This window comes from Cygnus atratus, chromosome 19, assembly GCF_013377495.2.
Source record: "Cygnus atratus isolate AKBS03 ecotype Queensland, Australia chromosome 19, CAtr_DNAZoo_HiC_assembly, whole genome shotgun sequence".
Classification (NCBI taxonomy): Eukaryota; Metazoa; Chordata; class Aves; order Anseriformes; family Anatidae; genus Cygnus; species Cygnus atratus.
Genome location: NC_066380.1, coordinates 3,972,400 through 4,512,887, shown reverse-complemented (window position 1 = coordinate 4,512,887; position 540,488 = coordinate 3,972,400). Strand labels below are relative to the sequence as shown.

General features: G+C 50.5%; 22 protein-coding genes, 1 long non-coding RNA gene and 5 other non-coding genes across 57 annotated transcripts; 13 read left to right on the top strand and 15 right to left on the bottom strand.

The window, feature by feature from the left end:
- Positions 1-8,190: 8,190 nt before the first annotated feature.
- Positions 8,191-17,023, bottom strand: GBGT1 (globoside alpha-1,3-N-acetylgalactosaminyltransferase 1 (FORS blood group)). 3 transcript variants are annotated; one of them, XM_035555243.2, is made up of 7 exons: positions 16,613-17,023; positions 14,473-14,585; positions 13,439-13,501; positions 12,102-12,152; positions 11,968-12,003; positions 9,761-9,895; positions 8,191-9,318 (listed from the first exon to the last, which is right to left on the bottom strand). In XM_035555243.2, exons 2-7 carry the CDS (start codon positions 14,532-14,534, stop codon positions 8,640-8,642), a joined length of 1,026 nt encoding a protein of 341 aa, XP_035411136.1. In that variant the 5' UTR covers positions 14,535-14,585; positions 16,613-17,023; the 3' UTR covers positions 8,191-8,639. The 3 variants fall into 3 exon arrangements, with proteins under 3 accessions (XP_035411136.1, XP_050570445.1, XP_035411138.1); XM_050714488.1 differs by having other exon boundaries at positions 13,439-13,504; positions 14,527-14,585; positions 16,613-16,988; XM_035555245.2 differs by lacking the exons at positions 13,439-13,501; positions 14,473-14,585; positions 16,613-17,023 and having other exon boundaries at positions 11,968-12,026; positions 12,102-12,146.
- Positions 17,024-17,179: 156 nt separating this feature from the next.
- CCDC180 (coiled-coil domain containing 180) lies at positions 17,180-40,582 on the bottom strand. Its single transcript, XM_035555241.1, has 36 exons — positions 40,407-40,582; positions 39,345-39,427; positions 38,699-38,808; positions 38,474-38,602; positions 38,195-38,305; positions 37,105-37,200; positions 36,685-36,848; positions 36,373-36,492; positions 35,617-35,696; positions 34,844-34,932; positions 34,018-34,140; positions 33,594-33,767; positions 33,224-33,339; positions 32,358-32,484; positions 32,081-32,120; positions 31,742-31,977; positions 30,968-31,185; positions 30,162-30,337; positions 28,988-29,168; positions 28,318-28,464; positions 27,899-28,043; positions 27,562-27,678; positions 27,055-27,153; positions 26,296-26,409; positions 25,550-25,749; positions 25,265-25,344; positions 24,328-24,457; positions 23,688-23,762; positions 23,332-23,398; positions 22,426-22,567; positions 21,893-22,053; positions 20,948-21,085; positions 19,764-19,875; positions 19,415-19,520; positions 18,778-18,916; positions 17,180-17,616 (listed from the first exon to the last, which is right to left on the bottom strand). The coding sequence occupies exons 1-36, from the start codon at positions 40,445-40,447 to the stop codon at positions 17,485-17,487; spliced, it is 4,518 nt and encodes a 1,505-aa protein (XP_035411134.1). The 5' UTR covers positions 40,448-40,582; the 3' UTR covers positions 17,180-17,484.
- Positions 40,583-41,569: 987 nt separating this feature from the next.
- On the bottom strand, positions 41,570-44,432 carry SURF6 (surfeit 6). Of its 2 annotated transcripts, none has more exons than XM_035555228.2 (4): positions 44,271-44,432; positions 43,611-43,823; positions 42,913-43,004; positions 41,570-42,473 (listed from the first exon to the last, which is right to left on the bottom strand). In XM_035555228.2, the coding sequence occupies exons 1-4, from the start codon at positions 44,362-44,364 to the stop codon at positions 41,805-41,807; spliced, it is 1,068 nt and encodes a 355-aa protein (XP_035411121.1). In that variant the 5' UTR covers positions 44,365-44,432; the 3' UTR covers positions 41,570-41,804. The 2 variants fall into 2 exon arrangements, with proteins under 2 accessions (XP_035411121.1, XP_035411123.1); XM_035555230.2 differs by having other exon boundaries at positions 43,617-43,823.
- A 386-nt stretch (positions 44,433-44,818) lies between these two features.
- On the bottom strand, positions 44,819-51,383 carry MED22 (mediator complex subunit 22). 3 transcript variants are annotated; one of them, XM_035555236.2, is made up of 4 exons: positions 51,206-51,383; positions 50,766-50,846; positions 50,224-50,432; positions 44,819-46,196 (listed from the first exon to the last, which is right to left on the bottom strand). In XM_035555236.2, exons 1-4 carry the CDS (start codon positions 51,326-51,328, stop codon positions 45,998-46,000), a joined length of 612 nt encoding a protein of 203 aa, XP_035411129.1. In that variant the 5' UTR covers positions 51,329-51,383; the 3' UTR covers positions 44,819-45,997. The 3 variants fall into 3 exon arrangements, with proteins under 3 accessions (XP_035411129.1, XP_035411131.1, XP_035411132.1); XM_035555238.2 differs by having other exon boundaries at positions 44,819-46,190; positions 51,206-51,381; XM_035555239.2 differs by lacking the exon at positions 44,819-46,196 and adding an exon at positions 47,051-47,869 and having other exon boundaries at positions 51,206-51,379.
- RPL7A (ribosomal protein L7a) lies at positions 51,373-55,594 on the top strand. The gene is made up of 8 exons (XM_035555235.2): positions 51,373-51,459; positions 51,877-51,997; positions 52,434-52,583; positions 53,429-53,569; positions 53,891-53,970; positions 54,302-54,432; positions 54,870-54,939; positions 55,425-55,594. Exons 1-8 carry the CDS (start codon positions 51,457-51,459, stop codon positions 55,527-55,529), a joined length of 801 nt encoding a protein of 266 aa, XP_035411128.1. The 5' UTR covers positions 51,373-51,456; the 3' UTR covers positions 55,530-55,594.
- On the top strand, positions 52,292-52,366 carry LOC118252350 (small nucleolar RNA SNORD24). Its single transcript, XR_004780118.1, has one exon. It is a non-coding gene; the product is annotated as a small nucleolar RNA SNORD24 (small nucleolar RNA).
- On the top strand, positions 53,296-53,358 carry LOC118252351 (small nucleolar RNA SNORD24). The gene has a single exon (XR_004780119.1). It is a non-coding gene; the product is annotated as a small nucleolar RNA SNORD24 (small nucleolar RNA).
- LOC118252349 (small nucleolar RNA SNORD36) lies at positions 53,651-53,727 on the top strand. The gene has a single exon (XR_004780117.1). It is a non-coding gene; the product is annotated as a small nucleolar RNA SNORD36 (small nucleolar RNA).
- Positions 54,156-54,229, top strand: LOC118252344 (small nucleolar RNA SNORD36). Its single transcript, XR_004780112.1, has one exon. It is a non-coding gene; the product is annotated as a small nucleolar RNA SNORD36 (small nucleolar RNA).
- Positions 55,595-56,242: 648 nt separating the features above from the next.
- Positions 56,243-61,155, bottom strand: LOC118252202 (surfeit locus protein 1). The gene is made up of 9 exons (XM_035555231.2): positions 61,028-61,155; positions 60,109-60,190; positions 59,858-59,985; positions 59,398-59,480; positions 58,444-58,635; positions 57,898-57,970; positions 57,554-57,716; positions 57,072-57,153; positions 56,243-56,805 (listed from the first exon to the last, which is right to left on the bottom strand). Exons 1-9 carry the CDS (start codon positions 61,088-61,090, stop codon positions 56,739-56,741), a joined length of 933 nt encoding a protein of 310 aa, XP_035411124.1. The 5' UTR covers positions 61,091-61,155; the 3' UTR covers positions 56,243-56,738.
- Positions 61,156-61,166: 11 nt separating this feature from the next.
- On the top strand, positions 61,167-64,263 carry SURF2 (surfeit 2). The gene is made up of 6 exons (XM_035555233.2): positions 61,167-61,300; positions 61,533-61,687; positions 61,846-61,949; positions 62,396-62,614; positions 63,223-63,395; positions 64,164-64,263. Exons 1-6 carry the CDS (start codon positions 61,226-61,228, stop codon positions 64,245-64,247), a joined length of 810 nt encoding a protein of 269 aa, XP_035411126.1. The 5' UTR covers positions 61,167-61,225; the 3' UTR covers positions 64,248-64,263.
- A 314-nt stretch (positions 64,264-64,577) lies between these two features.
- Positions 64,578-78,693, bottom strand: SURF4 (surfeit 4). The gene is made up of 6 exons (XM_035555232.1): positions 78,357-78,693; positions 70,797-70,983; positions 69,561-69,637; positions 68,894-68,937; positions 67,767-67,953; positions 64,578-67,478 (listed from the first exon to the last, which is right to left on the bottom strand). The coding sequence occupies exons 1-6, from the start codon at positions 78,402-78,404 to the stop codon at positions 67,212-67,214; spliced, it is 810 nt and encodes a 269-aa protein (XP_035411125.1). The 5' UTR covers positions 78,405-78,693; the 3' UTR covers positions 64,578-67,211.
- Positions 78,694-79,004: 311 nt separating this feature from the next.
- Positions 79,005-92,968, top strand: STKLD1 (serine/threonine kinase like domain containing 1). Of its 3 annotated transcripts, XM_035555174.2 has the most exons (20): positions 79,005-79,142; positions 79,566-79,661; positions 80,122-80,166; positions 81,477-81,551; positions 82,001-82,105; positions 82,547-82,617; positions 83,181-83,296; positions 83,790-83,902; positions 84,004-84,164; positions 84,692-84,822; positions 85,433-85,516; positions 86,327-86,443; positions 87,024-87,158; positions 87,899-88,027; positions 88,724-88,852; positions 89,257-89,385; positions 89,888-90,025; positions 90,358-90,437; positions 91,517-91,560; positions 92,411-92,968. In XM_035555174.2, exons 1-20 carry the CDS (start codon positions 79,128-79,130, stop codon positions 92,487-92,489), a joined length of 1,992 nt encoding a protein of 663 aa, XP_035411067.1. In that variant the 5' UTR covers positions 79,005-79,127; the 3' UTR covers positions 92,490-92,968. The 3 variants fall into 3 exon arrangements, with proteins under 3 accessions (XP_035411067.1, XP_035411069.1, XP_035411070.1); XM_035555176.2 differs by lacking the exon at positions 92,411-92,968 and having other exon boundaries at positions 79,006-79,142; positions 91,517-91,657; XM_035555177.2 differs by lacking the exons at positions 79,005-79,142; positions 79,566-79,661; positions 80,122-80,166; positions 81,477-81,551 and having other exon boundaries at positions 82,001-82,112.
- Positions 91,415-96,547, bottom strand: REXO4 (REX4 homolog, 3'-5' exonuclease). The gene is made up of 8 exons (XM_035555178.1): positions 96,234-96,547; positions 95,506-95,960; positions 95,057-95,212; positions 94,651-94,844; positions 94,148-94,236; positions 93,706-93,780; positions 92,999-93,073; positions 91,415-92,277 (listed from the first exon to the last, which is right to left on the bottom strand). The coding sequence occupies exons 1-8, from the start codon at positions 96,417-96,419 to the stop codon at positions 92,185-92,187; spliced, it is 1,323 nt and encodes a 440-aa protein (XP_035411071.1). The 5' UTR covers positions 96,420-96,547; the 3' UTR covers positions 91,415-92,184.
- Positions 96,548-97,261: 714 nt separating this feature from the next.
- On the top strand, positions 97,262-117,654 carry ADAMTS13 (ADAM metallopeptidase with thrombospondin type 1 motif 13). Its single transcript, XM_050714535.1, has 30 exons — positions 97,262-97,336; positions 97,657-97,723; positions 98,551-98,831; positions 99,038-99,179; positions 99,551-99,690; positions 100,309-100,392; positions 100,478-100,602; positions 101,373-101,519; positions 101,846-101,980; positions 102,518-102,668; positions 102,981-103,085; positions 103,561-103,712; positions 103,840-103,903; positions 104,467-104,593; positions 104,817-104,965; positions 106,345-106,465; positions 107,154-107,234; positions 107,503-107,684; positions 108,144-108,279; positions 110,015-110,144; positions 110,833-111,022; positions 111,713-111,830; positions 112,193-112,322; positions 112,920-113,099; positions 113,684-113,888; positions 114,422-114,731; positions 115,080-115,226; positions 115,720-115,896; positions 116,242-116,426; positions 116,704-117,654. Exons 1-30 carry the CDS (start codon positions 97,262-97,264, stop codon positions 116,860-116,862), a joined length of 4,395 nt encoding a protein of 1,464 aa, XP_050570492.1. The 3' UTR covers positions 116,863-117,654.
- Positions 117,655-119,314: 1,660 nt separating this feature from the next.
- On the top strand, positions 119,315-130,586 carry CACFD1 (calcium channel flower domain containing 1). 8 transcript variants are annotated; one of them, XR_004780068.2, is made up of 6 exons: positions 119,337-119,728; positions 124,570-124,642; positions 125,092-125,217; positions 125,303-125,410; positions 125,519-126,320; positions 129,529-130,586. XR_004780068.2 is itself a non-coding variant. In XM_035555173.2 (6 exons), exons 1-5 carry the CDS (start codon positions 119,605-119,607, stop codon positions 125,610-125,612), a joined length of 525 nt encoding a protein of 174 aa, XP_035411066.1. In that variant the 5' UTR covers positions 119,337-119,604; the 3' UTR covers positions 125,613-125,652; positions 129,529-130,586. The 8 variants fall into 8 exon arrangements, 3 of the variants coding, with proteins under 3 accessions (XP_050570491.1, XP_035411066.1, XP_035411065.1); XR_004780067.2 differs by having other exon boundaries at positions 125,519-127,443; positions 128,344-130,586; XR_007709020.1 differs by having other exon boundaries at positions 125,519-128,546.
- Positions 130,587-131,097: 511 nt separating this feature from the next.
- SLC2A6 (solute carrier family 2 member 6) lies at positions 131,098-135,089 on the bottom strand. The gene is made up of 10 exons (XM_050714533.1): positions 134,989-135,089; positions 134,241-134,403; positions 133,954-134,160; positions 133,275-133,374; positions 132,763-132,974; positions 132,454-132,606; positions 132,259-132,367; positions 131,867-132,040; positions 131,436-131,581; positions 131,098-131,349 (listed from the first exon to the last, which is right to left on the bottom strand). Exons 1-10 carry the CDS (start codon positions 135,087-135,089, stop codon positions 131,194-131,196), a joined length of 1,521 nt encoding a protein of 506 aa, XP_050570490.1. The 3' UTR covers positions 131,098-131,193.
- A 21,197-nt stretch (positions 135,090-156,286) lies between these two features.
- MYMK (myomaker, myoblast fusion factor) lies at positions 156,287-162,548 on the bottom strand. Its single transcript, XM_035554936.1, has 5 exons — positions 162,414-162,548; positions 159,998-160,112; positions 157,915-158,063; positions 157,437-157,553; positions 156,287-156,433 (listed from the first exon to the last, which is right to left on the bottom strand). The coding sequence occupies exons 1-5, from the start codon at positions 162,546-162,548 to the stop codon at positions 156,287-156,289; spliced, it is 663 nt and encodes a 220-aa protein (XP_035410829.1).
- A 3,929-nt stretch (positions 162,549-166,477) lies between these two features.
- LOC118252106 (uncharacterized) lies at positions 166,478-170,849 on the bottom strand. Its single transcript, XR_004780046.2, has 3 exons — positions 170,776-170,849; positions 167,062-167,169; positions 166,478-166,602 (listed from the first exon to the last, which is right to left on the bottom strand). It is a non-coding gene; the product is annotated as an uncharacterized LOC118252106 (long non-coding RNA).
- On the top strand, positions 170,395-195,469 carry ADAMTSL2 (ADAMTS like 2). Of its 5 annotated transcripts, none has more exons than XM_035554928.2 (19): positions 170,574-170,716; positions 172,217-172,328; positions 172,962-173,104; positions 173,668-173,743; positions 174,152-174,254; positions 175,875-176,020; positions 176,116-176,239; positions 177,187-177,267; positions 178,217-178,392; positions 179,317-179,659; positions 180,349-180,730; positions 185,331-185,488; positions 187,022-187,148; positions 189,209-189,422; positions 190,737-190,892; positions 191,820-191,990; positions 192,099-192,275; positions 193,281-193,425; positions 194,672-195,469. In XM_035554928.2, exons 2-19 carry the CDS (start codon positions 172,218-172,220, stop codon positions 194,788-194,790), a joined length of 2,952 nt encoding a protein of 983 aa, XP_035410821.1. In that variant the 5' UTR covers positions 170,574-170,716; position 172,217; the 3' UTR covers positions 194,791-195,469. The 5 variants fall into 5 exon arrangements, with proteins under 5 accessions (XP_035410823.1, XP_035410821.1, XP_050570426.1 ...); XM_035554929.2 differs by having other exon boundaries at positions 170,583-170,716; positions 185,331-185,434; XM_050714469.1 differs by lacking the exon at positions 194,672-195,469 and having other exon boundaries at positions 191,825-191,990; positions 193,281-193,423.
- A 2,573-nt stretch (positions 195,470-198,042) lies between these two features.
- On the bottom strand, positions 198,043-198,810 carry FAM163B (family with sequence similarity 163 member B). Its single transcript, XM_035555337.1, has 2 exons — positions 198,718-198,810; positions 198,043-198,432 (listed from the first exon to the last, which is right to left on the bottom strand). Exons 1-2 carry the CDS (start codon positions 198,808-198,810, stop codon positions 198,043-198,045), a joined length of 483 nt encoding a protein of 160 aa, XP_035411230.1.
- A 26,251-nt stretch (positions 198,811-225,061) lies between these two features.
- Positions 225,062-235,800, top strand: DBH (dopamine beta-hydroxylase). The gene is given in 12 exon segments (XM_035555291.1): positions 225,062-225,403; positions 227,527-227,673; positions 229,016-229,273; positions 230,613-230,789; positions 231,085-231,187; positions 232,442-232,608; positions 233,222-233,365; positions 233,479-233,517; positions 234,043-234,102; positions 234,746-234,873; positions 235,471-235,670; positions 235,673-235,800. Coding segments are annotated over 12 exon segments (1,893 nt in total).
- Positions 235,801-240,931: 5,131 nt separating this feature from the next.
- Positions 240,932-263,146, bottom strand: SARDH (sarcosine dehydrogenase). 2 transcript variants are annotated; one of them, XM_035555346.2, is made up of 22 exons: positions 262,884-263,146; positions 262,706-262,805; positions 261,678-261,999; positions 260,887-261,065; positions 260,304-260,483; positions 259,606-259,729; positions 259,377-259,477; positions 258,483-258,587; positions 257,711-257,840; positions 255,947-256,033; positions 255,767-255,857; positions 253,360-253,501; positions 252,178-252,261; positions 251,945-252,058; positions 251,200-251,338; positions 250,664-250,777; positions 248,614-248,761; positions 248,294-248,387; positions 244,337-244,499; positions 243,900-244,068; positions 243,329-243,464; positions 240,932-241,448 (listed from the first exon to the last, which is right to left on the bottom strand). In XM_035555346.2, exons 3-22 carry the CDS (start codon positions 261,991-261,993, stop codon positions 241,323-241,325), a joined length of 2,742 nt encoding a protein of 913 aa, XP_035411239.1. In that variant the 5' UTR covers positions 261,994-261,999; positions 262,706-262,805; positions 262,884-263,146; the 3' UTR covers positions 240,932-241,322. The 2 variants fall into 2 exon arrangements, with proteins under 2 accessions (XP_035411239.1, XP_035411242.1); XM_035555349.2 differs by having other exon boundaries at positions 255,785-255,857.
- Positions 263,147-266,173: 3,027 nt separating this feature from the next.
- VAV2 (vav guanine nucleotide exchange factor 2) lies at positions 266,174-391,929 on the bottom strand. 2 transcript variants are annotated; one of them, XM_035555204.2, is made up of 27 exons: positions 391,255-391,929; positions 361,856-361,972; positions 312,470-312,528; positions 300,594-300,662; positions 293,517-293,619; positions 291,081-291,179; positions 289,589-289,657; positions 288,809-288,909; positions 285,495-285,594; positions 284,071-284,166; positions 283,578-283,646; positions 280,739-280,825; positions 278,904-278,989; positions 278,245-278,377; positions 277,086-277,195; positions 276,708-276,809; positions 276,505-276,593; positions 275,757-275,773; positions 275,454-275,475; positions 274,103-274,230; positions 273,825-273,899; positions 273,396-273,448; positions 272,504-272,620; positions 272,338-272,425; positions 272,126-272,249; positions 269,305-269,459; positions 266,174-268,870 (listed from the first exon to the last, which is right to left on the bottom strand). In XM_035555204.2, exons 1-27 carry the CDS (start codon positions 391,456-391,458, stop codon positions 268,823-268,825), a joined length of 2,520 nt encoding a protein of 839 aa, XP_035411097.1. In that variant the 5' UTR covers positions 391,459-391,929; the 3' UTR covers positions 266,174-268,822. The 2 variants fall into 2 exon arrangements, with proteins under 2 accessions (XP_035411097.1, XP_035411098.1); XM_035555205.2 differs by lacking the exons at positions 266,174-268,870; positions 269,305-269,459 and adding an exon at positions 270,338-270,455.
- A 4,474-nt stretch (positions 391,930-396,403) lies between these two features.
- On the top strand, positions 396,404-396,967 carry BRD3OS (BRD3 opposite strand). The gene has a single exon (XM_035555340.2). It carries the CDS (start codon positions 396,555-396,557, stop codon positions 396,822-396,824), a length of 270 nt encoding a protein of 89 aa, XP_035411233.1. The 5' UTR covers positions 396,404-396,554; the 3' UTR covers positions 396,825-396,967.
- Positions 396,968-400,577: 3,610 nt separating this feature from the next.
- Positions 400,578-441,775, bottom strand: BRD3 (bromodomain containing 3). 9 transcript variants are annotated; one of them, XM_050714500.1, is made up of 14 exons: positions 441,614-441,742; positions 426,143-426,969; positions 425,972-426,026; positions 424,627-424,943; positions 422,347-422,484; positions 421,222-421,369; positions 419,474-419,688; positions 417,420-417,791; positions 411,260-411,388; positions 410,103-410,294; positions 409,046-409,281; positions 408,229-408,521; positions 406,232-406,360; positions 400,578-405,847 (listed from the first exon to the last, which is right to left on the bottom strand). In XM_050714500.1, exons 4-14 carry the CDS (start codon positions 424,825-424,827, stop codon positions 405,732-405,734), a joined length of 2,169 nt encoding a protein of 722 aa, XP_050570457.1. In that variant the 5' UTR covers positions 424,828-424,943; positions 425,972-426,026; positions 426,143-426,969; positions 441,614-441,742; the 3' UTR covers positions 400,578-405,731. The 9 variants fall into 9 exon arrangements, with proteins under 9 accessions (XP_050570457.1, XP_050570456.1, XP_050570458.1 ...); XM_050714499.1 differs by having other exon boundaries at positions 426,790-426,969; XM_050714501.1 differs by lacking the exon at positions 422,347-422,484 and having other exon boundaries at positions 426,790-426,969; positions 441,614-441,743.
- Positions 441,776-448,758: 6,983 nt separating this feature from the next.
- Positions 448,759-462,310, top strand: WDR5 (WD repeat domain 5). Of its 2 annotated transcripts, none has more exons than XM_050714513.1 (14): positions 448,759-449,006; positions 450,897-451,336; positions 452,163-452,271; positions 453,598-453,671; positions 454,610-454,699; positions 455,372-455,461; positions 455,837-455,920; positions 457,023-457,078; positions 457,200-457,246; positions 458,041-458,116; positions 458,803-458,836; positions 459,330-459,404; positions 460,153-460,240; positions 461,236-462,310. In XM_050714513.1, exons 2-14 carry the CDS (start codon positions 451,256-451,258, stop codon positions 461,334-461,336), a joined length of 1,005 nt encoding a protein of 334 aa, XP_050570470.1. In that variant the 5' UTR covers positions 448,759-449,006; positions 450,897-451,255; the 3' UTR covers positions 461,337-462,310. The 2 variants fall into 2 exon arrangements, with proteins under 2 accessions (XP_050570470.1, XP_035411091.1); XM_035555198.1 differs by having other exon boundaries at positions 448,795-449,006; positions 451,146-451,336.
- Positions 462,311-463,551: 1,241 nt separating this feature from the next.
- LOC118252348 (U6atac minor spliceosomal RNA) lies at positions 463,552-463,679 on the bottom strand. The gene has a single exon (XR_004780116.1). It is a non-coding gene; the product is annotated as a U6atac minor spliceosomal RNA (small nuclear RNA).
- Between the last annotated feature and the right edge of the window lie 76,809 nt (positions 463,680-540,488).

The following is a 540,488-nucleotide window of genomic DNA, read 5'->3' as shown; positions in this document are numbered from 1 at the left end:
AAACAACCCCCAACACCCAGCCGGCCTTGGGAGCTCGCTGGCACCATCCCGAGCTCCTCTGGAGAGGAGCCCCAGATCCTGGCACCGGGTACCGTGCCCTCCCACCCCTGCTTTGTCACCCTGCTGTCCCAGGGAGGCTGGGGAGGGGTGGGAAGAGCGGGGTCAGCCTGAGCGAGCCAGCATCAGCTTCTCTGCACCCCAGCAGCTGCGGGCAGTTATCAGTCAGCCCCCCTGCTCCTGAGTGGTCGCAGTTTGGGGGCAGGTGAAGCAGTTTCTCTGCGTCTGCTGCCTGGAAAGCACGCTGGCATCCTCCGAGAGGCGCGCGTTGCTATAGCAATGGGAAGGTATCAAGCGAAGCCAGCCGTGACGGATAGGGCAGGTTGCTTTTAAATCACCAGGCAAGCTCAGGACCCCTGCTTCCCAAGGTGCAGCAGGCAGGCACCGTACAGGGGATGGCATGGCAAAAACATCGCAAGAAACGGAGAAACAGAATCCCCAAAATGCCCAGAATAAACAGTCCTGAACCTTTCCCCCACCCCGCTCACGTCAACAGCCCTTGCAAAGCAAACCGACCCCAAAGACGACAAACTGCACCGAGCTGCAGGGTGTCGGATCGGGCGCTGGAGCACCCCAGCCCAGGGGTTTCTTCTGGAGCCTGCAGCAGTCGCTGCACACCCTGCTCGTGCTGCCCGGCCCTGTCTGCAGGCGCACGCACACACACACGCGCACGCACACACACACGCATGAGTGGGAGCTCCAGATGGAGCCGCGGATCCCCGCTGCGGAGGGACTCAGCGTCTCCCCTCCTGCGGCCCCCCGGGCCCCGCTGCCAGCAGGACCCCCGCTCGCTGTCACCAGTTGCCAGCTCGCCCTCCTGCCCGCAGCAAAGCACGGCCGCCGGCGAGCTGCTGGCTGTCAGAGGTGGCCGAGCACGGCTCCCTGCCCGGCCTCGGGTCGGATGAGCGAGGGAGGCACCGAAGCCAATTTGGCCCCAGCCCCGCTCCCTGCACTCAGGCTCCGCGTCCCGCAGAGGCTCGGCCAGCCCCAGCCCCGCTCGCGTGCCGTCTGCTCCCTTCTCCGGCCCAAGCAGGCAGCGAGAGAGAGAAGGGACAAGCCTGTAGCTCCAGGAGCCTGGCCCAGGATGGGAGCCACCTTCTGACCCCGTTCACGTGCAGGTTTCGGCGTTAAAGGCTGAAATTCCCCACTGCACACCAACCTTTGCTTTCCCGCGTCACGACGCGCCGAGCACACCTGCAGCAATTAGAGCAGAGGCGAAAACCCCTCCCTGTTTGCTCAGCTTATTTACTTTGCAGCACCGAGTTTTCCCCGTTGTTTGTGTGGGTCTTTCCCTTGGCAACCCGGCAGAGAAACGTTGACGAGGCACGAGCAATGGGGCCGTGCAGCCAGCGGAGCCGGCGGGGTGCGGCCGCGGGCGCAGCTGGAAATTCCTCCTCACCGGTAGTCATAAAAAGGACGGGGCTTTGATGACCTGCACCCCTTACGCAGCAAAAGGGCTCATCCTCCTCGAGCAGGACATGCAATGGGAGCCAGGAGGGCTCAGCTGTGCCCTACGCCGTTCCACCCCCTCCATACAGGATCTCAGGCTGGGGACAAATACCTCCGCGTGCCTCAGTTTACCCCGACGTAAAACGGGGTAAATACAAACAGCGAAGGGAAGGCTGAAGCCCAGACTTGGGTGCAAAGTGCTCCGTAGGAATGCAGCCTGCATTCTGCACCACGAGCAGGGGACTGAGCTCTCAACGTCTTTTTCTAGATGACTTTACACCTGTAATTTTCTGGGTCTCGCAGCAGAATTATCCCCTCCAGCCCGCAGCCACGGTGACAGAGTGCTCTTGTTCTTAACCCTGGGCAGGCTCAGGATGCAAACCCCGGTATTTGGGCTGCCAGTCCCCTTTGCCAGAGGTGCACTACACATGCCGGTGCCAGCTCCTGCCTCACACGCTGCCCCCCAACAGAGCTGGTTCAGTTTTTGTCTGCACGCAGGGTCAATGCAAACGAGGCCCAGACCAAACAGACCCACTCGCTGCGCACATTTTCCCAGTCAAAAACCAGATCCCAACCACCTTCCCATCACGGCATCAGCCCTCTCCCTTCCCCGCTCCAGGGGCCGTCGGTGCCCGCCTGCTTCCCACCGCCCCCATCCCTCACCAGGGCTGGAGAGGACGGGACGTCCGAAGGGCCCCAGAAAGGATAAAGTCAGAGAAGCAGCAGGACCAAAGAGCCGCGTTCTGTCGAGACCCCCAAATATTCCTCCTTTGGTTCATCCTCCCCTGCCCCAAAAGCACCAGGAGCGGTTGTGAGCGAGGAGCTTGTGCCCCTCCAGGCCCAATTTAGCTTCGTTTAGCCTCATAAATGCTCCGGGCAGGGACAAGGGCCCTCCTAGTGCCACCTGCCCGAGAGAGCAGCAGCCCTGGCTGGTGGGCACAGCCTGCAGCACCCCACAGCAGCCTGCAACATGCCTCAGCACCCCACAGCACCACTCCAGCAGCCGGACCCGTCCCAGCCGGGCTGCCTTTCACTCCCGTCCTTCGGCCCCACTCCTCCGGGCTCCACTTGGCCCCCGCGCCCCCAGAACAGGAGGAACCAGGAGGAACCCCCCGGGCTGCTGCTGCTCCCCTGCGGGGTGCCGGAGGGCTGGCACCCGGGGCAGGCACCTGCACCTGCAGCCCCCCCCCCCCCCCCGCGCTCCGTCTCACCCCAAAACCCCCCCAGGAGGGCTCAGAAGGGGACAGACCCCCCCCAGAAAGGGGGGGGGGGTGTAAAAAACCCCAAAGGAGGGCAGCGCGCCGCTCACCTGGCTGTCGATCATCATCGTGCCCCGCACACCATAGCCCCCGCGGAGCCGCGCTGGAAGAGCCGCCGGCCTCCGCTCCGGGACCCCGCGGGGCCTGGGGTCCCCCCCCGGGGGGGCTCGCTGGGGCCGGGGGCTCAGCGCCCCCCCGCGCTGCCCGGCGGCCGGGGCCGCGCCGCGCCGGCCATGGGGGCCCCCCCCGCCCCGGGAGCCGCCGTCGCCGGGAGCGCGGAGCGCGGCCGGGAGCGCGCAGCGCGGGGGCGGGCGCGCGGAACGGGGGTTGGAGGGGGGGGGGGGAAGGGGGGGCGGGGGCCGAGCCCGGCTCCGCCCGGCCGCGCGCAACGGGCCCCGCTGGGCGCGCACCCGCGGCCCCGAGGCGCGCGCGGGAGGGGGACCCCAAAAGCGCCCCGCTTGTGTCCCCTCCTCCCCTGGGGACCCCAAATTTTTTTTGGGGGGGGGGGGGGGGGCAGCAAGGAGCCTTGGGGGCTCTCCGGGGAGCGAGCGGAGGGTTGGGGCAGCGCTGCTGTGCGCCTATAAATAGGAGAGCCGCAGGGCAGGGAGGGGGGCACTCAGCGGGACCCGCTGCCAGGCTCTTCCCAGCTCCATCCGCCCAAGGAGGGGAGCCCAGCACCGTGCTGGGACCACCAGGCCAGAGCACAACCAACGGCCACCCCCGGCTGCTGCGCCTCTGCTCGGCCCGGCGCCCGAAATGGGGGCCCGGAGGAACCCAAGGAAAAAGGTGCTGGAAGGCTCCATGCGCAGCCGGGGTGCTGGAGCGTGAGCTGGTGAGCCGGCGAGGCTGAGCGGAGTTGCCCTGGAAACAGAGAGCTGCGTTCGAGAGGCTCCAGTGCTCATGGCTCGTATTTATGAGGCCGATGACATGTGGCATGGCCGGGTGATGTCAGGAGAAGCGGCGGTGAAGGCTGTGCGGAGGCGACACGGAGCCAGGCGTCGCTCCTGGCTTGGGGGTGCAGAGCCGGCCACCCCCTCCTGGGGACCGCTGGGTGCCACCGCCTCCAGGAGCCCCCTGGCCTGGAGCCTCCGAGCAGGAGGCAGCAGCGCTGCCAGGGGCACGGCGGGAGCTGGGGACGCGGCACAGCCCATCGCGCCCGACCGTCTCACTCCTGCGTGGCTTCGTGCCAGCAGAGCCGGCCTCTGGGCCAGGAGTGCAGCCAGGAAAGGAAAAGGTGCTGCGAGGGCCCTCTCCCTGGCACTAGATGCTGCTACAGAGCAACATCACTCTAATTATAGTAACAGTGTCAGCGCTGAACGGAGGGGAAAATACATATTTCAAAAGGCCTATAACTGTAATTTGCCGCAGGCAAAACTCACTTAAAAAAAAAAAAAAAAAAGCCCTTTTAGAAAGTCATTTGTACTCATCTGGCTTACTCTAAATTGGCCCAAGGTTCAGCAAAGGGACAAGGTGGGCAGACGCACAGAGATTTCTGGTTCAAACTGCCTTTCTACTCGTATGGCTATATACCAGCTTTACTTGAAACAGCAACATTTGGTGGATCTATGCTTAATCTAAATATAGCCCAAGAAAAGTCAAGCGAGTACAGCAGCACGCTTGCATGTAGATAAAGGAGGGAGTTGGGTGGGTAGGCAGACCTTTAAAAGTCACTCTGATGAATTTTGCTAGCGATGTTTTCCTAAATTATGTGATGGTGCGGATCAGAACCGCAGGGCTGGGGATTTAGCGTGAGCAGAGTGCAACCCACTCACAGATTCTGCTCCGGTTTCTGCTGTCCCCGAGGGTGCCCGTCACCGACCCTGTCACTCCACCTGCAGGGCAGCCGTTGCTCTCTGCGTGCTGGGGATCCCACGGGGACTCGCTGGGGCAGTGAGGTGGAGCAGAGCGAGGGGAATTCAAGGGAGAAACTAACAACCCCGGTGCCTGGAACTACCCTGGGAGATCAGAGCAAATCCTCGCAGGGAAGGAAACTCGCTTGGTGTCTCATTCGCTAGTGAGGGACCGAGACCCTGTGCGGACACGGACAGGGGACAGGACCTTCCTGGAAAAGCCACAAGGGGAACGGGTAAAACAAAGGGTAGCAGAGTAAAACCAGGCACTGTCGCAGAGCTTGCAGCCTTCCAGCTCCTTTCCACCACCGTGCTGCATTAAGCTTGCTGGGTGCATCTGCTGTTTTTCTGCTGGTTTTGCGCAGGGGTTGTACCTGCTGTTCTTAGCCTTCCTCGGCCCTGTCTGCCAAAGATCATCCCAGTCCCTGTCCCCCAGCCAGAGGAGGTTTGCCCAGATCTGTCCTTTTTTAACTGCCTATCAAAGTGGGCATTTCTGCTCAGTGCTGCCGGGTAACATCACCTGTGGGACAGCGAAGGAAAACCAAGTCTGAGTTCAGTGCAAATGATTCTTGTTCTGCTAGGGGGGAGAGCAAGATGCCCGACCCCACGTCAGATCCTTTTCTGGAAGTTTCTGTTTCTTGCCCCCCCAGAGCAGTTTTTCCTTTGTGGCTGAATGCACCATGCAAGTCATCGGCTAGGGCAAGGAAAGAAAAAGCCTGTCAGATGGGTTCTTAAATTAGATGGACAATGAATGATGGGTCTGTTCCAGTCAAACAGAAAGGGACCGACGGAACAAGGGGCCCTTGGGAAAGCAACAAGCTTCTGATGGGAGACTTGGTTACGGACAAACAGGGCTTGAGTCAGAAATACCTTGAAAGCATGACCAGGTCCCCGGGCAGCATAAATCAGCTGGTGATTTATTTACATGTGCCGATTCATTTCTGTGCAGTACCGTATGTGTGTGCCTAAGTCCAAATTCCCCTGGCATGGGGATGTGTGAGGTGGCACTGTCCCCTGCGGTGAGTGAAGGCAGATCCCACACACACAGAACCAGTCTGTTGCTTTATTACTCTGTGCCTCAGTTTCCCCACGGAGCAGTGGAGGTTGGTGGGAAACTCAGACCAGAACGTAGGTCTCTGCTTGTGCCACGGGTGTCAGGCTGCACAGCCCAACTGAGAGAAGGAAAGCTTCCTGCTGGTGCTGGGGGAAGGGGATTAATCAGCAGGAGATGATGATGACAGAAGTCCAGACTTTCATTAATTAGAGGACATGAGCTGATTCAGGAAGCATCCCCCACGCTGCACCGGGGAGCGTGTTCCTGCTGTCACATTCTTCTGCTCCCTGGAGACAGAGGCACTCTCTAGGTAGCGCTCCAAATCGCAGCCCTGTCGAGCAGAACTGTGTCATGCGACAGAAGACCTTCCCCTGGGGAGAAGCTGCGGGCCTGCCAAGAAGATGAACGTGTTTGGCACTGCACAGATGAGTCCATTGCTCTGCCAGTAACAGGGGGAAGGTCTGGGTCTTAAATCCAGCCGAAAGGACACATAGGAAGCAGAGCAGGAGACCAAGCCTTTCATGAAAGATTTTTCAGAACACATAATCCAGAAACACCTTCTATCGCACATTTTTTTGTGGTGGGGAATTTCCTCTCATGGTGGATTTGGTATAGACTATGAATATCTACAGGAATCCGAATCATCCAGCATGGCAGAAGGAAGTTCAGTGGCTGAAAACACAGACCAATTTAGAACAGAATTAAGGCACAGGAGGAATTAACCATCGGCACAGCTGATCTACAGGCTTGTGGTTTCTGTATCACTTGAAGTTTTTATTGGGTCTGAATGCTTTTCTAAGAGATCTAGCACAGCTCAGCCACGTATCGTGAGCTCGATACTGACATCAGGAGATAAAATTATCTGGCCTGGCCTGTGCAGGAGATCGGACCAGACAGTTCCTTCTGGCTTGAAAAGGAATCCATATGCATATATATAGTAACTGGCATAATGAAACCCTAGTTTCAGTCATGGGCTTTGGACGCTATTGTTTTACAAACAGAAAATATTCAGTATTAATCGTGGGTTTGGCAGGAATACATCTTTTTGGAAAGATTAGGATAAGGATCTTTCTTAACCCTTTTGGTCTAGATGAGGTTCCGTGGTTACCAAACACAGACATCTTCGCAGCAGAATCCCTTCTGGTTTGGTTATGTCGGAGGGGTGTCGTCCTCCAGCACCACAGCGCTCAGAAAACACGATAGGACAGACCCTCTGATGGAGAAAGCATGAAGCAACAGACCAGGCTGCCTCTAGGGGTCTGGGGCTGGAGGTGCTTTGTGTACCTTATCCCTATTGTGGGTGCTGTGAAAGGTTTTCTAATGAGCCTTCTGCAAGAGGAAATGCCTGCAGCGACATGGGCCATTCTCCGCCTGCTCACATAGGACTGAAATGGGTAGTTCAGTCATCTGCAATCAATGGTGGGGTCCTAAAGCTTTCAATACGTGATGCACTGCCACACAACAACTTTCTCATGTGAAGAGAAGCAAGTACAGTCAGGCACCTCTTCCCCATTTTCCCTCTCTCTCTGCCAAATGAGCCTTTTTTTTTTTTTTTTTAACTGTTCCCTTAGAAACAGCCAGCCTAGCCCTTTCACCCCTGCTTCTCCTCCCTGTACTGTGCAGCATGGCAGCAACACCCAGCTCTGCTCCTCTTGGCTGTTCCCTGGGCTCTGGCTGCCTGCTCGCATTAAATGACCACAGCACGGACGTGCACCACCCTTCGGTAGCATGCCTAGGAGCTAATAGGAGAGATATTTACAGGCAATGCACTGCAGCAGGGGAGGCGGCACACAAACCTCCATGCCGTGACCTCAGCTGATAGCTCAGTTGTGCAGCTGTTGGTGGCCGTTCCCCTGTGTTTGGTCATCACCCACGCCTCTTCACCTGAGTGAGCTCTCAGGCTTTTAAGGCTGCAAACCACCTGGTTCGACTTCTCATCGTATTCATGCAAAGGAAATGTTAACCCCAGCCTATTTCCAGCTCTAGGCTGAACCCACGGTTTAACTAGCTCATTTCATTATGAAATGAAATCACCCTGCTTGCTGGAAATGCACCAGCTGTTACTGTTGGTTCCAACGACTTCTAGCCAATTTATTTCGCAGAGCTTAGAAAAGCTGGAAAGGACTGAAGCAACGGATAAGAACATGGACCTCCCATACCAGATTTTCTGTGTTGGAAAAGATTACATAATCCCCAGAGACATGCGAACCAGGGAAAAGGTTCAGAGCACATCTGTGATTGGAACAAACCCAAAGGAGTTCAGCCTGGGTCTGAACTGTGCCAGTTCTGTCTAAATTCAGGTCTGCAAAACACAGACTGGAATTTGGAAGATGGCTGCTATGTGAATCCACACGATTTGTCCTGTCAGGCCAGGATTCTTACTGGCAATGGCTGGCACCAGCCCACTGCTAAGAAGGCCCAAGAAATCTTGCTGCACACTAATCAGGTGTAACCTGCTCTGAGGGCAAGTTTCTTCCTGATCCTGACAAATATTGTGAATTTAAACCACGGTACATGAAAATTTATTACCCTGCACATTTTGTTATTATTTTATTAAGTGGAAAGTTCTTTATGTAACTATGTCTTTCTTTCTCCACAGCAATGTAAAACACTGTTTTGATCCTGCCTAAGTTTCTGTAAGAAAAATACTCAGGCAATGACATCTGCAGCCCTGCTATAAGGACAGCCTTACATTTGATAGCTGGCCTTTTTGATAGCTTTTTGTGTGCTGCAGCCTCAAGTGGAACACCTGTATTTACAAAGATTAGGAACCCAGAAACCTTTCCATTCTCATCTTCACTTTGGCTGCTGCTTCTGAAACGCTTTAAGACTCCCAATCTCCAGAGAAAATATCCACATGTTCCTTTCTCAGTTTGTTCACAGTGCGACCAAATATTCACAGTGGGGCCTATTCTCTGGGAGCTAATATTCAGTGGGTTTGATCATGTGGAGAACATCTGTGAAAGGATCTCATATCTCTTTATAGTTCTTATCCACTGTGGAAAAGCGTATGAGGTGAATTTCAGGGGGCTTTGGCTTCCTGTCATCCCATAAATACTCTGGAGAGAGTACTTTGGAGGGTTTGTGGGAGAGAAAGTGTCTGTTGAGGTGGCTTTCTTCCTTCCAGGCCGCCATGATTCCGTTGGCTTTGTCTGTCAGGATCATCATGTGGCAAGTCTTGGTGAACTCATAGACCTTCCTGACCAGCCCTCCAAACACGGCTCCTCCGTAGTAGAAGTCCCCTTCTCCATCAGGGATGTAGGCTGCTGAAGAGCTCCTTCTCTCATACGGGAACTGGCTTCGAGGGACATTGAAATAGCCAGGGTGTATGGTTGCTACCATGTCACCCAGGGTCTCAGGCCCCCAGGCGTTGCAGAACACCATGTCAATGTGCAGGCAGAAGAGGTAGTCCACCTCCTGGTGGCTCGTCTCTGCTATGTGCTTATTTATGGCCTCCATCCTGCGCATGGAGAACTCCTGCCAGCTGGGGTACTTCTTGACAGGGACAGTGACAAATCTTCGACCAGGTTGCAGCTGGACATTGGGGATTGTCTCAGCGTTGTCAGTGAAGATATAATAGTTCACCCGGTAGCCTTTCATGAAATGTTTCTCTGCTGACTCCAAGAAGCGGCCCACAAACCTTGTGTATCTGTAGGGACACATAGGAATAGCACAGCAGAGACATGGGGCTGCATGGTGGATTATAAAGGGTACTTTAATGAGTGAAGACAAGAGATGAAGAGTGTTGACTAGCTATTGCTGCAAGGATACATACGCTACACATGCAGTAAAGTTCCGTGGACAAGGAACGAGTGGATTATCCCTGCTTTAAACAACCAACCGCCTATCTACATATCTTTAATTCCCAAGGCACCTGCCAGTTCTTTATAAATCTTGACCACACTTCAGGTATCTTGGGTGCTGAATCGTCTTATAGGCTTGTATGATTATGGCCACAACACACAGGCATTAAAATTTACTACAGATTGGAACAGACTTCAGCTCTGCTGAGGACAAGAAAAGCCAAAACAAGCTTTCCACAGACGAAGAACATCAACCCCAGAGCTGTGTCCCCTGAACGGTTCACTTACTTCCCAACAGCAAAGGCTGTTACCCCTATGGTGAGATTCAGTGGCAGGTAGGCACTGTCCAGGATCTCGGGACTGAAGGTACCATCCCAAATGATGGGGGCCAGCCATGGTGTGACTGTTAGCACATCCTGACGCCTGAAAGAAAAGAAAGGGAATGTTAACGAAATGTAGCAGCTCCCTTTGGTTTCAAGCCCAGTCAATTGGAAAGAAGCACCGAAGAGTGTATCAGCATTAACTTATTATGGACGGTATTTTGTTCAGGTATTTTCCTGCACTCTTATTTAATTTCATAGAGCATAGACATTTCAGTTCCTGGGATGAAATTCAGCACTGTTTACAGAATTGGCAAAAGAAAAAAAAAGTGATTATACACTAAAATCTCATTTAAGTTTATAGGACTTCTCTGCTGAAGAGAGTTTAATGACCACTGAACACACAGAATGGAAAGCTACACGTTTGCTATCACTGATGAAGATAGCTACTTACGAATTAATGCGGAAGTAATAATATAAAAATTACTATAGAAATATACCCCATTGTCATTGCATTATTAAAACACAGCTTGTGGCATGACAGTCTATTTTTCCAGTATTTATATATAGCTTTAATACATTCAGATACAATTTACAATTCTGTGTGTGAGCCATCAGTCAAATGTGCAACAATTATAGAAAATCCTTAATATTCTTTGTGTGTGGGTGGTGGAAATTTTGAATATACATGCAGCAGAGTCCGACTATGCCCAATTACAGTTATGCAATGCTATTTCAGCTTTCTTCCTTGTTTCCAGAGTTTCCTACCTTTTTGATTTTTTAAACAGGATGTTATTTACAACGTCCATTTTACCCTAGCCTGTTCACATTTCCACTAGACCTGTATCACCCTGCTAATGAAATTTGTCATGGCCACGTGGTGGAGGACCACACTCGGAGGCCAAAGCAGCCTCCCACCTGGCGCGCTCCCAATAACAGCGCAGGGACCTGTGCGGAGCAGTTTGATGCCTGAGGTAGCGGTACGCCTTCAACCCACATCTAATACTTTAATTCTGAGAGAATGTGAGAATAACAAGTTCACTCCCTCCTATAGTAAGGCATACGATTAGAAGATGAAATCACATGAGAAGAATTTGGTTTGTATAAAATGTATTAACTCAGCTGTTCTCCTTCTGGGTTAACTGGGGAGGGGGTGAGGACACGGCATAGAGAGAGAAAAGAGAGGGGGAAGAAGGAAATCTATGTTGTTTTTTCTCTAAATAGGGCTCTTTTTTCATCGGATCTTACAGAGCTGCCCTGGGTTTCCCGATGACTCATTTCCATGGTATGCACCCACTCAGTGCACACGAGTCAACTCCCTTCAGAAAACACAGCACTAACAGCTACATGATACTCTCCGCGTTTACTTCAGTCCCTACACGAGCTGATTTTGCACATTAATTATTCCAACGTGGGGGAGAGAAATATTCGGGCCTCGCACATCCCATCAAAACAACAAGGTAAAAACCTTGCTACAGGGAGCGTTTATTAATGTGTGTCAGAATGGTGGCTGTTGAAGGGGAGCTGCTAGAGGTAAGAGTTGGGTCATATGAGCTGGCCCAAAGGAGGCTGCTAACAAACACGAGCTGACAAGGAACATTTGCCTAAGTCACATCTTGGCTGCTGCTGCCTGAAGCCTTCCATGTCTGTTTAAAATCACTGGTTCGACTGCCTCTCAGACAGACTGGCCTTTACGAGTGCCTGTAATTTGTTCCAGGGTAAGATCCAGCAGGTTAGCCGAAACCATTGCTGAAGGTCATACAAGGCACTTGCTTGATTTTGCCCTGAAATGGATTCAAAGCTCACCCACAGCTGGTTAAAGCTATAGAACAGTTCCAGAAGTTATTTCTTACTGTCTTCTAGCCACTACATCTCCAATCTCAGAAAGAGTCCTTGGCAGCAGCTGTGTAGGCAGGCTGAATGTGTGCTAATGTATTAACTGGGAATTTACGGTAGGTATGGTAGCAAGTATACAATGACTGTGCTCAATCTTAGAGCAGCATAGACAGCTGTAAACATATACATGCAGTTAGGCTTCTCATGGAACAACGTACTGTTCAGTGTATATCAGAACTTTGAAATTTTGAGTGCTACAAAGCACCCAGACCAAAGTCAGCAGCTCTCTAACTTGCAAGAGTAAGAAACAAACAGCAAAGTTCAAAAAAAGAAACTTACTTTGGGGCCAGTACTCTTGGCTGCTGATAAAATAATCTGCAAAAAGGAAGAAATATCCACTGAATAATACATTAATATGCCTGGAAGAAAGGAACAGCAGCTTAAAGGTCAGGGAATGAAAAGCCATCACTTACTGGGGGAAAAGTTGGATTGGCTTCTCTTCTGTGTATTGGAGTTTCATGGAGCTGCATGATGGGGTGGGAAAAGAAGGAGATTGTAATGTTTTTTCTTTAAACAGAAACCAGGTTTAGCTTCAGGATCTGCTGGTGTACTGACATCTGACCAAGTTCCCACTCCAGCTGCTGCGTGCGCTTCTCTGCCCGGTGCAGAGAATTAGGCACTGCCTGCACACACCTTAAAGGGCTGCCAGACAAGTAACAGCTTTGATGCAGAACCAAACAGCGATGGGGAGATGCTGGCAGCTCTCCAAGTCTGTGAGTAAATCAGAGTTTAGGGGTCAAAAGCCACATGCTTGCTGGGGACTGCCAGTGATGGTCATGTAAGCATTTCATTCCCCACACACCTTTTCCTGTTCACCTGGAGGGCTGAACTATCTGAAATATGTCACACTTTGAACAGAATTCAGAGAAATAACCATCTTACAAGACACCGTATTTTTAATGGCTTGGAATAATTTAAATACCTCTATAAAAGATCATATTTTCTATTTGCATATCTCTGTTGTGTTTACAAGGTCAATAGATCCTTATAAAGGATGGGTAAACCTGCTGAATGCCATGTTATGGCTATGGTCCAATATGGCAGTGAAGTCACTTAGCCTAAATATCTTGCTCCTTCACAGTACAAATTCCTTTTATGCAGCTTTGAGATAGCTGTTAGGATTCATGCTAGGTCAGTTAACTTTAAATTAGTTTGCATCACGCAGTGAAACTGACTCCTTAGAGTTTTCTGGATAAGCAGCCACCCTTTCATTTTGTTCACCACATAGTCTCAACTGCTGCCATAAGTAAGTTCTTAAACGGAATTGAAAGCACAGATCATACGCTAAAGAACATGGTTAGGAGACTAATGCGTTATTCCTAACTCTGCCAGAACTCCTTATGTCCTTATGGGATCTTTCACTTCACCTCTCTTACTTAAGTTTCTCCATCCAGCAAGGTGAGAGACTTAATCCACATCTCAAAGCACAGTGAGATCCTGTGTGTACATGTGTACGTGTGTGATTACACCCTGATAACGAACCCAACATTAACCTGTTAGTCACAGTCCGTGACACACAACAAACAAGACCTCATCCAAGCTGTACAAACAGAGAGCTGTACTGAAGGGGAAGCAGACTAAAGCAAAACAAGTTGAATTGTCACCATTTTATTTGAAGAAAGTGACTAATTATAGATTCATCTTCGCATAAAATAAAGGACAAGTGACTACTTGGTAATAACCGTCAGAGAAGTACAGCTCTTGTAACAATGATCTATATTACTCGTTACATATAAACCGTGAGACTTACAAGATTTCAGGGCAAGGAAGGTAATAGGGGAGGTAGTGCACTTTCCCATTGCCAACTGTAATCCTGTAAGTGATAACAAAGAAATATTTTAAGACAGGCAGCATTGAAATATATCTTTCAGGTATTTTCCAAAATACTTTCAGAATCTGGCATAGATTTTGCGAAGTAACCCTAGTTAACTGCTTGCCTCCTTTAAAAAAAGGTTAAAAGGAATCCAGAAGCATCCAGCTTGAAATGTCAGGACTAAATATTACTATTTACATCAAGTGATCTACAAAATGTAAAACTATATGTTTTCAAAAATTGTACACAAATGGAGATTCACAAGGCAATATTCAAACTGGATAAGTATGCAATATATACTGACGTGACATATAGACACTTTCTGAAACTGTTAAATGCTGTCTTAATTTACATAACAGACGAACAGGTTACATAGGCTTTTTTCTACTTTCAGTTTTGATCACAACCTCTATGGCTTCTTATATAGGATCACTTAGCTAGTGGTGAAATACAACTGCCCACAATGTGAAATAACAACAAATTGCAACATCAGAAATACAGTATGATTAATAATAATTTAATTTGATTTTTTTCAGAAGAATTTACAAAGCATACTCAGGAGTCAATATTCTCCATGTTACAAACATCTTCCGTGTTTGAAAGGTACAAGCTATCCCTAGTTACCTTGGAGTGAGTTTAGACCTTTTGAAGAGACAGATCTTAAGGTCTGAAGTGAAAAGTAACTGGAATATTCTGTACTTGAACAGTTGTTTGTTAGTCAGACATGGTGTTTGCTGCCCCATTTGGACAGAATTAGTCTTTTCCTCTCTCCCTTCAGAGGCTTATCCCCCTACTACTGTTACTTTATCTGTTATACTAATCATTGCTCTTTCTTACAAGCTGTAACAGGCACTTCCCATAAAATGCACTGCCTGTATTTGTTATTCTGCTGTTATGCTTTTTACTACGGTATACGTATAGCCAGGAAGCTCATGATTTAAACATGATAAAGCTTGTTAGCAAATGCTTACCAGATAAGTGTGATAACAACAGATAGACAGACAAGAGATCCCACCACTTTCCTGGAAAACATCTCTTCTAGAGTAGAAGGAAAGGCGACTTCTTACTTCCAGCAGCTTTCAGTCTGCAAAGAACAAAATAACAAGGGAAAATCAGTTACAAATACCTCAAAATGAGAGAAACGTTGATTTTTTTCTTTCGTAGGAGCATAAAGTTCTTCAAACAGCTTCAAATTAATTCAATCTTTCTGAAATCAGATAGCTGGAACGAGCTAGACAGCTAGAGCCATGCTGCTTAGTCACTGAGGTGGATTATATAAAATGCTTGAGAGGACTCTCATTTCAGCAAGAAACGATCACAGTTATAACTGAAGTGGGAACCTTTCTGATCTGATTCTAGTTTCTGTATGTACATTATGAATACATGTTCTCTATGTATTCATCTAAATCACACACCTTTGCAATTTAATAAATTCACCTGACTGAATCATATCAGGTGATATGCAGAGCTAATACAGCTGTCATTTTAGCTGATAAACTCCATCTTTCACTGCCAGAGACAGGTCCTACAGAAGCTGCATGTTGGAGGAAGGTAAACTGAGGTCTGATACCAGCAAAGAAACTTTAGATGACAATAACACGTATTAGGTAATGATATTTACTTACTGAAAAAAAATAAATTAACTACTCCTCTGTTTTCAGCAGCCGTAAAAATCAACTTCCCCCAGCTCAGCTGTCTAACCTTAAAAGCTCAGTTTAATCCCTTTCCTGCTCACAAGTGTGCAGAGCAGAGTTCAAACAGCTGTTTTTCAATTTGACATTAAAAGCTGGCAAGACATGGGTATGCAGTCTATGCCAGCACTTTACTGCACTTCCCATCAGGCTTCTTAACATCTTCCTATTCAGGATCTCCCTTGCTGCATTTTGGGTCTGTGTTTTTTTATGACAATGATCATGCACCTGGGGACTCCTTTTACTTATCTGAAGACTATGATGTTTCCTTCCCTCTTCTCTCCCTTGAATCAGTCCATTCTCATAAAATGTGAGAGTATTCCTGCAGAGGCCTCACCAGTACTGAGTAGAGCAGGATTACCCCACTTAACTGAAATACTGTGACAGTCCATCCATTCTTCTACACTTGCCTCCTTTGCCAGAGCACAGCACCAGTGGTGATGTTCAGCCTGTATCCAAATGCACTCCACACATCTTTTCTGTGGAATCTCTCCTAGCCAGGTTTATGACATGTAAAGCCTTGTAATAGCCTGAAAATGGAGCACAATTCCATGTAGTCCATTTGTTTTTCTAAATCATCAAGCCCTGAATTAATTCTTCTTTCCATGGTGCTTGCTGCCCCTCCCAGCTGGACACCACTTAACAAATTTCATAAGCATCTTCTCAAGTTTTCTTCCAAAGCATAAATGAAAATATAAACCAGAACCACTTTGCAGATAGGCTCAGGAAATAAGGATACCCAGGAGACTGACCATCCTCCTGCACTCATTGTACAGACTGAGAGCAGAGAACTTGGGTAATGGCAAAGGACAGACAGAAGAAAAAAAAATTATCCTCAAACCGAATGGTAAGATTAACACAGAAAAAAAAAAAAGAAAAAAGATGTGCATTCTGATTATTTTAGTGTGATTTCAGCTATTTTTAAAAGGCTTTGTGTATGTCCATATGCCTTTGCAGAGTAGACATCTAATTGCTCAGGAAATGCAACGCATATACTTTGAAATATTGCATCATTAGGAGTGCAGCTGATGCATTCTCCTTTTGCTTCATTTTCTCTTCTGCAAATCTTCACGAACACCGGAGCCAGATGAGTTCAGAACATTTCCTTGCATCTAAAACCATCTGTGACATTTGCCATATTGTCCTAAACTGATCCACAGCTCTAGGATTCATAATGAATACAAACAAAAATGAAATACACAGGGTTGCAGTTAATAACAGGATTTCCTAACAGAAAAATGGCTAAATGTTTTTTAAATAGTTACTCAGGTTTCTCAAAGCTGCTCAAATAGTTTTTAAAAGAAATATAGTTGAAAGTTACTATATTATGCATAAATGAACTTGCTTGACCTCCCAGAACAAAGCAGTATATTATTTTCAAGCCCTGCTACAGAAAGTACTAAAAATTGCAGATAAATACCTCATTTGTAGACCATTCCATGGAAAATTTTCTTTGCAGATCTACTCAAGTTTCTAAACCTGTACTTCAGATTTCTAGAAATGAAGTAAGGAGCTCTGAGTACAGAATGTAAAAAACAGTGTCATTCAGAACGTGGAGAAAAGACATCCACAGGAAGGCCATCTTCTGTGCTGAAGAAAGTTTCCTTGCTGGATTCCATCTTAACACAGGCTGCCTTTAACAATTATAACCTTAGGTTGTGCCATGACAGACCCAATCAACCTTGCCTGAGTCTTGAACGTGAACTTTAGTCCAAACGCACTGCTGGGCTTCTAGCTGTGCAGGTTCTCACATTCCAGCTAGCACCACAATGAGTTAACTTCACTCCGACTGAGAACTGACTGTACGGAGTCTACGTTTCATTTACAGCACATTCGTCAGTTTTTATTTCAGGAGGGAAAAAAAAAAAAAAAGATCCTTTCACCACTGCACTTGCTCAGCACAACAGAAATAATAAAGATACAAAATTCTGTTGAACCATATCCGTAACATCACTGACGTTAGAACAAACTTGTCTGTTTACACCAACAATGACTTTGAACATAAGCGTACGTGCCAGAAACACTGTTGCAGGACTACAGTAAAATGCAGCTGTAAGTACATACAACTTTGATCTGTTTAGAGCAGTATTCTTCAATAACAGAAAATTAGTAAACAAAAAACAAGTTAAAAAGAGAATAGGGAGAGCTTGAATAACGATAATAATGTAATTCACCATTCAGAAAGCAACTTACATTCCTCAGTTACTCCAGCAAAGATACAGTATGATAACTTTTTCTCTGTTAAAGAGTACTTTTATTTGTCGAATAAGAACATTAACACGATTTGACTGATCACATATAGAACTGCTTAATCTTCTGGATGGACTGTTTCCACCAGTTTTCCCAATGCTGAACTGTCACCAGCTGAGATGTACTTTCTTTCTTGATCTGGGCAAAGTGCTGCTCAAGTTTACGTATGTATTTCTGTAGAAATAACAACAACAAAAGAAAAAATTAGTAGTAATAAGACATAATTTTACTTTGCCTAATTCCAAGTCCTATTCAATATCAGATGATTGCATGCAGGACATTTATTTTCTGCCTTAGACAATAGAAATATATGAACAATGACTTATTCATTGCCTTCTTCTGTGTTCATTTTAAATACTTCTGAAATTCCACTATCTACAATATTTAAATTTTTATAAAATGCAAGATCTTCATCTCATTAGGCTCCTATGATTAAAGAGGTACCTTCTTTAGAGAAGAGAGAGGAAGAGGCACGCATCTCAAAAAGAATGTACTCTGACTCTTCCTAGGACTTTCTAAGTCATCATTATGAACTGAATTATTACAAAGCTGATAAAAAGGTACTTTACCTAAACAAAAACTTGTGAACTACCACAAGAAACTCAAAGTACCTTTATTACAGAGTCTGCACTACACATTCAGGAAAACATTACTGTGGCATGTATTTACTATATGCACACAATCAGTACTCTACCTTCACTTCAGAAGTGTACTGTAACCCATAACTATATACATAAAACACTCATGCAAACGTATAGTTTTAATGGTGTTCGCTTGTTGACTGTGTATTTTATGTTTCCCTATTAAAAATATATGTTTTTAAAATGAATTCTCTTCACTAGGAATAAGATTAATTCCAGGACAGATGTGTAAACACCAGTAATTTATTCCAAAATGATTTATCATAAGAATACTCCCCTAATTGCTGGATACTACTGTTTCACAAGCTAGAGCCAGTGCAAATCAGAGTCTCAGCTGTATTGAAATGGCATTGTGTAGATATGGTGACAGTAACTACTTTCTGAATTGTGATGCTGGTGAAATACATTAAATTTCTGACACTATCCATGCTTCTCTGCTAAAACAATTCCTCAATGTAATGTATCTGAACGAGAGGGCTCCCTGAAAAACCAACTGTCTGCTTTTTGACATCACAAAGAAACGGACAACAGAGTGGATTTCTACACATGGTGAATATGACTTTAATGTCTGAAACTGTTACGTGTATTAAAAACATACCTAGCTATAATTTTAATCTTAAAACAAACAAACCCACAACAGTAACAGCCTCCCCCCTACCCTGCACTTCATAACAGTCCTTTCCCACAGACCAACCTTATATACAGCATCTCTTGCTTCTACTGCTGCTATGTGACCCAGCGTAGTCTTCGCTGTTGTAACTGATGCAGTTTCTTTGCAGATAATATAGTCTGAATTGTCTGTAAGAGTGGTCATGGGTATTCCTGGCCAAGTCCTTAAAAAAAACAGATCAAACCAAAATAAAAACCCATGAGAGAGAACGTTAGAAGAGAGCAGATCATATTAGTTCATACAACATATTTTAAATGTTAAAGATTTTTTTTAGTACAACTTTTTTCTTTTAAAGCCTCCAAAGCTCTGCACAGTAAATAGAATCCATGTCTTCTGAGTGAAAATACACAGTATATTCCACAAGTTTGAAAATGGTCAAGTGGTAAATAGTGGTAAGCAAAGTGACACAGCAATAAAATTTATATTAAATTGCTTTACAATATAATACATAATTCACATTAATCTGGATCGATTGCTATTCTTTCTTTAAAATCATTACCCATCCAACCTGCCCCATTACTGGCTAAATGACCTCGCTAAAGACAAGCATATTATTCAGCAGTTTTAACAAGCGGAGCAAAAGACTTACAAGGACAGTGTCTGATGTCAGTTTAGGGAAGAAAAATTGAATACAACACTGTTCAGCATCTTCAAATATTACCTGCTCCCACGTTCAATTAACTGTTCAGCTTTGCAGATTTCTAGAGGAAGTCCAGCTTCTTTACGACGGATTAACATGGATGTCTTTTCCCTTGGTGTTTCACTATCTGAGAGATAATATAAGATACACTCAGCAGCAACAAAACATGGGCAGTCATAATATTGTTTTGAAGTATTTATATACAGCTAGATGCTCGTCACTTTCAAGAAATAGCTTTGCATTTGCGTTCATGCAAATTTTTCCATTGAAAGAACTATAGAATACAAAAGTCTCCTCTTTCTAGGGAAAGTCTTCTGCAGTCTTTGAGAATGGAGTAGTACTTTCAACAAGCAATTTCATCTTTACTTACTCGGTACTTGTATGTCATCAGTCGTGATACTTTCATCCAATTCCAGAAGCAGCTTTTCTGTGAAGGCAGCTAGTGCAGAAACAAAGTTCTGAGCACACTCAATAGCACAGTCCTGTTGGGACATTGGATACAAGTGAGAGGAATTCCTTTGATAATTTGATCTCATCTCCATTTAGTTTAGCTCCAGAAGAACTACACAACTCTCCAACCTTGATGCTTTGCAACAGCTGCAGATCACAGACATAAGGCTCTCAATTGCACATAAAAGGATCTAAAAGTGTTTTTCTGCAGTGTTCTCAACATTACTTGATTACCTAAGATAATGTATAAAAAGTTATAGAGTTCTGGGTATAGTTGTCCTGTAATTGTATATTTGGGTTGAGCATTTAAACCTGATAGAAACAGCAATCTGTAAATGCACCCTCCTGCCTGAGCAAAGGCCATTTTGGAATTCAGGTACTTTGAGCAGAAGTGCTTTCACCAGATATTATTCTGAAAAAGGTTATGTTTGTTTCTGTGTGTGTTTCAGAGCTAAGAGGAGGAAGTATTACTTAGGAATTAAAAAAAAAAATAAAAATCTGCAGACAGTATAGAATTTTCAGTAGGTGGCCTGAGAGAACTTAAAGAGCTTTACTGCTGGAAAACTGACTTTCAATAACCCTAGATGATGGAGCAGGAAATGTGTGTGGAGCAGGAGTGTTTTGATTCTTGAGTCTCTCCTGTAAAGTTTTGCTTATTCGAGTTCTTCATCTTATATGGAGAAATGCCAATTACTTATGCTAATGAAACGCACACAGAAAAAAACCTTCCAGGCATCTGTCTTCTGCAAGTGAAATAACTAACCAGAGGATGTCACTGTTATGCTAAATGTAGACTCATATCCAACAACTCTACCAGTAAAAGAGGTCATCACTTGCTCAGTATGTTCTATGAGTGATACAAAAGATCAGTTAGATCCACAACAAATCGATGTGCTTGTACATGCACATATGCATTTATGCATACATTGAACTATGTTTAATATACATGTGCTGCTGACACATAACTTAAAGATACCGTGTGAACACTAAAACTGAAAACATTTTTCAGTTTACTTTTGATGCAGAGAAAAAACCTATCCAAAATCTGTTCTTTCCAAATGCAACATCTATCAAGCTCATATTAAGCCATGGCTTTATAGTTACCCTAAGCATCTCTGTGTTGAGATGAATAGCATCAGCTTGGTCTTTTTGCCTTTTTGATTCCTCTTGGCACAAAACTTCCAGCTGAAGTAAGTTGTCTGGATGCCCCAGGGAGGGACATAATTGATTCTTGTGCACCACCTTTAAGTAAACACATAAGAATGCTTTCTATAATGAACGTGCAATTGAGTCATAATGAAAAAGTAGTAAAATCAAGCATTTTATGTCACAACATTCAGAAAGAAAGAAAATTTGGTCTATTCCTAGGCTGACTAAATAAACCTTGCAGTACAGTATATAACAAATTGTCTATCCGTTGAAGAACAGGGCCTGATCTCACCTTGTTTATCATTTTCAAGTCATCACAATTAGTAATGCCTTTACCAAGAGGTGAACATGAAATTTTTATAACTTGATATCTGTATTTTTTTTCTGAATTTAACTTAATACTCAGAAGGACAAAATCTGAAAATACTAACTTTGTAACGTTTTCTGCATGCTCTCCATTATGATTCTGTTATCAGAGCTGATATTACTGAACAAAATATACCTTTTTAAAAAATACAATAATGATATTTCATTGTCCATATGCAATAGTACCTACAAATGAGATAGGCATCAGTGCCTATACTGTACGAACTGTATAGCCATACCACAACGTTACCAGCTCTTAAAAAATTTAAGACCTAAGAGTGAAACCACAGAGTTGTAAAAGATTACAGAGAGGAAGCCTAACGTTGGAAGCAGTCAGAGAAAGGACTGAGTTACTAGAAATACAAAGTTTACAGTAGAGCTGCAGACTAACTGCAAACACAGAAACAAAATCTGTGATGAGGTCAGCAGTGAGTGATAAAGCAAACAGTGAGAGTAATAAAATGAAATTTTATAATTCTGATGCGTTTAGCATTGTTTACACTGGAAGCATTCCAGTATGTCCAGGATACGTACCTTCATGCACTCCCACTCTTCTAGTTGCTTATTGAAGAGGTGCTGAATGTTACCAGTGGAATTGCTGAGCTTCTGCTCATGTTCTTTTAAAAGACTATCAACCGCCAACTGAGAGACGTAAGGGAGTTCCTCTTCAAACAACTTCAACTGATCCTGAAATTCTTTTTGGAAAAGGTAGGGGTGTTTATGCAACACAGAAGCAGTCATTGTAAGAAAAGAAAACCCAGCCAAGTTGAATGTATACTGCCAGGATCAAACAAGTTGGAATTTTCTCTTTCTGCCCCTAACAGCCCTTTTTCTAGGTCCCATGATTACAGAAACACACTTGCCAAAAGATGTTACCCTGTATAGATCTTTCAACTTAGTCCAGGGCTCTTTTGCCACACTCCTTGTAGTCAATAATATATTAAAGAGGTTACTGGCCCAATTTCCAGTATTTTACTGGAATTTAACAGGAGTTTTTCCACTGGGCTACATAATTCTTGATTCATTGCAATTTTCAGTGAAATTAAGTCTTAACTGAATTAATTTACCTTTAAGACAGGAGTTGTAGTAATCATCTGTCTGACTTTGGTATGACAATAGTTTCTGTCTGAACATTTCTGCACAGCGTTCAAATGTCTCTGGAAGATCTTCAGGCATTGTCATTTGATGCTTCTCTTTTCGGTAGAACTCCTTTCAGGAGGTAAAGGTAAAACAGAAAAGGGGTTGATAACACATTCAAATAAATCACACCTACACATATAACAGTAGCAGGGATATATAAGGCTGTCAACCAGCTTCTTGAGATCAGTTGCCTTCCTTTGCCTGCACTGTATCAGGAGCTTTAGTTTTCTTGCCTATCTGCTCTTTGAATGGGTAGGGTTTTTGAGACTGCAGTGCAGCTTAATTGCCAATTCTGAAAAGATATCAGTCCTCTTACTACTGTACTGCTCTTAACTTGGGTATACGTATTCAAATATTAGTTATTAAGATGGCATTATAATCTAGCAAGTCCTAATAAGGAATGTTCTGATTATAGATACTTTTAATGATGCTTCAGTATACTTATGGCTATTTGGAAAATCTATTGAAAGGTGGGTATGTGTCACAGCTTCATGTTTCAGTCTGATACTTTCTCTTGATGCCATTAGAATGAATAATATTGGAATTGTCTTGCCTTTGCAATTGTTCTTCTATGCAACTAGATATGGGTGTTTCTGCTTGTCCCTGTGTATTACACTGCCCCAGATTCTGGAATGCTTAGTTGATGTTTATAAAGAACCCTGTAATTAAAAACACTCCGTGTCAAACACTATTTAAAAATTAAATGCACTGGTGAAGAAAGTAAAGTTTTTGGATGGCCATCCAAACATCATAATATAGTTATAAGTTATTTATCTGACACAGTAGATCTACAACAGCAAAAATGACTGAAGAATATTGTTTTTTTTTCTTACCTCAGCAAGACAGAGCAAGTTGTTATTACCTGTCCAGAGAATATTCATAATAATCCCCTTAAAAGTACTGAAAATAAAAAAGTAATAATAAAAAAAGACAATCATAGTGTATAAAGATCACATTGGCAATATTTACAGTTTTTCGAATCTTTTGTTCAGGTGCATTTTAGTACATTTTTTGGGGCATACGCAAACAAATACTCTGAATCATAGAATCATTTGGGTTGGAAGGAACCTTAAAGATCATCTAGTTCCACCCCCTCCCCTGTCAAGGGCAGAGATAGGTAGGGTTGGTTGGTTCCCCCCTCTCCCCAGCACAAGTGATGAATTTCTTTCTGAAGATATACTTGACTTACTCAGATTCAGGAGGCTTCTCTCCAAATATTTGGTATCTCTTATCATTGAGAACTGGTCTAGTGTATTTCTGTATGCTAAGAAGGCAAAAAATTAATTTGAAACTATCCACAAGTCATTTGCTTCTCTCTACAATTTTTTGAGTCAGTCATGTGATGGATAAGAAATAGAAGAAAAATGTGAGAAAATGTAACTCCAAAACTAGTATTACATGAAAATATTTTTTGATGAAAGAAAAACATGATTCGCTCCTCAGTGGCTTTTCAGAAGCTTTCTGTTGTTTTCACTATTACACTGGCTCATTTCATCGATCTGTGGACCAAGCTGAAGATATACTATTTAGACACTGGACCCCCAAATTAAGCCATATTCATTTAAAAGTCTATATTTTAACAAATTCACAATACAAATCAACAGCCAATGAAACAGGAGAAAAATGTTTTTCCATCCGAAGTCTGAAATAAAATGCAGAGCTGATCACGAGGACATAAGTAGGGAAGAGATTCCAAATTATAATCACAAGTGGAAAGAAGGCCAATACAAATAAGCATTAAGAATTTCTCAAAGAACAGGCAGCATACAAAGTTCAGGTAAATTTCTGCACAGGAGTAATTTTAAGTGAAATTTCTTTTCACATCTCACCTTCCTCTTGGCATCCTTTTGCTAACAGATGACTTCTTGGGGACACGAGCTGCATACCTGTAAGTAGCAGAGTTCTGAGGACCTCCATCAGGTACATTTAAGTGAGAATTCTTCGGTGTGGGAAGAATTGCTTTATATTTAATAAAAAAAGATGAAGAATGTTGTATAAATGACAACTGAAGTCTTTCTTACACAGATATGCAGTTTGCATTCTCATTTAAAATGCTTCCTCACAACATTAAGAGGACAACTGTAGGAACAATCATTTCTTACAGACAAAACTGAAGTACCCTAGCAGCTGTAACAGTGATAAAAGACTGTCCTTTGAGGCATGAGCAATACAACTGTGATATAAAATATGTGGTAGGTGGGATGGGACTTAAAACAAGACTAATTCAAGGAATAAAAAGGAAAATGAGTGGGCTACATCCATAGTCTTGGCTGTGAGGGCAATTTTGGAATGCAGAAGGGAAAGTATTTTTGGAAGTAGCTGGTGGAATCAAGCTCTGGGGAAGAGAGATGAAGAAACGGGAACGTTAGGACAGGAGCAATTGGGGTTACCTCTGCACCCATCTTTAAGTCAATGATAATATATGACAGAAAGGACTCCTGATCCCCTACATATTTTCATGACATCTAATTCTTTTCTCTGCCTTTTTACTTTTGCTATAACAAATACGGGTACTTTGCTACTTCATTAAAAAAAAAAAAAGAAAGAAAAAAAACCACTATCTCTTTCTGCAGCTTTCATTGGTTAAGATCCAAAAATCATCATCTTATTGCAAAGTAAAAACAGCCAAGATGAAAGTTAGGATGCACAGTCCTCCCACAGCTAGCATGTAAGCCAGTGGCCTGGAACAAGCTGGACCCGCTCAGTAACATGTTAGAAACTACAGTTTAGATTAATGTAAATAAATTAAAAGAACTGCTAGCATACCTGGTCCTAATGAATGTGAGAAAATATTTCTGTCCTGATTTCGGTCTGAAGATTTTCTCCAGGATGACTTAATTCTGAAACTAAACGAAGAGCTAAGTGGCTTTTGAATACCCTGCTACAAGTTCTCTACTCCCACCAGGTAATAAGTGCAGCTAAATTTCAGAGATAATATTCAACTGCTAGGATTACATTTACAACCAACGGTGCAAATATAAGTACCTTCATGGGGTAACTAATTGCTTAACTGGAATTTAGGAAAATATAATTAGGCAAATAAATACTCACTCCAGTAAATTTTGGATAACGCTTACTGCTAAATCATCAACTGCAGACTTTCCCATTCTGCTTGGATTTAACAAAGGAAACTTGACAGGATCCAGCCCCATCATCGTCAATATTTTCTCATCTCTGAGACACTCTGTTCGAATGGCAACAGCAATTGGACCTTGTAATGTAACCTCTGCTGCAGGAGGGGTAAAGTGCTCCTGAAATGGGCAGAAAATGAAAGCCTATTGATTGTAGCAGGCAAGTAGTATTAGCATTACATGTAGTTGCTGGTTACGAAAGCAGATCCTGCAAACAGACACTATTTTGCTCAACAGGCAAAATAATTTTAGAAGAAATATTACAGCTACGCAACTCTGTGACATTTAGAAGCAAAAACATTCGATACAGAAACATCCTATTCCATCAAAATTTTTAGGACACATTTGAATTTTTTTCTTTTGGACCCATGAAATATGTAGCTATGAAAAGTGCTACACCTTGAAAATAAACTCTTGCAAAGGACTGACCAACTCTTTGTTTTTGCTGTTTTTGACGTTTAGTAATCTCAGTGGTGGTGACTGATCCAATCAGCTCTGTAGAAGGACTGACCTAAGGTTACTGTGTCTCAGACATCCTGACATAATGTTATACTTTTCTTCATTTGAAAATTCAAAGCACAGATTCTGAAAAGCCTTTAAAACATATACAGATTAAAAATCACTCAAAGTTAAATAAAATGTAGAGAACTGAAAATACTATCCTACATTATCATACGGCCTTCTTGTATCGACTAGCAGGCAATTGAGATACTGGCTCCTCTTTTTCAGTTCCTTCAACAGTACTTTGGTAAAGTCACACAACTCTTCAGAAGCCAAAGCCTGAAAGATATGTTAATACAGGTGGTATTTACTAAATCTGAGATTTGAGATATGCTGACTCAGTCGCATACAAGTTCATTTGAATCTGTTCTGTCACCAATTTGTTTCTGCATATGTGGAAGCAATGAGAGCGTATAGAAACTGAGGCTTTTGTTTTGCAAGCAGGAAAGTAAGTACAGGACCTCCCTGAGCAAAAATTCTACGGTAAAGTACTCTTTTCCTCACAGCCCCCCCGATGCGTACAAACATAAGTCTGCCTCAAGAATATAGTTGCTTATTTAAAGTATCATATAGGAAGACTGCCTGCTAAATGCAGGTGACCGGCTACTATTATAAAAGTTTTTGGTTAGCTACCAAAAGGTGGTACATAAATTCTGTGCCATTGTATTTTATCTTTGATTTAAATTTTATATACATGTATACACACAAACACTTTTTAAAATACACACGCATGTATATAACTCTACATACTTCTGACTCTGTACCATTTTTACCATTTGGGGTTTGGAGATAGTCACAAAGTTGTTCTGTGATTATAACACATCATGTCAATTTGACTACATGGTCTCTGGTGAGTACTTCCAAAAATATATAAAAATGCATGGTGAATCAAATTAATACTATTTCATGCTGTTTAGAACTTACTTCTTTATCTGCAGTAGAGTGAGCACAAATATCTATCTTCTGATGGAGTTTCTCCAGGTAGGATTTTAATGTCACTGCCTGCAAATTGGAATTTGCTACCTAAAACCAGAAACACATTGGTGACATAAAATCCCATTCAGGGGAATTTCAGAGCCTCCACTTTGAAACCACTAGACTTGTTAGTAAAAACACTCAGTCACTAGTACTCAGAGGAGGAGCTGAAAACAATAATTCACAAAAACAACACTTCATGTCCTTTACTGCACCACACAAAAATGCTGGTCTATTCAAATATACATGCTCAATGTGCTGCAAGACCACAATGTGCTAGTGTAGCTGCAGCTGTAGTAAAGCCATAGTTTAGGATGATAACGACAGAAAATGGATTTGAATTGACACAAAAAGTTACATAAGTCCACTCTGAACTCAGCCAAAAATCTCCTAAATGTAATAAAAGACGAACAAATAAATTTCATTTGAACAAAGCTGTGATGTTTCAGGTTGTACCTCTGATTTGATTTGCAGCTGTAGATTTGTCAGAAGCTGCTTGATCTTCTCCATAAAGACTCGATTTGTAAAGAGATAACGGAACTTCGTTTCAGCCTGGTTGATAAGTTCAGTAGCCTTAAAAAATGTCAGAAACAAGAGATGGGATAATTTGTTTTCACTTTTTTCAATGTAAGTAATAGAACTTACCATTTCTACTTATTTTTTCCGTCATGTAATTGTCACAGATTTAACTAGAACAGTATTTATAGTTCCAGTCTGGGAGCAGGCAGATCATAAATCACATTAAATATGCCAATATAATCCATAACTTGAAAGAGTGAAGCTCTGCACGCACCTGCTCCAAGCAGCTCGATTCCATTTTCTCCATATCAGCCATGATTAACCTTTCAAATGAGTTAATACGCTTACTTTCTTTCTGAAGATGCTTGCTGAAAGACTGTACCTCCTCAGAAGAAAAATTACCTCCTTCGCAAAATAATCTGAAAGCAACCAGCAAAGTCAAAAAAAATGACTATGAGTCTTCCTTTACTTAACGAGTATTTTAGCTGAGCAGTACTTAGATATCGAAACAAATGTGATGAAAACAGTGGCTTAACATGTGGCTTAACAATTAAGTTTTTTTTTTTGTACAAACATATAGCAAAACAGATGAGTAACAAAAACATTAATTTTACTGTTCTGCCTATATAACAAATGCTAATACCCAGAAATAGATGACTATTTATAAACATTCCTCCAGAGAAATCTCTATACCTGCAAGCTTTGAGAAAATCCACATTTGAATCTCTTAATTTTCCTAAAGCTTCCTCCAAATAGTTCCGATAACTCCTCAGGGAAACCTGGATGACTTCCAGATGATTAAGGAGCTCTGAGTGCAGACTGTTGCTGAAAGAAACTAACCTAACAGCCAGTAATAAAAGAAAGGGAAAATGCATTGAAAAAGGAGTGCACGTTATGGTTCAGAAGCTGCTGGTTACAAAGACATCAATCAAATCTGAGAACTCGGGAATATTTTAGTATTCTGAAAATAACTCACTGAACGCTGATTGTTTTGATGAACATGCAGACAACAGCAAGCAGCTGAAGACTGCCCTTCAAAACCAATTAGTCAATTACTATTACTGTACAAGTTCAATAAAACAGATAAAATCTAAATAGATCAAATATTTTCTACTTTAAGACTGCCATCACCTTGAAAATATTTGAAAATTGTCATACATTCAGCAGCGATTTTAATTTCTTCATAGAGAAAGAAAACAGAAATTATTTTCATTTTTATAAAGTTTCACGAGGCTGAAGAGTAATAATCACACAGATAAGAGAGACTCAGAACACAAGCCAGGAACCGGGAACATCCCAGAGAGCAATCAGGAGTGTTTAACTCTGGAAAATTCACAGCCAGCAAGACCTGAGGCACACTTACTTCTCAGTCATAGGAGCACTGAGGAAGACTGATTCCATGTCATGGATCTGAGAATTTAAGTTTTTGATGATGTCATTTTGCTGATCGCAAAGTTTGAGGAATTCAGCTCTCTCCTTGTTCAGAGCTTCCAGCACACCTTCACAGTGGCACTCTAGACGCTTTTCATGAAGTAATAGTTCCGCTGATAAGGAAAGAAATTTTACAATATGGTCATTATTCCCTGTTTACTATGGCGTACCACAACCACTATTATCAGAAGCAGCAGTAAAATAAAATGAACCAGATCTCAAAGCAGCTTAAAAATACTAGTAAAATAGACCAGATTCTGTTTCTTTGACTTTTCTCCTGTTTTTGACTTATGTCCCTGGCAGCTCCTAATCAATTCAATTCAAATCACAAATGCCTTTTGTTTGCTCTAAGCTCTTGTCTTCTTCCTTTACTTTTGGTCACTGCTGACATCTCCTTTATCTTTCCATTTTCAGTCTTGTAACGAAAGTAAAGGCAAAGGGTGGTTTGTTTGGTTTTAATAGAAATTGCTGTTCTTACTATTTTTGTGGGAAAAAAAAATCACTTTTGGTCTCCCTTCTGGAAAAATATTTGAGTAAACCAAGAGTGAGCAAATCAACCTCAAAAAAACAGCCAGGATTTTTCATAGTTTATATACTAAAGACCAACAAACCTGCCTTAAATCAATTCTCCCCCCAGATCCTCATACAAGACAGATTTCTCATTAGGGGCCAATCTGTGCCTGCTCAGCAATATTTCACACCGGTAATTCTTTCCTCTCCTGTATTCAGAAGCCCACCCTCAGCATTTCATTTGTTTTCTGTAACACTTTTTTTTCTTTTTTTTGGTACAGTGTAAACACCTGCTAAATGAAATGAACGAGCAGTCACAAGTATTGACAATGTAAACAATGTTCTACAACTACAATCAATTCATTGATCAAGCTATTGCTGAATATTTACAATAGCACAATTGCACAAATATGCATGAGCTATAGATAAGAAACATCTTTTTAAAAAAATGAGTAACATTATACCGAGAATTAGTACAAACTCAGTTGTTTCCTATTGTCATCTACTACAGACACCTAACACTGAAACAGATTTTTGTCCACTTATGATCATCTCTGAATGAAGGCAGGTAGTGCTCAGAGTAAAAAAGTAGGTACCAGCTCTAACATTGTAGATATTTGTCTCTATATTCTCCTGCCTTTGCTGATGCAAGAGAAGATGCTGCTGAAGTTCTGAATTCAGCTCCTCTTTCTTGGCAGCTACAGTAGCACAGGAGTTGGATAGGGACTCTGCAAACCATTTCTCCAAGTGTTCAAAAAAGCAGCAGCGAATCCTATGATTAAAAAATATATGTTACAGTGAAGAACAGTGAGTAATAAACAAAAATGCATTAAATATATGAACTCTAAGAATTTAACTTCCAGCTACAGGAAGATATGGTTTCGTTACTATTTGCACAATACTGGTACTACTCATTTTGTCAACAGAAACTGTAAATAATATTAATATGACTGAGTCAGAAATCTTGTAATGTTTTTTGAAGTTCTATTCCTATTCTACATTAATGAAGGCTGAGATAAAAAAATAAAAATGAAGAACTAGGACAAAAGAACGGGAGGGTTTTTGAGCTGGAATCATACCACTGAGTGCCAGATATTTGAACTTCATGGCTCTGTAGGGAGTTGGGGCAAATTACCTGCCTTTCTGTACCATGTTTACTCACTAAATAAATTTCTGTACAATAGGAATGTTCTGTAAGAGGTAAATACTTGTACAGTATATCTAAGAGCAATGTATAAAGAGCATTGTCAAAAGTGTCTTTTATTTTTAATCAGTTAAAAAAAGAATGACATGAAAATATTTAGATAATTTTTGCATGTTTAGTCTAACATTTCTTCCAAACAGCTGAAATTTGTTTACTACCTAAAGGGAAAGAAAGAACATACACGAGTTTTGTACTAACCGTTTCTTCAGCTCTACAAGTATGGTTTCTTTGATAAGTACATGTTCCAGGTACACAGGAAGTGATTCTTTTTCCTCATACTTCATAAAATAAATCTCTCGGATGTCAGTCTTTTCTGCTTCTTCAGCTGCAAGAACTGTGTAAATGTTTCCACTAGAAGTGGAAAAAGTCTCAGTAGCAATTTCAGAGATTTTCACCTCGCTGCTCTTGAACACACCCTAGGAAACAACTGGGAATCATCAACTGTTACCTCTAAAACAACTATTTTAAAATAAGTGCATAATCACAGTGTTCAAGCTAATGTAAGATTCCTAAAGACACTAGAAACAATGTTGTTTCCAAATGTGGACAAACTCATACAGAGAATATTTTTGCAAGTCTCAATAGGCAGAATCATCAGTATTTTAAAAGGTTTCTGTTATGGTAATAAATTGCATTCATGTAACTAGAGACCTGAAGAACTAATACTTAGATACAAAGATAGACACATATACTAAAGCTGCTGAACATGTGGTTAATTTTTTTTTTTTTAAAGGATAAAAGTGGTGTATAAGGAATGTTTGTGAACTGTTTTATAGACCCATTAGTAGGATCTAAAATCCTGATGGTCCAGAAATAAATGAAAACAATAAAGACTAATGGGTGCTCTGTGTACAAACTAAACCTATTCTACTTTATTTTTTTTCCCTCAGCAACTAGACAACTTCTTATTTGCCATGATGTTGTGCAAAACTTCCATCACTTTCAAAAGTACTCATTTTCTTGTTCCCTTACCTGTGAAAAGATCACCCCCTGTTCTGTATCATCAGTTTCATCACTCTCTTGAAAAATACTCTCCCCATCTTCTTGTTTCTCTGTTTCTTTAGTTTCCCATGCAAAGATCTCGTTCTCAGCTATGTTTGTTTCTTCATTTTGTCGTTGAGAGCTATCCATCTTCTGATTTTCTTCATTTTCTTGCACAATACTCTCAGCTTGTTGCTCCACCAGACTTTCAGCTTCCAGAACCTCAGCTAATTATTTCCAGTTAAAGCAAAGTTTTACTGGTCATAATCCAAAGAAACACAGATTAAAAACAACCCAAAAAAAGAGTTATTTGTACCATCGAGGAATTACCTTGACCTTGAAACGTGGAGTCTATCTTTCCTTCCAAGTTCTAAAAGCAACGAGAACAATAAAAGAAAAAAATTAAGGATTTGCTTGCTTGCAAGGAATTCAGATTCCTTCTCAAAATATATCTATTTCATTGATATAAAAGCAGTTTGGTCCTATGGCCAAAGCAATGTTTCAGTTTATGTAACACATATTTTAAAGCTGATGTAAAATTTCCCCATAGTGAAAAATTAATACACTTGGAAGATTTTAAACCAAAAGAAGTTTGTCTTCTTTTTACCTGTTTGAATATTTCTTTTACATTAAAATATTTGCTGACAGATACACTGTAAGAAATCAATTCCTGCAAAATAGCTTCTGGGTAAGCTGTTACATTATCCACCAGAACTTTGTTGAATGTCTCATACCTGTGAAATTCAAAGTCATTGTTTAATACACTTGAGCATGTATAGAAATAAAATGAAATATGACTACTATGTCTTTAAATCCAAATCTAACTTTTTAATTGATATGATCGATCCTTCAGGCTAGGATAAACTATTCTACCGTATTTATTCAGCCTGAACACAATCACAACCTGGCTTGTTAGTAGGGATTAGTTCATTATAAATACATAAATGAGCAAAAGTTAAGAAATATTTACAATAAAGTCTTTCAGAACCTTCATTTTGGATGGGAAACCATTCAAGAAACATAACATAAAGATTACCAAAAGACTTCGGCTGAGAATTATTAGTAACTTCTATTCCTTACCTTTTGAAAGAGGTCAAATCTGTGAGCCCAAAGCACAGCTGATGGCACGGATTAACTTTGTGATCCCCACAATTCAAGAATCTGAACTACTGCTTCTACCTTCTGAATGAATAATGATCATATTGGCATGAATGACATGGTATACTACATACCAATACTGATCCAGCATATTTTTAAAACAGGATCAGTATTTGTTGGGTTTTCCTTACTCCTGCTTCTAAAGTGTAGTTATTGTTTGCCTTAACCTTGTTCAATATAGAAATTATTTTATTTTACATCCTTACAAGAAGTAAGGAGCAGTGTTTTCCTTCACACTAGAGCATGAATATGACCTAAATACAACCAAATTTCAAATACGCTTTACTTGCTAAGTTTGCACTACAAAATTCATACCTAGCTCTAATGTCATCCAAAGAAGAAAGGGCATTCTCCAAAGATTTCTTCAGCTTTTTTTCAGAGCTCGCTGTTCTCATTTTATCCAGAATTATATCCAGATTATTTTCCATCATCTAAGACCACATAAAAAGAACACAGTAGAAATGATTCAGTAATTATTAAAAAGCTTCATAACTATTTAGGATTCAAATAATTAATTTCAACCATGTATCCAAAAATGTACTGGACAGAATTAAACTAACGTAGAAAATCCAGCATAAATATTAATGATTATGTTTTTATACCAGGTGTTTTGAATTCCAAAGGCTTCTCTGCATTAAGAAGTCCTTTCCTTAAATCATACTACATTCTTATTTTATGTTTATACCTGTATTAATTTATTCTGTTTCTGTCTGCATTCATCTAGTTTCTTCTGAAGTTCACCTTCCTGCTTGGACAGTTTGAGTTGATGGACATCCCAGAGACTACTGGCCTCTTGAAAATAGCTGTACAGGTCTCTACAGTTCTGCTCATTCTGTTTAGCCAGCTCCTCAAACTCTCCCTTAAAAAAAAAAAAAAAAAAAGATTTAAGTGAACTGGTTACTGTTAAACTGTTTGCTGGAAGTTGCACTTACGAACTCTTCTTGAATCACATCAAACTTGTTTTATGTATGGGATAGGTATTCAATCACACTACAGACCTCTTTCTAGTATGACATCAATAGCCTAAGATGCACATAGCATTTCAGGCAGTAGCACATGAAGAACAGAATATTCCCAAACAGCAATAAAAATAGACGTAATAAACATACATCCATATTCTTCAGTTCTTCTTCAAACTGACGTTGTAGTTTCTCAGTCCACTGAAGTAAGTCAGAATTCACAGTTTCTTCAGCCTCCTTTTGTGTGCAAACATTCAGATTCAACAGTTTATTCTGAATGAGAAAAAAGTTAAGCTATTGACATGCATATAATCTAACATAAAATATTGTGTGACTTTTAGAGAGTATGGTTAAACTTAGTATTTCTTCATTTCTTGTGAATAGATAGCTCCAGAAATAGCATCCAATAACGTTACTTTAAGTTGAACCTATACTATCCACGTGTAATCTGAGGAGTTGCTATATTCATCTTGTTAGCAGGTTGATGGTTCCCTATTGTACTTTATTAAATCAGCTTTAGAAAATGAATGCGTACTAAAATTGTTTGTACCTCAGGTAGCTTCACTAACCAGGTTTCACAAAATGTTTCACAGAGAAAGATTCAACCCTCAGATATCATATTCTGGTAGTAAGCAGTACCATTTTATTTGGACAAAGATAAACTTAGCAGAGAGGAGAAATTTCTTCCAAGTTAAGACAGATTCAGGAAAAGGGTGAGGGTTCTGACCCTGAGTCCTCTGCCTAAACGAGGGACAGCATTTCTTTCATTACTGGCAGTTGTTATTGCTTTTACACATGTCCAGTACAAATACCACAAGCTACTGTGAAACAAAACGGACAATAGGTTTTCTAGAGGGTAGAACTAATTTAACTTATCTCAACATTTGCTGGATCCTCAAGCCCATAGTACTGCAACAACACATTGTATACTATTACCAAGAATCCTTCCAAGAATTCACAAAGCTGTGATACCGACCTTGTATAACTGCACTTCTGCCAAACATTTTTGCTGGACTGTCTCATGCTGGGTACGAATTTTCATCATACACTGCCTATTGTGGGCATCTGAAGGATATGGAAAAGAAACCACTGTAAAAATGTCATTATTTCTCAGTGCAGTGTGAAATGGAAACATGAAGGAGGACCTGTGCTGAGCCTCAGCACAGCCAGTGTGCCCCAGTAGTGTCTTCAGACTGGTATGATATTATCAGTCAGTAAAATGAGACATTATTTCTACAAATCTTTTTATCATTATGCTTAAAATCAGTGAGTTATTTATAGCCACTACCGACATCTTTGCTACAATACAGATTACAAACATTAAGAGGGCACGTGCTCTGGCGAAGCAGAAGGTAGACACAGAGGGAAGGCATACTACAAGACAAAGGAGTAATCTCATATACTTCACCTTTTATTCTACAAGAGATAAGAAGTATTTTTCCATGACTGAGTACTGATCTGGACTAGAATAACCTCCTTTTTTTCCACAGATTTATTCTAACCAAGTCAATTCCTACGAGACCTTGCCAAGCAAACATGCGTGTGGTGGCAAAAGGGAGGCAATGCAACAGACATCTTACTGGGGTCATATTGCTAGCTCAAAGCAACTTAGGTACATGGGCAAACAGGGAACAAAAAATATTCCAAAGATACTTTCAAACCACCAGTCTGACTCATTACTGTTGGAGAAAAAAGAAAGAACTGCTTGAATTCCAGACTGTTTTTGTGATTTGTGATTTCCCAACTTACCCATACTTTTGTTTAAATTCACCAAAGAATTGTACCATTCATTAACTTCAGCTTGTGTGCACGCTGGAGGCAACAAATCGCTATTGAAAGAGGAAACAAGAATCAGATCTCTTCAAATATAATCTAGTCAGTTAAAACTATGAATCAGAGTAACCAGACTACTCTATTTCCTTTGCAGCCATATCAGCAATGAAAATAAAACAAGATGGCTACTGGTTTTCAAGACCACTGTTTACTGACAAGGAACTGGATGTACCTAGTTGCTACATACATTATAATAGAAAAACTGTTTGAAAATAGTAATATTGCAATGTGTTGCACCCAAACCATCTTATTTTTGTCAGAATAGATAGAATTCAAAAGTAGCAGTGTGAGATTTCTTTCAACGCTCCTTTCTTCATAATTGTACAATCTAAACTCTCACTGAGAAATTATGTGACAATGCCACCACTTTTTACGTATCCACCCATCCTTCTTTGTCACTTTCTACTAGGTTTCAAGTGTCAGTAAGGTTTACTTGTGTTTCTGCATTTCAAGCCCTTGATAGCCCTCTATTATTGTAACAGGTGCACTGGAAACCAAACATACATTTTTTTTCCATTAAAAAGAGCTTTACAGAAGTTTAGGCCCTGCCTTACTGCTGTGTTGTACAATTGTGCACTAAAATGGAGCAAAGTTCATTCTGTAGTGGAGCTCCCTTATTAACTCTACCAAGAACTCTACTTTTCTTTGTTACTGTACTCTCTTCTGTCATACACAAGGTGCTGCAGAATTTCCAGTCTCTTTTCATTAAGTAAAATCTGTCCATTTATCATAGTTTCCATTTCTGTTTTCACAGCTGGGGGATTCTGTATTTCTTCATTTACCATAAATTCTCTGTAGGGTGGAAGAACACAGTTAAGTAAGTATCTGTTTGGAAAAATTAAAAAAAAAAAAAAAAACTAACTTCTTTTTATTTTTTATAAGAGAAAAATAGTAAAATACTACTTTTTATAGAAAACACAAATGAACACTACCCATTTTGTGTTGTTTATACTAAAAAATATAATCTGTTGTAAAATTTCATACCTGAAACTCTGAACTATATAGTTCTTTTGTGTGAGCTTCCAGTTCTTGACTCTGTCTTGCCATTTCAATCGAAGTGATAATTCCCTTTTCATCTCTGATTTCATTAGATTAAAGAACAGCTTGGAAATTGCCCTCTGGTTAGCCAACAGTGCTCTGTTAATCAGCTGTGTATTAAAAAAAAAAATTAAAAAGCAGCATGTGACAGGAAAAAAATTGCCAGCTCAATGTCAAACTAAGGAAAAAAATACAAATGACAAAGAATACCCTGCAAAATAGAAAACACTCTCCTATAAGGCAGTAATTGATTGGTAGAAATGATGAATTTCAGTTTGAAAATGAGGAAATAAAAGGACTCTCAGGTATATTTCAGATTGCTGTCTTCTTACAGGTAAAACTGACTCTCAATGTAAAAAGACTTACCATGGCCTCATTGTTCATGAACCTGTAAATATCAGCTGATAAGAAGAAGGAAATTTCCTCCAGCATCACAGTGTACTTCCTTAGTACATCTGTTATCTGCACAATAAAAGAATAAAGAACACACACACAGTCTGTAATTGCTTACCTTAGGGAACTGACATTTCAATTATACCAGTGAAATTTTTTTCCTGGAAATAACTTCAATTGGCTGATATTTTGAGAAGTGAATATTAACATTGATTTTAATTTATTAGACACTGATTCATAAAAATAATTTTTAAAAATACATTTTTTTTTTTTTACTACTTGACTGATTTCTCTATTATCTCTGATTCTTGAGAGCTCTGCAGATAGGCTGCAAACTGAATTCGAAACAAATAAATAAAACGACTTCCCTTCTGAAATCTGTAGTGAATTCACCAATGCTTATTTTAAGCAGACAAGAAATTTATGAAACCTGATCATCTCCAGTATTTTTCACAGCTAATCAAACACAAACGTTACTGTTGGACCTATTCAACATATCTACATTAGAAGAGAGGACAAACTGACAAAGGTAGAGCAGACAACTTTTGTTTGCCTACAAGGACAAAGCAGTAAGGACTTTCTTATGGACTAGCCATTAATGTATCCAGATGTGTACTGTAACGTCCAGTTACTTTTATTGCTTAGGCTGAAGCTTACCTAACTCTATCATCTCTGTTACTGAAACCCAGCTTACCCAAACTAAAATTAACTAAGGCACGTGCACATTCTCGCCTTCAGAATAGAATCCCAGCAAAATAACATTAAGCCTGATGACAATTCAACCTAAATAACCCTGCAGAAGCACAAAAGCAACTCAGACATTCCTTGCATCTTTACTGCAGGTATTTGTGGAAGAAAAACACTTTGTAACTGGAAAAGAATGATTTTTTCCTGAATATTGAGAGAATGATATATTGTTAAAAAGGCAGTAATCACGGATACATCAGAACCTGGCAGACATCCTTGACTCCTGTGGAAATAAGCTACTCTTCGCTTTGTGTCCAGTATTATAAACAAATAATAATCTTATGCTTAGTTCACAGCTATTAAAACTACACCTCACTTTGTCAGTTCGACTCCATTCAACCTTTTTTAGGGTTTCATCCAATTCCCTTACGCACTTCTTTCTGGCCAAGGATTCCTGCTGAATGGTAATCCACAGTTCCTCCAAACCCTGCAAGAAGGATTTACTCTCAATCTCACTGAAAAACTAAATGTGAAAAAATGCTTTCTTTTCTTAAAACTACAGCAAGACATAGGAAGGCGTGTTACACTGACCATGCAGACAGCAGACAACAGGTATAATTAACTGAAGATGAGATAATGGCAAGAGCTGCCTTACTTCAATCGGGAAGCCTTCCACAGTAGCATCAAGCTCCATCTTTGTAAACAGAATTTCAATTTTTCTATCAGATTCCCTCAGTTTTGTCAAAAACAATTTTCCGGGCTCCAAAATCATGGGTTCTATTTCCTAAAAAAGTAAGGAAGTCAGTCTCATCTTTTGAACATTACCCCTGGACTTTAGTATAGTATTCTAGACAGTCTGGATCGCAAAATCTCGTCTTACCCTGGCAATGCAAGCAAGCTCATGATACATTAAGGTTACTGCTTCATCATGACGGCCTTTCCTGCGTTCTGACAGGAGTTCCAAGATATTGCTCCTGGTTTCCTCGGGAACTGTCAAGAAAGAAATTACGAAGATGAAGTTGAAAGCTGTTGCTGCAAAAAACTCAATGCATACACAATAAATCACTAAATCAACACTTTGACCTCTACAGTTTGTGCAGCAATTACCATGTCTGAAAGCTCTTCATAGGAAGGGAAATCTATGCAAATCTAGGTTAAAAGTAATATAGCATATTCCTAAGTTTCCTTTGACTTTATTGATTTGTGGGTTTCAGAAGGGTAAAAGCATGGAAGCTATGAACCAAGTTCAGGTATGATGCAAAAATTTGCAATTGCCAAGAAATAAATCTGCTTATATCATAACTACAATGTACCTTCTAAACATAACTGTGATTGATTGACAGTTTCACTTATTTTTTTTCTTCTGTGAGTAGACTCTGTCTTCAAAATTACATACAAATCATTGAAAAGATGTCAGGTCATTTCTGAGATTGATTTTTTACCTTATTCAGCTCAAATCACTATACGAATAGTGGCTCCTAAAAATGCAAATTAAAATATCTGACATTAAGGAAAATAAATTTTACCAACAAAATCAGGTAGGGCTCTGACTTCCTCAGCTGCAGTTACATCTTCACTTTTCCAAGCCTTTTGAAATGTCGTAGCTTCCCTGAAACAGAGAATAAAACTTGGAGTTGTACTAAGTAAGAGTACAGATTTGCAATTCGTATAATATTCTATTCCATTATCTTAATGTAACATTCCTAAATGCTCCATTCAAACTTTGAAGAACACGGTTCGAAGAATTAATGTTGCTGCTTCTCAAATGATTTGGACCAAGTAATCATTAATCCTCGGTTCATCACAACATCAGGTCTCATATGTTGGCATAAAAGCAATAAATGGTAGATTTGTAAACTACAAAGACATATATGTTATCTCTAAAAGGTATAATATATACAAACTGTTATGTAAGAAACAGCAAGAAATGTAGAAACAGACTTTATCTTCCCACTGATCTTCCTATCGGTTAGGGCACTGCGCCTCTTGACAGAAGTGGGAATAAAGGTGTCATTATTCAGCAGAAGAGTTAGGGTGAAAAGGAAGGAGGCACTAATTCATTTTTTTGCTTATAAATGCAGCTCAGAGCAGAGCATTATTAAATGGCAGTAGGAATTCCACTAAAGTGCGATTCAGGCCAACTAAATTTAGGAAAACTATTCAAACATACAGGAAAAGAATCTACTTAACAGTAAGAATATCATTACATAATCTTTACAGTGTAATCATGTAAGCCATTAACATAGCTTAAAAATAGAGTTCAATAATATGTAATTGGCTGTATCAGATATACAGCATAATAATATATATGGGCTTATATCTAGATTGATTTGAACAAAAAACCTGTAAAATAGCTTTTAAAAAGAAAAGCCATACAATATGTAGGCCATTACAAATATTAGCGTGCTAATTTGCATTTTAACAGGCAGCATCTCAGAAAATTCATTTTACAACTGGCAAAAGGAGAAAAGATATTATAAGCAGTTAGTGCTGTGACCAAGAATTAGGAAGCATCTAGTTCCCAGGACGAATCTTAAAACTTCATGCCTACAGTCACACAGTCAGGTGTGTCTGCTTCTGTTCTATACCTGCATGGCGATGGCTTTTCTGTGAAGTCTTTGTAGGGCATTCCTCCAGCCCCCTTCTGCTGGTTACACGGTAACGGCCCTGCATCAGAAGTTTCTGAATCCCTAACCAGAGAGACGCTTTTGCTCTTTATAGAACCCCCAGACTTCCTCCTTGCTTCATCCAAAGAGCGTACTAATTGAACCTTCAAAAAACCATAATCAAAACGGTTAGAATTCCTTCCAAACCTACTGAACAGAGAATAATAAGAAAATAATTGATAAAAGCAGTGGAGCAAAGGTGGCAGGTTAGAATGTTAAAATAATAAATGCTATTTAGCACATGCATAAAATTTTTCATCCAATACTATTTTCAAAATGAGAAAAAAAAAATCCTGTCCCTCTCAGGGGAAAATTGGAGCAAACTGAATCGTGTGGCTGGAGAATGGTTAAAAGGAAAGTCAATAACTGAGTCAGAAAAACCCGTCTGGCTTACTAGGCCTTGTCTTTTAATGTTGTGCTATGATTATGATTCTGCCTTTAGTTAATATGTCCTGATATCCAGTGGAGACACACGAACACTCAGATGCACCAGGAAGGACGTGCTGAAGACGACAACTATTTTCTGCTAAAGCAAACAAAACCAGCAAGGCTGACATTCACCTCTGGTTCCCCACCAACACTTTAGAAACCAACAAACCAAGCAAGAGAACGCTCAGATTTTGCCTGTCTCTTTCTTTTGCTATTCTTTACCTGATCTTCAAAGATCTGTGTGTAGACTTCACCGTGGGGAACGAGGCGCGCAGCCCCCACCGGCTGCATGGGGCCAGCGCTCGGATTTAGCAGGGAGGAGAGCGACCCTCTGGGCCCCAGCGCTCCCGGCAGCAGATCCACCCGCCTGTCCCGCAGCTCCAGCCTCCGCTCACGGAGCAGCCTGGCAGCTCCTTGCTCCTTCCCTGGCTGCTCCGTGCGCTGGCAGTAGGAGGGAAGGAGCAGCAGGCCCCGTTGCCATGGCAGCGCAGCAACATGGCCGCCAGCCCAGTCAGGAGCGGGCCGCAGCCCCTCACAGGGCGCCTCTCCCCAGAGGGAAGGGAGGCCGACGTGCTTTTTCAGGAAAATAATTAAATCAAACCCCATCTGAAAGTGTCTCCACAGGACAGGACAACTAATTAACAGACACACACGAGTTTGTTTGTTTGTTTTTATTTGACTCGGGTAGCCACGGCACTGACTGGCACGCAGGCTGGTTCCTCAGACACCGCCTCCTCCAAACCCCAGCTCCGGTTTGGGCACCCGCAGCGCAACCAGCGTCAGGCAGACACACCGAAACCATTCTGCAAAAGCTCGTTATGAAAACCCCACAAGCAGCCCTTCACCACAACTCCCATGGCCAGGCTGCAAGCGCTAGCTGCCTCTCACCCACTACAGGCCGGCTTTTTTCAAGTCCTCTGGCAGAACGCGACCTTTCTTCCGGGCCTTGGCTTTTTTGTGCTCTATCTTCTCTTTCTTCTTCTTCTGAATGTTCTTGCGGCGCTTTTCCTGCCGCTGTTGCATTCTTTCTACCACTTTTTCTGTCCGCTTCTCCCACTGCTTTTGGCGTTGTGCTTTGCGCTTCTCCTTATGCTTCAGAGCTTCCTTCAGACGCTCCTCATCGTCACGAATCTTGACTCCTTCTGCCTTATAGAGAAGGTTTGTCCATTTCATCTTGTTCTCTAGCTCCTGAGCTTTCTTCTGGTCCTTATCCTTGAGCTCCTCCAACTTATTCTTCCTAGCCTCCAGCCTGGTCAGCAGCTGCTTATAGTTTCTGCCTGTCAGGGGAGTGATTTTACCTTTCACTCCTTTCCTCTTCTCTTTCTTCTTCTGGATCTTGTTCAAATCATTCTCTTCATGGACTTCAACCCTGTTAAAGACAATCTCAGCTGTACTCTCTTCCTTTTTGCTCTGTGGCTCTACAGGCACATCCTCAGTTTGCTTCTTCTCCATTTTTGCCTTCATCTTCAACTCCTTTCTTCGGCGCTTCTTTCTCTCCTTCTCATACTTTCTTCGCCGCCTCTTCTCCAGAACAGAAGGGGGTAATTCTTTGGCATCATCCTAAGAAGAAGGATGGACATGAATCAGGAGCCTTACAGGGACAATACGAAGCTGGAAGTGGGATGTATTTCAAACCTCTTGTTAAAAAAGCAGTACTTAAGATGCTGTGGGCTCAGCTTTTAGAGATAATAAACATAGTACATGCATTTCAAAACCTTTACTCCCTCTGAGCATCCTATAGCTGTGTTCCTTGCAGACTTAGTGCCTTTTCTTCTTCAAATATAACCAGAGGCATGCGCTGCTCCAAGCTAAGTGCTACCTTTTCATGTGTTTTTCAGGACCCCAGAATACAAGCAGGACTCCCAGCAACACTTACAGGCACTTCCTTAAGGAACGGAATTACCTCAAACCCTAAACCTCATCCCCAAGTGCCATGGTAGCCCAGGGAGAATTCATACTGCACACACACACATAAGGGTACATATTAGAGTTCTCATACTCGTCCAGAAGCTTCTTTAATCTTCTCATGAAGTCTCTGACGCAAGAGATTTATTGCAGAAAAAGAAGTGGAATCGAGTTCACTTTTTCCACCTGAAAATAAGAGGCAGAAAATAAAAATACTGGAAAAACAACGCAAGCTAAACAAAACTATTTTCTATGGCTAGGGAAAAAACCTGTGAGAACTCTCTGGAATTTCCTTTCTTCCATTCATAGAGTCTAATGAAAACAAGAGTGTCCACCTTATTGGTTTATTTAGAATTCTCCTTTTTCCATCTACATCATCACTCAACGCTGCCAGCCCTGAGTAGCTTGGCATGCCCTGTAGCTCCCAAACAAGAAGGGATAAAAATACCAGGCTCGTGGAAATAAAGATGCCGACTGCATCTCTCCATTCAGCTGTTTCAGATTCATAATGGGAAGCAGGCATAGGATGATACAGACTGTATCCATGCGATAATACCCAGAAGCTACCAAGTACATAAAACCCCCCTGCAATTCCTACGAAGTGCTTGTAATTCTAGAGAGCCACCCAGTGGCCACATTACAAGTTTCTGCACACAGAATAAGCTAAAACGCTTTCAAGGCAGCTGGATTTCTTAAATGCTTTCCAAGCTATACACGTGTGAAGCAAGCGAAATGCAGCCACTTCAGCTCAGGCAACTTTAACCTGACCACAGACAGCTCTGCTATTCTTACCTGTACCTGAACTCTCATTTTTGTTGTGCGTAACACCTGGTGAAGATGATTTGTTGGCTCGAGGGGCTGCTTTCTGTCCTGTAGCAAGTTTACTGGCGTTAGAGGCTCCCTGTTTAGCTGAAGGAGCATTTGTCTTCTCAGGTTGCTTCTTGGACTTCCTTCTCTTTTTTTTGGGCGGTCTGCTACCATTCTCTGCCTGACCTGGCTTAGATACTAGAAGGCAAAGAAAAAAAAGAAAGAAAAGACTGATGGTTGGAGCAGATGATCTTGAAGGTCTTTTCCAGCCTTAATGATTCTATAATTAAGGAAGACTGTAGTTGCAATCCCGGTGTCCAACGTTGTAATGGTGTAACTCAATCATGAAAAATGGCGTATTTTAGGATTTATTTACACGGAGCCATCCGCGTCGACCACTTTAGGAGTAACCCCGTTTTCCCACATCCAAGCACCACGCGTGAGGGTGAAGGGAGACCAACGACTCGCAGAGCGGCGCGCGCCACAGGTGCTCAGAACCCCCCCCCGCTCCACCACACGGGCCCTGCTCAGGGACCAGCCCCAAGCCAGCTCCCCCGGCCCGCGCAGCGCCTGACGGCCGAGCCCCGCTCCCCGCAACCCGCCCCGCGGCGCCGCCACGTCCCTCCCAAACCACCCGTCCCTCACCCAACTTCCTCTTCCGCGGCTCGGGGCCGTGGCGCACGCCGACCTTCCTGGCCAGGCCCTGCAGGTAGCAGTCCTGGGCGGCCAGGCTGGCCATGCCACCTCCGGCAGCGTGCCCCTCCCGCTGCCGCCCCGCCGGAAGCGACGCCACCACGCACAGCAGGAAGTGCCGGCAGCAAGGAGCGGTTGCCATGGCAACGGCGGCACTTCCGGGTTGTGGCTTCCTCTCAGGGCCTACCCGCAGCCCCCCCCGTCCCCGTCCCCCTTAGGCCCAGGGCTGGCGGCCCCCTCACGGAGCTTGGGGTGGCTGGGGCGCGGGGGGCACCGCTGGGCCCCTTCTGGCTCCGAGTTTTGGCACACACAGAGCACAACGCCCGCAGAAAGCTGCTCCTCCATTAGCTCGCCCAAGTTTCTGTCAGGGACGGGGCTGCAGCTGGAGGGGTTTGCTGCACAACGCGTCCGGGAACGCTCGTCCTAAAGAACGCCCGCGCTTAATGGTGTCATGTTGTCACAGAAGGTTGTGGCTGAAAACACACGCTTGAAAAAAAAAATTATACAAAAGAGTTATTTTATTAAACCACCCAGTTACAAAAAATAAATGGAATGGAAGGAAGAGAACATGAAGTAAACCAAAACTCGCACCCGAAGAAACAGGACGGTACAGCGCAATGCTGGGGAAGCTCTGCTACGCTGTTCTGAATGCACCAGCTCCGCGGCCGTCATGGCGGTATTCCAGCTCAACTCCATCCCCCTTTGACCGCGCAGTCAGAGCCACCTCTCAACAACCACAGCGGGCACAAGCGCCCAGCTGCCCAACAAAGCACCAAAACTGTTTCTTTGGAAGGAAACTGTAACGGAGTCACCCACCCTCTAGGCTCCACAGGCCTCACTTGGCTCAAGATTTAAGTAAAGAAACTATCACCAACATAAATGCTAGCTTTGTGCTAGCTCACGCTACATTAATTGAAAGCTGCTGTGTAAATAGCAGAACAAGGAATCAGACTAACAGGAGCGTGCTCCTGCTTCTATCTACAGCCTCAAGCGAGTCACATCATTTAATACCTCAGTCTCATTCTCAGTTTGCCCTTTTCTTTCCAAAAGGCAGAATACTGCTCGTCAACACAGGCCTCCTAGAGAGCCTCCTCCTAAAGGATTCCTAGCAAAAAGTTCAAGTTTGTGAAGCATTTTGACGGTGAAGAATGCTGAGTAAAAACACTAGAAGATTCTTAAGACTCTGTTCTAAGTAGAACAGAAGTTGTGTGATGGCATCCTGAGAAAGCTTTGAAGCAGCCAGAATGTCAGTAACCTTGGGAACAGCGTAAAGCCCCCGAAACACTCCCTACTGCCAGACTTGGCTCGAGTTTCCTAGCCCTAACAAGTTCAGCTCCCAGCACTCTAACATGTACTTACTGTGAGATTCACATGGAAATAAATTCTGGATTTCTAACAAACTCTACACGTAACTGTCACGGAAAAGCACACCTAACTCTAATTTGTTAGAACAATCAGCCTGGTATTTACTTATCACTTTCTCTTAAGCGCGAGGAACACTCGTGGCAGTGTCCCAGGCATGGAGAAAGCACTGTGGCTGTCCAGTGCGCAGAATCCTGCAGTCACAGCCCCAGTGCATTCTCCTGACAGCAGGAGATGCTCGCTCAGTACAGCAGGTGGAAGACTTCCAGCAGCTCAGCGCCACCAGGAAGAACGTGGTCAGCAGCAGGGAATCCTCTTCAGGAGTGCTCCGTCGGGCCCGCCCCATGCCCGTTCACGTGAGGGTGCGATGGGGTCGAGCTCTGAGAGGTAGCAACGCTCTGCTCTGCTGTGGCAGTTGTCAGAGGCATGGAGAGGCTTTCGGGGGACAGCGTGGCAAAATCTTGTCTCCAGTAGGCTTCGCACAGCGGTAGATCATTGCTGTCACAGAGACTGTAGCTTTCCAGAACAAACAACCCCAGTAAGGAGAGGCAGCAGGTGCAATAAGAAAGGAGGGGAGGGAGGGAAGGGGAGGGAGGAAAAGCAAGACAGAAGCAAAGCATTAAGAAAATGGCAAAAAAATGTTCATGGATGTAAGGTCTGTGTTCACAAATTCATCACAAGTCTCGTGGCAGTGGCCTTTCCTAACACACCCCTCAGGGGCTGGTGTTGAATCTCATGGGCCTGGGAAGGATCAGGGAAATTTCAGAGACAAAGCTGTTGCTACAAACTGAAGCGGAGGCTCAGTTCTCATCCAGACACTACGAGTCCCTAGAAAGATCTGGGCAGAAGTTCTGACGCCCCAAAGATGGGAGTTCTTGAGCGAGGCAAAGCCCTCATCCATACCCATTTCTCTTGGAGTCTGATTGCAGCCTATGTGAGGGAGAAAAATCTCAACCATGCTCTAAACTCCAGTCTATTTGCCTCCTTGCCCCTCCAGTAAAACGCTCCACAGCAGGTCTCTGTCTTCTTTTGACACTCCCCAGCCTATAAAGTGCTGTCAGCTTCTACAGGTTTCAGCAGTACCAGAGTTAACAGTTCTTACAAAGCAGCTTGCTGGATTTAACTGCTAGGCTACAGTCAGATGAATCAGCAGCATGGGAAAGTAAACGACCGGCTAATTCTTGCCTGAGCTACAAGGAAGACACGACGTGGAAGGGCAAAACTAAAAAATAAAGTGATGGAAAAAACTGGAACAAAAACAGAAAAAATTCCAAAGAGAGGAAGGAGCTGCACACACAAGAGACACCCAAGACAAAGTGAGTGCTGGAGCAAAAAGCAGCTTGCGATCAGAGTAAAACAAACCCAGTGGGTCCAGTGATTTTGTCGTTGTAGCTTTATTTACATTTTTAATGTATGGACTTGAATAGATGCTTTGGGAAATAGTTTAAGTGCAGAAATACGAGACACTTCAAATTGCACAAACACGAAACATGTTGAGGGCTAAGTCCACCCTCAAGACAGCTCCTGTGATCTCAGCGGAGGGAGCAATGGAACATAAACACAAGTTTTGGGTTTAGGATGACAGAAGGCAAGCTGGACTTGGAGTTACTGCTTTGGAGAATAAGCGCACAAAGCACTAGCTGCAAGCACCTAACATTTGAGCTTTTTTCTGGCAGCATCACCCAGCTGGTGTTGCAGAAGGAGTGGGAAGGCAGTGGATCCAGGTTTGATACCCAGGGCCTTTGTTAAACCCCTCGGCAGATTCCTATTGCTGGAGCAGCATCACCCTGCCCTCGAGTCCCCAACACCAAGCAGCTCTGGGTTCACTTAGTGAAAACCTTTGGGACCGACCCAGAGCGACGGTCCCTTTTCTGTCAGTCTTAAACCTCAAGCCGTGGTTTCCAAGGAGAACCTGACCACGGCATCCACCACACCTGTCCTGGTAGGTCAGTTACTAAGAAAATGTTAGCTGCATCAACGTGTAGCTGCTCCTGCTGCTGCCCCAGTCAGAACAGTTCCAAAAGCCTAACGTTTACCTCTCACGTCCCGCTCCTTGAAAGGCCGAGTGGATGAGCAGCAGCTGCACGGCCCACAGCAGCACCACCCAAAGTCCTATCCTGTCCTTTGGCTGAAGGCTTCTTAGTGCATGAAAGAGACTTCGCTGCTCCCCCCGGGGCACACAGCCAGGTCTGTGCACAAAGGAACAGCTCCAGGAAACTGCCCAAACACAGGGACTGAAAGCAGAGCCCCCCCTCAGAGCTCCCTTCTCAGCTTCAGTCTCATCGACCTGCTTTCAGGTCCCCTCATCAAATCCCCTACGTGCACACGAAAAGCTTCGCAAGGAAGCCCAACCCTACAGCCGAGGCACATCCTACTGGGTACCGGCTGTGGTGCAAGGGGCTGCCTCCCAGCGCTGTTAGCACAAAAGAAAGGCAGCGACAGTTCCTGGGCGGGACATGCTCCCTCTAACAGGCTTTTCACAGCTGTCAGGAAGCTCACTTTTCTACAGCCTCCCTGGAGGGACAACCTAAAACTAACTCGCCCCTGAACTTCAGGGTAACCGGGGCGCTGGAGAACAGTTTGGCAGGACAGCTGTCTGGAACCCACGTCCTGTCCTCAGAGGACTGTGCGCCTCTTTATAAATCCTGTGGGATCAAGCCCCAGGAGAAAGTAACGGAGTACAGACGGGAAACCCCAGCTGGGCTCCCAGGTCAGCACAGAACGTCCTGTTGGTGGGCAGGCCACCTTTTACATTCACAGCCATTTAAACATGAGTATAACGCTCTAAGGCTATGTGACATAACAGAAATGCTTTCCCACATTAGACAATAAAATTTCATTAAAAATATCTTAATATTATAATTATAAAAGGACTTTGAATAAATCACTGCTTCTGTATTTACACACACAATTTCTTTGGTGCAGAAAAAGGCAGGAAAGAGCACAAGAAGGGAGTTAAGTGCTAAAAGCAATGATTAAGTGCTATATGAGATGAGGTTTCGGTGGAGGGATCATAGCTCTGTACCCTAGCTGAGCTTCCTCACCTCATGACCACTCTTACAAGAAAGAACGTGAAGGCAGATCCATTTAGTGTACCAGGAAAGAAAACCATTTGTGTTTAGATGTTAGCTCTGTTACAAAGGGTTGCTTTACACGGCATCTTGTACCAGGCAGGTAAGAGACCACGCCAGCATGGTCAGAGCCCCCTAGCCCAAGAGGGAAAACCACTGACACACAGCCACGGCAGCCTGGTGGCAGTGGGAGAGAAGCTCCTCTGGCACACGAGGCGCTGCCGCCCCACACTGGGTCACCCTGGTGCAGCCCACGCTGTGCTGCGTGCAGTCTATGCAGTGGATACATCCCTGACCCATTAGGGCCAGGAGTAGTGCTTAGGTCTGTGATCATCGCTCTTCCTTTCCGAGACGTTTCTAGGACCCCTTGCCACCCCTCCCAAAAACTGAGTAAAGTTTAAAAAAACGACTCCAAACTTTACCTCAAGTTTTCTTAAAGCATCGTAGCAGTTTCTAAACTATGTCGCATCATTTTAGTGTTAAAATATTTATATTACCCATAAACAATGGCCTAACTTCCAAAGATACTGAGCAATTATGGTTTTAGTTAACTTATCTGGGGTTACAGACACTCAGAAATTTTAGAAAGAGGGAAGAGACAAAAATGGAAAACCTGGTCATGAAAATTTTGTGTAAGATTTAGAAAAGTTTTTGTTTAGAATTCGCACCACTATTGCACTGATTTCACTTGGTTTGGACAGTGCAGCCAACATAATCAGGTTCTCATTTGTTTTCTCCTGCTTTCATTTACAAGTGCTGGAGTGCATGACACAAAAAAATTAAAAAAATAAAGTGCCTAAATTCTCTAAAACCTGTTTTCTAAGTAAAAGTGTTTTTAAAATCTTAAAAATTCCACAAACAAATGAGTTATAAATCTTTCATAAAAAATCCTATCACAATACTTCATAATCCAATGAAACTGAGCATGTCTTTTTTGCTCATTTCAAATGTTCACCTCAACAGGACTCCAGGCAACTGGAGCAGTGGACTACAAGAGAAAAGGCACACTGTGTTACCAGGTCACTTGTGAAAGAACTCACCACAAGGATGGGGGACGTGTTAATCTCATCTAACATTAGGACCCAGCTCAGCAAGCTATGCTCTCTAAGGAGAGATAAAAGTTCCTACAGAGGGATATTGAGACAGAAGCCTATGTCCCCCAAGGAAATTCATCTCCTTTTACAATGATTGCAAAGGATCCTATGCAAATTATCTGTCAAATCTAGCCAACTGAAGCAGGCACCTAGATGCTGTGAATATCTCCTTCACCAAGACATTTATACCCTGTAGGATATCCGCAAGGAAATGGCAGTTGTTTTAAGTTGCTGAAAGTCTGACCGAATTATAAATAGGAATAAAATTTTGTTGGGAACATTCTCAAGACCTATACGCTAAGGACTACTTGTTTGTCTGGACTAACTCCCCCAGAAGGGGTGGAGTCACTAAGGAGAAGTCCACTGCCCTATTTGTACCTGGAAGAGTAATATTCTTCTTCTAGCTCGTACAGGTCAATGGAGATCTCATCCCGTAGTGCAATCAGCTTCTTGTCACACTCCTCCTGCAAGCTCCTCAGCTGCTGGTTGCGCTGGTTGATAGCTTCATTCACAGAGGGGAAATCATTGAGGATCAAGAACTGCTTCAAGTCAGACACAAGTTTCATCAGGGACTCACCAGCTCGGACCTCGTAGCAGGGAGAAAAATCGTGTAGCATTAGTATATTAAAAAAGTGCTCGCTCCAATTCTAGAACAAGGTCTCCCAAGCTGCTCCTGCAGCCCAAGCCCCAATTAAGATGAAGCTCCCGCATTAGGTGAGGATTCTGACAGAAGTCTGTAGCTGGCAACCATGCTTTATCCCCAGAGGAGGACTTTACCCCACAGCCACCCCAAATACCAGGTTACTCTTTCAGCAGCAGTCCTTGCAAGTGCTATAAAGGCTGCTCTGAATACACTAATGAACCAAACCACTCCTGAAGGACGCGCTGCCCAACGATTTGAGTATGAGAGTGCTACTTACAATGTTTGCAGCTCTGACATGCATCTCATAGTTATCTTGTTCACCCTGCGTTGCTCGAGAGACTTGAGTTTCATCCTCAATCTAAGCAAAAAAAAGCACACAATTCCACCTTCACACACCAAAACCCTGACACAACCGCCACACTGGACGGAATTTCGTTTCAGCCCAGTTCAGCCTACACCTGCAACCCCTAGGGCTGCCTTTGGGTCGCCCACTGCCCACCTCTGTCAGCCCGCCCCATCCCCTCAGCGGCTGCCCTCACTCAGCAGCCCCTTTAGGCTGCCCCAGGGCAGGAGGGGGAACTGAGAGCCACCCACCCCGAGAGGGGACCCTGCTCCCTCGGGGGGAAAAGGGGTTCCTCGGGGGGGAAAGGGGTCCCTCGGGGGGGGGAAAGGGGTCCCCCGGGGCCACCCCCCGGGCTCTCCCCTCTCTCCTCCCACCTTAGCAGTCTTGATGATCTCGGTGAAGTTGTCCATGATGGATTTGACATCGTCCTTGAGGCGCTTGTTGTACGACTGCAGCAGGGTCTCCTTGCTCTGCGGCAGCACCCGCTGCTGCGCCATGACAGAAACCCGCTCCTGCCCCCTGCCCCCTGCCGCCCCTCCCAGCCCCTCCCGTCCTCTCGCGAGACTTCGCAGGGCGCAGAAATCCCGCGGCGCGCCCCACCCTCCCCTCTCCTCCTGCCTCCAAGATGGTGAGCGGCGGCCGGCGCGGGGATGGCGGGGGGGGGACCGTTATCCGCTGCCATCCACCACCATCCACCCGCTGAGGAGGCGCCGCGGGTGCTCGGCAGCCCGGGGGGGATGCGGAAAGGGTTCGGCATGGGCTTGTGGCGGCGGATGGCGGGCTGCGGGGCCGAGGAGCCGAGCGGCGGAGCGGGGCGGCCCGGGCAGGCCGCAGCGTTTCCCGGCTGGAGGCCGCTCCCGGCAGGGGGGAGCCTCGTTAACGTTTTTAAGCTTTATCGAAGGGTTTGGGCTTGTGAAGAGCGAGGCGTCTTGCCTGGCTGGATAAATGCCTGGAAATAGGTATTTCTGAGGTGGGCTGTAAGCTCTTAAAGTGCACCAGGTAGTTCAGGCAAAAAAAAAAAAACTTGCTTATTTTCTATTTGTAGCCGAAGGGAAAAAAGGCCAAGGGTAAGAAGGTGGCACCTGCCCCTGCTGTAGTCAAGAAGCAGGAGGCCAAGAAGGTCGTCAATCCCCTCTTTGAGAAGAGGCCCAAGAACTTTGGCATCGGTGAGTAAGGGGATATTTTTTGGCTACTTCAAAAAATGTTTATTAACAGGCATGTAAATAACGCTGAATTGTTTTGCAATAAAACTGTAGAGTGGAGAAGGAAATACAGGCAGTTGCTCTACTATCAGTGGTAGAGCTGTATTTTACTGGATATTTGCAGGTGTCTATGGATACCTTGCTAGATTTTCCATGCTGCAAAGATGCATTACATCTTCCTGTTGTGGTGAATCTTGCCCTTTTACATGGGATGCAGTCATCTAAGTCAGGTTTACGTAGTACCATTTTTATGCTGTGTGCAGATGATGTAAAAAAGTATTTGTTGTCTGAATGGTTGTGCTGACGTACATAACCACCAAGATCGCTGATGCACTCCTGCCTGTTCCGTACTGCTGCTGTGTGGTCTGGAATGGCTGTGAGTTAAAGCCTCTATTTCTAGGACAGGATATCCAGCCTAAGCGTGATCTCACACGCTTTGTGAAATGGCCCCGCTACATCAGACTCCAGCGCCAGAGGTCCATTCTGTACAAGCGCTTGAAGGTGCCTCCTGCAATTAACCAGTTCACTCAGGCTTTGGACCGCCAAACAGGTAAGGGTATGCCCCACAAAATTCTCTTGACTTGGGTCTTCAGGGGGTTGTGTGTCAGGAAAGAAACCAAAATAAGACTTAAAGGTAAGCTGCAGTATTGCTGGAAGCACTTTAGGGAGGCTTTAATAATGACTGTGATAAGAGGAACAACAAGGTGTCTTATGAATTTGCTGACCAAAATTTTGTGGCTGCTATGTGCTTTGAAAAGGGAGTAGAAAATACTGGAGCTCCTACTTAGGGATGCAAACTCAGAGTTGTCCTAACTGTGTTTCCATCGGAGACTATTCTTCTAGCTTGATGGAGAACATGTAGGGTTCTTTGACTGCATCAGATAGGTTGAGAAATCTTTCTCAGTGCAGGCTTTGGAGGGAAAGCTAACATCCTGCAAGCTGACCCTGATATATATATATATATATCTATATCTATATAGGGGGAAAAAAAAAATACTTCAGGGGCTTCTGTGCATGAGTGAATAGTCTTTTTCAGGTGATGGTGTCTATGTAAGAAATTTTAAACCTAAACAAGTAACCCTTGTAGATGTTGTCAAACAAGTTGCTTGCTTTAGAGGAAAAAGTGCACCACCTTTAACTGTAGTTGCTGTGAGTTGCAGGCGCTTTCCCACTCGAGCATTAAAGGAGCTCACGTTGCCAATAAAGGTGCACAGAGGTAAATATGGGCTCTGGAGGCACTCTGCTAGCTCTGCCCCGCATTGTGCAAATGATGCTAACTTGCTGTCTAAATACACTTGATGACAACCACCAAGATCGCTGATGCACTTGAGTCCCTTAAAAAGTAATGCTGAGATTTTCAGGTTGCACAGCTAACTAGTCCATGCTCTCTTCCAGCTACGCAGCTTCTGAAGCTGGCGCACAAATACAGGCCAGAAACTAAGCAAGAGAAGAAGCAGAGGCTGCTGGCTCGGGCTGAGCAGAAAGCTGCAGGAAAGGGAGATACTCCAACTAAGAGGCCACCGGTTCTCCGGGCGGGTAAGCGTACATGAACTTGCTTATTTGCATATGTGGGAATGGGGTGCCTTCTGCTCCAGCCATACAGAATTGGACATGCTATGGCAATGATGTGTGAATTTCTTCACCTGAACTTAAAGTGAAGAGCAAAATAGACGAGCTTTTTAACCCTGAGCTTTAGCAAATTGTCCATGGAACTGCTTCTCTGTGTTACTGAAAGGATGTGGAAGTTTTCACAATTTTCTTAATGGTGTGCTATGGAAACAGCGGGTTGTATGAAGCTTATGTGAAAGCCCTGAAAAAAGACTGACCTAAACCAAATGTTTTTGACTTGTTTTTCAGGTGTTAACACTGTCACAACTCTGGTGGAGAACAAGAAGGCGCAGCTTGTAGTGATTGCCCATGATGTGGACCCCATAGAGGTAAGCATTCTCAGTAGCACAAGGTAGAGCCTGTGTAACTTGAGCTGAGGTTAGAACTGGATTTGGGGTGAGAGTGCATTTTGGGACAAACATCCTTTGTGTTAAACACATCAAAACTTGTTTACCGCAAGTGGAGTGCTTATGCATGTTCTTAGTTGTTGTTTTATTAAGCTGAGGCTTGGCCCTTGCGATGATGTATGAATTTCTTCACCTGAATCAACGCTGAAGAGCAAAAACGAGCTTTTTAACACTGAGCAATTGCCACAGCCCAGGCCAACTGAGAGGATAAAAAGCTGTTCCCCCTCAGTGATAAAGCGCTCTCTCTTTTCAGCTGGTGGTCTTCTTGCCAGCTCTGTGCCGCAAGATGGGAGTGCCATACTGCATAATCAAGAGCAAGGCCAGACTGGGGCGACTGGTCCACAGGAAAACTTGTACCTGTGTTGCTTTCACCCAGGTTAACCCGTAAGTATTCTGCGTGCTGACTTGATGCACTGTAGTGGAGAAAAGAAACCGCCCATAAGCACAGACTATAGGGCTGATAGATACCAAACTTGAGCTTCTCTAGTTTAAAGAAGGAAAACTGAAAAAACAGCTTGCATGGACTACCTCTCTAACATAGAGGACATCTTGTATGTAGCAGTCTGTCAGATGCTGAAGCTGTACGTTACTTTGGTTTACTAAAACGGATGGCTTACTCTTAACTGAGATCTGGAAACAGAATTACAGTCTAAGCATTGAGAGTTCTTACAGCTTTGATGGTTTGAGTGATTAACCTTTTGTAAATGATGCTATGCTTAACCTGAAAAACGTTGGTATTCCAAGCTGTTTAATTCTGAGACAAAAGACTTAGAGAGGACATTAAATGGATGCTGCATAGGAATTTAACCTGTCACCAACAGGGAGGATAAGGGAGCCCTTGCAAAGCTGGTTGAAGCTGTCAAGACCAACTACAATGACAGATACGATGAGGTAAGATTCTCTGTTGCTAGCCTCGTCTTTCAGTTCATACTGTTAACATCCCCAACAGCTTCCCAGTGAAATGCGGATGACTGTTTCTGAGTGAGATCAGCATAAAGCCTGTTTTGTGTGTTGTATCTAGATTTTTTTATGATGTATCAAGATTCTTACTTGAGGGTGGGGCAGAAGGTGAACACTGTCACCAAGTTAAAAGCAAATGCAACTAACACAGGGTGAGGAGTATCAAGAGGTCAACAACTTCAGCTAGACTCGATTCCATTCCTGAAGTCCAGAAGTTACGTGATGGTGGGGAAAGATTTTTAAACTGTCACATCTCTGTGCTGCCCCATGGTGTAGTTCACTGCTTTAGATTTGTAAGAGTTCCTAATCATGGGAGCTCTTCCCCTTGTGCATAAAGGAGTGGAATTGAGCAAGTCAGTTGAGTGATGAAGTATGAGACTGTAAGAGGTATCTAACTTGTTCTCACTTCTTTGCAGATCCGTCGTCACTGGGGTGGTAACGTCTTGGGTCCAAAGTCAGTGGCTCGCATTGCCAAGCTTGAAAAGGCAAAGGCCAAAGAACTGGCTACTAAGCTGGGCTGAAGATGTACTGGACTGCTACCATGGTTTCTGTACATAAAAAGAATAAACCCCCAGATGAAGTTTCAGTGGTCTCTGTTAATGAGAGGGTTCGAGACTGGGTTGCACATAATCACTGCCTGACTTCTCCATTTGCCTTCAAGCAGATGATTGAATAGCACTGCACAGAGTGGTACGGCGCAGGTTATTTCCTTAGAACTACTGCCCTGAACTGCTAGTCCCATGTAGTAATTCCTCTCCTTTAAACAGTGTATCAACAGCCCCTCAGCTGCATGTGCTGTGGTGATCAGAAAAGTTAAATGGGCCGGGCTAGTTCTGGCTTAAGCCTAGTTTAATTATGTAAGCATCTCAGTTGGAAATAGATCTAGATCGTCACTACTGCCTAGACTGAGTTACTGCATGGATTTTGTAAGGGCATGTTTATGCAGGGAGTTAGAGCATTTTACCTTCCAAAGCAGATCATTAAGACCTTCTCTTTAGGAGGTCTGTAATGCCTCTTGCAGTGCAACACTGGTCAGTGAAGGCGTGCCTAAGCGGTGGGGGCAAGCATCTGAACAAACTCGTATTTCTGTTCTTTCCTGACTGACCTGGTCCTGTGGCTTTCTTGGAGGCTAACAAGCTTGGCAAGGCTCCAGCCCAATCTGAGGGAGCTTCTTGTTATTTCTGCTAGCTCTCACGTTCCTGGTGCTGTTAAGATGTAAGGTACACAATGCAAGTCAAAAGAGAAACACCTGTAGGCCCTTTTATTTATACTGATGCAGCTGCAGTGCATCAGTTCTGACTTCATCCATGACTACTCAGTGCAAAGAAAGCATAAACAAAGAAATTATAAAATCCCTTGCCATCATTTGTTTGCACTGAACATGGCAAATATGGCAGTGGAGAAGAAAGTTTTGTAGCTTGTGACCAACCACTGCCCAACCCCAATAGAAAAGTAAATCCTTGAGATTTCTAGAAAGCTGATTCAAGCAGGAGACTCAACAGCCACTTCCAAGTCTGAAGTTCAATGTTTCTGATCTGCAGCCAGAATCATGGTGGTAGGAGCACAGAACTTGCATCAGCTGCTTAAAGGCTATTTGTAGCTTGATAGCTGCACAAGCTTACTGAACATGGTGTCCTGAGATTGGCTTCTTCAGGACTGATCAGGCTGCAGTCTTCTGTAAAAGTCTGGTTTTGACTGTAGTACAGGGGAGTAGTAGTTAGCCCTTCCCCTCAGAGAGGTATTTTTTGTATAAATTTTCTGTACCACAAGAATGAAGTTGCAGCACATAACCCGTACCTGTGACAAAATAAAAAACACACACTGTATTTTGAAGATTGATGACACCTCCCTAAAAGTCAGCTGCAGTTCAATAAAGAGCAGTCACTTCAAACCACCTTGCAAATATTACTTAGGTTAAATCTAGGTTTGCAGCTGAAGGGCTCACCCAGCTTCACTGATGCAGAAGCAAGAACACCAAACAAAAATTACTCCCTTGCTTTCAACAGAAAGCAGTTGAAAGCTTTACATTAAGAAAAGGTCAAACTGCTGGCTGAGTAACTTACCAAGTAACGATGTACTGCATGTGTTCGTTTCTTAGGCTCACTCTTGTCTGGCCTCCAATGGGTCCCCCTGGGACTGTGCTTTCTGTAGGTGTAAGAGCGCACGGGTCAGATCTTTAGTTTGCGTGGTGTAGAGCGGCCCTTGCTGTGAGAAACTCAGAGTGGTAAGTCACACGGATACCCTACTTCCTCCAGCCCTGGTGCTCCCAAGGTCCCAGCAAAGCCCGAGCTGTGAGGCACTCGGCCCCCGAGCACGTGGCTGCTTGTCTCAGGGCATCAACCACCACCTCCTTTCAACTGGGGCCTGCAACCGCTTCTCCTCAGAGGGTGCTGCTGCTCACCTGTGCTGGCTGGCTACCACCTTCAAAACAGTAACCTGGGAAGGTGCAATACCTCTGGAAATGCCTTGGGGAAATATCTGCCTGAACCGAAAAGGGGGAGACTGGTGTAAATTGGACATGGGGTTGGGTTCCTCCGTGACTTACTGAAATCTGCGTCAATAAAGATGGGCTCAGCACCGGTCACTTTTGCCATAGCCTCCAGGTCACGGTAGTGCCAGCGGTTCTTCTCAATGTTATTTTCAGGCACAAAAGGTTTCCGGGTTTCTGATAACCTCACTACCCCAGTGAGATCAATTTCATCTTCAATCTGAAGAAAAGTGCAGGGGAGAAAAAAGGAATCTTTCAAGAGTTATTTCACGTTTCAGCATGCTAGGTCCTGGTAGAAAAGTCACTTTTCTGGTGACTGGGGTCTGGTCATAAATCAGCAGGTTGTGCTATACAGTGGGGAGTAGAAGGTGTCATGCAAGACTTCCCTGTATCACTCTTACCTGTCCCTTCAGCCTGGTCTCTGGCTTCAACTTCTTTTTGGGCACAAATCCTCGGTTGACTAAAATCGTGACCCTAGAGAATTAAAGCAAATTCATTCTTGCTGCTGTCTACAACTAAGTACCAAAGAAAGAAACATCTGAGGGATTCCAAGGGAATTTAAATACAATCTGGAATCGAGCCTCAAGCATCTAACAGACTGAGAGGCATGCCTTTTAAGGGAGAGGGAGAACTTTATATAAATCCAGTCACTAACATCACTCTCTGCAACTACCTGAAAGGACATTGCAGCAATGAGGGTGTCAGTCTCTTTTCTCAGGTGACAAGTGATAAGACACAAGAAAACAGTCTCAAATTGCACCAGGGGAAGTTTAGAGGGGATGTTAGGAAGAATTTCTTCATGGAGAGGGTGATCGAGCATTGGAACAGGCTGCCCAGGGAAGTGATGGAGTCCCCATCCCCAGAGGTATTTAAGAAAGGTGATGATTCTACGATTCAGCTTTTCAAAACAGAAACGAGTTGTTCACAAGAACCACTGCTTAACTTACCCTAGTTCTGTGCAGTAGAAAGGAGTAATGACATTTGCTCCATTTTCTGGGTGGGATGTCAGCTGCCTGGCTTCTCTGGCTTCTCGCTCAGGGTCCACAAGTGATCGTGGCAAAATATAGAGCTCCTTGGAGTGGTCAAAATGCCCTCGGACCTTTACAGGCCTGTACTCTAATTCCTTCAACTCCATAGGGCTGCGCAGAACGAGATAAAAACAAAATCACAGCTGTGATAGGCAAAGCACATTTTGGGGATTTTACCCCTAGGACCAGCTGCCAATTAGAAGACAGACGCCTCATGGAATAAGCAGCTGACTATTTTATTACTATCACAGTGAATCAAATCAAGATGATCATGAGTATCCAAAGAGCAGTTCTCTTCCGTGGGATCTGTAACCCAATACCACTTCAATGACACACACAGCTGATCAGCAGGTGGATATACTACATGTACATCAAGCCAACAGGGAGAGCTTCTTTCCCATCCCAGGCCATGAAATTGAACAACTGAACTATTTTGACTGTTATGCTATATGGCCAAGTGACCCAAAAATTCTCTCATGTCTAACATAACCGCTCCACCCGTGGGGAAGGGCCTGCTATTGATCTAAGAATCCTTCCTGCAGGATTAATCCCTGCTCTGGAACATCACAGGCACCAGCTACCAAGCCCTCCTTCTTCAGCCTGAATTACATACCACATTCTCCCAGTGATTCAACCTTTTAACACGGCTTTAGAGTATCCCATAAGGAAGAGTTCACTTACTCTGTTATCTAAAATAAGAGAATGAACATGTTGCCTGTCTTTCTCATTTGCTTGCACATCCCAATTCCCACTGCATTCCTTCGTTTTCATGCAGTTTAGTTTAGCATGAACCCATCAGTGCAGAGACCTTATCTGATGTCCCCAGCACGCTGTCAGTGCTTGGTAGATAATAAACTATCTTGGCTTCCTTACTCTAATGTCAGAGGGATGGGCTCTGATGAAATTCTTGATGCCAGCTGTGCAATCAAATCTAATTTCCATTTTCGCCGCTGAACCTGAAAGTACATAAATACAAAAGTAACTCCCATTGGCAGAACAGAGCAATGTAATGACCCCAGCAAGCTTTCAAATCTGTTTCTTTGTCATAATTTTCTCCTCAGACCTGACCTGAAACAGCATAATTTGAGATATGAAAATGGAGGCTACTGTCTTCATTTGGGGGAAATACTTATACTGGAAGTGTGAAAAACATGAATCGCTCTTTTAAAGACTTACATTAACCTCACTAGTAGACATTCAGAAAACAGGAAAGTAAAATATCAGCAAATCTTTATCCTGCCTATGGTTTGAACTTGATTAAACAGTCAAAGATGGAAAATCCTGACAGACCTAAAGTGCTTAATTCTTGAAAAAATGAAACGTTTATTTGTACCTGCCATGTACCAAGACAGAATGTAGTCAGAGGCACAAGGAGAAGGCCCCATTTGAGTATGACGTCCTCTCCAGATGCATCAGCAGCTGTTGTAGAACTACGTGGCCTGGTGAACCTCAAGCAAACATCTGAAGAAAGCCAGAATGAGGAATTAGACATGTACAGGAGAAGAGATACTAAATTCCTGAGGAAATGTCACCTCTTGATATCAGGCTGAAAAATGACAGAGTCCCAAACAAATCCCTCCTTACCTTTAGTTTGTCGAATCTGACTGGAACCCGCTTTAGTCAGAGTATATCCAAAAAATGTTCTTCTGATCAAGCAATTTGATACCTACATGAAATAAAAAAGATCCATGGTAGCATTTCTACTTTGGAAATGTTATATCTAGATGATACCAGTTGTCCCAATGACAGCAGGGGATTTGGTTTGCTATTTGAGCAACAGCCAGTGGAACACTACAGTTACACGTTAAAAAGAAAATAAATATTTCAGTAACAGAGCAAAATAAGTGATGGTTCCCTTCCCATCTGTGCCATCAGCAAACGTACACAGACGGCGTCGTGGTTTGTTTTTTACATACATGCTGCCATGCTCAAATGGCACAAGGACAGCCTCACAGCCCAGCGTTTTGCAGTCGATTCCAGCCTTTTACCCCACTTCGCCCCGTGCCGCGGAGCCCGTCCCCACACCGGGGGTCGCACCGGGGGCCACCCACCCACCCACCGACCACCAGAAGGGCGGCGGGGTCCGTACAGCACCAAGCACCGCCGGGGCCGGGCCTCGCCTTGCCCGGTCCGGCTCCTCTCGGCGCCCCTGGGCTCCCCTCAGAGACCCCCCGGCTCCCTTCAGCGCCCTCCCCGTTCCCCTCAGCGACCCCCCAGGCTCCCCTCAGAGACCCCCCGGGCCCTCCCCGTTCCTCTCAGCACCCACTCGGCTCCCCTCAACAACCCTCGCGGTTCCCCCCGGCTCCCCTCAGCGCCCTCCCCGTTCCCCTCAGCGACCCCCCCAGGCTCCCCTCAGCGCCCCCCGGACCCTCCCCGTTCCCCTCAGCGACCCCTCCCCCCCGTTCCCCTCATTACTCCCCCGGGCCCTCAGGACTCCCCTCAGCGCCCCCCGGAGGCCCTCCCCGCTCCCCCCGTTCCCCTCAGCACCCTCCCGGCCGCCCACCGGTGCCCGCCGCTCCCCCAGCAGCCGCCGCCCGGCTCGCAGCAGCACCCCTCCCGCCGCCATGGCGGCGCCGCCTCCGGCCCGGCCCGTCCTCGTCCCCCCCGCTCTGTAATGGGAGCCACCTCCTCCCCCGGCTTGGCCGGCCCCGGAAGAGAAGCGGGCTCCCGCTTGGCAGCGCCTCTCTGTGGCGGCGCGGCCATGGCGGAGGTGCCGGAGGAGGTGCGGCTGTTCCTGAGGCAGCACCCGCTGCTCGGCGTGGCCGCGCCGGGCAAGGTGGGCAGGGCAGGACCCCGAGGGCCAGGGGGTGGTGGTGAGGAGGAGAAGGGGGTCGTGAGGGGGCAGCAGGGCGGTGAGGGGCCCGGAGCCTGGCTGCGGCCTCAGGGGTTTCTGCCGCGGGGTGAGAGGGGGAGAGATGAGGTATGGGGGCGAGGACCGGCAGGAGCTGGAGTTTTCTCCTCTCCCCAGCCCTGCGGAGCTGCCCTGACCAGCCCTTGCTTTCCGCCAGGTGAGGTGCAGGCTGACCGGCCACGAGCTGCCGTGCCGGCTGGCGGAGCTGCAGGCGTACACTGACGGCAAGAAGTACCGGCGGCTGGCGAGGACCGCCGGGGAGTTTGACTATGAGAAGTTTGAGCCCCACATAGTGCCCAGCACAAAGAACCTGTGCGTATTCTTCTTCTTGCATGTTATGCGTCGCGCTTTCTTCAGTCTCAGACCAAGTGGCTGAGCTTTAGGAAGGTCTCGAGCATTTTTAATTTTTGGGAAGCTGGGAAAGTCTTTTTAAAGTATTCCTTCCTTTGTTCCTTGCTTCTTTCTCTCAGACATCAGCTGTTCTGCAAGCTCACCCTCAGACACATCAACAAGTTTCCAGAGCACGTGCTCTGTCACGTCCAAGGGAAACGCTATCAGAGGGCCCTGAAAGCATGTAAGTTGGCTGACTCCATCTTCAGAAAAGCTACTTGTTTCCTTGAGCTGGTAAGATTCCAGTAGCTCTCTGTGAAGAGAGGGTGTAAATTTTGTCTAGATTGACGGTAATTTACTGCAGGCGCTCCTCAGCTGGGAAAGAAGAGCCCAGCTGTAGGGAGCAGTTGGTCTCTTTACCAATACTTTGAAACATCTTTACTTGAAAGGAGTGGTTCTAAAGATTCCCCCCGGAGTGGGGGTGCACATGTCCAGCAGAGACTCTGTGTTAACATCTTTCCCATCTTTAATGCTCCATGGTATCACTGTCAATTGTATGAATGTGTCTTAGAGCTGGAGCTTAACTTACTTTTGAGTTGTTTTTAATAACAAAAAGTGGAGCTGGAAATAAACAGGACGCAGGTGGCTGGGTAGCCTTGCTAAGTGCTGCTCAATCCCTTGCACCATTAGACGAGGAGTGCCAGAAGAAAGGGGTGGAATATGTCCCTGCCTGCTTGCGACAGAAGCAGCAACGGAGGCAGCACCCTGACGACCAAATGAACGGGAGCAGGCAGCCTCAGAGAGAGGAAGAATTCTGGGAGCCAAAGTCTCCCAGGACAGATGAGGATGGAGAGGGGACAGATGAGGATGGAGAGGAGACGGATGACAGCATGAGTGATCTGTACCCACGTGAGTAAGAACATCGGTACCACCTATGTCCTAAAGGGAGCTTGCCAGCTCATCTTCTCACACCTTTATTCTGCTCCTGTCTTCTGGAGACGTGACTTTCATCCAGTTTGGGGGTCTTAGGTTTGAGAAAAGCTTGCCACCACTGAACATGAAACAGTGGTTCTCACCAAGTAATACCAGAGCTGGTCACATAAGGTGCGAGGGGAGGGATACAAGATCTGCTGGGCTTTGCTTTAGGTCTCTCTGCTTGCCATGTTTTTCAGCAAGTCTCCTGCAGCCTGGCAGGAGTTGGTAAGGATGTCCCACTGACTTATGGCTGGAAGATGCTGCCTTGCCATAGGAGAGCAGAGCTGTAAGACCCCAAAACTGCCTGTGTGGCCCAGTTTCAAGAAACGGGCTAGTGAGAGCTCTAAGCTCGTTCCTAATAGAACATCAGTGTGTTTATTTCTGAAGTATTTCAGTAGTGACACATAAATGACAGGGGTTAATCCTTGGAGGCTGGAATCAGCTTGTCAAATCACCTTTGAGATGTGCTGAAAGTAAAGCTAGGGGTAGGCAGAGCCTACGTGCACAAGGAACTGATCCCAACCTAAATCTTTGTATTTTAGCTGAGCTCTTCCCTGAAAAAAGCCCAGCAGCTCCACAAAACACAGAGGCCAGCGATGACTTTGCAATAGACAGCAAAGAAGATGAGGCCAAGCTGACTGGGGAGAACGGTGTTGTGAACGGTGAGGATGGTGGAAGAACGGATGTGAACAGAGCAGCTGGCAAGAGGGGAAAGGTGGGAGTCACTTTGCTGTGTGCCGCAGTTGGGGAGTGTGAACAGGCATTCTGTCCTGTAGGTGTCTGTCTGAGCTATTCCTGTCTAAGAACCAGCAGAAGGTGTAAAGCTATTTGGGAGAATACTTTCCCTGAGTGCCAGCCACTGGCTTGCGTTCTGAGGTGTGAATTACTAGCAGGAAATGTTTATCCTGCCTGCTCTAAATGGGGATGTTACTGCCTGCATAAATATCTCATCTGTGATTGAATCCTGCTGCACAGTCGCAACAGGGAGACTGAAGTGGGTCCTGTAATCTTCCTTTCCACACACACGCACGCTATCTAAATGCTTTTGAAATCACAGGGTGATTTCAAAACTTTTTCTGCCTCCTTTGAGGAGCTGGCCACATCTTGCCTTTGGGTGTGCTTACAGGGCAACATACCCTGATCCTTCAGTGTGGGAGGCAGAAAGAAGTCACGTAAGATGGATAAAGGCTCTAAGGGAACCCTGAGAGAGGTGCTGGAGCCCTTGTAATGGTATCAAGCTGGGAAGCTCAGGCTGGGGGAAGGATAGGCTCATTTCTGTGGGGAGAGTGTCACTTTAATGGACTTTGCCTGTCAGGGATGCTAACTTGCAGAATATGGCCATAAACCATCCTGGCTAGCCCTGTGTTCACAGGGACTCAGACTGTGCTTGTTCAAGGAGCACACCTGATTTCTCTCTAAGCTATGTTGCAGACGTCTGGGTTTAATGTTTAGAAAAAAAACGATCAACTTCTTCTCTCTACAGAAACAGTCAGGCCCTTCAAGGAAAAAATTCAAGCGTTGTCATCAGAAACCCAAGAACTTCAGGAAAGCAACCAATGGCAAATAAACTTTAATGATAAAAACTGTGGCTTGAAGCCTCTTGTGTAACAATTCCAGAGGGTGCAGAAGACTGAAGTGTTTGCCCTTACACCTTGCTGCCCATTCCAGTTAACCGATACAACAGGGAGAAATAGTGGGGTGGAATTACGTTACATTCTAACCATCGCTAGCCATCCCCTGCTACCAAACCAAGAATTATTACTACAGTAGAGTGCAAGCAGACCACTGCTTGGACCTCTTTATGAAAGGATAACTTCCAGTAGATGGGAGAAAAGCACGCAAGGCTGCTAACCAGCATTTTCAGATAGCTTAAGTGTCACCAGTCATACACTCTAAGTGGATACAAAGATGCCATTGTTTTTATTTTGATTGTTTCAAAAAAAATCAAAACATTTTCAAACACAACTAAGGTACAAAATACAGCATAAAATGAGAATTTATACTTTTTTTTTCCACATAGAAAGCAAAAATATATTCAGAATTAATTCCAGAACATTTTACAGAGCCAATTGATAGCTGACATCCTGTTTCTCAGCTACTGGGGGAGGTCACTGTATTTCTGGGAGATGCACAAATACAGCAGTGTATGTAAGAAACCAGAATCTTCTACACCAGGACTCACAGTAAGTCCAGATGTTGCGCTGCTTAGAAATACGTTATAATGCCCTCCGCCTAACTGTGCCCCCTTAGTACTAAAATATTTCTGCTGCAAGGGACAGTATCAATTCCCTTCTCTGGGGTCTTTTGTTGGAAAGGGAACTCTTATTTTCACAGACAGAGGAAACTGGTTCATATTTCAGATAGTCCATCATCCAGCTCCTTAGTTAGACGGGACACAAAGAACAAGCTGAGGAAGCTAACTAAGGGCTACGTACAGAAATTGTTTTCTACCATTCAATTTATAAATACTATGAACATCAACAGCAGTTAAGATATCTGAGAATGGCTGCCTTGATGTCTAAGACAGAGGACCTGCAGTGAAGTTGAGCAAGAACATCCTGTGCTGAACATCAGGAATTGAAAGGAACAGTTTGGTTTGCTATGAAGAGACAGGCACAATTAACACTCGAGGCAAAAACCTCTCCTGCAAAATCTGTTTAGAAGAAAGCCTTCAGAGTGACCAGAAGGTAAATGCAGGCTTCCTCTCATCTACCCTGCATACTGATCAGTTTTCTTCAGCAGCAGCAGCACATCTCACTATTACATGGGCTACTTTTCCCTTGAAGATGAAATCACTAGTTTAACATTAGGCAGTGCTCTTCTATTTGCCATCAGTCCTCAGCCTAGTTTTCTCACCTAAAAAGCAACCATTTAACAGAACTGTCCAGGCTAACGTCCTTGCCAGGAAACCCTGGTAAATAGTTCCTGCTGGAGAACTTCAGCTGAATTACTTTTTGAACAAATAGTTGAGCAGCCTTCTCAAAGGGATACAACAGTGCAAGAAATCCATGTAGCGTTAGCAAGTTGGTAGGGCTCGTGCTTGCTAGAAGTCTAGAATGCTCTCATGATCTCGTGAGACAGGTTCACCTAGTTTACAGCAGAGGACAAAACACCTCCTCTGAGCAGCACTAACTAAACGTGTTCATGGCACAGAGGCTGTGGCACTGAGAGGTGAAAACAGGACCTTCCCCTCTCCTCGCTATTAAGCTGAGGAGTTCCTTCCTCTGAATATGCAAGTTACATCCCTGACTGCTTATTCACTGCACAGGCTTTGCGCTTGCATTCTTCAGCTATAACTGTTTGTAATACAGTGCTGAGAACTGGGACTGTATGCAGCACACAGCTGCCTTCCACACTCCTTCCCTGCACATCTCAAGTGTGGTCCAAGATGTCAGAGAGAAGAGTTTCACTCACTTCAACATCCCAGCTCTTCCACTGTTCAGTCAACTTGGGCTTTTGCAGCTGAGACTGACAGAAGTGAATCTAGGAAGCAAAGACTATAGTTTAGAAGACTGACTGCTCTCATTTTGCATGTACTGAGTACAGGGAAAAGGGGAATTTCCATGATTCTAGAGACACTTTCACCAGTAACCTGCAATTCAGATATGAGTTTGGAGCACATACGGATGGAAGCTGGTTTAATAGCAGAAAGGAGCTTTTATTATGGAACCTGCAGCATAACTTAGTTCCTTTTCTTGGAAATTCAGAAAGGGGCAACTCTGGGGAAAGAATGCTGAATTAACAAGTTCTTTTGGCACAGAATTTTATCAGAATCTAACATTTGCTCTCTTTGGGAGTACCTTGCCCCTTCCTTCTTGAAATATCATAAGCAATACAGAATTTCACCTCATTCCCCTCAAGAACAGAACCGTAACAAGTTAGGAAACCCTCTCCCTTTCCTTACCTAGGAGAGGATATAGCTACTTTCAGTGTTTTCTTTTTTGCCATCTATTTGGGTGCAGGAAAGACCTCCCCCCCTGCTTTTTTTTTTTTAAATAGAGTTACAGGCCCTCTGAGCAGCGAAGTGAGTGAGTTCTTTTGATGCTGCTTTCCACCTTGATAAGCAATGCTATAACCAGCAGTGGAACTCCTTATACACAAGACAGAGTTCTGATGAGGGTGAGAAAGGGGATCCACTTTTTCAGTTATAGCTAAAACCCAACAGCACACCACAGCTGTGTCATTTATCTGCTCACAGTACTTCAAATTTTAAAACACTGCTGACATTAGAGACAGCAACCGTTCTATTGCAACTCAGTGAAGCCTCAGCAAAATGCAGGTTCATTGGGTTAGTTCCAAATCTATAGTTAGAACGATAAGCCTAGGCAACATTCCTTGAAGAAATAGGGTTTTATCTATTGTATTACTGGTGCCACTGTAAATCAAATTCAAAACATCTGTGCCTTTAATAGGAAGGGGACATGTATGTGTAGAATGCTGGCAGTTTTTGTTGAATCCATACTTTGAATCCATATTTTGAGAATCAGTTCTGGACTTAATATGTTATGTCCCAAAAGTGTTGCTACTCCTGTTACCACTCTTTCTTTTTCTCATCCATGGAGACTCCGCCAGGACCCAGTGCAACCACGAGGAGGAGCCCTCCAATTACAGACATGGTCTGGAAGAAATCGTATTTGAGGAAGTCGTGCATGGGCTTGTAGGCTGGAATGGTCCAGAAGGCATTGAAGTAGATGTTTATGCCGAAGAGCCAGATGACTAGAGTCAAGGCAGCCAGCTTAGTCTTGAAGCCAATTGCCACCAAGATAATCAGGGCGGTGCCCACAATGTTCTGCAGAATCTGCAGGGAGGAAGAAAAAAGTAAAAAACCAACAAAACACCAAAAACACCCCACCAACAAACCAAATAAGCTTACATGTGGTTCTTAAATGGACACACAGACAACAGATTGTCAGTAAACAGTTAAGTTCATCAGAACAAGTTGTCAGATGATTTAACAACTTTTTAAGATATCAATTCAACTAAAAAGAAGACAAATGAGCAGCAATGAGTACGCCCTACAGCCGACCCGGGAGTTGATACTGTATTTCAGTTCCTTAACCCACGCTTTTCTACTCAAGATACTTACAGAAAAGAAGTTCATATCAAAATGCAGCAGTGTCATGAACATGAGGACCAGCAGCACACGGCCCCCAAGCTGCATGTACTGTTTAGGAGAGCTTTCCCGCATGGTGGGGACACCAGCGAACATGCTCTTCCCCTCTGAGCGTGACTCAGCCAAAAGCAGCAGCAAGCCTCCCCCAAGGGCAAGGTTCCTATGGAAAGACAGAAATAGAAGATTAGTTCAAATGATAGCTTTAAAAAAAACTACACACTTAGTCCTACCTGACAATTTCAGCTCAGTAAGAGTCTGCATGTTAGCGAGAAGTGACCTCCTCTGTACCTTGCACTGTCTGCATTAGAATTCACAGCTGAAACAGCAGCACTGTACACAACGCTGGTTTACACAAGTCTGTGTAGACACATGCAGCCTGCCAGAGCAGTCTGGCACCCGCAGCTCAGACAGTTGCTTAGCATCTGTTACATCATGAATTTTGTCGCACTGAAGTTATTCTGTACCTCTGCTTTAGCCATATGTGCCAAACTAGTCCAGAGGTTGCTTTGAGAAAACAGACCAGCGGTACTGCTAGAAGTTACACATTTACAGGGTTGTAGTAAGCCCAGAGTACAGATCTTGCACTGCCCCCTGCCCTCCCCTCAGAGGAGAGGGGTAAAAAGGTAACACAGCCACTTGGGATTTGACAAGGAAGTTCATTTTCAGTAGCCCCATCCTCTACTGCAGAAAGGTGATAGAGATTTAAATCCCAGAAACCATTCCAATATCTAAACATTTCAGTTTCCTCAGAAAATGGTTTCAGTCACACATAAACACAGTTGCTATTTTAACCATTTAGGAAATAACAGCAACTCACTGATCCAATCCAGACAGCTGCTCCTGAGCTCTCATCAAGGAGAGAAGTAGCAGAAGCACTTAGATCTTAGTGGGTTAGGATTAGTCTTTTCCTTCTACAGTACTGAACCTGCTGTCTGTGGTTTAACTCACTGTACTTTTTTTAAGGTGCTCTGATATTTAATATAAGTGCATCATTGGCAAAACTTTCTAGTAAATACTCTGTACAAAGATAACTTCCCTCTGTAAGGGGGGGGGCTATGACAGATAAAAGCTTTTGTTTTGTAAAAACGATGTAGGCATACCTCATCAAGAACTTCAGGTCCCATAGAATGCTATATGCAATAGTCTAGGCAAAGAACAGGAGAAGTTAATCAACACTGTGCAAGTTGTAATGAAGCTCAGAATGTTACAATCTCAAACCTCACTATCCATAGCAGAAGTCAATTACAAGTACATTATACTGAAAGAAACGAGCTAAGTTACACCAGCATGGTCCTATGAGTCAGTGTAAAACAGGGAACAGAAGCCAGAATTTCCCTTGTGTTTCAGCCCCCACAAAAACGCATCTGTTTTAGACAGGAAGTATTCTATTTAGTCAGGCTTCTTTGTGATGGGGACAGGAAGAGGCTTTCAGAGGAGTCCCCAGGCTTTGGCCTCCAGCACACAGCTATAAGCCCCACGTTTGGCATGTTACTGACATACAGGTAAATTGCAAGTTACTTCTGCTAAATTCATCAAGGTCAAATAGCGACTCATCATCTCCAGCTGACTAACTGCAATTACATCCGAGGATCTATCAGGCACATCAGAAGAACAGAAACAGCAAAATAGCTCAATGTCATTGAGGACTGGCATTAGGCCAGGGCAGAAAGAAATACTGGGTATTTAAATATGCTGGTCATACCGGGGCTAAGACAGAAAAGATTTGAAAGACATGGTTTAGAAGGTCTGAAGACTTAAGCCTCCTACCTGTAACGCTATAATTCCAAACAGTCCAAAGCAGGCATATTGCACAAAGTTCCTACTCAGCACCAGGATACAGCCGCCTGAGTTGGGGAAATTGAACACAGTTACACTTCTGGCTTGCACAGGAAGAGATGCTGCAGGAATTGTAACTTGTTTTGAACTGAGCGGAATGAGATTTCTCTCAACTGTGCTACAGAGAGTCAGGCAGGAAATTTTAATGGCACACCGGCACAAATCAGTTTGGGAACTGAGAAGTTCTAGTACATGTTTGAGAAAGTTTTTAATTCCAGAAGTCTCTCTTATTTCACAAGGAGTAAGCATACACTGAATGTAGTCCCTAGCACACAGCACCGTAGAGTAGCTGTCAGCGTTAAAGTATTACAAGAAGTTGGAAAGAAACTCAACTAATCATGGGGGGATGTTTTGTGGTGTTTTTTTTTTTTTTTAATATTTTATTAGTGATAAACTGTTAGGGCAAACATGCTGCACTCCCTTTCCTTGAAAGCTTTTGTTTTAGATCCTTCCTCAAGTGTTCCATCAAGAACCACTAACCGCCCTTGCCACTTGGGCATGAGGACTGGTAATTACATTAAATTAAGCTGTCTCTCTACGCAAGAGATACAAAAGTAAAAGCTAAACCCAGCCACAAGATACGAAGTTTGCAGAACAATCAAGAACAATAGATTTGGGACTTAGTACAATTTTACCTCTCCATTTTTGACACTCTAACTTCACTTAGCACTTACACTGGGATTATTTTGATTCCTGGGCTTTGACTCGCTCTGAAACAAACACCTCTCTTGTGGCTGCAGCGTACCAATTGCAGGGGAAAACTCTGCCATTGCGATTAATCACCATAAAAACAGCAGGCTGAGAAAGTCTTAGCTCTGCCCCATTTAAAAAGAGTATGAGTATTTTATTTAGAGAACTTAGTGGTTGTGGGTATTTATATGTATGTACAGAACTGAAAACAGGCTGCCCTAATGGACTCCCGGCATCTCTGACTCAGGGTGTCACCAGAAGTTCTCAAGGGCTATTTCCAAGAGAGACCGAGGCAGGTCAATTAGGAGTTCTTTTCATTCAGCCCACATAGCGCTATCAGTTCGAAGCTATCAACGGCTATTGAGAAATCAGTGAGGCATCCCGTGCTTACATGATTCACAGTGCTTACATGAGCCAGGGGTGGCAGACACACTGGAGTGCTCTGGCATCCACCTTAACAGCCTTAGAGCCACTTACTCAGCTGTCCGAAGAGATTTATGAACACAAAGATGGAGGCCAGGAAATAGCCACAGTTCCACGTCCCATCAATGTAATCCCTCTGTTCACTCCACTGGAACCACATGCGGATGCCATCCTCCAGGAAGGTGCTGATCAGGCACAGGCGGGCCACGTGGGGGAGGTACTGCTTCGTCACCCTCAGGAACTACAGGGGCAGAGCAGCACAGTTAGCAGGGAAGGCAGGACAGAGGGCAAGGGGGAACTCAAGGCAGAAGAGATCCATGCACTCCACAGACTGAGGTCACCAGCTCTCATGCACGCAGGGTCAACAACATCTACAGAGAAACAAGGATTTAACGAAGTTCTCCTCCGTTCCAGTTGAGGAACACGTGGGAGAGGTGGGGAAAGCCAGTTTTCATGCTCTACCTGGAGAGCTTATTGGACAAGGACTCGGAAAGCAGAATCCTGCAGCACCTTTCTGTGTAACAGGAACTGTGTTTTGATGGAGCTCTTACTAGATGAAGGCTGACCTTGGTTTTAGTTTGTCTCAGTTTCATGTTACAGCTCAACTGATCCGTCAGATAGCCGGGAGCTGAAAGGGCAATCCTACTCCCACCCACATGCTCAGGCACTCAACACCCTGTAACAAACTGATTCAGGGAGTGAGGCTGACAGAAGGTTAACTCTACAAAGATTAAAAAACTTTAATAAGCTTTCTGACAAGCTAGTTCCTTCCAGCAGCTCCTAAAAGCACCAGTGCAAGGCGTGTGTCTGTGTGCAGAACCTCACTTTTGAGCAACAGCTATTAGCTCAGTGCAGCTGGTACACGAAATTGCACCTTGTGTACACACAGTTCCTACTTTCATTAAAAACAGCCTCCTGTGCAGAAATAAATTAGGCATTTACATATTCTATTCAATACAGTAGTTAAGAAGTTACATTGTAGAACAAATGCTGTGCCTTAGTTCTTGGGTGTGCAAGTTGCATCTGGTTGCCCCACACTGTCACTCCGCACTCACCGGTCAGCTCGCTCTGCGGTTACACTAACTCTAAAGGGACAAAAACAGCATTGCCAAGTAGCGGCCGGACTAGCACACCCTGTAGGACTGAGGGGTGCACAGGCAGACCTACCAGATCTGCATTATAGCAAGTGCTCAACTCTGCCAGTCTCCTGAATGGCACTGGTTATTATTTAACGGGAACTCCCTCCCTCTAGGATTTGCGTTGCCGCAGAGTGGCCCACCACGCACGCTGCTTTGGCTTAGCCAGATCACCAGGAAGCCACATTTAGAGCCAGTGGGAGCTGCTGCGTAGGCAAGTGCAATCTACTAAGCAACAAACGAATTTAATCTAAAACTTTAGAAGGTTAAACAGCAGGGTTCTACCATCTAACAACAACAGGAGTTTAGGCAGGCTGACACTTGTAGAAGTAAATGCCCACGTTACAAGCCTTCATGCAGCACTGCCCGACTTCGCTTCTCCTAATTCTAAAGGAGGGATATCTGCAGCCAGTTAATAAAACCCCACTATCCCACACAGAGTTCATTGTGCTGTAAAGCGCAGTTTCATACAGTTTTTGTGATATTAGATATTTCAACATGTAAAGGGGGGGTGGGAAAAGCCACTTGAGCACAGGCATTTGCCAGACAAGGCTGAACAACATCAAAACAAACCATCAGAAACACCACAAACTTTCTTTCATAACTCATTCTTTCTGTCCTTTGGGTTAGACAATACAGCTAACAAGCTTATTTCTGGGCTTTTTTTTTTTTGTGGCTCTGAAAGTGTTCACTATATAGAGGAGTATAGGGAAGGGACACTAAAGCCACTTCTGAAAGCGTTTTCTTGTCACAGTCATCAGCAAGTACTAAAGGCTGTTTCAAATCCTATGCAAATGAAAAGCTTTGCTTACTGTGTAACTGAAGATTATCACAAGAAAAAAAACGTGGCAAACATGCTTAACAGTTAATAGCAGAACAAACCACACCAGTTGCACTGCATGCATGCAGAGTCTAAGGGTCAAGATTCAAGTCAATCAAGTGCATATTAAGTGCAGCTGTACTCTGACTCAGGGCTGCCACTTCAGGCTTTTTAAAACCCTGTTAAGAGTTGGATGAGTGACTCAGAAGAAAATTTGTGATCTTTGTCACTGAAGGAGATACGTATCCCGTTTTACAGCTTTCTTTCCTCCCTTACTTCACTGTGTTTGGACAGCTTGAGGCAAGGAATGCTACAGATAGTTTGGAAATAGTACAGAAAAGTAAGAGAGGTAATAGTCTGCCCTGCCAAGATGTGGAACAGGCTACTTTGGTCTAGACAGGTGAAGGACAGAGAGGAAATGCAAGAGGACAGGGGCTGAGCATCTGTAGGGAAAAGTAAAAAAAAAAGACACTGCTGCAGAAAGCCAGAAAAAAGCAGCAAGCATTACAGATGATATCTACTTCCAAGCCTCATCTCTGTGGCTTTTGAAGATGAGATCAGCTTACATGACCCACTTCCCTTTTCCTGAAAGGAAGGGGCTGCCAACAGTCTAGGTGAGGAGCCAAAAAAGGCATTTAACATTTACCTGTTCTCAGGGCTTACAGAGGGAATGTAATGCCATCTATTAAACATGTGTGAGCATCCAATCAGCTGGCGACAAGTCAGAACGACCGAGGCCTACGGCAGCTGCAGTGCTCAGCAACCTTATCGGGACACAGACCGGCTCTGGACATCCATAACTCACGTAGCTGCCTTTGTTTAGCTACACACAAGTCAAAACCTTTAAGCATCAGCAAGCTTAAAGCAAGTCAGCTTCAGAAACTGACCGCGTGAACAAGAAAAGACCAAAAGACACTGGTCAGGGATCAGAAAGAGAGGAAGCAAACGGTTACACAATAACAAGAACATAGACACCAAACGATTTTTGAGGTTAAGGAATTTAGGTACTAAATCACCCAAATAATTCAGGCTTAGGGCAGTGTAACCGAAAAGAAACAGGAGGTCCCTGGAAGTGGGACTGAACTGACAGGATCAGAACTGCTGCTTCAGTCCCTACACATCATCAGCAACGTTTGGCTCGAAACATTGCACTTTGAGCCTACTTCCTACAGTTGTGATTCACAGGGGTAAAAGCAGCATATACGTGAAACTCTGCAGCGGGTAGCTGCAGCCAGTAAACATACCCAACTAACCCATGGGACTCAAAGTGCACGCCCTGCTACGCGCGGTGCACTTAAGCCCAAAATGAAGCGTGGAGATGGACGGAGGCGACCGTGTTAAACTCATGACGTGAAGTAACCACACAGCTTATTCTGTTCTGGGCTCTGCATCACTTCTTGGCGCATACTGCCTCCTCGCAAGAGGAAAAGGTAACAAAATACCAAAGTAAAACTATCTGAAAGAAGAACAGCTGGTTCTGCACTGGCGGTCAAGTCATTAACATGCACCAGAGGGGCTTTGCGTTGCCACTTCCCCTCTAATGGGATTAGGAGGGCAAAGATAGATTTAAATGCTCCTCTTAGTTTAATAAACAAAGATGCACAAGAAGATCCAGGGATTCCTAAATAGCCTCTGCTCAGAATCTTTCTTGAAGAGTAGTCTTGAAATATTCAAACCTAGAAAAGAGGTCCACCCAAAGAGACAGGATGAAGTGATCCTGTTTCGACTCTAACAATTTCTAAAATATCCCACCTACAACAGTCCCGAATTTGTAAGGAACTCGGCCCATTTTGATGGAAGTGCACATCACAGCGCAGCTACAGACACTGCCCAAGTTGGGACATTTCACTGTCACCTAGGTGTGTTCTAAACAGGACACAAACACACGCACTGGGGAGGTAGGGCTGCATGCACAAGCTCCTTTTCCTCCAGATTTCATTTATGAACGTGATCTTACCAAACTCAGAAGTACTCTGAAGATTAGAATCACAGAATGCTTTGGGTTGGAAGGGACCTTACAAATTAAATAATTCCACCCCCCTGCCATGGGCAAGGCCACCTCCCACCAGACCAGGTTGCCCGAAGCCCCATCCAACCTGGCTTTAAACACTTCCAGGCATGAGGCATCCACAGCTTCTCTGGTCGTTAAGACTGGGCCAAAGTCCATACAGAGAAGCCTTTTTCCTCATGCGTGTATGTTCCTGAATCAGTGAAATTATGATCATAGTAATGAACAGCTGTCTGCTAAAATACACAGAAAACTCTTCCGCAGAACTTTGTGTGTTTAGAGCCTCCGATAAGGTTCTGTTTGAAGTACCCAGCTTTTATTTGGTTAAGGGATTGCTTTGCTCTTGGAAGAGCAGAGCGCTAGCAGACACCAGTGGTTCTGTGGAGCAGGATGCTCAAATCCTCTGGCCAAGAGCTAATTTTTACTTTTGCCAGCCTATATATATATATCTCTATATATCTATATCTATCTATCTATCTCCACCTAAGGAGAACCCACCTAATGACCACAAGGACAGCAGCACCCATCACACCACGCTAATTGATGCCTGCAAGTTGTCTGTGTAACCTCAATACTGAGAGCAAGGCTCTCCTGATTATTTCAAGAAGAAATAAAAGAGAGCTCTGACTCCCCAGAACATTTCTGACAGTCCCGATCAGGTTTTTAATTGCAATAAGATTTCTCACAAGAACACTTTTCACTTCTAAATCATGCTTTACAAAAATTCCCTTTTCCAAAAGACTATTCAATCAAATCTTTAGAATGGGATTTCTTCGTCACATATTGCATTTCGCTATCGCTCTTCATGGTAAGAGTCTTTCCCAGCCTAAGAGGAATAAGCTGTATTTGGTTTATAACGATTCAGGACCACGTATTGACATGACTTTAAGCTAGAGTTTCCAAATTCAGTTCCTTAATATTAAACACAAAGGTCAGGCTAGAAATGAAATGTTTTCTTCTCCCTTCTGTTATCTGCAAAATAGGATACAGAGATGTTAGAATTGGCTTAACAACATGCACCAGCATTTATGTTGGAAAAATTAAGTAAAACCCCCAGCATCTGGTTTTTTCCCTTACAATCCTTTCACTGCAGTACAAAGACTCAATGTCTCATTGCATTTTTGGCCATTTTTTTAGAATGGCAGAAATACCAGGCACCCACATTCCTAAAGATTACAGACATCAGAGAAGTTGCTTGAGATTTGCTCCCTCTTATGGGGATTACAGAAGAGAGACAACCAGTTCTCTAACTTAAACAACCACTACAGCCCTAGATACAGCTATTTTCAGTACAATAATGTCAGCGGGATATCATGACTGCACTGAAGAGCTTAACATGTAATATTTTAGCAAGGATCACTAGATAACGTGTCTAACCTCTAGGTATAGAAGATATTTAATTGATAATATTGAGCTGGCATTATGGGAGAGTGTTTAAAAACAAAACACAAAGCAAGTAGTGGGGCATCATTCTGAACCAAGATCATTATCTCTTTGCACTGTACATCACCCACATTTTTAAAGAACTTAGCAGCTTTTTCCACCCCTTTTAACATATAATAAGCTGCCTCCTCCCAAACCTGCAAGACCACCCCACAACATCCTTCGCTGCAATCCTCAGGAACTGCCAACAGCAGCTCAGAGAGCAGAGCAGCTCCCCAGCCCTACTGCGCACCTGCAAGCTCCAAACAGATGCTATAGCCCAGCTAAATTACCGGCTAGTTTTCACCACAAGTGATCTCACCACCTTGGTGTCACCCCCAGTCCTGTACTCCAACCATTCCCTTGCACCAGGGCTGGTGCCCATTTGACCGGAACAATGAGAGAAGTGAACCAACAGCAAATTAACCTTCACATTCTCTCGACCACTTCAGCTTCCCAGTCTGGTGATAGGTGAGTGCTTGTGTGAGAGAAGGAAAGTGGAACATAGCTTTGGGAAAAGCAGAACAACCCCTGTCAGTCACAGCCAGCTGTCAGGCACGCTTCGCTGCCCTGTAAGGCCAGGTCCTGGTGCACTAGTTCACTGTACTGGATAGTTCACCTGTGGATTAATAGCCACTCATTACTACCTCATGGGAGACTTAATATATTTCCCCACAGGGCTTTTATGTTACAGAAAGCAAGACTTTTCAGGTCTTGAATACTAGCACAAGGAATGGAGAAGGCAAGGTGACCAACGAGAACACGTTCAGGTCACGTAACAGTAGTTGTCCAGCTTCACCACCTCCAACTTCATCAAGGGGAGTTCCAGTTCTACTTCAGTCCAGATGTTCTAAGTGTTTTTTTATCTGATGTGAACCAAATTTTCATGATGCTAAAGGTTAACTTCACAATATATACCAAGGGTAATTGTTTGGTAAGTCCCTCTACTCCTACACTGGTGCGATACTGAGTTTTAGCAACAGACACAGCACTGAAAGCATCTGATTGAGCAAGGAGGCTGCCATTTGGAGCCAGAATTATCTGAGGAGTATCTTAGTTGCTTGAAGAGCCATAGAAGTTGTTTTGCAATCTGATGAATAAGTGTATGCAAATACCCCAAATTCTGTGACTAAGGTAAAGACACATCTTTAAATAGTATGTGGTCAAGCACAAATAAACTTGTGCACTTAAAACTCATCTCATGAGGAAGCAAACTGCATTTTGCTGGACAAAAGAGCTTTCATTACTATGGAAAAAAAGGGTTTTTAGAGACATCTAGAAATAGTCACACAGGAATAAATAGAGGGGAGTTATAAAAAGGTCAGGACAAACAGTGTATTTTTTGGCAAGTGACTTGAACACTGTATTGATAGCTTAGTTTCTCATTTAAAGTGAGAGAGGACAACAAAAGTGATCAGGACACTCCTTCAATTGATTTCTACCACATGCCACAAGAAGCTGTGGCTCTAAAACAAGTCGCCCACCTGGGAGCAGGCAGGAAGCACCGAACGGGTTTTCCCAGTGAAATGTGCAGCGGCAGCACAGCCCCCTCAGAGCCAAGTGTTGCTGTGCATCATGCCACTCGCTCTGCTTCAGGAGTTGAAATGGCAAAACCAGGCAGAATACGGTTCTTCTGAAGAACTTGATAAAGTATGATTAGATGTTACCTCCGGTTTTCAACGATATGAGTCACCATGACAATGAAGATCTTTCTAACACCACCATCACCAGATGAACTACTTATAATCACAATATTCCTGCTCTGATACGTAACCATAATGCATTATAAGCTTTCGTTTCACAGCAAAACCCACAACGGCCTCTACCAAAATAACCACATAGAGAGCTAAAACAGCCCCAGCTTGTTTGCTCTCCTTTTGCCCCGATTTTAAGCACACCCCTCCGGTGCTGGCAGGCCTCTTCCACCTCAGGCCTGGGCTTCCCACAGGAAGGGCCGGGCCTTTTTCCCCCCCTCTCTGCCCCCCACCCTGGCCTCCCTCAGCCCCCCCACCCCCTTACCACAGCCCCCCGGCCAGTGGGCGAGGAGACGAGCAGGGCTCACGCCCTTTTTCCCCTCTCCCCTCACCACGAAGCCCCCAGCCCCTCAGGGAGCCCCCCCCCCAGGGCCCAGCCGTGCCTCAGAAACCCAGAGGGGACAGGGCCCACCCCGGCCGCCATCTCCGGGCCCGGCCTCTCCCTGAGGGCGCACACAAAGGCCCCCCCCCCACCTGGTCCGCGAAGTCCTCGGCGGTGCTCATGATGTCGTTCTGGCCCATGGCGGCGGAGGAAGGCGGGCAGGGGCCGGTTGCTACGCGCCTGGGGGCCCGGCCTGGCAGAGGGGGGGAAGCGGGGCTGAGGGGGGGGGGAAGCTGAGGGCCGGGCCCGGCCGCACCGCGCCGCTCGGCTGCTGCTGCTGCTGCTGCTGCCACGTAGGCCAGCCCTTAAAGGCGCCGCGCGGGCGGCAGCCCCGGCGCACGCTGGGCGAATGGGAGAGGGCGGCCGGAGGGGCCCCGCCCTTCCCGTGCCGCGCGGGCTTAAAGGGGCCGCGCCCGGGCGCTGAGGGGCGAGCTCTCGGGGTTGGGTTTGGGTTAAAAATGGGATTTTTTTTTTTATTTTTTTTTATTTGGTCCTAAAGCACGGATGAGTCTGGGCTGTGTCTGCCCTCGCCTCAGGGGTGTGTGCCCCGCCGGTAGTGAGGCCGTACCAAGTCCCATCGCATCCCCCAGTGCTGCTGCATACCCTTGCTGCTGCTTCCCTGGCACCGATTTTTTTTCGTATTTTTTAATTTTTTTCCCCTGTTTTAACCGAAATCCCCCATCCAGAAAACGGTGGGGGCGGGGCGGGGCGGCCCTGCTGCCCTCAATAAGCGCTGACGAAGCTTCCTGCGAGCCCCGACGGCTCGGCGCCCGTCCCCCAAATTCCCTGAGGGGAACCGGGGCCAACGGCTGCCCGGCCGCCCCCGGGGGCTGGGGGAGCCCGGCCCGGTCCCTCAGGGGCTCATGGAGGGATACGAGGTGGTGCTGGGGGGGCCGGGGGGCTCTGCCCCTCGGGGGAGGCTGTGGTGGCTCAGGGGGGAAATGGGGGGCGTCTGGGTCCTGTAGGGGGTGGGTGGTGGGGGTGTAAGCGGCCCCTTGGGGAAGGAGGCGCTGGGGTGTACTGAAACAACGAGTATAAAATATAAAATATATAACACAGTAAGATGAAGGGATTATGAGGCCCTGGGGAGGTGGCGGTGTTGCCCTTCTACAGCAGGATGTAGGGGGGAAATTTGAGGAGGGGAGAGGAGGCTTGGGAGGTGCGTGTTGTCCTGCTGCAGGGAGCGGGAGGAGTGCTCTGTGTGGAGGGTCTCGGTGAGAGGGGGGCTTGAAAGGGGTCCCTGCCATGGTTGTGTCACCCCTTGCAGCAAGATGCATTAATATTTCTCCTCTGCCTGCCAGGTAGTGGAGCAGCTGTGGCCTGGGGCGCTGGGCACAATGCTGGTAGTTGAATCAAAAGGAAAAAGGAGTGAGAAGAAGAAATATGTAATAAAGCAGGTGAGAAGGTGGTTGCTAGGAAAACAAGAGTTCGTCATTTCTGTGGGCCCTTTTGATAGTAAAAGAGGCAAACACGGTCTGTAGCTTGGCCGCTGGGTAAGAGTAGGTTTGTATCTTACATTGTGCTGCTCTTTTGGAAATCTGAGGAATTGGATCAGTTTACCAGAATATTGAGATAGAACTGGGGAAAGGGGAACGCCCTATTTAGGTCCATCCAGTGTGCTTTCACCAAAGCTTTCTGCTGCTTTGATAGTGCAGGAGCAGTGACTAGCGGTTGTGGAGTCACTTAAAGCTTTCTGTTCATCTCCCAAAACCAAGACTGTTCCAAGCATTACAGATTGGAGCTATCATTTAAAATTTATGCCAATTCATACGCAATTGCCAATTCTAATCCTCTTGGCAAGTTTGTACTTGTTTCTATATTGCAGTCTCATCTTTGTCTTCTGTTTGTTTGGTACAGGTTGAATGCACTGAAGAAATGCAAGCAAACACGGCCTTGAAGGAGGTATCAGTGCAGGTTTTCTTTACTAGCTTCACTTACAAAGACCAAAGACTTTAACAGAACAAAGTCTTTATCTACAAAGATTGGCTGTGTAAATAGCCAACATACAAATTGGGTAGGACTATCTGAAGGGTGTTATCCCTGCCCTCTGCTTGAGTTGAGGCCAGGATTTTTTATTAGTTCTTCCTGTATTTGAATATGTAGATTCAAGTGGACAGCTGTTCTCAGAAGATCCATTTTTCAGAGCTTGTATTTGTTTTGTGGTGAGGACAAAGAGCAAAGCTCATCATTTTGGCCTTCAAGCTGAAGGAGAACATAGCCTGTTTATATTTTTATTTATTATTGTTAATTTAATTTCTGTCAAGCATGTTTCATTACATGTTCATTTCTCAGAGTTGGGTATTTCATGATGTGAGTAATTTGACTAGTTTCTTCCTCTCTTTTACCTTTTTTTGTGCAAACTTTTTTCAATGCCATGCATAAGAAGGAACATCAGAAATACTGTTAAAATACCAAAAATTGTTTAAACAAAATATGTGAAATAATATCAGATGAATTAGTCTCACAGTGTCCAGTATGCATGATATCTGCAGTGGAAAATAAGGGAGAACATATATCTCTAAAAATGCTTCATCCTATTCAGGATAAGTAACTTCTTTATATACTGAGACTGTCTTTCCTGATACAGTTTGATCCAAATTGTCTGCTGATGCATCTATTGAAATAAATGTAGCTGTGCAAGCTGGAAGCGTGGCTCTTCTTACTTTTTTTTTTTTTTTAATGTCTGCACAGCCACAAACAAAACTAGGACAGTGAGCTGAATTCCTGTTACTTTTTTCATCATCAGCAAATTTGTTAAAGTAACTGGTAATTGTTAGTTCCTTACACTGAAACCAACGTAAAGGAGATAAACATCTCACTAGTGCCATCATACTTTTTGTGGTTTGAGCTTGCATAGGGGTTATTTGAAATAACGCCTACGCTAGAAAAATCATCTTGACTCTCACATCCTAAAATATGTTGTCAGGTTCAGATGTTACAAATTGAGGATACCAATACCATGTCCCTTAGGATCTGTTTGTACCTTGAGCCTCACAATGCTGTTACAGCATTACACCGAGCAGTCTTACTGAAGTATTTTCCTACAATGGCACATGCAAATATATAACAGAGCTTACACACAGAAAGGATTTGATCAGACACGTGACATGAACATGTCAGGAACTGGCTTATGATATTCTTTAGGGTCATTTTCAGTGGGAAGGAGTATGTAGCTATAGACTGCTTTCTCTCAGTATTTTTTTTCTATGCAGGCAATGGATTTGCTAAAACTTCGTCATTCAAACATCTGTACTTACAAGGAGTTGTTTGTGACTTGGAATAATGAGGTGAGAATTAACTAGGATTGGTTGTGTAAAATGTATAATTTTAAGCTGCTTTTGTTCTGTCTTCAGCATGCCTGCATTTAAACAAACAGAACTTTCGTAGGAGGCTATAGGAAACCAAAAGTCCTGTCTTGTTTATTTTCAGTTTTGATTCAGCACTCAGGTGAAATTAATGTTGTTTTTTATGGGTGTATATTCGACTTGAATTGTTCCACGTTGCTTCATATAAGAGATGCTTGGGTAATGTTTTTGGAAAAAAACACAGGTGCTCTATTTTTAATATAAGAAAGTAAATATTGTATGCTCTGTGACAGATTAAACATCTCAGAACACCTGCGTGTTGGTGAACATCATACCCAGTGGTTTGGCCAAGTCCTTGTTTTTATCTATCTTACTGGATATGTTATTACCTGCAAACAATTAGACAATCTTGGTGTAATGTTTTATTACAGATATCATCTTTGTTCCTTTGTCTGGTAATGCAGCACTCAGGCCAAGAAGATCTTTCATCTCTGATCAAGACAAAAAGGCAGAAGTCAGAGAAAATAGCAGACATGGTAAAAAGTACAGAAGAGGCATTTAGTTGAACTGACAGAGTCTTGCTGCTTTTATATTTCTTTCTCTGTATTCACTCTTTCTCAAAGTTTTCCTCAAAATCTTCAAAGCACACAGTTTTGCTGACGGGTGCTTTTGGAAGTTATCTGCTTCTTTGCCCTGAATCACTATGAAGTTTCTGTATCAACAATTAACTCTTTGTGTATCTTGCTCTCAAGCAATTAAATCTTTCCCTGTTTTACTTTTTTATCCATGGAAAGTATGGATAATAGCAATTGTCTAATACACACAGAGATTAGCATATTTATCTGTTTGGGGAGAATAGTATTTCCTTCCACTCTGGACCTTACTTCAATTACAGGCATTCTCTCTTGTTAAATGTTTAATTTCACTGTCATGTTATTGTATTTGTGTTACATTTTCACGTATGTACCTGTCAACAGGTGATGGTGAAGTTCCTGGGACAGATGGTGGATGCTTTGTTTTATATACACAAACAAAACATTTTGCATAGGTGAGTAGAAATCCTGTTCTCATTGTCTGATAGGTCATTGCTCTTTGCAGTGACTTCTGATTCACTGCAGCTCTTCTTTTAATAAGCGGTGAATTTTACTATTCAAAAAGGGGGGACTAGGAGATAGAAATTCTGGGTTTCACGTGTAGATTAATTTTTTGTGACTCCTGAAGTCATCTGTTTCTTGAATTTTGTCTTGAATTAGCCATTTGAAAGAGGTGTTCTCTCTTGTTTTGAATGTGAGGTATGATTGTTAATATAAAAATTAGAATATTGCCCGTCAACGATGCTTACATTTTGGTGGCTGTGACGGACAAAAGTATACTATGTGTAACTAAGTAAAGTAAGTCATTGCATTCCATGTTCAGATAAATTTTGTTGTAATTGCAATTTCAAAAGCATTTCACAGTAAAGGAAGAAAATAATTTTCAGTTGATTACCACTTGTATATCAAAACAAGAAACAAACCCCAAACTTTCTAATGTGTAGAGATGCTGGGAACCTGTAGCTACATATCATTAGATTCTGATTTCACATGCTGACAGAAAATATTTGTGTTGCAGAAATCTCAAGCCATCAAACATTCTTGTGACTGGTGAAGAATCCTTCATGCTTTGTGACTTCAGTACAGAAACACTTATGACTGATGAAGCGAAATGGAAAATAAGAGTGGAAGAAAGTAGGTATTTCTTTTATTTTTACTATATTTATAAAAGATTAATTTATGGTGCATATTTGTTAATCTCCAGAGAAAAATCAGCCAAAGAGAGAAATGTTATCTCCCTCCCCCTTCTCTGCATTATCCTTCTAAAATATGAATAGCATACTCACAGAGAGTTGCCTGGAGCATTAATTGTGTTCACAATTGAAAGCTGTCTATAAGTCTCAAAACTTCTCTGTAATAAATACAGTTGGAATCCTTTTTAGCTTGATGTATATGCAGTTACATCTTGAAAAATGATTTATTAGTTGTAGCGTTTCTTACTCTTTTGTAACATATCGCCAGTAAAAAAACAACAAAAAAACCCAACCAAACAAAAAAAAGACTGTAGTCTCTGCTGAATATCTCTATTTTTAGACATAAAACTATTGCCTGCAGTTCATGCCTGTGCAAGCAACACTGTGTATAATACAGTGTCAGCAGTGTTACCATGGGATTCTTATTTCAACAGATAGCAAGGCTTGGATGGCTCCGGAAACATTCAATTTTTGTTTCAGTGAGAAATCAGACATCTGGTCTCTAGGCTGTATTCTACTTGACATGATCACCTGCTTCATTCTGAATGTATGTAATAATGTTTCATTATACATTTAAAATGTCATGAGCCCACCAGGATATCTGTAAATTTGTGTGTGTAAACTCTACTGTTACTATACTCTTTACAGACGGAAGAGATCACTTCATTGCTGCAGGATCTCAGGCATAATACCAGCCGTCTTGAGGGAGTTCTGCCACTGATGCAAAATGGAGATAACAGCTCTTTGTCTTTATTCCCAATTCTATTTATGATGCTACAGATTCAGCCCAGCATGAGACCCACAGCAAAGTGAGTTCTAGATGCTTTGCCTTTATTGTTATTTCTTGTCCTAAACCCCACATACCTTCCAAAGATAGGGAACGTTAGCTATGGCTTGAAAGGGATTGAATCAAGGTTGCTGATCTTACCGCCTTGACAAATTGAGTTACTACAAAAAGTCAAAGACTTGTTGTCCTTTTAGAAACGAGCATTCTGATTTGTGTAGTTGACCTTTTTTGAAGAGTTGCATTATAAAATCGTGTTGCACACAATTTTTTGCATCTTGAGAATGCATCAGCTTCAGGATGCAATGTAATATTTTGGTATTGTATCTATTTTACAAACAATTAAATCGAAGCCTAAGTCTGGCTTGTTTACAGTAAGCTTTTTCATCAGCGGTTTTGAAATAAACTGTGTAAGTTTTGTCAAAAAATAATCTAGTCTTCAAAAAGCATTGTTTAATTTTTTATATCAAAATGAAATGAAGCCTGTAGAAATATTTCTGAAACTTACCAGTTCTAATTTATTGGTACTACCTTTGTCTCTCATAATTCTAGGGATCTGACTGATGTTCCATTTGTTGGGGAATGCCTGATCGTTGCTGATTCCTTTTTAATAAAACAGAAAAAGTCTTTGTCTCCCTGTGTAATAGATGTGCTCCTTGAGGGAGGAATCGAAAATGTTCTAGGTAATGAGGAAAAAAAGATGAATTTGATTTGTAGAAGATAAATCAATGTGTTTTCCAGTCTGTTAAAAAATAGTTATTGTGTTCCCGTTTTATTTGAAATGGAATGGGATACGCTTTGGAGCAAGAATCACTGTATAGCCTTTTCTAGAACTTTGTAAGTTTACCAGCCATACCTACTGTGCAGTGGGGTCAGAGATCATTCCTCTGAAAATCTGGGAACCACACTTATTTTGTCTGCATTCTAACGTGTTTGCCAATTTATGCCAACAAAAGATCTACTCTGCCTTTTTTCTTGTAAGGATGAGGTTATCTCTTAATATGAAAAGGCTGTCCGAATAACGCATTTAAAGCCCTTAGCCCTGCTTTGATTCAATACTCCAACAGTTCCACGACATATGTGCAAAATACAGAGATTATAGAGGTGAATCATGATACTCTAATGACTGATGCTTAGGGAGAAAGGGTTTCTCTTTCAACAATCCAACAATCACAAATTTGTTGTTTTAATTTATATGGATTCACATCTTGCACAAAAATAGATAAAATTTGAGTGATTTTTTTAACTGTTTTGTATCAAATGATCTTTTTTTTTTTTTTTTTTTAAATGTAGAATTCATGCAGGCTTTCTGGGATGTAGAAGAAGCACAGGCTAGAGCCATGCAGCACCTTGCCAGCTTTGTAGGAGATGAAAGTGGTAAGGTACTGCTTTCTTCATTTATTTATTCTGCTCTTTCCTTACCTTTTGAGATAATGCGAAGAGGAAAAAAAGTCTCCTAACAATGAGAATGAAATTGCTGTCTTCATATTTTTGATTTTTGGAACACTGAAATAGATTGCTAGTTGATGTGATTGTGTTGATACTTGTTCGTAAATGCTTTTGCTGAACAGCGACATGTTTTACTGGACAAGAAAAATGGGTACTGGAAAAAACTTGGTGATGTTTTAATTGGCAACCAAGGGGAATGGGCAAACTGACATTTGTTGAAGAAGGTAATTCATATCAGCATGGGGATAGGTTGTGGGTAATGGCTAGGGCTGTGAGACTGATAGAGCAAACGCTAGCTACGTGTGTCTAGTTTCTGTGTGTCTAGTAAAGCTGTGTGGGTGAACACTATTTTCTCCCACTATCTGCACATTTTTTCAGATCTTTCAGATCAATTTTTTTAAAGCACTGGGTTAACTCAGTTTATCAAATAGCGCTGCATTTTTGTGACAGCATTTTAAAACTGGCATTAGCATATACTATTAACACACAGGGATGTTCAATATCTGTAATCAATAAGAGTAATTTTTATTTTTTTTTCCTTAGAGTTGCCAACCTCTTCAGCACTGCAGAAAACTTTACTGTTCTTTCATTCAAGAATGTTGTTTTACTGTATCCCATCCTTCACAGGGACTCAAATTCATTTGAAACCAGAACTCTGGTGTTTTTGAAGCATAAACATCTACTGAGCAATCGACTGCGTAACTGAATGTTGTTTCAAATCATTTCTCTTCCCTACAGCCTTGCCCTATCTGCCAAAATTCACAGAATTGATCACTTTTGCAATGAAGGCTCATATAGATTCCCTCAAGTTACAAGTAGATGGTTGCAGTTTATTGCTTGAAATTCTTACTCAAGGTACAGTTACAACATTTCCAACCAATGCTGGATAATACAGCCCGTATCTTGTAATGTTAGATGTAGCAGGTAAGGTTTGAAATGGTTTCAGTAATAATTTTAGGGGATAAATTTAAGGTAATAGAGGAATTTAGCCAGCTTTAATAAGAGCCGAGATTCTTGGGGGCTTTCTTTAGGACTGGCATATGTGTATTCCATGTTAAAGTGCAAATTTTAAATCCAGGCTACTGGTCTTACCTGTCTACCGAGTTTGTTTTCATGTTACAAATAAGAGTTTTTCAGTGCTCTGGTATTTGACTTTCAAAGCATAAAAATACAGAAGACATTTTGCTCTCTTGTGTTGTCCGTTCTGTCAGTTTCTTGGCATTTTACTCCAATAACACCTGATAATGGTACAGGATTGAAAGTAGTAAGAAATGTGTTTTGGAAGAAAGAAAATTTGAAGTAATTTTGGAGTTTATGTGAAGAAATAGTTGAATAGCTGTTAGTTGATTGCTTTACTTACGTAGAGAGCAGGAGCTTCAAACTTCATTCAAAGCCACTGAAATTTTTGTTCTGTTTTAATGTTTACTTTTGACAGCTCTAGAACAGGATGTGGTGATGACCCTGGATGAGAATGTGACCATTTCTCTATTAGAGATAGTGAGAAAACACTCTGAAAATGAAGAGCTTCTTTCATTGATCTGCACGTTACTGATGATGATTTCAGCCAGTGGTGGGTCACTTTGTTCATTTTTGGAGGAATATTCTTATTTTTCCACTTTGATAATCTAATCCAAGGTACAGTGCAGAACTCATGACTTCACTGAGATGTGGATGCCCGTAGATATTAGTTTGATGGGGTAATAGTGGTAAGATTTCTTATACTTTCAGATATGTTATGAATAAGTTACACTGCTGAGGCTTCAGGCACTTACTGAGTTGTATGTATTGCAGAGCTGTGCTGTATTTGACTGTTTTAGAAACAAATAAAAGCTGTGCAAATAGTAGTGCTTGGGAAAATGAGGGCATAGAACCTGGATTCTATTTCCGGCTGTGCTGTGGTGAACTGAAACTCTTCTACATTCTGCCTCTATTTTTTTTTTCTCCTGAGATTGTAATTGCTAAATATTTATAGTATTTTTTGTTTGCAGTGTCAATTCAGCAGTCATCACAAGACTGTTTGGAAAATGGTCACAGAATTTCACAACAAGGGGACAATCTGAAAAGACTAGTTTGTACAAAGTGTTATGAAATGTCTACACTTACACAAATAAAGTTACTAGCTAAGACCAAATTTTATACCTTATTTCCTAACTGAATCCAATCTTTTTCTTTCTTCTGGCCTGCTCATGGTATGATGTTACCTGTTTGGTATCACTGGTTAAATATGGTTGGTAGTGCAGTTTGTTGCAAGGAGAGTGACAGGGGCACAAATGCCAGATTTTATACGATATCTTTTTCTCTGCTCCTCAGGAATTGCAGCAGAGAATCTAAGGAAAGCTGGATTAATTTCAGACCTTCTGTCGATTTTAAAAAAATTTCTTCATAATGAACAGATCTGCCTCTCTAGCTGTGCAGTTCTCTGGAGCTTGGCTGTGAGTGGTAAGTAGAACCCAGCAAGTATTGTGCCTAGACTCATGTGACTGAAATGCAGCAGGTATTGTGCTTGAGTTCAGACATTTGTGTTGCTGTGACTGGATTTTTCTTACTTTTTTTCTGTCATTCTGTGGAGATGTCTCCACAGCACTGCTAGAATAACTTTAAATGATCAAGAGCCGACCCCTTTTTATGGGACCACACTGGGAGTTTATGGAGATTTGTTTCTCCAATGTGTTCTTTTATAGGTGTTGTGTTCTAATGGTCAAGGAAGGCTGAAAGCACAGAGTGTGCACAATTGCACTTGGTGTGTTTTGTTTTCTTTGTGTGACAATCTACCTGTTTGATTTATGTTACCAGCTAAACACCCAACCTGTGAAAAATTTTCAGTCCAAAATATTGTTTTGTTTGGTTTCCTGCTGTGATGCCCAAGTGTAATTTAAATGGCAGAGGAAAACTAGTTCCCAGAGAAGTTCAGCTTTCTGCAATAAACACTACCATTTAGTAGTCCTGTAAAATCTGATTTGCATGTTTTGGATTTCTTCCCTTACTGTCGACCATATTAAAATAATGTGGCTTTACTCCAGTGCCATCGCCTATTAGTGTTTGACTGATATAATTTGACTTATAATGAGCTTGTGATGTTGTTACTTGATTAAATAACCCTGCCTGATGCATTTCCTTTTTGTTGTGGTAATTCAGAGAATAACGCGGACCAAGTGTTGCTGAAAAGTGCTGTCCCCATTACCACTGCGGTCATTCAAGAGCACCTCCAGAATGGAGCGGTTACGGAACCAGCTTGCTCGGCTCTGTGGGCATTGTCACTCCAAGGTGTGTTTTCCCCAGGTGTTTATCTTGTCCCTTGTGCATGGAAAAGGCTAGCACGTCAAACACCGCTGCCGGGAGGTTCATGAAATACAGGCTGCTTGGCCTTAGCAGGCTCTGCAGATGGCAGCAGAGTTAGAAACTTGCATCCTCTTAATAAACCCTCCCTGTATTTGCTCTCTGACACTGTAATGAAGCCATTTTCGATTATCCATAGTGATTATGTAACTAGATACTGCTGATGGATACAGCTCACGATAAGGCTTTACTGGGTCTATGTTACTATAATACAGGTTTTCACATTCTTTCTTTGTAACATTTGCTGCATAGTTAAAAAAAACCTTCAGAAACAGAAGTCGTGATGCAGGTGTGTATTTTAAATGTTTGTATTTTCATTTTTTCTTCTAAAGGTTGCTTAACTGAAAATGACTATGAGCCCACAACAATGCTTCTGCTGGATGCACTTAGGATGAACCTGAAAAGAGCTGTGCTGGTGAAGAATGCCTGTCTGGCATTAGCAAGCCTTCTAAGGCTATCTGGTAACATTCAGTAATTAATTTTTGTTAATTGCAAATCACCTCAGAGGTGCTTCTGCATAGTTTAAGAGTTCATAGTGGGATTGAGATTGTCTTCTGCTCTCCCGAGTTAATCTTTTCTTGCAGAACTGGAAAGAGAAATAGTGAAACTGGAAGTGCAGATTTTTTCTTCCCGTGGAGCTGGCATGCATGTCTGAGTAGTAGTAGATCAGCACAGTCTCATTTATTAGTAACTTGAGAGTGTTTTCATTTTTTATTTACAATGTAAAAGGGTGGAGCTCAAAGAAACAATAAATATTACGTCTGCCATGCATGACAACATCTGCTGCATATATGGTTTCCTACTTGGCCAAATATGCTTCAGAATAGCTTTTAGGAAGGCTGAAAAGAATGGACATGATTTCCTGGAAAAATACTACATGTGCTCACAAGGGCAGGGGACTGGAAAGCAAATAATGCACTCTGCAACAACCGATTAGCCCAGATGCATTTGTTTCCCTTTCAGAATTATCAGCTTTCCGATTTATAACGGATTCAAAAGGCAGTGGAATAAACGTGATCAAAGAGGCCTACCACTTTCACTGTGATGATCCAGAAGTGGTGGAAAATATCTGTATGCTGATTAATGAGATGGTTCAGTATGGTAAGATGGTAGTGTTATTTGTCCAGTCTCCTCCCCCACCCCTAAAAGACAGTAAAGAAAAAGCAGCTGCTCAGGCAAATGGAAGTTATTCTCAGGAAGGACTCACTATATATCTAAGAAAGGAGGAGGAATTGGAATTGTGTATTTATCCAGTACTTTCTTGTCTTTGAATAATTATAAAAAGTCCCTGCAATTTATTGATTTTATAACTTCATCTTACCTTGGCTTCCGTTTGCATAGATCCATCCCCTTTCTACTTTTCTTTAGCCCCTGCTAAAACCATTGGAAATTGTACCAGTAACTATAAATTATCCTGTTCATTTACATTATAGATGACATTGTGCTGGACATGGTGTCCCAGAAAATGGAAGAACTGCTGTCTGAAATAAAAAGCCGTTTTCCATCTAGCACGGTATGTAGAAGATACTGGGACAATAAAGGGTGTGTGCTTAATATGCTACACTATTTCTGGTTATGGATTTTAAATTTTTAGGTGGAATTACACAGTATAGAAATTTACAGAAGAATTATGTGTATATGGTGTGAAGAGTGAGTTGTAAGAATATTTCTGTGTTGAAAACAACTAGTTGGAAGACTTTCTTTATGCTCTGTGCTGTAATTTTTAACACAATGTTTTGGTCTCTTGCAGCATTGCACTGCGTTAACTTACTACAGTTTTCACACTAAACAGGCTAAAGTTCAAAGGAATAAAACAAGTATATAGCATCCAGTTACTTTCTCTTTATGAGACATCCTTGGAAAAACAAACAAACAAACAAACAAAACCACTGTGATAGTTTGCCTGAAGGGTTAACTTATATTCCAACACATAGTTATATTGAAAAAAGATAACTATTGAAATACCAGAAACGGGAAAGTTATTCATGCTATTTCATGTGCTATGCTAATATTTCCTTTGTAACATCTTACAGTCAAGTAATCAGCAGTGTTTTTTTTCAGCAAGCCAATATAACTGGTTAGTCTTATAACCTTGCTCTTCTTAGTTATGCATTTAGCCTGCTTATGTAATTCCTCTCAGAGAGAGGCCTACAAACTTGTTCTCTGGTGTCTCTGCACCATTTTAATGAACCGTGCATCTATAAAGTAGTGCACATAAAAAAATCACAAATGAGAAGAAAGCTCCCTCTTCTGTTGTAAATGCAATTTGTTGTTCCCCACGCCACCTGTTGACAGACAATACCAGAACTCTCTCATTCTGGCGATACAGTGTGTGGCATACCACTGCTAAATCTCTGAAACCCATTCCTTGCTACCTTCCACTATCCATTTAGATTATTTAAATCACAACATTAGTGTTCAGTCTGATAATTACAATTGCTTTGGATTTTGCAGAATCAGACCTTACATATGTTTAAAACATCAGTCGTCTTAAAGGGCTATGTTAAACACAATGTTCTTTATTAATTTAGAAGTATAAAAATAATTGAAGCAACAAGGTACTTATTTGACAATTCTCATATTTCTCTCCAGGAGATAATGACCCTTGTGGATACAGCACTTGTGAAACTGCAAAAGTAAAGTAAACTTTTTTTTGTATATAAGATCAAATCTTGTAGACTTCTGGTTCAGATATAAAAGCCTGAAATACTTTGAGACGTTTTTCTCACCAGAAAGATTAATATTGGGCCATTAATAATACATAAACAAGTTTATGTTCCATTGGTTTAGTTACAACTGTGAGACTAACAGCAGTAATTAAGAACTTGCCTTACTTTGTAGACTTTAGAAATATCTGAAATAAACATTTTACCTTGGTAATTTCAGTAAAGCAGTAACAATTTTTTCCTACATTTATCATAATTTAAAAACACTTTATTTTTTTAAACTCAGCGTGTATTTCCTTTGCAGAAATAGAACTGATGAAGTAGTTGACAAGTGCAGCCAAGTATTGTTGAAACACAGTAGTAGGCATTAGGCATATATCCTGTCCAGAAAGGGGATACTTCAGCAGTATTCTTGTATGGCAGCATTCATGTACCATGTTGGAAGTGTCATCTGCTGGTTTTTTGTTTGTTTTTGTATTATTTTATGAAATAGCTGCTGTTGGTTCCGAGTTGCGCTCTCTAAATTTGCCCAGAATCTGACAAGAAAACAGCAAATACTGCAGATAAAAAACACAGCGTAGAATCATTCAAGTTTTACAGTTTGTCTTTAGATTTGTTCTTAATAGCAGCTTCCCATTGCTTTTTCTCTAAGGTGTACAGTCTCATAGCTGCTTGCGCATCCTGAACCTAAAAGAAAACAGAACATACAGAAGGCTTAACAAAACATGGTTGAAAAACATTTATTGTTAATAAACAGCTACATCTCCCATCATCTTAATTAATAAATCCTTTCAAGTAACGCTTCATAATCTTCTTCCAGATGTAGAAGCCCTAGTGTGACTAATGGAGGGGAACGAACATGTACGGCCCACCACGAGGCTATGCACTTCTTTCTCTGACTGTGACTTGGAAAGCCATTATGAAAAAATGACGTAGTATCTTGGAGGTACCTTCAAAATTTGCTCTGCTTTTTCAGTTCATTCCTCTGTTGTACCTCCATTTTTTCAGTGGATAAGAGAGTATCTGCTGAGAATAGGCTCTTGCTATTTTATCTAACCTGCCATAGGTGTAGAATGCTGCTTTTAAAGTAAGCAGTTGATACTTGGGATTTTACTTTTTTTTTTAAACTAAGGATCTTAAAATAGTAATAATTAATATTTAAACAAAATATAGTTGACTTATGCACAATAAGTTTATGAAAGTAAGGAAATAAATGGTGTGAGGCACATAACAGTACGCAAGCTTAGATGGCAATCTTAGTCTGTGATGGTGTCCAAGCAGAGCTTGCTAACTTTCATCGAGAGGACAGAATGAAGCCGCAGGATTCTCAGCTGAATCCTGATCCTAGAGCTAATGTGTACTATCTTACTGATCTACCCAAAAACATACGTTCTGATGAGATACATACCGAGCTGTGCTCTGATGTCTGCACTTGAACATTTAGCAGTCTTTCACAGAGCAGCTTCAATGATGGCCGTGCAGACTGGAAATAAAAAAGATTGAATCATGCTGTCTCACACTGCTTGAAATATATAGATGTGCGTATACATACAGCTTCTGTTTGTGAACTAGCAAGGAGAATTTACAAATTACAAGGATTATGCACATTTGCATGCACTGCTAAGAGGGTTTTCTATGTATTACCATAACCCTAAGACTTATGTTTGGGGTGTTTTATTGTGAGAAACTAAGTATATAGTTATGAAACTTAAAATATCGCCCTATAATCTGAACCTTTACTCCTGCAGTCTCAGTAGACATTTGAAACCATCTGTATTTTTTTATATCCTTGTACAAATTATACTATTAAGAGGGATCACATAAGCCTTACTGTAATTAGAACTGTACCATCTTATGTTGCTATCCAGAGAAGTGTTATGAAGACCATGCAAGTGGTAAAGAATGGGAGAACCACTGAATTTTGTCTACAGGTATTACTGGTAATGTCTGTAATGAACTAAGTGACATTGCCGTATTTCAAACACTAAGTAAGCATTCAATTAGACTTGTTTCAGGTAGTAAAGAGAAACAGAAGCAAGTGGGGCAACCTAGAAGCTGGGATTCAGGAGCCCAGGAGTCAGTTAATCAAGGTGTTCCTTCACATCAGTTTCTTACCTTGACTCTCTGCCTGAAAGGTTTATATTTTTGTGTGTCGCGCATTTTCTTCTTAGGATGATCAAGAAATAGGACCTGAAAGAAATTGTATTTCCGGGCTAATGAGTGCTGTTATATGGAAAGTAACCAAACTGTTGAGCTTTGGAGGCTAAGCAAAGCATGCAAAGGTTTGTTTCATTATGGTGTTTCTTCTCTGGCTCTTTAGTAGCCAAATCAGTGCTATTAAGTCAGCGTGGAAGTTGAAGTCAATAGTATAAGTGAATAGGGCTATACTTGGTGCAGTGTATAAGGACATGAAACTGAGCTAACAACTATAAAGCTGTCATTTCTATAGGAGTTCAGGTGTGTTCATCTGACTAATCTAGGAAGATATATTAGAAAGTTAATCAATTTTCAATGTTTGGAGCCTTGTCTTCAAAGTAAGAAATTTGCAGCCACGTACCTTTAGGTCATTGTGTAAAGCATGCCCAACTAAAATCCTTCCATTCAAGATATCAGCAACCTCCTTCTGAACTGTTTTAAAATCTTCACCTAAAAACACCACACAATTAAACCACCTTCTGTTAGACACCTAAGACACTAAGCAAGCTACAATTAAAACACTGAGTCTTTTTTTGTGAAGGCAATTGTATCTTTGGGACTGTAGTTATATGAATTTGTATTTGACACTGAATCTTCTTGCCATGAAGAGCACAACACTAAAAGGAAATCAACTTACATATTATTCCCACACCATAATTAACAAGTGAATTTCATCTGGGATATCCGTGACCATTCTGTAAAAAAGTACTTCTTCCCACATTTTTTCCTAGCATTCAGACTAGATTTTATTTACAATTTTTTTAACGTAAGTCTAAAACTTTTTCAAGCTCAACCAATGAGGCTTTTGTGGTAGCCTATTAAAATTGCCTTGCTTGAAGAACATTTTTGGGAAAAAACTCCTACCTGTCTTTACATTCTCAGGACGTATGCCACTAACAGCAGTTCTGTAATCCGTCACCTCTTCTGTAGGTTTGACATACTTGTCATAAACGCACTTTCCAAACTGGTTCACAATGGACACTCGAGCCACAATACTGTCTTCACCCTTTGGTCCCACTCCCACCATCTCACAGTCCATAGCTACAGTTCTTGTCAGACTGAAAGAAAAAGGACAGCTTGGTGACACACCTGTTACAAGGACCGCACAGTAAAGTTCACAAGGTGCACGCATTTTCACGGGGAGAACTCAGCAGTATGACTGTCAGCAGACCCAGGGGGATGTCAGCTTACACGTTGCATCTACAAATCAGAGTTATCAGAAGAATCTTGATGCTTCTGCTGTCATGCTTCCCACTGGGATGCCACTCACCCATCAGAAGATTTTTCTTTAACCAGCACCCGCTCCACGGACTGTTCGGATCGGCCTGTTTCAAGTCCCAGTTTTCTTCTAGCAACTTCTGCTGCTTCAGGTCCTATTGCTGCTTCAATATCTTTTGGATCAACATCATCAAACCAGATGTCAGCCCTGGTAAGTACAAATTTAATTCCATTAAATAGCTTTAAAGTGTTTTTGCATCTTTATAGTGTAGGAAAAGCAGATTTTTTTTTTTTAAATCAAGAAATCAGCTCTGAAAAGTAGTCTAGTACTGTCATCTATGCAAGTTTGTTGCCTTATCCAAGGAGGGGCACTGTTCATCTTATTTCTCCCAAAATATAGTCTGGTAGAGTGCAGCTATTTCAAATGTAATACTCCGTACTCCTTACGTACACCTCCTAAAATAAACATTCAAATACATGCATGATGCCTGAAGTACTCACTCTTTGGGCTGCTGCTCCACAGCTTCAGCTTTCCTCTTCTTATGTTTTACATCACCCTTCTCCTTTTCAATATTGCCATTCTTCCTTTTTTCCTTGCAGCTTTTTCCAGTGCTTTTGGTGCCATTTAAATTCTTGTCCGTTGCAACCTTCTTGGATTTTGGCTTAGCCAAAGGAGGATTGTCTTTTGCAGAACTGTTGTCCGTTTTATTTGTGGATTTGGGCTTTAAATTCTTGTCCACTGCAACCGCCTTGGATTTTTTCTTATCCAAAGGAGGACCGTCTTTAGCAGGACTATTTTCCTTTTTGTTTGCGGATTTGGGCTTTACCACTTTCTCATTCCCATTGCTAGCTGGAACTTGTTGGCTGGTCCCCTCTTTGAGCGGATGCTTCTTTTTGGTGTGTGTTTGACATGCAGAGTGGGACTCATCCGAGTTATTTGCCTTTTGTTTCAATAGCTAAAATGACCAAAAGAAAAAAAAAAAAAGAAAAAAAGATTATCTCCCTTCAATTCTACCCTGCTGTCATTTGTTAGAGTACTCCACACAATGCCTCAGTGTGAAGCTGATGAGGGCTCTCTATCTGGGTGAAGGGGCATTACTGCAACGGCATCTCCCTGACACCTGCGCGTTATTTTAACACAAAAACATGTTTTTTAATTACTATATGCGGTGTGGAACTGAACTAGCAAGGAAAACGACAGCATCCCCGGCCCAGCGGCTCGCCCTCACCTCCTGCAGCGCCTTCCAGTTGGCGGAGAACTCCTGCGGGCTGCGGGGCAGGGCCGCCGCCATCTTAGGGCCCTGCGGGGCGGCAGGCTGCGCGGGGCGCCGCCAGAATTTCTTCCTCCTGCCCTTCCCGCGGGCCCCGGGGCTCGGCCCCGCCGCCCCGGGCTTCGCAGGGCCCCGTTTTGCCATGTGGGAATGGGGAACGGGAATCGAAAGGGCCGCGGCCGCCGTTTCCTCAGCGCCTCGCAGCAACGGCCCGGCGGGGAACGCGGCCCCGCGCTGCGGTTCCGGGCGCCGGGGCCGGGCCTGCGCTGGCGGCCCCTGGCGGCTGCGGGAGCGCCCGGTGCTGAGCCGCCTTTGGGGCGAGCCCTGAGGAGGGGGGAGTCTGGGGCTGGGGTTTGAATAAAGCTGGGGTTTCAATAAAGCTGGGGTTTCAGTAAAACTGGGGCTTTCACGAGGGTGTTGTCTGTGTGCTTGGGGAGCAGGTCCCGTGGGCTGGTGGCACCCCGAGGGCTGACCCGAGATCCTGCTTTAGAAGCGGGTGGTAGACCCCACTGTGTGTGCCCTGTGTGGCCACCATCAGGGCCTGGCTCGTGGTTTCGAGGTGCTGGGTCTTGCCATGCCTCGCAGTCTGTCCGAGTCCACCTGTGAGGCTCCAGCATGGTCGAGGTGCAGGGAGCAGCAATGCACAGGTTGAACAAATTGGAGCCCAGTTCCGCCCCCCACCCTGCAAATTGTGCCTTGTTTATTTGGCTGCTAAAACTGGCCCAAAGCTCCTGTTATGGCTGTGCTCTTTGGCTGTAATAAAGCTGCAAACGTTGCGCAAAAGCTCTGCCCCTACAGCTGTTCCTGTAAAACCTCCCGCAGCAGTTCAATTCCCCCTCGACTGTCCCTCTCTGCAGAAGATCAACTCGCCTGTTTGTTTAAACTGTGTATTCTTCACTTCCGTTCCACGTGATGCCTTGGGCTAAACATTTTAATCACCCTTGGGCCAGAGTTTACTCTGCAGCACTGGTTGCAATTCTTCCAGCATGATCATCAGCTTGATGATCCGAGCTCTCATGATGTTCCCTCTGGGATTTTGTTGGCCGTCCATTCTCCAAGAGGTAAGTTTGACCTCCAGAAAATGCAGTTTCCAGGAAGCCTTTTTTATTTCTAGGAAAAAAAAAGGAGAGAAAACACAATGTGTTCTAAGCCAAAATGTATCAAACCTCACTAATCAAGAAGATAAAGTTATTTCCTCTGGGTGGCCATTGTGCAGCATATGCTTAGTGCAAAATAAAACCATTAGAACTTGGCATCGATACTTGTTGAATTGTTTGCTGATGTTCCTTCTCGGTTAGGTTCAGTTAAATAATAGTCTTGTATCCATTTGTTTTTCTTTAAAAAAATAAATAATAAAGTCAAGCCATTCTTCTTCTTGCAGAAATTTCTCAGAGCTTTGGATCCGGAAGATATTTTCTCTTATTTTGGAACCAGCTCAGTGTCTGATGGTATGCAGAGCTCCTTCCTTCTTGATGTTGGAACACATTTGTCAGTTTATTTCTAATCCCGTACATTTGATAATGCTAAGAACACTTATTAACTAACTCTGTTCTGACAAGCATTTAGCATTTCTGAGTTGTATTACTCAGTGAGGTAATCTGTGTCTCAGTGTGTTGAAGAACTGGGTCAGTATTTAAAATCTCCTAAAGGAGATATGATAAATCTTTTCATGCATTTCTGCTACAGTCCTCATTCTCTGTATTGGTATATTTCTACAAGATTAACGCATCCAAGTCATCTGAATGGGAAGCTATAAACTAAGAATAGCTTTAAATGCACTTGTTATTTTTTTTAAATAAACAGATGGAGAGACTAGCACTCTAGGTCTGGATTGGTGGTAGTTCAGAATAAAGATACGTTTTGAACTCCCAAATTCTTGAAGCAAGGATGTTGTTGACTTGTGAGTTCATCTAGCGCACTTTCCAGTGTCTCTGTTTGGGTTATGATTATTCTCACTCAGTAACGCTTAACATCTGAGGAAGTAAAACTGTCTCAGCCTTTGTCAAATGAGCCATTCTCCTTAACAAGGGAGCAGAAGCACAGATAAGTCAGGAGCTAGTTTCAGAGCTGTTGTCTGTTCCCAGTCAGAGTACCCTGCTTTGGAATAGTTGAACGCACAGAAGTTCTTTGACTACTGGCAAAGTGACCTCAAAAGGCACAGATGTCAGTTGGAGAATAATTTTTTGCAAGGATACAAATTATTATATTTGTTTTCCATGTATCATCATTTCTTATAACCGTTCCCCTTGTTCTGGTTTTGTTTCATTTCTTTCAGTACCCGAGTTTGTGGTTGCTCAGCCAACTTGCCCTTGTAAAGAAGAGCACATTGGGCTGACATGTCGAATTCAACATTGCTCCATTAAGGCTTGGGGAGAAGTCTATGCCTTTGAATTTCTAGAGGACCATGCCCTCGTTTCTTCTTCCTTTGTGATCAATCAAATGGTGAACTCTTCTTTTAGCGTACTGAAGCAATTCTCAGGCAACTGCTTTGCAGGTGGAAAACCATCGCTACCTCCTGGGGCTGAGTGTAGAGTCACTTACTGTGAAGGGCAGCTGGTGAGTATGCACTGAACTTACCAGCTTTTTTAACAAGTATTTACAGCCTTTGCAGGTTTGTAGCTTGATGCCCCACACATGTGTGAACCATCCATTTAATAAATCTGAGCATTACAAATGAGAAGCAGGAAGGATATGATACAGTTCTCCATTGTAGTAAATGTCTGGAATAACTCAGAGATGGAATTTCATTTCCTTTCCTTTAGCAAGGAGTCGTCATTACAGATGAAGAAAAGATTCACATCAGGCCTGTCAGAAACAAAGATATGGCCCTGCTGAAGGATCTTGGCTTCTCCAGTCCCCACATTCTCTTCAGAAGTGCCAGAGTAGAATCAAATACAGCAAGAGGTAACATATTTGGAAAGGAAGCCCTGGTTGTTCTGCTCTGAAAAACTGTCTTCTGGTAGCGGGGCTGCTTGAATGAGCTGAGGGGAAAGATTTGTATCTGCAAGTATATGATTATACTTGATAAATGGCTCTGACCTCATTGAGATGTAAACAATGTTTTTCATTTAGGTACTTGTTATTTGGATAATATAAATATGTTACCAAGGGTGCGGACAGGTGAAGAAAACCAACAAAAGTGTGAAACTTGGGCAAGTGACTGTGAAAGTAGTCATCTATCAGTACTTTAGTCTTTCTGGAAGAGGGAGTGGATCTGTAGGATCTTATATGCTGTCTTGCATTTTAAACTCCCTGCATCCCTTTTTGCTGTTCAGCAGGGCAGTTTCCTTCTCGCCTGCAGAAGAGGGCTGAGGGAGCTGTCAAACATCTGGAGCTGATGGTCGTAGCAGGTCCCGACGTTTACTTGCACCACAAAGAGGACACGGAGCGATATATTCTTGCAAACCTGAACATTGTGAGTAGTTTTCTGTTTGGACTGCCGTTCCAGTGTAAGAGCTCACAGTGTTGCAGGTAGATCTAGCTCTGTGGATGCACTTCCAGAGGTGTTTGTGGTTACCTGCCCCTATTACAGACCACTGCTTAAGTGCAGGGTGTTTCTTTGTGTTTCATTGGGACTGCACATCAAGCTTACCCTTGTTGAAAGAGCTTCACAAGCAAAAGTGAATGTTAAAAGCTCTTCATTTCATTAGTAATCTAATTACACAGATAATATAAGATACAGTAGCAAGAGTTTTATCACCAGAGACTTGATTCAGTCCCTCCAGTCCCTCTCGATTTCAGTGAGGTTAAGCCAGATCCATTGAATTTACTCTCCTACCCTATGAAATTTGTTTTCTGTGCGGATTTTTCTCTCTGTTTCAGAGTAGCTGATGAATCTAACAAGTTATCGTCAATTGACAGATTTATTTTTTTTTTACATTTATGTTGCTTACTTGATTGTACTTCCTGGTGATGTTATATTTGCCCTTATAGTTACCATTAGCTTTGTAATGAGTGCACCCCTGTAATTTGGAATAGATACTGAAAGTCACCGAGATGACTTCTTTACTGAATCTTTTCTGTATCTTAACAGGGGGCAGAGCTGCTGCGAGATGCCTCACTGGGTGGTCATTTCAGGGTTCATTTGATGCAAGTGCTTGTTTTGAGAGAACCGGAGGTAAGCAGGGAGGACTCTGTTCAGATGTTGTCTGGGGCTTTGCTAAAAGCTGTATGAAATGTGCAAATGTGTGATCTTACTTCAGGTGGATGTAAACATCACAACGAATATCACCTCTTCACTAATCAGTGTTTGCGAGTGGAGCAAGAAGGTCAACCCCCAGAATGACTCTGATCCCCGGCACGCTGACATTGTGCTGTATGTGACCAGGTACTGGAGCTCCACTGTCTTGGCAGGAGACTGGAAATGAGTCTGTTGGTGTCCAGCTACCAGCACAGTGACACTGGTTTGCACAGAACCTTTGAAGATGGATTGATTCTCCAGCTCTTGGTGTGGTTTGTCAGAGGTGCTGTTTCCTCATTTTCTGGAAGAAACTGGAATATTTCCCAAACACTGACCAGGCAGACTCAGTGAACATTGTGTACTTCCAGTGCAGCACAGTCAAATCCACTGCAGCTTTTTGTGGGCAGAAATGTTGAACGATAGCTGCAAAGGAAAACCCACAGGTGTTTACAGAAGTTTTCTAGTGCTACACAGATTTTCTCGGAATCAGACATTTTGTCTGACTTTCAGACTCCTTGTTCTAAATTTCCTTGACTAAACGTGCTGAAGACAAGCTTTTCTTGAATGTCATGGCTTTGGTTTGGTGCTCTTTCTTCAAAAAGAGGATGACACTGCTTTGTCTTTGGCAAATAGGTTAGGTTGTTTCATTCTGTTCTGCCTGTCTGGGGATGTGAGGATTTTTTAAATGTAGAATCACCAAGAATTTCGAACAATAGGGATTTGTGGGACCCTTCTACTACCATCTTGCCCTGTGGAGCTTCATATGACAAAAGAAATGTTAGCTAGCTGTCTAAGTTAGACCAGGAAGGTGCAAATAAATTTGTATGAATATCTAGTCCTGACTTTGTTAGTTGCAATGTTTCTTTGCTCTTTCCTCTGGAAAATGTTTCTTTGCTCTTTACTCTCCCTTACTTTAGGTTTGATCTGGAGTTACCTGACGGGAACAAGGAGCTACGTGGAGTGACTCAGTTAGGGGGAGTCTGCTCCTCCTCCTGGAGTTGCATTATTACTCAGGACACCGGCTTTGACCTGGGAGTCACCATAGCCCATGAGATTGGGCACAGGTCAGTGAGGAAAGTCAGCGAGCAGCACAGTTGGGGGAAAACACTGCCTGGTTTAAAGGATTCAGGAGAAAGTAAAGGATCTCTTGTCATAAAAGGGGGTTTCCTATAGATTATTCAAAATTTTTGGAAAGAGTTCCTTGCATTTCTTGCATTCCTGCAAGTTCTGCAACACTTAAAAGCTGCAGAGAGAAATCTTTTTTGACAACTGTAGGAGGAAAGGCTGCAGAAGGAGCTCAGCCCTTGCTTAGAGATCAGAGAGAATAGGGGTGCTAAGGGAATGAAACCTCCGGGTTTCTTCTCAGGGCTCGGTGCTTTTTCTGTTACAGCCTTGGAATCCCCCATGATGGTGAGGGGAATCAGTGCAGCAGCAATGGTTACATCATGGGTTCAGCAGGAAACCACAGTAGCATTGACCTTGCCTGGTCCCAGTGTAGCCGAGAAGAATTCCTGGCCTTCGTCAGGTAAGGGAGTGGTTGAGTTTTGTGTGCATGTTGTGGGAGCACAGCCCTGTGGGGGAGAGTCAAGGAATAAAGTAGGACTTTCTTAGAAAATGAGGAACTGTGATGTATGTGGGGTTTGTTTTATTTTTTATCCCTTGAGTCTGTTGCTGAGGTTAAACCCAGTCATCGCTTCAAGTAGCTGGAAATTGCTTTGGTTAGCGACTAACATGCCTGGGCTGCATTGGACTCCTCAGACACTAGCTCACCCTGGAAATTTTATTTAAAATGTCAGAGCGCCTAGGTCTAAACATACACTGTGGGCTGTGAACTGGCTGGGTGAGGAACAGGCTTGGGTTTTTGTTTTAACCTCAGCAGTGGAGAGCTGTGAGTGTCTCCAGGCAGCTGCTGCAGCTAAATCCATCACAGCCCACAGTAAGCATGTGTTGTCTGGGAAAGCAACAGCCAACTCTCAGAATGAAACTCAGCAGAAGTTTGCAAACATGTCATTGTCCTTACTACCCACAGCTGGGAAAGTGATATTTCTTATGTCTGTATCAGCACAGGCCAAACAAACTGCTTAAATGACCTGCCGGACATGGACGGCAGCATCCCTGGATGGAAGCCTGGCTTATACTATGGAGCAGATGAGCAATGTAAAATAGCCTTTGGGAGTGTTGCAACCGCATGCACCTTTGCTGACAGCAATGTTGTAGGTAGAAAGTTTCTGTCTTGTTGGGGACAACAGGGAAATGTTCTGGAGCTGAGATTCAGGGAAAGGGAGCTAGAGACTTTGTTATTACAAAGGGACTGAAGGTACTTTTCTGCCTCAGATTTCTTGGCAAAGAGCAAACCTTAAAAGGATTTTAAAATGCTTTTATTATTTCCGTTGCTGGCCTTCATCCTTTTTGGGTAGCTGTGGGGACATCTGGGACATGCACCATTTAAACTGAGCAGCTTTTGTGACGGCAGTGTTGATGAGCCTAAGTGATTAATTGAACTCCTTGTTTTTTTGTCACACCAGGACATATGTAAAGTTCTCTCATGCCACGTACAACCAGGAGACAAATCCAGTTGTACTCGGCTTCTTGTTCCCCTCTTGGATGGTACAGAGTGTGGAATCAATAAGGTGAGGAGGCTGCTGATGCTCAGATGATGAAAAGAGTGGGTGCTATGGAGCTTGTTAGATAGCAAGACACTGTCTGTGGCTGGATGTTACATGGGACTCACTGCCTCTTGGACAGGGAGCTAAGGCCACACACTCAAGTCACAAACTGGTACAAGCTGATCTTGGTGTTCCATGTTGTCTTTATCTCTGGAGTTGCTTTGCAGTCCTATAGCCCATATCTAAGCTCTTCTCCAAGGCTTTGCTTTCTACTTGAAATGGCATAAGCTCTTTATTTAAATCTCAATCTCATGTTATCCTATAATTAGGAAGGGGACTTTTCTTTTCTAACCTCTTGTGAGAAGGTGCCTTGTTCATCTTGGGATTCTCTGTGACAGTCTAGCTTGCCAAAAGAGGGATTTATTGCCACCCTTGCAGAAGCTAGCTCCGCTGGGTTCACTGTGGTGCTTCTGCCAATTTTGTGTATTCTTGGTCTCAGTGGTGCTTCAAGGGACGGTGCAGCTCTCTGGAAGAACTGAACCCCATGGCTGTAGTCCATGGGCAGTGGTCCAGCTGGAGCCCCTTTTCCTCCTGCTCCCGCAGCTGTGGAGGTGGAGTTGTGATAAGGCAGAGGTTCTGTAACAACCCCAGGTAAGAGGTGTGGGTCTGGGGAGTTTGCAAGGTCTCTTGGCCTTTTCAGGGCCAAGATGTCTGCATTTTGCTTTTTGCTTGGGATGAACCTGCCTCTGTAGAGGAGCTATTTTTCTGTCATTTTCAGGCCTGCTTTTGGGGGACAGGAGTGCCAGGGCAGCAGCATCCAAATGGAGATGTGCAATACTCAGGTAATGCAGCTGATTGCATCTTAGGAGCTTTTTTTCTTAATGCTGTTTAACCCTTTGAAAACTGTATGGTTTGGAACTTCTCAAAGCTGATTGCTGTGGGAAGAGAAACTAAAGATCTGGCATATTGTCTCCATCTGTTTGACAACAGGTGAGGTGTTTGTTCCACTGTGTCTGAAGACAACCGTGTTATTTAATAGCATTGTTCATATGTAATGAGGTATTTTCTCTACACCTTTATAGCAGGACAGATACCAAGAAAATAGTGACTCATGTAATGCTAGTTTTCTTCAGAGGGACATTCTTATATTGTTCCTATTTTACTTATTACCTCTCCCCCCCTCTTTTTTTTTTCTTTGTATAAACAGCAAAGATCAGCTTCTGAACACAATTCTCTGCGTATCCTGTAGCCTCACTTTAAAGTGGTATTCTTTACTTGTAGTTGTTCTGATGTTTTCACTTACCAGCCACTGTTTTCTGCCTATGGCTAGTGAGTGAAATGCTGCTTGGGATTCTGTGCTCAATAACTTCTTTTCATTACCTGTACAATTCTCTCTGGGATGCAGGCCTGTTTGACGACCCAGCAGGACTTTATGGCTGAGCAGTGTGCAGCAACAAATTTAAAGCCGCTGTATCTCACCAAAGAAGTGCCATCCTTTTATACTTGGACTTCTGCTGTTGGCTTTGCCAAAGGTAAGGAAAGGCTGAGAAACCATGGTTTCTTTGTGAACGGGAGTTCTGATGGGCTTAACTCTACTTCCAAACCTAAAGGCCATTTCACTGATGGTTTTAGTTTCCAGGTGAAACCTGGGTGCTGTTTCTATCAGATTCTTTTGACTTCTTCCCATTGTTTGATGGCCAGTTGTGTGTTTTTCTGAAAGAGTAACTCCTTGGTCCTCCTGTCTGCCTCCTCCAGGGGACATGCAGTGCAAGCACATGTGCAGGGCCATTGAAAATGAATTCATGGTAAGCCGTGAAGACAGTTTCATAGATGGAACCAGATGCGAGCAGGAAAACTCTGAACACAATGGAGCTTTCAGTCTGTGTGTAATGGGAAGCTGCAGAGTAAGTGATGAGAATCCAGGTGAACCTCTGACATGTAATCTGTGCTAAGTCACTTGAGTAGGAGCCAGGGGAAGAAACACACTGTGTCCCAAACAACAGAGGGAGTCCTTCTCAAAAGAAGAGAGTTTTGCTGTAAGCTTATTGGATGTATTCCAACTAATCTAGTGTTGTCTGTGTATCCCCTGCCCTCTAGATAAGACATTTTGCTAATTATGCATTAATTAGATAAGGCTATTCATCCCTAATCCATGCAGCAATTGGTTTACGCCCTCTTTGAAGACATGTTGTTAGTTTTTCAGTTTACATGTTATAAATAGCCCTAGAAAATGCTGACTCTGGAGAGATGTTACATGATTTGAACATATCTGGTCAGTGGAAAAGTAAGGAGGAAAACCTAGGAATCATAGCTCTGCAAATTGATTGTTGCATCAACAGTAATTAAAATTGAAGTATAACTTTTTTTTTTTTCTGGATTGGAAGTGAGAAAGGCGTTCTTTCTCCCCCTCAATGTGTGGATGTTAGTAACTGTGCCCACTGTTGGCCCTGTTGTTTTGTTGTCTGTGGTTTCAAATATATACTTTGTAAATTTTATGTTTTTCTGATTCCCCCGGTGTTCAGAATGCTTTGTAATGCATTTCCAGCTAGTGAACAGCAGAGGGCATAGGCATAACCTATTCTGATTTCTGCCGTTCTGTTAGCGATAGTGATAAATATGTATGTTACAGCAGCAGCCAAAGCCTGGTATCAGTGCCTCTAGCATAAATTCAGCAGTTGCACATGTTTTGCTGCTAAGCCTGCTGAGATCCTCCTGTAGCTTTGTGTAAATTTGTCTTGCTCATAGGAATGAGGATAGAATCCCTGTTCTGAGCTCCATGGAATTGAGGGACAGGCTGAAAGATGTGAGCTGGGTGTGTATTTGGGGAGCTAAATGTTCCTTTAGAACCTAACGCTCATGTTTAATGTTTTCCTGGATGCTTTTCTTTCTTTTTTTTTTTTTTTTTTTGCCTCCAGGAAAAGACCATAGAAGAGAGAGTAAAGAGCTTTAGATTTAGGTCTAAATCTAAATAATAATAATCTAAATAATAATAATAATAATAATCTAAATAATTCAGGAGAAATCTTTCTGATCTGCTTTTTATGGGAAAAATGAATTCATACAATTGATGCAACTTTGTGCTCTCAGCTAAGACTTTCCAATCCCTAGCTTTGTAAGCTGCTGCACAGCATACCTAGGTATAAATACACCTTTGCCTGTTCGTCTTCTTGAATTCAAATCACAGATGAAAAAGGCAGTTTGAGGAACTCGGGCAATGTTGCTTTCGCTTGCTTGTTTTCTTCACAGAATAGGCCAATCTTGACAGACTCTCCTCTTTGCTCAGGCATTCGGGTGTGATGGCCGGATGGACTCCAAGAAGATGATGGACTCTTGCAGGGTCTGTGGGGGCGATAACTCCACTTGCACCAAAGTGAGCGGATCTTACACAGAAGGAAAAGCTAAAGGTGTGTAGTCCTCAGCCTCAACGTCATGGTACTGTTTGTAGGAGATGCACAGCATATTAAGTGTTCTTAATTTTCTTTATGTGACTTCTTGTTTCTGCTTCTGCTTGTTCTTTTTTTTATGGAGGATATAGTTTTGGAGTATGGGTAGTCGAGAGAAGGGAGCTAAGATGTGTGGCAGTCATGTAGCCGTTGTGTGGGCACAGTGACTTCTTTTCACAGTTCTCTGGACATGGATGAGAAATGTAGCCATTTGGGAATTCATGCAAATTCATGGGATCTGAGAGCTGTGTCAGATGCTGCCTGAGATGTTAAACATCCACTTGGGAACTGATCTGGCTCTTGCAGTATCACACACAGATATACGTAAAAAGAGCAAACGGAAAATGAGAACAGAACACAGAATTCAGTTGTTTTGTTGTCTGTATTCATCGTTACTGTGTTCAAGTCAAGCTGATACAGCTAAGGTCAGTGTGAATTTAAGCCTGTTGGCCATCACTGTTGTATCTTTATTTTTTTAGTATTAGCTATATAACCTCCGTCTGCAATAAGATCTGTTGCTGCCTGCAAGGCTCGTCCTGCAGTAGATATTGAGCTAATAAGGTGAAGTGGGGTTGTAATCCCTTGACTTCTTAAAACAGGTACAGTGGGGGAAGGTGACCTTATGTTCTTTTTTTTCCCATCCTTTCAGACTATGTTACATTTTTGTCCCTGCCTTATAACACCACCTTGGCCCATATTATCAATCAGAGACCACTCTTCACACATTTGGGTGAGTTGAATGAAAAGGAGAAGAGGGAATACAGGCAGGGCTCAAACAAGCTTGTAAAAACAAGCAACACAATCTGGGAGGAAAGTTCTTGATGATGCACTTTTTGTGGGATGCTCTCCGGTGGGAAGTGGTAGAAGCCATGCCCTTTGAGATGTCTGATTTAGATCAAACTGGTTTCTAACAAATGGGCAGTGTGTAGCTGCCAGCACCAGGGGCTTCTGTGTCTGCATCATATCACTTAACCTCACTGCTACTTTTGCTCCTCTAGCTGTGAAGGTTAAAGGTGAGTATGTGGTTGCTGGAAAGGGAAAAATCTCATTGAATGTCACCTATCCATCGGTTCTGGAGGACAGACAGATCAAATACAAAGTGTTTCTCACCGAGAACAACCTGCCAAGCCTGGAGGAAGTCCATGTGGATGGGCCAACCCAAGAAGAGATTGAAATACAGGTAAATAAACATAGAGTTGGAAAGGGGCCAGTCAGAACTTACCAGGCTGAATTTGTGTGGCTCGGCTGCAGTGCAGAGCCCAGGTGTGTTGGGCTTTGTGCCCAAAGCTGCTGCAACTGGTGTTCTCTAAGCGTGATGGCCTTCCTCTTTTTGGGAAGTGCTGAGGGTGTACTGCCTACAGGCTTTCTGCAGGCCTGGGCGGTGGGTGTGTGGGGAAAAGGCATACTGAGTTAAACCTTTTGCTTGGCTTAATCTTTTTTTTTTCTTTTTTTTTTTTTTTTTCCACTGCCCTGTGCGCAGAACTCACAGTCTAAGTACTCTCACTGTGTCTGGCAAGAACGGATTGCCATAGCATTAAGGCTCAGGACTGGATGGAAAGGGGGACTATATTCTCTTGTCTGTCCTGAGAAATGACCCTGAACCGATCTACATATTGACCACAACCTTTTCTTTCATTAGGTTTATAGAAGGTATGGGAAAGAATATGGCAATGCCACCAACCCAGACATCACCTACAGCTACTTTGTGCCAAAAGAGAATCAGACATATATGTGGATTCCTCAACAGGGGTCATGTTCAGTGACTTGTGGGGAAGGTGAGGCAGGAGTACTCAGTCCTTACTTCTTATGGAGGTCTGGACAGACTTAATTTGGCTGGCTGATATTCACCCAGATCTTCAGAAATAAGTGTGACTTATCAGTGGTAGATACTTGGTTAGAAGTTATTAAACAACTGAAATTAATTTAAAAGTAAATGCTGGAAGTGAGCTCCAGTTGCCAGTGCTAAGCTGAACTAAGGAAAAGGGCAGTACAGCTTTTGAATTAAACTAGCAAATCAGTGAATGAGCCGAATCGTCAAAATGATATTGAAAATGTTTTATCCTGAAGAGGATTTTTAAATTGTTTTTAGCCTACCTTCTGGCTTTAAGACTCAATTTCCTCAGATTTTTCAAAGTTATTGAAGACTGTAATTTGAAGTTGGTTAAACATCAAAAATCTGAGACCGAAGTATCCAGTGTCTAACTAAAGCCTTGGAGCTAATTATAAAGATTCCTTCTTAGAATTCTATTCCTGTGTTGTGGCTAATCCTTTCTGTCTCCCTGTAGAAATCATAGTGCAGATTGTAACAGAACGCTCTGGTAGATGGTTTGACATCTTGTTTACCAGATAGTACAGATGACTCTGGCAAGCTTTTTGAGACTTCTACGACAAAGATTTAGTAAATACATTACAAGTCAATCTTTAGGACTAGTTATGTCTGGAGAGCTTTTCTCCGGTAGATTCTGTAGGTGAACTGTTTGCTGAAACCCTGAGGTAGAGAACTCAAAATGCTGTAAAGCCTCCCAGCTAATAGAGTCACTAAGAGAAAATTGAGAAAGCTGGTTCTTAAAATAACAGGGAAGGCTGAGAATCCAAGATGAAATTGTGTCTTGAGAGCTGAAAGTTGTGGTCAGATCCTCCTTATCAACAAACGTTATTTGAAAACAAGATGGGTAGTGAAAAGATAACATTGCTGACTTATTCTTGACATTTTGCTTCTCGGGGTCGTGCCCTTTGGGATGCAGGAATGCCTTGTTGGTAACTCATTCACTGCAAAGGAGGCTCTCTACAGCTTTGCTTATAACTTTTTTTGAGTTTGGATCTTCACCCAGTTTACCTGTTGAGCTCCTTTCTGTAATGTCTTTCCACAAATCTGGAGCAAGTTTATTTTGAACTGGGCACCTTGTTAAGTTCAGTAATGTTAAAAATCTTGTTTATAGCTGTAATTTATGAATATTCCATGTCTTGCATGGCACAGGAACTGCAAGTCTGCGATTTCTCTCCTGCTACTCCTAATCTGGTTCTGAATATTGATGATCACTCTGAGGACATTGGCATGGTGTTGTCTGGGTACAGGCGCTGTGTGACGATATTACATGATAAGTTCTACAGGAAGTCATATGGCTGACTGTTAGGGCTTATTTTCAGCAACCTGTCTCATCAGTCAGACATCAAGATCGTTTGAAGTAATTTGGACCAAATTATGATTGATATCCTTGCTCTTGCAAATGGCCAGTTTAGAGTGATCTTTCCATTTTGACAGTGGATTATCCATCAAATTTTTCATCTTCTGGGGTGTTCATCTTGGAAAGTCACTTTAAAACTCTTGAGGAAAAGTTACATCAGAAATACGAATTTTGTGTGTTTTCAGAAGGTCTGCATTCCCAAATATACCATTTTTTCCTACACAGATGATTTAGATAAAGCAAAATTACAGGATCTTCCTAAAATCATAGAGGTGAACTGTTCACTTTGTTTATAACTTCCTTTCCTTTTCCTTTTGTATCCCAGGGACACGACCAGTGAATCACGTGTGTTTTGACCAGACAAAGAATGAAGCAACAGAGGATCAGTTGTGCCTGGAATTCCCACAACCCCTTTCAAGGCACGAACCCTGTGCCATGGAACCATGCCTGTACAGGTTGGTGTTTCTGAAAGCTAATCTGAATTCTCACTTTGCTTGTCCTTTCTCTGCAAGTTAACCCAGTCTCTGCAGTTTCTTTTGCATTGCACAAGGTGAAAAAAAGGAGAGGTGTAGAGGTAGTTTCTTCCTAATTGTAAAGACATAGCTGATTCCAAACCATGTTCTGTCTTCCCTGGTCCCATGAAGTAACTGAGATGCCAATTGAAGGAAGGAGAAATAGCCTTTCCATTTTTCATTTATTTTTTACAGTAAGTCCACTAAGTAAAAATAATGCTCGTATACTTTGGGGGCACGGCCAGTGGAAGATGTCTGATCACATCCTTTCCAACACTGTGCAAACAAAGGTTTTATCTTATTGTGGAGTACATCCTTGTGTTAATTAGACTCAAAAGAGAACCGAGAGCCAAGCCTGCACAGACATTGATCTCACGGACATTTTAATGTTTAATAAAAGGGGATTACACTGTGAACTATAGTTCTTTGGCTTAGGTGCTTTTAGCCCTAGAGAGATGTCTGTGCAAGGACTTAAATTTCTGGCAGTCATTCTCTCAATCATGTCCAGAATAGGCCCTTGAAATAGAGAAGCTGAGTACTTTGTATGACCCATTTCTGCAATCAGTGGCATGAGTAATAAACCTCTGTGATTCAGATGAGAAATAGGGTGATACGATTACTTCCCATTTAGGTGGAAGATATCTCAGACAAATGAATGCTCTGCTGTCTGTGGAACCGGCATTGCACAGCAGAATCTGACCTGTGTTCAGCTTCATAAGGGGATGGAGACTGTTGTGGATGACAGCTTATGTCCAGCAGAAGAAAAACCCCTCTCCGTTGTGCCGTGTGTGGTTAATGTCTGCCCTTTGGGCTGGGACAAAGTGAGTTTATTGGCTTGGCTTTCAGGAGTTTTACTGAGACGTTGAGGCTTGTAACCCACAGGAGGCTACCAGTTGGAAAGCACCGCATTACTACAGTAGGCTGGGATGGTGGTTTATAGCAAGGATGTCCGTCCAATTAAAGGTTCAACTTGTGTCTTTAGAAAGCTCTGTCCCTTTTAATTTATGCTGCTGGATTCAACAATTATTAGTGGTGGTTTGTTTATGGCAGCTGTTAACTTGATTCCTTCTTTGTTTCTCCTCAGAGCCCCAAAAAAAGTCAGAAACAGAAATAACTGTTGTTGCCCTGATAAATACTTCACTGTCAAACAGAGAGGTTCTGACATGGGAGGGAAGAATACTAACAGGGAAGAGGACTTCTCAGCACTGGACGCCTGGTCCAAACCCATACTGGGGAGCCACTGCCAGGTTTATGTTTACCAGTGAGGAAGAGACTGCTTTAGGCATCTCTGTTCAGCCTCAAGTAGTGTTAATTTGGATGGCTCTTGGCTGTTGGAAGTCTTTATTCCTGGGACTTAAATTTGTATGCTCTGCAAAAATGGAAAAACTGCTTAAATGTGCCTGTGAATATGTTGTGGGTTTGATCTGGAGGTATCCCCTGGCTTCATTACATCAGGACCCATGGCAAAGCAGGTGCCAGTGTTGGTTTGGTTCTTTTTGTTCTCTTCTGAGGAGGAAGACACACACTTGCTTCAGACTCTGGAGTCACTTGGACATATCCAACTGGAAAATCAGACTGTGTATGTCTGGAGCCCTCTAGCTGGAGAGTGTTCAGTGTCCTGTGGTAGAGGTGAGATCTTTCAATGCTGCAGAAAAATGTTACTTGGCTGTACGTGTGAGCTCAGACCTAGGAACCTCAGGGACCTGGTCATTTCTCCTCTACAGATCAAAGTGCATGTGTAGCTGTGGTCACAAATTTCTTGAGTCTGGAAGAGACAAGGGGGTCTGGCGCAAGACATGGAATAGTTTAGAGGGCTGTCTGGCTGTTGCTGTGTTCCAGAGTTGGGGAAAATGAGTGGAATGAGCATGCCTGGGGCTTGAGCAGTTTGCTTGTTTTGTACACACAGACGTGGTTGGCACTGCTTTTGTTACTCTGTGCTTATTTTCAAACCTTGCATGCATGCCATGGAGTAAACTTGGTTCCTTTTCTAGGTGAGACTCAGATACAGTATGTATGTGTAGCTTTTGACACCAAAGAAAAAATCCAAGAAGAAAATTGTCATCCAGTGCCAAAGCCAGAGAGCAGGGTGGAAGTCTGCAATCTCGGTCCCTGCCCACCAAGGTAAAGCAGTTACCGAGGGACCATGAGCCAGTTAGAGGTTTTTCCTTCCTATTTGTATGTCCAGTGACATAGCAAGTAAGGGTTGAGCTACTCTGGAGATGTTATCTTCCTCTCCTCAGCTTTGAAAGCAAGAGAATGCCCTGGCTAGCCAGCTGCAAAAACAGTAGCAGTGGTCCATTCTCACCAAGCTAACGGAGTCTTTCCTGGGCTGGTATATTCTCAAGCAGAACTAAGTGAAGTCTTTGGAGTTTAAGTCCAGGGGAAAACTGAAAACCTCTGAGGAAGTGGGAACAAATAATCCATGACTGCAAAATGTGGTGACACGTTTGCCAGCCACGTGGCATCAAAGAACGTAGCTAGTATTAAATGCTCTAAGAATCTGGGGTAGCTGCTCTGAGAACTAGAGGAAATTGATTGCACTTTCTTAGGATTTCAAGCCGCACTCAGTGAGGTGACTGGTGATCTCTCCAATATTAGTAAGTGTGTATGTGTGCATTAACAGAATTCTGGGTGTACTTCTATAGACTGGCTGGGTTTAAAATCCGGGGCGGATGGGTAGCAGCTGGGGGTACTCACTGACGGCTGCATTGTTCCCAGGTGGCATTACAAAATGGGCTCATGCAGTGCAAGCTGTGGAGGAGGTGTGATGCACAAGGTCCTCTACTGTGCAAGGGAAACCGGGGAGAAGGCAGAAGAGATCATGGCAGACACCCAGTGTGATGGTTTGCCTCGCCCAAAGGAGCAGGAGCCATGTAACTTGGAGCCGTGCCCCCCAAGGTCGAAATGGTCACATGGACCACACGAGTGGTTGTTTGTAAATGTGTGTGGTGTGATCTAGGGTATGGCTTAGGGTTGAGAAATGGGGCAGAGCTTGCCTTGGCCTGTTTGTTGTGTGACTGGACTGTACTGGGATCGGAACTTTTTTTACGTGCTACAGGATGCCACTCCCAGGACCAAATAACCCTGGGTTGTTTTTTTAATCTGACTGCCCAGAGCGTTGTGCATTTTGGAGGGAGATCCAATTGCTTTTGTTGTTAAGCCTCTCTATGTCACCCTGAGGAGAACTGTAATGGACATAGAGCAAGACTCAATGTATACTTGGAGTCTGTGTGCTTCCTGTAAAATGTGAATGCCCTTCCTTTGGGTCCAACACCAAACCTGTTCTGGAGTGCCTAACCTTGTTTCAGTGGCTGCTGTAAGCACTGCATGCAGCAAAGTGTGTGAGCTGGAGGGGTGAAGGAAGCTGCTGAGAAGCAGAAGGGGGGGAAGGATGGGGGAGCTACATTATGGTCTCTATGGTGAGAAATAATAGAGGGTAGGGATTCATCCCTAACTTCATTTTTCTCCTTGTCCTCTGTTAGATGGAAGACAATCCCGGCTGGCCCGTGTTCCTCCAGCTGTGGGCTTGGCTTAGCTTTTCAGCTGGTCACCTGTGTGCAGGTTCACCAAGGCAAAGAGATTTTGCTGGAGGAACATTCATGTCCTGTGTCAGAGAAGCCCCTTACCAGCATCCCCTGTGTCATCCGAAGGTGCTCTTACGAATGGAGCTTCAGTGAATGGACAGAGGTATCAGCTCCTGTTCAGATGCAGTCCTTGGTTTCTAAGTGCAGCGGTTTTATAGCCATTCACTTTCATAAAGGAAACAGGAGAGAAATACCACTTCTGCCTTGTGTATTTACTTCCCACAGAAATGCTAAACTGTTTCTAGTTTTTTCTTTTTTTTTGTTTTCCACCCATTCCTGTGTCCTTTATTTAGCAGCTGTAGGTGTGCTTCCTGCATTTTTCAGCTCAGGTTTCGGCTGCTGTTTAATAATGATCTTTGGCATGCATTCTTCTGGAATGCAGATCTTCTTGGATCTCTTGAGGAAGTGGTTCTGTAGTTCAAAGATACAGTTTAGAGGATCCCCTGGGAGGTGGGCCGGCTTTGCTATTCCCATCTTATAGCTGGTGAAACTAGAGAACTAAAAGGCCAAGTGGCAGAACAGCATCAGTGAACAACAGATCAGAGCCCTAGATCGTGCCTGAGCAAATAAATGTATTTATTTCTGAATACCAATTGAAATATATGTATAAAGGCCTGTGGGTTTCTTCCTCTGCAGTGTTCAACTTCATGTGGGAATGGTGTTCAGACACGGCAGGATTTCTGCCTCAACCCGCTAACCCGTAAGCACGTGAACCCCATCTTCTGCAGGCACTTCCCCAAGGCCATCGTGCTACGTGGCTGCTTCGCAGGGCCCTGTCCTGAGCAGGTGGTGGGGACCAGGTCCCATGGAGCAGAGCTGCAGACAGTGACACCAGCCATGCATCCTACGACAGCTGCAACCGTTGAAAGGGAGAGATATAAGGACCTGGATCTTCCTCCTTCTGCCGTGCCAGCTGTCCCTCAGGAGCAGACGGAGACCAGTGGAGGTGAGGAGGGCATGACCAAAGGGTCGAGATAGCTACTTACTGTGTGTGACTGGGTTCCAGCGACCCTACTGCCATACACAGACAGGAGCACGGGAGGGAATGCGCCTGCTTAGGAGGGACCGTATGCCATGAGCTGTCCATGCTGTCTGAGCCAGGAACAATTACTTCCTTCCCTCGACTTCCCAAAGCTCTTCAGAGTTGAGACTCTGTGGGGCAGCAACTGGCTCTTCCTGTGCTTTACCTGGAAGGTGGGCACACTGTTGGCGCTTGTCTGTTTACTGTGCCGTGAAAGGACTGAGTGCTGTTATCAGCAGCTGGATGTGTTTCTTGTCTGTCTCTGTTTCACAGGTGTCTGTGGAAAGCTCTTTCTTAATGCCACTGGGGTCATCAACATGACAGGTGTAGACAGAAGTGAGTGCACTGTGGCCATTGGACGTCCTCTAGGGGAGGAGATAACACTCAGCGTTCTGGAGAGCTCCCTGAACTGCAGTGCAGGTACTGCCCAGGGCTAACTGGGAACTAGCCTGGCCCTTTGGGAAATCTGCACATCGTTTGCCTGCATGCTTTGGTGCCCTCAATGGTTTTTGCTGCCTTGTGTAATCTCTGAAACCATTTTATAAGTTTTTCTGTTCCACCAAGTCTTTGCTAGACGGGACTAAACTAAGATGATGCCTTTCCTCTCCCTACATGATGATTTCGTATTTGTTATTATTATTATGATTTTGATAGATACGGGGTTAAAGGAACTTATGGGGTTAAAGAAGCTTCCTACTTTGGCCTGTTAAAAACTATGTAATGTACCCTCTTGTTGGAATCAATATGGTTAGATTAGTTAACTGGACTGTTTCATGAAAGATTTCGATAAGATAGGGGCAAGAAGCATAAATTACTTGGTTTCTGACCTATGTAATATAGGAAACTGAACTGCATTCAGACCTATCTCACGTAAAGTAAAGGTGTTTCTAGTCCCTGTGCTCATCCATTCCAGGTGAAGTCGTGTTGTTTTCTGGGCGAATGATGTGGCGGACAGGCTGCAGGAAGCTCCCTTTGTCACTGATAAATTCCAGAACAAATACATTGATTGTGAAACAGCGTGTTTTGCTGCCAGGAAATGGTGTTGTTCTTCAGTACAACAGCAGAAATGCAACTAAAAAATATTACCAAGGTACCTCACTGAAAGCTTCGCTATTGCTTTAAATTAGGGGACCCATGGCAAGGCCTGCAGAGTTCCATAGGTCGTGGTGTCTATGGGAATCTATGGAAACCTTGCTCCATCTCTACGAGCTAATAAGCCCCTTTTCAAGGAGTGTCAGAATGGATACTATCTGTGGACTGCCCCTCTGTTTTAAAGGCAAGCCCCCTGCAGGTGTTTGCTTATGCTTGGAGGTTCCCAGATGAAAATCCTCAGAGAAACTTTTCTGTCTGTGTTTAATTTAAACCATTTTTTTTCTCGGAGATACTGGACACATCTCTAAATCATTTTTTCTTCTGCTCCCCTTCCCCCTCTCAGACTGTGACAAGCAGCTGTTTGGTCCCCGAGGTGAAATAGTGAATCCTGTGCAGTCACCTGGTCAAAGGCATGAAGCAGTGTGTCGGACCTTCATTAATGTGGCTCCTCAGCATCGCATAGCTATCCGAGCCCTGTATATTGACCTGGGCAGTGAGAACAACCAAACCCAGTTTAATTACATCCTGGTGAGTCAGAAGCCCAGAGGGTGTGGTTTAGATGGGCAAGGACCCATCTGCTCATAAGAGATTTACATCCAGATGCAAAGCTCAGTCAAGATCTGAGAGGTCAGACTGTTATGTAAATGTAGATGTGGGTGAGCACTACTTATGTCTATCATATTTCTTCTAACATTTATATAGGATAGCTTTTCCCCTGAGTGACCAATTGGCAAGACCCCAGTATTTTGTGGATGCTTGACTTGTAGGCTATTATAATATAATGGTTTGGTCTTTCTTTATTCAGATCCGTGACGTAAGCACCATGAAGACAATGGTGTTTCATGGGAGACAGCAATTCTTCTGGCAATCAACAGGAAGCCAAGCTGAAATTGAATTTCACGAAAACGTTAAGGAACACCGAACCAGTTTCTGGGCTGAATATCATGCTGCTGAACCCAAATAAAAGGGGAAGAAAGGCTGTGCTCGAGTTAGTCACTGCTGCCTGCTCACTGCTAGAGGTCACACAAGTCATTTAACCTTTTTGCAATTGCTTCCCCGTCTACTGAGTGAGAACAGTAATATCTACTGACTCTGCTGGGATCTCAGTTAACACATACAGAGTTTATGCAAAAGACACGCAACTACCAAATATTTAGCAAATAGTCCTCATACAGACCTATCTGTGTTGACTGGTATTAATGCAGTGTCTGCAATTAGTGTCTTGGACATTGAGGTCTCAGGGTCCTGCTTCTGTTATATGCTGTGACCTTTTAGGATGATCACTTTATTTCTCAGTGTCGCCTTAGAAACCTCTGTATAGCACAAGTAGCTAAGATTATGGTTTAACAATTAAATTCACTCCCCTGCAGTGGAAAAGCCCGTTAAAATGAGGCACATTGAAATTCTGGGAAATTATAAAGAAAGCAAAGATGTGTAGGGCAGCGGGCTTTAAGAACAAGAGGACTAGACAAATGTATGAGGGCAAGTCGGTTTCTTAGCCCAGAAGGGTAGTGCAACACTAGGACAGGTCACCTGGAATGCTGATGGAATTGCCATCCTCAAATGTCTTCAGGACTTTGCTAGACCAATGCGTGGCCGGCCTGGTCAAGCACTGGTGACAGTTGGCTTTGTAGGGAGGAATAAATGACTTCCCGAGGTCCCTCCCCAGCCGTCACGGCTGCGGTTCTGTTACTGCATGTCTGACGGTGATACCAGTACTTCTTTTCTATGGGAAAAATAAAAGAATTCTGTCTCTTAATGATGGGTTTGGTGCCAAGGGATATTTACTCAGATAATAGTAGCTGTGCTAATAATCTGCTTGTATCTGCATCTCAAAGGAACTGTGTGCTGAGAGATTGTTGAGACTGCGTGATACAAGTTGTAGCAGGAAGAGGTATTTTAGAACAGTGACAAATATTCACTCAAGTTTGACCTAAATATATTTCTAAAGTTGTTGTGTGGTTTGTTTGTTTTATTTAATGTCTTGAACATTTTGAAGGATTCTCCTACTTCGGTACAAGTCCTCATCAAAATCTCAGTGTTCTGCTGAAGGGATCTTTTCCAGACCTGAAGCCTGGCTGGACACGGCTGCCCCTACCCTTCACGCTGGATACAATAAATGGTTCTGCCTGGGCAGTTTTAATCCTACCTCCGCTTTTTTTCAGCTGAATTCCCTGACATCTTTTTGCAACCACAAAATCTTATTTTCTTCAGTCTTCTTAGTAATGGTTTTTGCTGGTTCCGCCTGGATTTTTTTGCTTGCCAGCCTCCAGATTTACGTTCCGTTCCTGGAAGAGCTAGAAAGTAGATTCTTGAAGCAAGATCCTTGAGGAACTGAATATATCAGCTGTCCCACTGCAGTGCGTGGGTGATACAGGCACTGGGCCTTCATTTCCTGTCTAACAGGAGACGTAACAGTAATGAAAAAAAAAAATCCTTTTCTTAATTCTTTTTTTGTAACCTTTTAGCAGATGGGATCTGTCTTCCCACTCAGCTCTGGATCCCAAGTCTCACTGCTATTTTTTGTTCCAGATCAGCTATGCGGAGTCTCTGGTCTGCAGAGATGGGCTCTGATTACTGACTGTACGCTTCATGTTCATTTGCAAAATGTGCAGCTGCTGCCTTTATAATTTCAAAGAATTAGGGGTGTTTCACTGTACCAGTTGTTCGGATACCAACAGGTTGCCAACTGGGACATCTCTGATATGCGAAGTCCTACTTCAACTCCCGTTTTCTAAAAACCTGATTCCATTCAGATTAAGGGGAGTGGTTTGCTTTTTCTTGAGGGCACAATTTTTGTAACAATTTTCACATTCAACTCTCATCCATTCAAAAATTAATTTCTCTTTCCTCTTAGCATACACAGGGATAACAGCAGGTAGTGGTTAGGGGAAGCAGAACCCAGGGCTCCTGCTCTACTTCTGACTTTACTGCCTAACATTAGACAAATCACTGCACCTTCTGCTGAAGCAAAAGCTCAGTCCTCAGAGAGGTAAAGGGAGTGAAGACAGGGGTAAGAGCAGAGTGCAGCCCGCTGTGTGCTTGCGTTGTTGGTACAACTGAGGCACGGGGGCTATGGACACAGATGGCTTTAAGAACTGAGGCACCCACAACGCCTCCCCCTGCGATTTGAGGCAAGAAGCTGTGTTATCAGCCTGGCCAAAACTTCCGAACGTTGAGGTTTGTGCGTCCAGAGCTCAGCTGGGAGGAGAAGCTGGGGCTCAGTCCCAGTCCCTGTGAGATGACGGGTGCCTTTCGGGGCAGACGCGTGCCCTCGCCCCGAGCGGAGCCAACCGCCCTGTGCACCCTAGGGCCCGCCATGGTCTGCATGCCTCCCAGCCTGCTGCCGCCTATGAATATGCACACACGGCTCTGCCCACTGGCTTTTTAATGAGCGTGACATCAAAGCCCTCCCTGCTGGAGGAGGGGACCCACAATGCAATAGGCAGGGAGACGTGGAGGCTGCTCCCCCCCGGCCGCTGGCATCGCTGCTGCAGGCAGAGCCCCTCCATTGTCAGCCCTGGGGGGCCCGGCCGTGCATGGGGGTGCGGGGAGAGGCCCACCAGCAGCAGGGCTGGGTTTAGGGGCTGTCTCCTGGCCTTGCTGGAGAGGGGGGGGGAGTGTCACCTGGAGGGGCATCCCGCACTGCTGGGGCTCACGTGGGGAGCGGGAAGCTGCCCCCTGACCCCCCAGGAGCAGGGGGGCCATGAGTTCTCAGGATGACCAGTTCCAAGCAGCAGCCCCTGAGCCAGCGGCTCCTTCCGCCGATGATGGCATGACATGGTGGTACAGGTGGCTCTGCAGGATTGCCGGGGTCATCGGGGGCGTTTGTAAGTATCCCCTCCCTCGCAGCCAAGGGTTCCCCATCGGCTCTGATCGTGCATGCAAAAGCGTGTGGCAGGGGTCGTGCCTGCCCGTCCCTGGGTCGTGTTTGTGTACGGGGAGGCGGGCCGCGGAACAATAGTTTGGGGTTGCAGGTTTGTGTCTCTTCTACATGTGTAGTTGGCTGCGTTTTGGGCAGGAGGAAGAGCCACGACGAGCCCGAAGCGGGGTGATTTTAGCTTGCACGTGAGAGGTGTGCTGCGTGGTTGCTGAACTCGCTGAACTTTGGCACCTGGGAGAAGGGATGTCTCGGGGGGGATCTGCAAATCCTCGAGTTTCTTCTTGGATGAAGCTCATCTCCCATCTCTGGGAGTGGTGGGAGCAGCAGCCAAGCCCCCGGTCCTGCAGGAGGGCCGTGGGCAGATAAACTAGACAATGGTTTTATTGCGAGCACCAGGCTCGGGACGCTCAGCGGGGTCAGGTGCAGGGTGTGAACAGGGGCCCTGGGGTTTGATTCTTCCATCCTATCTGACCGTCAGGTGTTTGTGTTCCTGCAACTCTTCTGTTCTGAATATCAGAGCATGTTTCCTCTTACTCCTGCCGTTTATCACAGAGGGCCTGGCTGTGTTTTTTTAAGGCGAATAACGACCTTGGTTAGTGTTGTGTGTTTTTTAAAGGGTTTAGTCTTGGACGCGCAGAAGATGGGAGACAGCGTACAGCGAAGTGAGTTGGCTGCGCTGTGAATTACCTGCTGCCGAAAAAAATTTTCCCAGGGAAAGAGTCTTTGCACCTTTGCCAGAAATCAGCTTGTCCCGTAGTGCTGTTTTGCTACATTCTGTGGGGAGATTAATAGCTCTTAAAAGCAGGAGGGACTGTTATGACCGCTTAGTCTGATCTCCTGCAGAGCACAGGATGGAGAATTCCTTCTGCTTCAGGTCCACGACTTCTAGTAAAACAAGAGTGTTTCTCAGCCAGTACAGTCAGCCCTGATTTATTCCCTCTGCTGTAGTGTTTCGTCTGATCCCTCTCTCTTCCTGCCCCCTTTCCATGCCTGTTCCTGCCTCAGGACTTGACTGTCCAAGGCCACGGCGTTTCTGCAGCCCACCTCGTGCGCTGTGGAATCACTGGGCAGCCCCTTTAAAACTCTTTTTGGCTATGCTGGCAAAACGTAACGCTGCTCTCGCTTTTGCATCTTAGGTGCCGAAATTCCAGAGGTGTGAAAAGTTTCCACAGGGCTGCTCTTATGGGGCAACACGTACCAGAGGCCTCTGGTAGAGGCGGGAGGCCTGGAGGCTGGCAGGGCCGTGTCCCCAGGGCAGCTCCCATGAGGGGGCTGTGGGGTGATGTCGGTCCCAAGGGCTGTGGCCTTGGCACCCTTCACGTGGCTTTGGCCCACGCACGGCTCGTGGGATGTGGATGGAGGGCGAAGAGCTGGAGGTGGCTGCGCTGCCCACCTCGCGTGCCAGAGCAGCTCGCGAGGGGCTTGGAAGCAGCGCGAGTCTTTGAAAGCAGATTTTTCCCCTCTGTCTTTAGCTTTCAAAGCAGCCGAGTTGTACTTGGATTCTTTTCTCAGTCTTTTCTTCACAGCTTGGAGAACTCATGACTTGTTTTTAAAGGAAAGCTGAGAGCTTTACGTGTTTGGGTGAATGTGGGAGAAGAAACAGGAAGGAGGATTGCCAATGGCTCGGGTAGTCAGACAGCTTGCTCTGTGGCCTGGGCAGTCTCACTTTGTGGGGTCTGTGGGGCAGAAAACAAGGCAGCCGGGGTCACAGGCTCCTAGTAGGAGCAGGGACCCGGGAGGCCATGGAAAGAGGCAATCCTCTGTGCTGGTGACAGGCCTCCTCAAAACGCTCCTTGTTCAGCATCGCCTTGTTGAAGGTGGCCTGTTAGGACAAGAGCTGACTGATAACTGGGCAAGGCTGGAGCGTGCCTCTAATTTCAGAGCTTGCTACGAAGGAACAGAACTCATTTATAAGGATTTTGGACATCTGGGTTGTGGCTGCTACAGGGCTGGGTTATTTTGTGCAGGAGGAAGAATTTCCTGTAGGATGGATGAGAAACTTTGTCAGTGGAGGTGAGGCTGGGAGGTGACACCTACCACGTGCCAACACCTGTAACCAGCAAGATCAAGTCAGAAAGGGCTGGGAGGTGGAGCACAAGTGAGACAAACACGGCTCGGGATCTGTTTCTGGCTCCTGCACAGCCTGGCTTGGTGACCTCGGCCGAGTCCCCTCTCCCCCTTGTGTTCCCATTTGTAAAAGGACGATGGGAGTCTGTGGCTTTTGTAAAATGCTCTAGGAGCAAAAATAGGGTTGCATTGAGGACAGTGACCAGCTGCTTGGAATGAATAGAGGCTTTGTGGGGGGTGTTTTTTTTTTGTTTTTTTTTACTTCCTTGTTTTAGCTCCCAGTTATTTGTGCTTCCCCAGGGCCTCAGGATGGGACAGCAGTTAAACAAATGGCAGGACTGTCTTCCATAGCTTACATGCCATCGAGCATTATCTGAATTTGAAGCCTCTTGTGAGGCTCTGTTGTGCAAAAAGAAGCCTCTGGGTTGGCTCCGTGTCCCTTTTGGCTACAGAGGCAGGAGCCGATCCTGCCCCAGCGGGACCAGGATGTGCCAGGCTGCCGCAGGATGCATTACACTGGAAAGGAGACTGAAGGTCACCAAATCGTTATCTCTGTGGCTGTTGGCAACCACCACTGAGTGCAGTGCTCCTGTGATTATAAACCTTTGACTCCTTTCCTGCTGGTTGGTGCTCGTGCTGACGTAGGGACTCGCTCAGCTCAGGCCTGCTGGGTCATTAGTCCATTGGCAACCAGGGCGATCGCTTCACTGAGGCTCCTGCGAGGACGTTTAGTGCTCAAGGGTTGTTTTGGGATGAAAACAAAACTTGAAAAACCGAACCAAAGCCCTGACAAAGCGAAACCCTGATTGACTAGAGTAAAAAAAAATGAAAAAATAGTAGGGCCAAAGTCCTGCTTGGAAAATAACATTCTGCCTCCCTAGGTTTGCTCTGTGGTTGAGGCTGATTTTGTAGCTCTCTGAACCTCTTGCACTGCTCTGCTCCACTGTGCTGTTAACCAGGGCAGGGCTCTGCCCTTGCCCTTTCAGTGGTAGTCAAGGTGCTGCTGGGTTTTGCTGTTCTGCTAATAATAAAATGCTTGAAAGTCATTAAGGTTATTTTCAGAAGTGTGCTTTTCTGTGAAGAAAAAGTGTTAGAAGTCCATGGTGCGGACTTGTGTCACAAGTTCCCTGAGCTCCTCTTCCACATGCATCCAAGGGTTTTTTGGTCACAGACTTAGAAACGTCCCTGCCTGCTGCTCCTTACAATCCTGCTCGCTGGTGCTTTGCCAGCTCTCCGTCTGTTTGCATGTGTGCATCATCCCGCCCTGGTGCCTCAGTTTCCCCCTGCAGTGCAGGGACACTGACACTGATCCCTTTGCGATGGGAGGATGAGAAGTGCCCTTGGAGCGTGGCTGGTAGCATGTCCTGTGGCATTTCTGCTCTGTTGGGATCTTGTTCTAGCAGGAATCTCCAGGAGATTTTTGGTTCTAGGGGACAGTCCTAGGAAGCCTCTAAAAATAAACCTGTTTGGTTGTTTTCTAAAATCGGGGGGCCACTTGCTTGTGGGGTGACCTTAGCCTGGTCCTATCATAGGCCTGCAGCTCTGTTTCCCAGTCTGGTAAATAAGGGTAAATATTCATGAGGAAACCTTGAGGATTCAGCAGTGGATGCCTGAAGGAAACCTTGCAAACTCGTGCCAAGCTTTTGAAGGTCGGGACTGCTCACAGCAGCCCTGCTCAGGGATTCCCTTAGCAAAACATGAGCAGACTTCCGAAATACCTGGATCCAGGCTGATTCTCAGATTCACACCGCTCTCTTCATTATTCAGCTGCACATCCCAGGCCAGCCTTTAAGGGCTGTATAACTCCAGATGCGGTTTTGCACTGTGTTGTTTTTTACTGGGGATGCAGCCCCTGCCTCGCCGCCCTCCCTCCCGTGGGCTCGGGTTCCCAGGTGAGCAGCAGCAGCCTCTCGGTGTCAGCGGGGGAAAGGGGCCGTATCGAGTGCAGGGAGCTCTTTGCAAGTTTAATGAGGCAGGAGGTGGGTGCCTGCAGCCTGGCTGCTGGCTGCTTCCTCTCCTGGCATTACGAATTCAGGAGAGCAGGAGCTATTCTGGACCTTGCTTTAGCCAGCATCCACTTCCATTTGTATTAGCAGAGACCCAAAACTGGCTCTTTTCTGCCCATCTCTAAAAGTTGCACAGAACTAACAGTGTGTGACCAAGACCGGGTTCACCTCTCCTTTGTTTTCAGCCTGAAAGGGCTGCAAGTAATTTTTTTGCTGAACTTTTCCCCGTGCTGCTCTGAGATGGGTGCCTGCAGGGTCGTCTTTGTTCAGTCCTGGGACAAACCAGTGGTTCCTTTGCAAATAAAACCCAGGGTGCCACGTATGTGACTGCACATAAAAGCAAACACTGTTGTGAGCAAGCGTCACACTGAGGCACCAAGCGTTCAGAGCAGAAGGATACCTGGATGGTGGGCCAGGTAGGATGGGAACAAACCCTCCACCTGCATCCTGCTCTCCTCGGGCCATCAGCCCTTCTGTGCTGGTCTGCGCACGCTGCTCTGCAGTGCCTGGAGGTGCCAGCCAAGGCAAGGACCCTTCTGGGCAGCTCCAGCGCTGTCTGTCCGGACAGATGAGCCCAAAGCACAGGAGGGCACAACCCTGCTGGTGTGGCTGCAGGGCAGGCTGGAGCTGGGAGAAGCCAGCCCTGCTGGCCAGCCTCTGGCCCTGCTGTCCCGTGGGTCTTTGTGGTCACCGAAAGCCTCTTCTTGCCTTCCAGCCTGTGCCTTTGCTGGTCTGTGGAACTGCGTCACCATCAACCCCCTGAACATAGCAGCTGGCGTGTGGATGATGTGAGTGGAGTTTCTGTTCTTTTTTTTTTTCTCCTGGGATGGAGATGTGGTCCTTGGGGGTCCCTTCCAGCTCAGGGTACCCCGTGATTCTGTCCCTTAGGCACCACGGAGCGAGGGGCAGAGCTGAGGTGAAATGTCCGCCTGGTCCTGCGGGCGGGCGTGAATTGCCAGGTCTTGCTCAGTCAGACCGGTGGAGACACGGGCTTTATCCTATTTATATCCCCATTTATATTCCTCTTCTCTCCTTACCCCCTTCCCCACCCCTTTTTAGGTAAATACTGCAGTAACCTTACCCAAAATAAATCTGGGGCCTGGGGTTGGGAATTATCAAGAAGGGGGGAGAGGGAAGCAGGGTCCAGCCCCGCTGTGTGCTTCCGCTTTGGTGCGGCCGGGGGCACGGCTGACCCTCGCTCTGGGGCAGTGTTAACTCTCGTGTGCTCTACCTGGAGGCTCAACGCCTTCGTCCTGTTCCTGTGCGAAGCCCCCTTCTGCTGCCAGTTCATCGAGTTCGCCAACGCCGTGTCTGCGAGGGCGGACAAGCTGCGGCCCTGGCAGAAAGCTGCTTTCTACTGCGGGTGAGGATGCTCCCGGGGCCGCGCACTGGGCATTTTGGGTGCTGCGGTCCCGAAACCAGCGCGGGGCTGCCTCTCTCTCTTTCAGGATGGCAGTGTTCCCCGTCATGCTCAGCCTGACGCTGACCACGCTCTTTGGAAATGCCATCGCATTTGCAACCGGGGTGCTTTACGGCCTGTCGGCGCTCGGCAAGAAGTAAGAGATCTGCCTGCTGGTGGAGGGGAGGGAAGGGGAAGGTGGACCTCCAGCCTGCACCCCGTCCGTTCCCAGCTCACATTTCCGCACTGTCCCTTCTCTCTGCAGAGGAGATGCCATTTCCTATGCCCGCATCCACCAGCAGCAGAAGCAAATGGATGAAGAGAAGCTCACGGGGTCCCTGGAGGGACAGGCCCTCTGAAGTGCCTGAGCTCAGGGGAACCTCACTTGGACACTGAGGTGTTGGTGAAGATACAGAAATCCACTCTGCCCTTCCCTCTGCCTGCTCCCTTCTCTGTTACTCCGCTATTTCCCCGGACACTGCAGCAACTGGAAATCTCAGGGGCTGGGGCGGGCTGTGCCCTCCTCCCACACCAGCAGCCAGACCTCAGCGTGTTGGCCGCTCTCTCCTCGCCCTCTCAGAGGTTTAACACTGAACCAAGTATCTCACGGTCCCCTTCTTTTTTTTTTTCCCTTTTTTTTTTTTTCCCTGCAGAGGTGCTGGCCCTTTGAGTGCTGCTGTACAAGCCTAAACATGTAGCCTTTCTCTGTTTTGATGCCTGGATAATGAGCCTGCCCTGTTTTGCTGGGGACTGAGTGTGGGCAACATGCTCACTGGGAACTGCTCGTGGAGCTGCCTGACTCCACTGGTCATGTTACACGCTTTAAAGTAATGCACTCTGGTGTGGCACTTCCCAGGCACAAAACACTAATCCAGCATTTAGCAAAACCTGGTGATGCTCACACTTGGTTTTCTTCCATTGAGCAGGTTTTAGTACGGGTCCAGTTAGGCTGGGCATCAGACATCACTGCGCAGTAAAGGACTTGCAGCAAAAAACCCATGTGAAGACAACGGCCACTCTGCAGAGAAGCTGCAAGAGATGCTGGGGCAGATCCTGGGAACTGTAAAGTACAGTCTCCCCTTCCTCTGGATACAGCTTCAGGCAGTTTCTACAATTTACTTGAATTATATGCATTAATTGCTTAGTCTGAACAAGGGTACTTGTCTTAAGCTTCACCTTTTTACTGGGGAGGAAGGGAAGGGAGGTTTGCTTTACCTCAGCTGAAAAAGGATAGTATTGCTTGAGCCAACTGTTTTTTTTTGCTGGCGTAATGGCTGTTGATGTGCGTGAGCATCTTTCTCTCGTGAGCCCGGGACTGCGCTCTGTTCTCTCTCCCTTCCTGTGTCTGCTCCTGCAGCCTGTTCTTCTGCGTCTGGGACCTGCTTTTTGCTTCTGTCTGGTACAGTCGTTCTCATCGGGCTCATGCTTTTTTACATCAGTCCTGGGCTGGTTTTGTATGGGGAGGTGGCATATCCTTCCTTTGCAAACAGAGAAATCTGTACCAGTTTGGTGGGGATAGCAGGTTATTGTCCTGGGCGTTTTGCTGCTTTATTCCAAGCTCTGTCAGCGGTGCTCCTGCCATGTTCTCTGTTTGCTTTGTGTCAGGCAGAACAGAACTGCTCACTAGGTCCAGGTCCCATGCTTCTCGTCACAGTTTCTTCTGGGGGGGTTAATTTATTTGTTTTTTGTTTTACTTAGGAAAAGGGAGAATAACTTATTTCTACGTATTTATGTGTTTTGATGGGCCTTGCTTTCTCTGAATGTAGGAGAAAGGAGCGCTCCGTTCCTTGTCATTCGAAGGAAGTCATCGTCTCATTTCGGGGGTCTCTCTCTGGACCCAGGGAGAACCCTGGCTGCTGTAACTGGGGTACTGTAAAATCCCATTTCAGCCTTCAGAGTGTTTCTCAGACTTTTGTAAAGTGTGCTGCCCTTCGATCCCTTTGTCTTATGGGTGCCGATGTGGCCGGAGTTGCTTTTCCCTGCTGGGCTGGAGGGTTTGTGCTCGGTGAAGGCAGGGGGCAGCTCTGGCGAGCAGTGGCAGCCTCTTGTCACCGTCCTGTGCTGGGAGCTGGGCTCCTGCTGCATCCTGACCCTTCATGGTCCCGTTCAAATTACCAGGGTGCCAGAGGGGTCGTGCTGCTGGTGACTGGGTGCTGTTCATCATCAGAAGCTGTAGGAGAGGATGGCAAGGTACTGGTGCACGTGGGCACTGCAGCAGGAGCAGCACAGCCCCTGGGGGCCGGGGGGCTAAGCTGCCAGCTAATGGCATTTCTTGTTTCTTCCGTGGCGTTCAGGGAGGTGTGAAGATTTGCAGCAGGCAGGAATGTGGCCTGGCTTTATTTGCATACGCAGGCCCTCGCAGCTGGATGCTGGGCAGCCGCTTCGTGCTAAGCCCCTTTTCCCCCGGGCCTCTGAGCTGTAATTGCTCTGACACCAGCTTGTCTGGGGCGCAGAATAGGCACCGCCAGCCCAGATGCAGCTTGTTTCAATAAAGCCTCTGCCGTTTTGGAGCCCCCAGCTCTGGGCTGGTCCTGTGGCTGCGTGCAATATGTGGGGCATTGGCTTTCCTTGTGCGTGCGTGCGCAGGGACCCCAGCCCGCAGCAGTGGGGTGGCGCAGGGGGATGCACCCCAGGACACCTCCGAGTGAAGCCTCAGTGATCATGGCCTCTCTGCTCCTCCTGTCCCCAGCACCTTCCTCGGGTGGCTGTGTTGCAGAGTCCTGCCTGGCGAGCAGGACATCTGAGTTGATTTCAAGGGGTTGGGGAGTTAAGTAGTGTTTAGCAGAGGACTGAGGCACGTAGCGACGCACATGTCTTTGGTAGTGACTGCTTTGCTCTGCGAGTAGTTCCGCAGGTGGAAGGCGAAGCAGAGGCAATAGGGTAACCCTTGTAGTCTGATCTACACCCACAGGGATGAACCAGGAGAATGGCAGGGCCCTTGCTGGCTTCATCTGCCTGCTGGCTCACCTCTGCTCTGTTCACTCCAGCGGCAGAAGTCCCTGGGGTGCCAGCAGTGCCATCACGCTGCGTATCACAGCGGCCAACTTTGACCAGGCAAGCTAATAACTTGTGTTGCTCTGCCACCATTAGCAGGATGCAAAGCCCAGCTCCGAGCTGTGGGTATGCTTTCGTTGAAAATGAGCCTCAGGGTCTCTTCTGCAAGAGCTGAGCTCTCCTGTGGCCACAACGCTAACGCCTCTGGTTCTGCTTAGCGTCTCCATGCCTGCCTGAACAGGAGGTGTCTGGGATCCGTGCTCCGAGAGCGCTGACTCTACAGATGCTGCAATATTGGGGTGAGCACATCTGGAGCGGGTGCTCTGGGGAGCATTGGCTGGCTGTGATGCAGCAGGACCCAAGCCAGATGCGGCTGTTGCTGGTCTGGTGAAGTCTGTGTGGGGGGCCTGCAACACCCATGGCTTTCAGGAGTGGTGCTGAGTTAGTGGCTGGTCTCACCTCAGTGGGAGGTTATTTTTGTGGAGATAGAAAAGACCTTTAGAGTAGTAGTATCACAGTAGTTAAGGTGCCCATTCACAGTGCATGGTGGTTATTAGTTGTGTTTAGAGGAAGGGTGCTAGGAGCTGTGCAAGAATAATGAAGTTGAAGTCCTGCTCTAGCGATTTTACAGGGTCAGCCCAGTCCCAGCTGGCGGTGTGCAGGCTGGAGGGCTAATCTAAGGAGTCTCCGTGGAGGAGGTTCTGGAGGCCTCTTGGGAGAGAAGGGGGCAGAAATTTTGTTATGTGAGACCTCAGTTGCAGGTGGTGCATTGACTACAGCGAGTATGGAAAGATGGCTGGGAACCAGCAGTAAGTGTGCACTTGGGAGTGGACGGTTACACCATTCACTGTCTGAGCTGTGCACTTCTCTTACCCAAGTGCATTTATACAACATGCATCTCCTCCGTGTTCCACTCAATCTCAGAAATTACTGCACTTGTGCGTATAAGCTCCCTGTTCCCCTGGGGTTCTCCCCTGGGCACGCAGAGAAGGGCAGAAGCTCTCTTTCTGCTGCGTACCCAGACCTTGCTGCTCTAAGCAGGAGCTGGTTTTGTAACACCAATTGATTTTCTGTGTGTGCAGTGAATAAAAAGACCATTCTACCTCTGGAAAGAGCCACTGTGATTTCTCAGACTCTAAATGTTGTAGCAAAAACCCTCACGCTTTCTCTGTGGAATAAAGGAGATCACTCAGAAAATAATTCTCCAATGTGGTTCGGGCATTTGCTCCTTAGGCCAAGCCCTGGGAAGCTCTATTCATCTTTGTCATTTTGTTTTCTCAGGAAAAAACATCGACTGTCTGCAGGGAAGGGTTTCACTGAAGTGAAGATATCAAGACCTGGTACATAGCCATGTGAGAAAGAGAATGCTCTAGGACAGGGCTGCCAGAGATCCTGATCTTCTGAAGGTCAGTGGAAAGCAGAGGCTCTTGAGAGCTCTTGTAATCTGGCCATGCTTAGAAACAGTCATATTCCAGCCAGGGCTGGACATCTTTCTGGAAGCAGGTCTCGGCTGCAGAGGTTTGGTCTAATACTGAAATTTCTCTGTGGTTTTGATTTTGGCCCATCTCTCTTCCTCTGTCCTAGGCTGCTTTAAATTAATCCTCTGATAAAGCACATCTCCGAGGTGAGGTGCACCTTCTACTGCAGGGGATCTAAATAGCAGTTAGTGTTTCCTGAGATTCAGGTCAAATATGCTGTGTTGCCCCCCGGTTCCTTGTCACAGCAGGCTGAAGTGTATCAGGAATGGGAGGACACAAGCATAGCCACAGGCCCTCAGGTTGCCAAGTGCATTTCAGCAGGCTGGCAAATGCTCAGGCAAATCATCTCCAAGTTCAGCCTGTGCTGTTCTGCCCCTTTGGGAAGAGTTAGGTTGGATGCAATACTCAGCAAGGCCAGTCATTCCTTGCAGCCATAACCACCTCCTCCTGCAGCTGTGCTTTACCCAGGGTTAGGTTCTTAAAAAAATAAAAATAAAAATAAAGACCTTAATCTTGCAGGACATCAGGAAAGGGGTGAGAGCAATTTGCTACTAACTATGCAGCTGAAATCTCAGTGATGGAGGTGGAAGCTCTACACACAGCTGTGATGGGGCACATCCACCTTCCTGGGTGTGTAAAACCCTGGGGTGGGAAGGACCTGCCCCACTACGACGTAGTCTGTACCTACTGTGTCTTTCCTCCAGGGAATCACTTGCACTACAGCTGAATGTCTGTCTGTTCCCATGCTGTGTGTTGTGTCTTGAATTTTCTTTGTGAACTGTAGTTGGTCTTGTTCATTAGGCTCCTAGTGTAATGTGTGTTTTTAGAGCAATAAAATGTGGCAGCTTTTTTATACAAAAATATCTGGCTCCGCCTTTTTTTGAAGTCTTAAAGTACAGGAGACTCACATGGGAAGCTGCAGGGTGCTGCGACCCTCAAGTCACAGCCCCTGCCTGCCTCTCCCCTCCCACCCCCCTCAGCTTTCTTCTCTGCAAACCAAGGCAACATCTTGCACTTGGAGGCAAAACTGCTTTATTCTTGCAACTACATGCTGAATGGGTGCCAGCACAGCTACAGCTGTTAACTCTGCTCCAGCCAAAGCCTGGGGGCTCTGGGGCTGCTTGGGTGGCTGCTGCGCTAAGGACGTGCGAGGTCTCTTGTCCACAGCCACACATTTTAGTTTCCAGGATGCTTTTAGTCCCAGCCTGGCACCGGTTACATGGTCCCATGCCTCGGGCTGACATGCTGCCCCGAGAGCACCGGGTAGTGCTGAGTGACTTGGGAGAGAAGGTGGAGTTTGGGTTGGCAATATCCATGTCCAAAGCAATACAGTCATTGTCGCCTGTTCCTCTCCCCTGGGGGGGAAGCACCATCTTCGGAGACCTCCAGCTTCCACCTCCAGCACCACAGCCATTTTCTCTCTAGCCCTTGAGCGTGTGGGCTGGCGGCCCGGTGCAGCCAGCAGCTCCTACCTCATGAACGACCTCCGCCCGGTCCTGAAGAAGGCCTCGATCTGTTCCAGGGACCTGCCTTTGGTTTCTGGGACGCAGCAGCCTGTAAATAAGACGTTTCCAGCGCAGATGACAGCGAAGAACAGGAACGGCACCTCGAGGCCGAAGGCTTCCTGGGAAGCGGGGCAGAAAACAGATGTGAGCCAGCACCGGGGGCTCTGAGGATGAGCTCTTGGACACCCCCTGGGACAGTACCCACCACAACCCGGAGGAAGAACTGGGTGAGGGTGAAGGCTGTCAGCCAGCTCACGACGACGCAGAGGCCTGAGGCCACCCCCCGGGCTTTCAGAGGGAGGATCTCCGACATCAGCAGCCAGGTGATGGGGCCCCAGCCCATGGCATAGCCTGCAGGGATAGGAGTGGGTAAGGTGAGGCTGCTGAGGTTTCAGAGCCCCTTAGGGGAGCACAGGAGAGCCTGGCACAATCCTGCCCTGCTCCCCTGTGTCAGTCAGTCATTATTTTCTCCCCATGTACACTCTCAGTCCTGAAAAGCGACTTCAAATGCCATTTTTCTCAGCCTCCCAATCCCAAACCCCTCGCCCCATATCACCCTGCCCTGGAGGAGAAATATCCCCCAGGCCGGTTCCCTGCTCCGTGCTGTGGTCCTGGGCTCTCGCCCCCTGCACCTACCCATTATGAAGAACATGGTAGCCAGGAGGGGGATGAGGGTGATGTAGTTGATGGACTCAGCAGGAGGGCTGGCAGAGCTCGCCAGGGTCCTGTTGGCAATGGTGCCATTCTGAGAAGAGGGAATGAAGTGGATGTAGAGCCCCATGGTCAGGTTGGAGGCTAACATGACACCGGCTGTGGAGAGATGCAACAGCACCATGGGACTGAGGGGTGAGCAATCCCTTCTGTGGCTTTGTCCAAGCCCCTAGGGTCACCTCTGCTCAGGAGCTGAGCCACCACCAGAGACCCATCCTGAGCCCCGTGCGGTTAAATTCCCACTCCTGCACATTTGCAGAGCTCCTGGAAACAGTTAAAGAAAAATTTCCCCTGCGCATCATGGCAGAGAGACTTACCCGACACAAAGAGAAGAATCTTCCTGCCAGCTTTATCCATCGACACAGCAGCAATCGCCACCGAGAACAGACGCACCAGGCCGACAAGAGCTGCGTCGTACTCTGGTTTCTGCAACAGCAAGAGCCATGGGGAAGCTGAGAGGGGAGACCCAGGACAGGGCAGACATCCCTGATAACAGGGCAACCCAAGCTCACCAGGATGACAGCCGTTTTCTTGAATATCGACTGCAGGTACACGAGGACACAGGTGACCCCGGAGAGCTGCTGCAGGAACCTCATCCCCACGGCAATCAGGATGGGCTTGTAGATGAAGGGGTCCTTGATCTCAGCACAGGAAACCCACTGGCTCTGGGGGGGACAAAGCAAGAAAGACAGTATATTAGTCCCTTGGGCACAACCACAGCACCCAGGAAGCAGCTTGGGAGATGCCCAGAGGACGCTGGACTTGACGATTTTCATCTTACATCTCCCATGTGCTGGAGGTGAGCCCCGTGCTCTCCTCACCTGCTTCCTTACGCTGTCCTTAATCTGCTCATACTCCCGGGCATAGTCCGTGTCCTTGCCCCGCAGCCAGCACAGCGACTGCAGGGCCTCGTCCTCCTTCCCCTGGGAGAGCAGGAACCGGGGCGAGTTGGGCATGAAGCAGAGCAGGAGGATCATGGCCAGCACCGGCACCTCCCCTGCCACGGCCAGCCAGCGCCAGTCCAGGAGCAGCCCTGCGGGAGGCAGCCAGGTTAGGAAGGGAAAGCACAGGGAAAGGCATCCTGGCCTTGCTGCAGTGCCGGCACCCCAACAGCAGAGATTTAACAAAGCAAGAGAGGGAAAAACCAGAACAACAGTTCATGGTGTGCTGCTCTTCAGCCCTGACAAAACCTCGGCCAAGCCCCTTGCACGCCCGTGGTGGTGGCTGCGAGGGGAACAGATCCATCAGCTCTCTAGGAAAGCTGTTTAAAATAAACCCGCCTTCCCTAGGGTCCCCAGGGGCTTTCCTGCCCGCCAAACACCGAGATACTTGCCCAGCGCATAGAGGATGAGGGAGCCCAGCACTGCCATGATCTGAGGACAAGCGCCCAGCATGCCTCGGACACCGGGGTGGGAGATCTCCGAGATGTAGACCTGCAGCAGGACAGCGCACACAGCGGAGCTGCAGCACGCAGCCAGCACCAACAAAACCCATCCTGCCATGCCTCACAGCCAGGGAAACCCAAAGTGCTGGGAAATCTGTCCTCCGGGAGGGGGAACGTGCAGAAGCTGGTCCTGCAGCAGGGCAGGAGAGCCTTGTGGCACCCATCCCTCCCGCACCCACCCTTGCCTGGTGCAGGAGAAGCGCACACTCAGACTCCAGTTACTGTAAAGATGTGCCCGAGGGTTGCTCAATCCTCGCCTTCCTCTGCGTGTCATTTGATAAATCGAGGAAACAGCGCTGGGGTGGAACAGGGCAGGGAACAAGGACCTGCCTTCCACTTTCTGTGGGCAGAAAAACCCCAGCAGCATGGGGGCAGCTCAGGCTGGCGCATCCTGGTGCGCATCCTTCCCTTAACCTGGTGCATCCTTCCCATCCCCTATAGCCCAACCGCAGCCCCGAAGCTCTGCTGATGCCTCCAAAGGAGCAGGAGACCCGAGGCTCAGCTCCTGCACCCCCCTCACCTCCCATCCTGCCACCCCCTTGACAAACTCCCTCCCGGGGCGCATTACCGGGATGGAGGCGGACGTCACGCCGCCGGCGTAGCCCGTCAGCACGCGGCCCAGCAGCAGCATCTCGACACCCTGGGCTCCGGCCAGCAGCGCGTATCCCACAGCGGAGGGCACAGCCGAGAACATGATGCTCAGCTTGCGGCCCAGGCGGTCGTTGAGGAGCATGGCGCTGAGCCCCCCTGCCGCCGCCCCCAGCGTGAACACCGACTGCGGGGACATAGAGGGGCTTTGGTGGGTCCCCGTTGTCCCTGCGTGCACCCCACAGCAGGGACGATCCCGCTCCTCACCCCAAACCAGGACGCTTTGTGCCTGTCCAGCCTCAGCGCAGGGTTGGGGTGAGCCTCCAGGGCGGGGATCACGGGCGAGGTGTAAACCAGGGCGAAGCCGAAGCTGAAATTCCCGAGGACGGCGGCGAACACGGCCAGGTAGAGCCGCTTGTTGTGGAGGCTTCTGAAGGGGACAGAGCAAGAAGGACGTGTCGGACACTGCAACGGCACCCGATGGGAAGTTTAGCTCACCCTTTTTGCAGCTTTCCCCCCGTGCAGCCCAGCCCTCCCCTTCGCCGAGGCTCCCAGCCAGCCACGGAGGGGTTTTCCTGGGGAAGGGCCCCAGCTGGTGGGGTTTTTCTGAGCCGAGGAGCAGCCGCTTCTGCCGTGCTGGGTCTGCCCATCGTGCCAGGGCTGTACGGCTCCCGGGGCGGGTGAGAGCAGGACCCAGCTCCACGGGTGCCACCGACGCTTTCCAGGTGGCTGGGCGGTTGTCAGCCAAGAAACAAAGTGAGAAAAGCAGAAGCTCACAACAGAGCAACGGGGGCTTCTCCCAGGGCCCCCCGTACCACAGCAGGACCCCATGAGTATCAGACACCCCAAAGCCCACCCACCCACAGCAGGCACACACAGCACCGTAAGCCCAAGGCAGGATGAGGCCCCCTCTCAACACAACCAGGGAGCAGCAGCGGTGGGCAGCAGCTCTCCCACCTGCTCCCCAGCCCCAAAATGGGGCACACAGCCACCCCGCCACCAGCCCGCCTCTCACCGCAGGTACTCCTTGTCCAGCCTCTTGCTGACGCCCTCGGGGAAGGTTCGGTACGAGGAGCTCGGCTTCCTCACCAGGGGCTCCCGTGCGCTCGGCTCCATGGCGGTGGCACGGCCGGTGCCGGATGCTCAAGGCAGGTTCTGGGGCCTGGGAGGAAGAGGCAGCTGAAAATGAAAGGGGAGAGGCCGTCTGGCGTTGCTTAATCGGAGAAATCTGCGCCTTGTGGGCTCGCGCGTGGCCGGCTTCTGGAGAGGAAACTGGTGGGGCCGGAAAGTCAGCAGATGGGGAGCCACGGGGAGATGAGGGCGCTCTGCGAGCCCTCCCCGTGCACCCGGCCAGCCCTGCTGACCCCCCCCAACACCACCACAGCGGCACGTACGGGGCCGATCCTCACCGAAACCCTTCTACCCCAGCAGAAAAGTCCTTTCGCTAAGGTCACGTCTCTCCCCTTGGGGAACTAGAAGCAGCTAGGCTGAAAAAGGGCTGTTTTTTTTTTTTTCCACTGGGGTAAATTACATTGTTGTGGCCCACCGCAGGGAAGGTTTTTCAATGCAGAGCAGAGCGGAGGAAGAGGAAGGGAAGGAAATGAGAGAGGGGCGAGCACAGAGGGGGCACGAGGGAGCAGGTGGGGGCAACGATGAGCACTGATGAGGATGGGTGAGGGGAGGGTGGCATTGCTGCCACGTTGGGAGCTGCTGGGGGCTGGCTTTGCCCCCACCCTGCCGGCAGCATTGTGCTGGGCATCTGCAGCTCCTGGGGGCTGCGTGGTCCGAGCTCACCGTAGGGAAGAGGGGGGACCGCTGGCTTCGCATTCAGCTTTAATTAGCTAAAAGGTGCCTTTCCCTAATTCACTTGTTTCCATGATTCGCCTCAATCCGCGGTGCTTTTGGAAACCACCTGGGTGGTTTCTGCACCCCAAGTCCGTGTGGGAGCCCCAGCAATGCTTTGGTGCTGCCATGGCTCGCGGCGCCTTCCCTCCGTGCAGAGCCTCGAGCAGCCTGCTTCCCCTTCCGCAGCCGCCCCGCTCCGCGTTCAGTGCCTGATCGATGCTGGGGATTTACAGCTGACTCAGCCGCTCGGGGCTGGGATTTCTCTGTGGGAAGAAAGGTCGCGGAGCGAGGGGATGTCCAAGGCGGCAGCAGGCCAGCTCATCCAAAAAATTCCCAGAGCTGAGTTGGTCCGAGTGGAGGTGTCGCAACAGCCTCCAGCCCGGTGCAGGGAGCTGCTGCCTCCCCTGGAGCTGGTACCCGCACCCTGGGTGTCCCCTCTGTTGGCAGACACCACCGGTCACCTCCATGGCATGCGCTTTGTGCCGTGTGTCTGGGCCCATGGTGGCACTGCTCTGTGCCAGGTCGTGGTCCTGTGTGGGGTGCTGGGGGCCAGGGGGCGTTGGTGCTGGGTGTATCTTGCAGACTGTGGGAAATCTGAAAGGGCAGCAGATACAGAAGGAATTTGAGGGGGAAGGATGCTGCGAATTCACTGCTGTGTGAATTTGTAGCATCCTTCCTCTTCAAATTCCCTGAGGCTGCTCTTGGAGACAATTACTCTTTGTCCCCTCTGCCCCTCCCAGGCCTCGGCCTTTTCCCCAGATCAGTAATACCGAGTCTCTGCAATGCAATATTTACCACGTTCCACCCCAAAGCAGCTGTCTGTCAGCCCTGTGAGGAGTAAAATCCCCTCCGTGAGCCTTTCTGGATGAAGATTGCCTGCAGGTGCTGAGCCCAGGGGTGGTTGCTGCAAGGTCTCTGGGGTCTGAGGCTGATACAAGGTAAGGCTTTTCTCTTTTTTTCTTTTTTACTCTTGATCCTCGTGTGTGCTACGAAGATCCCAGCTGTGGGCTGAATTAGCTATTTTTGGCTTCTTCCATGGTTGTCTTGTTGCTGGAGGAGCTTCTTGGTGGCTGCTTTTTGGGGCTGAGCGTGCGGCCTCGTGCGGGGTCACTCCAGCTCTGTGCTCCCAGGGGGGTTCCTGTGCCTGGCTGTGGACCCTGCTGGGACCAATGCTGCTGACAGCAAGGGTGCAAAACATGCATTGCTTGTCCGTGGTGTGCTTGGGGATGGTTGGAAGAGAGGCTTTTGTGCTGTGTTCGTGGGTTAGTTGCTCTGTTGTCTGTGCATCGGTTGGACTTGCGTGTCTCCCAGGGGCTGGGAGCTTTCCCTTGCACGGGTAGAAGCTGAAGCAGGAGCAGATGATGGGTCCTGATGGCGTGCGGGGCACTGCTGGCAGCGCTGGGCACTGACCCAGTCGGGGCGGTTGGATGGGGAGAGGATGGCTGCGAGCTAGCTACCACAAAACGGCCGTCTGCGTGCACCACCACCTCCTGCTTTGGGAGCCCCTGGGGCGGTGCAGGGTAGGGGGGACTGGGAGCACTGGTGGGATGGGGATGGGACCCCCTGGGCTGGGGGAGCCCGAGGCACCTCCTGGGCACGTGGCAGCTGCATAATCTTGCTGCAGACCTCATGGGAGGATGCAGCATTTGTCCTAAACCCGAAGCCACTTGGACATAGGAAAGAGAGGAATGCTTAAGCCAAGCTCTTCCTCTCCTATTTGGGGCAAAGCAGTGCGTTGGAGAGGAGCCCTGAGCTGTCGGATCTCTGAAACACGAAGCCTTATCCAGTTTCTGCACAGATTTGTCAACTGCTTCGGGCAGGAAATTGCTGCGTGTCTTGAAAACCCTCCAAGCACCTGTAACGCTGGGAGCGCGGGGGAGCCGTGTCTGCGGGTCTGTGCTCGGCGAGCTGGGGCTGAGCCTCTGGGCAGGTCCCATCCTACGTCCCCACCACCCTGCCTCTGCTCCATGCCTCCCAGCAGCTCTTCCTGACTTTCTGTAGGTCCTACCAAAATATACAAGGGGTGAAAGAAGAAGCTCTGCATCTGCGCTGGGTCATGGGCACGGGATGGGGCTCCTGCCTGCTCCTGTGGTGTGGGACATGGCTCTGGGCCCCCGTGGGTGACACGGGGGGGACAAGACACCCGTGTTGTGCAGGCAGCAGCCTGGTGGACAGGCAGTCTGGTCCTGCTGTGAGCTGCTGGCTGCCTCGGCCGGCATGGAGCATCGCTCTGGCTCTGCGGGACCTTCCTCCCCCTCTGACAGCTGTGCAATCGCTCACCAGCACATGCAAAAAAAACAAAGTGCATCAAAGCCGCTTGGCAACCCGACTAAGCCAATTCATAAATTAATTTCTGTCCCCGTTGTAAGGGAGAAATCGTTCACTCCTCAAGGCCGTTTGTCTCCATTGCTCATCTGGCCGCATCCCTTCATAAATCCTCCCCGTGCGTCTGACCTGCTGACGGCTGCAGCGAGACGCACGGACGCTTGGTGCCTGCCCCAGGGGTGCTGTGCCCTGTGCTGGGGCATGGTTGATGGTCTGCATCCCCCTCACCTCGTGTGGCCGCAGCGAATTTGGCATCTCACACCTGCAGCTGCTCTGTGGGTGCTTTTGGGGAGCCCGTGGTCCCCACCAGGAGCCATCGGTGCGATGCGGGGCTCTTCTGGTGAGCAGGGTCCTTGCAAAACGTGGGCAAACAGCACGCATGCGCTCTAGGGCAGTTCTGAGGACGGGGGGGGGAGGCTTGCAGAGGTGGGGGTCAGTGCAGAGCTCCGGCTCTCTGCTCCCCCCCCAGCCCGCCGAGGCTCGAGGGCTTTGCAGAATGGGGTCTGTGCGTCGTGCTCCGAAGGGGCACTGGTGCCTGCAGCCCCAGCCTGGCTTTTCCAAACAGCCAGAAGGAAGCCAGCTCTTCTCTGCTGCATCCCTCACCATGCTCCCCGCCCCCCCCCCCCCGAAAAAAAATCACCACCTCTTCAGGCTGCCATCTGTTTATTTTTTTGGCCTCGGAACTTGCTGAAATGTATTTCGATGGATGAAGGGAGGCAGAGTAGAAGAACAGAGCCTGGCAGGCTGCATGGTGAGTGGAAAATCGTTTTTTTGGGACTTTTCTGGAGTTCGAAGCCTTGATGATGGATGTGCATGCGAGCGATGGTAATGGCTTTGTAAGTATCCAAACACAGAGCAAAGGAACGACTCCGCCTGGTAGACTGAGAAATGTTTGCTGGGAGGGATCCGCGCTGCTGCGGCCGAGAGCTGCGGGGCTGGATGATGGAGTGCTGCGGGGCTCAGGAGCAGGGCCCTGAGTTTAATGTCTTGGAAAAAATGGTACCAGGAGTTTCGAAAAACGTTAGATACTCGCTACGAATGTGTCGAAAAAGCCTTGAATCTTGCCTCAGAGCGGGGCTCGAGGAGGCGGACGGCGTTCGCAGGGCTCTGCCGTGACCCCGCCGGGCAGGGCTGCGTGTCCCTGCGCCGCCTCCTCCCATCCCGTGGCTGTTCTGCTGCCGGCGCCCAGACCTACTGACAACAGGGACGGGTTTATGTGGAAATTTTGTGGGGATAAATATTTGCCTGTCAGCAGGGCTGAGTCGAAGCGTGATTTCTCATGTGCGATTTGGAAATGACATTTCCAAAAAAAATTAGAGTTTCCTATTGAATGTTCTTGTTTGTTTGCATGCTAAGTTCCAAAAGTGTTGAGTTTGGGGGTTTTCCTGGTTGATACACAAAGGAAAAACTTGCTAGCACCTCCATCCCCCCCCCCCTTTTTTTTTCTTTAACAAGGGGTTTTGGTGTCCCATTTTCATCCTGGTTAAAGCAGGGCTGTGCTGGAAGATGTGGGTGATCTTCAGCTGCCCGTGGGATCTACCTTTTGTCCAAATTCTTACCAAAAGCAAGGATGTTTTTCCCTGCTTGCCAGGCTTTTCTTCAGGGCGCAGGAAGCCTTGAGTCCCAGCACAACTTCCAGTGCCCCTGAACAGGTGGAGGTGAGCCTGGAGAATTGTGGAGCGAAAGGGGACGCGGGCTGGATCGCAGTTTGTAGCCTTCCCCATGCCGTGGTCACTCTTTGCATCTCCTGCTGCAGCTTTTTGGGTGGCTGCTGGCCTGGGATGGAGGGTGAGCAGTGCTGAGGTGCCACATGTCCCAGACTGAGCTTCCCTGGGGCCGTGGTGGCTCCGGGACAGCAGGGACTGGAGGGAGAGAAGCACCCGGCAGTGCCCCCGCTGCATCCCCGCGGTCCCTGCACCGCACAGATCGGTGTCTGGCCTTGCTTGGGCAAAGCTCGTGGTTGAGCTTCGTGCAGGCACATCTGTGAAGCAGCAGCATGAAAGCAGTGGCTGAGCATCCCCAAGGATGCTGTGTTATGGCTACAAAATGTCACCTTCTCCTGTGCCTCTGCCCTCGGCAGTGCTGGCAGAAGGAGACGTGTGCGTGGTGGTGGTCCTGGTGCGCGGTGTGGGCAGGGCATGCGGTCCTGGTGCCACAAACCTACCCGGGGCCTGTGGTTTGCAGTGGTGCTGAGCACACGTGCAGTGTCCTGGATGCATCTCTTCAGGCAGATGCTGTGCTTTCGGATGGACGCAGCTCCCACTTGGTGTTGCAGGAACCTCGGTGAGCGCAGGGCTGCGCCCTACAGCAGCGTGCTCGGGGACAAAGCAGGGCCTTGCTGGGCTGCAGGGGTGTCTCAGGGCAGGCTGTAGGGGCTGGGCCTTTCTCCTCCCCAGACCTGATGGCTTAGTTTATCTGCAGCCTTGGGAGGATGTTCTGCCTTCATTCAGCTCGGCTCGTGTTCACAGGGGCTAAAAATAAAGGTAAGAAAGAACAAGCACAAGAAATTTTATTTTCTGAATATAAGAGCCTTAACATGGCTCCGGATATACAGGTAAAATTTTTTGATACCTTGTGTTGGTAAAGAGGTAATAAATAAGATAAATATACAAATAAAACAACATTTAAGAAGAATTTTGTTTAAATATATATATAACTTAATATAGCTTAACTCCCTGAGCCACTCTGTCAGGCTCTGAAGCGGTGCCTGTTGTGGGGCCACTGTCTGGGGTTTTTGGAGACCCCTTCCCTTGCCCATGGGCATCTGTGCTGAGTATTTTGAAACGAGGCTGCTTTTTTTTTTGACGGCAAGGGCTGGATTTCTTTATTCCTAGGGACACAAATCTCCCGCTAAATTCCTGAGAGCTGCCGCCTGCTCCTTCCTTGGCCACGCGCATTTTTTTCCCGTTTAATATGACTTTTTTTTTTTTTTTCCTTCTTTTTGTTTAAAAAAAGGGCAAAACAAAACATATCGTTTCCTTGATTTAATACGAGCCAATTACGGCTCACAGGCTGTTAACTTCATCACCGCTTCTTCCAAGAAAGACCTTGGTAAAACAAACCAGCGCGGCGGCGGAGCGGAGCTGGCAGCCTCGACGCTGCGCCAGGACCTGCTGCCGGGCTCCGCGTGCGCCTGGCGAAGCCTCGGCCCCGCGGGTGGAAAAAAGCTAAAGCCTCCTCCGTCGCACACATGCCCTCTGAAATATCCGACCACTTGTTGTACATCTGCTGACGGATACCAACTGGAAAGGAGATTAGCGCTCAGACTCCTGCGCTGGGCTGTCTGCCCCTCCTAACGAGGAGCAGATGGCAGCCCTCGCGAGCACGGCACATCGCCTCCAGCGCGCGGCAAATGGCGAAATCAGGAGGGCTGGGGCGGAGGGACCATAGGTGCCAGGGCGCGAGCCAGCGGCCTTGAGCTGTGTCGGTATCCAGGGGTGGCTGACGAAGGGGTGCTGGGGTCTGTGGTGGGTTTTTGGGGGGCTGCTGGCATTGGGTTGATGAGGTGAGGGCTGGTGCGGGGTGTTGGGGATGCTCCAAGGGGTGCTGGATGCTCGGCTCCCCGCACGGGCGTCCTTGGTGCTCTGTTGCCCTGCCCATCGCACCCAGATCACTCTGTGGGCAGGATCAGACCCGTCCGACCCAGGCACCGCCGATTTGGGTTCCTGAAGCCCGATGGCATCCACCCAGGGAGAAACCCCACGTGGGACACATCACCTCTCGCATGGCATTTCCCACCCCAGTCACCTTAGGATGAAAAAACTCTTTGTGGCACTCAAAGCAGTGGGGGGCTGAGCCCACAGGCAGGGTGCCCAGGGCCATCCTGCACCCGAGGCCACCGCCGTTTGCACGGGGGCTTTGCAGGCACCAGCAGCGCCGAGCCCGTGGCTGCGCAGCCGTCTCCTGAAGTGCTCCGTCTCTTGGCCGGGGGCCAGCGCAGGAATGTTAATTTTTTTTTTTTTTTTTTTTCTGCAGCTAATTCGGGGCCGTGGGCAGGCCCCGGCGGCTGGCGCTTGTTTTTATTTTACATTTCTTTTTCAGCAGCGGTTGAATTGAAAATTAAGATGTGCTGGGACCTAATCCCAAATAAAAATGCCAGCGCGCTCCCTGCGGGGCCCTTGGGTTAACCTCCGAGGCGGGCAGCGTGCGGCCCCGCGCGCGACTTGGCCCCCGGGGCGCCGTCCCCAAGGTGGGGCCGAGGAAAAGCAGCTCCCTGCACTGCCAGAGTGCTTTCCACCTGTGGCGGGGTGGGGATTGCACATAAACGATTTGCCAGGCAGGCACCCTGGCCCCGAGGCTTCCTTATTTCCTACTTTTTTTTTTTTTTTTTTTTTTTTACTCTTCTGGATTTGGGACTTTGGGGATTTTCCTATGGGCTGATGTGGCACGGGGAATTTCTGTCCCTCGTCTGGCTGCCAGCAGCCCATCCTGGGGGTCTGGAGACTGTGCACCATGGCAGTCGAAGGGATTCCTATATACAGGGGATGGGAGACGTCTGTGTCCTCGAAGCAGGGGAATAAAGAGCTTTTTATAAGCCTGTTTTTGCAGGAACCTTTTAACCCATTTATCCTTCAGTCAGAAAATCTTGTCGATGCTTTCACTCCAGATTTCAGAAATCTGAAGACACGTTTCTGCTCTGCTGGCCGTCTGTTACCAGGATAATCTTGTTACAGCCACCTGCTCGGCCTTGAGTGCATCTAGAATATTCCTGGGCATATATTCACTTATTTTATTGGCATAACAGCACTCTGCCCCGTAATCCTGGCGTGCCCTCCAGTGCCCTGTGGATGCTTTATTATTCAGGGTCATTGGAAGCAGCACAAATGAATTTCAACAAAAGTAGCTCTGAGTTTTTGATGACCGAGATGCATCAGGATTTTACTCAGGGCCTTTGGGCCAAGCCCCGTGTGCACTGAAACATCTTCACCTCTGAGGCTTGGGGAGGTGACGTGCAGCGGTTAGGGGTGGCTCGGGGGCTCCCGAAATTCATTTCCTCTGGGAAAGCCTCCTAAGCCACCTACACGCCCCAAACGCATGTCACGCAAGCCAGGCCTCGCAAGTTGAGACAGGGAAATTTGGGCGAGAGAGGGAACAGGGCCCGTACGGGAGAAGGACGGGAGGTGCAGCCCTGCTGCCGGGGCCGTGCGTTTTGGGGAGCCCTCGGTGCCCTGCCCGCCCCGCAGGAGCTCATGTGAAACGCATTAAAAGCGTAAGGAAAGGGAGCACGATGGTTGGGAATCATTTTGTTTGGGTTTCTAAAACGTGCGCATGAAAACACTGTGTGGTTTTCTGACAAATTTGAAACAGTGCTATTCAATTCACTCCAGCATTGCTACTGTTGATCTAGCAGACTGTAAAGCATTTATTGGAGTGGCTTGAGGCGAACTTAAGCATCTGTGGAATAACAAGTCCAGGAAGTAATTGCATCCACAAGGAAAATATTTTTATGTATAATTCAGTGACCCATTTTATAAACATTGCGGTTCCACCTTGGACTTTTTTTTTCTCCTCTTTTATTTTTTTTTTTCTTTTCACCCGCAGCCTCTGCTATCCAAGCGTCTGAGGTTAGCGAAGTATGCGGGATCGGGTTTGGTGGCTCGCGTTTGGGGCGGAGGCGGGAGGAAAACCCCGGGGTGCCCGGCTGTGCCGCGGGCGGTGGTCCCGTGGCGGGGGGACGCCGCTAGTGGGGGCGCAGCGCCGATTGCTCCCACAGACCTTGGCAGGCACAGAGGAATTGTTTTGGGGTGAGGGCTCTGCTTTATTCCTTAAAGCCGGATCGATGGGAAGCTGAGTCACTTACAGCCTGTGTGGCATCGCGCTCGGGTGGCTGCGGGGGTCGCTTGGGTGGTTATGGGGGTCACTTGTGCCCAGGACGGGGGTTGTGCCCCACGCACCCACATCCCCGGCACTGATGGCAAGGCCATCAAGCAAGGCTCGGCTCTGATGGGAAATGGGACTTTTGGGAGGGCTGGCCCTGCCCTGCGGGGCCGTCTGCTGGAGGATGAGCCAAGCCCCGCCGCGGTGGCTGATGAAAGCGTTATATTGATGCTTTCCTTTGAATTATTTTTCTTTGGGAGAGGGGAAGTGGGCTAAAAACAAAAAGGCAACCAACCGCACCTCTGAGGATCCGGGTTCCTCGTAGAAATGCTTTTAGCAGCCGAAAACCATGTAAGGTTTTTTCAATCTCACAATATCCATTTTGGGGAGTTTCATTTCCATGTGATGCGGATGCTTCTCCCCGTGCACCCTCCTCAAAGAAGGGGCTGTTTCGCTCACATGAAGCCGTGGGCGTCTGGTGGTCCCCCCCTCTGTGCCACCGAACCCCCAGTGCTGGGATGGACCCTATATACCCAGCTGGGTCCAGGATGGACCCACCATACCCAACTATAACCTCTCTAAGCCAGGCAGTGCCTAAAACCGAGGGGCAAAGCCCGAGCTCTGGGTGGCAGGCGGGGGCTTCCCCCCTTTCCCCGGTGCTTTTGTCCCCCTGCCATGCTCCCTGTGCCTTCCCCTGCCCCGACGCCTGGCCCCGCTCCAGGGGGGAGGACAAAACAAAACAAAGCCGGCCTGGGAGTAAATATTATCTGGATATAAAGGAACGCTATGTTTCTTTGTATGGGTCTAGAATTTCTGCCTTTTAACAGCTAACCTTGACTCAGCCAATATCCACAACATGCAGCCCTGGCCAAAATATGCTGGGCCTTAAAGTACCACAACAGCTGTTTTTCTTGCTAAAATATGACATTAAATTTTTTGGACGGCTGGATGCTTCCTTGATGAAAGTGGAATAAGGGGCTATTTTTCCTCCCTCTCCTTCTCTTTCTCCCCCCCATCCCGTCGTTCCTCCTCCTCCCGTGCCCTGGCAGGGCTGGAGACCCCCAAAATGCCCGACTCCAGCTGCGAGGTGAGGGTTGGGGGCTGCTGGTTTTTAATGCCCCCCCCTTGCTCTTGGATCCCTCCCAGCACCCAGCAGGGCCCCGGCCAGCAGCGGCTGCAGCCCTGACATCTTGTTTTGCTGATGGCTCGTGGGATGTCAGAAATGTTCCGCCCTTAAAACGGGGGCACCAGCGGGAGGCCGGGGCTGCGGCCATGCTCCCGGCACTTGCCCAAGGGGACCGTGCGGTGTCCCTGGTGTCAGCGGTTCCCCCGGTGGCTTTCATGCTTCGGACACCCCATCTGTGCAAACGAGGAGGTTTTGGGGTTTTTCAAGAGCTCCGGCCGCAGCTGGTGATGTGGTGTGGGAACCCGGTGGCCACATCCAGCCCTGTTAACCAGCGGAGGTCCCTCTCCCCAGCCCGACCCGTTTTGAGAAATCTCAGCTAGCTTTGGGCAGGATTCGCCCCTCTTCGCCCTGTGCTGCCCACAAGGAACTCAGCCTCGGGCTGGGTTTGCTGGCGGTGGCACCACCTCGGTGTCACCCAGCGGGATGGCAGCTGCTGGGGGTGGATGCGATGTGTTTGGGGGCAGGACAGATGCCTTTCCGCGCAGTGTGCTTCTCCGTGGGGGCTTTTCTTTGATAAAATGTGGCAGGCAGAGGGTGCTGCTTGGCGCTAGGGTGCAGGATTGCAGGAGCCACTGCCCTGGGTCTGAAAACACAGGAACAGCTGCAGCAGGAGCGGGGACGATGCTGCAATGCCTGAGCAGTGTTGGTCCGTGGCACCCGGGTGTGGGGGCAGTCATGGGGGGGATGGCAACTCCAACATCCAGCCCTTCCCCACCTACAATGCTCCACACGAGAGCTGTGGGCTTTGGTGCTTGGAAAACCAAAGTCCCTTCCCTCCGCTCCTCTTTCTCTCCTTCTTTTTTTTTCTTTTTTTTTTTTTTTCTCTTTCTTTTTTTTTTTCCTTTTTGTTAAAGATCAGCTTGATTTTTAATGGGAGACAGAAGAATTTTTAAAAGGGGGGAGATGGGAACCAAACCAGGACTGGGTTTTCATTGCCCAGAGCCTCCCAGGCATGTTTATTTTGACTGGGGCCTGACATCTCGTGGGCTGAAAAACCAGGAGTGACGGAGAGGTGCCACACGGCCGCTGGCAGCGATAGCATCACGGCCGGGGGGCTCCAGCCACGACTCCAGGTCCGGATCCCCAGCACCGTGCCACCCTTACCCATCCCTCCTAGTCCCTTACTTTTGCTGCAACACCTATTTACACCTATTTTACCTGCTGAGCTGTCGGGGCCGGACCCCCGAGCATCTCCCGCGTGCAGGCGACGGGGACGCGGCGCGGGTGTGCGTGGCCGCGTGCGCCCCGCGCAGACACAGCGATATTTCTGTGTGTGTAATGTATGTGTTCTCCTTTCCCCGGACAGCTACCATGTGTTTGGAATTAGCGCCGCGGTTGCAGGGGGAGAAGGCAGCTGGGTTTCTCCGGAGCATTTCAGTGCTTAATCTCTGAAGAATGCAGAATGTCTGTCTGGATGCCCCGGCCAAGATCAACTCCGCGGCACGGGGAGGCCAATATAAACGTTCATGTTTTGTGTCACCGAGATTTCATTAGATGTTTTTTATGTAATTGCATAAGTCGAACTACTGTGATGAAAATGCCACAGCGAACAAATGAGATGAATTGTGAAACCTCTCCTTCGAGGAGACGCTGGCCTCCGCCAGACCGCGGGGATCCAGCTCCAGCCTCTTCCAAGGCGCGGGTGACCTTTTCGGATAAAGAGGAGGCTGTTTGCCTGTCCTCCCCCCTTGCCCTTGACGTCAGGGCGAACTCAGGCCGTGGCTGGGCAGGAGGTGTCCCCATGCTGGACAGGGGGTGCGGGGGGCTGCTGGTGCCTCTCCCATGGGCTCGCATCCCTCCTCTTCCCAAACTGGTGGGAGGCAGAAAAAGCTCCCCTGTTTCTTGGCTGTCTGATGTCCGAGCGCCTCGCGGCCTCTGAATGATATCACCGGGCTCTTTGTGTCTCGCCTTAAACCTCCTTGAGAGGAGGGGAGAGCGAGCTGCGGGGCTCGGGGCTGCCTCTGAGCTGAGCCCAAATTTGCTGCGCCGCTGTGCGTGAGCCCTGCCACTGCCCCCCGCTGCCAACCAGAATGACTTGGGTGACGTGCCCCTTCAAGGCCTGGCACATTTCCCTGATTATACAGATTCATACAAATTTAATGAGGCCTTAATCACTGCCTGCTGGGTTCAGACACAAACAGGCTGCTGGGGCCGGGAGCTCAGTGGGGCAGTGGGTGCCGGGACAGGACGGTGCTGCTCCTCCCCGGGGGCACAGTGATACCCGGGGCCCTGGTGGCTCCCCGTCCAGCCCGGGCCTTGTTGATGGCCTGGTGGCACGCAGGGCTCTGAGGGACACGAGGCCGGACCTGCAGCGACAGGCAGCGGCTTCTGCGAGACGGGCTGGAACGGTCGCCCTCGCCGCAGACACATCTGCTGGGCGGGAGGGCCTGGAATTTGGGATATTGTTTTTCTGGCGGGGAGCGGTGGGTGCCAAAAGCCTGATAAATTAATCACCTCGGACATGGGTCAGTCCAGCTTCTGGCGTGCGCAGGCTGGGCCCCCCGAGCCACTGAGTGGAGACGGGGCCGCTGCGCCGCAGGAGTTCATCGCGAGGCGCTGGGGGTGGCGAGGTACGGGGAGGGGGCTTCGGCCATGCCCCCACCTGCCCCTGATGTGGCCATTTGCAGAGCAGGGCCCTTCGGACACTGTCCTGGGGTAGCTCCCTACAGCTGGGCTCCGTCATTCCCTGCCCAGGCTGCTGCGTGCCTTTGGTCCGTGGGAGATGGGGACGTGTTTGGGATTTGTGCAGCTCCTGGGAGCGTGCTGAGCCTGGGGAAGGCTTCGTGGGATGGAAGTGCACAGGGTGCAGCTGCTGGGGGCTGTGGGCAGCTTCTTGTGGCCGTTCAGCCCTATCCCTGCGAATGGGGGCTTGGGCCTGGGTGTCCCAGCTCTGTGCTTGCCAGAGAGCCCAGAGCTGGGCTGGTGGGGTGATGCTGGTGCAGACCAAGGTGGGAGCTGTGCTTCCCCCACCACGATGGGTGGCATCGCGGACCCACCACGGTGGTGTTGGTTTGCAGGGATCTGTTCTGGTCGCTCTTCTTGCTCAAGGCCAGGCAGGCTGAGCCTGCACCTCTCCAGACTCTTCTTTCCCTTGGGGAGAGGCTGGGTGCTGCAGGTCGGTGCCCATGTTGCATGTCCCACCCTTGCAGGGTGACATCCTCGACCCCGCTGGGGCTCAGAGTAGTCCCTGCTGCTCCTGGTGCTGCCCAGAGGGGAGACCACGAAGGGCTTTCCTCACCCACCGCTGGGGTTTCTGCACCAGTGGGGGACAAAGGCGATTTTTACGTTTTTAATGAATCCACTACCATGGATTCATTACAATATTTTAATGAATTTACCTCCTCCATGGTTCATTTACCCTCCCTTCTTGTTTGCTGCTTCCATTGCCACAAAGCACCAGCATCTGTCCCCTGCCAGCAGCAGCACTTGTGTTACCTTTCCCAGCCTTTCTTGTGACAAAGCAGGGAGTAAAGCTTGGAGGAAAGATCCCGCTGGAGCCTTCGACACGTTTCGGGATGTGCCTGTGCCTGTGTCTCGCGAAGGCGTTTACAGGAGCCGTGCGGGGCTGGGGCGCGCCGCTCGGGACACCAGGAGCTGCTCAGGGCAGGAGGTGTTAAGACACAAGGCATGCGCCGTAATCTGCATTTGGGATCTGAGCAGATCTTATCAGGATGATGCAAAAGCCTCCCTCCATCCCTCCTGCCTTCTCGCCTTTCTCTCCTTCTCTCTCTTTTTTTTTTTTTTCTTTTGGTCCAGACATAATTAATGTAAACCAAATGCTTTGTGCACAGCTGCTGGCATCCTGAAACCATTTTGTGTGTGGTCTTTCCTTTAGCCTGGACAGAGATGGAGCAAAACTCTGAGCACTATCCCAGACCTGCCTAGGTAGAGAGCTTCATCTCTCGCACAGGAGGCACCTTCAGCTCCTGCATTTCCCTGGTGGGATGAAGTTGTGCGATGGCTGGTTGGACTGGTTTAAATAAAACCACGGAGCTGCCCAGAAACTTCATCATCCAAATCCAGCCAAACCTAAGCTGAACTTTTCTCACTGGTTGGAGGAAATTTGCTTAACTGAAACCCCAAATGTCTGTCTCATTTTCGTGGCAGCCTCTGCGTGCCTTGGTTCCACCGGGGCGGGATGCGAACGTGCCAGCGCTGCTGCAGGGCGGATTTCCTTGTGCTGCCTCTGGCACCTCTGCACCTCTGCAGCAGGGAGACCTTGTGATGTATTTTCTTTTTTTTTTTTTTTTTTCCAGCCAAAGGGCCAATTTCTGATCATTGCTCTCGCTTGGTGTTTCCACTGGATCTTTAAGGCTTGAGGCGTGAGGGAAAGAAACAGCCTCCGGCCCTACCTGGTATGGTCCCAAAGGCTCGAGCAGAGGCACAGCCGCCCGCAGCTCTGGCTGGCCGTGCTTCAGCTGTACCACCCTCACCCCCGGGATTCTCTCTGCTGTGCCTCCAGAGCTGAGGCTCCCTAGCCTTCTGCCTTGCTGCCAGCTCTGTCTGATGCCTCCAGCCCCATCCAGCCCCCCTCAGATGGTGCTTTTCCCCTCTGTTTGTCCAATTGCTCGGACTAAAGCGTGGCACCTGGGCTGTTCGGCACAAGAACTCATCTTTGAGGTCCCATCCTGTTCACTCACTGGTAGCACTTTGGGTGTGCTGAGAGAGGTGCAAGGTATGGAGGGATGCTTCGCTTTGGCAGGAATCCCCTTTTAGTGCCAGATGCCTTGCTGAGGTGATCCCGCAGCGCCAGTGCCGCCTCGCCCAGGGCCCGGCGCTGAGTCAGTGGCTGAGCATCTTGCAAACGTGTGAGCTAAATGGGAAGCATCTGGGGGTTGTGCCGTGGACGTGCTTTGGATTCCAGAGCGATTGGGATGCTGCAGATGCCTCGTAATAAGGTGGGCTGGGTGGTGCTTACAGGGGCATGAGCTGCTGCGTGCAAGCTGCTCGGGTGCTGGAGGCAGGGAGCGGGTCACCAGCAATTGCTCCCACGTTTCTGCTCCAAAATGATTCCGGTGCTGAGGCTGGGACATGAGGGGTGACAGCTCTTGAACGCCTCCTCCACAAAGAGTCTGGGGCACGACTTGAGGTGGCTCCTCCTGGGGCAGCGCTGAGCCTAGGGCTGAGCAGTGAGCGATGTGCAGCGGGGCACTCACATTTGGGGGCAATATTTGCGATTTACTTTTCCTTTCTTCAAACAAAGATGCCAGTCAGGACAAAGCAGAAGTGTTTGCATTCAGGTGTTGGGCATTTCAACTAAAAAAAAAAAAAAAAAAAAAGCAACCTTGGAGAGCACATGCATGTGTCCACACAATGGCTTGGTTTAAAAAAAGCTTTCTGTGGAAGAACAATTTCCATGGAAAACTTTCAACCAGCCCATAATGGGTGCCTGCGGGGGCTCAGGTATCCAGAAGGGGTGATTTCTGCTCTCAGCCTGTGATCGGGTGATGCTCACAGGAGAGGGGAAGACCCCGAATATGCAGAGAAATGCCCCCCCAGCCCTCAGCACCCAGCCCCATCTCCGCACAAGCAGGCTCGGGGCCGTGCGCCTGGGGAGCCCCAGTGAAACAATTCCCTCTGCAGGCTGCCCTGGGTCTCCCGGGTGATGACAATTTGAAATGAGTGAGAGGCTGAAAAATAGTGAGTGAGATTTTTTAAAAGGTCACCTTGGCCGAGGAGGCAAAAATTCTTCCTTGTGTGAGTGAGATGCTTTAGGAACTGCCTTAAAATTAATCCAAAACATGAGCCCGGCTCCAAATGAGTGGGACTTGGCAAGACGGCTGGACACATTATCTTTAAATATAGGCAGGCATCCCGGAGGGTTTCTGGTGGTTTTTCTGGTCACTTCTTATTCTTCCATCTCCCCCTCCGCTCCCCCCTCCTTGCATAATTCTGTCTATTTTAATGCTTGGTTCCACATTTTGGGTAGTCATTTGTTTATTGCCATGAAACCTCCCCAAACCAGGCAGGGTTGCAACACCGCAGGCGCTGTTGCGTTGGGGTGGGTTGCTCGCAGCAGCGCTTTTCTGCAGGAAGAAGAAACCCCCTTACCACCAAAGCAGGGAGGCAGCAGCCAGGCTGTTGGACACGTCTGGACGTATAAAGACACATCTGTCTTTAATACTTCCCTCTGAAGGCCAGGTCCGGCCAGAGCCATGACAAGCTCGCGCTCCGTGCCGCATGTACGCGTGTGCACGCGCTCGGGAAGGCCTTGGCAGTGCGGCGATGCTAGAACTGTTAGAGCCACATGTTCTAGCAAACGCAGCTTCCTATTGACTTGTTAAACATTTGCTATTTATCAGATTTTGCTTTTAAACTGTCTGTAACAGTCTGGGAGAACTTGTGTCAAAATCCCTTCCAGATGTGGAGGTGCTACCCGATACTGTGGTTATAACCTGGGCCCTTGCTCCTGCTCAGTTCCGATTAGCTCCACTACTGTGAAAATGAAAATGCAAATACAGGCACGTAATGAGAGGGAGAAGAGGCGCGTGTAAAGCTTCCCCTAGACCTTCCCTTTTCGCAGGCAGAACAGATCCTTCCTTTATAATGAGATCATGAGTTTTATCACTAAACATTTGCTTTGCTGGAAAAACACAGGTAACCAGGGGAAAGCAGCCACCTGCCTTGCCTGTGCACGAGGCTGCTTTTAAGGCAGCATTGACTTTTTTCCCCCATTTAAAATAATGCTGCTTCGGGTCTGGGGCTTCCAGACACATCAGCACTTTTTATGAGCATCAGATGATGTGTACAGTTGGAAACCCGGCCGGTTCCCTCGCGTTTGGAGCACATGGATCAGATAAAGACGATCAGTTAAGCGCTTATTGAAAGGCTGTTGCGAGCCTGGGCCCTTTTTTTAGCAGCACATGCTCCGCAGACATGCTGCCCTGTCAGCCTGCAGGAGAAGCTCTGGGGCCACAAGATATTCCCAGATTAAAACAGCTCCTCTTGCTCCTTGGTATCTGTCAGATCATATAAGGCCCGAGCCAGCTCCCATTGTAACGAGGGAGGGTTTTTCCACTGACTTTAAGAGGCGCTGGACTGGGGCCATCCTCTCTGTAATGCGGATCCGGGAGTGTGCGTGATGCTCTGCATGATGACAGAATTTCTGGGAGATTGGCCTAAACCAAAACCTTGGACCGCCGCTCCCTGGGACCGCTCTGCCGCAGGAGCAGGGAGGCTTGAGGCACCGGACCTGGGTTTGGAGCGAGCTTCTTGCAGCTGCGAGAGTGTCGTGGCAGGAGCCAGGCGAGCCCTGCTGCTCCCCGTCTGCCCCTCCAAGGGCCGAGGGGCTTGGATTTGGGATTTGGGGCTGTGCCCACAGCCCACGTCCATCCCCAGCTCTGCTCGGTGGGCCGGACACCTGCGGGTGTGCGAGGGGCTTGCAGCCAGGGTCTTCCCTTCCAGGATGCGGAGTTTTGAGATGGGGTGTCCCGGGACTGTACCCCCTCGCTGAGCTGCGTGTTACATCTGCTCTAACTCCGTCGTGCGCTGCTGCAGAGAGGGGTTATTCCTGCAGACCCATAGCGAATCCTACCCTGCTCCTCCTGGGTGCACCCTGAGGCTCCTGCAGCACAGCAGACCCGCTTTGTACTCCGCAAGGAAATATACACTGGGGCTGGGATGGCTGGGAGGTATCGAGTGGGTCTGGATGGGGGCTGCGATTGCTTCACCTCCCCTTTTTTCCAGGCTGATGGATGGGCCTGGTGTTGTATAGTGCATCTGTGCCGTGTCCCAGGGCCATGGAGCCCTGGTGCTCTGTAGGACAATGGTGGCGGCTCCCCTTTGCCCCTGCAGACCTGGTTTACCCCCGAGCTGTGCCTTGTTACAGGGCGCAGACATCTCCTGGACGTCAGAACTGGATGGGGGAGCCCAGAGCAAGAGCTCTCCTGGGCTGCCCGCAGTGCTCCTGGCTCTACCTGCGCAAAAAATTACCACTGCCAACCTCCCAGGTATATCAGATTCCTCTGTCCCTCCCCTGGATGGGACAGGACTTCTCTGGAGGTCCTGGTGGATGTCTCTCCTGGGGCTGCCCATCACCGCCACCCAGAATCTTTGTGCGCTCAGGCTGGAGCCATGCTGCTTTCTGAAGAGGAGTAGCATCGCCGTGGCCCGACGATGGCTATGAAGCTAGATGGCTATTAACATGGCTAGAAGATGGAGTCAGGACCCAGTTAACCTGGCAGGTCTGGCTGGGGTGGCTCACAACTGGAACGTGCACGGAGAAGCGGCAGGGAGAGGGTGAGCGGCGCGTGGAAAAAGCCGAAAGCCGCCCTGCAAAATCACATGGTGATAAGGCGTTTTCTGGAGTGCCCCATGCAGCTGGCAGCAGAAACCAAGCTTTTATGTTTCGGTCTGGCCAGTTTTACACTTTATGCAGCCAAAGGGATCTGGATAAGGTTTGCTTGGAAGATTAGCTGGCACTGAGCCCCACTAGACATCTCTGGAAGCCTCCCCTCGAGCAGCAGCAGGTCCTAACTCCCCTCTCGTCCCGGCCCCGTGGCAGGCAAGCTCAGGGCAGCGGGTGTCACCTGGAGGGGACAGGGACAGGGACACTTCAACCATAGGTGCTGAGAGGGGCTTCAAGGGGCCAGTCCCAAACCCTGCTGCAGGTTGGTGCCCACTTCTCCCTCGCAGGAAGGCGCTCTGCCTCAGTGCTGGTAGCAGATGTCGCTGCTCTGGGGCAGAAAGCCCAGTCCCTCCCCTCTCATTCCTTTTTTTTTTCCTTTTCTTTCCTTTCTTTCCTCCTCCCCCCCTCCTCATGCCGATGCTAAAAAAGCCCGGGCGGTTTCGGCTCCGTGAAACCCAAATGCCTTTTGCAGCATCAAGCTCGGATCCCATAAGTAATATCCCAGTGTTCGAGAATAAGACAGTATATGAAGTAGACGGGGAGCTATAAAGACGCTTTAAAAGGGGCAATAAAAGTTTTGGGTTTCATATCGTCTTACCAAAGAAGAGAATAACAGAGAAGCAGGAAATTTCAGTAGCAGACATGACAAAGGTCACAGCACTCAGACTGCACCTTAGACGAAAACACCTACTCTTATGAAAACAGCAAGAATTTTTGGCAGGGGCTCAAGAGCTCTTACAGGCAAAGCTCTCGGCAGCGCTAAAAGGTTACAAGAGACTGTTTTGTCTACGTTGCTGTAAATGTTTATAATATTTCCCTGCATTTGTGCTGCATGGGATATCCTGCCCAGGCGATAGCAAGCTCAGCCCCTGCAGCCACCTCCCGGGTGTGGGGTGCCCGCTCCCACCTGGCTGCGCCCATGGGTGCTGCCCCGGGGCTGATCCCACAGCGGGGCTGGCTGCGATTCAGCTCCTAGGATGGGTGCTGGTCCTGCTCGAGGTGTGTGCAAGGATGGGTGCTTTGCAGAGTGGTAGCAGAACCTGGGGGCAGCAGCAGGCAGAGGGGGGAAAAAAACCTTGCTGCTCTTTTTTTGTGTGCAATACCCCAACACCCTTTTGTTTTTTTTTTTCTTTTCTTTTCTTTTTTTTTTTTTTCTGGTGTAACACCTGAACATGCGGCAGGTGGGAGCAGGAGCTTTCATTTACTCAGCTGGACCTCAGCACTGTGCCCTCCTGGTTTGCATGGGGTTTGCCAGCCTTGTTTCAGCTCGTGTTCAGGCCCCGTAATGTGTTGCATTTATGCAGCACGGAGCGCTGGACAGGTGTGAGGCTCTCCCATGCCCATGAAAGCTGGCACAGCCAGGCTTGCCATGGGCAATACTCATATCACTGCCACCCTGGAGGGGCCAAACTCACAAAATGAGTCGTGGGGGCCTGGTGCCTCTGGTCTGTGGCTGCAGCAAGTGGTAAAGGGCATGCACAGGTGGCTGGGTGAGTATTTGAACGTGGGGTAGCGCACCCCAGCCTGGTGTGCTCAGGGACGCAGAGACTTGCTCAGAAAGCAATGGGGAAAGCGTTGCCTGCATTCCCTCGCAGCACCTTGCAAATTTTCCTGGGGGCTGGCTGCTCATGCACAGCAGGGCTGGGTTGGTTTTGGTCCTTGGCGAGCCCCCTGGGACCCCCTTGCTAGCGCTGCCCCCGCGCACAGCTGTGCTGGCCTTGCCACCGCAGCGCCATCTCGCCAGTGACTCCTGGACTCTCGGGGCTTCGTGATTCATTTATATTTTTGTTGGAAACCCGTTCGGCTTTGGTTGTTGCCCCGTCGCAGGAAGTGGCTCTGATGAATGACTGGGGTGGATTTCTCTTCCAGAGGAGCCCAGGCTTAATGTGGGCTTTCTGTGGACATCACTGTATATCAATACCGCTCTAATTGTCCATGACATATAGTCCTGGCGTTTTTCCCAGACAGTCTAAATAAATCATACACTTCTGCTATAGTAAATAGTCTGTTATAGGAGATGTTAGAGGCTTACAGCCCTCCCCCCCGCTCCAGGAGCTTCTTTGCTGTGCCTCTCGTTTTCCATGTGCTTTCCAGACTAACGCGGCTCGCTGCGAGCACACCTGCTGCCTGCACCACCCCAGCAGGTCGGCGGGGACAAAGTGACCGATGCTGCAGCCACCTCTGGGCCAGGGAAGGTTGTGGCCGTGCCTTGGGCTGTGCTCTAGGGCTGCCCTTGCCTGAGCTGGGGTGAGCAGCAGCTGACCTGGAAAGGTTTTTGCGCCGTTTAAGGAGAGCTGGTACTGCACGCTTGCAAAGAGTCTTTGCTGATAAGTATTATTTACATCAAGAGAATGCATAAATAAAATAGGAAATATCTCACAAAAATACAGGCTCTGTTAACTGGGCGTTACAAACAGAGCCTTGTGCGCTCAGGGTGGGCAAACCCACAGGAGGGGACGTCTTGGGTCCTCCGGAGCCAGCAAAGGGGACGGCGGGGAGGTGACATGGCCGAGAGCGCACAGAGGGACACCAAGGTCCCCAGCACCTGCTGCAGGGCCACGGGACAGGAGCACATCCCAAACAAGGGCTCCTCCAGAGAGAAGTACAGGAATTTAGCACACTGGAAATGCATAAGGCGTTATGATGGTGGAAGGATGAAGCCTTTCCATGGAAGAAAAGCCCAGGGTGTGCGCAGAACTGGTGGGAGAAGGTCCCAAGGAGAGCACGGCGGGCAGCACCTTGCTCGTGGTCGCAGCCCTCCAGTGCCCAGGCGCAGGAGCAGGTGCCGGGGGCTCAGACGCAGCAGCAGAGCGTGGAGCAGTCCAGCCTGGCGGGGCTGCCGGCGCCCCCGGCCTTCTTGTTCTCCTTGGGCAGCAGCAGCACGAAGGCCATGGCCAGGGCGCAGTGGTAGAAGCTGTGCACGTAGGTGTAGTCCCACTCCTGCAAAGGGAGAGTGTTAGTGGGAGCCGCCAGGCTTGGCGGTGGGTGCAAAACATGGGGGTTCTGCAAGTAGCCAAAGGGAAAGGAATTAAAAAAAATCCTGAGCCTTCTGCCTCTTTTTGCTGTCAGAGAAGAAAGGATTTCCAGCCTTAAAAAAATAGGCAAAGTGGATTTAACACATTCCAATTTGCACGTTTCCCAATTCATGAATGAAGTGTTTCATTACCCTGCAAAGGACGAGGCCGGGAGGCTGGGAGGGGACGATGGGGCGCGGTGGGGGAGGTGGGGGGGGACTTTCTGCTAAGTGACATTTTTATGTTCTGCTAGAATTTGCAATTACTAAATGCTTTGAAAAATAATCCTTGGGGACGACGGCGAGGTTGTATCTCGCAGCTCCCAATGCACGGAGCAGCCGTAACGGCGGGGCTGAGTGCAGGCGGGACCGGCAGCTGTGGCAGGGGGGTCACTGCCTCCCACCCCCATCCTGGGACGGACAGACCCCTTACGCAGGACAGGAGGACTGGCCAGCGGCAAGAGCAAAAGGTTAAATGTGGGATTAAGTGCCCCGGGGAGCCCATGGAGTCTTTTCCTTGGCGTGAGCAAGGTTTGGATCCGGCCACGCCTGGGTCGTATCCAGTCCCTGTGGCGGATACGTGAGGTGTCCTCAAGTCACCCGTGCCCCGTGTCCAAAAGCGGCCGCTCCCTCTTGACAAAAGCACTTCAAGGACCACGTATGGCTGAAGGAAATGTGGCCGGTGTCCTTGTAACTCACTTACAGGGAAAAAGAGGACAAAACCCTACTGCCCCATCCAGACCTCAGCACCCGGAGCAGGGGCTGGGGTGGGCACTGGGATGGAGGGGTCCTGCAGAGCCTGGCACACGAACCTGAGCTGACATTTGTCCGAGGCTGGATGCACACCCGCAGAGCAAGGGGGAACCTCCTGGCTTGGTAATGTCTACTGCACCTTGCGAAGTCAGTGGGGCTTAGTGTGCGAAAAATTACCTCAAAGAAGAACCTCAGCATCAGTGCTAACGCCCCGAAGCAGAAGCCAGGACCGATCTGCTGGGTGTAGACGCTCTTGTCTGGATACAGCCCCTTCTTCTCCTTCATCTTTTGTAGCTGGAAGCACAGAGAGAGCACACCAAAGAGCTTCATCTGGCTGCTCCAAGTCCAGATCCCATGAATAAGACCCTGTGAAGCCTGCAGCCCGCTCACAGGGCTGTGGGCTCTGCCAGCCCAGGGCGAGCCCTCTGCCTGCCTGCCGCTTTGGCTTCTCCTACATCAGTTCACAATGCTGGTTTCTTGACATTCAACCCAAAAACATGCATTCCCTTGCAAACCCCGTCTCTGCTTCAGGACTGGAAGAGCAGAGCCCCATTTAATCCCCTTGCTGGAGGAGCTGGACCTCGGGAAGAAACCTCTTGATGGCAGGGAAAGCACCAGCATCCTGCAAAGCCCCGCCGTGCCCTTCCCGACGTACCCACTTCACAGCGATCGCCAGGACGGCGGTCCCGATGGGTCCCGAGTAGACGCCGTAGCCCCAGCGGTCGTGGTAGATCCTCACGGCGATGGTGAGCACGCCGAACATGACGAAGGTCGATCTCTTTGGCTCATCGAACTCAGCCAGGGCTGCGGGGCACAGAGCACAGGGAGCCTCGGCTCGCCCATCTCCGCTCCTCCTGTTGTGGGGTGAGTGGCTCGGGGCTCTGCTGCACCCCCAGACCTCACCAGGGTCTGCCCCAGGGTCCCCAGGGACGGATCTGGGCCCAACTTTCCCTTCTTATGCCTCCCAGATGGGGAAACTGAGGCAGGAAGGGGCAAAGCGAGACGGCCCTGGGTATCTGAGCGGTGTCTTCAGGAGCTGGTTTTAGAAATATGCTCAGTGTTGTGACAGTGTGTGACAGGGCTCGGGGGCGGCAGCCAGCGACACGTGGGGACACCGAGTGGCTCCAGGCTTGGCAGAGCCTGCTCTCTGGTCCCAGTACCCTGAAGCTGGCTGCACGAGGGAGGCATCGAGGCCGTGCTTGGAGGAGCCAAACCTCTGGGGGGTTGCTCAGAGCAGAGCCCACCACCACCCGCAGCTGTTGTCGGTGGGAGACGCGCACCCAGCTCTGCCCAGATTGTTCCCCAAACCTTCCAGGCTGACCTCCAGCAGAGCCTGCTGCCGTCTCGACCAAAAATTCAGGGACAAACACAAGGGTGATTGCAGCCGTGCTCGGTTCCTGGGCTCGTTCCTGCTTCCCCAGCCCTCCCAAATTTGCCGGCTGCGGTGGGGACGGGGCTCCGGGCTGACGGGCGACGCCGGCACCTGCCTGGGCTTTGCAAGCTGGAAGTCGCCAGTGCAAGTGAATTATTAGAGGCTTTTGTTTAGCACAGAATGGGGTAATAACTGATAAAAGTTATGGATCCCAGTGGGCTCCATGCTTTTCCAGCTCGCACAGCTGTGTTATGGCTGTCCTGGATTTGCATTCCGGGAAGCGTGCCCGAGGGTCTGTGTCCGCACATGTGCGCTCGGGCTTTACAAGCCACAGCGAGAGGCTTCCCTGGGCTTCAGTCACCACACCTTCCATGTCCTTGGATCGTGTTTTTATAGGGAGTTTGGCTAAGGGATAATGTCCGCATTTTAATCTCTGTTGTTTCCCTGCGGGTCAATATTTTAAACATCTTAGTCCGGGGTTTTTATTTTTTTGGTGAGGTTTTGAATGCAGTAATGAAGCAATCAAATCGAATTTCGCTGCAAGGAGCCAGAGCGTCTGGATCGGCTCTGACCTACCCTGACACGGCCGTTATCTGCTCAAGAATGTCCTTTGGGGATGGTTCCTGTCCTTGCCCTTTCTGACCGAGCCTGGGGAGCACAGAGGTGCCGTGAGCGATGTGGTGATACCATGGGGGCACCGCTCCATCCCCGGGGCCTGGAGGGGACGGGAAGGTCCTGCGGGGCCTTTGGGCTGGTTGCTTTTGGTGGCCTCAGTTTGTTGAGGAAAGCAAGGAGACTCATCCTGCCCCTTGCCCTACCCTCTTCTGTCAGAAATGCTCCCGTCCGTCCCTCAAACCTGCTGATAAAATTGGGAAATAACAGGTTTGAAGGCTTCATCCTTCTCTATTTCTTTCATTTTGTTCATCTCTGTTATATTTTGTTTCAGTGGCAAATGAGGAACAAAAGGGGAAAAACGGAGAATGGGAAAAGGAAAACTGAATATTGTCAGAGTCGGGATTTTTCATGAAAGCAAGTGAAACGTCTTACTGCCTTTTCTAATCAGATCTAATATTTCCTGTCAGCCCAGACCTGATAAACCAGGGAGATATGTTTGTTTTGGCTAAATCACCCGGATTTGCATGCTACCGAGGGAAGTGTCAGGCTCTGCACTTCTTAGTGCCCCCCATCGGGACGGGATGTCCCTCGGGAAGCAGAACATCAGCAAACAAGCTGATGGGCCTAGCACAGGGAAAGTGAGGAGAAATGGGTGATTTTCTGACCCAGGAAACCCATCACCCACCAGCAATGCCCTCAGACCCCTCCCTGCAAATGTCAGGCGCTGCAGGGACCGCGAGCCCCTGCTTACCCATCAGGGACACCCAGATGGACAGAGCTGTCCCGTAGATGCTGAAGTACTCCAGGATATCGTAGCGCATGAAGCACAGCACTGATAAGCCAGGGCCATCACATGCATGGTAGATCTGTAAAAAAATAAAAGGCATTAGAAAGCTAGATGCTTGCCCACAGACCAGGAAGATAAAATAAAACACGTCTGCTCTTATCGGTTGGTTTGAAACGGTCTTTGTGTGGCTGCTGAAATGATGGCACTGAGCAGTCTCAAATCCACCAGGGTCACTGACACACAGTAATGAATCTATTTGAGAGATAATGTCCTTCTCAATCACAAATTACCTGAGAATCAGCGTTCTTCTGCCTTATTACAAGTTACCTGTGGACTGGCTTTGGTTTGCCTGCCGGGCTGTGCCAGAATTTGTAATTTGCAGACCAAGCTGCTCTGCCCGAGACCCAGACCGTGCAGAACAGTCCTTCCTCCAGCAGCAGGAGGGGCGCTGAGGGTTTTCATTCTAATTGCGAAAGGTTCTTGTAAAAGAATTCCAAATGAGTTTCCCGATGAAACGTGTATGGATGCCAGGTCACTGTCCGGGCTAATTGGGGTTTATGTGGCCAGAGTCTGAATAACGGGGAATTCACTGGGTGCATCCCCCGCAAACCCGCCGGTCCCTGTCCGTTGGATGCTGCTGCCCGATGGCTCATTGATGGGGATATTTGCACAAAGACATTGTCATGCAACACAGATGCAGACCAAGCCAAGAGAAATTTTCCAGTGCAATCAAAGGAATGCTCCTGCCTGGCGCTCGCCTCTTCCTCCCAGCTCCCGGCCCTGCTCGTTTCCTACTGGTAGCACCAGCCCTGCTCTTTCTGAAGAAGTCCCTGCGCTGCTTGGCAAGGCGCCCCTGGCATAATCCTCGCTGTCATGCCCCGCCGGGGATGCTGATATTATTTATAATGGGAATTGCTGCGGGTCCTTTGGCTCGCTGTGGTTTCTAGAAACAATTGCACAGGGGCCATCGCTCTGCTCTCTGCTCAAGGTTGGGTTCGGGGAGCCTGGAGATGGGGGAGAAAGGCTGGAGGACAAAGAGCATGTTTCAGGCTGGCGTCACAACACTTGTTGGGGATGGACGTGTGCTTCCCCTGCAACTCAGGGAGGGGGATGCTGTAAAAAGGGTGACAGCAGCAGCTGCAGCCCCCCTGTCCCCGGCCGGGCAGCAGCTGCCGCCCCTTCCCCACGCACAGAGATTTCGCCTCCTCAGGCTCCTCGTTGAGGACCTGTCCCGCCTCCCCTCGCCGTGTGTGCCAACTTTCCGATTGACTTCTCGGGGAGGTGGAGCAGACGCGAGCCCAGCGCAAAATGAAATCGTAGCTGTCTGGCTTCCCTGGGGAGCTGGGGGGGGGGGGGGGCGGCGAGGGGGGGCTCAGCCGGGACGGTTTTATTAACTACTGTAGTTTTTATGGAACTGGCAGAAATTTTCCCCCTGCATTGTGTTTAAATGGAGGTTTAAACAGTGGATCCTCAGGAATAGTAGTTCAGAGCCTGGTTGTATCCTTGGTTCTGCTGTGGAGGAGCTTTTGCCTGTCTGCTCCCTGCCTCAGTTTCTCTGTGTCCAGGTGGGGGACACGATGAGCCTCATGAAATACCTTGAGATCAGTGCTGGGCAGAGGCGAATGCAATGCTGCTGCTGGGTTATTTTCCGTCATGTTTTTTTAACAGATTGCTGCCGTGGTGTCAAACAGGGACCTTCTGCAGCAGAGATGCTGCTTTGGGCGCTCAGCCCGTGTGAGTACGAGGCACCTAGCAGCGCCATGAAGCGCCTTGCTGCTGGGAGCAGGAGCAGGAATTGCTCGGTGTGCATATGGCTGCGGGACTTTCTCCACTCGTAATTACCTTGACAAGGGAGGCAGGTGGAGTCTGGGTCTTTCTGGCACTTTCAAACCTCTCTGCCAGGGCAGAGGGTTAAAAATTGTTTTTCTTGATAGCTCAGCAGCGTGTCTTTAGCCTTGCCTGTCCTGGTGCAGAAACTCCCCGACTCCAGCATTGCTCACACCACCATTTAGCAATGGCAAAATAAAGAATCTGACTACGTGCTTTCAGCAAAAAATGACAGAACCGTAGCAAGATACTCTGCATACAATTTAAACCCCAAATCCAGCATGGGCATTTACCAGCTGTAAAACAGAGAAAACCAGCTCCAGAACACCGCAATGAACCCAGACCCTCTGCTAACCTCACCATCACAAACGCCACTAAATCTGCGTGAGGACACCCTCAGCACACCCAAACCGGGGAATTCACCACTCAGCACCATGCAGGGTGGGAGATAACCAACAATGGATATCCTGGGGGTCACTCGCTGCTGGGAGACCCCCCCAACCCTTCCCAGCAGGGACCTGATGTAGGGGGAAGGAAACAAGGGGTCCCTTACCGCCACGAAGAACATGGTGAAGAAGTAGACCATGGCTTCCATGTGGAAGCGCCGCTTGGCCGCGATGCTGATGGTGGGGAGGAAGACCAAGGTGCTGATGGTGGGCAGGAGGAGCTTGGCCACCAGTGAGCCCATGAGTGCCTCGGGGACCAGCAGCTCCTGTGGACGGGGTCTGTGCGAGCTGGTGGAGACGGAGGAGAAAACAACCGTGGGGAGTGTGCTTTAAAATTTAAATGCCCTGCGTGGCCGGGAGGGCTGCGGGCAGGGAACAGCTGCGGGTGCAGGAGCCCCACGTGCTCCCTTCTCCCCCAAACAGCGAAATTCTTGGCACAGCTGGTGGCCCCACGCAGCAAATGCTCTGCGCCCGGCATCGCCCCGGCTGTTTGTGCAGGGGAATGTGTCCTTGCACGCCTTGTGCTGGCTGCGACCAGTGTGTGCCCTCACTTCTTGGGGGCTGTAACGTGGCTGCAGTTTTATTTTGCAAGGACCCGCCGAGCTCTGAAGCTGGAGGGGAGGCTTCAGGGAGCTCGTCTGACCCAGTGTGAAATGGCAGCTATGTGTGCGTGTGCCCTCTGGGTGCTCGGGTTGTGTGAAACCCAGCCCCATACTGCAGGGGGACTCCTCCAGAGGAGACCCGTCTGAAATTCGGGAGCCGAGCTTCCCTTCGTGGGGAGGAACTGGCGCAGACTGCCTGGCAGGGCAGTAGAGCTGGAGGAAAAGAGACCAAAAGCCAAGCAAGGTTTGGGCTGCTAATCCACTCAGTGGCTTCTCTCTTTTATAATGGTTTTTTATTATAGCACCGCTGCTCCCCTCCTGGGTTAATATCTTTTCCTTGGAGCCTCGCAGGGATTCTCGGCATCTTTTTGGTACAGCTGTTCCTGCAGAGCAGGGAACAGGAATGCCGCGTTGAGCCTTTGTGCTCCGGGTTTGGGAGGAGGCTGCAGGCCTCTGAGGAGCCACCGAGGATTTCTGAGGCTGTTAGGATGGGATCGCTTCTGCCCTGGGAGAGGGTCCAAGGGAAAGGCAGGCATGCACGGAGAAAAAGGCTCTTTGAGACCCTCCAGCCAAGTGGGAAAGGGCCCGGGGAGGAGGAGTGTGTGGGCGCCGGGTGCAGTGAGGATGGCCAGCAGCATCAAAGTGCTGTCCCAGGAGGGTTTGCTGGCAGCCTTCCTCCAGGCACAGCTGAGACGAGCAGGGCAGGGCTCCCATTTTATCTGATATCTCAGGAACCGGCCACGTTTGTTGCAGGTGGGCATCCCTTTGCAGAGCAGGGTGGCTCCACGCTGCCCACACCGCATCTTCAGCCACCCTGGACAAGCCATCAGCTTACCACAAATCCTTGTAAAGCTGTAAATAAACAGTGAAAAGCTCTAAGATCTCATTTTACTGCGAAAATAAATCACCCCAAGACAGCACAGAAATACCCTGCTTCTCACCATGCATCCAGCCCCGAGCGGCAATCAGAGCAAAGTGCCAGTGTGCTCTGAAGTACCCTGCTCCTTTTTGGTGGTTGGTCCTTTTTGGTGTTTGTTCCTTTTCAGTGATTCTGAGCTGTTCCTGCATGAGCTGTGGGGCTGAGGTTGGTACTGGGGGCTGCTGGGGGCCTTGCCTCCAGGGGGGTCTGGAGCAGGGTTAGGGTTTGCTGGTTGCACAAAACACTCCGGATCCCTGGATGAGCAACCCGTGTGCTCCCTGCTTTTGTGGCTGTGACATTGGTGTCAGAGCGGTGAAAATGCAGCTCAGAGCTCAATTGTGGGGACAAAAATACACGTCTGGGGGCAAGGCAGCTCTCTTGGGACCATTTGCAAGGCAGTCGTGCAGCAGGCCAAATGGCATCAGTTTAAAATAAGATCAAACCTTTGTCAAATGCATCCCCCTCGCAACTTTGCTCCAGCTGGAGCCCAGAGGAAGGCAAACCCAGCTGGCTGCTGGATGCAGCGAGTGCCAGCCGTGGCACTGAGCAGTAAATGCTGGAGCTCCCAGGGGCAAGAAAACATTCCCCAGGTGCTTGGGCTTCGTCTCTCCCAGCTGCATGCCCTGTGCTGGCGTTTGGTTTGCAGCCAGCGCTGTAGGCATGGGGGAAAAAACCCACCCCAGTGTGCACATGTGTTCCAGCTCTTATTGAAAAAGAGAGCCCAAAGCAAACCGTGAGGCAAAGGGCAGGTGGCGAGCTCACCTCGGGAGCTGCTGCCTGAAAAGTCTCGGTTCAGGCTACAAACAGCAGACCCAGAGCGCCAGGCACGGGCTTTGCACATCTTCCCGGGAAGGAGCCCAAGTAACAAAGGGCCAGAATTTTGTTCCTTCTCTCTTAAACAGGTAGGAAATCTAGAAAGAGCAAATTTTAGCTCCTGCACTTAAGTACTTCTGGAAAGCAAATTTTGAATTCACATTCCTTAGGGCTAATTTTGTGTGGACCCGAGTGCATGCAGGAACGGTGATATATATGGCTGAAAAGTGGTTCCCAGATGCCAAAACCAGGTTCTGGTATGCCGTCCTGGATCCTTCCAGGGTAACACTAACCATGGCTTTCTGTAAGCACTTCTACTGTTTCAACTCAGACGTTGCAGTGGAGGAAAGAGACACAGAGCGTTTTGTGTTCCTTTTTATATGAGGGTGATAGTTTGGAAGTAGAATATACTGAAATAGGGGATTGGGGATTGATGCTAATTTAGAATATTTAGAATATATTCACCTTGGGATGAGTACAAGATGATCTTTCGTCTGTCTGGTGTAGGTTGTATCAGAACTGAAACTGGGACTGTTGTGCATCCTGGTGAGTGCCAGGCCTGAAATAATGGTGCTAACAACACTAAAATGGAGAATCGCTTGCAGCTTCTGCATGAGCTCATGATTCTTCAGTGTTGCAGTGTGCAAGAGCAGTGTGAGCAGGAGGAAGGGCTGTGCAAACGTGGTGCTAACTGCTAGATGTTATTCGCCACCTCCATTACTTCAGAGCCGGGTTCTTCCTCCCTGCAACGCCTCGACGTGCGCAGTCTGGGCTCTGGGGTGTGACCAAGAAATGTCCTGGCATGACGGGCCTGGTGCTGGGCAGCCCACCCTTGAGGCAGGAGGGTTCCTGGCAGCACCCATGGGGTATTTTTGCTCCTTCCCTAAGCTGCTGGAGCAGGGGCAGCTGGAGTATCTGGGTAAAATCCCTCTCATCACCTACTTTCCCTGCAGTCAGAGCCACTGCATGAACACTGGTATGGGCAGAGCTTTTGGTATAGCCACAATCCAGAGGTAGGGGAGAAGACCCCAGTAAATGTGGAACCCCCAGGGGGTGTCACAGCCCCAGCACGCTCCTGGCTGTGGGGCCGGCCCTGCTCGTCCTCGGCTCTCACCTGCGCACAGCCCTGCCAGAGCACCTGCAGCCTTCTCCTTTTATTAGCGGAATAAATTGCCACTTAAAATCTCCATTCTCTGTGAGGCCCGGCCCCGTTTAGCTGAATGCCTGCCCTTAAGAAAACTCCTGCTTCCTGCCTCCCCTGAATAACCTATTGTGCATGTCCCCAGAGGTACCCTCGCTTCTTTTTTCCCTTGGGTTTTTCACCCTGCCCTGCTCCTCCGCCTGGTCACTGCCCCCCACAAGGCCACTGTTAGTGCTGGGGATATCTTCTTTGTTGTCACCAGCTTTATATTGCTCATATGTACCCATCTGGCTGTCCTGGCTCATCAGGGTGGTCTGCTCGGGTGCCAAAAGTGAAAATATAGGGGCTGTAGTGGGGCTGGGGGCAGTGTGGGGGCTGGCCGAGCCCAGGAGTTTCTTGCTGGTGTCGTGGGATTTAATGGTTGTGTTACGGTCACAGCTGCTGGAGCCCGGTGATGGTGTCAGGGTCTCAGCCCTGTTGGCCAAAAATCTCCTTTTCTGAAGAGAAAAGCTCCAAGCTGGGATGTTTAAAGGCTCAAAAGCCAGAAGGGAATGAAACCAATCTTAGGATTGGGGGGAGTCTGACTCATGACTGTTGAATGCCTGTGGTTGGCAATGCTGCATAGCTTATGTCCCTCAACACAATGCTACACAACCTCCGTGCAAGACTCATTTCATTAGAAGAAAAGGCTTTGTACTTTTTGGTTTTTAATCTTTGCATAGCTTAAATTCCCAGCCAAGCGTGACCAGTCTGGACGCTCCTCCAGGTTCCTGCAGGAACCTATGCTCTTCAGGGGCAGGTAAAATTAAAGCGAAATAAATCTGCAGAAAAAAATAATAGCTTTTAATACCATTAAAACTCTACGGCCATGACCGTACCTGGGGACACTGTGGTCACTTGTGGCTTTCAAACTTCCCAGAGGCATTTTAATAGGAATCTGATGGCAACTTGGTGGCTTTGGCCTGTTCGGTTTGACTCAACATATTGCAAATAGCCACGGCTGAAACCCTCACGCTAACATGATATAAATCATTTTCCACACTTCATGCAAGCACGCACAGATTAAGTGCCTTGCCTAATACTGTGCTGTGGGTCACTCTGCAAGGGACTGGGAGTGTCGAAAGGACACTCTTTTGGTCTCCTCTTGCTGTAGTTGCACAGTGGTAGGCCATAGCCACAGCTCTGGAGAAGAAGGTAGGGCTGGCTGCCAGGGCCTTTTTTTTGGGGCTTTGCCACATTTTGCTCCCCCTGGCAATGTCCTGGCCATGCAGGGACCTCACCCGCTCCATGGCTGCCTTAGATCTGCTCACGCCGTGCCAGGCTCGCTCGAAAACGCCGCGTGGAGCTGTGCAGGACTGTTGAACAAATGGGCCACTTCTGCAGGAAACCTTAAAAAAAAAAGGGAAGAAAATCTGTTAGTCATCTCCCCCCGAGTGAACATGAAGCCGCCGGGGGGTCCTGGACCAGCGGACTCCAGACCATCCTCCTCCAGCCTGGCTCTCCTGGACGTGGGCAGGCATTTTGGAGGGGCTGGGTACAGCAGAGCTCTTCCATTCACTGCACCCGCACCGGGGCTGGGCCAGAAAAAGGATGAATGTTGCCTGGAAGGTGGTGCTGGATCGGTGCAGCTCGTGGCTGGGAGGTGGCTCCAGCTCACCGGGAGCAGGTCCTGCTCCGTGCTCGTGCAGCCCTGCACGGGGACTTGCTTGGGGCTGCCCCTGGCAAAGCAACCCCCAAGAAAGGGCCCGATCCTGCCAAGCGCAGAGTGCCTCCGTGCCGTGGCGGCTCCCGTGGAGCAGAGACACTGCTCTGTCCAAAACTTCACTGAACTAATTTCAGTGGAGGAAACTCCTTTCCTCTGCAGGCACTTCTGCGGCCAAACAAGCAGTCAGCCGCCGGCGGCTCTCCCTGGGCTGGAGGGAGGATATTTTGGAGTGCCTGTCGCTCCTTTTATTTGGACTGTGAATTAAGCTGGGCACCGGTTTGGGGTGGAAAAGCTGGCAGCTGCCCTGCGCAGGGGTGAGAGCCTCAGGGATGGTGGGGTGCAGCAGCACGGGATGCTTGGCCTGCTGGCTGGGTCCCCAGGGAGGGGAGGCTTCCCTGGGAATGAGCCAAATCGGGGAGTTGGGGTTAGATTTGGAGTAAGCCCTCGTTCCTGGCCGAGGTAGCTCAGAGCACTGACCCTGAACGTCTCGGCTTCAGCCTGGGAGTGAGCATGCTCTGCCTGCTAGGGCTGAGGCTGCTTTCCTGCTGTGCTCGCTTTTTGGGTGGCTTTGCTGAGCTGCTGGCACACAGAGGGGCTGCACGGCACGCCCCAAATGGCGGCAGCAAGGGCAGCGGAGCTGAAATCAGCTTTTTGGGCAGATCCGGGCCATTTGCACCATTTCAGCCTCATGCAGGCTGATATTTTGCCCCTTGTTCATCGTGCTGCGGGATGCACGCTGGCTGGCGTGGAGCGGGGCTGGAGCAGGGGCTGCAGCACCCACTCCATCTCCCCATGGCTCAGCCCCTGCTCGAGTCCCAAATTTCCCTGGGAAAATCCTGCGCGAGCACGCCGCAACCGTCCCCCAGTGGGGAGGGCTTTCTCCCCGTCCACGCAGGTGCATCTTGTCTCGATTTACTCCGAGCCCAAAACGCAGTAAATAACATCTGCAAATCATTTCTAACACTCATGCCAAAAAAAAAGGGAGATAAAAAACCCTGTCGTCTGAGACCGGCCGCCAGTGATTAATGCCGGACCTGCCGGCAGCCTCGGCAGCAGCAGCACCCGCAGCCACAGGATTTGGGATGGGGGGATCGGGGTCTTTGGGGTGGGGGGCACGGAGGTTTGGCCCCTGATGGTGAAGCAGGAGGGAGGCTCGAGCTTTGGGTCTGCTCTGCAGAGTGTTTTTGCTTTCGGGGCTGTTTTTTGCTCCCACCGCCGCGATGGCATCGCTCCTGCTGATTTCACGCGGAGGGGCCGGGGCTGCGTAAGCCACGCTGCCGCGGCCAGGGATAACACGGCGTGATTTATGGGAGCAATCAGTTGCCACTAGGAGCTGGTTAGGAATTTTCCGATGAAACGGGGATTGCGTCAGAAACCGCTGAGTCATCTCAACTGTTTCATAAAAAAAAAAAAAAAAAAAAAAGGAAAAAAAACTCCCTTGGCTTTGATGGACTTTTGGTGAGGCACAGAGAGACTGAACGCGCCTCGCCTGCTGCTGGCTCCCCCAGTGCTTGCCTGGGGACTGCTGTTCCCAACCCCTGGCTTTCATCCCCAGTGCCTCCCAGTCCCGGGTGTCCCTGCGGGGTGCGGGGTCACCCAGGGATGGGGTCCCACGGGGTGCAGCCTCCTGCCAAACCTGCGGCAGGCTGGGGGATGCAGAGGCTGACACGGACCCAGGCTGCTCTGGCGTTTTCAGTGTGAAGTAGCTTGATGCTTTTAAAATCTCTCGTGTTCAGACTTTTCCCTCCTGGTTGTTCCGAAACGGAAAGGGCTTTCTCCTGCATGTCTCGGGCTGGGATATTTTGAAACACAGGAGCTGGGTGAACTCGAGTGCTAAATTTTCCCAGTGTCCTGGTCACAGCCAACCGATGGAAAATTAAAAGTTGCAAATCAACCTAGCTGGATAAATTAAAACAGGCTGGCAGACGTTTAGCCAAACAGAAAAGGAGACTTCATTTCCCATGTAATTTTTTTTGGGATGGATTCTCCACTCAGCTCCTCACCTCCATCCCTGGGGCCCAAATTCTCCATGACCCAGAGGTGCAGCGGCCCCGGGAGCTGCGTGGGGTTGGTGCCCCATGGCTGCTGGAGACACGCACGGAAACTGGGTGGGTGTCTGGATGGGGTTGAGTGCTGCCACCGAGGGCCAGGCACCGCTGTGTCCCCAGGCACCGCTGTGTCCCCATCCTCGCAGCCCTGGCACCGCTGCTCCGTAATAACCGTGGTACCAGCGGTCCTTGCCCAGACAGCATCCCCAGAGTGCTGGAGCCAGGAGATGGAGGCCACCGCGCAGGTGGGCTTGGTGACGTGCCGGGACATCCCCACTGGGTGTGCAGGGACGTGCTACAACGTGCACAGAGATGTGCGACACCGTGCAGGTGATCCACATCATCGACTGCACGAAGCCCACAGGCAGGGGACCTCGTGGGACACCTGTGGGTTGCACGCGTGGTGTCATCGTGTCCCACTTGCCACCATGGGCTTGTCCCTGCCATGTGCCGTGGCCGGAGGTGACACGTGTGCAGCTGCCCCCCAGCCAGGGGCACTGCAGCCACCCCGCAGGGCAATTCGTGTGCACCAAGCCCCGCTCCCCCCACCCTCCTTTTCCTCCTGCGTGGCAGAAAGCTGCACCAAGCAGCGTGCGTGACGCCGAGCCTCACCAAACGGCGCCAACACCCCAGGATTACCGGATTTCCCTTTTTTCCCCCTCCTTTTTGCAGGAGCGAGCACGATGCGGGGAGGGGGGGGTGGTGGGGCAGACAGCAAGTAGGGCAGCTGCCACCTCGGGGGGCACCTCGGCATCCCCTTGCCCAGCTCGGGGGGGGCGAAAAACGGCCTCGGGGGGGGTGGAAATCACGGGCGGGCAGCGGCGGGGACGCATGCGTGCCGCCTCCCCCCGCCTGTGCCCCCCCGGCTTCGCCGCAGGAAACCGGCTGGCGGCCGCGGATCGGCGCCGGGGGAGGCGAGGGGTTAAGCGGGGTGGGGGCATCCCGGGCCGAGAGGTGTGAATTCCGCCCGTTCCCCCCCCCCTTCTTCAGCCCCCCCCCCCCCCCCCCCCACCAGCGCTATAAGAGCGGCCGGCGAGGGCTGGGGGGAGCCACTGCGGCGGCTCCTCCTCGCTGCGAGCCCGGCGCTGGTGGCTGCGCTTTGAAGTCGGGGAGGAGGAAGAAGAGGAAGAGGAGGGAGCGGCCGGGGCTGCCGCTGCTCCCCGGCACCCGCAGCATCGCCAGGTACGGGGAAAGGGCTGGGGACAAGGGGGGCGGGGGGGCGAGAGCCGAGGCCGTGGTACCCGGTGGGTGCAGCTCCAGCTCCGGGGACTCCATCCTCTGCCTGCTCTAAATGCTCCGAAATGCCCGTGTTTTTGCTTTTTTTTTTTTTTTTTTTTTTTTTTTCCGTCTTCCCCCCCCCCCCCCCTTTCTTTTTCCTCCCCCTTTTATTTATGCACGCAAACTCTTCGCCGAATCTAGGGTATTTAAGCATGAAACTCTTCGCTGAGTCTCGGATAAACTCTGAGCAAGCCAGTTTATTGGCTCGCAATCAGAAGTGTCTGGGAGCCTTAATGAAAACCAAGTGTAAAGCAAAGCGCAGCCACCTGTCCCCGGCATCCCCGGCCAAGAGCTCCGGGCTTCAATTAATCAACGGAGCCGCGATTTGGAAAGTGTCTCCTGCGAGCTGCACCTCGGCGTTGGGGCGATAGCAAAGCCGAGCTGGGGACCCGGAGCCCCTCTGGGGATTGCTGCGAGCCAGCCCCCAAAGCTGGGCAGGCACTGCCAGCACGTCTGCGTTTCCCAAACTGCTGCAAAAGCCTCTGCAAAAAGAAAAAGGAGGAGGAAAAAACCTCTGTGTTGCAGCTCTATGGTCGTGCCCTCTCTCCCCAGGAGCAGCCTCTCTCCCACCTCCCCACTTCCCAAAAATACTGTCTAGTTACTTCTCAAAGGGAATTAGCCTAGAGGAGACTGTCTGTATCTCTCTTACAGACGAGCACTGCTTTGATTGCCTGGAAGCACGATTTCCTGAAACCTGCTCGCTCCTGGCTCTTGCAGTGAGGCTCACAATAAAATGTATTGTGGTTTTGAGCTGGGTTTTATTTAAGAAAATGCCATTCTGGGTTATTTTCTTTCATGAGACAAATGGAGAACCAGATGGAAGGCTGACACTTGGGATACTTTATTTTGGCGCTTTAATTGCGCATGGTTTCTTTTCTATAAGAACAGGCTTCTCTGGGAATTAGAGTAGAATAAATGAAAAGAGGAAAAATAATGGCTGCTAATTGCGTATTGTTTTGTTTGTTTATGAAGCCTTTCATCTCACTCTTCTAGGAGCAGTTCTGTAAATGGGAATATTGAAATGCATTGCTTTTTCTGAAAGCCAGTGACACTTCTTGTCACTCGCTGCCTCCCGTGCAGCACCTGCTTTGGTGTCAGCCCTGCTCCTTCCCCAGACAGGCTCGGAGCCCAGCTCACACTGCTGTTACCAGGTGTAGCCCCTGGGAACCAGAACAGAGGTGGGGTTTGGAAGATAGCAGCTGAGATATGATAGAACCTGTCAGTGTTAATGTGGCCTCTAATTAAATAGAGCCTCTGGATCAAGCCCTTGTAGTTGCCAGAGGCACTTAGCTGACCAGGAATGCTGAATAAGACACACACCGGGTATCTCAGGCTGCAGAGCAGCCTCTTCTCCCCCTGGCCTGGATGGGGTCTTGCTCAGCAAGGCATGTGGTTGCTTTCTAGAATGAAGATCCTCAGGTGGAGGTGGAGCAGCATCTCCGGCAGTGCGCAGGCCCAGCTGAAAGGTGCCCTGGCCCTTCTCTTCATGGGCAACGTTGCCTTTGTGATAGCTCAGGTAAGCGGGTCGCCTTGCTGGGGGTCCTTTCTGGGGTTCTCTGGGCTTTAAAGTGGTGCAGCACAGAGCAGGTGGTGGTGATGCTGCCAGCAGAGCAGCTCCATTGCCTTGACATTGGAGTCACTCCAGTGGCAAGAGTGGGGGGTGTCAAGGACCCTCCTGAAGTGACAGACCTGGTGGCACGTGTATGGGGAGTGCATGGGCTCCTCCAGCCTGCCATGGGCACACTGTGCCACCACGGAGCAGTTCTGCAAGGGTTTGCTTTAGGTTCTGGCTGCCACCAGCTCTTTGGCTCCCTGAGTTCGCTGTGGAGTGAGAGCAGAGCCCCAGCAGACGTGGGGGGGGTTAGGGTTGTCTGGGAGCTTGGTTTTGCCGACTGAGCTGAACAATGAACGCTTCCCTTCCCGAGGAATCCTAAATATTGCAATTTCATTCCAACTCGTAATGAAAGCACAATTGAAAAAGCAGAATTTCTTGCAAGAAGGGAGTCTCAGGCTTGACCTTGGATGCGAAGGCAATGCCTGTTAGCCCTGGGGTGGCACAATATGGGCCGAGCAGGGATGGGTGGCCGGGCAAGCAACGTGGGGTGAGCACCCAAAACTTTCTCTCCCGCACCTGGCTGTATGTGAGCAGGACATGCCGCAGACCTCCAACAGCCTGGAGGAAGGCGCGGATGTGACCGCCTACTGGTGGGGCGAGTGGACCAAGTGGACGGCGTGCACGAGGACCTGCGGCGGGGGTGTCAAGTCCCAGGAGAGGCACTGCCTGCGGCAGAGGTACTGCACTGTGCTTCATGGCAGGGGTGGCAAAAATCCGGCTTGGGTGTTCTGGTGGGTCTGGCCCAGGTCATCGCATGGTAGATAAGCGTTGGTGAAGAGTCGTTGGCTGGCAAACCCCACCGGAGCAGAAGGTAAGTGTGCCTGGAGCATCTTGTTACGAGGAGGCTGTGTCCTGGCTGTCCCCCTCGGGCTGTCCCCGAGGTTTCTCCCATAGGATCGGTGCGGATGGGCAGCGGGTGCAGCGCCGTGCTGCTCTCAGGGCTCCTGGCACAGCACCGTGGTGCGGGGCTGGATGGGGGCTGCTGGTGCCAGCTGCTCGTGCAGGGCTCTGCCCTGTCCGGGCTGGTCCCTGCGGTGTCTCCCGGGACACTGTGATGAGCAGCTCGTGGTACAGGTGGCAAAGCCAGTGAGATCTTTGCCTTCAACTTCAGTGAGGCTGTGGTAGATCTGTGTGGCTCCGCTATGCGGAGACGGGTCTCCCAGAAGCAGGGGACAAATTCTTTTGAGAGGGTGAAGAGAAGGGTCTGTGACCCCCGTCTAACGGTTGTTTCTTTATTCAGAAGAAAGTCAGTGAGTGGGCTGGCTAATAAAACTTGCACTGGAACATCCAAAAGATACCAGCTCTGCAAAGTACAAGTAAGGATATCCTTTTTCTCATTGGTGATGTTTGATTTTTTTAAAAAAAAAAAAAAAAGCTTGCTTCATGTGGCATTTCAGGGTCCCTTGCAGTGGGGGCACCGTTTGTCCTGTAGCTGTCAGCCCACCGCCCCTGCAAGCAGCTGGAGCTCTGTTCTCTGGCCCTCGTCACTGCTGTGCTGGGGGCTTTGGGTCTCTTTGTGTGTGCTGGGGCCATGAAACCCAGTGGGTTGTTCTTCACCATCTCCCCGGGGGTTTCCCCAGCTGTCCCTGCACTGGGAGGAGGAGGAGGAAGATGTGGTTCCGCACAGGGCAGGCAATGGAAAAGCTCCTTGCAGCTGGTTGAGATGTGCCAGAAACCTTTCCCACAGTCTGTTTTCATCAGGATGTTAATGTATCCCGTTCTAGGAGTGCCCTGCAAATGGAAGGAGCTTTCGAGAGGAGCAGTGTTCATCCTTTAACTCCCATGTGTATAATGGAAGAACGTATCAATGGAAGCCTTTATATCCTGGTAACAAGACATTCTTTGTGTGTTTCATAATGCCTAGCCAAAATATTTTGATATCTATGATGCTATAGACTGCAGGAAGGCTCCTCCTCTGCTGTTTTAAAGTGATTTTTTCAGAGAGACAATCAGCTGTCTCCCAAGTTCAAAGGAGGCTTTTGCAGCTGCAGGGTTACTTAAAAAATAAAATAACAAATACATTTATAGCTGTATCCTTCAGTCTGTTTTGGTCGCCGCTCCCAAGGACCACGGTTGAAAGGCTGGAGGGGGATGAGAGCACGGGGTGATGCCCTGTGCGGGCAGGGAGGGTCCAACTTCCCCAGACAAGTGTCCTTTGAGTCGGGGCCGCTGCTGGCTGCTGCCTTCCAGTGACGCCTGCTGCCTCCCCCGCAGCTCGTGTGCTTTGCCAAACGTCACCGAGATGAGGTTAGGCAGCTCGGTCATCTGGGGTGAGCGACACAGAGCTGCAGGAATAATTTAGGAGTCAGAGTGAGGTTTGTTTTTTCACTTATTTATTTTTAGGCACCTAATGCCCGTTGGATTCAGGCTTCTTTTTTCCCTGGGACCGCAGGCAGTGGCATGTAGGTGTCTAAAAACAGAGATGGGAGCTAGTGGAGTTTTCTTATTTTAGGTGTCTATGCACATACCCAAGAACAATTATGCATCATGAAGTTACTTGTTGCCTCCTTTCCTTTCGATTGAACCAAGCCCTTGTCTCGCCAGCCTCTTGGCAGGGGTGGCAGGGCTTGGCTGGTTAGCTCTGACTGCTTGGCTGGCTCTGTCCCCTTCCTATGGCAAGGTGACAACTTCTTTAAACGTAATTCACTACTCGAGATGATTCACCAGAACAGTTACAGTGAATTGTTTTGTTTTTTAGCAGGCGTTCACGTGGCTCCCGGGGGATTTGCAGGATAATGTTTTGCCATTGATGCTGCCTTGCTTGGGTGCGCAGGCCAGTGGGTATATCACTGCTCCCTCCGTGGCGGAGTGTAATGCTTGGTGCTGGATTGCTGGTGCAAAAATGAATTTGTCACTTGCTTCCTGTGGGTGTTATAAAATGTCTGTTGGGCGTGGGTCTGCTGTGCCAGTGGGTGCAGCCAGCCAGCTGTCTGCAGAAAGCAAAGGGCAAATGGAGTCCAGCTTGGGTGAATGTTTATGGAAAAGCTCTTACGTTTTAAGCTGCTATGGCTTGAATATAGCCTTGTATATCTATTTAAAACAGCGAATGTCTATGCTAATGTAACTTAAGTATTAAATATTGATACATGAACATGCATATGCTGTTGTGTAATGTATGTATCGCTACTGCAAGCCCTTGCACAGAGTAGTGGCATCCTCAGGCGGGTGTTCGCGATGCCAGTAGCATCAGCAGATGCATCTGTTGCTGGCAGCAGCGAGGGCTGCCTGGCTGTGCAAAGGCTTGCAGCAGCAGGCTGTCACGCTGTCAGAAGCACGATCTCCTGTCCAGCCTGCAAGCACAGGAGACTGTAGCTCTTGAAGCGCTGGCTGCCGTGCAGTTGTGTTGTTGCTGCCGTTGTTTAGCTTGGCAGAGATTCTTTGACTTTGGTTGGATGAAAGTTATTGTTTCTGCTGTTTTGAATGTATCTTTATATCCTTTCCCCTTAGATGACTATGTTCACATTTCTAGCAAGCCCTGTGACCTCCATTGCACCACTGTGGATGGTCAGAGACAGTTAATGGTTCAGGCTCGGGATGGAACATCCTGCAAATACACTGATTTCCGAGGGGTTTGCGTGTCTGGAAAATGTGAGGTTGTTAAACATTATAGCAAAAATATTGTTAGCATTCAGAGAGCTACAAGGGGTGCAATATTTGCCTGACCCTCAGTACTCTATGCCTTTTCTAGCCAATTGGCTGCGATGGCATTCTCTTTTCCACCCACACCTTGGATAAATGTGGAGTTTGCCAAGGAGATGGGAGCAGCTGCACTCATGTGACTGGGAGTTACCGGAAAGGAAACTCTCATCTTGGTAAGGCTCTAAGGGTCCCTTTGCTTTGGGGCAGAGGGCTCTTTTAATTGTGTTCATTTGTTTTTTTTTTGTTTTTTTGGTAAACTGCTTTCACTCCTACTAAGTGTCCTGCCTCAGCTTTTTTTCTGCATGTTCTTCTTGTGTCGATGCCACTTCCAGATTTGGGCAGGGAAACCCTTCTGTAAAAACAGTAACTTCTCATGACACTTCTCAGAAATACAAGATTTCTGAATGGTGCAACAGGGTTATGCAAGAGGCTGCCGTCTCTGATTTAGTTTAATTTCCCATGACCCAGTAAAACCAGAAATAAATGCCTTGTAACAACAGGAAGCTAGGGTGTTTTGAAAGACCGGGATTTCCAAAATCAGTGTGATATAAAGCAACAGAACCTACTCGTCCTAAATATAGTGGTCTAATTCAGGAATAATGATTAATGCTCTCTGGGGACCAGTTTAACGCAGAGCAAGCTGAAGTAATTGCAGTGCTGTTAGTAGGATTTGTCCCATCACTTACCTAGCACTAGGCAAAGGGGAATTGGAGGTGAAGCAGGCTGTAATCTTGTTCTAGGGGGGTCTTGAAGACCAGCTAGCACAGGGTGTCCAACCCCAGGACTGCTTCTCTAGTTAGCAAAGTCTTCAGACGTGTTCCTTCACCAGTTTAAATAAACTTCATGTTTGTGCATATAAGGATTGCATCCTTTTCCTCTCTTGACTGCATTAACCCATCATAAAGCAAGATTTGTTGCTTATACTTTCTTATTTTCTATTACCGGTAAGCTCCTACTTGCAGCCCAACAGTTAACATTAATCTCCATTAAAATCTGTAACTCCTGTAAGTCTTTGGATCAGAGCCAGTCTGCTTGCAATATTGCAATACTGACTACTGAGCATTTTGTTCAGATAACTCCTTAAAAAGTTCTCCTTTCATTAATCTGTAGTTTCCCGTAGGCTATTCTCTGGTAACGCACATTCCTGCTGGAGCGAGGGATATCCAGATAGTAGAACGGAAAAAATCTGCAGATGTTCTGGGTGTGTATAACCTCTTGGTACTTCCCTAGAATGCATGTGTATGCTAGCTAATATTTTTTCCAATGTGGATATGAATGTAGCTTTATTGCGGACATGAGCTCAGTCCACAGTCAGTGTAAATGACCATGTTGTATGAGCCAGTGCGTTTCTCTTCACCTTGGCTGTATTTCTGCATTAAAGCAATCAAAATGCAGAGCTGTTGGTCAATATTATTGCTACTGCAGTGCAGTTTGACAAACATGCTAGTGCCAGCTCACAGCCCAGTGACTTCACCTCTCTTGTGATCCCCATGATCCTTCCTAGCTTGAGGAATGCACGATGGACCATGACGGCAGTACCCAGGAGATGTGTCTATGGGCTGCCTCATCAAGTGCTGGTGGCACGAGGCTGAACTCTGGAGGGGGCAGAGCTGCTCAGGAGGGGTGTGGACAAACCTGGCCTTGCCCAACAGAGGCTCATGTTTGCTGCTGTCATGCTCCGGTGCTGCCTCAGAGGCTCATGGCCATGTGTAGGAAGGCTTAGATAAAAAGGGCTGCATTTAGTGCAGGTCCTGGGCTCGCTCTGGCAGAACTGCCTTGGGCCAGTGCTGGGCTCAGTGTAAGCAGTTCAAGGTTCCCAGAGAAGCAGCTTCTGCTGCCAGCCCCCGGCAGTCTGCTTATTGTCTGCAGATCTGTTCTTATTTAATGGCTGTGCTGAGCCAGGGCTGTGGGCCAACGCGCCCAGCAGCTTGCAGTGTAAGGAAAGCGTGGCCCAGAGCTCTGGGCAAAGACTGGCACAATGCGCATTGGAAATACATTGTGATGTATCTGTCACAAAAAGCAGGAAAAATGTATTTTGTTACTATGACGCTCCAATAATTTTATACCCTGAACCAAAAAGTGGCAGTATTGCATGCCTCTCTTATCACAGTTGATGGAAAAAATTTTTATTCATTCTCCCTCACTTTAAGCCGTGGCTGATGAAGCTGGCTACTACTTCTTCAACGGGAACTACAAAGTTGACAGTCCGAAGAACTTCAACATTGCAGGCACGGTGTTCAAGTACCGCAGGCCCATGGATGTCTATGAGACTGGCATAGAGTATATCGTTGCCCAAGGACCAACAAATCAAGGACTGAATATAATGGTGTGCTTTGGCTTTTTCTGGGGGAGTGATGGGAAAAGCTGCCTTGGATTGAGGGGGATGGGTGGCACAGGAGCAGAGTCCTGCTGTGGCTTCATAGCTCCCCTGGGAGCATTCCTTGCTTGAACCTGTTTTATCTGCATTGTCAAATAAAAGCCCAGGCAGGGCTGTGAATAACGAACGTGGGCTTGGTAGCCCCTCTCTGCAGGGAGAAGTCACCTCAGGCACTGCGAGGGATTTCTCTTCTTGGTGTGTTTCATCGGAATTACCTGCTGGGAAAAGTGAAAATTAGAAATTGGGCCAGCTAGCTTATCTAAGTGCACAAACTTTAAAACCCAACTCTTTTTTTTTTTTTTTTTTTGGAAGCAAACTGTCTAAAACCAGGCAGATGGAGAAAAGTAATTTAATTGGCTTCTGGGCAGCCAGCCAGAGCCCCACTCCTGCCATCTTCTGTGTAGCCACGGGCTTCTCTGAAGGGGAAGGGGTGGTCCCTTGGGTGCTCAGAAAGCATGAGGTCAGTAAAGGGGTGGCAGTGCCTGAGCTGAGTCCCCATACAGTGGATATAGTAGCAGAAGGGGTATGTGCCCCTTGTTCACTGTAATGCCACAAAAAGGGGGGTTGTGCATGTGATGACAGTAACTCAAGGCAGCTCTCCCAGGTCTCGGTGATCGCTTGGAGGTAGGGGAAGGAGTTCTGTCTGGGGCTCCCAGCCCTGAGCTGGGTCTGATCCTGGTGTGGTGCTGCAAAAAAAAAAAAAAACAACCCTTGGACAACCATGCTGGGCTCCAGCTGTACAAAGCTGGCAATCCAAGGGAAAGCAGTTTGGAAATAGCAAGGTGGATGTTCACCAACTGTCAAGTCCAAGATGAATCACAGACTTTGTGTGCCAGTATTCACTGCATCTGTTAATAATGTCATGTTTGCTAGGTTTGGAATCAAAATGGCAAGAATCCATCCATCACGTTTGAATACACTCTCCTGAGGAAGCCACACTCAAAAAATCTCCAGCCTATCTACTACACCTTTTCTGAGTCAGATAGTGAAGAAAGCAGAGAGTTTGATGGAGACGTGCCATTGGGCTTTCTCCAACACAATGCAACCTATTTTGGGAAAATCTCCAGGGAAAGGATAGACTTGGAGAACCAGGTGTTTGGAAGACAGGACACGGAGGAAGATTTAAACTTGAGCAAAGGTCAGGAAACCAATGAGGTCTATGAAAGAGCAGAAACAATTGACTGTGAGCCAAAACTGAAGGGCAAACAACCCAAAGGTAAGGAGGAGACTTGGGCCTCAGTGTTCTGCTCTCAGAGCTCTTGTTGAGAAATGCTCTGTTTCTGACTCTAGTGATCCTGCTGGTTCGTTTTTTGGAAACCTTGGAAAGTTCTTTAAAACGTGTCTGCTCATAAAATCCTCTTTGCCCTTCAGGTTCTGGTTTCTGGTGGGTGGGGGGTGGCCGTGGGTAAGGTCTCCCCACCGGTGCCCTGCGGCGCTTTGCCTGGTCCCAAGGAGGGGAGGGAGCCCTGGGTGTGCAAATCTTCCCCCCCCACAACCTCCTGTCACCTCCCTCTTATCCACAGCCCCAGCAACCTCCTTCCTACCCCAGTCCCTCAGGCATCCCATCACCAAACTGCCCCGGGGGCCTTCCCTGCATGGCTGTATGGGCTTGGGAGCCAGGCGGGCATCTTCCTTCCTACCTTTGCTACTGCTTGGGGCAGCACTGCCAGGAGCCAGGCTCTCTTCCTCGGGCCTCACAGTAGCAAGGTGAGGCCCAAGGAGAGCTGTGGACTCTTCCCAAGTGCGTGCAACTCCATGAGGTCCCCCAAATCCCCTGCTCCTGCCTCTAGCCTCTGACAGAGCTTAGGCTCTGGTGTGTCCCTGCTGCTCTGGGCTGCTTTCGCCTCCCAGCCTGAATGCATTTTGTGGTTGTCATCGTTGTTTCCCCTGTTGGCTCCAATCTAGATTCAAACGTAACCAGGTCTACTTACCAGACAGACCATGATGACAGAGACTTCGACCCCAGGCTCACCTCCAGAGAATTCCTTTCGGAGAACGCCATCACGGACAAGCTGCTAGACAAGTCCTCCGACTCGAAGGAGCTGGTGCTCAACATGACCATGAACAGCATCTTCGCCCAGGGAGACCCGCTCAACTCTGTGGGGTCGCACATTGACAGCCTCTATGTTGACTATGAAGACACGGATGGCCTTGTGACCTACACCATCAATAGCACCTACATGGAGCTGAGTAATGGCAAAGCCGTCAACACGTCTGCAGAGACTCCCTTCTCAAACGCCACTGTCACCATGACCAGCCCTCAAGGGAACAGAACCCACAAAGCAAGGTAGGAGACACATCTTTCTAGTCAATCCTATTTATTGTTGTTTTCAACTCATAATAGCACTGTACTCAATGCTGACCCCATTGCATGGTTTCTACCTGCTTTGGAAGCCAGAAGGTAAGTGGGAGTAGGATGTCGTAAAAGCTTTCCACCAGGGGTTAATCTGGAAGGAAAGGTTTGGGAGCAGAAAGCTGAGAGCGCTTCTAAGCAAGAGGAAAACTCACTGCCCTCCTTAGTGGGGAATGTCAGCAATCCACGCTGCTGACTGTCAGCGTGCTTTTGGCTCTTGGCCAGCTGTAACATGTTACCAGATCCATGGCCATAACGAAGCCTCTCTTCCTTTTGTCTGCTCTTGACGTCCTGCTATGTTTTCCCCAGGCCCCCTCCTAGTTCTAAAGCAGCAGAAGTTGGTCTGGCCCCTTTCTTTGCACCCTATTGACTGCCTCCCACAGTCTTCCTCCCTGGAGTTGGCAGGAACATGCCCACAGCAGCTCCCGGGGCTAGCCGTGCTGCTTACTGGCAGCTGGAGAGGCACAGCAGAGCTAGAGATTTCTGTAGGGCCTACAGAAATAGTCTGGGTTTGTTGCCTTAATGGGGGAAGAAACAGTGCAATTAGTCCTTCCTTTGATAAGGATATCAAAAGCTCTCTGGCAGCTTCAAGTGGTTAATAATAGGACTGGCACTTCACATCTCTTTGATGGCTGGTTAGAAGTGGTAGAGTTAAAGATGCAACGGGAAGGTTTAAAAAAAAAAAAAACACAACACAACATAATCTGTCATCAGCAGCATAATTCATCTGGGCTGGGTGAAGGGAAGTCTCAGGATAGTGCCTGTCCTCATGTCTGAGTGCCTTCTGAGGTGCCCTGGGGCTCACGGCAGTGCATTCCCAGCGTGGGCTCGCAGGGACAGGGCTGCTGGCGGGCTGGGCAGAGCAGCAATCCACAGTCCTTCACACACAGCCACAGGTCCAAGCATCCCCAAAGAGCTTGGGCTGAGACCGGCTTCTTGGGAGCCATCAGGTCCCAGATCCACAGCTGTGGACTCGGGTCCCTCCTGTTTTTTGGGGGTCCCCAGCACCCAGGTCTCCTCCTAGCTGTGCTGCTTCAACCCCTCTGTCCCCCAGCTCCCCACGGGGAAGCCACGGGTTGTGCTGCTGAGCCGCAGAAGATGTAAAGCTCTGAGCAAACGCTCTCTGGCTCTAGTTAGCTGTATTTACCTAGAACTTATGCTAGCTTGTGCTAAAGAAGCTTATGCTAAAGAAAATGTCCACGCAGCCAAACATATCCACAGACTTCTTAATGATAAGAACACTTAAACGCTGCCAAGGGCTTGTCTATCATCTCTCCTCGTGGCTTGGCTTGGAAAGCCTGCCTGCAGCTGCCAAAGCAAGCATTTCATTAGCACTTTGACAAGTGAGGGCAGCGCTGTCAGCTCCCTTCCTTGTGCTGTGGGGCGAGGAGGGAGCCTGCCCTGCGGCTGGGGTCCTGCCTAGTCCCAGCACCCTCCCTGCGTGGCCTTGCTCAGCACCCTGTAACTCACATCTCTGTTTTGGTAGCTGTTAAATGGGGCTGATGCTTTTCTGTCTCCTGGGAATGCAGGGAACTGTATGTGCTTTGAAATTCAGAGCAGCTTGTCTGTTGCAGGATAAAACAAAAAAGACTTAGTGCCTTGAGTGCAGTTCCCTGTGATGCTTAACAAAAAACCCAAACCAAATAATAACAACAAAAAAAAAAAAAGCAAACCCTCTTCCCATTATCCCCAGCCACCCCTCTATCAAAGGCACAGCCCAGGGATTTAAACCCATTCAGGACAGGTACCAAGCACTACAGAACAAAGCCAAGGGAGGAATGGGAAGAAAATAGCAATGTTCCTTCTTCACACCACTCTTGGGAATAAAATAAGGATTTTTTCAGATCTAAACAATAATAGCTGAAAAAGACCTTTGGCTTTGGAGTTTTGCAGTAGCCAAAGGCTGCACCCAGGGCAAACAGGAGCTGTGCGTGTGGAAATATGACACGATAGCAGGGTGAGGGGTCTGGCTTGCCCCCCCTTATCCCTCCCATCCCACCAACCGCGGGCAGGGTGCTGGAGCATGAGGTATGCGAGGAGCAGTGGAGGCACTGGGCTTGTTCCTCCAGGAGAAGAGGAGGAGGAGGGATGCTAATGCAGAGCCAGGCTGGAGGCACTACCCAGGGGTGACCCTGATGGGGCACCAGGAAAACCTCTGCCCTGTGGGTCTGCCCTTGGAGAGGGGCAAAGCCAGGCAGAGCAAGGCCCCATGTGCCCTGTCTCATCCTGGGGTCAGCCTAGTTTTGGGCAGGAGCTTGGACCTGACCCGTCCCAAACCCATCCCTCCCAGACCAAGGATGGAAAGCTGGCTTTTTGCAGGCTTCGCTTCTACTCCCTTAAGTGAAGGTGCCGGGGAGGGTCACCTGCCTGCGGGCTGTAAGCAGCCGGCTGCACACACGAGACAGTTGCTTAGAGGTGGGGTACCTTTTTTCTTGGACTACTGCAGCCTTTAGCGCCTGTGCCATCCTGTTACATCCCTGGAGCCAGCCCCATGGGGCCGGGCTGTTGCACCCTGGCAGCATCGCCGCTGGGGCTTGTCCTGCACTGGAGTCACCTCCTGGTCTCATGCACTCTTTTTTTTTTTTTTTTTTTTCTTCTGTTATGAGGGCTGTTTAGGGAAGATGGGCAGCCAAAGCATCAGCCGCTGCCCGAAAGGGCTGTCTGTTTCTACTGCCCCAGGAAGGAATTTCACTAGAAAGCAGCAACGAGGCTGTCAGGCACCTGGCACAAGGGGCCTGGTGCTGGCTTTTGGTGCCGTTGCCCGCATGAAAAATGGAAACGAAGTGCAGGCAGGGAAGAGAACACTTGACATTATAATAATGCTTGTAAATACATTACGTAAAGAAGAAGAAAAAACGCCTGCTTTGTTTGTGGGACAATGTGCTGCTGTTTGTATTTAGAGACAAAACTGTTATTTTGTTCAGACTGAAATGGTAAGAGCTGAGCAGTGCCCTATGACCAAATGTCTGACCTACCTAGAAAGAACTTGTCCCTGTGACCTCATTACACATAGGAGAAGCTCTTCAGGATCACATACATTAAAGAAATGCTGCTGAAGGGTTTTCCATCCTCAGATGTGATATAAAGCTTATTTTGATGATTATTTTCAGCTGATAATGTGGTGTTTGCTTTGGTTCCTCAGAGAGCAGAGTGCAGGGCAGAGGAGCTAGGTCACAGCCCCTTTTCCAGGCAAATTAAAATAATTAAAATATAAAATCTAGATGTTGACTCTATGTGAAGGGCTCTTTCTGAAAGCTGTCCTGGGGGAAGCAGCCAGCACAGGCAGCACCAGGGCTGCTGGTGGCAGTGGCTGGCGTGGCTCTGGCGGAGCTGCTTTGGCAAGATAAAGCACTATTTATGGCAAGCCAAGGTTGTTGTTTTTTGTGCAAAAATAGCCACATTTGTTTCAGTTCCATTTCAAATGCAGGAAATGAGTGTTTGCCAAAACGACAGGCAGAATCAGGGAAAAGGAGAATTGTTTGTAATCCTCCTGGAGGATCACTGAAAGGAGGGTGGGTCTGGAAGGAAACGCCTGGATTCTCACCAGTGTCCTCTTAAAGGTGGATCTGATAGACTGGACCTGAACTTTTTCTTATGATCACCTAAATAAGGCAATTCCAGAGCTTCTGCTGCCTAGAAATCATATGAGCTGCATATCTTGCCAGGCCAGAGACAGCTGGATGTCAGGATACAAGCTTGTCCGCTCTTTCAATCAGGGTAGACACTTGCAGGGTTTGAGCAAAGGTCTGAGAACTTTGTTGTAAAGGTGCAGTATCCCTGACGTGTTACAACATTTCAGGACGTACGACGCACTGAACCGGGAGAAGCTGCTGTTCTTGGTTTGACAGATGCTTTTTCACATACCAGGCTGAATCCGTTATCCCTTTCCCACTTGGCATTACGCGTTTGAACGTAGCTTGAACACGAGAGATGCAAATCACGCATCCAAACCAAAACAATCCAGCGAGAGTGGCCCAAGCAACAGGTAGGCGACCGGCGGGGCCTTTATGTCCAAAAGCAAAGTGTGCTTGGAGCGGCAGGCTGCCGAAATCCCGCGCCACGTGTAGGCTCGAGGCTGCCCAGCTCGGAGCAGCCAAAAATCCGCCTGCGCTGAGCAGCGCGTGGCGGCGTGCCGGGTCGGCCCTGGAGGCGCAGGGGAGGAGATACTGCACCTTTAGCCGCCGTTACGCCGAGGGCCAGGTGTATTTGAGCAGGAAAAAAATGAGAACTTTTTGTTTAAATTCTGAACTGTTTCTACTTGTGGGTATTTTTATCCCATTCTCTCTATTTCTAGACAGTGGAAGCTCTGCCTCTAACCGGGCTGGGGATTCTACTTGGGGCTCAGGACAGGTATGTTGTGAAATGAAATGAAACAATTCAAACAAAACAAACCCCAAAATCAGAACAACCAAACCCAACTGACAAACAAAGCCAATCCCCTCCCAAACCCAACCTGCTCGCAGATGTGTGTCTCTGACGTGGCGTATCACGGCTCTCCTTGTAAATGCTATTTTTTTTTTTTGCTTATTGCTAGAAACAGATTGAAGTTGTTAAGAAAGGGCCAAGGTGTGAGTGCTGCTGACATGTACAGGTGGAAGCTTTCCTCCCATGAACCCTGCAGCTCTACATGTACCACAGGTAGTTATAAGACGCAGCCAAACGCAGCCTCTGCACAGCCGCCGAAACCACCCGGTGTGTGAGTCGCTTTTACGTCTCGTAGGGATGGGAAGGACCTGGCGATGCTCAGGGGGTCTCTCCATTGTCAGATCTGGTGTAGCACGACCCCACGTCCCCCAGTGTAGCCTTGCAAAGCCAGGGGATTCGCAGCTCAGCCCCCCGAGTTCTGCAGAGCCACTGGTGCGTGCTGCTGGGGAGGAGAGGAAAAATCCCAGGGTCTCACCCCGTGGGCTTCTTGTGCAAAGCGTTTGTGAGCTGCAAAAAGCTCCCTGTCCTCCTGCATTTACCAGCCCGGCAGGGTCCCAACGCTTCTTGCTGGGTTTGAGCATGTCAGCTCCTTGAGCTGGGGCAGCTGTGACAGCGAGGGGATTGAACTCTGTGCAGCCGGGCTCCTTCTTTTCATGGCTTTTTATTTCCCGTTCCCTTTTGAACATTCAGAGGGTTTTGAAAAGCTCAGCTTCTTTCCGACCGATTGAAATTTTGAAGATTGTTCGGCTCTGGCAGGAAACAAAGCAGCACTTGGCTTTTTGATTTAGTTCTGTTTCTCCCACTCCTCCTGCTGCCGAGGCTGGTCTCAGCTGCAATGGTGTCAACCTGGAACAGCGACATATCTGCCAAAGTCTGGCCTCTGTTCTTTTTTCCTAAATTCCCCTTTTTTATCCCCCAAAAGCTCTGAGCCCCCTCTCCTTTGCTCCTTGGTTAGGGGGAGGGAAGCCAGTGGTGTCCCTGGTCCCCTGCACTACTGGGCACAAGCCCTCCGCTCACTGCACTGCTCGCTGTTGCTGTCCCTGAAATAATCCAGATGCTGTGGGGCTTCTGCAATTAGAAGGAAAAAGGGCAAAAGAGGAGACCGTAGTCTAGGGGATACCTTTTAGAAAAGCAAATGCAATGAATTTATTTTTTTTAAGGGTGCCAGGCACTTGCACACAGTGTGCAGGTAGTGGGGGCTTTGCAAGCCATCCCCCTCCCCAGAATCCCATCAGCCACACGTTCTGGGTCATTTTTGGCTTCTTTGATCCCCTCTGAACGAACCTCCCCCTTGACTGGGACAGGCTGCTCTGCCCAGTTTGCAGCTAGCAGGGAGAGGTTCTACTTAAATTTCTCCTTTCTCATTACCTTTTCCTAATGACACATTGCAGAGAAGCCATACGACGTCAGGAGCTGGAGATCTTTTATTTGGTTTCATGTAAACCACATGTCCTGAGAGCTGTGCTTGCCCTGGAGCAGGGAGCTGCCTCGCAGACCCGTTGCCCTAAGCATTTCCTATGAAAACACATTGCTTGTATGTTGTTATTGATGGTGAGCCCTGCACGTGGTGGCTGTACCCACTTTTGGAGCCAGCCTCAGCCCTTGCCAGTGTTGGCTTTGGTGGCCGCTGTCATCCTCCCTGCTGGGCAGCATCCTCCCCGTGGGCAGAAAGTCAGGTTTGCTGCTTTCCCGCAGGAGGAATTTTTGGAAAACCCAGCTAAGGCGGGGGGCGGGTGGAGTTTGGATATCAAAAGTCACCAAGCGTCCTCTGTTGTGTGTGTGTATTCTCTTTGAAACCAGGAGTGATGTCCACGTATGCTATGTGTGTGCGCTATGACGGGATTGAAGTGGACGATACGTACTGTGATGCCATGACCCGCCCCGAGCCCGTCCATGAGTTCTGTGCTGGGAGAGAGTGCCAGCCAAGGTACCGCCTCGCAGGGCGCTTCCTCTGCCGTGTATGCATCGGGGGGGTTGGCACGGCGTGGGGGGCAGCAGGGACGTGGGGTGCATGGCCCCTAGCACCCCAGCCCTCCTGCCCCGCTTGCCTGGGCTGCCCTGGGGCACAGAGAGGCTTTCCCCTTGAGGGTTGTGGTTTCAGCTGCCGGGTTAAAAGCTCCCTGACCGCCTGGTCGTTTGCAAACTGCACTCAGGATCCGTCCAGTCCTGTGCCCTCTTTGACATCTTAAACGTTGCTGAGGTTTGCTCGCAGTCAGGGCGAAGCATGGGGTACTGGTGCAGACAGGAACCTGTTTTCCTTCTGTTGTGGCTTTTTATCCAAAAAGCGTGGCTTGGATTGCGGTCCAGAGCCAAACCGTGCAGCTTGGGTGCGTCTCTGCTGCTGGTTTGTAACATGGGATGTGTGCCTTGGAAGGCTTGCGAAGAATAGCAGTTACCCGTGTCTGTCGGAGGGAGGGCTTGACGAGGTCAGACTGGGGCAGAGCAAAGGGATAAGTAAAGGTCTGGGGCGTGCCCCGAAATGGTTTCACGCAGCAGCAGCATAAAGCGAGGGCAGGGTGGCAGCGGGGACCAGGCGTAGCCCTACAAAATCCAAGAGTGGTCGTTTTCAGCTCGGGTAACTGTGAAGGACGGCTGGTCATGCTAGGGAGGGCAAGGGGGCAGAAAGCACATGTCTGTCAGGCTGGCGGCATTTCGCCAGACTTTGCACGTTGAGGCTGAAAGCCAGAGCAGGTCGTGGTGCGAGCGAGGAGAGGGGAGGGGAATGGTGCTGCTGCCGTGAGCAGCCCGGTCCTGGGGGCACCACAGGGATTTTATTTGCACTAGCTTGGTGTTTTCGTAGCACAAGTGTTGGGTTGTCCCACTGGTCTGTTATAAAGCCAGCTCCTCCTTGTGTTTGTGGTGCTCCAATTCCCTGAGCTTTAGCACCGTGAGAGGGGCGTAGCTGTGAATGCAGCAGGAGAGCGGGTGGGCGAAGGAGCCGCGGGGGCTCAGGTGGGGCAGCCTGGTGCCATGGAGGTTCTCCAGAAGCTAAAGCCAAAAGAATTTTTGATTTGCCCGAGAGCTGTCTGATCTGGATGGGAAAGACCCTGTTTTCCTCTCCCTTCTGCACTCAGGTGGCACCTCAAAACGTGACAGCCTCCCGTGGCCGCGTGTTGTGCCTGCAGCTTGACATGGGGCTGGTGTGCAGGGGGGACATGGCCCAGGCGTCCCCAGGGCAGCCTTGTGACCTCTGATTTGTTTAGGTTTTTAGTTTTTTGAAATTTTTTAAATATTATTCTATATATCAGAACACTTAAAAATGCTGCTATACTACAGAAGGCTTGAGCATAGGAGGCTTTTCCCAAGGTTTAGAAGTTGCTCCCCTCTCGTAGCGTCAGGGCAGTAGTGGCAGGGGGTGGTAAGGGGCAGGCATCGTCTCGGAGCAGGTCCTACCTTTTCCATCCCATCTCACAATGTTTGAGCTAGTCTGACCGTGGTGCACAAACCTTCCTCCTGCCAGGGGATCCGCAGGGCCATGGGGTGAGCCCTGCCCTCCTGCCTCCCTTTGGCAGCATTCCCAGCCCATAGCTCTTACAACACCAATGTCCTGCAGTCGTTTGGGTTGTCCCTAATTCCAAACGCGCCGGTCTGCATCCCTCCTTGGGGACCGGCTGTGGCACCCCAAAGGGCACCTGCACCCCTCCTCCTTCCTTCTGCCTGCGTCCTGTTCCTCCTCACCTGTGCTGGCTGTGATAGATGCATGTGTCCCCTCTGTCCTTGAGCTGGTCAGGCAAAAAAAAAAACAAAAAACAAAACAAAAAAAAAAAACAGGGTTGAGTGTGAGCAAACAGAGAAACGTGCAGGGCTGGGGAGCGACACCACATCCCCTGTGGCACATACTGGCTCTGAGCCTGGGGGGCTGCACGGAGGTGGTGTGGGGTTGCTTTCTCCCCGCTCTGCCTCTGGGCAAAGTGATGTTGCTGTGGGTGGTGTGGGGCTGCACAGGGCTGGGTTTCCCCCACGTGATGCCTCTGTCTCGGCCCGCAGGTGGGAGACGAGCAGCTGGAGCGAGTGCTCCCGCACGTGCGGCGAGGGCTACCAGTTCCGCATCGTGCGCTGCTGGAAGATGATCTCCCCGGGCTTCGACAGCTCCGTCTACAGCGACCTCTGCGAGTCGGCCGACATCACCAGGCCGGACGAGCGCAAGGTCTGCAAGAACCCAGCCTGCGGGCCCCAGTGGGAGATGTCGGAGTGGTCGGAGGTGAGTTTTGGGGATTTCTGGCTCATATGTGGTTGTCAGAGACTTGGCACGTGGGGGACCTCCTAGGGCACCGGCCCTGATCGTTGCATGTGCTGGTTTGTGCCATCAGAGATGGGATGCTTCTCTTCCTGGGAGCTCCCGAAATGCTTCTTGGTTGTGACTTAAACATCTCCTTCCCTCCTTGGGCTGGGGAGAGCTGTCCCCATCGCACTGCTGGTGGAGGGGCTGGTGCCTTCTCTGATTTTTGCAGGATGTTTTGACTTTCCCAGTCTGGTAGAGAAAAGCTCCCTGCGCACGTGCTAGCATGATATTTTGACTGGCGTAGCGAAGCGGAGTGGCTTATTTTACCCAAACCCATATATTCCTCCGGCATGTGTCAGGGACAGATTGCTTGAGACACTCCTGGAGTCGTTCGCTCTTAGCCAGCAGCAAAGCTAATCTAATTTGGATCACATCTGACGCCGGGTGCCAAGTTGGCTTGGGAAATAGGCATAAAAAAAAGCACGTTTCAGAGATCTGAGGATTAACATATCAGCGCGGTGCGTCTGAGCGCTGTGCTGTTGACACTTTTCCCTGCTTAACGTTATGCATGGAGCAAACGTGTGTATGGGGGACTGCAGTAACTCAAATCCAGTTCTAAATAATGTCACTGCGCTGCGCGGTGCCAAATTTATCCACAGGATAAAAATCTCAGTTCTGTGGTTTGGGGAAAACATTCTCGAAGGACACGAAAAGCAGCTGGCTGTTCCTGCGAAGGAAGTGAGGGAGATCTCACTCCTGGCTTTAAACAGCAGCTACAACCTTTCAGCTCCGATAATGGGAGGTTTTGGTGCCTTGGTTTTTTGGTTTTTCACCCTCTGGCTTCTGTGGGTCTGGGGAGGTTTGCTCAAGCAGCTGTGAGAGGAGCAGGGCTGGAAGCGGATGCATTCAGAGGCTGAGCCAGGCTCTGACCCAGCTCTGTACCCCCAAAACGCCAGCAAGGCTGGGGTGGCCCCCCCCAGAGCGTGGCTGCTGGGCTTACACAGCACCTAGGCAGGATGCAACCCCTTCTGCACTTCTGAACCTGACTGCTGAGGCTGTTTGGGGCTGCTGGGGTGTTTTGGGAGAGAGGCGGCTTTGCTCCATCTCATTTTACAGATGTGTTTAAATGGATTTTCAGTGTGCATTTTTCAAGAGTTTAAGGTTAAAAACGTTAAAATACATAAAAATCAGCTCCCAGTTTCCATCACCTTTACCCAGACCGTGCTGTGGCTGGGGAGGGGGCCGTGCTGTGTCGGGTGGGTGCCCTGCTCATGCTGTCCCCTCTGTCCCCAGTGCTCAGCGCGGTGCGGCGAGCGGAGCGTGGTGACGCGGGACATCCGCTGCTCGGAGGAGGAGAAGCTGTGTGACGCCAGCGCCCGGCCCCTGGCCGAGAAGAACTGCACCGGGCCGCCCTGCGACCGCCAGTGGACTGTCTCCGACTGGGGACCGGTGAGACCCCAGGGAGGGGACGGGTGGCACCTCCGGGCTTGCCCTGACCACCACCGGCCCACTCCGTGCTGTGTTTCCTGGGGTTTTAGGTTTGGTGGAGTTTGTGAGCGCCGGATCCTGCCCCGCAGAAGGCTCCTTGCCCACAGCAGGGATGAGCCATTGCATGTGCTCTATCCCCACGGGTCGGGGGGGACAGTGGAGCCCTGTGCCATCCCAGAGAGCCTGGCCAGCTCCTGCAGTTGTCACCTGGCGGGTGCCAGAAGCACCCTGTCTGCTGCTGAGCTGGGCAGTGCTGATGCTCCGTGCCTGGAAAGTGAGCCTTTAGCCTTTTTTTTTTTTCCCCCCTTTTCCCTTCCTGCACACTTCTGCTACACAGACCCTCTCCATCCCAAGCTATTTTTACGCAGGGTTTTTATTCTCTGGCTAAAAATAAGCAGTTTCCATGGCAGCAGTGGGGCTGCAAAACGCCGTGCGTATCCACAAGAGTGGCTGCAGAAGAGCCAGGGAGCACCCGCTGCTCCCCCCGAGGCTCGGGGTGCTGCTGAAGCAGTGAAGGGGGGACACTGGCAGCCACTCGCTTGGCCCCATTTATCTTGGTCTCTGAAAGCTGCCCCGTGTTCCCCTGTTTGTGGCACTTCCCCTCCTGCCCGTGCCGAGGGGGTGCCAAGTTTCGCTCGGTGCCAGCGGGATGCGACCGCGGGGCGCATTGGCCGTGAGGATTCCCCGGGGAAGGATGCGCCCAGCTTCCCTGCAGCCAGCATCTGCTGCTTTTTTAATCCAAACCCCAAGGATCCCTTGGTGAGGTGGGGCTGGGGAAGAGCTGAGCCCCAAACAGGCGTCTCGGTCCCCATCCTGGGTCATCCACGGGGCTGGGACCGTGCTGCTTTCCCCACCTCTGACCACATGCTGTGCTCGGTGTGGTTTCAGTGCAGCGGCGGCTGCGGGCAGGGCAGGATGATCCGGCACGTGTACTGCAAAACCAGCGACGGGCGCGTGGTGCCGGAGTCGCAGTGCAACCTGGAGACAAAGCCGCTGGCCATCCACCCCTGCGGGGACAAGAACTGCCCGTCGCACTGGCTGGCGCAGGACTGGGAGCGGGTAAGGCTCAGAGCTTGGCAGTCCCCTCGGGGGGCGATTGGGGAGGACGCTCTTGGTGCGGGGCAGGGATGGGGTGCACGGCTCTCAGCCCCGCTTGCATCCCCGCAGTGCAACACCACATGCGGCCGGGGCGTGAAGAAAAGGATCGTGCTCTGCCTCGAGATCGTCAATGGCAAGATCAAGACCCGCAACCCCGCCGACTGCGACGTGGCCAAGAAGCCTGTGGAGGAGACGACGTGTTTCGAGCGGCCGTGCTTCAAGTGGTACACGACCCCCTGGTCGGAGGTAGGCGGGGAGGGGGCTGGGGGCAGCTCGGGGGTGCTACTGCGGGGGGAAATGCCCTTCCTACACCACCTGCAAAAAGCCCCGAGGAGCTGGGTGAAGCTTTGCAAGGTGCAGCCCGCAAGGGAGCGCACAGAGGAGCCCCTTTGCTTTGCTAGCAGCTCAGGAGAGCCTGCCCTGGCACAATGCAGGCAGGACTTGCTGTGAACAGGACCGAGAGGAGATGTTTTGGGTTAGCTTTAGCTTTTTTTTTTTTCCTGTTTTTATTTTTCACCACTTTTTTCCCTGCAGCAGCTGGTAGGAATGCAGCTGGGGCTGTGCATGGAGCCTGCGCTACAGCTGCCCCACAGACGGGCAGGGAGCAAAGCTGGGCTCCGGCGAGGTGTGGGGTGATGCTGGGGGCAGGCTGGGCTGTCCCAGTCCTGAACGGGGCTCCTCTGTGCCGCGAGCAGGGAGGCAACAAGCAGCGAAGGGCTGTTCCCAGCTCCCTGCAAGAGTTCCCTGACGCAGGCCTTCTCGTCTGCCTGGAGCTCGTTTTGTTTAGTCTTAAAAACCGTCCTTGCAGCCTATAATTAGCCCAAGAAACCCTGCTGTAATCCCCGTGCGCCGAGGCGTCCAAAGGGCAGCAGGCAGCGAGCGCAGCCTGGGAGCAGCTCTGTGCGCCCCATACTCGTTGTACAGACCCCAGCCCCATAGCCCCCGGTCGGGGGGGGGTCACAGCCACCTCAGTGTCACCAAGCAGCTCTGAGCCACGGTGGCTCTGGTGGGAGGAGGGAGGTTCGCAGCCCCAGGGGTGGGAGCGCGTCCATGGATCCCCATCAGCCCGCTGCAGACGTCTGACTGCTGGCAGCGAGGACGGAGCGAGGGGCCAGCAGTGCAATGAGAGGTGCAGAGTTCAGCACCCTGCCCCGATGGCTCCACTGAGGGTGTTTTTAAGCAGGTCCTGGCTCAGCGCAGACCCCCACGGCAGGGGGTTTCTCGCCTCAGCCCCAAATCTCTGTTCCCCAGTGCACAAAAACCTGCGGCATCGGCGTGAGGATGCGGGACGTGAAGTGCTACCAGGGGAAGGACATCGTCCGCGGCTGTGACCCGCTGGTGAAGCCAGTCGGCAAGCAGACCTGTGACCTGCAGCCCTGCCCCACGGAGCCCCCAGGTGAGCCCCCCCAGTGTTTTATTTTCCACTGCCCCCCAGCTTGCTGCTCACCCCAGGGGGAACATGGAGGGGACAGAGCTCCCTCTGTGCCCCAGGGACATGGTGTTGTGCTGTATCTCTGTAACCCTATTAAATAAAAGGGAGAGTTCAAAAGCAGCGCACTCTGACCTGAAGACAAGAGGGAGCTGTGGAGAGCTGACCTGGGTGGTGCTTCTGTGTGATTCCAGCTCATGTCTAGGAAGTTTCGTCTGTGCCATTACTTTAATGATTTTTGGTCTCCGAATGTCCTGTGGGATTTGTAACTATCTCATTATCTGACTCGCCTGCTGGCTCAAAGCCCCTGTGATCTTTAGCGAACACGCGGTTCTAATTCTTTAATAGGATTTGGGAATAAAGATGATGTGGGAGAAGAGCACAGAGGCGGGAGGCAGGTTTGGGGCCTGCTCTGGGCCTGGCTGCAGACCCGGGGTGCCCCCAGCTGCCAGCTCGGCCTCCCCGCGGGTCGGGGGCACGCTGCAGTGCTTTTTGGGGTGCCTGGTTGTCTCCTGGGAGCGGGTTGGTTTCATCCTTCCTATGGATTTTATACAAACAAAACAACTGCAAACCCACAGGATTTAAAGCAAAATACTGCTCTGGAGAAAGCTGGGAGGGAGGGTGTTACGGTGGGTTTTGCCCCCCCCCCCCTCTCTCCAGCACCTCATTTGCCCTGAGCTCCTGCTGTCCTGCTGCTGGATTCCCACTCACCTTCTCAAATACCCATTTGGGGCAGGAGTTGTGCATGTGCTGGGGTCAGCAGGAATTGTGTGTGCTGGGGTCACCCTGTGCCCTGCCACCGGAGGCCCTTGGCTGGGGACAGCCCGGTGCCGGGGTCCCTCGGTGGCTCGGGGAGCTGCTGGGCAGTTCCCCCAGGGAGGAGCCCAAGCTTTGGGGCTGGAACCAAGTGCAGCTCCCCAGGGCAGGCGTGTTGAAACGTGCCAACCTTGTACCTCTGCCCGGGCTGACGATGATATTCATGGGGAAACCGCTTGGCTTTTCCAGGGGATGCTCTGCCAGGGAGCATGGATGTGACCATGGCAGCCAGGGCGATTTTTTTGTTTTTTTCCCAGCCTTTTCCCAGCCCATGGTATTTAGGGTAGGCTGTGTGCGGGACATACGGAACTCATGAACTTGTAATGTTATTTTTTTTCTTCCCATATCAATTCCTTTTTTCTCCTTCTCTCCCCCAACCAACCTGCCTGCCCTGCAGATGACAGCTGCCAAGACCAGGCAGGAACCAACTGCGCTCTGGCCATCAAGGTGAACCTGTGCAGCCACTGGTACTACAGCAAAGCCTGCTGCCGCTCCTGCCGTGCTCCCCACTCCTAGTGCGGGGCCGTGGGGGCCCGGCCAGGCTTCTTCCCCCGCTGCCGGGGTCCCAGGCACTGTGCAGGGCGAGCTGCCGGGCCCTAAGGGCGTTTCCCATCCATCCTGCCCTGCCGGTGCAGAGCTGCTCCCCTCTCCTCCCTGGTCATCAGAGCTGTACATAGATCCTGTATATTTGATTTCCCCTGACGGCAGCCATTCACCCCTTTTTTACAAGGTCTTGTCCTTTGGTTTCTTTCTGCCTGTGCACGTTTGGGGTTGGCAATAGGGCGGCGTGAGCCTGTTGGAGGGAGAGCACCAGCACCTTTCCCTTGCGAGAGTTAGTGCCTCCTCCCTCATTTGTCCCCAAAACCTGCGCTCTCGTTAGCTGCATTTAACATGGTGGGGAGCTGATCTTCATTTGCTAAATGAACTCGAGCCCAGGCCCTTTTTTGTAATATGTAGGTGTATACTTTTTCAGAGGATTTTATCTTATAATCAAATGGTAGTTCCATAGTCCTTACCAAAAAAAAAAAGGAAACATAATGCTGACATATTGTATATAATATGGAAACATAACTGCACTTTATATCACAAAAAAGACGTGCTCTTTTTTAATATATTTGTTTACATACAGTGAACTTTATCCACATAATCATTAATTTGTACTCATATGTATATTTTAATAAAATTGTCATATTTATGGTGGTATTTTGTTTTATTCTCCAGTTTGTGGTGGGTGTTTGGAAAACAAACTCTGTGCTGGAAACAGTGGTGTCAGGGCTACGAGCCCGCGTGCTGGGTCTGTTCCTGGGGGAAGAAGAGCAGCTCTCAGCCCAGGATGAGGAAACACCACTCTTCTGATAGTCAGAAAAAAGTCCCTGAATTTGGGTCCTTTCTGGGCCATTGCTAGGGGATTTGGGATTCTCTGGGAGTTACGTGTGTGGGTTTATGAACTACAAGATTTTCAGGAGCCTGCAGGCAAAGAGGTTTGATATGGTACCAACAAAAAAGGGGCTCCCCAAGGAGGTGCTTGTTCTGTGTTTCCAGGGGCAGGTCTCACCAAGCATCCCTGCTTTTGGTGCCTGCGCCCCAAGCCCCTGCTCTCTCCCCTGTGCTGCACGGGGATCTCATGGGGGGGAGTTCCTGCACCTTTGTGATGCTTCTGCAAACAGCACCCTGCCTTTGAAGGTGCTGGTACACAAAGATTGGCCTCAAAATCCATGGCAAAGTAGTTTATTTCTTTTTTTTTTTTTCTTTTTTCCTTGATGCCCAAAGTCCTGTACAATAGTTCACCAGGTGAAGGTTAGAGAAAGTCAATCATTTGCTTAGTTTCCAAGCTACACTGGAAGGAGGAAAAAAAAGAAAGGAGGAAAAAAGAAATAAAGGAAGGCTGGAAAGATAAGTACATTCACAAGAAATGCAAAGGATCTGAAGTCTAAATGCATTTAAACAAACTGCAGTGAGCACTGTACAACCTGGCTGTGCTAACTGGAGCAGGGAGATGCTCCCTGGAGCGCAGCCTGGGCAGGACCAAACGCTGGATATTAAACGTGTACAAAACCAAGCCCAGATCCGCCCGCCCCCCCCATCCCAAGAGAAACCCCAAAATGTCAAAGATACTCTGCAAAGACTGACTTGTACCTCAAAAGGTGTGGTGGGGAATTAAAAGCCCTCACAGTTAAAACGTCCGGATAGGCTGCAGGCAGTGCGGGTACGCCGATGGCTGTGGAGTGCCGCCTTTTTTCTTCCCATCCCATCTTTCAAATCGACGCCTGACCCAGAGCACGGCACCAAGGCCATCAGAGTCCATTTGCAGCCCCTGCGCCCTCCACTGCGGCAGGGCGAGCTGTCCCCCGCGTCCAAGGCGATGCTTTTAACCTGAACGCTGCACAGTCTGGGAGCAAGAGGGTACGTTGTAAGACAAATCGTACATGTGGAGGGAGGAATTGAGCCAGCAAGGAGAAAGCGGGGCCCGTGAGCACCCCGTGGACACACCAGTGCAAGGTGTAGGTCCTGCTACCATGGCTGCAGTGATAACAAAACTACTCCTTCGCAGTGTGGCCGGCACCCAGCACCAGCTCTGTGCCCACCACTTGGCTCGTGCAGCCCTGGCTGGATCCAGTGCGGCCAACGGAGCTGGGGCAGAGCTGGTGCCACGGTCCTGGCCAGGGGAAACAGCACGGGGAGAAACACAGAGGTGGCTCTGCCTGAATGTGAAGTGTTCTGACATCCCTGGGAGGGGAGAAAGTGTCGTGGGTGTTCTTGTATTTTTTTTGTAATATTTTTTTTTTTAATTTAAATTTATTTTTAACTTTTAATAGAAAAAAAAGCATGTAAAAATGTGCACGCAGGGGCGTACGCACACATACACGGCCACTCTTGCTCTCCCAGCGCTCAGCTCCCTAGATTAGAAGTAGCATATGGTGTTATTTGGGGAGGGCAGGCTGGTTATTTGCGGGGGCAGCTCTGGGTACGTCCCTCCATCTGGAAGCACTCCGTGCGTTGCTCCCACCTGGCAGTGCAGCCGTGCGTCTGTGAGCTTGCAAACCACCCCCCCCCCCCCCCAGCCCGGCTCCATCGGGCTCTGCAGGCAGGGCCAGGCTCTGCACCTGCTGCCCCCAGCCCCTGAGGGTCTCACGGCTGCGACCCGGGGAGAAATGGCCAAGGGGGGGCAGCGAGAGGTTGCAGGGACAGGGACACGATGGGTGCGCACGTGTGCATGGCTGCAGCACGGAGCGGTGCAGGACAGGGCGATGGAGGGGTGGGCAACAGGAGCCCTGCTTTGCCAGGGGACCATGGTGTGTTTGTGTGTGTGCGTGTGTGCACGTGTGTTTTTGCACACTAGGGCCAGGAGCCCGTGGGTGCCGTGTGTCCCCGGGGAGCAGCAGCGGGTGCCCGCTGGCTCGCAGCACGAGGCATTTTGCAGCCACCCCTGTGCCCGTCACCTGCCCGACACTCAGCGCTCCTGCCTGACACGGAGGAGGGGCATTTACTCTGTATAAAAGGCTGCACAATATCAAAATCCTCTTTATAAAAGAAAAAAAAAATGCAAAGCAGCACTAGAAAACCTCGTGTCCCAGCTGCAACTGTCCTCACCCTCACTCACCCCTTTTTTTTTTGCTAACCCTTCATATTACAATTTACCACGTGTCTGCCTATAGAACACAGCAATACATTCAAAATCTCCCCAACCCCCCTCCCCCCCCCCCTTTTTTTTTTCTTTAAAACTATTCTGTGGATTTTAAAAAGTCCTTGGAAAGGCGCGATGCTGCCTCACACGTCGGTGCTGATGCTGCGGCTGCGGGAGAAGGCTTCCCGCATAGCCGAGAGCCGGTTGGGGTTGAGCGCCTGCAGGTTGCCCACGCTCACCGGCAGCTCCAGGTCTTCCTGGCTGACGGTCTGGTAGCTGACCCGGTCCCCCCCGTTGTGCAGCTCCTCGGGGGGCTCCTGCAGGAAGAAGGTGGGGGGCTCATACTGCCCGCAGCCGGGGCAGCCGCTCTGGCTCGGCGTCGGCTTCTTGCCGAAGGGCGAGGAGGCGTAGAGGGACGGGCCGTTGGTCAGCACTACGTTGCGGTTGCAGTGGAGCGGAGGGATGTGGGAGTGCACGGCGAAGTCGGGCTCCTCCTCATCCTCCTCGGACTCATCCTTCTTGCAGCAGTAGTACTGGAACGGGACAGGGCTCAGCCAGGGGCCCGCTGCGCCGCTGGTGCCACCACCGTGTCGCCCCGCGGTAGGGAGGTGGGATCAGGCACGGGGACCCCCTATCTTGTCCTGTCCCCATCACGGTGCCCTGCCCTGTCCCCATCACGGTGTTCTGCCCCGTCCCCACCACGGTGCCCTGTACTGTCGCCATCGTGGTGCCCTGCCCCGTCCCCCATCGTGGTGCCCTGCCCCGTCCCCATCACAGTGTCCTGCCCCGTCCCCATGATGCCACATCCCCAGCCTTACCTGGAGCCTACAGTAGCAGAGGACAGCGATGATACAAAGTAAAATGACAGTCGCTAATATTCCACCTGTGATGACCACGGTCCCGGCTGTCATTCGCCCTCTTCTCCATTAACAGCCTGCAACACAGAGCACACGGGGTGGTGGGGCACGGTGCTGCCAGCTGTGGGGGGCTGTGCCTTTGTAGAAGGGTGAGGGCAGGATCAGGCCTGGTGTCAGCACTGGGAAAGCCATCAGGGGAGCCCTCGTCCCCTCTAAATGCCACCTGGCAGGTGGGAGAGGATGGAAAAAGCCAGGTGCAGTGAGGGGAGAGATTTACTAAGTGTTAGTGCAGCCTGCAGGTGTGCTGAATAATTGAGCTCGGGCAACAGCACACCTCGATGAGGGGGTGAATGAGGGTGCTGGGACCCTATGGGACCTGCACAAATGGTCCTGCAGTGAAAATCCCATCCTGTGACAACAAGGGAAGCAGTGTCCACCTGTAAGCTGCCCATCAGCTGGCCGAGCAGGGTGCCACAGGGTGCACAGCACTCCCAGATCTCAGCTGTTCTGGGTACCAGCAGGCTGCTCTGCATGCCAGAGGTGGGTACAGGGAAGTAAATCCTGCCTGGTGCCAGCACGGGGCTTGGCCATGAGCTCACAGCCCCCTCGGTGCCCTCCTGGCACACTCCGTGCCCCGTGCTGGGGACAGGGACCTGCCCACGGCTCCTGCCTGGAGCGCGGAGCTTCAGGAGCAGCGTCGCAGTAAGGGGGGGGTTTGAGCTGTGCACATTTTTTCTCTGAGCCTATAATCCATTTTCCCCATGAAAACAATGTGGTATTTTAATTTGGAATAACTGGAACTGCTAAGTGAGCCTTTAACGATTGCAGGGACAGGCGCTCTCCTCTCCCCTCCCAAAGCAGCGAGCTGTGGTATGGGATGGATCCGCCTGGTGCGGTGGGGACCGAGCTCTGTGCCTCATTTGGGGCAAGATGAAGTGTTGGTGGAGCATGGGTTACCTGGGACAGTGCTCTGAGAGCCCTGGGTGTTCACACTGAGTATGCTGACCATCACGGGGATGCTGCCGTTAAGCCACTTGCTTGTTTCTCAGGGTAGCACCAGCAGACTCCTCTCCCAAAAGTCCCCTTAGGGTAATTTGGGTGCGAGCATGGTAAAATGTGTAAGGCCCCCAACCCTGCGCTGAGCAGAGGCTGTGCTTCATGCAGGGTGAGACAAGCCCAAGCCTTGTAATGCCGGTGCAGGTCTTGTGCTGAGCATCCCTCCCCCAGGAGCTCACCGGAGGCCTGAAGTTCCCTCCAGCCGTGCAGAACAAGACCGAGCTCTGCCCCGGGGGTATGTGGGGAGCGGTGCTGCTGCCTGCACACACCTCTAGCAGCCATGCACCGGCATCGCTCTGCAGCTCGAGCAGCCCCTTAGTGCCACGAGAGTCGAGCTGGGAACAGGATAACCGCCATAAATTAAGAGAGAGAGTGAACTCTGACCACCTACCCGACAAGTGCTTTAACAAAGCTGGCCTCCAGCTCGTGAGATCAGGTTAAACCAAAAAAAACCAGCCACCCCAAACCCAAATTGCTTCAGCACCCGAGGAAAAGCAACCGTATCTGTCAGGGATTTAACCTGCTTCCAAAGAAAATAAATCTGCGGCATATTTTCAGGCGCTTAATGTCCTGCTAAAGTTGGGTAAGTGCTGAATGGATAAAGCAGTATCACATTTTATGTCGCTGCTGAGCGGGGCTGTAGGAGCGGGGGGAATTTATACCACCACTGTGCAACGTGAGAGCTTCTCGCACCGCACGGCCACGGGGCAAGTGCCTGGCTGAATCCTGCCCTCATCCCTGGGGCAAAACGCTCTGCAGCGGTTCAGGGGGACACAGCCAGGGGAAGTGTCCTCCCAGACTGCATCAGGGATTTGGGAACTCCTGCTCAGAAAGGGATTTAGGGCCGTGCTGGGTGCCCCTGCACCTGCGCTGCTCCCGTTTCCATTAAACGGTTGCCCGGGGGCAAGCAAGGGGAGCACACAGTGACGGTGATGTGCTCCGCTTCCCTCCCCACCGGTGCCACCGTGGTCAGCCAGACGTGCCACTCACAGCCACCACTCGACACAGAGCCAGACCGTTTGCATCTCGCTTTTTCCCTCCCGTAACATACTTGTCTGATTAAAGCTGGGTACCTGGAAGCATTAAACTCTCCAGCATGCAAAGGAAAGGGGGGGAAAGCCCATAAGCAGAACAATTCCTGTCTAGACCTCCTTTTTACATTTGTTCCTAATTTCACGCTCCACAGGCTCCCAGATTCATATATTTAGTAATAAATATCTTGGTAAAAGGAAGTGCTTTGCAGCTCCGCTGTGGGCTCGGGGAAGGTATGCAGGAGCCCTGCTAGGAGGAGCACAGGCACCAGCAGGCGCGTCCCACAGCCACTTGGCTCCTGCCTTCCCCCTGGGTAACATGAGGAGCCCTCGAGCTACCAAGGATGCCCAAACACCCGAAAAGTTGAAGATATTTCTCTGCACGGGTGCTTCAGGCTGCTCCTGGCTGAGCTGCTTTGGTTTAGGCACCGTCCTCTGCCTCTTGCCTGGTTTTGCCAGGCCATCTATGGCTGCAGCTCTAGGGATATGGATGGCACCAGCCCTGCAGCAGCTGGAAAGCCCAAAACATGAGCAAATGGCCTTCTCCGCTCCTTGCAGCCTGGAGAAGACACAAGCAGACCTCCCAGCAGCTCCAGCCCCGGTTTGGTGGCTCCTTCCCTTGCTCCAGGTGCTGGAGCCCTCCAGCCACAGCGGGCTCCTGCTGCCTGGCTGGACCCGGCCTGGTGGTGGCTGAGGTGAGGCTGAGATTCCTGTAAGAGACCCTCAAGTGCCAGTTAAACCAGCTTTTGGCGTTTGCAGGTGTAAGAAAAACCTTCAGGCCGGATTTCTAGATGAACAGGGCCTCCACATATCTCATCCCATCCCATGGTAACACAGTCACCCCAAGGCCTTTTGCACTAGCTGGAAGTGCCATTCATGGCAAGTACCAAAACTGAGCCTCAGGTTGGTGTGCTGGTCCCACCAAAGCTGTGCCTGCCCCAGGAGACCGTGCTTTACCTGCAAAGAGCCGTGGCCCTCAGCTTGTCCTAGTGCAGCAGCGCTCCGTGCATCCCCTGCCAGCCCTGGGACCTGCGGCCAGAGGCAGCACATCCAGCCCACAAAGGCTTCCAGGCCTTTTCCCAGCTCTTCCACGCACAGCTACCCCTGATGTCATGCTTCTGATCAAGCCCCGCTTCAGAAGAAAGGAAAACAGCCCAGCAATTAGAAAAAAGGCAATGGGAGAGCACACGAGGCGTGCAGGACGCCCGAGCTGCAGCTTCCCCGAGCTTCTTGCTGCTGCTGTCCACCCCGCAGCTGGGTGCAGGCAGCATCTGTGACCCAGGAACTTGGCCCAGAGGTTAAAAAGAAATCTCCATGTAATGAACTGCCCTGAGAAGGGGAGACTGGATCTGAGCGCTTGATGCTGCAGTGTTTTGGGGGAACCTGGCTTGCTCTGGCCTCTCAGTGCCAGCGCTCTGCCCAAGGGTAAACCCCAAAGCAGCCAGCGGGAGGGGAAACCTGGCAAGCAGCATCCAGCACGGGTGGTGGGAAGGCAGCAAACAAATGAGAAGCCCAAAGCTGTTTGGTGGCAAATAAAGCCGTGTTGTGGTGTTTCCCCCAGTGGCCGTAACCCTGCCCAGTCAATGAACAAGAGCCGGGCTCGAGGAGCAGCAGGGCAGCGTGCCAGCGGGAGGTTTGCACTCGGGGAGCCGGCGGGCAGGGCAGCTGCCAGGAACACGGGCACAGGACACGGCTTCCCGGCTGAAACCCACTCCAGGCAGCAGGGCTGCGGCACCGCTCTGTGATTTTTCTCTCTCTCGTCCCCGTGACGGCAGCACCGCTGGCCTGGGGGCTGATGCTCTGCACAGACAGCAGGGATTTAAACAGTCAGGGTGCACCGCGGGCAGCTGGGCGCTCAGCCCGTGCTCCTCCTGTCCTTCCACACTGGCATGCTGGATCAATGCATGGGTGATGGTTTGCAGCCACTGCTGCCCCTCTGCCTCCTCAGCACCCATCCCAGCACCGTGAGCAGGTGTCCTGAGCTCCAGCCTGTGTCCTGTGGGATGTGCCGGGTCATTGCCTGCTGTCCTTTGGCTCTGGGCTGAGCAGGGGCTGCTAGCCTCCCTGCTGTCCCCTCTCTGCAGAGCATATTTCTCGGTTTTCCAGGGTCACCCACAACGCCCAGCTGCTCCTGGGTGCTGGAGGTGGTGCTGAGGTCACGGCAGCCCTGTCCTCCTGTCATCCTTCACAGCACAGCTCCTGCACCCAGCAGCAGAGCAGAGGTCGGGCACTTCCCCTGCCCTGGAAATGAGGCTTTGGAAATGAGGCTTTGTGCCACTGCTGACAGTCCCACAAATAAGCAGGATTTTTGAAAGGGTGTCTATGGCAATTGGAATGGGCTGCACTGCTCGGGAGAGGCAATCAGCCCTGGCTGGCCCGCACAGGCTGTAACACAGCTGGGAGCTTTTACACCCCATCAGAATGGGAAGCAACAAAACCTCACAACCACCTGGAAGTGCCTGCCCTTTTCTGCTGCCTTTAGAGATGCTGCCTGCCTCAAAGCCCGTCACCGAGGCCACTGACCCCCCTCAAGAGGTAGCCCACAGCTCGGCTAGGTCTGCAGAGACCCAGGCAGCTTCCGCCCCAGCCCTCCTCAAGCATCCCCCAAGCTCCTGCTGACATCCGGACCGGAAACAATCTATGGAGGAGGTGATCGATAGCTGGTGCCCAGTCAACAATTCATCTGCTAGGCTCCTGCTGGCGCAGCGCTGAGCTCTGCAGAAGAGCATCCCGCGGCCATCGGGCTCCGGCTCTGCAGGATGCAGCACGGCCAGGGACTGTGGCTGCTGGGGACAGGGAGGGCAGGAGGAAAACACCTTTGCTCTGAGGCCACGGCCCCGAAAAGATAGAAGGAGTTTGTGGATTAAAAAAGAGCCCTCTCTCTGCTCGGAAGCCGGTCCAATGCTCCCTCCTGCTGGTTTTAGCTCCCCTGGCAAGGAGGCAAGCCGCAAGGTACATCAGGCTGATGCAGGATGAGCACCAGGGCAATACGGGCAGTTTGCATGGATCATAACCCCAGGTAAGCTGCTCTGTGCCCCAGGATCGCTCCTCTCTGCTCTGCGCCTTCCCGGCCAGAAATGCTCCCGGAGCAGCGCCGATGGCCAGGCAATGGGGACAGTCAAGTGTCACACTGAACCGGTCCTTCCATCTGCTCTTTTTATCATCCCACGCAATTTCATAGCCCAAAGTGCTCTGTTAAATATTATATGGCAGCCCAAAGATTCAGAGAGAAGCCACTGCTTTTCTGACGAGCTGTATGAGACTTCTCCATATGCTGCGGACACAGCGGGCGCGTGTCCCCGCAGGCAGCAGTGCCGGCGCAGCTGGGCTGTGCTCCTGTGCTGGAACAGCTCAGCGAGAGCAAAACCCAGCAAAGGATGCCCAGACAACTCAGCAGGGACATAACACAGCGACAGCCACTCCGAATTTTGTGTTTTCCTGAACCAAGTATCACAGAAAAGCTTAAAAGAAGCAGGGATTCATGGGACAATTAGGGATCCCCCCCCCTAATTGCCATTATTTGTATTTAAAAAGGAGATCAGCTCTTAGTGAGCCTTCTGAATGCTCAGCACACTCCAGCAGGCTGCCTTCAAAGGGAATCGATTTAGGGGATGCCAGCCCCAGCATGGAGCGAGAGGGAATATGTGCACTGCAATAATGAGGCAATAATGTCGGTTAATACAACCTAATCACTCCTAATGAAAAATAATATTTGCACAGCTCATCAAAGCGGTGTTGAGGCTTACTAAGCACAATTCCAGGCACGAATTTAAGTGACTGCAGATGCTAAAAGGAAGGCAGCAGTGCTGTTGGGGAGGGATGGGGGGAAAAATGGACAGTGCCGTGGGAACACCCTCCTTTCAGTGCCATGGACCTTCCCGAAGGTGCCTCTATCACCATCCCAAAGGGACCAGGAAAGGAGTTTGCAGATGCTTCAGCATCGCCTGGAATAAAACAAGGTACATTCACCCTGCTTCATCACTCCGACCTTCTGTAAAACTGCAGAGAGCACAGCTGGGAGCAGGAGGGGACCAGATTGCTAAAAGCAGCCCTGCTGCAGCCCTACAATGGCCCTATGCTAGCACCAGGACAGAGTAAAAATCAAAAAAAAAAAAGGAACCTGTATGGAGGTGATGGGATCTGCTATCAGACCACACCAGAGAGCTTTGCCCTCCACAATCCCACCTGTTCCAGCCCAAACAATCACAATCTGCATAAGTACCAGGAATTATTTCCATGCGCCAGCTGGAAAGCAGGCCGTCATCCAAAACACTCTTAAGCAGCCTAAACTCCTTTAAAAAAAAAAAAAAGCAAAACAAAAAAAAAAGCAAGACAGGCTGTCTTTCCACCCTGCATCATTTAATCTCCTCTTGAATTATGGTTTAGTCAGCCTGAGATATTAGCATGAGAGAGAGCAGTTTTTTTGGTATTAGCAGCTTGAGATAAGCTGCAATCACTGCTAAGTGGGAAATAAGTCTGGGGTAGGGACACCCCCCCCCACGGGGACTTCTTCTTACTATAAATGTCGGCCTTGATTTGTACTTTTTCCTGTCCACGCAGGGATCTCCATCACCACCCAGCAAGGAGCAGTCTGCTGAGCAGAGGCTGAAAGATCACAAAGACCCAATTGTCAGAGAGCTCTGCTGAAACGGTGCAGCAAAAGCAGAAAAAGGCGCGTTTGTCCTTCTGAAAGAGCAGTGCCTCCCAATATTGCTCCGTTCATTTGGCTTTGGAAAGCTTTTAAGTACAGAAAAGAGAAGCTGCTGCCCTAACAGCCTGATGCTGTGGGCAGGGGACGACACCTGTGGGAGTGAGAGCTTCCCGCAGGTTTTACCAAGTTACTGAAGCTGCCACAGAGAACAAGGGCAAAAAATTGCCACAGGGCTCCTGAGAAAGTCCCCTGGCCCCGAGACAGTGATGCTGGAGCTGAGATGGGCCAGGGAGCCTCCATCCCCCTGTCCTGGTCCTGGGGACAAGGCTGTGGCAAGCCAGCAGCACCGTGCATGGGGACAGTGAGGTCTTGGTACCCAACGGCCCTACAAATCCACGGGAGCAGCACCTCATGGTGGCTGTCCCCACAGGGGGCATCTGGTGGCTCTGGCCCTGCACAGAACCTCAGCCTTACGGGGAAGCGTTGGAGCAGCTGGCCTGGGGAGATGGATGGAGTCAGCCCCGCGCTGTTAGGGACACCGAGTGCCGCCGTTTGCCTCAGGTAACCACAACCAGCCCCAGCTGCGAATTCGGCCTTTGCGACACCTCAGCCAAAGCCCTGCGTGAGGCCAGGCTTCCCACCTGTCCTCCTGGCCAACGAAACAGTACGGAGCCTGAGAGGCAAAGCTTAGCTGTACTTATATCCATTTCACAGGCAGGAAAACTGAGACCTGGGACGGCTGAGGTTCTGCCTTCGAGGCCAGGTTTCATGAGGCCTGTCGCACGTTTCCAGGCCATGGTGGCTTCCCCCAGGCCAGGCACTGAGGTGGGGACAGCTCCGTGCTCCTTCCACACCCTGGTGCTGGTGGTGGGGAGGACAAGCCCCCATCTCCCACAGAACCCCTGCGGACACCGAGGCACAGCCGTGCGTCGGTCAGGATGCATGCAGGGTACGCTTCCACCGAGCAGCAAACGCAACAGGCCTTGCATTTCCAGGAGGTGAGAGCAGAGCTCAGCGGGACAGATCTTGGGCAGAGTGAATATTTGGGAGTTGCCCAATTCTGCCTCATTTGCTCAGGATTCAGGGACCCAACGAGAACAGGGTGGAAGCAGCAGGAAGCACCATTTCCTTTGGTGTTCATTAAGTGAGTTGAGAGCTCCAGGGAGCATCCCACATCTAGCTGCAGGAATGTGTTTTTTTTCCCTATTCGGGGAATTATGATGGGAATGGGTCCCTAGGTCTCTCCTGGTCATCATGTCCGGGGTGAACCCATCTCGGCTGCCCTGGGGAGCCAGCAGCAGCCAGGGATGGGCCCTTGGGGCTGCCTGAACACCCACGCAGCCCTGCCTGGGATCTCGGAAGAGATACACCTTTCTGCCTTAAAAAAAAAAATCATAAGAAGGGTAGGGAGTTTCCATAGCTACAGCTTTACATCGCTCTCGCAAAGGCTCAGGTTCAACCCATGCAAGGAAAAGCAAGCAGGGTGTTTTTTCCTACTCCAGCCCGGCAAGTTAGCACAGTGCATGAATAAATAAGTGGAGGAGAGAAGAGCTTTTGGAAACACATCTGAATGGTGAGGGCTGCCACTCACCCTGCGTCTGCCTCACCCAACACTTGTGTGGGGTCTGAGTTTCCTTTGCAGGTGGCATCGAGCCCCCGGGGCCGGTGCCAGCACCACACATTGTGGCGAGGGATGTGCAGGTTGATTATGAACAAGGAGCGATGGGCTTCCTTGTTGCCTGTGAGTTTTCTTAAAGTCTCCTTATGCTCTCATTTTTTATTTTTTATTTTTATAAGGATTTATCATTGCTGCATCAGGGGAATTAATAGGGACCAACAGTTTTTGGCAACTTTACTGAAACATTTCCAGTAAATTTCCTTTTTTTTTTCTCCTCACCTTACTTCTGTTGCAGCTCTTCCTGAGAGATCAGAGAGGGAAAGGTTTAACTCAAAGGGAGAGAAACCCACCACAACAAAATGATCACAAGCAAAAAGGCAGAAAATATAAAATAATTCATACAGCTCAGCTGAAAACCATCATTAGCCGAATAAAGAGAGAGAGAAAAACCTTCACACAAATTGTTCCACTTAAAAACACGTGGGCTTAGCAGAGCTGCTGAGATCAAATGTTTGAAATATCGACTGTTCCCAGGGATGGCATCTTTCAGGAACCAAAACACATGCGATGGTGTATCTTTTTTGCCTAGCATCAGCATCAGGACGATGCAGCCGCTGCCTTTGAAATGACTCCGCGATGCTGGAGAGGCCCTGGGGAGCGATGCGCTGCTTCGTGCTCCCCGCTCATGGCTCGCTCATCCTCTCGCCGTGTCCCCCAGGGTCAGAGGAGCATTACTGCTGGCACAGGCTGACCTGGAGAAGCTCGTTCCCAGGCCCACGGGTCCATCCTTGGGGAAGGGACGGGGCAGGGTGCTCCGGCTGCTCGGTGCCTGGGTGTTGCAGCCTCGTTGCCCCTCGTATTTGCAGCAAATCAGCACCCCAGCAGTCTGCAGTTCCTGCCTTCCTCACTTAAATGAGGCCTGACTTGTGGCACCCTAAAGGACTGGAAAATGCCAAATATCTCCTCTTTAAAAGCCAAGCGTTAGACCAGCACTCTGAATCACCAGCCTGCCCTCAGCAGCGAAGCCCCTGCATGGCTCCCATCCCCTGGCCCTGCTGAGGGGCAGTCTGGCTGGGTACCAACAGCAGCCATGCCTCCCCTGGGATGCTCTGTGCTTGGGGGTTCGGGTCACAGCAGCCCCGTGAGGATGTGCATGCAGGAACCCATCCACTCAGGCTTGCACACAGCACTGCCCCCCTCCAGCCTCCAAACCCTACCCCAATTTCGCCTTTCCTTACTCAAGCCCTGAGAAAGCTCGCTTCACTCAAACAAGTTAGCTGGAACTCATTGGGAAGAAGGAAGGAGGTATTGCTAAATAGCTCTTCACACCCCAGAGCTAATAGTTCAGCTGGGACGAATTGGGAACTAATGACAGCAATAACAAAACCTTTCATTCTCTGATTTCCTGAGCTATCTAAATGTCACCCCAGCCATGCTGATGTTGGTAGTACCACAACAAGCACTTATTTAACAGCCCACCCCAATAGTAAACCATGCATGAAGCTGTTTAACAGATATGTTTAGTCCTTACAAAACCCAAACCTACAGGCATGTGCACCTTCACTGCCCCTGCCTGGGAGACCGGAGCTCCTCGACACGCGGGTGCCTGGCACGCGGCAGAGGGCTGCCTGTGGGAGATGCCCCTCGCAGGGTTAAACCGACCACAGGGCTCCTTTGGGAGTCAGAAATGCTCTCACCACTGTCTGCAGCCCCAGCCTGTCACTGTCTGGTGAAACACAGCAGCCCTGGGCAGTGCTCTCGTGAGCACAGGGCTCAAAGCACAAAGGTGAGCCCAAGGCTGCTCTGTGTTGGGGATTTCTTCTGCACTCGCAGGATGCTTCAGTTCTGCTTCGGGTTGGTTTGGCTGGGATATTATGAAATTGGGCAACGTTGTGTTATTCACACTACGATGTTAGCATTCGTGTCACACAAAGCACTTTTTCTTTTAGGGTTCCTGTAAATGCTCTCATCTGTATTCATTTTTGGAAATCTCTTTTGGAGCAAAACCCAAGCACTGGTTACAGAAAAAGCATTTCAGCATTTGAAAGTTTACACATTTCTGTGTCTGGGCAACTCTAATCCTCTGCAGTCAGTAGCACTGCCACAACCCAGCAATATTTATGTTTTTTATTTGCTTTCAATCAAGTCAGACAATATTTTAAGACTTGCCCTTTGTGTGCCAATCCTACCAGTCAACAATACATCATAATATTTACAAAAGTATCCAGACAGCAAGTAAGACTAGTACTTGGTTTCTCAGAATCTGGTATTATAGCCTTGTGTTTTCTATAACCTATTCTGTTTTATTTAAAAATAAAACAAAAACAAAACTACGATGCCAGAAACTCAAGGGAAAATATGCACGACTGAGAAAATCCCACTTTCTGTGGGCTGAATCCGCTCCCACTGTGAGAACTGGGAAGTCAGCAATGCTAAACTGTCGCAAATCAGAAAAAAAGCAAGCTGGAGCTGTCTAATATTAATTGCATAAATATTATCCTTGCCTTTATCCCAGAGGAATATGCCTGCCCATGGGATGGGACATCCAGCGCTGCCCAGGGGGGACACAAGCAGGCATCCACTGCAAGGAGCAGCCTGGTTCAGCCACACTCAGGAGCTGAAGACAGCCAGGAGATGCTGCCCCTGGGGGAATCCTGGCTGCAGCTGTGCCAGGAGGCATCCCTGGCACTTCAAGCACCCAGATTTAGGCACAGCAGCTTTGTGTGTGCGAGGTACCGAATGCCCTGGGGGCTCCTGCCCATGCCGCAGTGAGCTGAGCCACGCCAGCACCCTGTGCTGCACCCCAAAGCTCAGTCCTCCAGGTACAATAAAGTAAATTACACCAAAGTGACAACCAAAGCACAAAATTTGCCTAATTGCAAACCCAATCAACACTTATTATCCTCCCATTCCCACCCTCGCTCCCACTCTCACAGCACGGCTATTTTTCCCCAGATCCCCCTGCTAATCTTTCCAGGGCTTAGCTACCTGGCAGGCAACACTGATCAGAGTAAGAGAGATCCCTTTCCTTCCACACGAGAGCCTTATAAATGAGATCCCTGCAAATCCTGGCTTGCGGAGGGAGACCGGGCAAGCTCCCTGCCCTCGAGGCCGCACATCTCCCGGGCTGCTCCAGCAGCTGGGGTGCTGAAGCCCTTGCTCAGAGCCGAGTCTCTGGCAGCATCAATACTGTATTTTTTCCCCAGAGGGAGCCTAGCTTGCATTTCCACAAAAGGCATAATATCTTGCCGTGTAACACACATGTATTTTGTTAACTGCAGAGTGGCAGCATGCACGCTGTTGTACAGTGAATGATTTCTACAGCTGAAGTTGCAGCGGAGTCAAATTGCAGCAATTATTGATATCAAAGGAGAGCCGCAACTGACTGTCCATCAACCTAAATGTTTAAGAGCTGGCTGGGTTTTTCCTAAGGCAGCCTGGCCTTTCCCAAATAACCCAGCCCGTAACAGCCTCAGCGTGCTGGCTGCCGCTAGAGGGATGCACGGGGCTTGCAGGGCGCAGTGGGTGCTGGCGGGCAGAGCCCCAGCATCTGCACCTTGAGCAGTGGATGCTGGGCCCAAGGAAGGGTGGAAAGCCAGGAATAACAACATGCAGCATCGTCTGCAGGAGCACGCCAGGCCTGACAGGCAGCCAGCGAGGGGGAGACTCCCCGCACCCAGCAGTTTGCAGTCTGGCTATAAAGGGAGACACCAGAAACAGAAAAAAAAAAAAAAAAAGAGAGAGTTCATGGTTTGCCAGAGCTCAGGCAGGAAAACCCGCGACAGATCTTGAAGCAGAGCCAAATCCATACCGAGAGCAAAGGGGATCCTGCCATAAATGCACAGCAAAGGCATGGCAGCTCCCTGTGCTCAAAGGGGAAGCACACGGGGAATTCAGAGCACGAGCTCTGTCCCTGCCAGGCACCTCGGAAAGTACTTGCTGTTTCCTGGGGGCAAAAGGCAAATAACCTAGGGGAGAAAAGGTGGAATACTGGGAATGAAAATGAGCCAGGCGCTTTGCAGGTAGGCTGTTTTTCTCACAGGAGATGCGGCCTCTAAGCGGGTGGCTTAGCAGAGCTGCAGCTTGCACGCTGGAAAGCGGCCGCTCCGGGGACTCGTCTGGCCCGTGCCTGTGAGCTCCTGTCTCCTGACACGCCTGGGCACACTCACAGCAAACACCAGCCTGGATGGCCTCTGTGGCATCTTCTACAAGGAATTCCAGGACATCTCCCTGCTGGGGCTTGCAGCAGCCTCTGAACGTCGAGACATTTTGGTCTGCTTCAGCTGGAGCAGCCCGAGTCAGGGCGATGCATGGGGGAACACGACGACGGCTGAACCAGTCGCATCCCCTGGCAGTCTGGGTCTTCCTCTTCCCACAGGCGGCCTGTTTCCTTTCATTAATTTCATTAATTCTCCCCTTTAACCTCAAACAGTGAACCACTTGGTGAGTAAAGAGACAACCTGGCTTTGGCTTTGTGTCCCCATCTCGCTCACCCAACATCCCCCACAGAGAAAATCAATGGGAAAACAGAACGTGAGAGGTAGAAGAACGGGATGTGATCTCCCCATCGCAGCTCTCCAGGGCACGTGAAACGGCCAGTGAGAATGGCTGCTGCTTGCCCGCGGCCAAGGTAAGAACCAAGGAGAGATTTCTGCCATGTGAGGCTGGAGTGAGTGGCAGCAGAGCCATGTCCCCTCTGCCACATGCTCTCAAGTCCTTGTCACCTGGCTGAGGGAAGGGGATGCCAGCTGCCACTACGCTTCTGCAAAAATTCACTTGCCCTTCTTTTTCTTTTTCCTTTACTTTTCTCCCCCTTTATTTATTTATTTATTTTTAATACGGCTGTTATTCACTGACCGGGGGCATGTGCTCCTCAGAGCATCTCCTGCAGCAGGCACCGAGGAGCCCCCTGCCAGCCTCCCCTCACCCTGCAGAGCCCCCTGCCCCTCATCTCCAGTGCTCAGCACTGACCTTACCCCCTGCAAACCACAACTTTATTATTTTCAGAGCCTCGGGGAGGATTTTATCTCGCCCTCTGCTAATGTGGATCCTACTGTCCAGTTATGCTGACCCGAGAAACGTTTCTACTGCCGGACTAACAGTGGGCTCCCCTACACCTCCCCGTGCCCCCAGCCTGCTGCTCCCACATCAGGCACACGCTGCCGAGGCTTGGTCCGACAGCACTGAAGGAAACAGAAAAATCTCTGCACATTTTCCGCTTGGGTCAGGTCCCTGGCCTGCCAATCATGGGCTGAGACTTGCTTTTGGGTTTCTGCTAACTTTCCTTTAAAACAGCCCTCAGAAAAAGGCAATTATCATAGGGCCATTAAGGCTCTCTCCATTGCACGGCCAGATAACTCGCTTGGAGTCTCTTGAAATAACCTTTAAACAATAGATCCTGCCTTGTTTGCTGGATGGTTCTGAGCTCAACGGTAATGCATCCAGATGTCAGCCGTGTCTCCTGTAGGCCTAACTATTTCTGGAAACACACCAAGGGCAAGTTGTTTGGGTAATGTCAGATATTGTTGCAGAGAGAACGTGACAAGTTCCCAGCCCTTCGATAAAAGCCGTGGAGCACAGAGAGGCTGCTCGGGGTGGCGGGGCTGGGGGTGCAGGGCTATGGCAGGACCCCAGCCTGTGTCCCTTCTCGTGCCTTGTCCCCTGCACGATGCTGGCTGGGTACCAGAAGCTGGGGAGAGCCTGAGCTTGGCAGGCTCAGGGCTGCATGCCTGGTGCTTGTTGCTGCAGGTGGCTTTGGTCCTGCAGGTAAGAAATAGGAGAGAAGCACTGGAGACATCCGGGAGGGGCTGAGTTACCCGGGTGGCAAATTTGGGGAGCAAGCCTTGGCTCATCCTGTGCTGTTATTGGGAATGAAGCTGAGCACCGGCCCTGACCCATTGCAGGTGCTTGTTGCAAAAACCCTGCCTGAAGTGAGGGAAAACCAAACCCAGCCCCTGACTCATCGCTGGCCTCCACCCCGCAGCCTGCACCAGCACATGGCCAGGGGGGTGCCAGCAGCTCCCCTCCACGAGAAATCCCAACCCACGGCCACGAGGGACGTGGTGACATCAGCTGCGCCGGGACTGCCAAGCCCCAAACCCCTCATGCAAACACAAAATGAGCTGGAAGCCAGGAGGCTGAGCTGCCTGTGCCCAGCGGTGGCTTTGTCACCTCGTCTCCGCTCTGGCCTTCCCACGGATGTCTTCACCAGCAGCATCATCACCCGGGAACGCATCACTTGGTCTCTGCAGAGCCAGCCCTTATGATTTTGGCCTGATTCAGCCCCGTTCCTTGTCCCCCCACGCTGCCTCTGACAGACACCTGGTGAAATGCTCCATCCACAGGATGAACTGCATCCATCCATGTCCTCCTGCTGGGTCCCTGACCTGCCGCTACTGCCTCCGGGCTCACATTAAACTGTCCGAGGACACTTCAAAATCTTATTACGACTTTTCACTTTTCCCCCCTCCAACCTTTAAAGCTGACCTCTGTGCAGGGCTGTTCTGGCAGGCCTCGGAGGATGCTGAGGTCCCAGCCTCGTCTGGACTGATCCCAGCTGTGATCCAAAGGCAGCTGGGACGTCTGGAGCGGGTCAGAGTCCATCACCCGGCATATTTTCAGTCCCTCTGCCAAGCTGTGGTGCTAGAACATACGCTTTTTTCTCAGGCAAAGGGTGAACAAATCCTGCCTGCCGCAATAAATTAGCTCACGGGGAGAGAAGGAGATAGACAACGCGGGGAGAAGTGTAAATTAGAACGGGAACGAATTGCAAGTTCAAGCCCAGCACCTGCCACCTCCCCTCCATCCCTCCCCTGCTCTTCTCCAGGGCTGTCACATCACAGCCGTGCCCACGGGAGCCCTGCCAGCAGCACGCACCTCTTCGCTGGCCATGTCCTAATCCATATCCATGACAACACGACGGCCAGGTACCCGAATATGATGGGCAGGAAGGTTGTTACTGTTCCTTACACCGCCGCTAACACAGCTGGGCACCGTACAGCCAAATGGAAAGCTCCCAGGTAGGTGAACACCTTGCAGCTGTGAAACTCCCCACTGAACGCCACGCTGAGCACTGAGGACGTGTCCTGCTGAGCCCAAGGACCAGTGTCACAAATTTCTTTGGGCTGCGAGGATGCAGCCAAGCTCCCTGGGCTGAGCACAAATGCCCCGGGGCATCCCACAGGTCTCTGTTACTTCTGAACGTGTTCTGGGGTGGCAGAGCCCCTGCGGCCAAACCTGCAGGCTCGGCTCTCATGTCACCTACGAGAGGGTTTGGGCTCTGCTGCAACTGCAATGCAAAAGGGTCAGGGGAGACTTTGCAGCCGGACCTATCCACCAGGCTTTGCTGAAAGCAAACAGGAGCTTGGCGGAGCTGCAATCAGTAAACACGGCGCTGGGCATGGTCTGCATCCTTCGTGCGCAGGTAGGCACACGCACGGGAGAACCACCTGCATTAGCAATCCACATTACTGATGGAAAACAGGAACAAGCTCAGAGATGCTGTTTCCTTCCTTTCCCCTCACATCCACTCATCTTTCATAAGCAAACCCCAATGTATTGAGGGGTGATAAATCAACATCAGTCCCTCCAGGGGGGGATTTTGTTGAATTTCTTTATCTCCTTTGAGCACCGGCACTGTTTCCTAAGACTTCTTGTCACCGTTCTGCACAGGAACACTGACATGCAGAGGAAGGAGGTTACGGTTTAATTACAGCTGCACGCTCTTTAAGGTGTTTAAAATCTCTTTTCACCAACTGACAGCCGTAATGTATCTTTCTGCTAATTTCAGCTGAGAAGAAAAACAGCCATAAAAGGCTGCAAACAAGCCTCTGCTACTCACATGCCATCACAACGGGGCAAGCACCTAAAGACAGCTGTGTGGCTAGCTCAGGCACATGGTTTATGCACAATTTACATAAACTCTTTTCCCTTAACAGCATTATAATTTAGATGCTTACTCAGTGAGGACATAAGATGCGAGGACTAAAAACCAATCACGCCGGGCACTGCTGCTCAATTGAGGTCACCGAGGAGCACTGCCTGCACCCCGAGCATCGGGATGCCAGCCAGGTTTCCCAAAATGACAGACATCCATCATGGAAGACCTGAGCGCACGGTTTCACCAGCTAGGTTTTATGCTGATTTCACCGCTCGTTTCAGGCTGGAAGACAATCTGTTGAACCTCAAAGTGCAGTCTTCTCTTACCTTTAATTTATTCTGTCAGAAAACTGTCTACCTTAATGAGTACGAGCACACCCCCACTGCCTTCCAAGTTTGGTGATCTGTTATGTCAAATATAAATAATCCTGTCTGAAACCACTCGATACGGGGAAATGAAAAGCCATCTTCCCTCGGGGGATTTCTCTCCCACGCAGCCCCCCCATCCTGCAGAGCGAACGACGGCCATGTGCTTCCGCGAGCTCAGCCCCAGCCAGCTGCTGTATTAAACAAACCCCGCTACGAGCAGCCCCCAGATAATTTTGCCATCCCCTTCCTTGCAGCTACCTTTGCATTTCTTTGCCGTGGGTGAGCTTGGGGGGCTGCTCTGCTGCTTAACTCAGCTGGGGGGGGGGGGTCCTGTGTCCTTTGGAGCCAGGATGCCAGACAGGAATGATCCCTCATCCTGGCTGCCTGGTTCCGTGTGAGATGCCCAGAGGGGGTACCCAGAGAGGCCGCATTTGTCCCCACACCACGTGCAGGAAGGAGGACGAGCTGTCCCCGGGGCGAAGGACGCGACCTGAGCACCCAGCCAGGGCACGGCGTGGGGGGCATCTCCCCCCGCCAGCCCTGAGAGAGGCTTTCGTGTCCTTCTCCAGAGCTAAGGCTTTGAGGCTGGCGATGCTGTAGGAACCAGCAGCACCGAGCCTGGAGCACCCCGGTGTTTTTCATCCTGCTCTAAGGCGGTCGGGCTTGACTGGTCCCCCAGAGACAGGCTCTCGGAGAGCGGATGCTGTGCAATACTCAGCCCCTCTCCAAATCCCCTGCCAGCCCCAGCGCTGGAGCCAGGGCTCGTCCTCTGCCTGCTCTCCTTGTGGGCATCCCCCAGGGCTGGGGGCTAGCTGCCGGGGCCCCACAGCCCCAGTCCCACCCCAGCAGAAAACCAGTTTAGGATGCACCGGGAAGAGGAAAAGGGGAGAAGAGGAGGAAAGAGGGGAAAAAGGGAAGACCCCCCCCCCCCCCGCGGCAAAGGACGGGGCAAGGTGCCATCCCTTCTCTGCCACCCTCCCAGACCCCGTTACCTTCGCTCGGGGGGAATCGTGCCGGATCTCTCAGGTGAGGACCGCGTCTCCCGAAGTCTCCAGCTCGGAGCGCATCAACGCAGGGACGAAAACAAGAAAGAGTTAAAAAAAAAAAAAAAAAAAAAAAAGGTACTAAGAGAAAAATCAAAACCAACACAAAATAACAACGACAACAACAACAACAACAAAAAAAACCAAGAGCAGCGCCCAGGCCGAGGCCAGCTCAGGGTGCTGAGCGGAGGAGCGGGCGGCAGGCACCCTCTCGGCACATGGCCGGTGCCGGCAGCCGCGGCGGTGCGGGGGGGGGGTTGGGGGGGGGGGAGCCGCTCCCTCCCCGCCGGGGCCGCCAATGAGGGCGGTGCGGAGCAGCGCTGCGCCCCCCCAGCCCCGGCAGCACGGAGCGTGCATGCGGGGTTCCCCCCCCCTTTCTTCTCCTCCATCCTCCCCCCTCGCCATCCCCGCCCTCCGCAAGCCGCTGCCGAGCGGGAGGTGCTGGGGGGGGGGTCCCCCCGGGGGGTCCCCCCCCGCTGCGCTGTGGAACCCACCGAGATGGAGACACCCACCCCCCCCCCCGCATCCCCCCCTTCGGCCCCAATGAACCGGGAACGCCCCCCCCCCCCCTTTAATGGGGTCCGGTTGTCCCCGCATGGAGCCTGGGAGGGGTTTGACCCGGGTGCCTTCATCCCCCGTGCAGGGAAAGCATCCTCCCCCTGCGGGGGGAGGGGGGGGGGGGGGGGGGTTGAGAAAAAAAGGAGTGACCCCCCACCATATAGCCCATTCAGCCCCACAGACATCCCGTGGCTTTTTACGTTATGTGGCTCTGTCCCGGGGACCATGCTGAGGTTTTTGCCCTCTGGTTTCGGTGGCAGCATCTCTCCGTGTCCCTTCCAGCACGACCTCAGCTACTTTACAAGTCCTCGCCCACAGCTGTCTCTGAAGGTGCTGGCCCCGTACACGGCGCGTCCAGCAGCAGCAGGGGCGACCCACGGGATTTCATCAGTGTCAGGGTGGTATCACAGAATGCTTGAGGTGGAAAGGGAAAAGATTATTGTGTCCCAGAGCTGAAGGGAGAAGCACTGGGGGACAGAACGTGGGAGAAAACCTGCTGACTTGAGTCGCTGTTACCCCTCAAGCAGATTGGAGCCCCCAGAGCCCCCGGCACTGAAACCACTGTCCCCTGTCCCCAGGCTGCTGTGACCGGGGAGCACGAACTGCCCCAGCTCTCCCCCTGCCTTCCCCCTGCAGAGCCGAGCAGTGCCCGCGCTCCCCTGGGCACATTTTGGGAGGCTGTGACGGCCCTGCCGAGCTGCACCCAGCGCCATCAGCCTGGGCTGCCGTCCCCACGCTGTCTGAAAGCTGCTGGGCTCCTGCGGTGGGCAGGGACCCTTCTGCAGGCCACCCTCCAGCCTCCTTGTGATAACACTGGGAGATAAGCGCAGTCATCCCGGAGCACCTCTGCCGATAGGGACGCGTGGCTCTTGTCTTGCAGCGCTGATTTCCCTGGCCTGACTTGTGCCTGTGGTCCCAAAGTTATTCGTAATGGCAAACTTCATTTTTCTCTTCTGTTTGAGCGCATTGACACTCGTTCTGTCCTTCTTGACTGATGGGAACAATCAGTTCCCGGTCCTTTTATAGTGCATCTGCTCTCCTTGAGATGCTATCGCTTATAGCACTCTTTTAATCTATGGAGAGGGAAACAGTTGCATTAAATTAATTGCTCCCTAAATAAACTAATTACTGCCAGTAATTTCAGCACACTTTGCACGCAGTTCAGACGCCTGTGCACAGAGCTGAAACACAAGCCATCCAGTCTGACAACCAGGAATGAAAGCAAGGGGGCAAAACGTAGGTTATCTTTAGAGGGTCTACTTCAGGCTATTCTCGTTTAATTATCATAGACTGTATTGATTAGTGCTGAACCGTCTGTATCACGGTTCCTTTTCAGCTTTGCTTCAAGGTTGCTTGGACTACGTGCAGACCATGCTGAAAAGCTATGCCAAGAAAAAACAATTCTAGCTTTTTATTACTTTTATGGGTCAAACGTCATTGTCCAGCAATTTATCTTTGTATTTTTGTTCAGAAATATGAAAGATAGAGGTTCTTTGTTTGGGCCATTCATTTCAGTTTCTGTGGCTGTATTCCTGTATTGAAATAAACAGCCTCCTTTCTTCCCAAGCTGCCTTTTTAATGAATATGTCAAAGCAATTCTTCTTCAATCTGAACCCAGGACAGGAGCAAGGAAAAACAATGTTATAACAAGGACTTAGCGAATACTTGCGCTGCCTTAAGCAAGTACAGATCTTATTTTGTGGACCTCTAACACGAGATCCAGTTACTCTAAAATCAATTCTGTGAAGATCAGGTACCAAAGCTCTGAAGGAGACCGAGGTTTTTATGACGAGGAGACCGAGGTTTATATGGTGTTTCGGTACCTAGCGGTTGCAAGTCGTCTGTTGTGAGCAGGGTCTTGTTGTGCGAGGGGCTGAACAGGCACGGAGTGCGAAGAGCCGTAATCCCCCAGACTTTGCGACGTGCATTTTTACAGGAGGAAAGCGCTAATTAGGCGCTGCAGCATGGGAGCCAGCCGATAGCCTTGAGAGCTGGCCACTGGCCAGCCACAACTTCTAGCAGCCCTCCTTGCCGGTTGGGAAGTGTCCTGTGCCTGCCAAGTCTGCGGGATAAACAGCAGCAGCCAGGAGCCAAATCGTTTGTAGGTGTTAAGTTAAGGTGTTCAGGTTGTAATCAGCTGCTTTCCTCTGACGGCCCTGGTGGGTTGTGCACGGTGCAAGTCCCTGGGGGAGTTCGTGCAGCCAAGCTGCCCTCCTGCACCCACCAGTTCTTGTTTCCTGCCACCTGCCTCAGGACTTGGGATCAAACCGTGCACGAATTTCCCTTCATTGACCACCCAAGCCTGCTTTCTAGGCTTTTTCCCCTCCTCCAGATTGCTCCTTCCCTAGGGGAGGAGCAGCTTCACCTGGTTATCGTGGCACAGGTGTCATCTTCCCATTGAGACCCCATTTGACCCATGGCTTACATGGCCACAAACCACAGCTGAATCTGGCTGCTGCTGGGAGCAATTCCCAGCTTTCTGTATGCACTTCCAGTGCCCCACCAGCTTTGCTCCCACAGCAGCTCAGCAGGGACAGCAGTTTCTAGGTTCGAGCCTGCAAACCTTTCTCCCTCTGCTCTTACCACCCACAAAATAGGAGCCCCTGTCTCATAAGCACAGCCCTAAGAACTGGCCAGAGCCATGACCTTGCCTGCCGTCCCTGTTGCACCTCTTTGCTGATCCCTGTGAGGGGAGTGAAACTTCTCAAATAAGTATGTTTAATCAGGGTGGATGAGTTCCCACTTCCCCAAGCCAGCTGCTTCACCCCTGTGGTGTTGGGCACCCCCAGCTTGCACCCAACACCAAATACTGAGGCTCACTGGGTGCAGCAGCCTCAGCACGGGGCAGGCACATGGTGCTGCATCGCACCCACCAGCTCATGTCCCGACACACAAGGCTGGCACTGCCATGTGCTCCTCCACAGCCATTGCTTCAGCTGCAAGGGACAGCGAAGGAAGGGCACAGAGAGGCAGAGGGCTGGATTTAAGGATGCCCACCACACCCTTGTGTTTCTCTTATTGCTTATTCCCCCCCTTCAAGCTTATTCAACCCCTTTAAGGCTGCCAAGAGTATGGCAAGTGTTCCCCATACAGAAGCCATGTTGAGTTTTCTGGTGTCAATCATATTCATCCACTACAGCCACCCTTTATTCTACCTTCTGCTAGCTCATCTGTTACAGACATCAAGTATGCAGGGCAGATCTACGTGCAGCCTTTGTCATTCAATGCACCGACCTTTGCTGCTAAGCTCCATCTTCCAGCTCCTCGGGCTCTTTTGGCCCCATGAATTGGCTCCTCTTGATGCTGAGGCTGGCTTGCTGTGCAACCTTCAGGAAGCAGCTTCGTGCCAGACGTCAATGGCTGGAGGAAAAGCAACAAGAAAGGCTGGCAGCAGGGAGCAGAGCCCCACACAGAAGGGCTTGGCACCAACCCACCCCCCCAAAAAAAAACAACCACCTGGCAGAAAGCCCTTCCTCTGGAGCCGTGCCCGCGGTGAGTTCAGCTCCTTTTGCTCCTGTTCCCGACCAGCTCAAAGAAAACCGCTCCAGAGAGGCAAGGGGTCACCGCACGAATGTTAAGGCAAGTGCTGCGAAATGAAGGCTGACAGGTAATGCAGAAGGGCCATGCAGGGCGTTGTGCGTCTGACAAACAAACACCGGTTCTGGGGATTGTTAAAGGATAAAGCAAATCTTACCGAGTTTGGTATTCAACACCACATGCCCGATAATGAAGCGTGGAAAGGTGTCTGCTCAGACGCACACAGAGAGCCACGGAGGGAAGACCAGTGGGAAGTGAGCATCCCGTGGAGAAGGGCATTGTAAGCCCCAAGGGGGCTGCAGCGCCGTGGGGTGGGGACGTTACCCACAGGGGACAAGGGGAGACGGGAAGAGGAGGCCACTGACCCAGACTGGGAGCTTGGGGTAGCACCCACAAGGGGAATATTTGGACTGGAGCAAGCTCCCTAGCAGAAGGAGCCTAGAGCGGGGCTTATCCTGCCTCGAGCGTCCTTGGCAGGGACTCGTGAATCTGTGCTACAATGCGTGGAGCTGGTTATTGCAAAGCCACTTTATTTATGGTGTTTTTATTGGCAGGGGAGTGGGAGTGCAATACAATTTTAGCCACTGATGTCTCCATCTCCCTTACATTCCACCTCCATTTCTAGAGACATTTTTTTCTTTGAATTACACGATTCCTCCAACGGTCCAAGGGACTCTCTGTACCTGAGACGGCACAGGATGAGCTGGACGGTCTTGCTGAGCTGGGCTGGGTGTGGGCAGCTCTGGCAGAGCAGAAGACTGCACGTCTCCACCACCATCGGTCCTGCTCCCCACCAGGGCCAAGGTCTGCTGGGATGTACCTGAGCATGAAGGAAGGTCCAGTTCACACCGTGATCTGCGGGGCGCACAGCTCCTGGGCACGAGCGGGCTCAGCAAACAGCCCCGCCAGCTGCACCTCTCTGAGCATTTTAAAAAGGTCTTGTGGAAGACCAGAGGGAGTCTCCGGGAGCTGCCGAGTCCGAGATCACCGAGATGTCCCCTTGGTTGTGCTCCAGCTCCTGAACCTCGCCCAGATCTCTCCCACCTCCCGCTGGCACTACCCGCTGCATCACGCAACCCTTTATAAACAAACCCGGAGCCCGCCTTTGTCTCTTCCTGTCCTTTCAGATATTTTGGGTGTCTGTGGCAATCTCTCCTGTTTATATAACAAAGCCACAGCCCAGTGTTTGTGGTACCATATCCATGGAAACCCTAATATAGCATGCACAGGCAAGGAGGATTTCATTAGGTGGCTCGGCGGTGGCAGCTTTTGGGGGGAGCAGTAGGGGAGGGATGTCTTTGGGATGCTGGGTTGTGCTGGGAAGGACCTGACTGTCCACCTGGCCTCGGGCACCCAGCGAGGCAATGCCTCCCAGGAGCAAACGATGCTCGCTTTTTCCTAGCTTTGACCTTTTGCCTGCACTTGCATCACCCCTGATGGTGCCATGGGGCTCTTTGCAGCCCACCTGCCTGCCTTTCCAGCTGCAAAGAGCCACGGGTGATGGACTGAGGGGAGAGGAGAGGCAGAAGAGACCGGAGCAGCTCGGGCTCCTCCAGGAGAAGCAGGAGCAGCACGGCTGAGCCACAGGGCAGCTGAGGTCCAGTTCTGTCCCTGATCTGGGGAGACCCCTGTGGTGGTGTGAGAGAGAGAAAATTTGGCCCTGAGGAAGACAAAAAAGAGAAACACCTTAGGAGGAAGCAAGAAGCTGGGAAGAGCAGCAGCTCTGCAAGGGTGCTGCTCTCCTTTGCAGCTCTCATGCTGTAGGACAAACTCCTGCGTGATGTGGAGGGAACGCCTCTTCCCACCCACCACTGGTGGGTGCCATCTCCTCTGAGCATCCCAGCTTGAACAGAGGTCTGCGGGTTAAACAGCGACTGCCTCTGTCGGGAAATAACGTGACAGGAGCCCAGGGGCACGGGGTGGGTCTGGCCAGAGCAGGGAATTGCAGACAGCATCGATCAGGGTCCCCGGGCCCTACCTGCCTGCGTGAGCATCTCCCCTACGTGCCAGACCTCTCCTCTCCCTCTGCAACCACGTCGGGTCCAGCCTGACTCAGAGGCTGCCTAACCTCATCAGCGCCGAGGAAATTGGATCAGGACAGTGGTGCAGGGCAGGATCTGGCCGCGGACAGGGGCTGTGACTGCCAGAGCCCTGGGGCACGGGATGCTGCGCGTGTGCTGCGCCCCGGCTCCGCGGGAGCAGACAGGAGCCGTCCCTCCGTGCCCCCCCTCGCCTTAATCGAATTTGCATCCACGTTAGTGAGGCCAGGGATTATAGCTCGGAGGGGTGCTGCCTGCTTCAATTCAGTGCGTCAATTGTGTTTAAGCCTGCTTACCTGTACGCAAGGCTTATGGGGGTCATACAGCACCTAGCGTGGGGTCTGGGGGGGTCGTCCATAAAATACAGCCCTTCTCCGGGGGCTGAGGGCACTCTGCAGGTGTCCTCTGTGCATCACTGTGCCCTTAGCTCTTCTGTGCCTGGGGGAAATTGGGCAGCCTCTGCAGGAGCAGAGCAGAGGGGCTCTGGGAGGGGCTAGCACCAGTGCAATGATGCTGGTGTCAGCGCCGGCGAGACCTTGTTGTCTCTGTGCCTTGTCTCTGTGCTCTGCCCTGAGGCCAGAGGCTGGACCCGCAGGCCCCCGGTGTCCCTCTCACCTGTGGGACCCGCTCTGTGTCTGCCCCAAGCAGCTGGGGGGTCGGAGTCAGCAAACTGGCACTGCTACATCTCGTTCAAGTCCTAAAATAAACCCAGGAGCAAGCAGAGGAAGGCTTGATCCTCACTTCTTGCCTGGATTTATGAGCAGTGACTTGGAGAAACTGAAGGGGGGAGAGAGATATACATATTTTTTTCTCCTCTTTAAGTAAATTCCCACTGCTTATCTCCAAAGTTCAGCTGTTTTCAAGCTGACCTGCCTGCCTTATGCTGTTCTGCTGCAAATTCCTTCTGTACAGGAAAGCTCAGGAGCTCCACTTGCACATGCCAGCAACCTGGGGATTCATCTCTAATAGACGGAGGTAGAGCTCGTTAGCTAAGGACCCCCTCCTGCCCCCCGACGAGGATCATTTTCCTTCCTGCCACGCTGACAGCGCAGCTTCTTTCCCCTTGCAACTCGGAAACAAAGCCAAGAGAGGAGGAGAAGCCGTGCTTGGAGGGTAGGAATGGGGCAAGGCAAAAATCTGTTCTCAGGGCCTTTTGTCACGCAGCCAGCCGTCTGCCCGAGGAACCGGGGCTGGCATCCGAGGGACACCCATCTGAGGCTGCCAGCCCAGCATCTCGCTCAGCACAGCCGGGACCGAGCCCAGGAGCCGGGGGCACAACGGGGACGCTGCCTCCTCCTGCAGGGTGCGGAGGGGCTGAGCGGTGCCACCGAGGATGTGCAGCCCCTCGGCTGCTCCCCGCCTGCTGCAGCCTCCCCAAGGTGCTGCGGGGTTCGGTGCCACCTCCTGCAGGCACCGAGAGGCTTCGGGGGGAAGGAACGTTCCCAGCCCGTCTCTGGTATCGCCTCACTATGCCATCCTGACGTGTGCTTTCGAAGCTGACACCAGCAGCAGCTGGGGTTTGCTGATGACACCCTCGTCTGGAGAGCTCGGCTCGTCAGCTTTGCTTTGTGTTGGTCTTTGCCTGGCAAAGCTGAGTGAGAGAGCACCCGTAAGCCACAGGTCACCCTGCAAGGAGAGCACTGTGGGTCGATCGCCGTGCCCCTGGATAACCGCCGTGTCTCAGGACACGATGAGAACCCTCATCGAGTGCAGCAGAGGTGCACACGTTGATGATTCACTACAACACCGGGCACCGAGCTCCACCCTCGCGTTACTCAGTGCTGGGGAACCGGCTCTGCCCGGTGACATTGCTGCAAGGACCGCGGGCGAAACCCGAGCTCCACGGGGACGGAGGGAACTCCGGGAGGCATCCAAGGGCGCTGCTTGTCACGGGAGCTGGCACTGATAAAACGGGGCCACAAGCTCCGAGTGTAAACCAGGCAGTGTGTGTGTATCAGAGCTTGAGGCTGTTCGTTCCGGTTAACGCAGAAAAGTTAATATCCAAAAGAGAACGCAGCAGGCCAAAGAAATGAGAAGGGGGGTGGTGGGGGACAAAAGGGTATCTTCAAACCAGAGCTGAAGTCCCAGCGGCTACAAAAACAAAGGAATAACAACTATTTAACGCCTCCGAAGGTGCAGGCAGGCAGGGCCTTCGACGGGAGCCACAGCGGGGCCACACAGAGCCATCGACAGGCAGCACCAGCAGGGCACAGCATGGCCGTGCAAGGAGCAGCTTGCAAGAAAGCGGCACTTTGCAGCCACTAAGGATGATTTAAGAGCAAATAACATCAGCCCAGTCGAGTTCAATTGCTATTGATAATGTCCATGTGCAATTAGAGCCAATTAAGGGGAGGCAGAGAATGACAAGTGTTTGGCCAGGAGGTGGGGGGGTGGGGGGGGGTCAATACCACAATCCAATTTCCCCACAACCAAATGCAATTAAAGAGTATCGCTTACCCGGCTCGCCCAGGAGGGCCAGCGCATAAATGGCAAAAGCCAGGAGGGCGGCTGCCGTCCTGCCCAGCATGCAGACCTCCGGCAGCAAGCCGTGCCCCTGCCCCAGCTTCAAGCTGCGGGAGGTGGCGTCCGTGTACTTCACCATGATCGCCGTGTTCCTGGTCATCCTGGTGGTCGCCCTGCAGGGCTCGGCGCCCCGCGGCACCTATTTTCCCTACAAGGTGCCCCTCGATCCCCAGGGGCTGCTCGAGCTCTCCTGGAACGTCAGCTACCCCGAGCAAGCGGTGTACTTCCAGATCCTCAGCAGGGAACTCAAGTTTGGGCTCCTCTTCGGGATGTCGGACCGGGGAGAGTTTGAGAATGCGGACCTGGCCGTGCTCTGGAGCGACGGGCACAGCTCGTATTTTGGGGTGAGTTGCACGTGTTTTGTCATGGCTGCCCGACGGGTGAATCTGCTCTGGTTTATTGGGGCAGAGCTGGTCCAGAGCATGGCACGGGGCTGAGCGGGGCTGGACTGCTCTCGCTGCTCAATGAAAGTGGTCCAAAAGGGCTGAGGGGGTTCTGGTCCAGAGGTCTATGCTGCGGGCTTGGTATAGGATCTGAAATCCCAAGAGAAAGGGATAAATGCAGTAATTCTGCTCTACTCATCCGCAAGCGCTCCAACAGGTGGTTGCACAGAGAGCTCAGCTCCACGCAAACGCAGGCTGCATCGACAGCTTGGTTCGCCTGTGCGCTGCCCTCAGCCGCATTAAAAATTAACCACCGCTCCCATTCCTGACTTTGAGAAAGTGCAAAAGTTATCAACCAGCAAGTCTGCTCCTGCCAGCGCCAATAAGCCGCTTGCAACTCACGTTTGCAGCTACAGCAGAGATCAACAGGACACAGGAAAACCCAACCCGACGGCCGCCTGCCAGCAGCTTGGTGTTATCAGAAATGAAACAGGCAGAAGTATTTGGGTGGTATGCAAATGCCTGGTGGTGGCAGATGGGGAGGGGGAACTTGTTTGTAGTTTTGCCATTTGATTTTTTTTTGTCCTTTCTTACACAGTCCGTTTGTCCAGGCTCTCCTGTGGTTTTTCTTTCGGCCAGGGCTGGAGCTGCAACACCTCACCCTGTGCCCTCCGGCAGCTCCCTGTCCCCAGATCACCACATTAGGTTTATTGCAATTGCGCTTCACTGCAGAAAGCAATTCACATTTTCCCTGTGTGAAGCTTTCCAGTAAGTTAAATTTTACCTCTCCGCTTACTTGAAATTAGCCATAAAATATATTCTTTCACAATCAGCTGCAATGTGATCTGCAGTGTAATGAAAGGATGAAAAGGAGGGCTTATTATCTGTACTGTTTTCCTGCTAATTACCAGCCATTCAGGATGTGTGATGACCCAAATGCTACAGTATTTCACAGCATCATGTTAAAAAAAACATAAAGGATCATTGCTAATCTGCCTTCTTGTGCTCACTGGAAGACAAACAGCGCTGAATTAAACACCGAGCAGCATTGGGGCTCTCTCTTTCAGTTGGTGCTGAACAGCATCCTGCAAGGAGCTCTCTGTAAACCTCTACAGTCCTGGTTTTCTCTCTCCCAGCAGTCTTTCTGCTGGATAAGGATGTCAGCTGTTAAAGAGATCCAAATTTGCTCACCCCCCCATGTACTATGAGATTAATTTGCACAACGCACTCCTATGAAAACAAATGTCATGCTAGCTTCATGTAGCTGATTTTATTCTCCCCCTCTAAGGACAATATGTTCTTGAAATATCACTCTATACTTCTGGCTGAAACGATGCCAAGACGCTTTATTCTTTTTCTTTTATTTCTTCCCCCGAGACGAGAGAACCAGTGCCACTGGTATTGGTGCTGCAAGGTACTTCCCAGGGGCCTTTTCTTGGTAAACAAAAGCCACAAACAAGAGATGCAAAAGTCAAGACAAAGATGTTGTTCAAATCCAAATTATTAAAATTATTTATATTATATATAAAATTTCTACTCCAACCCTTCCAATCCCTAAGCACAGGAGGAGCCTACCGCGTTGCTTCCCAGCGTGGCTTTGTCACCACCATTAACCGAGAGCAGTTTTCAGCCTTGCCTGGCTCCTGGGACAATCTGTCCACAGCGAGCTCAGGGCATCAAAGGGGGTTTGTGGTTCAAAGGGCTGACTCTGCAGCCCATCAGGGGGCTGATCTCAAATCGAGAGCAGCTGGCTTGTGGCAAGGGTCGTGGAAAACACATCACCCTGCTCAGAAAGTGCCCCCAGCCATACACCCAGAACAGCACAGACTGATGCAACCCCGCAGGCTTTCCCCCCCCAGCTCCTTTCCCCAAATGCATGTCAGCTCTAAAAGGTCTTTTTGCAGAATATCGGTGCTGGGTCTGGTGTTTCACAGCTCTGAAAGGCTGGTGAACCAAGGGAGGGTGAACCAAAGGCTGGTGAACCAAAGGAGAACCCGTGCACCACCGGAGGTCCCCACCGTGCCCCCCGGGGCTGTGCAGGATCCGCGCAGCCCCCCAGCTTACCGGGTGCTGTCCTCCCGCAGGATGCCTGGAGCGATGCCAAGGGGCACCTCCACATGGACTCGCAGCAGGACTACCAGCTCCTGGGGGCTCAGAGCGCCGCCGAGGGGTTCTACATCCTCTTCAGAAGAGCTTTCAGCACCTGTGACCCCAAGGACTACCTTATAGAGGTACGGCATCGCCCTCACCCTAGTGCAGCACCGCCGGCCCCATCCCAACCCCACAGCTCCAACCCCACAGCCTGCAGGTCAGACCTCACCCCCGTTGTGTTTTTGGGATGGCATCGGGTGTTTGTGCTGCTGAGTGCAGTAAGGAAGCGTGCTACAGATGTCAGCCCCGCGCCATGAGTAATGTTTGTCACCATCTATTTACAACCCCTTAAAAACCTCTCTAACGCGTAGATTTCAGCTCGTTTGCATCATCCACTCCTGGTAAGCGTGTGCTAGGTCTATATAAATACCCTCCTGCATCACTCGGGCTTGCAGTCGGGAGCCAAGTGTTTGGAGTGTTACGAAGAGGTGTTGCTCAACGGGAGGCAAAGAGGGGGGGGCTGCAGGAGCCGAGCGAAGGTGCAGCAAGTGGAGCCAGGGCTGCGTGCTTGTGAGCATCTGGGTCTGCGAGTGGGTGGTGGGAACGGCCCCACTGGGGATGTCAAAGAGCTTCGGGTTCTCAGACAAGAAGGGGCAGCCCCCGGGTGGAGGCAGGGATCTCCACGAGGCTCATTTGAGATGAAATCCTCTGGTGGACAGGGTATTTGGAAGCCACCATGGGCACAGAGCAGCCTTGAGGTTTTGTTGCTAGTTTTCAGAGGCATGCCTTGTAGTGAGAGGTGTCTGCCAAAACACGGAGAGCCCCGGAGGAAAAAATATCTGTGTGAACCAGGGAAAGACTTGCAGGTCTTTATTCTTAGCCTTGGAGAGAAAATGACTCCCTTTTCCTTTCCTTCTTACCTCCTGTCCAGAATTGAGTGCCTTCAGCAGCACCTTCCTCGCCCACTGTGCTTTCAGCAGACCCTCTCTGATGCCCTAACAGAAGCTGGCAGAAAGGGTCTGGGGGAGAAGTTTTGTTTCTGTTGCTCCCCCCAAAGCTGCTGCCCGGGGTCTGGATCCACGTGGCCACCCCAGCCCACAGTTCAGGAGGGCCAAGGGAGCAGAGAGGAGCCGTTCCTTTAGGGACAGGGGAGAGGTGTGAGGTAGCAGTATTGACTTCTGCTGGAAACCGATGCCACGTAGGGAAAGCTTTCCAGGCTCTCTCAACTGGTAGCGAACTCTCTGTGATCATCACTCGATGCTAAAACATGCTAGTGAAATAAATTCCCCTAAATCTACAGGCTTTGTGGCACAGCCCAGCAAAGAGAGATGCTGCTGAAGCCAGGATGGTTTCCCCTTTGGAGAGGGGCTAGGGCCTACTTCCAAATTTGTGCCACCAGTACCAGTGCCAATTGTTCATGAGATTCACACTCTCTGGTATCCTACACACAAAACTACCGGCCACGCTTTGCTCTTGCTTCAGGACGGCACCGTGCACCTCATCTATGGGATCCTGGAGAAACCCGTCCGCTCCCTGCAAGCCATCAACATCTCTGCCATCCACAGGGGGCTGCAGAGGGTGCAGCTGCTAAAGCCCAACATCACCATCCCCGAGCTGCCCAGCGACATGAAGACCATGGAGATAACGGCCCCCGGTGTCGTTATCCCCAGCCAGGAGACGACCTACTGGTGTTATATGGCAGAGCTGCCAGACGGCTTCCCCAAGCACCACATCATCATGGTAAGAGGCAAGAGAAGAGGTGAAAGAGGAGAAATGCTTTCCCTGGTGCATCTCAGCAGCTGCGTTCAGGTCCCTCAAAGTTGTTCTGCAAAGCCCACCTCTCCCCTGCCCTTTCGCAGGGAGGGTTTCAGTCCCAAATGCACCCCCAGAGCACCAAAACACCTCCCTGAGCCAGCCCACCAGCCAGCAGCACCCTCACATCCCCTAGAGAACCCGAATCTGGTAGCAGGTTGGTGACTTTGACACATTGAATGGGGACCACGGTGACTTTTCTCCTGGCACATTGAAAGGGGACCAGGGCAGGGCTCAGAGCAGCTCCCTTGCAGAGGAGAGAGCTGCAGCCATCAGGGGCAGGATTATGGCTCGCCATGTGCCACAAGGAATACATAAACACAGCAAACAAATTAACAAGCCTGGCCAGGGCAGGGCAGAGCAAGCCAGAATATGAACTGCCCTCTAACAGATCAGGCATATTGCAAAAAAAGAAAAAAAAAAAAAGTCATACAGATAAAGACAATTTTTGTGCGGCTGCATTGCACTTGCTCGGGTCACATCCCCAATTGGGGGGGGGGAGACAGAGACCTGTGGCAGCAGAGTGCCCATCCTGAGGTGCTGGGAGCATCACCCCCAGCACAGCATGACCCGGCACCCGCGGGGCCAAAAGCACGCAGCAGGGAGAGGGGAAGCCTGACACAGGAGCTGAAGCGAGCGCTCAGCGATTTATAGGGGAGAGGCGACGCTGCAAAGGAAAGCTCAGAAGGAGGATTTTCTCCCCAACAGATGGTGCGAAATGAATCATCTGTGTGTAAGTAAAAAGTGCGTAACTCCTGATATCTTCCCGCTGCTGCAGATCATCTCTACAGCTGGCGCTTTTAGCCGGAGCCATTCCTCAGGCGTTTGAAGTCACTCTTTCTACCCAAATCCCCCCCGCCTGTGCCCAGAACAGCAGCTCCTGGCTGGGCATGAAACCCGGTAGCTGCGGGCAGTGGGGCCAGGACCCTCTTTGTGAGAAACCAAAGTCCTCTAAGCCCAGCAAGTCTGCAAAGGACTCGGTCACCACGAAGCAGCCCGAGCTCTGCTGCTCCTCAGGTGCAGCCACCTGCGGGGAAGGGACGAGGTGTTTCTCCACGAGCTCTGGTGGACTCTGGGTTGGTCCCAAAGCCAGCCAAAAGCTCTTGGTCCTCGGTCCATGTGCCCGAAGCAACCTTCCCTCCCCATCTCATGGCAAGAATTGAGGGCAGACTTACCCACGCTGGGCTGCACAAACAGCATGCTCAGGGACGGGGCCTTGGCAAATGGTCCTAACATCTCCCCTTCCTTCTTGGACGCTGCTTTGCAGTACGAGCCAGTGATCACGGCGGGCAACGAAGCCCTGGTGCACCACATGGAAGTCTTCCAGTGCGCCGCCGAGCTGGACAGCATCCCGCGCTACAACGGGCCCTGCGACGCCAAGATGAAGCCAGACCAGCTCAACTACTGCCGGCACGTGCTTGCCGCGTGGGCCATGGGCGCACAGGTGGGTGCACGATGGGACCCCTCACTCCCGGGCACCTTTCCTGCCATCTTCCAACCCTTCCTAGTCCTTTCTCATAGGAATGGGTGCCTGACTCATCCCTGTGTGGGCTGCTCCAACCCCATTTGAGATTTGGGTTCAGCCCCTTTTAACCCCCCCCCCCCCCCCAATCTCCCCCAGGACACCTCTGCATTTCCATCCCAGCCCATAAATCAATGTGACATCCCCTCCCCTAATGCCCTTGGCTCCCTAAATCAATGTGACACCCCCTCCCTTGATGCCCTCCCTCTGCTTCCAGGCTTTCTACTATCCCGAAGAAGCAGGGCTTGCCTTTGGTGGTCCGGGCTCCTCCAGATATCTGCGCCTTGAGATTCACTATCACAACCCCCTGGTGTTCAAAGGTGAGTGGGGATGTGGCGTGGCCCCACACCTCGCCAGCGAGACACAGGAGAGCTGGGGGAGTGGTGGGGACTGCCACTCTGCCGGGGGTGTCACCAGAGGCTGGACCCATCTCGTGCATGCCCAGAGGCAGGGAGGATGCTTGGGGAGGGGAGCCCAGCAAGCAGTGGGGTTGCACATCGGTCCTGCAGGGCTATGACCTGTGGCAAGCCCCATATTTAGTGGGATTGCTGGTGGGTGCCCCCCGACATCTGTGTAAGGAGCTGTGGAGGGGGTTGAGCTCAGAGCCAAGAGCATCAGTGATGCCAAAGTCACCAGAGAGACAGCACCAGCCTGGCTGGGGATGGGGGGATTTGGATGTTGCTTTAATGGTATTCCTGCTTCGATAACGTTGTCAGGAGACACATTTAAAAAAAAAAAAAAAAAGGATTCCAAACAACACAGTTTCTTCATTTACATAAAATCAAGTAACTTCTTGACTACCCAAGTGTATTTTTAGGAGACCGGAGCATATGTACTGTAGATCAATCATAGCACATTCGGCAACTTGAGAAGAAACACATCTATAAATACGGCGCTCACGTCTTTCATAACTTACCAGCTTTGGTGTGTTAACCAACAGTGTCTCCCTCCTTATTCTTATCCCCTGGCGGGCTCCAGCCCAGAGACAGGGGGCTCAGCCCCAGCCCAACTCCTTGGGTCTGCACCTTCCCCATTGCTGCGGGGAGCCAGGCTCGGCTCCGCTCTGCAGCACCCGAGAGCCTGGGGCTCCCTCTGGCCCCCCCCAGCTGCGTGTGGGCTCTAGAGGTTAAACAGAGCAACCTCGAATGCACGAGAGACCAGGAGCTTTGTAAATGCAGAGGGTGCTTGCTCCACCAGTATTTCCCCTCTTGCCATGCCCTCAGTAAATGCATGGCTTTGTGTTTTTGATGTATCAGTTAAAGAAGGTGCAATGAGCCACGTTTCTGAGTCTGCCAAAGCACCCTGAGACCTGTTCTGCTCTGGGCTCTCCAAAGGCACTCCTTACCTTTATCTTGGGAGGAACTGGTGACCTCTCTGGGGAACCAACACTTGCATGAAAATATCAAGGATTTTATAACAATAGGAATAGCACACATGAAAAAAGCTGTGAGTGAGAAGCTTGAGCACCCCTCCCCACACCTGTGGCAGCAGAGCATCATTTTTCACACCTGACCTTACCCGAGAGCTGTCAGCTCTCCTGCAGTGACTTCCCACCCCGTCCTTTGGCCCACTAGGGCGCCGCGATTCCTCGGGGATCCGCCTCTACTACACGGGCAGCCTGCGCCGCTACGACGCCGGCATCATGGAGCTGGGCTTGGTCTACACGCCGGTGATGGCCGTGCCCCCAGGCGAGACCGCCTTCGTCCTCACCGGGTACTGCACCGACAAGTGCACCCAGCGGGTGAGTGCCCAGCCCTCCGAGCCCCTTCCCTTGGGGTTGTGCTGGAAAGAAAAACCCCACAGCCCACAACCAGCAGCAAGTGGCCCTGAGCAGCTGGTTGGGATGAGCTGAGTTCCCCGTGAAGGCAGAGCTCCTCGGGAGCCAGCTGCTCCGTCTCCCCCGAGTACCGTTGCCATCTAGGAAAACATACTGCTGTGCCGTGCCTGGGTGCTTTCCCCTATGGAAATGCAAAGATTGGCTTCTGCTTCCTGGGGAGTTCCTTAAGAGCTCGCTCAAGTATGTTTTCAAACCGCCCACCCTGCTCTCAGGCAAGTTTTAGTAGGTATTTTTTATAGGGCCTACCCGAAAGAAGTCGTCGGTGCCACAAGCGCAAGGAAGCAAGCTGCATCCAGATCCTGCTAATTTGGGGCATGGCATAGCATTAATTGGCTATGACAGCAGGCTGAGCATCTACCCCTCTGCACAGCTCACCTCTGGGCTGCCCCGAGGGTCCAGCAGCCCCCAAAACCCTTCCAGGAGCCAGGGAGGACCCATCCCAAGCTCACGGCCTGGGGACGCACGGGAGGGGAGAGGGACGGGGCCAGGCACGGAGCTTGAAGCCATCCTTCCCCAGGCGCTGCCTGCTGCCGGCATCCGCATCTTCGCCTCGCAGCTCCACACGCACCTGGCAGGCAGAAAAGTGGTGACGGTGCTGTCGCGGGACGGCAGGGAGCGGCAGGTGGTGAACGCCGACGGCCACTACAGCCCTCACTTCCAGGTACGGCGCCGTGCGGGCAGGTGGCACCCATGGGACACCCCGTCCCGTGGGCACAGATGGGTGCCGGGGCACAGCACCGCTCCGACCCGGTGCCTTTTTCTCCTCCCTCGCAGGAGATCCGCATGCTGAAGGAGCTGGTTGCAGTTTTTCCGGTGAGTGGCTCCAAAAATCGTGGCGGTTTCCGATCAGAGCAAGTACTCCCTAACAGACCCACTGTGGCCCAGGGGCTTGGACTCCTCTCCGCTGCTCTATCACTGCTGCTGCTGCTCGTGGTGTCCTGCTCAAAAGCCTCAGCCCAGCCAAGCCATCCCCGGGCTGTGCTCAGGCTCCTGGGGTGGCCCTGCAGTGGGGAGGCAGTCGTGGCACCATGTTGGGTACAAGCTGGGCAATGCAAAATGTCCCTACATGGATTTTTTTAAGGTGCTTTAGCCTGGAGGAAATTCTTAGGAAGTGAGGAAAGCAGGAAACACAATTCCTGGGGTATGGCTGTAGGGAATCTCCCGGGGGGGTGCACGGTGAGCAAGTGCTGGGGGGGCACCGATGCTGTCTGTGGACTTGCACCACGAAAGAGCGTGGAGGTCCTACTGTGTTACGGGTTCACTCGTCCTGATATTTGCTGACTGGGGAGGGGGAACTTTGCACTTTCCCACACCCCCATGTCTGTTCGAACCCCCCAGGGCGACGAACTCATCACAGCCTGCACCTACAACACGGAGGACAGGAGCCAAGTGACCGTGGTGAGTGCGGCTGCGTGCGCGCTGCGGGGTCAGTGCATGCACCCCAAGGTGCAGGAAAGGGGGGGGGGGGGAACACGTGCATGGACCGGGGCTAAATCACAGCCAGAAGCCAGGAGAAGGGTGGCAAGGAAGTGAACCCACAGGACTCCGCTTCCTGCAGCTGGGATGCTAAGGTGCTAATCGAGAAGTAGCGTCTGCCACTCTAATTCCCATCACCAACCGTTCCGCTGGGTATTAATTGTAATTAAGGAGAAGTGGCGTTTTTTTGACAGCGCGTGTTATTCCCTTACATAGGCAGCGAAAAAAAAAAAAAAAGGAGCCTGTCAGAGGTACCATCAACAGGGACGAAGCTAAATATAGCGGAGGGATTACAGGGAATCTGCATTTTAATGTAAACCACACGTTCCAGCCTGAAAGCCTGTCCTTGCACAAAGGGCGGGTGGGCAGATGAGCCGAGTGTGCATGATGGTGTGTGTGCACGTAAAGGGGGGAGCTCTGTGCCCACATACCCCCTTCTGCCCCTCCTGCTGCCCCTGTGACTCCGGCAGCGCTGAGCTGGACACTGGCACGGCCGACGTTTGGGGGGAAAATTTGGGGGCTACTGCCCGGCGCTGCCCCCAGCCCGCCCGTGTGTGTGCCGCAGGGCGGGTTTGGCATCATGGAGGAGATGTGTGTGAACTACGTGCACTACTACCCCCAGACCCAGCTGGAGCTCTGCAAAAGCGCCGTGGATCCGGGCTACCTGCACCGGTACTTCAGCCTCGTGAACAGGTACAGAGCGAGGCTGTGCGAAGGGGAGAGGGGCCGCTGCCGAGCCCTTTGCTGGCAATGCTGGAAAAAAAGTTATAAAAATAGGTTTTCAGGCCCTGGATATGCAGTGGTGGTGTCTGGGGCTGTTGGGGGGGTGCAGGTTTTGGGGAGCCACGTGCTGGGGCATGGCTGGAAGGAGTCTTGCACTCACCTTCCCCCAGGGCAGGCACCAGCTCCAGGCTCTTAGGGCTGGAGGTAGAGGGGATCCCAAGGAAAAGGAGACCTTTCTGGGTATGGGACTTCCCTGAAAGGCCCAGTGCAAGGCAGTTCTGTCTGCAAAGTACGTTTTATGAGCCCAGGCAGGCACCAACCACGCTGCCGGAGAAACAGGCTCATTTGCCCCTGGCGAGAGGGTGAGGTGCTGACCTTGCACAGGGCGTCCTAGGCACAGGCACAGCGGGTGGCCCCGAGTCTTCCCCCGAAGGTGCCAGCCATGGCAGTGTTTCCTGCTGCCATGTGCAGAATCTGGAGCCTTCCTGGGTCCAGCTTCAGGCCGGGAGGAACGCGGCACATCCAGCCCACCTGGCTGCCTTTCAGCCTGGCATCTCTCCTGCACAGGTTCAACGACGAGGAGGTCTGCACATGCCCGCAGGTCTCGGTCCCACAGCAGTTTTCCTCCATCCCCTGGAACACCTTCAACAGAGACGTGCTAAAATCCCTCTACGGCTTCGCCCCCATCTCCATGCACTGCAACAAATCCTCGGCCATCCGCTTCCCGGTACGTACAGCTTCACCACCCAGGGCTGACGTGCTTCATGGCAAAACTCCAGGCCAGGGCTAAAACCTCCTCGATCGGCTCCTCGATGGGCTAGGGACGTGGCTGCACCCTGTGGCCCCAAAGCAGGGAGCTGGAGCTGCCCGGGGAACCCCAGCACCAGCAGCACTTAAAGCACCGTGCCCCAGCCGCCGGCACGCTGGGTGTGCTCGGGCGGATTCAATTAGAGGATGTGCATTTGCATAAAGCGATTTACTGACATCTTTGAGCAGCCCCGAGTGTTAAAGCAGGGCTATCTGCAGAAGCAAGGAGAACTGTGAGGTGATTTTACAGGATTTGGGCCAATTACGTCAGGTCCCAGCAGAGCAAGCTCATTACGCACTGCATCTGTGCAATCTCCAAACCTGGAGCTACAGCAAGGCATGAAGGATAAAGGACCACAGGAGCTTCAAAAAAAAAAAAAAACAACAAACAAAACCCAGGCCCAGTGATGATGCTCATGACATTGATGATGATGATGAAGATTTAAAGCCACTGATGGTCCCTATCACCATCAGTTCCTGATGCCATTCATCAGTGTAATGAGCTTCCGTGATAAGTTAGTTCGTGCTGCCCACTGCAGTGCTGGAGGACACTGAGCTGATGGCGAGGAAGACCATCAGCCTTCCTCCCAGGTAAAACCCCTCCAGCCAGGTCAGCCCCAGGGGGCAGGAACCTTCCCCTGCCAGCCCTGAGCCAGGCTGCCACCGGAGACCCTCACCTCTCGGCTGTGCAGAGCCTGGAGCAGCGACAAAAGAGGCTCGGAAGTTTTGTGCAGCAGCAGAATTATGAATTAAGCCTCTTAATCACAGCCCTGGCAACTGTGGGAGCTCAGAGAGGGCTGGGGGCGGCTGGGAAGAGGCTGGCGGGGAGCAGAGGCGATGCTGGCATGCAGCGAGGTGAGCAGGGAGCTGAGCTGCCCCCCCCCCCCCCGCTCTCTCGGTGCATTCGGAGCGAGCTGCATTTCAAGACATCTCATTTATTCCACAGCATTTCTGCCAAGAGACAAGCACCAGCTTCTAATTAAGCACACGCATTTCTGCAGTTCAGTGATCCCAGTCCTGCCTAGCTCTCTGCAAGGACGTGGTGCTGTTAATTATTTAGCGAGCCCCTTCTCGCACCGAGGTGGCACTGTGAGCATGGTGGGATGTCTCCGTGCCAGTTCCCCAGGATCCCAGCTCTCTCCCGGCACCAAACCCAGCCCCACAGCCCCACCAAACGCCCCCGCTGCCCTCCCAAAGCAGGGGCTGGAGGAGATCGGCAGGGCACAGGGCAGACCCTAGCAGGTGGGCTCCGGGCTGGGGCCAAACCTCGGGGCAGGCACAGCCCCAAGCCCCCAGATGCTCTCCTAAGCCTTGAGGTTACAGAAAAGCACTTGGTTCTCCAGCTGGTGCTCTCCTGCCCTGCTGCCCCTCTCTGATTGCTTCGGGAGGGGTTCTCCGCCCCCTCCACCCTTCCCAGGGTTTCCAGGTGCAGATGCAAGCTCTGGCCTGATTTGCTTCGCACACTCCACGGAATTTCATCTGAAAAGATGAATCCAACTTTCTTCCTCCTGCCGATGACTCACGGCCCTACCTCTCGTCTCCAGCCCGCCCTCCTCCCGCTCCCGCTGTAGCTCTGCCCGTCTCTGACATTTCTGCACGAGCGAACAGACGGGAGCCCAGCCTGGCCTGAGCTCCCCCTGCCCCTTGCCGGACCACCAAATCACGTAGGAGACGAATCCAGCCCTGCTGTCTCTGCCCTTCGCATGATCTAACCCCGGAAAATTGCTCCTTGCAGGCAGCACCCCCAAAGCAAGCAGCGCCCATGGTGCTGGAGGGTTTGTGCTGCCCGTGGTCACCTCGCCCCGATGGCCCTGCCAGCCCCTCCTCGGCTCTGCCCGGCTGCCACCTCCCTCGCCCCCAGCAGCAGCTGCGCACCAGGAACCGTGCTGGCACGTTGCAGATGTCACCTCTGAGCCAAGCTCCCCGCCAGCAGCTGGCGAACAGCCTGGGCTGAGAGCACGGTGGGCTGCTGGGGCTCACCGCTCGGAGCCGTCTCCGGGTGACTCGCTGGGGAATGCGTTTTTGGGGCGGAAGCTCCCCGATTGCGGTGGCTTCGTGCAATATGGTGCACCGCGGACATCTGCTCCGCTGCTGGGATGCGTAGGTGCTCCTACGAGATAAATAATTAGTGATGTCTCATGGGAAAACATCCTGGTTCGGGTTAAAAACACTTCCCAGAATTAAAGATCACGTCGTTTTTACAAGCATGGAGAAACGCGGAGCGGCCAGGTGCCCAAAACCCTCGGTCTCACGGTGCCCAACTCTCTTTGCAGGGCGAGTGGGAGAAGCAGCCGCTTCCCAGCATCACCGAGACGCTGCGGGAGCCCGTCCCTCACTGCCCGCCCACCCCAGGGCCTCATCCTGCTGCCTCCGTGCCCCTCAAGCTGGGTGAGATCAAGAGGGTCTGAGCTGATTCCTGGTCCCCCTCGGCGTGCCAGCACCGCGATGGGATGCGCCTCTGCACGGTGGTGACATGGGTGGCCACAGGGAGCCTCGTCCCATCGCTCCCCCCATCCCTGCCCCGGCTCCTGCCTCCACCCGGGGGGGGGGGGTTAGGGCTCATCCCTAGCGGTTCAGAAAGTACTCTGGGGATGGAAAGCGCTATATTTAGTGCGTTATTAGCAAGCCCGGCTCTGAGTAATGCTGCTTTCCGCCCCCAGAATAATAATGGGGAGGTTTGCTATTGTGCCAAACCCAGCACGGCCCCGGGGAGAAGGGGGGGGGAGAAGCCTTGCTTCCCCGCAGGGAAACTGAGGCACGGAGCAAAGAGCAGCGTGGGAGCAGCACACGAGCTTTCCTGGCACCCCATGGGCCCGTCTTGTTCAGGGTGGCTCTGTGGGGGCTCTCCCACGCTGACACCCCCAGGGGGGACGGAGGGAGGGAGGGAAGGATGCCGCCTGCCGCAGCCCTGCTGCGCCAGGGATTATTCGCCTTGACGTGACCAGATGCCAATGGACGGGAACAAATGATACTTGTGTGATGGGATTTCGAAAGGGGGAGGGATGGGGATGGAGGGAAACAGGGGGAAAGACAAACCTTTGGCAGGAAAAACGACTCCGTTCAATACCTACATGTGAAATAAAAAGGAAAAAGGATGCTTTTTGCTGTTGAGCTGCAAAGGGAGAACACTTGCTTGGACCAGAGGAAGGGCCCAGGGGATGCAGGAGGGCCTGTTCATCCCAGCCAGCCCCTGCCCACGCCTCCCCTGCATCCAGAGGCTCCCCTTGCAGGGACCTGACTCGCTCGGTCCATCCTCGATGAAGGCCGGAGCTGCCCTGTCCACCCCTGCTCCCCAGTGCCATCGGTCTCCCATTGTTTTGGGGACATTCTCCACAGAGAATACAACCCTACACAGCTTACAGGGTGAAAGCTGCAGGTTACTTGCAGGAAGATAAGCCTGTATTATCCCAGCAGACAGGTGGTTAATCCTGGCACAGGGGGAGGCATCCCCACGTAGCCAGCGCGAACCTCATTTATTAGGACAGACAGAGCAGCACGGCCATCCCTGCCTCTGCCTTCCAGCTCGAGAGCACCAGGGAGTGCAGTCGCCTCCCATTGAGAGACAAACTCACCCCGGTTTGGTTTTTTAATGTTTCCAGTGAAACCAAAGCGTCTGAGAGTTCAAACTCTCGCCCGTGGCGCTTGTTGCGCGAGGCGAAGGAACTGGAATCAGCTCTAAAGAGAACAGAAAACAAGCGAACCCAGTCGGAGGGAACGAAATGAAAAGATGTCGTGTGATTATTTCTTCAGGCGGGTGAAAGCTGCGCTGGAGACGAGGCCCTCCCTGCGCTGCGGAGGATGGAGCCTGAGTCCCTCGCTGCCTGCAATCGTTTGTGATTAAAAGAGGCCGGGGAGAGATGGAGAGCGAGCACTGCAGCCGTGGGGGGCTCCATGTGCAGGGCTCAGCCACGGGGCCACCAAAGGGACCACAGGGCCACCAAAGGGACCATGGACCCATCCCCTCCTGCTACCCCCGAGGGCAGCCAGGGGGGTTTCCAGAGGCTGCCTGCACAGCACAGTGGCGCTGATGGCTACGAGAGAGGGATGAGCACAGGGGCTGGAAGCAGCCACCCCGTTCCCTTAGCTGCTGGGGGTTTGCTGTGCATGCAAAGAAAACCCTCCCCGACACCTCCAAAGCCAGCTCTGCGCTGCCGGGGCTGGCAGCACGCAGCTCGGAGGCCACACGAATCCCCCTGGCAGCTGGGAGCTGCCGGAGCCACCTCCAAGGTGACCTTGGGACGATGGCAGCAGACCGGAGGGGACCGTGGAGCAGCCCTGGTGCCAGCGCCCTGCACGGCACTGAGAGGAGCAGCCCAGAGGGGACATGGGCAAAAACTACACCGGGAAAAGCCACAGGCCAAAACACGGGTCAGACTCCTCCTCCAAGCTCAGAGGATTTATGTATATACACATACACGGAGCAAGGGACCCAGACCCAAACTGCCTTTGGGGTTTTCTTTTATTCCCTGGGGGCAGGAGATGAGAATCTCCCTGCAGCTCAGTGTTAAGGGGCTGCACAGCCCCGCTGTGTTTTCCTCATCTCAAAAGCAGAGTGCTGGCACAGGCTGGCAGTGCTCCCCAGGGCACCAAGTGCCCTCCCAGTCCCAGGATCCACAGAGGAAAAAAAAAAAAAAAATGAAACTTGCCCTTGCTCTTGAATTGCAGCAAAAGGAAAAGGTCACTGCATGGGTCTGGGGAATGTCAGCCTCCCAGCCTCCTGCCGCACACCCCAAAAAAGCCCTTCAGCACCACAAGTAAAACCCGAGCAAGCACCCAACAGTCAGGCACCCCAGGCTTTGTTTTTAAAGGAACGTAGGCAGCAATTACCAATCAAGCCAATGAATGTTGGTGCTTAAAATCCCTTTGGATTTCATGATTTCATGGTGCAGAGGAATCCTGCAGCAGGCAAAGCATCCCCGGTGTGAGCCTGGGCAATGGCCCTGTGCCCCCTGCCACATCCCAGGGGGGATTCTGAGGGACACCCGCCTGTCCCATGCTGCTGATCCCAACCCCTCGGCTCACCCCACACCCAATTTCCACCAGCACAGCTGTGACTTGCTGGGAAATGCCCCCCAAAAAACCATGTGAGAGCCCAAAGGGCAGAGCCAGCCCTGTGCCCCCCTGCACCCTCAGCAGTGGGTCCCCAGGGCACAGCCACCATGCAGTGACACTTGTCAGAGCGGGGACAGGAACAACAAGAACACAGAGGGATGCCAGATTTGGAGGTGACAGTCATATTAATGGCAGAGAGATGGTTTAAAAAATTCATTTCCGTGCAGCATGAAACTACATTTTGGGGGAAAGGGTTTCCAGCAAAGTCAAAAATTGAAACTATTTCCTTTGCAGTCAAGCAAAACACTGTTTTCAGGTCAATTAACCCACGGGAAAGAACTATTGCTCTAGTGGTATTGCTTCATTTAGGAAAGCTGGGAACAAAATTGTTGGGCTCTTTGGAACCTCTTCCATTTCTTCCCCTTTAATCTGGACCAAATTTGCTCGATGAGTTCACTGCAGACTGTAGGCGTTTGCCCAGCTCTCCCTGCTGGGGCAGCGAGGTCTGGGGACTTGGTCGGTACCTCCAAAGGGCTCTCCCATCCCCATCCCGGTGTCCTTCAGTAAATGCCCTTCACTCGCTTGTTCTCCGGGTCAAACGGGGACTTGGTGTGTGCTCGGGCAGGGTAGCTCACCCCCATCCTCTCCAGCTGGTAGCTGCCGCTCTTCACAAAATCCAGCGAGACCTGCAGGGCAGAGCCACACCAAAACCCCCATTACGCACTGCGAGCTGCTTGGGGACAGCAGCCCCCTGCCACCCCCTGACCCCGTTGCTGGGCCCTCCCTGCTCTCAGGGACGCTCCCCCCCCACCCTGCAGATGTGCTTCCTGCAGAAAACCCAGCTCTGCTATCCTAGGAGGATGCACAGAGAGGAAGATTTTAAAAGCACTGAGTTAAAAAATAAAAAGAATTCAGTTTTTCTATCTTTTTTTTTTTTTTTTTTTTGGTTTTCCTGTGGATTTTTTTCACCAGCATCCAATGCAAAGTGCATTTACAAGCATTCTGCTTGAGTTCATCACGGGGTGGGTGGCAGGGGGATGGCACACCTGAGTGGGGTCGGTCCCTGCTGTCCCCCAGCCGGGCACTGGCTGCAGGAGGGGACCGTGGTGGCAGCCAGGATGTCCCTACCGCTGTGACAAGCCCAAGGCGTCCCTCCTGCAGCACCAGGCAGTGCCGGTGCCTGAGACACCCCAACGCAGGGCAGGGTCCTGGTGCAGCTCCCGCTCCCCTCCCGCACAGCCAACGCCTGCCGTCACGGCGTAAATCAAGCCGGAGTTATCACACGGAGCGGAGAGATTAAGGCTGCACATTAACATCTGCTTAATGAGTGCTGCTTCCCGCAGGCGCAAAGGAGCTGCCAGGGTTGGGGCCCCGCAGCACAGCCCCCTGCACGCAGAACTGCTCCCCGTGACACCGAGAGCTGCCGGCCCCACTGCTGGCCCTACTGCCGGCAGAGGTTTCCCCATGGCAAGTGCCCGAGCAGGGAGAAGCGCTCGACGTGCCCAGCAGGATGCACTCAGCGCCGCTCTGCTGCCTCGCTGCAGGCAGGAGGGGACTGTCCCCGTGCCACCTCCATCCTGCCGCCTCCGTCACGCTGCCTGGGGCAGGCGGGGGCGGCCGGGAGAGCAAGATGTGACGGGGAAAGGATGGGAAAAGAAAGGAAAGGAGAAAGCCAGATGCAGGGGAAAGCATTCACTGTGGCAGGAGGGGGGCACTGGCTGCAGACCCCGCTGCAGCACCCAGCCAGAGCCCCCAGCCTGCAGTGGCCGTCCTGCTCTGCAGGCACCTGCTGCCACCTCCCAGCTTGGGAGGGCAGCTGCCTCCCCCACGGGGACAGCCTGACTCCCCTAAATGCTCACTGAAACACTCCTGCACATCCTGCACAGCTTCCCATAAGGAACCGAGCAGCCCCGAGTCCTGCGTTCCCCCCTCAGTGCACGTCCCTGTCCCTGACTTGTGCTGAGACAGGGAGATGAGGAAAGGTCCCCCCAGGAGGCTGCAGATACCCCTCCAACCCCACACTACTTGACTCGGGAGCCTTGTGCTGACGCAGGATTAAAAACCAAAGCAAGCCAGAGGATTAAAGCACAAACATATGTGCTGCAACGGGGACAGCCCCCAGGGACGTCACCCAGAGCCCTCTGTCCCCACACAGGCTCCCCGACCTCTGTCCGCAGCACGCCGCTTAATGAGGGCACCTCATTTACTCCCCAGGAGTCTCGCGGGGTTAATTAAGAGCCTGCTGCGCTCCTACTGGGCAGTCGATCCCCGTAAAACAAGTTAATTCACTGCTGCAATTAAATACTCGCTTGCAATTAACATCTGAGAGGGCGTGGGGGCCAGGCAGGGTGGCAGCCGGGATGTCACCGGTGAGGACATCGCTGCCGCCGAGCCGTGGCATCGCTCGCCCCCGCGTCTCACACTGCTGTCACTTTAGGGGGGGGGGCGGGGGGGTTGCCCCGTCTCGCACCCCATCTGATGGCAATGCGCCCGTGCATATGGCTTTGAGCAGAAGCTCCGCGCTTCCCCTGCTAAGCCTGGGGCTGGCGGCGCCACCCGTACTCACGGGTCCCCCCGCGGGGTCGCGGATGTAGCCGTAGGCGATGGTTTTGTCGATGGCGAACCCAAAGTCTGCCCGACGGACGTGGCCGACCACCTGGCCGTCCCTCCAGATGGCCTCCAGGCCGAACATCGGCACCTTCCTGCGGGGCAGGAGCAGAGCAAACATTGGGAAAAAGCCAAGTTGGGAGCCCACAGGCCAGGGGGAAGGGGCCGGAGGAGAGGCCCACGAGCTGGGGCTCCCCCCTGGCACGGGGGCTGCTGCCCTACAGCTCCCCCATTCCTTCACCAAGGCCCCTCCAGCCCAAATTGCAAAGCCTCCTGCTGCTCCGGGTGAAACAACATAACCCCCCTCCCTGTCGCACCGCTTCCAGCTTCCATTAAATATCTAGCGGGGAATACGTGGTGGGATTTAAATTAGAGATGTAATTAGAGCACGGAAAACAGCCGAGCGGGCTGGCAGCCGAGCTCCGTGTGCGCTCACAGGGTGCGGGGGCTGGATGGGGAGCGCTGTGGGTCCTCATCCTGCCACGTGTGGTGCTGAGCAGCGCGGAGCTGCCCCAGGTGGCTGTACTCACTCGTCAGTGGTGAAGCACACAAGGCGGCGGAAGATGCCTGAGGATTTTTGGGCTTCCACAGCCTCCCGGCCCAGGAAGGGGATGCCGGACTTGAGCTTGCAGGTGAAGGCCAAGCCTGCTTCTAGCGGGGTGTCGTCGGGGCGCAGGTCTGCGTGCCAGTGTCTGTACCCTGCCAAAAACAAGCGTGGGTCTCCCTGCCTTGTCAGCAAACCCGGGGTGAGCAATTTGGGAGACCAAGACATCAGCCCCGCCTGTTGGCCACCCCTTGGGTCACTTGGCCTTGGGCGAAGCACCCTCAAGAGGACCCGCAGGTGGGGAAGTCTCAGCAGGCAGCATGGGGCGAGCTGCACCCCAAAGCTGGACAAACCCCATTTATCTGGGTTCCCGAGCCAGAGGCAGAACACCAGGAAAGGCAAGCTGCCAGGAAAGCCCCAAACCTTTCTCGATGCTGAGGCTGTCGATGGCTCTGTAGCCGGCGTTGGCGATGCCGTGCCGGGCGCCCGCCTGCATCACCGCCCGGTACACCCTGACGCAGTCCGCCCGGGGCACGTGCAGCTCCCAGCCCATCTCGCCGACGAACGACAGCCTCATGGCACGGACCTGAAAAGCACAAAACCCCCAAATCCCTGGGGACGGAGTGGGGCTGTGCAGCGTGGCAGGGGCCGCTTGAGCCCACACGGCCTCACCGCCCACCTGGGTGAAAGCCAGCTTGGCCGGCAGCGTTGCGCTCATCCTGATTTTGTGCAAGGCTTTTCTTTGCTCCGTCTCGTGCCACGTTCAGAGTGAATTTCTCATCTCTGGACAAGCAACGCTTCGCAGCTCAGAACCACAGCTAAGAGGCAAGTGAACCCAGAGCTCAAGTCTCCCTCGGTGCCCCCCTGCTTGCAGCTGTTGCTGGGGTCCCGGGGGGACACAGGGTTCGGGGTGCTGCACCCTGCAGCCAGCGGTCCCTGCGGTTGTGGCCAGCAGCGATGCTCCCCACACCAGCCAGGCCTTTGTCTCCCTCTGCTGACCCAGCTACACCAGAGGAAAGCCCGCGGGCACCGCTTATGCTGCGTCTCCCCAAATCTGCTGTATTGCCTGATGGTGGGGAGACCTGTCCCCAGTGGGACTTCGGGGCTGTTGTCCCCTGGGGATGTGTCCCACTCCAGGCACCCAGCAGCTGCATGCTGTCACACAGGGGCTGAGCCCAGCGTCCCTGCTCACTCCATGGGGATGCTCAGCTTCCCCCTACAGACACAGTGCCCCAGAGCATTACTCTTGGCAGCCCAATTAGCCGGACTCTGCACCAAACCCGAAAGAAGGATGAGAAGACGAGCACAGCTTGGTGCTCCTCGGAGCATTCCCTCCCTCCCAGCCTGCCCGTGCTCCCCAGGGACAGGAACCACAGAGGAGCGTGGGGCAGCACCGTGATGTCCTGGCCCTGCTGATATCCCCACTTCTCTCCCAGGCAGGCAGAGATGTGCCCTGCATCGTGCCACGCCGTAGCCCCATCGAGCTCCTCTGCGCTCCCAAAGCTCCTCAGGCTGGTTGGCACCACCCCAGCTTGGGGACATTCCCTGGAGACACCCCTGGAGGCTCAGCTCTATTTCCCTCTGGGTCATCCTTTGGCTTCATGGCTTTTTTTGGGGGGTGGAAGCAGAGAACTCTCTGGCTCTCCGGGGAGATCTGGGTGCCAGCCATTTGCTTGGCACAGCCCGGGCTGGGGAGGCGAGGGCCGGGCTCTGCTTCTCCTGCAGGTTTCTGCCAACGTCTCCTGGGAGCAGGCGTTCCTGGTAGGTTTCAAATGGAGCTATGAAATAGCATCAATTTCCGAGCCTTTGAGCAGCAATTCAAAAGCGTTTAAGTATTCTAGAAAATGAAAACCTGAGCTTTACCCCGCAATCCAGCAGGGAAATTCAACCAGGGTCCTTGCGCTGCTGTTAAATACAATGAGAGACGCTATATATAAATTCGCAAACCAATCGGTAATTTCCAGTCTCATTAGCTCCGCGGGAATTCTCCTTTCGCTCCAGCTGATTTTGCTCAACTACTGAGTTAATGCACAAAAACCTCAGCGATCGCTTTTTAAAGATGCCGGGTTCGGTTTAACCCTGCTGGAAGGCGATAACATCGGGGTGGGCTTCAGCTCACTGCCCCCAAGAACCTCCCTCCTCCTGTCCCGGCTCGTGGCAACTTTGAGGGCCCAAAGGTGCCCCCCCACAGGATGCACGGTGACCTTACAGCTACAGAAACACCCCCATAGGAGATGAATCCTCTGCACACTGACCCAGGCTGCCTTTAGGCTTACGGGGTGACTGCTCCGACATCAGCACTACTGAGCAATTCAGCAAAGTGGTATGAAAAGAGCTCGCTTTTTTTTTCTGCAGAACTTTAAAAACCAACTACAACAAAAATCCTATACTTTGCAGCCCTGGGATTTGTTTCACAAGAACACTCTGTTTTCTCCTTTAATTCTGTGCCGGTATAATATTACCAATTTCACAAGAAACTGCCTGAAAATTCACTTGCCATTCCTTTCTGTCTCTGCCCAGATGCCTGCAGTTCAGGTGCTGGCTCTGCCTGGGAGGGCAGGAAAGCTTTTTCTTTTCTATTCTTTTTTCCCTTTTTTTTTTTCCATAAAGTCAGGGCATTTACACTCAAAAGAAGCCCTAAGATTTCTACCAGCCGTTTCTACCTCACAGGACTGGATTATTTTCTTGCAAACTTGAAGCGAAATGCAAATAAACCGATCACACTCCTGCAGACAGGAACATTCATACACCTTTCAGAGGGCTAAGTAGATTATTACAAGATGTTATCGGCTTGCCACAGACATGACAGGGAGGACGCGGGGAGGATTGCAGCTCCTCGGCGGTGACAGTGACGTGTGGCAAGTGGGACAGCCTGCAGCAAGGGCTGGCCTTCGGGTCCCCTGTGCCACCGTCCCCTCCCGGGAGGGATGCTGGACACACAGCAGGTTTTTGGCCCCTGCGTGGTGACATTTTGGAGGATTCATCCGAGTTAGGCAAAACCTGTGCCTTAGTTAAAGTGCCCTAAGCCCTAGCTAGGCTCTCCCTCACAGCTCAAGTAGCCTTAATTTGATTTAGTAGCAATCCCTTCAGCAGCCAGCTGCATTCAAATTAAAGCCACTTTAATTCCAAATGAAAAGTGTCCGCGTGCGGCTTAACCCAATTTCACTGATATCCCAGGCCTGCCTCCCACCGCCGCACCTCCAGGAGGATGCTCAGGGCTACCAGCCTGGGCAGGGGGCAGTTAATTTTGCCTTTAATTAATTAAGGCTAAGAACACATCCAGATAATTTTCTCACTTCCTTTCTGGTGTTATATCAGGTGCCCTGCTGTTATTTTCTTGAGTCCCCAAATCTGGGAAGAATTTTAGTGAGTTCAAAAACTGCGTTATTCCCTACAACGCTGTCAAGAAGCACAATGAACAATTTTTTTTTAATGCTACACTCACTGTTAAGCCAATTCCGGCTATTTGGAGAACTGATATCATCCTGCTAGTTTATATAATCAGTTTCTAAACCTCAGAGGGCATTCTTAACCAAGATTTCTACTTACAAGGACTTAGCTTGAATTGACTGAGTAGGTCATCAAGCAGACAAACACAAAAACGACAACCTGTTTCTCTCACCGTCTTGCTGAGCGACGGTCTTGGGCAAAACAAACATCTGAACATGCACTAGCTTTTCCGTGTGTCAGACAGCAATGATAAGCCTTTTGAATTTAGAAAATCTTCTGCAACACAGCTCCCCCAGGGCACGCAGCGGGGCTGACTTCCACCAGCACCCCGAGGCGCTTCCCGTCCCCTGGTGCTGGCCCCGTGGGGCTCAGCCCCAGGTTTTGGCCATCTCTGCACTTGCATAACCGCTGACGTGAGCCCCGAAGTCTTGGCAAACACAGGATGATCTGCGCTGTAACGGAAAGCTTAAGGTTGTCAGACTGTGCCTGTGATCAAATGCAGCGAGGCGTCAGGCTCTTGAGCCCTTAACAGGGAGCTGTGACACATCTCGCATTAAATCCCCCCTCCCATCTTTTTATATATATATATATTTTTTTTTTTAGGGGTAGGAGGAAAAGGAAGGGATCTGGAGTGTCGGATAGATCTATCGCCAGTGCTCACCCTAAGCTGAGGGAGGCCTCTCTTGTTCCTCCACTGCTGCTGCAAACCTGTGGCCGTGCCCAGAGAGCGCCCAGGCACCCCCAGCTGGGACAGCAGGTAAATGGGGAGGAAAACACCCTACTCCCATTGTCCTTTTTGCTCTTTTCCAACAGAAAAATAACCAACCAAGCAGAAAAAAAAAAAAACAAAACAACGAAACTCCCCAGCAGCCCACTGCAAACTCCCAGCCTCGACAAGCCATGGGAGCTCGCGTGCCAGCACCGTCCTACCGTGCATCCCGCGGCCCTCACGAGTTTGTGGGTGGAGAAGGGGAAGGCCTCGTTGCTGAGGTCGGTGTCGAGCACTTCTTGGAGGACGGCACGGCTGCGGGGAAACAGCAGCAAAGGGGCCGTGGTGAAAGGAGGCAGCTCGCCAACCCGCCGCTGATGGCCATCACCCAAATTTGCTCTCCCACCCCAGCTGGCAGCCCCTCTCCCTCCATACGGGAGCTAACGTGGGCAATCCCATTGAGGGAGCGGGGTGAGGACCAGGGGACGTGGGGCTGGGTGTCAGGGTGCCTGCTGGGGATCACAGTGCTCCCTCCACTCACCTGAGCGGGCCCTGCAGGCTCATCATGCCCAGCTCCTCCGAGCAGTCAATGAGCTGGCACTGGAGCTTCATGTCCTGCAGCACCGCCGTGATGTGCGACCAGTTGTGTTGCGCCACTGCCCCGCCGATGGCCAGGTAGTAGCCGTCCCCTGGAAGAAACCCCACCCCCCCAGCATTATTTTAGGCTCTGTGGCATTGGGTTGGGGTGATGCTCAGCTCAGCTCAGGACTGATTTTTGTCTCCGGACACTGAGCTGAAGCTGGGGGTGCCTCCAGCTTGCACAGCCCGAGGGGACCTCAAAGAACAGGGAGGTTAAATAACGTTGGGGCAAGGGGACAAGGGGCCCTTCATGCTAATTTTGCCCGTGGGGCTCAGCCAGCAAAGGGAAAACTGAATGACCTTTAAAACCTGAAAGAAGAAAGAGTAAGGTGGGATGTGGGGCCATGCAAAACAGAGCTCTGGGAGCAACCCTGCCCGGTTGCTGCTCCGTTGTTGCGCAAGGAGCTCCACGAGCTAATGCCAAAGGTAGCACTGTGCAGGGGCTCCTGCCTCCCACAGGCTGCAGCAGCCTCGCAAAGCGCCACGCTCGCCTCCCCTTGCACGAGCTCCCCCAGCACGGTGCAGCTCGGACACAGCACCTGCACCAATCCTGCTCTCCTCTACAGGAAATTCCCAGTTGTCCAAGCCCTGGAAATGCCTGGCAGTGAGCATCATGGAAAGAGAAAACTCTCCATCTTTCGAGACCAACAGCAAAATCTCCTGATATGTCTTGTCCAATACAGAATTAATGTTAAGATGTGGAGGGAAAAGGGAACTGAATGTCAGAGCTGGGGGTGAGCCCATGCAGATGGAACGGGGCTGCCGGGATGGGAAATCAAACCCCCACCAGTGCTACCCCACCAGGGCTCAGGTTTAGGGTGGACAGGCATGGAGGCATGCATGTGAATGTGAGCAGGAATTTCATCTCGCTGCTAATCCTGGGCAACAACTTCCCAGGGATGTAGTTTGGGAGCTGATTACCGCATGATCGATCTCTCCTCTTCCTTCCCTGCCACAACAAAATTGCTCTCTGATAATCTGTCATAATGCTAATAAGTGCAGCCACCTACGGTAATTGGAAAAATAGACTCGCTTCTATTAAACTCCTCCGGCACCCATCAAACCCGGCAGCCCTGCCATCCGCTTCCCATCACCTGCGGGTGTCCTGGATGAGAGGGATGCGGGATGGGCTGTGGGGTGGGAAGGGCTCACCGTCACCATCCCCACCAGGATGAGGGTGCGATGGCACCAGGTACCTGCTGCAGCAGCACCCAGCACGGCGCTGGCAGTGCTGCCGGAGCCCAGCTGGGTGCCCTCCTCCCCTGCTGCTCCCTAATGTCATTTCTGCCCCCCGGGCTGACTGCTCTGCTTCCTTTCAATTCCTCTTTATGGCAGCTGATAAGGGCTTGGTAGAGGTCAGAGCAGCCAGCCAGGGCTGGAGAAACCCAATAAGACCGAGGAGCGGCGCAGGCCCCCGGCACAAAGGGGATAATTGGGTTACAGGCAGCCAGGGGTGGAGGTGGAAAAGCCAGGTGGTGCCATTAGGTAAATGCAATCACCCCGGTGCCCGCGGCCACACGTGGTCCTGAGCATGGCGGGGATGGAGGAGCCGCTGGTGGACCTCGAACTGAACCTGCCACCGTGGCCCCCTGCCCCCATCACCGCTGGGAGCCAAGCGCATCCTGGGGGGCTGCTGCCACATGCCTGGTTTGTGCGCATTATGAGGGTTGCAGGCATAAACCCTAACATCTGTGGTGTGCTTCCCCCCGATACTCAGCTATTTAACTGTATTTTAGCTTATTCTGGGGGCTCGATGAAGCCCCGTGACCCTTGTATGAAAGCAGAGACCCCCAGTTCTTCATTGCTGCTGTGTTAGTGCCCCCCCAGCAAAAGGGGCTGGAGGCTGAACTGCTCCTGGGGCAGCAGTGGGAGGGCAGCCCCCCGCTGGAGATATCCCTCAGCCCCGCATCACTTGCGAAAGCACACCCGTCCCCAACACCAGGGGGTTTTACCTTGGAAGGCGGGGGCCAGGGGGGAGCCCGGCTCCCCGGGGCTGATCCTGCTGACCGTCAGGTCGCTCTCCACGCCGCCGCGCTTGTTCAGCATGCAGGTGTACACGGTGGAGCCTGTAGGAGGGGAGACGGCTCGGCTGCCCACCAGCCACCCCCAGCACGGAGCAAGCGGGGGGAGTACAAAAAATTTGTCCTAATTCTTATATAAAACACCACTGCCTTGGAGTGCTGTGCCCTACGCTGCGTGCCCAGCACCAGACAGGAGCAATGCTTTTTTTCCTTAGGTTTGTGTCAGTTCTTGGCTCAGAGCACACTTCCCACAGCACAAATAGGAGCAGGATCCGGGCCTGCGGTGAGGACGGGCAGAGCACTCGCTCCCACACCGCTCCCACACCACTCCCACACCCTCTGCAAGAGCAGCATGGAAAATAAAAGCCACTTTGGGTCCCCGCTGCGTGTTTTGGTTTAAGGTGGCATTTCCCAGCAGAGGCAGCAGTGGAGGCCTGGTGGCCCACGGGCGGAGGCCGAGCCTTTACCTGGCGCTTTGCTCACGTCGGCGGTGAACAGCCAGTTGGCCGCTTTTGTCGCTTCGGGGCCAACCAGGTAGAACTTCCCGAAATAAGACATGTCGAAGAGAGCCAGGGCGTTTCGGCACGTTAAGCATTCATTCTTGATCTAAAATTAAAGCAAACACACTGCTGGCGCCGAGGCGCGTTCCTCTCACTCTGCAAAGGGAGAGACGTGTGAAAGCCATTTACGTAAGGAGAAGCAGCACCCGGACACGCGCCTGGTGCCTTCAAAACACCCCTGAAAAGTCAGGTGTTAAATGTAGCACGTCTGGCAGGCTCCCCCGTATGCCCAGTCCCATCCGTTATGTCAGTACCACAGTGAGAGTTATCAATAATAAGTCGGATTTTATCAAATTGGGTATTCCTTCCCCCATTTCCCGGCGGGCTCCCTTGCCCCGCAGCGTGTGCCGTTTATCTGGCACTGGGGGCAAACACTGAGGATGGATCCGAGCTTCCCTGAGCTGGTTTCAACTCCTTCTTTTAGGAAAGCAGCAACGAAATTCACGTGGGCTCTGTGCCGAGGTTTCCAAGCAGAGGGCATGCATTTTGCTTCATTTATTTGGGGACATTTTGCCCAGTTTTAGGCAAAGCTCATGGCTTCCATCCCTCTGAGCCTCACCAGCTCTTTGCAGGGCTGCAGTGTTGCAGGGGCTCTGGTGCCTCGAACACCCCCAGGTCCAGAAACACCCCCCAGAAACCCCCCTGCACTCACAGTGTCGTGATGGGGGGGGAAGTCAAAGGTGTACTCGTCTGCCAGCAGCTGGTTGTAGGCGTAGTCCCTGTGGCGCTCCTGGCTGTAGGCCCCGTAATAATCGTAATCCAGGACCTGGGGGAGAAGCAGGAGGACCGAGGGCAGTGGGAAGACCCCTCAAAGCTGAGGGCTGCTCCCCGTTTGGGGGAAATACACCCGCTTTCAGGGCGGTACACGTCAGGCACCGCGCTTACCGGAGCTGCTCCCTTGGGGCTGAACCAGCCCGGCCGCTCCCAGCCGTGCCTCTCCTGGAAAACACAGCCCTGCTGCAGCAGCTCCTACTTGAGACAAAGAGAAATGAGAAGGAAAGGTTAAAAAGCAGCCTTTTCCACCAGCCCTTCCTGCTTCAGCTGGCAGTGCCAAGGCTTTCCACCTCCAGTAGATGCTCAAAACCCAACTCATAAACCTTTGGCTTTGGCTGTCAGCAGCCAAATGGAAAGAAGGGTCACCAGCAGCCAAAATCAGCTCCGTGGGTTGTCTTTCAAAAGAGCAGAACCCCTCATCTGCCTACAGACTGGCTGATATTTGTGCCCACCCAACAAGGGTATTTGTCTCAAGAGCATCCGACAGCCAGGAGCCTGGCAGGCCAGCCGTGCCCTGCTCCAAAGTCTGCATGGCGACACACGAACCGCTGGCCGAGGGATGCTAAATCCACACAGCACGATTCTCCCCAGTGCTTTCAAGAGTAATTATACAAATAACATCCAAGATTCATATGGCAACCTTCTTGTTCCTCCTCTGTACTCTCAGGAAAATCTCTCTGCACGCAATTAATTAGGGATCCATTAAGATATTTTTGTTTGGTGCCTCCGTTCGGAAAAGAATAGATTTTGTTGAACATTTCAGAAGTGATTCAGTGTCTATTTATAAAACACAGCACATGTTCTGGAGCTGCATGTACAAATACCAGGCTGTCAGTCAAATGGGCATCGCTTATTAGACATGCTATTAAAAAATAAATTGCGTCCTCGGTGACAGAAAACAACCGAGCTGTCAACCAAACATCGGGGGCCGGTGGGGAGGAATGTCTGTTGTTCTGCTCGAGCCTCTGCTCGCCATCAGGAGAGGGATGCTGTGATGTGAATCCAATCTCAGGGGAAAGGGGCTCAGCAAAAGTGGCTGCACCCTGGCAGGATGGGGCCACCCTGGGAGCACTGGGTGGTCTGGGGGGCTCTGAGCCCTGCTCTCCACTTGTCCCTTGCCCGGTGACCCTCCCCTGGCTCTTAATGCATCTCTGCAACCTGCTGTTTTGGAGAGCGATGTGGATAAGGCCATGCCTTGCCAATGCTTCAATGCATCTATTTATTTATTTATTTATTTTATTTTTTGGCAGAAGCAGGGGTGGCCCTGAGGGTCCCCGGGGCCAGGCTCCTCACCTCATGCAGGGGGTCCTTCCTCATGTTGCGCCCCGCCAGCGGCTCATCATGGGGGAAGACGACGGAGTAGTTCTTGGCGTAGGATTCGTGGCTCCGCTCCCGGATCCAGCGGTTGTTGTCGGTGAGGGACTGGTGAAACCTCCTGGAGGGCATGGCAAGAGAGGGTGGCCATCAGGACAAGCACGTCAGCTTGCTAGAACCCCTGGCACCCCCTGGGCATGGACCCATTGGCCAGAGGAGGTGGCTGCAGCTGCTGCGGTGTAAATTCGGGATCCCTGCTCCCTTTTTATGGGTAGGACAGCAAAGAAACCAAAAATCGCATCTTTTGCCCATCAAACCACTCTAGCTCATCCCTGTGGCTCTGCCCACTCAGTGCAACCCACAGCCCTGGTCCAGATGGATTTACCAGAGCTGGATACAGTCCTGCTGGGGGGAAAAAAAAAAAAATAGGAAAATTTATGTTAATTCTGCTGTTTCAGTGTTGGGCCAGCTCAGAGAGCATCTCTCGCAGAGCCCAGTTTTAAATGCAGCCCCGAAAGGGAGCGAGCCGTGAACATTCCTCACATTTTTCATCCAATTCTCCCTAGACTGAAATATAAATAAAACCCAAAGCATTTTAAATTTGTTTGACATATTTTCCTTTTTCAAACAGAAAAGCTCCTTGAAGGAATGTGCCAGTTCAGCACGTGCTGTGGGGCTATTACCAGAGCCCTGTAACTCCCGGGCCATCACCTCGCGGCCAGTGCCACCTCTCCTGTCCCTGCTCTGGCAGGGGAGTGGTGTCTGAATTGCCCAGAGCCCCTCTGTCTGCAGAAAGGCAGCCAGTCAGCAGGCAAAAGGCAAGAAAAAATGTCATTTATAGGGCCTTTTGAAATCTAATTTTCAGGTTTCTTCCCCACTCAGTGCGTGCAGAGCAGAGGTGGGCAGCAGGGGGAGGGCAGGGCCGAGCGCTGCAGGCTCTGCTGCCCCTCTCCCTTCTCCCACCCTCGCCTTCTCAGGGCACCCGAAAGGAGATTTTCCCAGCCCTCAGCTGAGCTCTGTGCTGGTGGCTGCTTCCCAAATTTGTACCTGGGTTGGGGCTTTCCAGGACAAAGGGGCAACAGGGACCAGCGCTGCTCACGGGTCGTGCTTTCGGGTCATTTCTTACCCAAGACCCGGGAGCTCCAAAATGCAAGCAGTGCTCCCCAAAAGCAGCCGTGGGCAAGCTACAAGTCAGCTCCATGGGGACAGCTGCCCCTTCTGCCGGCAAGCAGCAGGGGACATGTGGCAGGTGACACTCGGCATGTCACTGGCACCCTGGGCACCCACCAGCCCCAGCCCCGTCACCAACACACCGCATTTGACAGCAGCGAGAGGAGCAGCAGCTGCCAGACGAAATATTTACAAACGAGCGTTTTGAGAGGATAAATATTTAAATGTGCAGAAAAAGGAGTTATTTAAAGAGGAGCTCAGTAATCACCACCAAAATAAAGATTGAAAAAAAAAATAAAAAAAGGGGGACTGACATCAGCTTGCCAACTCCAGAAAAGGTGAGGCACCAAGAGGATAAAACCCCAAGGAGCCAGGCTGTGCGTGGCCGTGGCGCCCCAGGGGACAGCAGCGGGCAGAGCAGCTCCTGCTGCACGTCCCCGTCCCCACGGCAGGGACAGCGGGGCCATGGGGCTTCTGCCCGCTTTGCAACCCGGTATGTCAATGCAAAGCAAAATCTGCAATGGCTGGAGCCAGCGTGGCATGGAAGGTGGTGAAAGCCTTGTCCCAACACACGCTCCTGACCTTACAGCTGTCCCTGTCCACCCATGGGCTTCTCTCTTTGCTGCAGCAGCAGCACCGACCCCCTCCCTTCCCAGGCTGTTTCCATGCGTGGTTTACCAGCGTTGCCATCAAAACAACGGGATTTTAACAGCCTTGTCCCCAGCAAGCATGTTGCTGTCGCTAGCAGCCCTATAAGAAAGCCCAAACCCAATCAAACACAATCGAGCAAGTCAAAAGCAATTACAGAGCCAACATCTGCACAGCCAAAACCTCGCGGCCCATGTCATGCTGCAGAGAAGGTAAGGTAATCTTTCTCCAGCTGAAAACATTACCCCTGATGATTAACTTAGAGGATTAGGCACAGCACTAATTGAACAACAACACAACCCAAATGTAATTACCCTGTCCTTTCTCATCACTGCAATCTCCTCGCGTCTGCTGGAAGCTGTTTGCGTAGAAGCGGAATGAGGCAAATGAGATAAACCCCACGTGTAAATTTATTAAAGCCGTGGGGCGTAATTGATTCTGGCTTCTCAGGGGGGACAGGGGCTGCAGCACGGACACCTGGTCCTGATGCCAGCACCCATGGGGTGCTCAAAACCCATCCCCAGGACCTCCCACGGGTGATGGGTGCCAGTGGAGCCCGCAGCCTTGCCTGATGTCATAGCCGTACATGTCCTTCTCCGGCCGCCCGTGGACGATCCAGTGAGCCAGCTCCCTCCCGCAGCCACCTCCCAGCATCATCCCTGCAGGAGAGGCAAGGACAAAAATGAGGCCGCGAGGCCAAGTACCCCATGCTGGGATGCACAAGGAGGTATTTCTTGCTGTCTCTTACCAGCACTGTTGAAGCCACAGCCAAGGAAGAAGCCACGGACTTCTGGAGCTTCCCCCATGAGCGGCTTGTGGTCGGCCGTGAACGACTCTGGGGGACAGAGACAGGGAGCATCAGCCTGGGCAGGCGTTCTGGGACACACCACCTGCTTCAGGAGCAGGGATCATGTGCTGGCCTCATCCTGCTCCTGCTTCCAGAGAGCATACATATGGATACATCCGTGTATTTCCTCCAGAAGCTTGCACACATGTACATGTATGCACACACACAGCACTGACAGCAGCAGAGACTGGTGACACAAGGCAGCTCCTTCGCAGCCCTGCACTCTGCAGAGTGCCCTGCACCATCCCACCCATCACATCCCCGACAGCCGGGCCGTACTTCATTGCTATTATTATTTTTCACCTTCATTGATTTCTGCTGGGAAAAAAAAAATGTGAATTTAAGCTGCTTGGCTCAGCTAAGGGGTTGCCATCGATGCTACCCAAGGCTCCTGCGGTGACGCCAGCTCGGGGGGAGCCCTCACTCCCTGTACAACCCCAGCCTGGTGCAAATCCCACACTAGGGAGCGCAGAAAACACCCTGATGGAGACATGCAGTGCTCCCCGTGTCAAGGTGGTTTGTCCAACCATGCAAAAAGCGAGGGGAGGCACCTGCACCTGTGCCCAGCTTGGTCCCCCCAACCTCTGGCCTCAGCAGCAGGGAGCTCTCCCTGCGAAGCACAGGTTTCCGAGCGGGGCGAGTTGTTTTATTAGTGAAATATTTACAACAGAGAGGAAAGAACAAGCATTTGCTATTTGCTACAGTCCAGCCTGACTCAGCTGTTGCAAGCAGAGTAGCAGCTCCTCTAAATCCAGCAGAGGAGAAGCGCTGACCCTTTGGAGGTTACCCCCCTGCATTACAAACACCAGCCGTATGTCTATAAGCTGTCAGCTCCCCGCTGGAGGCCACCAGCTCCACTTACGCCGCAGTTCAATCAAACATAAGTGCCCAGGGCCACAGCCTCCACCTTGTACAAGCCATGTTTTACCCGCTGCGGGGCCAGAGACGTGCCCTACTTTCCCTCTGTGCACAGCCCAGCTCCGTCCCAAAGGGCCTCCAGGATTTCCCTCTAAGTGCTTCAGCAAAAAGAGAAGTTTTTTTTTTTTTTTCAGCGTGTGGAGGATTTCACAGCCAAACCAACCACACAGGGCGAGGGTTCAATGGCAGCATCACCACCAGCTGCTGGGGCTGCAGGACAGCAATGCTACTGCCTTTAACTCCACATCACGTGTTGGGTGCAAACCTGAGCAAACCTAACATCAGCACCCCAGAAACCTGGAATCCCACGGTCAAAAAAATAATATAAATCCCAGAAGAACAGGGGCTACTGCTTGAGAAAACGTTCCCCTTAATTCCCCAGGCCAGTGGCCCCAGCATCAGCTGTAAAGGTCCCCAAAACGTCCCCACTTGGCTGCCAACCTCTGCCTGTGGCCCCAGCTGCACCGAGGCAGCAGCTCGCTCCTATTTCTGTGGCTAGCCTGGGATGCCACCCCCAGGAAGGCGACACCATTGCAGCCCAAGCACAGGCAGTATTCTGCAGCCAGCTCCTGCATTTCCATCCTGCACCAACGCCTGCTGTGCCCAAACCCACTCCTGGGTCAGGCCCTGATCCTGCCGAGCCCCTAGGTGCTGGGGGTACAGCCCCAAACCAGCCATGAGGCAGCCACGGATGTCCCGTGAGATGCTTGGAGGTGCACAGCTGCCACGATGCTGCCACCGTGTTACCTGGCCCGCAGACGGTGGATTTAATGCCCGTTTTCTCCAGCACCGGCACCCTGTTGATGGCACCCTCGATGTGCTGCGTGAAAACATCCCAGTCCAGGTCAAAGAGGCCAAAAGCAAATTTCTCAGATACCTGAAGGGGGGAAACGGGAGTCAGGACACGAAACAGCACAGCTGGTGGCATTCTCAGCTCTGGCAGCCTCTGAGGCCTCAGACTAAGGTCTCTCGGGGTTTTGTGAGCAGCCCAGGAAAGCGCAGAGGTCCAAAACCAGTGAGAGCTCCCACCCAGGCCCTCTGCAGCCCTTTGTGTCCCATGTGTGTGGAGGGAAAGCCTCTTGGGGACAGCAGGGACATGCGTCTTCACCTCCTGCTGCAACCCCTGGCAAAGAGTCCCTCCTCCCCGGGACGGAGAGACAAACCCTATCTGCCCCCCCAGAAGAAAAAAAAAAAAAAAAAAAAACACAAATGCAGCCAAAGGGCTGGGGCAGAGCCTGAATTAAGGCACCTGGATAAAGGGACCCTGCGGCAGGCCAGGGGTGGCACGGTGGCCTCTAAAGTCCCCCCCAGCCCTACTCAGCTTCCTCGTCTCCTCTCACACCCGTGCGCCTTGTGCCTCCACCAGGGCAGGCGCAGGGGATGCTCTGCCCTGCTCTCCCCACCAGCCGCGAGGTCGGTGCCCACAGGATGGGCTTTATGTGAGCGGGGCCACGAGGAGCTCCCCCCTTGAGGCTGTGGGCTCCTTGCAAAGCCTCCTGGCCCCCCCGGCAGCGCTCACCTCCTCCCAGAAGATGGGGTTTGACTCATAGCCGCCCACGGAGAGGGCATCGCCTTGGAGACGGAGGTACACCGAGGCATCGTGATCGCGCACGTTCGGCATGTTCTGCAGCGGGGAGGGGGTCAGAGGGGGATGAGAGGACCCCCCCCCCACCCAGGGCCCCACACGTGGGAATGGCCCATGGGGAAAGCCGAGCGGGGTGACCAGGCACCCCGAATGCATCCAGGCTTCATCGCCCTCCATGTCCCCAGCCCAGCTGGGGATTGAAGTTCGGTGGATTGAAAAGGAGGCACCAGGGGGGTTGCAAGTTGCAGCCTTTCCTCCCAAAAGCCTCTTCCTCACTGTGCTTGCACGGCCCAGACTTACTGGGACGGAAACACAATCCCTGTAATCGTCCCTTCTTAAAATAGGGCCTCGGGGACTGCAGGCTCAGACACAGGCTGTGTCAGTGGGATGGAAGCTAAGACAGGTGTTACTCTCCAAGCCTTGGCACCTGAGTGAATGAAGGCTGCTTTGACTCCGAGCAGTTCTCTGCAGCCAGAAGGTGAGAACAGATTTCTGCAGCTGGTTTAGGAACGCCTGGAGAGCTACAGCTCTGCCTGGCGGGGACCGGGGCTGGTTCAGAAACTGTTTGGCATCTTTACGAATGCTGCTTTCAGACACCAAACACATCAGAGACACTACAATAATTCTACTGAGAAAAAAAAAAAAAAAAGATTATCTGCTAGTCATAACATTGTTAGATATTAAATATGACTCTGATCAGGCAGTCAGCTACCAGGAGAAGCTGTGGGGGTGCCTGCAGAGCCTGGCCCAGGTTTGTGCAGAGGGACAGGAAGGGGTGGGGGGGGGGTCCTGCAGGTCCTGGGGGGGCTGTCCTGCCTCACGACCCACCTGAATGCCCTCGATGCGCTCAGTCACCACGTAGGCATGATGCATCGCCACCAGTGGCACATGGACGCCTGCCAGCTGGCCCAGGGCACGTGCCCACACCCCTGCGGGGACACAGAGCCCATCAGGGGTGGCAGTCAAGGGGGTGGCAGGGGGACAGGGGACGGAGCAGCCCCCCAACACCCTAGCCCACGTGGCACAAGGCAGAGCGGCTCCGCCAGCTGCCCCGTACCTGCGCAGTTGACCACGCAGGGGGTCTGGATGGTCCCGTGGGCCGTCTCCACCGCGTGCACCCGCTTCACCCCGAAATCGTCGGCTCTGACCTGGATGCCAGTCACGGGGCAGTTCTCTATGATCTGGGGGGGGGGAGGAGAAGCAGAGTCACAGCTGGGATGTCCCCGCTTGCCTGACATCCAGCCAGGATGGAAAAAGGTGAGGCTGGGCAGGGCTCTGGCCCTGGCCATCTTCCTTTCCAGTTATTACTGTTACTGCTGAAAACAGCATTACTCTCAATTCCACCCTAAAACCACATCTCTATGCACCCACAGCTGCAGGGGACACTCATTATTGACGTGCCTTGCCCACGAGCTAAGCCCCATGCCTAGGACGGGCTGGCAATCCTTGCCTCGATGAGGGGATTGTGTTACCGGACCCTAAAACCAAGGAACCTGCCTTGGGCTCTGCCTCGTCTCGCTCCTAAAGGTCTTCTCTTCATCGTGGATTTTCTGTGGGCTTATGGTCCCTGCCAGCTTTCTCACGGTGACCCCGAGAGCCATCAAAGCCCAAGAGCACAGCATCCTTGCAGGGCAAAGCCCTGACCCTGCAGGAGCAGCTTCGCTCCATGTGAAAGGAGGAGCTGCGGAAGGCAGAGGCTTAAAACTCCTCCCAGGGTCAACAGGCATTAATTAGTAATTGCTAATTAGGAATTACCGTAGCACCTCTGGCAGCTGCTGCTCTGGCAAGAGTGGAGCAGGTGCCAGCAGGATCCATGGTGCCATCCTTGGGGACGTACAGCGTGCCGTAGAGGTCGGCGACGTTCATCAGTGGGTACAGCTCCTTGGTCTGTGCCGGGGACAGGACGTAGGACTCCACGCCGTACACCTTCCCCAGCTGCCGGCCAGACAAGAAAATTGGGAGATTAAGCAGGAAACGAGAGCCTTGGCTCATCCCGTGCTGCTGGGGGAGTTGGAGACCCCCCCCCCGGGACACGTTTAGCTCCCCAGTTGCTGTGTGGCCCAGGTGCACCGCTGCCCCAAGGCAAGCCCTCTACCCAGGGCAGTGGGAAGGTCTGCACAGCTTTTTAGGGCCATATGACCCCATATTCCTATTCAAGCTGCCTGTGCAACCCCAAAAATAATGCTACTGCTATCTGAAAGGGCAAAAATTGACAGCTGGATTTCATTCTGCCTGCTTTGCCAGCATTTTGCCTGATTTTATCAGCCTTATGGAAATCAGGAGGCCACCAGGAGATAAACGCCACGTCCTGGGGGTGACGCCGGGGGCCGTTCCCTACCGACATGAGCCTCTTGTACTCGTCGAGGCGCTGCTTGTTGGAGGCGATGAAGAGCCCCCCGTTCTGCACCCAGCCCGTGTGCAGCCCCGTCTCCGCCGGCAGCTCCCGGCTGACCACGTCCCGCGTGTGCGCCAGCAGCTCCACCTCCACGTCGCTGGGACGAAGCTGCCACAGCAAACCTGGGTGGGGGACAGCCCGGCCGTGGGGCAGGCAGTTCTGCCCGCCGTCTAACCCCCTCATCACCCCAAAGCCCTGGGGACAGGAGCTCTGGGGGCCTCCTGGCACCACCGTCCCACTCGCAGCACGGGTGTCACCCTGCTGTGGCACTTACTCCATCTCGTGGCTACCTCGGAGCTCTACAAATCATTGATCTTGATTTTTTTTTTATTTTTAAATGAACGGGAGAACAGGGTTTCTGGTGGGGACTACCCCCAAAAGACACAAAACCCCAAAATGCGTGTTGAATTAAACTCGCCTAGTTCCCCTCTCCCTGCCAAAGAAAACTGGCTTAAAAATAATAATTTTAAAAAGAGTGGAAATAAACTGTTTAGTTATTCTCTGATCCTATTAAAAATATATAAAGAGATAAAAAAAAAATGGGGTGTGTTTTCCTAATGCAAAGTTGTGCCAAATGGAAAAGCAGAACCCTGAAATTCTCCACGATTAAAGCCAAACCCCGCCGGCACACCCAGAACCCACCCGTGCCATGGGTGGGCTCCATCCACCCGTCCCCAGATGTGGGGTCCTGTGTAACCCCCCCCCAGGTCCTGATCCCGATCCTGATAACTCACCGGCCGTGTGCCAGGTGGTGCCCGACGTCAGGCGGTCCCTCTCCAGCAGGACCACGCTGGTGACCCCCAGCTTGGCCAGGTGGTAGGTGGTCTGGCAGCCCAGGCTGCCCCCCCCGACCACCACCACCTCAGCCGAGGGCGGTGGGGGCCGGCTGGGCCCCGTGCTCCTGGCGCCTTCCTCCTTCAGCGTCTTCTGGTAGGGGACGTTCTTCTCCGCCGGGGGTCCCGCGGCGCTGCTGAAGGGCCGGGGGCTTCTCCAGGGGGCTGGCAGGCGGCGGGGGGCGGCCGCCCGCAAGGCGCAGCTGATGTAGGACATGTCGACCTGCGGAGCCCCCAAACGCCTCGCCAGGGTGGGCAGGGGAGCCCCCGCTGGATGGTCACCGGTGGTGGCACCGGTGGTGGCATCGTGGTGCCACGAAATGGGTTGAGCGGCACCTGGTGGGGGGGGGGCCTGGGGCACGGCTTTGAGCTGGGCTCCGTGGACCCCCACCTGCAGGAATCGCACCCCAACGGGAGCCGGTGCGGCTCCCAAACACCCTGCAGGGGGGGCCCAGCTTAAAAAAAAAAAAAAGGGAGCTTGGAAATGCACAGGTCACGGCAGCTCCTGCCCAGCCCACAGAAACCACCCCCTTTTTAATGTCTGTTTGTGTATTCAGGAGGCACGACAAAGGAGCAGGGGTTGCTCTGTATCAGAAGAGGGCAGTGCAATGGCTGCTGGCAGGGACGGGGTCGGATAATGTCCTCCAGCCCCGTGCCTGGGATCCGGGGACGTGGCTCGGGGTTTGCTCTGGCTGCGTGGCTTTGGAGCAGCCGTGGCCCCACAAACAGCAGGCTCTAATGGGGTGGCACTGCTCTTCCTACACGAGTTTTGTCCGGGGGCTGTTGTGGAGCTTGCTCCTGCAGGACCCCACTCGCTGCCACCCCACAGCCCTAAAAAACTGGGAAATCCCACCCGGGATATCCCGCAGGAGTTCCGTGCCGGGAGGAAACCCACGCCGGGTTCCCCACCGCTCGCCGGCTCCACTCACCGGTGACGCTTGCTCCGGGTGGCGTTCCCTGCCGCGATGGCCGTGGGGCGCCTGCCTTCCTCCGATGCTCTCCTCCTCCTCCTCCTCCTCTTCTGCGCCGCTGCCATGAAAACATTAACCAGAGCCGGAGGCGAGCGGGGCCAGCTGAGCGCTTCCCCTGCCCCGGCTGAGCTTTTACCCGCTGTTGTTCCTCCGCCACTCGCCGACGAAGAAGAAAAAGTCAGGGGGAGTCGAGAAATTCGAAACGTAAGGAAATTCTCACTTTTCTCCCCAGATCAGCGCTCGGCAGAGAGCAAAGAGCCCGGCTGGGGCCAGGAGGGGCTCGCAGCCTGCAGGGCTCGCTCGGTGCCAGAAAGCAAACACAGCGAGCGCGGCGAACATCTGACCCTCCTGCCGGAGTTCCCAGCAGTCACACTGAAAGAGCAGAATTAAAATGCGTTTAAGCCAGACCCGAGAGCCCAAAGCGAAGGTGGGAACACCAAAAAATTTCATCTGGAGGGGGGAGGAAAATAAAACTTTTCATTTAGCTCTCACAGCCCCAAGGTTTATTGCGCCTCCTGCCCAGGACTCACCCCCAAAATTAGGGCCTGTTTGGGCAAGAGGTGCAGGCGGTGCAGGCTCCTCAAAGGTGGCTCCGAAGGGCCGGGTTCTGCTGTCTGGGTGAAGCAGGGGGCGGGTGGAGCTGTAGTTGGGTCAGGGGCTGGTGGATTTGGGGGCTGAGCAGCATCATGCACCCCACAGTCGCTGCCTGGGGGCTGTGGTCTGGGGGGCTCGTGGAGGTTTGGGGGGCTCATGGTGGTTTGGGGGGCTCGTGGCAGTTTGAGGGGATCGTGGTGGCTTGGGGGGCTCGTGGCATTCGGTGGCACCACCGCCCCGGGAGCCGCCCCCCGTTGTGTGCTGAATGCACGCCGTACGGGGGCTGCATCCAAATCGTCCCAGTTCAGGAAGGGGTTGAATAGCAGCCGGGGGGGGGGGGGGGGGGGGTAGCTGATCCAGAATTAGCCCAACACAGTCTCGCCTTTTTTTTAAAGACAAAACCAGTTTCTGTTTAAAGAGAGCCCCCGTCCCTCCAGCCTTCCCAGCCTGCTGCTCGCTCAGAATAACCAAAGAGATGCGAACAAGTCAAAACTCCTGCCTGTGGTGGGGTGTTGCTGTCTGATGGGACAGAGCCGTCCCGGCAGCATGTCCTAACTACAAACACGGCCTTTGGGTTAGAAAAGACCCGGAACAAAGCAAGCTGAAGCATGTGTCGAGCAGCCTGAGAAGCTCATCGTGCTCAGGATGGGGCAGAATGCGGCCCTGACTCCAGAGCCTCTGAGGATCGGGGCCCTGATGGAGCTGCAGAGCCAGACCGAGGGAGGTTAATTTTTTTGGTGGTCACTATAGCATAGAGGGGATGTAAAACATTCAATCCTTTCCCTGTAATGCTTAGATTAATTAGGAAATAAAGGGGCAGAGCGGTTTGCATGTGCCAGCTGGAGCTTTCCAGGTCACAGAAAGCATTACGGCTGACGCACAAACGAACAGCCCAAGTGTGCTGCAAGGCTGCGGCTGATCAGAGTGTGCACGAAGCCACAAGCACATGCTGTCACTGTCACCAGAGTCTGCACAGGCATGCACAGAGCCCTCTTCACACTGCCCTGCCTTGCAGTCCGAGTTTGGTGTCAGGAGAGCACTACCACCGCATGACACTGAGCAGGAAGCACCCTCGACCTGGCACAGACCATAGCTTTGCTGAGCTCTGACCACGCCACCCCCTGCCTCAGTTTCCCCACCCCGAGCTGTTAGGATCCTTGCTCTGGGGTTCCAGCCACTGTTCTGGTGCCCAGGGCTGCCCATGGCAGGGAGCAGCGGGGCAGTGGAGGGAGGTGGCCGCACGCTGGCCGGCCACAGGCCACCGGGGCCATGGGGCGTGCTGGGGGCCGCGGCACGGAGCGGGAGTGGCTGTTTGCAGAGGGCAGCCAGCAAATGCAACCACCCCCTGGCGCCGTGTTTGCTCAGAGCCCCGGTGAGCCCAGCTAATGGGGGAAGATTATGTCAGCAGCTGTTATTGCTGCAAAAAAAAAAAATTGATAAAATAAAATAAAACTTGTGTCTGGTGCAACCTCCTCCTCCCTCCGGGGTGCAAGCAGACAAGGGGCCGCGCAGGGCTGGAGCCAGCTGCCAGCCATGGCTGGGGGCTGGAGATTTATCCTCCTGTTAATGCCCTTGGGAAGCCTGCTCCTGGTCTGGTTACAGCGCCTGGCTGGGCTGGGCACAGGGAATAAATGCCCCATTTATCCCCTCCGTGCAGACCCCGGGGGGGTTAGATGGAGCTGAGCGGAGCCGGCTGTCACAGCACCCACCTGCCCGAGGCCGCTCCAACCACCCCCGGTGGGTTAAATGTCACCAGCTGCCACCAAGGAGTGGGGACACCCCTGGGGTGGCAGCGATGTCCCCTGGAGCCAGGAGGACCTTGCATGGAAGCAGATTTTTGCATTTACCTGCTCTTGCAGCCAGTTCCAGGCTCCAGCACTGTGGGTGTCCCCCGGCGGTGCCCGACCTGCGCAGGGCTGAGCCGATGCCCATCGCTGGCAGGGAGGCCAGGTACCCAAAATTGCTATTTCACACGCAGTGTGTGTTGGAGAGCCTTCCCGAGGCTGAACAGCAATGACAGGGAAGGGGTTTGTGGCAGACAGGGGTTGTCACCACCACCGAGGTTGGAGCTCTGGCTCAGCAGCATCTTTCCAGACCAGCACCCAGAAGTTAGCACCCCGCTAACGTCCTCCTTCTACAAGTAAACCCCCCTGCTCCGCTCTACAGCTTTCAGCTGGCCCCGTGAAAGTCCAAGCAAATAGAACAAAGCAGTGGGGTCTCCAAGAGCAGAAAACAATAAACGTTGTTATAAATTAAACGCTATGGCAGCTCACAGGGACATCTCTGGGGTGAAACCTTCCCTTTCTTCCAAAAATGCCTCGGGCAGTTCATCACAAGCCACTGTGTGATTTCTCTCCTTTTATTTTTTATTGCTCTGGAAAACGCTGCTGTGTGTAGGGCCAGGTGGGATTTCGGAACGCGATACTCAGAAGTGAATAAAAGCCCTGAAAATCGCAGGGAGAGGAAAGCCCCAGGCAAGGGGGCAGGAATCCGGGACAACTGCACCGGGAACAGCTGCGGGGGGAGCGGGTGAAGGCCCGAGGGGAGAGCAGCAGGCATCCCAGGGGACTGCTGCAGCCGTGCCTCGCTGGGAAGAGCCGGGTCTGACACCGCAGGAGCTGGGTTTTGGAAGGGGTCTGAGCGCTGACCATCAGAAAGGCTTCAACCCCATGAGCATCCATCTCCTGGACTGGCCAAACGCCCCCTCCCTGCGGCATTAAAGGGCTTTAGGGACAAGAAGCCCCCCACAAGACCCAGCCCGCTCGCCCAGCAAGGGACACAGGTTTATGGGCAGTAAAGATCATGGCTGGTAAAAAAAAAAATATATATATATATCAGCAAAATTACACTTTATTTTTTTTTTGTTGTGGAATTTACTTTGATGTATTGTAACTTAAAAAGGTCTGGAAAAACCACATGCAAAAGGGTTTCTAAGTAGCAGCTAAAGTTTCTATTCCAGCATTACAAGCTACTCCAAATGATTTCCAAATTCCCAGCTATAAACTATTCCATAAACAAACAGTTTGATCTTTAAATCCCCTCCACCCGAGCCCCTTCTACCTCAGTTAGTGCAGTGCAAAGGAAAAACCCAAGGAATTTACATATTATTTTCCAACGTATCCCATTGCAACTCTGAATGTTCCGTGATGAACTAAAATATATATACAATTTTCTCACCGTCATAAAAAAAACATTTCCCTTCTTATTCACAGATATATACCGTGGCAAAATGGCTGAAGAATTACTTACAAACGAGACAATCTTTTGAACAAGTTTCTTACAACAGTAAACACGAGAGGGAGACCTGGCTGGAGGAGGGGGCTCGGGGCTGGGCTGGGGGGGCACGGGAGCAGCACCGCAGCCCCTGCGGCAGGGGATGTGCCCACCGCCGGCGTGGGGAGCACGGCTTCTGGGCTGGGGGGGTGGCATAAGGCTTTAGCTGCGTCTGAGGCAGAACATCAGCAGACATTTTATCTCTGGTGTGTGTGTGCGTGCGTCACACCCGCCTTAAAAACACCCTTGGTTATGCCAAAATGACCGAAATCAGCTGTTCAAATGAGAGGAGCAGGGCTTTGCCTGCTCCCTCCTTGCTGCACCCCAAAAGTTTCCTTGCAGAGCACGGCCCATTCAGCTCCTTTCACAAACAGGACCCCTTGGACATACCCCGAGCTGAGCACCGATGAGCTGGCCTGGGAGAGGTTAGCACCAAACAGTACCTTGGTAAAGCCAAGAGCCCGGCTGGTCCCTGCCCGGACACCCACCCCCCTCCCCACACAGCCCTTCTGCTCCTGGCCCTATCCAGGAGCACCAGGGAGCAAACCGGCCTGGCTCCGGGCTTCTCACCGAGCCACAAAGTTTAGTCCCCCAGTTCATACATTTCCCTTTTCAGCCCCAGACTCTCCCACGTAATACCCTGAGCAGGGCACTGCTGCTCCGTTTGACTCGGATGCAGCGTGGTGCTGGGTGTCGGGGCTGCACCAGCACCGCAGAGCCACGCAATGCCAGCACCCCCCAGCACCCCCAGACCTGCGCTAGCACGATGCCCACAGCGAGACCACCCCAAGTGCCAGGGGGCCAGCTTCAGGGCATGGAAGCACCAGCTCAAAATGCCCCTTATTCAGAGAGATGGGAGGGCATTTCTCGGAGCTCAGAAATAGGAGACAGGGAAGTTGTTCCTTGTTGCACACACACACACGCACACGCACACACAAGGATTTGTTCAAAACGGAGCATTTCGGAAGGAAATGCTGGAGCTGGATGGCAAAGCCAGTGCCCGGCAGAAGATGTTGGCCTGGATCTCCACCCAGCAGCACTGCCTATCAGCTACGGGGGCTGCGAAATGGGAAGAACAAACTCGGATGGACGGGACTTGGGACAAAGTGGCAATGCACAGACAGACGGACCTTTCCCTTAGCAGCAGCAACAGCCTGTGGGAGGAAGAGAGGGGGCGATGCTCACGACCCCCAAAAGTGCACACAGCTGGGAAAGAAGAGATGCTTTCGGGACTCGTTGAGATAAATCACGACTCGGGAACTGTAGCCCTTACTCATGTGGGTTCACCCCATGAGCTCAGTGAGGTGGGCCTTGAAATGGCTGCCAGGAAAATTGACCTTGTAGGGGTGCTCCCGCTCGCCCGGTGGCCTCCAAAACTATTGCGTGGCAAGGCATGTCTCCAGTCCTGCAACATGCCGAGCCCTCCTGGGAGCCGCTCAGTATCCCGGGCTGCCCCCTCCACCCTCAGCAAGGCGGGGGGGCTGAGGGAGCTGTGCACAAAGGGGCTTGGGCAGCCCGCAAGGCGTTCTGCCCTCCTGCTCTGACCTGAAGGTCCGCTTCCAGCCTACCTCTGAGGTTCGGCCGCGCTCCTTGGTTCACAGCTGGCATCCTCCAGAGACGAACAGCAGCCGCTCCTCGTCCTGAGCAGGGTGTCCCTGCTCCACTCCCTCGGGTGCCATCCTGGCGCGCAGCACCGAGGCAGTGTAGGGCAGGACAGCCGAGCTGCCCCCTTCGCCCCAGCCCCCCGCGCACCCACCTCTGCACCCCTGGGCAGCAACCCAGGCCTTCGGCTTCTCCTCCCACCGCCACCACGGTGGGCTTTAAAACACTTTTAGAAAACAGGTCTGGACACCATCCCGGGGCGGGGGGACAAGCGCACAGAGTCTCTCAGCTCCGTCCATGCAGGGGCGTGCGGCTTTCCCGGGACTTCTGCAGCTGCTACGCGCGCGTTACCCCACAGACCACCCATCTTCTATACACGTCGCACGGCCAGGGCCAGCGGCGCCCCCAGGCCCGCACACACACACGCACACACACTGTACAGAGGAACTGATTGCTAAAGAGTCTGCGAAGAGCGGCGACGCTCTCGGCAGTCCTGGCAGGAGTCCCATCGCGCCGCACGTGGAGCCTGGGTGCCGGGACAACCGTGCACGGGCTGCGGCGGCTCGCTCTGGGCGCTCGACGACTTTCCAGCAGACATCCCCGCAATCATTGCACCCCTTCCTCTTCCACGTACGTTGAGGGGAACCAGCCAACCTGTGGGGGAGACAGAGGGGTGAGCTGAGGAGTTGGGAGGCTCCTGTCCCATCGCCAGGACTGTTCCCCTGCCACCATGTGGTGTTCCCAAAGAGTTTTTTGCATGGTGCTGGACACAGCCCTAACCCTACGTCAGACCCCGTGATGTTTAGTGGTGATGGGCAGGTGGTGCAGCCATTCCCAAAGCTTGCACAGTGACCCACAACTAGCAGCTGTACGTTCCCTTGGACACGTGGCTGCAGTAAAGACATCAGGAACATGTCCCTGGTGCTGTGATCCCTGTGGGACACCAGTGCAAACCTGCAGCCTTTCCCCAGGCTGCTGAGCCTTTCACTCGCAGAACCACTCCTGCATTAATTCCCCCCAAGCAGGCAGATTCAGACATCCCCCGGACCACGCAGTGGGAAAAGGGACAGGACACCAGCTGCGCTTACTCTTCCATTGGTCTCCCCCTTCCACCAGCCCTGGTCGCCGCCGATCCTGCTGTAGATCTTCACCACGTCGCCCTCTCGCAGCGACAGCTCCCGCATGTCCCGCGCCGCGAAGTTGTAGCGCGCCACCGCCGTCCCTATGACCCGAGGGGTGAACACTGCGAGGGGACAGAGCAAAACGTCAGCAGCAGCCCCACCGAGCAGCTGAAGCCTGGGGAAAGCTTGGTGGGGTTCAACCTGGGTTTTCCATCGCGGCACTGGCTCCCGTTGCAGTGCCACAACCTGGATCAGCTCTGGTCTCACCTGACTTGGTCAGACTAGGGAGGTCAGGGGTGAAGTGAATCCTGCTGGGGCTGTAGAGCCCCAAGGTCTGAGCAAGGACAGCCCCCTCTGGCTGCCCACGAGGGGCTGGGACCCCTTGGTGGGGACTGCTAGGGCAAGGGGCATTTCTGAGAAGGGAAGGAGGTGGCATAAGGAAAGAATGCATAGGAATATATAATTATTAATGATGAAACCATGGAAAAATCCTTTCCCACCATGTACACCAGGTCTGGGTGCCGCACAGCTCCCCACACCTGATGGGACCACCCTGTCAGAAGGAGATTTGACAAGTCAGCTGGTGTTTGAACCACTTCAAAAAACTGAGTTATTGGGATTTCCTGGAGATGCTGAGTGAGGATCTCCATTGCTTCAGGCAAGGAAACGTGGGGCAGAGGGGAGGAGAGTTGGAGCCCTGTGCACAGAGGAACAGCAGGGGAGCAGGGAAGGGCAGGGGCAGCGCTTGGCTTCCCTGCCCTGGCACCTGGGCAGGGGCAAGGAGGGCTGGAGGGTACAGGTGGGAGGGACAGGATGGGTCCCATCACTGCAGGGCAAGCAGAGGAGGGAAATAATGCACATTCTGGGGAGTTTGCAAAAAGAAAACAAAAAACCACGCTGAAGGTACATCAGGTGTCGGTGAAGCAGCCCTTTTTGTCCCAGGATTTTCCAGAGTTAATTAAAATTTGAAAAAGTTTGCAAACCAAGGTTGAACTAAGTTTGAGGAAAAGCTTTGCCCAGATTTTCAGCTCTCGGGATGCACAGAGATGAGGATGGCGATGGAGACAGTCCAGACACACAATGTGCAATCACTGGAGGGCTCGTTCATCCCTGCCAGGCTGGAGAATGAAGAGGCATGACAGCTTTGAACTCTTTCATCAGGAGCTTGCTCAGAGCCCATTTCTGCAAAAATTCACTTCTGCATTACTTTTTATGCAGTTTAAGCATCACAAATTCCCGGTTATGTTTTAATACCTTGAAAAGTTGCGTTCTTCCCAAACACAGCATTAAGGAAAGCACATCTAGCTCTGCAGATGTTTTTCCCTGCCTAGCCTAAAGAAAATGCTGAAAGGTAAAAGCATAAAGAGGGCATATTTTTGCTCTGATCCCTGATAAAATTGGAGGAAGACACTGGTCTGTAACACATTTAAGGCCAGAGCTCCACTGCACTCTCTGCAGGGAGCTTGAGCCACAGAACATTTGACAGCCCAGGTTCCCCATCTTCTTGGCACAGAGCTCCTGAGCAGGCTGAGATCCCAGAGCTCAAAAGCTGCTGGACACTGAGGTGTTCTCCTTGCATAGCAAGGAAAACCAGGCTGAAAGATGGTGTGATGCCGATGCTCATTCGGTGAAACACACAGGATAAGCAGGTCGAGCTTGAAGTACATCATGAGATCCCAATGCACTAGAGTTGTTTTTCATTAATTTAAGTCCCCTTTCTCATTAGCAACAACTCCATCTTCTCCCTGCTTTAATTTTGGGGAGAGGGGGAGCGCATTTTGCTTCCAGCAAAACCTTGGTTAATTAACTTGTTTCCAGGCTGTGCCCCTGGCAGGGCAGTGCTGGGGACCCCCTCAACTGCCTGCAGGTGGCTGAAGGGGCAGCAGAGGGACTGCAGGGACCAGGCAGGTCGCGCTGCGATGGCTTTCAAGCTGGGGATGCTGCAGGTCTCTCCGCGGGGAGAGGCGCTGGTACCTGACCAGAAGGGACTGGAGGAGCTCTGAGAAGAAAAGTTGAGGCCCTGAGGACTGAGAAAAGAAAAGTTGTAGGAAGCGCAGGAGGCTGCAAAGAGGTTAGAGAGAAACAGAAAGATGCAGAGCACGCATTAAAAGGGAAATTTAAAAAAAATCGTAATGCACAATGCTGTAAAAGCCGACGGAGAGATACGGGGCAAAGCATGCAGCAGGTCTCAAGCACGGGCTTGGAGCTGGGACAGCTGGTGGCAGGTCTGGCCACAGCCCTCAGCCTAGGGGTGTATTTGATTGGAAAAGATGTTTAATCAACTTTTAAAAACTATTTTCCACTGATATTCTTTTTAAAATATATCATGGAAAAAGTTTTAAAAGAATACATTTTTCCCCATGAAGTGGTATCTGCTCTCAGGCCTTCACACAGAACATTCTGCAATAATGCAAATTTTGCTTTCCGTTTACTTTGACGTTTCTTTGGTTGGCAGACTTGCTGTTTCTCCCACCAGTTCCACTGAAGGAGTCCCCATGGGACTCAAACCACAACTGACAGTGAAACCAGAGCCACCAAAACGCACGCATGCCGCGACACATCCCGCTCTTGCTGCTGCCGACCACGACAGGCAGCAGGGCCTGGCAGGACCCAGTGCACTCATGCTGCACCAAACGGTGCCAAAAATCCCTGGTGTGGGAAACCACGAGGGGAAAAGCAGCTAAAACACTGTCTGGGAGGCTGCAACCATAACCCCCTTGCTCAGACCATGCCCATGAGGATTTACACCAGGAGCACGAGGATGCCTGCTGGGGAAGTTGAGTCTTACCTGGAGAGCGGGTGAAGGTCCTGGAGGTAGAGCGTTCCCGGGATTTATACGGGTATTTTAGCGTTGTGTCTAGCTGTTTGAAGCTCTCCTTCAGCGAGTGGCTCTGGTAGTACTCAACCAGCTCCTGCAAAGGACGGGGGCACTTGGCCGGGCGATGCTCTGCACAACTGGCAGCAGCCTGCCGCACGGCTGAAGGGGCTTCAAGGACATACCAGCAGGCTTTCGAACTTCTTGGCTTCCGTGATGTGAATCCAGTTGTCCTTCTCCACCACCTTGATGTGCTTCACTTCCTCATTGAACCTGCGACAGGATGTGAAGGCATTTAAGAAAATGCACGCTTGCGCTCCGGCCCCGTCCGCCCTGGTAGGCCGCACTCACTTAATGCTGATGGCAAACCGCTCGGCCTCGGCCGGCCGCTCCCGGATCAGGTAGGTGCCGCTGACGTGGGCCTTCAGCAGGTTGTCCGTCTGCTGCCGCTCCATATTCCCTGCGAACCTGAGCCCGAGGTGCTGAGACCCATGCTAAGCACCCCATGAAGCCCCCACATAGACCCCGCATAGCCCCGTGCAGCAGCCTGCTTCCAAAGCAAATCGCCTCCTGGGATACTGCTTCCTTCGAGCAATGGCATGTTTTAGGCAAAAGGGTGCATCTCTTTTAAAGGTGTGAAGGTCTTTTAAAGGTGTGAAAGTTAGGCAAGTAGAAAAAGGGGTCTCATCTGAATCTCCACAAGCACAAACAGAAGTGCCCAGAGATAATAAGAAGCTACCACTGAACAGAGCAATGAGCGATGCCATTTGAATTCCCTCCTGTTCCCAGGGCACCTAGAAAATCCCACTGCTTGGGAATTGTTCTCCAGGTGAAGAAGACTTCAGCAGGAGCTGGGGATAATTTAAACTCATGCTAATTTTGACTCATGAACTTGAAACGCTGGATGGAGCCAGCAGGAAGGAGCAGGAGGAAAGGGAAGCACAACCTCTCCTGCGCCAAGGTGGGAATTTCTTCTTCCCTCCCCAAATCATTTTCTGGGTTCAGAAAAAAACATGAAGGGGAAGAGAGACCAGAAGAATCTCTCCTTTTGCCTCTGTTCCTCTCCATCAGTGATGAAATCCCCACAGGCACTGTGGGTTTCAATGCCTGGACACCAGTGCAACCGTGGTGGGACGCAAAGCATCTCCAACATGCACTCAGCTCCGTGTTAGAGTGGGTTTGTGACAGAGCACCAATTAAAAAGCAAAGCCGACGCATCTTTCTGGCTTTCGGGGGGACTCACCACGGGTACGCTGTGTAGTCGATCTCCCGGGATGGCGGCCGGCTGTTGGGAGGCTGCAAAGAGAGCACTGCTCGTTACTGCGAGGGCAGTGTTACAGCCAAGCACTTCTCTCCCACCCTCCCTGCCCAAAATAGCTGTGATGAGCACGCTGCATTTTTTGAGTTATCTGAGCCTTTTTTTAATAGGGAAGTGCCTGACAGCACTACTGAACATAGTGCAGGGCAGCTCTCCTGAACTGTAACTGATACGAGGCTCCTGAGGTGGCACCATGGGCTCACTGCAGGGCAGGAATTGGGACCCAAACCCCTCTGGGATGGACTGGGGAGAGCCAAAGGCCCTGTTGGGGCATCTCTTGCCTCCCAAAGTGGAACAGAAGTTCCCCTGCCACCCGATCATGGCCCCCGCAGGCGCTCCTGGCTCAGCACATACCCTCGCGTCCACAGGGTAGGGCTTTACCGACGAGCTGGGGAAGTAACCCGACTTCTTCGTCTGCAGCAGCCGCCCCTGCAGAACACAGAAGGTGGACATCAGCTGGGGATGGGCAGAAAAGCAAGGCTTCTGCTGTGCAGGGCTGGGGACAGACCCCTCTGCAGCTCCCATGGACCCAGCCCAGCCCCGCAGTACAGGAAAGGTGACAAAGCAAAGGGACAATGCAGATGACACCGGTCTGAAACTTGCTGGGAGCTCCCCGAGGAAAGGACCCTCACCTCCCACCACGGCGAGTCCGGGTCCCCCCTCAGCAGCTCAATCACGTCCCCAATTTGAAATGTCAGCACTGGCTTGCCGGGCGGCGCTGGGTTCCCATGGTAATTCTGTACTGCCACCATTTTGGGACCTGGGAGAGACGCAAAGCAGTTTCATTGCCTAGTCCCTGCTAAGAAAAAGCAAAACTGCAATAACCCCCCTGCTGCCTGCTGTTCCTTATCCCGTGAACCACAAATCTAAAGGCACCAGCAGACAGGAATTTGGGACAGAAAGCAAGAAAACAAAAGGGATCAGCACCCACAGCAAACAGTCTTGGCTCCTAAAGTTACATGGATGACTGAGTTCAGTGAGCGAAAACAAGCCAGCGAGGGACTGAGCCAAGCCAAAGCTCCAACTCCAAACCCAGCACCCAGGTTTGAACTTTGCTGTTGCAGACAGGCTCTCAACAGGCAATGCCCGGCCAGCACTGAACCTTGCCTGGTCCCACAGTGATGCCCGTGACCGCAAAACACTTGCAAAACACTTGCAAACAGGCGTCCTGCACTGGATTTCTGCAAGACCTGGGACCCGAGCACCCCTCTGTCCCTGGGAGTTTGCAGCCAAAGTCCAGTTGTCTTGCAAACACCAGCAGATTAAATAAGCTTCCCAAACAGCACGAAAACCACAGTGTTTATCTTCAAAATGCTTCCCCACCTCTGCCACCAGCTGCCTCTCCCTGCCCAGAGAGAGCTCTGTGCTCTTGCACTGTGTTTTCAAACCGACAGTTTGATTCAAGTTTCTTTTTGCCAGGCTTGGCCTTCCTTTCAACAGGAAAAGCACAAAAACAAACTGTTCCTTCTTCTTTGAGACAGAGCACGGGCAGGGCGGGGCCCAGCACTCTGTCCAGGTTAGTGTGAAGTGAAGGAAAATAAAATAAATATATGAATAAAGTTGCAGCAAGCATCCTGACCAACAATCCCATCTGAGGGCAGTGCCCAGGGCTGTGCATCCCACGTGGGTGGGAGGATGTTCCCGTGTCACCACCACGGCCTGTGTGGTTTGCTTTGGAGGAAGATCTGGCACAAGTTTGCGAAGCTCTCTTCCTCTATCTGGAGCAGGGAGCTATTTATGGGGTGGAAGCTCTTCCCTGGTGGGCAAGGGGCTGAGCACAGGGAGGAGACCTGGCAGCTAGTGAGGCTTTGGGGGGTAGGAAGAGAACCCCAGGCATCCTGTTCTGTCCCGTCCCATCCCATCCCACTGCCTGGGATCCCAAAGCTCCACTCCCAGGAGCTCTCCCCACCCCATGTGCTCAAGCCTCGGTGACACCTTCAGCTACCACCACGATGCCCTCTTGCAATACAGCAATGCCCTTACCAGGTCCAGCACTCAGCAAATCCTGCAAAGAGAGAAGAAAAGGTCCCTGTGAGGACACAGCAGCCCCAGATCTCCCCAGTTAAAGCCACTGGGATGTGAAACCAGGTGCTGGCACCTCCCAAGGCCCATTGTACTGTGCAGACTGAGCCAGTTTTAGCTGTCAGTCTCCAGTCCTGTCCCCAGAGTGCCTAGGACCCCCCTGAGATTGACGCTGTGCCCCCCCAGGAGCTGCCCATGCCCAGACCAGGTGGAGACACGGGCCTGCCCCATGCAGAGAAGGAAAAGGGCCATCGAGCAACGTACCTGCTCTGCTGAAGAACCTGCAAGAGACATGTTGAAACAGGTAGTTAATTTAACGGGCCACAAACTCATTTTCTGCTTCTCTTGGTGCCACGAGGATTCATTAAGGTGGCATCAACACCTGGCCAGAACCAAAGAAGAGCTGGGCAGGGGCTGCGGCCACTCCTTGACTCAGGGCCTGGTGGCAAGAGACGAGAGGGGCCGGAGCTGGCCTGGCCGTTTTCTCACTTGCACAAAGTTTTGAGATTTCATTTCTTCCCCGTTCCCCTTCCAAACCCTTTTTGGTGCTGCTCCATGAAAATCCCCCACATCCTCCCCGGCACAAAGCTCCAGTGCTGAGCTGGGTGGTCACAGGAGCACCACAGGTCTGCCCAGATTAGCTCAGGGATGGGGATTTCTGCCTCCCACACCCCAGCACTACGGGGTCTGGAGGCATTTCTCTCTCACCACAAGTGTGAGCCCTGCAGAGCTCCCTCCTGCATGCACCAACCAACGTTTTCAGATGGAGAAGTCATCAATCTTTGGCAATACAGGGATTGGGCATTTTGGTTGTTGGTATTTTGTCTGTTTTGTTTGTGTTTTAAACCATCAGCCTTTATGAACTGCAGCCCTGAGAAGCAGCTTGCAGTGTCCTCGGATTTTGGTGGGTGTTAAAACAAACAGCTGATGGAGCTTTCTAGGGAAGATCTTTGGGATCATCGCATACATTCACCTCCTTGTCAGAAGCTGCCAATGCTGACAAATAACTCACCGATCTTGCAGGGAGGAATGATTTCCAAGCACTCCTTATGAGCACCAGCTCCACATTTTGGGCAGAGATAGCCCTGGTAGAACGTTCCTCTGTGCAAAACAAAAAAAAAAAAAAAAGAAGTCACAAAGCCTTAATTCAGCCCCAGCTCTGTGACCTGCTTTTGTGTTTGAGTGCAGAGGCAGAAAAGTTAGGACGTGGCTCACCTTAGGAACATCTTGCACGCTTTGCAGTTGGTAGTCTTCTCGAACGTGTACATCTGAAAGCTGTGGTGATTTGCGTTGGCTTTCTCTGGCTTTATGTTGGACCTGAGGGGAAGGGCCGGGGGTTACTGACCTGCCCCCACGAGTCGCTCTGCACCCAGGGCCTCTTGCAGCAGGGGCTGTTTGCATTGCGGGCAAAATTCGGAAATGCTTTGGTGCCAACACTCGGGGCAGGTGATTTTGTGCTGGGCCCAACCTCCTTTTACACAGAGACCCATCCTGCAAGCCCACGCGAACCTCCCCATCACAGGCTCGGCTGTCAGAGCTGACCTCTGACAGTCAGCAAGCCCAAGACACCTTCCCCCCGTGCCTGGCACTCACATTGCCATTTCAAACTGCTCCATCCACTTCCTCTTCATTTCCTCTGTCTTGCAGAAGAACTGAAAGCCCTGCTTTCCTTGGAGGTGGATTAGGTAGAAGCCATAGGACCACTGCAAGAGGAAACGAGAGGACCGATTGAACTGCTGCTCTCCCAGCACCAGAGCAACAAGACACGGCACACTTTTATCCAGGCTTCTCAAGAACTACTCCTAACGCCTGCCCCTTAGGGACTACAGCTCCTTTGTATGGATAGCAGCAGGGAAGAAGGAAGAACAGCTTCTCTATCTCTACAACACATTACAGCTAATGATGCCTGAATCAGCTCTGCACTGTTCACTAGGGCCAAACGGGATTTTACAGTGGCAGATGAGAGAACCCGGATTTTTCTGCTTCAGTGGATCCTCCCCAGCCATTACTCCTCTCCCTGACAGCCCAGGAGGAACATCTGACCTGCCCGATGCACATATGCTCTGCCTGTCTCGTTACAACACTGCACAGAGAAACACGAGAGAAAATTGTGTGCTTTGCTTACCATTTTTCCATGAGACTAGAAAGCATAGGAGAGCAAAGTGGAAACATATTTCATTAAAACACAAAGCTAACAGCATTTCTTCAGCACCCAAGTGGCAACATTGGCTATTCTCACCCGACAGCCACTGCTCCCATCTGTACAACACCTCCCTGCATCGCACCTTGGTGGATTAACTAACTGATACCTGGGAGGAGGTTTTCCTCCATGGCCGCAGGCTAAGCCCCAAACCACTGGCAAAATGATGCTCCTTTGCCGAGTGCTGATTTTGGCAGGCTGGTGGCAGTGCTGGCATTGCCTTGCCAGGGACCTTCCCTCCCTGCCCCACTCCCTGCTCCTGCTCCCCGCCAACCCTTGCTGCCAGCAGCCGCTTTCTCTCCCTCCAGGCAAACCATCCCAGCCTCTCCAGGGCTGTTTTCCAAGGCTGGAGGTCAAAGGATCAAGCCCAACCCCACCTTTGTAAGCATTTCCCAACTCTCTGTAAGGCTGCCCTGAAAGCCTAGCATTTACGTTCCAGCATTTTGCGAGCTCTGATTCTATTTAAAAAGGCTGCTGGAAATGCGCTGCCCAAGGAGTGGCCCGAACAGCTCCACAAAGCTCTCCAGCAGAGCTAATCCCCGGTCCACCTACCTTCTTAATGTCCTTGTTGTTCATAGGGTCGTCCGTCATCTTGTGGAAGAACAGCTCGATAATTTCTTTCAGCTCGTAATTATAGCCTTTCCTTTTGCAGACGATCACCACTTTATCAAATAAAAATAAATACCTGCCCAAAGCAAGCAAACAAACAAGCGAGCCAGTCAAACCTCTAATTACGGCCCCCGTTCAGGGGAAGGGTTTGGAAAGCTCTGCAGAGCATCCCCAGCCAGCACAGCTCAATGCTCTCTCCCTGTGCTATAATTCCACATCGATGGTGCTTTCTGTCAATGCGACTCTAGGCAGTAATTGAATAATTGGGCACAAAATATCTGGAGATGCGTGGCCACGTTCCTGGTGCGGGTAATTCAAGAGGCATTAACCCAGCGCACAGGTCACCGAGCGGCTGTTCACAGAGCAGCCCCGGGGGCGAGGGGGGAGGCCAAACAAAGGGCACGTTTTGGGGTGGGGGAAACTTCTGAGGACCGCTTTTCTCCTTCAAAAATTAAACTTTAAAGTTGTGCTTTCTATCCCTTCCTGCAGAGAGCAGCAGTAGCCAAACAGCTCCGCTGGCTGTGTCACCCTAGCAGGGACAATCAGGGAAGGGTCTCCCCGCGCTTTGGAGCCCTTTTAGGAGGATGCTGCTGCTCGCTCACCTGTCCTGCTTGGTGTGGTTCACGATGGAGCGGACCTTCAGCTCACCGTCTATCTTCGGCCTCCCGAACTCCTCCAGCTTCACTTGCTGCAGAAAGCAAAGCGGGGCTGAGATCTGCAGCTCCTGTGCCCAGTATCACCCTCGCCAAGGGCAGCCCAAGCCCAATCGTGGCCCCAGCATCAGGAGGAGGACCACGAGAAGACCAGCACCCCGTCCCAGGGCAGGGTTCAAAGTATTTTGGGAAGGTTTGGGATCCAGAAAGAAAAACTCTAACAAAATAAGCTTTATTTACAGGGGTTTCTACAAAACCGTAGCCAGGGCTCTGTAGCTTTGATACCTATCCTGACGTAGTTTTGATACCCATCCTGACGTAGTTTTGATACCTGTCCTGAACCAGGACTGGGCATATTGGGGCAGATTGGAATCCAACCCGATGGTCTCATCAGTTGGTTTTTCAGCTTGAAATGCTTGCACACTACTCAGGGCAGCACCACCACTGAGTCCCGTGAATCAGTCCACTTATGTGCTTCTTACAGGAAGAAAAATACCATGAAGAGTCACCGCTATTCAGGAAAATAAATATTTTATCCAGCTGTGTGCATAGTCTATAATTATTTCATTGCTGTGCCATGTGGGCTCTGTATACATAACACCAATCACTCCACAACTTCCAGCCCTGTGCAATGAAAGGGAACGCCGAGCAGAACGTGTGTGGGATTGATCTGCAGACAGGAGTGACTGCTTTGCTAACATTTCATCTCCTGCACGTCAAAGCTGCTCTCTGCCTGCTGCAAGTCAAGAAGGAGCTGCTTAATGCCCCCATTTACATTCACGTTTTTACGGCGTGCCACGTCTGATTGTTCACACAGATCAGCATTATCAAGACTGCTTCAATCAAAACCCGTGAGCTGCAATGGCCCAGATCCCACCTGAGATTTTTTTGCAGGTTTCTTTTGAAAATTTCAAGGATTTTGCCTCCCTCTGTTAAATAATCATCAACTAAAAGTTCATCATTTTCAAAGTCCAGGCTTGAAGGACCCAAACCTGCTGCCATGCCTCCAGAAAGCCCTCAGGGTGCGCAGCGCTCAGCATCTCCCTCCCTCAGCCCTTTTGAAGCATCTCAGGTGTCAGACCCCAAATTGCATTACCCCAGCGTAAAGCTGGCCTGCGGAGCAGCTGTGCCTGCAGCTGACCCCACCGCAAATGGGGGAAAAAGCTCGTTAGCCTGCAGCTCTGCTGCTGAACATTAAATTAATGGGCTCGTTCAGGGCTAAAAGCACACGAGTGATGGGGGTTGGCTGGTGCATGGTAATAGGACCACATGTTTGAGGCCTCTGGAGTTTGGAGGTCAAGATTCCCTTTAAAATAGCTGCTTGAGATTTTGGAATTAGGTGTGTACTGCACATGCCATCCTCCTCCAAGGAGGCCTTGGTACGTTTTCAAGAGCAGGAACATCTAGGCCAGCTTTTTGTCACCTTGACCACAAAAGAAAATCTACTTTAGATAGCAGACAGACAGTTGATTTGGGGAAATCTTGGGTCACCCCTACACTAACAGCATGAGTAAAAGCAGGAGAAGCATTTTCAGTGTAATACCACCAACAAAACCCACCCTATATCACACCCAAATCATTACTTTTTATGAAGCAACCACTTCTGGTCCGTGTGAACACTGACAATGGTCAGGGACTGTGTGAAAACATAGGGGTCTTTCTCGGGTAGCACATCCGAAGTAACTTGGTGATATCTACACTGAATTCAGTAACAACTGCACCAAAAAAACAAATACGTTCATACTGATCTAGTTAAAGTTGGGAAGGAGAATCTTCCAACTTACCAAATTTTCTATAGAACTCTGAAATTCGCTGATTTTCTTTAAAGTCTCTTTGTCTCTCTTTACTTCATTTATGTACATGGCCAAGTCCTTAAAAGAAAAGCGAGTGTTGATTTTTATTTTCCATACAAAGCTAGCACCTCCACTAAAGCAGACAACACGTGTCCCCCGCTCCCCTTTCCTCGCACGAGACCAGAAGCAGCTCTGCAAGAACCCCAAAAGCACAGGGCGTTGTGAGCACAGGTGTCGCCAGAAAAAAAGGAAAAGCAGCTCAGCAGATTTCTGCTGAATTACAAACAAACCCAGCGATTTCACTCAAAGCAAAGGAGCCCATGCTAGCACCCAGCAATGCTGCCTGTGCCCCTGGGCTCCATCCCAGCACCCTGGGGCACGCTCTATGCCCTGTGCTGTGCTGGCACTGCTCAACCAGGCAGCTGCTGCAATTTTTCCCATTTCCCAGAAGAGGGCAATGCATTAATCCAGTGGTACACGAGCAGGCAGAGACAGCTCCTGCTGCGATGGCAAACCCTACACACGGCTTTTGCCTGGTGTGAGCCCCGGCAGCACCCTTTACTCCCAGCTCTCATCACCATAATTCCCATCATCGCCCTGGATAAAAAAGCTCCAAGCCAGCCTTCAAGGTCAAAATATCCACATTTGTAAATGACCGATTTGGATCCTGGGCTGCACATTTGCTGGGAAGGGCACTTCCCCAGCTTGGCCCTGCTGGCAGCCCCCAAGAGCATCCCTAAATCCAGCGCTTCTGAACTCCAGGATTTCCAACCACACAAAAAGTCTGTTTTGGGAAATATGGGGACACTGGATGGTGCTTGCTCTTCCCTGAAAAATTCCCTTCTTGTCCAAATTTTGACCTACCAGAGAGAGAACCCTGCTCCTTCAACTGAAACTACTTCTCACATCCTTCCGACCGTATCTCCACTGCCCATTTGCTTCTGATCTGCTCCCTGCCTCCTTGTCCTCAACAACAGCTCCTGTCATTTTGGATTAAATCTGAGCATGGAATTTTTTAAGACATCCCCTCCAGGTGAGACCTTCCCCAGCTTCCCAACACAGGAAGGGTTAATCACAGATGATAATCACAAGTCGACATGACAATACTCGTAACATCACCAAATACCCAACCCAGCCAGTGGCAGGGATAGTTATGAAGAACGACAAAACTAAAAGCCTCATGAAACGAGGCTGGCATCCTCCCTCAGCACTTGAGTGTTCAGCAGAGCATTTGTTCCCTTCTGCTGAGTAAATCTGTCTCACATGCAAAAGGGGAACCCAATCCCAGGATCATTGGTGGCTCGAAACAGCGGCAGCAATGTGCAGATGGGGTCTGCAGGATTTACCAGGGAACTTGCCTCACCTCCCTGTCCCCTGGGGTTCAGCTTGTGTGCTCACATGGAAGGAGAACGCATGCACCGAATACCCCCATGTGCGGCTTGTTGGTGCAAATCCTGCCGCTGCCTTGTGCTAACAACCACATGTACTAAATAAAAGGGAGGTGAAGCCCTTTGGGAAATGCATCTCCAGCTGTAGGCATGCACCCCCTGCACAGCTCTCAGCCTGGACAGCAGTAAAGTCTGCCAGCACGGGAAACAAAAAGGCTGGAATCTCGATGAAAAACATTACTTGTAAGTTAAGCCTTGGTTTACGAATCAATTAAAATCAAACTGCTCTGTTTCCTTCGCCCCCAGCGAGCCCTGTGTGGTCTGAATCGCATCCGTGCTCTCCTGGTGATGGGGCAGGGAAAGCAAACAAAGCTCTCAGCTTCCTCCAAAAAATGCTGACTCTGTAGTGCAACCGGACTGTATACATTTATTTATTAGCAGAGGTAGTGGTGGATGCCGTATTACGAGGCCATAAGCAGGGTTTAACAGCTGTCACCAGGTTTGTCACTTTGTCTCATCAGCCTGGACATTTTGGGGACAGAGGTGATTTGTGGCACGAGGAAGAATCCCTTCCCCTGCTCCCTTCTCTCGCCCAGAGCGTTCATTTGAGGCCACGGTCATGTATTGTGGAGAGGGAATGCAATGTCCTTTACACAACCTCAGCTAGGACGACCTACATATCGGCTCTGGCTTCACTGGCTTGCAGGGTTAGCAGCTAAAAAGGTCACCAACCTTATGTAACTGCCAGGAAATGCAGTGTCATTAAAAAAGCTGAGGCTTGGAGGTAGAAAACAAACAAAGTGACCTCAGAGCACACGAATGATGCCGGGGATGAATCCTGTGGTGCTCTACGAGAGGAAAACTGGATGCAACCATCACCTTCCCATCAGATTCTGCTGGCGATGGTCCTGCTGTGAATTTGGAGGGTGCAAGGGGATGTACCCAAGTCAAAAACATTTGGGTGATTCCCCACCTCCAAAAGCTCAACATTTTTTTTAAACAAATCCAGTTTTTGACACAAGAATTCTAGGTTTCTGGAAACATCATTTTCTTTGAAAAAATACACTTGGAGAGCAGGCCCCTCAGCCTGGATGACACCGTGCAGGCAATGCCCCGTGCAGGCAGGGGCTGACTCCAGTGGTGCCCCCAGGCTTGCTGGTACGGCTGGAGCTCCTCCAGATCCCTACCAGCAAAAGCCAAGAGCCAAATCTGGCATGGCCTCTTTACACACAACAGTAATTAGTGAAAAGTTCTACGTCGTCAACAAATATCGGCTTCCCCAGATGCTCAGGGAGGAAGATAACGGTGATGACTAAAGCTGTGCTGCGAAGCAATCCCGTTAGACAGCAATCGGTACACACACACATCCTAAAGGAGGGGACACTGCCTTCTCCCAGCCTGCCGGGCTGTTTTTCACCTACAGCTTTGCTGCACACCCGTACCTGCATCGCCTCCAGAGCCTCCTTCAGCTGCTGCTTCTCTGGGCGCTCTGACGAGTGGCTGAGCAGCTCCTGAAACACAAAAGCAGGGGATGCATGGGGTGAGCTGCCCGCACTGCTGCTGCGGGGCCCCGGGCTGCTGCTGCTCTGGCCACGGGACGGGGACGGCGCCAACTTGCTGGTGCTGCAGAGACCCGTTACACGGAGCTGACGGCAGGAATTTCACACATAATCAGATTATATGCAAGCTTATTTTATATTCATTAACTGCCTCTTGTGGCTAACAAGTGCAGAATTACCCCAGGTCACCACACTTTAAGAGACGGCACAAATATTATGTCATATTAAGTAGCTCTAGTAATTATTTCATTTGAAGGGTGGGGGGGGAAAAACCCTCACTCTGCATCTGGCAATGCTTCGTTCTCTACTGTAAAAGCCAAAAGATGCTACAGCAAGGATGGCAGCTGGAGGGAAGTGCTAATGCTGAAACACTTACTTTTAGCAGGAGATGGTATTTCAAAACTCTTTGCATTGGAACCACCAGCAGATCTTGCAATTTAAATTTCCCATCCTGGACCTTCAGCGTGCACTCCTATTAAAGAAATCAATAAGGCAGGAGTGAAGTAGCTGAGGGAAAACAATGACTACCCCACAATAAAAAACAAACAAGCAAACACTCAACAGTTCCACAGCTCTAATATTTTGCTTTTGTAACCTCTGTTCTGCTGAGAAACTGCTCGCAGGCTCTGCCAGGGCCGCCACCGTGGAGGTTATCGAGGAATAACACACAGGGGCTGGACCCTAAAATGCAGGCACTCTCATGCAGCTGAGCTACCGCAGCTTAATGAGATGCTGCTCATTAGGACAGCACGCGAGTGCTCCTAGACCTCGGGAAATGTCAAATGAAACGCATTAGCTTAACTCACCTCCTCACCGCCTTGAACTAATGCATCTTATTTGCAAGGGGCTAGGAGCAAGCACACAGACAGTTGCTGTGGCTTTGCTGATAAGCATTAAGTCATTAAGATAAGCTAATGTGATCACAGGAAGTTTTGCACAGCTACCTTCACCCAGACCCGTTTGGATACGGGGCTGTGCTAGCTCAGGACCTCTCCGTGGCCGCAGGAGGATCGGCTGAGCTGCCTCGAGGGAGGCAGCAAACGGAAAAGCACAGGAGCAAGGGGATGTCACAGCAACCAAGCCTTCAGCAGAGCATGCAGCTCAGACTGTGAAAGCTTGATGCAGAATCCAGGGAAGATGTTTAAAATAATTACTGAACGCATAGCCTTATCCCCGAATTGGGTTGCTACTTCTGTGCAAAGAGTCAAGGGGCATTTGCAGAAAACAAGGTAAGGCGCAAAGACAGCCCCGCAAATTCGGATCAGCATCAAGACGAAAGCAGGAATTAGAGAAAAACTGCAGCTTCAACAGCACATCCCTCCTTCTGGGGCCCCTTTGAGCTACTCAGCACCTGGATGTGCCCCTATTTACCCCAAGCCCTCGTGCTGGGGCAGGAGGACAGTGGGGAAATCAAGGCACTTGTGCAGGACTCGGGTTTGTCTCTGGCTGTCCCCAGCACCGCGTGGGACCTCGTGAAGGCAGCTGGGTCCCCACGCATGGATGCTCGATGCCTTTGGGTTTCTACCAAAAGAACAATTTTAGTCATGCACACAAATAAAGCTGCCCAAGTGCTTTCATCTATTTTAACCCAAGGGTTGGAAGAGGAAGAGGCAAGTACGGCGTCAGGACAAGAAACACCCCAGCTCTGCTCCCTCTTGCCTCCCAGCTGGGGTAACACACGCTCAGCCCCCAGCCCCCATCTCTCACTAAATCCAACATTTCCAACACGCCAGCAGCTCCTGCAGCCCTCCCAAACCCGTGGCAGGGTCCGGGGAGCCCTCGGCACCCCCAGGCGCTCACCTCCACCTTCTGCCGCACGTCCTCCCTGTTTGCGATGAGGTGGTTGAGCGTGGTCTGGGCGTACTCCATGTGGCTGCAGTACTTGCCGTAAATCAGTAGCCTGGGGAGGGGGAAATCACAAATTTAATCAGAAACACTCGCTGGCAGTTATAACCCGTTATAAAAGATCTATATGCACGTATGTGGTGGGAGGACAAGGTGAATGGCTACTCCCTGCATAACTGCTTAGTATTAACACACTTACTGCAGCGCTTTTTAACGCTGAAATCTTTTGGAGTTTGCAGAGCTGGAGGCTGTTGGGGCAATTCAGCAAAAGGGGCTCTGCAGCCCCATTTCTGGAGCTACGGCAGCTCCTGCCCCAGCTCCTGAGTGCCAGACCGTGACCCCAGCCAGCCCAGCCCCTCATCCCCCTGTGTCTGGGGGAGAGCAGACAAATCCCTCTTGCAAATAGTAAAAGAAATACAATGCTTTGGGCCACTCTGACCACAGCGAGGGGCAGCAGATGAAGGGAAATGGAGAGGGCGAGCGCTGAACCCTGTAGCCCAAGCACACGCCTCGCTGCAGCGGCTCTTTTGCTGCGAGTCAGCTTTTTCTCAAGATTACAACACCGACATAATCCCCTCGATGTCTTAATTGGTGCTGTGCCTCCTCGGTCATGATGCTCTCTGGTTTTCTGGCTATGCCACACTATGGTTTGCAAGGGCTGAGCGAGCGTGTGCAAAAGCAAGCAGCTTCCAGGCACAGAGGTAAAAAGGACCAAACACCAACAAAGATCTATTTCCTGAGGGCATTTCCAAATGTGGCTGCCACCAGACCTTGCAAGCCTATGTATTTGTCTTTGTGATCATCTCCCCCGTCCCAAAATACTTCTGCTTCCTGTGTCCCGGCTGCTCGCAGCCCAAAAAGCAATGGCATTAATGCGCACACCTCACGGGTGCTTCACCAAATACAGAGGAAGGCAAGAAACTCTCAATTCTTGTGAAAAGCTCAGAATTGGAAGTGGGTGGTAATTATTGCACCTCACCAGGGAACCAGAGGCTTCAAAGCCCCTTGAAGCCCAAGGATGTCTTTCTGACAAGTCCCAGCAGAGCTTCAGGTGGGCAGCAGCACGTTGTGTGCTTCTCGTGGGACAGGCACAGGGACCCACCTGAGACCATGAAAGGGGGGGACTGGGGGAAAGAAGGCTGTGACAGCCTTTGGAAACACAGCAAAGCCCTGTAAGGACACCCCGGGGCTCTAAATCTAAACACCTGACACAAACAGAGCGGTTTTGCTGTGGATTCCCCCTTCTCCTCCATTTTGCTCATTAATCCTACGTGACAGGTTTGGGTTTCCTCCCGCCTTCCTCGCTGTTAACTGCATTGCTGCTGATAAGACACATATTCAGCCGGGCGCTATAACTCATCCGTTATTCCGGGGCCTCGCTTCTCAATGGGGACGATCTCCAGCACCTGCCCCGGTGTCGCTCTGTAAACGTGGAACCCTCGGACCCGGCGGGTAATTGAATGGAGAGATTTATGGGCTCCGCAGTCCCCGACCACGCCGCAGCCAATACAGATTATTCTTCTGCCTTTTCCCCTTGACAACTTCTGAGCGGGCACAATAATATCTATCTTGCCAGCACTTGGAGAGATTCGAAGAGGCTTTGGGAGCATAAATTCAAACCTCCAGCTTTCACAGAAAGAGATTTACAAACTATTTCCTTTAAGAAAAAAAATCTGCAAAGCAGAATAGCAATACATCATTTTGCTAGGACCTCTCCGAGGATGAGGACAGGAGCAACAGCTATTTGTCATGGCTACGTTAGATGAGGAAGGTCTCAGCACAGGGACTCTGGAAGCCCACATTCACTTCTCAGTGGGGCAATGCCATCTCCCCATGCAAGCTAGCTGCCTCTTCCTGCACCCTCATCTCCTCGCTGCAGCAGGGGACATCTCCACCTTCCCCCAGCCCTTTCCCCATGGAGGAAAGGATCCTGTCAATTTAGATCAAGTTGCTCCAAACTCTTCTTTTCCACTTTCGGGAGCCTCTTCTCCTTGAAGGGACTGGCGCAGTTCTCAGCTTAAAATTTTGCTAAGTATTTCACAGCAGGGCACCCCTCTGCTGTGGCCGAGCTCACAGAAGCAGCAACAGGGACACTTTGCTCCACTCCTGCAGTGCTCTGAGCTGATGCGCAAAACCTTGTTGTGACAAGTAGAAAAGTGATTTCTCTTCTCTTCTCTTCTTCTCTTTTTTCTCTTCTCTTCTCTCTCCTCTTTCTTTTTTCTTTGTGGTTTGGTTTGTGTTTTTTTTTTTTTTTTACCAAGAATTGCTGTAATTGGCCAGATCCTGACCTCAGCATCTTGCAAGCTCCTAGCTCCTGTGTAGCCATGCGGGTCAGCCCAGGGATGCCCACATCCCTTCCTTGTCCCCGCCTGCACAGCTCCATCCCAGGCTCAGGAAAGGATTCCTGCCCGGGGACAGCACTCATGTGCACGGAGCCGAGTCAGGAATTAGGAAATTAAAATCACCTAAGTGGGCTTTACGAGCATTTTTAAGTTATTTGCATTCTTCTTTGGAAACTTTTTTCTTTAATCCAAGAAACATTCCCTTTCTAAAAGAGGCACTGTGAGTGATGGAATATCTGACCTTACGGTGTATTATTAATGCAGATGGTATTTCTGGAGTTATTGACTTCTGAATGGCATTTCTATGTCTAGACACTGGTTTAATCACAGTGAAATAACACCCTGGCATGAGTCCACAATGAATCAGGCCTTTGATTAGTGTTAAGGATATTAAAGGCTTTTATTAACCTTATCTTTGTGTTCGGGGGTACTCCTGCTTGCAGCTGCCAAAACACAGAACCTACTATTTTTGCGAAAGCAACTTTCACATTTATTCATCATTCCATAGGTGCGGGACAACGCCAGTGCCAAACATGGGATTTTTATAGCAAACCACTGCTTTTGACCAGACAGACATCTCTCTGCAGGGCCTGATGCTGCCACGCTCCAGGCCCTACAATCCCCAGCAGGGCTCGCAGGAGAAGACAACGTTAAAGCCCATGCAGGTGGGCTTTATTCCACCAGAGAGGTTTTATTCCATTCTGGCTCACCGTAATCAAAACCTTCCCACCTTTATCTTCCTGTCTCCCCTCTGCTACACCTCTCTCAACGTGCTGTATTTAAGGGCAGGCACCAAGTGACATTTCGGGAGCCCGAGAGCCTCTAGCTGCTGAATTGCTGATAGGAAATCGGTCTGCGACACGCATGCGGTTAGGAACCGTAGTTTGTTAAAACCAGAGTTGTCCAAAGGCTGAGTTTCCTCTTTACCTCTCTTTGAATTCCAGAAATACTTTTGCCAGGCTGCTTCCTCCAGACATCATAGAGACGTCGATGGCTCGCAGGAAATTGAAGTGCACTTTAATTAGGTCCTAAAATGAAGAAATAATCAATACTTTAAACGCACCTAAAGCAAGTGGGCAAACAGAGCCTAAAGACATGCACGTTCACTTCTTCATCAGGCAGTTGTTTTCTCTTCTTTTTCTTTTTATCTGTTTTTAAAATAAGCCATCCTGGTGAGATCAGCCCTAAACAGCCATAAGTGCACGGCTGCAATTCAGATAGGACAAATGCAAGCTGACAGAGCTCAACAGCAGGAGTGGAAACAGCCCTCCTGATCCCACAGTGTGCCCAGAGCAGCAGCGTCCAACCTTTCTGCAGGAGACACATCTCTGCCACACCGCCCTGCCCTTCCTGCCCAGCTGGGGGCTTCCTCATTTTTCTCCACCCTGCCTACTTCTGAAACAGCCCTGCTATCTTTCCAAAGCGTTTCTAAGCACAGCTAAAATACATACAGGCCAAGGCCCAGCCTTGGAACATCCACTGTATAAAATTATTTTCTTACCTAGAGTTCATATAATCCCCAACTTTAACAATAAGCACTTAAAAAAATCTCCTAAACCCATTCAAGCTCTGCAGCAGAGGAAGGACTGAGCTTGTTCATGGGAATGCATGAATCTAATGTGCAATCTGAAAGTCTTCTCTTAAGCGGGAAGAAAGCTAAGCTGCCGTGAAAAGAGCAAATATTTAAGCCAGCGCTTGTGTTGTTACCTCCAAATTGATGAAAATAGCTTCCATGTCCTGGGGAGTCAGTACCAGCTTCAGTGGGTTCATGTAGTTCTGCAAGAAACAAGTGGAAAAGGGATTGAAATTGGAGAGTGAACAAGTGTTGTTTTTTTTCTGCGTAAGGGAGATACTTTCCTGTTTCACCAGCTGCATTTACCTTGGCAGCTAGACGCCCAGTTTTAATGAATTTGTGCATTTGCAAGGGGCCAGTCCAGCAGGGAAGGTGCAGGGCACCCCAGTGCTACCACCTCTATTAAACTACATTTTATTTTATTTTATTTTATTTTATTTTACTCTATTATTTTATTTTACTTTATTAACCTGCTAGTTTTTCTACCACATTGCAGCTCTTGGCTGCAGCCGTGAGCAGCTCTGAAGCATCTTTGATTCTCTCCCTAGAATTTTGCCCTTGAAAAAGCATAGCTGATATGATTACATTGGAAATGCCTTTCTGAACAAATACATATTAATAGAAATATCCACATTACTTGTAACTACAAAAAAAAAACACAACACAGATGAGATGCACTGCAGACAGGACCCTCTGGCCCTTAACATGCTGTCAGAACCTGCTACGCCTTTGCAAGCCGTTTTGAAAGATATCAAAGCACTAACTTAACTCTTTTTTTTTAGACTGAAACAGCGGGTTTATGACTGTTTTCAAAGAAAAAGAGCTATTTGCACACATTAGGACATTTGGTTGTAAAGTGGGAAATGCTATTTTATTGCACTCAGTTCCGTGCCCAGCTCCTTTGCAGGAACTTGCAGCAGACTGAGGCAAACAATTGCAGAAGGGGGGAAACAAAAGAGTTAGGGTGATGAGAAATGGCAGCTTCATTTTCACTATTGTTCTTCATTTCTGCCACTTTCCTTGGAGCAAAAACCACCTCCAGGCTCTGGCAGCACCCATGACTCCACCGTCTTGCTGCGGCGTTCGTTTTATTTTAAAAGAAAGGCATAACAATAATTTACCAAACCCAATTAAAACCCATGAATTCAAGCAGTGGAATGTTACTTTTAATCCAATTAGCTTCAATGACAAGTCAGCACAGCTTCAGCACTTTTGAAAAGCACCCAGAACAAAGAAACTCCTTCAAATTATTCAGTGGCAATCGAAGAGATAAGATATCTGCAATCACGGCTCTTATCAGCGAGACCGGCCAGGATGAGCGGAGCAGAAACCTCTTACCCTGGGGTGGGGGGACACAGCAGGAAATTTTTCAGTTTATTTCCAATATGCAGTGATCAGAAAAAAATATGCTGTTCAGCTCCTGCAGTTACAGGCTGTGCACTTATGCTTGTCAGGATGGGTTTTCTGTGTCCTCCTCCTCCTCTTGCAATTTAACATGTGAGTGCACTGATCCTGCCTCGTCGCATCTGCCAGCTCTCGCAGCAAGAACTAACACGGCAAGATTAAGGCAGGATGGAGTGATGGGGTGGAAGGCAATGGCATAAAAAAGGATGGCTCGGTTCTTACCTTTTCTATGTCTTCAAGTGTTTTGTAGTATTTGGCCTCGGTTTCTTGGATTTCTAGCAAACAGCAATTTCTTTTGTCATCTTCTGTCATGCCCATTTTCTAGAAAAAAGTTAAAGTGATGCATGTTCAGATAGTCCTAATGGTGGTCCTGCTCACACAGACCGGAGCTTCACTTCGGCTTTCAGGGATGGCAAAGTTGTGACAAGCACGAGTTAGGATAGGCAGAGAAGTATTGGTATTGGTTTATGTTAAAGGAAGCTATTTTTATCCAAAAAATTTAGGAAGAAACCCTGGCTCTACTATTCAGGATATTTCAACATGGACAGCATTGCATTTTTTCATTTATTATAGCTCCATCACCAAAGACTATCGGCTAAAGAATAAATGAGAGAGAAATGCTCTTTTTCTCTCTCTTTTTTTTTTTTTTTTTGCTTAAGATGAAAATCACAGCAGAGCCTAAATGGGTCATAAATAATACGTTAGACTTATACAAATCCCCTGCCAGGGCTGCCAAGTCTCACGATTTTAGGTCAGATCTGATACTACACGTGTTGTTTTTTTTCTCAAAGCCCCAACTCCTGGCGTCACTTTCCTTATGTTTGTAAAGAGGAGCTGAGGCGTCGTGGTGGGAGGTGAAGCACGTGTTAGTGCCGAGTCTGGGGGGTGATTCAGTCGGTGGTTTGCTTTAATGACCATGCACGGGAAGGCACATCCTCTGTGTGCCTGCTATAACCCCCAGCTCGGACCTAGCAGCAAACCGGTGTTTTAATCGATGCGGCTTACCTGCATGTATCTAATCTGAAGCATGCAGAAATACAAGAAACCAATTAGCGTTACACACTCGCTATGGCAACAAACCTTAAAAAAAAATCCAATATCGAGACAGAAACGTGGGTGATTGTATTAAAAATAGACTCTTGCTCAAGGGCAGGGAGGAAAGGAGTTAAACCACTGACTCCACTGCTGCTCAGCGGTGCCCAAAAAACCAAAACACTGCAGAGGACACAGAAAAAACCGCTCACTGCCCCTAATCCGGCACTACCTGCCTGCTGGGCACCCGCGTGGTGGGACCATTCCCTCTTTTTGCCTTCTGCACAGGAAATTTCTACCCAAGGACAGCCCTTGGCCCGACTGGCTTCTAAAATCAATGGCAAAATGGTAAAAGCACTGGTGGCCACTGGGGCTACGGTGACATCGGCATCACCTCCGGTGCCTGTGAGCAGCTCTGGGCGCTTTGGCAGGGGTCCCTGGGGATGTTTTGCGCCCAGCTCCTTAATCCAGGCAGGTTTTTGGAGCTCCTCGGGCTGCAGACAAGGAGTGAAGAGATGAAACGCCTCATCCAGCATCGTCACAGCCTTCACATGTGGCCTGACTTGGTTTTGGTCCCCAAGCTCCCAGCACCCGTCCGTGTGCCTGGTTGGGGTGTTTAATGGGTCAGCAACGCGTGCGCTTATCCTGGTGTGCTGCAGGGAGCTCTGCATCACGGCCAGCTGCTGTTTGCCAGCAGGAGGCAGTAAATGGGGTTTACACGAATCCAGAGGTGGCAGATAGGGGATGGGAGAGAATTTGGAAGTTTGTGCTCTGATGGAAGGCTCCCTTCCAGCTCTGCACCAGTAAAAACCAGTGTGGCCCTTCTCAGTGGGGACACAGGCAGCAAGGGGGGCTGAAAGCACCTCTGGCAAGATGCAAGAGCCACCACCACCTTCCTGGACCATCCACGGAGCAAGAAACTTGCACCAGAGCCCCTTGGAGTCAATGCAAGTCCCTCCATGAGGTCTTGCATGCTGCACTCCTGCTTTTCCCCACTGTCTTTGGAGGTGACGAATGGGGTCCACTGCTTCTCCACAAAGCCCCATGGGGCCCCAAGTCCCCCCCACTCCGGAATCTCAGCTGTGAAAACTCCAAGCACCCAGACAGGAGCAGGAACAAGCTCCAACCCACGTGCTGAACCCTCAGCACACAGATCTGCCAGCCCGGATCTAAAAATACCATCGCACAGGGCACGAGGCTCGGTGATGGAGCACGTACGAGCCCCGTCGCCCCCCGAAGGGGCTGCAGTGACACACGCTGTGCTGGCTCAGCAGCAAATGACTATTTTTAGCTTGTCTTCTACCATTTGGGTTTATTAGCTCTCCTTCCCCTTCCTCCTCCCCGAACTCCTTCAGACGATGTGATGTGCTGGAAAACTCCTCGGAGAGACCCCTCTGGGCCAGCGCCATCCCACTCGGCTTATTTTTACCTCTGGCAAGGCAGCTTGGCTTCGAGGGATGATGCAAAGTGATTTGCTCCCCTGCAGCAACCCCCGTCATCTGTGGATCACTTCTTATTTAATTCTATCCTCAACCCCCATCACCTATGGATCACTTATTATTTAATTCTATCCTCTCCCTTCCCCCCTGCCCCACCCCAGTTCAAAAAATACATATGGATTATTACCATGGGCTGCTGAACTTCCACTCTGATGATATCTTCGTAGATATCATCACCTTCATCTTCGCAGGGAACGCAGTCATAAATATCCTCCCCCAGATCGTGTTCACTGGAACGAGAAGGAGAGCGACTCAGCGACAGCAGGGCACGTTCACTGCCGCTGGATCGGAGGGAGAACGATCACAGCCATAAGGAAACCCCAAAACCCATGGCTTTAACATCCATCCGTGCTCCCCATCTGCATTAAAGTCCATTTTTTGGATTGGCCCCGCTGCCCAGCCCCTCCTGCTGGCTGGCAGCTGGGCAAGGTGAAGGTGGACGCAGCCTGAGTCCATCCACTCCTCTGAAGGTGTCCGCAGCCTCCTGCGCATCTCCTGTGAGCTCTTTAGGCCAAGGAGCAGCTCCCGTGTTAGTGACTGATTGGGACATTTGAACACAGAGTTAATATACTTAGGGAATACTTAGGCAGGATCCGTCCCAGCCCATGTTGGGGTCGATTTGCTCCCTCTGTGCTCAGCAGAAATGGGCTGAGTGTCACGTATCTGAAAGAGGAGCTGGTTGTAGGGGGAGGAAAGGGCTGAAGCATCACCCTGCCACTGCATGGCCGCGTCCCCACGACACACTGCAGCCCTCAGCAGCAACCTGCTTGGGAAATGGGAATAAAAGAAATGCTGGGGAAAAAAAAAAATACAAACAACCAAACACATTCACGCAGTCACACTCCCAGTGCAGGTTTTGCCATAAGGGAGTCTCACCAGATGCTCAGCTCTGTGATGCTCAGTCCCAGTGCTGAGCAGACTCCAGTAACAGCATTTACATCAGAGATGAATCAAGCAGCCAAAAAGTCACATTTTCAGGACTGGCCAAGATGCTTAGGAGTTGCCCCCACAAGCACAGGCTTTAAGGTGGCCCTGTGACATAGTGCCCAACTTCTATTGAAAGTGTTAGGTACTTAATTGTCACCTGAGCCTTTGCAAACTCCCCCAGGGGCTCCTAAGTCTTGGAGCTCTTCTGAAAATTCAACCCATAATAAATACCAATTAACAACAGTAATGCTAGAGCTTAGATCTACAGGTGCAAATTGCTAACAGCTCCCACTGAAGTCAACCTCATGGGATCAGGGCAGTGTGAAATGCTGGAATATCAAACAGCTTTCACATATTTTATAAGCAGTCTCTTTCAACACAGGTATTAATTACATACAAATATGTTTAGGTGTAAAACCATGCTCAAAATGTAACGCTCAACATCTCTATATTATACAGCACTGAGCAGCAGAGCACATCTGTTTGCAAAACTGGGCTTTATTTCTTTTCTAAATGCAGCTCTTTCTATTTTTAAAAACAGATTTATTTAATAAAAGTTTGGGGATTTTAAATAAATTCACTGGCATGATGCATCCATCCCATTCTTCCAGAGTGATGCATTGCAGCTGCTGTAATAATGCCCACTAATAGCTGGCGATCCATCTTCCCCTTCCCAAGCGTCACCGTCACCGTTATTATCTGTACCAATATTTATATTCTCAGCTCCTCTCCTCATCCAGAGCAAGTAACTCCTGCTTCCTGATTAATCTTCTCTTCTCGGATTGCTGGCTGCCTCTCCATACATCATCTCCCTGGCTCGAAGGTCGTTAGGAACCGTACGGCTGGGTTAATATCGCAAGCGCGAGCCTGGCTGCTGGTGCCCAACCATGGCCAACGCTCCCCTGCTCACCAGCACCAGCACGAGCCCTCGCTAACTCTGTTTTCTGCCCAGACACAAAAACAGAGACAATTCCCAAATCCTAAGGCCAACTGGAAGGACACGTCCGTTTCAGAGCTTAGAGAAGTGCTCAAACCCATCCCCTTCCGTTGGTGCCGTATTTTGTCCGCTGGAGTGGAAAATAAGCACACACACCCGTTATCAAAAAAGAGAACAGGCTTTGGGTGGTTTTACACAGCAACAACCCATGAAGACACTAAATTTTAAACGCCCTAAAGGCAGATATTTTCAGTGTTCAGCACGGCGCCCTGCTGCAGGAAGCAGTATGGTCAGCATCCCGAGCATGCCCCGCATGGACTGCGCAACCCAGGGAGGCCAGACCCTCACCTCTTTCTTCACAGAGAGACAGGATTTAGTCCTTCAATAAAAGCAGCAAACTGAGAGCTGCCCATGGGGACTGGAGCCTGAGATCTACTGCCTGGATTAGGAGCTTCATTGACATCTCTGGGTTTAGCAAAGGGATTTTTTCCTCCCTTCAGAGTTAACAGCAACATTTGCAATTGCTGTTATTAGGATGGACACAAACAGCTTTGGGCTGGCAGCATCCTGCCTAGCCAAGGAAGCTTATTCAGGGCAAAGTAATAGGAGTTGTTCTTATTTCAGGCAAACCCAGTGCTTTCGGCTGAGCTTTTCCTCCCTGGCAATGACCACTCTGCACAAATGCCCTCCAAAGCAGGCAGCGGCCCTGCTAGTGAGCAGTTCCCACAAGAGAGGGACCGATGACATTTTCAATGATGTTACAGATGAGGAAGGTAAGCAGAGAAATGCCAGGAAGTTGATGAGTTTGTACCAGCCTCAGAAATTCACAGACGAGGCGCTCAGCACCAAACCAACCATGCCAAGACCCACACAAAACCACAGCGCGGCTTCGCTGCACTGATCAAAGACCAGGAATAAACACCGGGAAGAGCAAAAGGAGGAGGGAGAAGGAGCTAAAATAAGAGGTCCAAAAGCTGAATGCAAATTTCCAGCACTGCAGCTGGGGTTAAGAGCCAGAGGATGAGCAGAGCCCTGTGCTGGCAGCACATCTGGCAGGGTTAGGTGTCAGGGTGCTGGAGAGCAAGGTGTGCAACACAGCAGCTGGATCCGAGATCTTGCTGGGTTTTAATTACCCAGATAGTATTTAGACTGAGACACACGTCTGGAAATAGCAAGAGAGGCTTTTACCCATCTATTCTGCTCTGGTCTCGCATTCTCCATCAGAAGTCGAGCCTTATCATCTCAGAAATGAGCCTCAAGCAGTTATAGCAACCAACACCTTCTCAGAGATGGCAAAAGCAAGACATATAAAAATCTTTGCTGATGACAGAGAAGAAAAGATGTGTACAAGTGCTCTGGCTTGAGTGTCCTGGACCACAGAGCCATTTATTTCACTGCCTGGCATGTGTGGTTTTCCCAACACAGGAAAAATAATGAGAAAAGTGGCAGCTAACTTATCATCTCACCTTGGCTTCTCAATTCATTACTTTCTTTTTTTTAAATGCACTTGAGCAATTCTGCTGATCACATCACTGTTTTGGAAGATGTGACAAGGACCACTGGTAACAGCAGGGAAAGAAATGGAAGAAACTTCAGCAAGAAGCTCATAGCAGGGGACAGCTTTGGGGCAAAGTCTGTGCCCAGATGAGCAGCATCACTTAGGCACAAGTTCTCACTTTTAGAGGAGAAAAAGAGGCAAGAGTTACACAAAGGGAATGCTTTGTGTCAAACCATTCACAGTTCTTCTGTGAACTGACTCAAAATTCTTCGAATACCTACCAAACAACCCCAAACCTGCCCCGGGTGTAACCCACACACCATGCTTCCTGCCAGCAGAGGGCCGGGGCCCTGCAGAGGGAAGGTAAGCGGGGCGGGTTCGTGATAAGGAAGGTTCTGATGCTGTAAAGAGGACCAGGATTAATTGCCCTCATAAATTTATTGTGACAAAATAACCGGGGTGTGGTGAAGCAGCAGCAGCGAAAATTTAGGTGAAGTGCCAAGTAAGACTTGGGAGGTGCCAGAGTGGCTCGGGGCAGCTGAAATGGCCTGCCCGAGTTGCGAAGGCAGCGGGCAGGATGGTGCTGAGCAGCACGGCGGGTCACTGCCTGCTGCCGGGACAAGGACAAACGCTGCTTTGATTCTTCTCAGCAGTTCCCAACGAAAGCAGCCATGTTATCAGCCTGACCCACTCATTTCCTTGTGTAAATTTCCCCCAAACGTGCTGCTGGAGGGCCTGGCAGCCGGGCAGGCTGCAATAAATCACGCAGCAGAGGACGCTCGACCTTTTACCACTCCTCCCAGAGCTGATGGCACAGCCACCATCCAGCCCTGCCATCTGCCCTGGTGCTCCCAGGCTGCCATCTGGCCGACGACAGCATGAGCAGAGAGAGGGGCAGGCAGGCTGAGGACAGGGAATCTGAGAGCTTGCTCGCTCCCCTGATAGCCTTCTGGTTTCCCCTCCCCTCTCCATCACCGATTGCTCTTTTTTTGTATGCAAAATAAATATCTGCCTCCATGCAATTATCTGTCTTGACCTCCTGGACGGACAGCACGATGCTGGGGATAAGGTAATCCGCACGGAAAATCAGCCCTGTCCCAAAGGTGAGGGCACAAAGGGCTCAGCAAGGCACAGACGTCCTTTAGGGCCACCAGCCTTCTCGTGGCCACGTTTCGCTGTGGCCACACACCTTGTGTCTGCACCCTGGTGCTTAGGGTGCTGCTAGTGACTTGCACCCGGAGTCTGTGAGCCTCTTCCATCCTGGGGAGGCCCTGCCGCCCCCATGGGGACACAGCCATCAGCAGGAGGGACAACAGGGACAGGCCTGGCTGCTCCTGCTCCTCCAACCCACACCTCCGTCACAAACTTGTTTGTGTTTTGCTTTGCCAAGCAGGAGTTCACCTAAAAGAGCAAACAGAAGACACGAAACCGCTGCGTTTCAGTGCTTCAGATTAAAAATGAAGCGTTTTGCCATTCTTTAAAAAGAAAAAACAATTGCACCGGCCACCAAAACATTGTGTTTGAACCAGTTCAGTATTTATCCAGAGCTTTATACTATAGGAGCACAACACCCAAAGACAGCTCCACGTGGGGGACTCCCCTGCCCTGCAGGGGTGACTGGGCAGGTCCCAGTCCGTGTCAGTTGTCCCCCTCCTCCTGTCCCTCCCTGTCCCTGCAAAGCCAGCGGGGACAGCAGGCTGGGACCCTGCAATGGCACGTTTTGCAGTGTTTTTAAGCACAGGGCTGTGCATCCCTACATAGAAATCCAAAGGGCAAAAATCACCACTCGGATAACTCTGTTCAGGCAGCACAGAAGAAGCACAGGGATGGGGGACTGCTTTTGCAAGAGGGAAGATTGCTGTGCGTGGTTTTACTGTTTCTAGTGATTTCTTCTGTGCATTGGGTCACTTCACTGCTTGCTGTGCAAATCATTTCCTCACCCTCGATACAGCATTTGGGATGCACTCACATCTTCCCAAGGCAGCTGGATCGTGAGCGATATTCAATGCAGAGCTGCTGGGCGGACTGAATCACTCCCAGCCCGTGAATGATGCCCTTGTTCCGCTGTTTGGGGATCGGCAGCAGCTAAGAAAGAGCTTTCTCATGCGGCCTCGTGGCTTGCCAGCGCGCAGCGTGGGTGCCCAGTGTGCACCATTGTGAGCGGCAGGCTGCCCGAGAACGTCCCCTGGGAGATGCTCCTTGGCCGGGGCAGGAAGGGGCAGCGGTGCTGCTGAGTCAGCAGGCAGCACACCAGCCCTGCTGCTCGGGGTCTCTCGGCGGCATTTCAGGGTTGTTTTACAGTTACAGATGAATTACGGCTCCATTTCACGGGTTGTGCCTCCGCACGACTTGGCTGCGCTGGGAGCACTGATTCCTATGAACGAATTCGTGAGCTATCCCTGTTTACACACCCCTGTCAGCACTGGTCCCACCTAATGATGTAAAGAAGAGGATTTGGCAAAGGACGGGGGAAGAAAAAAATTAAAAGTTGAAGATGATCTGGGACAGAAGAAAGGAGCTCGTGTCCCACTGGCAGCCGATCAGAAAGAAATTTCCAAGCCATCGGGGCACATTTAGGCCCCCCAGGGCCAAACCAACTCCCAGCCACGAGCGAAGGGATGGGGAGCAGCAGGGACAGCCACAGCTGGATGCTGCCCCTCGGTCCCCAATGCTCAGAGACGTCTCGTCCTACAACACGGGGCTCCTGCACAGACAGCACCTTGCAGAGCCCCCATGCATGAATCAGGAATTTAAAAAGCCCAATATTAAAGGGATTTAGAGAACTTTAGGAGGGGGGAAAATGTTGCTCTTGAAAGGATGCTTTTCTAAGTTCAAATTTTATTAAACTGTAGCTGCTGGGACCAACCCACAAGCGGGGGATTGCAGTATCCTCCGTTCCCTGTACGGGGGATTTATGATTTACTTTCCTAATAACCAAAGCCATAAGGAACTCATTGGATTAAGGAGCCTTATTATTTATGTTGTGGAACAATAATATTTAACCGTATAAAGCCGCACATCCACCCGCCCAGATTTTCTCCCTGTCTGAAACAGACTGCACTTTGTAAGTCCGGTCCCGGCCCCGCCGGAGCCGGTGGGAATATTGCCATCGAATTCCAATCGGGCCAGCATTTCACCAGCCACCAGTTTTAGTTCAAGGTTGTTTAAAAGGCTGTTATATCATCCCCGCAGCTCAGGGGCAGCAAAGCACAGGCACCGGGGACACAAATAAATACAGGCAGGGGAAGGCACTGCTGGCCTGTCGGGTGCGGGGGGCTGGCACCCATCGAGGCACCGGGCACCCCCATGTCATCCACAGGCTCTCTCCTGCCCCGTTTTGGCTGCTCTGCCCTGCACAGCGGGTGCTACAAGCCTTTGTGCAGTCCCAACTATTCGTGGAAAGTGTGCCGCTGAAGTGAGACACAGCTTGCAAAAATATAAATTGCTCGGGTTCAAGCATTGCGCAGGACCTTGGGGTTACCGTGGGGGTTATTCCCCGACCTGCAGGCCCACAGAGAGCACTCGGAGCAAGCCCCGCTGCAGGAATTGCATCCAGAACTTCTGCAGCTCAGAAAGGGATGCGGCAGGAGGGGGTCCCCATGGGCTGCCCCCCCGTAAGCCGCCCGTGAACTCGGCCTGACCCAAAGCGACGTCTCCCAGGGCTCTGCATGGGAAAAGACAGAGCGTTGTAGGAGCCCCCAGATCTCCTGGCGGGACGATCAAAGCAGCCAGGCTGGCGCTCCCAGCCCCGCTGTCAAACTCCATCAGTCTTTGCTGGAACTAAAGGACAACCTTTCCCGTCGTGTGTCCCCCCCCTGCCCCCCGGGAAGTGAGGCACTCACTCGGCCAGCTCCTCCAGGCTGCGGTACACGTCGTCATCGTTCTCCGCGGTCTCCTCCGAAGGGAAGGGCCTGCGAAGGAGACGGGTGACAGCGTTAGTGGTCTATCTGCCCCCCCTGCAGCCCCAGCCGAACCCAGAGCATCACCGGAGCTGCTTCCTGAGCAAAATTATTCCTTGCAAACACATTTGTCCCCCTCGAGGCGTTAGGTCCCAGGGGGACACTGCCTGGGCTGCTGCCTGCGGGCAGCGCTGGCACCGCTGCCCCTGGGAAACCACCGTGCTGCTCTTTCTGCTCGCCACGGCTCAAACACCCTCACCCGAGGCTGTGCTGCCAGCAGGAGATCCCACCAGGATGAGCGAGTCCTTACAAGAGTGGGGCTTCCTCATATGAACATGTTGCAAAAGCTGAAAAAAGGCTAAAACCCCGTCGGGGGGGCGAGGGGGAGAGAAAGGACACCAAAAGGGCAAAAGAAAGCGGGGGGAAGTGGATCAAAAAGAGGAAGGGAGGGAATGGGGAGGGGGGGGAAAGCAAGAATTCCTTGGCTCGTTCTGAAGTAATAATCAAGTAATGTAGGAAAGAGATGAAAAATATTGCTTTAATTAAAGCCAATGTATTATTGCTGGCACGGGGCCACGGCAGGCCAGGGCTCTGCTGGGGCTGGATGCACCTTGCGCCGCCGGCTGCAGCACGGGGCCGAGGAGGATGCTGCGGGGAAGCGGACACACGTGAACCTCCAGCTGCCCCCACGTGCAATTTCCTCCTCAATTCTCTCCCGCTCTCCCTATTTCACGATGGATTGCCTCTCCTGAAAGATTTAATACGTGGCCTGGCTGGGCCCTCAATTTGCTATTTTTGGATCTCGTCTCCAGCACTAATTTGCCTTCCCTCCCCTGCTTCGCTTCGCCCTGGTTGTGGTGAGCGGCTTCAGGCCGAGTGAGCCGGGGGCTGAATCCGGGAGTTAACCCCAACCACTGCCAGGTGCTGAGCCCAGGAGGGGGAGGAGCTGTGGTGACCCCCAGCACAGAGTAGGACGATGCCATAGTCCTAGTCTTGGGGTTGTGGTGCCTCCCTGTGAGATGCAAACCCACAGAACGAGGGTGCACGGCCCCGGGCTGGTTGGTTTTAACCATGCACACATGCCAAGGGGCAATGGGGGAGGCAGGGAGCCACAGGTGGGAAGAGCAGACGGGGCTGTGCCTGCTCTCCCCGCAAAGATGTGCCAGCTGGTGACTGTCCCAGAGCCCCAGCATCTGTCTGCATGCCTGTGAGATGTGCCCTCTGCACTGTGGGGACAAGCTTCAAAGCACAAAGGCACAGCGAGAGATCACGAGGCACCGTGGGGTTTCACAGAGTGTGTGTTTGTGGGTTTCCTCTGCCCTGGGGACTTGGGGCTAGCACGAATCCACATGAAGCTCTCACAAAAAGCCACCAGCTGCCCACAGCTGAGCTGATCCTGGGGAAACATCCTCAGACTTCAGCCCAACGGCAAGGGGAACAGCAGCGGCACTGCACTGCCCTGCAAAGCCCCAGAAAGAAAGAAAAAAACAGAGGTGACCTCTGCTCAAACACCACTGGTTAAAGTAAAAGCAAAAACCCACCACGAGACACGACCTCCTTTTTTCTAAACGCACCTTCTGCGTTTAATCTCTATTTCCTCTTCCAGTGCTCACCATGCCAGAACGAAAGACGTTAAAGAGCTATCAAGAATATTAAAATCACAAGAACACGTTTCCAACCATAAATCTGGGCTTGAGGTGTAATCAAGTGCTGTGATAAACCCCCACCGTGCAAGACAAGGAGAGAGCAAAGAGAAAACCATCTCCTAATGAGAGTTTCTTGGAGATGGCAGCTCCGCGAGCCCCGGCAGCCTCACCTTGACCATGGCCAACGCACCGGAGTGAAAGTCAGGGCAGGGGAGGAATTAATAACCTGTATCTCAGCAATTGCAGATAATGGCTAAATAGGGACGCGCGGAATGCAATTAGAAGGAAGGTCAGGCTGAGGGGAGGGTTACTAAATGAGCCGTCTGAAATTCGGAGCTGAAGGGCGGCTTTTTGGAGGAAGCCCCGCGCTTTGGTCGAGCCCTTCGAGCCGGCTGCCTGTGCAAACGTGTGGCTGCCCAGGAGCCACACACGGCCCCAGTGATGCTCCCACATCCCTGGGTCATTGCCATGGGAGCGGGGCTGCCACCTCCCTGCCCTCCCCAGCCCGAAGCAGGGTGCCAGCCGCCCCTCTTCCAGCCAGCAGCACCCAGGTAGGGACCTGCCACAGGCTTCAGGCAGCTGGCACCCAAAAGCTGCACCTCCTCCAGCCATGAGCTCTCCGAGAGCCACCGTGGTGCCTAGGACCAGTCCGAATGGCATTATTTGAAAAAATAAATAAAATAATAGCAGAAGCCTCGGAAGTAAAGGGGACTAAGAGCTCATGATTCCCTGCAAAACTGTGTTTCATTGCGCTTCATAAGCAGTATTAACTGCAATAGCTGGGAATGCCCAACATTAATGAATAAAATATTTTGAGTCCACTGAAACCCATCAGTTTTGCAGAGTTCCCAAACTCTTCCAATTCATTTGAAAAAGTCTCCTTTTAGAATCAATATTTAAGCACTAGACTTCATTTTTTTCAGTCCACCATCATACAAAAAAAAAGTAACACCTGCTGAGCCATTTATCCTTCAAGCCTGTGCCACTTCATCCTCTCGGATGGAGAGCAAAAGCCCCAGCAACATCAAACGCTGCTGGAGCAGCCTCTTAAAGATGATAAATCTCCAGAGCAGACTTCTTCACAACAAACCACAGTGCATTCAACAGCATCATTTCCAGAGATCAAAGAAGAGAACCCAAGAGTGATTGATCCAAGGCGTTTGTTTTAGAGTCTAAAAAGAAAAGAAAAGACCAAGTGATTTGTTGTGGCGTTTAAAGGGAGCTTCTCAGCTTGAGGACAAGAGTTACAGCAGCCGATCCTCCCCGACACCCAACACAAAGCTCCCCTCTGATCTTAAAAAACATTCAAGCGATTTTCTGGGGGCACAGAGCCCCCTGGAAAAAAAATTGCCTCTCGCAAGGAAATGCAGGAGCAGCCCCCAGCCAGAGCACACCACACTGGCGATATTCAATTAATATTTCACCAGGCACCTAATGCAGAAGCAGCCCTCCCTTGCTCTCCGTGGTCACTCGGGGCCATCCCACGCCGTATTCTCAGCAGCCATCCCCAGGCTCGTCGGCAGCAATGCTCGCCGCTCAGCGCGCTGCCTGCCTGCCTGCTCTCTGCTCTGAATTATTTAACGAGGAGAACTAGGTAGGCTGCAATTCTCCAGCAGCAATAAGCAGAAAGATTTATTTGTGAACATATTTCAGCATCTGGTGCCTTGTCCTAGCAACCAAAGCCAGCCGTTCACCTCTGGATACCATCACAGGGAGTACAGAGGGTCAGAGATGGGTCGGTTTTACTCGGATCATTTGGTTCAGTAGCATCTTAGCCTCAAATTCGTGTATGAGAGAGCAGGGTGAATCCAGTGTGATTAATCTTCTATTTCCCCTCTCTGTCTCCATCCTGATTTCTTGGGGACAGCCACCAGCCCCGCCAGCACGGTGAGGAGGTTTGCATGACTTGTGCAAACGGCCACAGGAGGTGGCTCAGCCCTCGCCGGGAGCTGGACTGCAGCCTTCAGACACCAGCATGCTAATCTTGCCCCATTTTCCCAAGTCCAGCAATAGCACTTCGATGCTTTAAACAGCAGGCTGGGTGCGTGACGCCTGTGAAACCTGAGCTGCGCCCATCTGCTGCCCCTTCTGCAAGGGATTTCTTGATAAACGAAAAGGACCAGAGCCTGAAACGGGTACAAATGGGCTTCTGCAGCTCTGCTGGGATGGATGGAGCTGTGCTAAGCGTCCCATGCTCAGGATCTGGCAGAAAAACGTTTTCATACATGGGATCTTCAGGCTGTAATCACATCTTGCAGTAACTTACAAAACCACGGCTGGATGCGCAGATCCTCCAACGAGCCCTTTCCGAAGAAATCCTCATAGCAAGACAGAGAAACCCAGGACTCTGATTTCACCAAGGTTTTGTCCTTCAGGCTTTCAGCACGAGCTTGGGTGTTAGGTTAGCAGCCAGCCTCAGCTCGTGGGCTTTTGGGTGAGTCTGGGTGCTCACACGGACCTGTGGGACCTGCTGGCCAAGGCACCCGGCGTGCCCACACGCTGTGTCACATCTGCTTGCAGGACTGAGATTTGGGGAGGTGCTTGCACCCAAATACACCCATGTAAGAGAAGAAACCCTTTCAAAGACCTAAAGGAAAAGAGTTCAGACTTCATCTGCCCGAGGATCCCAGCAGCACCTTTTCCTTACCGAGAGCATTTGGCGAGCAGCGTGCTGACAGCCGTGGGGCGCTCGCTCCTCTGCCGCGGGGCCGCAGCAGCTCCCTGGGGTGACGCAGGACGTAATGCTTTCATCAGCACAGCACCCGTGGGGCCGTCCAAAGAAACCATGTGGTTCTGCAAGATGTTTGCATGCAACCGAGAACGCGTCCGTCATCGGCTTCGGGGGGGGTGAGGGATTTATGGCTGCGGCGAGAGGTGGGTGTGAGCTGACCGGGGGGACACAGAGCTCTTTCCCCAGCTCTGCTCTCCCACCGGGCACTCCCCCAAGCTTTGGTTCCCCTCTGCGAGATGGGAACAAGCTCAGGGAATGGTTTTGGTCAAGCACTGTGAGACAGACAAAAAGCACGCTATTAACGTCCGATTCTCTAAAGCAGGATGGAATCAATTCTCCCCGCAGAACAAGACACATCGGAGCATACCAAAAGCTGCTGAATTTAATTAAAATCATGCTATTGTGTTACATTACTCATCTCTGGAAAGAAGCACCTCGTGCTGTGCCAAATTTTAGACACGTCTTCTGAAAAATTATGATTTGCTTTTATTTGTGGTCTGGAACTCGCAGAAATTCTCACAAGATTAATTCTGATAGAAATTCAGCAGGGAAGCAGCAAGCTACATAATCAGATAACACAAAGATGATGATTTTGCAGGAGAGTACTTACAGCATTCAGCACAGCGCACTGCACAGTGCCCAAGGGTTAGCTGCATGCCCTGATTTATCTTTAGCTCGAATCTGAACCAAATATTTCTGGAGACTATGAGACAAGAAAATAACAGCTCGTATAATTTTATGTTTCAACACATTATCGTGTTTTTAAAAAAAATTCTCATGCAGCAATGCTTCGCTCTGGAAAGTGGCACGATTTCCTCCTCACTTCAGCTCCACTTTGACAATAACAGATGGGTAAAATCAAAAGGGGAATCCAGAAACATCGTTCCCAAAGAGAAAAAGTACCCTGTGGGGTAACAATCCCTAGGAAGGGATGTGGTCCAGCTGTCTGACTCAGAAAACAAATTGATTTAAAAACACTGTGGCTGAAAATTAATGGCCAGCATGGTGAGCAGGGGCAGTGCCAGCTTCCCATGTCCCAGTGCTGGAGGGGCAGCAGCCCATCCCCAGGACATGTTCCCCCCGGTCACCTTGGGAGCATGAAGACAAATCACACCCCACAATAGTTAGTTACACCCCACAAAGCTCCATGATTGCCTGAATTTGCAAATCTCTTTGTCAGACCCAAAGCCTTGCTCTTAACGTGCAGCAAAGTGGCCCTAGGAAATCTTTCAGTACTCCGAGCAGCAGTTTCCCTGCTGTACCTGAGCAGCTGCAGCCCTCTGAAGCGTTTGCCAATAAAAACAAATCTCTCCCCAAATATATATTCCTGCCTGCTCCCACGTGCATGCCAGCACCGCTGAGTGCCCGCGGGACAGCACCGCCACCCAGACAGGGCCCTGCTGTGCAACACCAGCCAGACCCAAACAGACCCCTGGCCTGCACAGCACTGCCTGTGGTCCATCAGGAACCAAAAGACGTGCGTTCCCCTCGTCACAGGGGTGCAAAGGGACGTGGCTTGGCCCCGAGAGGAGGCAGGACCTGAACCAGAGCCCTCACATCCCCAGTGCTGGCAGCTGCCCGCCTCCCCGCCCCTGTTTTGGATCTGCCGAGCCTGAAACCCCTCTGCACGCCTGGGGAAAGCACTGAATTTCAGCACAGCCTTCCCCACACCTTCCCCTGTCAGCCCGTGTGCTGACACCGAGCAGGGCAGGAGGCTGTGGGCACTCTGCAGTCGCACCCAGAGGTGGGAGGCGAGGCAGGGAGGGACCCCGAGGGAAGCTCAGCACCTTCGAGGCAACGAGCCGTGACGAGACTGGTGAACCCAAAAAGACAGCAAGCCCCAGATTTCACCACTAAGCTGAGCTGTGCACTTCAGGGCTGTACCTTCATTATGCAAGGCCGCTGGTGGGGAGGGGGCGAGAGAAGTTGCCTTTGCTTCCATTAGCGGATGCTTACGGGGTGACCTCAGCACCTCCCCAGCCTACAAAGCGGCCGCGCAGGAAAACATGTCAGTGAGATTTTTCAGGCTCTCTCAGGAGCGAGCCTGCGAGGATGCACGCTTGCCAAAATAAATGTGCTGAAAACGTCTTAGCTGGGAGAGAACTGCTCTTAGCCAAGGGTCCTGCTCATCAACAAATGGGGCTTTTGGTCGCTCCTAGCGAAGGTCTGTCTGCATCACAGGAAGCCATCTCCACTTGACCCCACGACTGCAAGGTCTGTGGCGGTTTTGTGCTGGTCAGGACTGATGCTCAGCAAGGCAGATGTGTACTAGGAGCCCTGGGACAGGTATGGATGGTTTCTATCAGCTCGGGTAACGCAGGCATGCATTTTATGCTGTGTCCCAGTCCCAGACTCCCCAGAGCACAAGAACATGCTGCACAGCAACCACTTGCAATTTTCAGGACATGGATTCCTTACACAGCCTTCTAAATCCGTTTTATAGCAACACTTAAAGTGAGTACAATGGATACACAACAGCAGTAAAAAATATAATGGGCAGAGCGCAATCACAGGGAGCGCACTGGCAATGAATACAACAGCTCTTGTAAAAGCAGCCGTACGGGAGAAGAGGTCTGGAACTACCTTCCCATCAGAGTCTGCCTGAAGACACTCCAAGACTTAATCGTTAGCGACTTTAATTGCTTGCCTTTTTCACACGCGGCTGGATCTGCCTCCTGCATTGAGCTACCATCCCCAGGGACAGAGGCCCACAGCCCAAATACGATAAGCATGGAGCCTCCATCGTGCTGGAGAGTCTGCAAACACCCCCAGTATTTCCACTACTTCCCTTCTCTCCCCCAGGACAGCCAGGGGAATGTCTCCTTGACCAGCGATGCCTGGGCTTGTGCCTTCCCATCCCTTGCAAGAGCTGGGCTTTGTTGGCAGGATCAGCCTCATTGCCAGGGTCGTCCCCAGCGCAGGGTTAAGGCTGTAGCAGGGCTTGGATGGGGAAATGGCTCAAAGTCCTGAAACCTGGGCAAAACTCTTGGTTTAATTCTGAAACGGTGAATGAAGCGGGGAGGAGTTCCTGGATCAAACACAGCTGATCAGAGAATCAAAGATGTTGGGAAGGAAGAGATCACTGCTGTGACGTGACCTGGGCAGGCCATTCCCCATCCCACCCCAGCTCCCAGACCTGATCTCTGCTGGCCTCATGGGAAGCATCTTCATTAACTTAGGGAGGCCTTTGCACCGTGGAAATGAAGATGTTAAGAGTAACGGGGCTGGACTTAGAGCATAGCCAGCACCTCCCAACAGCCCCTGCATTGCCCCCAGGATGATTTATTTGAGCAAGGGTCCCGCAGGCAGTGCCGGGCTGAGCAGCTCCAGGCTGCCAGAGCAGCTCCGGCACCCTCTGCTCCTTCTGCTCGGGCACGGAAGGCATTGCCGTGCCGACAGCAGCATTATAATCCCAGGAACAGCACAGGCAGGATGCTCGTGGCTCTCCCTTCCCAGCCCACACACACATCCTGATATTATTGGCAAGCCATTAAGCACAGAAACTCTGGGGATGGTAAGGCTGCAAACCTCACTTTAGGCACGGCAGTCTGTTTTAACAGCTCTCCTGGGTGAAACATAGCAGTGCTGAGCCTCATCAGCAGGGCATGGGGTTTGCAGACAAAGCAGGGTGGTTGGGAAATCCTTGGGTTAAATCGCCACTGACAGCATGATGCTGGGACCTGCTCCTGCAGCCTCTCATCGCACCACACCAAGCTGGCCCAGAGCAGATCCTGCAGACAGCCTGGGATTTCGGGGAGTGTTACACACAGAGAGGTTACTAGCCAAAAGACATGGCATTTTGGCTTCTACCTATTTATTTGTTCGAATACAAATGTTTTTGGCAGGCTGGCCTCGCTGTGTTTGTCTTGCCTTTGCAAGTAAAGCCTTGCAAATAAACAAACAAACAAAAAATCCCTACAATTTATTTGTCTGACAAACATGCTTCCAGGTGGCTGCACCACTCCACTCTCCTGGGGGAGCCCTGCCTGAGCCCCCAGTGCCCAGGACACACAGCCATCCTCCTCCTCCTCTTCATCCCCCTGCACAACCAAAGCACCGCCAAACGTGCCCGCTGCAGACCCTGTCTGCTTGACAAATGCAGATTTACCCCTCCTCCCCATTTGCAAATGTTTTAAAATCTGTTTTATTAACTGCCGTGCCTTCTGAAGAAAGTCACTTAGAGGCTCGGTTCATATCTAAAGGATTTACTTAGATTAAGGACCTCGGTAAAAGGCCTTTGAACACGCGAACCCCTTCCCGTTCTCAGATGGCTTCCCTGCGCACGCATTAAAAATGCATGCAGGCAGCACGAGCCAATATTCCTTAACCTCCTGCTTTGCTTGCAAAACTCTGCTTCCAGGAAAAACACGCATCTCGGGGAGATGAAAACACCCAGCCCCCATCCCACAGCTCGCACTCAGCAACCCCAGGAGCTCGCCAGCACCAGGTGCACGGCAGCCGGGGCCGGGCGTACCGTGGGCAATGGGGAGCAACCAGGGCTGCGTCGGGAAAGGCTTCGAGAAACCAAGCTTCGAGGAGAAAACCCTGGTTTGTTTATTGGGATCTGCAGCAAGAAGTCCTGCTGTCCTCCTGAGAGCTGAGAGTTTGCTTGAGAAAGCTCAAAGGGGAGCTTTTTGGGGAAAAAACACAAAAAACACACAAATCTCAGGGATTTGCCCAGAGCCATGTCCAGCACCTGGGCAGAGCCAGGATCTGAACACAACGGTGTGCATCCCCTTTCCTTCAGCACGCTTCTTCCTCCACAAAACCACCTTTCCTCTCTCTGATGGACTCAGCGACAGAAAATGTGCCCTTTTCTAGGAGACACCACCAAGTCTCTCGTCATTGAGGGGCTTCTTACGCACAGGGCTCTTAACCAAAAATTAATCGGGTGTGCAGCAGCCAGCGGTGGCCCTTGGGACTACACGCTGCTTGAGTTACTGGGAAACCAGAGCATCCGTGCTGTTTGCACCAACAGCCTTGTGCAAGAGCAACCCACACCTCTATTTTAGCAACCAGCAGCCTGCCAGGAGTTCAGTCGGTGATGCCACGTGCTGAAAGGTGCCACTGCTTTGCAGAGGACTTCTGAAACCTGCAGCTGAGAGCAGAGCAGAGCAGAGCAGCAGGGGACGTGCTGCACGGGCTGCAGCCGCCCTGGATTATCTCCAGCCCTTGCAGCACACTGCAAACAGCACACTGCACTCACACTCGTTTTTTGCCATGTTTTGCTGCTTGTAGCTTGTTCCTCGGAAGAAACACTCTGTCATCTCCTCAGAGCTATCCTGATAGCTATCTGATTTACTCTGTGAAACAGGCTTTCTCTGGCAAGGTTCATGAATCCAGAAATTATTAGCCAGAAAGACTTACATTTTCTTCACTGAATAGCATAGAAGATTGATTTTTATTTTCCTACCCTGCATGCCATAGAACTTATTTAAGGACAAGTAATAGGCTGGTGGATTTATTTCGTTCTTAATTTGCCTGGTCCTGAAGCCCTAAAATACAGACCCGCATCCGTGCTGTGGGGCTGAAGACCACACAACCCATACACAATCCTAATTGCGCAGTATTTACCATGGTTTTCTGAGCACCGTGCCTTAAGCCAACAAGTTTTTTCCTCTTTATTCCAATGGCAGCGTCTCCCCAGAGGAAAACCGAGGGACCCCAGCGAGCAGTCCCTTTGGGGAGCTGGGGCTGCTGGTTGACTTTCAGCAGATTCCCCCAGATTGACTGAATTCCCCCAGACTGACTGAATTCATCTGAGATCAGCTTCGCACCACGGCTCGGGTGATGGTGCAGCAAGAAACCTTCTAGCTAGAAAGAGAAAAAACTGGCAGCAATGGGAAAAACGAGGGCTCTGGCACTGCAGGGACAGCAGCGATGGGAAGAGACAGCCCCGTGGAGGGATTTTCGAGGTGAAGGGAGGGAGAGCATTTTCTGTGCTTACAATGGGGAGGAGGAGCAGGGTTAATGCGCAGGGAAAACAGGGCTACACACAAAGCCCCACTAAGCTCTCTGCTATTCTTGTGTAATTACGGTGCCAAAAGGCTTCCAAGATAAGGGATTTTAGTGGGGACTGTAAATGCTGGTTGTAAAATGAATGAGAAAAAATCAGCACATCCACAAGAGCTGTGCCACAGCCCGCACGCCTGCATCCCGAGCAGCAAACCAACCTTCCCCAGGACTCTGGGCTATTCTTAATAATAAATAGCCCCTAACTTAGAGCACGCCTTTATCCCTCAGTGTGTTTTACTTCGCTCCCCGAATCTCCCCCCGCTCCGGGTGGGATCTGTCAGGTTTGTATTTAACAGATGGGAAGACTCAGAGTTTGTTTTACACGTGAAAAGCTGTTCCCCTCCAGCAATATCAGTGCAGTTAAGGCAGGAAAAATAAAGCGTGATGTTAAGAAAATAAAGTTCAGGCCGTAAAAATCGTGGGGTGGGGTGGCTGGCATGGGCGGCAGGGCTAGGAGTAAAAAGGGAGGCTTCATCCAGTCCTAAACCCCACAGCTGGCCCCACACTTTGGGGCTGGCCCCAAGACACAGCCACAGACCAGTGCTATGCTACATCCTGACCAGAATAGCAGCAAAACAAGATCCAAGGAAAAAAACAAGTGTTTTACAGCTTGGGGCATAGGGAAGGAAGGGGAAAGGAAAAAAAAAACATCCACCAATTAAAAAAGAAGGGAGGAAAGGTTCTTCAGGCTGAGAACTCTTCCCAGTTGTATCTGGGCCTAATGAGCAGACGTTGTCTAATTAATAATATAAATGCACACAAACAAGGGAACCAATTGCAAACAAATTGCATTGAACCGAACAAAGGCGCGGGTCAGAGCTCTGCTGGATGGGGCTGTTTGCTTTTCTGAAGCCCCTCTCCAGGGCTCCAGGCAGGAGCAGCCCCAGCAGCAGGGCAGCTCTCCCTGCGGCCAGGCCATTTATTTACCCCCATCACACAGGCAGCCATCAGGTGCCTTTCTCCACCCCAGGAAGAGATTTCCCAGCTGCTGGCAAATCCGGGTCACTTCTGCAGCTCCCGACAGCGCCAAGTCCCCGGGAGGACAGCGGGTGCGAGCCCAGGGGACAGGGACAGGGGGTGGCAAGGAAGGGGACGGGCATTTCTGACAAGGGGAATTGTTTGGCAGCAGCAGAGGAGACCAGAGCAAAGCCTCCACCACCACAAACTCAACCCCACCCTTTATCCCTCCCCAGTGCATTACATACTCGTGGCTTTTTCACTTCTTTTTCTCTTTGTAAACTATTCCTGAGCAGCTGGCAAGGTGCTTTTACAAGTACCTGCCTACATCCCAAAGGCATCCTCAGTGTCTGCTTAACCCCAATTTATCCCAGTCATATCAATGCTTCTAGGGAGTCTGATGTGATTAAATGCTACGAGTATATATAGAGAGATACAACATTCAAAGCATCACATCGCAAGGATCTTACCTAATTCCTTTGGTTTGAGCAATACTGTGGAAGGAGAGCCTGGATACTGCCGAGATTACCTGGAAAAGAGAGAAAAAAAAATCCTGGTGTGCTTATTGAAGACAGAGGAAGGCAGGAGGGCACCTGAGGACCTGCAGCATGGTATTTGGGCCTGAGCTTTCTGCTCCCACAGCCATCCACTGAAATGGATGGGCTCCAGCTCCCCCATCAGTGTCACAGCACATCACCGTCAGGGCTCCCAGTATACTATCAGAGCAAACACCGCTTTTGCTTTTACCACTGAGCATAAAAGACCCTTAACCTTCAGCTATAAAGATACACATTCAGCAGCGTCACCCAAGGAAACTCCGTCCTGCAGCTCCTGCAATACTGCCAGATCTGCTCCAATGGGTTTTATGCAGCACTGAGAACCATTGGGGAAAAAAATGTCTTACTTTGTGCTTTATTTCAAAAGGTTTATAGCGCCTCGTGCCTCATTCCACCAAGACGATGATCTTTTCGAGGCAAACTTCCCAACATTGAAAGGTTTTGACTACTTGCACTTCAATAAAGAGGCACCAACAGTTGGTCAGAGCCGAGCGCAGACCATTGCCTTCTTCTGGCAGAAAGCAGACGGGACTGGTTCAGCATGAAATATTTTCACCAGCATCGCAATCAAGAGCAGCAAAGACACCAGCTTTTTCTGAAAACTCTCATTTTTGATGCACGCTCCTTTTTTTAATTGTTACGCAGAGTTTTAAGTGAAGACAAAGAATGGTTTTGGTCACTTACAGATCTAAAACTACAAATTTTACTCATATTCATCATTTCCAAGCTAGAATGAAAAGACAAATCTATTGTCTTTGGAATGGTTTCCTGCCCACTGGAATGAATTGAGGTGCCTGTGTCCGGGACGCAGATAAAGGACTTCAGGAGAAGTCCCCGTGCCCAGGGCCCCCAGCCCCAGGCTCTCCGTTGGGCAGATGAAGTCGAACACCACAGACATGTGGAGCTGCCCTGCACCCAACCCAACCACAGGGCCCCGTTAATGTTTTCTGTAGGGATGGCACGAGCCCTGGCAGAGGGATGCCACCTCCAGAGCAGCCAGCCAGGTGCGCACGTGCCCTAAGTGCACGCCTGGCTTCTCTCCTGGGACTGCTGGTGTACTCAGAGCCTCTCTCCCTCCTGTACAATGACCCAAAAATGCCAAGCAGAGTTGGATCACGGATCCCCATGCAAATCCTTCCCTCTGCGTGCAAACCCCAAGCTCACTCTGGGGGACGCGCACACACACGGATCCACGGGATGCCCGTGAGCCTCAGCTCCCCCGGCTGTGGCACAGACGATGCTTCATGCTCCAAACCTGTCTCCTCCTCCCCACATTTTGTGACTTCGAGCTCATTACTTGCTCTCCTCCCCACTTTTGTAACTCATTCTGTGACTTTCAGCTCATGACTTGCTCCAGGACCATTTCTTGCAGCTCTGTTGCAAATGCCAGCCCGGCGCTTGGCACCGCTCAGCGGGGACCTGGTGGCTTTTGGCCTCCCGTCCCCACGCTCGGACCCGAAGCCAGGGCAGCAACAAAGGAGCAGCCACAGCCTGGCATTTCGCAGCCGACTTCCACTCGGAGAACAGAGATGCTGAATTATTCAACAAGGCAAATGAGATGCTGTGAATGGCAAAACTTGGCCAGGTTTCTCCCTGGTATAAAATGTCCCTGATGGGCGTCTAGCACAGAGAGGAGCCGCAGAGCAAGAGGGGATTTTCTTCTCACCTCAGAGCCTTTATCGTCCCCTGTATGATACTTCTAACAAAACAGAGCATTACCAAAACATCCTTCCATTTATTTATTTATTTATTTATTTAAATAAGATGCTACCCCTGACAGTTCCCTCTAATCAGAAGATATGGATAAGGGATTTTTTTAATTAGACAAAACATCATTTTTGCTACGGTTGTCATGAGCCTATTTTGGCCTATTTCTCACTCTCGGGAGCCCATCTGGCTGGCAATCAGGACACCATCCCCGCCTGCCTGCCTTTTACAGTGATGCCCCGGAGCCCCTGATCACGGACCATAATTACTGTGCAACCAGAAGAGCAGCCGTAAAGCTCCTCTAGCAGAAGTGTAGTCCCACAAATGTAAATGCAACGAAGTTCCCCATTTTACTGTAATCTAACAAAAAAAAAAAAAAAAGAAGCATGAGCAAAGGTTGATCTCTGTAAAAGGTGCTTTGGCCACGTGCTCTGCGGCCAGCATGCTGCAGGCGCCTGCCAGATTTCCACCTCTGTCCTGGGGGGCACCGAGCCAGCCAGGCTCTCCTGGTCCCTCTCACACCCCTGTCTTGGCCAGCTCTTGTTTGCTTTGGTTTCGGGAAGCGTCAAGCAAAGACATGACTTCTGGTAACATCACCCTTTAACCCGCAAATCTAAATGTTAAAGCTTAACTGGGACTCAAAGAAATCAGGTCTTACTCCCCAAATTGTCAGCAACCTAGAAGACTGCTCTGGCTGTTTCATTAAATCTTTGTGCCCCAGCATCCCCCCTCTAAAACCCGCCAGGCCGATTGCACCCAGGCTGGGCGAGGAGGAGGGACTGAGCCCATTATTGCCACGGGCTCAAGGCAGAGCCCGGCCGCCAGCCAACGGGACCACAAGGGGCCGGGGGCACCGTGCGGCCCCAGGGACGTCCCCTCCTGAGCGGGTGAGTCTCTTCTGCCCTCTGTTATTAGGCTCACGCAGCACAGAGATCAGTTTATGAGTCAGACAGCTATGACGAGGGTTTGACTTCCAGGGAAACCTAAAAGAAGCACGCTGTTCTCCACGCCAGGGCTTTTTGCTTTGTTCTTTCACGAAACCCCCACGTCTCTGAGCATCCCGGCACATCAAAGCCCGGGACCTGTTCCGGATGAGCCTGCCTGTGATCAGGCTCTAAATCCACGCCCGGGTACGCAGCGAAGCGACCCACTTTTTAAGAAGGATCGGGTACAAAGAAGCCCTACACCTCCAAAAACAAGAGCGAGCAGTGACTGTCCGGCACCAGGCAGGGTTTTTCCAAGGAGGAATTTATTTATTTTTTTGCTAAGGAGGAGCTGGGGGCGAGGAAAGCCCCGCACAACCCCAGCTCCTGCGCCAGTCCCAGCCAGGGAAGCACAAAGCGTGCATTTAAGAACAAGTAATCCTTTCAATTTCAACAGGATTAAACAGCATTCTTAAAAGTAAGTAAATCCTTAAGTGTTTGCTAAACTGTGTCATTTTCCCCATAAAGTAGGTTCTTATGTGCTGAGAAGCACAGTAATATGTCCTGCCACTCCCGGCTATCATTTTCTATTAGGCAGGGCAGGAATTGCTTCGTTACGCAGCCAAGCAGCGGTTGGCACAAGGGGTCCCTGATCTCATCTGAGGCTTAGTTGCTCCTGCAGTTCTAGGACATACTAATGCAGCTAATGCAGACATGACACTGAGTGGAATTACAGTTTGCCGGTTATTTATACCTCCCCTTTCCTTTACGGCAGACTGGAAACGCAGAAGCTTTGTTTCCCGAGGCAGACAGCACGCCCCCAGACTTCTTATCAGCTCCCCGATGATTTATGCCAATTACTTCACACGTTCAGACCTTTGGGTATCCCCACTGCTCAAACCTACGAAGCCAGTTTTGAGGCTGCAGCATCCTGAAAGTGCTACAGGAGCACACCAGGAGCCGTGAGCAACAATTGCCAAATTTACAGCTCCCTTGGACTGTGCTGGAGAGGGCTCCAGCGACCAAGCCCGCGGCACAGCCCAGTGCCGTGCCCCATCCCGCAGCCCAGGGGAAAGCCCCGTGCCCGGTACCGGCAGGGGGGAGGTTTTGCAGAGTCATTTCTACACTCTGCTTGGGAAAAACACACTTGTATGGGCGAGTTTGTCTTCTGGGAGGAGACCGGCTGTGGGCTTAAATAAGGTCTCATGCAGGTTATTATTATTATTACTTCTTCATCCAGTTCTCAACTGAACTTCCTCACGAAAGCCACGCTCAGTGTGCACAAGTCACCATAAAAGCTACGTCTAAACTGACAACAAGATGCCAGGAACGGAGCTCTGGAGGTACAAAGTGCAGGCAGAGGTACCCGTAGCCACAGGCTGGTTCCAGCAGCTGACCTGCACGGGGTTGGGAAATTCCTGGTGGTTTCCCCAGGCAGGGTGAGGGATGCTCTCTGCATTCCTGACATTCCAGCTCTCCTCCGTTTTCTGCCACGAGCTAAATCAAACAATCCAGCTGATCATTTACCAGCCCCATGCCCCGTGGTACGACAGCGTTGCTGTGGATCAGCCCGAGCAGGAAGGCAGCGGGAGGGCCAGGGACACGGTTTCAGAGCCTGAGCATCAGAGGCCTCACGGAGAGCCTCATTTTCGAAAGGCACCGAGTTCTGCGCTTCCAGAAACAAAAGCAAGTCTCAGACCAGGTTCCTCAAATTCACCGGTCACTTTGCAAGGATCCTGGCTGAGCAAAGAAACGGGAAACAAACAAAACCAGCAAAAATCCCCACACCGTAAGAAAACCACTAACTTTCATCTTTCTCACTGCCAGTGCTTTCTTTTAGGAATTACGGATTTAAAAATAAACTAAAACAAAACAAAAAAAATAAATTAACGTGCTTACTGCTCTTCTATTTCCTCCAGCATTGCTTATTTCTAGCGGTATCTCTGCACATCTAGAAAACTAAAATAAACTCTCGTTATTTGCAAAAACAACCCGAGGCAGCTGGGCTGGAATACGCTTTGCATACGAGGAACTCCCTAACCCTGCAGTTAGGAGCAAGCTGCAGGGGCTGGAGCCAGGCTCGTGGCTTGTGCAGACCTTAGCGAGGTCGTCGTGCATTCCCAGAACAAGAGGATTTGCTTTGCAGCAAGTTAGGAGCTCATCACAGTGATGATAAGCCTGGGCAGAAACCTTGGTGTTGCTACCTCTGTGCACAGGCTTCTTGGGGGGAAGGTGGTTTCAGAGCCTGAAATCACACGGAATGATTTGACACCTAAACTCAGGAAGGGCAAATAGAATAAAATAAAATATAAATATAAATAATAAAATAAAATAATAAAAAATCCTCAGACCAAATCCCTCGCCTCAGTGTGGATGGGAAGCAGACCCCAAATTTGGATACAAGCTGGCTAAATTAGTTCTGAGCTGGATAACGGCATCCAACAGCAAAACCAGCAACGTGAAGAGTTGCAGGGACAAGGCTGCCGAAGCAAAGCAGCTGTGAGATTGCTGTGAGGCGCCAGCAGGACGTGCCCCAGACAGCTCCAGTTTGTGGTGCTGGTGGCAGTGGTCACCGTATGCCTTTGCCCACCCACCTGCTGAGGAGCATCGCTGCACACCCGGGGCCCAGCACCCACCCCAGCACCTCCCACCCAGCTCCATGCGCACACCAGGGCTCACAGCCAAGGGAGGATATTTGCAAACCAAAGTGTCCCCAGCAGTTTTTCCCATCACTGCCTTTTTGCATGCGCCTCTCCCCCATGATTAACACCTCGGCGAACCCAGCCCCGAGTCCTGCAGCGCTCTGTGAGACCCCGAGCATGTGAGCCAGCCCCAGAAGCACAGCTAAAACACAACCTGCGTGCTCTGGATCCATTACTTACGCTCTGCATGCACAGTACCTGTAAGGCCCAACAAGCGCAGCAAACATTAAACCTACAGCTGGTGTCTGCTGCCCCTTGAGCATCCCACAGATGTCGCAGGGAATCCCTTGCACTAACATCTCCGGGTGCAGCCCCCTCCTGCACTGTCCCAAGAGCACTGCTCCATATCGCTGAGGCGGGACAGGACCTCCAGGTTTGCTGCTCCCCTGACCTCTTAAAGCTGTGTGTGCAGCATTAAGGGCTGTTTTTAAGTGGTAAATACAGTCCTCAAGCCCAGATGCTGATTAGGAGGAGAGCTCACCAGGGATGCTAACATCACCAGCCTCACGCCGGGCTGGACTGCTAGCTGGGAACCCAGTCTGCACACTGGGAGCAGGATCTGCAGGCACAAGCTGGATTTTGCTTCCGAAATTCACCAGGGACATCCAGACGTACAGGGCTCCTTCCTTTTCTAAAGGGAATCTCGATCACGAGAGTAGCAAAGGGTTAAAATAATCTCAAGTGAGCATCTGACACAGATTGTCCCCGAGACCTCTTAGCCACAGCTCAGAGCGCCCGTGTCAGGCTGCGTTATGGTTACAGGGACAAGCGATTACACCTCTCAGGATAATGAGGTTAAGCCCCCTAACAGCAGTGCCTCGTCAGAGATGTGCTTTCCAGATGAAAGCATCTTTACCCAAACCAACAACTCCTCCGAGGAAGCAGGAGGAGCGCGCACCAAAGGCCTGCATTATTTCCTTACAAAGCAGCAGGGCAGGGGCTCCACCGGAAAAGGGCACCTGCGTAGGTGTGATTAAAAATAAGGGCTTGAGTGTGTACGGGGCTTTTACAACCCTCACTAGAGAGGTCCAGGAGGCAATCCCGAGGCGATCAGCATCGCTCCGCTGGGTATGCGGGCAGGGAGTATGTATTTGCTCGGCTGGTCCTTTGGAAAAAGGGTTATTTAACCCAGCATTATGCCGCATTAAGCCCATGATTTGCCCATGTTAAGTGTTGGGGACGCAAATATGATTTCATCAAAGTCACTGGCCAAGTCTCTGCTGATTTCCAGTGGGAACAGGTCTCATATCATTTCAACATGCCTCGTTTGAAGAATTTGGGGCCAGCATATTGTCTGCTGTTGTGCAGCCTTATAACAGTGGGCAGGCATTGCAAAAATATGTCTCCCGACAAGGAGGAGAAAAGAGGAACTCAGGTGGATATATAGCTAATGGTAGAAAAGCTCTGCACTGTACCACGCTGTCAGAAGCTGCCCAGACACATACACCCCCTTTCCCATATTTATGGCACCGATCTGTCTTTCCCTATCACACAGTATTGGAGCAAATGTTTTCAATCACCTCTTACTGCCTGGTCCCTAAGGCCATAAGGAGGCACCTGTGCTCCTCGGTTCCTTTTGTAATAGGGATGTCCCCATCCCACAGCCAACCCTCCGAGCCAGGACCAACACAGAGCAGGCCCCTCGCCTCCCCGGGACACAGAAACGATGCAAAGGCAGGAGAGGGCAAGAGCAAGGCAGCCCGACACGCAGAAGTACCAAGAGCTGCAGCTGGATGCGCCGTGCAGCTCCCCACCACCCCCAGGCACAGAAATCAATGCCCCGAAACCTCGAGGCTTTCTTTACGCTGCCAAGTTCCTCTAACACAACAGCAATAAATACTTATTCTGCTACTTAATGGCCTCTCCTCTCCGACACGGATGCTGAGTCTCTGTCTCATGCAGTTACCCCTGCCATCACCGTCTGATGTCCTGGCAACGACTGAAGCAAGGAGCCTGCTCTGATGGGACTTTAAAAGAGTGGGGGGAAAAAAAATCCAAGCACTTGAGGAAGTGAACTAACACCAAAGCCAGCAGACACTGAGGCTGTACGTGCTGCTGGAAGCAGGCTGCACCTCCAGCAGGGGAATGCAGGAGAGTTCCTACTGGGAGTGTGTCAAGCAATGAGTTTGCCCACGGCAGTACGCTCCGGGAGGTCCCAGGGAGCTGTCGTGCACATCAGGTCTCCCAAAACCCGGCGGTGTGACTCAAATGCTCTCAAGGAGGCACAGGGGAGGCGACTTTCCAATTCCGCATCCTCCTGCAAAATACCCGCCAGCATCTCCACTGTTTTACCTGGCTTAGCTTGGCGCCGTCGATTTGCACAGAAGTTGCAAGCCATCGGAAATAAGCCAGCTCTTAGCACGAGAAAGGAAGGAAAATGAAAAGCCTCCACGTCCCAAAAGTTATTTGTGGGAAAAGCTTGTTAGCACCTCTAAATGCTGACTTGGGAATGAGTCACCAATGTGCCACAAGTGTGGGTGTAAGGTGGCACCAGCCATCTCACATTTCTGCATGATATGGAACAGCATTAATTAAACAGGAGCCTAAACCATCTTAGCCCTGGTGTGCAGCAGTGAGTGACATGAGCCGAGGATCGGAGGGACGTGTGAGTAAACAGCAGGCTCACAGGGCACTCCGTCCCTCCTTGCAGACCACAAAGCACATCCTTGGCTTGTCAGAGATTGCAAATGGACAAACGCCCCAGCGGGACAGACAGCAGGAGATCCATCCTGGACTGGCTTTAGAAGAGGATTTGTCCTGTCTTACTGTCCAGAAGGTGGAGGAGGATGCAATGTTTTACACATGCCGACGGAGAGATTTTAATTTCATTCACACACGTGCACTTCCCTCTGACCATCAGTCCGTTCAGGGGAGCTGCCTGTGCATTTCTCTCCCCCTGAACACAACCCTCTTGTCCCTGGGGGGCTCCAATGCACCATCAGTGCCCAGGGACCGCTGGGTCACCTCCCCTTGCTGCTGCCCAGCACCACGGCCCCTCACTGCTCGTGTGATCCCAGCCCGTCCCAGTGCACGCTGGTTTTGCTGATCTGTGAAGCCCAAGCCAACCACGTTCTGCTTTTGCAGAGCAATAATGGAATATATTTGGGCAATGGGAACCAGATGGGAGGCGAAACGAAGCGCTTCGTTTTTACTCTAGATGAGATTTCAGCATCTTCCTGCCGGCTGCCCAGAGACAAGGAGGATTCCCAGAAACGCCTGAGCATGGGGGAGTCTGAGACGAGGGGCTGGCTGCTTTCCCCGAGACCAAGGATGTTGCAAAACTGCCTTTAAGAAAAACACAGAGGGTTCATTTGTATAGCTTTTGTGAGAGTTACAAAAACTGGCTAAAAAAGTGCATCCTTCTGGAAACAAAGCTGATGAAGCCAGGGAACAACGCTTTCCTGGAAATTAGGGGGAAAAAAAAGGCTAAGCCAGGAATTGGCTGAGCTTCCTGGAGCTGACACCAAGGTGAGTGCCCAGCCACGGAGCACATCAAGGAGCCAGAAGCCGCTGGGGTGGCAGCACCAACCGGCACGTGCCGGGGCTCTGCGGCTCTGTGCCTTGCCTGGCCAAGCTGTCTCCTTCCCTCGGCCCCAATTAGCAAGGCAGCGGATCTGTAATTAACCTGGAAGGATGCCGAGCGCTGAGCAGCTCGGGATGAAGGCAGGCAGGGTGACGGGGCGGCAGCGTGCCGGGCGATCGGCATTAGCTGACCCCAAAAGCACGGAGGAGGAGATCAACCAGCCTTTAACAGAAAAAGAGTTGCTGGCCAGGTTTGTTGGGGGCTTGCAGGGGGGGTTCAGTTGTATGACAGCTGGAAAAGGGCCAAAAATCTCCCCCCAGACCCTCACCAGCTTTACGGATCGCACTGCCCCACGACGCCCCTGCTTCATCCCCAGCACTGCCCGCGTGCAGGCGAGCTGCCGTGGCGCCTGTACACGGGGCTGCTGTCACCCAGACCCCTGCTCCAGCTCCACAAGCACAGCGTGAGCACAGATGCAGTGGTACTGATGTTCCCAGCAGCCACAAATTCCCACTGAGGCATTCAGGCTCCAGGACACCCCCGCGGATATCAAGGGGCTGACCTTGGGATTGCGCTCCTGGGGCACCTGCAAAGCTGCGGTCGCACCGCTGTCACAGAGCAGTAACAGGGTGCCAAATGAAAAGCTCTGCAACGAGCAAGTAGCTGCATCTCCTCCCCGCTTCCCTTTGAAGTGACAAGCAGGTAGGAAGTTTTTGATGGAATCGGCTCAAGTGTGGGAGGACGTGAAACATGCAGGAAGATGCGGGCTCCAACAGCCCTGACCTCAGCGCCTGCACTTGCTGGGCACTTTGCCCTTCGTGCTTAAAGAGGAGCAAGGAAAAAAAAGCCCTGAACGCTAATTAGCTTAAAATGCTGGTAAATGCATTTACGATGGCTAATTGGGCCACACAGAGCTCAGCTCCATCACCTCGTGTTGGCACGCAGGAGCAAGCCGCCACGGAGATGCACGAAGTTGTGTGAGCACATGGAAGGAAACACCAGCAGCAACATTTCCCTGCAAGGCAGGGAGGAATGCATCCCCACAGGCTTTGGAGATTCTAGGAAAGCCTCTCAGTGTCGCCCCCGGGGCTTGGAGCCTATCTTGTGGTGGTTATAATCACCACACCTCTGTGATACCTCCTGACACAATTATCAGGAAAAGTCAGGGAAAGGGTCACCCACGATGCCAAAGCACTGATGCAAGTATCAGAAGTCACAGGATGGCCAAGGCATCGTGCTACAAAAAGCAGCTCCAGGCAGATGTGTTCATCTGGCACCATAGGAAAGCCCACGACAGGCTGAACTTGGGCTAGAAATGAGCTGTGCTTGTTAACCATTTGGATTCAGGCAGCTTTGGTTAAGTTTCCTCCCCAGCTTGCGAGGCACCTGCTCCTCAATCTCGCCCCTCCTTGTGCTCAAGGACTTTCCTGGACTCGTGACGCCCAAAGCCATGCGTTCCCCATCCCCCAGTACTGATTGGATTTGTCGGAACAGATGGAAAGAACAACTAGTCGGATGCAGGACAGGGATATCCCAACCCGCTTCCGAGAAACTGGCTTTAGCCTGCATTAGCTTTAATCCTTCTTGATCAAGGCCTTGGATGTAAGCAGAAAATATTACAGATTTTCACATACCTTTAAGTTCCCATGTCCACTCTGCTCTGGAATGGATTTGGGCAGTCAGAGAAAAGCATATGGAGCACAAAAGAGGCTTATGAACATATGCAGGGAGAAATCAGAAGCATCCATATGAAACCAATTCACTCGCACAATGGCAATTTACCTACTGAAGAGAGAGGGCTTGAAATTCTCCTCGGCTTATTTCCTTCACCGTTATTCCAGCTGCTAAAGAAAAAAGTGCAGCAGTATTTAAGAGGAACACTAGCGACAGCGCAGAAAAGCTAGTTATTTGGATTTTGCAGATCCCCCTGACTTCAGGCATGGCCGTGGCACGCAGACGGGTGGTTCTCCAACCATGCTGAACCCCCCCAGCACCAGAGCAGTAACCCAGGCAGGAGATGCCAGCACCAGGAGCAGGATACGTGCACTCAGGCACACGGACAGCTTTGTCCCCTGCTGCCACGCTGAGCTTTTGTGGCTCAGAGGGTCCAAGCACAGCCAGAGGAATCCCTGGCACTGAACAAATATTTGGGGTCAGCTCTGAGCTTGAGCCAGGCTAACAGACACCGGTTAGTCCAAGTCCTCCGAAGGCAGCGGAAGCTTTCCCATTTTGATTTCTCCAGCTTTGAGCCCACAACATCTTGCAGCAGCACCTTATCTGTGAGCTGGATGCTGCACCTTGAGCAGAGCACAGCACCCACCCCTGCCCCCGCAGCTCTGGCTTAGCAAAACCCCTCCCGAAGCCCTGCTGCTGCAGCTTAACCATCACAAGCCGCTGGGGAGAGCAGTTTAAATTTGTTTAAGCTCAAATAAATTTCTGTAATATGAAAGTACACAAATGAGGTAGGAAGCTATAGCAGTTTTTCAAGTGCATCCTAAAAGACAGCTTTTTGGATGTGGTTGCAAAGGGCTGCCGTGATTTGTTCGACGCTGCATTTGCAGACCTGCAGCTGCACCAGACCCAGGGCTTGCAACGAGAACCCCACTAGGATCAAGGCCCTTTGGGCTGCTCCAGGTTCGCCAGATTGATGAAACGTGCTCATTTCCACAGCATCAAGTACCAGAAGCCCAGAAGAGCAGCACGAGGTGTGCTAGAGGAAACCAGCCCACCACCTCCTGAGCCGCCCCGTTCTGCCCTGGTGGTGACATGGCAGGGGAATGGGGCTCCTGCTGCCCTGTGGACCCCTGCCTCCAGCATCTCAAAACCCAAAGCAACGTCAAGCAGAAAAAAAAAAACAAGAGAAAGAGCGGCTGTTAGATGGCAAAGCATGGGAAAGCAAGCATAACCTTCATTTCATTAACTCCCATCTTCTCTTGGCCTTCAGAGAGGACGCAAGCACCTTGTAAACTTTGTTTTTTCCTTGTTATTACAAGCTGGCTTGCCAAGCAAAATTCCCCAAAGCCACCCAGGTCCCAGCCCTTCTCACTTGGGATCAGCACTAACACGCCTTGTAAATGGCTTCAAGCCTCCGGCTGCTGGCAAGGCTCGGGCTCGCAGCCGCAGCCCATCACATCACCAGGGCCTGCTCCGTGACCCTGAAAAGTGCTCCTCCAGCTGAGAAATCGCTCAGTGCTACAGAGCTCCCTGCTTCAGCCTCGGTTATGTGTAAATATAAGGCCCTGTGCTCATACGCAACCGGCAACCTTTTGGAAAGCTCACCTCGAGCACGGTGTGACAGTTCAAGCACAGGGCACAAAGAAGCAAACCTCACTTTCTACAGTCATGAAACGTTAATTCAGGTTATGACTAGTTTTTCCCAAAAGCACTGACTTCGTTGAGCATGGGACAATTTATCCCCTTCCTGAAGTTTCTCTAACAAAGGAAGAAGGGATGCACCATTCCTGGCAGACGCGTTCCCAGAGGCCAGCAGAGCACGCACCTTGCTTCCCTCCTCCCATGCAGAGGACACAGAAGATCTCCCATCAGCAGCAACTGCCTAATTTTTCCAGGTTATTAAGGATAATCTAAAAGCACCACGAGCACAGGTACGTCCAGTACAGAACTATCTGGTTCCGCAAAAAAGCTGCGACAAGGAATATATACGTTGATACCATTCTGTCAGTGCATGCACTTACACCTGCAGAAAGGCAGGAGCCTTGGGCTGTTGAAAAAGAAATGCACAAGGCAGCTTTCCAGAGACACTGATAACCAGAACCTACATCCCTTGCTTGTGTTCCAATGGTGGATAAATATACCCATAAAGGGCTTTGATTTGGTGGCACTGGTTAAATTTAGTCTCCGCTCCATCCAGCTGCCTCTGCAGACACCACATGTACTGCCACGTGGGCGACTGAAACGCATCGCTCACAACGTGCTGCAAACTGGCGCGTGAAGGAATTATAGTGAAACACGTCCGAAATATTGGCTCCCTCAGTGGGATGTGTACAGTCACAGCTCACAAATTACAGGGCGGAAGGGGAGCTGGATGGGTTTCCACGATCACTACTGTACAGAGGGTGAGACAAGATGACCTAAGGGTCCCTGCAGACCTAGCAAATCCATACAGCTGTTAGAAAAAATAATAAAAAAATCAAAGATTAGATCTTGGCTGCCTTCGAGAAAATAAAAGGACAGAAAGAATCAGGCGTGACGTTTTCAGGCAGTGATTTGAGGAACGTAAATAGCTTTGTCAGGGATGCTTGAGCAGAATCCCCAGCTGGATGCTCCACCACGAGCTCCACTTGGCCCTTCTGACCAGCAGCGAAACGGAATGGCTTGAAAGAGCAGAAAGAGCAAATTGGCTGAAAACCGGGCAAGAGCAGAAAGACAAAATTGGGCCCAGGGATGGGTGGGAGCAGGGCTCGGCGAGTGCTTGCACCCTGACAGAGCGAGGTCCTGGGGGCTGTGCTGGGAGAGCTCCGTCAGCTGCTCGGCGGATGCGGCGCGGCTCTGGAGGTGTCACCAGCTGTTTATCTACCGCTGAAATGCGAGTGTTTAAAAATTAATAAGAACAGATTGAGCAAAAGCGGAATCTGCGGAAGCCAGAAGCTTCGATGAATTTCAGCATGCAACGTTAAAATTACATAGGCTGTAAAGAGCGAGCTCCAGCCCCGTTACGGGGAAGAAATGCCAAAAATACACAGACGTAATCACGCGGTGATGCACAGGGCGGAAAGCGCAGCTCCAGCCACCACATGCTCCCTCCTCGAGCCTTTTAATCAGTCACTGGAGACAAAGAGCAGCTGGGTGGTGCTGTGGTCAGGCTTGGGTTGCAGGGGGAAGGGAGGAAAAAAAGGGATAAATCTTCCTGCATGAATATAGGGCCACTTCGACATGGGCTGGGGTGTTAAGGGCTGAGGTTGTGAAGGAACCCTGCTAAAAAAGGGGGCCCTGCAGCCAGGGGGATGCCTGCCACGGGGAGCCCCGCAGGGGAACAGGAATCGCTGGCCCCACACGGGCGGGCCTGTGAGGTCTGGAGAGCATTATAAGTAAAGGCCAACACCTAACGCCCCATCCCAAAAGCCACTCCTGCGAATTGGTGGCTGAGGTCAGAGCAGCCGCTAGAGGAATAAACGCTGACACGGCAGGAGCAGGCAGGCCAGGAACGGAGGCTCAGCGTAAACTTCTCCTTGGTGCTACGGTCCAGAAGAGAGATTTTTGCAATAAAGTGAGTGATGCTGGTTCCACACCACCAGCAAGCAAAGCAACCGAGGTGACCGCTGTATGAGGTGCTTTGCATAGCGTGAAACCCCCAAAAAGGCCAGCGCAGAGCGAGAGCCAGCTCCGGCAGCCCCACGTGCCCTACGTGCCTACCGCAGCTGCTGAAGGCCTCAGAGAAAAGCTCTGCCTGGCACAAACCTCGGCTTTTGGGAGGGGGGCAGCCAGAAAGAAGAGATTGCTTTCTGCTGTGAAAGATGCCAATAAGCGCCTCGTTTTTATCCAATTAAAAAGGAAAACAAAAAAAGGAAGACAAAAAGCAACGTTTCCTTTGAATCCACAAACTTTCAGACAGACTATATTACATCTTTGGACCAAAAGGGCCCAAAATGTCACTGAAAATTCAGTTTTAATAAGTATTTCCCCATCTGCTACAAAGGACGAGGTTTGATTCGAAACAACTTTTTTTCCACGACATATTTTGGCCAGATGTAAACGTTGTGCCTGGGTTGCAGTGTTTGATAGCGCTACCAAGAAATAAGCAGCTCGGCCTACCCCTTGCAAAAAAAAAAAAAAAACCTTTCATTTCACGTCAGGGCCCCCGCGCCGAGCTGAGCCGGTATCGCTCCATCAGCCTGTGGAGCAAAGCGGTCCGCAGGGATGGAGCTGAAAGGTTTGAATAATTCCACATCAAAACGAACCGCATGCGGATGAGACTTCCACGAAAGCATCGAGACCGTACGAGACAGGCTGCGAACGGGAAAGGGGGAAAATATATTCCTGTCAAAATGACATCCCCCTCAGGAGTACAATCTCCACAAAAGCGTTTACCCGCACGCATTGTGTCGGATTTCAGATCCCGCACTTTTGAAACGTTATGCTGGGTACTCGAATAATTATGTTTGACTTATTTAACAATTTAACGTTCGCACGCTTGGCTTTACAGCTGGAGGAATAAAATCACGTCTGAGTGACTAAAAGGAAAAAGGTGGTGAGACGAGGTATGTATATTTATGCGAGTATTCCCTTCTCTGAAATTACATTTGCACAGAAAACATTAAACTAAGCAAATTCTCTCCCTAGCTGGCTATAAATGAGGTTTGGAGAGGTTGGGGGGCTCCGCGAGCAGTCGTGACCGGGCTGGGGCTTGACCCGGGCAGGGCGAGCGGCCACCGAGGTGGCTCCAGCACCACGGCCCCAGCACGACACCTCCGCAGGGGAGGCTGAGCAGGATCCACCCGACCCGCACAAACCCACAGCTCTGGGCCTCATCCTGCTCCTGCCACAGCCCAGCACCCTCAGCATTGCTTTTTTGGCTGGCGCTATCCCGTACAGTGATACTGAGCAATCCCAAAGGCTTGCTGTGCTGAGCTGGCAGCATTTTGCATGGGCTGGGACCTGCAGGCACAAGGACCGGGGCTCCACCACCCCGGGGTCACCACCTCCAGACTCACCCCACAGGGTGACCCGTGTCACCCGGTAACCCCAACAGGGACACAGCTCATCCCGCAGCATCCACAGGCACCCTGCAGGTCACACGAGAGCTGGGATTCTCCTCCCGCCAGCGGGTCCAAGAGTGCCGCGGAGGGACCTCGCCATCGGTCAGCGGGACGTGTTTTCCAGCTGGTGCATACCATGAAATGCAGCTCCGCGGAGCAAACAAGGCACGCCAGGAACACGGGAACTGTGAACGGGGCTCTCCATCACTCAGCTGACACGAGATCGGGGGTTTCTTCCCCACCCCTCCGGCTGGACCTGGGGAGGGGCGGTCAGTTCCATGCGAACACCAAGGGTGCTCCCGGCAGCAGCCTGGGCTGGCCCTCTGGGCACCAACAAACCCGAGCCCAAGTGGTCCCGTGTCAGCTCCTCTGCAATATTTATCACGGGATCACTTACCCCGGCCGGTACCTGATACCGAGCAGGACTGTGAATAAGTATATCCATAGAGAAGGGACAGGGAAATGGGAAACCAGCTCACATTGAGAAATGGTCTTCTAAAGCATTTTTTTTTCTGCACAAACTTTTTTCCTCCTTTCCTCCCTGCTTTTGTCCATTGCATGCCCAGAAAGCAGGGACCAGCCCCTGCCCAGACCCCCCCTTACTCCAGCTGTCCCCGGTCCCCATCACCCTGGGGTCAATCCCGCCTGGGGAACAAGAGCTGCGAGAGAAGGGAGCTGAGGGGTTAAGGAGGGAGAGGAAGAGAAAATAGGGATCGCTGCATCACACAGGGAAAACGCAGTAAAATGCCCCAGTCGGTTATCGCAGCGGGGAGAAGCGGCAGCAGCGCTCTCCTAACAAAGGCCCCACTTATGTATTTTTCATAGAGTGCTTTCTACTGCAACAGATACGAGCGTTATCAGTAATAACTGTTCGCAAGCACAATAGTGGGTGATGGCACTGATATTTGTACAGTCATGGATAAAAGCGACGGGCCGCACACCGAAACAACTCAGCTTTTATTAACTTTTATTATATAATTATATAATAAACTCTTATTAACCAGCCACTCAAGTGATTTATATTGGAACCCTTCTGCAAGATGTGCATTCCCATGTGCTACACTGCACCCTCCTCCTTCACATTGTGCATGGGTCTGAGCCCGGTTTACCCCATTTTAGCCCCAAAAAAACACAGCACGGGCAGCACACGATCCCACCATGAGCATCTCCCGGCTCTGCCCATGCAGGACGTGGGATGTCTTCATTGGGGCCTGGATGGGGTTAACAGCACGGCAGCACAGACCGGACAACTCTTCCATGGTGCATGAGCAAAGGATGGGGCATGTCGAAAGCAATTAGCCCCAAGGGCCTGCAGACATCTCAATGATGTCTTTGCTCCCCCAGGGCTTCGCAGCTGCTCTCCTGCTGAGCTTGGGGACAAACGGGGATGGAGCAGGGACTAGTGACAGTGACAGCGTCAGCACAGCCCCCCACCAGCTGCCCTCTGGGGACTCCAGCAGAGCCGCCAGGGCAAACCTCAGCACCCCTAAGCTGAGCCACTACCTTCATGGTACAGGTGATATAAATTAATTGCACGTCCCGCTGGGGATATCGCGGCACCGCTACACCCACGGCACACCTGGGATTTCCAGGAAAGCCACACGAGGGTGAGGCAGAGCTGGCACCTCAGCACCCATGGGTGCCTACAGCCGCCGGATGCTCACGGTGCTGCAGGAGCACACGATGCAGAGCATGTGGGAAAAGAGCCAGAGGAAAGGGGAACACACAAGGGACACAAGGCAGAGAAACGAACCAGCTCAGCTCTATATGTTGAGCCTGCTCCAGCTCAACCGGCGTGCTCGCACTGGTTTCCAGCAGCGGGGACCCAACCTATGTGTTATTGGAAGTGGCAAACCCAGCATCACTTCTGCGTGACCCTTTCTCTGCCCTTCCTAGGAAAACACCGCACATTTCTGCATGAAAAATGGAGCTGCCAAGGCACAAGCATGGCCCCGCCGGTCCCCATCAGAGGGCAGGCGGCCGGCAGCTCGTGTCCCCCAGTGCTGCCGGGCTCTCCTGCTTCTCCTCCCCAGAGCCAACGGGAACATTAGATGAAACATTAGAAGGGGAAGCTCGGCCAGGTCCGTCCATAAATCTCGCAGAGCGAACACACATCTTATCAAATCTTTCCAAGAGCATCTCCCAGACGGCTCCAGCGAGCCCCACGCTGTGCACAGGACACCTTGATCCTCAGTGCTGCCTCCCTGCTGGGGCCCAGCACACCCTATAAGCACACATACACCCATGTCTTTTCCTCCTCCGGCAGCTCCCCTGACAGCTCGCCTGCCCTCCTGCCTTTGTTTTAGCTATCGAGGAACTTGGGATGGATTTGCCTGAGAACGGCGGTGGGAGCCATACAGCGCTGCACAGTGAGGTGCGAGCAGGCTGAAGGCGATCCCGCACTCCAGAGCAACGTTCAAACAAATGAAATTACGAACAAACAAGGAAGTGCAGCCCGTTAAGTGAGCGGCTGCGGTGCCACAAGCACGTTCGTTACCAGAATTTTAACCTCACAGCTTTTCACCACCTGGACAGAGCTGAGCCACTCGCGCATTTGCATCTGTGATATAAATATCGAGATCTCCGCTGCGCCGTGCACCGTCCCCTTCCCCCAAGCCCAACACAAAGCTAGGCGATGGTAAGACAAAAGAGCAGGGAAGATAAGCTTTGATGGGAAAAAACTATGCAGAAAAAGGACCAGAACTGTATTAAAGTATATTAAAAAAGCCGGCACGGAAACAAGTTGAAACAGCTCCCCATAAGCAGCTTGGCTCTCCGGGGCTTCATCTAACTGACATCCTTTTATTAGAGAGTTGCTGAAGATGACTGTTTAGCAGTTCCAATAACGAATGGGTGGATGGGGAGGGTGGATTTCTTTTCCATTAAGATTACAGAAGGGCTTCAGGCAAGAAGAATGGAAAAAAAAGTCCAGATACGGGATGAGGACTCTGCCCTGGTCATTAACAGGGAAAACGTGCACCGAGATCTGACCGGCCACAGCCTGGAGGCCTGTTCTCATGCAGAGGGTTGGTACTGCTCAGCCCACGGGGGGTTCATCACTCACACTCGTGCACCTCTAACGGCGAGCCAGCTGGCACATCGGATAAAGGGCATAATGTCTTTTATCACAAAAACCCCAAAAGAGGAACTCAGGAGCATGGAAGAACCATCCAGCAATGCCATTTGGCAGAGAAACCTTTCAGAACTTTTCGTGAAGCCCCCGTTCCCTCCCACCTGAGGGCAGTGATCACGACAGTGGCAGCACACACGACGGAGGGCACCCTCCCGACACCCACCCCACGTGGAGCGGGGCAGCGCTCCCCCGGGGCTGGCAGCAGCGCCTCTTCCCAAGGCCATAGTCCTGCCCACTGTGTCTTCGGTCTGCTCCAGACTTACCATGCTGGCACATTATTAGCCCTCATTATCGTCAGGATCTTGGCACGCCAACAGGAATCAAGGTGCCCGACATGGTGCGTGCTCGCCCAGCGAGGGCGATCCACCTTTCCTGGTGGAGCCACGATGGGTTTGCTCTGCAGCTAACTCTGATCTCACGGACCCCAACCATCACACGAACCCTGGTGCGGCAAGGAAAGGAGAGGAGAAACGCATGGGAAGCAGCAAAAGGAATAATCTAAGGGATTACAGAAATAATCTGAAGGGCTGTGAAAGACCATAACCACTGCCAGCACCATGGGGATGTCCAGGCAGGGAGACCGCCAGCGCCAACCTCCCCTCCAGCCTTTCATTAAAACATTAACCACTGATGCGACACAAGCGCTGAGAGCAGAAAAAGACAACCAGAAGCCATCTGTTTTTAACCATCTGACACTTTCGACCCACGCCGCTGTCTCCAGGGCAGACCCTTGGATGTGTCACATTGTCTAATCCCAAACACGGCAAAAATAGGCTGGAGATTTTCATAAAGACGATTGCGTAGCTCGGCCGCTTCCACTTTGATTGTGAAAAGGAACTGACATCTAAAAAAAACTGCGCTGGTAAAAATAACATAAAAATGCATCTATTTTGGCCCTGAGGCCCACTGAGAAAGATGTTTCATTTTCCAAGTCTAAGAACATAATTATGCTGTAATAATTTTTTCAGTACAAGAGGGAAGTCGTGCTTGGCTTGGTCTGCTCTTCCTAGCTGCACTTGAATGGGAAGCCAGAGACGAACAACACTTGACTCTGTTTATTTCCTCCCGAATCCAACCCAGGGCTCTCTGCAGCATCACGGACGATGCCCCTGCACTGCAAGAGCACTGCTGCGGGCTCACCCCAACCCCTGCACCTCCACAGCTCCAGCAAACTCCCAGCTGGGGCACCAGGACTCCCCCAGCACCGAGCACAGCCCGGAGCATCTCCTCCTCCCCTCTGGGCAGAGGCAAAATCAGCTTTCAGAAAAGAAAAAAAAAAAGAAGAAAAAAAAAATTAAAAATCACCTGCAGCAGCAAGCCATTCCCCCGTTAATTTGACTTCTCCAGGCCATTGGCACGAGCCCCTGGGTACGTTTTGTTGCTGCTCTGGCACAGGACAGGTTGTGACCGTACCAGGAGCGAAGCCGATTTCAAGCAGCCTGCTTGGCACTAAAATCCGGTTTCCATAGAAACAGGTAGGTAGCGCACAGGAACTAAATCTTATTTACTCGGTTAAAGAAAAGGGCTTTCCGAGTTGTATTTTAGACCTAAGGGTACGTGTGATATTATGGGCAGCAGAAGGATTTAATGATGGCAAAGAACATGGCTTTTATGTAAACAATGCCTAATTTCTTTCTTTAATATCAATTATTATAAAAACACTAGCATAAATTGCCCCCCCCTTTAAAAAGTCCAACATCCTATTCACTTTCTTAAAAGATACTTAATTTTGTCATCTAATCCTAGCAGTTTTTAGAAGATTTTTTATTCCCAACCCTTCCTCCACTCTCCCAATCAGAAATAATTCCACTAACAAATGCCAAAATCCGCAGCTGCAGCAACTGGTTAGCTCTTCATTGCAACTTGGGCACGAGCAGCATCTAAACCGAGTGTCCTAACCTCCTGTCCCAAAAGAGACCCTCAGACCGTGAGCTCCCCCTTTTTTCCCAGCGGATGCACCAAGAGCAGGTCTGAACTTCTGTTTGGAAGCACTGCACGTGCCCAGGTCACCGATTTCTCCTGCTGGAAGTGAAATGCTGCGCTGCTCGCTTGCAAAACAATTTAATTTAGGGTGGAACTTGCTCTCTGCTACGAGGAACACTTGCTTGTGTACCCACAAACGCACACACAAAGTCTATTAATGCTTGGATCATTAAGATTTATAGGTTGGAGACATCCTTAAGATTACCCTGCCTTGGCCTGCACCATCGCGGTGTTAGAATATGCATTGGTTCGGATGAATAATGCATGATGGCACCGTAAATCCAGTCCCAGCTGAGAACGTGCTCTCCAGCAAGGAGACGGGAAGGTTTCGGGGACTGCGCTGCGCTGTCTGGAGGCGGCGTTTATCTGGCTGCTAATGAAGGGAGTTGCTGCTCCAGCATGGACAAGGGGCTGCAAAACTCTAATTAATTAATGGTATTCAAAACCCATGCACATCTCTCTCCGTGACAGCCCAAATCTCTTCCCACCAGAGACCCTGGGGCTAACTCCAGCCCTTGCCGCTGGGAACCAGGGTCAATTTAAAATAAATTAAGCACTTGCAAACGTTTTCTTTCTGGGGGCGAAGCGCATTGCTTAAGAAAAGGTCACTGAATAAAGGTGACCCGCAAAACCTGGGGAAGGGTCTTGTTTAACCCTGGTTACGGGGCTGGCCATCCTCCCGTAGCGTTGGTCCCCAGGACGGGGCAGCTCTGCACGCCCCAGCTAAGGGATGGGACCAAGAAACCAGGCAGGCTTCTTCTCCCCTCGGTGCTTCCCTGTGCCAAACCAGCTTGCAGAGGAGACACCGCAGCTCTGGACGGGCGTTTCGGATGGTTATTTGTTACACGGCTGTGGAAGTGAATTTTCAAGCCAGCCTGATGACAGCTGATGGTTGCTCATTAGCTCAGCCTGGGATGACATGGCTCATGGCTCTGCCAGGGTAATAAAACAAGCAGCTAGCAAACAAAGCAAAAATCAATATGAATGAGTGTAATATTTTTCATCATGTCTTTATTGTGTACAGCCTTCCTCGCACAGCTATTATTAGACACTTTCTCTTCCTTTTGCAGGGCACGAAGAGATGGGAGACGTTCTTATTCGCAGCTACCATGTTGGGAAATCCTACCCAGATTTCATCCTGACGGAAGAGTTTATAAATGGAAGCTGGGTAAGAACAGATCCCAGTAAACCCCGAAGAGCCAGGCCTGTCCGCTCACGCTCGCTCAGGACCAGCTTGGAGCAAGCAGCAGCAGCACCCCAGAGCAGCAAAGCAGGAGACTGAGCTCCTGGGTGCTCACGTTATGGGAGAAAGAAGAGAAAATGCACCCACATGGGAACAATGCCAGACACGGCAGAATCACACACCCTTTACAAAGCCATCCCGTCAGCGAAAGCAGTGACCCTAAGCAGCAGCAACCCAGCGCAGAAGTGCACGACACGGCGAAGCCCCCCTGAAAGGCTCAAGGAGAAAATTCCAGTCCTCCACCACCATCAACCTCAGCTAGAGGCTGATGCATCAGCCCCCACAGCTTTCCAGCCTGGCTCTCCCACTGAGGGGTGCAACCGGGGGTCCTGCAGCCTGCACGTGAAGCTCCCCGGAGCTGGGGGCCGTGCCACCCAGGGTGCGCCATGGCCCCTGCTAGCTGCCCCGTGCACCAGCTGGAAGAACTGACACTGAGCTGCTTCTGTGCACATCTGCGTTTGTTTGCAGGGGACCGTTCTGCCCCTTTGCCTGGTTCAGGCATTTCCTGCTCCGGTTTGCACGGATTTATTGCAGTGGGTCCTGCGGGGTGAGCGCAGGAGCGCTGTGATGCCTGCGCAGGCACTAACAGCCGTGCTGCCCCTTCTCCGTCCCCATCACCAAACAGGATCAATAACTCCCAGTATCGATCAGGTGAAAACAGTGAAAATTACCTTAATTACCCGCACTCAGCCAATGCCCCCCCAAGGTTAGCATCCCCTGCGCTTTCAGGCTTCGTGCACGGACACAGCAGAACCACTGAGGGCACAGAGCTCGGACACGGAGCCACAGCAGCGACCTGCTGGGCCGATAAGGCACTGCCACCCTTCTGTCCCCTGTGTCACCTCCTGACAACCCCAATGCACCTACATCAGCTTCGCATTGAAGAAGAGCAATGTCTCCGCGAGAGCCTTCCATCTCTGAGCCTAAACCCACCGGGGCAGAACAAATCCGGACACTCGGTGGATCTGGTCGGACACAGATGGGACTCTCCCGTCTTGTCGTGACCTTGCCCTTTTGCTGCCAGGATTGTGCCCAGTGGGCTCACGAGTGCCACGGGTGGGTGAGGAGAGGGGAGGCCACCCGCTCCCAACCCACTTGGCAGCACCAGAACCTCACAGCCCGCATTTTGCTTGGGCTGCCGCTGTGTTTTGTTCCGTAACGCTGCAGATGACCGCCTCCATCAGTGGGCAGGCAGGGAGAACATTTTTTTTTCTCTGTATGATCGGTTGTTTTTCAGTACCTGCACCAGGAGCATTTAATTTAATCGGGGAGAAAAGGAAAAGAAACGATTCCTTTATGGCTTCACTGCTGGTGAGTAAGCAAAAAGCACTGATTAAAAGTGAGAAATGAGAAGAGGAAGTGCCTCTCTGCTTTATAAACATCTCAGGACACAATGTTTATGCTTTACATAAATTTAAACAGAGGAATAAATAGCCTCCTCTTAGATACTGGCCTAAAGATGGAAGCAGCGCTGCAGGAAGGGACCGTCCGCACCAAAGAGGGGTGATAAGATCTAAATGAGGCAGCTGGGATGATTTTACGTATCCCAAAAGGAGCCGGGCTCAGCCAGAGGTCCGCAGCCGGAGCAGCAGCCCCGCACACCGCAGCCAGCCCCAGCACCGGCCTGGATGGTGGGACACAAAAACCAACCAGAGCAACAGGAGAGGTGTCAAAGCCATCCAGCAGTGCTGGGGTACCAGCGGTCTGGGGTCCTCCAGCCCTGATTTCAGCTGCTGGTGGCACCCAGGGATGCTCTTTGCCCCCAGGTAAGCCGCAGCACAGCGGGTACGGGCGGCAGGGGGCTGTTCCTCCATCGGTGCCGGTGCTCAGGAGCAAACTGCTTTTGTCAAAGTCGCTCAGAGTTGGCGCACAGAAGGAAAAAGCAACCTGCTTCCCGCCTGGATGGCTGCTCTGCTTTTATGATAGAGGAAAGTCAAAGTGTTTTGTCAGCATTCAGCACAGCAGAAGGTCCTACACGCACCCTGCTCAGTCCTGCATGCTCTTAGCATTGCTGTTTCTAAGAATTCTTAGCACCAAACAAACATCTTACGGGTATTAATCCTCACGGAATGACTGCAAACAGTCAGTGCGATTTCCCAAACAGAGGTCCAAAGACGCTTGAGCCAAGAGGAAGGCACCAGGACCGTGCCCAGCTTCGCTTCGCACGCACCGTGCTGCGGACCTCGAGGCAGGAGGAATCCAAGCGATTCCTGAAGCGGCCAAGAAAAACCCAGCTGGATTCATATCCACGAGCATTAACCAGCAGGTATAAAAGCATAAAGCCACAATCCAATACAAGTCGGTGCAAAGGGGGCTACACAGAGCTGTTTTTTTAAGCGACATTCGTTACGTTGGCCACGCTCAGTGCTTGTGGGACAGTGGGGAGCAGCCTGGACTGAATGGGAGCAAAGGGAAAGGGAAAAGGGAAAATAAAAGCAGGGGGGGAAAAAAAAAAGCCTGGTAAAGGTATTTTATCCTCTGAATTCGTCCAGGTTCCTACCGGAAAGACGCGAGTGTGTTAATTTATTGCACCCTGAGGTGCTCAGGGGAAGCGGCTGGCGGAGGTTAAAGAGCCCCAACTTTTGGCAGTCCAGCCCAGCCCCTCGTGCCAGCTGCTCGAGCCCTGCACCACAAATAGGACCGGGATGGTGTTATTGTTGGAGAAAGCAGAATAAATCTCCAAGGTCACTTCTAGAGAAAGGGGAAATAAAAAGTCTCAACTCTTTAGGAGAAAAAAAAAAAGTGTTGAAAATAAACTTGACAATGGAGAGAGTAATTCAGCTCCCTTCCTCTCTCTTATCCCTCCCCTCGCTTTCCCCAGCTCAGAGTGCACAAACACATCCTGTGGCCAGGGCTTTTCATGTACTGCCAGGGGGATGGAGCAGATTCCTGCAGCGCCCTGCCGGACACAGGGGGCTCGGAAAGCACCGCAGCAGCCGTGCCCTGCTCTGCCCCCCAATCTTCAGCCGCCTGCCTCCATCCCCCGGCTGCAGCCAAAGGGACAGCTGGTGGCACGGGGATTTGGGCAGGATTTCAAGCCATTGCTCCTTTAAGACACGTGCTGCTTGTTATTTTTTTCACAGACTGCCTGGCACGCTTGTGGAAATGACGGCAGGAAAACATAACAAGGCAGGGCCAAGCACAAGGGAAGCGACAGACCCAGCAGGGACAGGCAAGGACAGTGGGTCACGCTGGGACCGACCCAACGGGGACTGACCCGAGCTGTGCGTGTGCTCTTTGGTGGGGCTGCTCGGACTTCTGGCATGGATCCACAAGCAACCCCCGCACAGCAGCGCACCGCAGCGTGCATCCTGCCTGCCCGCGGGGGCTGCGTGACCATGGCGGTGAAGACCAGAGGTTGTGGGGTCACTGCGTGCCCTGGTTGTACCCGTGGCTTCTCAGCCTGCAAAGAGCTGCATGGCTGCAAGCAGCTTGGTTTTTTTTATTGGAGGGGTCATGGGAGAGCCCCCCGGGGATGCTGGGGGTGAGGAGAGGTGAGGTAGGAGCACCACAGGGTGCTGCAAAGTCTGGTGCATGCAACAAGAGCAGCAGCTGCCAGAAGACGCCCATAGAAAATAAGAACATCAATGCAGATTAAGCACGCAGGGTCAGGTTTGGGGAAGGGTCCAGCAGCACTCAGCACCGGAGCTGCGGGCTCTGGTCCTGCACCAGCAGCCACCCTTGGAGGCTGTTTGCAGGGGGACTGCCACCCACACGCTGGGGCTGCTCCTCTCGAGCACGAGAAATGGCTGAGAGCTTTAAGGGACCTTGGCTGGAAGCAGCGGGTTACCGAGGCAGGCACCACGCCCGGAGCTGGTGGAGGAGGCGTGATGAAAGAACAACGCAGACGGATGGGAAAGGCAGAAAGGAAAGGAAAATGAAGGGGACACGGGTGCTTAAGCCTAAATTTAGGATTTCACATTTTTAAAGTAGGTAATCTGCACTAACAGGAGGAAAACAAAGGGTGATGTCACCAACTCCATCTGTTTCAAATTTGCTCTAAGCTTACATTTCTCTAATTAAAGAGAAAAAAATCACCAACATTTGCTAAATAAACCCAAAGCAAAGCAAACACCCCCACACATACAAGAAATGCCTTTCTTCCTAACCAGCTGAAAATCTGACCACCAAAAACCTCCCTGGCGGGTTACGGGTACCAGCAGCAGTGCTGGTGTCGCAAATGGAAAAAACAACGAGGCTGAAACCGCTTTGTCACCTGCTAGGAGATCTTGTGTTGACTTAGAAAATAATTTTCCTGTGAGCTCAGACAAGGCCAGCTCATACTGACAGGATTAGCCCATCCAGCCTGAGCCTTGAGTGCCACAAGGCTCCCTCAGGAACCCAACTGCTCGGGGAATAACCCCAGCAGGGCTGGCAGGAGGAGCAAATTCACTGTGATTTTGCTGTACGATGACCCCAGCCTTTGCTCCCGCCTGCTCATTGCCAGCCAGGGCGCAGGTCTTGCTCTGCTGGCCTGGGTCCATAGAAAGCCGAGAAGCAACGCAGCGGGTCCTTTGGATGACTCTTTATTAGCTCCTTCAGTGCTCCAATTAAGGCACAAAAACGGAATAAATAAAAAGCAGAGAGCCACACAAGTGTGCAACAACCCAATTGCGTGTGCAAGGGAAGCTGTCAAGGCAACTCAGCTACAAGAGACAGGCCGCGGAGCAGCCGAAGTTAAGGACAGGAATGGAGATGCGAAGTGACGAGACGTAAAAACGATATCGTACTCGACGGAGCTTGAACCAAGTTTAGCCCAGCAGCAACGCGGTGTGCGAGACAGGCTGCCCGCAGGTAGAGGCTCCGGCAGGAAACACACCCGCTTGGCTGCATCTCACGGAGCTGGAAATCAGCATCTCGGCGCAGGAGAGGAGCTACCGTGCTCAGCAGCTCCTGTTGCAGCTCTGCAGGCAGCCAGGGAAATGGCCCAAGGGACAGCCAGTGTCACCCAGGAGCTCGCCCACTGTCACCACCGCTGCACCACGGCATGGCCAACCTCCTGCTGAACAGCCAAGGGATGCCCTGGCTCCCCCAGCTCAATGCCTATCACAGAAAAGGGAGATGAAGACACAGTTTTTCTTATAGTGCCCAGCAACAAAACGGCAAGGAGATAACAGGATTTGTGCCCGTTCGCATCTCTGCGTCTAGCTCAACAGCGTGTCAAACCAAAACATGTGAAAGCACAGTTTCCTCACTTCCAACCCTCCCTCGGGCACTTTTGCACATCAGCCGTCCTGGAGAGTGCCCTGGGAGCGCCTGCATGCATTAGGTGCTCAGAGGGTGTAAGTGTTGAAATCGCAAGTCCAAACAACCCCAATTTTCCCAAAACGTCAGTGGTTTCACAGCCTGACGCAAGTCCTTGCAGAGGTCTGTAGCTTGGAGTGCTGAGGCGTCGATATTCTCAAAAACCCCTCAGCGGGGGGGCTGTTCCCTTAAATCACAAGTCATTTCTGAAAACATGGACCCTTACCTCCCTAAAAGCTTTGACCTATTTCATGTTTTAACCGGAGCTGGGAGGACACAGTCGTATTTCAGCAGCTGGTTCTGCTCTCCAGCCAGAAGCCTCCTCCCACAAACCCCTCGGTGCTCGCCAAGCCCCGGCGCATCCTCGTGCAGGAGAGGAGCGCCGCGATAAAGCTGCATCAGCAACACCACAGCACCAGCCTGCTGCTTGACGGCTTCAATTTCCAAGCTCGCACAGTTCCTTTGGAACTGATTTATAAGTATAGTATAAAACCTCATTGGAATCAAAACTAATTTATGGACTCAAGAGGGGAAAAAAAATCGACGTTTTCTAGATCACACACCATCCCTGTAAATCAATTTCCATTTTGCGCCCATGGTGCAAGCTGCTTCCAGCCTTAGTAAATAAATGCCAGGGGTAATGAGTTTTGAAACAACCAGCCTGAAAGTAACAAAGAAAATGACAGTCATTGAAAAAATCCTTATGCTGTCAGGCAATCCCAACCGCAGATTAAAATGATTACCGAAACCCAAGTGACAAGGTAGAGGAGACCAAGAATGCGAGCAAGGAGCTGATTTTCTGCGTCTGCTTATTTTATTTTATGTTCCTCCTCTAGACATCGCGAGGGATGCATGGTCCTCTCCTCATTAGGGGCTGCTCCCTGGGAGGGGATCCCTTGTTGGAGGAGGATGAGCTGCGCACCACGGCTTCCTACCGTGGGTAATGAGCCTCCGAGTGATTTAAGGCAGCAATCCTCTCGGAAAGCAGGAGGAGGGGACTAGCGCCAGCCTGGTGCTAGCAAGGGGTTGAAAATGGAACGGAAAGGCAGCTGCAAAGAGCCACCCAGACCTCCTAATGCAGCCATCACTCACAAGCCCATCATGGGGTCAATTATCAAATTGCAAGCTGTAATTTCCGGAAGGATAACCGTTTCCTCCATTTTTGTTTTCATTTTCCGCCCTGAAAGACCTGTATTATTGCAGCTGCGTGCGTCCTAGCTTGGAGATCTCCTTCACCAGGCATGCAGCGCCCTGCCTCGAGGCTTGCAGGTGGCAAGCGCCATTCCACCACCAAACGGTGCCTGCTCACCCAGCTGGAGAAAAACCAGGCTCGGTGGTTCCACAGCGGGACATCAAATCCACATTTACCTCCTTACAAACAAGCAGTGGGGTAAGGGGCATGAAGAAGTGTACTTTCCCAGTACAATAACCAGAAAAAGCACTGGGTGAAGCGCAAAGGAATGGCTGGGCTTCGGCTAAGTCATTTTTTTCATGCCGCATCCCTCATATCAACAGGAGCGCACCCATCCAAGGACTAAAGCTTGCAGCACTCCCTTAAGTTGGGGTGCTCGTACAGCAGTGACAGAAGCATTAACTCGCCCTTCCGCGGGGCTCCCTGCCCTTTGGCTGACTTCTGGCACCCCTCCACCTAAGCAGAAAGGTGTGAAGCTGCCGGGGGAGGCGATGCGCGGGAGGCACGGCGACATTTCAGCAAACACTCGAGAAGCGGCTCAGACAGGGCCGATACCCTCTGCCAGCTCACATTAAACAAGAAGGACGGGTGAGAAATGCTTTCATAGGAAACAAAAACCTCCAAAAGACATCACATCAAGTTTGGCCGCAGCGGTCAGCAGCCGTGCTGCTGGCAAAGGGCTTGGAGCAGGGCTGGGGGTACCCAGGCACCTGCGGCACGGGAAGAGGCTGGAGATGCGTGCAAAAAGGTCCCAGTTCTGGTACCAAGAAAGACAGGAGGCCTTTGAAAAGCTTGAAAATAATCCAGAACAACCACGCACTCCTCAGGTGCAACCTCCTGTGTTTTCAACAGGTCTGAAGCAAAGCTGGCTGTCACTGAGCAAGATGCTTCAAGTGCCAGCTGGTCTTATGATGATGGCTCAGCGCCGTGGGGAGAAGCAAAAGCCTTTGTTCCTAAAGAGGGAGACCCTCAGAGCATCTCCTGGGGCTCAGGAGCACCAATAGCACAAAGCAGGAGCAGCCCTTCCCTCTTCAGGCACGGACAGCACGCTCCCTTCATCATCAGCCACTCATAAAAAGCCTTAAGATACTTGAAAGATGAGAGGTAATTAATTATTATTACAAAAGAGTACAAGCCAACACTAAAGGCTTGCGCTGACAGCGATCAATTGCTCGGTAACTGCTAGACATCGCTGTGCTCAAAGAAAACGGGGATGCGTTATTCAATAAACCAACAAGGCAGTGCAATTACCGATGAAAGCGGCACCAGGTGAGGTGCGCACACACCCTCCCACCCCAGAACCTCACAGAAGCACACTGCAGGGCATCAAACATCACCCAGCTGCTGCAGGAGGGGCTTCTCTGGAGGCGAGGAACAGCCCCTTCCATCACTCTGGCACTCGGAGGTTTCTTCTTCCCCATGCAAAGTCCAAGCAGGAGCAAGAAGCCCCCATGTGTCCCCAGGGCCCTGCTATAGATGAAGAGCTTTGTACTCAAAATATCCCCCTGCCCCATGCAGAGCAATGCTCCGACAAGTAAAATCTCTTAGCATACGAAATTAGTTTGAATTTATTTAGCAGGAATGCAAATTTTACCCTGAGGCTGTTCTCCTGTAAGCAGCCCTGGAGCCTCTGACACACACACACACGCTTCCAGAGGTGAGATACTTGACAAACAGGAGCCGAGCTTGTTAACTGGCCACAGCGCACTACAGCTTTTGTTATGGCTCTGAAGGAAAAAGAAACAAAAAGACTGACACAAAGAAAATTGAGCGGCTCGTATTCGTCTTCTCTTAAGAAAAGTCTGGATAAGACGGACTCTCTGCATTCGGAGAAATGAAGGAAAACGCCAGGTCTCATTTGTCCTTGTCGCGGCGCAGACGGGCCGCTCGCACGCAGGCTGGGATGAGGCAGCTTCAAAGGAGAGGCTGGGAGGGGGCTCACCCACCCCCTATGGCTCTCCCAGCCTCACCTGAATCGATGAAAGAACCAAAGGGGCTTAGGAGACTTTCTGGGAACCAGCTGGGCTCCTTAAAACAGAGGCACGCAGCGCAAGTGGCACGTTGTCACCAGCTCTGGTCCCCGGTCCCAAGATATGGCACAGCCAGGAGCCAGCCCAGGCTGCTCCAGCCTCCACGCTCTGAAAATAACTTTTTTAATAACAGAAGAGTGGCAAAACACACACGGCTGATGTAAAACCCTGGAGAGTGATGAATCCCAGGGGAGCAGCCATCGGGCAGCGAAAGCAAATGGAGCAGAGAAAGAGCATCGTCTTGGGATGCGGAGCAGCGCCGGCACGCTGGGGTTTCCCCAAGGACCAGGAGCTTCCCCGAAGCCACGAGCTCCGTTATCTCCTACCACATCCCGTGGGGACAGGGCAGCCCACGCTCTGCTGCTGCAGGAAGCATGCTGCCACGGGGAGCAGCTGCAGCATCACGGGGCAGAGCAGTGGAAACAACGCTGGGCAGTGGAAAAAGAAAAAGGCGTGCAACCAAAGACTGACCAGGCGTGATTCACGCTTCCCCGCTACGAGCAGACGTCTGTATGGGCCAAATATTTCACCTTGGCTTGGCAAAGGACTATCAACCGAAGGCACCGATGTCACGTAACCTCGGCGAACCACGAAAACGCTGGCACGCAGCAAGAGCAGCGTTTGGGTGTCGTGCTGCAAGAAGGGCCAAGAACGAAATGGGAACTCCATATGGCAGCTGCGTATATTTAGCAGCTCCGTATATTTAGCTGGCTGCAAAGGGAAACGTGTGGCTCTTGAGAACAATGATACCAGTTCCTGACACTGCGCAGTGCCCCAGGAGAGAGATGTTTACAGGAAAAAGCCACCAGAGCTCACGCCTGCCCAGCCGGGCAAAGGCTGCAAAGCATCCCCAATTTTTGTGAGGCTGGGGGAGCACGGCCCAGGTCAGCAAAGAGCACACACGGAGGGGACGTTCCCTGTGGTGACAGCAGCAAAGTGTGGGACACGGGGCACCATGGGCTGCTCCAGAGCTGCTGGAGAAGAGCCACAGGTCCCAGCTCCACGGCAAGAATTAGACAAACCTCTTGTAGGCGCGGCTACAGGACAGGAGGACACACACTAGCTTGAGTTACTTCTGTCATTCAAGTCCAAATACTGATAAGATATTCCTTTTTTTTTTTTTGGTTTCTTTAATAACAAACCCAAAAACCAAAGTCAGCTGCTGGCCCCCGTTCTTGCTTGTCTGAACGAAGGAGAAGCCGGATCCCAGCAAAGTCTGGTAGAAGTGAACAGGAGACGTTTTCCTTGTGAGTGACAAGATAAAGCCTCCTAATGATTGACAAGACAAAAGACTTTTGTTTTCAGTTGATAGGCAATGCAGTAATTTTCTTTAAACGGCATCATCTCTCCCCCAAGTCTTTTCTGGAAAATTTGTGGAGCACGGGCAGCGAGAGCAGCCCCTCAGAGCCATGTCGGTTCCCTCTCAAGCGAGTGGCAACCACCACCGTGGGTCCTATAGCCAAGAGTATGAAAGCCTGGAGAATAAAAGCAAACCAAGCACGTGCTTAAAAGCCCGTCCTATAAAACCCAATCACTGCATAAACGGGTGGCAGCGGTGTTGCACACTACCAGGGAACATCACACGTTGTCACGCTCTGGGCAACGAGTGCTCTCCTGGAAAGCAAATGCTATCCTATCACTGCCTGCTCTCCTCCTTTCCCAAGCTCCTATCCCCTAGCTTCACTTCCCCAGTAAAAATAAAGCCAGTTATTATGTTACATGCGTTACGGGACGAGGCTGATGGAGGAGAAGGGACAGACCCCTTTGCCTCTCAGAAACCAAGCCTGACCACCTCAAGTGCCAGTTCGCAGGTCCGTCAGAAAAACCACCGTGACGTGGTCAGCATCCATGCCCCACAGAGCCCATTTTACTGAGTCCCCTCCCAGACTGACTCCGACGAGAGGCAGAAACATCTTTGTCTGCCGGCAGCAAAAGCCCAGCAAGCCAAAGGCAGGACGAGCAGAACTGCAGTATCAGCTTTCTGCGATAGAATTGCAGCTGTGTCCCAGATATCGTCGTTTTTTTAAAAAAATAATAATAATCTGTACATGAAAAGCACAGATACATTATGCTTTGCCTCTGAATAATGACTTAGGACAGCAGAAAAAAACAGCATGTCAAATGACACGGCTGTGAGACCATCGTGCATCTGTTATCTGTCTCAGTCGCTCCTCATTTCTCTGGCTTCCCCTAAGAAGTTCATACATATTTAAAAAGGCCAATAGCTAAGTTACTCATCACTTCTTATAATATTGGAAGATTAGACTCAATGAGATAAAGAAAGAGAAGAAAGCATCCAGGGGGAAATGCCACCGGAGTACTACAGCATTATTTACCCCTAATCACGAAGCTTTTTTTATTTTATTTTTTTATTGGAGAAGAGTGAAGTCAGAGCTGGAACCGTGCTGGTCCTTACCCCACGGGAGGGCTCGACTTCACTCCACAATCCCGAGCCCAGTGCAAAGGAATCCAAGGCCAGCAGAAGCCTCACGCTCAGACTTTGATCCAGCTGCAAGCATTTTAACACCAACTCAAAGACCACTAAGCACCCAAAAGCAGCTCATGGTTGCACCCACAGGCATTAAGCAGCCCGGGCACTGCTCTGTGCTGCAGCCACGGCTCCTGCTGCTCCAGCGGGCAGGGTGCGCCTCAAAGCATCTTCTGTAACCCATTCAAGGCAGGGAGACTAACAGAAGGATAGCAGTGCCACAGACATGCCTGCAATCATTGCTTCTGATGATTTTTTTTTTTTATATATATAGTTCATTATGTCATAATTTTCTTAACCCATACTATTATGACTTTCAGTTCTGGGAGAACTTGGGGTTCAGGTATGCTTTTGCTATTAAAAGCAAGGAAAACTGAAATTCCTGAAATGCCTCACAGGTTATCACTCAAAATAAAATACCTAGGAACGACTCTGGCCAAAGTGACTGCTTCTTTCACAGCTTACAACAAATCCCTTGCCCAAAGCCTGCCCGCTGATCTGCTCTCAAGGCTGTAGAGGTGCAGCCAGCAGGGGCAGCGCGCACAGTCCCAGTGCTCCCAGTTCCCCCAGAGTTCCCAGCACACAACGCCCCAGCTCCTTCCTCCATCACCAGAGGCACACCGGCTGCCACCACCCAGCAGCCCACATCCTCGATTACCAACTCTTTTGCCACGTATTTCAGTGCAGGAGCAACATAACTTCACAGCACTCACGGCAAGTACAACATTAAAGCTATCAATATCTGTATGTTTGTGTTTTTGTATATTTATAGAAATCTTCACGTCAATATTTTGGTGACAACCTGCATCGATTTTTTCCCCTTTGTGGCTTCCCTTAAGCAATACTGACATGATTGTACCTCCGTGCATTACAGGAACGTTTTTCCCCTCGCAGAAAGAAATGGACGGAGCCAGCCCAGGCACCCAGACCGTGCCTAACACCATGCACGTGTTGAGAGCCACACTGTGACTACAGCGTCTTCCGGAGGTGGAAGGAAGACAGTTTCATGGGAACTTCTCATCATTTTCACCCCAGACCCATCCTCAGTCCAGAAAGGAGGTCGGACAGCAAAGCAGGGCCAGCAGGGCTGGTGCGCAGACAGCACCACTTGCACCCCTCCATGCATCCTTCGCAGATAGCCCAAGGCCCCCAACGGTGCTCAAAAGATTTTTTTTTAGATAGCTGTAAAGCCGGTGGAAATCCATCAGGGCCAACTTTTCTTGACCAGGGAATAGCACACTAGAGCAAGAAAGGATGAAGACACCAATTGGGCATTAATTTTAGAGCTGTCCATAAATCAGAGTTCCGCGCTCTTGTGCATTCCTATACAGCACGCAGATATATGCATTATCACAAAGGGGCATTTTTGTGCCACTTGTCCCAGCTCCTGAGCCAGGATATCCCCACTCCGGTCACCGTGCACTGCTCTCTTTGCATCACACACCCAGCTGTGCTCAAACTTCAGGCACCGCATCCCCGCCAGCTCTGAAGGCACACGAACAAAATTCCTCTTTCCAGGAGCCTCCCAGCTCGCTGCTATGCTCCAGCACCTCTTCTGTCTTTAGCAGCCGGGGTCCTAACACGACTAACCGAGATTTAATTTGCTCTTGCTAATATTTTATCCGTGGTATTAGGTCATGTTTCCCTTTCCACTTGAAAGGCATCTTCAGCTTATTGGCAGCGGTGAAATTAATAGAGAAATCATTAGAAAGCATAAGGCTAGGGCTGTGCAAATCGCATGCCGCAGAAGATTATTTCCAAACAATAAAATTAATTGGTGTCATCAGCCACCAGCAGAAACACAGAGAGAGTTCGCATTAAAAAACATAGAGGATTATTGACAGCCTGTGCCTCCTCATACATAAAACATTTGACGGCATAATTTTATTTTGTTTTTTCCTACGTGAGGTGGTTTTCCCCCCTTGGAGCAGCGGGTGAGAACCGAAGCAGGCAGCAAGAAGCACGGGGGGCAGCGATGCCACAGCAGCACCCCCGGCTGCTGCAAACCGCCCCAAGACCTGGTGAGCTGGAGACCCTGATTTTCAGAGGATAGAGCACTCAGCACTTTTTGAAAGCCAAACCCCACAACGATGGGGCTGTCCAGACCCAAATTTATTGGTATCTTCCATCCACCTGGGGCACAGGGACTCACCTGGTGCAGATATATCCAGAGAGCAAATCCTGCAGCACTGGCACAGCCATCATCTGAGCAAATACTGAAGTGCTGGCACTGCCACAGCGGTAAACAGAAAACTATTAATCCCAAGCCTCAAAAAGGCATGTATGAATTTGTTTTGTTTCGGAAGAAAAAAAGAGTAAATAGTAGCCTCAAGTCAGGATAATATTTATTCACATGCTTCACTTTGAAGTGCAGCCCCTGTTGACTTCACGTGGTATGCACTTGCTAAATCTCTTTGAGAATAGAGCTTTCCAATACCACAGCCATGAGCAAGGAAAGGAAAAAAGGAAACTTGAAAACCAGGTATTAACAACGCAAAAGAAGTCTTGGGAGCAGGAGAATTATCACCGTCCCTCCCAAATACAAGGGGGAATTTAAATGGGTTTATTATAATTATTATACCTCCCCCAGATGGTGCAGACCTGTAGAGCAATTCTGTTCAGTTCATGGAACTGAATTTCATGGCAGGAAAAGCAAAACGATAAGCAGAGTTCAGTTAATCTCCAAGATAAATCCCCATTAGCGTGGCTCCAGCCATAAACGGGGATTTATTGCAGTGCCGTTTCTTCCCGATATCACTTGGATGCACTTCCACACTCGTGTGGATACCTGGAGAGCTTCGGGCATGGAAACGGGTGGGAGCAGAGACAAAAATGGGTAGAAACAGGCTGGGGATGGTGGCAATGCATCCACACGCAGATGGTGGCCCACCTCCATCAGATGCTGCCCAAGAGGTGGCTGACAGCAGGTGCCTGAGGTTGTCAGAGCCACGAAAGGCACCGCTGCCCCTGACGTGCCGTGGGAAGCTCCTTCCCAGCCGCACGCCGTAGGACGTGAGCTCCTTTCCAACCCATTCCTGCCTTCTTAACTGTGGGCAGTTTCCTTTTTCACACAGATGCCCAGCTCTCAGTGGTTTTGCTTCTTGTCACGGCATGTTATGTAGGTAAACCGTGTGCCTGGGGTGGGGGGAAAAGTAATTTCAGTGCCCTATCTCCAAGGTGGCTCCCATTTCAACCTGTCTGCCAGATTTCTGGCTCCTTCATCACGGCAGAGCTGCACAGCCGTGCCCTGCTCCTGCACACTGCTCCTTCCTCCACCACGCTCCCATCTCAATGCTCAGCACCCACAGAGCTGCAGCAGAAGCCACCCGTCCGGAGCTGGACACGAGGCACAGACCAGCACGCCGAACCCCAGCGCCTGCCCTCCACGTTGCCAGTCAGGCTCTGAGCCCCACGGCACAAAAAGCTTTGAGCACTTTGCAAATATCTGGGTGCACAGCATGGAGCAGGAAAGCAAACAGCCTGGCTGCAGCCCTGCCTTCTCCAAACAGCAAGGCTGCCAGGGGCTCTGCAAAGAGCTGCCGGCCAGATCCTTCCTTTCCCTTTCTCCCTAAGGCAAGGATTTATTTATTTATTTTTCCCCAAAAATACCAAGTGCACCACAGATAATCATGGGTATCAACATCCTTCTTCCATTTCGCCTGCTCTATTGCCCAGAATACAAACATACAGGAAAAAAAAATTCTGTATACATATCTTGTATCTCTTATCTCTCTCCGCCAGTCCTCCGACCAGCTTTGCTGAACACGCAGGTAATCCAGAGAGCTGAATTACACCGGTTCCCCTAATGAGGACTGCCGGGTAATGTCTCCTATCTGCCCTTTCTTTTAGCAGGGTCATTCATATTTATAGCCACGCTTCATTTTTCCTTAAGTGTGCCCTTGTTGTGGCATTTGCTTGTTTATGTTTCAGAAGAAAACAGGGTAAAAAAAAAAAAGGGATTTAATGCAGCTTGGAATAGAACTGAGCAAAACCACAGAAATCTAAAGACCTGCTCGTCCTTCAGACAGCTCGCACTACCAGGAACTGGCTACCACTCGTTTTAATCGATCGCTACCTCTTTACAAGCCTCTTTGTGGCGAGGCAGAGCCGGAGAAGTGTCTGGGAGGAGCGAAGGGCCTGACATGAGACGTGCTCTGGCCGTTTTACACAGCTCCAGGAGCACTCGTGCAGCACCAGGTGCCAGCAGAAGCGCTTGCTGCGGACAGCAGCGGGAGGATGCTTCCACTGCACGCCCCCCGACAGCCCCGGTGCAGCCACAACAGCCTTCACCTTCTCCATCAGTACCACCTGCAGCCCTCATCAGCCACCTCCAGCGCTTCCAGCACTGCTTTTCCCCCGAATTTTGGAGGCCTTTGCCACGGTGACAGCACGCCCAACCTGAGCATCCCCGGCCATCGAACGTCCCTGCTGCGTCCCCAGGTGTTTTCTCCTTAGCTTAGAGCAGGGCAGGTTTCCTCAGCCTTCCCCCTCTTTTTACTAATCCTCCCCGTAGCAGGGTTAAAGCCGGTCAGCATGATAACGCGGTGGAGGTTCAGGCTCTGTTGCTCCTCTGAAGGATAACTGCTCCTCCGTGAGTCGTCGGCCAAGTCGAGGCACATTACGAGAAGTCAGGGGGTGTGCCAACACTCCTGCAAGGGGCAATTACACCACTTTATGTGCCAGAAAATGGCTATAGCTGCTTGGAGAGGCTGCCCACAGCACCCAAGCAGGTCTCTTTGGAGCAGCGTGAGGACCGGGCTGCCACCACACCTCCAGCAGGTCCCACGCAGGGACACACAGGGGCTGCCAGCAGGGCAGAGCCGCTGGGATGAGCCTGGGTTCCCCACCGGTTTAGCTCCTCAGACAAAGTCAGCTAGGTCCAGACAAATGCTTCTGCAGCCTGCAGCCTATCCTGCATGGAGAACTCCCGGGCAGTTTTGCAAAGATGCTAATGATAAAGATTTTATGGCAGCCAAAGCCATCAGTGCTTGAGGCCAGCGCCCAGCTCGGCGCAGCCCAGTCTTGCAGATCCTTTGCTACGGGGGGCCCAGGGAGAACATCATCTCCATCCCATCCCTTCCCACCCCTGTTCTCCTCCCCAGGACCTGCTGCTGGCCCAGCTCCATGCTGCAAACGCAGGGACAACGGAAACCCAGACAGAAGCAACCCATAATTTTACAACCCCAGTCTGCTGCATGGACCCACCACAAGTGTTCAGGAATCAGGACATGGTCCAAGGCTGCCCGCTCCCTTACATTTTAGGGAAAACCACCTCCTCGGCATTCTCCATAAAGCCTCAGTCCCAGGAACCTCGCAATTACTTGCTAACTGAGCTTTCAGTTTTATTTTTTAAGTTTTTAGCCCTCACAATTCCAGACAAAGCCCAAAGCGTTATTCAAGTGCTCCCTGCTTGCTTAAAAACCAAAAGTCCTCTAGAAATAATGGGGTTAAGAGTCTGCTGCACGCCCATGCACCAAGCCAGGGCACAGGAGGTCCAGACAGAGCCACCCCAGAGAAGCTCTGGCCTCTCTCCGGGTGTCCCAGTTTACCCAGTAACTCCTTGCACTACCACACCGAGGCAGGGACGTGCACACGGCCAAAAAGCCATCCCCAAAAGTGACATTTTGCAGCCAGCTTGCTGGAGGAGAAGCAGCGCTGGGAAAACACTCCAGCAGGAGCCCCAACACAAGTATTAACCCCTCATCATCCCCCCCAGTCCTCCCATTTCTCCCCAGTCAAGGCAATAGCTGGCATGTCCTGGTTTGCCTGGGAAGGACGGAGAGGGTCTGAGCCCAGCAGGCGCTGAGCAGCCAGCGCTAACGGCGCGGCTGCAGCACGGGGCAATTTCATCAATGCGCAAATGGAATTTGCCAAGAGGCATTTTAAGAGTCAATTCTTCACACTCCAGTAATTAGAACAATGTTATGAAAAAAGGCAAGGGGGCGGGCGGGAGGCAGCACACACTGGGGTTTGGCCGATGGAGGAAGCGGGCTGAGCAAACAGAGCGAAGCGAGGCCCCTGGGCAAGGGCCCTTCACAGGGCTCCCCGCGGGCTGGAGTTAAGCCAGACGTTTATCTGCTTCCCAACTGCAGCTTTTTCTACGCGTGCATGTTTTTTAAGGCAAGTTTTGTACTTAGATCAAACGTGGGCTGCTGACCCTGACCCAGCTTTCTTCTTTACCTCGAAACCACCACCCAGGGCAATGGCTTTTCCCGACACATTCAGTTCAAGGTCCTACCACAGAATCACCCAGTGACTAGTAAATCTTTGTGCATGATCTAAGACATCAGAAACATCTAATCCCACTGACAGCCTGCTCCCAAAACCGAATTCCCTCAGAGAAGCTGTCATCTAAGGTCTCCAAATTCAGAACGCCCCAAATGGCTGCATTAGCTGAGAATGCTGGGTGGGAAGCTAACTTAAAGCATCTCCCACACTGGGATCAAACATCCCAGCTGAAAAATGAAACCAAACTGAACAAACCCACGTGCTGGTGGATCTGCCCATAATGTCTGAGGAACTGGTGGGCTCCATTCGCTGCTGCTCCCCAGGGTCCCACAGCGCATGCCCATAGACAGAGCCCTCACAGCCAACTTGGCCATGTTAGTTCCAGAAGCCAGCTTTGTTTGTTTTGATTTATTGTGCGAGTCCAGCATCTGCAAAGGCTGCCTTGGAGCAGGACTGCCGTGCGGTGTGCAGGATACACCGCCGCTGTACAATGGTTATTCAGACTCATAGGAAAGTGGGACTCGGGCAGTTCAATTCCCATCTGCAACGAACTGTGATCTCAGCTCTGCTGAGAGCACAGAGGTCCTTTTGATAAATCCCTACATACAAGGACTACAGCACCATTTCAGCACGAGAGAAATATATTCAACTTTTCCAATAATCTTTACAGTCTGCTGGCCTGGAAGACTGGGTTTCTCCTCCCCACTGCAGGGCTGCACCCACCGGACTCGGGCACACCACGGGGACGGAGGGGAGCGATGCTCCGAGGCCGCTGCCTCTCACCCTGCCTCTCCAAGCACTTCTTGCATATCAGTGCTCCAGCACCATCTTTGGTGGCTTTGTGTTTGCATGCACCCAGAGGAGGCCGAAGAGCCAGAGGAACACCCCCACTGTCACGCTTGTGCTCGGGAGCCTCCTGGGATCCCCACCTCTGCACACGAGTAGCACCAACACTGAGGGGTCTGCTTACTGGGAGAGGGCTTTTCTCATTTTTTTTCCCCTTAAGAAAACTCAGTTTTCTTTGTCAAAACACCACTTTTACATCCGGTCTCTCCAGAGGTGTATTTTAAGTTAGACACACAAAACAAAGTGAGACAAGAGTACACCTTTAACTGTACGATATTCATTATTCTCTGTGGGACGTTCATTGCATCCTCAAAGACCATACAATGCAAATATCTGCGCGACTGTCTCCCTACCCATATGAGTAATTCACCTGTCTTCAACGAGAGGCTCTTAAAGGCTGGGGGGCTACACCAGGTCGGGGCCCACAACTGCTGGGCCTCCATCACTGCCCCCTGCCACCACTCTGCAGGGCCTGGGCCAACTGCTGCTTCTTGGGCCACATCTGCACCAACTCAGACAACTCAGAACCCAGATATTGTACAAGTTCTCCTCACTGCTGAGCCCCTCTGTGGCCTTCAAGTTAGACACACGCTCCAGAGCTGCCTGAAGTCAGGGAAATCCCGAAGGTGGCAAACACAGGAGATGGAGACGAGCTCTGCCATGCAGCAGAGGTCGCAGAGAAGGTGCTGGACACCAGCAGCAGTAGTGTCAGCAGTGAGGCACCAAGATGAAGCCTTGCCCTAGGATTAGGGAGGGAAGCACCACTCCCGAAGTCCCAGAAGAACATACACAGTGCTGGCTCCGATCTGCCTTACTTCCAGCCCATTTGCATTTAGCTCCTTCCCCTGAACCACCTTTTTCAAAACTTCAGTAACAGGCTGTGAAATCCCCACCATCTGTTAGCCAGGGAAAAATCTCCACCACAGCTCCATCAGCCTCTCCCACACAAGCCTTATTCATTAGGAGGAATGACTACAAACATTTACCAAGTCTATGCTGGCTCAGAAATTCCTGAAGTTACTAACAACAGGCTTGGGATAGGGAACTTTGACAAACGCCCCTAAATAGCGTGCCCACATCGTTAGCTTTACCCAGGGTGCATTAAGGCTGCTTTCTTGCTACCGCGATTATGCTTTAATATGTAATTAGTAGGAAGAAAACAATGTTGAAGAGGAGAACGCCTCACTTACACACACGCCATTAAGACTGAGAGCATAAATGAGCGAGCTGCGGCATCACCATCTGAGGCTCATTAACTCAATCTGCAAAGCATCGAGGGCTGGCAAGCGCTGCTGTCCGGCTGCAGGTACAGCAAAAAACTGCACATCGACACTGGTGGCAGGCACCGTGCCTCCCTGCCTCTTCCTTGCCTAGCTCAAAACCTGGCAAAGCTGGGAAGGGCTGGGAAACGCAGAGGCACTTGTCCCCAGGAGGAACGCACCAGCTTTCCCAGCAGGAAAACGATAGTTAGGAACATCACACAGCCCATGCAGGTGGCTTTCACATGTCTCCATGATCCTGGCTTCACCTGCGATGCTCAGGGAAGCTATTTAAAACCCATTCAAAGGAAATTGTTCCCTGCCAGCACTGCAGATCCAAGCCACCTGATCCCATGTCACTGCCCTGATGCACCCAGTGCAGCCCGTGCGGGTCTGGAACACCCATCACCAAGCTCTCCAGGCCCCCCAGCCCTGCACACCCAGCTGGAGCGGGCAGGGGAATCACCCGGAGGAATCCTGAAAGTACAGGGCGGTTTTGAAGAAATAACTCATTTCTGAAGAAAAAGGGAAAAAAAAAAGTCTGGAAGCGCTCCAAGAACAAACAAGCAGCCCATTTTGAAAGAGTGGAACAAAACAGTCTGAGATGCCTTTTTTTTTTTTTTTTTTTAAATTCTCTTGAACAAGGCAGGGATGGAAAGGAGAAAGCAGCAGCACCCCCAAGTCACTGCCTCAGCACCGTGAAGCCCCTTGAATCAGGAGATGGCAGGAGACCTGGGTGTTAATAGCAAACCTCACCGAAACCACGCTCTGCTGAGGAGCCGAGGTTTCAACACACAATTTTTCTGCCCCCACTTTGAGCAATGTTTATTTGCCGTGAAACATTAACATTTCGCTTCAATATGTGACTGCCCGAATGCAAAGTGTCAATGCAGGAGGAGGCTGACCAGGCCAAATCAGGTCCCCCCCGTGCGCCCCAGCCCTGTCCCCTTCTCCCAGGATGGGCTGGGGAATGGGCACCAGGCACCCCGGCTCCATCCCAGCATCAGGGTGCCTGTTTTGGGGCATGATGCTTTGATACGCTAACTTGCACCCGCTCTCCTTTGCCCCAGGAGGAATCGGTTTGCTGCAGAGGCTTTTTTCTCCCCTTTTCCTTTAATCTGTTTCACAGGGAAGATGCTGAGCAGAATTACCCTGAGCAGTGGGGTTTGAGAAGTTCGGTCATGGCAGTGCTTTCAGGCTGAGAGTTTCACTTTTTGCACGTTCTGCTAAAACATGGTTACACCCACACGTTAATCTGTTTCAAGAAATGTTAATTATTCTTCATAACCGAAGCATTTGGCCTTGAGACAGTTTCATTATCAGACGCTGTAACTTCGAGAGGCTAGGAAATCTGGGGAAGATTTTAATGAAGAAACAGAAGATCCCTGGCTCGTTACAGAATAAAAACCTCATTTTATTCCGAGATTGCTTTAAATGACATTACACGGGATGTGTTTCCTTCCTTTCCCAAAGCACAAGCACGCTGAACGGTTGAGCTCAAGTGATGCCAGATGCACTAATGGAGCACTGAGGCACCGAAGGACTGACTCTGCCTGTTGACACCTTTCAGTCGTGATGACCACGACCAAATCATTAAGTCACAAACGCCTGATAATGTAATAAAAAAAACATCTTGTGGGGTTCAAAAGCAGCCAGGCATTTTTCAAACAACAGACAAAAGCTGTAGGGTCACAGAAAAGAGACAGACTGCACCCCTTCCCCTTTTTGGAGGCACAGACGTGTGGATGTTTTACTGCTTTCAGGTTCCCCACCCCCCTATCTTGTCTAATATGACTACAAGAAGAGCTCAGCCAAATCACGGAAGTGCAAGAAAATCAATTTCATACACATTAAGAATACGTGTTTACCCATGTCCTGATCAATACCTCCGACTCCCTGCACATTACAACACTTCGGTTGCAGTTTGAGGCCCAACTGCACAATTCTCCCATGCAGACTATGGGAGTTAGGAAAGATCCTGCCTGTGCTTGTTTGATCTGAAACATAATACCCCTTAATGTGACCCCTTGGAAAAATACTGGGGAAAGCAGCCAAGAGGGGAGAGAAAAAAAAAAAGCAAAGCTTCCCAGAACGAACATTTCTGGCTCTTTCAGTTCCACGGCGGAGCTGTGCATCTATAAACAGTGCCGATTTGCAAGTAGGAGAGGGAGGAAAAGGAGAAAGGAGAAGGAGAAAGCAGAGATAACCGGCCACCTCGCAGCTAAAACCTCTGCTTTTTAAGCAGCCTCTCCTCCGGCCCAGCCAGGGACAGGAGGGGACAGCACAGGGCACAGCTCAGCACCCAGCTTCCTGGGCTGGTGACACCCAGGTGTTTCACACCAGGGGTTTGCTTTAGGGTGCAGTAAGAGACAAACTGCTTTTACCAGCAGCTTGGTACATGTGCATGATTTGAGGCCCCGGTGCTGTCACTGGACCCTGAAGACCACAAAGTAAACCAGCGTGGTCCTTTTGGTTGCAAACTGCGGCAGGCTGCTAGGAGATTTTTAATCCGCCAGTTACTTCAGGGCAATGTTAACAGGAGACCAGGGGGAAGTTTTCAGGATTTGGACCCTAAAAACATACATGATGTGTGGCAACACCCCCTGCATCTCCTACAGCAAACACCGCGCCATAACAGGCTGGTGCACGGCGCAGCAGAAAGCATTGCCTGCTGCACGCTTGGCTAGCCACAGAAATCTGCAATTCGTTTGCCCCGTGCTTTAGAGAAGTTCGGCATCAGGGTTTCCTGTGCTTGCTTTTAGCATTCTGGCTGAAAACATCTGCAGGACGCACCGCACCTGCTAACCCAGCCTGCCGCCGCCCCCTCCCTGCATCCTGCAGCCGGGTGCCCCCCGACAGCATTGCCCTGGGCATGGCTGGCCCTGAGCTTGGATGCCCTGACACAAAAGCAACACCCAACCCAAACGGACCCATAAGCTTGCAAAAAAAAGGTGGGAAGAAAACCAAACCATCCTCTTCCAGTCTGCTTTTGCCATTTGTAGAGTTCATGGTGATATCCTGCACGATTCCAGCTATCTGGAACATGGGTGGCCGAACGTCAGCCAACATAACCCCAGCTGAACAGCGTGCCAGCCTGCACGGGAGGGACCAAATGCCACCCGCAGCTCCTGCGAGCAGCCAGGGATTTAATCAGTCTGAGAGCTGCAGCAGGCTGCCCTGCTTCTGCCAGGGCTGCTCCTCCCTGCAGCAAGGACCTGCAGCCCCCAAGGGGCTGGGCAAAATCCCCCCGAGCAGCATCCACGCCGCATGTGAATTTTCAGCTTGTTGGTAAAGCTCTTTGCTCACTCCTGAAAAGCGCAACAGCTTCAAAATAGAAAAATCAAATGTAATTAAAGCAAAATGTTGCCCTGCTGGAGCTAGCCAGAGCTTGACTGCTCTCTCTGCACAGGCACACGAAGGGGAGCAGAGACTGGGGATGCAGCCACGGCTCCTGCTCCTCTGGGACAATGTCACTGTAAGCACCGGGCTGGCAAGGAGTTAAGCAGGTTCCTGGTTTCTTGCATGCAATCACACACACACACATCTTTTTGCAAGGCAGTTATTCTACTACTCCCTTGGGAATTAAAAAAAATACACACGCCCTTCTTCTGGAGAAGGCTCCTCACCTCCCTCCCCACCCGCTGCACACGCATCTTGTGAGTTATACGGCAATTAGAAGCAGTATCGCCTCCGATAGGATCCCTTTTCTTGACACACGTCCAGCCACCTGAATAACTGGCACAGAGGGCCACAACAAGGGGAGGGCTGTGCTGCTGCCCGTTCCCCCGGGGGATTTGCAAATAACCAGGACGCAAGGCACGCGGGCAGCCCAGCCAGCAGCAGCAGGGGACAGGGTGCCGAGCTCGGCCACCCCCAGCTCTGCTCCGGGCCACTCCATGCAGCAGAAAGGCACGACTTTCAGTTTGTTCTTGGCTACAAGAAGGCAGAAATAAAAAATAAAGTACTAAAAAAAAAAAAAAATCCAGAAAGGGAAAAGGAGAGCTGCTCCCACCGCCAGCGGGTTAGCAGCGGGAGGGCAGGCGTTGAGCTCGTGTTGTTTGTTATGGCACTGAAACACAGCCGTTTATCTGAGAGCCTTGCAATTTTCAACTACCTATACTGTTTCACATAAATCTCCCCCTTCCCACCCCCCATTATGTGCTCAGGCTACGTTAAAAGCGCGTGCCCAGTTTTAAAGTCCCCCCGTAAAACACTGCCGCGGGGGTATTAATGTGTGCTTGAAGTTGGAGGTGATGGAGGGAGGGGAACTCTCAGCAAAGAGTCTGAGCAACACAAAACACCACTGGCCCTCAGCAGAAATGTCTCAAAATCCCTTAAATAATCCTGACAATGCTCTCCACACTCAAGTCAAGCAGAAATCTTGTGTCTCTGAGTGGCAGCAGGGCATTTTGGAGGCTTGGGGCTGAGTCCCCTTGCCGCTCTCCCAGTACCCTGTCCCAACAGCAGGGAGCTTCAAACATTTTGCAGGCTCTGAAAACGGGGCTGCTGGGGGCAGTAAGACATAAGACCCCTGTCCTAAAAAAAAAAAAAAAAAAAAAAAAAAAAAAAAAAAAAAAAAACCTTTTTTCAGGCAGTCCAGGAACTTCAAAAGAAAAAGTCAGGACAATTAAACGCACATCAGGAGAGAAGAGAGGAGTAGGAGGCTAATAAATGGCACGCTCCGCGGGTTTATGAATATTTGAACTATATTTCTCCAAAAAAACGTACATTACTGCAAGTTATTGAAAATGAGTAACTCCCTTTAATGAACCTTGCTACTATCATGCTGACTAATAGAGTGATAAAGAGTTTAATCCATATTTATGTGCATTTTATCTCGTTATAGTCAGTGCTAATAAATTCGCAAGTCCAATAAGAGTTGCATTTTATATCATCACTGCTATTAAATGTGCATGAAGCACTGCACAACACCACGACGTACATGAGCACTGTGTTTTTATTTAATTTTCTTTCTCCATCAGGAGCCAGGCTGTAGCAGCAAAAGGGGGGCACGGCACCCCTGCAGCGCCCACTCCTGCAAGACCAGACCCTTATTTCACGTCCCTAGTCCTTACCGAGGGCTTTTGATCCACTGTAAAGGAAAAAGATTTAAGCAAACCAAAAGGAAGTGGAGATCCAACTTGTAGAAAAGTGTATTAAGGTGTCTAGAAGGGGCCCAGCTAGAAATGTAGCCGGTCAGCTTCTCAGGTCACTTTTGGCACCCTCTGCCACGAAATGCAGCCTGTCCCTTGTCACGGCGGGATTGCTAAACAACTGGACATTGGAAAAAAACTGTCTGTGAGCAATTTAAACTGGCCTTTCAGCTCCCTTGGGTAACTGGGAAACACTGCAACCCAGATTACAAGAACCATGACGCATCTGCTTGGCAAAAGCCTGGGCTTGCCAATTACCCAACATCCCACGAAGGCAGGGATGGGTCTGTTCAGCTCCACAGGGACTGGGGCGAGAGAAGCCTGCATGGACCACAATCCCATTTCTCCAGCTGTTATCCCAGCGACAGCAGGAAAGCAGTAACTTCCCGAGCTTAAACCTCAAGGAAGCAGCAAAACCAGGGACGAAAATCAATGTCCCAACCCCGTTTGCTGCCTCGGAGGGGGCTCCGCGGAGCCTAAAGCAGCTCTTCTCTGCTCACATCCTGCCTTGGGAAGCAAACAGTATCTGTGGAAAACCCTCATTTTCAGAAAATCTGCCAGTCAAGGCAAGGCAGATCTGATTTTTCTTCCTCTTCTAAAGCAGCAGCATCTTCCTTCGTTCAGGTCAGGTCCCTTTACGTACAGGCTGGCACCACATGAACGCGATCCGCTGCCTTTCTGCCTGGTAATTACACTTCAGCAAATCCAAGTGCTGTTGGCGATTGCTGTCTAACTGCCTGACTGGTTTGGAGGAGAGAAATAACTACTTTAATAGTACCCAGAAAGGAACCACCCAGCACCACTCCACCAAGGTTCCTGTGTAATTAAATGGTCAGCTATTGCTGTGCGCTGCTCAGAAAGCCTCTGACACGGCATAAGTGTCTGGTAGCCAAAAAGTGCTATTGATCTAAATAATGAGCGGCTTCAGGAAGAATTTTTTGTGTGTGAAGTCTGCATTTGGCCAGTTGGAGCATGAATTAAAGGCTCCTTTTGCTCTCAGGGCTGCAGGATTGTGACTCAAATGGAAAGGCGCTCTGGTCAGCAGCAGATTTTTCCCTGTTTATTTGCTTTGCCACTGTTGAAAACAGATCTGAGGATAAAGTGGGAATGAAAGGTGGCAAAGACAATGGGGACGTTTTGAAAGGCTTCCAGAGGGATTTAGGGCGGTGCAGAGCTGAACAGCTGATATCCCCCACCAAATTCATAAAAAGCACATCAGGAAGAGATCAGCAAGGTGTTTGTGTACAGAATCCGTGCCTCACAAACCTTGTAAGGCTGTTTGAAGACGACAATGCACATGAAAATAAGCAAGACCCAGGCAATAAAGTATGCCAGGATTTCTCAGAAGTTTGCATTAAGTTTCCTCCTGAAATCTCTTAAAGCACCCAGCTGTCACGGGTTAAGAGCAAACGGCAAATCGTCTCCTTCCCAAGTCAGAGCCCAAAGGCCTGCGCAGCTCTGAATGACCTCCAAAAAGTAAACAGGAGGAGTCGGGAATGGCTGCTCCCTAACCAGAACACAAAGGAAACCAAACCGCACTCAGCTGACATGTTCCAGAAGTGCTTAGCACCAGGCTCGATTAGCAGGCTTCTGTGGCAATTTGAAACAGCACAAAGCAAGAGAGAACGTGACGATAAAGCAGCGTTTTAATTAGCAGCGGTTCTTTCCCCAGCCCAAAAGGTTCCCTCTGTGCATTCATATTCCCAGAACAACAAAAGCCTTCTTGTATTTCATAAATCAAAAAAACTCATAAAACAAGCCCCTGCAATTGCACATTCCAGATAATGGTCCAGAAATAAATTAGGCAATAAATATCAAATAATATATCCCCATCAGCAGTGAAAATCTACTCGTTGGATAATCAGAAGAGAAGATGCCTTCAAGCAGCTCGTGCCTGGTAGCTCAAAAGCAGGTAAAACAATAGAGAGCTTTAATAAATCTTTTAACACCGCTTCCACCGCAGAATATAGCGATTGTCCTGCGTAACAGCCTCCCTGAGCCCAGTATCCATCAGAGTAACAGCGCAGCCCTGATGCTGTGCATGTCAAAAGCAAGGATATCAGAATGACAGTCTCTTGTCAAAATCGTGTAGGATTTTCCTCCCTTGCAGCTGGGTCTCGTTCAGCATGCAGTGCCACCCATCAATTACAGCAAAACAAAAACGTCTTCGCTCGCTCCTCTCGTCTAGGTGACACACAGCACAAACACAGCCAGCATCCCGGAGCTGCTGGCAGGAGAAACCTCCACATGCATTTTTCAGAAGCACTTCAGGGGACTAATTTTGCCTTGGCCTGAAACCCTGAAACTTTCTGACCGCCAGGGAAACTCGGCAGCCCCATTACAAACCCAACAGTGATTTCGGTAAAGATGTTTTGCTCGCAGCCGTGGCACGGGCAGCAGCTGGGGGAGGACAGTGCAAGGTTTGCACCCACACCTGGGCAAAACCAGAAGCGTTTGTGGACAAGGGACCCCACGCTGGAAACGTGCTGCTGGGGCTTCACGCAGGAGATGGTGCAGGCCCCCCAGCTCTACAACTGGGCATGGGACCTGAAATCCTGACCCCATTGCAACACCCAGACCCTTGGCTCTCCCAACAGCTCTTCTGAACATGTATATAAGGATAATTTGACTCCCCAGAATAGACACTTGCCACATACTTGAGAGACTGATCATGGAGGCTCTGCAGTCTAAAACCAAAGCCTGAAGGCTTGATCTCCCTTCACTAATTAAATACACAACACAATCAACCCCTAGATATGCACGCTACCATAAGCGCAGGGGAACAGGTGCCCAATGCATGGGTTAAGGGTGCAGAAGTTGCTCAGAAACACACAAAACCTTCATATTTGAGCTACAGCACAAGTCCAGAGAACAGCCTGGGGCCCGCAACACCAGAACCGTCGCTTCCCCAGAACTCAGCACCTCTTACCTTTCCAAAATCCCGAACATCAAAGAGGTCAAAGGGATCAAACAGATCACTGTTTCTTAACCCAAATTTGTCGTGACACACTTTTAGGAAGGTTCGGATGTTCTTCAAGCAGAGGAACTAGGAGAAACAAAAGAAAGGGAGAAAATATAAGCAAGAAATCTCAGTTAAAATTTGTGCCTTGAGTTAAATTCACGTGAGACGAGTTACAGGAACTCAGAAACTTGCACTGAAAAACGATGCATTAGTTTATTTGTTGTTCCTGAAGATGTCGGCCTCCTGGTGCCCTGTTAGGACTTCTGTGTTCTCAGCTGCACACCAGAAACAAACGCCCTTTTGAAAAACAAGTTCCACAGTTCAAACATAAGGTAACATTGCAGAAAGGCTCGAAAGCTGAAGCCAGGACGTTTCTCTTTCAAGCCTCAAGCCAAATATAAATTACAGTCGATGTTCTACAGAAGCCCAGTGTTGTACTTTTAACCATATCCAACATGATCCCACTGGTTCCCTGCAAAAGCTGCACACATTGCATCGCTCTTTGTAGCTCTTACTGTACAACACACACGTGCATGCACACACACACATCCCAAACAAGCCAAAAGATTGAGACATTGAAAACTGTAGCTTGTTGCTTTCGGGGCTGAAGCAACAACTTATTCAAGTAACATTTTAACCCCTGTCCTTGTGCCTCTGTACTGCAGGCACCAGGAACACCAGCAGCCAGCAGAGCTGCTCCTGACCCTGCCCTGAGCCCGTGCCCAAGCCCAGGGCAATTGCCAGACTGCTTCCATCACGCTTTGCAAGTCTTCAGGTTTAGAAGCAGCAGTCCCACGTCTCTAGGACCACCCTCAGTTACTCAGGTAGCTAAGCCAGCAAAACAGCGTGCCATTTGTTCGTGTCCTCCAAGATCCCATCTTTGACAAAAGCAATAACTGGCTGGTGCTTCGTGAGCACTGGGGGTTTTGAAGCCTAGGGACTGCAGTCTCGCTCCAACAGCGATGCCTGGCAGCACAGGGACTGGGATGAGAAGCATAAAAATCTGTTTCACTTGTGTGGCTGCATCACCTGCGTCCTTCATCAGGATTGACCGACTGTGCTGAGCAAGCCATTAATTCCACTTCCTTCTGCTTCCTCAAGCTATTCCACAAAATCTCTTCAATTTATTGCTGCATTTTTATACCATTCTTTTTCAGCAAATTCCTCACAAACATGTACAACTCAAAAGCTTTTATATAAATCAGCCCATCGGGAGTGAATCTGCCCCATGTGAAAACCAGGCAGGGGCTGCGAGCTGCGTTTGCAGGAGTTTGCATGTGCTCCTCAACCAGCACTAACCGACACCATGCAAAAACAAACTTCAGCCAAAGAAAAATAAAAGAGCTTATTTTTAATTAAAAGATTCAAACAATCTTTGGGGTCATCACATCTCCATAAACATAATTGCAATGCAGCTTGTTGGCATTGTTGCATTTGGGATTAAATTTAAGGTTGGTGGTGATGGATTAGCAAAACCATCTCGTTAATAACAGGAGGATTTACCTACACAAAGGCACAAATAACCTTTTACCCTTCTTCCCCACTCCAGCCCCATCCACACGAAGCCGCCAAGCGAGAGCCAAGCTCCCCAGCACGCAGCCATCACATCGGCACTCTCATTAGACAAGCAAGTGCCGGAGGCAGAAACTGAAAACAGTTCTGTTTTTCTAGGGCATTCCTCTATCTCACATAAACACCGCAGTAAATATAATCTGTCTAGACTGAGAGTTTTTTCGGAATTTCTTTACAACCTCTCTCGCTGATACAGATTATTTCATAACTTTGTCTGCCGGGTCTCCACAAGGATTTGCACCCTGTGCAGGGCAGTTGCCTGCAGCAGGGCTGCATTTTCTGTTGCACTGCAGTCTCATTGAATTCAGATTTCTAGCACGTGTTTATCTTAAGTCCTTTTAAGCCCAGTTCTGAAAGCTAATGACCCAGGTTACAGCCACGATTGCACACAGCAAGAGGCACCCTTCCTCCGCAGAGCATTCCTTGCCTCCTGAGGCTTGGGGGCTCGGGCGAGATCGACTTTCCCAGAGCCAATGTTCAGCAAAGCGAAAGAAGCCCCTTGTGTGAAAGACATGAGAACCTGAACCCTCCCCGCACCATGCATTTTGGGTTCAACTCCCTGAAAAGCTTTGGCTTCACACTACCTTCTGAGACGTCTCCGAGAGCTCGCACATCCGAGCGGATGAAATGCCTTGTCCTGACAGCTCTTCTACCAGCCAGTGAGCACCAGCGCTGCCACAGGGCTGGGTCGGACAGAGCTCCCCCCATCTCAGCTTGGCCTCGGCGAGGAAGGACAGCACCAGATATTCCGTTCAGCATCAGCTGTATCCAACTGTCTTCATTCATCCAATTAAAATCTGGAAGGCATCAGGCCACCAGCTGCTAAATTAGCAGAAGCTGCCCCGCAGCAGTGCCACTGCCCTTCCTGCAGTTCCAGGTGATGACTACAAAAATGATGACTACATCAAGGAAGAACCCCATAATCTGTTTAAAGAGATGCTCAGAAGGCCCAATGTAAAGCACAAAACGGGCAGGAAGCAGCAAATCCTAAAAGCATCCCCCAGAAAGCCAGCCAGGCCACCAAACCCATGTGGCCAGAGCATTGCGGTCATGCTCCGGCACCAGGGATGGGGCAGCAGAGCAAGGCCACCACGCTGGCCCACTGGCACTGCCACCACCTGGGGTGACAACTGCAGCTAAATGTGGGGGCACAGTTCCCTCCTGCACTATTTGTCTCACCGATCCACAAAGCACCTTCTTTGTGCTTTTGCTCACAAGCATTTTGAGGCTGGGATGGAGGACTATGAGTTATTGGCTTGGTAATATTATTCAAGGGCCCCATGTTAAAGTTAGCTACAGTTGAACATGAGCTGTGCCAAGGCCATTTTATTTACCAGTCAATCACAACTTAGGACTAGTAAACAATCCACAGGAGAAAGAGAAATCAGTGTTCTCCATGGAGCTCATTCAACACCTGCCAGGCCCCAAATCAGTGGTGTCATTTATACAGCTTCAAGCAAGGCGAGACCTGAAGCAGGGTCCTGGGATCTCCTGGTGCAGGGTCATACCCTGAGCCTGGCTGTCACCCTCCTCTGCACCCAGAATGGGCTCAGCCCCCTCGAGCCATCACTTTTGGGGAAAACACCACCAGCAACCAGAATGGTCAGTCCTGGGACCAGACCCCAGAGACCACAGCATCTGCTCATGCCAGCAGCTCCCCTCGTACCTCTGCCCAGGCTCCAAAGGCGACCACCTCCATCCAGGGTGCTCTGGACAGGGGGGCTTTAAAAGCCCGAATGAAGAGGCAACGGGAGCAGGGATGGAGCTGAGCAGGACACATCTGGTGAAACTAAACGTCTTGAACAGATCCTGAGGGTTGTAACAAGCCACCGCTACGTAGAAGGCAGCCACTACAGTCCAGCTCCTGCCCCCCCGAGCCGTCCTGGCAGCAGAAGGGCCGCAGCACCTGTGTACACCCAGTTTCAGAACAGTTTTGCTTATTTTTAACCCCCCTGCAGTGCAGTAAGGTGAACAAACTGCTGCCAGCCCCAGCCCGTCCCGCCTCAGCCCTGCAGAAACCCGCTGTACAAAGCGGGGCAGCAAGAGCCCCATTGCCCCAGCAGGATCACAGCAGCCTTGCACCTGGGGAACTTCTGGGATTTTTTTCTAAAAAAGGCTTTTATTATATTATTCATTGTTTTATTAAACTTAATTAGTTCAGAGACCCTGGATGAGGTGGTGCTCAGTGCCCTGCTGCTCCACGTGCCCCCCTCCAGTCACCATTGCTGCAGTCCCAGGGACAGGGCACCCAGCAGCACCTGTGTGAATCAGACAGCAGCAGCTTCCCAAGTCAATTCTTTAGAAAAAGCTCCAGACGCTCAAGCATGCCTGGTTTAGGTTGGAAACCATCCCCCAGCCTCGGCTCGGACAGAGAGCGCAAACAGCAGAGATAATCACATGCTTCCCAGGCCGGAAAGCCACATGCATTTCTGGCTCCCACTGGAGCCTGCTTTGTTAACGGGACACAAGGAGCCTGTGACGGCAGCAGCATTCGCCCAACAACCAAACTGCCTGAGGTAGATTTTGAGGATGCTCACATGAACATCACAGCAGCCTCCAGTCCCTGCATTCTGGACGGCGCAAAGCATCCCCAGCTGGGGGACTGGTGCAAGGCTCGGGGTCTCCAGGGGAAAATGGATGACGGGGCAGAATATAGGGAGAGGAAGGAAGCAGGGCAGGTGGTTTATCCAGCGGGGCAGGATCATGCAAAAGCTCACAGCCTTTCAGAGCCGGCCTAAGAGGGAGGCAGTGACAGCAGGGGGCTGGGTTAGGAGGACCGGAGCCACACGCAATAGTTCTGGGTGACTGGGCACGAATCCACGCTGCTGAACCTCGTCCAAAGCCATGGGCTTTAAATGGACCCTGCAGCATGCAAGGAATGCTGTAGCTTTACCGTTTTAGATAACCCATTGACGAATGACGAAAGTAACTTTCTTTAGCACTTCCTGCCCGTGATGTAAGATTTCCTCTTATCTGGCTGCCAACACAACGCACATGCACCAGGCAAAAAGTAAGCCTCCGGCGGGGAGCTGTGAGCATCTGCTTATCACAGCCTTCACAAACGGGGAAGGGAAGGGCCCTCATTGAGAAAAATGGGAATTTGCGATCATCGGTGGTGAAATGGGTAAGCTCTGGTGTAAATCTCTTAAGAACACCAAAGGACATCCGAGTCATGCTGGGTTCCCCCTGTGCTACTCCAGCACTGCAGAGGGGCAGCCCAAGTGGCACGAGCTCAGATAAGCAGCATGCAGGAGGGGGAACAAGCAGGCCTGCAGCCGACACCAAGCAGAGCTCCTCGAGCTCCCGTTGCTTGCTTTGAAGTCGAGAGGCAGTGAGAAAGTCTGAGGGCGTCCAAGTATCCAGCAGGAACCACAGGGCTGGAGCTAATGGAACTGTGCATTTCGAATTGCACATTAAACCATGACCTTTACCTGCTCATCTCTCCAAATGGCTCTGCCGGATCTAGCTCGACTCCCCATCAAGGCACTGCCGGAGGATTTCAGGAGCAGTTATTAAAGTCAAAGGCAATAGAAGCTCGTGCCACCCTCCAGCAGCAGCCCCAGACCTTCTGCAGCTTTGGGGCCTCTCCCACTTCGGGCCATTGCCTCCAGCAGAAAGCAGCCACCACGGAAGTGATCCAAAACATCTTGCTGCAGAAAACTTCCCTTCCCATTTACATTTGGATTCAAGTCACAACTCATCAATTACTTTAGATGGACAGATTAAATTTCGGGTTGTTGGACAGGAAATTTATCTACTGAGAAGTGGAGAATGAAATTATTTCTCCAACAATTTAGTGCTATTATTTCTCCCCATTTCAAAGGCATTCCTACTGCAGAGCCTCACGGGCTGGGCAAACTCCACTTAGCAAGGCTGATTAATGAGCCAAAAACACTGATGAGCACTGACCTCACTGCAGCTTCTCCTTCTCCTTGCATCCATCCACAAGCCCTGATTAGCCCTAGGAGAACACCTGAGGGAGAGCAATCATTTATTCGAGCAAACACCAACAGCTCCTCACTACTGGGAGGAAGAAAGGGAGCAAACCCAGAGCTACAGCAAGCCGAGGCACCTCCCAGCGAGGAACATTGGCTCTTGAGACATCACTATCATCATTTTGTGGCCTAATTTTCCAGGGACAACATGAAATCAGCATCTACTGCATGTAGCAGTGTCCCAGCACCGAGCAACCAGGCAGCACCACAGCATCTGATGGCAAAGCCACCGCCGGCCCTGCTGCCTCCCTTGCTCCTGCTCAGGTAAAGCAGGCAAAGAGTTCCCAGTTAGCTTCTGACTGGAAGCCAGAATGTGAATAAAATTACAGAATCAATACAAAAGACAAAAAACAACAAACAGTGGGAGGTCCTGGAGTGACCTATTAAATCCTCTGAACTCACAAACCTCAGCTGTAGACACAGGAACGGCTTTCAGCGCTGCTTGAGTCAGAGCTGGCAAAAACATTAGCCAGAGCCCCTGGATTTCGTACAAAACATCATTTACTGAAACGAGGAGAGGGCTCGAGGCAAACACCTCCGAGGTGGCCAATGTGCAGAGGACGTGGGAAGAGCGAGAGACACAGCACGGGGTCAAACAATTAAATCCAAGTTACTCAGAGACACACAGGAAACAGGGACATACTGAAACATAAAGAGAAGATACAGAGAGGTACAAATATACCCAGGGCTGCAGCGGTGTCCCCCCAGGGCTGCTGTCACCCCGCCAAGGAGCCCTGCGAGGGCCAAGCCAGCGCTGCGGGTGCATCCTATGGAAGTTTTGCTGACCCCAAACCCAAGGGCTGCCACAGTCTGGGACAGCAGGCTCATTTCCTCCACTATATATGCTCCTTCAGAGAAAAAAGTTAAAAAAAAAAATAAATCCAGAAGCATGGATAAAAAAAATCCTATCAGGCAGCTACTGAGTCCAAGATGATAATGCAATGCTGGAGGAGGGGATGGGGTAACGTCCCCTGGTTTGGAGCAGGGAAAAAGTCACAGAAATCCCTGATCCTTACATCCTCAGGGGGAAAGTTTTGACAGCATCAATACTTTTCCTATGCTTATTGACAGGCTGAGCCGTTCCCAGCAGGTTTGTTTAAAAGTACGTGGGGGAGCTGCCGGGGCCATCCTGCCATGGCGGGGTCAGAGCGAAGTGCGGGGGCTCTAAATGAGCGGAAGGAAGCTGCAACTTCCCAGCGAAAACGGCCGCGCTGCAGCTGAGGACAATACTTCCCTCCTTTGTGAAGCCCTCCCGGGTCTGCAGACATAGGGATCTGCTGGAAAATCAGCAGTCGCTCAGATAAGGGAAGGGATTTAGTTGTAACACCTGGAGCATTTCTATCAGGGACACTTACGGGGTCTGCAATTCTCCACCTCCTGCCTGGCCACCCAAAATCCCAACAAGTTCAGCATGGGTGCAAACCCCAACCACAGCTTTGAGGTTTAAGAAACCAAAATCTTTGCCACTGAGGTTTTAGAAAACCCTAACCAGATTCCCTGCACTGCATCCGGCAGCTGATTAGACTTCAGAGGTTGATGTTTTAGGATGTCTCTACAGAAGAGATCTGCAAAGACCCATTCCCAGGAATAACACGAGCTTCTTGCAAAGTCAGCTGGGTCCGACCCTCTCTGAAGGCCCCAGCAGCTCCTGAGGGAGGGAATTTCAGGCTTCTTTGTACGAAGGACAACACTGCTTTGAGCAACGTGCCTCCTTGCTGCTAGGAAGCCAGGAAAGAGGAAGCCCTGTTTGCTGAATAAAGAGAATTCACATCCCGAACCACCCTGGAAAACCCTGGGCTGAAAGCTGCCCTTGTGTTACTCCCAGATCAGCATCTCTTGTGTGAAAATCCCTCCTCAGCCTCTCTCCTGCTCTGGTGCAGGACCTGCCTAGACAGTAATGATGTGCCATATCCTTCACAGACCAGAAGCTTGTATTCCTGTCCTCGTCCTTTTGGGGCCACCAAACGGCAATGGCATGACAACCAGAGCCAGGACACACGCCTGCCCTCCCAGACGCCCTTCCCATAGCCATATACACCAAGACTGAAAACGAAAAAGCAGAGAAGCAGTTTTGTCTCAAGGTCCTGGCCTGCCTCAGAGCTGTGCGGGGCAGGGACCGGAGCTGTGTGCACCCAGAGCTACAGCTGAGCATGGGAAAAACTCACGGTACCAGCACCGTGCCCTAAATGAGAAACCCAGCTGGGCCTTCTGAGGCTCTTCAGCACCAGGATCGCAGACAAATGCAGAGAGGCTTCTTTGAGATGTTCCCACGCAGCCCAGGGTTAGACCAGCCTGGGGCTGTCTCCGAGGCACAGTTACCAACAGGCTGCCAAATCCCGGCTTGGACCGAGCGAGACACAAGGTCTGAGACCTCACGAGCTTGGAGGGATTGCTCAACCTGCCCACGTCTGGCACCTCCAACAGAGAGCCCCCTCCTGCGCTCATTAAATCCGGCTCGTTTCTCCTCTAGCTGAAGACATGCAGCTCCATCAGGGGAGCCTGGTTCAAGAAAAGAAAAAAGAGGAATTGCCTTGACTTTTGCTATTGACACAAAGTCCTAAACTCGTGTTTGTCTCACTGGGGCTCACACTTCATCATGCAAAAAACGTGGCCATGGGTAGAAAAAACACAAAATAGAGAGATGAGATACGTAAGGAAGAAATTATGGCTATAGCCAATCGAGAAATCAGATACCTTCCCATGCACCGAGTTTGCAGCAAAGAAAATTCAAAACATTTTGGCCAACCCAGAGCATTAAGACAGGACTTGACCTGAGCCATGACAATCAAATTATAACAGAGAATTCAGCTGCTGTTAAAGAAAATGGATCATTACGTAACCGTATATAGCATTACACCGTAACGATACGCTCGTACCCAGCTTTCCAAGCAGTCATTGTTTTCCTGCTCTTCAGGCTGGCGCAGGGAATCAGCCCGTGATGAACTCTTGACAGGACAGGGATGGGAACAGCCACGGTACGCCTCCGAGAGGAGCAAGTAGCAGCCAAGTCAGGAAACCAGACCTTGTCACGTCAAGTACTGGGGCCAGACCCGAGAGAGGGAGCTCCAGGCGGTAACGTGCAGGTCTGGGCTAGCTCAGGAAACTCACAGAACTGTTATTCTTCTAGTTAATACTAAGCTGCCCTACAAATGCTGAACAGACAAGTTCTGACTCTGGAAGTATACCGTGGGGTGGGAACGGAATTAGGTGCCCTGCAACAGCCAACTCCAACATCGCTTATGCTAAACTGTCAAAACAGACTTATTACATAATTACCAGACACCTATGTTGAATTTGAAACCTTTATGTCAATTCTGAGTCCCGCACGAGCCCCATCTTACATGCCCATTGCTATCTGCAGACCACCCCCTCTGCTGACCATGCCATCAGAGGCACACCCCCATTTCAACCCACACGTCTGTCTCACTGCAAGCACTGCAGGCTTTTGGTTCCAAACCTCCCAGGAATTCTTATTTCAAAAGCTCTGATATCAGACCAGCGGCATGTAATCTCTCAACATCCAACAGACTTTTCTGGCAAGAGCCTGTACGAACTGCCATCGCGTTATTCAAGCATCATTTCTCCATAAAGTCATGATTTTGGGTGACCCGCTTCCAATTAGATTTGCTTCCCCTTCACAGAGCTTCAGGAATTACGACCAAATGTGCTATTTTCCTCGCTGCGAGAAGTGCCAGGTTACCTGCCAGGAATCAGACGCGCTGAACAAACCAATCTCCCGATGCATTCGTCCCACTGAGCCAAAGTAGAGCAGCACTCCCAGGGAAAGCGTGATTGAAAAGCGAGAAGGCAGCCATGAAAAATATTTATAACGCTGCATTCGTTGCAGCTTTTACCTTTTAAACTGGTGACAGACGAAATAATGGCCTAGAACAATCGCAAAATTCTGTCATTTCGATACAAGTGTCAGCAAGAAACCTCAGAAATTGGGTAGGCAGCAAACGCTGTTCTCCCTGATGACTCGGAGGATGGCAGTGCTGGGAAGCTGAAATGCTCTAATGGTCAATGATTTGCCCAGTCTTGCTGGGGCCTGTCAAGATCTGGAGATTGTATTTCAGCATCGGCATTGGTGCTGAAGCACAGAAAGCTCTGGTTTGTCCCAGCAGGAGAGATGGAGAGTGCCTGCTGCTACGCCTGGGCTGCGTGGAGGTTCCTGGACTTTGCCCAAGCCCCCACTTACCTGCACGTCCTTGCTGAAGCCAGGCTGCCAGCGGGTTTGGTGGAAAAACTCTTCCTAAATGCCACGCTGGGGACTGGGATGGCATTATTAGAAGCAGACGACAAACACTCAAAGCTCAGCTTAATGGCACCGGGTAATGATGCTGAAAGATATCCCCCAGCTTCTTCCCAAAGAAGTAATTAAAACCAGAACCCTACTTTTCACATTACAGACGGCCGATGCGGGCCCACATATGAGATTAAGCTGCACTGTGCAAGATTAAGCCCATGATGTGCTTTTAATAGGCCTCTCTGGTCGCAGCAGCATGAGGGGGCTGTGCACAGCACCCAGCTCCTGGCTGCAGAGGTGGGGCAGCCTCGGAGCAGCCCAGCACCCTTGTCACCCCCAGAGGGGACAAACATGTTAACGAGGGTGTTTTGGGGCCAGGGACCTCATGCACTGCTCGCTCCTCTGCCCAGGGGCTTGCAGGATGGGAGACAGGAAGAGCAGAGAGCTGGAAAGAAGTGGGAAAGGCCAAGCTGCATTACAAATCCTCTTAAGAAGTTTCAAAGGAAAACCTCACATATTGCAAGGCATACGGGGCAGACCTTGCTGCGAGCTGGAGGGAGCAGCCCACTGCAGACAGCTGGTTCCTGCCTCCTGGATAAATCAGTGGAGGCAAGCAGCACGTCTACCGTTACAGGCAGCAGCTGGAGCTGGTCCTGACACTGCCAGAGCTAAGAGAAGGGTCCCTGGGCACCGGAGTGCAGGGACTACTTCTCCCCGGGGATGGAGAATGGACAGGCTGCCCGATGCAGAGGGAGTCACCTGGGGCTTCTTCCTTGCCTTGGTTTTAAATGAGTGTTGTGTTGCATTTCGGTGCTGGGAAGGGTCAAGAATGTGAACAAAGTGACTTTTGTTTTTACCAGCGGTTTAACTGAGGCTCATCAAGTTTCCTAGCTCCACAGATTAAGCTAAGGCAGAGCGGTAAGAGCAGGAACAGGGAGTACCCCCTGTATGCAAAGTGACAACGCACCAAGAGCGGTTCAAACACATGCACGATGCAAAGACAATTGCATCAGTTAGGCTATTAAAAAAAATCTTAATGGAAGGAAAATAAAAGGTTTTCATAATCCAACAGCTTTAGTTGTTTTGTTGCAGAGCTGGGGACCAAGCTGCAGCTGCTCTGTGGTGAGCACCAGTATCTGCACGGTGGCCAAACCAGGGCCCAGGCCATACACATGGCCCCTGTAATGATCAATTCCTGCAACACCAGTGAGACAAAAGGCAGGACATCCCCAAAGAGGACCGGCAACTTTTCATAGCATCAGCACACATCAGTGATTCCAGTCTAGCTCAGACGGGAATCCAAGCAGCTAGCCTGGATGACACAAAGCCTCTGTCACGGACAAAACGAGATGAGATTGAAAAAGACACCTCCAGCTTCACCGACATTCCCTAGCACGCAGCCTACAACATTATGCCCGTCTTTACGAACAAGGAGGGAGACCCAGGGAACCACAGGCTGATTGATCAGCCTCACCTCCGACCTGGAGCATGCCCTGCTAGGGATTCCTTTTGCGAGGACAAGGAGGTAAATCAGGAACAGTCAGCACGCATTTAGCAGAGCAAGCGTTGCTTGTCCGACCCAATTGCTTTCTACAAGGAAACAATCAGCTAGACAGACGAGGCTCGGAGCAGCGATGCGATACACCTCGCCTCCACGGAGGTTTCCAGCACCACTTCCCTCCGTACAAGAAGTGCACGGCTCCCATAAGTCTGTCAGCCGTGCCTGGGAGAACAAATTGCCTGCTTCGGGATGTACGGGGAGAGCGGGGATGGAGCGAGACCAACTGGGATGAAGTCTCCTCCAGTAACAAGATGAAAGTGTTGTCAAACAAGAAGAGCTCCATATTAAAACACAGAACTTCCCAGGCACCAGGAAAAGCCTCACACGAGCCTTCAACAACTTCAGCGGGCTTCAGACCAGGCCCCCAAATCCTGCCTGGTTTTCTCCTTACGGCTCCAAATCCATTTCTCTATATGAGGAAAGGAAAGCCCTCCACAAACACAGGCATTAGCAGACGTTTTTCTTGCCACACAAAGCGCTCTCACCGCCTCTGTCATTTGCATTCAGGGTATCAGTTCCTCTCCTTTTCAACATGGCAAGGAAATTAATTAACTGACTAGTAACTGTAAGTATCACAAAGCTTGGGAGGCTGAGACAGGAAACCTGAAGATTAACCACCATATTTAACGTATGGGAGACAAAAATCAGAAAGAACTTCAATCAGGGGAAGAACGGGAAAGCCACAGGCATCACTGTGAGGTTGGTGGTTTTGTTAAAGATTAGAACTTATTTTATCTTCATTATTTCAGTATTTTTCTCCCTTCTGGAGAGAAGGGAGGAGTGCAATCCCTTAATACGTTAGATCAAGCATCACTCCAAATCACCTAAGCACTGCAATGAAACCCAAGGTGAAAAGCAGAAGAAAAGCCATCCCCACCCTCAAACCATGTCTGAGATGGTGAGGACTTTTTTTTCCTGATATCTGACCTGACCCTCCCCTGTCCCAGCTCCATGCTGTTCCCTCAGGCCCTGTTGCTGTCCCCATATAGAAAGGATTAGCCAGGCTGCCATGCTGTGACCCCCCCCCCTCAATTTCAGTGCCTATCTGAGCACTGGGGAGGCTCAGCAATGGATTTCCATGTGCCATGCAGAAAACAGACCTTTTCCTGGGAGGAAAAATAGAGGGCAAGTGCCACAAAAGCCCTATTTCATTTTGCTTTAGTTTTACAGCCTGTCAATTACCCCAATTCACACCAACGGGAGAAAACATGCTACAAGAAAAAAATTTACTCTCCACTCCCAGTTATTTTTGCAAAGTGGAATTTAATGAGAGATTCCAGCCAAAATTAATGCTGGGCTGTGAAGTTCCCCAAAGTGTAAAAAGACGTGGTGCCAAAACGAACTCAAGGCATCTTTGCGCTGTGACTAAGCGCCTAACGTTTCAGAGGTGTGTTTGCAGCAAGTTGCAGCACAAGCCCCAAGCCCTTCTGGAGCTGGGTACGTCCCCATCCGTGGCTGTCACTTCAGGGGGTGTCCTAAGGGGAAGGAAACAGTGGGGAGCTTCACACCTGACCCAATTCGTTTTAAATCTCTCCCTGGATGTGTCTGCTCTACCCTACCTGGGTTATTTGTTCCTCCTGCCCGCGCTCGCGAGGCAAAATGTTCTGCCCCAACACAGCTCCTCGGTACAGGCACCCCTGTGCGTGATGGAAATGGGCTACAGAAAATTAATCTAGTGGCTACTTCGTTTGTAAAGCTGCTTAAAAAGGTCAGATCCCCGGCTCAAAAGAACCGCCACTGAGAACAGATCCCGCAGATTACAGGAAATAAGGCTCTGGATATTTATATAAATTAATACCTTGGGAGTGTAACAAGATCAACGTAACCCTCTAATCTAATATCCACATCTCACTCTTCCCAGCCAGTAACACTTGCTTATCCACCGCATTAACGCGACGGGGGGTATTCACAGTCAGCATCAGTCAGGTTAGAGACGGTTTTAGAAATCCCCTACATTTAAAGGGATGATGAGGAATGCAGAAATCCAGCATTTTTCAGTGAGTTTGATGTGCTGCTCCTGCCCTGACATCAATTTTTGATGGAAAGGGAGAGGGGCAAATTCTGACTTCCTTGCCCGAAGTCTCCAATTTTTTGACCAGATAGCTTCCAGCTTTGGCTCACCATTTTAAGGCAAGTCCTCCTTTCTGAGACAGACTAGGAAAGGCGAAGGATTTATTGTAGTCTACCACAAACGATGCTCTGTTAAATAATTTAGTAGAAAGTTAACAGGTACATGTAGTCACAAACACACTTGCAATGCTGCAGTTATCCCCAATTTACACTCATTTAGGCAAAAAAATAAAATTAACTGGAATTTCTGTGGGGTGAAGAGAACTGGCTGTCTTCTGGCACCGACTCTCCCCATCCCTGCACTGACTTGGGTGCAGTCAAACGCAGGTGTTTTACTAGGACAAGTATTTCCCCTGGAAACAGAATTTAATGATGTATTTACCAGTCAGACACAAACAGTTACAGCAGACAGCACATAAGAGCAAAGCTTATTCTCCTAATTGGGATATCTAAAATAAACTCCGCGTAAAGGCGTAATTGCATTTGCAGAGCAGGGAGCGATAGGGAAGGGTGCGTTTTGCTGCGCTGGTCTAATTAATTTGGTTACGAGTTGAGCAGGGAGATGAGGCCCCAGGGACTTGCTGGGCTGGCCCATTAACGTCGTGTTCCAGCCCAAGGAGTTGGGGGGAGCTGGAAGCAGCATCTGATCCCCAGCTCCCTCCTTCCTCCACGTGGCCATTAACCCCGGCTGGTCTCAGAGCCGCTTTAGGGCCGGCCATCAGCTGGACAGGGAGCACAACGCTCAGAGCTTCGACTGGGAGACGATCAATACCTCTAGATAGGCAGCGGCCCTAAAAACGCCAGCTCCCTGACCTGCAAATTGAAGTTATTTTATTGATATGGCTAAGAAAGCATCAACGTGCAGCTGGACATGGACTCTGTTTCCCCTTTTTTGCTGGCAACCCTGAACTATTTTCCTAGAGCCACCCAATATAAATTACTGTTCACTACTTAAACCACATATATAACTAAAGAAAAGCAGTCTTCTCCTTTAAATTAATCCCTCTCTAAGCAACTACTTCCAGCAACACATCCACAGTGTCAAACGTATGGACAACTCAACTAGAGCACGCATAAGAAAATGTCACAGGAGTAAGATCTGCCACTTAAGACCTGTGTTTATGCAGAAGATGTCACAACCTGCCTTAAATTGGCCACGCACTACCCTGTGCCACTGGCCTAGCCCTGCTCACACACTCTTCTCCTCCAAATCCACTTTTTTTTACCACAAAATTAAGGCAGAAGAACAGCCACACAGGTTTTTGTCAGACTAAGACGCGCTGAGTTCTGCACAGCCCCAAGCACAAGTTATTAATGGTTAGAAGCAAGCATGGTGCTTTTTAGAAGTCATATAGCAAACATTAAGACGGGTCTGGCTCCTGTGAAAATCGCTACGGCACATATTAGGCTGAGCTGTTAGGAGTAAATTGCTTCTCTGCATACTGCAATTGAGACCATACAGGAAAAAAAAAATGAAGGCTACGTAGTATTTTACATGGCCATAAACACCAGGGGAAATAAAACATCTTTCTCTAAGGTGTAGCTTCCAATATAAAAAGCTCTTATTCAAAACAGTCCTTCCTCATCTCCGTGGAGAAAAGGCTTTCCAAGTGCTGAGTGCCTTTTAGGGAGGGGAGAATAAATAACATTCCACGTAAAGTCATCATGGCCATCACTTCTGGCTGCAATCAAGAAGTAAAACACAACTTTTTTTTTATTATTATTAAAAAAACCTCCCATCCTGAAGATTGTTTCCCCTCCAAGACTCAAGGAGTGACCAACATATGTTTGACGCATCTGGGGGGGGCTCGCATCTCGGGGAGGGGAAGAAAATCAGGGCAGTGCACAACCTCCCTTGCCATCGGAGGAGAAATGGAGTCCTCCCAGGACCAGAGCCCTCCTGCCTTCTGCTTTGTGACTTCTTTTTGACCCAAGCACCCAAATGGGCCACCCCAAGCCAGCCCATGGTGGATGTCTGAGCAATCTGCTGCCCAGGATTAGGGCCCCTGCTTGTAAAGAAAGGACCAGGAAGAGCTTGGACCTGTAAGCCCACAATTCAACAAAACTGATGCAAAACAGTGACATCTGTAACTGCCCTTTTTTCCCCACAGCACTCACATCCACTCTGAAAGAAGATTTCTGCAGAACCAGAATCTGCGAGCAGACCACAGCCACACGAAGCCCTGCAGCTGCTTTGTTTTTTTAGAAAACAATTGCCTAAAACCCACAGAACTGTTACCAACACCTCTTCAGTGCACGGAGGATTTCTTTGCAAGCCACCCACCGAAAATTTCTGCAAAAAGTTTTCTTCCCACAGAACACCAGGAAAAATAATGCCAAGATATCTGGGGGGGGGCTCAGCACCTTGCAGCAGCACAAAGCCCAGGCTGCTCGTCAGCTCCATCAGCGCTAATTACGCTGTCATCTCCCAGAACACGGCCACAAGGATTTCCAAGCCAGCGAGCCAAGAAGAACAGGGTGGGAAGGAGAGAAACAGAAACACGTCCTGGCTAATGGACACTAAAGACATTAAATCCCAATGAAATGTGACACAAGGAGCTTTGCTGCCAGACCCAGGCGCTGTGGGACACGCCAGCACGGTGACAGCACCCACCCCACGTGTGACACACCAGGAGAGGCGTGCAGACCCTTCTCCTCCTCCATGCAGGTTTGGGGACCCAGCCCCAACATAAACCAATTAATCTTTTATTTTACTTTATTACGATGACTGTGTCGACCCCTGAAGCATTTACAGACCGTACAATTGGGATAATCTGAGCACTCATCTTCCTGCTTTGTTCCTGTAGAGGTGGCAGTGCCAAAGCCAGTGCCACCAGACCCTAGGACCAGCACCTTTCCCAGCACTGCTGCCCCAACCGCCCGCAGAGCAGAGGGAATGTAGCAGGTATCTTGGGGGAAACTCAGTCCGTGCTTGGAAAAGTAAAGCATGAACCCTGTGGCAGCTTTCAGAAGTCACACAGCGAGCTTCTCTCAAGCCAGGGGAGTCTCCTCATAGAGAGGAGACAGCCGGCAGCCCTTCCTCTTGCTCCTCGTGCTTCTATTTACAGGCAGGAGGGGAAGAAAACTGGCAAAGGAAAGCTGCCATTAGCAGCAGGAGCAGCACAACCACAGCACTCGGAGGACCTAAAGAGGAGGAGAAAAAAAAAAAAAAGGGTAGATCCCTTGAAGCGTTCCTACCAAAACCTGAGGTCACCGTAAGGGTTTCAGGAGCAGCCCAAGGGGCATGGCCGATGCCACCAGGACGGAGCCACCAGGATGGGACCCCCGGTGCCACCATGGCTGGTACCCAGAGATGCACGCTGCCACTTCCAGGGCACAGCTCCAGCGAAACGAGGCAAGTCCCCAGGCGGTTTTATCCATATCTACTATTTTCTTTCATTTTTACATTTTTCTGAGTAAAACACCAAGCGGGCGGAGGGAGAAGCTCTCCGTTTATTCAGAAGCACTCAAACACATGACAGAGGCAGGCTGCTAACGCGACAAAGACAAACCCAAGCAGTTATTAAGTTACCTTCAGCACAACGACAAGTTAAATACCCCTTGTTGCAGACACCTGTACCACTGCCGCCTGCCTTCTGCGGCGTGGAAGCTCCTCCTGCCACAGCGGCACACGAATCACACAAATCACAGCCCCGCGCGGTGAATAACAGGTTTCTGTGAGCGCTACCACCACCTGACGCCTTGCCTTTATTATACCAGAGCTTCACACCATCGCCCTATTATTAGGGGAATTGTCTCAAAAAAGTCTATTTGAGCACTTCCTCCTTCCTCGCCTGCTTGGAGAGGTCCTTCCCTGCGCTCCAGCCCGGGAGGTTTAATACCCATGCAAATAAAAAGCCTCGTCTTTGGCAAGTTCCTCCCTCGGTGGAGTTACAATGCTGCTTTACACCACTCGAGGCTTTATTCTTTCTCATTTTATTCACACCAAGTCGAACCAGACATTTCGCAGATCATCCCACTTCAGATTATTTTTCTCCATGCTTATAGGAGAGAAGAGCTCTCATTTCACCAGCTTTTGGTGGCAGACCCCAAAGCTGAAGGTGTTCTCCTCCTTCCCCCCTTTATTTTAATCTGACAAGGAACGGAATTCAGCACAGCACCACCCATTGTTCAGTAATCATCCTGCTTTATAAATTTTAAAACTTGCTTGTTTTAAATTGGCTTTCAAGTTTATGAGACTTCAGAGAGCACTTCAATCGCGTTTTCATGCCTTTCCCCCAAAGTAGCAAAAGCAACAACGTCAGCGCCTATTTGTCTGCCTTCCCTTAAGGAAAAAATAAATCCTCGCATCACAGGACGCCGGGAGCTGGCTCTTCTGGAAGAGCACCAGGGAGGAAAAGTCACAGAGACTCGGTTTAATTGCGTGCATCGAGCCGGTCCTCAGCAGCGAGCTCAGCGGGCAGGAGGGAGGGAGCCAAGCCACGACTCCGCACTGGGAGGGCAGCGGCAGCACCAGCACCAAGGGTGGGTTCAGCCACACCAGGGAGATGTAGAGACCTCAGGAAGAACCAAAAGCAGGCAGAAGTACTCTTGGAAGCACTGGAACAAAGGACACTTCGCTCCTAAATTTACATCAGGAGCCCATAGGGCAGCACTGGCCTTTTCCATCACAAAGGAGCAGATTTTGTTCGCGCTGCCAAAGCCACCAGGAAATATGAAAATGCAATGAGGCTTCATCTTCCATCAATAGATTCATTTTTTTTTTTTCTATAGACTGTCACCCACCCTGGCAGCTGTATGCTAATTTCCCCACAGCACTGCTTGATTATCACTTGGAACAGATGTTGCAGCCGCTCCAAAGTGGGGAGGTTACAAAAACCATTAACCTAGCCCAGCAGCCAGGCTGGGCAGCCAGCGGCTGCAGCTGGCATTTGGTGACAAGGGGAAGGGCTCAGCCCCATCCTGCTGCTGAGTTTCCTCCACTCCAGCACCCCAACAGCAGTGATGGGATCAAAACCCATCGATGGAAACACCCTTGGATGTTGTCCGTAAGGCAGGGACAAAGCAGATGATGTGATTTATCCGCTTGTTCCAAAACTCAGGGAAATTACCTGCAAGATCCCCGTGGGTTTTAAAAACTTGGGCTCTAACATAGATACAATGACTTTTATTTTTTGGAGGTGCCTATCTTTTGTGCGTGTGCAAACAAAGTCGTTTCAACCGCAGATAAATCCAGCCGCCAAAGGTTTAGCGCTCCCCACGGAGTTGGTTTCTCCAGTGCAGCCCAGTGTGGCTCCTGAAGTAATTAATGCCAGAATCTGTTTATGACCTTTGAATAAATTGTTCTTTTCTGAAGGGAAAGCTGTTAAACATGTTAGCAAATATAATTAAGTAGTAAGGGGGAGTTGCAGGGGGGGACAAAAATCTGGAATTAAATCTCTCTAATTAGAAATGCTTATTGCAACAACCTGGCTAAAAAAAAAGACTCAAGCAGACACTGTAGCTTCATTAAAGTTTCCTCATTATCCTTTCTGAGATAACCGAGCCATCAATACAAGGGAACTTTACCTCTAACCATTGTGACCCCTAAGAAAAATGCTCCTCAGCGTGGGTAAAGCTTGGTGACGTGCACCCAGACACGCACGAGGCTGCAGAGCCTTCCAGCAAGGGTTGAGCAAAGCCTTCTTCCAGCCCCGCTCTCCCAGCCAGGGCTGCCTTATCGTGGCTTTATCTCTTCTTCTTCACGGCCTCTGACCACCGCCGCTGTTCGCGTTGCAAGAAACAGGTTTTGCTACCAAGCGCAGAGGACATTCGACCAAGCTGGCCTCCTCTCGGACCGCGTTCCCACCAGGAGATGCTGGTTGCACCATGCAGATCGATGCCGTCCCGAGCAGGTGGGAAGCAGCAGCGATTAAATGTGGGAAACATCCTGACTCCATCAGTATGAGCACCTCCACCACTGGAGAAACCAAAACTCAACTGACACACACAAAGGGATTAAAGTTCAACAAGAGATGTGCCATGCCACCCAGCTCCCAGCCTTCGAGCCCTCGCTGCTGCCTGAACATGCAGGGCGGTTTGCAGCTGGCAAGATACTGGATTTTGTTTTAAAGCTTTAGACTCCAGTTTTACAAAGACTGCTCTGGAGCGGGACGGGCTCCTGCATCTCCAGCTGGTTTCGCAAGCGGACACTGGGTGAATCACACCGGTGGCGGGGAGAGCTGAGATGAGCAGGGGCAGGTGGTGCAGGGAGGCTGCCCTGGGAACATCACCTCCTGGCACTCTGCTCCAGCCCCGGCAAACCTCAGCGCCACGCTCACATTTCACGTCCTGCAACTCCGCATGGAAAAAATCCACCCTTGCGGGCAGGGGCTGGGCAGAGATCTCACGCCCGGGCTCCCTACCACTGCCGGCACCAGTTACAAAGCCAGGTTTCACTGCACAGAGCAGGCACCCACGTACAGAAGAGGCACGCAGGGAAAGCCCTGCTCCTCGCCTGCAGCCCAGCCTGGCGGCACCGAGCAATGTGGAGCCCTTGGGGCTGTGCCCAGCTCTCTGTTTAAAGTCACAATTCTCCCACAGCTCTTTGAGATGAGACTTGTGCTACCCCCACCGCCTTGAGGCTTACCAACAACTTTCCTGGAAGATCACTCACATGTGAAAGAGCTTCCCATAAACACAAAGGGTCTTGATACGCACACAAGCCTGCCCCAGATGCTGTACACATTTCCTGTCCTGGGGACATGCCATTCAGCCTGGGGTTTGCAGCGTTTAACACACTACAGCTCTTCAAAAAAAATTATATGGATATATAAGATTATATACATATATATCTTCCCCATTCTTGCTGGGTCTGCTGCCAAGATGAGCCCAGCCTCTCAGGAGCAGGGGTCTGCTCTAAAGAAAAGCTGTACCCTTGTATGAACTCGGATGCTCCCAGCACAGCTGTGAACACTCCAAGTACCTGATAAACCCAAAGTAGCCAAACAGCCTGTCCTAGAAAACAAAAACAGCTCCTAAAGCAGGTCTCAGTGCAGAGCAGCTTGGGGAATGCATGCTCAGACAGGGTGCTGCTGATCCTGAGCAAGGCGCCGCAATGGGGCTCCCCCAGAGGGACCGGGGAGCTTGCCCCATCCTCGGGTCCCAGAGCAGGGACGGATGCCATGCTCAAGGCTTGGGCACATGCCTGTTTTCCATGTGGCCAGATGCTTTTGTCATGCACCTGAGTTCTGGGGATTTAACGGCTAATTCTGTGTCTGCAGCACTAAACACAAATCACTTCTCCTGCTCCTCCCCTCCTCGATCCGCAGCCTGCTCTGCTCCCCGCTCAGCCCCTTTCACAGACCAGATGTTCCATTTAGCAGTAAACCACTATAAAACACAGCAAAAGATATGACTGCTATAAAAAGGCCAATTTACTCCCCCCTCCATCAGCATTAAAGCATATGCTCAAAGAGAAAGAGCAAATTCCCTCTGTAGGAACTCCTTAACCTCTCCCATCCATCAAGGCAGAGCCAGGCACTGCCGCAGGTGAGCGCGGGGACTTGGGCAGGGCTGGCAGCTGAGCCCAGGGGGCACAAATCCCCCCCGACCCCACACCACTCTTATCACATCCCAGCACAGCTCTCAGCATCCGCCGCGCCAGGTTCAGCCCCGGGTCAGCCGTCAGCACGGGCTGATGCTGCTCCCGAGCGGGGTGCGCAGGGCACCGTGCGAAATCGGAGATGCTGCCCGGGTCCAGCAGAGCTGGCAAATCCAATCCGGAGACATCGAGCGGTGTCACGGCAAATAAAGGCTGATTTCCAGCTGGGTCTCTGCCACAGACAAGGCTGCACAGCCCGTCTGTGAAGGGGGGGGGGAGCTCGCTGGATCGCACCACCGAGGAGGCAAACGAGCGGAGCAAGTCAGGATATGACTCAGGTTGGTGGCTTTCCAAGAAGGCTAAGGAGGACCTTCCAGCTGAAGGCTTGCTGTCCAGACAGGGCAGTCCCACGGGTTGCGAAACAAGAACAGACCCTGCGTTATCTCTTGCCACCCAAGTGACAGCACGTTAGGCGGAAGAGAGACAATGGGAAGGCCGCATCCTTTGTTTTGGGACGGAAAGGGCCTCCAGCCCTCAAATCAGGTCAAGACAACTGCTTCGGGCACTTCAGAAGGAGAATGACCCTGAAAAGCAGAGGTGTTCCAAAACATCTTCCATGGGGCTTCTTAGCCTGGGAATTTCGATGGCTGACATACAATACCACTCCTCAGTGACTTCTCCCAAAGGAGTTTTTCTTCCAGAGCAACCTGGCTTTACATCTAAACACAGAATAGCATCCTGATCCCATCTGAACCCGTATTTGTCCAGTTCTTTCTAGGATGGAGCTGTTTAGACTTGTGCTACGGTGAGAACACCCTCTGACACAGAAGACGGTCAGATGCTCCACTTACCCTGAGCTGAAAGCTTTTTGCAGGGACTCATCTGTAACAGCTTTCTTAGCTAAACCTTTCCAATAACAAGGACCAAATCCACGAGGCTGGGCTAGTCCGGAACGGGGTCCTGGTCAAACAGGAGCAGCAGAAACATCCAGAAGTAGGAAAGATGCTTGTGATAGCCCCACACAGGGAAAAGGGGAAAAGAAAAATAATGCACACCTGTAGGGAAACATTTGCTACCCCTACACAACGCCCACGCTCTGAGAAGGAGCAGCTCACACTCACAGTGCTCAGCAGTTGCAGGGCCACTGACAAACCCCAGCTATAGGGGACCCTATAGGGGACCTGGGCAGGCGGTGCCCCAGCAGCAGCACCGCACGCAGCATAGTGCTCCGCTCGCTGCTTTGGCAGAGCCCCGGCGGCGAGCCGTCACGGAGGGTGGGGGACAAGGAGCGGCCACGCTCGGGTTGTGTCATCGGATGAAGCACAGCCCTGAGCTGCAACCAAAGAAAACAGGAGGGGAGGGGAAAAAAAAAAAAAAAAAGTCGTTTTTATTAGAAACAGACCTTTTTCAGGCTGTCTTGTTCTTGAAGGGGAACACACAACGCTGGGAAGAGGCATTTAATTAAAGTTGGGTTTGAAGTTGTTAAATGATGATTTTTATTAGCAGTTGCCCTAAAGAAAAAGGGAACTCTTTCCCTCTCCTTATAGAGAGAAGATCAGATGGAACAGCTTTGGATAAGAAAGCAGGGTACGAGGAGTGGCAGGACAGTGGACAGCAGCGCATACAGGGGGGCTCAGCTGGGGACAGCTCTGCACTTGAGCTGTGCCCTGCACGGTGTCTGCACCCCCACCTGGGCAGCCAAACCCCACCAGTTTTGGGACAGAAACCAGAGCTGTTCCCAGCATCGCAGGGCGCTGCCACCTCCCTGCAGCACGGCCAGAAGGGTGAGGACATGGGGGCTGCAGCGTGGTAACGTGTGAGTCACCCCAATAAAATGCTCCAGCAGTTCATCTCCTCAGGCTAATACCAACCCCAGAGAACATCGGGGCTGACTCACAGCTCGCTGGCAGCGGGAACAAGCAGAGGCAGTCAGGGTGAGAGCCGGCAGCCCCCCGGGGCACGCCGGGGCTGAGGCTTTGCCAGGGGCTGGCACACAGTGAGCCCTGCGGGTCCGGGGGTGCTGAGCAGGGCACGGGCATCCCCACAAGAAGGGGTCACCTGGCAGTGGCACCGAGCATGCACTTGGGGTGGGATCGGAGGAGCTGTGCTGGCTGCCAGGAGAGCAGCCACAGGGACGCATCTCAAGCTGGATCCAATGGATCCAACCAAGGTCAGGACTGGCATGAGGAAAGGCAAAGAAACTGCTCAAAGAAGGTGCATCCACGCTTTTTAAAAAAAAATAAAATAATAAAGTCTTCGATCCCCAGAGGTGTTGCCAAGCTCCCCGTGCCCACCTTCCCTCCAAGCCAATCCTGCCCACCCAGCGCACACATCCCATGAAGCAGATGTGACCCCGATGCTCCCACCCTGAGCCCAGCCACGCTTCCAGCCCTGGCACCTGCAGGGCTCATGCCCAGGAGAAAGACTGCAAGGTTTCAAAAATTAAAGCAAAATCAGCCCTGTGGGATTAGCATATCTGAGAGGCTACTTAAAGCAGGCTTAAGGGAATCTAAGTGGAGAAGCACAAATGCTCAAACACTGGAGAAAAAGGTTTGTCTCTTTAAGAACGGACAAAGCAGCAGATCAAAAATTTGCCCTGAGGTCAGTCTGAAGCAACATTTCTGTCCCAGCCAAAAAGCCAGGTCCCTTCTGGCTCCCGAGGAGCTGAAGCAAGCAAAGGCTGCAGCTCCGCACCCACACCCCACCACCCCGTGATGCTCTGCCCCTCCGCTGGCCACCAACAGCCCAGCACGGCCACTGCCCTCGCCTGTAATATAACCAAAACCCCAGCCCACACCTTGCAGAACTTCTGCCGGAGCAAGCAACCTAATTCCTCACCCAACCTCAGCCAAGAGGTTAGGTAAGGCAAGTGCTGGCTGAGAAATTGCCCGTTTCTGCCCCGAGGAACCAGCACCGAGGCACCCATCTCCTTGGCAGTACCCCCAGCACAAAGGGCCACCACCAAGGACATAAAAGCCGAGCGTTTTTCACAGCTCACCATTGCGCTGTAGGGATAGGAGGCAGCTTCCAAGCTCGGTCCCAGCTTGAAGAGGGACCGATGTGACTGCTTTTTGGCTTTGTGCTTTGAAAGGCAGCTCTTCATTCAGGAGGCTGTTCCTGCGATATTGAATGCAGGTATTTAACCCTCATCAGTCATTCGAGAGGGAGGGGAAGGTTTCCCTGCTCTTTATGCTTCTTGGCACAGCCAGCAGGATCCATCCGATGCTCTCTGTCACCTTCTGTCCCAGCAGAATACACATGGGCCTTCAGCCCCAGGTTAACTGTTACCTTACAACCTCACCAAACAGCAAAGAGGGGGTACCACAAGGTTTTAGGGTGCTGTTTGACATCTCCTCCCAGAAACAGGGCAGGAGGCATGAAGGGGGAGGCTGGGAAGAAGGACTACAATCGGTTCCTATTCACAAGGCGCTCACAAGTTTGGCCGTACAAAACAGAGCACCTTTTTTTCCCCTTTTGTAAAGCTCAGCACATCCGAACGGGAAGTCACCGAGACACAGTAAACAGCGAGATGTAATGAGGCCGTTTTTTATAGCTGCTTCTGGAACAGAACTCAGCTTCAAGAAGCGGAGAGTAAATAAAGAGCAAGAGGACCTGAGCGGGGTAAGCCTGAGGGTAGCTGCACGGAGGAGCTGAGAGAGGGAAAAGCTGAAGGCGTTTAGGCTTTCTTTTGGGTAGGAAAGACCCAGAAAGCCCAGGATACCGATTTTCTTCAGGGGAATTACTCTCTGATCTGCAGAAAAGGCTGGGCTTTCCTGGGAGCAGTGGCCTCCAGCTGGGGCGATAACTCATGTGCTTTTTTGAGGCAGCCCCTGCTCTAACAACCCACCCAGCCCTGATAATACCAACTTACAAGTAGCTATGATCATGGTTCATGGAAGCAATTACAAGCATCTTAGTTATAAAGCCTCGTTGGAGGTCCCAGAGCCTTGTTGGTAATTGCTGGTGCCCCGTGCACCAACACGCCTCCATCTCCGTACACCTGGGGGAAGCAGTTGCTACAAGCCACCTGCTCCCACTTGTCGTGGCAAATGAATGCCCACATCATCAATAAACAGGACTTTGATACCAAATTATTCCCATCCTCCAGAAAACAAACCAGCCTGGATGCCTCTGACAGCTCAGGCAGGTGCACAGTGTCACACGCATCCGTCGTGGGGAGGCAGTTGTCTGTTGTTCTTCCCTAATGACAGCAAAACAGAGCAGTGGGCAGCCAAGTCATCACGCCAATTACGTTTGCTGTGTCTCATCAGTCTCGGGAGCCCTAATAAAACCTCCGGGCACTGCAGACCAAGATGGATTATCCACAGAGAGATGTCAATATGCAACAACAACAACTAATTCTTAATGAGCTGACCATTACCGCCAGCTTGACGTCTCCACGCACACAAATGTGCACATTAAATAGATATGGTTGCTTGATTTCAAGTATCTAGGAGATATTTAAGTGTCCAGGACAACCTCAAATGAAGGGTAAATGCAACATATTAAGGAGAGTCTTCACCTTACAGCAAACTGCATGATCAGACCCTGGAAGGGCACAGCTGCTTTGGTTGAAGTATGAACTTCCACCAGCCTAAATACACATCAGGGTGTCAGCATCACAGCCGATAACACTGCCACAGGGTGCTCAGACAGCCAGGGAAGCCAATTTGAGCTGCAAAGACCTCTGGAGGAGCAGGTCCAGTCCCTGCAGGGGCTCTGCCCGTGCTCCCACCTGCCCTGGGCAGCCTGCAGCAGGGCTTCCCCACCAGCATCCGTGGGCATCCACAGCCCTCCTAGGGAGGATCAATTTTGTCCAAGGAAAACAAGAGCAGCCTCGCCCAAAAGTGCAATAAAAAGCCGTGCTGAACACAAGTGAAGAGCCACTTAATTTGTATTTGACCAGAGGCTTAACAAAATGATGATTCAGAGCTGATTATTGATGGGGATCTGGAGCTCGGAGCTCCCCACCCCGCTCACAAAGCACGCGGGACACGAGCGTGGCTGAACCTCACGGTGCCAGAGGTACCCCCAGAGGGGAAGGGGGGGAGAGAAGCAGGGCTCTGGGAACGGCTCCACGTAGGGACGGGGACAGGGGATGGGGACTGTGGGTTTGAGGGGTGCTCCATCTGCCCCCCTTTGTGACCGCAGATGGCCTCCCATCGCTCTCAGCTGGCTGCGAAGCCAGCTCGAATTACCCCCAAACCCAATCAGAGTAACAGACATAACGATCAATAAGTACCGAGGGCAAGCACACCAGCCTGCTCCCCGCCTCTCCACAAACAGCCTCCACGGCAAAAGCAATTAGCAGAAATGAAGTTTTACTCCAGGCTCATCAGAAGTGGCCTCACACCCACTGGCTCTCAGAACACAGCTGGGTTTTACCGCTTTTCTGCCTGCTCTTTCTGCCAGTCTCCGTGGAGGTTCGGCAACTTTGGGCCCTGCCGAGACAAGGTCTCCTGCCTCTGGAATCAAGCGAAAAGCAAACCTGAGGTCACAGCCTGCTGGAGTTATTCGTTAAGCCCAAGGAGCTAAATCAACGAGTTAAATGAACATAGCCTAGCATCAAGGAGAAAACCACTGCTGTGCCCCAGCCTGAGCACCACACCAGCCTGGTGCACACGTACAGAAAGGCTTCAGGAGGAAGGGGACGCCAGGGTAGCCCCGCAGCAGGGAAGCAAACCCCTGCAGCCTGCTCCTTGATGGCCTCACCGTGCTGCACAGCCAGAGCCACGCAGCGACCGCACCACCTTTGATGGCTGAGAGCGAAAATAAGACCTGCTGCAAATCAGCGTGGAGTGGGGAAGGAAAGAATACAGACGACAGCGTCTGGGTCTTGGAGCAATTCTTTGCAGAGATGAGATTTCACCTCTGGCCTTTGAAGCGATGCTCACCTCTGGCAAAAAGCTGTTTCTCATTACACACCTGCACAACCCCATTTAATTCACTCGGAAAGGTGGACGACAGAACATCGCTGGGTGTTTTGAGTCTAGCACAAGTGTCTTGTTCCCCAGCATTTCCAGTGAATTAAAAAAAAAAAAAAAGTCTCTGCAGCCAGGCAGACAGCTGGTTAGCCAGCCCAGCCAGTCAGGCAAAATGTGCCTTTATAATCAAAAACAACCCCTGAAGTTTCAAGGCACACTCTGTCTCGCACATCCCAGCCCCCGTGTCAGAACACATCGCAGCTGTTTGACAAAAATCAGCTCCTGCCCTCTTCTTTTGAGATTCGGCCCAGAGAAACCAAACCCCCTGCTGATGGCTGCAGCTGTGCCCAACCCCTGCGCAGGGCCCAGCACCCTCCTGTCCCCCCCCGGGGCTGCAAACACAGAGCAAAGAGCAGCGAGGTGCTCTGCCTTTAGCTGCCCTGGGGGAGAAATCACAGCTTCCCAGCTTCAGGAACCAGGAGAGAAACATCAAGTGCCTCAAAGCACGTGTAAAGGCTCGGGTCTAGGTGGATTAGCACGAGCCGAACCTCGCTGTAGCAGCCACATCTCCATCAGGACCTGCTCGCCCCGTGGGCTCAGCTGACCACAAACAGACTGCCCAAAGCCATCCGACCCCCGAGCTCACTCCACGCTCCTCCTAAAGCCAGCAAGGCAGCCGGTGGTGCAGCAGAAAGCGATTTCAGTAACAGCTGGGCTGTAAACCCTCACCTCCAACAACCAACACCTCCAACCTCACTTCCAACACCTGCCTCGGCAGCACGAGGCTCCTTGCTGGGCTGCCATGGGGACCTGCCCGGACTGCATCCCCCATCCTTAAACCCCTGCTTATTTCCCCACAGGGCAAACATTAAACTGAAGTTAGGTTGTCGGGCTTTAATATTTCCTGAGAAGAAAAATGCAGGGTGTCACCAGTGGCACATTCACTGCCCGTACCAGTCCCTGCATAACTGCAGCTTCACTCAGATGGTTTGCAATCGGTAACATCAGCAGCAGAAGGCAGTTTGATCGGTTTACAGCCTGGCGAGCCCAGAGGAAGCCTTGCAGCACTCTTACACCCCAGGAAGAGCCATCGGTGCGTGCTATTTCCCCTTCACCAGCAGGTCCATGTGCCGGCAGGAGCACCCAGACAGACCTGCCCTTTCACCCGCATGGTTGGGGTTTTCCACCCTGGCCAGCCGTGGGATCAAGGTCTCTGTCTCGACTACATCCTTGCTGCTCCCGTGCACGCAGCAAAACACACTTTGGACCCCAAAAGTTTGGGGGCCCAGCACCCCGCAGGCGAGCTGTCCTCAGCCACAACAGCTCCCACAGTGCACATGGTTGTGCTTTGCTGGCTGGGGAGCCACGAGGGCCACAAACCCCACCATTACCCCGAACAAAACTCTGGGAAAACCAGGGAAAGGCACTTGCGGGTAGGCAGCGTGCTTGCACAACGCATAGCAGAGCTCAAGATAACGTTACGTGTTATTTATCTGTGAATGCTTTGACACCCAGATTCTCACACGCCCTTGTGACCAGGAAATTTCCCCTCCCTTTTTACCGAGAAAGCCCTCGGCTGTTCAAACAGGACAGCAGCTTCCCAGCTGCCCGTCAGCACGGCAGCTGCGGGGCAGGGGACGCACGGCCGGGTTTCATTCGTTTCTCATCGATTTTCATTTCCCGATTCCCATGCAAATGCCGCGCGGCTCGGCACGCGGAAACACAGAGCGCTGCAAACCAGCCGGACAGAGCCGATTTGGTGTGCAAGCATCCTTCCACCAAAACAATCGGAGATGGAAACGCGTCCAGGGAGGGAACCCTAAAGCCTTCGGGTCACCCAACCCCATAGCCATGGTGGTGGGGAGCGCTGAGCCCAGCCCCGCAGCACCCGGCCCCCCGGCTCAGGGGTGGGCTCGCAGAGCACCTGGGGAATGTTTTCTTCTTGTTTTTGATCTTCCCGGGCAAACTTTTGCCCTTTGGGCCAGCATCCTGCCAGGACAACGCTCAGAGCACCGCTCCTGCAGCGCATCAAAGCCAAACTTAAGCCTCGAGAAAAGCCCTGGGAGTAACCACGCCGGCCTCATCTCGGCCGTGCTGGTTGCTTTTGTTTCGAGAGGGCTATAAACATCGGGGGGGGACCGCTGCCTTCTTCCCCGGGGCGGTTTCTCCCCCCCAGCCCCCTCAGTACAGCCCCTGATGGCTTCCCAGCGCTGCGCCCCGGTGCTGGGGCTGAACCTCGCGGTGGGGGGGTACGGGGCTGGGAACTAAAATACAGGGGTAGGGGGCGAAGGGCAGCCGGGGGGGCTGGAAAAGAAAGCTCTCCCCCCCACACCCACCTACCCACGCCCGCACTCACTCACACCACGAAGTTTTGCAAGAGCGACACAAAGAGCCCTACGCGCACACCACCACCACCACCACCACCCCCCCCAAAAAAAATAGAAAAAATTAATACCTGGGACATCTGGGGCCTGAAGTTGATGTCCTTGAGGTCGATGGAGCCGGGGGAGAGGTTGTGGAGCAGCTGGCACAGCAGCACCCCGTCCCGCAGCGCCTGCGCCAGGTCGAAGACCACCGCCGAGGGCCAGACCACCCGGTGGTTGGGGGGCAAAACTTTGCAGTCGATGAGCCAGCGGCCGCACTGCCGCCACTCCTCCATGGCCGCGGCCTTCCTCCTCCTCCTCCTCCTCCCTGCTCAGGGGCAGCGGGCGGCTGCCCGAGGGGCTGCTCCGCACCGCGCCGCCGCGCTACCGCCCCGCTCCATCGCCGCCCGCCGCCCGGGGAAGCATCGGCGGGGAGGAGGAGGAGGAGGAGGAGGAAGGAGGAGGAAGGGGAGGCGGGGGACGGCGCCGAGTTTTCCGGCGGAGGGCTGCCCCTGCCCCCGCTGCGGCCCCACCGCCGGGGCTAGGCGCGCCGCATCGGCCCGGGAACAAAGGGGCCGCCCCCGCGCAACTTCGTTCCCCCCCCGCCCCCGGCCCGGGGAAACTTGTTCGTGCTCCTGCTGCTGCTGCTCCTCCTGAAGCTGCTGCTCCTGCTCCAGAAGCCGCTCTTGCTCCTGGTGCTGCTCCCGCTTTTGCTCCCGCTCCTGCCCCGGCCCCACCTGCACAGTCGCGGAGCTGGCGCTGGGGCCGCCCCCGCTGCCGCCGCGGGTGGGAATTTGCTGCCCACCCCCCGCCGGGAGGAGCTCCCGGCCCGCCCCCGCCGCCCCTTTGTCTGCGGGAGCGCCGCACGCCTCCTTTCTTTTCCTTTCTTTTTTTTTTTTTATTTTCCCTTTTTGCACCCCCCCGCTCCCTCCTCCCGGAGCTCCCCGCTCCCCGTCCTGCAGCGGCCCCCCCCCAGCCGCCCCGCTGCTCCGCTCCCCCCGGCCCCCGTTCGCATTTGGGGTCCCCAGGACCCCCCCAGCACCCCCCCGAGCAGCCGCTGCTTTGTCTGGCTGCGCGCTCCCCCTCTCCGGCTCGTGTTTGGGCTGCAAATACTGCAGGGGAGATGTTTAACCCAAACAAGCGATCGTGTTCCTTGACTTTCAAACACGAAGACAACTCCTATAATTAATTACCAGCGTATTTATTGCAAACCTCAACTCCCGGCCATTAACTCCTTGGCAGCAAACTCCTGAAAATCTCTAATTTTCACTCGGTGGCTCCCATCCAAATCAGCACGCTTCAGAGCAGCCCCTTTTCAAATCTGTTCTGAGTTTTCTTTGGAGATCCTCTCCCAAGAGTTTGTTGATTAATTTTCGTCCTGGCTTTCCAGATAGCCAAAACCGGAAGCCGAGGCTGGGACGAAGGGAAGCTATTAACCTGGATGTCAAACAAATGCAACGCTAATCTCTTCCAAATGTAGCCAAGTGGAGATAAAGAAGAAAGAGCAACTCTGCTGGCATGACCCTTCACTTCCAGTATGGGAAGGAAGATCCCTCTAAAGAATGAAAAACAATTGTTTAGTATTCCAGGGACAGTTTGGTGAAGCTTTTTTATTTATTTTTTTAATATCACGGGAAGTGCTTCTTTTAGCCTGACGTGCTGGTGCTCGGTCTGCCCCTGGTCTGCCTGTGTGCGGTGCCTGGTACGCCTCTGGCAGGGCAGGATGAGCGTACGTATAATCGGAGCAGGAGCAGCATGCATATGCCCCGGCCTCGCAATCAGAGCTACGCCCTGCCCCGGGTATACTCAGGAGCGTGCTGATCTCAGCCTGCAGTTCCCCGTACCCTGCGGAGGAGATTTCTCACCATAACTTTCTCATTCCTGAAGTTCACCATTAAGCCTCTCTGCCTGGCCTCCCGCTAGGGCTCCAGCAGCACCCACCGGGCAGGAATCACGAGGCCATTGAAAGGCAGGGAGCCCTGCAAGGGATAATTTTGGTTCACTGAATGCTGGTCTGCCCTGTGAGATCAGGTCTGTAGGTAGAGGGCTACAGAGGAGTTTATTATATGCGTATAATTAAAGCTGCTTGCTATGGCCTGGCTTTTTTTACTGCATAATAAAACCCCTACTTGGCCCCTGGACGCTTAGGACCGATCGCTGCAGCTGCAAAGCCAGCAGCTGCGTGGGAGGTGTTGAAGCAAGGACGCTTCTCACCCACCTCTGCAGCAGTAAAAACAGCTGATAGCAGGGATTTTTGATAGTCGGGGAAACAACTGGAAGGCAAGGCTTGGCGAAGAGCGTGCAGCCAGCACGCACTCTTGTGGGCTGTGCGCTGCAAATCATGCAAACGTCCTGACCCAGGGGAGCACGGGACAAGCAGAGAGGATCTAGGCACTGCTTCCAGCGTGAACCTAAAGCTGAAAGGGGGATTGTATAAACGAGAGGAGCATGGGGTGGATTTTGTGCTAGAGCTGGCGCTCCCCTCTCCTGCCCCTTGGCACTGCTGGGAATGACAGCCAGGGAATGAGAGACAGCCAGGGAATGAGAAACAGCCTGGGAATGAGAAACAGCCTGGGAATGAGAGACAGCCAAGGAATGAGAGACAGCCAGGGAACGACAGACAGCCAGGGAACGACAGCCTGGGGCAGCGGCGGAGCTGCTCGCAGAGGCTGACACCACCCTCTGGTGGGCACCGGGCGTGCTGCTCTCGGCCCTCGTGGCCCATCCTCGTGTTGCTTTCTCAAGTGAGAGGCCTGAGAGATGAGTGCTGGAAAAATAATCACAGAACTAGTAACAGCAGGGGCATCACGCCTTTTCATCCCCGGGGTCTCAGTAACTCAGTACCAGGAGGAGCCTGTGCTGAGCCGAGGGGTCCCGCGGCAGGGCAGGGGGTGCCCGGCTGGGGAGGCAGCAGGGTTTGGGATCAGAACGGGGCCATGTGGGAAGGGAGCAGCCGTGCACAGAGGAGACAAAGCTGTCCTGAAAGAGGAGGGATGGAGGGAGGAGGGAGGGAGGGAGGAAGGACAGGAGGAAAGAAGGAGGAAGGGAAATGCACAAACATGTGCAAGGAGATTGTACGGTACGAGTGAACACAAACATGCCTGGGGAATGGCCACCTTTTAACAGCAGAGCATGGATATTTAAGGTGGTGTTTTTATGGCTCCCAGGAGAAGTCCCGAGCCCCCAGTCGGAGCATGCAGAGAAGCTGCCACCACGCTGCCTCTTAGGAGCAGGCATCTGAAAATCTCCCTTAAATACCAGGGCCGTGCCTCCATGAAATCCCCATTTCTGGGTGTCCGTGGATTGCCATTGCCACCTTCTGGATCAGACCGCGTGTGCACCAGCCGGTCCCAAAGGACACCCATCCCCAGCTGCGTCCTGGCTCCCCGAGCAGGAGCTGTCAGCAGTCACCGTGCAGCCTGGTGCCACTTACATCACGCCCTGAGACTTTGTGGGCTCCCTTCTCCAACTATTTTAGGAAAGCTGCGGGAGGCACAGCTTGGCCAACACGGTGCTCAGCAGTGGCTCTTGCTCGATCCTCGTGAGGGACTGGTCGCACGGCTGCAGCTGGTGCAGGCAGGGAGGAGGAAGACGCAGGCAGGGAGGAGGAAGACGCAGGCTGCACACCCCACGTGGACTATCAGGGTTGAAGTGCTGCTGTTAAACTACAAATATTCACCCGTGCAGACAGTGATTCTCTGTCTGGCTCACCGCCTGCTGTAAACAAAAAGCAAATCTGGTTCCACTCAGCGATTTCACATTTTGCTCTGCAGCTTCCACAGGGTGGGGCCTGGGCTGGCTCCTGTCTCTGCTGTGCTAGCGGGAGGGGATCAAGCGGAGTCGGGACATCTCCAGTGGTGACCACGTTCCATACACGTTCATCCTTTTGTTGTCCTTCCTTCCTTCCCTCCTCTTTGTGCAGGGTCTAAATTGCCATGTGCCTTGTACCTCCCCTTGACGGGAAGCAGGGAGTAATTCCTTTTCTCTCTCTGTGCTTCCGCACGGCCTTTGCTTATTTTTTTTCCCTCCTCCTTTCCCCTTTAATTAAATTATCCTTATCTCACCCCGCGAGTTGTTTTTTCCCTTTCCAGCGTACTTTCTTCCCCCTTCTAAGGATGGGGAGCGTGAGAGCGGCTGGGGCGGTGTTCAGCTGCCCAGCAGGGCAAAAACCCCACCAGGGCGCCGCGTTAGCGGGCGGCAAGAAGCTTGGGAGCTTACATTTAGCTCCACCAGAAAAATAATAATAATAACGAATTAATAATAATAATAATCTCCCTTTGCTCAGCTCTCTTGCAAACAACTCCTGCCCCGTGCCGGGGGACCCCGAGATGCTGCTGTCGGGGCGCTGCTCGCCCCGGGGCCAGCACCGGGAGCGGCTGGGGGCGGGCAGGAGGCGAGCACCAGCCCCCCCCCGAGCCCCCCCCAGGTCCTCCCCGGCCCCGCCCCGGCCGCGTCCTCTCCCCCCGCCGGCGGCTGCGGCTCCTCCCCGCCGTGATGCGCTCGGGAGGCGCCTCCGCAGCCGCTCCGCGGAGCCGCGCCGGGGCCGAGCCGAGCCGGGCCGGGCAGCGCAGGCACGGTGGGGCCGGGGGGGGCGCCCAGGGGTGGGGGGGCACCCTAAAGGGGGGCGGGGGGTGTGGGCGGTGGGAAGCCCGTGGAGGGGTGGGAAAAAGGGGGGGCAGTGCCAGGCCTTGCTGTGACCCTCGCTGTGTCCCCCCCCAGGTTGAAGCCCCCCCGGAGCGGTGCTGTCGGGAGGCGATGGGTGGCCCAGGTGGGGTGCGGAGACCTGGAGGCAGCGGCTTCGGTTGTGTGCGGCGATATCCATCAAGGCGGGACTGGGGGAGCGCCGGGCTGGCGTCGGCGTGAGGTCACGCAGGGGTGCTGAGGTCACGCAGGGGTGCTGAGGTCACGTACGGGTGCTGAGGTCACGCACGGACCTGGATGCTGCTGGTGGCCGTTTAGGTGTGCCCTACATTTTGGGGCTCCACCATTTGGAGAGGCGACACTCAGCCGGAGCCGTTGGCCCCATCGCACCCGGCTGTCGCACTCGCCCGCACCGAGATGCTTCGTGTGGCCGGAGCCAGCAGCTCACGTGTGCTCAGCCCCTCTGCAAGATGAAACGAGCAGCAGTACCACCGCTGGATGAGCTTCTGGAAGCCCTGGCTTGTTCCCTAAGCAAGGCCAGGCTGCCCGCTGTGATTTTCGGGTGTGCACATCCCCGTGCCCTCTTCTGAGGGGCGCTGGCACCGGTGTACGGCTTGCAGCCCCCAGGAGCTGTGCCCCTGGGGATGTCCTCCCCTGAGCACCAAGCTGCCGTCGGTCTGCACCGCCCCAGCGGGGTGTATTTCGGAGCTGCCGGGAGGAAGATCTCGCCTTTGAAGGTGCCCTTGAGCAGATGACTGACAAGGTGATGAACGGGAGGGTGCCCCTGCCCGAAAAAGCCTTGTCCGAGGGCTATGCCCGCCTGCGCTACAGGGACACCTCGCTGCTCATCTGGCAGCAGCAGCAGCAGAAGCTGGAGTCAGCGCCGCCCAACACGTACCTGAGCCGGAGCCGCAGTATGTGGTACTCGCAGTACGGCAACGAAGCCATCCTGGTGCGGGACAAAAACAAGCTGGATGTCTCCAGGGACACGGGACAGTCCAAGTTTTGTGCTATCATGTAATTCCGGCGGCTTGGCATCAGGAATCTGCACGTGGAGACGAACCAGACCTGCATCAAGCTGGGAGCGGAGGGCTTGCACCGTCCCACCAGACCTGCGGCTAAGGCCGGGTGTGGGATAGGTCAGGAAGGCTGCTGGAAATTTACGTTTATTTTTTGCTGTCGGTAGCGTCTGATTTTGCATGTTGTTGAGCGTATGTAACAAAAACAGCCTCGCTCAGGAACTGATGAGCCTGTGTTTGCCGCCTAGCATCATCGGCAGGGTCCGTGCTGGACCATGTGTTGCTTGTAAGTGGCTTGTGTACCGTGAAAAACACCCGCTGCCATTTGGGAACTGTCCCCAGCAGGCACTTTACCTTGCTAGTCCTTAGGCATTGCCAAAGCTCTGCGAACGGTGGTGGGAGACAGGCGAGTCTAGGTTGGTTTCTGCTGAGATTAAGATTTTAGGAAGATTATCTGCTAACATACACAGCCAGTACTTGTTCTGCTTGCCCTGTCTGCCTTTAATTACTTCCCTGGAAGTGGTCTCTTAGAACCAGGTCGTGAAGTTAAATGATTTATTGGGCAAGGGGAAGAGGGAAAAAATGTGTTGAGAATTTTATCTGAGCCTTCAAAATACTTAGCAGGAAAGGTGCTTTGCAGCTTCATCCTCTGCAAAGCAAAGTGCCCTTTAAGTTTGGAATTACAGAAATAAATTACAGACAGGACTTCTGGAGCCAGTGCAGCTGAGTCCCTTCCTGCGGCAAGATCCCCAGCCCCAGTAAAGCTTGCACGAGCCCCAGCTAATGCTCCAGGAATGTATTGCCAGGTGAACCACCTGAGAGGGAGGGACAGGCCTTAGAGATCAACAGGAAGAAAGCTGCTGTAAATACACACATCTCCTGCTGGGGGGTATCGGGACGCTCCTGCACAGGGAGTACGTACCTGCAGCCAGAGATCAGCTACAGAAAAAAACAGCCTACTGAAGTTTGCTTTGCATGTAGGTTTTAAGACGTGTAGGAGCTTGAAATAATTTCTAATTCAGGTTGGATAACATCTCCTGCTTTAGCAGATTTGGTACACATACACTGTGTGTGGCAGCATTTGTTTCAACCAACTGAAGGGTTTTAGGAGACAAAAATACTGCAGTTATACCTCTTAGGAATGGATCCTGCTCTCAGGTTGTTGCTGTCGGAGCTGAGTCCCTAACTTCCTCATGACAGGGTCAAGCTGAGAACCCAACCCAGCAAGCACCTAAACCTTTCTTAAAGACAAAGCAGTACCACTTCCAGGGTTGTTCATTATGTTCCCAGGGTTCAGCATTAAAGTGTAACATCGGGCTGAAGTCACAGGCTCCCCTTTAACATTCTGCCTCAGGCATCATCCTGCAGGCTGAGCCCCGTGTGCTCAACCCAGCGGTACTTGGACATGTGCTCAACTTCAAGCAAATCAGTATTTGATGTTGACTTCAAGGTGGATTATTTACCTGCCTAAAATTAGGCATAGTCAGTACTGCTACTATAGTTATCTAAAACCTCTCCCGTTAAACATTCTTCAAGCACTTTGGTTTTTTTAAGTATAGCAAAGAAGAATTTTCTCCACCTCCCCTGCGCGCATTAAATGCACGGACACTGAAGTTTGCTGAAGTTGACGTGTTGAGCAGAACATACCTGCGTCACCGTGAGATCAGAGAGGTTTGATGTACTCAGCCCTGATCGGAGCAAGTATATTCACTGCAAAAAGTGGGCAGCTCTTATTTTTAATGTAACTATTTATGCATGTGTTAATGTTTGGTACCTTGTGTGTGTGCTCATAAAACTGAACCTGCTGAGATGGACCTCAGTGCTCCACAGACATAGGCATTGCTCTGCACACTCAAAGAGTCCTCTTGATCTTGGCAGGATGAGCTCTAGCTGAGAAATATTTTCGGTGAATGTTTTTTCAGCTGGGGAAAAAGCACTCAACAGGATTCACAACACTAACTAGACTCAGAAGGCTGCTAGCGGGGCGGCAGAACCGCTGTACGGAGCGGGCTGGTTAAGGCAGGACACTGCCTGGGACACGAGGCGCACCCGGGGCTCCAGACAGGCGAGCACTTAGAAAAATGGGCAGGAGCCTGGCCCCAGGGCTCCCCTGGGAAGCGCAGAAGCAACCTGGTGAGGCAGAATTGGGCTCAGGGTCTTTCCAGCAGCCCAGGGGAGCGCCCTAACCCGGGGAGTTTAAGGAACTAGGGAGAACAACAGCACATTCCCAAAGCCAGCTGTTCATTTTCTTTACTTTTCTTATAGAAAAATCACATTTATTTTTTTAATTTCAGTAAGAAAGATGATTATTTTGGGTATAATCAGTCCCTTTTTGTTTATGTGGCTGGTAAACCAAAATTCAGCTTACTTAAAGCGTTAAACTATTCAGGAATAAAAGCTAAAGTGTGTGCATAAGTTCTTCCAGGACTGAGGGTAGACAGGACCGTAAGAGAAGTGTGACTTGTTCTTCCCGCTCATGCCCGTGAGTGTGAGTGCAGTTTCCGTAGCTGTGTCCTCATTAGTCACAGCAGGGTTGTGGGGTGGCTGCTGGGAAGTGAGCATTTCTGTAAGGCAGGTGGGTCGTGTTAATGCACTTGTTTAAAATGCTGTTTTAGCCTCGTTGGTTAAGTGCATTAAAATTATTTAAATGCATCGTTGTGTGCAGGTGTGCGTTTTTCTTCTGCATGTTCATCAGCTGGGGGTTACCTAAGGTAGTGGTGGGGCCCCTCTGAAGCCACACCACTACTGAAGAAGATCACTTGTGGAGGCAGCAGCCTCACAGGAGAATTTTAAAGTCTAGGTTGAAAAAAAAAAAAACACAAACATTTCCTTGGAGTGGGGGGAACAACTGACAATGCACAGCTGCGCTGATACAACAGCTAAGCAAAACAGGTTTGCTGAAACCTTAGTGATCATGCCTTTTAAACCCAGCGAGCAGGAACAGGGTTAGAGAAAGATTAACCCTGCAGGAACCTGGCTGTTGTAACCCCTACTGTATAAATAAAGCACTAGGCATGCATCTGAGAAAGCTAACAGAAAAAAACCTCCAGCAACCAAAATAGCTTTTGGCCACCATACAGCAATGTCAGGACTGTGCTGTGAATGCGATCAGCCGCTGTAGGACCCCCATTTCCCAACTGCATCTCCTATGTCCTGGTTGCCCTGGGCTCACTGACCTGCGGGACCAGCAGCTGCAGCTGGTGAGAAATTCCCTCTTGTTTCTTCAGGTCTTGGCAGCTGGAAAATAGTCAGCATTAAACTTGAGTGAGATTTTCAACCTCCTCTTATTCAGCTCAACTTACCTCTACCAGGTGCAATTCTCACAAGGTGAGGCCCCTTCAGATCATAGGCTTTTCTAGGAGGGGAAAACGTCCTTCCTAGGCTGCCCCCCTCGCATTAAAGCAGCCTGAGATCCTCACCAAAAAAAGGTATATTTAGCACATGTCAGGTACTGAACTGTGATTCAGAGACCCCCAGGCCAAGCTGGCAGCACCCCAGGCTTGCCCTCTGCTCTGCAAGCAGTTTGCCCCCATGAGTGCAGCACACCACGCATGCTAACAGCTGGGCTTGCAAAATAACTTCCAAATTACTTCATGGCACTAGGATCCTTAGCATTTTTATATTTGTTTGGTGGCAATGCTGCTCAACCAACTGCTAGGTCAAAGCCCTACTGGTTTTCAGCTGAGCTGCAACACCTGAAAGGGAAAATGAGGAAAGGGAGGGGAGAGGGGAAAATATAGTATAAAACTGCACACACAAAACAATTTTTCTTTTTATTATGAAAACAAAACAAATGCCCCAGGACCAGGGTCCATTACCAGTAACAACAAAGATTACTTTCTAACTTTTTTTTAAAAATTCTGTTGTGTTTGAGGCCAGCAATTTGCAATAAACAAGCTAAACTACTTACATTGACTTTTTTTTTTTCCAGTAACTGACATTTACAGGAATATACTAGAAATGGCACTAAAAAGTTTTAAGAAAAAGTTACGGTAAATTTGCATGCACATCATACAGAAAAGTAACATTTTTTTTAAATATTAAAAAAAGGAAAACCAAAACAAATACAACAACAAATCTTTCTGGATTGGTTATGCCAGTATCAGGGATAAGTTCTAAGTGGCCTGTGTCAAATCCTAGCTGGTGGTTTATTTATTTTTTAAAAATGACATCTTTTTAAAGATATGCAAATACCATTTTTGCTTTAAATGCATCTCATTGTTTTCCAAGCAAGATAATGCTGCTAGTGTAACAAATCCTCGCCCTAAATTTATCTTCAACAATGCAGAGCCTGCCCAGTTAGCCCTAGTGGTAACTGCTCGTGTATTAGAGTATTTCTTTTTTTAAAAATTCATTACTAAAAAGGTTGTGTGTTTGTTTGTTTGTTTTTTTGTCATGCCCCAATCCCTTCCCCCTAGCTCCAACCCCAGCTTTAAAAAACATCATTCCTTTCAAAACAAGGAAAAAATTAAAAACTGGTCTAAGAGTCCCCAAAACAGAGAAAGAACTAGATTAGGTAACTGCAGTCTGCTTCTACCACATAGAGAACATGGAAAGAGACCTCACTGGGTAACTAATTTGTATATATACACGCACACACGTGCTTGTGTATGTGTGTGTGGGTGCGTGCAGCTATGGTACACGCACCCCACAAACACCAGCTACATAGTCCTGAAATATCAGTTCTACAGTTACAAACCCTGTCGGTAGGAAAGTTTAAAATCACATCAATACAAAACTGAAAAGATTTTGTATAGACAACATTTGGTTAGCAGAAAACTGTCGTACTCGACAGATTCCTTTAGTAGATAAACCAGGGCCTGAGCCCACGGGATGCGGATCTCCCTCTGGTCCCATTGAGCCTACATCTGATGGTATGCCAAGAGACAGGCTGACCTTACAATCAGATAAAGTTTAACAAAGTTTTTAAAGGTGCAGTAATGCTGGTTGATTGGTATTAGGTCTGGTCAGATATTGTTTTGTCAAAACAGGAATTCTTCAGAAAAAACAGTTTCAATAAAACTATGTGTGTATGTATACATATGAAATCATACTGATTTCAGTGAAATTTCCCCTGGAAAACAAAGTTAAACTTTGTTCATTCAAGAAAAAATCCTACCATAAAAAATTCAGTCTTTTTCATTCTGAAGTTTAAAAATGCCATTTCAAATGTTACTTATACATTTGATCATTTCCAAGTTATTTCATGACATCTGGACTGACATGTCATGCAATACAAACTCGGTTAAATAAATGCTCTATTGTTTCCGTTTCCAACTCATTAAGGGCAGCTGCTACTTACTATGGACTGAAAACATCTCTTCTTTCCAGGAGACACTCTGATCTGGATGTACAAGAGGCACCACTACTGACATATCAGGAGATAATGAGCACTACAAACAATACGAAAATGAAAAAAATGTAAGAACATTTTGCAGTGAAGAGTCACTAATTTTTTTTTCCCCCCTGAAACGAAGGTCATGCCAAAACGGATTTCTGCTGTGATCTGCCATTCACTGGAAAACATCTTACTTTCCATGGAAGTTTTCCACCAAATAGAGAAGCCCAAGCTGCAGCTGGCTTATCGAGGATAGTCAGGTGCTTCTTCATCTTTCCGTTTTTGTTTTGTTTGCTTGTTTTCCTTGCAAATCCCCAGGCTAGGACAAGTTTGCCAACTAAAGCAGGGATCCTCCTCCAGCGCTGCAGACAGTCCCAGGCCAGGCCCCTTTCCATCACTTCATGGTTGTCCCCAACCCTTCGGCTCCGACCTTTCCACTCATTTGGCAGGACAGACCTATGTGTCCGGGTGGGATGTTTGCACCCTGGCCGCAGCGTCAGGGGACGGTGGTGTGCCGCAGAGCCGGGTCCTCGGGCTTTGCGTGGTGGTGATGCTGGTGAGAGCAGCTGCTGGCGGGCTGCCACTGCCTCCAAACACTGGCTGGGGTGTGTTCTCTGCACAGGAGCACCTTTTGTCCAGGGCGACCATCACCTTACATCCACGGCATAGCTGAAGTGAATGCAGGCGGGAAAGGATTTCAGCAGGGAAAGCTGGGAGCCTGTTTCTCCAAGCTGTCGTGGTATTGAATTGGTAGCAATTAATTTAATTAAAATGCCAGTTTGTTTTGATAATGCAAGTCTCAGACACTAGGAGAAAGACAAATGAAAACCAAGCCCATTACAAAAAACTACGCTTAATTAGGTGTATATTACATCTCCTTGTAGTAAAATTCTGAAAATATATTACTAAGTATCTGTCTAGGGGAAGGTGGTTTTTTAAGGGCAGAATTTAAAAAAAATATAGCAACTAAAAATAACTTCATTGTTAACGGAAAAGAAAAATCATTAATTTCAGCAAGAATCAGAACACACTAGTTCATGCATTTTCCAACACTACAGGAAACTCAATCTGCAAAGACCTGGAGGGTTTTCTGCCAGTGGGCCAAGCACCCCAGCAATTACAAAACGAGCTGAGGACGTCCAGCAGCTTACAGCTGTTTACAGCAGCAGAGCATCTCTCTTTCAACCCTTAGCAGAAAACTGTAATTCCTTTCTACAGCAAACTGCAGAGAGTGCTATTGTCACCATACAGATAAAAGACACGGACAGGGCCAGTACGCCTGTATGAGATGCACACCTGAACAACCTGAAATGCTGATCCTTGAAAGATGGATTTTCTAAAGGCCAGATGCAAGAACAAGCTTCTTGATAATCCCATCTCCTAAGGGTCTGGCTAATAAAACCTCAGCCGATGGGCACTAAGTGACTGGCAGCTGAATGCGGATGCAGTAAGTGCAAACCATGGAGTGCTAATAGCAGGCTGGCCCCGCAGCCCCCTGGCTTTTCAGCAAAGGGCTATCCCCCAGGCTCCACGCTTCCCAGCACACCAGCTCCTCTCCTAGCTCTTGGAGGCTGACTGTGCAACAAAAATCCTGTGCCAGGGCCGAGGAGCCCTCCAAGGCCACTCCTCAGCAGGGTGAAGTTTCGGGCTACGCCACAGCAGAGATGCAGCCTTAGGGGCTGGTGCTGGGAGAAGGAAAGGCATAACTTTCTGTTAAACTCTGTATATTTTCTTTACAATAAAAAGCTAAAAAGTTAAGAATTTACAATAAATTTCTGCCCCTCAGGTTACAAATTTTATATAATTATAGAACTGGTGTTTTCCTAAAATTGGATTATAAAATCAAACCCCACACTGTTCTACCAAAAAAATGGAGAGGGGAAAGACCTGTGGAAATAATACAGACAAAAAATGTGCTGCATCAAGGAATTACATCTACCTGTATGTCTTCAAAATTTGTACAAACCAGGAAATAAAGGGGCTGGAGTGAAAAGAGGAAAAAAAATGAACACACAAAACATGACAGAGCACCAGATACACAATAGACTGGACTGTAGCACCTGTAGGTATAAAGTCCAATGTATTTAAATAACATGTTTATTTTTTTGTTGTTGATTTCTTTTTTTTTTAATCTGGTTCAAACCACATTAAAAATCTGCATTTCTGCTGGTCTTGTTGTTTTTTAGTAAATTTTAAATGACCAATAGTGTTTAATAAATAAAGTACTTATATATACATGAAATTAGGGACAGTGGAAACGGAGTGTATTGCAGCAGTGCAGGTCGAAACATTCGGCTGACTCATAAGAAATTGATAGCCTCAAAAAAATTGCCTCTAACCCCCCCCCCGCCCTCCCTCCCTTACTATTATTGAGGTAAACATTTCAGTGTCTGGAAACCTGCTTTCTGTGTGACACAGAAGTAGCATTCCCTTTCTAGGAGCTCATTGCAGATACAAAGATAAGGGGAAAAACAAAGGAAAAGACAAAACCAACATCCCTCTCCAAGTCCCCTGCCAGCTCAGCCTCAGCTGGAGCTCAAGTGCTCTTTTATTTTAAGCCCAGACTGAGGCGCATGTCATGGAGAAAGTACTTAAGCATGTGTCTAATAACGAGCACATGACGCCTTGGTCACTCTGCACGGATCACTCCTTGAGGTCCATCTGAGAACTTGCAGCCAAAAACTGTTTTCAATTAAATGAAAACTTTCATAGACAGTGTCAATTTCCTGGAAATTATCTATTTGATGTTAAAAATAACATTTCCAAGAAACTTGAGCGTCCCTCGCTCTCTTCTTACCAAAATATTCCCAAGAAAAAATAAAAATTTTAGTGGAAAAGACTAGAAATGCAGACACTTCTATTGCTCATGTGCTTAAAATTAAGTCCATGCTTAAATACCTTCCTGAACAGGTGCCTATGGCCTCTACAAATATTAACAAAAAATGTTAGCAATCCACGGTACATGAGAATTCTTTGTTTTTATGTAAAAAGATGATAGCATCTGACATTTTCATCACACTGTAGACTTTGAGATTAAGAATACTAGTGCTAATAACAAATACACCAACTAGTTCCAAAGCTAACATCTTTCAGATACAGTACCATTTTACAGAGATTTCTTTTTAAAAAAAGACTTTTTTTTCTTTGTGTGAGCCAGGTGGGCTTATTAAGAGAACGTTTCTGGGGAGAGGGAAGGGGCAGGAGGGAAATGTACTACAAACCTTGCAGAACCATCTAGTGATCTCCTGCTAAGAGTTCCAAGTTCTTCCATTTTCAACGAATCTTCTTTAGTTAAAATGTATTTTAGAGACTTTATGCAAAGGGAACTATTTGTCATAAAGTCTAGTCACACACACACACACGCAAAGATCTTTGACCTATTAAAAGAGCGCCCCCCAAAAAAATGGAAGATACCTTTTATAATACTGAATTAAAAAATAAAAAAAGTCAGAGAGGAAAAAAAACCTGACCACCGTGGAACAAGAGCAGTATATTAAGGATAGAAAGGAACACTGCAGAGCATCGGTGAGAGTGATGTCCATTTTGTGTTTTGTGTCTAAGTGTCCATAACTCATTCGGAATCACTGCTGTCCGAGCTGGAGCCACTGGAGCTGCTGCTCCCAGACTCAGAGGAGCTGCTGCTGCTGAGCCGGGAAGGGCCTCCAGAGGGAGCAGAGCCGGATTTTTCTGCAGGAAGAGAGGCAGCGAAGCAGTTATTTGCACGGAACTGAACTAGAGAAGGTTTGCCCACAGCTTTTCTCATCCACTGCTTCATTTACAACCTCACTTTGCACAGGCAGCATATTTACCCATTAGCTTTGCTCGCTGGAACGGGGCCTGGCCCGTCAGAGGATGAATCGCCTCCAAGACACCTCCTGTTTAACTCCAAGGGGAGCTTCCACCCAGACGGGGATCAGAGCAGACCCCACACAGCAGCAGCTCTCTGTGTGCCCACACTAATGACAACTATCACAGATAAATCCACGGCTACCAGAAGGCAGGAGCTTTGCCTTAGCGAGGCACACCACAGCTTTCCAGGCACCGGTAGCACAGTAAAACCACAGCCATTACCTTTCTTCGCAGGTTTCTTGTTGTTGTTCAGCTGCCCACTGACGTCCTGTAATCGTTTTTCTAGTTCTTTCTTCTTTTCCTGAGCTAACTCTTCTTTAGACTTTGCTGCTTGCTTTTTTCCGCTTGCAGCTGTGGAGGAGGAATGCACAATTTCTGAAACTGCATGGTTGTGGGTGAAAAAGAGTGGACATCGCTATTTTACAGGGCATGTACGGCTGTGCGACCACTCTGCAGTGACACTGCTAAGATCAAGTGACCACACAGCAACTACACATCCCAGATAGAGGACAACGCACGAAGTTGTCTAGATTATCCAATCACCATCATCCTGTAACATGCACTTTAAGAGAGACCTTCTGGAAAGCGTTTTAGAAGATAGAAATATCCATGTAATAACCTTGTAGTTACAGGTTACTTACCAGCCAGTTATATGGTCAATAGTTACACATTTGTAATTACAGAATTGTTACATGGGTTTTCTGCCCTGTAAAATAAAGTGTCCCATTAAAGATTGTCAGAAGGAAGCATCTGCCATTAAAACTTAAGACACCTCACACAAGAATCGACTGTGGTTTATGTTGATTTAAATATAAAACAAAACAAAAAGTTAAAAACCAACAGAAGCAAAAGCTGGCAAGACAACAAGAACATAGCTGCATCAGTTCGGACGGAAATGGTAAGAAGTACGAGCACTACTCATGCTCCTGAGCGGAAGAAATATCACTCAGAGGAGGAGTAATTGAACACAGGTGTTGGCCAGTATCAGAAGCAGACAGGGGCCGTATATTTTGCCTGATCCAGCACGGAAATACCTACGTTTCTGTGCACTGTTTTAAAGCAGTATTTTTATTTTTTTTAAAGAAATCTGGAAAGCAGAGTGCTAAGAGGGCGCGCCCCTGAACACTAGAATAGGCAGCAGACAGCAGGAGAGTCTGGCCATGGTCAGGAATTAATGCTGTGTCTGTGGGCCAGGCTCACCAGCCAGCCAGCTCCGGACAGGCTGGGCTCAGAGGATTGGACGGACAGACATCTGATGTTGTGTGTTACTCCATGCTTTGACTCCAAACCTAATTCCTAACAGCTCTGGAAAATCCTTTCCTCAGCTATTCCACCAGTGAAGGGGGGTGGGGGCAGAAATCAAACCAGTACTAAAAAGCAAAAAGAAGGGCCGAAGTCTGAGCTTTGCTTAAGCCACCTGAAAGTCCCGTGGTGAGGAAACAGTGCTGTGGAAGAGCTGTGAACAGCTATCAGTTATATTATACTCTTAACAGGACAACTTCCTCTTAACCAAGAAGCAGGAGGATTGAGTCAGGACCACTTCAGGTTAAGAAGCGCCCTAGTGCTATTTAGCTGGAGCCAAGTTCTCAAGGGGCTACAACTACTCACCCTGTGTCTGAGGCACAGAGAAAAGCCGGTACTGTACAGTACTGTACACTCACCAGTGCATTAACATTCACCCCCTCATCTATCACTGAGGATTATATGGTAACCAGGCCATCTAGGAATAGCAGCTTTGGGACAAACATACAACTGAGACACATCCAGAATCCTTAGGTAACCCAGGTGACTTTGTGCGAGTCATTTATTCCCTTGGAGTTTTGGATTCCAACCACACTTTTTTTCCTTCCTAATTAGGTGATAAACTGTTCAGGATAAGGAACCAATCCTTCCAGGTATCGTTCCAGGTATATGCACATTACACCAAAAACAATGAGACTGAAACCTTTGTAGTGCCTTCTAGATCAGTAATAAAGATATCACACAGGTCTTGCAGAGGAACAATAGTCCCTCCAGGTCTCCATGAGAGGGCATCATGAGAAGAAAGAATAGAAAAACCAGAACGTTTCTGCATATTTTCTCTGGAAGAAAAGAACCTCTAAAAATCCCTGTCATCACATACCCAGCAGCTGGATAAGAGAATCTCAACAAACATGCCCCAAATCCAAAGCTGAGCCCAAGAGCTGGTTGGGGAACGCGTGCCCCAGGAGGTAACTTACAAAATGGTTTCCTTTGTTTTTTCTGTAAACAAGATTTCACGTATCTCTCCAGTTCTCGCAAAGTTGTGGGCTTCAATGTTTCAAAATCTATTTCTATCTCATCGGGGTTGGAGTCCCTGAGGGAAGGTTCCCGCGACTGGATGATGTGCACCACCCTGCCCAGCTTCTCCCCGGGCAAGCGGTTGATGTCCAAGCTGAGCTGTCGTTTCTCATCATAGGTCATGGGCAGGCCTTCCTCCTCCTCGTCCGAATCATAGCTTGCAGACGCCTGTTTGCCTCCTTTCTTGGGCTGCCTGGGGAGGTTGGCAAGCATGGAAACATTCATGGGTATATAAAGAGCAACGAACTCTTTCTTCTACTCCCCTTCCAACAAACATCTCAATGCTTTTGGCTTTGAACCTCTAAGCCAGATAGCTTGAACAGCACCACAAAAAAGTTCAGAAATCTGAGATCAGCTGTTCTACTCCTATTATATTTTAGTGCTGTGAGGCATGACAACAAGCCCAAGTAGCAGCAGGGGGGCAGCAATGAAATAGCATGTTCTTGCCGGCTAGGCAAAAAGCAAAACCTTATCTGAGAGTGATTGGGCAGGGATTCTGAGAGAATCAGACAGTGGAAATGTGATGGCTCTGCTGCCAGCCCTAACTTAAAAACTCCCTGAGGTTGTCTGGGAACAGAGACACTATTCAATTGCGAGTTAACTGTTCTGACAACCGAGCTTCACCAGGGAATTCAATGGGACAAAAAAAGGGACAAAATTGGGCTGAAAGCTCTTGGTATTCCCACCTAAGACAAGTTGCGGGAGGCAAGCTCTCACCTGTTAGCTGTGGTCGTGCTGTTTGCTTTTTTAGCTGGGGCTTTCTTCTGCTGGGCTTGTTTCGGTGGTTGAGCCACCTTGGGTTTCTTCTCCTCCTCAGCTTTTACTTTGTGCTTTTCCTTTTCCTTCTCTTTGTCTTTCTTTTTCTTCTCTTTTTCCTTCTTCTCTTTTTTTTTCTTTGGTTTGTTCACTGGTGCTTGTGACAATGCAGCTAGCTGTTCGTGGACAGCCTTTAGCTTAGGAGAGAAAAGTGAAAAAATAGATCAGACTTTGAGGCAAGATAACTGATGCCTCCACATACACTTCCTCTACATCCTGGACTTGTAAATATATCCCAAAGTTAGTGATCAAGCAGTCTACTGATTGGACTTAGCAGGCTTTGCTTCAAGTTCTTTAAAGAATGCAGTGCAAATATGCAGAAACTAACTGAAAACTTAATTCTTGCTTTATAGTAGCAAATAAAAATTAAGCTTAATAGCTTGGTCTAGAGTGCTGGCAATGTGGACTCTGAAATGCCAGATTCCCTTCTTGGGTCTCCTATTAACTTGCTTTGAGACACTGGATAAGACATTTTATTAATGCTTTCCTGCATTAAGGTAGTACCTACAACCACTGCTTATCTGCGTAATAAAAAAGGCCATGGCTCAGAGCTTGTAACAGTCAAAACAGCTTCTGTAGACGAGGTACAGGGTGAAAATATCACACAGGAAGATTGTGACGGGTGTCACTGTGCCTGAGCTCTCATACCAAATGGGGCTCACGTTGCTTACCCAGATCCCCAGTATTGTGTGCTCCTTCATTCATGATGGCTGAATACTTTGGGATCCCCAGAAAGTACAGAACATCAGCTTTGAGAATGGTTATCTCAAGGAAAACTAACATTACATCAAAACTACACTTATTTCACAGCTGGGAGTCCTTCCCCTTGAGCTGGCAGAAGCTGAGATCACTGCTGCATCACAGACTAGGTGGGACTTTTAAAAAAGAAAAAAAAAAACCTTTCTGCTAAGCCTTTTCTACTGCACAAACACACACACAGCTCAGCCACTACAATAACCTGCTCCTGGAGCTCCGCCAGCCGAGTCGCTCGCTCTTCTTCCGAGTCTGAGCTGTCTGAGTCGGAAGAGCTCTCCTCGCTGCTGTGGCTGCTTTCTGTGCTTTTGCTCACAACTGGTGCTGTTGGAGGAGGAGGAGGTGGGGCCTCTGCAGGCTCATCAGGCATCTTTGCAAACCTCATCTCAAAGACATCCTACAAAAAAAAGGGGGAAAAATGGTGACAAAGGAGCCTCAGCCACAAAGACCTAATTCTTGTCTTTTAAACACACCAGACACCCCACCACGGGTCAGGGTCCTACTGCACTAAACAAGGGGCTGTAGCAGTGAATAACAAAATACAGTGAGCACTCTAGATCATGGGTTGAAATTGTCATAGTAAGATATAGTTCCTCCTCTCATCAAGGACAAAATTAGTCTTGCAGTGGGATAGGAATAGGCAGGGGAAGGTTACTGAATCTCCCTCTGAGATCCTTTTGTGGCTGGGAAGGCTGTGGAGGGGTGACGGGCTCTCACACCTCTGCTTCCTGGGAGGCTTCTGCATCTTGTCTGCACCAGCCTCTGCCAGAGAGGGGCACTAGACTAAACGGATCTAACCCGTTCTGGCTTTTCTAACAAACTTCCCTCTAGGTTTGGCTTCACTCTTTGCTGCTCCTCTGCTCAGCAGACTTCTAAATTGGTCTTTAGCTCTTCCATAAAGGTCAGGGAGGAAGCTCAGCCTCTGCATGCCAACTGCACAGCTGGTCTTAATGCCAGGATACCCCACACCCTATCCAAAGGCTGAAGCACTCGCTCTAGTACTGTACATTGCACAGTTTTCAGCTCAATTTCTGGCACAATTTCTCCCAGCTGGCACAATTTCTCCCAGCTTTTCCAAGGTGCATGTACAGAGGGGTACACATACTCTGTAAGCCCAAGAAAATACTCCCATTATTTTATACAGCAATGATTATAACATTTTAGGAATGGCATTGGGCCATGCCACGTGAAGAACACAACGGTTCTGCATCAGAGATTATCTAAAGGCTCTTTTCGAGGACTGGAAGAATCACCGACTCTCCCTTGATGGTGCCAAGAGCAGATCCATGCTTGGATCTCTGAATGGACACCGTATAGCTGAACTAAATGTACTCTGAAAGATGCAGTTGCCACCACCTTTACCTGGAGCTTCCTGGCCATGGCTACCACTTCGTGGTCTGGAGGATTGTACTTGTAACAATTAGAGAACATTAACCGAATATCTGCTGCAAAACCTTGTGCATCCTGGTATTCCCGACTGTCCATTTTTTTCTGCAAACAAACAAGCCAAAGGGAAAGGGGAGAAAAAGCCATAAGCAAAAAGCATTTATAGTAATCGCATGAAGGATGTGCGTCATGGAGAGAGCTCAGAACAGCTTCAAAAATCACATTTGTCTAAGAGAACAGTAGTTTGATCAGACTTATTAGCTCCTAAATAACATTTAGAGTTTCTGCTTTTTAAAATAAGCAAACAAAAGCCAGACAACTAAACAAGCTGATCTAGTTCCACAATAGTTTAAGCTCTTAAGATTCTATATTTGGGTTGTTTTCTTTAACGGTACTATGTAAGTTTGTCAGGGCCCCCATTCTGCTAGAAAATAAAGGCAGTCAGATAGAGAAAGAGTTTGCAGGATTAGAAAGTAATGTAAGCAAAGAACATAGACTGAAGGGCAGGGAGTCAACAGACAACAACGTTACAATGACAGGATTACCTTCAGCATGTATTTCTATATGCTGCTTGGGTATTTTTACCCTCTAAATCTGAGAGGGCAGAGAAGATTACAACCTTCTCCTGGCTTCCTTCTAACACAAGGCATGAATTACACTTGGTGATTTCTACACTAAGTCAGGCACTTGCTGTTAAGCTACAGAACCAGCTCTTGATTTTAAAAGTCCAACCGATAGATACAGAATGGATACAGAATTCGTCCTTTACGAACCAGTTCCTTATGTTATTTCCTACTGTAGTGAGGAAGAATATCAGGAGCTAAATATTTGCACCTTGTTTCTTTCTCTCATTTTCTAGCTCTCAATTTCATCCACTTCTCTTGCTGTTTGGGACTGAATGATTTGGTTTAGAGAACAGTTTATGGCATTCCTAGCACTTAATTGATTTTATGCATGTATTACTACCACATATAAAACCTTAGCTCCAATTACTCCTACAAAAAAGAAATTAAAAAAAGCTAACATTAGATTTCATTTGCATCTAATAGACACGATTTTAAAGAAACTCGCTGTTTGCCAAGTGCTCGCAGCCTCCCTTTTGTATGTCTTGTGCACCTGTATCCCCCAGTGACTGGCAGACAGGCTGCAGATGGGATCGGGCAAGACTCCTTCCCCACCAGAGCAGAAGACGGGTGCTTAGGCTTAGGTTAGAAAAATTCCCACTTATTCAATGGAAATTAAACATATGTCACAGCTTTGAATACGGCAGATATCAGAATTACTTTGAAACACTGCAATGACTCCTAAAACTGCTTTTGTTCCAAATAAGGCAGAATTGCACCTTCAGGGATGCAGCTTTGGAGGGATCTGCCTGCAGGGTGGTGACGTTCCTGCAGCATCCCTCCCTGCAGGGCTGCAGCTCGACGCCCGTCCAGCTTCTGTCACGAGAGCTCATGCCCTTGGTAAATAAACGAGGGGCAAGCCTCCGAACCGCAGCACAAAGATGGGGAGGGAAACACATTTGTGCGCCTCTCCTGTCTGAAGGAGAGCTGGCCTTGTCTGAAAAGGGTCTCAGGCCAACTCCAAAGCAAAACAATATGTTCAAACGAAAGGGTCCATTTATTTTAAAAGACGTCTTGCTGCATGAAAGGCCTTTTTTGATATGCTTGTATTTGTTTGGCACGCTCAATGGCTGATTACAGCCTGTGAAATACATTTCAGTGTCTGAGGCTTTGCTTTCATCCAAAACCAACAGTTTTATAGCCCAATGCTTTAAACTGTCGATTTTTTTTCTGCTTTCGTGTAAAGAAAAATTAATTTGACAAAAGAAAGAGGATTTTAAAACGATGTGGTGGAATATATTTGGGTTACAAATTCACTTTGATATATTCCGCTGTTTAACACTTTTTTTTTTTTTACATTTACAATGGCAAATCAGAAGACATAGATAGCAGGACTGGAAAGGGTGCTGGGAGGCCAGCTCGAAAAAAAATCTCATCTCTCTCTCAGCAATTAATTCTATTGTTTAATATTCTTTAACATTCAGAAATTTGTTTCCTAATGTCTAGCATCCTCTTGCTCTAAGGTAAGACTTGTCCTGCCTGCCAAGGATGCAGAGAAAACCATTCCCTGCCTTCTTGCAGCAATCTTGTTAGGTCTTCAAACATGTTAAATGTCTCCTTTCCATTTTCTCTTCTCCAAGACTAAGCTGGACATCGACCTGCCCTCCAAGCACATGGCATCAGGGCAGGTGCCCACGAAGGACACAGCAACACAGTTCCAAGAACTTCAGCAGACATCAAACCATGAGGACTCCGCCTTATTTCTGGGGGCCTAGTTGTACCCTACAAAATCTGCCTCAACAAAAAGAGCTGCCTTGGGAAACTGCATTTGTACTTTACAACAGGTGCAAATAAAGAAATCTTTAAAAATTTCCCCAAAGAGCCTTCTCGTCGCTTTCAAGACCCCAGGACTCAGCTGCTCTGAAACCACAGCAATCACTGCCATAAAGTTAACCGATGAGCACAGTCAGATCCCTGGACGTAGCACTTTATTCCAAAAGTAAACACCTTTAGAAATCCTCTTACACGGCAAGGACTGTTGTTTGTTCACCACGGAGCAAACCAAAGGCAGAGACGTCCACATCCCTGCTGCTGGGCTCTGCGGGGCCTCATCCTGCACTGCGTGGCAGGCACAGCACCCTGCCTCCTCGTGCCCACGCTCCCCAGCACCAGCAGTGGAGCTGAGCACACTGCAACCTGCATGCCCGTGGACAGGGCGGCAGCAGCAGAGCGCCGCTACAGCTTCACAGCAAGCATTTCAACTGCTTTGGGGAGTTAAGGGCTGCTGCCTCTTGGATTTTAAAGCATAATCCATGCCCTTCTCTCCCTTTCTCCCCATGTCTCATCCTTTCTCTGTTCCAAACAGTTCTGCACTTCCCCCCTGCACTGTGATGACTGAGACCCCTGCAGACCCCCTGTGCCCTCAGCTCTTGCTGCTTCCAGTCCTAGCCCGGCACAGCACCCCAGCTCACCCCTCTGCTCCCAGCTGCGACGTGCTCTGCTGCAGCCCCTCCACCTCTTGCCTGCCACAGCACAGCCACGACAACCAACCTGCTGCTTCCACCACGCAAACCATCTCCAAATCCTTCCGAAGAACACCTCTGCTGGGCGCACAGCCTGAAAAAAATATGCTCCTGGGCATGAAAGGCATTCCCTAATGAAAATCAAACTTCGTACAACCAGAGAACTGAAGTTCCAAGCAGCCAGGTACTGCGGAATCCATTACAGCTGCAGCAATGTTTATGTTTTAGTTCCTCACATAATTCTTTCAAGATTCGTCTGAAGGCCATTACTTGCACTGCTTTCCCACAACCATTGTCACTTGTGCAGAATTACATCTCGAGCCTTCCAGAGCCACAGAGAAAGCCCCTGACACCTGCATTGCCTGCAAATGGCAGGTTTCTGTTCCAGGCACTTAACATGTTATAGACTGCATCTCAGAAAAGTCACACCGTGATCTACAGGCCTAGGGCAACGACAACAAAACACTTCATAAAGAACAATACAAGACAGCACTTCAAACAAGTTTATTAAAAAAAATCTACTACGTAGAAAAACAAGTCCAGAGTCTTTACATACAAAAGACTCTGTCGGGTCTGCCAGTAATTCTTCTCCAGCTTTCTGACCTATACTACAAAAGTACAGAGGGAAAGGATCACCCGCACTTGCAGAAGAAGTGCAGAGATGGACACTTTTAAAAAAGAATAAAGTTAGGACTACAGAGAGTTTCGAGTATGAAGCAGCAGTCACCAACCCCAAAAAATCATAGCATTGCACCTACATTTTGTAAAACACAGCACAGAAGCCCTTGCAACGAGAAGCCACCTAGTCACATGTGAAAATATCAGCTTCGACAGTCAGGATTCCACTTTTCATCCGTAATCTTACTGCGTTCACCTGGGCTTGATCCACCAGGCAGCAGGTATCTCTGGAGAGACCCACAGCATCCCTGTGAAGTCAAGGAGATGCGACGGAGCCGAGACCACGTCTTGAAAGGACTAGGTTCGCCAGTACAGTAACTGAATGACTTCATCTAGGACACGATCATCTAATTGTTTTCACAAAACAGGTAGAGAAGAGGTTGTCAATAACTGAGCATCCTCTAGTGTGGTAATGAAAAGAACAGCTGCACTGAGCCAGAGATGCTTCTCCCCATCTCAGTCATGTTCGTGAACCAGACACCCCTTACAGCCACCGGCCACTTCAAGAACTTGGAACTGATTTTGACGCAGCCAATGATAAGCACAGGCAGACAGAACTGTATGCACAGTACGCCAAACACCATGACCTCCTGAGGTCTCTTCCAACCTGAACTACTTTATAATCCTAGCCACGTGGATGGACCTTCAAGCTAAGTGGAAAAAAAATGACTCCAATGCAAAGGGAATTGAGCAGACCTTGACAGCAAGGGATGCAGTCCTATCATTAAAGCAACGTGCAAGGGCTAAGGAGGCCTCCAGTACTGGCTCTCCAAAATCAGCAGGATGGCAAACAAACTGCAGTACCAAAACTGATGGGAACTTCTCCCTCCTTCATCCATGCTCAGAGCAAGAGAAAATGGAAACTTACTCAAGAAAACATTGGGACCTTCCTCTGTCAGCAGAACATCCCAGCCAGGCACCCATGCTCCAACTCCCCAAACTACAGTGATCAACCTACTCCTTTCTCCTGCTTTTACCACTTGTTTCTGGCTCCCCCTTCTTCTTGCCTGCAGCTCAGCTCACTCTTCTTACTCTTTTCTTCCCAGGAAATTGCTGCAGGCCTTTAACACAACCTGGCTTAATTGCAAGTTTAAGAAAATACTGCACATTGCACTGGTTTTTGTAAACAAAGCAAGGGCACAGCAAGATCAGGAGATGAATTGTCTCCAAGCCCAGCTCCACCAGAGCCCACTTGCAACACTCTTGCCAGCTCAGAGAGGGTCTTCTCTGTACAAACCCAATCAATAATAATATTTAGTACTTAGATAACACCTTCCAGATATCTGTCTTCCCAACAGCCCTGTGAGGTAGGTTAAATATTATTTATCCCCATTTTATGACTGGGGAAACTAAGGCAGAGAGGCACGGGGAAACTTGCCAATGACCATGGCATCAGGATAGCAATTAACTCAGACACTGGTAACTCTTGGTCTAGTCCTCAGTGCACAGACTGGGATGACTATTCTCTCACCATTAAATAATACAACTAAAATACTCTTTAAAATGCTATAGCTGTAGTAAGAATCCCTGCAGCATCATGGCTGAATGGAATGGCACATTAGAGCACCACCTGCTGCTGCCAGGTACTGTGAAAGATTTTGCCAAGGAACACGTAAGCAATCGAGAACGCGGCTGTCCTTTTGTCACCTGAGCATTTTAAACAATCCGAGCTGGGAGCAAAACAGTCCTGGCATGCTCACGAAAGCCAGCAGAGACACCTTAACTTCCTGCACATGGAAGAAAGTCTCACCTCCACTGACACCAATTGCAATGGCCAAGCAGAAATGGGAACTAGAAAGACACAGCTTTGCTCTGTGGATATTTAGGAGGGGCTAAGAAACTCCCCAGTCTATAGGGAAAAACATCTCGAATATTGGACCACGCTAAGCTAAAGTCTTGAAGAGCCAATCTCGTACCACACAAGCATCACATTATTTCCTCCCCCTGCCTACCAGTAGATCATCGTGTTCCAGATGGAATTGCTCAGCGTAAGCCTATCTGGACCACGCATCATGCCAACAAGTAGCCAGGCAGCAGTTTCTGGAAATGGGATACTATTAATTGAATCCTATGAAATACAGCACCTCTTCTTCTCTGAGTGCAACACGATCCCAATAACACAAGTTTAAATAGCTGGACTATCCGTAAAGAGAAGAGGATGCCATCATATAGTCTGCTTTGTAGGGCAGAAAAAAAAGTCCCAGATTATGGGGAAAAAAAGGAGAGGGTAAGGAAACAAAATATAAAAATATCCAGATGATATCCAGTTTCAGTTTTCCACCCTTGTCCCTTCCCCCTCCCCCAGAAGGAGCCAGTCCTCTGCAACCAGAGGGCCGTGACACCCTGCAAAAGAGGTGGTAAATGTGGACGTACTTTAACAGTACTGAGATCCATGGGGTGTTTGATAATATCATGATAGTCATGTAGTTCCAAGGCCTCTGCATCAACAGGCTTGTAAAAGGGCCATGCATAGGCTGCATGCTTCTTCGAGAGCATCTCCTTGAGAATGCTGTCACAGTACTTGAGGTGCTCAGAGAGTTTGCCTTTCTTCCCTGCGTGCTGGGGGACCTCTCCATCCTCAAGGTCTTTCTTTGGTGGTTTGATGGGCCGGCCGCCGCTCTCCCGTCGGGCGATGATTTTGGCCTGTTTGGGGTCTGAGAGGGGTGTGGGTGACTCGCTTCGGCTGGCAGTGATGGCAGAGGTGGTGGGCGTTGTCGTGTCCGCTTTTCGCTTCACTCCCTTTTTCTGAAACAGGAGATGGACAGACTTCATGAGTGCATGCCTGGTTCTCACGCTAAGCTAGCAGAAACCTAGCCCAATTCATCCTCATTTCTGAGATCTGCCTGTCCTCTGACAGAAAACACAATTATTTCACTGGGATAAATGGGACTTGTGACTAGAGGCTTTGACACACAATTCAGCGACCACAACACAACATATTACTACATGTCATCTGAGCCACAGTAACCAGCCATTTGCACGTCTCCAACCCAACCCCAAACATGATGAAAAATGTGTTAGCTCTATGTATTTCACTGAGATTTAAACTAAGGACTCTTACCTCATGTTTGCCAAAGGAAAGGAGTGCGCCCAGTCGATTACTGCAGCTCAGCTGATGCATGGTGACTTAGTAAGTGTCAGTAACTTAACCACATGTCTGAGGCCCCAGTGGCAGGATCAGGCTATAAGTTCTGAACCAAAGCATATTAATCACCAAAGACCCATGAGCCCTCACTCCCTTGTATTTAGTGGATGTGCTAAGGTAGATTGTTTATTATGGACAAGAGTAAGAATTTAACGATTTTGCTTCAAGCAAATAAAACATACATCTCCCATAAATTCAAGCTGTGACTGTCCAGTCAGCTCTTTCTTGTGCTCCTAAGAAGGATCTGTTCCTCTGGAGGAAACAACAAAAAAAAAGGGGGGAGGGGGGTTCCCCAGGCAAATCTAAAGCAAATCTTAAGTAAATCCCAAGCAAGATTAATTTTGCAGTACATATTTGGCAAACTCACTTTTGGGTTCATCCTTGACTTTTAAAATTAAAAAGATTCTCAGAAGCAAGTTATTTGAACAGAAACTGCAATATGAGACAGGCTTCTGAGGAGCACAGCATAGCTGCAAGGAGATCTGACTGACAATTCCCTTAGTAATTCTCAAACTATAGGGTTAAATAAGAAAAAAATCTGGGGCTCTGCTGACCCATGCAACCTCATGTCAGGGAACACCAATACTTTTGCAGTTAATTTCTCAGTTCAGAGAACTGAGCTTTGAGCTATGCTTTGACTATTTTTTAGGTAATACACAGCTTGCTAGGAAAATTCTGGTTATTTAGAGCAACATTTTCATTTACCCATAAATTAACATATTAAATAGTGAAACACTAGTGACACCTCCCAGGAGATTACTCAGTAAGGAAGACAGAACTAATGTACCCAAAACCTGTAGGCAACATCAGTCTCCTCCAACTGGAGTGACAGGCTTATCTCGACCTCGTTTGTGGCAGAGAGGCACATTCCTGGTGCTGGGGTGTGCAAACCTTAATGGAATAGTCCCAGGAAAATCAGGGATTCAGTTCCAGAGGGCAGACATGCTTTGGGTTATATGGAGGAAAATGGGGGAAACCTCCAGCAGCCTTCTGATTCAGGGAGCGCTGGCTAAGGCTACGGTCAGATGAGAGCTCGTAACTGAGCTGGAGCAATTACAGGTGACATCACCTCAGCTGGGGTACAGTAAAACTAGCAAAACTTTTCTGAACCCACTGCAACTTGACAGCAAGCACTTGTCTGAGCACATCCCAAAGGGACAACGATGGCCAAGGAGTCAAATGCAGAGAAGTTATGCACACAACCAGCAGTAAGGGGATGAAAATAAAGCACTGCTCAGCAGTCCTGCCTTCTGAAAAGGAAGGGGTCAAGTTCTCCATTTACCTTGACTACTGGTGGCGTAGGAGGAACCACAGGCATTATCGGAGCAGCAGGCGGAGGGGGAGCAGCGGCAGGAGGGGCAGTGACAGGCGGGACATTAGCAGTGATGGTTGGCACAGGGGTGGCAGCAATGACGGGCGTCTGAGACACAGCTGGAGGGATGTTCTGGAACGGGGCCGGCGGGGAGACGGAAGACACGGCCACTGCTTGCTGCGCTCCTTTCAAACGACAAAGTGAAAACACTGCAATGTATTGATGGCTACAAATGCCGACAGGACACTGTGAACAAAGTGACACCGGTGCTGCTGGATTATACAATCACGGGCTTGGCAAAAAGTTCCCAGTTCAGAGCCACAGGAAGAGCACAAAGGACACTGCGTATGATTTGCTTGGTGCTATTACCCAGAGGCCAACAAGAACTAAAGAATCACTGACCTAAGTCTTCCTACCACAAGCTTTAGGCCAGCCACACAAATACTCGTACATGAAGTGTGCTGTTCTGGGGCAGTTTTCATCCATCTCCTGCTCTCACAGCTGCCCTGAGCTCAGCAATAGATCACGAGCTCAAGGAGAAGGAAAGGGGAGAGACGGCTCTTTTTGACAGGTGCTGTCCTGCACAGAGCTCAGTCTGGAAGTATTTGTACTTTGTAAGGCCAATGGCAACAACCCCTCCCGTACTGGCAGCTGAACACCTAGGAGTTCACTAAGGCTTCAGATTTGCCACAAGTTATAAAACAAGAAAAACAGAGCTGGGTGCAGAGCCCTAGTCTCCTGAGAGCCTGGCAAATGTCTCTTACACTACGCTTGCATTGTTACAGGATTACCTACTCGTATACATTAAACAGGACATTTAATAACTAATAACCAAAGTATCGATATGCCTGTATGCTTTTATAGTTGCATTTAGCAAAGGATGCTGAAAATACACATCGTTACAAATTTCTCTCAGCTTGGATAAAGTTGCAGCTCCGTTTGGCACCTGAGATGTGGGAAAACAAAGAGGAACAGTTGACTTTTCCAGTGCAACAATTAGACTTTGTTTATAGAAAAAAAACTTTCAACAATTTAATTCAGCCAACACAAGCTCCTTTATGAACTGTTTTACCCTGCTTATGGACATTTTCATCTTAAATCTATTTAAGATCAACTCAGGGTAAACTGAATTAAACTTAATTTCTACTGATATACAATAGTCTACACAGCCTTTTGCAATAGATTAATAAATCCTTTATGGTCCATCACACTTTATTCTGGGATGTTGCAACCGTGTGTGCAAAAGAAAAACATTATCTGGGGTTTAGGGGGATTGGCAAGATTTAGTGTCTCTACTGTGTCAGATTTCTGTTGGGACCTCGGGTGAGTTGTACAAACCCCGATGTATAAAGGCTCTGCACCACGGTCTGTCACTTGCAGCAGGCTGGCACGTCTAACTACCTTGTCTCTTCTTGCCTTGGTTTCCTCTTTGCACACAGAAAGCAACAGCACTGCCCTCCTTCACTGAAGCACTGTGCAGATGGAAACATCAGATGGCAAGACGTTTGTGTGACAAATGGAGAGTGGCATTAAGACAGACAAGCCCTGAAACACCGGGTGAACGTTATCTATGCATCTTGCATTCCTCCGCTGCTCTGTTAGATTACACGCTCCTTTCCTAGCCTTTTGCACCATTTGCAAAGTCATGCAGCTTGAAACGTGGATCAGGCCTTACCAACAGGCTTGGAACGTTTACGGTCACTGGATCAGGTTAATACCTGCACTCTGTGTGCCTGCTGACGGCTTACGACCTTTGCCTTTAGGAACTGGGGGTAATAACTCGACTTCCTCCTGAGGCATCTGAGCAACCTTCTGCAGAAATATCTTCTCCAGGGCTTGGGCCATGAGAACGATGTCATCTGTGGGCTGCAGGAAGAAGACAAGCCTGAGCTGTGTCATCTGCTCATTAAAAACAAAGAGGTTCAAGATCAAGCTCTGAAATCCCCAGTGACACTGCCCTTCAAATAAATGATGGTATCCAATGAACTGACAATAAACAGCCTAGCTCTTCTCCCTCCTTGTACACTATTCTCCTGCTCTTCTAATCCGGTCTAGAATGCAATAATCACAGCCTCTAAATAGGCTACATCCAGAGAATATCAGGACTTCCAGCAGAAGCCTGACAGCTAGCATCCCGTGCATCAGCACGGAAGCAGAGAACTGGAACAGATGAGCTGTCCTCCCTGCTTGCCAACAGGTCCTAGAGAAAAGTGTAAACATAGAGTCTGTGGCTTACACTAATTAATTTGTTTATTTCAGCTTGTTCTCCGCTATGGGTCAATGACGACAAACCACTGTAAGAAACAAAAAAATACTGGCTTTTAACAAACTAACAAAACAGCAAATAAGCCAAACCCAAAATAATAATAAGCAATCTAAAGGTGTACAAGTATGGAGGAGGCACAGCAGAGGACAGAATTACGCAACTTACTGAACTGCTCTCTGCTGCTAAGAGAGACAGGAGACACTGGTTATTGCTAGACAACCAGTATAACACTTAGAGCTAATAACACAAAACACCTGCACAAACTTTAGTTTATCTTGAAGAATTCCTAAATGAAAATAAGAGGAGTAAAAACTTGCTACATAACCCCCAAACAGAAATCAACATATAATTAAAAGGCACATTTGCCATTTTAAATGCTGTGAGGGAAGAAAGACGCAGCACAAAGACAGCTTTGTGCATTTCAAGTAATGTGGTTGCAATTAGTGGCATTTTGAATCCTTGCAAGGAGGGCCTGTAGCACAAAGGAGCTGCCCTGTTCAAAACCTGCACTGTAACAATTGTAGGTGTTTTTTTTTCTAGGCAGTGCCCCAGCTAAGTGCTTGTCTGGGCTCTTTACCTTGTTATAAATATAACAATTTGTAAACATGGTGTTGAAATCCTGCATACATTCACTGGCACTCCAGTAATAGTTATGTTCCAGGCGCTTCTTGATAGTCCCCATGTCCATGGGGTTTTTTATTATTTTGTGATAATCCTGTTGGAGAAACAGGAAAGACGTTACTTCTCCTGGTATAAAGATAGTGTGTTCACATCGCTCTCTAGTCCCAGCTTTCTCCTCTTTCCCCCTCCCCAAAAAAACACATCCCCGTATTTTTGTGCAAACTGCATATAACACCTTTAGTTTTATTTTCTGATTTGTAGCCCTTAGCCTATCACTAGGAACCTGACTACAAGGCGTCGGATCCCCCTGTACAATCACCAGCTCCCCCCAGTACATGCTCAAACACACAAACAGCTACTTGGCCATTAACCAGCTTTTTTGTAAGGACAGCTGGACAGGGAAGGTAGTAACAGTGATATGTGGAAGAAATGCTTTCTGAGCAGCTCTCCCTGCAAGTTGTTTGCAGCCCTGATACCCCTTCACTGAGGTTGTAGGTGCCATTGCAGATTGTGCCGCAGAGCGGGACAGTGCCACGCTTCGCAGCTAGCAGTGATGCAACTCATGCTTGCGTGGGACCAGAAGCCGGGATAGCAGGGGCAGCACTGTCTTTGGCTAGTGTTCAGTTCAACAGTGAACTGGCAGCAGCGATTTGGGAAACAGCAATTCTGGCTGCCTTTTTAAAAGACTGCCTCTGAAACGCTCGGCACTTACAGAGGTTTATCAGTGCCAGCTCTGGCTAAGACTGCACTAAAATTTTCAGCGACTCTCTGGAAACGGTCTCCAAAGGCTTCCACGTGTTAACCCAGTTTCTCTCTGGGCTGGTCTCAAGCGTCTGTAGAGGCTGTGATTAGTCTGGAGACACTGCAGGCACGCGAGGTTATATGCTGTAATTTTCTCATTCCAAAGAAAGGCAGCAATGCCTCTCACTGCATGTGCACATAAAGCCACGGTACAGCCCCGAGCCACTCTGAGCCCAACCCTCAGGCACGACCCGAGATACCAACTTTTTTCAGGCAAGGCACACTGGGACAGAAGAGGCAATCCTGCTGGTTACTGGGCTTGTGCAGATTTGATTTGAAACATGTGAAAAACAATTACGCTTCCAACTGACTCCTCCTTTTCAGTAACCTGCCCTAAAGCCACTTCAAAATGTCTCTGAGAAACTAAATCCATAGAAAGAAGGCACATAGGAGCACAGACCTAGTGAAACATTATACATGTGTTAAGTCTTTTACTCTTTTGATTATCACCTTAAATAGCACCCATCAACAAAATTACAGAGTTCAAAGGACTCCTGACCCAGTCCATAAAATCAGGTCATAACCTGCAGTAACTGTAGCTCTCCAGACCTAACATCCCAGAACCATGCTCCCTCAAATCCTATTCACAATCCTCCTGTTCAGAGCAGTCAGGTAATTTTGTAATGGCTTTGTAATGGGCTGCCTGGTGGAACAGGCAGCAGGGCACCTGGGGGGGGCTCCGTGTTTAAGTGAGGCAGGTGGATGGGGGCTTGCCTCCACTGCGGAGTTTTTATACCTACAGGACCACTCTGAAGAGGTGAAGGTTGTGTGGTTCTGTTCCCTGGAAGTAAGCTGATTAACTCACTTCGGTCATTTATGAATAACCTGGCTTTGTCTTGTACTATCTGGTCTGACAGAGACAGGATACGTATCATTAAGTACATGAGGCAGGTGGATAAATACAACTGTTCTGCAAATTCTGCTTCCAGTATGGTGTTTGAAACTACTTCACTCCAAGTATGCTTGGTAATCAGCTTCTCCTGACTCTCTCAACACTGCAGTCAGTGTCAGATCCAGGAAAGCCTACCAGAAACACAAGTTACGCTCAGCCTAGTACCAAATGCTCCGTAGAGCATAGGTAGCAGAGCACAGACTTGAGGTCTGTCGCTCAAATTAGACAGAGGTGGGACACGGAGGAAAGACACACAACAGTAACCACAGGCAAGCCACAAATGAAGCACTGTGCTTCAGTTGCTGTAAGGCAGCTTGCCTGTATGGTGTTCCCTTCCCTCACTAAGCGAGGAGCAGTTTTCTCCTCCAGAGACCTGCACCTCTCGAGCTCTGTAAAACATGATCTTTAACTTCAGTGAGTCTGAGAACGTTCAAGGTCATCTCCAAAAGCAACCTTACCACTTTGACCCAGGGATCAGAAAACCAATCGGATTAACATGCAGCTTTCCAAGAACACCGTACCGAGAAGATGGTAGATACGTACCGGTAAATTCAATTTAATTGCATCAACAGGTTGGTAGAAAGGCCAAGCAAACTGATGCTTCCACAAGGTCTTTACAACAACATTTTGCATATATTGCAACTGGTTGGTCTTCCGGCCAGGCTTATTAGGATTAGTGACCTCCGGAGGCGGCGGATTCACAGGGCCCTGAGGAGCCTGAATTGCTGATGTGACTGTCGACATTTTCCTGCTCTTGCTCTCACTCGCTGTCACAGCGGCAGCAACTGGGAGATTTTCCTTCTTCCTTTATGCTCCCTGAATGGGACTGACATCCCATTTCCAGGGTCCAACCATGCAACCTACAGCAAATGAGGAAGAGGACAACGTGTAAATGCTGGTACTTATTTAAGGTAGGCACGTTCAAACACTGTCAGCAGTAGAAGTGTCTTAATTCAAGCTCTTTACCCCATCTGCTTCATTCTTTGCAACAAACTTTGTTACCTTGATGATGGGCATAGCTCAAGACCCAAGCGAGAACGGGAAAAGCAGTTCCCAAACTCAAAGCCTGCAGAGAGCCAGTAAGCTTCGCAGGCCTGGTTCTTGCTTTATCTAGGTCAGAGAGCATCTTTGTACAAATACACATGGGGCAGCACAAGAATACAGCTGGGATGTAAAGCAGAGACTCCCATGAACGTGCTGACTCAAGCTAGTAAATCCGTAGCACGCAGCCCCATGTAAACATAGCTACGCTGTCTCTAGACCCACGCTGGGTGGCACGGAGCCAGCTTGCACGCGTCCACATTGGTGCAACGGTTCTCTGAGATCCCATAATCAAGAGCTGACTCCAGCTGTCAGAAGATCCCCACCACGAGAAGTGAACAGGCCTGCAGAGAAGTGCTGTGATCAGTCGTAAATGAAAAAGGCACCAGAAACTTCCTAACTGGAAGCGATCTGTGCTTTGAATCTCAAATGTCTTAGTATGTCTCTTACTGTGGCCAATTAACTGGACCCTCAGTTTTGCATGGAAGTTTCATATGGAAGATACAGGTTCAATGTAAATAATAATTAGTATTATACTTATATTGCTTTCCATGAGCTGGCTAAGAGAGCACTGTCATGCTCTCCCAAGGCATGCATGAAACACACAAGAATACACAAATTGCAATATTTTATCCTATTTTTCCCTGGCAAACTCCAGCGGAAAAGTGGTCTAGTATCACTGTTTCTTGTATACCATATGGTAAACAGCTCTGCTGTGTCATCTTCCGTAAACACTTGATACTTCAATTCATATCAGAACTGTAGCTACGCTTCTTATGGCAAACAGACCACAGTCACTTTCTAGTGGCAGATTATTTCAAATACGTTCAGAAAACCACAAACGTACTCTCACTGACATATGCTTCTTTCTTGCACATAGAAAGCACGAGCAGAGACAGAAACTGCAGTAATACAAGAAGGAGAGAATATTAAGACATCCTAGAAAAATAACTCTTCCTTGATACCTCCCTAATCATCTCTACTGAATGTCTGGACTAAATATAGAACATCAACTTACCCTTTGAGCTGCTGATTAGACGACGGCAAAAAGTAAACACATGCCTAATTTAGGGAAATTTTACAAAAATAGATGTGTACAAACATAAACAGATCTGCAACACAGAGGGATGTTTAAGTAGCCGTCTTCTCAGGCTCGCCCAGGCAGCAGAGGTATCTGCATTCCAGCGTCCCCATAACCAGGATTGCATTCTGGAACCCTGGTGGCACTGTGAGCCAGGGACCACGGTGCAGAGCGGCCACTCCGCTGGGTGCCAGGGCCACCCAAGCGCTCCGGGTGCTATAGCCACTGGGTGCACCTCGCTCTGGCCCAGTTTGGTTGGCTCCGAGGCGTCCCATGCTCCACAATCCAGACCCAGATTATTTTAATTACATAGTTAGTTCTTATGGAGCTTGCGTGGAAAAGTAATTCCTAGTGCTACAGAGCATTTCAGTTGTAAGTTTGAAACTAAGCAGTATATAACTTAGGTATTCCCTTTAAATACCCTAAGGTTAAATACGACAATCCTCTCTGTATCAGAATTTCCCCACATCCTTCTACCTCTCAAACTCCATTTCAGAGAGGATTTTTTAAATTTTCATTAAATCCCAGAACTGTAATTCAAAAAACAGATCCGGCTCCTGCCTCTCCCAGACTTCCCCTCTGACCTCAGCCAAGGCATTCAGGATCTTCACACCACGGCTCCTCATCTGTGCCACGGAGGGAATGGTATTTCCTTTCTGTCTTCATCCGCTCCACCCAGCAGCCTACAAACTCGCTGGGACACACACACACCGCCTCTTCACGTGCACAACGCTGCTCGTCCAGAGAAGACTCGCTTATATGGACTGTAATAGTCATCAGTGACATAACTCAGAAAGGATTTTAATTAAGAACATTAGCAAAAGCAGGGAGGGTGAATCATGACAGCCAGCTCAGCTTGTCCTCTGACAACTGATCCTCTATAACTTGCGTTTTCCTACTCATTACTTAGTACAACCAAGAGTGGCTACAAACCCCAAACCCCTTAGCAGCAGTCATTAAATTCCGGATCCTGCAGCTGAAAGACAGGAATAGCTACCTGGAAGTATCTGTTCCTGACATAAACGCAGCTTTAATATGCCTTCACCTCACTGCAGCCTTTTAACCCTTACTCCATCAGATTCCTCATCATCTGCCAGGGAAGCTGCAGATATCAGATCATTCCTTAATTTAAAAAAAAAATAATTTTTATTTCCATTCATTTTAAAGTTTCAAAATAATAAGTTTTAAAAAGGGAAAAAAGCAGGATTAGGAGAAATCTGAAGCTGAGGGTGCAAATGTTTTGGCAACGTCCCACCTCTTAACAGAGTGCATGACAATGTTTTCAGAGGCCACAGCCCTGCGTGAGACATTTACTAGCTGTCAGACCTCACTTATTAAATGAAGAAAGAGAAGGCATGACCATCCGACCTTCCCGACTTCTCAGTCGAATCATCCAACACGACACTTAAGCAGACTCCCGCACGAAAAACAAGCAGACTTAAAACAAACTGTCCCATTACTATAAGTAGAATTAAAATACACAGCTCTGGTCTAAGCACTTCAGCATCTTCTTAAACTCCATTAGTATCAGCAGTTAAACTATCAGGGAGCCCAGCTGTGCAGTGAGGTACTGGTCACAAGGTGCTGCACAAACCTGGAAGGAAGGCTGCCAAAACCAGCCCTGGCACAGACAGCACGTGCATTTTCCGTTGAGGGCCTAAGGTTGGACTTTTTAGCCCAGAAGTAATTACTACTTAAACTTAAATTTTTAAGTTACTATTTACCCTGCTCCACAGAGCTGTAATGTACAAGTAACAGAAGCTGTCCTTGATTTTTCTGGCTGCACATCTACACTTCTGATATTACAAATTTAAAGTACACCCTTTGCTGCCATAAACAAAGAGCGTGCACTGCTTGCCACATTGTGCGTTTCTCCTCCTTCTTACCCACCCCAGATTGAGAAGATAATTAAAAGCAAAACCCAAACCCAAACTTTCAAATAAATCCTGCTTCTGTGGAGTTTAAGTCTGTCCTTTTGTGCTAAGTTGCAACCTCAGTGTGGCATCCAGCAAAGCTACGGGGTTTGGCTTGTCCTTCAGCCAAACCAAGCATCAAAAAACACAGTTAGGCTGGAAGTTTGTTTTCTGCTGTTGTTTTTCAAAGACATTTGTTTCATTGAGTTACTATGCACGGGTCAGTCAGTGGAGAGACAGTTGGCACGGAGAAAACATGTTAATAATTCCCTGTCCTAGTAGGATAACATTTGACTCAGCTGATGCTACCCACAGACTGTCTGCAGTGGTGGAGACTATTTTAAAATAAGCTATAAAGCCCCATGAAATGTGCATTGTGCCAGTAAGCCTGCTGCTTCAGCTAACGGTTCTGCCACTTCCTTTGGCAAGGCAGAACACTTAACGGATGGCTCAGTCCCTTGCTGCTGTTCCTGCAGCACAGGAAGGTATTTGTTTTGATTGCAAAATTAGAAGGTAGCGAGCTTTACGTTATCGTGCGAGCCCAACAACTCTCTCTTTCTGTCGTATAGTATTTCTGCGTGGTTACTTGCGCTTTAACCAAAAACTGGCGCAAATCCAGCCCAGCCAGAAGCAGCCACATAAATCTTCCCATCAGGGAAAATTATCAAGCTGAAGAGATGTTCCCTGACCTCCTCTTTATCTACACCGAGACTGACAATTTGGTAGCGCACAGGCTGTGCACAGATCAGGGTCCCTCAGCTCTGAGCACGCTGCAGACACACAGCAAGACCCTGTTCCCACCTCGAAGCAGCAGCACTTGTTACGCACGGCAGCGATGTGACCTGGCCCCCAGCGAGCCCGTGGCAGAGCCCTGAACCCCAGCCAGAGCCCAGCCCCTCAGAGAAACACCACCTCCGAGGCAGCACTGCTCGAGCAGACGTGAAAGGCAGAGGCTGAGCTTTTCTGAAGGTAGGATGGAGCCGGAACCACGCAGAGACAGCAGGGCAGCTGGAGCGGGCACCCGCTCTCTGCCTCTCCAAGCATTACTGCCCCACCTCAGCTCTGTGCAGCAAACAGAGCAGACGCTTGGTCCCTTTTCCTGGACAGCAGCAATAGCTGAAAACTTGGTCAGATCTGTCATCACGTGTTATTCCCCACCTCAGAGAAGCAGCCGGCCTGTGCTCGCGCTGCCCAGGCTTTCTTACAGCCGTGGGAGAGGTTTAGCGCGCTCTGATGACTTCGGAAGTGCAGAAATTAGAAACTGGGGTTATGAGAAAGGCTGCCCGACGATCAAATTCCTGCAAACACAAATTGCTGTCAAGGCAGAAAAACACACAGGTATTTGGTTATAAAACATGCAAAGGGCGGCGAGCAGAACTCCTTTCCCAGCCTTCCCTGAGTTGCCTAATTGAAGAGTAAGATTCTTTTTATCTTGATGCCACTGTGATTACATATATATTACTCAGTACATAAGCCACTTCAGCAGGAAGATGTTGAATAGCAAAGAGAATTGAAAGTACAGAGCATTCGATTCTAACAGTGGCCAGGCAAAGTTTAGTAGAGGCAGCACGTGAATTTGGTTTATTGGAGAATCCAGAAATCCATTTGGGTAAATCAAACACCACCCAAACGAGGGGAATATTGCTTTTCTCTCAAGTGCCTGTTAGCAATCAATTTCCTACCCAGAAATCTCTTTTTGTCCAAACTACGAAACTTCCCTTACCTTTACAATAAGGTATCTCCAGAAAGAAAATGAGGGTATGGAGGCTTATCAGGTTGTCTCCAAGCCCTACTATTACTGCGCAGTCCAAAGATCCCTGAAGCACCCATCCTTGTAGCCCCAGGAACGATTTCCATTCATCTTGGAGACACCTGCACTATCATTCATTATGGTGTGTGAAGTACAGCCCCCAAAATCTACCCATCAACATAACCTTAACCTCAGATGAGGTTGTGAAGTGAGGGCAGTTGTATCCATTTCATGCCTATGGCTGCAGAAAGCAAGGGACACAAGGCCTCTCCTCCAGGCTCCTTGGAGAGAAACAGGGCTGCTGCATGCCCTCCTCTTCCTTCTCCTTTGCAGCCCTGTATCGGAGTTGAACTTCAGGCAGCTTTCACTCCCTACTAACTCCACGTCAGCATGGATGTTCCCTTTAAACGCAAAGGGATCTGCAATTTAAGACCAAGACTTGAGGGCAGATAATTTGCTTTACCAGCCAACGCAGCCTTGGCAGACGCGCGCAGGCTGCACACAATATGCCAGCCCCTCCAAGCTGGGGATGAAGCGTTTGCACCTGGCCTCACTGCAGGAAACGGCAATTTGGCTCGCAAGTGCCCCGACGACACGCTGCAGCTTTGCACTCTGGAAGTCCATTCAGCTGTCCTTCTTGTCTCCCACACCGTTAATTCCACGCAGAGATTTGCCTTTTGCATATATCATTTTGAGCACGGCCCCGGTAACATCCTGAGACTCAACGACACAACTGTGCGCTTTACTTACTTCTGCACGAGGGAGGAAGATCACGGCAGACTAATTCAGTCCCTTCGCTTCTGACTTGGTTAGTTGAATGCTCCTTGGATTCTACGGATGGATTTCCCACCCTTGGTCTCTCCTTGGCTAACGTAAGGGCAGGCGTTTCCTCAGTGAGGAGCCTCACTGGTAGACAAGAGTTAGCCAGAGGTGTAGCTGTTAATTTCAAGGGCTTGCAGTTCTGACACGTACTCAGCATTTCCCACAACTCAGGCTGCTTTAAGATGCCTTCCATCACGCCTTCAAACTCCGGGGTACCCAAAAGTTACTTTATCCTGACTACAAAAGCACTGGGGACTTTTACGAGCACTGTTCTTGGCACCCCAAATAAAAAGTTCCTTCTGATAATTATGGGCCAAAGCATTTCTCTCCACTGAGCTGCTAACACCACCGACAGCACCTCCTGAGTCTGAGCAAGAATTGAGAGGCACGTCACACACTTTCTGCAACACAAATCATATGGGGCTCGATTGCTTTCTAAAGGCTGCAGTTTCAAGTGCAGGGAGCGACGTTTCACAGCATAACAAGTTTATTTTCATAGCTTTGAATTTGCTTTTGAGAACAGTTTAGATAACCAACCTCAGTAATGGATTAGGCACGGTTGATCTTATTTTGTAGCAGGGCGAAGGACAAAATGACCTCTGGACATTTCTTCCAGCCCTACCATCTTGTGGTTCTCTGAAAACAGAGACAAATTTTAACTCAGCCATATGTTGGTTGCGTGCAAGCTCTTCAGTTATCTGCACTTTTGTTAACAGGGCTAGGGGAGGAAAGAAGAGTGTCAGACTGGTTAGGGAGTTTACTCTGTGTTGGATTCCTGACCAGGGGAGTTCAGCCAGCTTGAGACCTCACTCTGAACCGAGGATTGGACTAAGACTTCTGAAGTAAAGTGAACTGCACTTACAAAAAATCTTCTTGGAAGCATTTCAGCAAATTAGCTAGGTGACCTATAATGAAAACGTTAATGAATGCTTAGCTGTAGCAGTAGAAATAATCTATGAACAAGTTTCAGAGTGGACAAAGCAGCCAGTGGCTTGCACGTCAACGCTTGGGGAAGACTGAGGCAAATCTATAGGACAGGAACGGGTAGGTGCTTAACAGGAAAACTCTTCTGGTTGTGCCTCTCACAAGATAGACCAATTACCCGTTTGTGGCAATGGAAAAAAAAAAAAAAAAAAAAGGGCTGTTTCAGCTTTCATTTTCATTATAGAGATTTGGCACAGAAAGGCAAGTGTTTGGGAGACTCACATGCCCGGGCAGAGTCTGCTCGTGCCATTTCTTCCTAGCAGGGAAAAGCAGAGATGCAATGAAGTTACCTTGCATGACCCAGAACGTTGAACCCACACCACCTCGTAATCATGGGCAGAGCCAGAGACACACCAGGCAGCTGGCAGTCAATGTTCACAGAGAAAGGAGACAAGGTGAGCCTGCTTCTGGGCACGTGCCCTCTCGTATATAATGCATTGCGACACACCTGCTGTCACCGTACCTTCACATCGAGTGCATCTGTGGCAACTTGTAGAACTGATAGAGGTTACTGCAGTGCCCCAAAGCCCTGCAGCCTTGGGCACCAGGCAAAAAGGAAGTGCTGGGAAGGTGCTGGCACACGGCCACATACCATACAAGCTCCCAACATGTCAGGAGGGGGAAGAGGGGGGGACCCGGGGGAGGCAGGAACGTGGCTGAAGGCACATTGGAAGGATGGTGTAAACCACAACACCGACAGCATCTCAGCATCTCCGTGATTCAGTAACCACTTCAAGCCCCATCCTGCAAAGCGCTGAGCAACTTTCCCCTCGCGCTAAGCTGCACGGTTTCTGCGGCTCTGCGCCTCTCCACAGATGGGTTTTGCAAACTTATCACCTACAAGATACAACTAATTGCTCCATCAAGATAAACCTCTTTCTAAGGAAGGTTTAGGCACAAACTCAGGCTCTGCACACTTCTTGGCCCCTCAACCTGGGTCAACCCCTTCTCCAGCTGTCTATTAGGGTGAGAGAAAGTTAAGCAGAAGGTTAGGTGCTATCTGGGGTTGGAAGGTCTGCTCAGAAAGAGGCAGGCTTGTGGGCGCTCCTATTCTTGCAGTTACAATAGCTCTGATAGATGATCTAGCCAGCTCTAGTCAGCAGACCATGACCCCAGCCAGAGAAGTGTCATTGTACAAGCAAAAGGTGTGCAAGATCGTGGAGATCTCGGTCTCTGTCATCGCATTTCCTAAAACACAGCAAAGAAACTGGAGCCCTGCCAAGGAAAGTAATCTCCGCATTTACACAAAAGTTGGCCAGGGAAGAGAAAAAGTTTGATGATCCCGAATTCAAAAACCTTGCTGATGAGCAAAGGGAAAGACTCTACAGACTCGGCCATAACTTCTACAGACTGGCCAATTCTGCAAATTCAGAACCAGCACAAAGGCTGCCTGCTGGATGCCTTCCCTGGTATTCCACCGCTGGATGTTCCGGGTACGTATAATCACTTTAAACTCCACAGATGGAGAGAATCTGCTGTTCCACCTCTATTCACCCTTGCTTCTGCGTTCAGGTCCGTACTCTAAGATCAATCAGAATTACAAATCCAGTTGCACGCTTGGGTTTGAACTGCAGTCACCCATTATTAGCATCCTTCGGGCCAGCATTCCCAATTGCTTTGCCAGCGGGAGACCGAAGCTGTGTGACAACCCGACCTGCTTTCACCACGAGCTTTCTTGTAACAGACCTGAGTGGCATGGCATCTGTGGGTCCCCGCTTGCCCAGCCATCAGGAAACACTACTGCAGTGCACAAGGAGCAAAGGGAAAAAAAAAATCTCACTTGCTGCATGCTGCTATGAAGAAAACATACGTTTACAAGGCTAGGAGCAACAGGTCTGTCCCAAACACACCACCAAGGCGACACGCAAGCAGGCCTAACCTGTTCATCGTTTCAGAACTGGATGGAGATGAAAGGGCGCTGAGAAGTTTTAACCTGGTATCCGCTGGCTTCAGAAGTCAACCTAAGGTTTCTTTTTGCTTCCTTTCCTTCAGGAAGCAAAATTTGCGGAAAGAAACAGATACAAATATGACTGAGCAGACAAACTGGGAGAGGAGACAGGCAGTCAACCCTGAAAAAGAGAAAAGACCTACATCCTGCAGGAGAAAGCAAGATGTAGGGAAAGTCAGGAAAAGAAAGGAGAAAAATAGAGACGAGACAGGAAGTTAAAGCTTCCCATTTCATGCAGCTTGAAAACGCGCCTGCCCGCAGGCTGCTGTTAGGTGCTGCATCACACACATCCGCTCCCACTTCTTCAAGCTACAGGCTGGTGCGAGGGGAAGAGGAGCCCTGGTGTGGTTCATCCAGGCTTGGCCACCATTGTTGCTGCCATGCAACAATACAGAAAGGACCATCGTGGACCAGGACTTCATTGTGCCCGATGCTTTATGAGGACAGTGCACGCTGTAGGAGACTCTTCTCAAGACCACCCATTGCAAATGTGCAAGAAGAGAGTGGGATGGGGATACGGACTATAAATTGGAGTCTGATTGAAAGGGCAATAACTGACAGGCTGAGCACCTCAGTTTAACCGTGCTCCACCGGGCTGTGTGCAGACACCAGCCACCCTGACCGAGAGGTCGTACTGCCCCGGCCGTGACCAAGCACAGGGCAGCACCCACACGGCCTCTGCCCTACGGAGTGCACTAGCCCAGGCAGGCCAAGAAAGGGAGGCGCAGACTGGCAAAATGCAGTGACCTAAGGAAAAAAATCACAGCAGTTCAGCACCAGTCTCACGCCCTGTCAGCACCACATCCCACCTCCTTCAAGGCTCTCTCTCTTAATTCCCCCCCTGCTCACCTATTACTTTACAGCCAAACTTCTCCAAAGCGTGGCTTATCCAACGCACGACACTACGGCAGATTCAACCTGTGACTCCAGAAATCAGCTTTCCCAATTTCAAGTTAGCGAACCATCCTGCAGTCACATTATTTAAAAATAATAATAATAATAATACCCTGGCACTGACCCAAGTTTCAGATGATACGTGCATAATAGAAGCATTTATGTATGCCCATTAAAGCTTAACGTGGCGACACCCGCAACGGCTTCAGAACTCTTAATGGGATTATGGTATGTCTACACCCTCGCAGGGTTCTCTCTTTTTTTTTTTTTTTTTTTTTTGCTTTTTAAAGGATGTGATCTGCAGCTAAACATTTGTGTTCTGAAAAAGACAGTCAGCCCTTCCCCTTTTTAATCAGCATATGGTGCTCTGTGTACTTGTAAAAGTAAAAAGCTCGTATCCATTCAGTTTGATTCAGTACACAGTGAATAAATTATACATAATCTTTCCACAACAGGTTTTGTCATGATTGTTTCTTTTTCTGATCTTTGATTTCCAAAGAGAGATTATTGGACACAAAGCATTTTGAAGAAAAGGAGAAAAACTAAAAAAAAAAAAAACAAGAACGAATACTTCCCTGCTGGGCAGAACATCTCAGAGCTTGTGCTATACCTGCAAAGAATTACAAAACACAAAAGAGCTACAAAACAGGATGCTGACATCGCTCAGTGCTCAACTCCCCATGCTGTGGGCTTATCAGTTCCCCATTTGTAAAACGGGGATACAAATACGTCCCCTACCATTCACAATTAAAGCCATTCGTTTTTTTCCCATGCATTTACACAGCCCATCGAACATCAAGTCCTTTACAGTGTTATGGTGATACCAATTTTTAAGGAAAAAACAAAGCAAAACAGATACTACACTTAAAAACCTGTATTTCTGGGGTGCTCAAATACCATAAATTGGGTCTAGAAATACTTTAGTGCATATACATGTACATATATACACATATAAACACAAATTGTCATTTGAAAAAAGCACAAAACAAACTGCCCTCTGCTTTATATCCCGCTCCCCAATAAGAGTGCTCTTTGGGCATGTTTCTAAAAGATAAGCCACACCACCACCACAGAGGTCTCCTGCGACACCTGTTTGGGAGGGGTTTTCAGATACAGCCAAATTCCACCTTCATCTCAAGCTGCGAGGCTACGTGGAACAGGAAGAGCAACTCCTCTTAATGAAACTAAATACAAAAAGTGTTCGGAGCAAAGTACAAAACACAGAGCCCAGGTAACCAGTTCAATTCCTCTGCGTTACCTGTTGAAAGGACTGCTTTCTGCTGTGTACCTGATCACCTACACCACAGTGCTCCCTTATATCTCCAGCGCTGCACGACCACGTATCTGCATCACTAATGCCATTTACAAGTGCAACAGACGTTATCCTTAGGGGCAGCTCCACGCAGACATTGACAGAGAAGACAGACTTCCAGCAAGCAGACACAGATCCACACGCTAACTTCTTCGACACACTTCACAGCACGCGGCAGAACCTTCTAAGGAACTCAGAGAAAGTGTCTTCTTTCACCAGCAGACCTCTTGCACACCTCTTGTGCTCCAACATCTTCTCCTACTCAATTTTTACACTTACTTTTCACACATTAAAATGATTAAAGTGATTAAAATTGGAGTAAAAAAAAAATAAAATGATTAAAATTGGAGTAAGCATGGGTCAGCCGCTACTGGTTTAAATCACGCTGGGTTTACAGTACGGCAACTTTGCTGAGCACACAAAGCTTACCTAAATCAATACACGACATTCAAGTCAGTTTGAGGGGATGGACAATGAAGTGAAATGGATTGGATTACCATGACATAAAATTACTACTCGTTAGCTGAGCCGCAGTAATGTTACGCTTGGTAACGGGGCAGAGGAAGCACCCCCCCCCCCCAAGTTAATTATTGCAGCTTGGCTGACAGAGGAGCAGCAACTTGCTGGGCTGCAGCAGCCCCCCCGTTTCCAAACGCCACTTATCCCCTAAAAACGTTAAAGTTAGGTTGGTTTAACCATTTATCTGTTTCTAGACCAGTACAAGCACCTCGCCTTAACAAACATGCTGTCCCAGAACAATAACTCAATGTGTTAACTTAGAGCAAACAAGTGCAAAAGGCTGTACGCGGGCCACTATTTCAGATGAAAGGTGCCTCGCTGATTTTGCTCAGGTTGGGTAGATCCATAAATTTACCCAGCTACGCGAGGAAGCTGCAGGTCAGCTGAGGCGTGAACAAACAGCGCTAAGCTGCTGTCACTCCCCGAGAGGGCATCAGGCAGTCTCAACTGCCCACGTTTGTGCGTCTGATTTAAACTCCCAGGCAGCGAAGAAGGGAAAAAGGTTGGATTCTGAAGCCTGCATCCTGCCTGTGCAGGGAGCTGATGCTGCGAAATGGGGGAAGGAGGGGAAGGAGCTCCCCCCTGCCTAACACACCCACAGGAGGAAGGTTCTCTCCCCCTGCACACCCAGAGGAACGCTGACTGGGGATGTGGGCAGATCCCAACAGAAGGATGTGGGCTCCCCCCAAACACAGCTCCCGCTGCGAGCACCCACAGCTTAGCTCCCTGCAAAGTGAAGAGACAACCCCTAAGCCTCTCTCGAAGCTCCTGCAGGAAAAGTAAAACTATTAGGCTGAGCTAAGACAGTTTAATAGAAAAGAAAAGGGGAAGGAAAAAAAAGAATACATGAAACAAGTGATGCACAACACAATTGCTCACCACCAGCTGGCCGATGCCCAGCCAGTCCCCAAGCAGTGGCAGCCCCCCCTAGCAAGTTCCCCCCAGTTTTATGGTTCAGCATGATGCCATATGGTACGGGACATCCCTTTGGCCAGTCCTGTCCCCTCCCAGCTTCTGGTACACCCCAGCCTCCCCCCTGGCAGTAAGGTATGAGAAGCTGAAGTCCTTGACTTGGTGTGAGCACTGCTCAGCAACAACTAAAACACCAGCGTGTGATCGATAGTACGCTGCTCCTAAATCCAAAACATGGCACCATACCAACAGCTGCAAAGAAAACCGGCCCTATCCCAGCTGAAACCAGGACATCGCTGAAGTTCAAGGCAAAGGAAGCACAACCACCACAAGCATCATGCTGTTTATTCCAAGCAAACAAGGTCATTCCCACAGCTGACCTGGGTCAACCAGAACTGAGTCTAAACCTCAAAGTTTGAAGCCAAACGGACTTAGGGTTGGAATCGTTTAAGCCAGGTCACGTTCTTCCAGATCAGTCCCCATTTCACAGAAATTTCACCTTGGTTTGTCTTTACTCCACCTGTTGCCTTGCTGGTGGAGAGGCAAACATCAAGCTCTGGTCCAGCAAAGGAATGAGAAACTCAAACAAACCTTCTCCTCCGCCCAGGTTATCCGTGTTGCTGAAATACACCCAGACACGATGGTGTCTTCTTATCAGACTCAAGCTGGAAAAAGGCTGAGGCCCGGCAAGGTGTGAAAAGAATCCAAAAGAGGCAAGTGCTTCTTCAGTCAGTGTCTTATCAGCAAGACTGGGGGAAGGAACAGGGACTAGGAGAAAAAGCAGCCTTAACAGCGCACTACAGCAAATTTCCACACTGCTCTCCTGAAGAATTTAAATCCTTTTAACGTTGCCTTTTGCAGCAAGTGGGTTAAAGAGTACTTCCTCCCTTCTACTGCGCCGTTAGTGTGCCCCAAAGAAAGATGTTCACCTCCAGCAAGCACTAACGACTGACAAAGCCGCACGAACATCACAGTAAGACACTGTGGAATGAAAAGCTCGAGACGCACACATCCTTCCAAAATGTCCTGACAGCTCACTGAGCAGCACAGCAAACAATGGCTCCTTCCTAATTCCCAGAACTCGATTGCTTACAGTGGTGTTCTGGGCTATTACTGGAGAATAATGTGGCAATTTAAGGAAAAAAAAAAAAAAAAAAAAAAGCAACAACAAAACAAAACATAAGGTTCACGGTAATGATTGGGAAACCCGCTGCAGATTAATGAATTCTGCAAATTAGCAAAGAAGGAGCAACCGGGATTAAAGAGAAACAATCAGCAATGCTGAAATGCAAAACGCTCTTTGTTCATTGATTTAGGTGAGCGCGGTTCTGCCTGCACTGAAAGCACCTGATAGCTTACCAAAGTAGACAGAGAGTAATATATTTTGTAAAAGTAATTAAGCCTTTGAAACTTGAGACCTCACTACATCACTCAGCTGCTGCTGAGGAGAGGGATTTGACTCCCGAGTTGTTTGTGCTGTCGGCGGGGCTGATCGGGCTCCCAGATTACTCCGGGGAGAAGGAGCAGGACTCCAGGAGCGCAGCCAGGCTCGGCTGGAAGCACACAGCCCCCTGCCCCACGCCCCTCGTGCGCTGTGGGAACGCACGAGTGCCCTCCAAAAGCCAAGAGGTAAAAAATAAACTGCATCTTTCACAACTTGCACCGATGAAGCGCCGGTAAAAACTCGTGGAAGCCCCAGGAAGCACTGAAACACGCTGCATTTGCGAACACCAGCAAAACCAGCCTTAAGGGGCAGACAGAAGAGCAGCACTGCTGCCTAGCACACACTCTGAGCGGGCCCATCAGACTTTTAACACACGCTTTTCTTCTGAATATTTTTTAAATGACAAGAACTAAAGTTTTTGAAAGCACCTCAGCGCTAAAATAACAACGGTCTTATTTCCAGAAGTAATCGAGCCTCGTTTGTATTTGAAACTAATGCAGCTCAGACTCCAAAGTCAGCCTGGAGAACAAACCTCAGGCATTTCACATGCATTCTTTTTTAATTTAAACTCTGCAGGCACAGGTCACTAAAACTAAAAAAGCCTTTCACTGGGACAGCTACTGCCTCAGCTCCCAGCACCACACAGGCGGCACGTATAGAAGACAATATTGCAATCAAGCTAATGCTGAATGTTGAATAAGACTATTACCCTCTCCCCAATCCTTTTATTAAACATTGTCTCAAAGCACTAAGTACATGCGTGAGTGAGTATTTTTAACCAGCGTGGAGTAAAGAGAAAGAAAACACAATGTTAGCGTTTATTCTTTCCAAAAAGGAAGGCTCCGAGGTCAGAAGTTGCTCCGTTTCAGCGGGAGCCTCCGAGTGGATTATTAAAAACTCCCTAAACTTCTGCGTTAACAAAATAAGACACGCAGCAGTCTGCTAGAGCTGCGCTCTGCAGATTAGGAGGCAGGACTCCGCATTTACAGCGCGCTCAAGTTGTTGGGTAGTGTAAGCAATGCAGATCGAGGTTTTTTGCTTGCAACGCAGCCAGACTGTGTTGGGGATTTCTTGTTTGTTTCGGTGCATGTTTATTCCACACTTCTCACTCCTATATCGCAGCACATACAGTAGACACCGAGTCCTCTCTAACACCTTGACTTACTGCCGAGCAAATTAAGAACACGAGCTCCAGCTTTAACCTCAAATTTCCAGCTTAATCTAGAGACACTCCCTTAGGAGGCTGACAGAGACTGAATACATTAAAAATACTAACAAGCTTATCAAAACCACCTCTCCACTTCTCTATTCCCGGCAAGGAACAGCAGGTGTGCTTCGCTAATTGCACTACCCCCTAACCTACTGTTTACTAACGTCAGGCAACTTGCACGTAAAATTTCGAAACGCTAGAGCAGTACTGAAGCCACCACATTTGCTTATCCAAAAAAAAAAAAAAATCAGTTTATTTTGGTAACTTTTGATTCCCGTAGCCATCGGCAGAGGGGTGCACACAAGGTGCAGAGGTGTCACGCATTTAACCCCAACCTTCCAGGAGGCAGGCTGCGTGTTGTCGGAAGACATCTCGGTAGGAAACCCGTTCGCCCCCCCCCCCCCCCCCCCCCCCCCCCGGCCCCCTGCGAGGCTCAGCCTCCCGCTTACAGAGCGCAGCTCCGCGCCCCGAACACTGCAGCTTTGTTTGAAAGCGAAACCAAGCAGGCTACAAATAACGCTCTATCCCCAGCGCCCGGGGAGGTGCGAAAGCTAAGAAGTCGTACGAACGGAGGGAAAGCGAGGCTGTTTTGAAGTCGCATGTTTTATTACCGGTGGCGTTACCCCCAGCGCCACACCGAGCAGTCAGTCCGCAGTCAAGCTTTTTGCGCCTTCAAAGCGCGGAAAGTTTGGACGACGAACCCGCGCTTCCCTTTTATTTGCCGAAGTCCCGGGGACGCCGGCTACCTGCGCAGGGCCAGCAGCTGCACACACACCCGGACACGCACCCACGGACACGCACCCACCCGTACCCACACCAGCACCCTCCCCGGAGCTGCCCGGCCCCGCTCCGCACCCCCTGCGCGCCCGCGGAGCTGCCCCCGGCCACTCGCTCCTGCTCTATTCCCTTGTCTATTCCCCCGCCTTTTTCTTCGCCTCTTCCCCCCTTTTTCTTTCTTTTTTTTTTTTTCCCCCCTTTCTTCCTATTTTTCCCCCTTTTTTCCCCCAAGAGCGCCCGCAGCCCTCTTTTCCCTCGCCCCTAATTTCCCCCCCCCCCCCCCTTCAAAAGATGGCGGGCAGAGAGAAAGCGAGCGAGGGAGAGCGAGCGAGAGAGGGGGGAAGAAGGAGGGAAAGGAAGAAGGAAAAAAAAAAAAAAGGAAAGGAAAAAAAGAAAGCAAATCCCTCCTAAATCCCTCCTGCGCGGGGCAGGGGCAGGGGCCGGGGCGCGCAACCCCCGCGGCCGCCCGGGCGCCTTGGGGCGCTGGGCGAGGAGGAGCAGAAGAGGCAGGAGGAGAAGCAGCAGCAGCAGCAGCAGCAGCAGAAGAAGCAGAAGCAGAAGAAAAGGGTGGGCAGGAACGGCGGGGCCGGGAGGAAATCAATGGGCAGGCTGTGCCCAGCCCGCCGCGCTTTGTTGCATTGTGGCGGCGCACAAAGGCTGCGGGGCCGCGGGGAGCGGCGCGGGGCTCCCGCAAGAAGAAGGAGCGGAAGAAGAGGGGAGGGTTAAAAAAAAAAAAAAAAATTAAAAAAAATTTAAAAATAAAGAAATAAATCAGCGTTGGCCTTTCTCAAGTGGGTTTCGCCTTCCCCCGCTTCTTCCCCGGCCCCCCCCGCCCTCCCTCCCTCCCTCCCGAACCCGTGGCCCGGTGCTAGCACCGCACGCCCCAGCATCCGACAAAGAAAGGGAAAGATTAAATAGATTACTTTGCCCCGGCAGCTCCAGCACCGTTTGCCTTACGGTCCCTCCAGTTGCTCTTCTTTTTATCCTCGGCAAGGCAGCAGAATAGATGCGCTCCAGCGCCCGAGAGCTCATGCGCCGGGGCGCAAGGCCATGTGGGGCCGGTAGTCCCGGCCGGGCCGGGCTGCAGGCGGCGGCCACCCCCCGGACTACAAGTCCCAGGAGCCGGCAGGGCCCCCCCGAGTCCCCAGTCCCCCCCCCGGACTCCCCCGGGAGCGGCGGCGGCAGCGGCCGGGGAGCGGCGCGGCCCCGGCGGGGGAAGGAGCGGGGCAGGCGGGGGGCAGGGGGGCGGCTGGGGGGGGACACGGGGGGGTCCCCGACATCCTGCCGGGGGGCTTCGGGGTCCCCCAGGGGGTGCAGAGCCCGGGGATGGGGAGCTGGGGACCCCGCGGGCAGCCGCTTGCTCCTTGGGACGGGGCTAAGCTGGCAGCCGGCTGGTCCGTGCTTGTTGGGCTTTTATATATATGTATATATATATATATATTTTTTTTTTCTTCTCGGGCCCGTGTTTCTTTTTGCTTGGGCCCGTGCTTTTCTGAAACCGCGGTTTGCATTGGGTAATGCGCGCCCCTGTTCGTTACGCAACGCCTAATGCAAGCCGCAATAAAAATAGAAGGCGGCCAGCGCGAGCCGTAGTGGTAAAATCGCCCCAAAAATCCGTCCGGAGAGCCCCGAGCCCGGTGTGGGTTGCTTGGTGAGTTCCACGGCACGGTCAACTGCTGAAAACAAGCACAAAATAATCTAATGTTTACCATCAGTAGTAAGGATTTTACACCCACCCACCACAAGAGCAAACAGGGACGCTGCTAAACACTTCCAAGCCATAAAGACCTACAGCCCGTGTCCCGAAGCAAATCTACGAATGCAAACAGAAGAAAAAAGTTAAAAGGTACTGTTACACACCAAAGTAGGATTCAGTTGCTGCAGCACAAAAAGAAAACTGTTGGAAAATAAATGAATCCAGAGGAAACGTGAGAGCCACCGTGACATAAGAACTAGTTACGGGGTTTCTGTATGGCCACATATGCCAGCAGAGGCTGCCACGCTGCCTGTTACACAGACAGCCGTGTGGTGATGCCAATTAATAAGTCACTTTATTGTAACCATAAGGCGGAGGCACTTTCACTGCGAGACCTTATTTCCAGCAGATTAGCTTTTGAAAAATGTGACCAACAGCACTGAAACTTCTCAGACAGTCTGATATAATCCAACGGCTGATTTTTGCACAGGCAAGAGGACAGATGCTTAGGAAAATTCCACTTAGCCAGACTTGTGGTTGCCTCAGTACGAAAGCAGAGCTGTGCATATACCTTAACCAAATCCACAGAAAAATGCCTTTTTCACTCAATTTGAAATCTGGTGCAAATTCAGGAACTAGAAAAGTGTCAGAGCCATACCTCTCTTGGACAGAACTACTCTCTAAGAGAGTTTTTGAAGTTGCATCCACACGAACAGCAAAACCCCATGCGGGGTTTGTGTATGACTCGGGATCCCCCCTACCACAGGCATCTGCAAGTTGCCCTTTTTGACTTCAGGACATCAGGTCCCTGAAAGCCGCTTCAGCCCTCTCTGCACCCTTAGCACTTTATACGCCTTACACTCCTTTATCTCACGCAGGGGGTCGTCAGATAAATTTCATCCCAAATTATGTTCATTTTGCATCAACCAGAGCAGGCAAAACAGCTCACATGGGAAAGCGTCCCCTGAGATGTCGCAGCTATCAGCTTTCAAGCTGGAACATCCAAGTCCCTCACACACCTACCTGGAGGGCTGCAAACTTGTGCTTGAAGAACTCAGCCACATCGTCTAACAGAAGGGGAAAGCAAACATGTTCTAGGGACCCTTAGAGCCTCCCTTAAGCAAGGCAGTAAATTCAGATATCTGGTCAGCCAAACTGGTACGTGCTGGCTCGTTTTGGATAAGCCCCAGTACAGTAAGGTATAGTGAAATCAAATCAGAATGATTCAAGCACAGGGAACCTAGCCCCAAATAAGAGCACATAGACTGAGGAAGAGATGGTTGCAATCACTAAATTAGCTTCAGAACCAATTTTGTCATATTAGCTTTATACATAGTATCTAACAACCTAACTATTCCAAGATACCTTACTTCTGACTTTCACCGTAAGAGACAAGATTATAGCAGTAGCTTTTGTTGCTCTTGCTACCATCACCTGCTCCCTAAGCTCAAAGGAGCACCCTAGGTTCACCCAAAGCCTTTTGATTAACCTCTGTGGTCTTTTAAGATGCACCTCCAGTTACCCAATTAGTACCTTGTTAACCAACACCGGCAGTGTATTTACTCCTTGCCCTTGCACTACTTTTAACCCTCAATGTGCAGTGATACGTACAGCCTTCTAGGCAGCTCTGTGCATAGGGTTTGACGAGAAAAACTTATTTGTGCAAGAACAGTAGTTTTCAGGGCTGGTCAGCACTGATACTTTTTGCTTCTCTGCTCGCATTGTCAAGGGGAGGACTTGAGTCTTTGGAAAACAAGAGTGGGCAGAATCAGAAAAGGGAGATGCTTATCTCTGTGGGACTGTTGAGTTTTATGAGAAATGACCACACGCAGTGCCTTGCATAATTGCACTCAACAGTATTTAATAGTAGTCAGGGACTGCTGAGAAGACTAACGTTGAGCACCAATTTTCCCGACGTTTGCCATAGGTGTAAGCTGTAACCGTAAGGTTCTGATTCTCTACCTCACCATTCAGTGCCTGTTTCACCATCAAAACCATAGTTTCCTACAGCAAGGAAGCTCCTTGTTAGTGTTTGTACTTGGAAATTGCAAACAGATTGGAAGCGGGGAAGGCTGCTGAAGTGTTTTGAATACTTCATCAGCAATGAGTTCGGTCCTCCATCTCTGGGCACATCCTCAGGCACACTGTGCCTCTGCATGCACGTGAAAGGCTGATGGGAGCTCCACGTGCCTCAAGGCAGGCAGATTTGGCCATTCTGACCGTTTTGTCAGCCATCAGCCACCACGGGCTCCAAGAGCCTTCACCTATCAGCGGCCTCAGGGAAAATCCTATTACCAGGAGCTGCTACCTCTCGAGTGGACGTCATTAGCCATCGCAAAAAGAGAGTTTATTCAACTACAGTCCTGTTTGGGATAAAGAAACAACAGTGTCCAAACAGCGTATTGCATAAGAGTGTGTACTGAGTGACTGAGATTATATGAGTGACTCCAACCATCCCACTGGCAGAGACAAGGGTGTTGAATGCTAGGGGATAAATGTTCTTATTGCAAAAGAGAGTCATCTTCACTCATGATTTTCTTCACCATAGCGGCAGAATTTCCTCGACTGAGTAAGCATTATTCAATAAGGTAAGGGTGACAGGTCTAGGGCAGAGGTTTGAAACAATAATTACAGTTTGTTCTTCTGTAGTACCTTTCATCTGTGGAATTCACAACAATGCAATAATCCTCCTAACAGCTTACGTAGGTGTAAAAAAAAAAAATATTATGAGCTCTGTTTTTCAGCTGGGGAAGCTGAGAGAGAATATGATGATGCAGGGGATCATTAGCAGAGCAAGAACTTGGATGCAGCTCTTCTGACTCATTTTTTGTAGTTCTGAGAGCCTGGCCACGCCAACTGGTGAGGCCACCCTCGCTACTCACTGCCGGGAAAGGTGTCAGTGTGTCAGTGTCTACAGGACTTTTGTCCTTTTAGTGTTCACTCTTCATCAGGAGAGGGGTATGCAGAGACTCCAAACAGAGAACCCGTGAGCCAGTACGTCTACAAGCCCCAAAAAGCACAGCACTATGATAACTGATCAGAGGACAGGAAGGAATTGAGCAGCCCAAGACCCAACGGATCTTTTAAGTGTTCATCTGCAAATATAAGCTTTGATTATGATCTAAATGCTGTTCTGGAGACAGCCAATATCCAATAGAGGGTCTGAAGTGGATTTTAATAGTGTCCTTCCAGACTGGCAGTTCTCAGAACAAAGAAACAAAGATGAACAGCTTCCTCTGCAGAGGAGAGGAAAGGCATGAAAAGCCCACATAATGCTCTGATCTCCGTGTCTTTTATCAGGATGTAGCAAGAAGCACTACTTGGAGGAGCTGGATGCTGGGACACAGTGAGCCGAGACACTTTTATTTTTATGGAAGGAAGCAGAGCAAAGATCTAAACTGTTGTGGAAGGAAAAAAAAAGGGACACGACCAAAGGAATTTGAGAGGTGAAGAGAAACTGCCCAGCTAATATGGCTATGTAGCTTCTGCCACAGTAAATATTTTTATTTGGAAATTAGCTTAATCTAAATGGTTTTGTTACACATTCAGTGTGATGTAGAGACCTAGCACCTGCTGTTAACACAGTGGTTTGCACAGGAAAGCAAGCTTGTGAATAGTGTGTGCTACTGAGTTGGCAGTTTAAGTTAACAGATCCCAGAACACGCTAGATTTCAGCTGGCTAAAGCCCTAACGTATTTCTGTGTATTTTCTTACTTTTCATTCTGCCCTCTTACAGACCGGAAAAACAGTAAAGAGAAGCTCTAACACAACAGTAACACTTTCAAACATCTCAATTTCTAAATGACAAAGATATTTACATTTTATGTAAGTTACTCCAGGGATGTGAGCTAGTTGTATTGAACCATCCAGTCACTGGAGTTGCAACCATTTGCACCAGCCAAGAACAACGTTCCTGATTCACAGAAGTGCTGAGAACCTGCTGCTCCAGTTGAAGAGGCTGGGAGAGAGAGGCTGTCATCACGTCTGGCAATCAGACCGTGTGTGATTCGGTCTGGGGCCCTCAAATCAGCAGCCCTTACGCATCAACTTGGCTGTGACTTGCACTGGGGGGAATCTGCATTGAACGATATTGCAGGATTCTAGTCCTGCATGAAGTCCATGTTTCTCCTACCAAAACATGGACTGCTTCTTCGCAGGTCTTCCCTGACATGGAATTCTATACATGCAGTGTTCAATAATCTTACTTTGAAAGAAGTTCTTCGACATCCATTGGGCCCTTGTGCCCAGGCTAAGTATACACATCCCTCCCAGGGCACAATGAATCAAATCCTCGCTGCTTTCCACTGGGGTAAGTTTTCCTAGTTTTAAATGAACAAATGTTGGCAGTAATGCAAGTAAGGTTCATACTGTAGTGGGGGAGGTAGAAATATCAGCCTGGAAAAGGTTCAGTGTTTGTTTTTAAATCCCAGAAGAAACATATGAATGTGATGTATCTGGGATTTAGGAAAAAAACAGAGCAGCATATTAGCAACCGCACAGAAACAGCTATATGTCAGGCATCAGCTGCTCTTTAAGAGCCTAAAAGAAGCAGCAGGTCTCTCATGAGTCCTTGCTCCCTATGTTTCCTGAACAGTGTGAAACATGCAGTACGTCTGTTCTGTGCTCCCTCTGTTTGCTGTCTGAGCGGCCCAAGTAAATAGAAGTCCTAACAGAGACTGCTAATTGTGCCAAAACATAAACATAGACTTACATAGCTCGTAAGCTTATTGCCTTATTACTCACCATTGCAAACGTAAGCATGTGCTTGGTTGCAGCCGTCAAGTCTAAAGAGCAGATCCAGCATGTGCTGAAGTTAGTGGGAGCTTTTCCACAAACATTAATGTCCTTTGGATGAAATCTGCAGGATTGGATCAGTTCTCGTCTCGGTGGAACCTGTGACAAAATTGCATATGTTAGTCTTAGCAGGATCCATGGCCTCAGATCTGTTCCTAACACACTTAAAGCCATCCAGAGGAATCACAGCCTCACTGAAAGCAGTCATTTCCCTACCATCTGAGCCACTCATGGAAATTTCTTCTTTTTCATCATTATGGGAAGCTTCTCCCCCCTGAAAAAAACAAACAAACAAACAAAAAAAAACACCCCACAGACAGGTGTCTTTTCCAGTGTACTTGGCAGGTCACCAAGTTCAGGCTATTGGGAACCAAATGGAATGAAAGACTTTGTGAGAGAGAAGCCTGCCAAGGCCCAGTCTTTTACAGAGAGGGAATTTGGACAGAGATCACATCCTGCTGATCCCAGCTGTGGCAGCAAGGCCCGCGGAGCAAGAAGGACCCTCACGGCTGACTCATAACCAACAAGCTAAGTTTCATGGGTTGTCCATGCAAATCCCCTGGTGCTCACATTATGCAGTCCCGAAGAAATGCCTGTGCGTGTTGGGCTGCCTTTTTCTGTCAAAAAAAACAATCTAGCATGTGACCAAATACTTTGCCAAATTGGGTTTATAAAACTTCAAATTTGTTAAAATAAAAGTCCAGGACACTCAGAGGCTTAGGAGTTGTTTAGGATTATGATTAGTATTTGTAATTGAGGCTACAATTTTCAGGTTCCAGAGAGGTATTACTCAGTATAGAAAATATCAGGCAAAAACCTTCCAAACCAGGCAGTGAGAGGCACGATGCAGACCAACCCTCATCTCCAGCATGGAAGAAACAAAACCCCCCTGTGCAAGCTGGATAAACACATAGCGTTACCCTGCCGATCTGATCTGTAGTCCCTTTATTTTTTACAAAGAACGAATACTTTACGCCAAATCTATCTGGAAGAATTGGTGACAGGAACTTAACTGGGTTTGTTTCCTATAATGTTGTGGGGACCAGGCAGCCCTGTCAGTTCCGTGTCTGCGTTTCCCCCGGCGTTTGGAGGGCAGGGATCAATCCCCAGCCTCCGGCTGCGGGTTTCCAGGCCGGGGGAAGGAGCTGGGCCTTGGCTTTGCTGCACCACAGCTTTTTTTCGTGTTTTTTTTTTTTTTGTTTTCCTTTCCTAGCTGCCACTCGGATTTTTTGGAGCCCGAGGACCTTCCTGGGCCAGTCAGTGACACGTGTCTCTTTCTTTTCTTTTTTTTTTTTGTTTTTGGCCAAAACCGGGCTGTGCAGCCCCAGCTGCGGCTGAGGGAACGAAATAAAACCACTGACAAGTGCCTGAGCGAGCTACTGGGCCTTAACGGGCTGAAATTAGGTGCTTTTCGAAACCAGGGGCATCGCACACCGCTCCCAGCCCCATCCTCGCTGAGGTGAGCACTGAATTCCTCCCACACCGCCCCCCAACAACCCCGGGAGGGCGGCGCCTGCCCCTTTAAGGCGCTCCCCGCCCCTTTTTGGCCCTCGGGCCCCTCCGTAGCGCTCCCGGGAGAGAGCGGCATTGTGCAGCCTTTGGCCCGCACCGCGCATGCGCCCTCCCGCCTTCCCCCGCCTGGCGGCCCCGGAGCCGCCGCCGCTGCCGCCGCCGCCGCCGCATCCCCCCCCCCTCCCCTCCCTCCCTCCTCCCCTTCCCACCCCCCCTCCCTCCGCGGCCGCGCCCCCGCCTCTGCGCCCAGGAGGAGGAGGAGGAGGCGGCGGCGGCCCCCGGCCCCCAGCCCCCGGCTCCTTCCCCAGCCCCCGGTAAGTCACCGCGGGGCTGGGGGGGGGGGGGGCGCCCGGTTCCCGGCTCCCCGCTCCCCTCAGCGCCCGGCCGGGCCCCCCTCAGGCAGCGCGCGCGCGGCGCCCCCTCCCTCCCTCCCTCCCCCCCCTCTTCCCGCCGCCTTCTCCACACGGCGCGGGGCGCGCGACCCCTCCCCGGCCGCGGCGCGCGCTGGGGGCGGTGCGCGCGCGTGCATGCGGGGGGGCGCCGCAGCCGTGCATGCTTGCAGGCGCGCGTGTGCTTGCATGCGCGTGTGCTTGCAGCTGTGCGCGCTTGCATGTGCGCGCGGTTGCAGCGCTGTGTGCTTGCATGTGGGCGTGTGCTCGTAGCCGCGCGTGTGCATGCAGCACTGCATGGTTGTGTCTGTGCTTGTAGCTGTGAGTGCTTGCATGGGGGTGTGTGCTCGCAGTAGTGCGTGCCTGCATGTGTGTGCTTGCAGATGTCCATGTGCTTTTAGCTGTGTGTGCATGCATGTGCATGCAGCCGTGCATGTGTGTGCATGCATGTGCATGCAGCCGTGCATGTGTGCATGCATGTGCATGCAGCCGTGCATGTGTGTGCATGCATGTGCATGCAGCCGTGCACGCTTATATGGATGCATGTGCTTGGAGACATACAGTGTTTCTGTGCATGTGCTTCCAGCCATGCATGCTTACGTGTGTACGTGTACTTGGGGCCATACTATGCTTGTTTGCATGTGTTTGCAGCTACGCATGCTTTGCAGCTGCGTCTGCTTACATGTGTACATGTACTTGGAGCCATACCATGCTCTTGCACGTGTGCTTGCAGCCATACGTGCTTGTATGTGTGTGCATGCCTGCATGTGTGCACACGCTTCCATTTGCATGCCTCTGTGTGTGCACACCTGCGTGGCTGTGTGTTCATGCACTTTTGCATGCCTCTGGATGGCTCCTCCTGCCCCCCCCCCCCCCCAAAAGTTTGGGCTCTCCCACAGAACTTCCCCTGGGCATGATGGGGAGCGGCGAGGCGAGGGCAGGTGGGTGGGGAAGGGGGGCTTGTTGCCCGCTGCTGATCACCCTGCTGCAAGCCCTCGCCGGCGCTGCCGAGGTGCTGCGTTTAGTGCAAGATGCTGTGGCGCAGGGAGAAGCCCTCCCTGGGACGGAGCTGAGTGCTGGCAGCAGGATGCGTGCTCGCTCAAGTCCCCGGATTAGTTCCAGATGAAAAGAATGTGATCTGCATTAGAAAACTTAAATCACGGGTAGCAACAATGAGAAGTCTATCCACGCTGCGGAGAGCGCTTATTAAAGCAGGCAGGCAACTGGTAGCACTTTGCCCTGTTCCCTCCCATCCCATCCCAAGAACGAGTTGCTTAAAATACCAGTAGTTGCTGGAAGAGCAAATGATTTGGCTCTCAAATCCGCTGCCACCAGCAAAAAGAATGGTAGTTGTGGTGGGACGTTGCAAATGTAGTTTAAAGACAAATCCTTACGGTGTGAGCTGGAGGTTCCTCTGGTACAAGGCTAAAATGTAGCTGGAGATTGTTCCCTCGGCAGCATCGGCCCCGACTACAGAGCACTGGCGCTGCGCTTTATCAGGTTCTGTTACAGAAAGCGAGTCTGCCGAGGCTAACGCAAGGCTGGCTTTCAGTCAGGTGAAACGCTCAGACAGAGAAAGGTATGATGCGATGCTCAGGCCATTTAGGGGAGAAATATGAGACTGAAATACTTGAATTAGGAGATGAAAGGATCCTGGTAGGATTTTAGGTTTTGGAAATGCCTTTTCTATAAACCATTGTATTTGCTGTGCTATGCAAGTACTTCTTACAAGTATTTTGGGGAATATGATGTGAAACATCCCACTGCACCTAAATGCTATTCTGCTTTATTTCTAACGATTTCTGCTTGGAACAGAGCAGAGTGAAAAATGCTGTCCAAGAAGTAATAAAAGGCCACGAGTTGGACTCTTGGTCTTGCACGTTAATAGACCTGAAGGCAGAAAATACTGCTGTGTTGCTGAAAAGACGTACATATCTATACGACAGATTACAGATAAGTTTTTCATGCTGTTTTCTGGAGATCTGCAGTTAGGCTGACCTCATTCTTTTAGCTGCTGACGATCTTTCTTTGACAGCTATTGAGAATATTTTGTTTTTCTTCCAGGTTTTCATTACCGGTGCGGTTCTGCCCTCTGTGGCAAGGGCTGCCTTTTGAAGCAGCACATTCATTCTCCCCTTCAAGCACCATAAGTCTCGTTTGCCAGCTTCAGAACCATGGCAACAGAAGAAAAGAAGCCAGATGCAGAATCCACCAAAACACAATCTACTCCTTCCTCCTCAACCAATCAGAGCAAGGTGTGTGTGGGGCCGAACAATGTCTGTGTAAATGCACATGGCAACTACCTGCGCGTTCGCCAGGCAAACCAGAATTAGAGGATTGAATCAAATGTAGATTAAGAACTTCTCAAGACGTCTGCTTCTGCTGTTGTCTGGAGATGAAAACGTGCTGAGGATCTTATGGGTAAAGCAGGTGGATAAAAACAGCCTCTTCTGTAGCCGTAGGTTTTGTTGGTTTAAGTTCTTGCTAAGGAAATATTTCTCGTCGCTTTGAGCATTAAAAGCTCAGGTGGTTTGTATTTTTGGAAGGCCTAGAGATGACTGTAGAGCTGGTGAGCGTGTGGTCTTAGTTGCAAAACGGGAAAGCAGTCATTAGTCAGATTCTCTGAAGCCTTGCAGATGCTGAAAGAAGATGCTGCTGTCTAACCATGAAGCCTTCACAAATGGTGAAATAGTGGAAAAAACTGGGATTTTGGGGGTCTGGAGGAGTTGGCCTGTGGTTTGATTTTCAACAAAGAACAGAACTACAAATGTTTAATAGTACTACACAGATCGGTACCAAGAGTTTTATTTTAATCTGCCAAGCACTTTATGCTTGGACCGTTCTTCTCATCTGTTTGTTCCTGGCTTGGGTGGAATTCTTATCAAGGATGAGTTGGTGGTGCACATGGGCAGTAAGGCACCGCAGACTCCTGACAGCATGGTTTTTTTTGAATTTGGAGAGGGGAAAAAAATGTAAACAGTAGAATGTATGTTATGGTGAATACTCATGCAGTCCATTACTTTGTGCTGTGAAACTCTACTGGGAGTTGATTAAGCTCATTCATACGTATTTTTCTTTCAGCCCGCGCCAGTAAAACCAAATTATGCTCTAAAGTTCACATTAGCAGGACACACAAAGGCAGTCTCGTCGGTGAAGTTTAGTCCTAACGGAGAGTGGCTAGCCAGTTCCTGTAAGTACTGCCTTCTTATTACCTTGTTGAAAATGTGCATGTTTGGGCCTTGGAGAACTACCTGTCTTTACCGTTACCCTCATCAAATGGAAGGGGGATGTAGTGTCATTGTCCTTCCTAAAAGGAGCAATCCCAAAGCTGGCAGCCTTTGGGATGATTTGCTTCTCAGCTTTTAAGTTCTGTTACTTTGGACGTTGGATCTCGTAGGTGTTGCCAGATCAGAGTCCTCTCCTGTTCAGCTTTCTCTTCTGAGCAAGTGGGCAAAAGCAAGCACAGGATTTTTTCCCCTGTGCATTTCTGTATCGCTCAAGTTCGAGCTTAAGCCTTTGAACTGAGCTGTGTGTGCAGTACCTGCAGGCAAGAGCTTAGCTCTGGGAGCTGAGGAAGATAGCTTTGCACTACCAGACTGGATTGTAGTGTGGTATGAAGGACTGGCCACGTGTTGCTGTCCGCTGTGCCTGTGGTGTTCAGTGAGTCAGAGCCTTTGATTATCCCTGTGAAATGTGCAGAAGATGTTATTATATATAGTGTTTCACTACTTGCTCTCTTAGGTGGTAGATCAAGTTCTCTCCCTGACTGCTTTGGTATTTCTTTTAATTTTTTTGGTGGTTAATGTTGCTTGACAGCTTTTCCTTTGAAAATGTGTTTACATAAACCCTCGGTGAGGATCCATATATATGGAAAGGGCAATTAAAAAGAACAATGTTGATTCCGACGCTGAGGGCCAGTCAAACAACTTCCAGACATGGGAATGACTTAGGTCTTTGGCTTAACTGCAGATTGCCTTTATAAGGCCAGCACACCGTGTATAAATCCTTTTTGTGTTCAAGTATCCTTATGAAAGACCCTTTCCCCCACCCCAAGGTTTTCCAACCTCTTCCTCTGGCAAATATCAACCTCTTTCTCTGGCCTGTTCTGCGAGTTAAAACGGATAATATGTTTGGGTTTTTGCAGACATTAATTCAGTCCAGGTAGTGATGTCACTTTTGTTCTTTCTGGGCAAAAGCGTTTCAGCATTCCTCGTGGAACAGGACTACTCTTACCACTGGCAATCTGAAACAAAAGTAGAAACCCAAGTTGTCATCAGAGAGACTGAAGTAGCTGGAGACTCTGCGCATTCCAGGCAGTTTATGTAATCTCAGCTGCTGCAGCGTGGCGCGTACGAAACCGTTCTTCACCAGTTACATACTACCTCATCCACTACGCCTGCCTGGGGAGGGAAAACTACTCACTGTTTGCAGAGACGTAGTTAATTTCTCGCCATCTAGAAAGGACAGATGTATCTGTCGGTGCTGTTAGTCTCTTAACTGGTACGTTCTTTTCCAGCTGCTGACAAGCTCATTAAAATTTGGGGAGCGTATGACGGCAAGTTTGAAAAAACAATATCTGGTCATAAACTGGTGAGTATGAGGAGATCACTGTGCGCTTGAGTATGAATTTACTTGTAAGGAATTTCCTTTGCTTTGTTTTTCACGTCCAGACTTTTCCATTCGTGATTAGTTTGACTTGTGTAGAGGGCTTGTTCTTTAGCCTCGTTTTGTACGTCTTTGTTTATACAGTCCTGTGCAATATCCTGGGACTGGAATTGCTGAGGTGATACCAGGTCAAGCTGGAAATAAAAGTGCAGACTGATAATGAGGAACCTGCACGCACACTGCCTAGCCATTTTGTTGAGTCCCTCCATTTTGGGAACACTGACCTCCTACAAGGGGCAACGTATTCTTGGGTGAAAATCCCTATAAACTGTAACACTCTGTCCTGTTCCTTCTTTCCTTTGTATCTGGAGCAGAATGGCTTGCCTTTTAAGGAGATTGAATTTTCTTGTGGCTTTGCCTACATAAACACAACACTTACTCATTCTCCAAAGTTCTAAGAAAACACAAATTCCCAAACCCTCCGGTTTTGTTTCCCAAAGTTTCTTATGTGCTGAAGTTTCAGAAGCAAAGATGAAGATTCACCAAAAGAAAAGCCAGTAGAATCTTGTTGTTCTCCAGCCCTTAGGGACTCAGACCAGAAAGAGCAAGCCATTTGTCATCGTGAGAAACCACTTACTCAGATGAGTTTGTGTTGCATACTGTTTATGAATTCCAAGAAAGGGTGTTGGTGGCCACAGTAAGTGCTATGTGAACAAGCCATTGATGTTTTTGGAGCGTATGGCTCAGCCTAAAATGAGCAAGTGTCAAAGGAGCCGTACCCCAGTCAGATCAATGAATTCCCAGCTGCCAGTGCTGACTTTTCTTTCAAGCTTCAGCTGTGAATATAATATGCAGCCTGGGTTTTCCATTTGCATGTGTCAGTGAGCAAACAGAGCTCAGAGGATTGTTTTCCTTTGTTTTAGGGTATCTCTGATGTTGCTTGGTCATCAGATTCCAACCTTCTTGTCTCTGCCTCTGATGATAAAACTCTCAAAATATGGGATGTAAGCTCGGTAAGGACAAACTACTATTTACCTACCTTCGCCCCAGCATTGCCATCGTAAATCAAGCTCTTCTGGGAGATGAGCTTGATGTGCTATGATGAGAGAAGGTAGAGTTTTAAGCACTGGTCCTCTTTAGGTAATAGCTCCTACTTTCCTGCTTAAAACGAGCAGCTGGCTGAATGGGCTGTGAGGATGAGTGAGTTACGCTGCATGCTTTTGGAAAGAAGGGGATGCTCACGGGTACCATGAGGAGTCTGGTTTTCTTCTGAGAGTGCTAAAGTCTTACAGTGGCAGTGCAGTTGCAGGCTTCGTTTCTGAAAGCAGCCTCTCAGATTGAACTATTCTGTAACTTCTCATCATAGGCTCACTTCTCTTTGCTTCTTTCCCCCTTTCTTTTCTGCAGTTATGTTGAAAACTGGGTAAATTGGTTTAATTTTGATTAGATATGTTAAACTGCTTGGTTTTCTCTCATTGCCCAGAGGGATTGAAATTTGGCTGCGTTCACTGAAAAAAGTCTTTCTTTTCTATTGTTTTCTTGTAGCTGGTCCTCTGCCCATCTAAGTCTGGGGTTAGAGATGGTTTCTTTGTGCTGCATGGTTATTAACCTTCATGCAGCTTATCTGAATGCATGTATGGCTGTAGAGGATGCTATATATTTAATTCTGCTAAATATTATTTCAGGGTAAGTGCTTAAAGACGCTGAAGGGGCACAGTAACTACGTTTTCTGCTGCAACTTCAACCCTCAGTCAAACCTCATCGTTTCTGGATCAGTAAGTGATTTTTTTTTTCCTTAGTGCACAGCAATTGCTGCACACCCCTTGTTTCAATTTTGTCTTCCCCCACAAACGCAACTTGTAATTGGGTGAGCTGTGCAGTGTTATTGCTGTCCTTACTTCGGGACACAGTCTAGCCTTCAGCCCATTCTCAATATGCAGATTTCCTTGCATGTGGAGTAAGAGTTGAAGGGAACTGTGCTCCCTGTCTGTTATTGCTACCCTGTGTAGTGCTTGTGCCCTGGCCTTTCTAATGAGGCTGCAGTGCAACTGGAGGACGATGTGTGTCTAGACTTGCATCAAGTTATAACATCTTGTATGCCACAAATAGGTGTATCATTAAACCACCTTGTGCATTTCTTCAATCTTCAGTTTGATGAAAGCGTGAGGATATGGGATGTGAAAACAGGGAAGTGCCTCAAGACATTGCCTGCTCATTCTGACCCAGTTTCAGCTGTAAGTCCTTTCTGATAAACACGCTAATGTGCTTTGTTCAGGGCAGCTCCTCTCCTACCTCTGGTGGAAGAGTGGGATTGTGCTCTCATTCTTATTATGAACCCTTATACAGCGTCGTGGATGGGCTGCAGTTGGTTTGCAGATGGTCGTTGCTCAAGGAGAACAAAATGAAGAGTGTTACGTGTGAGGCTTACATGGTTTTCTGTCTTGGGTGCTAATGTGGGGAGCAGTGAATAGTGGTGTGCAGTGAATAGTGGTGTGCCGATACGCCCGAGTCTGGCAGTCTGATGCAGGGGTACAGACTGCTTGTCACTTGAGGGTCGGAGAACAGCCTGGAACCGCTGTGTGTCTGCTTGCTTCTTCCAAGCTAGTGCTATTGTCCAGACCAGGGTAGTTCCGTAGTACACTCCATTTCCAATCTTGGTAATTTAAATAGTTTAAAGTAACTTGGGATACAGCAGTATCTAATAAAATGAAGGAAAAAACAGAAGGTGTTTAACTCTTAATGTTGTTGAAGTGAAGGAAACACTAAAAGAATTTTGAGCCTCAGATGTGTTAAAACATGGCTGTTGGAATGCGATTGGTACAATTGTTCTGCCTTGCCTGGATTTCACACTTGAAAATGTACGTTAACAATAATTATTCTTTTAAATAGTATTTTGAGATAGAGCTGAAGGGAATAAATTGACCTCAAAACATACTTGGTTACATAAGAGGTTAAGGTCCGTGTCCTTAAAATTTTGAGGTGCCACCCCAGGTTAGACACTACTATAATTTGAGCAGCTAATGCTGTGTTCATGTTAAGGTGCTGCTCTTAGCTTCTGAGGAAACGTATATTCCAGTTCCTGATGCTTGAATAAACAGCTGTGGTTAACTCCCATTTCCATTTATGCCAGGCAGACTGGGGGGTGGTGGGGATCTCGTTTTGATTGTGTTACCCATCTAAATTCATACCTGTTGCTTCGATATCATGTTGACTCTTTGCTTCCATTCATACGACTTACACTGTTAGTGTTGGAAGATGAATACTTTTAGTGAGGCTTAAAACATTGATTTTTACAAATGTAAGTAAAGTTTTTTTCCCCCTTCTATAATATTACAGGTGCATTTTAATCGTGATGGATCCCTGATAGTGTCAAGTAGCTATGACGGACTCTGGTAAGTAGGTTTTTCTTGTCTGCTGCAGGCTTTAAAACTGTTGCATATTTAAAAAAAAAAAAAAAAAAAAAAAGAAAGATTAAATCTTATATTGGTAGTAACGAGTCTTGTGTTTTTATAGTCGAATCTGGGATACGGCATCAGGACAGTGCTTGAAAACACTGATTGGTAAGTAGAAGGCTTCTTGTTTGTGCTCCATTAGCTGTTTAGCTGCAATACAGCTATTCTGCATCACTGCTGTGAACAGTGACTTCCTTAACCTCTATTTTTCAGGCTTCCTACCATTCCATTAGTACACTGTTGTCCTCCTAGCTATTACAATAAGAGGAACTATCACATCTATGGAAACTTGCTTAAGCTTGGAGTGTTACATAGTATAGCTGCAGGATAAATGAGTTTTTCAAAGTTTTCTACCATTCAGTTGGTTGCTGTGCAGCAGTTCAAAACTAACGAAGTTGTTCATGCTGTTGGATGTGATGGAAACAGTCTGTGACTGCACGAGCTGCCTGCTTTTATTGGTGGTGGTTGTCAGCGTGAGGCATCTTGTGAACAAAGATAATAAAGGAAAGCTACCTGTTGGGCATATGTTCCCTGGTCTTTCATATTCTTATAAAGCATTATATAGACAAGTTACATGGCACTGCAAATTAGCAACATATGCTCTTAATGTAATGGTTTTTAAAAGGTATAGATATACTTCTGCTCTGTAAGTGCTGATGCAAAGAAGGAAAATTTAGTTACAAAGGGTTATTTAAAATGTTTGTGAGCAAAATATCATTTTCTTGAAATACTGAAAACAATCACTTTCTTATATCTGTATTTCTTGAAGTACCAAGGGATAACAAAACTGAAAGCTTGTTTCAGTGAGACAGCTAACAACAGATTATTGTCAAAAGAAATTCTCTGCCAATGAAGCAATGCAACTGTGCGCTGGTTAATAATCACTTTTATTTTCACTGTAGATGATGATAACCCTCCAGTGTCTTTTGTGAAATTCTCCCCAAATGGCAAATACATACTAGCTGCAACTTTGGACAAGTAGGTATTTAAAAAAAATCCACAAGCTTTGAAGTGTTCATGAATATCAGATAAAACTTTATTTTGCTGCTGTTTAGCTGTCACAGTAATGACTTTACACAACTTCATACATACTATAAAACTTAGAAAATCTGTGAGGTGTTGTACGTTGCTGATGTCACAGGCAGAGGTTCTGTTTTTAAAGCCTTGGCACTGCTTAGTGACTGCAAGACCTGTCCATTCCTTCTAGTGTACCTTTTGAAACCTCAGCATTCTCTCGCACTAATCATATGATTCTCTTGTAACATCAAGAGAGAAAATCTAGCCTATAAAAGAGTGCAATATAAAAACAACTTTTTGTGTAAGGCATAAGAGCAGTGCAGGTGTGCTTATTGTATTAATGATTCACCTGGAGAACTTCTGTGCAGCGTCTGAGAAGGGATTAGTCGGTCTGTCATCTCCATTCACAGACAGTAATGGTGCTGTTGCTTTCATGAGACCTACCCTTCCTGTGTTGGGTGGCTGGTAGTTGTCTGTCTGAGCATCTGTGCATAGAATTTCACGACTGTAGCCTGTCTTTTTCAGCTAGTCAATGAAAAGCCAGGCTAAAATGCCCCATTTAAGCTCTGCTATGGAGAAACTTTCTGCTACTAGGAAATTGGTGAAAAAACTGCAAGAACTAATCTTTGTTTTTTTGTGTTTTGTAGCACTCTTAAACTTTGGGACTACAGCAAAGGAAAGGTAAGAACAGTCCTGTCTTGCTATGTAGACTTATCTAAATTTATTGGAGAATCTGGATTTCATTTGCTTTTTAACCTCTCTTAACATTTTAGGAATATTATAGAAAAAAGTGTTAGTAACCCTTTATCAAGGAAGACTAAAGATGCCTTTGAAAAAAAATTGTTTATGCTCCTGTATAGGCCCAAGACACTGAATACAGTTTTATTTATATATATATATATATATATATATATAAAATTTTTTTTTTCTCTTTTAAACATTAAATTGTTGTTGCTTTTCTTGGTGGGAAGTGACATTTATTTATTTTTCCTCCTATCCTCAAAATTAGTGTTCTAGGACAGCAATGCCCTATGCATCCTCTAGATAAGTGAGTTGGCAGAGAGGGAAACCCAGGCAGATATATTTATAGCCTGATCTGACAAGAGAGTTTGTCCTTGGCTGTGAGAAAGCTACTTCCCAACAATGCTTACGCCTTGTGGCTCTTCACTTTCAGTGCCTGAAGACGTACACAGGACACAAAAATGAAAAGTACTGCATATTTGCAAATTTCTCCGTTACCGGCGGAAAGGTTAGTGTTTATCTGGACTTTTTTTTAACTGATGTGCAGTTTTTACTGGTTTTCTCCATGGGCATGCAAGCATGATGCAAGCGTCTTCATTCTGTAATTTGATTCCAAAACATCTCTATCATCTTGTTGACTGGTTTTTGTCTGGAAGAGGAGGAAAAATACTCAGTTCAGTAGAGGCCATGCCAATGAACTAGCAACGGTAAAATTTTGTAGAAGCGCAGCGGTAGTTTGGGGATGGAAACCTCCCTTAGCAGATCCTGGTTCATGGGTGCCGTAGGGCAGTGGGAGAAGGAGCTGTCCTGGGAAGCTCCATCTACCTCTGAGTGCCTGTGGTGTCTGTCCTTGGGTGGTCCTGCTGCCTCGTGGCCAGGCTCCCTCCGCTGCAGCAGCAGAGGACGTTCCCAAGTGGGGAGCAGCTGGGTGTGTATTGGTTAGCGGTACAGCAGGCAGCCGTCCGAGGATACGATGGTGTGCTCTGGTTGAGATGGCGGAGCACGTCAGCAGAGGTTAACTCCTAACACGGAAGGACTTCAGCATCTTTTGGTTGTTTAGTTTTCCTCCTCTGGCATACAGAAGGTGTAACAAAACTTTCTGCTGCCTGTATGCACTGAATAGAGGCTGAGACAGAACAAACCACATCAAATAGTCATGTAAGTTCCTTATAATATCATAATAAAGTGTTACTGAGTACTAGCTGTTAGATATAGATGACGACAAAGATTAAAATAACTTTCCTCTGCCCCTCCAGTGGATTGTGTCCGGTTCAGAAGACAACCTGGTTTATATTTGGAACCTTCAGACAAAAGAGATTGTACAGAAATTACAAGGGCACACAGGTAAGAAAGAGGATTTTGTTTTTATTGATAGAATATCCTTTATGTCAGGTTGTAATGAGGGCTTAGCTTTAGCGTTTTCTCACTGATGTTTAATTTTGGCTGTCAGACCCATAGATTCTCGACTAGCTGAAGCTTAATTGAGCCATCAGTGTTCACTCCTTTTCATGAAGGCTTTTTAACGGTCGTTGCAAATGTGTACTTTTTCACTGTAAAAATTTTGATATCAGCTTGGAAAGATGTCTTCTTGAGTTCAGAGCTGGTCAAGATATTTAGGCCACTCATAATAGTAATGAGTTTGAGTTGCTCTGAACACCTAAAGCTGTAACTCTTGGAAGGATAAGAACTAATACGGTCCTGCTGTTTGTGTGTTTGTACACCTACTTCTTGAAGGTGAGGTTTAGCATGTATTGAGAGGTCAGCTGATAGGTACTTCAGTCCGAATCCCAAAAGAGACCATTCCCACTGCGCTCACTAGGAGGAATTGTGCTGTGAAACATAAGCATGCTTATTCCTCTGCAGGACCGTGGATTTAGACTGTACCTCGGGGCAGTGGCAGCAAGCTTTTGTTTTTCAGATTAGGGCAAGACTCTGAAGACTAAGTGGTGTATCTAGCTGGCAATACCATACCTGCGAGGAAAGGTACTGAGCAGGGTTTTTATTAGCTGTGTCCTGATGTAATTACCAAGAGCTTTGCCATGAGGTAGGCAAGAACTAGAATCTAGAGATTCTTTCATTTTGTAGCCTGACAAATACTCCCTGACTACTGCTCTCAAGTTGAGCCTGCCTATGGGATGCTTTTTTGTTAGCAAATATTTCTTCTCCCATATACGGAGTGAATGTTGAATAACTTTTCTTAATTCTGTTACATGGAAACAGTAACTGGTCTACGCTGTTTTCAGATGTAGCAACAATACATGTTACTTTCCAGAAACGTGCTATGAGCCTGATTTCATTGCTCTAAATAATGATGTTTGTATTTCTTTCTTTTTGCATAGATGTTGTAATCTCAACAGCTTGTCACCCAACAGAAAACATCATTGCATCAGCAGCACTAGAAAACGACAAAACAATTAAACTGTGGAAGAGTGACTGTTAAACGTTCCAGTATCACTTTAGAGACTGTCAGGAAAAATTGTTTTTAAAAAAATATTAAAAAACCACATGAGAATAATAAATCCAGTTTGGCAGGAAACCTGAAGAATATTTGATAAAGTGGTTTCTGTTAGTCTTGGCCCAAAGAAAACGTCTTAGCTCTTTGCTAGAACCGGGCAACGTGGTGGAAAAAAAAAAGATGCAGTGTCTCCTTTTCTTGCCTAATCTTTTGGCAGACAAATGGATCACTCTGACATCGTTAGAAGTGTCAGCTTGTATTGGACACCCCAAAGATGCTTTACTTTCTGGTGGCATTACTTCCAGGCGCTGTTGCTGCTTAAGGAAGAGCTGCCAGTCTGCTTTCTAACAGTAAGTTAAGTCACGAGCCTAGAGATGCGTGGATTTTTTTTAAATGTCTGACTTTTTTTATTTTTTCAGAATGTAGATTCTAGTCTTGAAAGTTTCTGTATTGTTTTAACTAGGAGTACTGCATCTTTAAAGGTGCTTCATTTTAAACACTCAGCTCAAACTTTGTGACCAAATGAAACCATGCAGTTCCAGATTTCCCCCTCCCCTTCCTGCCCCACTGACTTTGACTGCTGTGGTGAAGATCTCCTCTTACCTTCTGTATAGTTGCTTACCTCTTGTTAAGTGTGTTTCATAGATGCTGTTCTAGAGCAGTTACAAATCTTCTGTTAATCATTAAAATTAATTCTGCTTGTAGCTATTCTGAGCATATTTTTTTTCTTCTTCTGGATAAAAGCGAGCTCACGGAACACTGTAAAGTTATTTCAATGTAAAAAGAAACCCAGACTTTTGTATTTTGAAAATCCATCGTATGAAGCTGTATTGATAATGGCATGACTCTGTATCTATTTCAGCATTGGTATTTCTTTCCCCTTTTGTCATACCCATGTGGTATTTACACATCCAAACAAATTCCATATGCCATAATAAAAAGGTGGGATTTTATGTGTATGCTTGTGGTAAGAGTGTACTAATGTGAAGTGTCTGTATCCAAAGCAGCCTCCCTTTAAAAACTGGTTTAAGAGGAAGTATTTCTGTAGAAGCCCCGCTGAGTGAGTAGGGGAGGAGAAAGGAGAAGAAACAGCCATGCTTACATCTATTCCGATGAAAGAGGAGCATTTGTTGAAAGAAAGTAAGAGGACTGAACTGAAGGTGTCCTCCCCTGAGGCAACATTAGTACAAACCCTCAGAGGGCCCTTTAGCTAAGGGGAAAGGAATTCTGCTGCCCTCTCCATGCGGAGTGGGCAGAGCAGGCTGCATGATGATACAGCTTTTGCTGGTTAACTGTGCTTATGTGCTTAAAATTTAGCTTTTGCCGGTTAACTGTGCACAAGCTTTACTTTGCCTCGAGGGTTCTGCTGTAAGGGGTTTTCATATATTTATTTTTGCTATCAGCCGTGTGCTTCATAATAACTGAAAATCAATTGTAGTACAAACCTCTCCTGTAGTGGCTCTGGGATGTTTTGCCTCTCTACCCTTAGAGAAGACAGCTGCAAGCCATGAGGTATAGTTTTGTTTTTAACATAGGGTTCATGCCGAGTTTGAGCACCAACAGCTATTAATAATCCCATCCTTTGAGGCTTTTCATTACCCACAGGGAGGGCTGCTGCTGCTCTAGACTTAAGAGAGCCTCGCTGCTGAAATAGTCCCATTTCTTTAAATAACTTTATGAAGCTTTTCAGCCTTTTTTACAGTCCAGCAGAACTTTTCAAGTGCAAGATGTGGCCGTGCTCCTTCACCAGTGCAGAGCAGTTGGTGTATTACACCTGTAGGCGTTTCCCCGTGGATTCAGCACTGCATGGTGTAGCAATTTGCGTGTAGCTATGTTTGGGGGGGCTTCGCTTGTCCCCCTGTGCTGCAGCACTCTGCCCTTGCAGGGGCTATCCCCGTGCCTGTAGCTTGCTGCTGCTGCTCTCCTGCCCTGGCTCAGGTTGTGTTTCAAGGGGAGCAGCGCTGCTGGCATCAGCTCTGCCTCAACATTGCTGCACCCAGCCCAGCGTGATGGTGGTCCGGGCGGGTCCAGGTTATTGCAAATCTAGCACACGCTGCTGGGGGCTGCAGTGCATCAAACCCTGCAGCAGGAAGGCACGGCACTGCCCTCTGCTTTGCAGGGCTGGGGGAAAAGATGATGGGGGAAGGAGGAGAGTGCAGGGAGCAGCTCTGCCTGGGCTCCCCGAAAAAAAACAACGAAAAAAAAAACATGGTTAGATGCCACGAAGTAGGTGGCAGTGCCTTAACCGTATGCGTGTTGTACAGGCCACTGGGGCCTCTTCCATCCTTATCAAGGGGAGTGCTAACCTTCTCTCCTTTCATACAACACGCCAGTGGCTCCCGCGCGTCGGCTATTTAAACCCCTCCTGCTCGCTCTATATTGCGGACACGGTGAGGTTAATTTCTTCCTTCTTTTTTCCCCTTCTAGACGCCCCTATTTAATTCCAATGAGAAAAAAATCATTTCTGACTCCGTATAAGTTTTTAGAGCCCTGGAAACCCCGTGGAAACCCCACGTATCGGCTCTTTTCCCAGCCTACTTAATGTATTCATCACCACCAGCCAATCAGAGCGCAGGCACGGAGCCTCTCCGCCTGCCCCCTGCCGGCGGTGGGCAGCCCGGCTTCCGCCGCGCTAATGGCGGCGGGAGGGGAGGGGGGAGGCTCCGGGGAACGCAGGTTCGAATCCCGCCTCGGGCGGGCAGCAAGCGGCCACAGCCCGGCTTTTGGGAAGGGCAAAAGGGGGCGAGAATTGGGGTGTAGGGCCCGGGGCTGTGCCCAGCGCTGCTGCTCGGCCCCGCCGCTGCCCTAAGTCCTGGCTCCGCCAGGGCTGAGCCCTACAGCAGGACGTGATGGCAAACCCGCCTAATCTGCGCAGGGCTGAGCCGTCCTGCTGGGCATTGCAAAGGTTTAAGCGAGAACATGAATGTACCGGGGGATTTGCTGATCAAATCTTTCTCAGGCAGGGGAGGATGGCCGCTTCCTAACCCATTCCCGGTGCCCCGGGGCCGACAAATCTCTGAATTGCAGCAGAGCCAAGGGCACGTTAAAAGAACCGTACGCTGCTTCCAGATGGGGAAGCGGTGGCAGGCTAGAAGAGCAGGGTTTTGTTTTATGTTTTTTCTTTTATTCCTGTATAAGTCTTTGCCTCCTGCACCCCAGGAATACAACAAACAAACAAGCAAATCTGGGTAACCCAGCCTCAGCATCACCACCACCCACCCTGGCAGCTGGGCCAGGCTGGGGTTACCAGTGGGTTACCAGCCCGGCTTCTTCCTCCAGCCCCTCCAACGCCGCATTCCCTGACTGGGGACCGGCCGCAGATCCCCATCGTCCTGTTTCCCCCCATCACAACGCATTGCCCATCTCCCCACCCATTGCAACGCCACGTGCTGTCCCTCAGCCCCCCTGGCTCCATCTCGTTGCCCTGCAGGGACTGCGTCGGAGCCACCAGCTTTGCTGGATGAGGCCGCAGAGCCAGGTGCTGTGCCTGGGGCTGTGCACGGCCCCAAACCCACCAGCTGCACGGGGCTGCTGCGTCGCTTCAGCATCGCTTCATCAGAGCCCGGGCTGCTCCTTGCATGCGAGCAGCCTCCCCTGCCAGACACCGATGAGTTTATTAAGGGATTAAAAGTTAGTCTCCCCTCCTTATTGAATGCTCTGATTTATGCGAGCGTTTAAATCAATCCCATTTCCTGCATTTTATCCCTTCTCCCCTAGGCTTTCAGGCTTTGCTGTGTGAGACATTTGCTATAATCACATTGTTTTGAGGCAAGCGAGACACCGTGGGTGGTTTAAGTGATTTGAATAAATGAGCTGCATTACTCAGGCACTTCTCCCAGGTGCTAATTGCCCCTCCTGAACTGTGGGTGCCCATACCTGAACAAGTTGGTGCTGCCTCCCAGTGAAATATTAACGAGCGTGCTGGCTAATGAAGATGCTATGGAGATGGGGTCCGAGCACCTGGCTGGCTGGGGCTTTTTTTTTGGCAGCAGAGGTGCCCATGGAGCTGGGGTCCTGCCACCAGCCTGGGCTGGGCTGCCCCAGGCAGGGATTTCCAGGTGCTAGCAGGCGGTTGCTGGATGCACTGCATAAGCAGCTTATTTTGTCATTTTATTTTTTTAATCCCATGCATTCAGTTGTGCTCTCTTATTAGTAAGCATTAGCTCTCTAAGTCCCATTAGCTCTGCTCAGAGCAGGGGTTTTGCTTGTGGGGATGCTGGTGGGGGAGCCAGTGGAGGTCTGGGGGTCTGATCCTGCGTCCAGTGACGTCCGTGAGGCCCCACATGGCTGTGAGGCTGATCCTGGCCTTGTAGGGCCATCAGGGCTCTTTGCGATCCTCTGCTGCACCCACAGACCCTACCCCAACCCCGAGCAGCCCTGGTCATGCTCTCCCCAGAGCTGATGCGAGCCCAGCCTTGGCCCCGTTTGGCACCTCGCTGCCTTATGAAGAAATGATTTTCTTGTGTGCAAATGCATAGAGTACATCCAGACCCACCTCTGCCTCCATCAGGTTTTCCCTTTAACCCCAACAGCCATCCCCAGGGCTGTACTTCATTAAAGAATCCTGAGCCTTGGGTCTAAAATTAGTTGACGGCTTCTCTTTAATAAAAATATTCCTTCTCTCTTTAAATAGCACAATATGTCACACAAAGCCAGTGGGTCTGCTTGTGAAGATGAGGCAGCTCAGAAAGGAGAAAGACAGAAAAAAAAAAAGTAAAAACACATCTCCCCAAACCCCTTCTGCCTAATCCAACTGAATTAGAGGATTTTGAAGTGGATTTAAAACTAAATCTTGATTAGGGAGAATTTCTCTCCAAGAGCTGCTGCACGGTAGTATTAATGGGAAGCGACCGTGGACAGAGGAAATAGGACAGAAATAACCGAGGGTAGCATGTATGCACTCACATCTGTGCATGAACTGAAAGAATCAGAGAATTTCTCGGGAGGAAAAGGAAGAAATTAAGCATCGTCAGAACAAGACTCAGCGCCACGGGGCCAGCAGAGAAGCAGGGAGCGGCCAGATCTCTGCTACACCAACTGCATCTCCCTGCCCTCATTCAGCGGAGGGCTTCGCAGGAGAAAATCCAGGAGAAAAGTGAGGCTGGGGAGAGCAGGGAGGAGAGGCAGTCCGTGCCTGCTCCCCCACTAGCTGGGGTTCATCCTCTGAGCCCCGGGGGAGCTGTGGGGCTGACTCCCCATGCTCTCGAGACACATGCCTGGAGGTGCCCATGGGATCCTCTCGCTGCTGACAGTAGCATTCATCCTCCCGGAGGGTAAGTGCTGACGTCCCCAGTGTGCGGAGTGTCCCCTGTGCGCTGTGCTCCTTCACATCCTCCTCAGCCCCTGGTTGCTAAAGCATGATTTATTCTCAGGATGAATTTGGGGGTATTCCTGCCCCAAGCAGTGTAGCTGCGTGTTGCCTTGTCAGTGATTTTAGGAAAAGTCATCACGTTTTCTATAAAATGAGGGCACATGGGTAATAAGTGTGGGCCAGGAGCCAGGATCCCTGGGGGCTTCCCTTCCCCTGTGACCCCCTTGCTGTACCCAGAGGTGTGGGGATGCTCACACAGCGCCCCAAAAGGGTTTGGGAGCAAACGAGCAAGGGATGGGGAAGGGCTCCAGGTCATAATTAAGAGGCAAGGGGAAGGCAACAGCCAGAGGAAGCCTGCAGCATGATTTCTGTTGCTGTGGTTAATAAACATGTGTCTCAGGTACTACGTTTGCCTTAAACCCTGTGGATGATGTAGCTGAGTATCCTCTGAATGCCTTTTATTTTTCTTTAAAGAACTTGAGAAATGGCTTAATTCCCGTTCTGCTTTGGGGGGAGCCATTCTCGGACACAGCCGCTGACCCTGCAGGGAAGGACTGAGCTGTTGCCAGCACAAGCAGGGCTTGGGGGGACAAAGCACTGCCACTGCTGCGGGCTCACGGACATTTGTTCTCAGCCACTCTGACTCTTTCTCTTCTGATTTTGGATTATTTTGCCTCCCTTGTAGACCCTGTGTTAAAAGCAGGGAGAAAACCAAACCAAAAATTAAATGATCCCTCCGGTGTGAGCGACTCCGGCACTGGCACGGCTGAAACTGGAGGATTTTGGAGAAACAGGCAAAAGCTGTTTCCGAGAGCGGCCGAGCCCAGGCTCGGTGGTGTCTGTGGTTTGGAGGTTTCACTTACTCTTTACAAACCTTGTTTCAGAGCTCCCTTGTTCCTGTGATTTGATCCCAGCTCAAATCTCCTGCTAATCTTTGATTTCGCACTGACCTCTAGCGGGAGCTGGTTCTGCGTTTTGGGGCCCAGTGGGTAAACAAGTGGCGGGCAGATTTGGTTTCTGACTCAATGCTTAACGCAACCTGGCGAGGCAGAGAGTGCTGCAAATGCTTCTGTAGAGAACAGCTAGGAAGGCGTTGAAGTGTTTTCCCCTGGAAAAATCCAGCTGTGTTTCATATGCTCTCCTTTAGTGTCCGGGCTCCAGTGTTACGGCTGCAACATCATCATTGGCACCAAGTACGTGGACATGGGGTGCTCGAACCCCGAAGTGATCACCTGCTCCCACTCCCACCAGGGCTTCAAACACCGGTTCTGCATTAAGACAGAGAGCGGTGAGTCTGCCCGGCTGTCTGCCCAAAGCAAACCCCAAAGCCTTGCAGCCTCCCTCCCTGATGCCCCGCGCTCTGCTTGCTTTGCAGTGGTCCTGGGCAGCCTGCTGACCAGCGGCTGTGCCACCTCCCGTCACTGCCAGCAGCAGGAGCTGCCGGGGGTCCGCATCCACTGCTGCGACACCGATCTCTGCAACGGCTCCCCCCGGCTGCCCCCCGGCCTCGACGGCGGCTGCCTCCTGCTGCCCTGCCTCCTGGCAGCCCTGCTCCTCTCCTGACCCCCCCCAGGGCCTGGGGTGGGGGTGTCTGAGCTTTGGAGGGGACAGGAGGTGACGTGCACCCAACCCTGCTCCTGCAGCGGTGCACAAAGCCCTCCTTGCCCCTCTTCTCAATAAAAGCCGATGAATGTTTTGCCCTGGAGAGGCCTTGGTGATGTCCCCGGAGATGGGGCTGCTTCCTGGGAGGAGGTGGGCTGGGACCCCCCACCCTGCAGCTGGGACCCCCCCCCCCCCACCCTGCAGCCCCAGCACCAGAGGACACGGAGCTATTGGAGCAGGTCCCGAGGAGGCCGGGAGGATGCTCAGGGGCTGGAGGCCCTCTGCTGTGGAGGGAGGCTGGGGGTGTTGAGAAGAGGAGACTCCGGGGGGCCTTATAGCGGCCTGCCAGTCCCTAAAGGGGGCTGCAGGACAGCTGGGGAGGGTCTCTGTGTCAGTGATAGGACAAGGGGGAACGGCTTTAAGCTAAAAGAGGGGAGCTTTAGGTCAGATATGAGGAAGAAATTCTTCGCTACGAGGGAGGTGAGGCCCAGGCAGCCCCGAGGAGCCATCATGGCTCCATCCCTGGTGCCTCATCCCTGGCAGTGCCCAGGGCCGGGCTGGGGGGGCTTTGGGCAGCCTGGGCTGGGGACAGGGGTCGTGCCCACGGCAGGGGGGGCTCTGAGGCCCCCCCCAGGCCGTAGCAGGCCTCGGCTCTGCGGCTCCATCACACCCCACCAGGGGGCACCCGGGGGCCGCCAGCCGGGGATGGGGGGTTCGAGGAGCTGGGGCAGCCCCCCCCGTAAAACCAGGCTGTCCCCGGGGCTGCCCGGCAGGGCTCATCCCCCCTCGACCCCTGGGGAAGGCTGCAGGGAGCTAAAGCAGCCCCAAAGCACGGGGGGATGCGGGGATGGAGCCCTGGGGTAGCCCCTCGGGGGGACACGAGGGTGGCGGTGGGGGGGAGCGGGGTGTCCCAAGGAGACACAAGCCCTTCAGACGTTGTATTGACCAAAAAGCCCCAAAAGCTGGGACAAAAATCTCGCCCCTCGTGGAGCTGGACCGAAAGGGCTCCTTCAAGGTCATGGCGGGGGTTGTGGCGGCGCTGGGAATTAAGCGCTGGTGCCTCAGGATCCGGCCTCGTGCTTTTATCACCAGGGAAACGGCATAAAGCTCGCCCGTGAGGCCTGAAAGAAATGTTTTTATTCTAAACTTTTTTTTTTTTCTTCAGATAGAAAAAAAAATATTTCAAAAGACATTTTCCATGCAGAACATCAGCTTTTGATGACATTTTTTTTCAGATGCGTGTCAGAAAACAAGTCTAAACTCTACTAAAAATATTATCTGAGGCATCTTCCCAGCAGAATCACCTTGGGGCTGATACAAGACATTTTCAGATTCTGAAGATTAACAAAAAAAGAGCGAACTGGAAAACAAATCCTGCCACAATGACAAGAACGGCAGCAATAACCAATTCCTCTCCTTTCCCCTTAAAATATTCCTTATGGATTTGGGGGGAGCAAGGAACCTTTCCTTGGCAGCTGGAGGTATCAGCCCGGATCAGTGCTGAGCTCCTGCAACGAAACCGCGGTGGCTTCAGCCAGCTCCGATAGAAATTCCCGTTTCTTGAGCTCCTGGTGGAGGGGACAGAGCTGGTGGCTGGGGGTCCCGGTATGGCACAGGCCACCTTTCTGGCTAGCAGTGGCTTGGGGCGAGGAGCCACCTCTGTCCCCTCCGCCGTGGTCCCCTGCCGCCCGCCCGCCTCCAGATGGTGATGCTGCTGGCCCCGCTCTGCCCCCCTTGCCCAGCTTGAGTCATCCATCTTGCACTGTGTAAGAGGCCTGTTGCAATTAAGTAGGCTGAAGTGCTCCTGAACTCTTTAACCTTTGCCCTGGGATTGCTCCTTTTGCCCCAGGGCTGTGGATCAGCTCCATTGCACTCTCCAAACAGCGCCTGCTACTTAGCTGACATTTCTTTCTCCTGCTGGATCCTATTAGCACCCTGAGGTTGAAAATGCTACTTTGGAGTGTTGTAAGGAATGTGATTTATACTGGAAAGTAGCGGCAATCTATCTTTCCCTATACACACACTACACGTGAGGCTGGAGAGCTAAATCCACATCGCCTGAACAAACAGCAACTCGGGTAATTGTTGAGGAGGCTTTGGACACCTCGCAGGAGGGGCAGGCACGGAGCCGGGCTCGGGACAGGCAGCTGACAGCGGGGCTGGCCAGAAAAATGCCTCTCATGGGGTTCTGTCCCCATACCCATGCAAAAAGCTGGCTCCAAAAGTGCTGCAGGCAGGGCCAGGAGCGGGGCTGTGGGCTAGGGCAGTGGGTCCTGCCATGCACTTCTCTACCCTGTGCCCTGCCCGTTGGCCTCGTGTCGAGGGAAGACCAGAGTTGAGCAGAATTTGCACTGGTTTGCCTGCGTGCGAGTACGTATCACAGAGAAAACAACGCGCACAGGAGGCAGATGAAAATAAGAATTGAATGGTGCCTGAAGGAGGGCTGATTAGCCTTTATCAGATATGACACACTAACCACCGAGGCGCCTGGCTGGAATACCGGGTTAAAATCTCCGCAGTGTCAAATTTCATCCTCCTAAGCAAAGAGACACTTTCCACAGTGTTTGTGTGAATCTTCTGGATAAGCCCGGGAGACTGAAACCATCTCGGCTTCATGCGGGCATTAAAAGTCCCACCCACATGTTTAAAAAAAGCCCCAAACCCAGAAACGCAAAAGCTGACATTTACTCTAAAATGTCTTCTTCCTGCATCGCTGCATGGCATCCCGTGTGATCCGCGTCTCCTCCCTCCTCGCCAGAGCTGGCTGCGCCCGAGCAGCGCCGCGGGCATCCTCGAGGGCTCGCACACGAAAGGCGCAGCTGGGAGCCAAGAGGGGGCTTTGCACAAGCAGAAGTGTGCGCACAAACAGACGCATGGACATTAGCACAGTGCTTTCCGGGAGAAAAACCAACAACGAAAAAACCCCTAAGCAGCCTCTGTGTCAAAAGCCCTTTTATAAAAGCCTCAGTAGCTAAAGAATTGCCATTGTTTCAGTCTCCAGTGAGTGCTAGTCTTAAAATATTTCCAGCTCAGAGCAGGCTTTGACATTCTGCCCAGACCCAGGAGAGGGAACAAACATGAGTTCAAAAATGTTTCTGCAAGGCACGGATCCTTCTTTTTGGAGAACCCTGCTCAGCATCTCGCTTCTTCTGGCTGCGTGTCCCCCTCCCACAACCCCGGGCAGGGGAAACACCCCAAAAGCACCCCAAAAACGGGGAGGTGATGACTTCTTTGGGCCCTCAGCAGTGCAGGAAGAGCTGGCCTGGATTTCATGCTGAGGTTTGTTTTCTTGCTCATTGCTCAGCTTTGCCCTTGCAAACAGCAAAACCATATTTTTCCCCAGCAATGCAGAGCTCCGGGCTGTGCCTCTTGCTCTGTCGCTGATGGGTTTCACCAGTGGTGCACCGGGCAGCTCCGTGGTGCTTGCCCAGCTGCACGGCACCGGGACAGGCAGGCGAGCACTGCTGCGGAGGGGAGGCAGCCCGAGCGTTCAGCATTAATCCCCTCAACCTTTTTCTGTGTTCGTCAATGATCCCGGGCGTGCCGCAGAGCCAATTTGGGGGCTGGAAGCTTTCCACACTGCCTGCAGGAAGGGGACGCGAGGGACGGACCACGACACACGTGTCCAGCGTGCCTGCTCCTCGGGGTGCTGGGGGTGGGAGCTGGGGCAGGAGGACCTCGGGACAAGGCTGCCCCCGGGGCTTGGCACGCCGGGGAGCTGCAGCAAGCTCCTTGGCCCGCAGTCCCAGTTTCTCACCCTTTCCCTTTCCATGCTCTGAAAAAAGGAGGAGAGGAGCCCAGATGTACATCGCTGGCTTGGCTACCCTTCCGCAAACCAAGGTCTTCCCCACCTTCTCACAAAGCGATTTTTTTGGCAGAAAGGTGCAGAAAAGCTCTGGATGTCTGCAGGAAAGACGAAACGAGCTGGCTGCCCCAGTGACAGAAACCACAGCCGGGCAGCAGCCTTCCCCAGCACCTAAAGGAAAGCCTCCAGCAGCCCTCTGAGCCCCAGCAGGGGCAGCACAGGGCCGTGCGTGGTGCTGGTGGCTCAGGACCGTGGTGCTGGGATCCTGCACGCTGGGGGCTCCGGCGAGTGGCTGCTTGTCGGGGCTGCGAGCACTCAGCACGCTGGGTGAAGGGCAGTGTTTACCCAGGAACAATGCGGGGTTAAAATTTAATAAGCCCTTGTGCAACTCTTTGTAGAGCAGCAGTGAGGACAAATAAACATCTCTTAAAATACAGTCAGTACTCAGGCTCGCTGTTTAATTCATCCTCTGGAAATGCGTGTTGTTTATAGCCACTCATTTCAGGAGCTAGGAACAGCAGGGGGTTGATCCACTCCAAATTTCAGGCAAAATAATGCGATCCTCACTCTTCTCTTGTTTGTTCCTAGGAGAGAACACAAGGTCAAGTCTTCGGCTAGTGCAAAGTTTGCTCTAAACTACGGAGTCTCTTTTATTTGAGAAAGTTTCTTCTCTGCTTTCTCACTCTCCCGCTTTTGCCATGCCTGCAAGCCCTGGGGGAGTCCAAGTTTCCCGAGGATTTGGGTTTCCTCCTTCAGTCATGAAAGCTTCTGGAGGGAAGCAAAGATGCGTGGCCAAAACCAGAGGCTCCCAAGGTTGAGGGTTAGGAAGTCGCTCTCTTATCTGCTCCCCTCCCATGCAGAGATGAGCAGGGGAACAGCCCAGTGTGGGAAATCTCCCTCCCCCCGGGGCTGCTGGGGGATGCTGCAGTGCCGAGAAATCCCCCTTCTCCAGGAGCTGGTTCAGCCCTTTCCAGATCATGAAGCCAAGAGGGAGCGATGCCAGCCGTATCGACAGAAAGCCGCGAATTGGGTCACGCTGCCCATTCCCCCCCCAGCACGGAGCTCTCCTCGTGCAAAGACAAACAGGGAGAGCATTGCTCAGGGCGATGCGCAGGGCAAAATGTCTGCTATGGCCCGGGAGCTGCAAACGTGCTGGCTGGGCTCGAATGAGCCCAAAGCCTCAAAGAAGCGCTCGGCTCCTCTAGGAAGAGAGCCAAGGCTGCCCTCTGCCAAGGGCTGGGCATCAGGGGGGTTGGATGAGGGGAGAAGGGGGTCCCTTGTTCATTTTAACAACCTCGTGGCAGCCGTGGGGCCAGCTCTGTCTGCCTGACCTACATAGGCGAACCAGAGCTCCCTGAACACAATCGATCCATTGGCAGCAGACAAAGATGGAGCAAGCGCCAGCAGCCGGGCATCCCGCAGCCCCAGCACCCTGCCCCTGCCCTCCATAACCAGCAGCATGCAGCACCCACGGCCACGTGTTTTGGGGTGTCCTCCTATGGCAGGCTTTGGTTTCTTTGTAGCTGGCTTCTGGTAGCATTTGTACATGCCCCCGGGACGCCTCAAAATAATGCACACAAGCTTTTTGGCTGCTAATAAGTCGAAAGGTGTGCTCTTTGGCTCAGAAGCTAGATTCCCATTTCCTTGCAGAGCCTGCTAATGGATCGCCAGTGGATTCAAGTGTCCTTCCTGCCCAGTTATCTAATTTGTCCAGCCTGCCAACACACCCTCAAAGCTTTTCCTTTGACTCTGTTGTTTTAGCATCTTACACCCTCGGGCCAGTCCTGCTGACCTCACGGGTTCTGCTGCAGAGGATGGAGATTTTTTTTGTTACCTGCTCTTTTCTGCCCCTCAGTGAAGGAGCCATTGGGACAAAAGCCTGGTCTTCAGGGTGTCGGAGTCATGTCCCTCCTCTTCAGTAATATCTTCTCTATTAGACCCATATCAGTGCGACCTACACGGAGCAGCAGACCTTACCTCTGCCAGCAATTACCGAACTCATTAAATGCAGCAAACCAAACCACGGTGCAGAAGAAGGAAAAAATAAGGCAAGTTAAAAGGTGGGCAGAGTCTGCCGTTGCCTCTTCCCAGTGGCTACGGGCAATGCATCTGCGTTGCTTTGTTCCCAGGCGAGCGCCGTGCCAAGTATCAGCTTTCCACGGCAGAAATGAATCACAGCAAATTGCTCACCGAGCCTCCGCAGCCGGCAAACACCAACTGCTTAGGTATAAAGGGAAAGCGCTGCTGGCCCCCGCTCCTGCCGTCTGAGTGCAAGGCTGCTAATTAGTAAATAAGAGATAATCCGATCAATTAAGTGCTCAGCCTGGGGGCTGGAGCGGAGGGCACAGCCCTGCCGGTGAGGCGGAGGGGAAGGGGCGGCCGTGCAGTGCTGGGGTGCACAGAGCAGATCGGGGTGCATGGGGCAGATTTGGAGCATGGGGCAGGTTGGGGTGCACGGGGCAGGTTGGGGTGTACGAGGGCTGGTGGAGGCTGCTGTGGGTCTCTGCAACGGGCTCTTCCATGGAGGTGCAGCTGGTGCAGGCTTGCACGAATGCCCGGCACGGCTGGGAGCGTGCTGCAGAAACCCATGCGGTTTTGGCAGCTTTTAGCGTCTGGCACAGCATGGGACAAAATGCAGGAAGTCTGGTGACACTCGGCAGGCGGGCAGTGGTCAGGGAAAGCCCTGGAAGCTGGGAGTGTTTTGGTACCAGGGCGCGAGGGAATGCCCTGTGGAAAGGAGAAGTGCTGGCACGGAGGTACTGACCGAGCGACAGGGCAAGGAGCAGCAGAAAGCGAAGCACGTGGGTGCAGAGGGATGCTTGGCAAGCACCTGCACGCTGTGCTAATGGAGCCTCAAAACCAAGCAAGTGCCGCCCCTGGCTGAGCAGTTTTCCTGTCTGGTGAACATGCAGTTCATTAGGACGCAGATAATTTGGTGGCTCCTCACTGTGTCCCATGCCCCACAGATGCTCCAGGCTCTCCTCCCCATCAGGCAGGAGTGATGCTGGGCTTGTTCATGTGAGCCAGCGAGGTTTGGATGCCCTGAGTGCAGGGGCAGGCTCTGTCCCTCCTCCGTCTGTCCCTCTGGGGATGGGGCTGGAGCCTGTCCAGACCATGCCCTGTCCTCACCCAGGCCACCCCGTAGCCCATCCAGTGTCACCGCGGTGGGGAGGCTGGCACCGAGGGGGTCTGGCACCGAGAGCTCCCCTTTGCTTCTTGGGGAGCGAGCAAATGGTGAGCTGCAGGAAGAGCTGCCTATTTCCAGGCTTGCAAATTCAGCCTCAGGAGAGCAGCAAAAGGAAATCGAGTTCTCCACGACAGCAAGCTGAGCTTTCCCCGAGACCTGGACCCTCTCCGGTGCTGTCCCTGTGCCCTCCAGCCCGGGCAGCCCCCCATGCCCCAGCTCCACCGCGTCCCACCAGAGCCCCACACCCCTCGCTGTTCCCCCGCCGCCAGCCTCGGCGCTCCTGAAGCATTCCCCACAAGCACCAATTTCAATTACGTGTTTTTGAAAAGTCATTAAAGAGAATTCCCCGTGAAATTATTTTTATTTCCCGCCTCTCCTCCCTGCCTCCCCGCCCCTCCACCTCCTTCCAAACTAATGAGATTAATTGAAAGCTGCAAACATTTTCCGAGGGCCCAAGGCAAATGCAATGTCAAATCTCTGTACCTCTTCCCAAGTGGTTCTGGCTCCCGCTCGCCCCTCCTCTTGCTCCCTGTTCCGAGCAGCCCCCCCGAGGAGGCGCTGCGCTTTGCAGCCTCAGAAGGTGCTCACATTCTGAAACCTTCGATTTTTTTTTTTTTTTCCTCCTCCTCTGAGGAAGGGAAGAGAAAGCGCCTGAGGAATGAGAGCTGTCAGATGCAATAATGTGAAATCTCACTTCGGGCTGGCACGCAGAGAGGGGGTCTCTGCGGCGCGGTGCCTTTCCCGGGGAAGTTTAAAAGGGGAAGCGGGGAGGAATATTAGAAAAGTTATTCGGCTTGCTCTCGGCCCCGCAGGTAGGAATAGAAAAATAAAATCCCCCAAACCCAATAACCTGCAAACCAAACCCGACAATAGCCCTATTCACCTAGCAGGCTTTTATCCACTCAGAGTGTTTGATGCCTCCCATCTCGGCGCTCGGTTAATCAATAGAACAAATCTCCAGCGCCGCACCTCTCCCGGCCCCCACGGGCTCCTCCGAGATTGATTAAAGCAAACATCCATTTTCAGGGCTGCATGCCTCTGAAAACAACGCACTTTTTCAGGCTGCCTTGCTACCGTGCACTCAGGATAAATAAAGGTGAGGGAACAATACGGGAGATTTGTTACTTGGTGGAGCAACTGCTCGGCATCACATTTCCTCTGGTGCTGCTTTAAGTGGGGAGAAGAAAAAAACATGAATAAAACCCCCCAAACCTGCTGAATTACGTGGGGTCGTGCTTTCATGCATGGGTATATCCACACACGCTGGTGAGGAGGATGACAAAAATGGATTTAGAATTGGAGATAAATTTATTTTCATGGAAAACACCCCAAAACCCAGTTTGCGCAAACACAGAGGCATACGCTAATGATGGGAGAGAGAATTAAGGCTGCAAAATGGACTCCCTCATTTGTCATGCTGACCTTAACCGCACTTAAAGCTCTTACAAAAGCAGCAGAGAGGGTGGTGTGCTGCCAGCCCCTCGGCTCGCAGGGACACGGGTGGGTTTGGGCAGGACTCGGGGGAAGAGATGCTGTGAGATGCCCAAGGAGGTGCTGAAATCCCGGGCTGGCCAGCAGCAAACCTCTCACACAGGTGCCCCCGTTGCTGTCCCCTGAGGCCGACTGAGGTTGCCTGCAGGGTGGGGGTCCCACTGTGCCACTCAGCCTGGGCTCGAGGCTCAAAGGAAAAGCCTTTGTAGGGTTTGGAGAGAGCTCGAGTCCAACAAGCAGGCTTGACCTGGAAGCTGCACGGCCACGGCATCATGGCAGGACTTCCTGACCCGTTCTTTCCATTTCTTCCCCCAAACTCTCCAGCGAGGGATTTCTCCAGGCAGTGACACGCACCCGTGCTGCTGGGCTGCTGCTCCCTGCAGATGCTTCCAGGCACATCGAGGACCACGAGGCCGCCGGCACCACGAGCTCCGTGCTCACCACGAGCCCTCCACAAACCCTGCCAGCAGCCAGCCACGTGCTGTGCTTCTCCAGCTGCTGTGAGGCTGCTGCCGTGCCCCCAAAACTCGGCTCTGCAGAGGGTGAGCCCTGCCTGTAGCAGCACGGGCAGCACAAAGTCTTCCCATAGCTTGCAGCCACTGCCCTGCTGCAGACCCTATAGCCAGGCCAAACGGGACCTCCAGTCCCTCCGACGAGCTGAAGACCTCCAGTTTATTAAAGATACATTCCTACGCTAATAAAAGACGTGTTGTCTGGTGGCGGGCAGGCTGCAGGATGTTATGGTTGGAATGTTCCTTGGCCCTGGTGTAATTAAAAAAACCCACCAGCTGTGGATCTGCAAGGAGCTATTTTTTCTCCCCCAGACAGCCAGACTTGATGTTTTCTGTGATCTCCGTGATGTCACCAGCTCCCCTTTGATGTGTGCAGCCGAGGAACCGCCGGCTCACGACTCCAGGGGGATAATTGTCTGTGCATTGCTCACGAGATGACCTAGAAGGATGGAGACAAGATTAATTACAGAAAGGGAGAGACCAATCCCTGCATCCATATTTATTAGTGCATTGGGGTGTAGTGGCCGCTGTGGTGAGCCCAATGCAAAAATAATAGTAGGACAAAGTCACTTCCCCGAAGATTTCAGGAGTGGGACAAAAGGATGGACTGTTTTCCCCATTTTTTTGTGGGGAGGTTGGAGACACAGGGCAATAAAGGCCTGCCTTAAAATAATAAAGCAGGCTGTCCCACAAGGGGCATGCAATGGAGCCAGACTTGGAGCACATCCCTCCTGTGCCCCCTTGGTGGCCTCACGTTTGTACAACACGGTGAAACCACAAAGTTTATGGTGGTTTTCTTTTGCAAGTCTCCCTCTTGGACGGGCTGGTGGCAAGCAGCACCACGGGGATGCTCGGGAGCTTAGAGCAGCAGTCGGAGTGCTGCCAGCAGCAATGCCCTGCCCCTTGGGGCTGGTGGGGCACGAACCGAACGGGGGCAGAGCCAGCGGCCTCAGGACTTCAGCCCTAACAGTGTGGCGGGATGGGGAGGCCTTCAGGCTGCACAGCTTGCAGGCAAACCTCCTGAAACCACCTGAAAACGATCCCTTCCTCTTCCTGACGCCCTTGCTCCAGCACGCTGAGGACAAAAGCCTCTCCATGGCACAGCTCAGACGCTCCCCTGGGACCCCTGGCTCCTCTCTAGTGACAAAGATTTTCCAGAGACAATAAATTGGGAGCAAAATTCAGCTGCCCATTGCAATCACATAAAGGAATGTGTTTTATGAAGCCCTCGGATGTGTCCCCTTTGGGCTCTGGGGTCTGTGCAAGACAGCCGGAGCCCACCCCTCTGCCCAGACCTGGTAGCCCACTGCCTGGGCAGCTTCTGAGCTGTGATTCTGGGTTAGGTGGGAGCCAGCCCTGTTATAGCAGGGTGGGCATGGCACAGACAGCAGGAACAGTCTGTCCTGCCCCCTGCCTCGCTGGGGCAAATACCGGTCCCCGACCTGCAGTGAACATTTATGCAGGTATTTACCCTGCAAGCAGCCCAGAACTGGATTAAGATAAGGTGAGCGCTGGGACGATGTGGAAATGCCTGTCAGGCCTACAAAGCTGCAGGGCAAATTAAGCAATCCTGTTCCCAGGACATACATAAAAATAAGTAAAAAAACAATATTAATCCATAGCAACAAAAGGCGATAGCATGGCAACGGCAGCAACGGCTGCAAAACAAAACGGTAACGAGAGAGAGAAAGAGAAAATAAAGCCCTGCTCTGGCCTTCAGGGTTTTTTAAGGTAAAGTGGGATGTTTTGTGCCACGTCGCTGGGCATTGAAGCACCTTCTTGGTGCCGGTGCGAGGGGCTGGCCGCCTGCTCCTGCGCACGGGGCGCACGTGGGGCGCACGACGCTTTTGGCTCCCCCGAGCGAAAACATCCCGGGAGCCAAAACCGGGAGAAAGTCGGCATGAAAACAAGGCCCAAACCCTGTTTTGAACTCAGGTGCTGCTCTGCTGCGGGTGCGTAGGAGGAGCGTTATGGAAATAAGCCCTGATGGGCGTTAATTCGGAGCGGTGAGTCAGGCGGGTGCTGCGGCTCTCGGTGCAGCACCGATAAGCGCTGCTGCTGCTGCTGCTGCTGCATGCCTGGGGGTGTTACGTAGGCTTTGGCACGGCCGGGCAGGCGCGGGAACAATGTTAGGTGGGTTTGGGATTTGGACGGAGAGAGGGAGCTGTATGGAGAACGCAGATGGGGTTGCATAAAACTGAGTTGCAGGCAATTTGGCTTTATCGGAACCCACACTAAATGGATAGTTGTTAAAAGGAGTAGATTTTCCGTGCTGCGAGAGCCAAAGCAAATACAGTGAGACATAATTAAATGCTCTCCTGCTAAAATAATAATTTTCTTATGAATTGAGAAAGGTAAAGTACAATGAAAGATGGACCCGATAAAGGAACAATGATTCTCCATTATGCCTGCTGGAAGTGCACAGATAAAGAGCACAAATAAAGGCTGGTGGGCGGGTAAAGCAGGGCTTTGGTGGGGAAGGATTTCCACTCCTTCTGTTGCACAGGCCCCTGTGTCTGCTAATCACAGAGGTGTTAATAAGGCAGATGAAGCCCTCACGTGCTGCTCGTTGCCACACAAACCTTGAACACACACTCCAGGCAGCGCTGTCTGAGTCCCCAGCAGCACGTGGAAATATTAATGCTTGTCTGGAGGAAAGAGAAGGAAGGGGAGAGATCTGTGAAAGATCTTTTAATTCTGCTCTCACTTGTGGGGACGGGAGGCACCTCGTCTAGTGGGGCAGGGGCCGCTTCCTCTGCTCCGAGAACTTCTTCAATGGGTCTCTGGGCAGAAAAAACACTGCAGAGGTAAGGAAGCCCTTCCAAATAAGAAGTGAATGGTAAGATCATCAACATACTAAGAACCCCGGAGAGTCGTTTTAGGAGGCAGAGTTGGAAAAAAATAAAGAAGAGAGGTCCCGAGCTGTGCACCTGCAGGAGCTGCTGCTGGGGAGCGCGCGCAGCCCCGTGATCCTGCGGCACAGCCGAGCGCTCGCGCCCGCCCTGCCAAAAGTGCAGCCCTAGAGGTCAGGCAGACATCGCCTTCGAAAGCCTCTCCATAAATGTTATATTCATTTAGAAAGTAAAGATTAGGCTGGATAGATGGCTTTCACCTTTAAAGGGCACGGGTGGGGAGCAGAGAGGGCTCCTCTCCGGCAGCGCCCCGATGGCAGGGCGGTTTCTGCTTCGTGCAGGGGGATCAGGAGCTGGGGCTATCCTGTGTCTCCGGCAGCAACACGTCTTGCAGCTGAGCAAGGGGGATGAGACCCACCAGGGCCCAACAAGCAAGCACAGTGCCGGTTTTGCCAGGCTGGCATCGCGGCCGTGACACTGGCAGAGAGCTCTTGGGATGCTCTGCTCCTGTCCGGGCTGGGTGCTCCTGCTCCTGCTCTCCCTGGGCTCGCACAGGCAGCAGAGCCCCAGTGCCGTGTTGTGAAATGGGGGGATTGAGAAACGGCCAGGGGCTTTGCTCCTTTTTCAGCAGCTGGCTTCGTCCTGGCACTGCCAGCTCCAGCTGGGGCACTTGACTTCTGGCTCTGGGCACGTGTTCAGTGCTTTTACAGTCAATCCTCAGACTATGGGAAAGGGTTAGGTCAAAACCCCTTTTTCCATTATTTTAATAAATATGTCCATTTTAAAAAAGTTTACTTTTCAAGCCTCCTCCAAACAGAGGTACTTCTTCCCTGCCTCAGAAAAAAGCCCAGAAAACAAAAGACTGAATTTGGGCCCTACGTTATTTGGCATTGACTCTTTTAGATACATTGAACATTACTTCATGGTTGAAATTACAGAAATAAAGCTGCTAGTAAAATAGAAACTAATAACTTTTGCCCTCTTTGTCTTTCTATGGAAGTCAGGAACGGCTTAGTCTGTACAATAATTACACTGTATGCACAGCAAAAAGAGTTCTTGACTCCTGCCATCTGCAGTCCTTCCCCACCAAAGAAAAAAAAAAAAAGTTGGCAATAAATTTAAAACAGTTTTATTTACCTTGAACTACTCAGCCAAGAATGCACATTATTTAGGGACTGGAATAAAAAGCCATTCACTCTAGTTCAATTGGCCATTTAGTTCAATTTGTGTGTGTTACTGCAGGTAATTACTATGGTAATAATGTACTGTAATCTGCGCTGATTTGGAGCTTGTCCTGTTTCTGTATTAATAATAAGTGCCATATATGTACTAATTACCAGTTTGTTACCATGGTTATTTGCGTAGATGCCATGTTAATGATACCCTGGAAACATAAAGCAATCACATTTTTGAATTAAATCTTTGTGGTCTCTTTAGTGCTAAAAGCCCAATTCACATAAAATAATGATGAAGAAAATGAGATCATCGTCGCTGACTTGCCAGCAAGCTGATTAGCCGCACTGCATAAATATACGATTTTACCATACTGAAAAATTAGAGCCTCCAAAACATTTTCCGTGGTTGCTAAGTAACTTCCCGAGGATTACATCACTTACAGGAATACGCGGTGCCAAATCTGTCATGCACACGTATTTATAGAGCACGCGGCGCGGGGAGCGCACGCTCGGCGGAGAGGTCTCCGCTGCTGCCGTAGGTGTAAACTGCTGGCTCACCGCCGGAGGATGGGGGTAAATGAGCAGGCATCTGTCCCTCCCCCTGCTGACAAACTCGCAGTCGTCGGAAGGAGCCAGGAGGCAATCCGGAGATGTCTATTTTTGAGGATTATTTAAAGCCAGGAGGGACTCTGCTATCCCTCCCCTGCAATAATTTCACGCTGCAGGTCCTGCGCTGGGCTGCATCTCTTCTCCCTGTTAAATTGAACTGAGCAGAGTGTTTGGGGGGATGATTTGTTGGAAATGCATCCTGGAAGGGACGGGGCTGCTGGCTACCACTGCCTCCGGGACCGAGCGAGTGCTGGGGTGCAGAAAGCAGCACGCAGCACTTCAGGGTCTCTGCTGCTGTCCCCCTGCTTCCCGGTGCCTGCCCAGCTCTGCCCCTGCACTCCAGTACTGTGCCCAGCCCTGCTGCCACCTCCGAGCAGCACTTCCAGGCTGTGCCAGTGCCAAAATCCTGCCTGGCTTGACACTGGCTGCTGTCCTGGCCATGGTGTCTCTGGGGGCTGATGTCCCCGCGCTGCAGCCTGGGCTGCAAACAGCCTGCTGTTCCCACACTGCGGCCACCTCGCTGGCCATACTGGATCTGCATTACAAGTAAAAATAGTTTATTGGCAGCAAAAACCTTCCCTTTTCCCTGATCGTGTAGTAAACAATGGGTCCTTCCTACCCTAAAATTAATGGCAATTCTTTAACCAGATGACAGCGGTGCAGGGGCTGGGGAAATCTGGAAGAGCGAAATTGTGCTGTCCCTGTGCAGGCCGTAATGAAGAATGCAGGGAAACCTATAGGTCCCCAACCCTACAGTAAAATCTGACCCCTACAGTAAAATCTGAACCCCCACAGGTGTGGAGCCCTTGTAGGTCCATGGGAGCATTGGGATCGGGATGCTGCAGGGCTCGGGCACCCCAGGTCAGCGAAGGACGGAGCAGGGCTCAAGGAGGGCAGAGCATCGTGGAGATGCTGCTTGAGCATCTCCCTGGGAGGATCGACAGCCACTGCAACGCTGCAGAAAGCCCCCAGCAAACCTCTCCATGGATTTGCCAAGCCAAGTGCTGACTCGACCCATGGAGGAGCTCTTTGAGGTGCCCGGCTTTGCCCAGAGAGGTGACGCTGGAGCGCGGGCGCTGGGCGAGCGGAGCTGCTGTGCTTCATCCCCCTCTGCTTGGGCCCAGGGCCAGCACCACATTCCTCGCCAAGGTTCCTGCAAAGCCCCGGCCCGAGCAGCGAGTGCCACGTCATTTGAAAAGCTCCTCAGTGCTCTTTATTATCTGGTCATTATTTTTGCACTGAAGCCTGAGATAAGCAAAGCATAAATCAAAGCAGCGCAGAAGCCACTTGGAGCAGGTAAAGGATGGAGAAGATTTTAATCAGCGGCTCTGGGCATGAAAAGCCAAAAGAGGGAGAGAGGGAGGGAGGAAAGGGGGGCGAGGAACAAAGGAAGGGAGCGAAACACCACTTGTTGTTTGTGGGACCAAGACAAATGTTTCCAAAGCCACATTTTCCACATGACTCCCAGCAAAAGCTCCTGGTTTGATTATTAATCGCGGGCCGGCCTCCATCCATCACTCCATCCGCCCGTGCTCCCGAGCTGTTTGATGTGCTGCTACCCTCCGCTCTCACCCCTGTCGGGCAGCTCTGGCAGGGGAAAGCCCGGCGAGCTATTTAAATAAAGAAAATGCAATCAAATAAATCGGGGAGGAAATAAATAAAACTATCTGGGGAGCTCCTTCTGTGCCGGTCGGGTACCTGCCTCTGGAGGCTCCTGGAGTGCTGCTGACACCGGGAGCATCTCCCAAAATGGATGGACTTTGTCTCTTGCCTCATACATCTGTTTAATGACCTCTCCTTGCAGGCACTTGACGTGTGATTTATGGGATATAAATTTTACCTCTTCTCTCTGCAGCGTTGCAAGCGCTACGTGCTGAAAGGTGAGAGCACCTCGCCCCGCCGGGCCGCTGTGCCGCGCCGGCTCCCGCGCTCGTCCGCTCGCTCAACTTTCTTCCCCCGGCCCTTCCTTTCAAAAACAAAACAACAAACCCTTAAAAATGTGTTTTTTCCTCCCTGAAAGCAAACTGCTGCTGACGCAGCCTTTGCAGCTTCAAGGCTGATGGCGCTTTTCAGAAAAAAAGAAAACAGCAGCATCCCAGCTGATTTCCTGCAAATAATAAAAAAATAAATAAATAAGTCCTTAATTCTTTTACTGGCATCTGTAGCCTCTAATTCATAAATTCATCAGGACTTTCCCAGGATGTCAGTTTTGGCAAATGAGCCCTGAGTTGCTTCATGCTAATGGAGCGGTGGGCTGCCTGACCTCAGGAAATAGAGAGGCCAAACATGAAAAAACAGAGCTGGGTTCAAGGCTGGGGCTGTGAACCCCAGATTTGAGGGTGAGGTCAGGAGAGGGTCAGGAAAGCATTGTGTGCGTGTGAGGGAGAGGCGCTGGTTTCTATTTAAAACCTTCCATGGCGCTCGGAGAGACCTCTGGCCATTGTGTGCGGGAGCAGCCCGGCTATTGAGCGGCGTGCCTCGAGGATCCTGGCTGCAGGAACGGGGAGAGATTAGAAACAGCCACACGTACACGCTGCAAGCCAAGCCCTCCCCTACCTTGGAGAGAAGAGGAGTGCGAGCTCTGCCTGGCTCTTTTCAGCGGCTAACGCAGATGGATTTGCTTTGGCATTTAACGGTGATGAATGTGCCAGGTGCTATTCATTAGAAATGATTTGTTGGGGCGAGCACAGCTCGCCTGCCCATTAGGACGCATTTACTTCGCAGGTTAGTAATGATGGGTGCACTTAATAGTTTCTAAGTATCAGAGGGCATTAAAAAGCCCTGGAAGAAAAGGCTATCAATATTTACAGTTTCAATTTGCTGGGGTAGGAAACCCCTGTGTGCGGCTGTAGGGGTGGCTGTCCGCCTGCGAGGCAGCACCACCTCCTTGCTCGCCAGCGGCTGCTGGCACGGGCAAGGGATGTCGGTGGCCTTAAAGCACCCGAGTGCTGTGGAAGCAGCCACTTGGCCACCTCCGGGGTCCGTCACTGACTGGAGATGCCCATCCTGGCTCCAGTCCCCTGGGGCTGGCTCCCCGCGAGCACCAGGAGGAGGCGGAAGGTCACTGGCCGGGGGCTGATTATGGCCATTACATCCCAATTCCCTTCCCCTGCCCTCCCCCCCAGCCCGGGCTCGGGAACGAGATCCTGTTAGCAGCCCTCTGCCGATAGGCGGCCATTTACTTAAGTCCCAATTTTTCATTAAAATAGCACATATGGCTATCAAGCATTGCAAGGTCACAGGGCTGCATTGTCTCAGCTTAATATGATGCTATTAAGGCTGGGCTATAATATCCCAGATACAGCAAGTTCAGCAGCGTAAGATCAAGCATTGGGCAAGACTGCAATTTCCTCCTGTCCTCCTGCTATGATCTTATCAAAGCCTGACTGATCTCTATAGACGAAATCACGCTGGAGAGCATTAAACACCGGGAGCAGCTCCGCTTCCACGGGGCCGCAGCGAGGCCAGGCTCACAGCGCGGTTCCCTTTGTGCCGCGCACGGCTCGGGGCTGCCTCCTCCACCTCTTCCTCATCCTCCTCCTGCTCTAGGTGGCATTGCCTGGGGTTTCCAGGATGGGCTGAGCCGCTTTTCCTGAAGCCTGGCCTCCATTCAAGCCAGCCTGCGCTTGAGTCAGGTCCTCAACTCTGAGAGAGCATTGCTGAGTTTTGGATTTTTCACCCATTTCGGCTCCTGGCTGCCCCGTGGCTGATGCGCTGGCACGGGACACTCGGAGCGGCGGCCACTTTGTGTAACCTTCAGCTAGCCACTGGCAACCTCTTGTAAACCAGGACAATCGTTCTTTTCTCCCAGCCGTTATCTTCCTTTCTGAGCTACAAGTGCCCACATGCGGGCCCTTTATCTCAGCACGTATTTGTACAGTTCCTAGCACAGCAGGGCCCCGCTCTCAGTGCTTGATGAAATATGGAAAGGCTAACAATTACAGAGCAGAGGTGGAGGGAGGAGAAGGTGGACTGGGAACTGGCTGGTGGTTTTAATAAGCCATGCAAAGATATGCCTGTTACTGACTCACTGGTGCTGAGATAAAGTTCTTTAAGTGTGCCCAGATGGGACGTTTTCATAGGAAGAAGCAAGCACGTAAATAACGGCAAGTTTGTGCACACAGCAGCCCTGCCAAGAAGGAAGCCTTTCCTGCAGTATCTCCATGAGGATGCCTGGAAGAGCCAACAAATGTGTTACTCCATCCCAGCGGCGGGGAGAGGGGGGGAACGGCACGGGAGAAGCAAGTGGCTGCTCCTGCTGTGTGTGCACAGTGTGCTGCAGTGCAGCCGTGCCGTGGTGTAGGTGTGCCGTGGTGTAGGTGTGCCGTGGTGCAGCCATGCTATCCTGCACCCCCACACGCTCTTGCACACCAGGCGAGTCAGCGGCCGTGGGAGGGGGTTTGCTTGGCCAACAGACCGAGCAACTTGCCAAAAAGGACAGAGATGCGAAAAGCCACGCTCCTCCGCCATCGTTTCCCATTTGAGTCAGAACAGCTTAAAAGATAATTAGTTAATTGAGCAATGGAAGCCATCTCCCTATAGCTATGTGTCAGCTCCTATTAGCCGCTCTGTAGCGCTATCTGAGAATACACAGATACTCTCCGGAGATATCGATCATTTATTTAGCAGGCCCTGCTCTCCCCCTTCCCCTTCAGTGGGTGGCGGTGGCTGCAGCGGGCGGCAGCTCCATCACGGCACCCGCGCCCCGCAGACAGCCGTCAGCTGCAATTGTTTTCCTGTGAAAATAGATGTTCCGTATCGATCTCTTTCCTCCAGCGGAGTCCGGGGGGCTTCTCCTCAGTTACTCCGATAAAACACAACTAATTAAATTTGTGCCTTGCTTTTTTTTTCAATATCGCATTATCCTAATTACTAATTAAGGGGACCACATGTAAGGGAGAGGCATTATTCCCCGCAGAAGATCCCCCAACGGCCTAAATGGCATCTCGTGGAAGGAGGAAGGCTTTCAGCAAAGGCCAAGACTGAAGCTTGGGAAAGGATCCCTGGGGGCAACTTAACCAGAGGTGCTTTAACTCCTCGGGTGCTGCCCTGCTGTTTGCTGGATCACCACGGACCAGCACCAGCGCGGAGCTGCCCTGCGCACGCGGAGCAGCTGGAAGGCACCAAAGGCGCGCTTCTGTGTGCGAGGAGAAATGCAGGGAGGCATTAAAAGTAATGGGGACAGCTGTGCGTGCCACCATCTGCCTGGGAAACCACGCCGGGGAAGCAGAGGAACCGACTCTTCAGGACGAGTGGCTCGCCCAGCCCTCTCCTCCCACGCCACGGAGCGCAGCGTCCGGCCCGCAGCGCGACGTGCCGCAGCTGGGGCTTGCCAGGGAGGGATGAGCCCTCTCAAGCCTCTACACGCCGCTCTGCTCCTGTCAGAACTGTTTCATTATGTTCCAAGTGGCAATTAAACGCACAAAATTGCAGCGAAGAATTGTAACGAGCAGGACCCCCGGTAATAAAGCACGGGGTGATGCTGAGGGGAGGGCACCGAATTAGAGCCAGGCTTGAAGCAGACCTCCGGGCTCTCAGCTGCCCTGCCAGGGACTCGAACAGAGCTAAACCAGCTCCTCCTCTCCTGAATAACCCCAGGGTTGTTCCTTGTGCCCCAGGGACCAGAGGCAGCCGGAGGGAGCCCCTGCGCCGCACCTGCTGACGTGGGCATTTCGTGTCCGCGTGCATCGCCGCTCACGCTCTGCCTGATCCGGTGTCATAAGTCACTGCTTCAGTTCTCCTGCGGCTCTTTTAGAGACATTTTTCCCCTTAAATATGTGGCCAGAAAACACAAGCTGAGATTTATGCTGGGAAGAATTTGGAAGGAATAGCAAATAGGTACTTGCTGGAGGAAAACAAGACGTTACACTGGGCATCAGAGAGCCTCACGACACCGGGACTCAGGAAGAAGAAGTTCTGCTGAAGAGCTAGGCACTCACGAAGCCTGGCATTACTGCCCAGTGCTATAATGATGCTTGACCTCCAGGATGAGCCCTTCGGCTGCAGGTCTCTGCTCAGCAAGAGGAGGCTCAGGTAACTTCATCAGCGTTGGACACCTGGGGAAATGGAGACACTGCTGCACCTCGTACCAAGACAGGGACTGCTAGCAGCCGGACACCTTCCAGAGCCTCTCCATTGCATTTTCCGTGATGATTTGCATGTTGCTTTATGCAGCAAGGTTGCAAACAAAATTTGGCCAAGGAACCATATCAGTAATTGAAATTTGAAAGGGCTCCAGACAATATTGATGTCTACATTTTAGTATCCTCTTGGTTTCTATTCTGCTCACAGGTTAAATTGAACATGGGTCTGTTTTGGATTATTTTATCTCTCGCTTCCTTTAAGTGATTGAAGTCTTAATAATCAAGGATAATACTGACGCCAAAGTTTTAAGCAATAAACATATAAACAGAATGAAGAGAAGCAGAATGCTCATGTCTCTCAACAGCGAAAATTGTTCCGTTTTATTTTGCTGTAGCAGATGTTAAGTTTCCAATAATAAAATAAAATAAAAAATCTAAGGGAGACATTTAGCAAAGTATAGCTTTACACTCCAGAGTTATCACTCCAATTTCAACTGGGACCATAAAGTTTTATGAGCTATTAAATTGTCCTAAACCTCCTTTAACACACTAGCTTTAATGTTGGAGATTAACCATTTAGAAAAAGGAGGTTACCTTAGCAGAGATCGGGCCATTTTCCTGCACTCTTATGCAGTCAATAACACTTTTCCAAGGCAGAGCCATTTGCTGAGTGTGGGGCTGGTAATTAGCCTGCATGCCCTGCAGGTAATGCAGCCACAGTGCTGATGCAATCTCCCACAGCGCGAGGAGCATCAGCAGCTGCAGGACGGATGCTCTGGGGAGGTAAAATCCCAGCCTCTTGTCTGGCTTCAGCTTGTCCCCTTTCCCTGTCCTCCCACCCGTTCTGTAAGGATGCTCACGATTTCTGCTTTTACTGTGGTTCTTTTTTTTTTTTTTTTTTGGGTGACCAATCTATCTGAGCATGGCCTTTGCCTATATTTTATTACCTTGCAGAAAGAACCCTTGATCTCAGCTTGAATCTGCTGGATGCTGAAGCGAAGCTGGTCTTTGCATGACCCAGGAAAAGGTTAAAAGCAATTTTAATTTTCACTTGCAGAGCTCTTTCCAGAGGAGGAACTCAAAAACACTCCAGACACATCCTCAGAGTGTCACAACACCCTCCATAAGCCCAGTATTATTTTATTGATTTTTAAACAGACACAAACACAGGCCTGGATCCGCAAAAAGATCTTCAGTGTGTTAAAGGGGACTCGTGGGACTTTGCCACTTGTAATCTGCCAAATCGCCACCCTTCAGCTCCCTGCTAAAATGGCACGTAACCCTGCAGGCACCAAAACCCTGAAAGCATCAGCGTTTGGACTCCAAGGTAGCCCCATTGCCTGGAAGTCGGGACTGACCCCGCCTGGAGACGTCTGTACGGAGAAATCTGAGCAGCATGGGGTTGCCTTGTGCTGATGACTTCCATGGATCCAGTGTTTTTCCTAAAATTTCTGCTCTAGCCCCTCTCCCACCTTGAGCTCTATACCATCTCCCGTGTGAGATCTTTCCCTCTTGCGTCACCCTGAATTTCTGGGGCCGCGTGGGGACCTTCAGCAGGAGAGGTGGGACCCGGGAGCTCTGTTACAGCGTGGTCTGCATCCCAGGTTTGGCTCTGGAGGCTCTTTGCTGCCTTTTAAACCATCTGAAGTGGTTAAAATCCTGTCCAGGACTTCAAATTATGTACAGTCAGTGCAACAAGCCAGTGTGGCTGCCTGATCTGGGGAGCAAGGAGGAGGGTTATCTGACTTTGATCCTTTCATCAGACCTCGAGGACATGGTTCCCAAGGCTTGTGTACACTGCAGCCTTTTTCTTTCTGATCAAAAAGATGCATTCTGTACTCCGAGGTGCCTCAGACATCAGCAGAAACTGTGCTAGGAACAGCCATTCAGTCCAGCACGCCTCGGGCTGCAGAAATGCTCTGACTAAGGCAATCTGCAGTGGTACAGATGTCTCCCATGCCCTGCATCACAGAGGAACGAGGTTCAGCTGATGAATGCTTGGAGACTAATAGGACAGTGCATCTATAATTAGCTGGAGGTTTAAACTTCTGGAGCCATTTCCCCTTGGGATAGGGCTCTGAGGAAGAAACCCCTCAGATGTAGCACGTTACACACCGCGGACATTTGGATTGAGCAAGTTTTAAGAATGAGTCAGAGAGATTTCCTAACACCTCTTTGTCCCCAGGCTCCCCAGATAACAAACATCAGCTCCGAAGGACAGAAAAGCCCCGTTCCTTCTCCACCCCATCGGAGCCTGTCTGGAGTCAAAGGGGATTCGATGCCCCCTGCCCGAAAGCTGTGAGTTTCCCTCTGCAAACTTCAATTGCTCTCAATTACTACTGAGATTAGGGCTCCCTAAAAATACTACATAACTTAACAGAGCCCAATTTTGCTGTTTCATTCTTCCCAAACCCTCTTTCTAGGGTTATAGTAGCTCCACCAGAGCAGTCCTACTGTTTGTTCTTGGTCCCTACAAGACCCCCCAACATCTCCCTGGAGAGCGAGCCCCAGCTGGAGCAGGGCAAGGTCTTCCACAGCATCCTCCACCTCCCAGCTGCTCTGCTGGGGGCTCGAGGCCCCACGGGGGTGTGCTGTCCTCGCCCACGGGGCGCTTGGTCAGAGGGAAAAAGCCCCCAGCACCCCGGGAGGTGTTTTGTTGCTCAGCCTTAATAGTTAAAGGGAGGAAAATAAATGCAAGGGGCTATTGAAACCAGAGACCTGTCAGCATTTCCAGGCCATTCATCTGCCTCTTTCAGTTCCTTTGCTTTCCTTTTAATGTATGTAGATGGAGAATGCAAATACCAATGTGAGAAAACTGACCTTTTGGCTGAATGTCACCAAGTTCTGCAGCAGTGGGAGTGTTTGCACTCGGTCGTTAGCTTTAGTCTGTACAATTATTTATATATATCACTGTAAGGCTCGACGGGATGACTCAAAAATGCTTTTGACCTTGGTTGTTCTGGTGGTTTGATGGGCTGCAGCCCTGAAATGTTGGGCTGCTCACAGCAGTGCTAGCCTTACAAGTGAGCCACCCCGAGCACGGACCTGGGTCCAGTGCTGCCCTACAAGTGCCATCGCTCAGCAGCCAGGAGAGCCAGCAGCCTGATCCTACAGCTGTAGGAATGGAGTCATCAAAATTCGTGTTTAAATTAAACTCATGTTTAATTTTGGAAACGTAAAATACAAGGTACTAAGCTTGAAATTCACGAGGGACCGGATACCCAGAGTTTCCAACTGATGAAGCCAACTTCCAAGATACCCCAACACATCCCACCTCGGCCATGATGGGGTGTGACCATGCAGTATGCCTCCAGCACTACTCTGGAGTGACGATATTTTGTTATTTTATCAAAGATATTGAGCCCCAGACAGTGGCACTCCTGAAAGCACTGCCCACCATGCCTCCTCAGCCCTCACCTCCTTGGGAGAGCTCTCGAAGGCTGAGCTGGCACACTCTCCAACTTTTCTCCTGCCTGGATTTCATGCTGTTCAAAGAAAAAACGCTCCCCGAGCTGTATTACAGGCAGGCAGCCTGCCTGGCTGCTGGGCTCCCTCGCTCTGCATACTAACGCCTTGCTTTTGTGCTCTCATGCCTCTCTCCGAGGCTCTGTTGAATTTCATTCCAGCAGACAGCATTACCTCGTCCGCTTCCTTTAAACTACACTAAAATCCATCTCTGCTGTTCTTGAGGTGCCCAGCTGGGACGTGCAGGTGGCCAGGGACCAGCTCTGGGAGCCTGCAGCACAAATGCAGAAGCCCCAGGAGGGGGCTTGGGGTGAGCGCTGGGGGACCAGAAATGGAGCTCGGTGGGCTTGGCTCTGTCCCGCCATCCTGCCACTGTCATTTTGACATCCGAACCCTTTCCTCATCCTTTTTTGCCCTTATTTTACATGCCACAGCCATCCTGTGTCTCAGTGATGGTACTTGGAGAAATTAGGGCAACTGCTGTACCGGGTTTTTATTAGTATTGCCAAACTCTTTCAGCATTTTTAGAAAGGGCTTGAAAGGAGGCCAAGTCGTTTCTCCCTCTTCTATTTCTTTTCCTCCACCTCCTCCCTCCCCACCCCCCCGCCTTTGCTGTCTGCGGATGCTTTGGGATGAATTAATTTAGACGTGTGGTTTTGAATGTTTTTGGCTCCTGGTTATCGAGCCATTCAGCGGCTCGCGGAGCCTCCCCCATCGGCTGTTATTGAACCAGACAGAGAGGGGCGGAGGAGATGGCAGCGGCCTGATTTGTTGGCTTGTTAGTTCTGCTCCTGCGAGCCGTCCATCGTCTCATATTTCTGAATGCTGACAGGCAGAGACGTCAGCCAAAACGCTCCTTGCGGGCTCACGGCAAAACGATGCCTCCTTCATGCCGCTGCCGGGAGCGGTGCTGGGTGGAGGCAAAGCTGGGCAATTTCTCTCTGTTCCCCTTTTTCCACCCCTAGCCTCACATTCTCAGGTCAGGCTGTATCCCCTGCCCTGCTCTGGGATGCCTGGCGAGGTGTTTTTAGCACCAACGCAGGTGGAGATGATGGTGGCAGCAGTACGCACGCGGAGAGGACCTCTGCAGTCCTTATGTGCGCCCTGGGCTGGGTTTGAGTCTTCTCCTTGGAGAGGCTCTGGCTGTGTCCCAAAACCCCGCAGCTTCAGCCAGCTTTGAGCTGCAGGAGCATTGTTACCAGCAGCTCTGCTGGGGTAATCCTGCCTGCTGTGCCCCATGGAGACCCCGCTCGTGGCCTCGGATGCTGCTGGAGGAGCTGAGAGCTCAGGGCACCTCGGCTCGCTCTCCTGGAGCCTCCCGCAGTGTCAGCAGCAGCAGAGATCACAGCAAAACCCTCCTGAAATGCACTGCCTACTGGTGTTGAGGCCCTTTAATCATCGGGAAAATTCATCATTTTCTTAGCTTTCTAGTTAAATTTTAAAAGCCCACCTGAAACCCTCATTAGTACCCGTCAAGACTTTCTTTGAGTATACTTCTGCTCTGATTTCATACCGGGCTAATATCTAAGGAAAATATTATCTCTCTGCTTTGGCTCCCAGCCATCCCGGCCGTGTTGGTGTTTCAGTGGGGGATGGAAATGTTCCGGTTCCTTCGTGTAGCTGGCAAAACTCGGGGCTGCGGGAAATCCCAGGGCTTTGAAGCATCGCCACGCGCAGGCGGTGGTGGTGATGGCACTTTAATCGGCAAGGAGGAAGGTTTTGAAGTTTGTAACTCCCCCCAGTATTGTGGAAATCCTCCAGATACCACCAGAGCCCCATGGGAAGAGGGCTGGTGCTGGGGCTGGGATGGGCGCTCACCACCCTGACAGCCCCTGCAAGGGGTTTTTCACCTGATCTCTTTGCGAGGGGGTTAACACACTCCAAAAAAGGGGACTTCTGGCCCCAGCCCTCACCAAAGCACGGCCTGTGTGGGTGAGAGTACACTGGCACAGGCCCTTTTCCCATTGCTGCGATCTGAAGCTCTTGGGGAGTGCACAGCAACCTTTCTGCAAGCTCAGATCAATGCAGGCAACGCCTCCAGGCTGCAATTAAAAGCACGGTGTTGCTCTGACTTTTATTTTCATTTTTCTTCAGCATTAACGCCTGGGCTTTCAGCTACCTGAGCTGAGCCGGCCAGCTCTGCCTTGGCTGTCGGGGAGGTTTCTCACAGGAGTCTGGCCATGGTTCTGGCAGAAGGTACGGCCACACGGGGAAGTTAACACGAGGTAAAACAGGGTGTGAATTTGAGGCACAGCAACTGCTCCTTGGCAATTAATTGCACATTTGCCCTATGGTGAATGCAGAGCTCCAGGATGCGCTGCAGACCCGCGCCCTGGCGGTGTGCACATGCGGGGGGCTTGCACGAGGATTTACCCCGAAATCTTTCCAGCTGAAAAATGCCATGCCGAGAGCTCTGCTGGTAAATTCCCTCTGCTCGCACGGCTGCAGAGGCTGGGGCTGAAGGAGGTTTTAATGCACTTATCTTGCACAGAGCACTTGAAGCATCTCCTCCATGTGAGAGGGGGAAGAATAGAGAGGAATGCATGAGGGCAGAGGAGCGCGGCATGGAGCCCGCTGAGTGTCGGAGGTGGACGGCAGCGAGGCTCTCTGCGAGCAGCCTTTCTCCAGCTGGATTCCTCTTTTGCAATTCCAGCGTCTTGTTTCTCGGTAATTTATATTGACAGAGTCTTTCAAAACACTTTAGGGCTGTTTACAACATTGAGCAAGAACATTTTGTCTCATGTCCTCTCCATTCTTAAAGACGATCCTCCTCTCCTGCGTCCGGCCCCGGGTCCTGCTGCCCCCTCGCCCGGTGCCTGGCCACGATACCCGCAGCACACCACATGGCTGCAACAAACGACAAACCAAGGAAGAACCTGCAAATCTCTGTGATGCGGTACTAATTGCTCATTAGCTTCACAAGCATGGGAAATAGCACCTTTCCAATGGCAGACACTTTGTGAGCCAGAAGAGCTCGCTCGTGTGTGTGTCTGTGCATGGGGAGCATGGTTGTAAGTACTGGGACTCAACGTGATGTACAAACTGTGGCATGAGGTGGGGTCTCTGGGTGCTGCTCCTGCACCCCTGTCTGGCCATCTGCATCACGTCGCTGGATCCCAGTGGGACCGCCTGCAACGAGCCCCTTTCTCCCCACTCCTCCTGGTTTCTGCAGCCCCTTGCTCTGCCCATCTGGATGTCATGGTTATCCCTGGTCCCCCGGCACATCGGCCACTTTTGTCCTGAGAGCCTCGGGAAGATGATCCTCTTGTGAAACCTACGTCCAGTCCTGTCCCCTTCCCACCAGCACTGACCAATTTAAAACCTCTTAAAAGCCTTCTTCAGCCTCGCAGACTGACGCCGTACGAAACCCTTTAACACGGGGAAATGAAGCAAAGGACTCAGACTCCCCGGGTGCACAAATCCCTTACATAAAAGCAGCCGCTCCTGGAGGCTCGCAAGCAAAGTGCCAGCCAAACCTGGCAGCTCTGCCCACGGCAGCTTTAATCCAGCCAGAGGGGAAGGAGCAGAGAGCAGCACGATCTCGGGGCAGGCGGGAGTCTGAGTCCACTTAGATTAAAGCTTAGGCATGTTTGACTACCCATGCCACAATAATCCTCCTATTTGCACTTGCCTAAGAAGGCTGGAGTGCCCAATTATTTTAGAGTCTGCTGTTTTACATGCCCTTGGCTTTGATTAAGACTTTTCATCTTTCAGGCAGACATCAAAGCGAAATCTTGAGTTTTCCAGAGCTGGCTTGGGGTGCTCTTGCTGCTTCCTTGTGACGAGCGGATGAGCTGCCCGGATGGCAAAGCAACAGGGAGGGAGCGCTGCGCTCTGGCAGGCAGAGCACGAGGAAAATTCACCCGTGGCTTCCTCCTTCCCTGCTCCTTCCTGCCCTTCCCACCCTTTTCCTTCCTACCCTGCTCGTGGGGTAAATCCGGGCACGGCCCAGCACCAAACCTGCTGCTGCTGAGCACCGTCCTGAGGAGGGGACAGGTTTAGTGAGCTCAGGAGAAAAGCACCAAACTGTGCTTTGGCTTTCTAATCCCTCCCTTTGGCACGGCTTTCAGCCACTTGCTGCAATCAGTAGCAAAATCAGCAAATTAATGAAGGTCTAGGTGAGAAGCCCGGTGGCTTTTCCCTGCCCAGGAAGGCACAATCCAGCGCTCCTCCTTTCCCTCCTTCTCCATCAGAACAGCCACTGCTGCATCATTTGCCCAAATGAATCCCCTCCTTACCCCTGTACCTATTTCCTTGCAGAGACATCCCATCTGGGGGCCAGGTAAGAAGCACCCCCGTGTCTGTTTGTGACCATAAACCGATCTGCGGGGCTAATCAACCGTGACACTGCTGGGAAACTCATTTAAATACGCCAAGAGGGAAAATGGGGGCGTGCGCCTCAAGGAGGCTCCCCGACACATGGCATCTGGCTGATGAGAGAGCCTGTCAGGAGCAGCCTGCGTGGTGGATGCTCCCCGCGATGATAACTGTTCAAAGTGGATGAGCTTTCTGTCAACAGCTTAATAATCTGCGTCTGCCACCATCCAGTGTCAGCCAACACTCCTGTAACGAATGGCTGATAAGGAGGAGGTTAGACTGGGGAAAATGGGCTGTTTTGTCAGCACAATGTTCTTGTCAACACAAAGGCTTGGGAAAAGCTTGCTGGCTGCTTCAGAGCTCGCCCGGGATGATTCACCAGCCCCACAGCCCAGATTGTCCCAAAGCCTCTCTTCCCCCGGCAGCAACTGCAGCAGGCGGAGCGGCAAAAAGCCCTGCCGTAAGCAGATGTGGTTGAGCCTCCTCCTAACCCCAAGCAATTAGCCTGGTTTTAGTCCCCAACCTCCTCTATCTCTTCCCCGCGTTTTTATGTTCTGAACTCTTTGCTCTTGTACGCGTGGGATTTTGTATTCCCCCCTCGCATGCAGTCCGTGATGAAACTCTGCTGCAGCTTCGCCCTGCAGCCAGGACTCCTGCAGCTGAGCTCCGCTCTGTGCGGAGAAATGTTCCCTTCTGTCGTCAAAATTGGTGGGAAAAAGGGGAGCGAGGAACCGAGGCGTGACACATCTCAGCTGGGTCTGGCACTGGTTATGCCTCCGAATGAGATGCTGTGGAGCTGGGCACCTGTGGGGTCGTGGGGTGAAGGGGCTGCTGCCCCCACACTTGTCCCAGCCCTACTATGGATGGAGAACAACGACCCCATCACCCAGCCCCACCACGGATGGAGCACCACGACCCCACCATCCAGTCCTAATGTGGATGGAGCACCACAATCCCATTACCCCGCCCCACTATGGATGGATCACCATGACCCCAATATCCAGCCCCACCACAGATGGAGAACCATGACCCCACCATCCAGCCCCACCACGGATGGAGCACCACAACCCCACCATCCAGCCCCACCGTGGAGATGACCGGGGTGAGCTGCAGAACCCGGTGCACGGGTCAGGAGCACTGGCAGGACACCAGCCCGTCCTCATTGCACAACAGGAGCTGTCCCATGGGCTTCTTCTGGAAGAAGAAAGAATTAGTGCTCGGGGAGCAAATTCCTCTGGCTGCTTGAGGCCAGGGCTCAGCGCTCAGGAATGCCAGAAAGATAACACTGCCCTGGACAAGAGAGCGGGCGTTTAAAGGGGCTGCAGATGCAAACAGCAAGCCTGCAACATGTCCCCAGAGCAGAGGGGCTGCGGGAAGGGGCTGGGAGCACATCTCTGGCCAGAGATGTTCCTTGGGCACCACTGCAGTGGCTGAAGCCCAAACCTCCCAGCTTTAAGCTGCTTTTGCAACCAAGAGCAGCTGGCTGGAAGGACGGGCACCAAGGCTCAGCGTCTCTGCTGGTGTAAGCTTCGGTTGCTTCACATTTAATGGTGCTTCCTCTGATTTAATATGAGCTGAGGATACGGCCCACTGTGTGCAAAATTAGCTGTTCATTAGCGTTGCCTGCAATCCCTTGGTGCAGGGATGAAATGAAAGCAGATGCCAAACTGCCACCTGGAGCAAATTTTTTACAATTGAATTACAATTGGCTTGAGACAATGGGAGTTTCTCATTCATATTAACTGTGTGCCAAAGCACTGGCTGTGCTGCTGCGCTGGATTTCTTACCTAGGTCTGGCACAACTCCCAGCTCTTCTTGCACGTGGGCACGTAGGGTGGGAACTTGGGGTTGCCTGGGACAAAAGTACAAAACTTCAGCTTGCAGCAGACCCCTGCAGCTCCTTTCTGTGTGAGCAACACCAGAGTATGGTGTGGCTGCACCTGTGCTGCTGGTTTCAGCTGTGTGTGCTTACCGCAGGGGAGAGCATCTCCATTGCACGTTGCTCATTGGCATTTTTTTTGTGAGCAGATCTGGAATTTCACCCTCAGGTATTTGCCATCGCCATCACTACATTTGCACACATTTTGCCAAAGGCAAGCTGTTTGGCTGCAATACAGGCAGGGTGCTTTTTGATCTAAAAAATAAGGTAGGTGGCTTTAGCAGTGCCATGAGTATTAAATGTCTTCCTATTCTATCACAGATTGACACGTCCCATTATGTTATGACATGTTTGTTAGAAATGACACTTCTATTATGCACTACAATTTCTGGTATGTCTTCAAGTAATGTAGAAAAATATTAAATTGACACATCCCTTAGAATAAAACGAACTTAAAGCATTTTATTTATTTATTTATTATTTAGGAGGACATTCCAGACATCATTTTTTTAAATGATTTTTTTCTTTCACTTTTGAAAAGAAATTTGGAATATTTCCCCAGCTGACTTTCTTCAAATCAAGGATTTTGATGCTTGGCAACTGGAAGAATTTCCCCTGCAGTATGTGGAAAGGTTGAAGGTGGCATCAGCCAGCCCTTCCAGGGGACTGCAGCCTGGATCTCTCACAGCTTTACTCAGGCAATGCTGCTACTGCTACCAGAGCTAATGAGCTTAAGGTTAGCCTGGATATGTCTACATACGATGCAATCATGTTTCTGACTGCAGAGAGGTACACTCTGTCACTTTTTGCAAGAAAGTTTTCAATGTGTTTACAAAACACGTTTGTGTGCAGATTTTCCCATGTGAGAAACTAGTGCCCACAAAAAACAACTCCCATCAGACCTTCTCTTTGTAGGAAACACACGGATGTTAACATTTTTCATGTGCAAATCCTTGTTTTTATAAAGAACGGTCATTGGACATTCATTTAAAACAGGCATTTGATCTGCATATGTACGGCCTGCTCCGTAGTTCCTAACTCGTTAGGTAAATTCGCCATTAGCCATGCCCGCTCATGCACTCAGTCAGAAAAGTCTGCTGGAACAGCATGGAAAATCAAAGTCACTTTTGCCTGGCTCAGGAAAGAAAAATCTTGCTGGCTGCCAACATCTGCTTTCATCCTGCTGCTTCTGGAAGTGCAGAGGGGAGTGGGGAAAAGGCAGAGCGAGGACGAGTTTGCGATGTGGGAGCAATCACGCTGATGGACCCCAGGAAAAAGTAGTCATCTTTCAAAGCAATTCAACCTGAGTTCATCCTCGGTGCCTAGGTGAGATTGAGTCATCTTTCCAGTGCAATATCCAGTGCAGAGCATGGGGTGCGTGGTCAGGCCATGGATCAGCCTGCCCTGGGCTGTCAGGCGGGGAGGAGGGTCAGGCAATCACCAGTGGTAGCGGTAGCACCTTTTTAGAAGCTCCTGCCCTCTTTCTGAGGATGGGTAAGGGATGAAGGATGGCAGCAATATGAAGAGCACGGTCCCAATCGCTTGATATCACCCAGCCTCACCCTGGGCTTGTCCTAGCTCTGTGCTGCAGCCGGGTTTCTCAGCGCGGTGCTTTCGATGCCGAGTCCATGCCCTCTTTTCTCCCATTCTGCCTCCTCATCACAGTGTCTTGCCTGGCTGACTTCATGCTCAGAAGCAACATTGCTGGTTTAAATCCTGGCAGCTGGCAGCATTTTCCCTTGGAGTCGAACAGCGAAGCGTTTGGGCTCCCAGTCCAGCCTAGGAAGTTTGGCTTTGCTGGTCCAAGCACAACTATTTCTGGCAGGGCATGCTCTCTGCGAGAGCTTGGAGCTGATCTCACTCATTTCCTCCATGCTCAGGAAACGCACAGGGATTTTCAGTGGATTCTCCATAACCTCTTTTTTTTTTTTTTTTTTAAGATGAGGATTGCTTAAACAGAACAGAGCTTGGGTTCTCAAATGCTCTGCAAACTCCTCCAGCCCGGATCACGAGGGGCTTCTGATCTCACTGTGGGATCAGGACCCATTCCACCATTGTCGGGGACGCGCCGTGCACACCAACCTCCTGGCGCCGTCGGGCACCCGTCCCTGTTTACACGGCTTCCACATTGGTGCAGGCTCCGAGTCACTCGTTTCCTGAATGGCTCCCTTTGATGGAAAACATGACATTTTGGGGAGGACACCGGGCCAAGCTGGGCATAAGCCTGTCTCGGAGCAAGTCACCCAGCCAGGTGAAGCAGTGTTATCTGCACATCCTGTTTTCGGAAGGGATCTAGGCAGGTGCCCACATCCTGCTTCAGCAGGCGTTAAATGTTTAACCCAGTTAGCCTCCTTTGGAAGGCCTGGTTTAACCCCACGCTTCGCTGTGGACGTGTCCTTTGGCCTCGTGGATGCCCACAGGACTCCTGTACATCGCTTACAGTTTAACAGGTGGCTGCACAAGCGCCTGAATCAAAACCCAGATGCTCAGCAGCCATTCTGGGGCCAAAAGCAGTCCCAATTTGAAGTGTCCTCTTTGCACTGACACCTGTGAACTTGTAGGACCAAAAGCACTTTGCATAGACCTCAGCGTTGACGCTGACTTCTTGCAGACAGGGAAAATGAGTTGCAGAGGGTCAAAGTGCTGGGACAGAGCAGCCCGTGCCCCAGCCCAGGGCTCAGCCTCCCGAGGGCTCCTTCCCTCCCTCCCAGAGAATTTGGGGGGGGACGTGGTGGGCTGGCAGCAGACCTGCATGGCCTGACTGGTTCCTATTTCAGGCAGCATCGCATAGGATCAGCAAAGGAAGATCTCAGCCACCCATGCATTAGCATTCCAGGGCAGTTCTCCTCTCGTGCCGCCTCGAGTTCCCAAATGGGAGCCCTTCTGCTGATTCTGGGGGAGGGAGGAGGACCGAGCCTGAAATATGTAGCTAACCTGATCTCAGCACAGCTCTTTCCTTTCAGACTTGCTTAAAAATAATATTTTTTCTCCTTTTTTATCCTTTTCTTTGCACCGGGAATGCTGCCAGAGGAGGACTGAGCTGTTTCTGTTTGCATGGATCCAGCTCATTTCCAGGCAGGAGCCAGGCAGGGAGCAGGGAATAAGCCCAGGGTACAAGCCATGCATGTGTCTCAAAACCAGATCCCAGCCCCAGTCCCATGTTTGCATTTTGTCTCTGCAAAGAGAGGAATTGGTTCCCTTTGGAGGACCTGCTCTGCCTGGGTATCTGAGAGAGCTTCTCCAGTTTCCCTCCCAAGAGCAAGGGTAGCTCTGAAATGGCAAGAGTCAGGAGAGAGACTCCACTGAAGGAGGAGCAGAAGAGATGGGAAAAAGGTTTAAAATAAAACCCAAATTTTCTGCATCTTTTTTTTTTTTCTCTTGAGAATGGAAGCTGTGCATACAGAAGCCCTGGTTGCACTTACAGGGGATCACTTATAGTTCCTCAGTTTCTAAAGAAGTAACCTTAAGTCTTTCTCCACTGTGGCACTTGGATCATTTTGGAGAGCCGTGTGGGCAAATTTTACCTGCTCTGACCAATGTGTTCTTAATGGCATACATTTATTTTTTTTTTCTGAATACATTCATTTTGAAATCTGCCTCTTTAACACCAAATCTTGCTGCTCTGGAAGACAACAGGGCTGCAGCTTCCCTGGCCTGGGCTGGCCTGGCTCCTGCTCTGCAGATGGGATTCACCGGCTGCTCCCCTGGCAGGAGTCAGGCAGAAGGAGGTTTTGCAGATGTGGGGGTGAAGATAGCTTTTGGCACCGCTGGGGCACCGCTTACAGCCAGATGTCTCCAAGCCTGTCACGACCACCGAGGGCCTCCCTTGCACGTGGGGCTGCAGACCTGCCTTGCTGAGCTTACAGAGGAGAACCTCGCAGAGCCCTTGGCCAGCAGCAGGTGGGAGATATTTGTCCATTAACCATGGTTTTGATGATGTTCCTGTACGGCCTCCCCATAGGAGCTGTGGTTTCATGTGATGGTCACAAGCATGATGCAGAAGAGCACCAACAGGGGCCCCAATGTTTTATCCAAGGCTCTCCAAACACGTGAGCCAGATCTTCCTTCCTCGGGGCCCTGGGATGTCCGGTGCTCATCTTCAGCCTTTACTTTCTGGAGTCCTGGTTCTATGGACATTTGATATTTCAATTATAATTATAGTAATAGTAAAAAGACCTTCTGGCATCCCTGGTTACGAATAAACCTACCTCTGTGGGAAGACCAAATCCAGAGCTTCAGAAGTAAGGTCTGGAGGACAAAGGCTTGGAAAAGAGAAGAAAGCGGCCCTGTCCCCAGGGAAAGGCTGAGGCAGGGCAGTCTTCATCGCTCCCAAGCCAGGATGAAAATCACAGTCCTGGGAATTCTGTTTCTGAAGGGAAAATGCAACATTTTTGTCACTTCAACCTTATCGAAGCATCTCGCTTTGACATAGCACGACAGCCTAGAACCACGACAGTCAAATCAATATGCTTCCAGGCTGTCTGAAGGAGTGTGATCTTTTCCAGTTCCAAATTAAGCAGATGTTAGTCCTTCACCACAAAAATGTGTGGTTTTTTTTTTTTTTTTTTTAATTTTTCTAGTGGTGCCATAGGAAGACAAAAAGCCGTGGCCTCAGGACGTTCAATCGGCAGCTCTGCCACCCATGGTCCCCAGGAGCGGTTCTCTCTCTCTTACCCATCACGGGTAAGATTACAGGGGCCATGGGGAGCAGGGGGGGGTTCTTGGATCCCTGGATAATTGCTCCTGGGAGGATTTTGGTCTTTGCTCAGCCATTGTACGTCCTGCCCATGGCAGCGAGCACAGCCACCATTGGAAGAGGCGCCTCTTGCCCACTTAGCTGGGAGATAAGGGCTGGTTTGTCTCAAGTGGGAGGAAGGCAGGGGCTGTGCTGCTGCCAGGTTTCACAGCGTGCAGACCTGCTTGCACAGCCAGGAGGGCTCAGGGCTGTGTCTCGGGGGCGAAGGCAGCCCCTGGGGGTTCCGGCTGCTGTCGGTGGCACTCCAAAGCATTCCTGCTCCCCACCTCGCCCCACCTGGCGATGCAAGATGAGGATGCCCCCTCCCTCCCTCCAAGCTCTGTTTCTGTTTTGGTTTCCCTGCCTCCCCCAGCCCTCTCCATCCCACCCCCCAGCCCTCCTCAGCTGTTTTTCCCCCTGCACGGGGCCGTGAGTGGGTTCAGAAGCAGCCCCTCCAGCAGGGCAAGCCCCGGCAGCATGGCGTGGGGAAAGGTGCACCCAAATTCCTGGGGTTTGTGGGCTTCAGCTGTGGGATGGGCACAGACATCACAGAGCCAAAAAAATGCAGCGGGGGCTGCTCAGAGTGGGTCCTTTCCTATCAGTCCTGGGCTCAGCAGGGAGCAAAACCTCAGCCTGAATTCAGCAGGGAAAAACAGGTCAGGGCTGGTGTATGGCTGCAAATAGTCTTGGGCGTCCTCTGTGGGGTGGGGTATGGCTGCCCATACCCAACGTCAGCCTCCTGAGCCTGCTTTCTGGAACCTTCTGCTTTCTGCCTCGGTGACTGAACCTTCATGCCCCTCTTGCACCGGAGGAGGATGCTCCTGTGTGGCTGGTAGTCTCTGCTCTGCGATAGATGCAGCCCACAAATATATGCTTCCAGGGTGATACGGCAGATGTTGCATTCCTGACAGATTATTGTGTGCCTCGAGAGCTGCTGTAATGCTGGAGGCTGGGAGGCTAAGTGACTGTAACCGTCTGAGCAGACTAATAACCCCGCAGAAACGCACTGCCTGCAGTGTTGTTTCCCTGCCTCGCCAATCCAAAATTCAGCAGTGAGGATGCGAGGCAGAGCAGCACAAGGACCTTCCCCTGTACCTCCATCAGGCCTGCTGTCGTGGCTGCTGCCGGAGGGCTTGCCCCACTGCCAGGCTGGGTGCTGAGCAGAGGAGGAAACTTCAGCAAGAGCTGAAATTGCAGCCAGGTGAGAAAGGACTGCTGAGGATGTGGAGGGTGAGTGAGAGCAGCGTGATGGGTGAGGTGTCCGGCCAGCTACAGGACAGGCACAGCACTCAGCACCATGTGCGGATGCTCATCAGGCTGGGTTCGTTAGCAGCTCAGCACCCTGCTGGCTGCAGCCACAGGACCCAGCACAGAGCCTGGACTAGATTTCACCCCGAGGATGGTGCTGCCAGCGAGGCGATGCACATTTGGCTTTGTACAAGCAGCACAAACCTCGGCGTGTGCCCACTAAGCAGGCTGTCCCTGGGGTTGGGGAAGTGGAGGTGGCCACCTCCAGCCTGCTCACACAGCATCTTCACCTCCCGGCAAGGGGTGCGGGGAGACTTGGTCAGGCTGCGGCTAATAACTGGGTTGTAGCTAATGTGGAACAGTCTCTCAAATAGTTTCCTGATGTTGTGTTGCTCCTGGCAGGGTTCAGAGGGAGAGAAAGCTCCAGACCTGGTGGGGATCTGCAGCTTGTTTCAAAAGGGCACTGCCGAGCCCTTTTGGTCAAGAACTGCTGGTAACATCCATGCCTTTGGTCCTTGGGGGAGATAATCCATGTTGTAGTGGGGGAGAGGCTCCATGTTGTAGGGGAACACAGGGCTGGAGCAAGTGTTTCACTCTGGATAGGTTTAAACAGAAAAAAAAGCAGACAATGTGGGTCCTCCAAATAAACTGCGCACATGTGCTGCCATACCAGAGGCAGCATGTGTCTCTGATTTCCACGCAGCCTGGGAAGTGCCACATCCGCCTTGTGTTTGGAATATTTCAGCCCTCCGAGGCCTGAATTTAACCCCTGCCCTCTCCTCCCTCCCACCTCTCCCAGCAGAGCCAGCGCCACACCACGCTTGTCCTTGGCACAAACCCACCAGAAGAGCTCGAGCCAGGGGAAGAACAGGGGGCTGGTGGCCCGAGGGACTCCCAGGCTGTGCTGTGTGTCACTGTTTGGCTCAGCTGTGCTGGCCAAGACAAGGACTCAGGAGAAACCACAGCAGGCAGGCAAGGCTCAGACACCTTGCTCTGCTCTACCCAGGTTGGCTGCACCCGTGCTCCATGAGACGTTGAATAAACCCGGAGATCAAGGATGTGTGGGCACAATTTAAGAGCAATTTCTTCTTTCAGTGTGGTGCCTGGCACGCATTACCCCCCGATGGTCGGATGCTGGCTGGGGAGGGTGGAGGAAAGGCAGACTTTTCTAGCAGCTGCTCTGTGCTTATCTTCCGTGTGCTTCCAGAAAGGACTTCAGCCTGAAAAAGGATGGCAGGACAGGAAGGATATTGAGTTGGCTTCGGCTCTGTCATACAAATAGCTTAAATGACCTTTCTCGAGCAAAACACCGACTATTGCTGTATGGATTTATTCTAAAGGGTTGTCAGCCGGGGAAGAGTGCCGCCATTTCGCAAACAGGAGGCGCAAAGGAGGATGGACAGACAGAGGGATAAACAGACAGACAGATAGACAGATGGTCTGGGGGGCAGGTAGGGAAACAGAGACAGGCAGGTGCAGCCTCCGTGAAACCTCGTTTTAACTGCCCTCGTTTACAACGTGGGCTTTGTGGGTGCTGATGTCTTTGGAAGGGCACTTCATGTATCTTCACGCCGCTCCTGAGTGTGGCAGTATTTGCACAGTGTTAATCTCCCTGGCCTCATCCTGTACACCTTCCCCCCATGCATAGCTCCCATCTGGATGGGGAAACTGAGGCACACAGTGCAAAGTAACTTCTAAAGGTCCCAGAATGTGCAGGAAGCCAAGCTGGGCATGGCAGACCGGGGGCCCCATTCTCCATCCTCTCTCCTAGCCATTGCCCCTTGCTGTGTTGACCAAGTCATGGTCCCTGTGACACCCCGAGAAGATGTCTCCTCCTTCAGAGGGTGGCAAACGCCCACCTTTGGGAGTCTGTGGGCATGTGTGAGCCCTGCAGGAAGAGCACAGGGCTGGGAGGTGGGAGCTGGGCTCCTTCCAGGAAAAGTTGGGCTGAAACCACACGAGCCATTTCCTTGCAGACTCGAGCCATTCAGCCATCACCAGAAATGACTGCGTTGCACATGGCAAGCCCTCCGGAGGTGGACATTTGCTCCCACACAGCCCCACCTCCAAGCCTGGCTGTGCTCCCAGGAGGGTGTCCCGGCAGGGGGATGACCATGGGACCATCGCTGCCACGTTGCTCTTTTCACTTCTTCTGCAACATCCTTGGAAAAAAACATCCCATCTTCTTGTTAGCTGCAGAGCTCAAGGGCAGTCCCTTCCCTGCATGGCTACCCTCAGCTTTGTGGCCAGTTTTAACCAAAACCAGACACAATCTAAGAAAAATCCCTGCACCCCATTTGGAGGGATGTAGACCTCTTCTGTGGGCTGCAACCCATCCAGCTTAAAGGGAAAATATTCATGGCTCTGGGCTCTCCCCACTGCAGAAGAGGCACCACTGGCTCCAAGTGCAAATTTTAGGATGTTATTTTCTGCTCTGGACTGAATTAGACCCCAGAACATTGCAAAATTAACGGAAAAATGGTTTGGGAAGAAGATGGCTTGTGTCACTATTAAGAGAAGTTGTAGCTTCCCCGTGGCTGAGGCTGTAGGAGTGCAAATGTTCCCTTGGGTAATTTACCCACTCCTCATTTCCAGGAGAGGCAAAAGAAGGCAAAAACCAACACCCCAGCTCATGGGACACCGATCCTTCACATTGCTTTCCTAGGTGGGACTGCATCTACAGGCTCAGCCAGGCAGCAGGGGAACTCAGCCCACAAAACAGCTACTGACAGGTAAAAAAATTGCCAGAAACATTCTGGAAATGCCCAAACTCCAGGAATATTTCTTAGCTGCATCTCCCTGCTCTGCATGTGAGATCGTCTTTGTTTGCAGGTCAGCCAACAGCAATCATGTGTGCTCTATAAACATCTAATGGAAGAGACACTTTTAATGTAATTATAATTTAAGCATAAAATATGTCACTTCTGTAGGATTTTGTTGTCTGGTGCGTAATTACTTTATGGCACTATAAATATATATTACATTGTGATGCCTTGCTGTGCTTTCCTCAAATAATTTATAGCACAGTAATAGCATGGAACAATATTCAAGACCATTGTATCCAATCTAGCATATAAATAAAAATGGTGGAAAATGATGATCTCGGTTAAATGCTCATTTAATTATTTTGCAGTCTGGGCTAAGGGTTCTTATCCTGGTTTCATTCCCATTTCCTCACCGGATTATAGTCAAAGTGTTCAGGGGGAGACTTTTTAAAGCTCAAAGACAAGAGAACTGACTACTTATGGATTTTTTTTTTGTGTGCTGCCATCTGCAAACAACTGGAAAGAGGAGTAGGGTTTGCTGCAGGTTGACAGGAATTGATAAAATTTCTAGAATTTCTTCCCAAAGCAACGTGTTGAAAACCTTTTCATTTCAAGCCCGCTGAAACATTTTGCTGTACTAAAAAGCCAAACCCTTTCTTCCTGCTTTTGAGGTTCTTGACTTTTATCCCCTTGAAACAAAACGTTGGTGACTTCTGAAGCAAGGCACTGATTCAAAACCAACCACCCACTTCGCGCCTTAAGAATGGGGAAGTGAAATATTTCTCTCTCTTCCTCTCAGCACCCTCGCGGCTCTCTTCCAGCCATGACCAGCAACGTGTTTCCCACCTTGGCACCCCGTTGGCACACGCTGGCCATTTTGGGGAGCTTGCACACATTTCAGCGACCTCCATTTTGCGCCCCCCAACCCCACCCCCCGACACTCTCCTTCCACAACACAATGCTCCTGGGAGCACAAGGGATGAGCTCCCCCTGGCACGAGGGGGTTGCTGGTGCCAAGGCCATTTTCTTTGTATTTTAGAGGGGCTGCAAAGCCCTCCTGCGAGGGCTCTGGGTGGAGTGTGGAGCAGAAAGTCAAAGCCATCCTCATTAGCAGAGTTTAAAGCTGAATTTACAGCTCAGGAAGGATTTGGAAGACTCGCTGGTATCGTAGGGATGGAAAGCAGTAGTGCTTTCCTTTTTAATCCCCGTGTTTTGCTCTGTGTGCACGTGCACACGTGTGGGAAGTTGTGGCAGATCTGAAGAGGAGGGCTCGTGCCTGTGCCGCAGGAAGGTCGGTGTCCTGGGCCCTGCCCCGAGGAGTTCGCCCACTGCTTCTCTCCTCCGAGCAGAGGCATTTCAGGTTTCTTTGGGCTGGTCAGAGGAAAGAAGAGAGGCGAGTGTTGCTCCTCCACGAGGGCATCGAGTCACAGCATCGTGCTGGGGTGAGATGGAGTGAAAGTAGTGGCTGGATGGGCTGTGGGTCAGAGGTGCGCCTGCCACGGGGCACACTCATCGCAGCAAGGAGGCCTGCGGCACCTCAAGGGCTGGGAAACAGCCCCCCGTGGGCCAAACCTCCCACCTCGGGGCTGCATCCGAGCCAGCAAGCCTGGCCTGCGAGTCAGGTTTGTGGGATCTCACCCTGCATCTCCGGCCACGCGCCTGGAGGCTGATGAGCGTGGTTTTGGCAGAGCTGTGCCAGCCCCCGGGCAAGGCGAACATCCCTGGGGCTGGGGAGACGGACAAAGCCCTGGGGACGTCCCCAGAGCAGCAGGATGGCAGGGCTGTCCCCAGAGCTGCCCCATCGCCCTCTGCATCGTCCTCTCTTGCCCCCATCGTGGCTGCGGCCAGGAGCTGGGGCAAGGATCTAAAAATAGTGGTGGGCCCTGTATATGCATCTTCAGCAAAGAGACTCATAAATGCGGCCGGGACTGAAAATCAATTCTTTAAAGCTGAAATCAATAACAATAACTAATATTAATAGTGATTATCCTTTCTTTATTGCACTTTGCAGTTGGAAATGAATTGTTTTTAAGGATTAGCGGCAGCTGAACTCTGTAATGCAATGTAAGACTGAAGATTTACTATGAAAACACAGCTTATGAGGAAAGACCCATTACCGCTGATGGAATACACTTCTGAAATAGCTCCGGCCACGGCCGCTGCTGCTGCCACGCAGCAAATGGAGCCTCGGAACCTGAAGTTGGCAGAGGGTTAGGATGTCTGGCAGGAGACAGGGATTTGGGTCTCTAACCCTGTCTGGTTTTCTCGCAGTCTGACTTTTCAGTTCCCAGACATCCCAAATGCATTTTCGTTTTTGGTATCTTTTATCTGAAACAGCTTCAGACATGCAAAACTCGGGGGGGGGGGGGGAGGGGAGGAAGAAAGGGAAGTATGTTAAGCCAGTCATATATATATCTGAGTCAGCCATACGCGTATGAGACAGCAACGTCTAGAGCTATCGGCTGCGTGTGTCAGAGTTTCCAAAAGGCAGAGCGTATGAGGTGTGCGCTGAGCACTTTAGGAAAGTCTGGTCTTGAGCATCCCCATGGGAGTCCTTGAGCTCTGAGGAACTTCTGCAAAGGGCGCTCTGACAGCCCGGGCTGAGGTCTGTGCGAAACTCCTGCTGGGGAGGAGGCGCAGCACACCTGGGGGCACCGGGCCCCGCTCCCACGTCTCTGCCCCGGGGGGCCAGCCCCAGCCCTGCTGCTCGCCTCCGGTTCCTGTCGCCAGCAAGTGGCAGTGCTTCAGGTGCTGAGAGGAGATTTTGATTTGTTTGGATTTCTTTGGTGTTATTCATGGTGCCTGGGGAAGTCCTCTTCCAGGAGCTTAGCTTACAGCTAGCCACAGACCGGGGCACGCTCAGGGCTGGTGAGGTGGGCCACGAGAAACCACCCAGCAGAGCAGAGGGGATCACAAACCAGGGGTATGGTGGGTTGTTCCTCTGCCAAAAGCTTATTTACTGTCCCTAGAGGGTTGTTATTTGTGAGAAAGCAGTCCCCATCTCTTCCCACGCCGCTCCTCTTATAGGGGCTCCGGGCGTCTTCCCACTGAACCTGAAGGCCATGTGCCCTTTTCACATGTAGCAGCCATCAGGTAGGCACAGGGCCGGTCATGAATTTAGACTGCATTTAGCCTCAGTTTTTTCTAGAAAGCAACGTCTGCAGTGAGATCTGGCTATGGCATACCGGGGGTGGGTGGGTGGGTGGGATCCGGGGCTTTGGCTGGGTTCGTTAAGCCCCGGGGATGCAATGCAGCATCCTGCCTGTGTGGCATTTCCCAAATGTTTGAGAGAGCCTGGGCAAGGTGACCCATCAGCAGCACGCTTTCAGCCCATCCTAGAGAAGCTCTTGAAGGTGGAGGAACCACGTATCGCAGGGGCGACTGCATTTTTCAGAAGTGATACTTGTGCTTATTAAAGGTAAACCCTCAAGAATTCCTAGAACTACCTTGCTGCTGGCATGGCATTTCCTCAGCTACAAAATTCAGCAGGATGGGGTTGAGGATGACACAAAAAAAAGAAAAACGCAGCAGGTGGGATCCTGCCTCTGTTGGAGTCGGTGGCAAATCTCCCTTTGAGCCCTGGTGAGATGGGGTTTTAGTGCCCTGGCTGGCATCTCCTCCTCCAGCATGAGCATCCTGAGGCCGTTCAGGTGCAGAGCTCCTCCACCTTTGACTCCCGGGTCGTTTACCCACTTCTCTTTTTAACGCTCTGAAGTTTTTTACTATTAGCTGAATTGTAAAGACAGGTAGAATGAAAGCCTTTTGCAAACAGCAATAGATCAGCGGCAGCCGGCATGAGCAGACCGATCGTATCACATTATTGATCTCTGTTAAAGGGGATTGACATTTTTCACCTGGGAAGGTTCTTTTATTTTTATTGAAAAAATGGCCTTTTCTCCAGAAATAAAATTGGCCTCTCGCCTCCATTTTTCTCTGCCATTTTAATTCATAGTTGCCTTCCAATTGTATAAAGATTTTTATCATATTTGTCCTAACATCCCCGTGTTTGCTGAAAATCTGTGTTTGAATCAGAAAACGCTCTTTTCAATGGCCGCAACATTCTGGTAAGTAGAGCAATAATCATTTACAAAACGAATGGCTCACCATTTTCCCCGGCGTTGTTTTTCTTCCCTCGCTCATGCCTTCGACTGCCTCTCCTTTCCACGGGGATGCCTCGGCTGTCTCGGAAGCAGGAGCCCTGGAAGCTCTCCCGGTGGGGCTGGGCGGTTCGCGAGCTCCCTTCCACTGGTGCCAGTCTGGAAGGATTTACGAGCGTTTCGCTGAGCCTGGCATGTGGTGCGCAGATGTCTCCGGACTGGCTCAGCTTTGAACTTGCTCTAACAATTCAATTTTTTCAGTTGTGCATCATTGCTAATTTCCTCCAGCTCGTCTTCTGAGGGCAGGGGGCTGGAAAGCAGCTTCTTTTTCCCAGCTCCGAGGCAGCCAGCCCCTACAAAAGGGGGCTGCATGTATTGATTGTCTTGGAAAAGACCTAAAAAGACCCCTGGCCTGCAGCAGCGATGATGCTGGGGATGCCTCATTCTTGAGGGACCTGGGGATCTGTCTGGGAGGGAAGACTTGTGCTGCTTGGGTGGGTGTACACGGCATGAGGATGCACCGAGGCGTGCAGATTCACCCGCTGCCCCCTTCCAGCGTGGCATCTGCTGGGTGGCATCTTGCTGAGATGCTCCTGGCCACATTGTACTTTCCCAATGAGTACGTTTTCATAGCAGCAAATGAGTCACGGTGAGGGGCAGGAAGAGGCGTCCAACACCCTGCTAGCACACACAGGACCAGGCGTCCTGCAGACCTCAGCTCCCAGGCACCTGCGGGATTTCATTCCCGGCTGGCAGAGAGGGAAAGCAGGTAGAGACAGGAGGGGACCGTGGCCAGAGCTGGGTCCGGAGCTCAAAACCCTCTGCAAGGTCTGAGCATCTTTTTAGTGACTGTGGGAATTGAAGGCCTTTTGCAGATTATTCCTTTGGGCCCTTTTTAACCCCAGATGGCAAACACTTGCTCTCTGAGCGCTGCCTGTTCTCCTGAAGGGAGGCTTGGGGCGCACAGCAGGCGGCGAAGCCCATTGCTTCACACACACACATACAAACTCAATTTTCAGAAAGGAAGTGGTTAGTGATTTTTTTACAGAGCTGGGTCTTCCGCTGTGGTTCCAGCTCCCTGCCTCCTATCTGTGTGCCTGCCCCGCTGCCAACCTGCCCGACACTAGCAAACAGTGCAAGGGAGGATCAGGAGAAGGAGGGGACAAGACGTGGGGGATGGAGAGGGACCGGGGAGAAATGAGATAACATGTGGATTGATCTGTCCAAAGGTTAAGAAGCTGAACTTATTTAACTCCTGTTAGCTTATTTATTGTCCCTGAGTTATATTTGTGACTGCGACTGAGCAGATTAGCATGGGATTGCTGGGTAGATTTAGAAAGCCTCAGTGTTTTTCTAGCTTCATACGCGTGCGTGCATGTGGCCGTGTGCGTGTGCTTGTGTGCGTTATCCGCACTAAGCATTCCCCCTCCCCGCTCCCATTAAGGATGAATGTAAGCACTCATCTATACATTTAGGGGCAGAGAAGGGAAAAAAAATTTTCCTTGCTCATCAGATCAGAAGCTAAATTTATGCAGGGTACAACATATGCTCTTTATTATACCATGAAAGCGGTGGGTAATAATTCCTCTGTCCTCAGAAACAGGGACACTTTACTGCAGTAAAAAAAAAAATATATATAAAAAAACCCTCCCACTGGTGGTAAACATATGCGTCATGCACGACTGCTAGAAGCTGGAGCTGGTAAGCACTGGCTGCGGATGAGTAATGTTTGTTATGGCCCTGCTGCCTACCGGGCACTCGGGAGCAGAAGCTTTTGGGAGCAGGAGCAGCCCTGCAGGAGGGACCTGGTGGTGGCAGGGGGCACAGCACAGACCAAAGGTCCTATCCAAGGCCACCTGTAGGTTCCCGGGGTGGCCTCGCCAGGCTCCCCATCTTCCCCAGAGCCCCAGTGTCCATACAGGGTGGTTTGAGGTAGCCTCAGGGCCGATCTCGGAGCCTTTCTCGCAGACCCCTTGGTTGCAGTGAAAGCAGAGCCCGGGCTGGGTCTCGCTGCAGAAATGGAGCGAGCAGGCTGGATGTCACGGATCAGGAGCGAGGTGCATTGCTCAGATGGTGTGGTGAAGATCTTCTATTGCATCAGTTTCTTTCTCTGTCTCTGTAAAACAGCCACAAAAAAAACAATGAGTAATTTCTCTGCGGAATATGCATCTTGAAAAAGCCAGGCCCAGGGATTCGGTGCTCGTGGAGTCTCCCAGCATGTTATTTTTTCTCCCTTTGATTTCGAGAGTGCTTCTGGCTTGCAAACCCAACTGGGAAAGGATCTAAATGGGGAGAGACCAGGGCAGGAGAGGCCGTTGGTGGTGGGTCTGTGCACGGTGGGTCTGGTTTTGGAGCTCGACAACCATCCGTGTGTACAGGGAAAATATAAATCTCCTCCTGGCAGTGCCGGCCAGCATAAAGGGAGCAGTGTGAGGGGATGCCACGCAGCTGAATTTCAGCTTGATGCAAAGTCCGAACTGCAGCTTTGGAGCCCATCGCTTTGCCTCCTCCTACCGCGGTGCCACCAGCTTTACTGCAAACACAGAGGGACGGCTACTTTTTATGTACAAAAAAAAGTCACTGGCTGCTTATTTTATTTATTGAGGAGACAGATAATTGACAGGTGGCTGTCTAGAAGAGATGAAGCCCTCCAGCAAAACACTGCAGCTCCAGCAAGGATGCGAACGACAGAGAAATGGCTCCAGAGGTGATAGACTTGTTACTTTTAACACTGCCAGATATATAAGAGAACAGGGTTGAATCGCAGTTCAGAACAATCATACCTAACTGCTGAACTAAATAAAACTGATGATTTCATACCCGTGTCTACAGCAGCCTTAGACTGAACTTGAATTAATGAGCATGTTGTTGCCTCCTGCAGGGTTCTGTATGCCCAAGGACTTCAGGTTCTGATTTTAGGGCTTGAATGCATCACCCAGAAGGAAACCAGGGATCAGGAATGGGCGTAGGTGGGTCAAAATTGTTCTGCCCTCTGAGCCTGAGCAGCTTAGGGTGATATTTGCCCCCCAGCAAAATAAACTTTGCCGGGGGCAAGCAGGGAACAGGACAGCTTTACTGGGACTGCTGGGCTGGGCTGGCTGGGTCCCTTGGTACCCCACAGGTTGCAAATATCCATCTTTCCTTGCTTTTCTACTCTGGTTTTGGTAATTTTTTTTCTTTTTCTTTCTTTTTTTTTTCCTTTTTTTTCTTTCTTCTTCTTTTTTTTTTTTTTATTATTATTATTTTTTGTTTTGTACTGGCCTGCCTGGGACTTTGAAGCCTACAAATCTCTTCATGGCCTGGACCTCGTGCCTCCCAATGGATCCGTGCCTATTTTGAGGATATACAGCATTATCTGCTGCTGACTACTCTAAACAAAAACAGAAGCTTAAACATTAACCCCTGCACATCACACCACCCCAACATATTGCTGCCTGAGAACTGACTTCTCATAGGACAGATTTCGCTGTGTTTCTTAATCAACAGAGAACTTTTTTTTTAATTATTTTTTTACTGTTTACTAGAGTTTTCTCCCCCGCAGGGCAGAGCAACATTTATGATGTAAAATCACAGGGGCTCTCTCCCCACAGTGCTGCACGTGGCGGTGATTCAGGGCTGTGCCGGGACCAAGCGGAGCCTGTTAGCCGGATCCCTGCGCTCTCCCACCTCTGCCCGGCTCTGCAGCAAATCAAAGTGCAACAAATGGCCCCGCATCATTCCTTCGAGGAGCCCTGGGCCTTGTACGTTATCTCGAGGGCAGGGTATATGCTACAATAAAAGGAGGCTTTATTGCCAACTGCAACGGAGCGAAGGATTCAACCACGTATCGCCTTGTGGGTTCGTCGTAAACTCCCTTTTATGGCCCTTCCAGTTTATGGCTAATGGAGATTTACAGTGGGCAGAAGGGGCCGTGTGCGCTAATTAATGCAGTTATTAGCCTGGGAGGGTTCGGCGCAGCGAGCAGCGCTGCCGCCAGCCTTGCTGCTCGCCCTTCGCCACCCGGGCCTGCCAGGGAAGAGGGCGGCGCGTGCTTGGCTGACCCGTGCCTGGCCGGGTGCCACGGGGCCAAAGTCCTGCCCTGCTCCCTGGGACCCGCAGTGGGATAAGGCAGCTCGCTGCAGGACAGCTTCATCCACCGAGGGAGCTAAGGGAGGTCGTGTCTGCTCCAGCTGGATGCATCCCCAAAGCCAACAATGTTTTCTTCACGTGGGAGGGAGGTGGAAGGGAAGGGGAAGGAGGTGGGTGAGTTTCAACAGTGATTTTCCAGGCAGAAATCATCAGCCTTCCCCGTGCTCCCTATCTAGAGGAACCCATTTTGGCGTGCTCAGCCTGCAGCCACAAGGCCAGGCAGGACAGGCACACACAGAGCAGTAGGTATGGCAGTGGGGCTGTGCCAAAAATACCCCATCCCTCCTGCTCGGGTGCTTTCTGCTGAGCTGAGGCCGTTCATTAAAAGTCATCGCTGCTCGGCATTCGTCTCCAGACCCTGGAGTACTCCTGAGCCCAGCTCCAGCCCTCGCACCCCTGCAGATGCTGGTTGTGGCCCTGTTAATATCAACCTGGTTCCCATCACACGCCGCTCTGCTGGAACACAACCTCAAACGAGGCAGATTTCGTGTGGCTGCAGCTTTTCTCTATGAACGTTTCATGTCGCTCTGCTTGGCAATTAAAAAGCGAGGAGCCGGGGTGAGAACAGTCCTGCTAATGATTTGCAGTCAGCTCCTTTGAGCCAAGTTGTCTTTGCAAAGCCAAAATTATATCGTATCGTTCTCCAGAAGCTACCACAGAAGTTAAATATTAAGTGGCTTAGGTTGCTGGAAACTTCCGTGGCTCTGACTGATCACAGGTCAAGGATATCGTCACCGGGACCGTCCTCGATCGCAAGCAACAGCCAAGCCCATAGAGAGACTAACAGCAAAGCAGGACCATAAATCCAGCCCATAATCTCCAGGCTGGCCCAGTCCAGGCTTCACAGAAGCAGTGGAGAAGCTGCCAGAGGTGCCCGTAAATCCGGGGGGACTTTTGGGGATGATGTTGGAGAGCCACCCCTTGGTTTTCAGCGCCTCACGCAGCTATGCAGGCAGTGCCTGCCCTGCCCCAACGCCGGCAGGATATTTTGTGATTGTCTGCCCTGATTTCACCCCAGGAATTTCCTGCAAAAGGAAAAGGGCCACAGGCTAGGAGCTACAAGGGGGGAAGCTGCCAGGAACTGGGCACCAGCCTGCCTTTGTGGGGCTGAGCAAGGGCAGGGAGCTGCCGGCGGTTCAGCAGCGAGGTTTGTGACGGAGCAGAGGGCAGGCTGGGCTTGTCGGGATGGAGCGAAAAGCTACAGGCTCCTTCTCACCACTATTATTAATATTCGAGTTAATTAACTTCACTGAGGGCTGGAGGAAATTGAATCTCAAGAACAACCTAAGCCCTGCTTTAGATTTTACGCCATTTGGAGCTTTGATTCGAAGCTTGTGCTCTTATTATTATTATTTTTAAATCTCTTGATTTTTTTTTTATGCAAGCACCTGGCCCACTTTAGAGGCGATATAGCAGTAATAAATGATTCTTTTTAATTGGCCGTCAGCTGACGGGGAGCAGCAGGCTCCCAGCTCAGCAGAGCACACTGGGGGGGATTTGGTATTGGGGCTGGAGGTGCTGGGGGGGGGGCCACCAGCATCCCAGGGTGGGGGCTCCTGGCAGGTCAACACAGGGTGGCTGAGCAGGGCAGGGGAGCTTTTGTGAGGTTAAACAAAAAATAATAATAAAAAAGGAAGCTTTTACAAGCCAGGGCTTAAGGACGTGCACTCCTTTTTTGCCCGTTTATTAAGTAATAATGAAACACTTTTGTCAAAGCTTAGGCACCAAATTTCTGACACCAGATGAGCTCTAAAGCTAATCAGGGCCTGGAAAAATGGGAATATAATTAAGGCTGCTGACAGCCCTGTGTCATTAACCTCACAGCTCTCAGGTGCCACGCCGAACCACAGCTGCAAGAGATACTGTATTACGGGTAGTTGGTTTCAGCTGTGGAAATGAATTTGGCTTTTAATGGCTCTGTAATGTCCTCAGAGCTGAGGCACTGATGGTCTGTGCTGGAGCAGCTTGGCTGTGTCCTTTGCTTCTCCATGGTAAGTGAGGGAGGCTCTCTGCATCCAGAAAAAATGAGGTTTTTGTGGGTGAGGGTTCAGGCTGGGGCAGTTCTGCTGTGTCCCCTCCTCTCCTATGATTAATTATTATCATCGTTAGGAGCGTGGGTGTCTGCTTTGCCCCAGCACCTGGGACTCCTGCCTGTACCCTGCCGTGTCTCTAATCCTCTGATGTAAGCCCTGTGAGCTGTGGGGCTGGTATCCAAGCCACCTACCTGCTCTGTGACTCAGTGTCCCATCACAGAGCAGAGGCAGGAATGGTGGGGGCTTGGGAAGGGTGCTCTGAGGCTCACCAATATGTTGAACCCATCCCTTTTCTTGGGGGTTATGTTGCTGTTTGCACAGCTCTGTCCCATTTTGTGGTGGCAAAGCTGTGGCCTCGCCACCATGAGGGCCCATCACCCTGTTTGTCTCCTGCCCTGAAGGCAGCTCCTGTATGGGGATACCCCAAGACCCTGGAGTGCCCCCAGTGCTGTGGGGCTGCACCCCGCTGGCTTGCAGGCACAGCCCCCCTCTACTCTGACCCAGCACTGTGGGATTCCTACTGGTGGGAAACCGGGGGAGCACCAGTTTCCCACTGCACCGGTGGTGCAAGGTTTCTTGTGAATTTTTTTTTGTTTTAATGGCTATATAAATTTTCTCCTTTTTGGGACTTTACTGCTTAATAGGTGGGGAAGTGGGAAGTGGCTGTTCCCACCCCTTCCCAGCACAGGCCCCTCCACATTCTGATTAAATCCTGTGAGGCGAGTTGGTGGGACATCAGCATCATCTATCGCAGCTTGGGAGCACCTGGGCTGCTGCCAAGATAAAGACAGCAGCAGCCCTCGGCTGGATCTTCTTATCTGGGGAATCTCAGGGCATGTTTCAGCCGTTTCGCAAGGCAGGTTTTGCAGACAGGTACCCTGGGACACGGAAAGGGTAAAGGAAGGCAGCCGCGTCACGGCCAGGAATAGCACCCCGGCATCCCATGACCCAGGCATCTCCTGCAGGGGAAAAAAAAAAAAGATAACATTTCCAGCGACGGGTGCTGAGCAGCCTTGGGAAAGCACAGCAAGGACCACTGTCAGTGCTGCCTCTTAAGATGATCGATGTGCTCTGGGTGTTGCTCACGAGCATGCCACGCTCTTCTCTGAGCACGGGCTCTCAGATCTCTCTTGATGCAAAAAGCACCTATTAAGAGCTAACGAGCAGCGTGACACCCAACCTGATCCAGCCCCGATGTTATTTGTCACTCACCTTCGGCTGTCACTGCGGTGGCATCTGCTGCCCCCGACCTCCTCGCAGTGTCTCACACTTTCCCTGCAGCCTTCTCGGTTTCTCAGGTGCAAAACTCAAGCCTTGGACAAGAGCAAAAGCAGTCAGTTGTGTTCTCGCCCTGTCTGCTCTGAAAGCCCTGGAGCGTGCCTGGTGTGACCAGAGCTGTAGGACCGGGGGAGTTCATGAGAAATTAAAAACAAAAGCGCCTTTATCCATATGGGACCTTATGAGTGCTCACATACCCTAGTGATTCCAAGCGCTCTGTGTATGGTTCTTACTTGGTTTTAACTCAATTTCTTTGAGATGCAAATCAAAGGGATTATATTCAGAGGCTTCACCAGAAAGTCTTTAATCCAAATGGGCTATAAGATTTATTTAGAAGAGCCAAATGTCTTGTCTGGGACAGAAGCAACTAAGCTGAACTGAAACAGATGGACATAAAGGAAATTAAGCAACTCTAATGGTCTTATCCAGAGTTTCAAAGTATTTGGGCTTCCGAAAGCTCTAGCTCCTGGAAGCATGTGATTAGATGGGAAGCTCAGGTTTCATTTAAAAACAGGCTTTGCAGTTCACTGAGAAAAACAATAATAATGTTTTTATTCCTCCTGTGTACAGAGAGAAGGCTGCCTTCCAAGTTCTGACTCTTCAGCTAGGCTTACAACGTCAAATGGAAATATATTGCGGAGGGTTTATGAATCCCTCATTTTTATAACAGTGTCATTATTTCAGCAGGCCAGATTCGGGATTTTGGGAAACCCGATGCTAGCAGTATGGCTCACAGACAGTTGGGTTACTAACACAGGAGAGAACTTCCTCGGTCTGTTGAGGTTTGTTCCCTGCAACATTTTGTTCCTAAGGGGGACACCTTGGGTCTCCTCCGAGCCTGGATTTTAAGGAGGATGCCAGCACTGCAGGGCCAAGGCTGCCTCTGGTTGTGCTGGCAGGAAGGCCTTCCCTGGGATGCTTGGATGTGTTTGGTCTGAGGTTGGCTCCGCAGAGAGCAGAAAAAAAGGTGTGAGGACAAAATCCCTACCGCTTACTGGAGCATTTCTGTATCACAGAGAGGGTAAAGTAGCATGGGTATGGCCTGGGGAGAAAAAGCTTAGGTTTGAGTTGGTTCTACACTCCTTAGCTTTTAAGCTTTAAATAATGTCAAGGTGTTTTTGACACTAGTTATTAAGGAGTACAAACTGTTACTGGATGCATTTCACAATGCTTCCTGAGGCTCTCCAAGCAGTGCTGTGTTAGAGCCAAGGGGACCACCAGAGGATGAACGAATCCCTGGGGTTAAGACTAGGTTAGAGGCTGAGCAGGGAGGATGCCTTGCTTTGCAGACAGTGGGGTCCGTGGGTGCTCAGGGCGCTGGCAGCGAGCTGATGCCATCTCTGCAAGGGGAAAACCATCTGCAGCCCAAGCTCGCAGCAACAGCTGGCAGCAGAGTTTCTCGTTGCATCTAAAAGCAGCCCTCCTGAACCATCCCCTGCTTGGCTCACTGAGCTGACTATCTGGGGGGAGAAACCTCACGTGTCTGTGCGTTTGCCATCCTTCACCCCAGTGCGTTTGGATTTGGATTAAATAAAAGGCGAGAGAAGTGGGGAGAAGGGGAGGGAGAGTGAGCAAGCGTGAGAAGGAGCTCATCCATTACTATGCTGTGCACAAGGCAGGAGGTCCTGGCCTTCTGGTTTGAGTGCTTATTCCCCATAAAATACATCTGAGAGAAATCAATACAAGAAGCATGCAAGAACTTAAATCAAAGCACAAGGAAGCGGCTCTTGGCGAACGGAGCGACCTTGCAGAGAGCTGTCAAAACTGGGGGACAAGCCCTGTACACGCAAAACCTGCTGGAAAAACCCAGCAAGGCTGGTGTGCAGGCTCCTCGGGCTGCTGTGTGCTTCCTTGGCGTGGGGCTTGGATGCTCTGGTGTCTGCAGGGAAAAGGACGTGGACGGGGCAGCTGCTCATGGGCTGGGTAACCAACACAAGGACAAGCTGACGGTTTTCCCCCAGAGCAGCAAGGAGAGCTGATGTACTCTGGGTCACTTATTTAGGCTCCCCAAATACACAGGGGATAAGGAGACCAGAGCTGCACGCAGCTTGGAGACGCACCACGTCCTCCAGGCTCCAGCTGTGGCCATGCAAGGCCTCAGCCCATGGGAGCAGCCCAGAGCAGAGATCCTCAACCAGTCTATGTCCTGCCAACCCTCCCTGCTCGCCCATGACGATGACATGGGCAGAAAGCTGTTTCCAGCAGCCCGTGTCCCCGCAGGCAGGGCCACCTTAGCACGCAGGTGCCTGCCGCTGACCTCGGTGTCGGGTCGCAGCGCCGTGCTGCAGACACCATAAATCTGCAAAGGTTTTCTGCAGTCAAACTCCACCTCTGCAGACCGCGGGGCACATGTTCCCATGCTGGGAAATCTGACCCCTCGGTAGCCTGAGAGACAGGAGAAGCCTGGGTTTGGTGTTTTGAATAAGTGGCTTTTTATCTGAAATCCCTTTGGGAGCATGAGCTCAGTAACCAATGAAATTATATCTGTTGTTTCAAGCAGTGAAGAAAACTTGGCCTGATGTTTATTGAGATTTATGGCTTCCCTTGAGCTTAATTGTCTTTGGGAGCCCTGGATCTTTTTAACGGTTCAGCTAAGTGGTACTAAGAAGGATGGTAATGGTTTGAGCAGTCTGCCCCCTTAGCATATCTCTTTCTCTCACACGATTTGCTGATATTTGGGAAATATAGCTGATGCACTCCCCTCCTGAGGTCACAGTTATTCACTGGTGTGAAACTTCAGGAGACAAAACCAGGTGTGAAAAGCTCCCAGGGAGTGTTTCCTTGGCAAGGCGATGACGTCCACCTGTCAGGGCCATGCACTGGGGATGGGGAGGAGGACACGTCCAGGCTCTCACTGGAGAGGGTCCCCAGGACCCCTGCAAAGGTGCTGCGGTCCCATCCGTGCTTTGTGGTGCTCTCCTGGAGCCTGTCCTTCATCCTCCTGGTGCCCTTCTGCTTGGTGGGGTCTCATCTCTGCTGTGGGCTCCTGGTTCTGCGCAGCTCCAGCTGCCCAGCACAGCCCAGCATCGCTCACTGGGGGTGGGCACTGGGATCAACCTGGGGGCTTAGGAAGGAGGACACCACCTCCTTCAGCTCCTTCCATTGTACTGAGCTGGGAAGGGACCAGCTCCTCACCTGGAACTCACCCTGACAAGCAGCTCGGTGTCCCTGGTGGTCCTCGGATGCAGCGCTTAGGAGGGAAGCATCGCCCTTCGCACGTAATTATTTCTTGACCCTGGAGCCTTTCCATTTCTTATCGGTGGTGACCCTTGGGGTCTCTTATCTCCCCCCAGCCACCTAAGGAAGCCGTCGACCTGTCATCGTGGGCAATGACCTTAGCCTCCCCCCTCACCTCCGGGAGCTGCCCTGCTCGCTCGGCTGGGTGCGCAGCGGGGCCGTGGCAGAGGTGCCCGCTGCCCGGAGCTGGGTAATTACCGCACCCGTTACGGTTCAGCGGGCACCTTCGTTAACAAACCTCAGGTTTCAGAGGTGCCTAACTCGGCCACTGGAAACCACAGCTGGCTGTAACTCTGCGGCTTGTCTAGGCTTTCAGCTCATCGCCGACTGCCTAAGCGGTTTACAGGACGGACAGTAAACAAAGTGTGTTTTGTTGGGGTTTTGCGTGCTTTGAGGAAAAGAAAGCAAACACGCGCTCACTGGGCTAATCTCCTGGATGCAGAGCTGGAGGCTGACGGCTCCTTCTCGTGTTATGCTGACGGGGTTTTTATCTCTGAAAGGGCCCAAATAACGAACGTGCGGAGTCCTCCCGTGCACGCGCAGCCCTGGCTCATGGCACCGGGCAGGGAGCCCTCGCGCTGGGGTGGCACCTCCAGACAGCACGGAGCCGGGTGCACGGACGTCTCAGGCTGTGCTCCCCCCACTAATAACTTCTGGAGCTATTGGCCAGTTCCAGCCTCATGGGGATAAAGCCTCTAAAGACATTATTTTGTGACGTTTTCCATGGCTACAAGCCCTGCCTCTGCAGCCCCTGTGCTGACCTGCACGTGTGCCTTTTTCAAATGTCCCAGCAACAGGGTCCATCCCAGGACCAGCTCAGTATAGTTGCTGCTGCCTGGTAGCTCCCACCTTGCATCTAGGTGAACAAATTAACCCACAGCCCCCCTCACCTCTGAGGTCTTGAACATTTCCCCTCGCGCAAGCCTGGCTTGCAGGAGGAGCAGCCACGGGAGGGAAGGATGGAGTTAAATTCCACAGAGGTGTAAGGAGAGGAGATGGGGTAAGGCGATGAGCTGGGGCATCAAAGGGAGTGGGCAGACAACCTCCAACTATAACCAGCCCCACCCGTCAATAAAACATCCCCTCTAATAACCCACGGCCCTCCAGAGCAAGTGAACGCAAGCCTTTGTGGGGGAGCTGTGGGGCACACAGCCCAAAGGGAGGCTGGGCTGCAGGGGGGCTTGGGGGGCGGGCTGCTGGGCGGTGGTGTGCCCCCCAGACCCCTCTTGGAGCCTCCCTCAGTGCTGGTGCAGGGGTTCATGGTGGTTTTGGGAAGCTGGATCCTTGCGCTGGGGTCTTCCAGGTCAGTGCGGACTGTGCTGCTAAAGGGAAAGATGCCCCAGCCTCGGCACCAGAGTGCCCTTTTCCCACATCCACCTCTCAGCAAGGCACTGGGAATGTGATGGGCTCGGCCATCCGAGGGAACAGCTTCGGGGCTGGCACTCACTGTGGCATCAGGCCTTGGGAAACAGCCCTGCTGGGCATCCCTCCCACTGCATCCCCAGCGCGGAGCCGAAGGCCACCTATGCATCTCCCAGGTGTTTTCCCACCCTGGGGAACCGCAGAGGAGGTGGCAGCTTTGGCTGCAGGTTGTTGCCGAACTCGCTCGTGGATTGCTAATGATGTTTGTGAAAACCCTGAATGAAGACCACACACGGGAGGCTCAGGCGAGCGAGGTATCTTAGACCTTGAGGGTACGAGGCAAAAATGCTTTTGCGCCTGACTCACCCGCTCCGTGCTAACTCTGACTCATAATTACTGATTTCGATTCAGACAAAAGATTTATCTGCATTCAAACACATGGAAGAGGCTAATGTGACCTGCTATCCAAGAGGGGAGGTGCTGCTGCTGAGGCAGGCGGTGCGCACGACAGACTGGCACTGGCTTCGTGGTCCTTGCATGTGGGGCTGGGATGAGCCCTGAGGATGGGGAGGTTCTGGTCACCCCCATCCCTGCACAGAACTGGCCGTGCTGGAGGGCAATGTCCTTGCACAGGGTGACTTTTGCAACAATAGCCTCTTTTTTTGCAGAGTGCTGGCTGGGTCCCAGCTCTCCCTATTCCCCTCAGCTCTGGGAAGATGTTGCTGTCCCCAGGGATGCCTCTGTCCCCTTCTCCCCCAGACCCTGACACAAGAAGGCGGCTCCGGAGATGAAGATGTCTTGTGAGCGCGACCTGAAAGCGTGTTTGTACAGTTCCTCCCCTGCCAGCACAATAGGTGCTACACAGCGGGCCAGCCATGCAAAGCGAACAAGAAAAGCCTGCCGAAGAAAGGCTCCAGCAGCTACAATACCCATTAGCAGGGTGGATTAAGCCCGTAGCAGTGCCTGGGCTTTGTACCGGGGCAGCTCTGGGCTACAAGCACACAGCATGGTGGCAGGAGCCTACAAAAGCCCGGCTTCTGCACGATCCCACTGCCGGCATTGCTAACCGTGCCTGTGCAGCGTTTAATCCCCATCCGTCCCGGGACCGTGCCGCCTCCTGCCCTGCCCGCGCCCTCTCCGAGTGCCCTGCCCGTGCCACCTTGCCCCCCTGCTGCTCAGCCCTGCTGGATGCTAAGTGGAAATTTCCCCCCCCCGTGCCAAGTGTTAAATACTTATCAAGCTAATAGAGCGTCTTCGCGGAGGTGCGTACATGAGACAACATGTTACCATAATTAACAAGCAGCTGGAGTTGGCACCGCTCTCCGCCGCAGCTGCTCTCAGCAGCTTCCAGCTCCTTTCCCAGGGCTGTGGCTCTGCCTCCCCCCCATGATAGCGGGGGCACGCCTGGGGTCCCCTCCTCTCGGAGGGGATGGTGGTGGTGGTTTCCAGCCCGGGGGCTGCGAATCCTGGAGGTCTGGGGACTGTTTCTGAACGGTACAAGGAGTCTTGGATGAGTGGGTCTGTTCTCAGTAGGCAAACCATTATACGGGGGGTGAGGAGCCACTCTGGGAAGTTTTGGGGTGCGCTGAGTTGAGAGGTTTAAGGAAACCCAGTGCTGGAGGGCGGTGAGATACCAGGGGCAGTGCCTTGTCCATGTCCCACCGATGTGGCCACGGCATCTCCCTTGGGTAGCTGCAGCAGCCACATTGGTGCAGGGGCTGTGGGGCTGGTGCTGGGGCAGAGGTGTCCAAGTGCCACCAGGAGCTGTGTGATGGACACCGGGGACTGTCACTTCTGTTGGCACTAACGCTAGAAAGAGCTTGGGAGAAAGAAAGAGGGGATGTGATGGGTTTGCAAGCCCAGCTTCAGGGAGAAAGGTTGCAGGGTGGGCTTGGGATGGGGGAACAATTTTCAGAGTTTGTCTGGTCAGGTGTATCTGCACAGCACCCATCCCCTTTTATCTGGACGATGAAGATTAGTTCGCTCATCCATCTCAGCCCTCAGCAGAGCTCCCGCACAAAAACCTTCCCATGCTTTCTAATTGCCTTGAGCTCCCTAACTTCCCAGCCCCAGAGAAGACGCCTCAGCAGTAGATGTTTGTATCATGACCTACATTACTATTGGGTTTTAAATATAATTTTTTTTTTACTGTGCTATACACTAGCTTTCCACATGCAAATTGCTCTGAGTGAACCATTTATCTGGAAAATAAAGGTTATGTTCTCAAAAGGCATTTAGTTCCCTTTCTGAATGATTGAGCGAGTTTTCCACTGAGAAAACAAAGGTCTTTAACACAGTCCAAACCAATGACAGGGAAAAAGGTTCAGGTAAAACCCCTCCATTTATTTAATAGCTCCCCGTTCCTCATTCATATTTACAAGATAAAAGGGGCTCCATCAACCCATTAGAGCTGAAATACGTGTCCTGTCTTCAAGGAAAGCAAATCCCATCTGGCATCCCTGGAGGAATATAACCTTAACTTCAGCTTAATGCCACATTAGGGTATCTCACAGATTCCGCCTGAGATTTACCTGCCTCAAAGGGAGATTTATTTTGGAAGCAAACAGGCTGATGTGACAAACCGCCTTCCACGAGCACCTTTTGGCGAGGAGCACGGTTCCCACGCCGGGTCCGTCCTGCCTCTCGGGGCTGGGGGGTGTCCTGGGTGCCACCTGCCACCAAACTGGGGACACGGGGCCGTGCTTCGAGGGCCTGCTGCTGCCCCGGCTGCTGGTGCAGGCAGCCTCGGGCTGGGGTGGGGAGGTGGGAACCTGCACGGGGCTCGCTTTGCCGATCTCGCAGCCGGCTCCCAGGGCGAGGGTGTTCCCGGCCGCCCCCGCGGCCACAGACCCCGTCTGCGCTCCGCGCCCGCAGCAATCCAGGGAGCAGTTTTTAAGGAAAGGCAGGTCCGGCGTCTGCCGAAAGCACTGAGGTTCTTCTGTTTGCCTGGGAAATCAGAGGGCTTTCCATGATGAAGATTATCGCTGCCGACACATCTCTATATCCCCATCCCAGCACCTCCCGTTTCCCTCATCATCCTCCGATGCCTTAATGGTGGTGGTAGCTGAGAGCAGGGAGAGGCTCTTTCTCCCTCTCACGTATACCATAACCTCGGGGGCTGCAGCAAAGTTGGGCCTAAAAAAGCAGCAGGGGCTGGGGACCTGCCCAGCTGGTGGTGGGACGGGTGGGTGCGGGTGTTTCCCCCGTGGCTGCAGGCAGCTCCAGGAATGCGGGGACGGGGTTACTGCACATGCCGTACCCAGCGTCCGCCGTACCTGGGTGACTCCCTCCCGAAAAACACTGCTCATACGTGGTTCTCTGGGGCAGCAAAAATAGCAATGGCTCGGGGTGGAAATCACAGCCTCGCTGGGGCTGCTGGAAGGCTCTGGAGGCTGCAGGTCTTATGGAGAGTGAAACGACGCAGTGCTTGTCTGTGGCTCAGCCAAACAAAGCGTGCTTCTGCACGGAGCTACCTGAAGGTGCTGTCTGGTAGCACTTGGTTTATTGTTATTGCTGGTTTTACTGATATTGATAGTAATAGATGAAGGTTTTGTAATTACTGAATCGATCCTGAATCCTTTTAAACGTGCAGGATTGCTTTAAAAGTCATGGGGCTAAAATATGAGAAGTCTGGGGCTCCTCGCTTGCCTGTGCCTTGGATGGTGTCTGGAGTCTTTCCTTCAGAGCTCAATTCTACAGCAAACGTAAAACCTGGGAGGTGGGTGAGATGGAGACACAAGCTGTGCCATGCGAGCCCCTGGGCACCGGCTGCTCCTCAGCTCCTGGCTCCCTCTTGCCAAGCCCCTGGGCTGCAGAAACCTCGGTGTGTGCTGGCAGAGCCTCCCCAGCAGCACCGCGGGGAGAGGCAGCAGATGCCGGGAATACCTGCGAGCTCCTCGCCTCCCGCAGCACCATGCCAAGTGCACGTGGCAGGACGGGGGGGGATGCAGCCCCTCTCCTGGGGGAATCCACCTTCGAAGGGCTCTGAGGTGCAAATCCCCGATGCAAAACCCGCTGGTGGATTTCGGGCCAGGGCTGCTCGTTCTCAGGGATGTTGGGCCCGGGGAAGGGCACGGCCGGCATGCTGCCGTGTGTTACCAAACTGCATATCATCAGGCTGTTGATGTACACACTGTTCAGCCTGAGAACGAGAGGGCAAGTCAGCTGCAGGTGGGTGAAACCTATCTCCTTTCCACTGAACTGGCCTGCCTGACTGGTTTTTTATGATTATTTTTTATTCTGTCTCCAGTTAGGCAATACACTTGCCTGTTAGAAATATCGCCCTGGGCTGCCAGCTCAGCGAAGGAGAAAAGCGGGTGTGTGTTACCGAGGGAGGATGGGGGTCACCTCCCTCCTTGGGGGGGCACCTCTCTCCTTCCCCTGACCTCTCTGGGCTGCTGCATCCACCAGCCCTCCTCGCTTGGGCTGCTCTCTGCTGCTTGGGGGGTCCTCGGAGCTGAGCATCCTTATGGGGGGATGTCCTCGGGGTAGCCCCCAAACGCCCCCTCCCCAGCTCTGGGGAGACGGCTGGAGCAGGTCGCTGGACTGGGGTGGGTGAATTTCAGCCCAGCCAGCAGTTTGGGATCATTAACCATCAAGGTGCCCCTGGGAAGAAGCAAAAGGTATTTGGGAAAATTTGCTAACAGACTCTAATGACTTAATAATCCCTGCCGGAGAGAGCGCGGCAGGTTATGTGAATGTCAAGTTTGTTTGCTTTGCCGAGAGCCGGCTGCTGTTAGGTAATCAGAGGGTGTGACCTCCTTCACGGGGAGAAGGCAAGGCAAGGAAAGGAAAGGAAAGGAAAGGAAAGGAAAGCACGCGCCCGCTGCTGCGCCGGGATGGGAGCGAACGCAGGCACGGTGATAGGGATGTCTGGGAGCCCTGGCAGCCCCAGCTGGGGAGCACAAAGCCCGGATGTTTTGCCCTCTTTGGTCCATACAGAGGACATGAGCAGCATGGCCAGGGATGGGTGAGGGGCTGGGGATGCTCCCAGGGCTCGGGATTGCCACGAGCAGCACAAGGACTGATGTTGGGTGTATATTTCTGCTGTGCTGATGCGTGCTGCCCGGGCAGCGAATGCACATCCCTGATGGAGCTGTGGCACAGCATGAGCCCCTCTCGGCCAAGCCTCCCTCTTGGCCTGCCCAGATGGGGAAAGCTGTCCCGTTTTGGGGATGCCATCGGGAAGGTCTCAGCTTCACCTGGCTGAGTGCTGAGGGCTGGGATTTGCTGACTACTGGGGGCTTTCCTTGCTGGCGAAGCAAAGTCAGGGCTGTTAAGCCATGGCACAACTTTAAGCATGTGCTATTTGACATGTCCCACGGCATCCTAATGGCCAACCTGCTCCTGTTGGTGTTGGACATCTCTCTCGGGAAGCCGAAAGAAGGCAGGAGGGTGCTGGCCCCACAGCTCAGTCCAGCAGCAGGGGGAGCGCAGACCCCCACCCCCAGGAGATCAGGGGCTGGTGCTCGGGGGGGGGGGGGGGTGCAAGCTGCCGCGTTGCATCCCCAGCGCCGCTCCTCAAGCCCCGGCTCGCCCGCCACCGCCGCTGTTTGCACAGGCGCCTTGGCAGACGTAGCTCTAGGCCAAGTCGCGGGGCGGCCGGGGAGGCGCAGCCGCAGCCTGGCTCCAGACCCCGCTGCAGGAGGTCTGGGTGGCGGGCGCGTGGGCGCCGAAGGCATCGCGTGCCAGCCGCGGCTCTGCCCCGGGGCCTTCCTCGGCACCTGTGGCCACTTTGAACCCCAGCCGCAGCACGGCGGTGCCAGCGGTGCGGGCAGAAAACATGGGAGTGCTGGGGCTCGGCGGGCTTACGCCCCTTTTTACGACCGTTCCTCGGAATTTGGGGGGCAGGCAGCATCTCCCAGCAGATGCACGTCCTTGTAAATAGGGGCGTGCCGGGATCCTCCTATGAAACACGGCTGCGTTGCGAATCTCTTCTACCATCTTCCCTGCTCCTGCCTTCTGTCTGCCTTCCCAGGGCTGCATGGAGCCCGCTACCGTGCTTTGGGAGATTTGGGGAGGATGGCACTGGGCAGGGTGCTCCCCAGGGAGCAGGGCACCCCCGCACAGCACCCAGCTTTCCTGCTGGGAAGCCCTGGATGCAGCCAGGGGCCACGGCGACTGCGAGAGAGCGCAGGCAGCTCCAGGGGAGCATGAAACATGCTTCTGCAAAAAAAGAGAAAAACAGACAGACACAAAAAGGAAAAAAGGAAAAGGCTTCTGAGGCTTAGAGCTGGATATTTATACACTTGACATAAAGGATATTTCTGCATTGAAGTAATAAGCGTGAATCAGTAAACCAATGGGGAAAGGGTGTTCCCTTTGCAGCAAAACCTCAAAAGATCAAAGAACTTCTTGAGCGGTTTAACATTTTGAATGTTAAATGAATTGGTTTCCCCTCCCTCTCCCGCTCACTCCCCTGCCTCAAAGTTTTGAAAAATAAATGGTTTGATTTGGGCTGGGAAGGGAGCATTTTGGAAGCTCAGGGGAAGCACGGTGCTGGCTGGTTTGAAATACCACGGTCGCGGGCACACTATGCTGGGGTGTGCAGAGTCCAGCTGAGTGCCTGGGGGACATCAGCCTGCTGGGGACGGGGACACGAGCTCTGGCTGGTTTATGGAAAAGGATTTTTTTCTCGCTTTCCAGACCTGCTCCTGCTCCAGTGTCTGTCCCACCTGCCCGGGCTGGGGACCTTCCTGAGCAGCTGCCAAGGTAACGCTGAACAGGACAGTCCCAGTGTGGCACTGCAGCTTGCAGGTAACACAGACTTGCAAATGATGCTACCAGGGAATGTTACCCTTAAGCTCAGCTGCAAGCAGATTTATGAGGGCTCATGGTGTGGAGACCAGCTTGTGGCCATTTCCTTTTAATGGACATGGCACAGGCCAGCTTCGGGAGCAGAAAAGTAGTGGAGCTTTCAAGAGAAGCCTCCAGGGCTCTGGAATATGCTGGAGTTTCCGCAAGGACAAGGTATAAAACCCTGGTCCCGGCACACCAAGCCCCCGTGCCATGCCCACTGCTGGTGCTGGCCTTCAGGCAAAGCTGAGCATCACCAGGTTTCAGCAACTCCTTCCTTTGGGAGAAGCAAATCCTGATATTTCTGTGCGTACACAAGCAGTGAGCTGCTGCGGGCTGGTCCCTATCCCCTGCCTGCAGCAAGCAGCCGGGGCTGGCGTGCTGGGCATGTATTCGCCAGGGAGGGATGGAGCCTTGTCAGCGGCCCTCGGACACATGTGCATTTCTGGGATCGATAGGCTGGAGTAATATATTGCACCAAGATAACAAATCACTTAGCTTATTGGGTCTTAATTAAGCCTCTTTTATCTCCATGACAGCCACACACCTGGGCTATCGCCTGGGCGAGCCATGGCCGAGCGGCGGGGATGCCGTGCCGGAGCCCGGCGATTGATGAGCCTCTGCTGGGTGGAATTGCTTCATTGTGCTCGCGGTGCTCGGAGCCATCCATCTCCTGCCTCCCTGCGCCCGTCCCATGCCAGGACCACCGGCCGCTGCCCCCTCCTCCTGGCGCCACGCAGGACAGGGGCAGGGGACCCCCGGTGACATTACCCTGGGCTCAGGTCGCCGAGCTCGGGGAAAGCTGCCCCGTTAGCCCCCCTGGGTAATAGATACAGTTGTTATAGTCCCTGACAGCGCGAAATGAAGACCTACATCACCATAATATATTGTCAGGCTGCGAGCACGCTGCGGCCCCCGAGATGAATGAATGCAATATCTCTGCGTGCGAGGGGGAAGGACGGGGGCTTCGCCGTGCCGCTGGCCTCTGGGCGAAGAGGCAGAGCCGCCGCTTTGTGCGGCTGCGGGAGAAAAGGCATTTTTTATTGGTGATGGGGAGGTTGAGGGTGTCCCATCCCCACGGAGCCGGTGACAGAGCCAGCCCGTGGAGGGGAGCGCTTAACAAAGGGCCGAAATGCCCCAGCGGTGAGTTCATCCAGCAGTGAAGTAATCTTGCCCCTGCCTCGCTGGCAATTTATGGCTCTGGGGCAAGTGCCTGGTGCAGCTCCTCTAAGCCAGGAGCGGAGGGAAATCTTCCAGACCGGGCGAGGTCTATTCGACTGGAAGCACACGTACATGACAATAGGGATCTGAAGCACGTCTTGCATTTAGTTTTTTGAAAGTAGGACAGTTTTTGCTCTGAAGTACGACTGCTGGTGCACTGGCTGGGAGTGAAATAATGAGAGCTGGGAGTTGCGGGTGACTTACAGCCGAGCAGACGAGTCCTGCAGGACTCCTCTGCTTCTGCAGCAGTCACCCTGCTTTAGGTTGAAGCTTAAATCCCGTTCCATCACGGGCTGCTGCTGGGACTCCTCTTGCCTGGTAGGCACAGCGGAGCAAGAGGCAGCCCTTCCTCTCTGCTTAACCCGGGGCGGGCTGGCAGCAGCCCTGCCTGCACCAGAAATGATTGAAAACTGGGCTTGTTTAGTGACCACAGGCAAAGATTGCTTGGAATTCCTCCCTTTGCCCACCTATGGTATGGCAATGGCCATATCCAGCCTCTCCTAATGGTTTTTGATTCCTGCAAGAGCAGTTCTGAGGTGCTGGGCTGGGGTGCTCTGCAGCATGGCAGACATCACACGTATGCAAATGTTCATACCAAACAATAAAATAAGGTTCTGGGCTGGAAGACAAGCAGCCGGCAATTCATTGTGGCATTAAACAAAGTCCAAAGTACTCACATCACACAAAATCCAACCAAAGGGCAACACCCTTCTGCTGCTCCTGAATTGTCATGGCTACTTACAGGTTTTTTGGATGCACATGAGGCAGATGATGCAGGAACTGCCAATCCCCATGAGCTGTTGATAAAACCTTCCTCTCCAGACTAGCTCAGCAGGGGCACATGGCATTTTTAGAGTCATTCCCAAGAGGGCTGCCATGAGATGGACCTGTTCCCGATTGCTCGTGACCTTTCTCATCGGGTAGGCTAGGATTCGTGGCAGGTTTTGGGGTTAGATGTGCTCAGCCTCTGCCTTCCCCTTGCCAAACCCTTCAGCCAGAGCCTGACTGTGGAGTTGCTCAGTGCTTTGGGGGCAGTGGGGTGGCAGCGTGTGATGGGCAGGGCAAAAACCAACAGGGTTAACCTTTTGGGGCCAAAACACTCACTTTCTGACCAGGGCGTGCCAACCCGAGCAGCCTTCATGTCACGGCATGGGTGCGTGCTAGCTCCTCGCTAAACACTTCCTATCCTTTTGCCATTAAAAGCCCGGGATCAATGGGTGTTCTCACACTAAGCACCACGCAGGTGGCCACGTGTCATTTTTGCGTCTCCCTCTCTTTGCTCCCGAGTCCCCCAGCGCTCCCCAGGCACACGTGCTGCCGAGGGACGCGGCTCTGCTCTTTTCCTTGGCTGTTGTTGTTGCTCGGAGGTTTTTCTCTGACAGGTTAGGCTTTTCCTCGCACTGGTGCTCGGAGCCCGTCTCCGTCGGTGATATACGATGCCCTTGTAATCTCCGGTGACATAAATTTTGCTCCTGTTTGTCTCCCCATGTCATATCCTTCTTGTGCCGTGTCTGTTATTGTGTCTAGCTTTGCGGTCGCATTTCAGCATTTTCCGTTGTTTGTCTCCTTCACCTGAGGATGTCCATTATGGGATGTAACAGCTTTAATAGCTTATAAATGGGAGGCTGGAGTTTTTATGCTTCGGGGAGTGCTGCTCACGGCAGCCACCATTCATGAGTGGCATTTGCCACTGCTTAGTACCTCAACCAGCTTCTTCCCTCCTCATTTTAAGCCCAGGGACAAATAACTCACGGAAAGCTGCTGGCCCTTGCCTGAGGTCCAATTTGTACCTGCAGGCATCCGCAGCTGGTGGCTGGGGGTTGTCCCTTGTCCCCTCCAAGGCTGTCCCAGAGCTGGGGATGCTCAGCCTCCTGGTCCTCCCAGGCTGGTCCCCGAATGGTGCCCGGCACACTGGGGTGCCCAGGCAGCCGGAGCCTAGGCTCAGCATCTGGGAGCAATTGTTCGCCTTCCCCTCATCAGCACCTCTTCCCGAGCAAACCGCTGTGCAACCAGGATCTAATTAGGCAGGCTAATCTGAAGGAGGTACTACATCTCCATGGAAAACGGCTTCAGTTTGGCTTCTCTGAATAATAAACAAAGCACTTGGGCAGATGATAGGGCATTTAAGTGTTTACTCTTCAGAGCATTAAGTGCTAAATTTGTTTTTAGCTCTCTTATGAAAAGCCCTCGCAGAGTAGAGCACACAAGGGTCTGTCATACCTTCAGCTTTCCTCCGAGCCTCCTGTGCCCCGCGGGGAGCCGGCAGGGACAGCAAGAAGCACCGCCATCAGCATCACAAGGAAGCACCGAGGTTTAATCTGCCGGTGAGGGGCAGCGAATAACCTAGAGCTGTCCCCATGGGGATGCTGTGCGGGCAGAGTGGTGCTGGGGAAGGAGCAGCCGCTTCCCAACCCTGGCTCCCAGTGGCCGTGCCACTGCTGCCTTCGGTTAGTCCAGCCTGCGACAGGCATTAACTTATTTTTTCTTCTCAGTTCTGTCAATCGGGTGGTGCAATAAATTCCTAAGTAGAAAATACAGGGGCAAAAAACCTCCAGGTGAGTCGGAGCACGGTGCTCATCTCTCCTGCGCCCTCCACCTTGCTGTGCTGCGGCGGTTTCTGTGGCTGGCGCTCAGGTCTGTGCCGCAGGACCTGAGCTGGATTTGGCTCACAAAGTGCAGCAAGGGACAAGGGGAAAGGGAGAAAAAAAAAAAAAAAAGGAAGAAAAAAGTTCTGCCCAATGAAGAGAAGGGGGAGCAATTAAGAGAGGGTGGTGGCACCCCGTGCGAGCCCAAGGATGGGCTGTGCTGCTCCCATCTGGCCTCCGCTGCCTGCTTGGCCCGAGGACCAGGGAGGGCTGCAGCGAGAGCGGGGCTGAGCTCGCCGCTGCAGCCATGGAAATGGAGCACAAAACCAACAGAGCAACTTTCCATTTCTAAAGCCCTAAGAAATTTGCACCCCACCACGCCAGGACAAAGGGAGAATTAGCAGCCAGAAAAGAGAAAAACGACACAAAGCCACATCGCGGCGTCAAGAAGCCAAAAAGCCTTTTTCCTTCCTAGAGTGAGGGTGCAGCTGAGAGGAGTGTTGGTCACCCCGTGGAGCCTGGCACGGTGCAGCTTTGCAGCTCTTTGCATTCGTCTGCATGTGCCTGAGCTGAGCTCTCCTTGCTGCTGCTTCAGCTGGGATTTTTAAAGCAATTTTGACACATCAAAACCGATGCAGAATGACTCAGAAGTTTTCAGGCAGAGTTTTCTCCATCAAAAAGGGGAAGGAGGGGGGTGCGCATGTATCTAGCAGCAGCAGCCTCCTTGAAATCAACATTTTTCAAGAAGAATATTACGGTTCAGGCAAATTTGGGATGTGTCTGAACATGCATCCCGTCCGCACCATGGATTCAATTACAACGCAACACTTTGCAGATTTCTGTTAAATTTTAACTCGTTTCACATGGGCTGCATGAACTTTGTCTGACATTTGAAAGCAGGCAACTTGTGTCATCAGGTTACACTCACACTTATCTCTGCAAACATATCCTTGTACCCGAACCAGCACCCGCACACCCGCCTTTGCTGTGGATGGCATTAATTGAACCTGAAATGTGCTTTCCTCCGGCGCTAGGCTCCCTCCTGCTCTCGGAGCAGTGTGTGTGACCCTTTCCCCGGCACAACAAACGCGGGCACAGCAGAGGTGGTGGCCAGGAGCGTGGGCATGCGCGGGGCAGCCGGCCTCAAACAGCGGAGGGGACGGGGACAAGGGCAGCGGATGATGCTGAGCAAGTCTCGCTGTGGATTTTTGGTGAAGGGAGGTGCTGGTGCCACGAGAATGGAAAGGTTTTGAGGTGGCCCTATCCAGCCCTGGCCTCTAAGTTGCGGGGATGCATCTGCAGAGAAGACTTGGGGGTGCTGCTGGTGGCCCAGACCTTATCTCCTGGGGGACTTTGCAGGTCCACAATAGCTGGGGTGGACAGGACCCCTCTCCTGTCCCCAAACCTGTTGCAGGGACAGCGTGGCCGGGTGACTTGCAGGACCAGCTGTGTGCTGGCTGGATGGGGCAGCCGTGCCCGGCTCTCCTCCATCACATTGAGCCATGGAAACCCGGCTCTGAACGTCTGCTTTAAGCCGCAGGTCCTTGCGATGGCTAAAAAATCAGGTGTGATCAAAGCCCAGCTTCTCTCCTGCTGTTGGGGGTCAGCAGGGGAAGGGGGAAATATTAAAATCCTGAGATCAGTCAGTGGCTGGTTCTGACTTCAGATGCAAGAAGTGACTGGCTCTGCTGATCAAAGGCCTCACCGCTGTTGTTTTAAAGGTGACATTAACATTTAAGGAGCTTTTGAAAGTCCTGGCTTGCAATAAAAAGCCAGACACCCAGTCACAGAGCAGCTCAAACGCAAGTTTAATGATAATGAAACAGCCTTTTGTTCTCAAACTCAAAGAAGAACCACAAACCTATTTATAGTGTTTATAATAAAGACCGTGAAACCTTTTGCACATAATCCAGCAAACCGATACCTGCGAGCCTTACTGTTACCCAATGATCCCCAGAGTGTGCAGAACAGGCTTTTTGTGCGTGCTTCTCCCCGTGGCTCGCAGGCACAGCTGCTGCTTGGCTTTCCAGTGAAGAATTCGACGGCACCGTGAGCACCGTGTGGATGCCTCCCCATGGTTGCAAGCCCATGCTGAGCCCTGGCCTTGCTGAGAGTGTCCCTAGTCGGGGTGACATGGCGTGGCATGGCATGGCACAGCTTGGCATGGCACAGCACAGCTTGGCACGGCACAGGATCCGTCCCACAAAGCTCTCCCAGCAGCAGCTGGGGGAAGCCGTGCACGCGATGCCAGGGCTCGGTGTGCACTACGAGCAGCCCCGGCCAGCAGCTTAATTTATAAATAGCCTGGAAATGAGAGCTGGGTAGATCGGAGTCACCGCCGGGTAAGAAAATCCCCTGCTCCCTGCCCTGTTTCTGGCTGTATTGTCTCTTATTGTGAAGTGGGAAGAGCCCGGGAGCCTGGCGTGCACGGTGAGGGAGCTCGGAGAAGGGTTTGCACCGGGCAGACCCAGTGGTCCCAGCAGGAGGTAGGGAGAACGGGCGTCCTGCATCATCTGCTCCAACTCCTGCTGCCCACGGTGTCACCAAAACGTGAATTCCCTCCCCTGCCAGCGCAGCCACGACCTGGGATGAACATCTCCCCTTGCAGAGATGCTCACAGCCCCTGCTCAGCCCCTGCCCAGCAAACAGCACGGTGGCCGCAGTCTGGGAGCCCGAGCAGGGGGTGCAGGGCTCCCCTTTGCTTGCTGAGGGCACGGGTGGCCAAAGGAATTAGTGATGGGAACGCTTGCGGAGGGGGGAGGCAGGCAACGGGAGAGCTGGCGGGCTGGAAGTGACCCAGACCCGGGGAACAGATGCAACTCATAACGCTAATGAGGTTTTTTTTTCCCCTCCCCAAAGGCACTGCACTCCTGAGAACGGGGGGCTTTCTATCCCATGGCAACACCAAGCGGGGAAAAAATGGGCCTGGCTTTTATTTCATTTTTTTGTCCTTTACAGGAATCACAGGCAAACAAAAGCCCTGAACAGATTTATCATTTTTCTTTCTCCCCCACCCCCTCCTTTTCTTTCCTTTTATATTTTTTTAAAATAGGGTTAGAGCAAGATGGATGGTTCCCCAGGCCCGGGGAATGAGCAGATAGAGGCAACCCTGTCGTCTCTGGCATCCCATTAAGCCGAGCTCCGGGAGGAGGCCGCCGTAGGACTTATTAAATTTGCCCCCACCCGGACCCCAAACACCATCCTTGGCTCAGGGTGTCCCTGGCTCGGCCACCTGAGCCCCACCTCGCTGTCCTGCCCGGTGCCACCACCCGCACCCCTCAGCACCCCGGGGCCCGATTTGGTCCTGCATCAGCGCAGGAAGAGCCTCCTGCATCCCTCGGTGTCAGCCAGGGCCGATTCGTCACCGGCGGGTGACAAGGGGTTGTATGGCTTTGTCAGCCCGGGGGGCTCTGCCCCGGGGAGGGGGCAGCAGGGGGGGCACGGCTGGCCCCCGACCTGCTCCTGACCTGGGGCTCCCTTGCCTGGCAAAATGGCAGAGGAGGAAGGGAAAGGAAAAAAGTGGAAAGAAAAGAAAAGAAAAGAAAAGAAAAGAAAAGAAAAGAAAAGAAAAGAAAAGAAAAGAGAAAAAAGAAGAAAAAGAAAGAAAGAAAGAAAGAAAGAAAGAAAGAAAGAAAAGAAAGAAAGAAAGAAAGAAAGAAAGAAAGAAAGAAAGAAAGAAAGAAAGAAAGAAAGAAAGAAAGAAAGAAGGGATGGGATAGAAAAATAAAAGGAATCCCATCGGGTCCTCTGCTGCAGGGGCACTGGGCAGGCTCGGTGAAGGGTGGGCAGGGGGCACCTGGCTGCTCCCTCCCCGCTGCCCGCCCGCTGTGTTCGCACGGGTATTTCCACTTTAATACTTAACAAGGATTTAAAACCCTTCCGCAGTCGGAGTTTGTTCGCAGCGATAAATTTTGAATAGCTTATAAATTATGGAGGCAACGCCGTGTCTCTGTCTGGGAGAAGGGGCTGGACCCCTCTCACTGCCACGGTGGTGTAAAGCCGGTGCAGCTGGCGTCCCTGGGAGCTGGATCCGGCCCGCTGTGCCTGGGTACCCCATTGCTGTGACGACGGTACCATATCACCTAGCACAGCACGGCCACGACTGCTTCACACCCCCCGATAATAATCCCCCAGGATGCCAAAATCACAGGGCAGAATTACGGGTGGACAGAGAAGCGCACGTGATCCCTCTCCGTGTCTGTCTGGATATATGTGTACGTACATATAAGGACAAATATAGACAGATATATTGTATACGTACATATAGAGACAAATATAGAGGGATATATATATATATATAGCCACGAGCACGTGCACTCGTGTGCATGGGGAATATGCTCACCCTCAGGCAGAGATGGGTCGAATTGCCCGTCTCCTGTTGACAATCCCCCCTGTGCTCCTGCTCCTTAACAAAGCCATGTCCTGGCCCAAACACCATGCAGGGAGCTGAAAATGGAGTAAAAATTCCCATAGTAAGGAGCCCTGGCTCCACCCGAAGCACCTCGCACGCCGCAGCTGCTTGCTCTGCTCTCCAGTTTGGGGACAGGAGGGGATATTTGAGAAAAAGCACGGCTGAAAGAGGTGATTTCACCCGGCTGCTGAGAGAAACAGCGAGTGTTTCCGAACGCCACAGGGGTGTATGCAATTTGTGCTCCCGACTTTTTCCCTGGCACCTCGTAGCAAGTCGGTAATTAGGTTACAGCACTGCTCGGGCTTTATTTCAGTGCACCAATGTCCAATAAATGGGTATGAAGTCTGTATGTGTGCCTGTAGTATATAAAGGGTATAGGAAAATGGCCAGATTTCACTACATTAATTCATAAAGCAGGTCATTCTTGTCTGGCCCTTTACCTCACTTGTTATTTCTATTTATTAGTAATATTGATGTTTCAGCCAGGGATCAGGACCCTATTGAGCCGGCTTTAATAACAGAAAAGATTTAGCAGGAGAGAGCCCTGTAATGAAGCAATAATCACAATGCTGAGCTCTCGTGTAGTGCAGCTCCCAAGCAGCATTATTATTTGTAATAATGTTTTATTTTGTATTTTGCTTCCACAGCAAACCCAGCATCTCCCATCGCCCCAGTTTGGCCACGCACAGGGCTCCGCTCATTGGCAAGTCAGTAAAAAGCCTCGTCAAGGCTGTAAACTGAGTGTGTACACCTGAAGGAACAAATATTGGCTTTGGGGAGCAGTGGCAGTAGTGGGCCCATGGGTTCAAGGGTGCTGCTGGGCTCCTCCAGCTGCCCTGCGCCTGGGGCTCACTCCACACATGGGTGGGTTTCCCACTTTGGTCCCATCGCCTCTTTTTCCCCCCTGGCTTTCAAAGTGCTTTTGTTTAATGTCATCTCCTACTGAAGCTGCAGCACTCAATGGAGAAACTGGAGCATCAGCAAAATGCCGGATAAGTCAGGGAGATGGGTGCAGGATGCTGGGCTCCCGTGGAGCCCCGGGTCTGGCACCGCACCGGGGTACTGCTCATGCAGCAGAGGTGTTTAGGCTGTGCTGGGGAACGATCACACACCGTCAGTGCCAAAAACAAAAACAAAAACAAAACAGTCAGAACCACCTGGAGCTGTACAAAGCCTAGAACCACGTCTAAACCAGCTTCAGATTCACTGCCTGCTGAGACACTGAGCACGAGCCAGTCCTCAGCTTGCAGTGATCCGATTTGAAGCCAAGATGTACTTCATGGGGGCTCGTCTGGCAAAAACCTCTGCAGCTATTGATCCTTGAGAAAAAGTGGTCAAGGGAAATAAAACTCTCCTGGTTATTGCCTTTCCATGTCCTCCACAGCGACGTGAGAAGAGCTGCACAGCATCTTTCCCAGTTGTAAAATCTGCTTTGCTTCCAAAAGCCCAGTACGAGTCTGGAGTTACTCCAACACCAAGGACAGTGCAAGGTGGGGAAAATCTGGAATCAAATATAACCTTAAAAAGGAACAATATTGCAAAACAAGCAGGGAGTGCTGGTGAATCTCAGCGAGAGCTCCTGCCAGCCGCTCACGCAGGACCTTGTATGGATGCTGTTACCTCTGGATTTGTACTTTAGTAGTTTCCACAATTTCTTAAATTTTACTTAAGATGATAATATTTCCTAGAACACGGTGGCTGGATTAACTGCATTTCTGCGGTGCGCACAAAGGTGGTATCCAAAGCTGCTTGGAGCTACATTAAGAACAGATGTTCCCAGACAGCCAAGAGAGGACGTTACCTGCGCTGCTCAGCACCCGCGGCGGTGGCATTGCAGCACCCAGGGCTCTGCAGCACCGCTCGGGACTGATCCCGCACCGACTGCACTGCAGGGCAGAGCCACGGCAGGGTTACAGACCCTGCTGCTCTCCAGGACTCAGGGTCAGCACAGAAAGGCCGGGACTGGTGGAGGAAAGAAACCAAGAGAAGGTTGCAAGAGGTTTTGGGAGAGGAATGCGCAACGCGTCTCTCTCGTCGAGCTGTGCAGTGTCAGCAGCCGGGGATCCGAAACCCCGGCCGCATCCTGGAGCCCCTGGTGCTGAGGAGGGGGGGTGCAAATGGTCCGGGTGGGCATTGCTCTGCGAAAGCAAACCGCAGCCCCCCAGGGAGCAATGTGGGGTGACAGCGGGACGCGGCAGCAGGCACCAGCGAGCCGAGTGGGAATTTTCTGGTGGAGTTTTTCTTTTTTTTTTTTTTTCCACAGGGAAATTCCAGCTTGCTGAAACCAGAGCTGGATCAGAGGAACCCCTGGGCTGCAGAGGAGGAAGCGAATTGTGTGGCTCATGCAGCGGGGCAGAGCCACTTTTCATTCCTCGCAGTGGACCCGGCAGGATGGAACCTCCTGCCTTGGGGCTACCCTGCTCTGAGCATGACTCTGGGGTTTCCCACCTCTTCATGAATGATTCAGAGAGGCCTCTGCTCTCTACCAACACAGAAGAGGAAAAGCAGCAGCAGTGCCCGCAGCCAGTCCCCTCAACTTGGTGCTGCAGCACTATCCCCAAGCGGAGACGAGCAGGGCACCTTGCCATCACCAAGAGGCAAAATTGCTTGTGCCCTTTGGGTAGAGATGTTGATTTTCCTGGGATAATGCAAGGAAGACCTGGCAAAGGCAGCTTGTTTGTGGGAACACCCCAGTGTGCCCTGACAGGCTCAGCAGGAGGAAAGCAGGGATGGAGCAGAGCAGCTCTCCAAATGTCCCTCAGCACGCTCAGCCTTTTGGGGAGCCCATCGGTATCGTGGCAGGGGCCTGGGCCATCCCTGCCCACATTTCTACAACCATTTGTGCCACCAGATCCCCTCCGCAGTGCCTGCCGGGGGGGGGGGTGCAGCGTCTGCACCCTCTTGGTGCTGCTGGCTGCTTGCTCTGCATCCTCCCCGCAGGGCACAGAAACCGC

What these genes read in the sequence shown, in the direction of transcription:
- MYMK (XM_035554936.1), bottom strand. Translation starts at nt 162,548, where the DNA reads ATGGGCTCACTGGTGGCCAAGCTCCTCCTGCCCACCATCAGCACCTTG. An exon ending in TCACCATGTTCTTCGTGGCG is followed by an intron (nt 160,113 to 162,413) that starts GTAAGGGACCCC and finishes ATTTTTTTACAG; the next exon opens with ATCTACCATGCATGTGATGG. An exon ending in TGGCGATCGCTGTGAAGTGG is followed by an intron (nt 157,554 to 157,914) that starts GTACGTCGGGAA and finishes CTGTGCTTCCAG; the next exon opens with CTACAAAAGATGAAGGAGAA.
- CACFD1 (XM_050714534.1), top strand. Translation starts at nt 119,605, where the DNA reads ATGAGTTCTCAGGATGACCAGTTCCAAGCAGCAGCCCCTGAGCCAGCG. An exon ending in GCAGCTGGCGTGTGGATGAT is followed by an intron (nt 124,643 to 125,091) that starts GTGAGTGGAGTT and finishes CTCTACCTGGAG; the next exon opens with GCTCAACGCCTTCGTCCTGT. An exon ending in CTGTCGGCGCTCGGCAAGAA is followed by an intron (nt 125,411 to 125,518) that starts GTAAGAGATCTG and finishes TTCTCTCTGCAG; the next exon opens with AGGAGATGCCATTTCCTATG.
- BRD3 (XM_035555055.2), bottom strand. Translation starts at nt 424,827, where the DNA reads ATGTCGACAGTCACATCAGCAATTCAGGCTCCTCAGGGCCCTGTGAAT. An exon ending in ATTGTTATATTTATAACAAG is followed by an intron (nt 421,370 to 422,346) that starts GTAAAGAGCCCA and finishes TTCTTCCTGCAG; the next exon opens with CCCACAGATGACATCGTTCT. An exon ending in CCATGGCCAGGAAGCTCCAG is followed by an intron (nt 410,295 to 411,259) that starts GTAAAGGTGGTG and finishes TTTTTTTTGTAG; the next exon opens with GATGTCTTTGAGATGAGGTT.
- SARDH (XM_035555346.2), bottom strand. Translation starts at nt 261,993, where the DNA reads ATGTCCTACATCAGCTGCGCCTTGCGGGCGGCCGCCCCCCGCCGCCTG. An exon ending in CAGCTGCCAGAGGTGCTACG is followed by an intron (nt 259,730 to 260,303) that starts GTAATTCCTAAT and finishes CCCCCCCCCCAG; the next exon opens with ATCATAGAGAACTGCCCCGT. An exon ending in GGAAGGACCCCCTGCATGAG is followed by an intron (nt 252,262 to 253,359) that starts GTGAGGAGCCTG and finishes TGTCTCAAGTAG; the next exon opens with GAGCTGCTGCAGCAGGGCTG.
- REXO4 (XM_035555178.1), bottom strand. Translation starts at nt 96,419, where the DNA reads ATGGCAAAACGGGGCCCTGCGAAGCCCGGGGCGGCGGGGCCGAGCCCC. An exon ending in CTTTCAGGCAGAGAGTCAAG is followed by an intron (nt 93,074 to 93,705) that starts GTAAGAAACTGA and finishes TTTTATTTCCAG; the next exon opens with TCTGCACGGCCATCATTGAA. An exon ending in AGACATCAGAGCACAGCTCG is followed by an intron (nt 92,278 to 92,998) that starts GTATGTATCTCA and finishes GTTTTCTTTTAG; the next exon opens with GTTCAGGATGCGCAAGCAGC.
- MED22 (XM_035555236.2), bottom strand. Translation starts at nt 51,328, where the DNA reads ATGGCGCAGCAGCGGGTGCTGCCGCAGAGCAAGGAGACCCTGCTGCAG. An exon ending in AGATCATCAAGACTGCTAAG is followed by an intron (nt 50,847 to 51,205) that starts GTGGGAGGAGAG and finishes TTTTTTGCTTAG; the next exon opens with ATTGAGGATGAAACTCAAGT. An exon ending in GAAGAATATTACTCTTCCAG is followed by an intron (nt 46,197 to 50,223) that starts GTACAAATAGGG and finishes TGTTCTGGAAAG; the next exon opens with CTACAGTCTCTGTGACAGCA.
- RPL7A (XM_035555235.2), top strand. An exon ending in ATGATGTGGACCCCATAGAG is followed by an intron (nt 53,971 to 54,301) that starts GTAAGCATTCTC and finishes CTCTCTTTTCAG; the next exon opens with CTGGTGGTCTTCTTGCCAGC. An exon ending in ACAATGACAGATACGATGAG is followed by an intron (nt 54,940 to 55,424) that starts GTAAGATTCTCT and finishes ACTTCTTTGCAG; the next exon opens with ATCCGTCGTCACTGGGGTGG.
- ADAMTSL2 (XM_035554928.2), top strand. Translation starts at nt 172,218, where the DNA reads ATGAAGATCCTCAGGTGGAGGTGGAGCAGCATCTCCGGCAGTGCGCAG. An exon ending in GAAGGGCAAACAACCCAAAG is followed by an intron (nt 179,660 to 180,348) that starts GTAAGGAGGAGA and finishes GCTCCAATCTAG; the next exon opens with ATTCAAACGTAACCAGGTCT. An exon ending in AGATGTCGGAGTGGTCGGAG is followed by an intron (nt 189,423 to 190,736) that starts GTGAGTTTTGGG and finishes CTCTGTCCCCAG; the next exon opens with TGCTCAGCGCGGTGCGGCGA.
- FAM163B (XM_035555337.1), bottom strand. Translation starts at nt 198,810, where the DNA reads ATGACAGCCGGGACCGTGGTCATCACAGGTGGAATATTAGCGACTGTC. An exon ending in TCTGCTACTGTAGGCTCCAG is followed by an intron (nt 198,433 to 198,717) that starts GTAAGGCTGGGG and finishes GTCCCGTTCCAG; the next exon opens with TACTACTGCTGCAAGAAGGA.
- SURF4 (XM_035555232.1), bottom strand. Translation starts at nt 78,404, where the DNA reads ATGGGCCAGAACGACATCATGAGCACCGCCGAGGACTTCGCGGACCAG. An exon ending in CCGAGGACTTCGCGGACCAG is followed by an intron (nt 70,984 to 78,356) that starts GTGGGGGGGGGG and finishes CTGCCCCTGTAG; the next exon opens with TTCCTGAGGGTGACGAAGCA. An exon ending in GACCTGAAGTTCTTGATGAG is followed by an intron (nt 67,954 to 68,893) that starts GTATGCCTACAT and finishes GTCTTTCCATAG; the next exon opens with GAACCTTGCCCTTGGGGGAG.
- STKLD1 (XM_035555174.2), top strand. An exon ending in AGAAATATGTAATAAAGCAG is followed by an intron (nt 79,662 to 80,121) that starts GTGAGAAGGTGG and finishes TGTTTGGTACAG; the next exon opens with GTTGAATGCACTGAAGAAAT. An exon ending in AGGAATCGAAAATGTTCTAG is followed by an intron (nt 84,823 to 85,432) that starts GTAATGAGGAAA and finishes TTTTAAATGTAG; the next exon opens with AATTCATGCAGGCTTTCTGG.
- CCDC180 (XM_035555241.1), bottom strand. Translation starts at nt 40,447, where the DNA reads ATGCCCTACAAAGACTTCACAGAAAAGCCATCGCCATGCAG. An exon ending in GAAAAGCCATCGCCATGCAG is followed by an intron (nt 39,428 to 40,406) that starts GTATAGAACAGA and finishes TCTCTGTTTCAG; the next exon opens with GGAAGCTACGACATTTCAAA. An exon ending in GATTTTCTCAAAGCTTGCAG is followed by an intron (nt 28,044 to 28,317) that starts GTATAGAGATTT and finishes GGTTGCTTTCAG; the next exon opens with ATTATTTTGCGAAGGAGGTA.
- SURF2 (XM_035555233.2), top strand. Translation starts at nt 61,226, where the DNA reads ATGGCGGAGGTGCCGGAGGAGGTGCGGCTGTTCCTGAGGCAGCACCCG. An exon ending in GCGTGGCCGCGCCGGGCAAG is followed by an intron (nt 61,301 to 61,532) that starts GTGGGCAGGGCA and finishes GCTTTCCGCCAG; the next exon opens with GTGAGGTGCAGGCTGACCGG. An exon ending in CAGCTGGCAAGAGGGGAAAG is followed by an intron (nt 63,396 to 64,163) that starts GTGGGAGTCACT and finishes TTCTCTCTACAG; the next exon opens with AAACAGTCAGGCCCTTCAAG.
- SURF6 (XM_035555228.2), bottom strand. Translation starts at nt 44,364, where the DNA reads ATGGCCAGCCTGGCCGCCCAGGACTGCTACCTGCAGGGCCTGGCCAGG. An exon ending in GCCGCGGAAGAGGAAGTTGG is followed by an intron (nt 43,824 to 44,270) that starts GTGAGGGACGGG and finishes TTTGCCTTCTAG; the next exon opens with TATCTAAGCCAGGTCAGGCA. An exon ending in TTAAAGAAGCTTCTGGACGA is followed by an intron (nt 42,474 to 42,912) that starts GTATGAGAACTC and finishes CCTTCTTCTTAG; the next exon opens with GATGATGCCAAAGAATTACC.
- ADAMTS13 (XM_050714535.1), top strand. Translation starts at nt 97,262, where the DNA reads ATGATCATCAGCTTGATGATCCGAGCTCTCATGATGTTCCCTCTGGGA. An exon ending in ATTGTGCTGTATGTGACCAG is followed by an intron (nt 100,603 to 101,372) that starts GTACTGGAGCTC and finishes CCCTTACTTTAG; the next exon opens with GTTTGATCTGGAGTTACCTG. An exon ending in TTCAGTGTCCTGTGGTAGAG is followed by an intron (nt 111,831 to 112,192) that starts GTGAGATCTTTC and finishes TTCCTTTTCTAG; the next exon opens with GTGAGACTCAGATACAGTAT.
- LOC118252202 (XM_035555231.2), bottom strand. Translation starts at nt 61,090, where the DNA reads ATGGCGGCGGGAGGGGTGCTGCTGCGAGCCGGGCGGCGGCTGCTGGGG. An exon ending in CCCATCCCTCTGACATTAGA is followed by an intron (nt 58,636 to 59,397) that starts GTAAGGAAGCCA and finishes CGTTCTGCGCAG; the next exon opens with CCCTATGGAGTTGAAGGAAT. An exon ending in TTCTACTGCACAGAACTAGG is followed by an intron (nt 57,971 to 58,443) that starts GTAAGTTAAGCA and finishes TTAATTCTCTAG; the next exon opens with GGTCACGATTTTAGTCAACC.
- SLC2A6 (XM_050714533.1), bottom strand. Translation starts at nt 135,089, where the DNA reads ATGGAGCCGAGCGCACGGGAGCCCCTGGTGAGGAAGCCGAGCTCCTCG. An exon ending in ACAAAGCGTCCTGGTTTGGG is followed by an intron (nt 134,161 to 134,240) that starts GTGAGGAGCGGG and finishes ATGTCCCCGCAG; the next exon opens with TCGGTGTTCACGCTGGGGGC. An exon ending in AGGACAGCGTAAGGAAGCAG is followed by an intron (nt 132,607 to 132,762) that starts GTGAGGAGAGCA and finishes TGTCCCCCCCAG; the next exon opens with AGCCAGTGGGTTTCCTGTGC.
- VAV2 (XM_035555204.2), bottom strand. Translation starts at nt 391,458, where the DNA reads ATGGAGGAGTGGCGGCAGTGCGGCCGCTGGCTCATCGACTGCAAAGTT. An exon ending in GACTACACAGCGTACCCGTG is followed by an intron (nt 272,621 to 273,395) that starts GTGAGTCCCCCC and finishes CCTCGGGCTCAG; the next exon opens with GTTCGCAGGGAATATGGAGC. An exon ending in AGAAGTTCGAAAGCCTGCTG is followed by an intron (nt 272,250 to 272,337) that starts GTATGTCCTTGA and finishes CGTCCTTTGCAG; the next exon opens with GAGCTGGTTGAGTACTACCA.
- BRD3OS (XM_035555340.2), top strand. Translation starts at nt 396,555, where the DNA reads ATGACTGACAAGGTGATGAACGGGAGGGTGCCCCTGCCCGAAAAAGCC.
- GBGT1 (XM_035555243.2), bottom strand. Translation starts at nt 14,534, where the DNA reads ATGTTTTCCAGGAAAGTGGTGGGATCTCTTGTCTGTCTATCTGTTGTT. An exon ending in CCAATCCAACTTTTCCCCCA is followed by an intron (nt 12,004 to 12,101) that starts GTAAGTGATGGC and finishes TCCTTTTTGCAG; the next exon opens with ATTATTTTATCAGCAGCCAA. An exon ending in ACAGCCTTTGCTGTTGGGAA is followed by an intron (nt 9,319 to 9,760) that starts GTAAGTGAACCG and finishes GTGTCCCTACAG; the next exon opens with ATACACAAGGTTTGTGGGCC.
- WDR5 (XM_050714513.1), top strand. Translation starts at nt 451,256, where the DNA reads ATGGCAACAGAAGAAAAGAAGCCAGATGCAGAATCCACCAAAACACAA. An exon ending in CTAGCTGCAACTTTGGACAA is followed by an intron (nt 458,117 to 458,802) that starts GTAGGTATTTAA and finishes TGTGTTTTGTAG; the next exon opens with CACTCTTAAACTTTGGGACT. An exon ending in GAAATTACAAGGGCACACAG is followed by an intron (nt 460,241 to 461,235) that starts GTAAGAAAGAGG and finishes CTTTTTGCATAG; the next exon opens with ATGTTGTAATCTCAACAGCT.